The sequence below is a fragment of the Vicugna pacos genome, chromosome 1 (genome assembly GCF_048564905.1).
Source record: "Vicugna pacos chromosome 1, VicPac4, whole genome shotgun sequence".
Classification (NCBI taxonomy): domain Eukaryota; kingdom Metazoa; phylum Chordata; class Mammalia; order Artiodactyla; family Camelidae; genus Vicugna; species Vicugna pacos.
This window is the reverse complement of record NC_132987.1, coordinates 31,443,733-31,995,292: the sequence shown is the minus strand read 5'-3', so window position 1 is coordinate 31,995,292 and position 551,560 is coordinate 31,443,733. Positions and strand designations below refer to the sequence as shown.

Genomic DNA, 551,560 nt, shown 5'->3' with positions numbered 1-551,560 from the left:
CCTGACGCCGCCCACCCGGAAAGGAGGCGATCGGCTGCTAGAGCCGCTGCGGCCAGACGGGGTCGCCCGCCCCGTACTGGACGGGCAGGCCCGGCGATGGACCAGGGCCCAGCGCTTGCCGGACCTGGTTGCGGGCGTTCCTGTTTCACGGGAAACATTCGCAGCATTGCAGGAGGGAAACGTGGCTTTGGGGTTTTGACGATAAAAGCGCGTCTGTGTGTTTTAAAGCCCACAAACACGTAGTGACTTACTTATTCATCAAATATTTGTCCAATGCCTGTTGCATGCCAGGGGGTGCAATAGAGACTTAAGACTACAGTCCTGATCAGCCCAGACATGGAGCTTGCAGAGCACCATGTACTTACTTCTGAAATACACACCGCACGTGAATTTGCCATATTTTCTGGTAAAATGCCCTGGATGGTAGGTCCTATCTAGTGAATAGCTTTTCAGTGGTGGAGGAAGAAACACTACGTTAAACTCGTATAATTGCTATATGGGGTGCGGGGGGAGGCCCTGATCATAATCAAAGAAAATTAATCGTGGCTGTATTCCCAACAGCTGTCAGGAAGGGAACACAGATTGCAAAGAGATACTCTCTTCCTGTGTCCTGAAATCTAAAGTGACTTAATTCCATAACTGTAGAGCCATTCTGGATTGAAAAAGGCCAGCCATTACCTTACCAAACACGGGAGCCTGTAAAAAAAAAATAAGAGGTGGTAGTAATAAATATTATTGTTCTAAGCCTTTCTTAAAAGTGTTCTAAACCAAGCTGGGTGACACAACAGCAAAGAATAGATTAAAGGTAGTATCCGCCCAGCAGACTTATTTCAAGTGGCACAAGGAGGGGGGTCTTGACAAGGTGGGAATGACATGGGCATAATTCAGAGACTAATAAGTAAAATAATTTCCAGGCTTTAAAAATTGTGTTGCAACAAAATCTTGGTCTGTGCCCGCACATTTATGGAGTTTCCCAGAAGCAAGTATCTGAGTTTAAATCTACCATTTTACTGTTTGCTATTTGTCTCACTGTCCTATGTTCTTTTCTTCCCTTTTATGCCTTCTTTTGGATTTAGTATTTTAAATTCTATTCTCTCTCAACAATAGGTTATTTGTTATACACATTTTTTATTCTTTTAGTAGTGTTTCAGTTATTTATTGCTGTGTAGAAATGACTCCAAAACTTACGACTTAAAACAACTCTTAGATGCTCATGATTCTGGATTCTCTGGCTCAGGAATTCAGTCAGGGAGTGGTGCAGGTGGCTTATCTCTGCTCCATGATGTCTGGGGTCTCAACTGAGGTGGCTCAGATGGCTGGGGCCTGGCTGTTGGCTGAGTTCCCTGGTTTTTCTCTACATGGCTTCTTCGAATGGCTAACTTGGGCTTCCTCAAAGCATGGAACCCTCTCAAGGTTCTAAGAGGGAGCATTCCAAGAGGACAAGCCTAAGTGTGCAAGCTTTTGTTTGCATCATGCTTAATAACGCTATTGTCCAAAGCAAGTCACAGGACCAAGCTCAGAGTCTATGTGGGAGGAGATTGTCCAAGGCCGTGAATAATGGAAGATGCTTAGATTAAGGGCAGATCACCTTAATCCAATCAAGGATTAATAATTAAAAGTTACTCCCAGGGTGTAGCCCTTTGGAATTCCAATTTATTTTTCACCCTCCACTCCCCTAGTAACTCTCCTTGAGGCGACTGAGAACTCTAGCTAGTTCTCAACCTCTCTACTATTGCTTTCAGGGTGTCAGTTGGCTCAAAGTGAAAAATGACACCAGATTCTGGACTCACCACTCTTGGATGTAGGCTCCTCAGACTGCTAAAATTTTACTGCTCCAGAAAATGTATCCTCCACAATGTCTGCCTCAGATGTGACCTCTGGAATATAATGGAGTAGTAAGATCCTCCTACAGAAGAGAAACAGGAACTGACAAATTAACCAAGGGCATAGATTCTTTGCTTTAATTATCCAACAGGATTTGAGATGTCCTTTGGACTAGTGACCACTATGTGTTTCCATTTTCTGCTTTCTGAATAGGAATTTTACCAACATCTAGTACCTTGTCTATCCACCATTACTTATTAGTATTGAGGCAGATACATATATATATTGGTGCCAGCGTACGAAGAATGACATGCTTGCTGGGGAGTACCCAACATCATCAGGATTTCTGGATCTTGGACTCTAAGTTTCTTTCAGAGATGCTGGGATTTTTTTTTTTCTTTTAGGGAAGGGATGAGTATTCCTTACATGAGAAATAGGGGCAGACACTGCTTGTTGCCCCTTTCTTATTAGAGAGATCTAACACTGTTATGGGGTTTTTGTTTTTTGTTTTTGTTTTTGCAGATAAAGGGCAGCAACATGCTTAGCCCCCAGACACATTTCCCTAGATCCTGTACATTATGGGTGGCCATGGGATATAGTTCTAGACATGGTGAAGGTTTCTAAAAAAGAAGTTTTTTCCCTAATATAGAGATACCACAATTCATTTCTTCCTTTTTTTTTTCTTCCTCCTAAAATACTAATGTGAAGATGGAGATGGAACCTCATAACAAAACTGAAGGTGAACATGATGTGGAAAATATGAGGATGGAATCCACAAGCTAAGGATCCTGGCCCAGAATGATGGGAGGAGTCTGGGTCATTCATGACATCTTAAAACTGCTGCAGCAGTCCTAGAGTGGCTACCCTTAGACTTATCGTTAAGTCTGAAAAATAAACCCGTATTTGGTTAAACCGTTTTCTGTTATGTGTAGCTAAACATGTTCTTGGCTAATACATCAACTATCATAAGCTATCTACTAACTAGTCTTCCTGCTTGTAAGCTCTACCAATTGGACAGCAGCAGCATGACCTAGCATATAAGAGCTATCCCAAAGCAGCACATCAACTCCTATAGCATTTCCTGCCAATTCCCCACATATCAAAGTATATAGTTAAGAAATACATGTTTATGAAAGAAAAAATAGAAAGTAGACAGAAGACATAAGAATACTCATAGTTGAAACTTCTCGTCCCACTGTAACGTTTTGCTATACTTATGCACTCTTATTTTATTCAAAGGTTTTTAATGATAACATTACAGTGTATTCATATTTTACCTAACACTATATTATAAACAGCTTTTCATGTTAACAAAGGGAAACAAATAGCTTTTAAACAAATAGCTGTTTAATATTCCAAGTAACTATAACAAGTTTACTTAACTGGTTTCTTGTCACTGAACTTAATTCGCTTAAAAAAATCATTTATTCACTGAGTATCTACTACATTCAAGTCACTGGATTAATGATTATTAGCGCATGTACGTCACTAAGTGGCTTCTCTTTGAATGCTCTTCAAAACTACAAAAGACACAAACATACATACAACATATAAGGCATATGCACACTTTCTGTGATGTGGCCCTAAGCCATTTAATTCTTTTTAAATATACTTATAAAATTGAAATATTCTAAGTTTCTTTCCATGTATTCCTTTTATGGCTAATTTCCATTATCCTTGTCTGCTGGATTTGCATTAGCATGACTGATAAGTTTCATATCGTACTTCCAATGAACAACTCATTCATGTAAAAGCTGAGACTACTTGAAATTTCAAGTGACCCAAGATCTCCTGTTCTCATCTTTATTAACAGAGTGCTTGCTACAAAGGTTAAGTATTAATATCTGTTTCTTTTTGTTTTCACAATTATTAGTAATAGTTAATTCCCCAACATCCTTTTGGTGGAAAGATAATCATTTCTGGTTACCACATCGAGAAGGAAACAGTGACTAGCATGACTCAGAGAGCATAATGAAAGACATGAGATTTGAAAACAGAGGCCGTAGCTCTCAGCAATGCTGTTCTGAGATTAAATAGAGAACACTGCCAATTTGCATAAATGGCACATTGACAATTCCTTATCTGTGAGTGCTAAGTCCAAACTATAATTTTTTCTATGTACATAAGGACAATTTATTCTCCACCTCAAAGTGCATGTATCTAATATATTCAAAGTGAAAGAAAAGTCAAACTTGCTACGCAACTGAATTACTGATATTTTTTAAACATATAAAACCTATTATTGAAAATTATCTTGATATTTTTACCAATGTGCCAACTCCTGGAACTTATCTAAAGGAGGGTTTCCTATTTTCCTGAGAAGGAGTTCTGCACTCTTGGATCCTCGAGTAAGAAGAGAGTTGGGCTGAAATTTATTTACCTCAAGTGGGCCTTAAATATGGTGTTGGTAGGAGAAGACTGGAAAATGCTACTAGAGAATATGTCACAGCAATGAAAAACAGAATTTCATCAGCAAGAATTAAGGGTGAGTGAATTCAAAGCTCAGAGGTAGGTCGGTGTCGAGCTTGACATGAACATGCTCTGGTGAATGTGAACTTAAGATTCATATTTTCAAAAAGTGATAGAATATTCACGTTGCAGACCATTTCCAAGTTTTAAAAATATTTCTCACTTATAATCTCTTTCTTGAAACTCATTTCTTTTCTCCACCTCTGTTGAGGAAACAAGGTACCTCTATCTGGGAAAGGTGAGAGTACAAGGATGAATTCTAAAATGCTTATGCCAGGTCACAAACTATTCTGTTTATCTAAGATTTGCATTTGTAACTGCCTAACCATCTGCTGGACTGTTCTTATCTTCACAGGATTCATGACAGTCAAGTGTGCTCTTTAATCCTCTTCATTTTGGACCTGTTGAGTAATTCACACAGCACATAATCAACGTATCATCTGATCTAACTGGTTTTGGAAATGCTTTATGAAATGCTTCCTTCAGAGAAGTCCCCACATGTTTTCCAGGCCATTCATTCAGTTTATTCAATTCATATTTATTGGCTGCGTATGTGCCAGGCACTAGTTATACAATGATGACTAAGTAATCTCTATTCTCTGTCAGTTTCTTACAGTGAAGTTTGTGAACTGATCGCACAGATCACCTGGGAAAGTCTGCTGCAGATCCCCCAGCCCCACCCTAGACCTCCTGAATCGAAATCTCAGAAGGCAGAGGACTCTGCATTTTGAAGATATTCTAGATACTGCTGCTTTGAGAGCTCAGTCTTTTAAAACATTCTAGGGTAGGGCATTTGAAACCTGGAGAGGTGATGGGGAGCAGAGTGGAGGGGATAGTGCTGGGAGGAAAGGAGACTTGGAGAGTGTAGCCAAACCAGAAAACAAACCAATACCCTATAGAGTGGTAAGTACTATAATAGAGTTATACCTGCAAAGTGCTAAGATTATATAGTGAGGAGGAACTAAGCCTAACTATATATTGTCAGAGGAGAGAATTACCAGATTTCTTGAGGTATCCAGAATTATTATCCCTTAGCATGTTAAGCAACTTAGTTGTTTCTACTTGGAGTACGCCTAAATTTAATACGAAAAAGTTTACTTAAAAAAAAAGTGAATTCCTAAGTAATTAAAGATGATCTTGAAAATTGTATGCAGCAATCATCTGAGTTAATAGCATTTCTACTGTGTGAATTTATCCTCAGGATATAATTAGGGTATGTGCACAGGTTTGGTTACAAAGCTATTCCCTGCAGCAAGTAAACGGTGTCCAAGTGCTCATTTTCATCAAGTCCCAGAATCAGTTCTCCATTGACGACTTCCCTGTCCCCACTTTTTATATTGTCATAAGACATTCTGGGCCATAAATAGTTTCCATTTTTGCTCCTCAGGCTTTGCAAAGTCAATATGCTATAGAGATAGTAAAGACTTTTTCCAATGACAAAAATAGAATTTAGGAATGTAATTCATCAGTAGCCCTGGCCAGCCGTACTGGGCAGGATCATGTACATAGCATATATTTTAATGCTGATGTCCAAATTCAATATGATGACTTTGGCAGATTGGACATCCTAGCCTTTCACTGAGGAGAGATGATTCTGACACCTAGCTGCCTTTCATCTTTGACTCCTCTAGGCATATAGTTCCTAGACTGCAGGTTTTCAGCTTGGCCCATACATGAGAATCACTTGAGCCATTTATTATATATATGCATACACACATATACATATATGTGTGTATCTGTTTCCAGTCTCTATACAAGAGCGATCAAATCAGAATCTCTCAGGTGGGGCTTGTGCATTGAATATGAATTGTGTCTTATTTATCTTTTCCTCCCTGGTTCCTAGGAGAGCAATTGACATTATCAGGTACTTAATGACCTAGTCATTCAACACATATTTGTTGAGTATTTGTGTTCTAGGCGTTTCTAAGTGCTAGAGATACTAGAGAATAGAACAAATGGTCAACTCTTATCAATATTCTAATGGGAGGAGACAGATAGGAGGTATTGGGTAGTGATGAAAGCTACAAAAATCACATGTGGTTAAAAAAAGGAAAAGCAAAACAACAACAAAAAAAGACATGGTAAAGGTAAACAACCACATAATATATCAAACAAGGACACATTAAAAATAATTATTTATAATTATGTTAAGACAATACAAATGAAATTAGGACTGTCCTGGATAAATCAAAATGTACGGTCACTCTGTGTAAGGTGTGAAAGAATACTGTGGTAAGAAACGAGGTGTTTAAAAATGATGTGCTGTTCAGGAAAGGCATTTCCTAAAAGGAAACATTGAAGCAGAAACTTGAAGATACAGGAACTAAATTTGATATTAGGGGAAGAGCATTCTGGGTAGATGGAATAGCATCTGAGGTAGAGGTGAACTTGGCATATTAGAAAAAAAAAAATCACAGAAGCCAGTTTGATTGGAGTGGAATGAACACAAGGAAGTTCTGCTGAAGAGGTCAAAGGGCTGGCCAGAGACCAGATCTCATATCTTTTAGGCCCATGGTAAGGACTCTGGATTCCACCTTGAGACAGGAATCTAAATAATTTACATTTTAAAAGGATAACCCTGACTGCTGGGTGAAGAAGAGCCTTGTTGGATGGTAAGAGTAAAAGCAGGAAGATCAGTTATTAGTGTAGGCAAGCGATTATGGTGGCTTGGACCAGTGCAGTAATTGTGGCTGTGGTGAGATGTGGTTGGATTCTGGATGCATCATGAGTAGAGCTGAGAGGGTTTGCTGTCGAACTGGATATGGTGTAGAAGGGAAACTGAAGAGCCAGGGATGACCCCTCAGTTTTTGAGCAGTTAGAAAAATGGAGTTGTCATTTATTGAGATGGGGAAGGTTATGGGAACCAGGCTTTGGGGAACAAAGGGAAATTAGAGTGTTGTTTTGGACATGTTAAGATTGAGATATTAAACAAGTTAATACTGTATAGCACAGGGAACTATATTCAGTATCTTGTAATAACCTATGGTGAAAAAGAATATGAAAACAAATATATGTATGTTCATATATGACTGAAACATTATGCTATACACCAGAAATTGACACAACATTGTAAACTGACTATGCTTCAATAAAATTTTTTAAAAAGTGAGATATATTAGATATCCAAGAGGTGATGGTTAGTAGGCAGTTAGATAATGAAGACTAGAGTTTAGGGGAAAAGCTGGGACTGCTTTGCTGTCATACTTAAGAATACCCCATTTCTAAATCTACGTAGCGAACATACTGGATCCTCCATTTGATGTGACGCTTAATTAGGACGGCTTAAATGTGTGCCTTTTACAAAGAGTACTGGGCTGTACTCTGCATTTGTAGAGAAGGAAGCTTTATTTTTCACAAAGCTTGAAAGTGAGGTGTTGCCCAGTGTGTTCATTCATTTCATATTTCTCCAGCAGAGGCAAGGTGTAATCCCTACAAAAACTAAGCTAATTTACAGTTCCTATTACCTAACCTGGTCAATGAAGACCCCATTTGGGGAAGCTGACTGAATGAAAAATTAATTTGAGGTTGAAGAAACAGTTGACATTTGTATGTTCTGTGTTTAAAGAAAGAAAAATAGCCAAGTCCAAGTTGAGCATATTACAATATGAAAATTAAAAACTGGTACAAGCACATGCAAGTTTCTAGTAATGTAAGCCCAGTCTGGTTTTAAAACAAAAACCTATAGTACCAATGAGAGTTCCCATTATTTATTGACTTTTTGCCTACAAACTTTAAAAGAGCAGCTGTTTTTTATTTTCAAATGCAAAACAGATGGAAATTTACTCTACCATGGAAATCTATATCAAACAAAATATTTGCAACATGATTTGCTATATTATTTTGACTTCACCTACCTGAGACTCTGACTTATTTTTCACTTTCTGAAGAGTTAACTAAATTGGAAATCAAAGATCTGAATTGGCTTTTTCTCAATGATCAGTATGTTTATATTGAAACCAAAGAAACCTCTTAGTTTCAAAGTTTTGCAATGTTGCCAAAAAACAATGTTCCTTTGGTTAAAGATAACATTCTATGGACATGAAATTAATGTGACTGTAAGAGAAATGGAAACCGAAACTGTTTATCAGACTTTGAAGTTAAAAGCCAGGAAGTTTTAGCTGCATCAACAAAGCCCTAGATGCAGACCTGTTGGTGGAAATAAATGGGCTAACTGCATAGATAAGTGACCCAGAAATGGACTGGATGATCGACAGTTGTTTTTTATTCATTCTTCTATTTTATTGAATACCTGCTATAAGACGTTGCTGAGCATGCAGTGAGGAACAAAAAAGACATGATCCCTGCCTCCATATAATATATGAAAGATGACAAACAATACTCAAATAATCATTCAAATGGACATAGAATTACAAACTTTAATAAATGCTTTGAAGAAGAGCAGAGTGCCAGGACTGAGACCTACCTAGGCTGGGGGAGCCAGGGAAGGCTTCCTTGTTGAAGAAACGCTTGACTGAGCTCTGATAATTGAGCATCAACTAGCTCAGAGGGCAATGGGTGGGAGAACTGAACAGTGGTCAGGAGATGGGCACCACAAGTACAAAGCCAGAGTTGTGAAAGTGTGGCTTGCAAAAAAAGAGCAAGTGGGTCTAGAAAGTAGAAACTGAAAGGCAGAGAGGCAGGAGATGATTTGAGGATGTAGACCTTCAGACCTCATTAAGAATTCTGAAGAAAAATAGGCAGTCACTAAAGTGTTTTAATGAGGAAAACGATATGACCACATTTTTATTTTTAAAAGTCAACCTGGGGTCAGGAGAACTTTCGCTTCCAGTAATGAATTAGGTAATTCAGTCTAACACTCTTACCCAGAAAACCCACAAAAGTTGGGAAAAAAATATTTTAAAAATCAGTCCAAGAGCTAACATGAAGAATTAAGGTAATAAGATCTGAGAAGAAAACAGAGAGATAAGAACATTTCAAGCCATTTTTCCCAAAGAGGTGGCTGAGAAGCTGAACAGAACTTTTAACAGACTAATAAGGATAAGGCTATAAAAACTGAAATTCCAGGAAGGTCAAGGGGAATGACAACAGGCTTTGGGTTGGGACCCAAAGACTACATTGGGAATAAGGGTAAACCAGAAATAGACCAGTCCTCCCAGCTTTAAATCCTCTCAAGTTCTCCAATTGGATTAAAATGATCTAGGATTGCCAGTGGCCTTAACCTCTTGCCAGAAGCAAATGTAAATCCTCCTCAGAGAAAGATAGTATTACTCCAGGCCTCAAACTGTTTTTTACAATTATCCAAATGCAGTATCTGGCATTCAATTAAAAGCAACAGATAAGAATTCCAAACTAATGGGATATGTCAAAGGATGCAGAAGCCAGATTAAAAGTCCTCCTCCTGGCCAAAACAGGGCAATTTGAATGATAAAAATAATAATGGCAATTCATTATAACATATTGTATTGAAAAAGAATCCATGAGTTAATTAAAATACTCAAAAAGTGGGGGAGGGGGTGCAAGAGAGGAGGTAAAGCTCTTCTTTAGAGAAGAATGCCAGGTAATAAATGTAGATGGATTGACAGGATTAGGAAATTATCATTTTGTAACCACTTAAAATAATAATTGATAAGGAAAGGATTATCAATAGATGCTAACACCACTGGGTGAAAGTTTGGAAAATAAAACATTCACATAGTCTCCCAGTATTTTCTTATACATTACTCATTCGTAACAAAAGGAAAGAGGTAATCTGACAACAGAGAAATCTGGCATACCACCTTAACCCAATGATCAAACTCAAATGACTGTTAACAGATGTTATATTCCTTTCAATATGATGAACAGAAGAGGAAAAGCATCATCTATGTAGTGTTCTTGTTAAATATGTATATATATGTGTGTGTGTGTGTGTGTGTGTGTATTGAATTCAGCAATCATCTGTTGAACTCTGATATGGCTAAGGCATTTGTTAGGAGTCATGGGAGAATAAGACCTTAAGATATCATAACTGTCTTCTCTGAATTCAAGTTTATAAACTAGTTTGTGAGGTAAGCCATCAAGAAAAATTACATTACAAGAATTATTTTATCTGCCAAGACTAAAACAACAATATTTCAAAGATTTTTTTCAAATGCCCACCTGATTATCCAAGACTCCAGCATTCTTCTATGGGAAATTTTATCAACAGAAAGAGTTATCACTATGAAAGCAGTGCTTTAATGAAGACAGAGTTTGATTTGGAAATGTTTAATTTTGTCCGCTGAACTATATGGCAATTTAATTCAACAAAAAAAATTAGAGATTCTCTTATGTCCTGGGCATCTCCACAGAACTTTGCTAAATGGCAAATCCTCCCCTGGGAGATGTGTCTTTTTTAACTGTTATTCATTTCAATTGTAGCATAAGGGTTTTTAACCTTCTCTTGAGAGATTTTGATTGGGATAGAATGTGCAACCATTTGAACAACCAAGGAGTAGGAAGAGGGACTCCTCTAGAAACAACAGAGTGAAGGAAATGGAGGTTGGAATTTCAGTCATTCTTAAGAATGTAGGGGTAGGGCGGGTGTTGAGGGAGTTAGTTGTAGAGTAGTTTGGTTTTGTTTTTTGGAGAGAAGAGGAATGGTTCGTTACTTATTGGTTGATTGGTGAAGGGAAGAGAAAGGAATAAAAGGGAGAGAAGGGCATTACAGAAATGTCACCAAACCTTACCAAAGCTACCTGGGCCCTGGTTGGGAAGTGGGAGTAGGACAGGTAGAGGAAACAAGTTCTAGGACATAAATATCTAAATCTAAGCATAAGAGAACAATCAGACAAATCCAAATGGTGGGACATTCTATAGAACTCATTAAAGAATATCAATGTCATGAGAGGAAAATCTTTTTAAAAAGCAGCAGAACTATTCTAGGTTAAAGGAAATTGAAGGCTATGCCTGATTCTTTATGCAGATATTGGATATTAAAAATGATATAAAGGATATTATTCAGACAATTGGAAAAATTTGAATATATATTGAACATTAGATGTATTATAGTATCAATGTTAAACTTCTTGAGAGTGGTAAGAGAGGTATTGTGATTACACAGAAGAATGTTCTGTTCTTAAGAGAGATACATGTGAAATGTTTTGGGGGTGAAGCATCATGATACCTGTAGAGTATTTTCAAATGTTTCAAGCAAAAAAAAAAAATGTGTGTATATATATGCCGTCCTCACTTTGCATGGTAGTGAAAGACTCAAAAATGACCGTAAAGTGAAACTGTGGGAAATTATTTTTAATAATCAGTGGGGAAAATTACCATTGTTCCATGACCTTTAAACATTTTCGTCAAAACATTATGAACTCTTATGGTCAGTTATAAATGTAGGAAAATGAAAAACTAGTGAAACTCATTTTCATTTAGTGCACTGTAATTTAAGACATTAGAAACATTGTAGATTACTTTATTTCTTTGTAAGAACCTTAAAGAATAGTTTTAACAGTTTTTCTTCTGACCGTATAAGTAACTATATGGAATCTCTTCTATGCCTTTCTAAGTACGAATCAGCTTTTTATCATTTGCACTTACAATATGGTGAAATATCTCCAAAAATTTTTTTAATGTCAAGTTTTTGCCAATGTCACTTCCTCTGGGACTTTTTCATCTTTTCATCACAACCATTTTCTCATTAGTCTTGATACGTTTGCCCTCATTCAGTTCCCCTGGCTGCATATCTAGAGGGTTTTTAGTGGTGGCAGTGTCAATATTCCCAGTTACGTCTTCTAATGACTCTGTTTATGTTTGACTCGAATTTCAACTTCTCTGAATCTGTTTCCTCTTTTAAAAAATGGAGATAAAAATACTACCTACTTCATAGGGTAATATGATGATTAAATAAGTTGCATATATGAAGTACTTAGCATAATAGTGGTACACATTAATTACTTTGTAATATTACTTTATAAGTGTAAGCTGTTAGAGGTTTGTTAAGCTAGGGGAAACTTTAATTTGTTTAGATACCAATAGGAATCCAGATGGAAGAAGGGATAATTAATGGTGCATGGTTCCTAAGAGGGTGGGAGGGGAAGGGATCCGAAGGAGAAACAGAGGCATTGGTCTTGGACCAAAGGAGGAATATCCCTATTCTAACCGGAGGGTAAGAGAATAGGATGAGTGCAGATGTAGGCTGGGTAGTAAGTTTGCTAGGGAGAAGGTATTACAGTATGATGACTTCTGTGTTCTCCAAGAAATAAAAGATGAGGCATATTCCCAGAATGAGCACCAAGGTAGGGGATTAGAGGTTGAGAAGAGTGAAAAAGACTTGAAATGGCCCTTGTAGATAGCAAGAGAGCCAGCTGGCCAAAGAAATGTAACAAAATTGTTGGCAGCATTAAGGGTCCAGAGTTAGTGACCTTAAAATTATGGTCATATCAACTTGCCCTTTTGTTTCTAAACTGTGGTGCACAGCTGCCTGGATGCAGGCACAGAAGATGTAGGCTGTTGAATTCATCCAAGATTGAGGTTTTTCCAGATCAGTGTGAGGAAAAGATAAGGAGACAAGGGAATTAATGGTCTTGGCAAGAGGATTACTGGGAGTATGAACCATGAAGTCTAATCTGGGATGAAGGGAGGCAGGAGGATGCTAGTGATGAGAGAAAGTAAGTGGGACCACGAATTGGAGGAGAGTCCCCTTAAGATCAAGAAATGGTCCTAGGAAGAATTGTTTAACAAACAAACTAGCCATTTCCTAAGTTGGGGGGTGGTGTTCTGTGTAAACAGGATGTTCAGTTGGGGCTTTTTCTGTTTTAGTTTTGGCTGAAGCCCTAAAGACTGAGAAGAAAACAATAGATAATGTAATGAGGGGCTATATCACTGATGCAGGACTTGCAAAGAAGTGTCAGACTGGTTTTGTGACCTTTAATCCACCCACCTGGAGTGTGTACAAGCATTAGAGTTGAAACACCGAGACAAGTTTTCTTCGGAGAATTGTTGGAGTATGTTGGCTTTTTCTTCCCCTCTCTCCTTAAACCAAGTGAGAGAGATACTTTAAGGGAACAACTTGAATAGCTCAAATGTGCCTCCGTAAGTTTGAAAAGTGTAAGGACTGGTAAGAGAAGCTCTGACCAAATGGGAAGGCGGAGGGCAGCGGGGGTAGTGATGGTGTAAGCCTGCACTGGGAGCAAGCAGTGCATCTAGCTGCAGTGGGGCAGTGGTGGGTGAGTATTTCTCCTGGGCCAGATGTGGGTCTGAGGGAAGCTAGCTCAGATTTCAAGACTAGCTAGAGGGAGTGGCCACCAGATGGCCAAGGGCTGAGAAAGGAAGCCAGTAGAAGGCAAGAGACATTGCCTTCCCACATTAGTGAAATAACGCTGACAAGGTCCAGAGTGTGGCTGTGGAAGTGGCTGGCTCTGATGGAGTGGAGAAGGTCACTGAGGGTGAAGAGGTCAAGATATGAGAGGTCTGGTGTTGGCTGAGTCATCTTTGTGGATGATAACATAGCCATGACACTGGCAAAGGTTCGGGTAGAAAGACTGCAAACAATGTACCCAAGGCCAGTGGTTCTCAAACACTAGGGAGCCATTAGAAGATACAGAGACAGTCTTGTCCAAGTAGGATAGGGCTTGGACTTCTGTGTACTTTGACAAGTTCCCAGGTAACCTGGAATATACAGCAGAATTTGAGAACCACCGCCCAATATTTAGAGGAGAGAAGTAACTGTTCAGTACACAACAATATCTCCCAGAAGAAAGGAAGAGAGGGTAGTTTAACCAAATAGCAGGGGCCCCTGGAAACAATTTTTTGTTATAAGAGGGTAGGGAAGTAGTGGTCTGGAAACAGTAGTGGGGACAACTGGCCTACCAACTCATTATCCATCACTATCACTTTTCCTTTCCCCACTCTTCTTCCCCCTCCCTTCCTTCCTGTGAACATGAGTGTTATGGGCTGAATCGTGTCTCCTCAAAAAAAAAGATACGTTGAAGTCCTAATCGCTAGTACTTTAGACTGTGAACTTGGAAATTGACAGAAATTTGGAAATAGATGTAATTAGTTAAGATGAGATCTCACTGGAGGAGGGCATGAGCGTGGCAGCCATATGCAGACACAGAATGCCTCGTGCAGGATGAGGAGGGCAGAGACTAGAGCTATGTAGCTGCAAACCAACGAATGCCAGAGGCTGCTAGCCAACCACCAGAAGCTAGAAAGAGGTGAAAAAGGAAGGAGTTCCCCTGCAGGTTTCAGAATAAGCATGGCCCTGCTAACACCTTGATTTGAGGCTACTAGCCTTCAGAACCAGCAGACAATATATCCCCATTGTTTTAAGCCACTCATTGTTTAAGCCACTCAGTTACGACAGCCCTAGGAAACTAATACAACAACGAGTACAACGAGGTATCCTTTCTCGGTGTACCATAAAACTTCTGTATTGTGTTCTGCTCACGCTGTGTCCCTGTTCCCTTTGTACCAAACTTACAGTCTCTCTCGGGATACAGAAAAACCACAGGTAAGTCAGTGGATGTCATAAGAACAAGAAAAAGTTCACTGCTTCTTGACATGCTTAAGCTGAAATACAATACATTTTGTGTTCTTGATGGAATAGTCAGCCCCCACACTGGCTTCTGCACTTATTATTGACAAATGAGTCAGTTTATATAAGACGGGTAGCTTATTTGAGTAGGTGTATGTTAAAGTTATTTTGGAAAAAAAAAAAAAAGGAAAAGAAGCCTGTGAAATATACCTGCATGCTAACTCTCACAGGAAAGCATTCCCATGAGGAATCTTAAAAGCCTTCACCAAAGTGCTGAGAAAACTTCCCAGCAATCATACATAATGGGTTCCACTTCCCCAAGTCCTCCCACTTCCTCTGATTTTCATATTCTCTTCTTCCCAATATTGAAAGGAAGTCTTGGGCCATTCCATGGCTCAAGAGACCACACTAACTGTCCCCAGGAAAGATTAAGACCCTGATTTATTTAGCAAAGGCTTCAGAAACCAAGCAGAAACAAGGTACCACTCAGAGCAGGAACAGAGACAGCATACATCCAGCTTTCTCCGACCTCCTACAATCCTTTAGAGGCTGCACAGCTGCCTCTGACATGTTGGATCAAGACACATCTTGCGGCCCAGAAATGCTACTTAGAAATGTAGCTTACAGAAACAAAACCAAGGGGCCATGTAAAGGACTACTAAGGTGGCTTGTAGATTCCAGAGGATGAAGTCAGTGGTTACTGGCTGAGGTGAGTAGTCCAAAACTTACGTCTGGAAGAGAGATGATATGCTAAGTCTCCACTTTCACATCAGGACCCTGTGCATGGACTGAGTGAGTGGGCAGGCTGTGTTAAAAGGGCGTCTGGGCCAGAGATTCCTGTCCCAGCTTTGGCTACACACACACGGTTCCAAACTGTTCTCTCAAATCGTAATCCATCTGCAAGATATTTTCACTCAAACGTTCTGCAGCTACCTGAAACTCTCTGTGTCTAAAATCTTAGTTCGTCTCAATCCCATCTCCCATCCCCAAATCTATCTCCTCTTGAAATTCCTTTTTATATGCTCTCCTAATCTCCCAAAACAGTTATCTACTTGTACTGTCTCACATTGCTCACCTCTGTCATGCTCTCCCAAACTTGTTGTTGTCTGAACTATTGGGCACTTTATTCTCTGCAGGCTCACTTCTCAGTAGCACTGAAGTCGCCCACTCCTCAGCTGACCATTTTCTTCTCTTGACCTCTGGTACATTATATAGTCCTTTCTACTTCCCTTCCCTGTTCCTTCTGCATCTTCTTACACTCTCCTCTTCAATCTCGAAAATATGGAGTTCTTCTGATATATCTTTAAATACCATTAATATACACTAATCAACCATATACCCAGTAGGCTCCAGGTGAGTAAATGTAATTACTAACTTACTATCTCTCCCTCAATGCCTCTCAGGCATCTCCAACACAGCATAACCCATTGGTTCCCTTTCAAAGTCTCCAAGCTCAACCTGTCCTTCCCCGGTCTTCCCGTCTCAGTAAGTACCATTCAATTTCGTGTAATTGCACAAGCCAGAAACTTCTCCCTTTCCCTCATCAACTACATCTAATTCATCAGTAAGCCCTGTCATTTCTACCTTCACAAAAACCTCAAACATACTTCTCTTCTACCACTTTGGTCTAAGCCAACACCTGGCCTCTGTACTGATTTCTCTGATATACCTCTTGCCATCCTCACCCTCACCCCAACCACATCACCCAAACAGTAAATTTTTAAGAACTTCTTACTATGGTCTACAAGGCCATGCATGATTTGGTTTTTGCTAGCCTCTCCAAGCTCATCTCGTTCCGTTCTCTTCCTCGCCACAGAGCTTAAACCTCTTGTCCTTTCAGTTCTTTCCCCCTCAGGGCTTTTGCATAAACTGTTTCCTTTTCCTTGAACACACTCTGCCTACTCTTTTTATGTGTATTCCCGTCACCTGGTTACTCTTGACATTAAGTACAGTAATTGACACATAGTAGGCTCTCACTGAGTCTTCTTGAATGAGGGCAACAAATGGGTCTGACTAGAAAATTCTACCAAGAACCCATTGGCCAATGAGTAGGACAAGCGGAAACCACTCAGTCTAGGCCAGAAAATGCCTACTAGAAAACCAGAATGTCGTTCATAAGGATACCTAAGACTGCCGCTGCTTCTCCTTAAGGATGCTACAGTCTCACTGGGCAGGTAAGAATAGTATTTAGATAGCACGAGACACTTTAAATTCTTTCAGAAAAAGGTAGGGTATAAAACACGAGTAAATAATAAATACTCACAAAAGCAGCAGCAGTATGGAAAGATAATTAATTGCTAAATGATTAGTTTAGACTTGTGATTCCCAACATTTTCATCACCAAGTATTTGTTTCATTATATTTTTCCCTCAAGGACCCCATATTTTTTTAATTGTCTAGTAAACAAACTACATGTATCATATGCAATAATTTACGCTTCCATTTTTAATCATATGGATTCCCTTAATTAGACTCTACAACACCTAATTAGATTATTTAATCAGCAAACTATAAAAATGCAAGCCAAAAGTAGGGTCAGGTAGCTTTTATTGACTGAATTTTCACTAGGCTTTTTGAAATATTTCAAATATCTTACAAACTCCCTTCAGGTATTCCATTCAAAGTTTTAGCACATGTATTTAGCAAAGAAAATAATACATGTTTTATGTATCTTTTTTCTTCATAAAAGTCTCCCTGAGACTCTGCTGTTTAGTAACTGTAGAGTGAAGCAGATTCCTTGGGGAAGAGAAACTCTTATCATTGTGGCATTTTGATAATAAAATAATCAAGGTTTTGATAGTCTACCAGCGCCAAAATACATGAGACATACCTGTACATCATGGCAGATGCCACCACAAAATCTAACACACCTCCTCGTTTTCCAATGGTTGCCATGCAACAATATAGAGAGAAATAGAGAAGAAAGGACTAAAACTTTCGTTTTTCATGGAACTACTGGATATCTCTTAATTCTGTCTTTATGATAGGAAGTAACACTACATACTAGTCAAAACTAATTTGACGACTAAAACTGTTTTTCTTCTGTACTTGTTATGTAATTTTAATCATTTTAGGTGCCATGAGTTCTTAAGCAATTTCTACCAAGGGAAGGAAGAACATGTAAGTATTTTATATCCATAAAATGAACATTTATTCATATACTTTAAAAGTGTCTATGATAAACTAATGATATTTTTCAAGCTGTCATTTTGAGAACATTTCCTAAAAATTGACCACATCAACAAAATCAGTATTTTTATAGAGGTGTTCAAGATATGAAAACAAATCATGTTACAAAAGTTCTAAAGAAGAGGAATGTTGATTATAAAATTATTGAGCAAGTTAACACCGGAACTCCAGATATTTCAATTCATAATTTTGCTAACAGGTGCTGATACTTCTGTATTTTTATAGCTTTTGTCAGTTGGTGGAAATTTTATCTTACTAGACAAATGGTTGATAGAGCAAGCTTTTTTGGTTCTTAATACACCTTATAATGGATCTAAATTTCCACCTTTTTTCCTATCAAGAAGTTCACAAACATCCCCATCTTAAGACTTTAAAGAACTTTGCAAGTGAATATTTTCCTCCACATTTTAGCCACAGACAAAACAACTGTAGTGACTCTTCTGTGGTTATATGTAGCTTCTGCAAAGCTGGAGTCCAAAGCTGTAGGTATTTCATTAGACATTAAAAGTTTCTTTTTTTATTGTGGTAGTATACACAGCATGAAATATGCCATCTTAACCACAAAATTCGGCGGCATTAACTACATTCACAATGTTATACAACCATCACCACTATCTATTTTCAAAATGTTCTCATTAAACAGAAAATCTGTATCATTAGGTATATTTTATGCAACATGTTGAATAACTGCTTATTCATTAAATAAATAGTTCATCCACTAAAAAAAAAATTTATCAGGTACCCACCATGTTTATCACCCCATGCTTGATATTTGAGATGAACAATGAACAGCAGATGATGAACAAAAGTGAATGGAAGGAGTGGCTCATTTTTGAATATTTATGCCTTTCTGTGGATGGACAAGTGACCAATGAAAACATCAGTAATAATACTAATACGTGCCCTCTGATCTAAGAGCTTTAGGTATGTTAATTCACTTAACCCCTACAACAGTCCTATGAGGTAGGTACTATCATCCCGATGCATGGATGATAAAACTGAGGCAAAGGGAGATTAAGTAGCTTGGCCAAGTTTACACTGCTAATAAGAGTTGGAGCTGGGTTTCCAACCCAGGCTGAATAGTTTCGGCGTGTGTTCCCCTAAAGCACTATCTGTAACTTTTTTGAAAAAAGTTTTATTGAGGTATAATTTCCGTAAAATAAAATGCACTGAAATTAAGGTATGGCTTCATGAGTTTAAACAAGTGAATACAACCATGCTACAACCATAGTCAAGAAACAGCACATTTCATCACCCTAAAATGTTCACTTGTACACTTTTGCAGTCTATGTATGCTTCCTAGAGCACCCACAATCTCTAGTCTTAAGGCAACCACTAATGTGCTTTCTGTAACTAGGTTCTGCCTTTCTAGAATTCCATGTAAATAGAATCATACAGTATGTATGTACTCTTTTACATTTAGTTTATTTTGCTCAGTATACTACTTGAAGATCATTGATATTGTTGCATTAGTAGCTCCTTTTAATAGATGAATAATATTTCATTGTATGGATATTCCATGATTTATCATTTCCTATGTTGATGGACATTTGGCTTATTTGCAGCTTTGACAACTATGAATAAATCTGCTGCAAACATTCATGTATAGATACATACCCATACATATTTTCATTTGTCCTGGGTAAATACTTACAAATGGCTTTGGTGGATTGTATGGTAAGTGTATGTTTAACTTTTAAAGAAACTACCCAATTAATTTTCAAAGCAGTTGTAGCATTTTATGGTTCCACCAGCAAGAATAACAGCTCTGGTTGCTCAACATCCTTGCCAACAGTCGGTGTTGTCGGTCTTATTAATTTTAGCCTTTCTAATAGATATGTTGTGATGACTCATTGTGGTTTTACTTTTCACTTCCCTGAAGACTAATGATATGAAGCATCTTTTCATGTGTTTACTAGCCATTCTTATATCATCTTTTGTGAAGTTCAGATCATTTGCCCCTTGTTTTTTGGGACTGTTTTATCTTCACACTACTGAGCTATAGGGGTACTTTACATATTCTGGATACTAGCCTTTTTTGTTGTTGTTCATTTCACTTAAGCTGTCAAATTTATTGACAAAGGTGTTTTTATTACTTTATTATGCTTTAAATATTTATAGACTCTGTTGTGATGTTCCCTCTTTGGTTCCTAATATTGGTGTCTTTCTTCTTTATTGATTTTATTAATCTTTAAAAAAAAACAGCTTTTGGTTTACTTGATTCTACTGATTTATGCTCTTATTCTTATTATTTCTTTCTTTCTGCTGACTTTGGTTTAAACTCTCCTATTTCATAGTTTAAGTCGAAAGCTTTGTTGATACTGTTGTACTTCTCTCCTTTTCTAATATAAGCCTTTACAGGTACAAACCTCTAAGGATTGCTTTTGCTGCATCCCACAAATTTTGATTGTTTTGCTTTCACTTTCATTCTGTTTAAGACGTTTTCTAACCTCCCTGTGTTTCTTCTTTGATGCATAGGTTTAGACATGTGCATCGTAATTTCCAAATATTTAGGGATTTTCCAGTTACCTTTCTATTACTGACCTCTAATTAATTTACCTTATAGTCAGAGAATATCCTCTGATTTCAACTTAAGACTTGTTTAATGATCTATATGGTCTAGCTTGATGATTATTCTGTGTGCACTTGAAAGGATGTGTATTCTGCTACTGTTGGGTGGAACAGTCTACAGATTCAATTAGGTCAAGTTGGTGGTGTTCAGGTATTCTATGTCCTTAATTTCCTGTCTTCTTGCCCAGTTGATTATTGAGATAAAAGTATTGAAATTTCTGACCATAATTATGGCTTTGTCTATTTTCCCTTGCAGTTCTGTTAGTTTTCACTTCATATATTTTGAAGCTGTTACTAGGTGTCATCAAGGACACTCCACTCTTATCAGAACTCAAATGTCTTCCAGGCCTATAGGAGGACTGGAAATTGACCTAGAGCTCCTGGTCATTATATAAGCTCTTACAATAAGCCAGATACTGTGTTCATCCATCAGAATGGGCTAGGCTATGTTGTGTTAACAGGCAACCCCCAAAGCTTAGTGGCTTATAACTTACAACAAAGTTTTCTTTCTTGCTTATGTCCACTGCATGTTGGCTGTGACTCTCTCCTACATCTTCTTTGCTTTGAAACTCAGAGTGATGGAGCAGCTGCTGTCTAGAACATCGTTGGTCATTTTGGAAGAAGGAAAAGAATATGGCAAGTGGTGTATTGGCTCTTAAATTGTCTGTCTTAAAGTGTTATATGTCACCTCCATTCATATTTTTTTGGTCTAAATCAACCTTCATGGCCAAGGCTTACATCACTAGGATTGGGAAGTCTAATCCTTTCCCAGGAAAGAGCACTGAGTATTTGTGAACAATAAAATAGCCTACCATACTGGGCTATGCATTCAAGCACTTTCTCCTTTAATTTTCTTAACAGCCTTCTAGAAATAGGTAATATTATTGTCTCCATTTCACAGTTGAAGAAACTGAGGCTCAGAGAGTAACCTGGCAAAAGTCAAACAATAATTAAGTGGCAGGACCTGGACCCAGCTTGTTTGATCCCCATGTAATTGTGCTATCCTGCTAGAAGAGAAAAGGAAGGGGAAGGAGTGGGGGAGTCCAGGAAAGAGTATAGCAGAGAGGCAACAAACAGAGACACTAAAAATAATTGCAAACAATTTCCTGAAGAACTCCACTCCGGTGATCAGAAAGGGTAATGAGAAGAGAATGGGGAGAGCCAGAGACAAGAGAAATTCCTCTTACCCCAGTTCTTCCCAGTCCACCCCTATCCTATGTCCATCCCATTCTACTTGCACTTATATCACACCATCCCTCCAAAGGCCCTGACCCTATTACCTACACTGAGATGCCCCTAAATCCCAGTCTATTTTAATTGATTATTCTGTTTATGAAATACCAAAAAAATGAGTTACTACATAAATTTAGCGTTCACCAAAGATATTTCCATTATTTATTCCTGGCATATTGTAAAAATCCCAAGATTTGACAATTTTGTATTATTGTCTCTGGAAGCATGTATGTTAATGACTTGTGCCTGCCCTTTAAACTAAAACCAGCATCCAAAGCTTTCTGAAGTAATTCTATGAGAATTGGAGGTGGACATAGTTCATTAGCACAACTTTAGAATTACATTATAAAGAAAAAATAAACTGGAAAATACTATTAGCATATATTTAAAAGGCTTAAAATCCACATTCTATAAAATGCTCATACAAAAATATTAATTCCTCATTATAGTAAATGAGCTGGGGAAAGAAACAGACATTACATTCAAAAGGAAATAACTAATAAATACATGGAAATGAATTCAATCTCACTAATGTAAAAGAAATGCAAATTAAAATGACAATGAGGGCCACTTGTTAAAGGGGCATACAACTCTTTAAATGTCAGTACTTGGTCAGAGAGGTTTTTTTTCCTTCAGTGAAATTGTTCTAATCTTAAAAGTGCTGGTGATATTCCTTATTGAGAACCATGTAATAGCACATAACATATAATAAGCTCATATGGGCTAAAGGTCATATTATTTAAGCCTATGTTTTCTGGAAATGGACCCTGACTTAGTCCCAGCATTCTAGTCGGGGCACAGCAGCACCCCCAGTAAACCTCTGATGGAGAATTGTCTCTCTGATGGAAAAGCTGGGAGGATGGGCAGGGCCCTCACAGCCCCTTAAACACAGACTGAAATAAAACTCCCCTCATATCTAGTCCTATCTCTTAGAATGTATTCTGAAGAAATAACCCGTAAGGAAAAAAAGTGAAATAAACAAAGATTAGCTGCAGTGTTAATTATTATAGACAAGGCTACAAAATAGATGCCCAATAGCAGGGGAATAATTTAAAATACGGTATTGCAAGTAAAATGTAAACTAGAAAGTCCGCCCAGCAACATGGAGCATGTCTGAGGCGGGATTAACTGAAAACGGGAGAACGAATTCACGGCAGGTTCTCACAAGGGCTGGAGGGGAGCAGGGTCGAAGGAAAAGTCAGCTCTGCGGAGGCGACAAGACTCGGAGCAAAAGTTCTCTCGCACTTATTTAGGCTTCTTGTGTAATACAGATAGAATATTTACATAGTAAGAAATCTATTTTTAGAGAAAAGGAGAAATAGGACACGATGGCCCTCTTCTACTCTGCTTCTCATTGGAAGCTCCAGAATTTCATTAAAATGCAAAACTCAAAATCATCCTCGTTTTTGGTACATTCTGATAAATATGTTATAAGCTTACTCTGAAATTTGAATTGGTCATTCTTGTGGGAGGGTTTTGTGTAGATAAATAGCTCTTATATTAATCCAATTAATACAAGTTTGGAAGACTGTAGGGGAATGTACACAGATTATATTGTTAAGGTTTTAAATTACAGGGCATGATGCACAGAGTTTGTAAAGTCAAAAGGCAGAGGAGAAACTTACTTTTTAAAGCATAGTATTTACATTTTAAAAAACACTCAATGTGTTTTTGTTTTTGACTGTATTTCAGGTAAGGAATGTCTCCATTTAAAACAGTGGGTTTAATTGTTAAGCTCAGAAAAGTACAACAAATACAATTTTATCTGTGTTTCCAGACTTTTAGATACTCCTGTAGTGTTTTTGTTGTGCTTTTCAGATGAACAGTGGGCCTACTGCATGATATTTAAAGATATTTCACCTGGAAAGGGGTTTGGAGGTTGAAGAAAAATATTCAGCAAATTACTTGGAAATGTAACTGAAATACCATTTACAAACAAATTTATCCAACATTTTGAATACCCCGTGGTGTCTCATCCATAGAATTGTATCTTATCAATGGCAGAAATAGAAAAGCCAGACACAATCTCCCAAACTGGGAGGATGGGAGGGCGGAGGAGGGGTGGGGGCAACAAGAGGTGTAGGTTCTTGTGGCTGTCGGTTAGGTTTGAACGGAAGCCTTGAAATGACTTATGGGCTCACCGATTAACAAGCATGAGATTGAGGGGAGTGAACAGTGAGCGGAAAAAGAGCAATGTGCCCTTGATACCCCTGGGAACAGCTTTCTTAGTCCCACCTTGAGGCTGGGATACAGTTTCCAGGTAGAGAAAACTCTCAATGCTCCCTCTCTTCTCAGTAGCTTTCCCAGCCCTCAGAGATGACAGTGGGCTCTCTCTGTCTCTGTCTCTGTCTCTTTCTCTTTCTCTGTCTCTGTGTGTGTGTGTGTGTGTGTGTGTGTGTGTGTGTGTGTGTTTAGGGTGGGGGTAGAAGCAGAGGCAGTGGGATGAGGAAGGAGAAAAAAATCTCCTAGAAGATAATGAGGCTGTTGAGTGTGGGAGCCCAGAGCAGAAACTATTCTGGTGCTTGAGAGAACAGGAAGTCATGTGTATAAATGTGCCTCCGTGTGGGTCTCTTTTTAGATTCTTTCATTCAGGAGGCATCTCCCTGGAGACTGAGGAGATGGTAGGAGTCCCCTGGGGTGCTGTCAGCTCCATTTGCTGAACTGGTGGAGAAAGAGTGAAATGAGTGAGGTAAAGGAAATGACTCCAGCCAGCTGCCAGGGAGAGAGAGGCAGGAAGGGGAGAAAGGAGCTGGATGGTGCGAGGGACCTCAGACCTGAATAAGTCGGTGACGTTTCCAGATGTGGGTCCCTGCTCATTCTCCCAATCTCTCAGCACTAGTGCCCTGGTCAGGAAGGAAAACCGCATTGTCCCATGGTGCCCTCCAGCTCTAGGACAGCTGGAGGGATGCCCCAAATTCATGTGCTCCCCTTCCTTACTTCTGGCCAAACCCCAAGACCCCTAGCCTCAAAGGACAGCCACTCCCAGGCTGGAGCTAATGACAAGTCCAGGGAGTGTGGTTGGAGGGCCAATACTTTTCCTCCAGGGCTTCAAGAACTCTACACTCTGTCAAACACTCCACCACCATGCCACCCCATCCTTCTGTCTGTCCTGACTCCCAGAAGTTTATATCTGACCAGGAGCCACTAGGGCAGAGGAAGTTTGTGGAGTTGAAACGTCACACCGCACATTTGCAACAGCCTCCTTTGCTATTCTTTTTCATTGCAAATGTAAAGTAACCCATCTGCGGTGTTGCTTCTGTGGTCCTATTTATATCCCAGTTTCTGGGGAAAGTGTGCTCCATGTTGGGGGGTGGGAAATCCTGATAAACATTTGGAACACAGACTCTTTAAAGAATGTTGTCTTAAAGCCTCTGGAAAGCCACTTATCTACTACAACAAGCATCTTTTGTGTAACTTATGCCAGGGTTGGAGCCACTGCATCTGTGCTCTCATAAACTGGGCAGGTGCCATGGGATGGCTTTAGGTTGTACTCAGACAGGGCAGCAAATGCCATTGACTCACATAGTGAGAAAGTTATCACCACTCTAGTTCTGTTTGCTTCTGATTATACCAACAACGAGGTCTCAGTTGGGAGCTACTGGATTTTTAACACTGTTCTAACACTAGCTTATTGCTATTATTACTATTTCCACAGGTGTAGGCTCAGAGCTTTTGGCTGGTTTGGTTGGTACTGAGGGCAGAATTCCAAACTGGTGTCTCTGCAGCTGGATCCAGCCTGCACATATGATTTGCACTGCCCCCCAAAATTGTGTAAGCCAACATTTAAAAACTCAGGAAAATGTGCCTAAAAATCCAGATTTCTAACATAGATCAATGGAACAGGATAGAAAGTCCAGAAACAAACCCATGTACTTATGGTCAGTTAATCTATGACAATGAAGGTAAGAATATACAATGGAGAAAAGACAGTCTCTTCAACAAGTGGTGCTGGGGAAACTGGACAGCTACGTGTAAAAGACTGAAATTAGAACATTCTCTAACACCATATACAAAAATAAACTCAAAATGGATTAAAGACTTAAATGTAAGACCAGATACTATAAAACTCTGAGAGTACAACAAAGGCAGAACACTCTTGGACATAAATCACAGCAATTTCTTTTTTTTTTGAACCAGCTCCTAGAGCAATGGAAATAAAAGCAAAAATAAACAAGTGGAATCTAATTAAACTTAAAAGCTTTTGCACAGCTAAGGGCACCATCAACAAAATGAAAAGACAACCTACAGAATGGGAGAAAATATTTGCAAATGATGCGACTGACAAGGGACTAATTTCCCAAATACACAAACAACTCATACAGCTTAATATCAAACAAAACTAAACAAAACAACCAAGCAACCCAATCAAAAAATGGGCAGAAGACCTAAACAAGCAGTTCTCTAATGAAGACATACAAATAGCCAATAGGCCCATGAAAAAATGCTCAATATCACTAATTATCAGAGCAATGCAAATCAAAACTACAATGAGCTACCACCTCACACCAGTCAGAATGGCCATCATTAAAAAGTCCACAAACAATAAATGCTAGAGAGGGTATGGAGAAAAGAGAATCCTCCTACACTGCTGGCAGGAATGTAAATTGGTGTAGCTATTATGGAGGACAGTATGGAGAGTCCTCAAAAAACTAAAAATAGACTTACCATATGATCCAGCAATCTCATTGCTGGGCATATATCTATCTGGAAGAAAATATAATTCAAAAAGATACATGCACCCCAATGTTCACAGCAGCACTATTCACAACAGCCAAGATACAGAAACAACCCAAATGTCCATTGACAGATGAATGGATAAAGAAGATGTAGTAAATATACATAAAATGGAATACTACTCAGCCATAAGAAAGAATAAAATAATACCATTTGCAGCAACATGGATGGACCTGGAGATTGTCATTCTAAGTGAAGTAAGTCAGAAAGAGAAAGAAATATATCATATGATACTGCTTATATGTGGAATCTAAAAAAAGGACACAAATGAACCTATCTATAAAACAGAAACATAGAGAACAAATTTATGGTTACCAGAGGGGTAAAGCAAGTAGGAAGGGATAAATTGGGAGTTTAAGATTTGTACCTGTTGGGGAGTGATTCAAATATTAGCTATCTTGATTGTGGTGGTGGTATCTCTGGTGTACACATTTATCAAAATTCATCAAATTATACATCTAAAATATGTGTAGTTCACTATACAGGCATCAAACCACAATAAAGGTGTTAAAAAAAATACGTCCTGACAAAAAGAACAAAAATCCAGATTTCTAGCTTCTGTTGAATAATCAGAATGTCTGGCACCACCAGGCCCAAATTTCTTCATGGCAACAGCTGACTCTCCCCTTTAAAAGTCCATATGGTTTCTAGACTTCACTTAAGAGCAGGGTTGGGAGCCTTGGGCAGTGCAGGGGCAAGCAGGAGCCAAATCTGGACTGGAAATATGCGGTCATCAATGAGGGGAGGCTGGATGGATGGCTCAGAGCCTGGAGGGGCTCCTTGAAGCAGAGATACAAGGGGAGGGGGCCTCTTATAGGAGCCTACAGGGAGGAACGGAACCATCAAAGAGATCAGCTGGTTCCGGCCAGGCAGGCCAAGGCCATACCAGGGTGGTGACTATGGAAAGAGCTGAAAAGAGGTAAGAGCCACTTAGGAGGAAGATTCAGTAGGACTGGTGACTAAGAGGAAAGAGAGTCTGAAGGAGGAATTAAAAAAAAAGACTCTTAGACTTCTAACTTGGGAGCCAGGGAAATAGTAGTGCTATAAACACACATCACACAGAAAAGTGAGGAGGAAGAGGAAGTGTTTAAGTGGATGAGATATGAGGTGCCATCAGGATGTCCAGTTGGCACTGGAAGGACTAGGGTTACAGAGATCTAGGCTGCAAGGAAACAGTAAGGTATTGTCTGTACAGAGATGAAGATGGAGAAAAGGCAGGGGGGGAGAGAGAGGAGAGTAAGGGGTGAATCCTGGGGTATATTTATATTTAGGGAGTCCATGAAAGTATCAGGAGTGGCCTGAGATGGAGGAGGAGAAACATTCAGCTCAAGGGGCAAGGCCGCGGTGTTCAGTTAAGTCGAAATTTTCAAGACCAAAGTGAATGAGGACAAAGAAGCAGAGTCCAAGGGAAATGTTTTCTAGAGAGAAGAGTTCTACATTCAACTCATTTGACAAATACTTGAGAACCTGGCTCCTGTCCAGGCTCTGAATGAACCAAGGTGGGCAGAACAGAGACCCAGTCCTGAGGGAGCTCACATTCTGCTGGTGCGTCTGACACCACACAGACACCGATGTGATCGCTGCTGCGAAGAACAATGAAGCGGGGCGAGTGGCTAGAGTGAAAGGGCGGCCCCAAACGGCCTCTCTGAGGAGGGGGCATTTAAACAAAACCTTAAAGCAAGGGAGTGGGCCATACCAATATCTGAGGGAGAGTATCCCAGGCAGAGGGAAAAGCAAGCCAGGGCCAGGCCTGAGCCTGGCACATGCTTGGTGGGCGTGAAAACGGCAAAGAGGCCAGAGTGGTCTCCTTGGAGGATTGAAGCAAGGCAGTGGTATGTGTTCTTTCACTCTGAAAAGGACCACTTCAGACATGTATGCGTCTCCAACTCCTTTTTCCTCTTGTTTGTCTCATCTGGGGCCAGTAGCACAATCTGACAGTCAACAAATACTGAACTGGACTGCTTTTCAGATGAGACCAACAAGAACCCTGAGAGAACTCAGAATGGGAGAAGAGTGACTTGTGAGCAAACACGCCGGTGTTGGAATGTGCTGCAAGGGAGTGGGGGGTGGGGTAGCAATGAGAAAACGGCCAGCATGCAGGGCAGCCGGTGCCATGAGCCTGCGGGGAAGGAGGCACAGGCCTGGACTGCACGGTCAGCCTCCCACGTGTGGCCCTGCTGTCTAGACCGGCCACCCCAAGGGTCCCCTCGACAGCAGAAACTATGGCTGCTCTCACCAGAGATAGTTCACTCTCCCAATACAGGTTCTTGCAGGTGACTTGGTGAGGCCTGCCCAGGGGTCACTTTTCTGTGACATCTGTGTGAGCAGAACAACTGCTGACTCCACTCTCTAGTCTTCTTTTGTGCATCTACTTCTGGCTATGAAGGCCTCAGTCCACCAGACCAGTTCAGACTCCCTCCTCATTTATTCTGGTTCTCTAAGTTTTTCACCATGAAATTACCCCAAATCTGTGACCTACCCCTAACTATCAAAATAACTTTGGCACAAAAGACTCCCAATCCCCCAAACAGCCATTTCCACTGTTAGAGCGTGAAAGAACCTCTACTGTCACTTAATTCAATCCTTCCCTCCCCCAAGCTGGCTGCCATGCAGAATCAGCAGCATAACTTTCCTGGGCCCCACGCCTGGAAATCCTGATTCAGTAGGTTGTGGTGGGGCCCAGAGTCAGAATTTTAACACACCTCCGGCGTGGTTCTCACATAGCCCTGTGACCGCTGATGTGACCTCTCCCCTCATCTTATAAATGAGGCCTCTAAGGCCAGAGCACTTGGCCACCTGATACAAGGTCATGCTGCCCCTGTTAATAACAAACACTTCCTTGACACTTCACAGGGTACTTTGTTTCATGTGATCTTCCAATAACCCTCAAGGCTGGTGTTATTACAGGATCATCCCCAGTTTACAAAGGAAAGAAAGCAGCTGGAGAAGAGGCAAGTGACTTATCTAACGGTTCACTGTTAATGGACAGACCAACCTTGCACTCAATTTCCTAACCCCCAGTCCTGCCATTTTTTTTCACTGAAAAATAAGGGTCCTGAGCCAAGCAGAAGGCGGATGGGACTAGGCAGTAAGGACATTATAGGCCAAATTCCACACAATTCTGGCCCCTTATTGCTTGCTGTCACCCAAAGAAATGAGTAGTATACAAAGAAGACATCGACTTCCTGCGTGGTTTTACAGGCCTTATAATGACCAATTTAACCTTTGAAACAGATTTTTAACTATGAAACTGTTCAAATATACAGAATCAGAAATAGAATAGTAAATCTCTATCCCAAATCCAGACTCAACAATGATCATGCTTTTGCACCATTTGCTCTGTCAAGCCCCCTTTATTATTTTTCTTCTTTTTTCCTTGAAGTTCTTAATTTTAAAATACTTTTAAAACAAATCCCAGACATCATGTCTTTCCTTCCCATCACACTTCTGGCTGCATCTCATCCAAACACCTAACCTTTGTGCTTGAAGGAGTGTGACTTTGCAGACAGAGCCAGCTGGGACCTTCCTCTACCAGGAGCACAGGTGCCAGCAAACACCGCAGATCCACCCAGGTGCGCCAGCAGGGCTGTGCTGGGCTCTGGCACCAGGTGTGGGTTCTCAATCATCCTGGCTGGCAAAGACATTTTGAGCTTCCTCCAAACCCTCTGACACACTTGAATGTTGATTTAATCCAGTCTCGGTTTGCCAGTTACTGCTGAGTGCCACCTTGCCTGCTTCAAGACTGTCAGAAAAGGAAATAGGAAGTAGCATCAGGAGAACAGTTACTCAAACCCTGGTTCACAGGTAGACCTGTAACTAATTCCCTCCCACAGTGAGATAGAAAACATCTAATCCTGTTGCCATAAATCTGAACCAATCACAGAGAGAGAAATCCGTCAGTCTTAGCATACAGCAGGCAGGAAAGAGTGGTCATTATTATTAGCAACTACTTATTAAATATTTGCCTGATCAGTGCTGGGGTGCCCACCAGCCACACGGAGATGACAGGTAATCTAAGGCCACCACTGCAGCAGGTGGGTGGATGTGACAAGAGGGCCCTTTTATAGATCACTTGGTTGAGGCTGTCCTGCTACCAGCCACCAGCTGTTGCCATCAGTACTACACCTATGAAATCAAAAGCCAGAGCCATGAAACGTGGAGTGAAACACGTCCATCTAAGCTTTAGTCCAGGCCTCTGGCTCTGTCTCAAACAATGCCGTGTGCTGACTTCCCTCAATCTGTCTGGCCAGCATCCCTACCTCCCTACCGACCCTAATAGGCATTCGTAGGAAGCTCTCAAACGTCAGGCTGCTGAGACTCTTCCCCATTCTGCTGACGCACCATCTGACACAAGCTGGACGCAGGAACCACAACTTTGGGTTAAGTTACCCACACTTCTATTTCTGGGAGACCGCAGCATATATGTGTCCTAAAATGCTGTCAGGAAACAAGAATAGCCAAGCTCGACACATATTTTTACAAACACCTACTAGTTTCCACTTTTAATTTGAGTAACTGATACTTGACTGCTTTGTAGCTACATGAGGACCTCAGTATGGGATTCTGCCGCCACCACGCTATCTGACACCCATTGACTCACCTAATGAAATTCTTCTCTCACAAGATCACATTGCTGTTTTCATGTGGGTGAACAGGGACTGAGATAATCAGTGCTGTAGTTTATTTTTCAACTCAAACGGGAACTAATGTCACTTGATACCAGGATGCATACCCCTAATTGAAATTAAACTGTATGTGGCATAATTTATAAATAAGTGGGTCTGTCTTTACGATACTGGAATTACCTCTGAAAAATTAAATAATTCAGTTAATTCAGCTGACTGTTTTGTAGAAAGGATTATTTGGAGTTTCCTCACAATGATAGGCACTGCTTATTATATGAATCAGGGTGGAGACTAGGGTGAGGCCAAATGAGGCGCCTAGGGCACAAAATTTAAGGAGGCACTCATTCTCAGGGTCGTGCAAGTGTCGGGTCCACAGTTACAGGATCCTGAGAGTGAGTGCCTCCTTAAAATTCACCCTTGGGCACTTTACTTGCCTGCCCTGGTCTCAGCCACACCTCAAGTGAGGCTTCAAGAAGCAATAGCAGTTACCTTGTTAAGTTACAGAGCTTCCCAGTCCAAATCAGGGAGATTCCGGTTCAGAACATCTGGGGTGAGGTTCAGGAATCATTTAAAGTAAGCCCCCTCGGGTAATACTGATATGTAGCCAGGTTTGGGATCCACTGATGTAATATTTAGAATATCACTATTAGAAGGTGACATCCCCTTAAATTTAGCATGATTAGCTCCAAGTATAAATATTGGACCAGCATTAGGAATCAGTTTATCCTATTATCATTCTTTTTTGACTATGTACTTTTTCCCCCATCTGTTAGGCACATGTTGCTTTATAGAGAAATGATCATTACTGTTCTCTCCAGCTTTAATAATAAAATTAAGAAAAAATTTTTAAAAATTAGACCAATTCTGAGTTTTCTCCATGTAAAAATTACTTGGAGATTTGATTCTCTATCAGACAGCACTGTGTTCTGCTGCAACCAACATAAGTTCCTACTAACAACGGCGTGAATAAGTAGCAGTAAGGCGGTAGATGCCTGCTGGTATTGGTCAGCAGCATGCTAAAATCAAGGTTAAGATCTCTGTGAGTCTCTTGGGCTTTCCTTGGGTTTGTTTGCCTCGTGGCCCTCAAAAGACAGCTGTAGTTCCAGGGGTCACCTACCTTCAAGTCGGCGAGGAAAGAAGCAGCAGAAGTACACTGTCAGCCTTGTCCGTTCCCTCATATCAAGAAAGTAAAATCCTTCCCAGAAACCACCCCCTCCCACACCTCCACGAGCTCTCATTGGCCAGAACTGGATCATGTGGCCACCTGATGAAAGGGAGGCTGGGAAATCAGGGGCCAGGCTCCTTGTAATGAGCTTAGATTAGTGCTTCTCAAACTGGCAGGCACCAGAGTCACCTGGAGGGCTTATTAAAACACCCCCAGAGGTTCTGATTCAGTAGCCCTGGGTTAGGACCTAAGGATTTGTATTATTTAAAGTTCGCAGTTGATGCTGATACCTCTGGTCTTGGGAAAACACTTTGAGAACCACTGACTTCTCGCCAATGGCTCCCAAACCTGATAGTGCATTAAAAACTCCTGGAGAGCATTTTTTAAATTGAAGTATAGTTGATCTACAATGTTGTACTAGTTTCAGGTGTACAGCAAAGTGATTGAGTTATACATGTATATATTCTTTTTCAGATTCTTTTCCATTTAGGTTATTACAAGATATTGAATATAGTTCCCTGTGCTCTACAGTAGGGCCTTGTTATTTATCTATTTTATATATAGTACTGTGTATCTGTTAATTCCAAACTCCTAATTGATCCCTCCTCTCCCCTCCCCTTCTCTTCCCTTTTGGTAACCATAACTTTGTTTTCTATATCTGTGAATCTACTTCTGTTTTGTAAATAAATTCATTTGTATCTTTTTTTTTTTAGATTTTACATATAAGTGGTATCATATGATATTTGTCTTTCTCTGCCTGACTTACTCCACTTAGAATGATAATCTCTAGGTCCATCCATGTTGCTGCAATTGGCATTATTTCATTCTTTTTTATGGCTGAATACTATTCCATTGTGTGTGTGTGTATGTGTATGTATATATACACATATATATATACACACACACACACATACCTGGGGAGCATTTTTAAAGGTATAGGTTCCCTAGTCCCACCCCTAGACATTCTGATTTAATTTGTTAATGGGGTCCAGGCATTCCTAATGTCAAAGCTTTACAGATGATTATAATGGTAGCCAGGGATGGATGCCACTATTTTGGGTCAATAATGATCTCTTATCTGAGACTGTTATTGAGGTTCTATTAGAAAGGATGAAGGAGGGGAGGGTCATAGGCCTGTAGTAAGTTCAGACAGTGGTTCCCAGACTTGTCTGCAATTTTGAGACACTTGGGAATCTAAAAAATTCCAAAGTTCAGACATACCTCAGACAACTAATTCCTAATCTCTAGGGGCAGGGTGGGGGTAGGTGGGACACAGGCATCAGTAGTTTTGAAGTTCTCCAGGTGATTCCAATGTGTAGACAAGTTTGTCAACTCCATGTTTAAGAGAAGATTGCCATGAAGATGACTGCATTTGAAAGCAATATAATAGGTAGGTGTGGAGGGAGGTTATTTGGATTGGAAAAGAGAAACCTGAAGCTTTATTTAATTACAGCTTCCAACTGTGTGAGAAAATTTCACAAAGGATGCTGTTGCCCATCTGAACTGAAGACCAGCAAGGAGGAAATAGGATTAACCTAGTCAGACCCCTTGGGTTTGATGCAAAGAAAAATTCCTAGCTGCAAATTATTACAATGAAATGTGGTGCAGTGAGACTGGGGTTGTGCAATCCTGTCATTTAAGAGCTGTAAAAATAGTATAGATTCTCATCTGTTTGGAATGTTTTAGTGTCATTCTTTCTGAAGGTGAAGAGGTGGATGAAATGACCTGTCTAGATTTCTTCTTTGAAAAGTTTCCATTTTATTCCTCTTCTCCTCATTTCACATCTCAACTTGAAAGACAGACCTCCGCATTAACAATTCAAAGAAACATAACCTTTGCCCACCTATCTGCTTACATAGATGAACTCTCTGACAGCTAGTAATAGTTTGAGATGCCACTGGCTCGAACGGTTTGGATCTCTAAAACACTATTTTGAGCTTCTAGATGACAAGCACACTGCCAGACAGGGGCATCCAAATTTGATTTGAATGAGTTCTTGTGTTTGAAATGTAAATGTTCTGTGATGATACACCATCACGTCTGAGCCCTGCTACACTCCAACACACACAGACACACACACAAACACACACAACCAGAATAGCTATTTCCATGCCATACAGAAATAATACGTGAGTTTAAATATAGCTACAATTAAAATGTGTTTCCCTCTGTGTATGAAAATGTCACTGGCTACTGCCAGGAGGACATGCCCTCTGAATTGTCTTTTGCAGGGCTGGTAATGAATGTACCTTGATCATATCTAACCTTATTATCAGTCCAACTGCTGGAGTTTCAATTCAGAGGGAAAAATAGGAGGCCATCGATGGAGTAAATGGATCTTCGGTTAAAGATCAAAGATTTGGGAGTTCTGTTCCCAAACTTTGCTACACAGTAGAATCATCATGGGAAGCTGTGGGTGCGGAAGGCAGGCATCAGTAGTTTTTAAGATTCCCCAGGTGATTTCAATGTGCAGCAAAGTCTGAGAACCACTGCTTTGGCTACCTTCATTATAGGATCTAAAATCTCTTATAGAAAGAAACTCTTTGGGGTAGGGGGTGAGTATAGCCCAGTGATGGAGCACAGGCTTAGCATGCACGAGGTCCTGGGTTCAATCCATTTAAATAAACAGATAAAACTTTTTTTTTTAAGAAAGAATTTCTCTTAGGTCTCATGTCAAAAGTAGAGGTAAGGGACTGGGAGGGAGACAAATTAGGACTTTGGGATTAACAGATACATATTACTGTTTATAAAACAGATAAACAACAAGGACTTTCTGTATAGCACAGGGAACTATATTCAATTTCCTGTAATAATATATAACAGAAAAGAATCTGAAAAAAATGTATGTATATGTATAACTGAATCACTTTGCTGTACATCTGAAACTAACATTGTAAATCAATTATAGTTCAATTAAAAAAAAAGGTAGAAGTAAGAATTAGGTAAATTTTACCTAAATTTTCACACTCCTTGCTGGGTGTGACAGAAATTAATTGTCCCAAATATTTACTCCTCTTAATTCCTCCATCAGAAGAGAACTTCTAATAGGTCTTTGACTACATGGCCACTCAAAATAAAGGCTGCTTTTCTCAGCCTCCCTTGCACACAGGGTGTGGCTTTACACCTCAGTCCTGGCTTTACACGGGATTAAGTGGAAGTGGCATGTGCATATTCCTAAACAGTCCTTAAAGGGAATGTATGTGTTCCTCTCCCCTTCTACCTCGTTGCCATTTGGAAGGCAAACGTAATAGATGAAGCTCCAACAGCCAACTGGACAATGAGGTGACTTTGGGAAAATGGAAACCACACAAAGCAAAGAAACAAGGTATACAGAGCCTGGTTCCCAACACCACAGAGCTTGATACATGCCCTAGACTGACCCACTGTCTCTGGGCTTCTTAAAGGATAAGAAAAATAGAATTTTACCTTGTTTATGGCACTTTCTGTTAATTGCAGCTGAACATAATTCCAACAGACTCAGTGGTTCTCATTTTGGTTTAATATTAGAAACACACAAGGCTCAAGTAGCATATTGAAGTTGGTGATTCTGATACCTAAGTTTGGAACAAATATTCAGATATTCCCGGGAGCTAGAAATGCATGGTGAGGGTAAAAATTTGAAAAGCAATGATTGATTAGACTTCTTTTGGAAAAGCAAATCTACTGAGTAAAATATTTAGCAGTACAGTGTAGTGATTAAAGACTTCTTTTCAGGAGACAAATAGCTCTAGACTTAAATCCTGGACTTGCCACTTACTAGCCACAAAGGTAGGCTAATTTACCTTTTCTAAGCCAGTTTCCTCACTTATAAAATGGGCCAGTAATAGTACCTACTGCTGGTGGTATGGGGGAGAATTAAATGAGATAATCTAAGACAGTGCTTAATATAGTAACTGCCACATAGTAAAGGCTCATTAAGTTTTGGCTGGGAAAAAATGTGGGTAGAATTTATGATCTGGTTTTTAATTACATTTTAGTCCCTGACTGCTTGGTTCCTCTCTGTTCAATGTGGTAGCCACTAACCACATATGTTGCCACTTCACATTTACTACAGTGGCTACAATAAAAAAAAGAGACAATAACAGTTGTTGGCTTGAATGTGGAGAAATTGCAACCTGTATACATTGCTGGTGGGAATGTAAAATGATGTAACCATTTTGGAAAACAGTCTGGCAGTTCCTCCAAATGTTAAATATAGACTTACATGACCCAGCAATTCTCCTAGGTATAAATCAAGAGAAATAAAAACATATGTCCACACAAAAACTCGTATGGGAGTGCTCACAGCTTATTCACAATAGTCAAAAAGTGGAAAAAATCCAAGTGTCCATCTACTGATGAATGGGTAACCAAAACATCCCACACAATGGAATATTATTTGACAATAAAAAGAGGGAAGTATTGATACATGCTACAGTATGGATGGACCTTGAAAACATTATTATAAGTGAAAGAAGCCAGTCACAAAACTCTACTAACTGTATAATGCCACTTACATGAAATGCTCAGAATAGACAAATCCATGGTGATGGAAAGGTTAGTGACTGCCTAGGGCAGGAGGTAGGGGGAATGGGAATGACTGCCAATAGGTATGGGGTTTCCTTTGGGGTGAAAAAATGTTCTAAAATTAGATTGTGGTGATGGTTGCACAACTCTGTGACTGTACTAATGTACACTTTAAATGGTTGAATATAATAGTATGTAAATTATAGCTCAATAATGCTGTTAAGGACAAAACATGGTGCCCCACCCAAATAAAAAAAGTTTTTTTGAAACTTAGCTTTGTAGGAAAATAGGGGAAATAATGAAATTTGCCAAGGCATCATCATATAATGGAAAGAACATTGGTCAAGAGTCAAGACCTAAATTCTAGGTCTGCAGTCACTGCTCACCAACAGCAAGACCTAGGGCAAGTCTCTTAACCTCTGTCTTTAGCCTCTTCATTTATTAAAGGATGAAGGTTCTATTTCTAATATTTAGTGGCAATAATATTTTCCTGTTGACCTGATAAACAGCTGTTACATCTGATTCTCAAGGGGCTTCATGATCCAACACATGTAAGAGCTGCTGCTTATTGCTTCAGCCCTGTTCTCTCCTTACTGGGAAAATCTGATGAAATACCTGCAGATCTCCAGGCTGTCAGGCCAGCAGCAACTGCAGAGTATGTTCCCTGAGGAATCCTGCAGAAACTTTCTCAGCAGAAACTGCAGAGCATGTTCCCAGAGGAATCCTGCAAAGAGAGAAGGGATCATGTTCTAACTCAGTTTTGATGGAAGCATTTGGTTCAGGCTATGTCCTTTTGCAGACCAAGAAGGGTGTGAGGGAGGAAAATAAGGCAAGCATCAAGCTGCTTCTGCTCAAAATCATCTTCTTTATACTATATCAAGAACAAAACAAACAAAACAAGAGATCTAATCAATTACAATCTCATCTCAAAAAGAATAATATTAAGATGGAAGGGATATTTGTTCCAATCCTCTCATCTCACTGATACGGAGATCAGTGACCAGGGTTTAAGTGACTTGTCCATGGTCCCATTGTCCATAGAACTTGGACTAGAACCATTAACTGGAAACTCTAATTCTGATGTCTTTTTCTTTGACCTAATATACCACATCTTCTTAGTTGAATTTCATAGAGTGGGAGAGGAAAGATTAAGCCTCACACACACCTTAGTTTTATTTAATTTAATTAAACAATCAGTACAATTAAATTATAAGGGAATGTTGAAGAAATTAAATCTCAGCCTTATTCTGAAAGAATTACTTCAATCAAATGTAAGGCCAAACTCTTTTGTTGAAAAAGTCGGTATGCCTCCTGCCTCAAAACTCCTGTAGGTCCAGTTTGTTGATCTCATGCTGTCTCACTACTTTAAATACTCCTCTCCTCTTCATAATTCAATGCTGATACACCAGGAAATCCTGTTGACTTGACCTTCAAAATATACTCAGAATCCAGCCACTTCTCCACTGTCATTACCACCATGCTGGTCCAAATCACCATCATCTTTCCCCCCTGGATTACTGCCAATCATCCCCTCATTTCTGCTCAATATACCAGGCAAAACAATGCTTTGAAGTGTAAGTCAGATCATGTCACAATTCTGCTCAAAACCCCCAATGGTGCCCTCAAATCGGACTGAGGCACACGATGGGTGAAATTATGTTTAAAAATGGCACTCCTGAAAAAGTTATTACAGAGAGTCAATCTAGTTTAAATAAGACAGCATCTGTTTTACCCTGAAGATCACCGGCATACTGACTGATATTTCAGATGATTGGAGAAGAAAGAAACTGATGAACAATGTGTATCTCAGAGGAACTTAGATCGGATGTTAGATTGTTTGGCTTTTATATTTTAATGACTTCTTATAGAAGGTTGCATTAAAAACTTTGTATTTCAGCATTGCAATTTATCTGTTCAGACTTTTAAAACAAGGAAGTTTACTCAAAATCCTACTCTCTAAAGACTGAGAAAGTGCTAGCTGCAGTTATGAAGAAAACCTCTGGCTGACTTTACAGAGCACATGTGTGGTCACGTTGTCTTGTTTCTGGTTCCTGAGTCACCTGAGTGACATTCGTGTTTTTAAATTGCTGGAGGGAAACTGGGCCTTTTCCACAGAGGTCACATAGTGTCTGCACACTGCTTAGGTTTTTCTTCCTTGGGATAAATGTTAGCATTCGGAAGAAATCTTTTCAATCACGATTTGGAAAATTTCATGAGTGCAATCATGAAACAATTATCAGAAATATTTTTGACATAAAAATTATAATGTTCTAACTTGTTTTATAAGTTTGAATAGTGTTTCTGTCCCTTAATTGATTTTCTATTTGTTGATTTGTTAATCAAACTGACAGTAGCAAATCCGGTATTACTTAAATAGATAGATTGCTTATTGTCTGTTTAATGAAGTAGGTAACATGTTTAAACTACATAATACAAAAATTCTGTCATACTTACCTTTTTTTCAGAACTACTACTTTGTGCACTTTTCCTATAAACACATACTGTTGATTAAAAGGTGGTTAATCCTAACCATCTTTTGTTCTTCAAACTGGTGCTATATTTCATCAAGACCAATAAAGTTTTTCCCAAATGTAAAAAAACAAAAATAAAAACAAACAATCAAACAAAACAATCCAACGGCTTCCCACAGAAGCCACAGTCCTTTCCGTGGCCTCCAAGGCTCTGTCCTCCTCCTCCCACTTCTTCCATTCATTCTGCTCCTGCCGCAGGCATCTCCTTGCTGTTCCTTGAGCAATTCAGGTGTATTCGCTTTTGCTCTAACTGGTTCTTCTGCTGGAAATACTTTTCTGCAGGGGGAAATGCTGAAATACATGCACATTTGTAGACCTGTATTAAGAAATCAAAAATGCAAAATTAAATGCAAGTCCTTGAAGTGGGCCCCTGTGAGCTAGGGATCTTGAAATTCAAGCTTCACTAGCTTCATAGTAAATCCACTTCCTGTTTCTTTTTTTCCTCAGATGTCTGCTAGCCTGATGACCTCACATCCTTTGAAGTTTTGTTCTAATCTTACCTTCTCACCGAGGCCGGCTGTGACCTCTCTGTGTAATACGGCAACATGTTCCTCCACTCTCATACTTTTTTCTTCCCTATGACAATTATCATCTTTTAACACACTATAATTAACTAGTTTATTATCTCTACTGCTCCTCCTCCACGATCTTGACAGAATATAAGCTCCAGTATCCCCAGTCCCTAGAACAGTCCTGGCACAGAGTAGGTGTTAAACATTTGTAGAAGGAATGAATTTCTATTTCTTTAATGCCATTTTAAAAGCAATTGACACTCCTAGGCCTAGCATATGCTAGGTGCTCAGTTAGCATCATCTTGAAGAATAAATTTTAAAAAACCATTACTGCTACTATTCATCCAGTATTTAGCACGTGCCAAATTCTTTTTTATATTCTTTTGACAGTCCCACTAGAAGGGTACTATTATTATTCGTAGCTTACAGGTGAAAGAACCAAGTTTAAATACATTGCCTATGGTCATATAGCTCAGAAGTAACCAACTGGGACTAAACCCAGGTATGTCTTATTCTAAAGCCTGTGGTCTTTCCATTTTGCTGCTACCAAGTGACATTAGTAGCCCAGTTCCTTTCAGGCATGGTTGAGGGAGGCCCTAGAAAAAACCACCTGAATTTGTGATTCATGCACAGCTCCAGTAAGTACTTGTTTTGAGACCCTGAGCAAGTTTCTTAACCTCTGAGTTTCAGTTTTCTCTTCTCTAAAATAGGCATCACAAAATTTTCCTTGAAGGATAGAGATGAGAAATAAAGGAATTGTGTTTGTATTTAATAAGCATTTAATAAATATTCCCCTCAAAGGATTTGAACGAGTTTATCACTAAACACACACATTCATAAATAGCACTTGGAGGAGCGAGCGGGCTGGCGGCTACGGGAAGTTTGTGGGAGAGTTTTTCTGGAGCCACGCACACAGGGCTGAGCTCAAGAGAACAACGTAGAAGTGAGGCAGGGAAGCCCAACGGTGCAAACCACTGGGAATGCAAGTGACACTCTTCTGAAGTTACATCTTGTCCTTGCCTCCCACAGGCTGGCTTGCTCACATCTTTCCGTAAGACCCTGGAGTAGGTCTTTTTTTTAACACTTCACTGAACAAGTGTCACAGGATATCTGAAGTTTCCTGGAATTGAGTCATCTCATACAATTTCAAATATTTGAAGTGCTAAATGAAAGAACAGCTCCAACTTCTTGTTATATTTCTGCCAAGCTTCTTTGGGAACAATGGATAAGGAGAGCCAATCTGGCAGAGTGAGGTTTGGGGAGGTTGAGCCAAAGGCGAGGAGGGCCGGTAGGTGAGGAGGGACTGGCTAGTACCCCCAAGACTCCAGTTAGCTCGGCAGAGGGCCCAGGGCTTGCCTCATGCACCTCGAAGGGGCCCCCATCTTACACAGACTTTGGCATAGGGAGCATTGATTCAGGTTATTTATTCTCTTCTTTTTCTTTTTAAATGAAGTATAGTGGATTTACAGTGTTGTGTTAATTTCTGGTGTACAGCATAGTGATTCAGTTATACACATATATATATTATTTTTCAGATTCTTTTTCATTATAGGTTATTACAAGCATTGAATTTAGTTTCCTGTGCTCTATAGTAGGAACTTGTTATTTATCTATTTTATATATAGTAGTGTGTATCTGCTACTCCCAAACTCCTAATTTATCCCTCCACTCACCTCTTTGGTAACCATAAGTTTGTCCTCTATGTCTGTGAGTCTGTTTCTGTTTTGTAAATAAGTTCATTTGTGTCCTTTTTTTAGATCTGACATGTAAGTGTTATCATATACTATTTGTCCTTGTCTTACTTATTTCACTTAGTATGATGATCTCCAGGCCCATCCATGTTGCTGCAAATGGCACTATTTCATTCTTTTTATGGCTGAGTAGTATTCCATTGTGTATATACCACAACTTCTTTATCTGATCATCAGCCATTACTGCAACCTGGAAACATTTTAAATATCTCTTAAGTTAACAATTTAATCTAATGAGAGAAGAATTAGCTTCTGTGTAAAATATTACAAAAGAATAATTTAAAAACCTACAACCCTAATGTGGCAATGACTAGAAATACGTATTTCATAAAGACTGGGTCCATGTATCTAATCTATGCAACATTCTTGGTTTTCTAGCTCATAACGCAGGGAAGGTGGAACAATAAGGATTAAGTCTGGCTATGAGTAACAGAGTCTTGAAAAAGAACAGAGTAAACAAGATAGAACCTTATTTTCTTTTCATTTAAAAGAAAACTATAGGAAGTCAGTCCAGGAGGAGCATGGTGCTCAGTGTCATCGGGGACTAGAACTCCTTCCAGCTTTCTGTGTCTTGGCTGTGGTGCTTGATGGCTGCTGGAGCTCCTCATTTGAAGCAGCAGATAGATGGAAGGGAAAGTTCCTATACTTTCTATATTGCACCTTTTTCCTGCTTACATCTGATTGGCCAGAACTTAGTCACATGCCACACCCAGTTGCAAGGGAAGCTGGGAAAGGTAATCGACCAGCTGGGTGCATGGTACCCAGAGAAAAATTAGGTTTTGTTATAAGGAAGGGGAGGATAATATTGGAAGGCTATTTGAAATCTTCTTCTTGTTCCTTTCTAACCCTTAACTGTGATGAATAACTACTTCTGGTGTTCTGAATATTAGGTAAGAATGTCTGTTTATATAAATTATTATACATAATTCTCATATAGTCAATAAAATGCAATAGTATGGGAGTCAACAGACATCTAAAATTGTGAAACAAATTGGGGTGCAATAACAGCCCAGGAAATGGTAGGGGGTGGGAAGAGATAGACTGGGATTTCAAAATTCTAGAATAGATAAACAAGATTATACTGTATAGCACAGGGAAATATACACAAGATCTTATGGGAGCTCACAGAGGGAAAAATGTGACAATGAATATATATATGTTTGTGTATGACTGAAAAATTGTGCTCTACACTGGAATTTGACACAACATTGTAAAATGATTATAAATCAATAAAAAAAAAACCAGCCCAGGAAATGGGTTCAAAATCTGATTCAATTTCAGTTGATTAATCTCAGCTGGCCTAGGATGGCAGTGAATAAAACCCCAGAAAAGCATTTAAAATTTTTTTGGTCTTTGAGCTACTAATACCTTTGTGTAAATTGTTTAGTAGTAAGTTTTTTTTTAAATCCTTGGGCTGTTTTATATATGTGATTTTTAAAAGATATTTGCTATATGTAGGAGAATATGATGATTAAATTCATAAGTCTGATCTACTAGCTAAAGAATTGTTTAAACCTTCAGGAAGATTTTGTCTGTGGGATTTATGTCTATACCGTTAAATGTATGAGGTGTTTGAGAGAATAAAATATAGTAACCTCATATTTGTGGCTTGAAATGTCGAAAGCAATCTGATTAATTATGTAGGAGGTACTGACCATTAAGAAATTCTCCTTTATTAAATTTAATGAACTGAACATTATTCAAAAAATGAGTTCCATTTGATTTATAAAAAGATCTAACAGCATAAAAAATACAATATAAAAATATATCTGTGAATTGTGCTCAGTGGCTTAAAAAACAGCAGATTTAAAAATGAAAACCTGTAACATAATGGATACTAATGAAAATCCAAGTAATTGGGAACGTTCCTTTGCACACACAAAAGCTCTATCACTAAAAAATGGCCAGCAGGTATTATTTCCCACCCCCCATCTCACAGATGTAGAGAGTAAGGCTCAGAGTAGTTAGGTGATTTGCCGTCTGTCCCACAGTGGGTCACGCAGCTGGGATGCAAGCTGAACCTCCCCATCCTGCCTCAGGTGGGGCTAGCGTTCTGTTTCCAGGAGGGAGCTCCTGGGAAAGGTAGGCTGTCTTTCACTCTGGCTAGAATTGCGGTACCTGGCTGAATGCCTTTGCAGTGTCAGCTTCCGGGATCCCTCACATGAGTGATAGAAATATATGTATTGTTTTTAATTAATTTGCTTTAATTGAAAAATTAATATATACACATAATTTTTAAAATCCAATAAAAATCCAGAAAGTACAAGGGTCTGTGAAAAGTAAGTTTTTCTAATTTTCCTCACTTCAGACCCCCTGCAGTTCTCCTCTGCAGTGGCAAGCATTGGGAATAATTTCTTGTGCATCTTTCCAGAAACAAACAGTCTATGCATGTACTAACCCATTTACAGTCATGTATACATACTTCCCTGTTTTAAACTTTTAAACTTTACCCTCATACTGTTTCATTTTTTTTTTACTACATGTGTATACTTGCTTTAAAAAATAAATAAATAGGTAGTTTTGCCCAGTTTATTCAGCTGGGTCGGAAAGCATCTTCCAAACTCTGTGCTTTTGAACCAGAAGAACTATAACCTGTTCATGGAGATTCTCTTAGCACATCTGGAAACACACCACAGCTCTCTGGTCTGCTCACTGATAATGCCAATCCAGAAAAACAGGTGCTGGGGTGGAGGAGATTGTGCCTGGGTGTGCCTTCGAGACAGTTTATCTGTGATTATTTGTCCTTTCTCTGGTACCCTGGTCTTGGCACATGGTTGGATCACTGATGGAGGCTGGGATAGCTCTGGTTTGCTTCAGGATTTCAGACCTCACCTTTCAGAGGTGAGTTCCTCCAAGCTCTGTTGTAATCATAGATGTACAATAACTTTGAAAACTATGAAGCCCTGTAACTAGGCTTGAATACCAGGGAGCAGAGAAATCCCTGTTGAAGAGTCAATGGGAGAACTCTTAGAATTATCAAGGAAGTTCAGGAAAATGGCTGTCATTAGAGAATCTTGTAGGAATTGTTGCCTAGATACTAACAGTAACCAGCTAAACCAGCGTTTCCCACACTTTGGGCATTAAAATATGACCTTTATCAATTTTATTTTGCTATATTCAGGTATGACTCTGCTATTATTTACTTATTTTTTCTTTCACTAGATTCATTTTTATTTAAATTAAATGTATTTAACTATTACCCACAAAGTAGCCAGAGTGTTATTTTTTAAATGTTACTCACTCACGTCATCCCTCTGCTCAAAATCTTCCAATAGCTTTGATCTGATTTAGAATACAAATTGTCTACAAGGATCTACATGATTTGTGCCTCTAAGCACCCTCCTCACCTCCTCTACACACTCCATCTCCACCACTTGGTTTCATCCACAATGGTCTCCTTGGTATTTCCCCAGCACATTAACCTCATTCCCAACACAAAGTCTTTGCATTTTGGGGCGACTCAGCCTGGAATGCTCCTCCTCTAGATATATCCTTGTTTCATAACCTTAGTACATTCTATTTTTGTTTGTTTGTTTGTTTGTTTTTATGAGGGGAAGCTAATTAGGTTTATTTATTTATTTATATTTGGAGGACCTCATGCATGCTAAGCATGTGCTCCACTTGAGCTGTACCCTCCCCTAACAACCTTAGTACATTCTGGTTGCAAACATCTCTCTCAGAGAGGCTGATCTGGCCAAACTGGCACTTGCTTGTCATTGGATGCCCTTTACCCTGCTTCACTTTCCTTCTTAGCATGTATTACCACCCAAAACATTATACAATTATTCATTTATTTAATTATTATCTATCTCCCCTGACTAGAATGTAAGCACCAAGACATCAGGGGGCTTTACTTTTTAGTTCACTGTTGTATTCCCAGAACCTACAACAGTGCCTGGAATATAGTAAGTGCTTAATAAGCAACTGTGGAATGCATGGATAGAAAGAAAGTTCAATGGCAAGCTCAATCAAATGGAGATTTCATTGTTGAGGAATAGACCCTATTATTTAATAAAGGAGGCTTCACAAATAAATGGGATGAAAGAATTAGTCAATAAAGTTTACAGAGAAAGCTGAGTATCCTTTAAAAACAAAATGATGGGTATAGATACTTGTCACCATCATACAATTAACTAAATATGTGCCCAGATGGATTAAAAATATGGATAATTTAGAGCAAATCATTTTTTTAAAATCCTAAAAATATAGCTGAATTTTCTCCTGATTTCTCATTGGGAAAGAACTTTCTAATCTAAAACACAGTAGAAAATAATAAATAAAAAGTCAGTATATTTGAATTCATAAACTGTTAATTTTCTTTAGCATATTTATTACTTAAGTTTTATTTATTTGTTGCTGCATTTCTCAAGGAAATGCAAATTAAAATCACAATGAAATACCACTATACATCTATTAAATGGCTAAAAAAAACCCCAAAACAAACAACCCCCCCCCCCAAAAAAAACTGGCAATACCAAGGACCAGAAAAGATGTGGAGCAAAGGAAATTTTCATGCAGTCTTGGTAGGAATACAAAATGTTAGAGCAATTTTGGAAAATAGTTCGGCAGTTTTCTTAGAAAGTTAAATATACACTCACCCTATAGCCCAGTGATTCCATTTTGACATATTTACCCAAGAGAAATAAAAATTTATGTTCAAATACTTGTATGTGAATGTTTATAGGAGCTATATTCATTACTAACAAAAACTAGAAATAACCCAAATGTCCTTCATGTCCTTCAGCTGGTATACGAATAAACAAAATATGGGATTCCACACATAGTACTCAGCAATAAAAAGGGAATGAGGTGGGAGAGGGTGTAGCTCAGTGGCAGAGTGCATGCTTAGCGTGCACAAGGTCTTAGGTTCAATCCCCCAGTACCTCCACCAAAAAACAAAAACAAAGGAACAAAATACTGACATATTCAGTAACACGGGTGAATATCTCAACACTTTCTGCTAATTGAAAGAAGCCAGACTTAAAAGGCTATATTCTGTATGACTTCTTTATACGACATTCTGGAAAAAGCAAAACTATAGGAACAGGAAACAGATGGGTGGTTGCCAGGGGCTAGAGGTGGGAGAAGGGTTGACTATAAAAGGGCCTGGGGAAATTCTTTGGAGGTGATGGAAATATTCTATATACTGAGTGTGATGCTAGTTACCCTACTGTATATGTCTGTGAAAATCCATAGAAATGTATACTAAAAAGGAGAAATTTTACTATATGTAAAATATATCACAATAAACCTGACTTTTTAAAAGAGGAGAAATTTAAAAAGCAAACTGGAAAATGTTTTTTAAAAAGTATGACAAAATATTTAGACTGTTTATAGGTAAATAATATAGAAAACTGATAAGAGAAACACTAGTCACTATATAACAAAAGAAAAAAATGTTCATTCTGACACGTAATCAATGAATAGAAATTAAAGCACATTGACAAACATTTTCCCCCAATTATTCTCTTCCTCCATCCCCCCCCCCCTTATTTAAAGGTTAGTACAGAATGCTGGTAACAGTGGGGAGGGATATATATGCTCACACGATTTTGGTGAAATTGTAAATTGTTTCAAATCTTCCTGGGAAGCAGTCTGGCAAATGTATATCAAGAGATTAAGAAGTATTCATAACTTTTATTTCAGGAATTTTACCTCTGAGAATCTGTCCTAAGGAAAGAAACCAAGTCACAAGAATAGTTTTATGCACAAAGATGACTGGCAGAAATTATTTAAAGTAGCAAAAAGTTTGGAATAACCTAAGTGTCTATATTAAGGTAGTGGTCAAAAAAGTTACAGTTTTTTCATGTGAAGAAATAGTATACTGTAGCCATTGAGAAGAATGTTTTTGAAGAATTTTTAACAACAGAAAAAGTGCTTATGAAATAATGCTAACAATATAGAATAGTATAAAAAGTATAATCTCAATTGTCTAAAAATATTCATACATTAAAAAATTCAAGAAGACAGTTTGCTAACATGTTGATCATAGTTATCTGGGGTTGCTGATTTTATTTTCTTTCTTATTGGCTTCTGCATTTTCTTAAAAATGCCCCTAAAGTGTTATTGTGAAAGAAGCATTCAAAGGTTAAGGGGACTCAGCAGATACCCTCAACCTTGGGTTCCAGACCACTGGTGTTACTGTTCCACAGAAGCATACCATCTTGAAAATCTACTATATTTATGGATTTTTTCTCCAAAAACCAAAAGTCACAACACTTTGAAGTAAAATAAAATATCACAATATTTGGGATATATTTGAGATTTTCTTAGAAATTAAATTATGGCTTATTTATACTTCTGTAGTTAAAGTTCAAACTTTCAAATATGAGATTCAAGACTCTCTTAAGACTTCACTGTCCAATATGGTAGCCACTAGGCACATGGGCTATTGAGCACTTGAACTGTGGCCAGAATTAACTGAGAGGTGCTGAAAGTATATACACACCAGACTTTCAAGACTTCAAATGAAAAAAAGAATATAAAATATATTGTTAATTTTTTATATTGATACATGTTGAAGTTTCTTGTTGTATATGTAGGTTAAATAAAATGAATTATTAAAATTAATTTCACCTGTTTCTTTTTACTTTTTCAATGTAGTTACCAGAAAATGTAAAGTTACATACATAGTTTGCATTATATTTCTTTTGGGAAGAGTTGCTTTAAAATCCGTTCTCAGTCTAGTCTTTGAGCCTCATTTCCTCCCTCATGTTTGCCCAGGAATTAATGATGTCGACCCTTCCTTCATTCCCATCATAAGATAAGATGCTATTGGTTGGTCACTTTTGTGCTGCTGTTTCCTCAGGCTGCAGTGCCTTTCTCCATCTTAATTTATGTTTAAATCCTACACATACTTAGGCTCAACTAAAATGCTGCCATGTCAATGAAACTCTACATTAATTAGGGATCCTATTCAGCCCCATGCAACGGAAACCAGTTAGATATCTCAATCAAATAGATATTTTTCTTTCCCTTGTATCCAGATATGGGCAGTCCAGGACTAGTGCAGGAGCTCCTTGACATCATCTTCCAGGAGCCTTCTGCCTTTCTATTTTGTCATCATTAGTGTGGGGCTTTTTCATTCATGGTTACTTTCTAGTCACAAGATGGCTGCTCCACCTCCAGCCATAAATCTGCATTCTGGCAGGGAGAAGGAAAAAAAGGTAACAAGGAGGAAGGGGGACATCTATAATCAGAAAGCAAACTTTCCCAGAAATCTTCGGCAGGCTTTCACTTGTTTCTCTTTGGCCTGTATTGTTTCAGAGACCCCAGTGTGCAAGAGGGAGGAATTACAGTTCTTTTGGTTTTTGCTGTTGCTGTTGCTGTTGCCCTTGTTGTTGGCTTTGGTTTTAATTTTTTGCTGGACACACTGCTGCAAGGATAGACAAGTAAAGAAAAGGGGATTCTAGTGGTCCCTGCCCACATCTTTGATTTTAGTGGTCAAAATTTATTTCCCTGGATGGTGCTAGATAGACACAGGAATTTTTTTTTTTTTTTTTTTTTTTTTACTATTTTTGCTTCCTCCTTCCAGAGGGATTTTGTTTCTCCCATAAACAGTTTTCCTTCAGGCCAAGAATGCAATCGTTTATCACATTTTGGATCTTCTTAATTACCATCACATTCCAGTCTAGTCTCTGGGGCCTTTTTATTCACTGTGCGGATGCCTCGAGCCTAAGAGCTTTTCAGGGGCCTGAATATTTTAAACCTGAAAAAAATGTATTGGCTTCTAAATGCAGAAAGAAAACAGTGATAGCAAAACTCATTAAATATTTAGTTAAGTGTCTCTGAAATATAGAGTTAGATTCACAATTAATTGTTAAATTTAGTATTCACAAAAATGTTATTACATTTGAAATATACTTGCGGATTATGGTCTCACTTCCCTGACTATGCATACTGATTACACAGAAATCATAGCCAACCAAAAATTAAATGATTTACTCCTAGCTTTCCTGGACATTACAGCAGCCTCCCCACATCTTTCCAGCCAGATTGTCACTCTAAGCCTTTCACAGTACCCAAAATTCTGAGTGAGTGATTGAGTTGGGAATGGAGATATCTAAGACATCTGGGCCAGTGAAATATGAGTAGAAGTGGCCATCACTCCCTGCTTCTTCTAGTTGTGAATAAGGAAGGATTTTGCCCTTATGGCTGTGGACAGCCATCTATTTTGCAACCATAAAGAGACCTAGGTTTAGGACAAAACCCACACTTGTGGTGTGCAGAACAAAGAAACAAACAAAGAGCTGGGCCCTTGAAAACATGGTGACTCCACTAAATCAACAGTCCTGAAGTCTCTAACCTTCCTTGGGACTTCCAGGTGTGTGTGCCAGTGAAGCTCAGGGTTCTCTTTAATGCCAACTTCATTACAATCAATGACATATTTAAGGTTTAAGAATCATGCAGATCTCTCTGTTTGTCAGACTCCTATGGGAGGATTTTGTAAGTCTCTTTAGAGTCCTCTAAACATTATAAATGAATCATCCTGTACATAATCATGTAACTTTTTTGTTCTCACTTGGCTAAAACTTGGACATCTTTCCATGTTGATACCTATGTTTCAATCTCCTTATTTCTGAAGGGTGAAATAATTGGCCTTCAGTACATATAGCCCAACACAGCTGTACCTATTATTTGTGGCCAGTGTCAGTCTTCACTTGTCCTTGCCCTTGCTGTACTGAGTAGTAAAATATTCTGACGACTAAAAACAAATGTACGGATCTCATAATCTCATCCCCTAGTTTATTTGAAGGACACTGAGGTTTATGGATGCAAGTAATTTACTCAAAGTTTGCTGTGTTTGTTTGCTAGGGCTGCCATAAGAAAATACCACAGACTGGGTGGCTTCAACAGAAACTTATCATAGTTTTGGAGGCTGGAAGTTCAAAATCAAAGAGCCAGCAAGTCTGGTTTCTTTTGAAGCCTCTCTCTTTGACTTGCAGACACCTTACTGCTGTGTCCTCACGTGGCCTGTCCTCTGTGCTCACACACCTCTGGTGTGTTTCTGTGTGTCCTCAGAGAGGGACCCACCCTAATGGCCTCACTTTAACATAATCTTCTCTTTAGAGTCCTAATACAGTCACATTCTGAGGTTCTCAGGGTTGGGGCTCTAACATGTGAAGGGGTGTGTTGTGGGTGGTGGGTGGATGATTCAGTCCCTAACAATTGCACTGTATTTTGCCACAATGTTAGAAGTGCTTTCTTACTACAATGCTAGGAATGGTGAATTTCTGTGTAATATCTGTATGGATTATGGTGAAAATTTTTAGAAAGAATCAAAGAAGCACTTAGAAAGGGGTGGAAGTGGAGGTTTAGCAGCAGAACTGGAAGGAATACGGAGGCTCCAAAACGCCTGTCTGATGTGTCAGCTCTAGGACCCAGTTATACGGAGAGCACATTTTGATTTTATGATCCAGAAAAATGGAACATCTTCACACTATCCAACAATAGAGGATTGACTGGGTAAATGATGGCCTATCCATCCACTTGGAAGACTATGCAGCCTTAACAATTATGAAGTAGGTACATGTATTTAACATGAAAAGATCAGCATGATCATTTGTTTTTAATTTAGAAGATCACACAACTGCACGGCATATCCTGGTTTTAAAACATGCATATATTACTAGCGGTATACACATTAGTGTATTAGTATTGGATACTTGGATTATGGAAAAAAAATTCTCTTTGATTATTCTTTTCTGAAAATTTAATAAACCTGGAAACTTTGTGTATTGAATGCTGAAAAAGGTCTCTATGTCTAGGGACCAACAGCGGGGACCTTTTTTTGCCGATTAAGCCGGCAGGAATCAGCAGCAATGTCGACAAACTTTGGGCACAAAGACTGTAAACCAGCTGCTGCCCTAAGGGGTCTCCCTCCATTCAATACAGAATTCTTATTTCGGGAGGAATCATTTCTGCTTTTTCTTAGGGGCCTGGCACTCTGCCTCTCCTCTTCCTGCAGGAGGAAGTTCTTTTATTTGGTACTTCCACCTTTTCAGGTCATTATGGGGAGCAAAGCCTATCCCCCGTTGCCCGTTTCAGAGGCAGAGGCCAGGAGCTGCACAGGCCTGGAGAGCCCAGCCCTGGAACTGCAGCCTGCGTGGCGCGCAGCCAAGACACAGGCGCGTGGAGCCTGCAGAACTAGTAAGCACACGCACGCCTGGCCCGGCTGGGCTCCCTCCTCCACGTCCTAGTGAAATAGCAGGCCCCAGCAGCGAGCCATGTGGGTTGTTGCTGGGAAGTCTCTCTTTTCCTTGCCTGCTTCCCACCCTGAGCACATACCCTTGCCTCTGCACTAGCCTTATAGTTATCACGTGATCAGCACGCCAGCCTCACAATACACTGTTTCACCCACGCATCCAGTCTGGAGAAGGTGCAGGGAGGAAGCCGGGAGCAGATGAATTTTAGGCACTGGACAGGCACAGGCCTCCAGAGAAGGGCCTTGTACTTGGCTTATGGTTTGAAGCTTGCTGGAATTGTTTAATGACCATTTTCCACTAACTTTTGCCTCCTGGAATTTTCCTCTTGGCAAGCTGAGGTTGGAAAGCAAGTCATCGCATGCCCAGGGTGGTGGAAGGGTGGTACTGGTGTGGATCTGAGGTTTCATCAGCCCTCCTGATCCCCATTTCCCCCTCAGAGCCTTGGCCCCCAACTCACCAGTACTAACCAGAGGAGAGAAGTGGCAGGGCGCTGGAAGGAGGGAACCCATGTTAAGAGTGAGTGTGAACTGGAAACTGGACAGGAGAGCTGCTGGCTTTGTGCATTTTTTACCCACTGCTCTGGGACAAGCAGAAGCCCTGAGAAGTAAGAACATGTGGCTTTTTTCTTTTTTCTTGGACCTTGGGAAACCAAGTGATAAAATAGCAGAGTAACCAATGAAACTCTCTCTGAAGCACTAATAAGGTTAATACTAATTGCATTAGTATTCCTGGAGGAAGGCGCTATTTGATTATCAGTGCCTTCAGTGTTGCCATTTTTTCTTACAAAGAAGTAAAATACATGGAGGCAACAAAACAGATTAAGTAAATTCCCGTGTGGGAGAAGTCTGAGTTCTCATGTGCTTTCAGTTATTTTAGTCTCTTGATTATATCAACCGATACTTCGCATCTTGTTTTCATAAGTGGACAATGTCACAATTTATTTCTATTAGCAATTAGGAATTACAGTGTAAATGCCAGACCAGTAGTATAGAAATTAAGCACAGATTTGTCCTCAGGCAATTCCTTTTTATTGGTCAACAACATAGTGAGTAGTAAAGAAAAGACTGCTTGAAATGTAATTAAGTGAATGGAAGCCATTGCTGTATGATTCCAACAGATTCTCTGAAGGAAAATAAATCTGTCGGCATCTATAGCAAACATTTATTTAATTTCCAGTCTCCTAACTGGGGCTGGGGACTCCACAGAAGGAAGAACATGCAGTCAACACACATTTATTGAGTGACAGCTCTGCTCAGGATCCCGTTCTGATCACCTCCTATTCAGCCAGTCGTTGAAGGAGGGATGCCTCACCCTATAAAGTAAGATGGCCACACATATCCCACCTGACACTGAACAAATGAGACTGGCAGCAGTGTCTTAGTCACACACACGCACAGCCTGTGGGAGGACATCACACACCATGTAGGGTCACTTGAGGGTTGCACTTGGGAGTCGAGTAAAAAAGCAGGGGCTGTGGGAGGCCGGTTTTGTATTAACCAGAGGGTAGAGTGACCCCTGGTTCCCACAGGCGGATGTGATTGGCTTGCTTGAATAATTTCACAGGCTGGCAAGGGAGTAATATCCATGAGGTTGAGGACCAGGTGGAATGAAGCTGATCAGGTTAATAGGAGAACTAGCCAAGGAGGGTGCCTTTCCCACTGGGTGGGGGACGTGTCTGGCAAAAGCAAGAGAACTTAGGGTTAGACCTCCGGGGCCCCGTGAGGCTCGAAGATGTCAAAGCAGCACATGAAATTTTAGGCTTTACACTACAGATACAAAAGAAGAATAAGACTTGGTTCTTGACTACAGAGTCTGAATTCTCCAGGCTGGGGAAGGAGCGGGAGTTGGGAGTTGACAGTAGTGTCAAACTATTGTAAAAGGTTCTGACTGTAAGCACGGGAGGACTTCTGAGCATATAGAGGAAATTTAATACAATAATTGGAACAGGCAGACTTCATACAAAGCATGGAGCATGGCTAGAACTTCAAAGATGGGTAAGAGGCATAGTCGGCAGAGCCAAATATGGGGGCATTTCAGAAGAGGAATGAGGTAAGAAAGTCCTTACTATGTTTAAAGAACATTCAATTCATGTATTTGACACAGACTTATTGAGGAACTGCTTGGGGTACAGACAGTCCGGGATACAGGAAAAGAAAGAAGCTCTAAGGACACTGTGAGCCTTGCCTGTGGGGCTGTCTGGTCCAAGTTGGAGTGAATTATGGGACAGTGGCATCCCAGGGAGGCATTCGGCCAGAGCCTACCATTCCCTGAGGGCTTCAAATACAGACTTCGGATATAGTCTCCAAGGAGGTAAAACTACCCCAGAAATATACCAATGGGGGAAAAATAAAGATGTTCAATTTGTAATTTTAATGGTTGTAAATACCTAAAAGATGACAAAATTTCGAAACCTTTTCCAGCATTTTAAAAATATACCAGGAGCCTTAAAAAAAAATGGAAGCAGGTCTGGTGTTCCTCAAATTCAGAAAGGTCCTGCTAGCCAGATTGCTCCGGGTGACCCGCATCCTGCCACGGTCTGGTTGGCTCCTCGGGGCCCACGTCTGGACGCCCCTCTCTTCAATCTGTGCTGAGCTTTCCCATCTCAGTGCCCTTGGAGAACTCTGGGCTTGCTTTCTCCTGCAGAGCAGTGGGTACTTAATGGTCTAGCCAACTGAGCTACCCAGCATGTACAGGCCACCACAAACAAAGGCAGAAGCCTCTAAATTGCTGAAGGGAGCACTATGTTCTTCCCAGTACAGGGCAGTCATTTTCGGGTTGTCCAGTACGAGTGTGTACCCTCTAAGATATTTATCAGAGACTCATTTCACCTCTTGTACTTGGCAACCAAACACACAGATCCACACTAACATGTCCTCCGGTTTGCTCTAATTTCCTATCCTAAACACCCCTCTGAATGAAAAGATACAGGGGTGTTCTTCGACTGTAGGAAATTTGGAGTGACTTAACTTTCTCTTCCTGAACGAACGACTATGGGCTTTGTGTCATCTCTTTGTGATACACAGAACAGATCATTGGGAAGAAATAAAGAGAAAGAAAGCTCCCATATCCTCAGGAATCAACAAAGACAACCACAAAAACCTTCAAGCATGGAACAGAGAGAGAAAAAAACCTTTCACGGATACAATTCTCCCACATGGCAGCACTGAATTCCAAAAGCTAGAGCACAAAATAGCTAAAATTCTTATAACCAGAAATGATCTTGTCCCAGAAAAAAATGGCTGTATAAATATAAGGCCACAGAGTTCCAGCACAGCCAAATTAACAGTTTGTTTTTGAGGGGCGGATGTGTGCAAACACCACATTAGCCATTCTGAGAACGGTTTGCAGATTTTCAAGACAACCGTAGCTGCTTTCACGATGACCCCGTGGTTGATGATGTTCTCAGATCTGGACATCAGGAAATCTTCAAGTATGTACTAGATCAGTCAGAAGGAAGCCACGGTGACCCTAAATGCGATTACGAGTTCAGTTGACACCTTAGTAGGAAAACAAAATATCCAAAGCCTGTTAAAGACTCACTAAAGCATATAATGTCCTGGAACAGGGAATCATTGTACTGTACCTTCTTGCAGGAAGTGTAACATTTCAGATGTGTTCTTTCAGACTGGAGATTATTCAGAAGACAAGTGTATAAGAATCATGAGACTGAGATAAATGCCCACTTAAAACCTGAAGAAATGCTGATTTCATCTTGGCACTGTGGTTTTCTTCGGAAGCCTGAGTCGCTTTTGAACCAGAGGACGTGCTTAAAACCGACCAAAGGGGTTTTCACATGAAGTGGGGGGAGATATAAACATGAGATTAGAGGATCCCAGACTCTGAAGTGATGTGGGAGTTGCTGAAACACTAGTTGCTGCCAGGGATCTATTAGTGCTGCATCTCTGCTTCTGAACAGCCTGGAGAGTTTTGATCCATTCCACCCAACCCAGGAGGTACTGCGGTTTCCCTCTTCTCTCACACTCATAAAAATGTATTATCTGGAATCTAAGGGAGCTATATGAAAGAGTAGTTACATAAACAAACACACACTTACTTCATTTCGAGAGTTCCTGAAGGTTCATTTGAAAATTAGTACTTGTATATTGCACATGCACAAGAACACAAAAGCACAAATTCATTGTTTAAACTAGAGCATTACATTTGCTGAAATGCATTTGTTTTAAACCCAAATATCTTATTTAATGGCCTACAAGTGGCTACTTTAGTGTGTCTGATGAAAAATACAGGACCATACCTGAAAAAGCTTTCATCAGAAAAGAGCCCAGATTACTGATGTAGCATTACCCCATGTGTATGTATTTAAAGCACATAAACAGATACACTTTAACCATTTTTTAATTAAAAATGTTTATTGAATAAGTAGAAGGGGCTCAAAACAAATACAAATAAGTTAAGGGACCTACAGGTATGATTCAAATACATTTTAAAAATCATCTATGTTCAATTCAGTTATTCAAAAAAGCTTATCTTTAAGTCAGTAGTATTTAATTTTAATATGGAAAAATACCAAATTTTGACAGCAGGTCTGAGTGAGAATGTGCAAATTATATATCATCGCCATGGAGAGGACTTGGTGACCCTTGCATTTTATTTAGGTCAGTGTAACCAACGGTGCCTGCTCTTCCTCCTCTATGCAAATACTGTGAAGAGAAGAACACTGGGACCAGATGGGAGCTGGGGGTGGGGAGACAGAGAAGCCCAGCTGGGCCAGGAGTCAGGAAGGCCGGCCCCGGGGAGCTCAGAGGCTTTCTGGGCCTTCCGCAGTGTGGCAGCCACAGAAAAGTGGTTTTGATATTGTCCGAGTGTCTGATGTAGCAGGGAGGCTCCACATGGCTACCGCCTCCTCCCCAAGCTTCATGGGGGGACCACCGTATTACCCAAAGTGTGCACTCCCCAAGGGGTAGAAATAGAATTTGAGTTTTCTCAGAGGAGCACTATTTATGGTTATCTCATCTCCTGGATTTCTGTTTGGCCCCAGCTCCAGTCCTCCCTCTCTATGGAATGATGCTGAGTGAGATTTCAACACTCCAGGCTGAGTCTGTGGTTTCTTCATGAGGCCCCTAGTCTGATGGAATAAAGGGCAAAGCCTTCAGCTTGACATACAAGCCCCGCTGTGAGCCAGTCCCTGCCTTCAGCTCTGGCTGAAGAATCCACTGTGCTGTGCATTTGCAGCTCCACAGTCTTCTACGAATGTCCTTTTCAGTTCCTTTTATTTCTTTATAGAGGGATAATATGCATCAAGTTCCCTACTCACAGTGTACAACCTTAGGATTTTCATACGTGTCTGTCTCTGTAGGTAAATACACCCAGAGGAAGAAATAAAACACTCTCCCCATTCTCTAAGTTTCTCCCCATCTCCTTACCCAGTGTATACACACCTCACCCACCATCCCAGGTTTTGCCTGTTCCTCAACTTTATATGAATAAAGCTATACAACATGTATTGATTTTTGTCTTCTTTCAACATAAGTGTTTGTGAAAGTCATCCATGTTGTACATGTATTTAGTTCATTTTTTCTGGCTGAATAGTATTCTACCATATGAGTGTATCATAATTAATCCATTGTTTTGCTTCTTCCCATTTCTCTTACAGCACATAACCTAGTAGAAGGTTTGAAGGAAAAGGCTCACAGAGGCCTAGACACTACCAGGGAGATGGTTTCCTGAGGTCTCAAGGGGACTCACTCCCAGTGAAGAGTCTGATCTTGAACCTGCACTGTGAGATGATGCAGAGGGACCTGAAGCAACCACGTCCTCAGGACTCAGAAAGTCAGCACCCATTCATTTACCCATGAGTCAGCACTCATATTCAGAATGAGAAATATGACCATCATATTCAGGTGGAGACATTTCTTACATTTTTAAAATGGTTATGTAATATTTATATAGCCTTTCTTCCAAGGAACTAGGAATACATTTAAATAACGAGCTGCCACAACATCCCGGAAAGTAGACTGTTGGAATTTACAAATGAAGAATTTGGGACAAATGGAAGAACTCATGCTACCCAAGGCAAACTAAGGGGAAAAATGTCATCTTTAACCATACCTCTGCTTTGTTCTTCTTCAATCCCAGAAGGCAGGGTTGTCAAATGGTTAAGACTTTAGGCTCTGGGGCCAGAGGACGTGGGTTCAAATCTGTTCTCTGCTCCTACCTCTGTGAGCTGGGGCAAGTTACACGGCTTCTCCATGCCTCAGCTATGCCACCTGGGAGAATGGGATGATAATGTGAGTTCAGTGAGCTGATAGAGGCAGAGGGATTTGAACAATGCTGGCAGGTAGCAAGCAATTTTTAAAATGTTAAAAATGCCAGGTATTATTATTGTCTTAGTTTCCATAAATTGTCACTTTCCTCATTCTCAGAAAATTAGATCACACATAGGCCTTACTAACTCCTAAGGCCTCAGCTTGAAGGCATGGCGATCAAATCATCATTTTTAAATTCCTGAGGGACAGGTATTTCCAGAGAAGAATCAGTGTTGGCCATACAGATTCTTTTGATGGCAACTAGATTAGGGGAACAAAAAAGATCAAACTTTAGACAAAGCATCCCAAGGTGATAAAAATGTTATAAATAAATATAGTTTTCAAATAACTATATCGTGTTAAGGAAACTGGTTGTACACCTGTTCTGTTTTTGCTTTTCAAATGCTGTTCTAGAAAAGCAGGGAATCTGAAGCATTACTAAAGCTAAGGCCCCTCCCAGGGTGTTGCTAAGGAAAGTTCACAATCCAGGTCTCCTAATTAAAATTGACTCTACTTATTGTGCGTAAATTGGGTCCTAATGAGGTGAGAAACTGCAGTAAAATAATTAAAGAATGAAACTATGTTCTCCAAATAGAAGCAAAAAAAAAAAAACCCAGGGAGGATTCATATTCTTAATTCTGTCTTGTTTCTCTTCAGCTGCATTTGGAGAAAAAGAAAGCAGCTCTGAAAACAGGGAGATGGAAAATCAAAACAAAATCTTTCACATAATTCACTTATACAGTCCAGGTGGGGTAAACAGAACACCTGTGAATGGTAGAGAACGAAGGCTTTGCAGACATTGAAAGATAAGCCACTCAGGAGCCTTTAGCTCAAGACGAGTCCAGTAGTAAAGGTCAAGTGCTCAGGAAAGGATCTGACTCCAAACCAGAATGATCAGAAGATCCCAATCATGTCATGACCATGTATATACATGTATCAAAGGGTACTCTTAAAGAATAACTTGTATTGACAAATGTGTTCAAGTTCCACTCTTTTACTGAAAATAATTACTTTTTGATAGACAGCAAGAATAACAAAGAAAGAGAAATATTGAGAGATGCAGGGAGTCTAAATATCTCTATGTGTTTAATTTCCAAAACACGAAAGGCCCAATAGGACTTCCTGGAAAAGGCAAATTCCAGGTTGCCAGTTCTTGGTAAGATCTGTATTAAATATAATCAGGGGATGGGATGTTGGGTCTCCTGGAATTGGAGCTCATAATCCTGGACCCTTAACTGAAATCTGCCTGCAAACCTATTTTTGATGATCGATGTTAAGCCTAAACATATTTTTGAACCCTAGAATCTCAAAAAAGAAGATGTGAAATTTAAAAAAAAAATCAAAATCCAACTTCTAGCTTCTTTCAGAAACCCTGATGTTCTGGCCACATTGGGCCAGTGTTCCTGCCTCCCAAGAGCTGGCAGTAGCCACGTGGTGTCTGCTGTTGAATACAGCCCCAGTTTTGTTGGCCCCATGCATTTGTTACCTGCCGGGCCCTGCAGGGTTTTGAGGTTTCACCCTTACCAAGGGTATTTATGTTGGTGGAGGTGTCTTAGAGCTGAGGGACAGTGGGACCTTTGGAAAATCTTTTTCAAGGCAAAATACGTCTGTTTGAAAGCAAACAGATGGGAGTCTTGTGGAATCTCTTTGAGGAGATCCTAATGGCACCAGTAACATGCTCTCCCTGTAAGACGGCACCAGTCACCACTTAGGCCACTGTCAGGCATAAATATTTGGATAACTACCTCCAGGCTGAACTTCTCCAGGCCAGGGGACTCTGTCTCCTTCATCACTGCCTCCCCAGTTTAGCACAGGCCATGGCACAAAGTTGGTGCTTAAGGAAATATTTATTGAATGAGTAAAAGTTGCGATGACTGTGACATTCTCCACCCTCTAAATTGAGCACGAGAAAGTATTTGCTTTTTTTTTTTCTTCAAAGTAGTTCAGTTCTCTGGGTATCATCTCTCCCCACCATACACAAAAATCTCCATTCATTCTATTCATCCGTATGACCCTCAGGGAGTTCACCTCCTATTAACCAGCAGACTAGACGGGGAAATTACTGGGCCACCTCTAGAGTCCCTTCCAGCACCTAAAATGCGTCTCAGGGGAAATGAGCCAAGAGTATACTAAATGATGACGAGCTGTGCTACAGGGAGGGATGGGGGGATTTGCTGCTTGTGTATCTGAGCAATACAGCACTTAAATCAGGGCACACCCAGCTTCCAGAAACTCAATAATTCTCGTGTGAACCAGCTGCTTTCACTTTGTTAAAAGGAAACTGTTTTTCAGTGTTCCAACGTACTTGGCCAGATTTCCCCCAGGATAATGATGAGCAAATGTTGGCTGTTTAGAAATCCTGCTTATAAACCAGGAATTCCAAACTCAGAAGCCTTCAGGGCCAGGTAGGTAGTGGACATGAGTGAAGTTGCTGGTACAGTCAAGAGAGACGGTCATTCCTCGGCTACAAGTAACTGAAGCTAATGCGGGAATCTGGTTCTGGTGTTGCCAGGTTTGTCCATTTTTTAAGAGAAGCCAGGTATCTGACTTGTATAGACAGTACCAAATTAAACAGCAGCCACAAGAACAGGCCCAATTAAGCAGGTCAGAGTGAGCCTGATTTAAACCCTCAGATTTTTGAAATCTGCTGTTTAGCTGGGGGGGGGGGTGTTCAATACCCCCTGTGAAGGCTGTTACTGAAGGCACCTTGGTGGTCTGTGCTGAGCAGCAGAAAATCTCCCCTCCCTCCAACTACAAAGGGCCCTGGGACCCTCTGAAAAGAAACCTAGGTTTTACTTTTTTCTTGGATTTATTCTTAAAGAGCCACTTTGAAATCGTTAAGAAACAAAAACCACATACACGTGCAGCACTTAACTCAAAAGCACCCATGCGGGAGGGGATTAGTAGTATCAGCCGGAGACAACAGCTCAACTCCTCTGCCGGCAGCTAAAGCGGTCGTGCACACAAGCACACGTGTGTATCTGTACTGTGTATGAGTGTGTGTGTGCGTGTGTGTGTGTGTTTACCACAGGTGATTAATATTTGTTTTAAGAATGCTTTTTTATTCCAAATCAGGTTTTAGTAGTTTTTTCTTTTTTCTTCTTTATCAAATAACTATGGGGCAGAAATGCATCTCTGGCCCAGAGCTGTTTTGTTTTGAACGTGGGGAAGGAAATGGGAAAACTTTTCAGGCTTTGATCCCTGGACCACATCACTTTCTGACTCACAATGAGGCCACAGAGAGGACATGTGAATAGGACAGACGCTGGGAATGTGCATTGGCCAAGGCCACGGTTGTGGTGTGGGCTCCTCTAGCTTGATTTCTTTTACACTAATAATGAAAATAAAGATGACACTATCATTTCCATTCTGTGTGTCTTAATTTTGTGTGGAAAAAAAAAGTTGTGACTCAAAGCCAAGCCAATTCTGATTTTTCAATGTTCATTTGTAAAGTGGAGATATTAATAACTACCTTGTATAATTTGTGTGAGCATTCATAAGTTTATAAAATCTATAAAATGCCTAGACGAGGTGCTTGTTAGAATACAGGATCTCTGTTCCTTCCCCAGACCTATTGGCTTAGTCTGTTTGAACTACTATAACAAATTACCATAGACTGGGTGGCTTAAACAACAAATACTTCTCACAGGTCTGGAGCTGCAAGCTAGAGAGTAGGGTGCCAGCGTGGTCGGGTTCTGGGTGCCTGCCTTGTTCCTGCTTCATAGAGGGCCGTCTCCTTGTTGTGTCCTCACATCCTGGAAAGAGACTGAGCTAGCTCTCTGGCCTCTTCTTCTAAGAGCACTGATCCCATTCATGAGGGCCCCACCCTCATGACCTAATTACCTCTTAAAAGGTCACACCTCTAAATACCATCACCTTGGGGATTAGGTTTCAATAATAAGAGTTTTTGGAGTTGTGAACATTCACGCTGTAACACCTATTTGAATCAGAAATCTAAGTTTTAGCAAGATAGCAGGTGATCCATGTTCCCAGTCAAGCTGGAGAAAGCACAGCTTTATAAAGTGTACTTTGTACTTTTCATATTGCAAATGTCCTTAAATAATGTTCTGAAACTTGAATTCTTTTGTACCATCTATACAATGTTTGCTATAGCTGAGTTCCATCTGCACCATTATTTACTTAATACACATTTGGAATAGCCTTAATTAAAAAAAAAAGACTAGCCTGCTCCTAAACAATGATATAAAGGATTTGATATCCTAATTATATTTATTTCATTGGAATTCATTTTGAGATAGATCATTAATCATTAAGTTAAAAATGTCCTTCATGCACCTGCATGTCCCTATGGAACACACACCATCTTTTGGGAAACATTCTCCCAAAGAAGTTCACTATTAATAAAGTGATTTAATAAAGTGAAGGTTTTTTGGGTTTTTTTTCCTGATCTGAATAATCACTCTTGGATTTTTCTGTTTTGTTAATTCACACTGAAGCTGTGTGATGTAACAGAAAAGATTTTACCAGTTTGATAGACCACTTTCTAGCATGCATGTGGGCCAGTGTCCTTCCTTTCTTCTTTCTTAGCTGCCATCAACATCTATTCAGCAACTACTATGAAACAGACTTTGTGCTTGGCATGAAAAACAAAGTTGGGGAAGATAGTGCCCCTTTCCTAGGGTCCTGCCATCTGGTAGGTTGTGATAAGGGTAGTAGAATGTGAAAAGGGTGATGGAAAAGATATGCTCAGGACATGGCGGAGGCACAGAGCAGAGCACCTGACCCCACCCCAGGGGTTCCGAGCAGTTTCTTGGCAAGTAGTGGCGTCTTAGCTCAAACCCAAAAGGTTGGCAAGGGGCAGAGGCGAGGGCATGCTCAAAAGGAGATGGACCATGGCAAAGCTGTAGACCAAGAAACAGGAAGGCAAAATCTCCCAGAGTCTCAGTTTCTTCATTTTTGATGTGAAATACGAAGGAGACTTAGCTCATTAGGTCACTTAGAGCAAAAACACTAGGGTATTGTTTATCTGTGAGAATTATGTGTCTGCATTTTCAGAGAAATATACAAATATATAAAGAGGGAGGCAGTGCCAAGTAATAGCTACCATTCCACTCCTAGACATATACCCAAGAGAAATGAAAACATACGTCCCCACATAAATTTGTACACAAGTATTCATAAGGTCATTAGTCATAATTGCCAAAGAGTGAAACCAACCCAACTGTCCATCAACTGATGAATGGATAAATAAAATAGGATAATATCTATACAATGCAATATTATTTGGCAATAAAAAGAAATGAAGTATTGATATGTGCTACAACAGGTACGAACCTTAAAATATTATGCTAAGTGAAAGAAGCCAGAAACACAAGGTCACATACTGCATAATTCCATTTACATGAAACGCCCAGAATAGGCAATATGCATTCAATAGATTCTTATAAATCTATAAGGACACAAAGTAGACTACTGGTTGCCTATGGCTGGAGGTGGGGTAAAGGTGGTGAGTGACTGCAAATGGGTACTGGGTGTCTTTCTGGGGTGATGAAATGTTCTAAAATTGATTGTGGTAATGGTTATACAACTCTCTGAATATACTAAAAACCATTGAATAGTACACTTCAGATGTTTGAATTTGTAGTTGTGAATTACATCTTTTTGTGTGTGTGTGTGAATTACATCTTAATAAAGCTATTTTTTTAAAGGAATAGCTAACATTCTCATAGCATAATCTGGGCACAGTTCTAATTGTTATATACTGTATATGTTAACTATTTAATTCTTATAATACCCAGTGAGTTGGGTACCATGATGGTCCCCAGAGAGGAGTGCCCAGGGCCACACAGCCAACAAGTGGTAGGACTGTGATATGAACCCAGGATGGCTGGCTTTGGCACATACACAGTTCACTTCTACTCTACACTGTTCTAGCTTGGGAACCATTAAAGGATTCGGTTTGAGACTCACATAAACCTGGGTTCTGATGGTGGCCTTGTCGCTTACCAGCCAAGTGATTCTGGGCAAGTTACTAGAGTCAGTTTTCTCATCTGTTAAATGCAGATAATAATAGTGCATAGCTCACAGGATTGGTGTTTAGTACAAGGACTAGCTATAATAGGCCGTTATTAACTGTGAGGTCCTTCGTTGTAGGTAGTATTGTCACTGCTTTAAGAACTGAAAAGCAGTGCACAAATCAAAGCAGCAGGCAGCCTAACACCATGGAGACTTGAAGAGTCAGCTTATTATTTCTGCAAGTACAGAATTTTCCACATAGAAATCGCCTGCTAAACTGGCGGTCTGGCATTCAACTTTTTACATAACGTAACTTAAAATTAAAGGTTTAAAAGACGATAAAAATATTTGCCACATGCGTGAAGCATTTGAAACGTTAAGGATTTGCTTTTTATTGCATGAAAATAAGCAGAAGTGTGGGACGGAAAAAAAAATGTGTCACTTCCCCAGCACTGACCTGCAAGGGCAGAGTGACCTTACACAGGAAGAAAAATGCCAGTAATTTCCAAACTAATCTAATTTTAAAGTTCTGGATTTTTCATTTCATCTTGTAGAGACATACTTATTCTTGGAAGGAAAAATAAAACCCCAACGACATTAGTGATAAATGAAGTTATATAAGTTTTGCTGGCAAACTCCCCCTGCCCAGCGCTACAGAGCTCATTTGCAAGGCAGGGAAGCAAATCAAAGTCGGCTGCACTTCTCTCAGTGCCCAGAATGTTTCTTTGAGCACAGTTTGTGACCAGAATTTGTTTTAATTTGGGGAGGTAGCACAGTTTGCTTTGGTGTGATTCAGTCCCTTCTTTCATCTCCCATAACTTTCCTTCTAACACTCAAAGAACCAGCTCCTCCCCCAGATTTCTGCCCTGTGGAAAAAGCACCACTGCCCATTCAGATGTTCAGATCGTCTTTGATTCCTCCTCCTTTTGCCTCCTGTTCTGGTCTATGGGTACATTTGGCAGGCTTCCTCCAAAATATAGCTTGAAATCTTTCCATTCCTTTGCCACTACTAAACTTAGCCACTTAACATCTCTTGCCCAGACTACTGTAATATCTTCTAAATGTTTCCTCAGACTCTACTCTGCTCCCTATAGGCAGCTCCCTCCAGGCAGAGCAACCAGACAGATATTTCAAAAGCCACTCATCAGGTCACTCTCCTGCTTAAAACCTATCAAAAGTCAAAATCCAAATATACAGCTGGGTTCTGAAAAGGTGTTCGACATCCTTAATCATCCGGGAAAGTTAAATTCAAGCCACAGTGAGAGATAACTACACACCTGCCAAAATGGCAAAATTTTAAATTAAGAAGACTGGGGCAAGGGTATACCCCAGTGGTAGAGTGTGTACTTAGCATCATGGGTGAGGTCCTGGGCTCAATCCGCAGTACCTCCATGAAAAAAAAAAAAGTCTGACAATACCAAGTATCGCTGAGGATGTAGAGGAACTAGAACCCTAGACACTGTTAGTGGAAGGCAATATATGATGAGTTCAGAAAATTGTTTGACAATATCTAAGGAAGCTAAACATATGCTTACTCAGTGACCTGACAATTCCACTCCTAGGTATGTTTACACCCGGGATAAATGAGTGCCTATGTCCACTAAAAGATGTTCAAGAATATTTATACCATCCAGAGAAAACTGTAATTAAAAAAGACATATGCACCCCAATGTTCACAGCAACACTGTTTACAATAGCCAAGACATAGAAACCACCTAAATGTCAATGACAGATGAATGGGTAAAGAAGATGTGGTGTGTGTGTGTGTGTGCATGCGCACATGCACGTGTGTGTATACATATACATAGGAATATTATTCAGCCACAAAAAGGAATGAAATAATGCCATTTGCAACAACATGGAAAGACCTAGAGATTATTATATTAAGTAAAATAAGTCAAACAAAGAAAGACAAATATCATATGATGTTGCTTATATGTGGAATCTAAAAAAATGATACAAATAAACTTATTTACAAAACAGACTCACAGACATAGAAAACAAACTTACGGTTACCAAAAGGGAAGAGGAGGAGAGGGGAGGGATAAATTAAGAGTTTAAGATTAACATATACACACTACTATATATAAAATAGATAAATGACAAGGACCTTCTGTATAGCACAGGGAACTATATTCAATATCTTGTAATAACCTATAATGGAAAAGAATCTGAAAAAGAATATATACATGTATAACTGAATCACTTTGCTGTATACCTGAAACTAACATTGTAAGTTGACTGCACTTCAATAAAAAATAAGAAAAAAACCTCAATATTTATACCAGCTTTATCTATAATAGACAAAGGTGGGCAACAACCTAAACGTCCATCAACAGTACAACAGATAAACCATGATATAGTTATATTACAAAACATAACAAGTAATAGAAAAGAGTAGACTACTGGCACATGCAACAACACAGGTGAATCTCTCAGACAGATGCCCACAACAGGGCAATTGTAGGACTCATATTTGGTGTAGAAATTCATGACATGGTCTTCAAATATTTGGAGAAAGTTACACTTCTGAATGTTAATCATATCTTGATATTCTTAACCTCTCAAATGAAAGATGGCTATTGTGGCCATTTTGTAAATATCCTCTATGACAAATGTATTCATTTATTTCCTCTATAAATATTGTGTTCACTACAAGCAACGCTGATTTAGCTAGTATTGTCTGGTGGTGCAAAGAAGGATTAGAGATGAAGAATTATAAATATAGGAGACAGGATAAGGAATTGAGGGATTATATTCTAAAGCTGGTCTATGAGTGGAAGAAGGTCGTTGTTTCACGTGAGACTAAAAGGGAAATGTGGGTGGGGATACAGATGACTTTGCTGGTGAGGAAGTGGAAAATGTTGAGAGTTCTTAGTTGATGGTTTTTATTTCCTCTGAAGTAGGAGGCAAGGTTATGGGCTGAAAAAGAGAAGGGCAGGAGTAGGCTGCAGTGGTTTCATGTCCTTCAGGCTCAGGGCACATGTGTTCTACAATATATGAGCACCTGCCCTGCCTCTCCCAGGTTGAAGGTCTGCAGGATGGTGCAGTGGTTAAGGTAAGGAGAGAGGGAGCTGTGGGTCTTCATAAAAGAAGGTTGAAATGTTAAATCAAGAATGGAGGTGAAAGGCTGTGAACCAAGAGGAAATGGGAGAAAAGAAGAGGTCCAATGCCTGTTTTAACATCTAGATCAAGATGGAAGAGTGATCATGGAGAGAAACTCCTTTCTTCTTTCCAAGCACAGATAAAAACATGTTGAGCCAAAATCTAGACAGTGATCACACAGGCGGATGGCGTAAGTGGTGAGTCACGAAGGAAGTTACATTGTTCTAAGTGTCTTGTCCAGGAGGAGGCTGGAGATCTGGATTAACTACTGACTTTGTTAGGAAAATATAAAATTAAGTTTCTTAAAACCACAAAACAATTAGAAAGTGTAATCTCCAAACTTGTTGAAGAAAAAGAAAAGGAATTAGGAAAGCCTGACAATCCAAAAGAAGAAAAAAATGAAAACAAATTTTTTTTTTCATAAATTAGAAGCTATAAAATATCAGAGGTAAGTTATAAATTCCTAACCACAGTAAAAAATAAATATTTTAATATATCTATTAAAACACAGGACTCTTAGGTTTTAAAAAAAAAATCCAGTTACCCATACTGCTTACAGGTTACATACCTCAAACAAAACAACATAGAAAGATTACAAATAAAGGGATGGGAAAAAGATGTATCAGGGAATTTGTACCCAAAAGAAAGCTGGCTTAGCAATACTAATAGCAGATAAAGTAGACGTTAAACTTAAAGTATTTTTGGGAACAAAGATTTCACAGATTATGAAACTATTCACCAAAACCATACATTTGTACGTCCTTCAAACAGTTTTTGTGGAAGATACTGAAAATTGGCTCATTCAATACTATTTTAAACCTCTGTTTATTGTGGTAAAGACTACATTTTCCAGTTTCCCTTGCAACAAGATCAGGCTTCTGCCAAGCAGAGATTTGGAGGGTACAGAAAATATTGTGAAGTGAAGGCCACAATGTCCTGCAAGATGCTTGGTTCTTCAGCGACAGTTCTCAAGGTTCCAAGAGTTCTCAAATCCTGGTTCTAGCATTGGAGGAGCCAAGTGGCAGGCAGTGGTTGGCTGTGGGGTTTCTATGAGGTGTTGGATATTTTTCCTGGCTGTGCTGCTCACAGGCCAACACTCAAGCTTGGCTTCCTAGCCTCCCTGAAATTCTGTCAGCTACCTTGTTCCCTGTAATAAATCCCTTTCTGCTTAAACTCACTGGAGTGTATCCCAATTTGATGTGATATATGCTCTGCTAGAAGTAAGCCCCAAGCACTGACAGTGCTTATGAGATTCTAACTTTGACTGGGGCAAGTGTGGAATCCTTGTAGACTTCCTAGAGCAGGTGACAGCTGGAATGAGCTGAAGCGTGAGTTGGAATTAGCCAGGTCTCTGGAGACAGGAGGAATAGGAGAGCTTACATGGAGAAGGAACAGCATGTGCAAAGGTGGAGCCCAGGAGATGAAGAGCCAGGCCAATTAGGTCAATGTCCCTGATTCAGGATGAGGAGTATGGAGTGATGAAAAAGGAGACTGCAGCCAGGTCAGGGGGAAGTCACAAATGACCTTACATGCCAATTTGAAGGCTGCAACTGTTGTTTTTCTATTTGGCACCTTGGCTGCTTCTCCTTCAGTCTTCCCCTCCTTTCTCCCAACCCCAATACACACTCATTTCCTTTGAGGAGCGATTTCCTCTCCATTCAAATCAAGTGATTTGGATGAGCTGCCAGTCTCACTAGCCCTTCTCCCAGATGACAAGGAGAGTCTTGTTTGTTCCAGGTCTGACCATGAAGATAGCCATTCCTATGCTCATGGTAGTTGGTCTAAGGTGAGCCTGTGAGTCAACCCATACCTGCCAGAGTCCTTCCCAGGGATTTTCAAAATTTAGAACTGGCTCACAGAGTTGTAGATTCTGGGAGTCATTATAAGGTCAACTGTATTATATAAAATGCTTATGCAGATAAAGTGAAATCAGCAGAAATATAGTTTCTGAGCACCCAGCCCAGGGCAAATCTGTGCTGGATAGTTTGCAAACATTCAGTTAAGGGGGACATCCGCAGCTAGTCCAGGAAGAACCTGGGTCAGAGGTGTGGAAGTTCTTGCTCAGTCACCCATTGAACGGGCCACGTGCTGACTTTGTCTATCAGTCATCTGTTCTTTTCCAGCCCCACCCAGCCAGGTTCATTAAGACACCAGGATGTCCTTCATGGCCCTGTGTCCACGGGAGCCTGGCCCCTGCCCCAGATCCAGAAGAGAGGACATGAATATTGTCAGTTATTGAAGGTGTGGTCCCATTCCTCTTGCCAAGTGATTAGGATTAGGAATCAACAAGTGTCAAATTCTGGCTACTGAGATGAGAGGGAGAAATCATCTAGGGGAGTTTTGGGAAACAATTTTTCACTTTTATAAACAGATAATGCCTTCTTTGCTTTTTTCGTGCTACCATTTCATATTTCTACCAGGATTATATGAGATTGGTCAGTTGTTCCACATCTTCACTGGCCCTTGATATTGCCAGTTTTTTGCTTGTGTCTTGTTGTTTATTTCGTACTTCAGCAGTTCTAAAAGATGTGTGGTGGTATTTCATTGTGATTTGAATTTGCATTTCTCTGAGTAATGCAAAAACAAACAACAATACCTAATGCAATAAATATCTTAAAGAAATTAACAGTTTGTGAATTTGAATGTATTTTTTAACTTATTAATTTTCCACTATTTTTTTAGATTATAAAATTCTTTTCCAACAAGAAATCAGAAGAAAATTCAGCTACGTTTTTAGGGTTGTATGTGGATGTGATACATGAAATGCTGCAGACCTCTTGTGATCATTAAAGGTGGGCAGAGCCAAGTCTTTGCAGAGAAAAGGTAAGAATCCTGATCATATTACCCACCCTGGACAGGCTTTATTTGGGGGTCCATTGTATGGGTGATAGTACATTTCCTTCTCATTTAGTCCCGTGGAGCCTGGGTCTTCCATTGCTTACCACCAAAGGCCTTGTAACAGCACATGAGTGGAAGATACTGAGATTTAAACCCATATACTCAACTCTAAATGAGAATATAACCTATGAGCACACACAGAAAAAAGCCCTAAGGCAAAGGAAAGTAAATTAAACAAGATTGAGACTCCATTTTTAAAAAATTTTACATGATTAAAAAAGAAGTTGAACAAGTTTATACTGTGTAGCACAAGGAACCATACTGAATATCTTGTAGTAATCTACGGTGAAGAAGAATGTGAGAATGAATGTATGTACATTCCTATGTGACTGAAGTATTGTGCTGTACACCAGAAATTGACACAACATTGTAAACTGACTGTACTTCAATAAAAATATATTTTAAAAAATTTTAAGTACTGTCATACTTTGCTGGTGTTTAAGAATGTAAACTATGACAGCTCTTTAAAAAAGACAACAGCAGCGCTCATTTATTGAGTGCTTACTACACGACAGATATTATGCAAGGCAGCAAACTTGATTTAACCCTTAAAACAAGCCAATGAAATAGATATTGTTATCTTCGGTTTAAAGATAAGATTTACAGAGACCCACTGACCTTGCTGAGGTTTCACAGGCACAAAGGGTGGCTCCCTGGGGGCTTGGGCTGGTGGCACCCTTACCATTGGTGAGGGTCACACTCACTCAGGGTCTCACCCCAGCCCATGAAGCCAAGATTCAACCGAGATCTGACTCTAAAGCCTGTACTTACAGTAACAATGACTGGGACACAACTGAGAAAGCAATTCAGCAAACTGAATCAATAGCCTCAAAAACATTTATATTTCTTCATTTGTTAAATTAAATATTGTGAAAAATTGTAAAAGCGCTAAGAATAAATGTGTTAGAGGCAGAGTTTTTATCATAATAAAAGATTAGAAGATAATACAAGTGTTTAACAACAGGGGCCCCATTAGTAAAATTATGTAATGCAACTACTACAAATAATCTTTATGAGGACATTAAAGTGGGAAACTAATTGTATTATAGCAAGGGGAGAAAAAAAAACACATGAAAGTGTTTATAAAAATTATTCAGAACTGTCAAAAAGACAATTTTAAATATGCAGAAAGCAGATGGAAAAGAAACACACTTAGAAATGGTAACAGAGACTAGATCCTGGTATAATGGGTGATTTTCTCCAATTTATTTTCTGTAGTAGGGATTTTCTCTAATGAGTATTACTTTTAGAGCAGAAATAATCCTAATAATCTTTATTTTTAAAAAGGCAGAAGGCTCTTGGAAAAAGTCTTTATTTAGATAGTAAAAACTACAGAGGGGTGGAAAGATTGCACATGAAGACATGCTAATTGTGATTCTTCAGTCCTCAAAGGAAAGGCGGGGAGGAAACACCGAAGGCTGTGCTCACTCACAGTTTTGCAGAATGACCTGATGTCAAATATTTTGCCCCACTGTCATGAGAGTCAATATTTGGTTCAGGAAACGTGGCCATGGGAGACATATTCAAAACTTATACATTTATAAAGTATCCAGGTAGGTTATATGTATTTCTGCATCACTAACCCTAGAAATATCCAGGGAGGTGCACAACTCTGAAGTTTGACTAGCAAACAGAAATACTATCATGGAGTAAATCTACAATGCTCATTACTGTAATTCATTAACAGTCACTCCCTCTTTTTGGAAACACTCTCTCTTCGGTGTTTGTATCACCCAGTGACCTCTCCTGGTTTTCCCCGTCATCTCTGGCTGGCTCTTCTGTCTCCTGTGATGCTCTCCACATTGCACTTCTCCAAAATATACATGCTCCCCTTGCTTGTCCCAGGCCCTCTGCTCCTCTCTCTACACCCTCACCTGGATACCCCCATCCACTCGATCAGCTCCTGCTGCCCTCTGAATAGCAGCTATCCTCCAACTGCTCCAAAAAGCTAGTAGTAATCACTTAGAAATAGGTTCAATATAAATGTTTTCATTAGCCTTTATTTTTTTAACAGCAGATGACTCTCGGAAGTGCTTTTCAAGGAACAGCGTATAAAATGGTGTGTTATCTTTTGACTACCTTTTCTACCAATCTGACTGACCACTGTTGTTTCAGAGTTTGGGTGACTAGATTGTCTCTTGCTTTCAGTGCACTGCCTCTGAAGTTACTTCACCACGGTTTTAACAATTGGCAAGTCAACAGAGTACTTACAAAAATTTTATTTGAAAAAGCCACATGTCGAAGAAGGAACACAGTGGGTACAGCCACCCTGTGGCATACCTGCTATCCGTGCCTGGTGAGGTACCAGCATGACACCTACTAAGTAGAATGTTCCTGGAATGAATCAGTGTATACGTGGAAAACATAACCCCCAAATTGTCCTTCCTAAGCAAATTCCACCTTTCTTTGTAAATAGTTTATATCGTGTTCCATTCTCATTCCTTTGCATTGTCTGGGAATCAAGGCATTGTGTTTTCATCCCATCGTAAGATTTATTATATAGCACATCAGCCACTTCCCCTTTCCCCTTCCCTCCCTCAGAGGTCTGCCAGCTCTTTAAGGCAATTCTCTCTCAGCAGCACTGTCCTCCACACTCTGCCCATATTGAGGCTGTTCAGTTGGCAGCCAATCACTGCAGCTCAACAGATATTTTTGGGTGCCAAAATACAAGGAGCTGCCCTAGGCACTGTGGAGTGCAAGCTAAATGGAATAAGAATCTTCACAAGTAAAGCAGTTCCGTCCCCTTCCTCTAGCTTTCAGGATGGATCTGAGCTGTCAGCCACTATTCCCAAATACAATGGCTTTGTGGCTGAAGCTCAGGGTCAAAACCAATCAGGGGCTGGTGCTGTTTATTTTCTTCTTTATCATAACCTTTATTGCAAACTTTCACTTAGTCCAAACTTTGGTGTAAAAAACCCTGAATTCTGAATGAGACATTCCAAAGGCTCCCCAGCCATTCCAGCTTAATGATTTAAATATTTTTCTTTCTTAGATCAAATACTCCCTCCACTCTCCTTTCCCATCCAGCAGCATTGTCAGACAGTAACACGACTTAAATCCATATAAACCATTACCTTCACTAGACAATCGGCTTTCTGTGGAACTAAGCGAAGGAGACTGAGATATCCCCAAGATCATAACCAACCCATTGTTGTTTTGGCTTTCCCAGCAAGTTATAGAGTTGGATGATAACTGTTATTTTTATTCTTCACTATTATCAAATACTGACACTGATTTTAGCCTTTAGACCAATCTTTTTTCCTCCAAGTTGCAAACAAAGGAGAGCAGACATTACTCTGCATTCATTAAAAAGAGCCTTGCATTTTCCTCCACGAATTTCATACTTAGTGCTGTGTGAAAGTCCCTTATAAATAGTAAATGCACAGAGCCTGTGCCTTCCATTCGAGAGTGCAGAGGTTTGTGGGGAGCAAGGCGGCCTGATCAGAACTGGGGACTCCCCACCCCCATCACAGCAGCGCCATTTGCAGCTTGTGGCTGGACCGCCTCCAAGTACTCACTGCCTCCTTTAGAACTTTTATGGGCCTGCTTTTTGAAAGCATACTCATTCCATATGCAAAGGCTTGGATACATATGCACACCCACAGCCTGTATGCATGCAAAATGTGCAAATGGGCGAAGGAAAATGAAGCCAGAGGTTTGGCGCTAAGACAAATGATTAACCCTGGGAATTCCTAAAAGCCACATAGGAGTCCTGTGGAAAAACAGCGTCTCTTAGAACTGGTAATTGGAACTTAGTTTAGATTTCAGAAACTGTAGTTTCATAAACAGTGTAAAAAAACAGATTTTAGAATTTGATTTTTTTTCTTTTCTTTTCTTCTTCTTTTTTTTTTTCTGCATTGCTCTTTGAAAACAAACATCTAGAAGGTTGAAAAATTTCAGCCAGCAGCACCATCACCAAATTTGACCTTTTCTCCACAGCTCCTAGCACACATGAATCATGTCATCCTTAGCTGATATGGTGCAAGAGAACCGAATAGGCTTCCTTAAATTAACTAACAGCTGCATTGTTCTTTTTAGGAAGGGAAAGTGGGTAGAATTGTGGCATAAGCACTATACAATAACTTATAATACATTTTCTAATATCTAATATGCCCATTGTATCTATAAATACATAACAGATCTTGCAACAGGTATACCAAGCCTTTTTATTAAAATTATTTATTTCAGTTTATAAAATTTATTTATTTATTTTACTTTATAAAATTAAAATGCTTAGATTTTCAGACCATAATCAGATCTAAGGGCTTCCAGAATTATAGTCAGCATTTCTTTTTTTTCCTCTTCCCTTCCTTTCTTCTTTTAATTTTTTTATTGAACTGTTGTTGATTTACAATGTTAATTTCAGGTGTACAGTAAAGCAATTCTGTTATACATATACATACATATATATTTTTCAGATTCTTCTCCATTATTATTATGAGAAATTGAATATAGTTCTCTGTGCTATACAGTAGGTTCTTGTTGTTTATCTATTTTATATATAGTAATGTGTATCTGTTTATCCCAAACTCCTAATTTATCTCTCTTCCACCCTTTCCCCTTTGGTAACCATAGTTTGTTTTCTATGTCTGTGAGTCTATTTTTGGTTTGTAAATAAAATTTATATCATTTTTTTAGATTCCATATATAAATGATATCATACGATACTTGTCTTTCTCTATCAACTTATTTCACTTAATATGATAATCTCTGGGTCCATCCATGTTGCTGCAAGTGGCATTATTTCATTCTTTTTTATGCCTGAGTAGTATTCCATTGTTTAAATATACCACAACTTCTTTATCCAATCATCTGTTGATGGACATTTAGGTTGTTTCCATGTCTTGGCTATTGTAAATAGTGCTGCTGTGAACATTGGGGTACCTGTATCTTTTTGAATTAGTTTTCATCTTGTCTAGAATATATGCCTAGGAAGGTATATGTAGACTCTATAAATAGTATTACAAAAAAAAGTATATGCAAAGCAGAAACAGACTCACATAGAAAACAAACTCATAGTTACCAAAGGGCAAAGAGCAAGGGGAAGGGATAAATGAGGAGAATGGGATTAACAGATATAAACGACTGTACATGAAATAGATAAGCAATAAGGATTTACTGTGTAGCACAAGGAACAATATTCAGTATCTTGTGATAATCTCTAATGAAAAATAATCTGAAACAAATATATATATATAACTGAATCACTTTGCTGTACACTTGAAACACATTATTGTAAATCAATTAGACTTCAATGAAAGAAAAAAAAGGAAGGGCTGGTCAACAGGTTAACACTAATGAATCGGAGCACAAGATTTAGTGATGAGAAGTTCTTCAGTGACCTTGATGCCCTGTAGGGCGAAGTGGGTGTGGAGGGCACAGGAGCCAGATAAATGGAGGCATGAATGAGGGGTCAGGGAAAGGAGGCAGAAGTGGGGTTGGACAGTGAGTGAGGACAGATGGGGGTAGCTGGAGGGATAGGTAGGTTGGGTCAGTGTTTCTGATTCCTGGCTGCACGTTAGAATCACCTGGGGAGCTTTAAAAACAAATTCTGACACCTGGGCCCCACCCCTCCCAATTCTGACTTAACTGTTATGAGGTGCAGCCTGGATACCAAAAATTTTTTGAGGCTCCCCAGGTAATTATAATGAGTAGCCAGCACTAAGAAAACTTGGAAAAATTATTTCTTTTAAAGATGGGAGTAAGTTCAGCATGTGTTAATGAGGAAGAATGGAGCCTGAGAGAAGGAGCAGCTGAAGATGCCTGGAGGTAGAAGTGATAGGCAACTGATGTGGGGGTTCCTGGGAGGGAGGTGGAGATGGAGTCAGCAAGGTAGGGGGTGTGACTTAGAAATAGACAGAAGTGCTTCTTTTAGTAGGGCAGGAGAAAGGGAGAGACAGAGAAACGTGGGTGGAGTCAGGGTTGAGGTTTCTGCTGGCAGGATGGCAAGGAGGCGATCTTCTAATGAAGCCTGTGCTCTCCGTGAATCAGTAAAAGGGGAAAGCAGAGGGTAGTGGGAGGAGGGGGGGACGAGATTAGCCTTTGGAGGAGAATGGAGAGGACTCAGCAATGCTGAGTGCCTGGTTTAGGTTAGAGACCCTGAACTTGAAGCGTCAGCAGTATGTGAAGCTGATGGTTTTCAGCAGAACATTAAGAAATGTGAAAACAGTACTTCCGCAAGCATGAGGTTTACATTCTTCATACCACGTTGTTAGGAGGATTCAAAGTTAAACAGCTTTGACCATAGAAAGGACTGGATGTAGGGCAGGAGGATGGTTGCAAGTTAACCAGTGAACTCCCTTGTCAATAATAGTTACATTCTCTGAACCCAAAACAAATGAACAAACAAAACCTTATGTTGATATAAAAACAGTAATAAAGGGATCAACAGCATTCTACATATATTAAATGAGTAAAAAGTAAATCCTCTATATTTTTACCACTGTTTGCTTCTTAAATCATTAGTGTCTTCCTACCAAACATTTGCAGTGAGTCGTTTACAAATCTGTTCCACAAATCTCCCCAATTCCTGTATTCGGTCTAATCCAATATTCACTACCCTTCCAGGTTTATGAGTGATGCCATATTTGTGGAGAAGCAATCTGAACATTTTGAAGTTGTGGGGGAAAAAAGTAAGTCTTAGTGAATTCATGAATACTTGAATTTTCTGTCAGACCACTCCAGGTTGGTGAGTAGAGTAAACAAGTGTCCAGTTTTGCAAGGAACTGAGGGGTTTCCCTGGGATGCAAGACTGTCAGTGCAAAACCTGGAGAGTCCCAGGCAAACCTAGAGAGTTGGTCATTGGAAAACTCTCTCCCTGACAACCATCCCTCACTTGTTTGTGGGTGACAAGTGCTTGCTCTCCTGAAAAACTAGCAGAGAAAAGGTCTGTGTGTCAGTTTCATGCAGGAAGCAACGTGGTGAGAGAAGATACTAAGAATTATGTGAAGATCACAAACTCAATTCCCTTCCTTCTGCTCCGTCTGGCTTCTCACTGCGGTGTAGTGGAGGGCCCATGCATGGTCAGCTTCTAAAGCCCCCTGACCGCTTTTCTTTGCTACCACTGTCCGTTTCATGAGGTTGTTCTGGCCTGTCTTGGCTCTGAGACACCTTTTTCTGTCTTGTGGCTAGTGTCCTAAGAACGCTTCCTCCCTTCCCAAACCACAGTTCTTTTCTCCTTTCATCCTCAGATAAGATAAACTAAGCCAAATACATACCTTAATTATCAGACTGAAGCACTTCTTGATTAAGGAATTTTAAACATCTCAATACAAAAAGGCTGTTTTGCTCTTTAGAAAGGGAGGATACTGCCTGACCTCTTCTACCCTTGGACAATAGAAGCCAGGTCTTTATCAGGAAGAAATGGCTTTCTTCTTCATTCCAGGATGTGCTTTGCTTAGAGCCAATTTTAAAACGATCAACAGATGAAAAGTCACATTCTTAAGGGAGAACAGAAAAGCAGTTTGTATAACAGACTGAAGAAATTAGGTTTTTTTCTATTAAATCCTCAGTCCGTGTTTGTTGATTTGATGAATAAATGAAGACAAAGCACATTTCTTTAATAATAGGTTTCTATTGAAATAAAATAAATAAAATTAAAATTAAAAAAAGGTTTCTCCTTGCCTTCACTATACTTTAGTAAGTATGTATATTGCAACACAAGGTGTCGAGCTCTGGATCCAGGTTATGGAGGACACAGGATGAGTAAGAACCTTGTGTTCATAATAAGCTGTGATCAGTCAGGAGAATGTGGTAAGGTGAGGAAAGAAAATTATGCAGCAGATAAGACCAGAAGAACTTACATCCGAATACATTTTCCACAACCATATGGTGAGTCAATCCAATCATAAAACAGGAAGGTAGCAAACACTTGGGTGGAAGATCAGAAAGGAAAAAAGTGGAGTGAATAGATTCCACAGATCCTGTATAAAACAGTGGGTGCCTCTACAGAGGACATGGTGATTCATATTATGGCTGCTTTTTTTAAGTTTTTTTTTCCAGGTTTCTTGTATCTGTACAGAGTCACATTTAAAAGAGACATGAATCTGTCTCTAGATAAACAACAAGTTTATATTGTATAGCAGAGGGAACTATATTCCATATCTTGTAGTAACTTATGGTGAAAGAGAATATGAAAAAGAATGTATGCTCCTATATGACAAAAGCATTGTGTTGTACACCAGAAATTGATACAACATTGTAAACTGACTATACATCAATTTAAATACACACACACACACACACAGAGTCTGTCTCTGGCAGCCTTAAAGATTGATGCATATCTTTGCTGTGGGTGTTTTTCAAACACCAGACCAAATACACGGCACCTTACAGACAGAATCCCAGAAATCGTCCTTGGCCATAGCTCTTTCTCCCAAAGATTTGTACTCGTGGCAGCCCCTATAAATGACTGCTACTCACTGCAGTCCGTGCAGCTGTCACCTCCACCTGCCCTGCCCCGCCATGTTCCTCTCCCGGCTGCGAGCGGCCACCAGGACTCCCGCCCTAACGGCCCGCTCTGCCCGGCTGCTCTAGGATGCTGGAGGACTCTCCTCATCGCCTGCTCCCCGGGCCTCCGCACTTCCCCCGGAACAGAGTTCATAGAAGCCTCTAAGAAATACGGTTCCCTTCCCGTCGTGTTTTGCGGGGAAAAAACTCTTGTGTGGCACATTTCTGGCAAGTAAGATTCTCCGCTTTGTTCCACCTGCTTTCTTGGGTGGAGAGAATTGTCTCTGGGCCAGCCTGGGTGGCAGGGAGCAGGGGCGGCAAAGGTCCAAGCGGAGGTGAAGTGGAGGTAAGGGGTGAAGCCGGGCTTCTTTTCCTGGGGGTCGGCCTGCTGGGGACAGTTGTGCACATTAACACCAATGAAACCCCAAATGCATCTACGTTAAGGTTTGCTCTTGTGGAGTGGGAACCTAAACAAATCTTGTCTTTGTCCATGAGACCAGACTTACAGCCAGTTAATTCTTTTTGGCTTCCCACCAGCCCTGTTCTGATTGTCGTGGGCCACGTGGAACGGCCTCAGTTCCCCTCACCTTCAGCCTGGATAGAGCTGACTCTAGGCCAGTCTGTGTGACTGTACTCATAAAGGTGTTCACATACTTTAGCCAAGTATCTCCACTTCTAGGGCTTTATGCCAAAGAAATCATCAGTGAGGAAGACAAGTATCTATACCAAATATAGGTTTACCTATAATAGTGAAAAAATGGGTATGACCTAAATGTCCACTAATCAAGAAATGGCTAACATTTTTTGATAACTTATATGATGAAATATCATATATCTCTCAGTATTCTGTTATCAAAGAATATTTAACAACATAAAAAGTTTCTAATTTTAACTAAAATTATGAATGAAAATTCTACTTTAAGCATGAGATCTATTTTGTGTGTATATATATATATATGTTTGTATATACACGTGTGTATACACACAACACACACAACACAATTAGGTTGCCCCCGGGTAGTAAAAATATATGTATTTATTTATCTTCCTGCATTTTTATCATGAACATGTTTATTTTATAATCATTGCTGAATACATACTATTGTAAAGTAAATGAAAAAAGAAAGTAGTTCTTAGCAGAGTGACGAAAAAGGAAGCGGAACAATCTAAATGGTTAACAATATGTGAATGGTTACATAAAGGGAGGTGCATACGTTTCTGTCCCACTGCCACTCAGGGCCACACCTCCTGGCTCCTGGATGTGGAGGATGTTATTCTCTGCCTGCTTCTCTCTGTCTTCCCATGAGCCTGCTGCCTGTGACGAGGTGACCACTGACCTCTTACCTGCTTGGACATACTCTGCTGCCATTTCTTTCTTGTTTCAAGAACTTTCCTCCTGCCATGCCAGAACTGGCCCTCCTGTATCCAACTAGGGGTGGCTCCTAGATACCAGCATCGCCAGATGCCTGACCCAGTGATTCCTTCAGCTTTGGTGACCATGATTTCCCTTTTCTTCAGAAGCCATCAGGAAAACTGCTATCTCCTCCTCTGGGATCCAGAGCTGTAAAGATGTAAGCCAGGGAGGCATCCAACCAGCTTTGTTTCAGGAAAGTATCCCTGTTGTCCTATGGACAGAATGATACCAACACAAATGAACAGGGATGAGAGATGACAAATAAGTTCTAAAGACATTGTCTGAGACTCTGGATTCAGCAGGGACAGAACTTTTTATTTTCCTCAGTTAATAAACTTCTCCCATTCCTTTCTCTCTTCTTCTTTCCATCTTATCTCTGCTTTTTATTTATTCACTTTTTTGTTACTGATTTTTCCTAAGCTTGTTTAAGAAAGGGCTCTGTCACTTATAACCGAAGGAGTTCTGACACAAACATTTACATTCCCTTGGATTTGGCAACCTGATCTTTGCAAGCAATCACTTGGCTTTTGCACGCCAAGCAAGTCTGGAATCTTTCTGGAGAAACTCTTGATTTAGAGGGCATGGACTTAGTCCTTTTCCCTCTATTTCTGGACATTTTTTGTCCTTATTGGCCAGAAAGTTCTTTCCTCCCTACCATGGAGAGAGTGAGTTCAGACATATATCATTTATTATTTATAGGCACTAAAATTTTTGAGAGCATTTTTAATGACATGGGAAAATACTTGTAATATATGACCTCAATTATTTAAGTACACAATAATAGCGAGTCAGAGAAAACTACTAAAAGGAAATTTATCAAAATATTACTGGTGGTTATATCTGAGCAATAAGATTATGGGTGATTTATATATCACATTTTCTAAGTTTATAAATGGATATGCAATTATTTTGTGATTAGAAAATAATGAGTTTGTAAAATAAACACATAAATTGTGGTACATTCATCCAAAGGACAATTTTGTAGTCATTAAAAAGAATGTTTTCAAGATATTTCAGGGACTAAAAAATGCTCATAATAGAGCAATTGGAAAGGTAGACAAAACTATATATGTCACTGATCTCAATTCTGTTAATTATAAATGTGCAAACTGATGCATAGGAAACAACTAGAGAAATTGCTTTAAAATATTAATAGATGTTATCTCTGAGCCATGAGATCAGGGTTCATTTTTGGTTTCTTCTTTAATATGTGTTTGTGTTTGCCAACTTTCAGAATCAGAATTATTTTATAATCATAATAAAACAGTAAAATGTTACTCCAGTGAAGAATAGGTTTGTGAAGGCCACTGGTCCTCACTCCCACCCCTTTGATGTGGGATACTCCATACCTTTTCTCCTTTTCTCCAGATCAGGGGCTGAAGTCCCCTCTGTCTGTGCTAAAGGAAGTAGTGTTGGGGGTCAATTTCTATTCTGGATGGAGACAGATCTTGTAATCTTTCACCAGGAAAGAATGTCTTCTTGCAGCCAAGTCTCCCCTGCTTTATCTTCCAATTTAGCTATACAACACACACACACACACACACACACACACACACACAGGCACGCATGCACACTTGTATGTTTATAAATAATTAAAACATAATTTCTCAGAAAAGGAGGTGCTAAAACATGTAGCAAAAGAAAAAGGAACATTTGCACAACATATTTTGAAGACAACCTAAATACTTTACATATATTTTGTCATTTAATCTTTTCAAAATCCCTCTGACAAAAGTATCATCGTTTCCCCCTGATTAATAGATTAGCAAAACAGTCTTAAGAGAGATGCAGTAAGTTCCCGAACTTCACACAACCAAGTAAGTGGTGGAAGTGGAATTTGACCCAAGGCAGTCTTATTCGAGCACCTGTGCTGTTAACCAATATGATAAACTGTGGTAGTGCACACCGTGATTTTCCGTTGAGAATCTGTGAAACCCTCGTAAAAGGCGGTCAGGGAAATGTTTCAGTTCCTTTTCTTTGTTAATGATCTGATTCGGCAGCATTTCTTGACATTCATCTGTATAAGAGTCATAACTGACGTACAACAAAATGAAGACTGCTTTGGATCAAGAATTTTAAAAATAATTATAGAAAAAGCTCAACCACTTGTACCTGATCAGCGCTCAGACTTTAAATACACAGTGTTCAGCAGTTGTGCATGTAATTTTAGACACTTCTGCTCCTGCCAGCTAGGCATAGATCTGGGCAGGAAAAAATGAGGAAGGAGACTCTACTGTGCTTGCTGTAATGCCCTGGCTACTTTTTCTGGTTCCCTCACTTTGTTCTGTGTGGCTGTGGTATGAAGCAGTTTAAAGATTACCTCAGTTTTTGTTGGTTAAATAGCAACACTAAGTTTAAGACTCATCTGAAAAAGTGGTCTCCATTTTACCAAAATTATTGCCAGTGTGGTATGACTTTTTGAGGCCTCTGATTGGAGCCACCACGGTTTTTACCCTTTGACTCTTTCAAATCTGCCTGAGTGGGCAAAGTTACCCCACACAGAGCAGGTCGGGGCGGTGGAGTCAAGGCAGTTGATTGGAGGGACTCGAAAAGAGAAACTTTCAAGAAGCTGAGGTGTTCAATGGTACTACTAAATGCTAAAGACAGGGTAAATGGTTAAAAGCTGAGGGGAAAAGGTTGGCTTTGGCAATTTAGTAGGCTGGTACCGGAGCAGATTTAGGAGAGAGGCAGAAGTATAATTCAGTGTAGTTAAGAATGAGTGGGTCGTGAGGAACTGGGTGAGTCTGAGCAGACTTCTTTCTTTGGCAGGGAAGAGCAAGTGGGAAGTTTACACATGTGAAAGAGTTGAAAGAAAGAGTGTGCATGTGTGTGCACGGATGTACATGCATGTGCGTGCAGGAAGTGAGAAAGCTGAGCAGGATTATAAGTTGAGCAGGAAGAGACACATCAATGCAAAAGAGGAAGAAGAACAACTACCATTATTCAGAGCTTGCTTTGTTCCAGCTGCCGTGCCAGGGCTTCATAGTGCTTCATTTAATGCACAGAGTAACCATGAGAAGAAAATGAGAATCAGAGAAGGTAGGTAATTTGTCTAAGATCACACAGCTATTATTTTGGCAGATTAAACAGACAGATCTTTCCTACTCTAGACACCTATAAGTTCTATGCATGGACGAGAAGGAAAAGCAGAAAGGATATTTAGTACAGAAAGGTCTTAGAGGAGGTGGCTGAAGTTGGAATTTAAAAAATATGGTTTAGTAAGACCAAGGGACATATTTTCCCCAGAGATAAAGAAAGAGGGAATCAGAAAATACTGTAAAAGGGATCAGAACTTAATTTTATTTTATTTCTTGGATAAAAATAGCCCAGGTAGCTGGTGTAGGAGTCCTGCAAGGTTCCTAGGAGACCATCTGTGATTCCATTGGGCTTACAGTGACAGAAGCGTACCCTCCTTTTTTAAAATCCCCATATTGTGTCTGGTTTTGATCATCCCCAAAATGATCTCAAATTGTATACTGTGCCCTTACATGACTGGGTACTCCTAGAGCTCTTTCTTTTACCTGGAATTCCCTTCCTCATCTATTTACCAGTGTGGAGATGGACACTACTAGTTAATTGGCAAACCAAGTGAAGTAAATACTGAGATTGAATGAATCCCATTCAAGAATTTGGTCTTATGATTTTTATCTACTTTATTAGATTACATTGGCTGGGGAGTGTGCAAAAGAAGAATTTTAAAATAAAGACTCCTAAAAGATGAGCAACAAATTACAACTGAGCTTTTCTATCATCTAAGCCCTTCCAGATGAAATTCATGACCTACTTTATCTTATATTCTGTTGCCATAGTGCTTGGGTTAAATGTGTAACTAAAGAAAATTGATTTCCAATGCAAATCTTAATTTTGATTGTGCCCTGCAGTGCTGAGTGGATGAGGAGTGTGTGATAAGTCTCACATTTAGAAGGTTCCAGGGGGAGTTTTGAGTGTTAAGTATTACGGCCTTTATAAGTGGATATTAAGATAATATATTTTCTGTAGATGTGTATCATTTCTTAAAGAAGTAAGTGACTTTATAAATATCCTTAGGCACAAAAGAAACAGGATCTTCTGTCTGCCTCAGAAACAGTCTCTGATTTATACAGGTCAATCGGTATTTCCTAAAAAGGGAAAACAATATTTATCTTGGAAAATAGAAGCTCCAAGCTCAAAGACAAATGCCTGTCCCTCAAATGTTTTAATGCCTCATGGTTTCAAAATCAATTCCACAGTAAAGTGCAAATTTAGAATTCTCAGGACCTTATCTATTATTGTATATCTATAAAATAACTCAGCTGGCAAACTTCTCCTGTCAATGGCAGAATATGTGTTTGGTGGGTGGGAGAAAGGGTCTGAAAAAGTCTAAGGACCAACATCCCCTCACATTCTCTACAAAAGGGCATGTTTCTTTCTGAATGGTTAGAAACCATTCTTTCTTTATTCATTACACCCATGATATTGTGATTTTAATAAGAAATATATATCTATTCTTCTTCCATTGTTTCTGCACTTTGCTCATAAAACCCATGGGGTTTCCTAAGTGTTGAGAGCAAATAGGGTGCCTTTTGTTATGTTAATGACATTACTTTTGGAAAGCCCCTATGTAACCTAAGGAAGGGGGCTGGTTGCCATAGGAACCAATCCTAATGAGAGGGTTGGACCTTTCAGTCTTACCCACCCCCGACCTCCTGGCAGGAGAGAAGCTGGAAGTTGGATCAATCACCAAAGCTCAATGATTCAATCAAACGTGCTTATATAATGGGGCCTTCATAGAAACCCAAAAGGACAAGGTTTGCAAAGTTTCCAGATTGGTGAAACAGAATGCTTTCATGTGCTGGGACCTAGAGTCCTAGAGTTCATGGAGACGGATGCTCCTGTGTTGGGAACTTTGACCTCTGGGTCTCTTCATCTCACTGTTCAATTCCTATTCTTTAATAAATTTGTAATAAATCGATAATTAATGAGTAAGCGGGTTTCCTGAGTTCCGTGAGCAGCTCTAGCAAATTAATTGAACCCTAGGAGAGACGCATGGGAACCTTCAGTTTATAGCCAGTCAGCCAGAAGAACAGGTGACAACCTGGACTTGCAATTGGCATGTGAAGTGGGGGCAGCCTTGTGGGACTGAGCCCTTAACCTGTGGGCTCTGCCCCTATCTCCATGTATATGGTGTTAGAATTGAGTTAAATTTTGGGGACATCTGGTCAGTGACTCAGGGAATTGAGTTAATCGCTCAGAGGTGTGGGAAAAAACACACACATCGTAACACCTTAATTTTTTCTTTATTGAATACATTTGTCTCCATAAATCTGGCAGTTTATGGTGTAGATTAAACCCCAAACATGTTGTGTTTGGCCTCCACCACATTTGTTGTTGATTCTGTCTGTCCATCTCAGTTTGAGTGCCTTTGGCAAGATGAGCTTTTCAGTTTTATTGATCCCACCGTCTTAAGCACTGTACCGGGCACAGTCTGCTCACTGTGGTTATAAAAGGAAAAAAACCTATTTCCTCCTACTCTACTCCTACCATTTCTGACACCAGACCTATGGGGTTTTCTACACTAAGCTAGTCTCTAATTTTCGGTGTCTTACAATTTAACTCAATTCAGACACTAACTACTGGAGTTAGCGCAGACCTCAGAGGTTAAGGGCTTCGTCCCACAAGACTGCCCCCTATTTCAGATGCCAATCTCAAGTCCCAGGTTGTCACCTGTGCTTCTGACCAACTGACTATAAATCAGGGGTTCCCACCATTCCCTCCTTGGGTTTGATCATTTGTGAGATTGGGCCAGAGAATTCAGGAGAGTGCTTTACTTATGATTACTGGTCTGTTACAAAGTTTACAACTCAGAAACAGCCAATGGAAGAGATGCATGGGGGCAAAGTATGTGGGAAGGTGCACAGAGCTACCAGGCACCCCACCCTCCCAGCCCCAGCCTAGAGGCCCTGAGAATCCCATTGTTTATAGGTTTTATGGGATTCCATTACACAAGTGTGACTGCTTTAAATCACTGCTTACTGATGATTAAGTCAATTTCCAGCCAGTCACCTTTTCCCCTTCCCTAGAGTAGTGGCAGGTGGGGTAGGGTGGTGTGGGATGGGGCTGGGCTGAAAGTTCCAACCCTCACGTGGTTAATTCCTCTGGCAACCAGCCCCAATTCTCCAAGAGCTAGCGCGTTAGCATAAACAGCTATGGTTGAAAGGGGCTAATTATGAAAAACCAGAGATGCTTAGTCTCACCTCTATTACTTAGGTGATTCCAAGGATTTTAGGAGGTCTTGTTAGGAAGTAGGGCAGAGACCAAATATACATTTCCTATTATGTCACAGGTAACTTGCCTGAATCTTGTATGCATTTGATCTTGTTACTTTTGCCTTAAACAGTTTAGGGGAGAGGTGATATCTAAATTGATAAATGATGCTGAGCAAAATTATTCATCTGTGTTTCCACTGGTTTGTAAATATGTTTACATTATTTACTTTACTGTATTTCATGTGTTTTGTTTTCATTTTGGGGTGTTTTTGCTTTATTGCAGGTGATGGGGGTCTCTTTCAGGCTTACAGAGGGAAATGAGGAAGCCCTGAGGCCTTATGAGCATTTCTCTAATCACCCTTTCTCTAATTTATGGCTGCTGGTGAGTATGGTGTGTACTTTCCACCTCTTCTTAGTCTGCCCTATTTCTGTATACCTCTGTTAACTGTGTCTCTTTCTGGGATTTTATATTCAAACTCCTTGAGACAGAGAATCCACTACAGAGAGCCCAGGCTTGCTCACTGAGGTTTGCTTATGAGTAAGGTGCAGGATCCTACCTGTCCAAGGACGTGCTGGCCAGAGCTGCTGTTTAACATGACTCTGTGTGGCAACTGGCACACAAAAAAATACCCTTGGCTGCTTGCCCAAAATAGGGCTTTGGAGGGGAGGGGTGCAGCACTTAGAATCCAAGACACCACTGGTATAGGGGAGACCAAAACTTATTTGTAGTTAAGAGCATACATCCTGGAGTCGTACTGCCTGGGGTTCGAATTGTAGCTTGATTTGACCATTTACTACCTGTGGGATCTTAGGTGAGTTACTGTAATAATCTGTGCCTCAGTTTCATCTGACAAATGGGGATAATAACTATCTCACAATGTTGCTGTAAGGATTAAACTAGATAATACATGTGAAGGGTCTAGCATAGAGCTGGACATAAAACAGAAAGACTCAATAAATGTTGGTTATTATAATCCTAATTATTCTAATTGTTATTTGGAAAATTCCAAAGGTATAGTACAGTGCTTTTCACGTAGCTTTTAAATCAATATTTGCTGAATGAATACAGGAACCAATGAATTAATCACACACGACTGCCTGAAGTATGTAGTTTGGCTGAGTAAATCGTCTCTCAGGTGGGACTTTAAAATACTTCACATAGAGTGTTTCACCTCTTATTTCAAAAAGTATGTGTTTCACCTCTTCTTTCAAAAATTATTTCCATAATGAGACTTACATTTCAAATGGGCTTTTTAACAGAGAGCTTCCTCCCACCCCCCAGCCCTGAGAGTAGTACCAGATGGTTCATTTGTTGTTCTGCATAAGGTCCCAGTGTAAAGCTAGCAGTGGTTTTTGTTATTGGCTAGGTAACTTGCAGTGTCTGCTACAGCAGGCTATATTAATTTTTAACTTGCCAGATTTTCTTCCACAAAGCCAATAGCAGTGGATGAGAGAAATTTGTTATCTACAGCAAAAAATATTACTGCTTTAAGTTTTTTCTCTTTCTCCTTTTTTCTTTTTTTTCATTCTGATAATGTGAAGTGATATAACAGAAATGCTACTCTTGAAATTCACAGATTAGAAACAGGCTGGTATGGAATCAAGTCCATCTATCTAGTTCCTCCATAGAGTTGAACTATACTGAAAGAGAAAATATATATCGTAGATCTTTGGATACAACCTGTTGCCTACCCTTCCTTTTGTTTTTTTAGCAGATTATTAGTTCTGCTTGTCCAATGTGCCATGACCATATATACCATATATAGATGATCCTTAGATCTTGCTGTTCTTCAAAAGGAACTTGATTGCATTTGTATAAAAAGACACTGCTCCAGTACTTCAAGTGTGCTACCACCTTCATGATCCTCACTGTTACATCACTCTATCATAAGCACTATTGCTTATCGTAGTTCTTTAACTTACCCAAACATTATAAATTCCTACTATTTTAGATTCCCTTCTATTTAAATTTACTATCTTTAGTTTTTATTCTTGGTTTACATAGTGTGTTAATTTTTATCTACTTAATGTTTCAAACTTTTATCTTTTTGTTTAAATCTTTTTCTCAGGTGTAATTCTTTTTCACTTCATCATTATTGTTTCTTATTTTCTTCCTCTTTTTCTTCTAGATATCTTGTTGATTTTTGTCCCTTTTGATCTTAAAGTTCTCTGATTTTATCCTTTATTTTCTTTTTATATCCTTGGTTTATAAACAGCAAGCAAGAAATATACAGAGACAGATCCAAAAGGTTTTGCCGATGAATTGGTCACATATGGAGAGGGAAAGGAAGAAATTAGTGTTGAAACCTAACATTTTAGCCCTAGCAAATGGGTGAAAAAGGATATGAATTACTACAGTAGGAAAAACAGGAGTATTTCATAAGAGAAATAAAAGTTTAAAAAACAAAAAGAGAGAGACATTAAATGCAGATTTTTAAAATACTTTTAGTTTTCTGAAAAATTCACTAGATGGTCTATTTTTTCACTCATTTGGCTGTGACTGGTGAAAACCTCTGGCTTTTGGGAATACTTGCTGTAGGTAATCAAAGGATTTATAATGCAGGAAAACTCATTGTGGTATCTATATAGAGAATAGGTTGAAAAAGCTTGAAGACAGAAAACTCCATTAGAATGGAAGCTGTGGAGGTCGATTACAATTTGGATAAGGTGGGAAAGACAGATCTACAAGTCTGTTGATAAGGAAGCTGGATGTTGAGAACCTTTCGTCTGATGTCAGTAGATGAGAGAAGCCTTTGTCAAGAGTGAAGTGGCTGAGCATTATTTTTTGAAGAAAAAGTGATAAATTGATGAGTTAAAAATGTTATCTAGTTATTTTACTGGGCATACTCAATTTTCTGAGCTTCAGAGGAAGCCTCTCTAGCCAACATATTGTTTTTACTTAGTATTATTTTCTTTAGCATGGCTTTGGAGGCCACATTATTTCAACAAAATCTTTAAATAAAAGTGGAGTAATTTGTAAATGTATTGGTCACATGTTAAATAATTTTTGTTCAACAATAAGACCATAAGTTACGTCTAAGTAAGAGCGCCTTCTTATTTTTCGTACAAAGTTACCCTGTTATTTTGTTGAAAAGAGCCGACTCCCCGAAGACCAGCATTATTGGTCTTTCACCCTCAAAGCTGTCCCCGTTTTGCATTTTGTGCTGCAAAATGGGGACAATGATGGGCATATCATAGGTTTTTTGAGGATCTTTAACGGAATGATGGATGTGTAAAGCCATACTTATCTTTCTCCTCTTCCTCTTCCAATGCCCCAGTTCTGGGTACACACAGAGCAGGCTAACCACTCGCTTCTTGAATGAATGACCGTCTATGACTCGGGGCGAGAAGAGCTTCTTAACTTTGGAACTTCAGTGACTTGGAAAGTAAGAGTCTTATCAGCATCTGTGAAGTGGAATGTCAATAAAGTTTTGTTTATTTTAAAACAGCACCCAGTAAACTACAAAGCCCAGCTTTCCCCTGGAAACCGATGAGTCACGTGGCCTGCCAGGAACCCGGAGGTCTCGCCGGCTCGCCCAGTCACGCCGGGAAACCTACGTAGCGGCGCCGGACTGGCCAATCCTAGGGAAGCTTGCTCCGCGACGCGCAGCGCCGGGTCCCGCCTCCGCGCGCGGCGCTGACGGGTTATTAGCGGATAAGGCGACCGCGGGGGGCGGAGCAAGTGGTCTCTGCCGGGCTCTGCGCCCGGCTCGGCCCTCCCTGCTCGCGGCTCTGGCTCTCCACCATGGCTCCCAAAGGCGGCTCCAAGCAGCAGTCTGAGGAGGACCTGCTCCTTCAGGATTTTAGCCGCAACCTGTCGGCCAAGTCCTCAGCGCTCTTCTTCGGGAACGCCTTCATCGTGTCCGCCATCCCCATCTGTGAGCGCTTGGAGCGAGGAGGGCGGGGAGGCCGCGGCGGGTCGGGCTGGGCGGGGACGTGGCAGGGCCGCGTGGACCGGGAAGGCGTGAGCCGGGGGCCGCGGCCCGCGCCCTCCCCAGCTCGCCCCGGGCTCGGGGAAGCACGTAGCCTCTGTGGACTTCAGTCCGGGATAGTGGTGGGCGGCATCACAGGAAAGTCACTGTGGCGCGTTTTAAAAGTACGCTCGCTGGTTCCGGGGCCCCAGTTCTGGAGACTGAGTTACTCATTCTGGGATGGCGACCCCGAATCTGTGTTAGAGCCCACACCCGGGTTAAGACCTTCTGGTGCTAATAACACATACATATCGCCTGCTATTTGCTTTTTTACCCCCCACGCAACTGTCATTTGCTGTTATGAAACCTTAAACTTACTTCATTGCTTATTTTGGAGAAACTCATGAGTTAAGGTGGAGACAGGTGCTCATTAACCCTAGCATGGAATTACAAGTGTAACTTGAGGAAAACCGCTTCACACTGAACGTCATTTTCCTAATTTGACCAGAGCGGTTGGACCAGTGCCAAGGGCCCGCACTCCGCCATGTTTAAACTTTTTAATAATCCTGTTAGGGCAATTCTAGAATTCTGACTTGGATGGAAAGCCTTTACAGACTTGGTGGCTAAGGTGGTTTTTAGAGCTCAGAGTTCCCAAATGTGAATTTCCTCTTAACTGCACAGCTGCACTGTGGTTGGGCCATCAAATCTAGATGCATTTTCTTTTTCGGCCTTATAAACGCAGCGTGCAGTTTGCGTGCTGTGGAGCCTTGGGTTTCACTGGCCGCACTGAGCATGGCCTTGATTTCAGATACCAGCCACGTCAGCATGTCAGCTCTCCTTTGGGACCGCACGTGGCGTTTTGGGATGGACTGTAATTAGCGTCATAGTACCCTGAAGAATGGAATTGGAAGTCCGAATTGTGATTTTGTTGAGCTAGAGTTGTTCCCATTTTAGAAGAAGCAGAAATCTCATCATGGGCTAGTAATAGGAAAGTTATGTTTTCCAAGCGTTCCGAACTGGGAAAACTTGAGACTGACTTTTTACTGGATGTCACAGATCTGCAGTTCCACTTACAATGTATGGGATTCCCTGATCTGGGCTGTATTTTACCAAGTTTAGCTGTAATTAATTCAGCAAGCCTTTGTAACTGGATGGTAATGTTTTGTTCCTTTTTGTACCCTCCCCCCCTTTATCTTAATTCAGGGTTATACTGGCGAATATGGCATATGGATCTCATTCAGTCTGCTGTTCTGTATAGTGTGATGACCCTAGTAAGCACTTACTTGGTAGCCTTTGCATACAAAAATGTGAAATTTGTTCTCAAGCACAAGTAAGTATATTTCTTAAGTGAAAGTTTTTATGTGTTGTATTTTTATATGGTAGGATGTCTTAAAGACTGTGTATGTGTTGATTTCAGGGAGCATTTATTTGGGGTATATATGTATGTATATTTTGGGGGGAAGACATTAATGGCATGAAGGAGTAGCAACTAACTGAAAAGCAGAGACAGTGCTCCTAACCCTGCTATGGAAGTGGATATTGAGGGTGGAATTAGAGCACTTATGTACTAGCCTTTGTCATGGGGTTCAGAAAAACAAACCCACCAAATAAATTAACATTTCAGAAGCCAAATGTTATTCTTCTGGAAAGCATTGTTCTGGGATCTCTATGTAGTATTTTTGGATATGAAAGAAGTGGTCTTTTTTTCCTTTTATTCAACTCTGATATTTTTAATGGTAATTACATATTCTTCTGAGTATACGAAAATGTAAAAGCTTACAATATTTCCTCTTTTAAGATCACACATATAAAATATATCATTATTTTAAACAATAGCTTTTGGAGATGAAAACTCCAGCCTCAGCACAGTAAATTTATACATTAATTGTAATCAATTATCCACTCTGGTTTCATAAAGGTTAAAGTTGGGAAACCATCTGGACTTAAGGAAAGATGGTAATATTCATTGTTTCATAGTGCCATGGTCCCATGTGAAGCAGGTATAAATTAATGTTCAGTTGGAAAAGGTGCCTTTTGAGGTTGCTTTCAGGCACACTTTGATACTTGATTCAGGATAGCAGGATATTTCTTGGCTTCAGTGGGGCCTTCTTGGTGCTCAGTTTCTTTGGAAGTACTTTCTTAAAGGCAGTTGAAATTTTGCTGAGACTTGAAGTACCAGTGTGCTTTGTGTGCACATTGTCTTTTCATTTCCACACTTCCTACTCTTGGGACAGTCTGTGCTTTGATTCCTGTAGCAGTCTCCATCGAGTGTCTTCAAAACAAAAGCTTAGGGCCCTGCCTGCCATGCATTTGGTAAAGCACATTACTCTGCGTCATCCATACATCAGCCATATGAGGTGCAGGGATTATTCTTATTTTATGGATAAAGAACATGTATTCATTCTATCTGCCTTCATCTTATCCTGTCACTCTCCCAACAACTCATCGTGGCCTTCTCTTCTCTGAATGCGTTAAAGCCAAATTCGTCCAGGCCCTTGGAATGCAAGTCCTCTGCCTCCTACCAGTTTGGCCCCGTCTTTCAGGATTGTGCCTCAGCTCTTCTGACTCAGCCTTCGGGTCATCCTTTGAACATGACTTGTCCCTTCCCTCATTTAGAATCATCTCCCTTTCTTACCCTTCTTACATGTCTGTTATTGCAAGACTTAGGAATCTTTTCCAGAGAAATCCTTCCTGTCCTTATTGTTCCTGTTCTGGTGATGAGGAGTAGAAACACCTTGAGATCATCTCCGTTAACAGGGGTTTATTGTAAGGAGGCCAGAAATGGCCTCAGCAGCTAAAAGGGGCTTCAGGAGCTTCTCCACTGTTGTTCTGGTCCCTTAGGAGTCCAGGTGGTGCGTGACTGTTGCTAGAGCAGCTAAATCCTGGTGGTCTTGGTGGTCTTCCTGCTTGGCAGCCCCTCTTCACCAACTGCCATTCCAGGATTCAGCCTGTCTTGGCCTCTGCTGTCCTGGGCTGTCTGTCTTATGAGGCATGGTCACCTGCGGGTAGCGAGGCCCTCAGAAGTGGGCATTTTGCATGACCCATCCTCTGTGATCCCCTTGGAACTCAGCCCCTTTGGGACATACCATTTTTCACTCGCCTTTTTGGAGTCAAAATCATGTTCTTTTTCCTCATTTCTACTTCCGGCTTCTTGAGGACACTTGCCACATCTTTTGTTTATTTCCCTTACCAGAGTTAATGGTGCATTTAATTTCGTTCAGTAAGATTTCAGTGACCTACTGACAACGGATGCTATGAGTGGACTTTTTAGTCATAGTTTTGGTGTAATATTAAATTACATCATCAAAACTCGTACTGTTTGTCAGTATTATTAAGGTTTCAAGACCCAGCAAGATGCTGAGTGTGGGTAGGTATTGGCAGTAGAGAGAAAATGGCTTCAGAGTCAACAGTCTGGACTCCAGTCCCAGCTCTGCTGCTCTTAAGTGCAGAGCCTTGGGCATATGTTTTACCTTTTCACATCTCAGATTCCTGAGCTATAAAATGCGGATACCAATGGTACCTCATAGGATGTGAGGATTAAACACGATAGATGCGACGTGGTAAGCATGGTGTCTGACATGTAATAAATGTTTGTGTGTAGTACCGGAGAGGTTGGGGGTGAGTGTTTTTATTTTTTAAGGTGGCATGATTTTAAAATGTTTGCAAACATTTTTTATTATCTCAATTGGCTGAGTGCTGGGCCCCTGGAGTGGCCTCTGTCTTGTTTTAAGAGCATTCAGCACTGAGAGATGTTTGTTTTCTAAAAGCACTGAGGTGGAGGATAGGGCTTCTTGAGTTGTAATAAGCCTGCAGTGTGGTTGTTAATGCCTCTGTTAGGTGAGTATAAAATTTTAGACCTGGGAGAGAAATTAACTAGTTATCTGATTCAGTCTCTTCAGGAAGATTGTCATGTAGACAGATGATTGACTATTTGTCCTAGAGATGCTTAGAACCAACTCTTTAAAAAATAGCTTATTCCTGGGCCCTGACACTGGGAGAGATATGTGGGTGTATTTTTTTCCCCACCTCTGTTTGGCCAAGAAAGGTTTTTGCTGTAAATCATGTCCATTTCTTACCAATTGGCCAGCTTATGTAAAGTTCAAGAAATACTTAATGAGTGCCTGGGATCTGCTAAAGGGGTTCAGAGTTGAGAGTCTCTGCCCTGCAGAACAGGGAAAAAGCTCTGAAGTCAACTGAAGATGGACATTACAGTGTCTTAAAGTATCTCTTGAAAAACAGCTGTCTGCCCCCTTAGCTGCCTTTTTCTTTAAATTTCAGAACTTCATTTCTTTTATTTATTTTTTTAGACAAACTGATTTTTCTCCTTCCAGTTATCAATTTGTGGAAAAGTACATTAGTTGAAGCTGACTAAAGATATTCTTTTTAACAATGTCAGTTCTAACTTGACTCTAAAGTGAGAGGTACAGATGGAGACATAGGTAAAACCAGCCCAAATTTGTGCTTAATTTGTATCCCAGAAGCTCACGTGGTTGAAGAAAGGTTGGAAACTATTGCCTTAAATGATCTTGGGCTTTTCAAGAATCCATTCTGATTTTTCCAGTTTTCCTCAGTTCACTGCCCAGAACTAAACATAGCTTAGTAATGAGGGATTGCTTAATTGAACATAGATTGAACAGGTTCCTATCTCAGTGTTCCCCATCCTATAGCTTTTAATACATGTCAGTGTTATATTGAATGTTTTCGTATTGGGACTTTGTGGGTAGTTGTTATGTTTTGCTTGTGATCAGTTATTACTTTCATATTTATGGCTAATCAGTTTCTCCTGTATTATGAAGAATAAGTCATGTTGAATTTAAGTGTCTAATCTTTGGGAAGCTTTTTGTATTTCATCATATGTTAAATTTGCTTTTTCACTAGTGATCCTATCTGATAAAACTTACCTTATAGACTTTTTGAGGAGTGTATCATTTTTTTCTTTATCCGACTCATCAGATCTAAAGATTCTGATCTGATTTCTTCTTCCAGTCTGTCTCTGGCTGATTCCATGTTATCTTTTGGTACAGCTCTCAAACTAGTGGGTCATTTAACTTAAAGTGGTGTGGTCAGTCCTTGGCCAAGTGGTATTATTATTATTATTTTCTTTTAGTGAAATTCCCCTTTGGAGTAGAGTTAAAAGCATTACTTTAAGATATTACAGCCATTAATTCTCCTTTGTTTTTTAAGCCTAGTTTTCTCTCCTGTTATTTGTTGGAATTGAAATCATGTATCATTTGCTAATGCCTTATCAAATTTATGGAACAGTTAAATTGTGGGTTAAAACAAAGTGGAGCTATAATGATTCATAATGAAATTGTGCTAATAGCATTTGACTTTTATTTCCATATTAAATACCTAAACTTTGGAAAGTTCTCCCTCTTAAGCAGAAATCCAAACACATCACTAATAAACCACAACTTGGAACTTTCTTGAACTCCCTCTTTTGGCCAGTAGAGTGTAATAAACTTGGAACTTTCTGTCCAGCTTATTTTCTTGAAATGTAAAGTACCATACAGTTGCCAATACAAAATACGAGTACAGAGTGTTTCTGAGAGCGTGTGATGTTCCATCCTGGAGCGTGTGGAAACCTCTTTTCTTTTCCTTCCAGAGTAGCACAGAAGAGGGAGGATGCCGTTTCCAAAGAAGTGACTCGAAAACTTTCTGAAGCTGATAATAGAAAGATGTCTCGGAAGGAAAAAGATGAAAGGTTTGACTCCCTACCTAATGTGTTTGTGGTAGTCAAAAGGGGGGTTGTTTATGGAAAAGTAAGTTTTGGGTTTCTGCTTAGACAACGTGCATTTAGAATTGTCTGAGGAAAACAGAAAAGTGTTGGTGGTGTAGCAGTCATGGTAATGGGAATAGTGACAGTTGGCTTCTTGAGTTCTTATCACTGCCGGATGCTTTTCTTTGTGCTGTACCCCTTACATTTCTTCCTCCGAAGAGCCCGATAAGGTAGGTGGTGGTGTTATCTCCACTGCAGACTGAGGAAGCTGAGGTGCAGAAAGCTTGGGTCCCTTGCCCAGGGCCACAGGTCAGCGTGTGGGAAATCCAGGACAAGAACGGGTCGGCCTGACTTGAGAGCTTGTACTCAGCTGCTCTGCCAGGGTTTAGGAGCCTGCAGAGCTGTGTCCAGTGCTGGCTCCGCCACTTGACAGCTGTGCGACCTTGAGGGGGATCCCTTGACCCGTCCGGGTCTGAAGAGTTTACATTGTGTTTTGTGTTCCCATTTTGAGGCGGGGGTGTTCCTGCTCCTGAGCCTCCCTCGGGACATCTAGTTCTTGGGTACCTGCAGTGTTTGGGGAAGAGAATTAGGTTTGTTCCCTGTTGCCCAAATCTGGGTCACATTTCTCAGCCCCACCCCCCATTTTTCTTGCCAGCTGCTGCTAGAAGCCTAATGAGCAGTCTAACGTCTGAGTAGAAGTGTCTGAATGATTGAGTAAATTTGTGCTTAGGAGTTGCCAGATGGTTTAATAGAGTCATCAGTCGAGGATGTTTTCATGGATCTTAGGTTTTAGTATCTACAAGGTGCTTTGTGAAATGGAATTTTCATCCCACTTTGCTCCAGAAAGACTTTGTGGGGTCTTGAAATACTAACTTGAATATGAAGCAAAGCAATACAATTTTAAAAGATCAGAAACCGTTTAAAAGTAAGGCAAGGTGGATGAACAAGGACCTCAGAGTTAGTTACAGCAGTTGAGCACCAAACTCAGCTCTGAGCTTCCAAGCGTCAGGGGAAGCATCTGAGGTCAGCCAGCTTTCACTGTCGGATAAGAAGCAGCACGCAAGTCCTTCTGAAAAGAAACTTTCCTGGCGCTGAATCTTGGATGCACTTTATCAAGTGGATCCTTATTTAAGGGACACTGAGTAACTTAATGAACAATGTCTTCTACAGTGGTTTTGGATAGGCACCAACACATTGAAACGATGATCTCCTGTGGATCTTTCATAAAACTGAAGGCACAAATTAATCATGACAGTGAAGGCCTTTTTTTAGGCAGTGGTTTTAAGGAGCTCTGGCTCTGCAGAGCTTTTTTTTTTTTTTCTTCTTAATGGAGATTGAACCCAGGACCTTGTGCATGCTAAGTATTCATTCTACCACTGAGCTATTTCCCTCCCGCCTCTACATAGCTTTTTGATTGCAGATTTTTGTGGAGGGGTAGATGTTAGAGAATCTAGAACACTTTCTTTTAGCCTTTTTATTGAATTACAATGTTTATTGTAATTCAGTGGTTCTTAAACTGGAGTGCACATCGTAGTTCCCCATAAAATGCTAATAGCTGTCACAGGTCTTACAGGTTTGGGGTGATTAATTATATCAGAGATGGCAAATGGGTCTCCTCTGCCCGCTGCAGACTTGCCTGACTTGGTATGGCACTTGTTCCTGATCCTGGGATGTGTTTCAGAATCTTTCTCAGCATGGTATTCAGGTAGTCACTCTTAGTGGATCACAGTTGGAATTGGGGATGAAACCTCTTTGCCATTGGCTGGACCAGATATTTCAAAGTAGGATGAAATGAAAGTTTGATTAATGCATTAAATGTAGAGCGTCAGCAGATTATAAAATTTCTGCTCTTGTCATCAGAAGTTTGTGCTGTTGTAATTCTCTCTCTAAGGCTGCACTGGATACAGTTGAACCCGGGTCTGTACTCATTACTGATGCTGATAACGTGGACCAAGACTCCCTTTTAGATCTAGCATTTTTCTCCCTCAAAGGATTAGTTACTTCAGTGAGATTTAAGGCTTATCAGCATCTTTTTTGTCCAGATGGGTGTCTCTCAAAGTTCTGTGTACAATTGTTTGGAATATGGACTACATGCCACTTGGAAACTGCTTTTCCATCCATCCAAGGATGGAAATTAGTAGAGGAGAGTCAGAGAGTCATTAACATTTGTCCCAGGATATGAGTGTTGTTTCTCCTTGACTTACCGACGGTCCCTCGTTTAGTATTATCTGATTATCTGATTGTAATAGTTGTTGGGTTCCATTCCAACTTTTCTCCTATTGTAGCAAGTGCTCCTTGGAAAAATGACTCCTTGGGAAGTGCTCTCCCAAATTAGGTTTTCTGCTGGTGAAGCTTTGGCAGAACCATTGCTGATGAGAGCATTTGGGGGTCCTGAACTTTTTTTGAAATAAACCAAGATATGGCTAGACTAGAAAAAGTTCTGAGAGCTGTCCGACAGTCCTGACTGTGTGTACCCTGATGTCACACATGGTCTTTGGGAGCTGGGATAACCTAAAGGATCAAGCCACTTCTTTCATCAGAAATGTCTTGAAGACGGTTCTGATTCAGGGCATGACAGGGAGTTAGGGAGAAGCGCTGTGATGGAGGTGAGATAATTTAATCATCAGTGGTAGAGGCATGCTGGTCTAATTAAGGAAGCTGTCTTCCCTGGGCCGTGAGCCAGAGTCTTAAAAACAGAGGCAGTTGTTCTGAGTGTTTTGTAGTATTAAACCGTGTTGGGACTGTGGATCTTTCTGGGTTGGTGTTTCTTTGATCGGTGTTAGAATGGTATAATGTATTAATTCCAAGCAATATATATTTTTGAAATTTACATTTAAAATTCTCTGAAATCAGAAACTGTTTTATAGTTGATGGCCACATTTAATGTAATGACCTTCGCTTCTCCCAAACTTTACAGTGAATCAAAGATTTATCAAGTTGATATCCATAGAATCAAGGAGATATGGCATGTATGTTAGAGACCACAGATTTCTTCTGATGAAGATAAGGTGCTAATACCTTTCATTTAGCTCCTTTATAGCCACACTTGTTGACTTTGGATTAGAACGTCTGGAGAATAAAACATGGCAGTTATCAGTAACATTAGCCATAGTGCTGTCCTTAGGATTAGTTGGGAGTACCATCTGGCCCCAGAGTATTTTTTATGGGTCGGGGAGCATCTGTGGCAATGACTTTCAACCTTTTTGATTACAACCCACTGTAAAAATATATATGTATATATTTTACTGTTTGATCAAATACTCTTTTACATATGCATGTAAATGTTTTACGGACCAATAATTATTATCCTACTGTGTGTGATGCACTTGATACTTTTCTGTTCTTTCCTATTTCATTTTTTAAAAAGCACTGGTCTCAACCCACTCACTTATTTTTCTTGTGCGTTGGAGCCACTCATTTGATTTCATATCCGACTATTACCGTTTTAAAAACTGCTTTACAAAGTTAATTAACTGAGGAGAATAAAGACTCCCTTATTCACAGGCACTCTGAAACTTCCTGTGGCCTGCATAAAGAGGGAAAAAGAAAAGGTTGATATAGGACTAGTAAATTAATACAATATCATGAGTAAAGCAGATTAAATAAAAAGTAAACGGTTTTCACGGAAGTTAAAAAACCCTCCTAACGATCAAGCAGATTCTTTGCTTGAATTAAGTAAAGATGGATAAAGTTAGTTGCAGACGAGCCTGCCTCTGTGATGCCACAGCTAGCTTTGTCCTTGGGCTTGTCTTAAGGCGTAATATTGAAGACCGAAATCTGTAGACTTGATAGTCTCAGCCACGGCAGCGCTGTCATGTCAGGCTGCCCGTCATCAGATTTGTTTTTGGTGTGCACCTGGAGAAGGATGCCTGTCTTGGCTGCTGATGAAACCAAGCTAATTGCAATTACTCAGTCCCTTTCTCCAAAGCTCTCACTGCCTGACAAAAAGGCAACACACCCAGCAATTGTTTTCTTCAGCCTCAATAAAGTGAAGTATCTTTTTTTAATAGAAAAAAGAGGACAGTGCTGACTGAATTTAATATTAAAAACACATTCTGCCCAGAACACTTAAGGAAAAACTAATAATGAGCTATAGCCATGTGTAATTTAAAAATTTTAGTACATATTTAAAAACTGAATTGACTCATTTCTATGTCTACAGAATCTTGTGGAAGAAGAATGAAGTTGCTGACTATGAAGCTACAACATTTTCCATCTTCTATAACAACACTCTGTTCCTGGTCTTGGTCATTGTTGCTTCTTTCTTTATACTGAAGAACTTCAACCCCACAGTGTATCCTTTTAAGAGTGGATTAGCTTTTCTAGAAGTCTAGAAACAGTACTTCGTTTTGGTTTTGATTTGTCTGAGTATTTTAACGGTAAGAAAAACTGCACAGGGAGTCAGTCCCTTAAAAAGCACAGTGACCTTAGGCAAGTTTCTGGACACTTAAAATAAGGGCTTTTGGTTTGATTTGAAGTTCTTTTAAGTTTATACATTATGACTTCATGGTAAATAACGAGTAGTACAAAGCAGTCTTACACATGATTGTGTATACCTGCCTAGTTAAAAAAAGTTCTAAGGAGCCAAAGCAAACTTGCCTTCTTTGATGGCTCCTGGCGTAAGTCCTGTGTCTGCTGGTATTTGGGGGCTTTGGGGTTGGTTGGAAAGCCAGTGTAGTTAAATTGGCACATCTCATAATAGCTTAACAGTGTTTCAGCTACTCTTAAATTGAGCTTTTGGGCAAGAATGTATCTTCTCTTGTTAAGGTAATTTATTAAAGGTGTTATCCAAGAATGTGCAGCCAAACTTTTAACAGTTGGAGATTTTGATGTAGTAACGTGTCAGACACCCTCCAATATGTATCTTCTGGGAATACTGGGGTGGTTTGCTCCAAACAGTCCAGTCCTGAGGCTGAGAGTGGCTGCAGACTTGCAGAACCTCCTTGCTGTTACAGGCCAGCTGTACCCCAAACACTGATGGACAGGGGAGACATTTTCCCTTTGCTCCTGAGGTGGGGGTGGGCTGGGGGTGGGGGTTGGGAAATCAGGTCTCCTCTTCCTCCCCTCGTTCTTTGATCAGCTCTTTTCCTGAAGGTTAGAATGCAATTCAGATGTTTGCTTTGTGGTCATGTGTTCTAGGTTTCTGTTTCAAGTGTTTTCTTTTTAAAATTGGAACACATGTCCTGTGAATGTTCTTCATTCTTTATAGTCTTCTCTCTTGTAAATTGTATTTGCAGACAGTGGGACTCCACATTGTTGTCATACGGGGTGTCAGGAGGGAAACAGTACGTTTCAAAGAGATGGATTCTTTTTGTTTTGTTGGAAATCCAATTTGGAGTTCTTGATTTTTCCTTAACATTGAATTCTTACAGAAACTACATTTTGTCCATAAGTGCTTCCTCAGGCCTCATCGCCCTCCTGTCTACTGGCTCCAAGTAGACCGTGTCTGCTTCACAACCCCCCCGCCCTGGCTTTGTATCTATGGGTGGCCTGTGGTGTATGGAAAAGTAACAGGGTGGTCAGGGTGGGAGACACACAGGATGTTTTTATAAGTCTGGAGTTTGAGGGTTTGAAAAACCTAACAAAATGTAATTCAGTATTTGTTTATTGGCTTTTTTTTTTTTGACAGATTGTTGAAATTAAATGAATTGAAAGGGAAATTCAGAGTACCAGGACATTTACTAAAGGCAAAAAGTGTTGCAATGTGTTATAATCACAAGAGGAGAAAATAACTTGTTTCCTTGATTTGTCAGAGGTCACAGTAACCTGGACTGAGCTGTTATTATTTATAATAGTAGCAAGAAGTTAATAACTGGTTCTGTGTGTTCCAAGCACAATATTACAAGTTTTTTTGAACCATAAATGCCAGAATGAATCCTCTCCGTCTGAGGGATTAAACAAAAGCTTCATGTTTGCAAGTCTTGGAACTTGTGATTTGAAAAAGCTCAAAAACATGGTTTCTCCATCTTGGGGAAGAGAAACTTACGGAAAAGTTGTTCTTTTTTTTAAATGAAGAAAGGCAGCCAAAGTAATGACCTAAAAATAGTGCCCAGGCATGTGAGAGTTGTCCTTTGGTGTTAAAGCACACACTGTTCAGCTCTGTAGCTTTGGCCCTGGGAATGTCTGGGGAGGTTAGCCTGACCCTATCATGTTGGTTTGACCTGTTAAGAGAATGGAATCATTGTTTTCCTTGACCAGGGTCTCACATCATTGGAGGAATGTTCAATGAGAACCTCTTTCCTGAATATTGATGTGTAAAAGACCAAAGTTATTTTTGTGATCTTAGTTCTGGAACTCTTAGGAACTCTCCAAGGAATTACAGTGGTTTTAGCACTGGTCAGCATTTTTCCGAGGACTTTCATAAATTGACTGAAGTCCCTAGACTCCCATCAATAGTGAACAAAATACTGTCCTCTTCAGTCTTTGTGGGTCCAGCCAAGAGCAGGCCCTTGGCATTGTCTAACCAGTGTGTTTACAGATAATTATTTTTTCTGTATGCCATGATTTGAACAAGTTTGGGAAGCTCCTCTTGAACCTGTATCACTTAGGAGGTTATAGACCCACAGCTGATACTCCTTTTAGCTTTTGACCACATCTGGTAATTTTCCACAAGCAGTACCTCAAAGGAAATACATTCCTAATTACTAATCATAACTTGAATTTTTTTGGCTTCCACGTCTAAATTTAAGATGAATGTCGCAAGTAATATTTGTCGTTTATAACTTTATAGAAAGGTATTCATCAGGAGTTCATCTTCCACTTCCATGTTGTTGGATGTTTTGAGAGGTCACGTCAAGAACCTGGAAGGAGGACAGGCCAGAAGTACATTTGCACAGTGACCCAGATCATCATTGTCTTCAGCTGAGGATTAGAGTTCATCATTGCTTCTAGAAGTTTGCAATTCTTTACTTTTCTCTGGTACATTATTATCTGTGTGCCAGCACTTGGTAATCTAGTGAATGCAAAAGTCAGAAGAGATACACTGCAACATAGTGTAGCACATAAATTTATTTTTATTGTTTTAACTTTTTTCTCCATTGATTAGTACCTGGTCAGTGGTTTGATGGCATGGAGTTTGTGTACCAGATACATTTGCATATTTGACAAATGACTATTTGACAAACCATCAGTGTCTTCTGTTTGTTACTAGAGCTGGGCCAAGTAATTTTTTACCTGTAATCTTTAAATTGCAGGTAAAAAATTGCCACTAGGTGGCGGTGCCTGTATAGATGGGGGTAAAAAAATGCCACCATACTTATTATGATCCAGTATACCTGAGGTGGGCTGGTGAAGTAGGGGCATCAGCTTCATATTTTTAATAGAGTGTCTCTTGAAATAGAAAGTTGAATAATTGTGTAGAAAAGTAAGGAAGCAAAGTTTGGTTTGGGTCCTGAATTTTTTTTTACAGGTTCTTTGGTTTTTAATCCTGATAATGGTTTCTCATTTTCTACACTGTTAGATGAATTTCTGTGCGAAAGTTTGAGACATATACTTATAGTTCTGCAGTTTTAATTAAGGATTTACTGAACCAGTGCTTTGCTCTTTGGAATTGCAGACCCCTTCCGCCAGCATGTTCCCCATCATGTAGAAAGGCTGTGTGGCACACAGAATTAGGATGTGCTGGATCTGGTTTAGTTAATAAAAGCTTCCTGGAGAGTTTTTATCTTAAAAATACCCTGTAGCCAACAACAGTAAAATAAAAGGGGTTCTGCTGTAATTGGGATTCAGAGTGATTGAATTCTTGTTTTTATACCCCTTGATAAGCATTGGAACATTTTACATTTCCCTATTTCTAGTTTCCTTGTTTATAACTTAATAAAAATTTTGGGTTGAAATTATTCTTAGCCAGAAAAGTTTACTGGTTGACCTATCTGGTGTATTATTCTAACTTGGATAGAATAATTTGAAACAAGGTTTGAAGTTAACTGAAATGCAGAGGTTGGATTTATACCCAGAATTCTTATGAAAGGTCTTGCTTGTTAAGTATCATTAAGCTTTGCTTTGTAGAATTTCTATTTTCCCTAGACTTCTTTATAAGAACCATGTGATTAAGTACATCATCTTTATTACATAATTTCACGTTAACCATCATTTGTTTCCCACACATGTAAATGCACATTTTTGTAGTTACTGATCAGATGTTTGTGTGGCAACGACAGGCTGGCGCAGCTGTGTTACAGAGCAGAACGCTAGGCCTCTGCCAGTGTGCCCACTATGCTGTCCTGCCCACCCAGTGTGTGTTCAGTGTGCCTGCCAGCCACTGCCTTTTCTGGAGACACAAAGGAAAGCTGTACGTAGATGTGTGCATACAGAGAGAACCAGCCTACAGGTAGGTCTGTTTGGGCCGTAAGGGGGTTATCTCCCACCTCCTTGGACTCCTAGTTGTTGAAGATTAGAGGGTCTTCTGAGTGGTTTTGACTTTCATGGAGGTGGTTAGAAATGAACTTCTCGCTTGCCTTTCGTTGCATTTCTCTGAACTTTCCTCCTGAATTTGGATTCATATCCAAGCTTTTTTAACTTAAAGAAATCACAAACACTTAAACTTTTTCATAAAACTTTAAAGTTAAAGAAGAAACCATCCCTCAGATAGCACTGGACTGGAACACCAAGGACTTGGGTTCTAGGCCTGGTTCTGCCGTCAGTTGTCAGTGTGAGTTTGGGCGAGTCCTTTCATCTCAAGTTTGGTTTCGTCATTTGCAAGAAGGGGTGGCCTCAAAGGTGGCTTAAGGCCCCCTGAAGCCCTGACATCTGTCTGGTGACCCTTGGCGCACACTATGGATGAAGATGAAGTGACAGTTCTTAAAGTGGGAAGCCAGGCCCAGAGCTTCTAGTTTTCATTTCCCTTGGCCGAGGCGTCAGTATGTGGCTGGCTGCCACCCAGGTTACCCTTTGGAATGGTATGTTCTCTGCCAAAGAATTCTTTCTGGAAAAGGAGAGAAATTGAGAGTACATGGAAATTTTTCTTGAGGATATAACTGAAATGTATTAGTCTAGTATATTTGCCGTGGCAGATGATGTATATATAAAACTAGTTATTCCCATGGCCAAGCAGTAATGTTTGTATTTGATTTTAATTTGTAGATTCCTTTAAATGAACTTGAGAAGCTTTAACCTTAGTACAGAATATTTGTAAAACCCAAAAAGAAATGTCTTTAGTAGCTAGTCATTGTGTCCACTAATAAGAGAAAAAAAGTTTGGATTGCAGTTTAAATCTTTTGGTAAAGCTATTTCTGTAAGGTATCATTCAGTGTAGCTTACCTGCTACTATAATTATTTACTTATTTATTTTAATTGAAGTATTGTCAGTTACAATGTCTCAATTTCTGGTGTACAGGACAATGTCCCAGTCATGCATATACATACATTATTTTGTTTTCATACTCTTTTTCATTAAGTTATTACAAGATATTGAATATATTGATTGCTCTGTGCTAAACAAAAGAAACCTGGTTTTCTTAATCTGTTTTTATACATAGTGGCGAACATCTGCAAATCTCAAACTCCCAAATTTATCCTTTCCCACCCACTTTCTCCCTGGTAACCATAAGATTGTTTACTATATCTGCACATCTGTTTCTGTTTTGTAGATGAGTTCATTAAGTGTCTTTGTTTGTTTTTCTTTTAGATTCCACATATGAGTGATATATGGTATTTTTCTTTCTGTTTCTGGCTTCACTTAGAATGATGATCTTCAGGTCCACCCATGCTGTTGTAAATGGCATTGTTTTTATGGCTGAGTAGTATTCCATTGTATATATATACCACAACTTCTTTATCCAGTCATCTGTTGATGGACATTTAGGTTGCTTCTGTGTCTTGGCTAGTGTATATAGTGCTACTGTGAACATTGGGGTGCATGTGTCTTTTCAAATTAGTTTCCTCCAGATATATGCCCAGGAGTGGGATTCCTGGATCATACGGTAAGTCTTATTTTTAGTTTTTTGAGGAATCTCTGTGCTGTATTCCATAATGGCTCCACCAAACTACATTCCTACCAACAGTGTAGAAGGGTTCCCTTTTCTCCACACCCTCTCCAGCATTTTTCGTTTGTGGACTTTTAAATGATGGCTATTCTGACTGGTGTGAGGTGATACCTAACTAGTTTTGATTTGCATTTCTGTGCTAATTAGCAATACTCAACATTTTTTATGTGCCTATTGGCCATTTGTATGTCTTTGCAGAATTGCTTGTTTAGGTCTTCTGCCCATTTTTGGATTGGAGGGTTTTTTTTTTTATTAAGTTGTATGAGCTGTTTATATACTCTGAAGATTAAACCTTTGTCAGTGGCATTGTTTGCAAATAATTTCTCCCATTCTGTAGGTTGTCATTTTGTTTTGCTTATGGATTCGTTTGCTGTGCAAAAACTCATGTTTAATTAGGTCTCGTCTTTTATTTTTGCTTTTATTTCTATTGCCTGGGTAGACTGCCCTAGGAGAACATTGCTAAGATTTATGTCAGAATGTTTTGCCTGTGTTTTCTTCAGAGATTTATCATCTTGTCTTACATTTAAGTCTTTAAGCCATTTTGAGTTTATTTTTGTGTATGGTGTGAGGAGTGTCCTAATGTCGTTGATTTACAAGCTGCTGTCCAGCTTTCCCAGCACAACTTGCTGAAGAGACTGTCTTTTCTCCATTGTGTATTCTTGCCTCCTTTGTCGAAGATTAATTGACCATAGATCTGTGGGTTTATTGCTGGGCACTCTGTTCTGTTCCCTTGATCCATATGTCTGTTTTTATGCCAATACCATGCTGTTTTAATTAGGTAGCTCTGCAGTATTATCTGAAGTCTGCAGTATTGTCCAGTCTGAAAGCTGGACTTCCTCCAGCTTTGTTGTTTTTCTTCAGTATTGCTTTAGCAATTCTGGATCTTTTGTGATTCCATATAAATTTTAGGAATATTTGTTCTAATTCTGTGTAAAATGTCCTGGGTAATTTGATAGGGATTGCATTAAATCTGTAGATTGCCTTGGGCAGTATGGCCATTTTAACAATATTGAATCTTCCAATTCAGGAGCATGGGATATCTTTCCATTTCTTTAAGTCATTTTAAATTTCCTTAATCAGTGTTTTGTAGTTCTCCATTTATAAGTCTTTCACCTCCTTGGTCAGATTTATTCCTAAGTATTTTATTGTTTTGGATGTGATTTTAAAAGGGATTATTTCTTTCTTTGCCTGCTATTTCATTGTTAGCGTAAAGAATATAATTTTTTCTTAGGTTATTCTTACTGCCTGTTTTATGAAGATGGAGATATTGCCTTATAATGAGAGGTCAGGTAAAAACTCTAATTGTGAGAGTAAATGCACAAATGCTTTTATTACTCTAAGCAAATAAATAAGTTGCAGTTTCAAATAGACAACTTAAGCTCATTTATGCATACAGTAGTTCACTGGATTGACTGACTATGCAATGAACAACTGAAAAGGGATCCATTTCCATCATTAATCTTACCCTCTTGGACAAAAAAAAAAAAATCCCGAACTATTTCCCTATTAGAATACAGGTAATAGTAATCAAAAAGAAAATTTGTTGGTACTTCACACTAACATTTTAAGATTTAGAACTTAACCATAAAATACATGTCTGGAAATGATGGTAGAAAATAGCATTTTAAGTTGATAGTATATTTCTTCTGTAAGTCCCAAAGTGATTTCTGCATGGGGGCCAGAAAATTAAGTTAGAATTTTGTACATGCTCAGGTGTCCGAATAGAGTTATAGGGCCCTCCCCCTTCAACATACACCTTAAAAATGGAAAAGAAAAATATTTTCTCCCTTCTTACAGGTATATATGGTATACTCTCAGGTTTTCTCAAGTGGAATATTCATGAGGGTAGGTAAGCAAGAGTGGGAGGGCTAGATAGGCCTCAGCTTCTGAGAGCCACAAGGCCAGGTCCCTTTAATCCATGCAAAGAGCTTTCATGCATATAGTTTTTAACGCGCATAATGTGATTATAGAATCAGGAAGTTCTTTAACATATGCTTTTCTTTGGGCTGGTTACTTCACCCAGCACATGCTGGGTAGTGACAATGTTTTTCACAAAGCCTGTGATTCACTTTCATGTTAACTCCTCAAAAACACCAAGCATTATACTGTGAAATCCCGGTGCTAATTAAACAGCAAACATTTACCTTTCTGGATATTTTCAGGTTTACTTACAAAACTGAGCATGTGTATATTTATTTTTTAAAGCTCAAACATTTACACTTGCAGAAGCTGTGCCTACAAGCAGTCAAAAGTATAAAGCAGGTTTTAATAAAATATAGAAAAAAACTGAACACTTCATTGCAGATACATTGCATTCAAAGCTAAGCTTCCATAGCAGTGTGATTCTTCCTTTCATAGATTCACCATAGTCTTTCTAGATAAAAATTGGGCTGTTCATCCTTTCACCACCTCTCTGTGTAAATGGACATAACGTTATTAGAATCCTAGTAGACATCTGGGATAAACTGCTTTACAGGGCCGTTTTTGAGGCCAAGCAACACTGAATATCTAAAAGGTAACAAAAGCAAATACCTAGGAGTTTCACTTTTGGTGAATGACATGTGAAAACTCTTGCTAACATGAATGTGAAAATAGGAAGAAAAAAAAAGTAAAATTGTTTCAGCCAATTCTCCCAAGCAAGACTTCTGCGTGAACGTAGCCTGCTCTTTCTGATGCACTCCACATTGCATCTGTGGATTTTGTTCATTTGAAAAAATAGATCTGTACAGCCTTCTTTAAGTTATTCAATGCCTGAAGGTACTGTGTCTTTCCCCCACCATATACTCTCCATTCCATAAACATGAGGTGTACAGAATAATCTAAGCAAAGGTGACTCTAGTCCAAGATAAGAAAATAGAATGGATTTTCCTGGTTTTGAGTTTCCAGATGTGTTCATAATTCAGGTGCACAGCGGTAGCGAAAGCAGACGCCTCAGAATCCGGGGACATGAGAGGTTGAGCAGCGGGCTGCGAAGTGGTTCAGAAGGTGGCTAGTGACACCCTCCGTGCCGGTGCGGACTGCTGTTCGACCCATGCAGCGCCTGCAGCTCATGCAGCGCCTTAAGATCTGTAGTCCTTTTTGCTGTAGGGCTTGTTGCGCAATATGTTATCGATTTCATTTACCACGTGTGATGTCATCTTTGGGAGAACCTGAGAATGTGAGAAGTACAAAGGCTGTGGTCAGTACCTGACGCCTGTTCCTTGTGCTCAGTATTCAGCAAAGCTGTCTAGACTTGCATACATTTATAAACGACCACTAGAATGTTACTTCCCCTGCAGACAGGAAGCTCCTTGAGTTCAGGGACCTTGTTTTGGTCATCCTGCATCTCCAGAGCCTGTCAGAGTGCCTGGCCCACAATAGGTGCTCATAAGTATTGGCTGAATAAATGAGGGCTCGTGGAAATATGGTGAAGGATGGCTACAGGTTAGATGGAATAGCAGGAGAAAGTGAGAAGTCTGTGAAATGGAGTGACGCAGGTGTAGAGGGAGTGGCAGAGGTGCGGGGAGGGTAGGAGTGCGGAGAGTTGAGGCCAAGAGTGGAAGACCTCGGGAAGCCAGTTTTGGGAGTTGGGACTTTATTCTGGAGACAGTGGGGAGCTCTCAGGACTTCCCAGCTGGGAGGGACCCCATCAGACACCTGATGAGTTGGAGGAGGCTGAAAGGGAACACAGGGCTTAGAAACGCACTGCTGTCCTAGCCAGAGACACTAAAGCCTGAGCTAGACGGTGGTGGTCGAGTGGGAAGAGAGTGACCCGGAGAGACATCTGGGAGCACGATTGTGATTTCAAGACGCGGTGACTAAGAGGATATTGGTGCAGGTGATCTGTTGAGACGAGCCCACAGGAGTAGTTTGGGGTAAAGTGTGTGAGTTGGAGGGGCCCGTGGGTGACCATGGAGGCAGCCGGAAGTGCAGCTGTGGAGCTTAGTGGGAGCGGAAGGAGGATCTGCGAGTCACGGGCAGGGTCACGCTAGCTGAAGCCCTGGGGAAGGATGAGCTCACCTCGGGCTAGCTCGCGTTTACTGCAAGGAGTGGGCCAAGGGCACACATCACACCGGGAGACAAGGGACAGAGGCAGACTGTCTTGCAGGAATAGTCTGACCCTGTGTGGAGACGGTGGTGAAATGCACCCACCATGGCCGAGTCTGCGGTTTTAGCCTCACCCTTCCCCTGCTGCAGTCCTGTTGGACAGGGTGACCCAGTCTCCACTCAGTGGGTTTGGTAAAAGACTACAGCTCCTTCCCCACTAGTTCTGGTACCTTTTTATAATTTGTTGTTGTTGTTGTTGTTCTGGTAAGATTTTCTTCTCCGAAGCTGAGGGAGCCTTTGGTTTCCCACCAGCTTTGGAGTCTCAGAGGATCTAAACGAATGTGCTATTTAAAGAGAGACTGCAACAAGACCCAAGTCTCGAAACTGGACTTGTTGGACGTTTTGTGTCTAAAACATCCTAGGTTAGCCATGTGAGGAAAAATGCTTCATTCATTACACCAATACGAAAAGAGATACAAACATTAGAAAAATGAAACCATAAAAGTACTAGAATAAAACATGAACAAAAATACATAGAGCTGCAAGACCTAAATATTCAAGAGAAGCCATATATCCAGAATTTTATGTGAAGTTGCCTAATTTCTGTTTTGAAACATTCTCACTTACTACAGATTACACAAACTTCCCACAAGCTAGCAATTTTGCAACCATGACTGGAATAACGAGTGGGGTGGGGTGGGTGAGGGGAGGTCTGCCCAGCGTGGCTGGGTCTGGTGGGTATTAGGAAGTCCTCCTGGGAGTGGGTCATTGTTGAGCTGGACCTTGGGGATGGAGCGGATCCTGTCAGGCTGTGGACACTGCCAGCAGAGGACCAGTTACTTCCGGGGGTTAGGATTCCAAGGGAGGTCGGGGGACGGCTTAGCAATCTAAAAATTCAGATGACAGCACATCCCTCCTCCTTAAACCCTCCAAAGGATTTGCTCCACGTAGAGCAGAACTCTGATTCCTCTAGTGTCCTGTGTGACCCGTCCACTGCAGTGCACCTGCTGTCCCTTATGCTCACTGCACGTTGGCCACACTAGCCTTAGGCTGGCGGCTCCTAGAAAAAGTCAAATGCCTCCCCATCTCAGGGCCTTTGCACTCCTCTTCCCTGTGTCTGAAATGCTCTTTCCAGGGTGTCTCACGTGCTGTGTCCTCCACTTCTCCTCTTCAGAATACACATACCCCGGAGGAGCCTTGGCAAGGACATGTCTAAAGCAGGCTCACTCATGTCCCAGTTAGTCTCTACTACGTTCGCCATCTTTATTTACTTAATATCCCTTCTCACTTGAAATTATTTTATATGCTTGTTTACTCTGTGCCTCTCCCACTGGACTATAAGTTCCCTGAAGTTTGTGTAATATCTTTCTGGTTTCCTGTGTTGTCCCTGGTGCCAGGTACAGAACAGGCTCTCAGAGATCTGCCAAATGAACTAGGGGATAGAGTTCTTAATTCATTTTTTCTCAGGCAGCTGTGAGCTCTTTTTTTTTTTTTTTCAATGGAGTACTGGGGCTTGAACCCAGGACCTCCTGCATGCAAAGCATGCACTCTACCACTAAGCTATACCGTGCCCTCCCCCACACCCCCACCCCATGAACTTTTGAGGGCAGGAGCCTGTGTTTATCTCAGAGCTGTCTGCCTGGCGTGGTGCTAGATACAGAATAAGTACTCAGTCCATATTAGTGGAATTGAGATCACTGGATCGAATTTCAGTTTTTTGTGTATAGAGTGTTCCCCTATTTCCCCCTCATCATTGTGTAACCTTTGTCTATTCCCAGAGAGTAAGTGACAGTAAGAGAAGGTGGGCGGCTTTCATAAGAGGGAGCATTCTCCAGGCAGGGTCGGGGAACCCTGCAATCCAGGAGGATTGTGGGCTGGGAGGGGTTCTCAGAAGCAGAGAGGCAGAGATGATCTCCCTGCCGCACAGCCCTGAGAGAGGAGGTGGTGGGGAAGGAAATCTGCACCGTTTCTCTCCCAACATATTCCAGGCCGTTCTCAAAAGGACTTTTAAACATTTTAAGTTGAATCAAGTCTGTCCCCACCTCCATCTGTCCCCTTGTTGGAGAGGTAACAGGTAAGTGCGGTGGACGGGGGAGAAGCTGTGAGACAGTTCTGTTACCCAATGAGCAAGAGGGAAACACACAACCTCACCTGTTGGGGGCAGGTGATAGCTTTGGTGAGAGTCTATAGAGTCTTGGGCGGGCTCACTCCTGGAGCCCCTCGCTGGGCTGAGAGCAGGGTGGGCTCAAGACTGAGGTGTGGCCTTTAGGGGACTGGACCCTCTCCTCCTCAGAACTCCCAGGAACATCTCTCTCCTATTTCTCCGAGGACAGCTGCAGGCTCCACCCATGACTGGCCATCCCCATGGGGTCGGGGGGTGCCCCTGAAATTGCTGTCAGGGTGATAGAGTCCTACGATGGTAGTTCAAAGTAGAATTTTGAGCCTATTTCCCTTAAATGTGGCAAACATTCATTCAACAGATATTTCTTGAGCATTGACTAAGGGCCATAGAGTATGGAAGGAACTGGAAAATCAGTGGGAAAGCAAGGAAGACACAGGTCTCTGACCTCAGGGAGTTCCTGTCCAGCAGTGGAGATAGGCAACTATACTGCACTGTCATGAGTGTCGTGCCGGGGATTCAGGATGTGAGGAGAGCGGAAAGGAGGGGCTCGGTACACTCTAGACTGACAATTAATATTCGTGGGAGAAACAAATGAATAAAGGGTGCATGAAGATGGTCCTAAGGCTACCACATTTCAAGCAGGTGGTTAAGCAGGCTTCTTCAGTGAGGCTGGGAACCCAGTCATCAGGTGTAACTTTGCTTGGCCCTTAGAATGCACTGTCCCACAGAAACAGTCCTGAGGAATGGCCCAGAGAGCTCTCCTGTTAATAAGAAGACCCTCCTTGAGGGAGGGTGTAGCTCAGTGGTAAGACCCATGCTTGGTGTGCACGAGGTCCTGGGCTCAATCCTCAGTGCCCCCGTTAAGGGGGAGAAAAGGAAGACCCCCTCTTACCTGGATCGATGGGCTGTAAAAGTTCTGTTGCTTCTTGTGCCTTTGTCCACATTTCCCCTCCACCTCCATCTAGGAACAGGTAGCCTGTTCCCTATATTAGGGGCTTCCACACACCCATGACACAGTGAAGGACAGAGGTGGGGAGACACGGGACACTGCCTGGGGGGCACCTTCAAAGGCACCATGAAATTCCCTAGAATTGGTTTCAAAGGGCTGCAGTACTTGCCTGAATGGCACCAAGGTTTTCGATGAGTTGTTCGGGGGTGGATGATCCCAGGAGCACAGAGCTCACGCCCTCGTTTCTCAGGCACCAGGCTGGGAAGAGAGAGCACTGGGTCAGGAAGTCAAAGCCCTTCTGATTCTTGATGAGCTTCTAAACCCTATCCGTAGCTCCCGTTGTTGCAACCAACACTTAACAAACTGTGGGAGGGTGGGTGGTGTGCTCTGGGATGAAAAACCTCAGCCGCACCCCCTGTTGTGTGGAAGACTTAATTGTGGGATTAGGGCTCCTCTGCCCCTACAACTGGGGCATACAATCCAGCTCTCCACCCAGGAAAACATCCTCGTTCCTGAGAACACCTGGAACTGCTCACTGGTGGACGTCTGGATTCTTGTCTCCCTCTGTCTTTCCATCTCACTCGTGCGCTCACTCTCCCCTCATCTGTTACACAGAGTCCTTGTAGACCCTGGGTGTCTGGGGCTTCTTTTCCACTGACCTGTCAGCCCTCTCTGGCCCTCCTTCCATTTCTTCCTGACCTGAGATTCATCCTGTGTGGACCATCTCACCCTCTCACCAGCCCTCACTCTTCTCCGCCTCTCGAGCAACCTCTACCCTTAAACCCTCGATTCAGCCCCTGCCCCTTGCTCTCAGCAGATCCTTTGGCCTCCTCCTTTATGTAGAAAATGAAGTCCATCCTGTAGGATGTTCCTTCATGCCCTGCTCGCCGACAGACACAAGTCTGCATTCCCATCCTCCGGTCTCAGAGGATACGGTGTGCTGTCTGCTCAAGGCCAAGCCACTCCTTTTGCCTCTTCTTGGACTGGATTCATCCATTCTTCCTCTCTCGTTCTTTCAATCTCCCAAATTTTTGATTTCTTACCATCCTCTTCCTCTTTACCAACAAAACATGCTCAAATTTCTCCCATTCTAAAACAAGCTGCCTTCATACCTGTGTAGCCACTGCCCACCCCACCCCTCCCGCCCTTCTTCAACTTGTAAGAGGCCAGTTTGGACTCCCTGCACCCCCCACACATCCCAGTGCCCTGCATACCATGCCAAATTCCCAGGACCCTCCCTGTGGTTAGAGGAGACTTCCCAGTTTGTGGCTGCCTGAAACTAGAGGTTTCCCTGGGCCCAGGGGGGCCATGTCTGCTGGATGGCCCTGCTAGTGCCCACAGGCACTGTGGGCTTCTTGCTACTTACTATGCCTGTCCCTCTTGCATCCCCAGTCTCATTTGCTGGCATCACCAGCAACTTGGACTTCCGATCCAGAGACTGAGGAGTGATCCTTAGACACTGTCCTTTTCTGACCCCACGTTCCCTCTTAATTGCCAGGTCTAGGTGATTGTGCCTCCTAAATATTTCTCTAATCCAGTGGTTCTCAAATTTTAGCCTGCAGAACCTCTGGCATCTCCCAGAGGGTGTGTGCAACACCGATTCCTAGGTGCTGTACCCAGAGTTTCTGACCCAGGAGGCGAGGGGGGCTGAGGATCCACCTTTCTGATAAGCGCCCAGGTGCTGCCACTGCTGCTGGGGCTGTGCTTTTTTTTTTTTTTTTTTTAACCTTCATTGAGGTCAGATTGACCCATTTTAAGTGTACAATTCAGTAATTTTTCATAAGTTTATCAAATGTGCAACCATCACCATTTAAAATTCAGTTTTACAGAAACACTCACAGACATAAACAAACACGGAGTGGGTAGAGGGGTGGGGAGGGATAAATTGTGAGTTCGAGATGAGCAGATGCACACTACTATATATAAAATAGACAAACAGCAAGGGCCTACTGTACAGCACAGGGAACTGTATTCAATACCTTGTAATGGCCTATAACGAAAAAGAATGTGAAAAAATACAAAAATATGTATGTATATAACTGAACCACCAGGCTGTACCCCAGCAACTAACACAACATTGTAAACCGACTCTATGCCAATTAAAAACCAGTTTTAGGACATTTCCATCATCCCAATAAGATCCTTGATGCCCACTCACAGTTAACTCCATTTCTATCCCCAACTCCAGGAAACCACTCATGTACGTTGTGCCCCTATGGACGTACTGTTTCTGGACAGCTCATCTAAGTGAAATCATATAGTGTGTCTTCTGTGTCTGACTTGCTCAGTGTAGTGTTTGTGAGGTTCATCCGTGTCACGGCATGGGTCAGCGTGTTGCTTCTTGTGTCGCGGAATCTTACTCCAGTGTGGGGCTGCGGGGCCCACACTGGAGAGTCACTGCTCTGGTTCCACCGCCCACCGCCCTCATTCAGGCCCTCACCCTCTCTCCTGCACACATCCAGCAGTAGCTTCTCCAGATATAAATCTGTCCAAACCACTTGCCTGACCAAAGGTTCTTCAACGTGTGCCTGCCGGAATCCGTGTCCTGTGAGAGGAAGTGCTCACTTCGCACCCTGACGAACCTTACCAGGAGGCCCTCCTGTCCAGCTTCCTGCTTCCTCGCTCCCTGCCTTAAACTTTGTGTTCCAGCAGCCCTACGTGTAAATCCTCTCCCCCCGCCAGATGCCGTACTGGGTTTCTTCTCCGCAAGCCCTCGGCTCAAGCTGTCCCATTGGTCTGGAATATTCTTTTGCCTCCTCCCTTCCTTTGCCTCACTGATATCTGCTCTTCATTTGGGATTCCTCCTGGACACTGCCTTCTCCCCAAGTTCTTCCTTGAGTCCCAGGCTGGGTTGGGAGCACCTACATTTACTTCCAAGCCCTCCTGTGCCCTTGTCAGGAATTTTACTACCACTCTGTATTAAAATTATCTGTTAAGTTCTTGACTCATAATGACACAGGAGGGAAGGGGGCAGGGCACAAACATTAAAAGAATGACACAGCAGTCAGGACCAGGATGGTGGAAGAGCCAACTCCCAGTAGACCCTGAGCTTCAATGTACGCTCACTGTAATACGTTAGGTGCTAAATGGCCCTCCCACAGGTGCCAGGACAGTTCCAAGGTTGACCATAAAAGGTCAAAAAGTGGGTGATGACCCAATTCCTGGGAATCCCAGCCCCTTCCCGAAAGTAGTTGGAGTAATCCTCCCATTTGTTAGCGTATGAAGTTACCGAGTCCATAAATACTAACAACCCCACACCTCGTGGCTGATCTCGTTTCTCCCAGCCGACCCCATGCTCTGAGGCCGCTGCTCCCTTCTGAGTAGATGGCCTGCACTCTGTCTATGGAGTCTACATCTCTCTGAATGTATCTACTTTTACTCAACTATGGCTCTCTTGGATTCTTTCTTGTGCAAAGCCAAGGACCCTCACTTGATGGGGTGCATGCCAGGGACTCGCCTGGAACCTGGGACGTGGCCATCTTCCTGTGCCCCCCATTTTTCCTGTATCAGTGAGATGTGTGTTATTTGCAGTCAGTTGCTCAGCACCCAGCCCAGCACCTGCACACAGTAGGTGCTTATTAAGATGTTTGTTGAATAAATGTAGGCACGAATGATTGGTGGATATCCCTAAATGCCTCTTCTGCCCCCATTTGCTCAGGGCCTGAAGTCAACGAATACTCCTAAGCTGTTACCACGCTCAGACCTTTTAAGGCCATCACTAAGTCTTTCCGTATGGGCAGAATAATGCTGTGTGTCGGCGACAAGCCAAGTGATTCCCAGGCAGTGGTGTGGTGGTGGTTTCTTTGTTTGTTTGTTTTGTTTTTTTCTTTTTGGCTGCCTTACTTCCTGCTTTGCACTTAGAACTCTTTTTTGGCTCTAGTGGAAGTTCTGAGGGTAAAGCAGGGCAGTGGGAAAATTATTGCCCAAGAACTACCTGCCGTCAGCAACAGCTGATTCCCTCATGGGCCACAGGGCATGGGAGAATCCACTGGGCAGAGCTGGCCAGCCAGAGGTAAAGTAGATGATTGGAGATAATTAGCATCTAATCAAGTGTCACCCACAGGCACATCCAGAGTGCCCCCTTAGGAGCAAGGTGTGACTGCTGCTCTTGTGCAGGCATGTGACCTGGGAACCAGCCCACAGTTGCATTCAAGCAGTTTGTTTTCTGCCAGAGGAGCTCCCCTCCTCCCCGACGCTTCTAGCAGATCAAGGGTAATATGCCTGGAAATAATTTCCCTCTTGGGTTGAGAGTTCTGTGGTTAAAAACAAAACTACTTGTTTACAAAGAAAAGAAAAGAAAAATGACAGGCAAGAAAGACATCTGGGGGCGCAGAGGGAGGAAAAGGAGAAACAAAGCACGTTGTTAACTCAGACTCTATAAAGAGGGTCTTTCATGTACATCTAACGTCCAGAGAAAGTCTAAATGTGGTAAAGATTTCCTCTTTAGAAGGACCATGTTCTTCTATCTCTTTCAGAACTAAATTTAATACTCATTTTCATGTTACCACCTAACAACCGTATTTATGGCTGTGTTTCAAGAATAAGTGTTTCTCTTTGTGCCTCTTACTCTTGACCACATGCCACAGCGAGGAGTGGACAGTTTCAGTCCAGGGTGTCTAATTTTTCACAAAAACATCTTCACCATCATCACCTTTACAGTTACTGAGCACCTATTTGCTTTACGTACATAATTTCTTTTTACTCAGCAAGGTTGTGAGATATATATTATTATACCCATTTTACAGATGAGAAAATTGGTATCAGGCTAAATAACTTGCTGATGGTCAAACAGCTAATACCTTTTACTGTAATCATTAAAGCTGTAGGGAGGCTAACTAATCACATTAAACACAGTCTTTGATTTTTTCTCACAATCTTTGATTTTTGTTTTGTTTTGTTTTTTGGGAGAAAAGATTAAAGCAACTGTCATACATACACTTCGGTAAATGGTATTTCCCCCCTAAAACCATCTCCCATTTCCATCTTTCTATGACTATTAACTGCAACTACCATTTTCCGGCCTTCCACCCTCAGAAGAGTCAAGCATCTAACAAATATTCTATTATGTTATTTTCTTTGTGTAGAACTTAACCTTGAGCTTTTTACCTCACTGGTTCACACTGTCTGATTTGTCCCAATTCTTGCTGTTTCTTAATCCTTTCTGGAACCTATGCCCATTTTATTCTGTTCTCCTGGCTACTACCTGAATTCTTTTCAGTCTCTCCATTTGTAAAGTGGAGATAATGCTGGCAGAACTCCATTAACATCGGTAAGACAGGGCTTGTCCTAGCACCCACCTCCTGGGATTGTCCTGACCATCGAGGCGACAGGACAGTGAGCAGAAAGAGCTCATCACAGAGCCTGGCAAATATCCCTCAGCAAGGGAACTGAAAATCTGGATGCTTCTCTGTTTCGTACTTAGTCTCTAGTCAGATGTGCTATTGGAACACGGGACATGTGTTTAGCCTGAACTGACCTGTGCTGTGGGTATAAAATACATCCTGGATTTTGACGACTTAGTATGAAAAAAGAGTGTGAAATATCTCCATAATTTTCTGTATTTATTACTTGTTAAGATGGTAATGTTTTGGCTATATGGGGTTAAATAAAATCCATTATTAAAATTCATTTCACCTATTTCCTCTTTGCTTTAACATGGCCACTGGAAGATGTAAAATTAAATGCGTGTGCACATTATATTTCTACAGGACGGTGCTGGCACATGTGGCTTTCAAGTGTTACCGGTGACCGGGCCCTTGCATTAACTATTCTCCTGGCCCTTGGAAGATTCAGGGTGACACGGCTCCCCTAGGGTAGGCTTTCCATCTGGCAGTAGCCTTGCTCTGCTCCTCAGACTCTCACCAACCCCGCCTTGGCTTCAACGGGGATGGAAAATTGGACCAGAAGCCAAGGATGTCAGTACCCAGTTCAGGGGCGCAAACCCTCGACACAGGGAGGATGTATGCCTTTTCTCTGGCGTGTTCTTGTTTAAACTGTGTCATGAGGGAAAGGAGAAGGAAGTAAGAAAAGCGTTTCAGCACATGGAACGTTCAGGGGAACCCGAACCTCTTTTTAGATAGTATTAACCAAGAGTTTATGCTTCAGAGATAGTCTGCCCCTGCAATAGGTATTCTGTCATGAGGGAGATGTGGATTGTTAGTGGAAAACGATTTCGTTTTCTGCCATCCAGCAGAGCTGCCCCTCCCCGGTGACTGCCTTACCCACGGCGAGCTGAGGCAGCGTGCATCCCAGACGCTCCGCAATCGGGGAAAGGTCTTTCAGCTTGTTCTGCTGTTTTCTCCCTTCTTCACTGACAATCCTTTCCTTCAACCACTGGTAGCACTAGAGATAAACAGAACATTTAAATGTTAGTGTCTGGTAAGGGCTGGATGCAAAGATTGTTAATTCAATAAAAAACAGAAGAGCCTCGTGGTAAATTCCTGAATCTTCTTGGTTCTGCCCTTCCTGTTCGATGGCCACAAGGATGCCTACGCCTTTATGCAAGGAAATGTTCCCCATGGTCTCGCTCCTTGTTTATTGGTTCAAAATAGATTGATTTTCACTAAAATTCACCATTCAAATCCACTGACATGTACAAAAGTTGTTAAAATCCTGACACATAATTAATTATATCCCGTCTGGAAGTCATGTTTCTTATTGTGATAGCCTTCAGAATGTGGGGGGGTGGGGTGGGCACCGAGGTCTACTATGTTTCCTTTTTGTCAGGAAAGCTTTCTGCTCCAAGAAAGCCATTGTCTTACATTCTTGCTATGATTTTCTTTCTTTCTCCCGCCTTCAATTTGCTCCTAGTCTCTCTTGAATCCTTAATAACGGGGCTTTATTGTTACTTTTCTCAGCTTCTTCCTAGAAGCAGCCATGAATGGTAACACTCACTGATAGGTGCCAAGTATAGTTTACAATTTTTGAAGTGGATAAAGACTTTCCCAAATGTATATTACCTTCTATATAACGTTTGAAACTTAAAAAGGCAAGGGAACTTAAAAAGGTTAACGGGAAACTGTTCTTTAAAGTCTATGAGAAGAAACTGACTCTGATGTAGACTGGAAAGTGAGCCTAATTTCCTAAAGATGAGGAGAAAAATCTAGAACTTCTCCATGCCATGCTTTCCAGAAGGTTTTGCTCTTACTGCAAAACGAGGCACAACAGTCGCCTGTATGTATACGTATGACTGAAGCACTGTGCTGTACACCAGAAACTGACACCGCATAAACTGACTATACCACAACAAAATATATTCAAAAAAACCCAAACAATAGACGCTTACATACAAAGCTAGCACTAAGCAGCAACACCCAAAGGAAAAGAATATTTGTAAGAATCTGTTAGTCTGTTTCAGTGACAATAATAAAATCCATACCCCTGTGTGGCAATGTGGACTTTCTCCATTGCGTGTGTTTATGACATAGTTGCCACCACAGAACTTCACCTTCCCAAAGGCAGCTGAAGGCTGGGCTATCGTCACAGAATCTCCAACCACATGATTTCAATAGGCTGCTGGCTGCTTTTTTTTTTTTTTTCCATCACTCTAAAACAGTATTTCTAAAGGAAAGGGTAACCACATTATGTTTTATTATGATTTCTGGGATGATTTTTCAGATTTGGAAAAGAAAAAGGGCGAGCTGCCCCAGTTCTGTTCTGTCCGCCCCTTGGATCTCAGTGGCTGATGGTCTGGCTCCTCATGTGAAGTTTGCTTAGAGAGACGGCCAAGAGTTTCCCCAGCCTCGGCTCTGGGAGACCTCCACGTCTTCCAGGAGGAAGGGTGGCCTGGAGCATCTCCTGAGAGATGACAGCTGATGCCAGCAGGGATGAGGTGGGCAGTTATGAGTGATGAACACTGAGTGGGAGCCCAGCAGCCTTCCCCGGCCAGCGTGCTGGGGACATCAGGGAGCCCCTGAACTTACTCTTACTGTCCCCAAGGGGAAAAACATCACCAATCCGCACTTCAGTTTCATAGCATCTTTCAGGGGACCAGTATCTCTGAATGTTATTCAAATGAAAAGAAAAAGGTTGAAAACCAATAGCCAAATGCTTCTTAAACAACTGCTTTTTATTGTAACTGGGAGAGTTCCTGAGGTTTCACTATATACCACACACATAATGACTGATTTATTTACCAATCTCATGAAACTCCATTTTTAAAATCTTATTATCTGCAATGCATTTTTATTCTTAGGGTTGGGTTACAAGTTAGAAATATGTATGTGTGTACACATTACACACACACACACACACAACCCATATTGAGAAGACGATTTCTGAAGGTAACAAATACCAAACATTCATTTATTGAGTGCTTCTCTCCCCACCCTCAACATAAATCTCATTGTTGCTTTAATCACTGGAAAATATAAGCATGTTAGGGTTTTTAAAAAGTAGACCCACAGTATTTATGCTGTTTTCCTCACACCAAAGGGAACAAATGTGTTCTGGAAATAAATAGCTTTAACTGCTTTACAAGTGGGAAAATGTTAGCACAGGGAGGAGATGAGGCTTAGTTAAGATATTAATGAAATATGGAAGTGAACCAGTGTTTTCTGTAGGAAGGCTGGTGGTGGGTGTGGTTGTGAGCAATAATAAACCCAGCTTGTTGATTGTGGGCAGTAACCCATGAATCAAAAGATGAAATTCTGTCTTCCAGCCCTAACATACTGGTTACCATATTGCTGCAGTGATCTGACTACATGTTGACTGGTCTTCCTAAGTGAAGGCAGGGATAGCTTCTCCATCATCTCAACATCTCTAGTCTTGACACAGTGGTTGGCATGGAGTAGCCAGTATGGCCAGTGAGAGAGGGATCTGAGAAACCCTTCAAAGATAGATCTCTTCAATTTTTCAGATTGAGCACAGACACTTCCTCCCTAATGCAGTACAACTCGGTTGGCAGCCGTGCATGCATCCACAGTGCTATGGATGCCACATAGTTTCATAATTCACCCCTTCTCTAGCCTGTCTCCAAAACGTCCTTGAGGTAATCCTGAGGGTTGAGACTGTCCCATTCATCCCTGTATCCTCAGCCCTTAGCACAGGGCCCAGCCCTGAGTAGACACCCCGTAAATATTTGCCAAAGGAACCACTGAATGAGCTTTTCTCCAGAGATGAGTTGGCTACTACTTTTACCCGTAAGTCACAAAGTCCTCTAACACTTCCTAAAGCCCATCTCTTTCCTGTCTTCCAATGCCGGGACCATTATCTATGAGACCTCAATTAGGTAGCAATACCAAGGTGGGAAGAGTCCGTGAGGTCAGCTCTGAAGCCCCCAGTTGTTTGTTAGTAAATCCTAGATTTGAACTCAAGTAGCAACATAAAAGCCATGCACAGAATCAGTCACATTTCATTACTGAACCTTGAATAATTCAGCATTCAAGATCATCGACTATTTCTATTTAAACATCAAAGCTATTTTGGCTCAAAAGAGCAGCAAAATCTTCACTGTTGAGGTTGAAATCTCTAGGTAAAATGCTGGAGCTAAAAAATTCCCTTCTGAAATTATCCCATAATGTGCAAATCCTTAGTTTCTTCACGTGAACACATGGTGTACTTGGACTGCCTCTCTTTCCCCACTTTGATTCACCTCAGTTTGCATGTGTCCTATTTTCCTTTGACAGAAGGGTACATATTTTTATGATTTTTCTAACAATAGGGAAGAGCTAGCGGCCCATAAATTGTATTGCACTCTTCATTTCTATGTAAAATTTCTACTTAAAAGCTACTCTTGATCAGACTTTGTTGATCCTCAGATATGGCTCATGGCATTCATTTAAGAAACATTTACTGAGTACTTATCATGTGCCAGGATCTGTGATGAGTTACACGAGTTAGTTTCAGTTTCTGTCCTAAAGGTATTCACATGTCATAGTCTGGACTGGAGAAGTGTCTTGTAGTGGGGGTGAGTTCCTCAGAAGCCATGTTTGTACTGCCTCCTTATGGTAAACACCCTAACAACAGTGCATGATGTGGGCTGATCACAGCATCTTACCCTCTGGGCCACTATCATTGGTCTAACAGGTTGGCACGTGACCCAAGCTTGGCCAGTCTTTTCTGGACTGAATCTGATAAACAAAAGATCTCTTTTTCTCTCAGGTTCTGTGCCTTTAAGGAGGTAAGCCTGCAGTCACCAGCGTTCCTGCTCCTGGCCCTGGGGAGAAGGCCCATTTGCAGTAGAAGAACGAGATACTCACAGGCAGAGAGAAACAGAGCAAAGGGAGGGTCCTGACAATGTGCCTATCTATGGATGGAGTCACCCCAGGGGCCATCCCACTCCATCCTTCCCAGAGGCTGCCTTCCTGTGCCGGCCCTTCTTTGATTAAATTAGGTTGAATTAAATCCTATTGCTTGCAGTCAGAGGATTTAAGACTGTAGAAGTGTTTATGGAATGATAGAGGGAGGTGTAAACAGAAATAAATAAATAAAGCCTAAGTAAAAATAAATAAAAATATAGAGTTTCCTAAAATAAGAAAGGCTTCCCAGAGTGAAGACAAGCTTTGTCTTTAGAGGAGAGCTTCCACAGCAGGTTCAAAAGAAGGGCCTTTCTGGGAGGCAAAAAAGAATACAGTGCATTTGGGTGGGAAATGAAGCAATATGATTTAGGGAGAGACCAGAATGGAAAAGTCAGCTCAACTAAGATCCCAAGAGTGTTTCTGAATGCTTTTCTGTGGGTTTTTAGATTTTGTCCTATAATCAATGGTTAGGAAGTCATTAAAGGATTTTAAGCAGAGTTATGATACAGTCAGATCAATCTTTTAGAACGTTAATTGGTCACAATGGTGGGTAGTTGAAAAAAGGGGGAAAACATCAGAGCAAACCAGGTCAGAAGTGACGAAGATCCGAACAAGGGCGGTACAAGGGATGGACCACAGAGGGTCAGGATGTGGACTGGAGGAGGAGTTGTCCCACTGGATGAGAGTGAGGGAGAAGAGGCAGTCTGAGAGACTGCTTTGGCTTCTGACTGCGAGGACCAGATGGATGGGTGGAGGCACTGTTTACCGAGAAGGAAGGGCAGGTTCTGGGGAGTGAGGATAGATTCCATTAGGTGTGACGGATGCCCATGGGACAGCCACGTGGAGACGTCTAATCGACACAAAGAAGGAGTGGTGTTTAGCTCAGCAGTGGAATCAGAGCCAATGACCTGATTCAGAAGTCCCTGTAACAGAGGTGGGCCAGAGGCAGCCTCCCAGAATCCCCACTGGGGAGTATTGCTTTCTAAAAGATAGGTATTTTCCACACTGGGTTAATTTGGTCTGCAAATATAATTCAATATTTAAAACAAACACAAAATATTAGCATCTTTATTTTATTGGTGTAACTTGCAACAGCCAGTGTGAAATACCAACCGCTTATTCTATTCTGAGGGGAGGTGAAAATTGCCAACTTATTCATCTACTTACCTAGCTCTTTTTTTTTTTAATGTTCTTACTATGAGAATTCTCATTCACTCTTTGTTTTTATTTTTTAATTGTTTTGTTTTGGAGGGTAATTAGGTTTATTTATTTATTTAAACTTTGGGGGGAGGGAGGGAGGTAATGAGGTTATTTGTTTATTTTAATGGAGGTACTGGATATCAAATCCAGGACCTCATGCATGCTAAGCATGCATGCTGCCACTGAACTCCACCCTCCCCTATTCATTCTCTCTTAATGTTGATATATATGTGTAAAATAATAATAATTATTATTATTTGCTTTACTCTACTCGAGTAATTTTTCTAAGTGCACATATATTAGTCTGGAAAACACTCAGACTGATGATTTAAGAAGCCTTGAGAGGCTGCGGAGCTCTGAAGAAGCGTGCTTTGTGACGGGCTGTCTTTCCCCTGCTGAGTGTTCTTCGTGTTTTTTTGTTAAGGATGTTTCAATAGATGCTGAAAAGTCAACAGAAATATTTTTGAGTTGCTTTTGGGCTTAGCCACCTTCAAATATTCTGCGTCTCCCTTTTTTCCCCCCTCCTTTTCTTAGTATATTTCTGAAAGTGTTTCAGCTGTTTCTAGGCCTTTCTCAAATAGTGATGGGGGTCAGCCAATCATATACTCCAAATACAGTGTAGCTACTTCTTCCTTTAAAAACCTGAGTTTGAAGGGAAACACAAATGTCTTTTGGGAGATAAACTGACAGCCAGGAGACCTGGGCTCTACTACTAACTTTATTATGAGTTTATTCTCTTAGATTGTTATCTAATCTCTTTGGGCACAGTTTCTGCACCTGGAAAAGGTTTACTCCCTTATAAGAGTAGTCTGAGAACAAAGACCCTGCATATACGGAAGTACTTCGAGCTTTTCGGAAAGTCCCTGAAAGAATGCACGGCAACATGCTTAGCTACAGCTGATTAAATGCCGTCTGTATCATTTATCTTTGTGAGGATAAAAGGAGATGAATAGAAATACTGGCCCGTGGTAGGTGCTCAGGAAAGTCACAATTTTCAATGCTTTTCTTTCTTCTTCACTCCTTTTTTGCCTTCTTCCTTTTATACCTTCTCTCCTTTAAGTTTTTCTTTGCTGACTTACTCAAAACCTTCCATTTTTCAGAAGCAAGACCATATTTAATTTTCCAGGGTAATTAGTGTGATAATGCAAAACTAGAAACAGGACCATGGCGCCATGTTTTAGGAAACATCTATATTGTATTCAAGCTAATAGTCAACTGTTACAGGAGGAAAGAAAAGTGACAGACCTAGAGTCCTGAGAAGGTCCTGATTAGGGAAGCACATGGTGGTTCCAGACACACTGATTAGAGGGTTGATGGTTTAGGCTTAACTTGAGTTGTCCTCGTGCTGACTCTGTGCTGACTGATGGAGGCAAAAGGCTGTGTCAGACTTTTGCTTCCTCTTAGGGGCCTTTGGCCTGTGTGCATTTTAAAAATGTCTATATTCTCTCTCCCCTGACGTTCCAGAGTAATTTGTGATTCTAATGTTATTACACATTCTCTCAAGTTTTTAAAAACATGTTGTTATTAATAAGGAGAGATGTTTGGAGTACTCTCCAATAAAGTAATCATCAAGATGTTCTGAATGGAGGTAATTTTATGCCAATGAACTTGAATGTCTTTATGCTTCAGAAAAGAATTTAAGCTACAGGACTCAGCGGCCAGAGCTGATCTCTGCAAACGCCAGCCTTGAGCCCCAGTGACAGAGGGTTGGCTCTGTATCTGCTTCCAGAGCCCTCCCTCCTTACCTTGCCCCCCTTAAATAAACGTCAGTCAACCTCAAATCATACTGAGCTACAACCTGTCTGGCCCACATGGATTAAACCTCTATGGCTTACATTTCTTTTTGTCAAGAAAAGTAAAATTAGATCCTCTTGTATAGAAAAGGGATTTTACGTTTCATCAGTTTCAAAGGCGGAATGAAATGCCTTCTTTAACATCAGAACAAATAAGCGTAGGAATTTGAATCCTACAAGTACAAGCAGGTCACTGGGCACTTCCCCCAGGCCCCAGAGGAGGAGGATTCTCTGTGCTGGCAGATTCTGAAGGGCTGACTGATGCCTGGCCAGGAGCAGAGACCTCCGGAGGGCTCGGGGAGCCTGCCAGGGACGCCAGCCAGGCCAAGGCCACACTTGGCTTGAGCTAGGAAGCCACGGGCTGCTGCAGAGCTGTTCTGTTCAGTCTTCTTCCCGCCCTCCCTCCCCTCCCCAAACTCCTTCCTAGAGGTGGAGAATACCTTCAGCGAAGCCCTGGAACTTTCAGGCACCCCGTTTCCGTATTTTCCGGAGATGATTCCACAGGCCAGTGGAGACCATGTCATTGCTCCAACTCCTACAGAAGACAAAAGTTAAAAAATCGCTTCTGCAAACTGAGATCAAAAGTGTGGGGGAGTTTAGACAGGATTTGGTTAGTTATGCAGAGAAGCTGGCCAGATATGTGAGTTAATAGCAGCAGACATCTTTCCATTAAAATTGAGGCATTTACAAATTGTGCTTCTTTTGGATAAACCAATCGAACGTACACTGTGGGTTATGGGGAATAGGCCACATAAACAAGCCTGAAAATGTGGCTTATCCATAATTCTCTGATGCCCAAAAGGTACGTTTCTTTTACACTCAGAGATGAACATTTCTGCTTGCTCAGATCCTCAGCGCTTCGTCTGTCCACTTGGCACTTGGTAGCGCCCAGTATGAAGCACGAGAACAATGCCCAATGTAGACACAAAGCGATAGCAATGATGACCATCGTTGCTGACATTTTTTTAATCCTTCTTCCCCTTATCCAGCATTTTCCTACTCATGTGAACCTCCATTTCTTAGGAAGAAAGTTATCTCTGGAAACTGCTTTGATAAAGAAGCCTGAAAATGTGGCTTCTTTAAGTTTATGGGATGCCCCAAATTCTTCTATACGTGTTGTGTATATATTTTCCCCTCTCTTTGAAATCATCATGTCTGCTACACAAACATGTATACCTGGCTTATCAGCCACCTTTGAATTCCCCTGACTCAGTTCTAGGTACAGAGTAGGAGACAGAGCTGTATAAACCCATAGTGTTTTGGAAAGACGGTCATAGTCCACTCAGAGATGCATTCCTGGCTAAAGCAAGCACCCTATGAAAAATGGGTTTATTTACTGCTTCTTCCCATCATTTCATATGCACTTTTTGAGCACCTACTGGGTACAGCTTGTGTACCAGTCATAGTTTACGGCTCCGCCTGGCTTGCACCCCCGACACTCTGTGGATGTCATACAGGCACATTTAATCCTTCTACAGTCTCCGGAATGCACAGTGCTGGCACTTCTCATGTTAATTAGGAACATTTAGGAAAGCATTTCAGTGACACTTTTCGTTCAGGATCACTGGTCCTCCTGTTGTGAGAAATAGTCAGTAAATGTGATTGTGAAGAGTACCTATTTTATGGTAGAGCTCTGGTAGCTGAACCTCCACTTTCTCTCTCTGGAATAGGTGGTACTCAGCTTGTTCACAGACCGGGGGGATCATATTGAATTGTCTTGCTACAGAGTAGGCTTCCTAGGGAGAAAAAAGATTGCACCTGAATTTACACTGATGAGAAATGAGGCTGTGTGCACGAAAAGTCTTCACTTTAGTGAAATCAATACAAACCGAGAAACATGTAGATTGCCAGATAATAAGCAAAATTGTGACCATCATTTTCACTCAGAGAACTACCAAAGGCAAGAAATCCTTATTATTCTTTGGGAAGGTTTGGATTGGGTAAAGACCAGGGCAAATTAGTCAAAGTATGAATTATGGAGTATTATAAAGAGAATATAGTTTGACTATTTCTAGTCAAGAAAGAAATAAAACTTAACTAATATATAATAGAAAATGACCTGTAATTAGTATGTTATAAACAGAATCATTATTGAATACATTAAACAAAACTAGAATATTGTGTTCATATGTCTCATTCGCTGGGAAATTCACTTTATTGTCTTACTACCAGAGAACACGCTAAACACGACTCCTGTTTGAGACCTGCACCCTCCCAGCTGTATTCTGAACTGATGAGATCCAACCCCATGGCCATCTCTACAATGGCTGAACTGATCATAGAATTCTAGTGCTATTGTGATAGTGAAGAAAATTTGCAAAAGGTCTTGCAATTTACACATGTTGTCTGAAAAACAATAATAGCTACTCAACGGCCATTTAGAGATAGAAATGAAATTACCATGATCTCCATAGCACTCCAGCGGGAGGTTCCCCAGTACATGGCCATTCCTTGGTTTATCACATGTGTCATGGCTCGAACAATTTCTATGGAAAATCAGACAGAGAGCATTACACATACTTTTCAAAGTTACATTGTCTTTTTTTTTTCTTTTCCTGTCTAAAGTTTAGAAGTCAAATGCAATTACCTGTTGGATTAATATAATTGATAACATAATAGTCTAACAGAAAATACTGATAGTTTGGAGGCCAACGGTACTTTTGGGTAAACTGACTTTCCATTTGCAGTTTGCAGCAACAAAACAAAATGATATTAAAAACAGAGTGACCACTTTAAGTTCTTCCTTCACATCTATCACTTTGTGGTTCCTGGCCTGATAAAAAAGCACATGAGTCAGAACCTGAGCTCCTTGCTCACTAGAGTGAGAAGTAAGAGAAAGCTTTTGTTTTGAGTTTGCAGAGTGGAAGGTCACTGGGGATAGAAGGCCTGCCTCTGTGTGTCGGATTTGCAGAGCTGGTCTCAGGCAGGGTGGCCGTGTAATAGGGATGACTCAACAACAATGTATTTAGCAGAAAGATAAACATATTTAATGCTGAACAAACAGCTGAAGCCACAGTGGCTCCCAGCCTGCACCGGCACACCCTGTCCTTGACCACTTTGAACCAAACTTCATTCTAAGACACCAGGTCATGCCTTTCACTGGGGCCTGCGCACGGCCCTGGCCAGTTTGCTCATCAGCCTTTTCAGCCTGACATGGCGTTTCCTACACAGGAAGACGAATGCCTTCCCAGGGGAGCGGAGCTGAGCTAATCCTGTTGGCACCAGCCATGTGATGAGAACCAGGGAGCACGGAGAGCCCAAGTTCAACTGAGTGAAAAGTCACAGACGCGGTCGGATTTCACCTACAAAGCAGGTCAGACAAATACCCGGGATGCCAGGTCCCTTGACGTTGTCAAGGGGTTGCAGGCTGCAGGCTCTCTTGCCCCACTAGTACCTGCCGGTGACATGTCCTTCAGAAGAATCAAATCCTTGTCTTAAACTCGTGTTGAGTCTACGTGTTCTTATTTTGTTTCTCACCAGCAAACACTGTCTGAATTGGTCGAGGACAGGATTTGGAACGAGACAGCAAGGGTTAGGGTCTTAGCTTCCTTGCTTGATTGGCTTACGTAAACCATTTCAAATAGTCCTTAGTCTCTTTGTTTGGAAGATGGCGATGTTTTTACCACTGGAGTCTACCCATCAGGGGGAGAATTGGGCTTATAAGGAAAATATTTTTCTTTCTTGGGAAAGACTCAGAAATATCAGCTTATTACTCAGCAACTAAATCTGTGTAGGTAATTGTCTCTTTATGAAGCAAATGAGATATGAAAACTTCTTGGAAACATTTCTTCTTCTTTTCTTATTACACAAATGGAAATGGATGTCTGTGCTAACATCTCTGAAAGTTCAGACACCATTATTTAAATCGCTGCCCCAAAGTAGTCTCTCTCTTTGGACATCCCCAGTGTTGCACCAGTGCCCCTGCCTTTCACATCCGGTTTCATTCAGATGTTCGTTCAATCAACAGGATTTAGGAAGTGCCTGCTGCACTGGGTGCTGGGGATATTGTGGGGAATCAAACATGTTCGTAAACAATGACGAGGTTACAGAAAATCAACTGAATCCAAGATGCTCCTGGTCTCTATTCGGTCATCAAGTAAGGTGAGCACAGAACACTGCGGTGGCTTGGCTGCGTGGAAGTCACTGAGGCCTTGCTAAGAGCAGTTAAGGTGGAGCGGAGGTTGAGTCTCCTCCCCTACCTTCATTCCCTTCTTTAACACACATGTATGAAGAGCCTAATATTTGCCAGGCCCGGGGTTCATCTGTGAGTAAAACTGATACAAAGCTCCTGGACTTGGAGAGCTTTGAGCTGAGTGGGGAAGATGGAAGAAACAGGTCTGTAATTACGAAATGTGATGTGCTCTGGAGAAAATAAGTAGGGTCTGGGATGGGGACTGAGAGGGAAGATCTATTTTGTTGGTCAAGGAAGGAGTCCCTGAGGAGCACTCTTTAGGCATAAAAAGTACAAAGGAGCCAGTCAGGTGAAGAACAGGGGGAGAGGATTCTAGGCAGCTGGAACAGCATGTGCAAAGGCCCTGAAGCAGGACAGAACTTCGTCAGCTCCTGCAGTCAGAAGGAAGCCATTGTGGTGGGTGCCTAGTAAGGACAGAGGATGGGGCTGCAAGATGAAGTTGGCGGAGGGCAAACTGTGTTATTTATATGTTATTCAGAGTTTGATGAAAAGTCACTAACCTTTTTAGGTCAGATAATGACGACGCAGGTGACGTTTCAGAACACGTTCTCTGACCGTATGGTGGAGAATCAAGAGTGAGGGGAGAGCTGGAGAAAGCAAGAAGGTCTTTAGGAGGGGACTGCAGTATTCCAGGCAGGAGATAAGGTGGCTTGGAATAGGGTGGTGGCAGTAGAGACAGAGAGACATGGATGGATCAAAATCTATTTTGGGGTAGATCCCATAAGATTTGCAGATGGACTGGATGTGGCAAGTGAGGAAAGAGAGGAATCAAAGGCGATCCCCCAGATTACAGGCTGTTCACAGAGATGAGGGAGACTGAGGGACGAATAGGTTTGGGAGGAAGAGCCAGGGTCTATGGATAAGCAAAAAGGGGAGATGTTTGTGAGATACTGAGGGGGCATGTCGAGCAGAGATAATTGGATAATGACACAGTGAGCAACGTGGGCTGGAGGCCATCTATTTTTTAATTATCCACCTATTAATTGTATCTGATAGGAATGGATGAGACTACATAAGGGAAGTCTGCCCAGAGAAAAGAGAAGCGATCCTAAGAGCCAGCACAGGGGCAGAGAGAGGACACTGCAGGGCTCTGGGTCATTGGCAGCCAGAGGGGCAGGAAAGAAGCCAGAGGGGGCACGTTTCAGTATCAAAAATGGAAGAGTGCTTGGAGAAGGTGCCGTGCCCAGAGACTGGAATGCCCTGAGCATTCGAGTCAGAAGGGCACAAGACAGTGTCCACTGGATTTGGCCACATGACAGGGAGGTGAAAAGAGCAGTGTCAGTGTCCGTGGTGTGATGGGACCATGGCCAGGCTGGAGCAGATGGAAGAATGGGTGTGGGGAAGGGAAGGCGGTAAAGACACCTGGGTGGACTCCAGCTGGGAAATGACTGAAGCAGAGAAAGAGGGAGACAGTTGAAGGGGTGTTTAGGGTCCAAGGAGAGTTTTATTTTAAAGCTGAGAAAGGTAAGAGGAAGCCTGTGTACCATTGGGGGTGATCTAGATCGGGGAGTTATTGAGGATGTGGGCTAGAGGGGTGGGGGAGAGACTTGACAGAGTGATGGAGCAGGACAGCGCTCCTGGGGGTGGGAAGGACACTTGCGGCAAGATGGTGGGACTGGGAGCATGGGAAGACAGGGGAGCTCCTGTTCGATGAATTCTTTTCTCAATAAACTATCAAGCGAAAAAGAGGTGGGAAGTGAGGAAAGGGTGAGAAGGAGCAGTTCTGAGCCTGGGAGAGCCTATGCAAGATGCCCCAATGCCCCAGGCACTTTAGTTGATGGTAATTTTTCGCTCCCTGATTTGCCTGGCCCCTGACTGCGCAGGGAAGGGCTGGTGGAATGAGAAAGGACTCCAGTTCTTATGGGGAGGAGGCTGCAGCACAGAAAGCAGGGAGGAACTGCAGAAGAGCGGAGAGGCTGCAGCTGGAGACGCATGTCACCACAAAATACAACTAATTAATGCACATTAAATTTGTTACATATTTTTTAAATATCAGAGAAAAATCCCCCAAGTTGTTTCGCTATCTAACAGGAAATCATTGTACTGATGGCTATGGTGGGTTTTAATATGATTCTACTATTCAGGGACACTAGAGGGCAGCATTGTTAAGAAAAATAATCAACTGAATCAAATGCTTGTATATCATGGAAATGCATTTTGAAAGCATCCTAGACAGGGCATCAGTTCTGAGTTGGGAAAAGAATTTTAGGAAGATCACTGAGTGCAGTGCATTCACCTGCTTCTGGGAAAGGACACGTAGACAAACTGATTAAATCTGGCAACTCAGGAGTAAAGCTGCTTTTCCTGGGAGCCTTAGCACTAGGGATTCTCAACACTGACTACACATTAAAACATCTGGGGAGCTTTGAAAATACATTATCCAGGCTCCATGGATGTTCTACTACATCAGAATCCCTGGGGGGTGAGGCCGGGCATCAGTACTTTAAAAACCCATCCCAGATGATTCCAGTGTGCAGCCATGCTTTAGACCACTGGCTTGTCTATGCCACTGGTCCCAAAGTGTGGCTCCTGGGGACCTGTCAGAAATGCAAATCCTAGGGCCTTTACCCCAGATCTAACGAGTTACAAATTCTGGGCATGGGTGGGCCCGGCAGTCTGTGTTTTAAGCAGCTCTTTGAGCAATTCTGGTGCAGACTACAATGTGAGAGCACTGCTTTCTGTCATCCCCAAGTAAGCCATTTCAGTGAGTATCCACTTCCTCCTAATCCGAGTGCTTCATGCTAAAATTAAACCTTTCATTACTTGCTTTGGTACATATGCAGATAGTCACCATGACATGCATGCATGCACCTGCACGTGCGCACATACACACTTAAGTATGAATCAGTCACCTGAAGGATCTGAAAAAAATGCAGAGGTCCAGATCCGAGCCTGCTTCAGTGAGCCTGGGCCTTTGTATTACTTTCATTAGCTCTCAGATCCCAGTGTTTGAGAAACACTGTCTAAACTATAGGAAGCCTTGGTGAAATCTTTCCTGTGCACTCCTTTCCAGGTTGAAAGCATCATTATTTAACCCACAGGTAGCTCTCTCTCTCATTCCCCTGACCCTTGGCACACAGCTGGTCTCTGTAAAAGCTGCAAGTCAGCTTTGCTGCTGAGTGTCCCAGCCCCCCGTCTGTAAAATGAGGATGACACGGAGCCTGTGGAATTCTTTCAAAGCTTGACATGAGATGATGTGTGTAGACCAATTTCTGGATCTAAAAGAGTAACACAAACCAAGGAACAAGTAAGCAGGATGTGGCCCTGTGTTTCTTCTCAAATAGGCTCAGATTCTAACACTGTAGTATCCTCCCCCCCTCAAAAAAAAGTTGACCTTCTTTCAGTGATGTAGGGTATCTACATTTAAAACTACACATTTTAGGTAAAAAGCTTTATGAAACTATTTATTCTGTGTGAAAACATTGTTGATAACCATGTTTATGTTTTTAATTGGCCCCCTCATACAAAAAGTCGTTGCTCACGTTAAACCTTTCTCATGTGAAATGTTCTCTGTAACTTTGAAAGTTGTAAGCAGGTAGTTACACTGCCTGAACAATACACCATCAGGACTAAAGACACAAACATGCAGAACTTTGTGTTTTGATCAAATAAGATGTACTCAAATTAATCTGGCCATAGAGACACAAAATAATAAAAACAAAAGAAAGCTTAGAGATAATCCCGTGCAGTTTCCTCTTAATCTAGGTGAGGGAACAGTCTAGGAATTCACTGTTTTACGGTGTAATTTAAAGCCTGAATATTATTAACAATGATAAATATTTCAGATATGCTTACAAAATGAGGAGAGTGAATACACAGAATAATTGTACTATATAGTGGAACTATGTGGAATTTTGTTCTGTATTTTCCGAGAGTCCTGTAAATGTGGGACGTCATACTTTAATAATGTAACAAAGAGAAAAGAAAGATTCCTTAACAAAGCAGCACTTTAAAACGCGAATATGTTATGGGTTAATTCACAAATACTGGGTTTAACCAAACGCAATTTCCATTTCTGGAGGCCAAAAATGGTTGATCTTTCTCAAGGCGGGAGGACCGTGGTGGGGGCTGGGGCATCGGTAGACTGCAAGGGACTTGGTTTCATCAGAGGAATTGTAAACACTAATGAAAAACAGGCGTAGGTTCAGGCACAGTTTGCCCTCTAAACCAGCTGTGTGGTTGCTATGTACCTAACTTCAGTTGTTTATTTACTTATTTAACTTCAGAAACTTGGGGCGTTGGTTTATAATCGTGCCTCTTTGTGGCTTAAGGGCTTCCCCTCGGGTCTTTATCAGTCCTCTCTCATCTTGGCTGTGGAGGATCCTCTCTCAGTGCTCAGCTGAGCTTCTGGAGATGGAGGACTACGTGTTTTCACTGGAATGGAAACCCATACCCGTAAACAGGCGACCGCCACGTTTAGCCTTAAAGTGTTGCCGGCTGTCTGCGGAGAGCCTGGCTCCATTTGCCTCACAGAGCACACAGGAGACAAACGTGTTTGTTCCATCACTGTCACTCACTTGGACATGTCCTTCAACCTTGCTGATCTCAGTTTCTTCAACACAAACAGACTGATATTAATTGAGCACATAGGTCATCTTTAGAATGACAGTTTAGGTGGGTAATATTTTAATCCTTATTTTGTTGATGAGGGATCTGAGGCTCAGAAAGGTAGTCACTTGGGCAGGCTCTCCGCAGATCATCCGTAAGGCCACTTCTAGCTTTGAGGTTGTCTGATGCGCCATCCTGGAAGGTTTTGTTCACACTACATTGTGGGAGAAGGTGGGTTGGGGACAGAAAAATAACAGGGCGTTCACTTAATTGACCACATGGTGTATTTGTGAATGTGTGATGCCTTGCGGTTGTTCTGTTCACCCCTTTGCATTTCATACGCCAATGATTAGAGCTCGTGATGTGTATGCATGACTTTGGAAATGTGAGCAATCTTTTTGCTTCCTTGAAAAAAGATCTTGAATCTGATGACTCTCTGAAAAAAGAACCAAACAGGGGCTTGCGTCTGCATGTGACCTGTTGAAGCTTAGAGACAGAGTGGTCTTCACAAGACAGTTTACTAGGAATAAGCTCTCTGGATCTGGGCAATGGCCAAAATGATTCTGGATCAGAACACACCAGACTCAAGACACTAGAAAGGGATACAGAAACCAAGCTGAGTCAGCAAAACCTCTCCTATCTGGAGAAATGAAACTTTGCCCCAAACTCTCCCCAGGATGGAGCTGTATGTCTCCAAGGACAGTGCACTGTCTTCACCCTGCACACAGAAAACCCCACATGCATAGGGTCCTCAACCTCTCTGCTCTGGTACACTGGTTTCCCTGATCAAAACAGTTTGAACTGAGCCTTTGAAACTGCCCAGATGTGAGTCTGAACCTTGTTCTGAAACATGCAAAAGGTTATTGAAATGAGATACTTTTAGCCTCACTTTTGCCTAAAGACCAAAGGCACTGAACAAAAAAAGTCATTGGTAAGTACCCCTAAATTTCAAAGTGAGATACTAGACCACCTGTGTAGGACTGGTAAAAACAGATTTGGTCGTCTTTAGCTCAGCCCCTACCTTGAAATAAAAAAGTGCGTGCAGGTGGGGGTTGAGAGACAATTTGGACTTGTCTGAGTCCTGTGGCATTTTCCAACCTTCCCCTGTGATGCCTCCCTCCCCTTCCATCTTTCACCTTGTCCTAAACTGAATAAAACTCCAGAACCTAAGAATCCCATTTGCAGAACTTGCAAATCAGAACAGCGCCCTGCAGTAAGGATCTGAACTGGCTGTGGTTTTCTTTTTCCTAATAGGCAGACACAGGCTGTCCTGGAGATTCCCCTCCTTCCCAGCTCAGTTCTCCCTATAGAGGAGGCAGCTACAGGACACTGTATACTTTTAATATTATTTCTTCCTTCACCAGACATGTGCTCTTTAATCCTAGTAAGAGAGTGAATGCTCCTTATACATTTAGATAAGAATGGCCAAGTGACTTGCTAAGGGCAATGACATCCCTTTCTTATCTTTCAGTACTTCTTTATCCTCATTATTTCTCTGTAATCCTCTTATCACTACATCCAGTCTTCCAGCTTCACACCTAGACTTGCTACTTCCTGCTGACACGTCAAGAAGTCATGCAGAATGTGGGTCAGAAAATTGCACCTCTTCCTTCAACATAATCTAAATGTGGTGCACACTATTTCCTACTCAAACCTGGTGATTCCGAACTATCAGTTTGTAATTCTTCTGTTTGGTTGACAGTAAATGGTGGAAAATAAAGAGATGGTTTCTGTCCTGGTGAAAGGGAGGCAGCATTCTCGAGGAGCAGAGAGTACAGTGCTCCACAGTCAAATTCTGTGGGAGTTGTGAACAGTGGAATGAATTCCAATTCATTTAAAAACATTCAAAATGAGAGTAAGCAAACCCATTGCCTTAAATTTTGTCTGGAGCAAGGCAACAAAAGTTCAAACCAACAAATCTAAGTGAACTGAAACTCCAGGGCTGTGCTAACTTCCTAGGTACCTGACACATCTTTATCCGTGAAGCTAAATGTTGTATCATCCGTGAATTGTTTCGTTTGCCATCCTGGGGTTTTCTTTGGCAATGGTACTGGTCAGTCTTTGAAAAAGAATTTTTAATAGTTTGAACATGGTATTCTCCTGATGTGGGATATCTCTCTGACATAAATTTAAAAAAACTGAAATTTGGAGAAAGATTCTCTTTCTTCTAAAATTTTTGAATTTTTCTCTTGTCAATTAAGCCTCATAAATTTTATCATAGAATATGGCTATCTTAGTTTATTTGGGCTGCTATAACAAATATACCATAGACATAACAAAAATACAAAAACACCATAGGTGGCTTAAACAGCAAGCATTCATTTCTCACAGTTCTGGAGCCTGGGATGTCTAAGATCAGGGTACTGGCAGGTTTGGTGTCTGGTGAGAGCTCTCTTCCTGGTTCATAGACAACCAACTCCCTGCTGTGTCATCATACGGTAGAAGGGGTGAGGGAGCTCTCTGGGGTCTCTTACAAGGGTGCTAATCTCTTTCATGAGGGCTCCACCCCCAGGAGCTAGTGACTTACCAAGGCCCCACCTCTTAACAGCATCACACTGGGGGTTAGGTTTCAACATACAGATTTTGCAGGGGACACAGACATTCAGTTCACCACTGCTACAGATGGCATGCCTATGAACATCTGAGTTGCAATAACCTGATTTTTTTTCCAATGTATGTACCAGGATGATCAACAAAATTTATGCAGAAATAAATAAGGAAATTAATCTGCTGTATAGATTTATTTGATAGAACTAATTTATTCTAATTTTAGAATAGCTAAGTGAAACCATTCTTATATACGAGGAACAATTGTGGTAGAAGGTAATTCTGGTACAGACAATAACACTGATCAGCAATACGTAGAAAGATATGATACAGGTTATAGATACTGCTCATTCAGCTATAATGTTGCAGATACAGTACTGTATATAAAATAGATAAACAACAAGTTCATACTGTATAGCACAGGGAACTATTCAATATCTTGTAGTAACTTATGGTGAAAAAGAATATGAAAATGAACATATGTGTATTCATGCATGACTGAAGCATTATGCTGTACACCAGAAATTGACACAACATTGTAAACTGATTATACGTCAATAAAAATATATATATACGTAAAAAATCTGAAGATTTGAGAATTACTAGCTTTTTGTTTCATGATCCTCTTGAGCTGTGGGTTGTAATTTTTCTCACTGAGAAACGAGGATGTTTCAAACTTCTTGGTGTATCAATTAGGTTTGGGTTTTTTTTTTTAAATGGAGTAAGTTACTGAAAACTCAATTGAAAGTCCTTAAATTGTAAAAGAGATTTATTGACTCTTGTCACTGGAAGTGCAAGCTTCAGAATTGGTTGTTCTGACAACTGAGTTGAGGATCAACTTTTTTCTAACCCTCTGCTCTGCTATCCCCAGGCTGGGTTGCCTTGTGGCGTTAGGGGGACTCTCAGTGGCACTCACGGCCACGTGCTCCCTTGTCCATACGCAGCAGGGCCCTTTTGCCTCAGTTTTCCAAGACTCCTGAGACTGAATCTGATTAGGCTGTTTCAGTAACATGAACCAGTGACTCTAGCTAAGGGAAAAAATGGACTGATTGGTTTAATGCAACCCAGAACCCACCTTTGGAACTGAAGTGGAGCAAAAGGCCTTCTTCTGGGGCAATGGCAGTCTGGTGGAAGTGTCAGCACCCATACAAAAATTTGAGTACCTGAGAAGGGATGTCTGCTGGGCAGACAACCAGCAATTTTCACTGTGCTCAGACAGGGTCTTGCTGGGCACAACAACAGGGGGCCCAGGAAGAGGGCTAACTCTATTGAGTGCTACTATGTGCTGGGCATTTTACCAACATTATTGCATTTGAGTCTTACTACAGCCCTGTGAGATGGTATTACTACATTTCCACTTCATATTTGAAGAAGTTGAGGCTCAAAGAGATTAACAACTTGATGAAGCCATGTTTGTACCTTTTCTTTAAAACCAGCCCCACCCATTAATTCCCATGCTCAGACAAAATGAAGCAGAATATCTTTTTCCTTTTCCCTTCATCCACATTTGTACATTTCATGTCCTCTCTTTTGATTCTATTTGAAGCAAGCATGTAGAGGTAAAATATCTCTGTCAACTGAGGAAATATATTAGGCAAAACACTCTCTTAAGAATAGTTTTCTAAATGTTCACTGAGATACTAAAAGATAAATTTAACCAAACTCCACTCATTCTACCTAATATTTCTGTATCTGTTATTGGTGGTGATTTCTATACAGGGGAGCATCTGTCATTGCATTGTAGATTATGTGACTCGAGCCTTGAATTTCTGATCTTTTACATCGTGTGAATGTCATCCTCACCGGCCGGCCAGACAGATGCGGAATCTTGACATGTAGCTTCTTATTCTGTTATCCTAACTGGAGCATTTTATTTATACAACTGTCTGTGTATCAGCTGCTGGGGACAGGCTTTTAACTTTAAAAGGAATTCTATCTTCTGGATGGAAGAATAAAGCAAGCCACTTGGCAGGGGAATGATAAGAGTAAAAAAATATTTATCCTAATGAGATTTTCTACTGTTAAATCCAGTTTCATGCTGTAACAGGAAGCACTCTTAATTGCTTCTTTAAAAGTGTAGAGCTGGCTATACTTCCTGGTTCTACCACGGGAGACGTCTGGAAGGAGATGCTGCCTTAATCTTGATGATATTAAACCCTCCACCGCTACAGCAGATGCAACTCACTGGCAGCCCCAAATCCACGCTGGCTCTGCAGTGGTATCTGTACTTGTCAGCTACCTGGTAATTAACCAAAAGGCAACTTTTAATCTTGACGTGGTGGAGTGGAATGATTTTCCCAGCTTTTCGACAGTGAACTACCTGGTAAAGAGAAGAGCTATTCATGCTGTTAATGTTTTTAAATGAGGCACCAGCTGCTCTTGATGTTAAAATGTAAGGCAGGCCCAGCGGTGGCTCAGCAACATTCACTACGAGGACCACTGCAAGGAGCTGGCCTGTCCTGGGGGAGGCCCACCTTCTTCTTCTTTTTTTTTTTTTTGTATCTATTTCACTGTTCCACGTGTGTCTAGAACCCTTCATCTTTCTTTGGGCCTTTCTTTCCCACTTCTGAGCTGCTCCCCCATCCCCCCTCCAAAGATGGCTGTTTTCCCTTATTTGCTCCATTAGAATTTTCTGCTGAGGAAAGAGGAAATTTTATCAAGGTGGGTCATGGTAAGATGGTGCTTCTCAAACATTTCCATCCTATGACCCACTAAAGTGACCACAAAAGCAAACGCTATTAGATGGCTTTGGCTCTGGCTTAGAAATGTATGCAAATCTCTAATCTACACCATAATAAAGCATTTGCTGTAGAACAATAATAACTTTCTTTCAGATCTTCTAGTAAAACTGCCATGGAAGGAAAAGGCCTCGTGTTCACTCGGTGGCTTGTCACACTCCCCTCACTTTCCCATAGCCACCTTGTCCACACACAGCTCCCTTCCGGTGCTTCAGGGTTAACGCATGCCTGGTTGTGAGGCAAAGAACAGCAAGAAGGGGTCAGCGCCTGAAAAGGTGGAATAAATTCTCCCTCTTGGGGACTGTTTTTTTTTTTGTTTTGTTTTTAATATGTATATATATTTTTCAGATTCTTTTCCATCACAGCTCAATACAAGAAACTGAATACAGTTTTCTGTGCTATACCATGGGTCTTTATTGTTTATCTATTTTGTATATAGTAGTGTGTATCTATTAATCCCAAACTGGACTGGTCTTTAATTAGACATAGAACCTAGTGTGACCTAATCCTTTTTGCCCTGAACTTTTGTGTATTTCCATGCCAGACTTTATGAGGCTCCCTCACATAAATACTAGAGTCTTCTGGAGTATTAATGACAACAGTTTACACTAATTTTGCATGTATCATGCACTTGGCCTTGTTCTAAACACTTTATATATAGCAACTCATTTAATTCTCATAACAATCTTATAGCACAGGTCTGCTGTTGTTAGTGTTACAATCTTGTTTTGCACACGAGGAAACTGAGGCACAAGGAAGGTGAGTGACTTACTCAAGGCTACCCAGCTAGTAGGAGTCCAGCTGGGATTTGAAAGCAAGCAGTCTGGCTTGTGTCTGCTTTTCACCACAGAGAGCACTGTAGCAAGTCAGAAATTGAAAGACTTGTATATAGCAAGGTGGACCCGGAAGCCCTGATGGAGCAAGACAGTTACATTAAAGGAATGAAATGGTATCCTTCGGGCACCACAGGAACCGTTTTCTGTTTCCTGAGGGTGTGCACTGTGTATAGGCGGCCGTCTGGTTGTGTGACCACCTACTGCTTCTCTGTGACTGGGCATCACTGTGGACAGTCTCTCTTTCCTGCTTGGCCTTCACTGCCTTGCAACTTTTACACATGAACCTTCTTCAATATAGGGAGTTGAAGGACAGAAAGACAATTGAGTGAACTGCTGTCTACAACACAGGGCAGGGAAAGGTAAGTGCTAACCAGAGGAACAGGCATCGGATTGTACTGGTGAAAGAGGGGTCTGCTAATCTCAGCACGACTTCCCAGGCTAAGGAAGCAACATGCAGTGTTTTCTAACAAAGCCGTACTTTTCAAAAATATTGATTATGCTTCCCAATCAATTAGAGAAAGATATACTGGTTAATATGTAAAATAAATACCTGTACTACCAAGCTAATACGTCATAAAATACATATCATGGCACCCAGATCTTGACTTCAATATACTAATCTCCTTTAAAAGGAACCAGGGTGCCTTAGAGAAGTGGCTGATTACAGGGCTGGAGAAAGCACATCTGAGCTTGGAATACCTTGGTGCTGGGAAGCAAAAAAGTCTTTAAAAAAAAAAAAAAGAAGAAGAAGGAGGAGACATGCCTAAAGGACACAGAAGACATGTCAAAGATGCTTCAAGTGGCCAGGTTGGGGATCATTGTAACAGCAAAATAAATGATAGTAATGAATCATAAATCATAGAATAAAATCAGAATCCATGAGTTCCAGGGGAACTGATGTAAATGATTGAATAAAATTATTCAATGATACAATAAATAAATTAAGGAGGGGAGAAGGGAAAGCTCTTCCTTACAGTAGAATGCCAGCTAAAAAATATAGGCAGTATGATGGAAGTGAAAATGACCATTTGGCAAACACCACAGTACTAGTTTCAGGCAAGAATCATTGAAGAGCGCTAAATTAAGTAGGCAAAAGTGTGATGAAAAACAAGATATTTGCATATTTTCAAAATGTCTCTCCCAAAGATACTCACATATCTACACACGTACCTAATATATACTAAAGGAAAAATAGTAACTTTATAATGGAGAAACCTGGTAGGTATCACCTTAACCAAGAGAGCAAAGTTAACATGGCATCAGTAATGGAAAAAAGAGGCAGTATGAACCTCCTGACATGATACAGCAAAAGGACACGTCATCATTTCTGTGGTACTCCTGCCAAAAATGTCTACCCTGAATTTAATCACTAATAAACATCTGGAAAACAACTGAGGGACATTATGCAATATAACTGGCTAATGGTCTTTTAAAGTGTCAAAATTATGAAAGACAAAGAAAGAGTGAGGAACTGATCCAGCTTAAAGGAGACCAAAGACACATCACAATGAATTGCATCATGTGATTTTGAGTTGGATTTGGACCAGAAAAGGATATTAGTGGGACAATTGGACAAACATGAATACAATTCATAGGTTACATAATATTACTGTGTCAATGTTAATTTCCATATTTTGATACTTACACAATAGTTAAGTAAGATGTTAACACCTGGGGGATTCTGGGTGATGGGTATAGAGGGATCTTCTGTACTATTTTAGCTACTTTTCAGTGTCTGAAATTGTGTCAGTGGTTAGTTTAAAAAAAAGAAAAACTAAAACATATACAGTGAATAGAAATTTAAAAATAATAAGGTATAAAATAAAGGGAAATTATGTTTTCTTCTTATTCTGCAGTGGGTTATCTGGCACAGCCTGTGTTGGATGCCACTGAGGGAAGGGGTCTGGCTCCGTATTGCTTGCTTAGGAAATAGTGGGTGGGTCTCTGGTGCTGGCATGTTTCTGGAGGATGTAGCGAGTGATGGGTTGGCTTCTGATCATGGAATCTTGGGTAGGAAAACTAGCACTGATTATGTATTTCTAAACTTCCAGGACTGTGCCAGGACTTGTCAGTAACATGGTTAATATTGACAACTCAATACCATTGGCATTTTTATCCCATTTGTGTGTATGTGTGTGGTTATTGTTTAAATCTTGAGCTTTGTCAAAGAAACAAATGCACAATGTTTTAAGAGTTGATGCCAAAAGGCTTGTTAAAAAAAAAAAAAACAGCAGTGTTTTGACTCTGCCTGCACCCCAGAGATGGTAACCACTTCCAACATATGCAGCTGTTTATGCTGATACTAATCTCTAGATTTCTCAATAATATGCATGCATTACTCTCTTGGCCCAGCTTTTTAAGACATTATCCATTGACCTTCTGTGCAGTGAGGGTTTTAGCTCCTGTTTATATACCCTTCTGTCTTCAGTATCTTCCCAATATATTCACATCTGTTTAAGGTTAAAATCATATTCTGTGTGCTCATTTCAATGACTGCATGCTTAGTGTCCACTGCTGAGCAGAGTAGTTTACAATGACTACATTTCCCTTCTTCAATAACTTTTCGTTTTCCTTTAGTTGACAATTGCTTCATTAACTCAGTTTTACTTGAAGCTAGAGTTAAATCTTCCTATACTTTGTGCATATGTTTTTTTCTCCGTGGTCAAGCTTGTGAGAAATTCAGTTCCTTTTTTTTTTTTTTTCCTGGCAACATCCCATCTAGGCCCCCATCCTCCCGCCACAACCTACGTTGGTGCTTTCTGTGCCTGCTGCGTGGCTGTCACCCCGGCACCTCTCCCTCTGTCATCCTGACAACTTCCTTCTCCCCTTGAATGAGTTGGATCCACTGCTTCCTTTTTGTGGCTTTATCCTCATTTTGGTGGAGCCTATTTTCCAGTAGCTTCTGAGGAATTGTGTTGGGGAGACAGTAAAATCAAAATGCTATGAGTTCGTCACCCTTAGTTGGCAGTTTGCCATCATCTTTTTGCTTAGAATTTTGAAGGCTTGCTCCATGGTCTTCTGGGTCTCAATTTTGCTGTTGAGAATTCATCCCTAAGTAGTCCTTACTCTCCATCCTTCATGCATGTACTCTATTAAGTCTCTGGAATATTTTAGGATGCTTTTCCTTACCTTTTCACTTGTGCAATTTCATTCTGATGAAATTATATTTTGTGTGGGTCTTTTTTCATTCATTATCCTCAATAATTTTGATCTGGAGACTCATGTTCTTTAAATCTGGATATTTTCTTGTATTGTTTTTTCTTTTCTTTTTTTTTTTTTTTGACAACTACCTCTCCTCCTCCATTTTTATCTGTCCTCTCTCTAGCAATCTTTCAGTTGAATAAATGATGGGCTTCCTAGACATAACCTCAATTTTCTTATCTTTTCATTCTTATTGTCCATATTTTCTCTTTTTTCTCTGCTTCCTGGAATATTTCCTCAATTTTAATGTCCAACATCTTTACTGACTTTTAAAAATTTTTAGCCAAAAAAATTTTTTTTCCCAGTGCATTTTTTTAATGTCTAAGTTTTCTTTTTCTAGTTCTATGTTGTTCTTGCTCTGTCTTTCATCCTGTTCCATTGATGCAATATCTTCTTTTATCTCACCAGGTATATTTATTGTAGTTTCTTTGAAAATTTTTATATCTCTCTGCATTATTATGTTATCTTTTCTTACTATTTACTCTCCTTTTTTCATATTAGAGGTGTTCTTTGAATGACAGCTGACTTGGGGGCTTCTGTTTACATTGAGAGTAAAGCACTACAATTGTGCTTGGACAACATTTGTCAACTAGTGCAATTCACTGTGGGAGCAACTGGGGCACTTGCCACTTTTTCCCATGGGATTTTCTTTCACAACAATGTCAAGATCTGTTAGATTTTTTTTTTTCTGGGATAATTAACTTTCTCCAGAGGAACATTCTATTATCTTCTGCCTGTGGAAAGTGTAACCTGGTTGTTGGTGACCTGGAGGTAAGTGAGGGGAGAGGTCTGGGGTCTCAAACTTTATAATTCTTTTTTTATTTTCCCAGCCTGGCCTTACCTTCGTCTGTGTCTAGAGCTTCTCAGCTGAATGTCTCCAGGTAATGTATCTCTTGCCTCTTTCATTGGAGGGGAAAGGTGGGACCCTGCCTGCAGACCTGGGGACATGGAGCTTTAATAGCTCTGTATAGTCTTTTGAACAACTGCCTTATATCTAGTTTCCACATCATCACTATCTTCTGTGACAATGGTGCCTCCAGCACCTTAACCATTCTGAGGTAGTGTGATACAAATTAACTTGCTTCTCACCTGTGGGCACTTTATTTTTTTAATTGTATTTTTTATTGAAGTATAGTTGATTTACAGTGTTTCAGGTATACAGCACAGTGATTCAGCTATGTGTGTGTGTGTGAGATACACATATACATACATATTCTTTCTCAGATTCTTTTTCATTATAGGTTATTACAAGGTATTGAATATAGTTTCCTGTGCTACACAGTAGGTCCTTGCTAATTTTACATGTGTAGTGTATATCTGTTAATCCCAAATTCCAAATTTATCCTTCCCCTGCTTCTCCCTTTGGTAACCATATGTTTGTTTTCCATGTTTATGAGTCTATTACTGTTTTGTCAATAAGTTCATTTGTATCAATTTTTAAGATTCCACATATAAGTGATATCATATGATATTTGTCTTTGTCTGACTTACTTCACTTAGTATGATCATCTCTAGGTCCATCAATGTTGCTGCAAATGGCATTATTTCATTCTTTTTTATGGCTGAGTAATATTCCATCACACACACACACACACACACACACACACACACACACACACACACACGACATCTTTATCCATTCATCTGTTGATGGACATTTAGGCTGTTTCCATGTCTTGGCTATTGTAAATAGTGCTACTATGAATACTGGGGTGCATGTATCTTTTTGAATTATAGTTTTCTCTGGATATATGCCCAGGAGTGGGATTGCTGGATTATAGATTATAAAATATAATCTATTTTTAGTTTTACAAGGAACCTCAATACTGTTCTCCATAATGGTCACACCAATTTATGTTCCCACCAGAGTGTAGGAGGGTTCCTTTTTCTCCACACCCTCTCTAACATTTATCATTTGTAGACTTTTTGGTGATGGCCATCCTGACCAGTGTGAGGTGATACCTCATTGTAGTTTTGATTTGCATTTCTCTAATAATTAGGGATGTTGAGCATCTTTTCATGTGCCTATTGGCCATCTGTACTGTGGGCACTTTAAATAAATCTTTCCTCAGTTCTGCTAAGTCATTTATAGTTTATTTACAACTCCTCCATCCCTTTGCTGCTTTCATATATATTGGTCCAGGTTTCCAGTTGTCTGCTCCTTTCATCAGAAAGGAAGTTTCTATTTCTGTGTCTGTGTGACATTTATTGGGTGGGTTTTCCTTTTTTTTTCAAAGAGAAAAGGGATTACTTGGTCATTCTAAATCAAGAGGTTTCTTCACTGTTTTCCCAATGAGGAAACTGAGCCTCAGAGATTAGATGCCTCTTGCTTCCATACCCACTCCCTATTTCCCCCAAACTGCTCTTCTTAATATTACTGATGATCTGTACAGTTAACACTGACAGGCAAGTCTCAGTTCTCATCTTACTTGACCCATCAGTAGCATTTGATACAGCTGATTACTTCCTCCTCCTAGAAGTGTTTTCTCTACCTGCTCCTTGGGCACCACACTTCTCTTCCTCCTTCCAATCTCTTAATATTGGAGAGCTCCAAGGTTTAGTCCTTGTCCTTTCTTTCTTTGTCGTTTTAAAAGTTTTCCTTCCTTCCTTCTTCCGTTCTTCCTTCCCTTCCTTCCTTCCCTGTGTGATTTTTACCAATTATCAATGCTTTAAATACCATTTACATGCAGACAACCTCCAAATTTGCATCTCCATCCAGTCCTGTCTCCTGAGTTTCTGACTCAGTGTGCAACTGCCTACTCAACAGCTCCACTTGAATGTCTCCTGGAGATCTCCAGCTCAAGACTAAACCCAGCCCCCCAATCTTCCTGCACAAAGCAGCTCCACCATGGTATTCCCTGTAACAGTACCCTATAACAGGGCAGCCCCATCCTTCTGGTGACTCAGGCCAAAAACCTTGGCATCATTCTTCATTCTTCTTTCTGTTACACCCACATCCAATCCATCAGGAACTTCTTCTGGCTCTACATTCAATAATTTCATATTAGAGGTGTTCTTTGAATGTTGAATGACCACTTCTTCACTTCTACAGCTAGCATCCTCATCTGAGCCACCACCATTTCTCACCTAGATTGCTACAATGATTTCTCAACACATCCCCCTGCTCCTACATTTGCCCCTTTAAATTGTAAGTCAAATCATGTCACTTCTTTTTCCAAAATTCATTCAGGGGGACGGCCCCAAAAGATCTGGCCTCTGAAATCTTTCTCAACTCATCTCCCTCCACCTGCCTCCTTCCTTACTCTCTGCAGCCACACTGCTGCCTTGATGTTCCCAGAACACAGCAGGCTGCTCCCGTCTCAGAGCCCCTGCACTGCTTCTACAGCCAGAAACACTATCCTTATCTCCCTCCCAGGCACTCACTTTACTCCTTCAAGTCCTCACCCTCTCAGTAACCCCTCCTGACCCCCGGCAACTCCATTCTCATCACTCTGTTCTAATTTTTCTTTCATCCATAACACTTATCACCTTCTAATATCCTATATAATTAAATCTTTAAAATTATTTTCTGTTTATTTCCTGTCTCTCCTGCTGGAACCAATGTGTCTCACGAGGATGGGGATCTTTTCTATTCTGTTCTCTTGTCTATCACATGCATCAAGAACAATGCCTAGTGTATAGCAGGCACTCAAAAATATTAGTTGATTATGAACAAATGAATGAGGCAGGTTATAGACCTGAGTATTTTTTTTACTGTACCATGTTCTTCTCTGGGCCATCCTGAGTGCGTAAGATGACATTTAAAATGCATTCTGTAGGTGTTTTGAGAAAGGGATTTTCAAGACTTGTACTGTGCTTGAGAAAGGAGTAGGGGAAACAGATGGGAGAAACAAAATTTCATCCTTCCTTCCCAAATTTTTCTTTTTGGTCTCCATAGCTCCCTTTTTTGTTTTCTGTTAAGTCTGTGTGAACTCTTATGTCATTTTGTTTTTTTCTCTTATTAGATGAAAGCACTCATTTCTAGGGCTAATTAGGTTCATTCCATCACCAAATATACTTTCAGTTTCCATGCTGGTGATACATTTTCATTTTTCCTCCAGGTAAAGGAGAATATTGATAATATTAAACTTTCTTTTCTTTTTCTTTCTACTGCTTCCCTGCACCCACATGTTCCATCCACTGGCCCTTAAACAACAACAATAACAAATGAATTTTCTTTGTATAAGTAAATTTTGAGTTGACTCCACTAGGGTTTCAGATAGTTATCTAAAAGTATCTCAGTTACTTATTAATTTGATATGATTGGCTTCATCAAAGCTAGTCACACCGGTCACCTTTTAGAATTTAAAATATGAATAAACATGACCTAACTTAAAAACGTGTTTAGAAAGGATGAATAAAGTTCCAACTGCAGAGGTTGCAGTTTTGTGGCTTAAACTCTTTTCTAGTGTTTGAACAGTGACAATTACTCCCTGATTAATAGAAGTGATACTTTCAAAAATCTTCAGGTGCCTGGGGAGGGTTTGTGGGGTATGAGGAATGTCTGTGTATAGGGTACACATTTTATACAGGTGGCTAGGGGCCTGATTTTGTAATTTGTGGAGACTTGAATCTTTAGCATACAAGGTTTTCCTAAGTTTCCAATTATATTGGACATAATAGTATTTCCTTATAAAGCAAACACATTTGTTTTCTGAAAGTAATGGAAGAGTGTTTTTTTTTATGTGTAATTTAAGTCAGATCGATTTAGAATTAGGTAACTAGTACACATAAGTAACTAGTGTGTGGAACAAGCATGACTCACGATAATGTAATTACAACCCAGCTTTATTTTTTAATTTCCCACTGGCCTGGGAACAATGAAAACTTGGCTTGGTGAAAACTTAGTCTGGTCCCACAGCTTTTCTACCCACTCTTGGGTAACACACAGTCCTGACATCCTTTTAAGTCATAAACACAGCCTCCACAGATCTCAGTCAAAACTCCAAACTCAAATTTCCTTCCCTTTCCTAGCTGGGACCTGCTTAGACTAAATGACTGCAGGAGGGGGTAGTGAAATGGGGTGTGGCTGGTTTCTCTATTCCTCTGCTTTCTGCTTCTCCTCTGAGCCCTTCCTTGTCCTACAGGCTCTGGGTGTCCAGCTCCAGCCCTCACCCTCCAGGAGGCTGCCCTCCTAGAGGACAGACCCCAGGTGACTGCACATAGGAAACAGTCATAGCTGCCCTGGCAGTTGCCCGCAGGGAGGGCCATTCTCCTAGCGGAACCACGGAAGTAGAGATCCAGCCCCCTTCTCCACCTTTAGACTTGCCAGACAGGAGCCATTCCCAAGCCGCTCAACTCCCAACTGTGGGGGGTCACGCAACTCTCCACTCCCACAAGAAGGGGAGTGAAGGGCCAGCCCTCTCACTGCACTGGGGTGGGAAGGTGCACACAGCATAGTTATCTCCAGATGTGTCCTTCTTACTAGGTCCTCTCACCTCCTCTCTTCCAATAATTTTATTCTAGAACTAAGTTGAGGGGGCTCCAGAGGCACAGAACTACAATTGAGGGAAAGCTCTGTCTTCACAGCAGAATGCCCATTCATAAATGGTGGGGAGTAGCTGTAATTACCACCCCCACCCCCACCCCCACCCCACCATAGTAACTGCTGCAGGCAGGGATCCGCAGTAAATGCCAAAACCACACTGTGGGGGGCCAGGCTATTTACGTGTTCTCGAAGAATCAAACCCCAGCTTATTTATTCATTACCAAGTCATAGATGTACCGTCACAGTGGAGAAAACTGACAGACATCAGCTTAACTGAGTGAGCAACCTTAACATGACCAGTAAGGGGACAGTGACCCTCCTGGACCCTCTGAGACACACACTGAGGACGATCCAAGGTCACCTGTGTAGTCTTCTTGCTAAAAATGCTTAATCCTAAATTAATTACGAGAAAACAATCAGCCAAACCCAGACTGAGAGACGTTCTCCAAAACAATAGGCTTGGATTTTTTTTTTAAGTCAGTGTCATTAGAGAGAAAAAAAAAAAAGTGGATGAAACATTTTAGACTAAAAGACATTAAGAAGCCATGGCAACTAAATGCAATAATAAATGCAATGTGGGATTCTTAATTAAATCATGGACTCAACTTCTCTCTCAAACAACAACAATGTCCTATAAAGCTCATTTTAGGAAATTTGAGGATGGCTTGTGTCTTAGATAACAGTGGGGTATCAGTGTTAAAGTTCCTGAGTGCGATGAATGTGTTACATTTGTGTGGAAGGATGCTGAGGCTGTCTCAGGACAGAGAAGAAAGTATTTATGGATAGGATGTCACAATGAGAGAGGGCAAAATAGAGCACAAACTGGTAAATCCAGGTGAAGAGAATTGGCTGTTTATTTTTCCAACTTTTTTTGGTAGGTTTTAACTTTCTCAAAGTAAAATATCGGGGAAGAAAGAGACATGCAACCTGCTCTGGCCCTTTTCCTTTGCAAGCATACAAATGGAGATTCATCTCTCTGAAATTTTGTTTCAATTGTGTGGATGCCTGGTTGAAACTTCAGTTATTACATCTTAATATGTGTATATACATATTCTAAAAGTGTAAACACATGTATCAATAACAACCTCAAAATACTTGTACTGGGCATTACAATTTAAAAAACATTTCCACTTATATTATCTCATGTTATCGTCACAACGATCTTGGAAATAGCTATTCAAGGTACTGTTTTATTCATTCCATTTTCCAAACAAACAAACAAAAAACTGAGCAGCAGAAAAGTCTGAGCAACGCAACCAAGTTCGCACACCTGAGACTGCACCCTCATCCTGATTGCAGATCCTGTACTTTTTTCGCTACACATATTAAACACCCAGGAGGGCTTTTTTTTTTTTTTAAATGAAGGTACTGGGGATTGTACCCAGGACTTCGTGCATGCTAAGCATGTGCTCTACCACTGAGCTACACCCTCCCCCAAGGGGGGCTTTAACATTTACTCTCTCATGACTTCATTCTTTTACAGGAAGGAAGAGGGGGACTTAAGGGTATGTCTGAGAACTCCGGGCGAGCAATGACACAGGTGGCTCTGCTCACCCCTGGAATCCTCCTGCTAGTAAACCCTGAGCGAGACGCTGCTTTGACAGGCAGCTAAAACCCACAGCCCCACCGGCCCGGGCTGGAGAGCTGGCTGATGCTAGTGTCTGCGCCCTACACCCATGTCACTGCACATCAGTCATTGCGGCACAGTGAGGAACTTACAGAGGTGACTTCCCCTGAGACTGAGTCGACATCCCCTCAGAATATGGAGGTGAACCTTGTCACAGCTCCAGCAGCCTTTCAGAGAGATGTCAGCTCACACAGATGGAAGCTCACGTGAGTCCCAAAGCCACAGCCCAGAATGCTAAGCAGCTCTCTTTCACCTGACAGCTGGGGTGAGCAGAAGCCACCTCTGCTTTCTCGCTCTCTCTTTCTTCTTAACTAAAAACAACAAGGACAAACAACAACAACAACAACAACAAGAAACCACCCTTTCTGAGCTGGGTGAGGACCACAAACTTGCGGTGAGGAGGAAGGACAGGCCCCCCAGACACGTGGCCCATGTTGTTTCTCCTTTTGGAGCTTACTAATGACAGCAGCTGTGTCCCAGCTGCCTTCACTGTTGACTGAAGATGTGAAGAAAAAGAAAGAAAGGAAAGAGAATAGAGGAACTAAGTGAACTGCAAACAGTATAAGCATCTTCTTCTCCAGAATCCTCCCTTCCAAACAGGGCTTTATGAAATGAGGTGGGGAATCTGTGACTTCCCAAGAAAGCACAAAATACAGCACCAAATAAACTACAGACTATTACTGGGAATACAGTTTCCTTTGAAGCTAACTCGTCACATATTTTCTGCAGCCTTGGCAATCTTAACTTCTCAGCATGCTCTAGTCAAGCTGTTCTCTCTTGGGAACCTGGTTGGAAGATGATCATTTGTTCACCAGGGTGCTGTTCCTGACAGATGCCTACCAGAGTGATCCAGGTTCCAAACTCTGGGGTCCTCTGTTAACTCCAGAAAAATTTTCCAGTGGCCCCTGAAGCTGACTCTGCAAATGTCAGCAACTAACTCTGTAACGTGCCTTTGCTGTGTTTCTTAAGATTATTCAGCTCTGCTTAAGGAAGTAAGAGAAACAAATAAGGAGGACAGATGAAACTGGGTAGAGCAACAGGTAGCTTGTGAGCCAGATAAACTTCACATAATGTGTGTGGTAAGACTAAGTGGGTGAGGAAGCTCTGAGTCATGGGAGCCACAGACAGAGCAGAAAATGTGTGTGCTGAGCACTGAGAGGAAAGGATGGAAAGATGTGAGGTTCATAATGCGTCCATATGTGAACGACACACCCAAGGCACACTAAATATAAGGGGGGCATATGAGAACACAAATAAGGTCTTAAATCAGCCACCCCTGGTGACCCCTTTCTGGCCTCAAAAATCCTCTGCACAAGAAATACAGAGTCCAGAGCTGCACCTCAGGCTAACTGGTGAACTACAGTCACCAGGTGGAGCTGTCCCTGAGTCTTCCCAACAGAGCACGTGAGCCGTCGACTCAGGCACCTCTGTCTGCTGAGCTTCCTTCCTCGGCCCTCAGCTCTGACGGTCATAGCCCCGCCACCACACAGAAGGCCACCGTGGTGGTGGTAGTGGCGGTGGTGGGGTCATGTGAACACTGCGTGCCCCAAGATTCAGGCAGTTGGTCCCTCGCCCTGCCTGTATTCTTCTATCTGAATTGTTCTAATTGCCTCTATCCTGCTCCCCTTGCTTTTCACTATTTCACTATTGATTTAATAAACCATGTGATTCACACATCTTAATCTGTGGTGTGAGACTTTCTGTTTCACGACCCCTAGGATTACCTGGTTGCGGACTTGGAGGCTACTACTGCCTCCAGGTCATTTCCCACGTGACAAACTTATGGTGGGACCATGCAAATAATAACGATAAAAATGAGAGCTCTAACTTTTTGCCTAATTACTATGTACTAGGCAACATTCTAACATTCTATATATAATCTCAAATATTCCTCATAATATCCCTATAGAGTAGATGCAGAGTAGATATTGTTACTTGCATTTTACAGATAGGGAAACTGAGGGGAAGAGAGGCTACATAACTTGCCTAAGATCACACAACTAGGAAGAAACAGAAAGATGATTTGAATTAGGGTCTGTCTGACTCCAGAGACATATCCTTCCCACTGCGGGGGGAAGCCAAGCTACCCCCCCATACCCTCTTGGACACCCTGTCTAGAATCCATCCCCCTTACTACCTGTCCCCCTCCCACCATCTAATGTAACTTTCTTACCAACTTATTGTCTGTATCCCCCACAAGAATGTAATTTCTGTAAGGGCAGGAAATTTGCCTAATTTATTAACTTCTACTTCTCCCAGTGCCTAGAAAAGTGCGTGGCACACAGTAGATATTCAAAGAATATCAACTGAATGAATGAATGAAGCCTATTATTGAGTTTTTTCTAGATACACTTTTGAAGACAAAATCACAGACTTTAAGATCGCCTTTTAACTGGATAGATTAACCCCAGCAAATCTATAATGACATAATTTTAAAGAGGATGGAGGATTTCAGAACAAAATTCCAAGCAGAAAAAAAAGGACTAGAAGAAAATTCCATGGCCAGCTCTGTACCTTGATTCCTGCATGGGCTCCCCACAGACCCTGGTTGACCCCTCAGCTTGGCCAGCTTCATTTGATTTTCATCACATTGTAATTTCAGGGTCTTAGACATCTCCTCTGCTTACCTCTGAGAAGAGGTCCACAGAAAGGGGAATTTTATATGTGTGTGATTATACGGGGCATTTTAGAAATGGAGCTTATGTTTGTTTCCCCTGCCATGAGTGAGGTGTTAACTCCTTTGGAAGCCACTTGATGTGTTACCCCCACTTTCAGATAGACACTGAGCCTTAGTGAGGACAGTACCTTGCCTAGGTACACAGTCTAATAGGTAGCAAAGCCAGGATTTTAAGCTGTGTCTATCTAATGCCCCCTAGTCTACTTGGCAGAAATATTGTCCTAATGAGGAAGCTCACAATGAATAGAAACATGAGATGTTCTGAAAAACCACATCAGAGACTGAAAGAATCCCAAGAGAAACCAGCCATCCCCCACAGTTCTTAGAATGGATGAAATTAATTTCTTTCTTTTTTTTTTTTTTTGGCATGACTTGTCGTTCTGTAAAGGATAAAACATCAGCTGGATACATCTCAAGTAGCAGTAAAACTTTGGATGAATTCACAATTAAAATGGAAATAAAACTGATTTAGTAAAATTGGAACACTTTTTTTTTTTTTTTTGGTGCCACGGGCTTGGCAGGGTTTGGCTCATCTTCTTGGATATGAAAATCATTTTCTCCAAATTAATTTCTTGAAAACTCAGCTGTCTCCCCAGTCTTTCAAGCCAGGAGGCTAAATTGATCTAAAGGACACCAGAGGCCCTCAGAGCATCCTGGCCAGGGTCATAAGTGAAATGCACTAGATAATTTTAATTTGATATAGTCATACTCAGGGGCAGCTGAACTGCCAAAGAATCATCCATTCATTCATTTCTGCTCATTTAGGTATCAGTCAGATTTCTGGAGAGAGATCTGCATCTGGATGCTATTGTTGATGCTGATGAGGAGAAAGGGGATGTAAGTGTCCTGGGGCTGTTTGCTAGCAACTGGCCCTTCTGAATATCACCCTGAAATATGCTGAACCAGATCAGGCACTGGAATGTTCACAGATGCTAGGAAATCAAAACTGGTTTTCAAGTACAGAAAAATGAAGTTGGATCTATTTAACTTCAGAGCTTCATTTATTCAATCCTTAAACACTAGTTTACCCATTTATCCAATCATCCATCCATCCACCCAATAAATATTTATTGAGCACCTACTATGTGCTCTGCTGGACTAGAACCAGAGTTTATAGACCTGTGTGGTCAATTACACTAGGCACTAGCCGCACGCGGTTATTGAGCGCTTGAAATGTGGCTGGCGCAGATTAAGATGTGGTATTAGTGTGAAATACACAATAGATTTCAAAGACAGTATGAGAAAAAATAATGTAAAATTTCTCCTTGATAATTTTTATACTGATTACATGGTGAAAGGATAACTTTTTATATTTTGGGTTAAATTAAAATAATCTCACTTGTTTCTTTTTCCTTTTTAAAGGTAACTAATCAAAAATTAAAAATACACATGTGGCTTGCATACTGTTTCCATAGAAGAGCACTGTTACAGACTATTTGCAGAAGAAATCTTCCTGCTACTATGTTTTTGGGGGATAGACTGAGGGTGTCTTTCAGGGAAGATAAAATATAAACATAGAAGGGATGACCTATTGTGGTTAGATAATATTTCTAGGTTTGGGGTCATTAAAGTTTTGTTCTGAAAACTTTATTCTGGATGTTAAACATCTAGGTTCAGTGTCCTGAAATTGAAAAAAATGTAGAAAATTTAGGATGGTAAATGTTTGCCATTCTGGTATTTTTCTGAGCTGTCATTGGATGTCCTAGATTCTTGAATTTCCGTGGATTCCTGCTTGCATATGGGGATACTAAAAAAGACAGCCGAGAAAGAAGTAAATTCTTATGGAGTCGGTTCTTTGACATGATGATGTTATGGGAATTAAGTGAAGCTAACTTTGATCTTGTCTCTCTTATTTGGAATAAGGCATCTGGGTTGTTTTATGTCTGCACTGACCTAATAGCAGGGAAAAAATAAATAATTTGAACTGTAATGAGGTTGGAAATAATATCTAATGACTCAGGGAGTTTGTGAGATTTACTAGTTTTGGCCCAAAACTCTCAATAAATAAAAGTTAGAAGGCTCAATTCCAAGTGTCTTTTAAATTAAAATTTAATTAAAATGTAATTTAATTAAAAACTCATTATAGTCTCAGGATCAACGGCTTTCTTCTTTCCTTTTTAAAGGAGCTATATAAACTAAAGTGGGCCCCCTCTTTTTTCTGTTATTCACAAGTGGTACATGGTTTATAGCCTCCTTTCATCCCCATAATCAGGCTCAATCACTCCGTCCCTGGAGCAATGAGAAGGGTATGGATGGAGAAATTAGCCTGGCACTTGGGAATGACAGAGAACCTTACCAACAAACAAACAAACAAACAAACCCAAAAAAAACTCCTAGTGCACGTCCTCAGACACACAAGTGCTCTGTGTCTATCCATGTCCGCCATGATCTATGTTGGAATGAAAACTTTCTCTTACCTAATGAGCCTAAGAGAAGATTTTGAAATACACTTTGGGGATTTATGGAAGTGATAGACTTAAGAATACGATTATGATGGGGGACAAGGAACTGTCAGTGACAAGGTAGCATAAGAAAGAAGAAATGGGACATGGGGGTGATTTTTGGGGGGACTAGAAAACATGCCATCAACGCCAGATATTATAGCAGAGACAGATGGCGTGGCAGATGCTGTGAAAGAAAACTGACGTACTACTAGGTGAACCAGAAAAAAATAAACAAGAAAGACAGAGAAAAGAAGTACACAAGTTCCCTTCTATTGTCAGGAACATCTTCCCTTAGCTGTCAAATGTCTAATTACATCCCACGGGGTTACAGATTGCAGAGGAGGTGTCTTACCCCTTTCTCCACCAACTACACATTCGGAATTTACAGCCATTCGTTCGAGAGAACTCAGATTTTGTCTATTGGCTTTCTAAGGAAGAAGGGAAGGCAACAACTAAATTGGTATGCGTATGATGCCAATGTATTATGAAGACGCCACTGCTTAACCTTTTTTCTGGCTCAGTTGGTTGCTATATGATATGTATAAACTGGATGAAACTCATCTTGGTTTATTCTAGAAATGTTCCCAATTAACATCCTTTCGTGGTGTGAATCAAGTGAATGGGGTTGGCACTTTAATAAATTTAAATCAAAGTTGTTTAAAATGGGTCTTAGAAAGCTGGGTTGGGCTCTCTCTTTAAGCCCCCAGGAATTAAAATAGGTTCCTTGGCAAAATTATAAGTTAGCGGGTATCGTGGGTCCATGGAGTTGATGGGGAATGGCTGAAACCAATAAAGATGATCTACAAATGCTAAGGGTTTACTGTGTGGCACACACACAGAACAATGCCAACATATGTAGACTTAATATATAAAATTCAGCAAGATGCACTTGGCAACCACCGTTCCATCACTTGTATTAGACAGAAATGGATGCAGTTGAGCCTACAACTGCCAAAGTGAGTTGCTAAAATAAGAGATGTGTGTGAATGATATTAAGGCTGTTATAAAAAAAAAGTATTTGGGCAAGTATCTAGTGATGGTTTTGTCACTGTATTTGGAGAAGAAGTTGACTAATTAAAGGCTGTAGAGTAACATTGACTAAAAAGAATTACTGTAGGGTTTTCAAGGGTACTTTTGATTATACGTAACATACACTCTTCTGTATGGTTTTTAGAAACCCTAATAGCCTTCCTAAGGTTGATCCCATTGTAACATGAACAAGTTTCACTCATATACACACACATGATTTACAAAATCATTGCAAAAATGAAACTTAATAACAACATGGAATCCAGACATAGCTTAGACACCATTTTTTTCATTTTTAGAGGAGAAAATGCCCTCAAGACCATCTGGCAATCCCTGTCTATTTCTGATTTTCTTCTTATTTCCTATTTCTTCTCCTCTCTGTTGCCCAGATCAGTGCTCTCCTGTTACAGTAAAGCAGGAAAATTCTCTGATTTCATTGGAGGCTGGACAATGCTGTAGTTATATATTCTATCGGGCAGCAATCTCTCTCTCTCTCTTTTTTTTTTTTTTAACATTTTGATGCTTCCTTCTAGTAAACATCAACACATAATCAGTGTTTATACAAGAGATACCATTATCTTATCAGTATCACATAGCTTGGCTCCTAATTGAAATTTCCTCTTTCTGTAGGTATATAATGCAAATTATAACGTTTTCTGTTTCAGAGACGTCTACATTATGTCCCTCAGATTAAAGACAAAGATAGAATGGGCAAAATGAGCCAAAAAGAAAAAAATCCCAGATGTTCTTCTATCCTGTACATAGCATAATTGCAAAGGACATTTTTCCAAAGAGGAAAGTAGTCACTAGGCACTTAAAATGGGAAGCAATTTCAGTCTTTCATAGTCGCCACTAAACGGCATTTTGCTTGACAACTGTGCTCACATGATAGCTTCAGTGCTATTTTAATGTGACATTGAGAATGGTGTGACAACATATTATCCTTGCAATAAGCACTTCTTGCATGAATAAAATGTTTATGATTTGCCTTATCAAACACCTAGTCTTTGCTTTGATAAAAATATGCATTTGTGTCATTTCCATGGATAATTTCTTATTATGAATTTCCAACACTGGTACTGCTTTATAATAATCTCCTAATTTACTCAAATCAAGAAAGTAGAAAACTCTAGGAGAAAATTAGATATATAAGTATATATTTTAAACATTACTCTGCAGTTGAAAGACACAAATAGCAAGGAAAACAGTTTCATAACTTTTTTTGGTCAGAAATGCATTTTGTCAGAAATGCAACAGAAAAATTTATACATACTTCAATCTTTCATAACTTCCATAACTTCATAACCTTCTAGCAAGAACAAATCTTTACAGAACCTGATTTAATACAAGATCCTGAATTACCTTTTGAATCAGCAAAACCAAATTTACCTTAGTGTAATTTTATGTTGAGTATTCTAATTCTTTGAAAATTTATAAATCCATGTCATATAGCAAGCCTCAAATAATCGGAACATTATTTCCTCCCCTTATTTTTTCCCAAGTATCTTTGTTCTCATTCACCTCAGATATATGATAATCCATATGACTGTAAATCTCACTTAACCAGAATAATTTTTTAAATTTGTCCTCCCAAATGATCCTCTTTCTCAATCATCCTAGGTAGGTTCCACAAACAAATGTAAATGGAAAAAAACTGGTTTTAGGGACATTCTGAAAGCTTCCACAGAGAGATGCTTGAATTGTCCTCAGAAAGGGGATAAAATGTTGCAGCTCCTTGAGAATCAAAAACCAAATGGCAACCAAGAGTCTCATTTTGAAGCAGTTGCTCCTGTAAAGCCTCTGCTCATGGTAGCACTTCACACTTACCCCTACAGACTGGAAACTAATGAGACCTAGAGTCATTATAAAATAGGAAGACTCTCGGAGAGCACCCTCCAAAGTCATGATGGCTGGGTTATAAACTCCCCTTCCAATTACTTTTATTGTTTTTGTTGATGAAATCCCAGAAGTGAAACAAACCTGGAGCACTGTGACAGCAGGAGCCAAACCCCGGTGTCTGCAGCTGCTGAAAAATTCATACACATGCAGAATGCACAGCCCTGGCTTTGCAGGTAAACATTGCAGCTGAAAGAAATTGACTGAAAAGGTTTTCATTTTTCATATTCAGTCAGATCAGTCTGAATATATTTCATTTCCTACTGTGAGTGGAAGAAGTCGTCAACTAGAATCAATCACTCTAGTCTTTTATTAAATGTCTTCACTCACCTTCCATGGGAGTGTTACTGTCTGGGCGATTTGCAAAAACTACGTCCACATACTCGAGCTGCAGCCTCTGGAGGGAGCCCTTCAATCCTGGGAATGGAAGCAGGAAGATCTTAACAAGTCTGAATATGATTACTATTAGAAATAGTTGACGTTTGGTTACCTTCAAGAATTTACTTTACAAAAGAGAACCACTGACTTAGATTCAAAAAGACATTGAATACAATGATGTGCTCATTGGCCCTCAGAACCTTTTAAAAATATATCAAAGGTTGACTTTGTCTCCAACAGAGAAAAGCCTTAGACCTTTCTCTGTGGTATTAGTGCTCTTGCCTACTGGGAATCCACACTTGGTAATGACCTTTCACAGTGGCTCCTGTATCTGTATCTGGCAGTATCCAGAAGCAAAGTTTAGAATGAAAAGCAGCCTAAGAGTTTAACTTCTTTCTTCTTGGAAAATGCACATTAATGTCACGTTTTGAAATACTTAATGGGCTTATAGTGGGATGGAGCTATATTTATTGCACATTAAAAAAATCAAAATGGTGTAAATCATAAATAAATGACTGACAACTCCATCTTTTTTTTTTCCTTAATTGAAGTACAGTCAGTTACAATGTGTCAATTTCTGGTGTACAGCACAATGTCCCAGTCATGCATATATGTTCATATATTCATTTTCATATCCTTTTTCATTAAAAGTTGTTACAAGATATTGAATATAGTTCCCCATGCTATACAGAAGAAATTTTTTTAAATCTATTTTTACATATACTTGACGACTCCATCTTAATGTACACGTGGGTTTTCCTAGTAATAAAATGTTGGCAAATGAAAATTCCATTCCACATTTACTAATCGGAACAAAGTCTGAAGAACTTTAAATATAGCTGAGCTCCACTATTTCTATTATTCCCCATTCTTTTGAGAAGAAACAAAAACACTAGGAGCTTTAAAGATTTAAGTGGTAATATAAAGGAAATAGACCTTAAAAAAAATCTGGAACCAATAATCTATGTTTCAGCCCTAACCATTTGGTCACATTTCTATGATTACTCAGAAAAAAATATTCAATTTCAGTAAAATTAATGCTTTCCTGAAATAGAATGTATTGTATATACTATTACACAACCGGAAGGATGACAGTGTTTGAGAATTATTTTATCTCATTTCTATGAGGCACAGCATTTCCTTATCAGCTTATTTAATTCCTCAGAAAGACTGGAGGTTTTTCTCTTTTATAATAGGCATAAAATTAATTGCATGTTAAATGAGGCTCTTATAAATTTAAATTTGGCTCATTTAAATTTGATTTTTCAAACTGGTTTATCGGCCAGCCACAATTACTTTTCTGACAGGAAAATGGAGTGCTTGAACACAGTTTCGGAAATATTTCTTTCACTCATTAAGGAAGGACTGTCTGTGATGGTGGCTTGTTAAAAGCAGCACTGATGAAGAGATTAGGGCAGACAGGTGTTATAAAGTCTAATGTCTGTTCTTAAAAAACTGCGGGGACATTCAGGCCCAGGGTATTACCAGCTATCTCAACGGGCATCTCGAAACTAAATTTACCTTAAAAAGCACTATGATAGGAGCCAGATTTTGGAAGCAATTCTGTGTATGGAGGAGGTAAGGAGAGGGAAATAAAACCAAGCAAACCAGTAATAGGGTATCCCCAGGTCTAAAAGGCTGGAAACCTGCACGCTGGCATATGAACCTGCTTGGATTATTTGGCTTTTACTGTGTGTGACTCAGTTCTCTAGTCCGCAGTGGAGATATCAAGACTCACTACCTTTAGAATTGCTGCTCCAGAGGGCAAATAAAATTAGTTGGCACACACTTGGTAAGAGCAACAGCCTATAGAAGTACCGTAATTATAACGTTCTCACATCTGGAAAGATTCAGGATGACTAGACGCCAAAGATTTTCACTGGCCCTCGTGGTTTTAGAGGCAGGCATTTAGTGACAGTTCTGGCCCCTACCTGGCACTGGAAACAAAACGCCCTCCTTTCTGATGATGCCCCCTCCCTCGGTCCCTTCTGAAGAGCTCAGCGTGGGCTGAGAGTTACCTAGGAGAAGCTACGACTAACTTGGCCCTGTCGGAATGCTGTGTGATCAGTCGTGACGTAAGTCCTTTGCTCTTCCATGCCCTACGCATGTACTGAATTCTGATTTGATCCTGAAACTGTGCCCGAGTCTAGGTGGGTAGAGAGGCATGGACACAACATTTATCCCCAAGGAGCAAAAAGTGCACACTGAGGGCATCTGTTGGCATGATTTCGTTGTTCAAGGTAATAACGTGTACCTGTAAGTCATGACACAGACTTGACATAAAGGCCAGCCAGTCTCGTTGTACTCAGTCATTCCTCATCTCTCAATTCTTCCTCTGGAAAGCATTTTTCCTCTCGATATTGAGGCCAAGATTTTAGAGTATTCATGTGAGAATATAAGTATGATGCAGCTTGTCAGTGACCCACCTGGTCCCTCCTCTGACTTTGAAGTGGAGTAAAAGGAGGTTGTGCTCCTAAGAGACACTCTCCACTCACTTTGAAAAATCTCAGTCACATGAAGTCTTGGAATCCATGGTATGAATTTTAGATTTTACTCTACATGAGATGGAAAAATATGGGGAGGGGCTGGGAGGTAAGGAAATGAGAGTTAAGCCAGGGAAATGATGCTATCAGATTTGTGTTCTGAACTGCTCACTTGTCCTGCTGAGAATGACCTGTAGGGGCAGAGGGCAGGCAGGGAGGGAGACCAGTGAGGCTGTCACCGCAGCAGACCAAGTTGGTGAGGTGTGTTCAAACTTGGACAAGTTGTATAAGTAGAAATAAGAGGACTCCTGGTGTGCTGAATATAGAGTGTGGAGGTAGAGGTATCGAGGAGGACTTTGAGATGTTGGCGTGAGAAGAGAAGTGACTGTTAGTAAGACGGGGAGGTCAGGGAAAAGCAGGTTGTTGGTGGTGGTGTCAGCACATCAGTCAAGCCCACGGAGCTCTTGGCAGCTGGATGGACCGGTCTGGCATTTAGAGGAAAGGTCTATGTGCAGGTGAGGCACAGGACTTGGGATCCAGGGCACTAAACTGAGCTGGCCTGAATGATCTTGCCAGTGTCTCTTTGCCTCCTTGGATCTTAGTATCTTCATCTTTCCAAAGATGAAATGGAGCTAGATGATCTTTCTGTTTTGATCTTCTTGGGACTGCAAACCCAGTCAGGTGGCACTGCTTTTCCCTATTTGGATGCTTTAATCTTATAGCTAAATTGTAGCAACATAAAGACACGCTAACAAAAGTCTCCTTGAGAGCCATTTAGGGTTTATCTCCAAGAAACAAACAGTCATGTTCTATCTCCCCTTAGCAAATGTTTGTTGAGCATTGGCTTGGGGCCAAGTGTTGCTATAAGTTTAAGTAGATGTGCAAAAATGCATTAACCTTGGCTCCAGGGAGCTATCTGAACAGTTAATCGTAACCCAAGGAGGTAAATGCTCCCATGCAGTGAATGCGCTCACTGAAGGCGCTTTTTATGTTAGCCTGTCCCTCAGTGCTGACCCAATGTCTGTTGGAGTGAAAAACAGGAGGAGCAGGAGAAACATTCCCTGCCCTTGAGGAGATGCCCAGAAGTTAATTGGCCATTCCTCAGAAGTCCACAGGAGAATACATTGCGTTATGTAAAGAAAAATAGCTTTCAAGTGACTCCAGTAAACTTAAATCTAAGTCAATCTCTCTCTTAGGTTCTAAAATCACCATTGTTCATAAGGTGAAACTCAACAAAATTTTAAACTTTTGAGATTGAAAATGAATTAGAATCAATTATTATTATGTTTTACTGTTGGTGTTATTTTTCAGTTTATAGTTTCAGCCAAAGACAAAAACACTCATGACTGCAAGAGAGTCAGCTCAAAAGAAATTTCTAGGCAGGCTGAAATTAGGGAATTGAGTGAATTTTACAGGAAAAAAAGAAGGGACATGAGATTTTTAGACCTAAAATAAAGTTTGAAGAGGTTTACAAGTCATTATCCTCTGGTTTCATTGGTACTTGTCCTGTGATGAAGGTGACATTTTCAACATTGGAGATTCACACTCACATTACATTTGGGAAGTACTATTAAAGAATAAGACAGAAGACCAGTTCATGTAGAGTTCAGGCAACTTGTGTGCTGGGTGACATTGGCCACCTGAGTTAATTTTCAGAGTGTAAAATTAGCTTGACTTGTGCATAATGTAGTTTTGAAAAAAATCATATGAAAGACTTTTTCAATGAGCCCAAAGTTCTGACTGAGATCTGGTTAGGAACAACATGCTCCTTGGATTCCCAAGGAGGTAGCAGAAATTTCAATAATAGGTTTATTATGTTCATTTGGAATCTCAAGGTCCTCTCAGGTTCTGAAAGTCTGTTTATTTATTCCGCCATTCCACAGTCATTAAACCCAAATTTGTGCCAATGTTAAAATCTAGCAGATCAAATTTCTTGAGTATCTGGCATGAAAGAACAGAAATAGTTTGGTAGGTCAAACTGGAAGAATAAGGGCATTGTCTGTGTACTTTCATAGGAAAAAGCTGTGTCTAAGTCTGTAGTTGCCTTTCAGGTAAACAACCGTTTTGTTATGTGATTTAAAACGTGGAACCACCCCGGTTTTAGGAGTAGGAGAAAACATTCTGAGAAACTCCACTTGAAACTTTTTAATGAATGGCAGATGTTAAACCCTAACTTTAAAAAAAAAGATAACAGAAGTGACTATTAGTGGATACAAGGTTTCTTTGGGGGGAGATGAAGATGTTTTGAAATCTAATTATGATGACCATTGCACACTCTGTAATTATTCTCAGAACAAAAGAACTGTACATTTTAAATGGGAAAACTGTTATGGCATATAAATTATATCTCAACAAAGCTCTTTAAAGACTCTTGCAGACGTGCTCTGTTAATGTTAGCATAGCCGTAAATGAGAAGAGTTCTAGAAAATGCAGTCTTTTTCTTTTGAGTTCTCATTCTCCCTTTATATCACCACACTCCCCACACTCAGGCCCAGGGATAAACTTGGTTGGTTGTGGTTCTTTACGTAGAGAATTTTTTCCCTTCCTAACGTGTTTGGAACCTATTTGGTTGGTACCTTTCTGCACTCAGCAGCCCACAGACAAAAATAAAATGGAAGCAGCGGTACTCACCTTCAATAATATGTTTTCTTGACAACCCTCTTTCCGTTTCAGCTCTGACAAGAAAAAGAAGCAAATGACTTTGAGTGGGGTGTGCTTTTTTAAAAAAAATCACTCTTTCAAAAGTAAAGAAGAATAATCATTCTAGACTAAATGGTTAATTTTGTGCCCTATTCTTGGCAAATTCTGTGCTACTGCAGGCTGAGCAAACAAGGCTGGTGGGCAGCACACTGAGAGGCTCTTCTTTGAAGACCCCAGAAGATGAATTAACCATGACAGACATCACATCACCTTAATAACAACTCAGGCACGTGCACCTTGTCCATATGTAATTTGACACTTGACATGTGGCTCAGCCTTACTATCTTCTTAACCAATCTCAAGCCAAAAAAAAAAAAAAGTTTGTGAGCTTACTTACTATAAGATTATCAGGCTACTGGTAGCACTGGCTTTTCTGAGAAAGGAAACAAATTTAGAAGCGTCTTTTGACTTTCAAAAGAAGCTGAACAACTATTTTCTTTTAAAATGTGATGTACCAAGTCTTCCTTAAATTAGTTTCCTAAGAAGACAAACCTTTGACCAGGACTTTTGCCTGCCCAGACCATCCATCCTCAGGCTCTGGCCAATGAGAAAGAAACGTGGTCTTTGAGTTTCAAAGTACTGATGAAATATTCCTTCAAAATCAATAACTTTGGCAACCCCTTTTTAGAACGCAGTAGTTTATCATTCGCCTTTGGTGATTTTATATCTTCTAAAAGTGCATTAGATAATAATGTATGTAGCACTCTACTACATAATGGTTCTTGCAGACTGTCTTATTTCCTGTTTACTTCTAAATTATAGGCAAGGTTTTGAGTACCATCGCAAATCATCAAGAAATGGCACTAGGAATCAGAGTACACACGATGTAAACTAAACATTTCTCATGGGCACCACGTTGCTTTATTTTTATATAGACTGCACTAGGAATAAATATCTGAGTTCCACATTTCTGTCTTCATAGTAATCGTAAACAACTCAAAAACATCAATAAAATATCAGCGTGTGAGTGTATACACGTACATTTTGATTAGAAGATTCCTTCCAAGTTTGTTTTTAACTATTCCCTGTCAATCAGAGGGAAGTAAATTAGGTTTTGTTTGTTTGCGTTTGTCTTTGTTTTTGTTAAGACTCCATGGAAATCTCTGAGGTTTCCATGTAAAGGTATATGGAATAGCTTCATGTTTTCTCACATGTGGTCTCACAAAGAGGCCAGACTTCTGAGTCCTGCTGAATAACATAAGTACCAGTTCAAACACCAGCAGGGCCATCAGAAGCCAGTGTATCCTGTGAAGTGTGTTCTGCATCCCACGGCAGAGAGAGGACCACTCTTTCATTTGGCCTGACAGCAAGTGATACATGCAGCTTCCTGTTATTCTTCGCTGAGATGGTCTTTTTGATCAGCATTTTCAGAGCCTTCTGCAGAAATGATCAGAGACTCACACGTGGGGCGAGGCAAGATATTTTTATCATTGCTTTCCGTAGAAGTCTCTGAGTTTTGGCAGATTTGAGTAGCTTTTCGTCTGTGATGCTATGTGCTTATTTTCTTTTCCTGAAATTTGAACTCTATTTTGGAAACGGTTCTAAGTATGAGGTTGGTATTTTGAAAATCTCCATGAATCACTTAGTAACAAGTGACCACATGCTTTGCACGAAATTTCTTTGGGGGTATCTTGCTAAACCTGAATCCCAGGCAAATTGCTATTTCCTTCACGTGAGAAAAAAAACAATCTTTCTTTCCAAACCAATTAATTTGAGTACGTCGAATGTAAAATGGTTGCGTAAAAGGATTAAAGCACAAACTACTGATTGTTTCCTGTCAAGCAGGGAAAGTAAGAGATATTGAACTTACTTTCCGCCCCAGTAGAGTTTGGTTGTTATGACCAGGCTGGACCTCCTGTAAGGTAAACAGACAAACACATAGAGAAATATTATATAAACTGCTGGTTATTGTACCGGGTCATATTATTATTATAGCACCAGAATGAACTTATTGTATCTCACATTTTAAAAAATTGGCAAGGAGATAAATGGTTGGTTTATGTCATTGATAAGGACAGAAGGAACCTGGTGAGTAGGGACTTGAAGTCAGATCCTAAAGAAAGAGGCCTGAAGGGAAGGGAGTTATTGGGAGGGGCTGGAGGAGGAGGAGGAGGGCTGTGGCAGCACACAGGTGATTGGCAGGTGAGAGGTAGGCATGGAGGCTCAGAATGGTAAGTGAAAAGTAACGGTAAGGGAAAGGACTTAAAGGATGGATTGCTTTAGGAGCTCAAGCAGCCACCAGCTAACACTTATCGAGCATCTGACCTAATGCTGATTAATCTGAACTTTCCTGGCCTCTGCCAAGGACCATGGACCCGAGTATCTCTGAGTTATGATCCTTTCCCACCATTGCCTTCACAGGCAGGAACTGACTACATGGAACTATGAATAATGAAGTAAACTATAATAGTCAATAGATAGAAATAAAATTGCTCTGAGTGTCTTATTCAATGGAAATGTTATTTTAGGAAAACAGTCCTAAGATCCATAACTCAATGTTTTACCAGTTTCATTCCTCAAGGAATGAAATGTGGAAATCTTGTCAGCAGATTTATTACCTTCTCAAAACCACACCCAAGGGCAGGAAATGCAATTGCATCACTATGATTGTGGGATATGAAATATGTCTTGAGAACTATAGTCATTTAATTTAAAATTGGGAGGCAGATCTCAGTGTGATTTAGTTTCTCCAGGTATATAATTCATTTGAACTGGTTTAGGGGGAAAAAAAGCATTTGAGATTCAAAGGTTAAGACCAAACTTCGGGAATATTTGAAATAAGGCATTTATAATTCCATCAGCTGTAGTGTCGACGCCTGGGGCCCTCAGGTAGAAGAGCCTAGCATGATTAATGATAACCAATGGGCAATGACGGTGACAATTCTGACAACTTGGCTGCAACAAGAAAAATTTGTAGGAAATGTCAGTACTCCCATCCCACTGAAGTTAATTCCTGGAAAAGTAATTTGAATCACTGTAACAGGAGGCCCACAGATATATGCATCTGGAGATTATGCACCCCAAAAGGGCTGATGCACTTTCCAGCTTAATCCGTCAACCTCATGATACCTGGTATATAGCAATCTGTCACAGGGGAGTCAGGCCTCCGTTAGCAAGCACTGTCAGAGCTTCAACAAAAAGCTCTGGATGGAATCTTATTAAAGAATGCGTGCAGCCCTCTGCATTATTCAGAGCACTTGGGCCTGCCAAGGCTGCACGCTCTATCCAAACACCACCATAGACTTGTTTTTCCAAAATCTGGCTTTCTGTAAAATGTTTGGCCTACATGGGCGTGCACCCTAATATTTATGTTCAAACAGCGAGAGTGGACAGCAACCTGGTGAATTATCACTGACCTCATGGAGGCATTTAGAGCAGCTCCTCTGAGTGGGTGAAGAATGACAGCATGAGTATCTCCCATTGATAAAGCACAGCCTTCAACATTCTTTTATGTACTTTATCTCAGTTTATCAGCACGATGCCTCCATTTTACAGAAGGGGAAATTGAGGCTCCGAGAAGCGAAGTTACTTGCCCTGGACAACACAGCTAGCAAGTGATAGCTTTGGGACAAGAAGCCAAGGATGCCAGTTGAAATGGCTTTTATTGCCTCCATGCTGTGATGTTATGGTTTATTTGTTGGACACTCTCGGGTGGGCAGCTGTGAACGGATATGAACTGGTACCAATATTCTGTAGCATGAGGATACACTGAGTGTTCACTTGCAAGACTGCAAGGCAGTTTGTGAAAGATGCATGTTAATCTCTTTTTCACCAAAAGTATTTATTAAGCTTTGCAGCGTATGGTGAGGGATGACTAAACGTCCTGTGGGTGCAGAGGGGAAGTGAGCTACTGCATGAAGCTCCCCCTCGTCCTCAGGTGTTCCCTGGCAGCCTTCACCTCCCTGCTGATTTCACTGCTTGTCAGTGGAGTCACCTCCAAGGCATCTGTTACAGGTTGAATTGTGTCCCTCCCTGAAAGATGTGATAACGTCCCATCCCCCAGTACCTCAGAATGGGAGCTTATTTGGAAATAGGGTCACTGTAGATGTAATGAGTTAAATGAAGATGAGGTCGTACTAGAGTAGGGTGGGCCCTTTGTCCAATATGACTGGAGTCTTTATAAGAGGACATACAGACACACGAGGGTAGAATGCCACATGGTGACAGAGCAGAGGTTGAATGGCTGTAGCTATAAGCCAAGGAAGGCAGAAGATTGCCAGCAACCCCCAAAACCTTGGAAGAGGGAAGGAAGGATTCATTTGTTCAAACATTCGTTTTGTACTTTTGGCCCCTAGGACTGCGAGGGAATAATCTAGTGTTGTTTTAAGCCACCTTTGTGGCACATTGGTACAGCAGCCCTTGGAAATGATACAGTGCTCTGTGAGCAGCGATGGATGGACCAACACTCTGGGTGCGGAGGGAACTCAGGTGAGGTGGAGAACTGGGTGGGGATGTGAATATCTTTCCAAATTTAAGGTTGAATACAATTTTCTCTTCATACCCTGACAGTTCCTGGAGTGGGGAGAGGTAAGGAGAGAGGCAGAAAGTAGGTCACCAAATTTTATTTGTTCATATATCTCCATACAGTTTTGAGTTTCTGCTGCCACTCATACTATATGGCTGTTACTTATTTGGCCATCAGCAGATCTTACACCAGAGCAGAAGAGGACGCCACATTTGTCCGGTGGTCTTCACTGGGGTTTGCCTGATTCTGTCCTCATGCTGGGGAAGAGGTGACTGCTGGGTTGACACATGTAGTGAGGTGGGGTGGGGAGGCATGTTATAGCATCCTTTATCACTACTGGCTTTGGCTATAGACGGTGGTGGGATGGGACATAACCCCTCAGGAACAGCAGATGAAGCATTCTCCTGAATGCCCAGACACCAGGGCTGGAGCACACAGGAGACTCGGTGCTGGCTAATTGTGTTCAGGTAAGAAAGCTTTGGGATATATATTCCAAGGGGTTCTTGTTTCATTTCTTTGCATCCAGAGTTGTTAATTAAATGAACAATGATATATGTATGACTGAAACATTATGTTGTACATCAGAAACTGACACATTGTAACTAAGTATACTTCAATTAAAAAATCTAATAAATAAAATTTACAGTGAACATAAATACATGTGTACAGATAATCAGCTTCCTGTCAGCTGGCTTCCTTCACCGGATGACCACAAATGGCAGTCGGAAACCACAAAAATGCCACTTTCTTTGAGGCACGAATATTTCATGAACATTCCTCCTCTGTGCAACCCCATGGTGATTCATTGTCACTAATGACTAGTCAATAATTCTTGAAGCACAAGTAATGAACTCACTGGTATTTATTTTCAAAGCACTGTAAATCCTTTCTTTACCAAGAGTTGACATTTTATTTTTGACAGCGTTTCAGTCAGTTGTCATGTGATTTTATTTTCTCTTCTCTGGTGCAAAATAATCACAGTCTTTTTAAAGGCAAGTAAGTGACTATGGTGAAGACCTTACCTCCAGCCTTTCTTCTTGATGATGCTCCCCAGGATCACTTCAGCCCTGAAGGGGAAACATAATATTTTAGGATACAGTGTCCTGGAAATGCAAGAGTCAATCCAAAACACCAGATCCCTTCCTGGTTTGAACTCTCAGTGCCCACATGTCCCGAAAATAGAAGCCACTCTCGGCTGGTGGCACAGTTTCCGCTGTTTCTGCTTGTGCCTGCAGAATCCTGCTCCCGGAGCGCTCCCGAAGCACCTGCCAAATCCTGGCACACTGGCAGGAGACCGCCTGCGGTCCTGATACTAGGAAGCAGCGGAGTCATTTGGCAGTTTGGTGTTTTTGAGCCACTGATCCCATAAATAACTGTCCTGCTTGGCAGTGTCTGGTGGGAGTCAAGGGTTTCTTTCTAATGGCTGTGGTCTCCAGTGGTGCCTGGGGAGGACAATGAGACCTCACGCTTTTCAGACAGAAAATATTGACTCACTGGCAATTTTGCAGGGTGGAAAAACACATGTGTGGGTTTCGATGTCCCAAAGCCAGGACCGCGGATGCAGTGGCCCCCATGGAGAAAGTCCTGGGTTCCAGTGACAAGCACTGTCGCAGGAGCAGGAGTAAGAAGTCATAGGGAAGTGTCCTTCCTGCCCCTTGGGCTGGTTGTGGAGAGCTGCAGTGAAGACATCCCCACCGTCCTCTCCTCCTCTGCCTACCGCAGCTGGGGGCCAAGCTTAAGGTGACTAAAACTTTCTTCTAGTTTCCTCCCAGCCAGACCAACATCGTGAGAAGCAGCTGTGTTCTCAGAGGCTCTGTAAATGGGGACATCAGCAGAATCAGCTCTTTGTCCTTTGGTGTCATGTAGATTGAGTCATCACTAATTGTGATTTGTCTTAACTGAAAAATGTCTGCCTTTGTTGGAGTGTACAGGCTGGTAATAAAGCATGACGCGGGTTAGACAGGAGCGTGCCCCAAGTAGACAGGCATGGAATGTCGCCCCAGGGTTCTTTCCCCACATCTGTTTCTCTTGCAACCTTGCGCTTCGCAGTGGGAACCTATCTCGTTACACACTGATCATCAGTCAATAATTATAATCAGGACCGATTATCCTTCAGAACAAGAATACAAACACCAGTCTAACAGACTTGTTAATCACTGCTTCCTTTTCCAGCCTTAGCCCCACTTGGTACTAAGCAGGATTCAACACAAGAAAAGAACACTGGGATAGAGTGAGGTGAGGAAAGGAGCAAGGCCTCATCGATTTCATTTTCAAACACCGAGGATGTGGGCTCGGAACCTCCCTGATGGTCCTTAAACACAGACCTGCCCTTGAAAAGGAGGAAACCCAGGCTAGGAGAATGCACTTTGACCTGGCAGCGACGAACCTGATTCAGCAGTTTGACTATAATTTTTCCCCGGAGGTGGGGAATCAGGCCCGCAGGGGATTATGTACCACAGCCCAGGTAGAGAACTGCAGAGCTGCTCAAGCAGCTGTCCAGCCTCTTAGTTTCTCTTCCTGCCAGGACCTGCATCCATGTTCACAGCGGGGGCCAAAGTGCTCCACTTCTGCTGAAATGCGCTTGCTGTGCAGACCAGAGGGCATGGACCCCGAGGCCCAGCCCGAGGGCACGGTGCCTGCGGGACTTGGCAGTGAGCCCCGTCCTGGAGCCCCAGACATGCTCTCTGCTCCATAGGAAGCTTGGAGCTAGAGGTGACTTCTCCAGCAAGAGAGGCTGCTTTGCAGCCCTCTCTGTCCTCAGAATGGGGTCTGAAGCGCCTCTTATGAAAGTATACATATATCACCATGCTGTACCAGAAACTAACACAACACTGCACATGGACTATACTTCAACTGAAAAAAAAAAGGCGAAAAAGGTGATAAAACCCTTTATATCTAGCTGACTGAGGATTTCAATATATAATGATATTCTGTATTTTGAGGATTGTCTTCTCAGTACTATATTTTAGAAGGCTTTTTGGAAAAATTGCTCTTGTGCTATAACCTGTTGGAGTGATTTTGGAATAATAGTGTGAATAAAAGATGGTTTGTTGAAGAAAAAAAAATCAGGCTTCTTGGCATCTTTGGGAGCCTCTCCTTTAATCTCTGGTCTACCTGTATTGCTGGGTGAGGGACAGGCCTGCAAGCAGGAAAAGCAGCCCTAGCTTTCCTGCAGAGAGGAGGTCCCAGTCCACCGCAGGGCTGAGGAGCTATGAGCTGTGCTTACGAAGTAACGAGACTAGCTTTGGAACAACCACACTGGAAGCTGCTCATTTGAATTAATTACATTCAGCTAACATTTATGGATCTCTGCTGCTCGCACTCCGGTCCCAACCACCTTGGCCCCTCATGTAGATCGTGGCTATTGCTTCCAGTCAGTCCATTCTTTATATAGGGACCAGAATGGGGAAGGTCTGGGTGGGCAGAGGGACCCAGAGACGCTCAACATCCCCAGTCCTGCAGAGGTGGGAGAGGCAGGGAGAAAAGCAGTGGCATCAACACGTGTGGGATGGATAGACCCTTCTCACCAACGTGTCAACAAAGGTCTGGGCAGAGTCCTTTGTTCCAGAAATGCCACCTGAGCGACACACCGGGCTCTGACTTACTTGCCAGCAGCATAGACCTCGGCAGTGTCAAAGAGATTCACTCCGCTCTCGTAGGCAATTGTCATCAGCCGTTCAGCAACCTGCAAGGGGATGCGAAGGTCAGTCAGAAAAGCCAAGTGCTTTTGAAACCTGGGAAGCAACTCGGAATCCTCTGGTGGTCTTTAAGAACATGGAAATCCCACCGACCACTCTTGCTTTTCTCAGTTGTATGAAAGAAAGAAAAAAAAAAAAAGAAGAAGATTCAACCAGCCTGTACAGGGTAAAAAACCCTTCCCTCAGCCTGGACCAGGCCCTGAGGGACTTCCTTCCACACTGGGATAAGGCGGCCACGGGAGCACGGCTTCTGCTTCTCACTGCTGGGAGCCTCAGTTTGACCACATTCTCTGTGGCCTTGGAATCTCTGTGACAAACCGGGTCCTTTGTATCACTGGTACTTCATTCCTCTTCTCCCTCTTTTCCCCAAGCCAGTAAGTTCTGGCAGTTGGGTGACTCTGACCTAAACGCTCATGCCTTTCTTCCCGGGAGGCTTAGCAGACTGTGCTGATTCACCAAGGGTTAGACGGAGCTGGGATGGCTGTAAAACTCCTGCCACCCACGGCTCGGCACAAGCTGGGGCGCCATCACAGAAAGACATGACACGGAGCGGAGGCAGTGAGCGCGCCGGCTCACCTCGGGGCCGGCTCCTCACCGGTCAGCCTGCAAGTAGGTCTCCCAGCTCCCTGTTCCTTCCTTTGTGCTGCTGAACACAGGCGGCAGGTGTGAGAGAGCAGTACGAAGGGTCCCTGGAAACAACCCCGTGAGGGACAGCTCTGGGGGGACGGTGGTCAACAAAACTGGAGAAAGGACAGTTTTTCATTCTGCTGGTAGACTTATCAGTCAACTGAAAAATTACACACCTCGCAAATAATTGAAATTGATTATTCCATTATGTTTTTCATTGTAGGCTAAAGGTGCTTCATCAGCATTTCCAAGATAAACTCTTTTCCTATTTTTTAAAAATAAGCAGAGCCAGAAAATTGTCAGGCTAGCAAAATGGACTGCATGCAAATCCATTAGAGGAATAGCAGCAAAAATGCTATTACTGCTTTCAATTTGCTATGATATGACATTTATCCTAAGTGGAAATTAAATTTAAGAACAGTATAGTTTTTCACATCATGACTGCCTTGTATTTTAGACATTATTGTGCTTGTATTGTCTATCATCCTTGGATTGTGTTGCGTGACATACTAGTGGGTTACTATCAGTAAATGTGTATAATAAGTCTTATCTAGAAAGAAATTTCGAGGTAAGATGGAGCATCCTGGATGGAGAATTGGACTGAGTGATTGCTGAGATGTTTCCCAGTCAAGAGACTTGAAGACCTGAATGTGGAATAATGAAAAGAAGTCACTGAACTAAGTCAGAGGACCCATGTCTGGCCTTGAGTGGACCACACACTAGATAAATAAATGTGGGTACATCTTTTGGTCTCTCAGTGTTTCAGTTTCTTCATCTGCAAAATGAAGATTCTGTCCAGGTCCCCCAGGGAGCCCACAGGTCTCAGGGGAAGCTGACCTCACCTCCGTCCAATGGGGGCCTGATGGGCTAACCGTGCGTCAGGGAAGGCCACATGACACATCTGTGCCAGTGAGATGTGAGGAGAGGCTGGCTGAGGACCTCTGGGAACACCTTCCCTGTTCTTCTTGCAGACTTTTTAGAAACAACACTCTATTCTCAAGAGTTACTGCTATTCTAATTGAAGCCCAGAGCTCCTACCACTCTCTTACCAGGTGAGGGTGTAGTCTTTGATGCACAAAGGAACACAAAGCCAGGAGAATCACTAGGAAGTAGAATGGAGGCTCTGACTGGGCCAACTCAGAAGCTTGCTTTTACTCTACACTTTTTTTTTTTTGGAAGGAGGTAATTAGGTATGTTTATTATTTATTAATTTTTAGAGGAGGTACTGAGGATTGAACCCAGGACCTCTGAATGCTAAGCATGTGCTCTACCACTGAGCTACACCCCCCTCCTGCCCCTGCACTTCTAATATGAAAGTAGAAATAATTTTTCTTTTATTGGTTAAGCCAATTTGCATTCGGTGTACTGTTACCTGCAATCGAAGGAAGCCTCACCAACCCACAGATGAGAAAAGATAAATAGAGCTCTGAGGATTAAGTGCTATAAGGTGGGAATATGCTCTTATCACTATTTAAAATATTACAACTCACGTGAGTGACATCTTGGTTTTATGCTGAAGTCAAATCATCTTTGGGAGGGACCTCACAGCTACCTATTTTCAAGTTTGCATCATTTTGACACTATTCCTGCCAAGTGGCTATTTAATAAATAGTTGAACTCTTCCAGTAACGGGGACATCACCACATCCCGAGGCTGCACTGATGCTTATGTCACTCAGCACATTACGGTGTGGTCACCCCGGGATCCCATATTCGTGTCTATTTGTATTTTTGGCTGCACTGCCACATGGAAATAGCTGAGTGCTACCAGTTCAGCCACAGGTGTGAATGTGGTCTGGCTGTCTCCTCTCTATCTTGTGGGCAGTCTCATCACTGGTGGCAGGGAGGGGAGCCACAGCTGCTCTCCGGAAAGGACAATAGCTCTTTGTCTGGTGTGCGTATGAGGTGAGAGCCTCTGCAACCCTTCCTGACAGCTTTATTGTGTAGTTTTCAGAATTGTAATTTTGAAATGATTCGTTTCAGAGGCCAGCCCTGCACACTCTGACCTGGGCAACCTCGGTTCTGTGCAGAGCAGGCAGACACTGGCAAGGGGAGAGCAAAGTTGAAGGGGGAAGTAACATGTTTACAGTTGACCCCTCTACTCTGAAAGAAAAGATATTTTTGTCATTTTCCCCTCTAAGCACCAAGGCAGTATAAGGTTTTGTACTTGCTAGACCCAGGGGACTATTAACTGTAGACTTCTCTCCTTTCATGTACCTATTCTGCATCTGATTAAAGTCTGCAGCCATTGCTTTGATACCTGTGGACTTGCCTCTGTGCCTCCTCCCTGCACCCTTCCCAATGCCACTTGGAGGGTCCAGGAGTCGACCCTGGGATGGCCACCTGGTCCTCCTTCAGAACTCAGGGATTATCCCCCTAGCTGCTAGGAAGGCTGCCATCAGATGGCACTTGGCTAAAGTGAGTCACCTAGCCCAAGGTCAGACTTGCCTCCCAGGGCAGCCTCTATCCAAAGATTGGTCATACAAGGTATGCAAATGCTCACTCCTCTTGCCCTACCCTGGGACAACTCTGCAAGGCCATCTCAGCCTCGAGCTCCCCACGGGGGCAGCTGAGGTCATGGCTGAGACGGCACTGTGGTCCAACTTCCCAGTAACTGTTCTGCATGCTAATTTCCAGCACACATCTGCTTCCCAAGGACTCCCCCATGCGACAAACTCTTTGTAGTGATCTATGCTCAATACTGGGAACAAGCATTTAGACAGATAAGAATATGAAGATGAGACCCCCCTCCCCCACCGAGATCTGTTAAATAACACTGGTGACCTTGGGAGCTGCAGAAAAGACACTCCATTTCCCCAAGTGTCTCTCTAGGACTGATAGTAAGAAGTACCCGTATAAAGGGCTTATTCCTGGGCCAGGCACAGGGCTGAGCACTTCAGAGGCATCAGTTCATTAAGCTTAGGTATATTACCATTGGTAAATATAAATGTTAGTAAATCTAATTAATGTGGAATGAACAGGATCCCACTGAGTGTATCCACTCAGAAACACTTTCCCTGACACCTTAGGGTGCTGAGGAAGACAAGAGAGGCTCGGAGGGACTGGAGGGGATTTCCTCAGGGAGTTGTTGGTACTTAGTTACTCCATAGCTCACTTACACCATGAAGGCAAAGGTAAGAATATTCCTTTGGTAAGCACTGCTCTGAATGTGTAAATGGAGATTTAAAGGAATTTAATGGTAAATACAATTATTATAGATTCCATTTATTGAATGTCTGCTACCTACTAGTCCAGAGGGCTATACAAATGTCTGACATGCATAACATAGTCAATCTTTTCAACAGACCTTCAAGGTCAACATTGCCATTCCATTTTGCATAAAGGAAACTGAGGATCAGAGAGGTTGGATTAACTTGCCCAAACCAGGGTGACCAACTGTCTCGGTTTGCCCAGGACTGAGATTCCATCCTAAAACAGGAAAGTCCATGCAAACTGAAGCTAAAATACATACACAAACACACACACACACACACACACACACACACACACGCACCCAGCAATAAAATCTTTTCATAAAGTGACTAAATATTAATTCCAAACTGGTTTGTTCTCTAATTATTGAGCCTGCGCATGTAATAGATTGACAGCTTCAAGGGCTATGAATTGTCTAAATGTGAAAAATATAAGAAGCAAGATAAAAATGAAAATAAATTGAGTTAATCTTAACCATTTCCTATGATTAAAAATATCATCCTTGTAAAATGCCAGCATCCCAGGACAAGTACTCCTACCCGTACAGTTTGCTCTGCATTTTCTCTCATTAGCATAATGGAAGCCAAAAGTAACTCACCTCATCTGAAATTTGACCTCCAAACGTCACCCATGTTCCTAGAAAAGAATAAATATTTGCACATTATTCATGATCATTTCTCTAATATTGTGCATAAAGGGAAACACTTTTTCTTACATCAGGGCTACTTCAGTAGGTCGTTCCTGAAAGGACCTGGATGAGCAGCACTTGGGGGCTGAAGTCCTGCCCGTCCTCGTCCCGTTGCTAAGTCCCCCAGCAAAGGTCTACATCCCTCTGCATCCCTCTGGATGCTTTGTCTTATTCAAAGGCCTCGTATGTGCTAAGGGCAGCCCCGACCTACTAAATGCTTTTTCTTCTGACACAGGTCCATGTACGCTGGTGTGCGAGGTGGCAGTGCTCGAGCCCTCTTTCACTGCACACCCATTCTTGTTCTCACTTAGCTAAGAAGTCACCAGTTCTGAAAGTAAAGGTAAGACCTTGGGTCATATTTCTTCCTTCCTTTGCCTCCAAAATAGAGGACTCTAATCTGTGTTCTCTATTACCTTTCAAAAGGAACCCTCTCAGAGGGCCTTCCAGTCCCCCTTTCAAGCCCCAGGAAGTGACACTTAAGCACCCTCTGTCTTACTACCTGCTACTCCAGAATGGAAATCTCCATTGATCTGGGGATGGGGTGGAGGCAGTAGCCTGAGTAAAGTAAGGCTTGGAAAGGCAAGAGGAAGAGAAAGATAACCAGCAGCCAAATATTTGCATTTGTAAAGCAAGAGGGAAGCAGACGCTGAGTGGGCTGTTGCTACTTCAACACCTCATACCTTCTCCTTGAACTTTTTTTTTTAAATTTGCCCCCCAACCCTCCCACCTCAACAGAGGCACTGGGGATTGAACCCAGGACCTTGTGCATGTCAAGCATGTGCTCCACCACTGAACTACACCTCCCACCCCTCTTCCTTGACACTTTTTTTTTTTTTGAGCCCTAATCACATGGCAGGCAAAGGCATTGCACACAGGTGCTCGGGGACAGGCACAGTGAGGGGGTGGCCCCAGCTCCTCTCTCCCAGGAGCTCACAGTTGACAACCTAGTTGACAAATGCTTGGATGGGGGCAAACGCAAGGCAGGATGTGAGGGAGCACTCAACCCAGACTGAAGGGAGGTGGCCCTAAAGACAGACTTCTAAGAAAAGGTGACATTTTGGTTGAGTTGCAAAGGAGGTAGCTGGACGAAGAAGGGAGGGGCAGGCATTCCAGGTATAGGTGAGAGCACGGGCAAGGCAGTGGGTAGAAGACTTGAGCGGCCAGAGGAGCGAGCTGTGGCGCGGACGCCTGTGCTGAGGGATGAAACTGGATGTAGAGAGGGAGGGGCAGCAGGGGGCAGAGCAGCCAGGCACACCTGGTGTTTGTAGGGCAACCAAAAATGCTGTTGGAAACTCACGTTTTGTGTTTTGTAACAACAGTCATAGCTACCATTTATGGAACACCTTCCAAATGCCAACAATACCCTGAGAAATGTGTATACTTTCATCTCTAATCATTTTGACAAACTCACAAGGTAATTTTATTATGCCGATTTCCAGATGTGAACTCCAACTTCAAGCAACCTTTTAAGGGAAATGCCCAGGACTCCCCACTCCTGCCGGACTCTGAGAAGGTTATCCTTTGTAACTGCATTTTGCTGCCTCATCAGTAAGTTTCCAAATTAATCATGGCCCTTGGATTCATACTCCATAGAAGCATGCTGATGTAATTGTTCCCTTTCTCTTCTTAGTTCTCGGGGACTAGAACAAAGGTAGGACATAGATGACTTTACTGTTACAGTTTTCGTCCCCAGAGGTTGTAAGTGGGCAGCTCATGGATTGGCACTCAGCTTGCAGGCTTGTTTTGCTTGGCTAGACAGTGTTGACTTACTTGTTATTTTAATAAATTTGGAATGAGTAACCAACATTTTGATAATTAGGAGATTTTTCTTTAAAATGTCTGATTTCTAGCTTCCCTTAACCAGTGTCCCCACATGGCAGACATCCCCTGAATTTGAGGGGCAGTGCCCTCTGTGGAAGGGCTTTGCCCTCCCTGAATAGTCAAAAGTCACACACCTTCCTTTGTGTTTGCAAACTGCCATATTATTTACTACCATGTGACTGCTGCTATTTTCATTATTGTAACATTTAGAGGAAAATGGACTGTGCATCTCCTAAAAAACAGAGTTGAGTATTTCAAGAAAAAAAAATAGCAGTGCACTTTTTTTTTGGTGGATGTGATGACTATCCAAAGAACATTTGCACGGAAAAATGACAACTTAAGGTACCATAATGAAACCAGCTATGAGTGGTATACAGAAAAGATGGGTGCTGGGAAACTTAATGGACTGAGGAAATAGCAGCGTTTGTTTTTGAATGAGAATAAAATAAATGGTCTGCTGTGAAATGCAGTTCTCTATTAAGTGAAAAAACTGCCTGGGCATCTAAACCTTTCAACAGATAACACTTCTATAAAAGAGTCTCTTTTGAATGTAGCAGAAATTATGTGTCCAGAGCATAAACAAGCATTTGCAAATGTTGGTATAATTAAAACACTGGATCTCAGTATGTTAAAAAATATGGCTGCGAACTTTCAGAATAAGTTAAATTTGGGGTGGCATTTTCTATTACAGCAAACTAGCACACATATAAATAATAGCACACTGTTAGCTGTATTTATTTGGTTGTTTTGACAGTGTTGGGGTGGCCAAAGAACTTTTGAACAAGGAGTCTCTGCAAGGCAAAACACCAGAAAATGGCTACCTCTGTGATGAGAAAGGTCTCAGCCCACTGGATGTAGAAGGCACTGTTCCAAATGGTCAAGTGTCGCCACAGATCAGGTTCTCACAAAGGGTGGGGCTGACCTTGGATCCATCAAGCAACAAATCTGGGGTGGCAGTATTTGTAGGGGCACTATGCATAAATCCATTAATTTCCTCCAGGAATTGCTTTGAGCTAAAAAGCTAAAATGAGACAGCCATGGATTCAGTAATTAATACCATGAATCAGCTATTCTTCTATATCTTGGAGCAAAAGCAGCCCAGTGTTTGCTTAATGAATTTGCTGCTTTACTTGTGCTGTAATGTTGGAGAGTTTTTTTTTTCAACTGTTCATGTCATCAGAGGAAACAGTCCCGTTCCACTTCACAGAGATTGGCTCAAAGTCCCAAGGTTCTTGCTGACATGACAGCTCATTGGCACCTTGTGAATATTTTTCTACTGTGGCATTCAGAAGTGTTTGCACAAATGTCTCATTGGCTTCTCCCAGCCCTGACAACATAGAGTCTTTGGGAAATTCATTTGTTAAAGAATAATTTGGTTCACTTTCCACATTGCAGTCAGTTTCCAGATATGAAAATGGTAGCCTGAGATTTATTCTCCAAAATGGGGCCTTTGAATACTGGATTTCACACTATAGGAAAATGAACGAGTAATATTTAACTTTCTGTCTTAGTTAATTTTAAGATTAATAGTAACTTAATAGTACAAATGAAGGGCTATGAAGTTATTAAGCTGTACTACAAAATGGTATTGAAGACTATGACAGTGGTGAAAGCTGGGACTGCATACCCGTCTTGGAGGAACTCATCTTCCTTGTAAGAACCCATCCACATTGGGAGGACTTACGTTTAGGAGAAGCTTATTCCAAAATGAATCTTAAAAAAAAAAAAAAAAAGCTACCTACCAACCCCAGTGTACATATTTAAGGCTGCATTCCGTACATCACATTAAAAACACAGGGCTTCACTGACATGTTGGTTCAGAAGAAAAGGTATCAGGTTTCTGACTCCAAATCAAAGCAATAATGAATTATAAAATAATAATAATATAAATGTTTTTCTTTTTCTGTTTCTGTTTAAATTTTTTAATATAAAATAGAATATGGAAATCAGCTATATTTACACTAAGTTATATGCTTATACCATCATGTAGTAAAGAAGGAGTTTGGTTCCATTTCTGGGATTTTTAAAATGTGTGTGTGGTGGGGGGGGGGGGAGAGGTAATTAGGTTTATTTATTTTTTCAGAGGCCGTACTGGGGATTGAGCCCAGGAGCCCGTGCATGCTCAGCATTCGCTCTGCCGCTTGAGCTACACCCCCCACCCGCCCCCGCTTCCGGGATTTTGTTATTCTTCCATGCTGCTTACTTCGTTTACGTAGGTTACCTCCCTGGCCCTTTAGACATTTGCTACTTATTTATTTTATAGTTACTTGTTTACAAACTTTATATTTTCCCCCCCAAACTTTATATCTTTTACTAGGGAGTAAGCTACCTGAGGGTTAGAATTTTATTTTATCTTCTTACCTCCACAGCCCTAGAATGGAAGTGAGTCCTTAGTAGCTGGTTGATAATTGCCGGTTAGATTGAATTCAGCTGCCTTTTGGGCTGTCATTAGTGTACAAAATACTGGGATAATTTCCCACCAAACAAACATGTTTACTTTGATTTATAGAAAGATGAGAAATGACCATGAGCAGTCTTCAGCTCTAGTCCCTATGTGACCAACATGTTTCTCCCCATCCCTGGTACCCATGCAGCAGTGCCCTCTCCTGGAGAAAGGCCAGGAGAAAGCCCTTCTCCCAAGGCATTTTCAAGGCCTCCAGATGGCGGAGGTGGGGTGACAGTGTAGGCCAGGGTCCACCAGCCCACGAGGAAGAGCCGCCACTTGCAAATAGGACACGCTCCCTCAGGATGGAGAGGGATGCAGTGCAGCCTTCCAGACAGGGGAACTCTGCTTGTACGATTTTATTCTTGGCTACCCCTGGCCACAAGCTCTAAGGTGATTTATTCGTTAATATGATTCTCAAAAACCCTCTGTGGCAGTTCTCTTGATCATTTTTCTGCTTCTAATGAGAACACGCCTTCTTGAGACCTAGGCTGGCATATGATTATTTCACTGTGAAATCTCAAATTAGTGCGATGTTACTTAGAAGATAATTTTACTAAACTGACGTGTGTTATTTCTAACCTTTTAAAAGCAGAGGGAGTAGAAAGAGAACTTTGAACTGTTCTTGAGTCTTCTGATGAAACTCCTTCACGCACGTAGGAATAATACATGCTTTGAAAACCTCTGTTAGAGTCTCTTGGCGTACACCTACCAGGGCAACCTCCCACTCTTAATCACAGTATGGTGTGGAAAGAGCACTGTTCTTTCAATAAGAGATGAGTTGCATAGTTGCCTTAATGTGCATATTGATGCGGGATCAGAACAAAACAAACAGAAAGCAGATACCCAGAAATCTGGCCTGAGAGAAAGGCTCAGAAAATGGGGCTGAGATGCATAGAAAGGTGACAGAGGTGAAGAATGGGCTTTTTGCCCTGGGTGCTTTCTGCCAATGGAAGGGCATGGAGTGGAGACGCCCTCCTGCTGGAGAGGCAGTAGAGTGAGTGGCTAAGCAGTAAAGTAACACTCTGAGCAACCTTGCTGTGACCACTGCAAGATAAACTGGAGGCAGACCTATGTCTGGGCATGTGGGACACAGCTCAAGGCTCTTGCTTTTCCAAATGTACAGACAAAGCATTCTTTCTTGTTCCTGGTTTGCATTTGTTGATATTTTCCACCCAGCCTGGCCCTTATTTTTGGATCCCAGCTGCAGCCTGGTCTCTCATTTTTGGCTTCTGGTGTATTGCTAGTGGGCATCTGGCCTGAGACAACAGTAGTGATAACAGCCTAGCCTTTACTTTCGCTTTGATTACCTTTTCTTGCAAAAACCAATAATTCTATTCAAGGCCTGGGCGGGAAGAGGAGAGATGAAGGGCTGCTTTCACACCTGCACTTTATAAAAGAGCTTGAAATATCAATGCAACTAGGCAAGGAAGTGGGAAGGGCCATGCACAATGCAAGGGGCTCTAGGCCCCTTCTAGACTCTCGGGAAAGTGCAAGCAGCATTCCCACGCACAGGCTACTTGCAAGTTCTCTGGAAGAATTCCACGTATTTCACAGGTGAGGAAGTGAAGTGGTAGAGACATGACTTTCCGCAGTTGGTTAGTGGTGGGATCCCCAAGGTCATGGTCTCTCCCAGCCTCACGCTGCTTTCTGGTAATGCTGCCTCCCCATCTCCCCCATGCACTCTGCTCCAGCCAAATGGTAAAACCGAGGGTTGGCTCTGACTGTTTGTAACAATGTCCTGCTCTCATGAATCTTCCCATGTTCTTCCCTCTGCCAAAGCCCTTCCCAACTGAATCTTCCTCATGGTAAGATTAACCTCTATTTCTGTCCCCATACTGCCTTGTCTATGGATGAAGAACAAGCCACTCCACTGGGACATCTCCCTGCTCCCAGATTCTCCCAACTTTACCTGAGGTCAGGTTTTGTCTTGTCTTCCCATGAGACCTCATGCGCAGAGCCATCCTGGGCTTTAAGCTCCCAAACCCTTCGAATCCCAGAGCCAGGGCTGAGGGCTGGACCGTAATGAGATTTGCCTGTCACCGCAGGAATTCTAGGGCAGGGTGGACCGGTGGGCAAGGCTGTGGCAGAGGGGAGCCTGGCCTTAGATTGGGCAAGGCTGGGGTAGGGTCTTCCAGAAAAACCTGTGGAGAGTTGGATCCTGAACTTTGTTCAAATGCCTGTCTGAAGGCTGGAGGTGCTGAGGGTTAAATGGCTAGGATTGACATTACATCCTTTGTGATCCTTTTGGAGAATTGTACAAATATTTGATATTTTCCTTCTTTCCTTGATGTAAAGTTCTATGTACTTTTAAGTGCCAAGGGATACTGCTGGTTCCATTTTGTTTTAAGATTTCTTTCAGGGCAAATCTACCTGGAACTGTTTTATTCTGTTTCTCCATTACTCTGAGGAGTTAAGTTTAAAGGCAAGGATGCAGTGATGGAAGTAGGGTGAAAGACGCGGGCGAGAAGTTTAGAAGAGGCAGTTCTGTTCTCACAAGCAGAATTGTAAGGGTCGACCGTCCTCTGCAGGGGCTGTGCTGTGCAGAGCATCGCAAGGAAATTTCACTGCCTTAAACCTTCCCCCAGAAAACAGACCCACTCCCCACATTTACATATTAGAATTAATGACAGATATAATGTAAATCCATGGCTAAAACTCCATATATTTCCTCACGTATGTGTGACTCTTGAAGGGGTTGATCTAGCACCTTGAACCTGTTATACAAATTTTAAATAAAACAAAGCCAAAAAGCTCTTTGATGAATTTTTCTTCTCAGCGTTTTTAATTTTTTTGCCCACACTATTGAAATGAATATTATTACTTTTATAAGAAGAAGGGAAAGTTTTTTTTAATTAATCCTTCTTACTTTCCTGGGAAATCCATTCATAAACAAGGGTTTCAACAAATTATAGCCCATCCTATTTCCTCAACATGTGAAAAAGGCCATGTTTATATTTTGTTAGTATTTTGTCCTAAGTGCCTTGGTCAAATTCCTCGTATTTTCTTGTACTAATATTTACATGTTGAAAACTATTTCTTACAATGAATTTTCCAGGGCACTTATAACCAGCATGCATCGTTAATATGCCTTATTCAGTTTGTTCTTTGGAAGCACTCCTATAAAAAATGTACAGATTAGTGGTGCTAGAAAAACTGTACAGCCAGACTTGTAAAAGAATGAAATTAGAATATTTTCTGGCACCACATACAAAAATAAACTCAAAATGGATTAAAGACCTAAATGTAAGACCAGAAATCATAGAACTCCTAGAAGAAAACATGGGCAGAACATTCTTTGACATAAGTCATAGCAGTATTTTTTTGGATCTGTCTCCTCAGGCAAAGGAAACAAAATAAAAAATAAACAAAACAGGACCTAATTAAACTCAAAAGCTTTTGCACAGCAAAAGAAACTGTCAAAAAAATGAAAAGACAACCTAGAATGGGAGAAAATATTTTCAAATGATAGGACCTTAAGAGATTAATATCCAAAATACATAAACAGTTCATACAACTCAATATCAAAAAACCCTAAATAACCTGATTAAAAAATGTTCAGAAGATTTGAATAGGCATTTTCCGAAAGAAGACATACAGATGGCCAACAGGCACATGAAAAGATTCTCAACATTGCTAATCATCAGGGAAATGTAAATCAAAACCAAAATTAGATATCACTTCACACCTATTGGAATGACTATCTCCAAAAGGACAATAAGTAATAAATGTTGGCAAGGATGTGGAGAAAAGGAAACCCTAGTATACTGTTGGTAAAAATGTAAATTGGTACATCGCTGTGAAGAACAGTTGGGAGGTTCCCCAAAAAACCAAAAATAGAACTACCACATGATCCAGCAATTCCACTCCTGGGTATATATCCAAAGAAAATGAAAGCACTAATTTGGGAAGATATATGTACACCGATGTTCATAGCAGCACTACTTACAGGAGCCAAGACATGGAAGAAAACTAAGTGCCCATCAATAGGTGACTGGATAAAGAAGATTTGGCATATATATACAATGGCTTATTATTCAGCCATAAAAAAAGAATGAAATTTTGCCATTTGCAACAACATAGATGGACCTAGAGAGTATTATGCTTAGTGAAATAAGTCAGACAGAGGAAGACAAATATTGTATATTATCACTTATATGGAATCTAAAAAAAAAGCAAACAAATGAATAAAAGAAAACAGAAATAGACTCACAGATATAGAGAACAAACCATGGCTACCAGTGGGGAGGGGAAATGAGGGAGGGGCAGGATAGGGATGGGGGATTAAGAGGTACAAACCATTACGTACAAAATAAATAGGCTACTAGGATATATTGTACAGCACAGGGAATATAGCTAATATTTTATAATGACTTTAAGTGGAGTATGATCTATACAAATATTGAATCCCTATGTTGTATACCTGAAACTAATATAATATTGTAAATCAACTATACTTCAATTTAAAAAAAAAGAAAAGAAATGTACAGAAAAGTTAACACAGGGGAAATAACAGTGTTAGAATACAGCTAGGTACTATAGGACTAGGCCTAAATGGGAATTCTTGTTTTTTAAAATAAATTTAAATATTTTCAATATCATAGTATAAAATTGGATCTATTATTAAGGTTGAAAGCATATATACATGTATATATATATTTTTCTGTGAACTCTTAGCACAGGACCTGGAACACAGTATGTGCTCAAATATATGTTTTTATTTTTATTTTTGGCATTATCTTTTGCATTTCCATAGTAAGTTACTATGAATAAGAGCTCTCTGGAGAAACACCCCTGTCAAGAAGTGTGAAAGTCAAGGTGACCTGCTTTACACTTACTGTTATCTTTAAAAAGTTCATGCCAAATCTTTATCTTTGTGCAGGGATATATTTCTTTGATAGTTCAGTGAGTTATTCTCCCCCAAACAGTAATAATTTTGAGTAACTCTTGTGTAGCTGTACATAAAAACACTGCCGGCTCATCGGACTATCAGGATGCTAGGAAATAAATTTTAATTCCGTGGTGAGGCAAAGAAGCTTTTTCAGTGCAAACAAGATAAAGATACTGTAAAGAAGAATGAAAAAATTTTACAACAGTCCTTTCAAATTCTCCCTCTTGGGTTATGAGCTTCAAGATGCTCATAGTATTAAATATCACTAATGAAAACTCAAGGTAGAAATATAAAGTGCTTCACATCCTTTTTCACAAAGAGATTTTTGAAATGTAGGGAAATTAAAACTGAGGAAATACATAAGGGATAATTTAGCAAAAACCTAAAGATTTAAAAAGTTCCCAACCCTAATACACTCAAATTTACCCAGTTCCCAGGTTTCCCTGTAAATTTACGGACTTACATATAAAAATCAGATTATTTTATCTGTATCTGATGGTTACCACCTATTTAATGATTCTAAAAAAATCTACACTGTCCTTTCCCTGATGGAAAATGCATACCTGTGTCAAGCAGATGAGATATTTTAGCATTTTCCATAGAACTATGCATGAAATTTCTTATGCAGACTCTCTATTTCTAACTAAGCTACAGAGATCTTCCCCTTTCAGTAATTATATGTAGAAATATATCTTGTTAAAGAAGAAAATGCAGCAATACTAAATCATAAAACCATATTGGTCTATCTTTAGTTTTAGGAGATCCCATTTAATCCAAATCCTACTTGGAGTCATTCGCCTATGAAATGATATTTTATAGTATACTGAAAACTTAACTGTAGTACGGGAGAAGCCCAGAATAGCTCCCTGCGGCCTGATCTGTACCCCAGTGTGCCCAGCCAGGCTTTGGCATTGAGGTGATGGCAGTATTATAACCACACAGTCCCAGTTTTACAGGGCTGAAATGAAATTTCCTGACATGCTGTATAGCAAGTTACCAGGAAATTTAGGCAACCAGAGACATCAAAGAATGTACAAGTTATAATTCTTTGTCAACAATACTTTGGATTGTTCTCAAACACAGAGGACAGGCCTTCTTGAGACATTTTCAAAACTGCTGACTTCTTGGGATAATCTCTGTATCCCCAGAGACAACATACAACTTGGTGTGTAGGAGAGGCTTATTACGTGTTTTCATAAGTGAGTGAATTCAAGAACAGCAGAGAAGAAATGATCATCATAGAAGTAATGTTCAGTCAACTCTTTTATTGTCTGCTGATTTTCTTTTCATTAATTCACTGCTTGGAAATGCATAAACCTGACTAAATCTATCTGTGGCCTTTATGTGAGTTTGTGGTCTGGGTCTCCATCAGCCGCCACACCAATACACACAATGAGAGAATATTCCGAAGGGTGGCTGGGAGGCTGGCCTGGGTCTACGGAGTCATTGTTGTAGAACAACGCCTTTGCCATCTTGAAGCAGTGATGGCATCTCTTTCTCCTTCTGTCAGCACCAGGCGCCCTGGTGTGGGGAAGCCAGGGAGGGGGTGCCCAGAAGGAACTCCTAGGGCAGCAAAGATGACCTCCTAGTGGCTCTTCACCTTTGAGCATTTTGTGATTAGTCAAGAACCTTAGGGATCACTCACTCTGAGGAATTAGAACCTTCTGTTAACAAGGAAAGAGAAATATTACATAACTGCATTAAAGCATGTGCTACCAACAGGTCTGGTATGTACAGCGCCTCCTGCTTCCTGAAGGTTGGGTAGAGAGCTCAGTCTACCCTCCACAAGGGCAGGGGATCTCCCTGTCTTGTTCTGCACTGCCCCGCCAACACCTAGAACAGGGTTGAGTTTTGTAGATCAACTATCTTGCAGGTCCTAGGCTATGCATTCTAAAACTATTTCTCTGATTTTTCAAAAATCATGAAGGGTAGGTATTTTCATTTTCTTTCATCTGCACCTGAGGGTGAGTATGTCACTGGATAAACAGGTCCACCTTTGAGATTTTGCTCATCTCTAAAATAGATACTGATGCCTGTATTATTGTGAGAACTACATGATGAGACGACGACTTAACACACTTTGAGAACTAACATTGTGCCAGGCACGGCGCTCCATGCCTTATAGACACAGTCTCGTCTGGAACTCACGACCACTCTGATTTGAGTTTATTTGCTGGGAGCGGCTGAGCCGGGATGTGAGTCCGTGCAGACTGACTCCACAGTCCATGCTCTTAACAATTTCAGTAGTATATGCCAGGTGTCTGGTGCAGCCCTGAGCATAAAACAGGTGCTCACTAAATGTTACTTGCCTTGTTATCTTCCAAAGAGAGAATATTTGAAGCAGCAGAAGTTCCATAGGAAGATAAATAAGTCTTCCAGAGATGGCAGTGAAAGCCAAAGTCAAAATTAGAATGGATTAATTCTAACAGATTACCTATCTTAGCAAAGCTCAGGAACATTGATTATTTTTTATGGATTATTCTGAAGTGACACATGGAAGAGTAATGAATCGACTAAAATGTTAATAATGCCACAAAATTCTGAATTTTAATTGGAGACCAAAGCTAAACGAAAAACATCTCATGTGCCGCTTGCTTCTTCACTGGGCACCCAAAGTGGTGTCTGCCTTGCTCTCTGGCTGTGCTGCCTGCATGCTGCCTGGGAATCTCTCAGATGCTGAGTTTCCACGGGGGATTCGGCCATCTGATGAGCCTGTAACTCCAGTGGGGAGCCAGGAGGCAGAGTTTGGAGAGCCTTGTCCAGGTCGGTTATCCTCAACTCTGGCCCAGGTAGGAGGACCACCTGGGAGCTGATGCCTTGCCCTGCCCCAGAGATTCTGGTCCAGTTGATCTGAAGAAGGGCCCAGGCACAGGTATTTTTTAAAAGCTCCCATGTGACTAATGAAAGCCAGAGTAGAAACCTGGTCTAGGTAGCGATCGGGATGTCAATGGAATGGACTCAACCCCTCTGCAAGCTCCATTTGATAGGAAGCCCCAGAGTAGTAGGAAGAGAGACATTAAGTACTGGGCCCAGAGTGTGACAAACAATTCAACAAAGAAGGCGGAAGTTGGCCTTGACCCCGAACTGCAGACAGCAATGCCTTGCAGACTCTTTAGCCCTGACCAAACAAAGGGCTACAGATTATTCTTTCAAGATGCTCCCTTTGGTGCTTTGCCCTTCATTTTATTAGTACTATTAAACTTCTGCAAAAATCCCAGTGGCAGTAAAAAATCCCAGTACAGCAAAAATAGCTTAGTGGAAATAAAAAAGGGTGGAATAAAAGAACATCAGTAGTCTTGTTTTCTGGGACAAGATTACAAGGGCCACCGATCCTGACAGAATAGGGTGCAAGCGAGACACATCAGTTTGATGGGGTCAGGGCAGAATTTTTCCCACTGGTGCCGTGTAGAATCGTTAATTCATTGTGGAGAGTTAGAAGCTTAACTGAAGCCTAGTCAGAGATGGGCTGCCTGATCATTATGCTGCTCCTACGCATGTTGTTACCCCTAGACAATGCTTGATTTTTCACGAACGGGTTTTCATGTCTATGGCGCCCATATTCATAAGAAATACAAAGTTCATACCAAAGACAAACATAAATGCATTTTTAATTTCTGTGTCACTGTTCCCCTCTCTCATCAGAGGTAATAGAGGATCTCCTGTCTTCTTCCTATGTCTTCAGTGGGCCAATTCAAACAGCAACACAGCAGCTGCCAATTCATCTGAATAAAGTGCCCAGCCTTCTTAAAGTCACATTAGTATGGAAATTATGGACATTTAGCACTCCCTGGATATTGCAAACTCTCAAGTATAAACCTTAGTTTTTAAAAACCTAGGCAATGACTATTAGATGAAATGGCAGAAAAGGTTGGTGGGCTGGAAATAGAAGACCACAATGGTGCTGTGAAAAACAGAACTGAACTTGCACGTGGGAGAACTAGGGTGGAGGTGTGCCTCACTGGTATTCCCAGTACGTGTATCAGAACCTGGTCATTAGCCCTTGCACACTGCAGTCTCCCGCTCTTGCAGATTTTGTGCAGGTACATCCCCACACCCCTGTCCTCAGACTCTTTACGTTGCTCTAATCTATCCTGTCTTCAGTTCCTTCCTTGACTAGGGAGGTTAGGATAGCTGATGACCTTGTTCACCATTTAGAAGATTCTCTTGCCCTATACTCAGCTCCCTGTTTCACTATTCCTTCACTGCACCTGCCTGGCAAAAATCCACTCCTGGGTGAATCTGTCTGGTTGCTGATCGCATGTAACCAAGATGCTGAGCTGTGCTGGAGAAAGTCACAGAGTGCAGAGACTCATGCATTGCAAATTCTTGGTCTACAGGAACTACACATAGAGATCACCAGTCCTCTGTTTTCTAATCATTCTCCCCCACTGTTTAGATTTCAAATTTACTTTTGTCGACTTCAGTCCTACCCCCTCTTCCTTCAATGTCACCAGATAAACGTGCCTCCTGCTTCACAGAGAACATACAAGAACATAAACTGTAAACCCCTCCCCTTCCTGCTGCCAAATCTACCAGACTACCCATCGCAGACACGAGTGATGTCTTGCCCGTTTCCCAGCAGGCTTCCAGCTGCCTCTGGTATGTGAGCACCCCACCTCCTCACCCTCAGGTGGCTGTGCGCTCAACACTGGCTCCCAAGTTAAGGAGACACAAGCCAAGACAGCACCCACCTCTTTCTCCTCTCTTCCTGTCCCCGTGCAAGAGGGTCCCTTCGTCCTTCCAAGGCTGTTTCTCTGCTGATCCCCTGGGTCCTGTCCCCTTGCTCTTTCTCGGGGCCCTCACTCCATCCACAATCATCTCTCATTACTGCATCTTCTTGGTGCTTGAGTTCTACTTTGTGTAGTTCACATTCATTTTACACCCACATTTCACTTCCTTTTTGTTCATATTTGTCTGACTTCTATTTGTCTGTTTAAACGTTTTCCATTTATCTTTGTCCTTCCCCTGAAAGAACGGATCTAGAAACTTTTGTTTTTTTTTTTAACCCAATCTCTGAAACTTTGCAATTTACTACACCAACACCTATATTGGTTCTCTTTTTTTCAGACATTTTATGTTATGCCTTTAAAAGCACTTCATTTTATATTTTCTTTACTAGTCTTTTGCTAATTTGGTCAAGCCTCATTGACCTCACAGCCCTCACAGTGTGATGAGCTGGGTTCACAGTTAGAAGGCAATTAACTGACTGTTACGTTTAATCTTCTGTAAAAGTGAGAATATTTGAGTCCTTGGCCGTCTGTCTCCTTGCCTCTATTCCCAGTCCTCTCCAGTTTGCTGTCTGCACGGTGACTGCTGTGACCAGAATGAGCTTCCTAAAATGCATCTGGCCAAGTGACACCTGGACTTAAATATTTCAGTGACTCCTCATCACAAAACAGATAAATCCCAAGCTTCACAGCGTGGCTTCCAACGTTCGTCGTAACCTTCCCAGTCATCACGCATCCCTTCCTCTCCCACAGAGGTCCTTCTCCAGGTCATGCTGGTTATTCCCATGCTTCTCTCCCTGAAATTTATTTCCCAATTCATTTAGAAAATACTTATCTAGCCGCATCATTCCTCAGAACCATGCTAGAAGGTGGGGGCTGAAAAGGCAAATGATAATAATGGCTTCCCTTTCCTGGAGCTCCCAGTCCAGTGGGGAAGACAGAAAAATACCACATCCTGGTCAGAGAGGCTGTGCTGGGAACGCACAGGAAGGCTCCAGCTAGACTGGGATGCTCAGGAGAGCAGCCATCAAACCTAGATCTCAGTGAGAAAAAAGAAAAAAAAAAAAAAAAGGAGCGCTTGCGGCTGTTTTCCGCTTATCCACCTGACAGATTCCTATTTATCCTTCAAAATCCCTAGCAGCCACCTTCCCATTCCCTGGAAGAGGGGGTCACTTCATTGTCTGTGCTATTTCTGTGTCTCATAACTCTTTCGATCATGTCATTGTTAAACTGCTTTTTCCCTTGTTAAGTCTTTGACTCTCTTCCATCCCATAGTACTTGTTCTTTTGTACTAAGCACAGATATCTCTTCCTCCAGGAAGCCTTCCATGATCTCCTCTCAGGCAGCCCTCGTATGTGTTCCCACAGCATCTCATATTTCTCTCTGAGCACTGGTCACACTGTGATTCATTCATTCATTCATTCCATAAATGAGCACACATCCAGCACCTTCTCTGACCTAGGGATTTGTTCTGAACTGATAATCTAGCAAGAAAAAAGTCAGATGAAAGAAGTTATCACCAGCAAATAAACGCAGGGTGTATTCTGGGAGCACACAGCCCAAGGATCTCATCAGCCTGCGAATCAGGTCACAGCCCCCTCATCTCTCCCTGCCTGCGGGCTGCATGAGGGTGGCTGCTAGGGGTCTGCCCTGTCTTTTCTCCTGTTTCCCCAGCACAGCAAACATCTATTACATTCTTGGGAGATCCGTGGACACACAAATGAATGAGAGCAGTGCTGGATTCCATGCTTTCTAGGGACGATAGAATCAGCCACAGTTTCTGCCCTCTGAGAGCTCACAAAATGAGACGCGGAGGGCATCTGAGGCAGCCCATCCACCAGCAGGACGAGGACAGCCCACCAGCCCTCCCTGGGAGGTGCTGGAAGGGAGGGCGACTGCTCCAATCCTCTCGCTTGACCTTGGGAATGGTGTGACAGGTAACAAAGCCAGACAGAGGGTCACTTTTAGAAACGAGTCTCCGGGCCAGTCTCGCCTCCTCTCTTCAGGCAGCAGTTCAAGTATCACGGCTGAAAGCAGCTCAGCCAAGTTGGGCTGCCGATCGTGCTCAGTAAGGTCCAAAGGCAAGGGTGGCGAGAGGATGGAGATATGGGGGGAGGTAAAGTAAAAAACTATGAAACATAGCGAAGGCCCACAGAAAGCTTGTTTCCAGTCGCTGTAAGCAGAGCCACACCAGAACCTTCATCTCCTGTTTCCCTCTCGTCAGCCTGAAGAAATCCCCACGGCTAGACTGTCAGCTCTAATTTAGCTCCTGCTCATTACCTCCTCACCCATTTTCTGTAATTGCATTTTGGGTAGCCTCCTCCTCCTCTCGTTTTAATTAGTTGTCAGATATAAAATGAGCATTGGCGGTATCTTCTGCTTTGCCCGCTTGGAGAAGCTCCTTTGTGTACTGTCATTATCCAGGTGTTAGGATGAAGCTTTTATTTGTAAATGAGCCTCTGGTCTCACTGATCCCTCAACATGGTGGGGAAGTAGTAAAAAGGCAAAGCTACACATTTACCCTGCAGAGGAAAATTCCGTCCCTTAGGCAAACTGAGGGAGCAGACGTAAACACGAGCCAGTCCAGCAAACTCTGAGCGCCCCTCATGCTGTAGAAAAGTCTGGGAGGATTTTAATTTTCCACCTTGGCTACTGATGACATAGATCAGGCTTAGACAAGCCACAATAAGAAGGGGAAGGGTTTTCAGGATCCAGGAATATCTTTTCTTCTTAACTCAGAGCAGAGGAACTCTTAGCCCTGTAAGCCAGAGCCCTTTAAATTTCCTTTGGGAATCTGCATTGTGTGGCTGGGGTGGATTTAAACCCTTCCCCAGCTTTAGGGGTGGTTCTTGATGGCAGTTCTTCAGGGACTGGTTCAGGCATGGACACACAACCTTGTCAGAGCCAGTGGGACACGAAGCTTGGCACCTCTGCAGCCGTCTTGTCACTCTGAGGGCAGCTTGAGAATGGAACCTAACTGCAGTTTGCAGAGCTCATAGTCTGATCCCTGGGTCAAGCCACAAGGTCTGCTGTCCATACAAGCCTAGAAATACCTGCTTTTGCTTAAGCTAATGATTTTGCTTTGCTTTGAACTGGGTTTTCTGTTTACTTACTTACTCAAGAAGGCTTCTGATGGATTCACACTCAATAGAGCTAAAAATAACGGATTTCATTCCTAACTTCATCCAGCTGAGGCCTCTAACGCCAACGTACAAATCTCCAAATCCCCACACATTTCCCGTCCGCGTATTGCCCCACAGCATGTCCCCCATCAGGCATTTATGCTGCCCTCCCAGAAGTGGCCCCCATGGCCCTGCCTCGCTTAACCCAAGCACACCAGAGGCACAGCCTCCACCACACAAGAGGACAGCACCCCAACAGGTTCCCCCATTTTTTAGCCTCACTATTGGAGTAGCTCAACTGCACGGCTGACTAAAATTATGAAACTTTCACTTGGGCTCTCATATTGCAAAGGGTGTAGGAAAATAATCTTATAAATGTACTCTTTATAAGTATCGAGTGTACAGGACAAACTCTGGGTGAACAATATGAATAGACTTGGGTGTACACAGGTGTGTTTCTCCTGTGAGTACAGGAGCTATGGCAGGACTTTCTGATGTCTTTAGGGCTCTGTGCACAGGAGGGAAAGTCAGGAGTTAAGAGCTTCAGTCAAGGCATCCAAACAAAACTAAAATGTCAGCTCTCAGCTGCCCTCTTACTTTGAAATCTCTTATAGGGAAAGCTCACCTGATTGTGGACCATGAGTCATGGATTCTGGCCCCTAGTCTGTGGAATTTGATGGAATCTTTGTCTGCCCTCCTCTGGACAGTGATGCCAAGAGCTGTTCAGGCTCTAACACTGGTTCTAAAATAAAGGCCCTTTCACCCAGCTGCCACCTGGGAGTCATGCTGAACTTGCCCACATCACGACTGTTAGAGCTGGAAGGGGCCTTACATGCCTGGTCCAGACGTTCACTTCTCAAGGGCAGAGTTGGGGACACGGCAGTGGCTGTGAGCATGTGGACGCTGGAGGTGGGTGGGGTGGCAGGGAAACAGGGCTGGTAGAGAGTCCAGGGGTGGGAGATGCAGGCTCTGCCGTCCCTACCACTGGCCTTGAACAAGACTTTCCCCTCTTCTTATCTGTTTTTCTCATCTGTAACGGGGGTGACGATCGCAAGGACTAATTCTCCCTCTCACAGCCGTGAGACCACGTTTATAAACTGTCATCAGTTCCAACAAATTGCCCTTATCGGGGCCTGGGCAAAACCTTGTGCCCCCCACTTGCTGATGGTTTTGCAATGATTTGTTTTATTTTTGGATCGCAGGTTAGCCAATGAGGGCGACTCATCCTTTTGCAACTGCACTGGGGGAGATGAGGGGGTGTGTGTGAGTGTGTGTGTGTGTGTGTGCGTGTGTGTGTTCGTGTAGACTTTCCTGCCTTTTCTTCTCAGGTTCTTCCCTGAACCCAACTCACACAACGTGTGGAGCATCAGGCTGCCCATCTGTCCCGCCCGCCATGTCTCAGCGCCTGACAGCCTCTGCGAGGGAAGAAAAGGCACGTGGCCGGGCGCGACCGGCAAGCAAATTGTGAGCAATTCTGAAGAAGGATTTTATCCATGAAAGGAGGAAATGAGGAAGAAATATTCTAAGGCAATTTTGTAAAAATACAAAAGCCTCTTCATTTTTAGCATGTACACACCACGGCATTTATTCAAGGTAGACTTTCCAGGAAAAGTGACGAGCCTAAAATTCTCTCGTTACATGTTTAATATTCATGCACCATTTAAATTCTGTGGGTATTCCGGTCTTAAGATAGTTCACTCTGTGCTATACAGAAAAATTGGTAAACTCTCTGAGAGAAGTTGTCCTTTTAAAATCATTTCTCGTGTCTCAGAGGCACTTTATAAACACTTCATGTTGTTGTTGTGTTCTTGTACCACTATGCGAGGTGACTAGTTTACAGTGGCCTTGGCAACTAGAATGGGAATCATGCAGGGTGTCACAAAAATAATATCATCCATGTTAAGCATTTAATGTCATGCTCTCCTAATGTCAAAATATTTAGTGCAGTGAGAGCGTCTCTAAGGCAGAGGGAGCCGAGCCAGGAGTTCATCCTGCACGTATGCAACACATGGAAAAGAAGCCCACACAGTTTAGTCTTAAGACTCCCTGCATTTGCTCTAGAAGGTTCCCTTGGTTAGGGCAGAGCATAAGGCAGGCGATGGATGGAAGGGGAGGTGGGCTCAATCTGCCTTCCCAGGATGCCGGCTCCAGAGAACCCTGAGGCCATCCGTGAGCTGGGCAGCCTTTCCTCTTGGCTACTGCAGTTCAGGTGGAAATGTCCCAGGCCAGCTCCAGGGGCTAGGTCTGGGGACAGCAGCCACCTAAGTGGGTAAAAGCACAGCCGGCACCTGGCTCAGCGGATACCGGGTCTGCCACAAATCCACCTCCTTCCATCTGGTGAGGACAACGGGCTCCGGCCCCACTGCTGCCTCGGAGTCATGGGGGCTGCCTTTAAAACCCCTGTGCATGGTAACCACCTTGGGAGCTTCTCATTCAAAAGGCCTGGGTGGAGACCAGTTGTCTGCACTGCAAAAAGCATCACTGGCCAACCTGCTGTGCAGCTGGAGTTGGGGAGGAACACCTCTGGAAAGACTCAGCCTCTCCAAGGTGTGGACCATTTTACTTTATGACTTCATTCCTTTGAGGATGAAGTGTGGAAGGGCTGCCTGAATGAACACAGAACATGATGATCGCGGAGTCAGTGTGCTCTGCCTGGGAGTTACCGCCTGGAGGTTTGTGGAATTCAGGGCCCTGAAGTCATGGGGGTTCCTTCTCTTCTTCGCTGCTTAGATCCAGACCCAGCCCTGTCTGGCGGGACCGCATAACGTGACCTTCCCGACGAGTGGTCAGCCCAGGAGGGCTCCTTTGGGGAGGACGGCGTTCTACACGAGGTTCCGTGTGTGCTCAGCTGAAAAGTGAGCAAGTGACCCCCCTCCACCATCTATGCTTCCTCCATCTTCTTGTAACTTTTATCTCTTTAAATACCTGACTGTTCACCTTGCCACATAAATCTGTGTGACGTTTTATAGAACTGGCAAAATGCTTTTACTAGTTAGGGTTCTCTAGAGAAACAAAAGCTTTAAAGTCCTTATAAAATTCCTTACTATATAGCTCTTTATATATAAATGTAAATATTTACATGTTTATATATATTTTCTATATAACTGTATAAGTTATATAGATAACTATATTTTCTATTTTATTTTATTTTTCTATATATAACTATATAGAAAATATACGAATATATTTACATACAGAGAGATTACCTATATATGTATATACACGAGAGATTTATTGTATGGAACTGGTCACTGCTCCATAACAGTGCTCCTGCGTCTCTGTCCTCCTTCCTCTTCTGCTCCCTCCTGCATCTCCTCCTTTGGAGATTTCAGATTTCCACCCACACGCCCAGTCCAGAAACCCAGGCAATCTCCTCTGCTCAGGGAGACCTCTCATTCCGCATCCCAAGGTCACCAAGTCCTGCTGATTCCTCCTTCCTGTACATCTTTAGTACCACTGCCTCATCACCTGACTCCCAGTTAATCTCCCTGCCTCCAGTCTCAAGCCTCTCTCCCTCTGACCTAGCCGTCACACTGCTACCAGAAAGCAGTTCTGATACATCTGACCACGTCCTACTCCTGGTCCAAGTTTTTAGATGGCTTTTCATAAGCTACAAGAAGGGCTTAAAACTTTTTGGGGGGCAGAAGGATGCTTTTTCTTCCCCTTCAAAATGTAATATAAAGCACTAAAAAGAAATGAGCTATTAAACCATGAAAAGACATGGAGGAAACAAATGCACATTACTAAGTGAAAGAAGCCAATATGAAAAGGCTACATACTGTAGGGTGTCCACACTACATGAAATTCTGGAAAACACGAAACTAGGGAAACAGTAAAAGGAGCAGTGGAGGCCAGGGGTTGGGGGCAGAGAGATACACAGGGAGAGCACAGAGGATTCCTAGGACCGTGAAACTACTCTGGGTGACCCCGTAATGGTAGATATACATCATTACATTTGTCCAAATCCAAAGAATGCAAAACACCAAAGTTATACATATCCCTAATGCAAATATAGCCTTTGGGTGACAATGATGTGTCAGTGTGGGACTGTAACAAATGTACTACTGTGGTGTGGGATGTGGATAGTGGGGGACGCTGTGTGGATGTGATGTAAGGGGAACTTTCTGTACCTTCTGCTCAATGTTGCTGTGAACCTACAACTGCTTTATAAAGTCATTTCTGACATATTACATTTTGACATTTTTATTTATATGTAAAAATTTAAATTTACATTAAAATTTTTTGTATTTTTCTTTAGGAAAAGGAGAATTACCTTGATGGAAGTTGTGGCAATGGAAGGAGGAGACAGAGAGAGGTGGAGCCCTGTCTGGCCCTCATCCCCCCAGTGTTCCCCAAGACCTTGGGGCTATAGGACTTGGGGGGACACCAGAGACCTAGAGGACAAGGGCTCAGTGCCTCAGCAAGGGCCCTCCTGATCAGGCCTAGACTTCCTTCCTGGCTTGGTTCTTGTGGTTCCCCAACGCTTTGCACTCGCAGTATTCTACATCTCCATTATTGCTTCCCCCAGTACCTCCAGCTCCGTGGGTCTCCCTCCCCACCATTGTGGGCATTGCCCCCTCTGTCTTGCGTCCTTCACTCTCTTTCTCTACTTGATGACTCCCTCCCAGTATCAACTCAACTCTCAACTCAACCTTCCCTGGGAAGCTGCCCCAGATTCCCCGGAGACCTTCCTCTCGCTTGGTGCACGGCCTACCCTCCATTATGGCATCCCCCCAGTGCGCTGTCTGTGCTTGCCCCCTGACTCCTACTACATACACTGTGCACGGTGTGACAGCAGGGCCGTTGCCCTCATCTTGGTATCTCCTGTAACCAGCACAATGCCTGGCTTGCTAAATGTTTGCTGAGAATGAATGAATGAATGAATGAATGGATACACAAATTCTCCTCTTCCTCTCTCAGAAGATGATCCCACTTGCCCCTAGACTGAGATGATGTTCAGCCACTCTTTGGTGGATTTACTCCTTTCCCATCAGTTTCTCTGACTTTGGGTCTTGATAGCAGTGGTCAGTGAATTTATAAACCAGTTTGGACACAGCAGCCCACAGCTGGGTTTCCACTTAATTCCCCCCCCCCCATTTCTCTTGTTGGCACAGCTGTGTTCCTTCAGATGTACCTTCAGTTCATCCTCCAGTTATTTCACCTTTCTGCTCCCATTACACCTGCTCTCAGTTTATCCAAAGGAAGCTTGATGGGGCAAGTAATTCCCAGCCTATTCTTCTCTGGTAGAGAAGAAAGTCAGCATTGTTAACTTTAATATGAACTTTAGAGCATTTCAGTAAAAGACATCTGTAGTCATGTGACTGCTTAGAACACTTAATGCTTAATTTCCTAAGTCTCAGTTGAACACGAGCTGTAACTGAGCTGAGACCCCAAGCCTATGGCAGTAAACCCAGCTTCACCTGGATTTGAGAGCTGCGGTCTGCAGAGCCCGAGAAATTACCTAAGGCTAGTGCATTATTCCTTTCTATGATTTTTTTGGTCTCCAATGGCCTACAGAGGCAGCTCAGAAAAGTTCTCAAAGAACACTTATTCAAGCTTTGTTACGTGTTTGGAATGAAGCCAATCAGCCCCATGAACTTCTGGTTTCCTCCTATTTTTCATGCAGTATCTTATCACAAGCGTTCAAGCTCTCAGAAAAAACTCAAATTAGGGTTTGCTGATGCTGAATCAAGTCTGTTTCAAAGCTCACCAAAATACCTACAGCTCACACACGAGATTTTTTTTAAAAAACTGATCTGCCCTCTGGAGACTCATTTACACGTGGCACTTCATAGGCACATGAATTTTTTTATAGTCTTAAGGGCTTTTGGTTGAGACTTCTATGTACTTTTTTTTTCTTTTTCTTTTTTATTGAAGTATAGTCAGTTTACAATGTGTTGATCTCTGGTGTACAGCATAATAGTTCAGTCATACATATACATACATATATTCATCTTCATATTCTTTTTCATTATAGGTTACTACAAGATATTGAATATAGTTCCCTGTGCTATACAGTATAAACTTGTTGTTTATCTATTTTATATATAGTAATTATTATCTGCAAGTCTTGAACTCCCAATTTATCCCTTCCCACCCCCTTTCCCTCTGGTAACCATAAGTTTGTTTTCTATGTGAATCTGCTATGTACTTTTGACTTAAATTATTTTCCATCACAGATATTGCTTCTATGAGATAATTGTCTATGATTGTTCACTGTATTTCTGAATTTCTTTCAATAATAAATAATGAATAGTTACTTACCATTAAATACTCTCAAAAAAACTAAGGTTAAACTATTCCTGATAATGAATCTACAGGGTCTTTCAAATACAAGTATTTATGATAATAAAATCAGAGCCATAAATTAAGCAAGTGTCAAGTGCCCTTAGTCTTACAGTGAACAAAGACCACCTTCACTTCCTAAATCATATCATTAAGGAGACTTAAAAAGACTCAGGCATCATTAGCCTTCAATATCCTTGCAATACAGTGAAAGGAGGCAGACTTAGTTGCCACTGTCTTTTATTCATTCGCTACCATCCCTTCCCTGGTCTCCACACTTTCTTCCACAGAGGTCAAGAGACCCTCCTCCCAGCTCCTCCCCCACCAGCTCCAACTCTCACATCAGCAGCCCCTTCATGTTGCAGTCGCTTACCTACCCCTCTTAATCTGTCCCTCTCATCTGAATGTTTTAGCTGTTTCACTGTCACTCTTTTCAATATTGGGTTTGTCATACTTTTCAGTGATTTAAATGACCCCAAAGATAATCCTTCTCTGCACTGTTCCCTCTCAGATTCTGGGCCTTTTCTACTCTACTGATCTTGTCTTTTTTTTTTTTTTAATTGAAGTACAGTGAGTTACAATGTGTCAGTTTCCAGTGTACAGCACAATGTCCCAGTCATGCAGGTACTTACATATATTCATTCGTTTTCATATTCTTTTCTGATCTTGTCTTTAACACAACCACAGCCACTCTCCCCCAGTGGACATGCCTTAGACTTTGTCATTACCAATGGCCGAACCCCCCATAACCTCGATTGCAAGCATCCCTCTTTCCAACCATCACTTGCTATGCTTGCAACTTACTGTCTCTACTGCTCTTATTCCAACAATCCTTTGGGCCCTCTGGATGTATAATTCACTGATCTTTCCCCACTTCCACCTCCTCATTTTACCTCTTGCTCATTTTCCTGGGTCCAGTCCTCATTTTCCTACTGCTCAGGTTCAATTCCAAGGTCCATTATTGTAATCACCCCTTTGCACAAATCTCAGCTTCTTGGCCTCTCTTTTTTTTTTTTTTATCTTATACCCTTGAAAAACCCTACCGGGACCTGCATGGCTGAACATGACTGGAGGAAAAAAACACAGACATGGAGATGGTCTCACTTCAAATTTATTAGCATGAACCTCAAGTAGGTTCTTAATGCTGTCTGGCCACTCTGATGTATCCCCCTGGTCCAGTTACTCTTCTGTTCTCTTAGACATCCTCTCTCTTCCCCAACCTTCAACATCTCCCTTTATCCTTACTAAGAGCTGATGACCTTGTTTCTGAGTCTCAAGGAGAATACAGAAGCAGTAAAGGAGAACTTCTAAAGATATCACCACCACCAACCCATAACCCACCTACCAGCCTCAAAGCCCATGCACTCTGCCTTCCTTCACGTTACTCTCCTCTTGTGTCCTTAAGAAATAATCCCAGGTAGTTTTCCTCTACTTATCTTAACCATCTTTTTCTTTCTCAAAAGAATTTCCCCATCAGTGTACAAATACGCCATCATTTCTCCCATGTGTAAAGGCTCCCTCTCCGACCACACTTGCCTGTCCAGCTGCCATTGCATTTTTCTGCTTCTCTTAACAGAAATGTCTTCAGAAGAGTAGCCACCTGCCTTTCTCTTGAAGCTACTCCAATCATGCATAAGCCCCTCACTCCACCAAAACTGATCTTTCCAAAGTCATCAGTGACTTCCATGTTGCTAAATCTAATGGTCAATTCTTGATCCTCATCTTGCTTGACCTATGAACAGCATTTGACAGGCTTGGTCACTCCACCCCACCTTGAAATGTTTTCTTCTCTTAGATTCCAGGACTCCCTGCTCTCCTGGTTCTCCTCCTCCACACCGACTGCTTGTTTTCAGTGTTCTTTGTTGGACTTCCCAGATCTCAGACCATGTGCTTCCTTTTTCTGTACTACCTGTCTTCACTTCCTTAATATTCTTATCCAGTCTTGTGTCTTAAACAGCATCTACATGCTGATGACTCCCAAGTCATCCTAAGTCCGGATCAAATCTCTCTTCTAAATTCTAGATTCACACATTCATTTGCCTATATACCTCTTTTCTTGGATGTCTAATAAGTATGTCAGACTTAACGGGTCCCCAGTCAATCAGCTCTCCCTGCTTTCTAAGTCTCTCCTCCTTCATTCTTCCAATTCTCACTTCCTGGCAACCCCATCTTTTCTGTTGCTCAAGCGAGAAACCTTAGACTCATCTTTGACTCTCCTCTCTTCTTCTGTGTCCCAAGTAGAATCCCACAGATTTGCCTGGCTCGACCTTCAAAACATAGCCATAGTCTGACCACTTCTCACTACTTCTCAGCTACCATCCTGGTCTAGACTCTCCTAGATCACAGGACTAGGTCTGATGATCTTGAATTGTCTGAACACCAAGGTTGCCTTTTCCCTTGTCTGAGGGATGTCTGGAAGCCGTATGCTTCCCCAAGTCTCACACTCAGATTTTACCATTTCAGATGCATCCTTATGCTGTTAGAACTGCCATCTCTACTTAGTTTTCTTTAAACATTTACATTTTCTGGGAGGAGTTACATATATATCACCATGTCCCTAAAGCATTTCAGGTAGATTATAAAAGTATGTAAAATACATTATAATATAGAAAAAAAAAAGTGAGACATTTAGGCAAAGGGAAGATAAGGATAGGAAAAAAAAATTCATATGATGCTGTAGGTGAGGTGAGTATACAAATGCATGCCCTGAGGTCCTTTACACTCGCTAAATGGGAATAACATGAAGTCTCTTCCTCTAAAATGTGCTTTAATGTCAGATTTCTTTTTGCTTGCTGGGCCTTCCCAAGGCATCATGAACACAGTGGCTCTTTGGGCCTGAGTGGGGGAGCGTTGTGTGGGGCAGGAAGGGCTCTGAAGCAATGCTGGTCAGGAAGCCCCTTCTCACCTGCGATGGGGTCCTAACCCAGACCCCAGGCATCTCCTGGTACCCTCCCCAATCTCCCACCTCCCAGCTCACCCCCACGTGATACATGGAGTACTTACCAAGACCCAAGCAAGAAACTCTGAGTCCTGATTTTCCAAGATTCCTAGAATAAAAATAAAGCAACACATGGTCATCATTTCTTCGGGTGAATTTTAACTCTGACTATTAAATCTACTTTTGATGGCGTTGATCTTGACTGGAATCTTGGCAGAGGCGGAGCCCCAGGGGCAGGTCTGTGGTTGGGGAAGAGGCTCTCTCGTCTCCATTTGGGCACTGGGGAGACCCCCAAATGTGCTTAGGCTCAGCAGAACAATGAAGTGGCCCCACAAAACACAGCTTTCCAGTCCTGAATGATCTTCTTTATTAAGTTGCTTCAAATTGTATTGTCTCTCTCCTTCTAGAATGTGAATTCCTTGAAGGCAAGATCTGTATCTTATTTACCAACCAGTCTTTCATTATTCATCATTATTCATCAACAAAGCCTGACCCAGTGGACCCTTAGTAAATATTTGTTGGCTGAATAACCAACAAACTGACTTCTAAAACATAATATTATTACCGATGGGGATTATTCAAAGAACAAATACAAAATAATCCTTTAGGCTATTTAAACTAAATTATATATATATTTTTTTTATAAAAGGCTACACAAAATTCCTACAAGAGGGTCAGAGAGTCCTTAAATGGCTCTTCTTTTCCTCCTCAACACCTTTGCTTTTCATCCTTAAAAGTCTACCAGAAAAAGGAAACATAGTTTCACTCTCTAAACAGGGAGAGAACTAGGGACTCTAATCCTCACTACACAGTGTCTGTCTGTGGAGACCCAGACCCAACCCATCTTCCTGTCACCCGCCTAGCAGCCATCAGAGAAGAAGTCGGATTCTCAGACAGAGGGTGCCTCACAGAACTTTGCAGGGCTCCAATGCGAGGAGGTGAAGCTCACATTATGGAAACATGGTAGAAAAGTGCATTCCTTACTCTCTGATCAGATGCTTTTACAAGTGCACAACTTTTCCCCTGCTTCTACCCAAGTAAACCAGCACCAACTTATCCGACGGCGGCAGAACTCAGTCCTCCCAGGTTCTCTCTTGATTCTTCCTTTGGAGTTAGTAATCGGTGCTCTTGTTTTTGCCTGTTTCTTTTCTCTGCTTACTATTATCATCTATAAATGCCACCTAAGCAACACATGTCATTTCACAGCATCACCCAAGGTGCATCACACTGCAAACAGTTGAAAGACCCAGGTTTTTGTGTGGTTGTCACAACTAGCTAGGTGACCTTGAAGAAATCACTTCCTTCCTTGAGGGGTGCAATTTCTTCATAGTAAAATGGGATATTAATGTCGGTGCTCTTAGAGCAGGCAGATAGCTAGATATGAGCAGAAGAAGGGGGACATAGGCCAAATGGCAGGAATTGGGCAGAAAGGGGGGGCACGCGCCAAAAGCAGGAAACCCTACATCATGTAAACAACAGGGGTCCCTGGGCAGAGAAGGAAAAGCAGGAACCTCTGGGCTGATAAGTGGTCACACATTTTGGGGTGACAAGTGACCTGGAGGTGATAAAGAAAGGTGGGAAAAGGCAGGAATCTTCAGTGTCCGAGTATAACCTTTTGCTCATTATGCCCTCATTTCAATAAAATTAGCCTTTCAGAATAGAAGTACCCATCAAGTACCGAAGCCATGACACTTCTGATCCAGACTAAATAAGGACAAAAATCCCTCTTCTCTTCAGGAAGGTGGGGCTGGGATGAAAATCAGGGAATATGACCCCAAACCCTTCCCTCCCCAATGAATATTCTGCCTATTCATTTTTATGCTCTATGTAACCAACTTACCAAAAAAACTGAGGGCAGCTGCTCACCTGAGCCTGCCCGCTCTCCCCTTGAGAGTGTTCTACCTGTCCCTTAATAAATCCTCACGTTACTTTCTTGACCTCCACATCCCATCTCGGAATTCTTTCTACGACGGGACAAGAACCCAGTCACCCGCAACAGTGTTGTTCATCCAGCATCACTGTTGTGGGGCTGGAGCATGATAACGTATGTTAACGTGTTCACAGTAAACAAACGTAAAGCATAATTATTTTGGGTGCTTTCTGACCCTGCTCACCCTCTCACAGACACAGTGCTCAATTTTCCCTTATAAGTTAGTTACGTCCACCCGGAAGAAAACAATTACATAAAGGTGTATGTGAAAAATATTTTGAACTGCTCAATAGGAGAAAAATAATTTTACTTCTCCCATGAAAATAATTTGCATAAGGAATTGTTCTTTTGGTAGTTTCTCAGAAAACCACAGGATGTACAGCCAGAAGATCTTGCTTTGTGGTCTTAAGAGTCTACTGATCTTAAAGGATAAGAATTTAGAGCAACAACTGTACAGTAGGGAGAATTAAAAAAAGCCCTAGACCAAAACAAAGAAAAGCAAAGACATATATAAGTGAAGAACAGTCTTCCAGGTAGAGCTATTCCACACTGAGGAATCAGCGAAGATTTACTGACAGGTTACCATGTTCCAGGCAATGTGCAAGGTCATGGGGATACAGAGAGGAACAAGGCACAGTTCTCTGCCCTCTGCATTGTCTGAGGGACACAGGACAACAACCATGTAATCACAGTATGGTGGGCTATGTCCTCCCACGTAGGGGAGCCTATCTCAGGCTTGTATTTGCATAACTATGTGGGTGTCATGGGGGAAAAGACCTCGGTAAGGAGTTTCATGTAATTTGAGTATCTCTGAGCGACTCTGAGCACGACAGGGAGGAAGAACTTGGTGCAGCAAACTGTGCAGGGGAAGAAATCTTTCTAACAAGCTCAAATCGGGCAAGGTTATGTCACTGGGCACTTACTGAGCACCATCTCGGCACCCGAGGTGGGGAGACCTCACGACAGTGACCTAGGAAGACGATGATCACTCTGCTCTGGGTTTGGAAGGCCAAACGTCAGCAACTTGAGAATTGTCAACCAACACGAACGACGAAGTAGCAAGTACTCAGAGTGGTTCTTTCATTGCCATAGCTGCTTAAACACCCTGGCCAGCTTTTCTGGAGTGAAGTCTTAGAAGATTTTGCACTGTAAGAAACGTTAAATTACAGACAAGCATTGATACCGTGGTGCTACGTCCTGCACTGAGGCTTAGTGTTTTTATTTCCTTTAACTCTTCCTCTCAGTATTGTGCCCACTAGAGGGGTAGATGGTTACCAAAGTCAGCTGGTTGTTTTTACAGTGAGAGGTATTTTCTGTGCATGTGCCCCTTCCAGCCTCTAAGCCCACTGCCTTCACTTGTTCCAGGGGTAAGTCCCTTTGTGAGACCCCCACCAGGCAGAGCACTCTTGACACACACTGATGCTATGCGCTTTGTAGATGGACAAGATAGGAGAGAATAGCTCCCTCCAGTTCAGGGTGTGGAATTCTAACACAGTGTCCTTGATTCCCAATGGTGGACTTGCATCCAGCCCGTGGCCATGACTGCACAATACCAAGTGCGGGCGGGGTGACCGTTCAGCCACTCTGATCCATTTAAGCCCTGCTGGATAATAGAAGGCCAAATACTTGGCTCTTTTGATCTAATGAGTCCAAAATATATCATCCAAAAGCCTGTTTGTGTGGCTTTAACACTGAATATTGGCCAAATCTACACATCACGCTGGGCTGTGACAGATGTCCTGGAATCGTCTCTATCCCACTCATATGGAATTTTCATGACCATTTCATGACCTTGTGTGACATTGTATATCGAAACAACTTTACATCTTTCATTTTATTTCTGAATTCCTCAGCATGAGCACAAGTGAGGCTACATAAAAATTCTGTAAGCACATCAAGTTTCCAATCAGATTGAATTTCTTTCCCATTTGATTCAAAACAGATGCATTGCACTGGCTTCTCTATTTTATGTGTGTCAGATACACCAGAAGGCAGTCTCACTGTGTTCATTTTTAGTTTGTGCTCCTGTTCAACTCAAAATAAAAGTTCCTCTTTCCCAGGTGAACCTGAGCGGCTCTGCTGCTAATATTAGAAATGAATGACATCAACATGGGGGCGCGGGACACTTAGCTTTGTCAGTCAAATTTTGGAAATCCTAAATCTTAAGTCAAAGCTTTGGGAAAGAGTTACTGGAGAAGGAATATAACTTCTTGAGAGGTCACAGGTCGCATTTCTTCCTTGTGAAGGCAGGGTTGTCCTCTCAGTGGCTGATCTTGTTTTAAGACAGTGGTTCTTTCCATGGAAGAGGCATTAAACATAATTCCTAGCGGCATTTTGTGGAGCATCCATCATGCTCCTTTTATTTTAAGGCAATTGTAGAGTTGTGAGAACTGAAATCAAGTGTCACTTAGGCACAGTATTGAAAGCCATTTGATGCTCACAGGTCCTTTACAAATCCAAGATGCTAAAAGCAGATTAGCAGCCTAAGTGCATTGTTCTAAATTGCTTGTTTCTGAATATGTGTATCTTAGACATTATTCACAATTGTAAACTGCTTGGAAGAGAGGAATAGCTAGCTAAAATAGGTACCTTGCATTTGACCAAGAAAGAAGCATATAGAAGGGGACAAAACCCCTTATTTAAAGGTTGACACAACAGAGACAAACTGAAAGCATCTGTAAGGGACTCCGGTGGCCACAGCAGGCCGGCAGAAACAAGTTTGGTATGACCTGGTTTTCATGTGCTCAGCTCATTACATCATCTGCTGTGTCTGTCTAGCTGAACATCTTTCTGATCCTCTAAATCTCATTCTGCTGTGTGTGGTGCCTTACGTGGAAGCTACTAGTCAAATCTAGGGTATAGAATTAAAAAAAAAATACATTTAACTGTTCTTAAAAAATCCAGAGCAGAAGGTATGTTCATTTGTCAGCCAGCTGGTTTTGATGGTTGTATGAGAACATGCATTTTGACAGCCAGGGAGGTGACTACCAATGGTAATAACATTTTCTCATGAGGGCATGGTTCATCACTGTTGATAGTGAACAATGATTCATTTGGAAACCACCAGGCACATAAATGATTTAGGCATGCATTTTGATGACAGACATTGATAAGTAGCATCATGAAACCTTCTTTCATTCTTTCCATTATCTAAGTAGCAGCAAAGCAGAATGAGATTCTTTCAGATTCTTTGATTTACAAGTTCAAGTCATTTGTTATACGTTCCACCTGGGTTCTTTTTCATTTTCCTTGGACATATAAAATGGCCTGTTGTTCTGTGTCCTTCCAGAAAAGTGTAGAGAAGTATGGCAACAAGAGACTTGCCTGTAATTAATTAATTAGCTCAATAGAGATGTGCTGAGTTTCACCTACATACCAGGCCTTGTATTAGGATGTGGGGATGGGCAGAGTAACAGATAGTTGCTGCTCCCCTGGAGCTTACATCACAAAAGGGGAAACATGTTAAATAGTGGATTAATGATTTGACTGTTGTACTAAATAAAAGATCAGTACACCTGAGTGTAAAATTGCACGTTGGGGAAACTGACCGGTCTGGATGAGCTTCCCTAGGGATGCAGCATTTAAACCAAGATCCAAAGGAGGAGTAGGAAGTATCTTAATGAAAAGAGTAGGGATTAGCATTCCAAGCAGAGTGAACAGCATGTGCAAAGGCTCAGAGGCTGGAAGAAGCATGGGTAGTTGAAAACTGAATCAAGTACAGGTCAGGTGAGTCTGGTGGGGGTGTTAGGAAGTTGGTCAAACTGAGCCTTACTGATTGTGTTACCAATTTTGGTCTCAATATGAAGTAGTAATGGAAAATTGCTGAAAACCTTAAGCAGGAGAAATGGGCTGAAGGGAGGCAAGAAGTGGAGCTTTGGGGCTATTTTGGCCATGCTGATGAGAAATGATGGTTTCTTGAGATGGGATTCAGTGGAGGTAGGAGAATAGGGGAGAGTCCAGGTATTCTCAGTGGGCAAAATCTACAGGACTTGGTGTCTGAGTGGGAGGGAGAAAGATAAAGAGGAATAATGGGCCATTCTCAGGTTTCTGACCGGGGTGGCTGGGTGAAGAGAGGTGCTTTTCACTGCGGTCACATTCAACAAACACAAGTATTTTGAAATTTTGGGCACATGGGTAATTGCCCGTGAGATATCCACGTTAGCTGCCTGGAGCTCAGAGCAGGGAGAGGGCTTTCTGGGTATCAAGGATAATGGGCAACTGCCCAGGGAGGCAGCGTTCAGTTAGAGAAGAGGGTGCCCGGGCCAGCCCTGAGTAGCTCCACCATCATAGACGGCCAACAGGAAGCTACCTTGGCAAAGGAAACTGAGAAGGAGGAGGTCAAGATGTAGGAGGGGACCAGAAAGTGACACCATCGAAGCCAAAGGTAGTGCCGGTTTCAACAGGGTGTGAGTGGCCAGCAGGGTTGAAGGCTGCAGATAGATCCATGGTGGGGAGGACAGAGACGCCCTGCACGTTCAGCCCCACAGGGACAGCTGGCGACCTCTGGGCAGTCATTTCAGTGGCGCCGTGAGTGGAGGTCAGGCTGGGCAGACTGAGGAGGGGGGTCCAGAAATGATGCTTACCAGCGTGTGTGACCTGGGCAGTTTACATCGTCTTTTTAAGCCTCTTTCCTCATTCATAAATGGGGATACTAATAGCCCACTGCTTTTTAAAATTTTTTCAGAGATTTATAAAATATAAGTGCAGCCCCAGTCCCCGGATACGTCAGTGCTCAATCAATGAGTTTTATTTTCCACCTTTCTTATTTTCTAGGAAAAGTGGTGTCTCAAACACTAACTCTGGTGGGGTTCTGGTTCAGGTACAAAGTGGTTAGGAGGCTGCCTCTGTGGCCTTCAAGGTCCACTTCCTGACTCTAGGATCCACTCACTTCATGGATTTATGCTTAGACATGGCAAACATCCTGAATCTATTAAATGTGAATTGTGAGTCATTTTGCTGGAATCATTAAGATAGTGGGAAACAGCAGATAAAGATAGACAAGCGAGGCAAAGGAGGGGGTGGTACTTTGTTGGTAAAGGCAGTTTGGAGAAGTCGTGTGGGTCTGAGAAATTTGGAACCTTTCTTCCATGACCACCAGGAGCAGGGAATGGAGATGGAACACAGCTCGTGTGGATGGGGCTATACAGACGCAGGGATGGAGGGGGGATAACGGCTGAGAAGTGCTCACCCGGGCCTACTTCTCACTTAAATAAAAGTTACTCATTGCTGTTTCTGTCTCAAGTATCTGAGACAGCTGGAAATCAAAACTTAGAGTCTGACATCAGAAAACTCTAGAACCTTTATCTCAGGGCATATACTTCGAGGGTTCATGAACTGGAAAGGGACAAAAATATGTTTTTATTTTTCACCAACTTCTAACTGAAATGTAGCTTCTCCTTCAAGTACAAATGTAGGTAAGAAACCACAGAAGTACTCACATTAACTGTAACTTTGCAACAAAAGGAAATTACAGGTATTTTTCTGCCACATCATGGTAGCCTCGGAGAGCTCAGAAAACGATTTGCGCTCAGTTTACACTCATCAGCTTTTAGAAACCGTGGTGTTTGACTCACTCCTAGAGCGTGTTATTTAATACATTAACAAAGAAATGCATGTTTTACTAGTTTGCAAATTTGCATTTTAAATATTTTGAACTGGATTTCCATTTAATCAGACTCCTGTATATTTTATGTTATGTGTTTAAAAGCACTTTTACTAAGGAGGCTGTAGGCATCCCCAGACTGCCAGAGGGGTCCATGCATCAAGAACCTTGAATGCAGTGAAAAGATGAATGTTTAAAAAATGCCTCTTGGTACAGGCATCTGCCACAAAGCAACATGAGCTTAAAAGCAGCTTTTTCAGACTGGGAAGGAGGGCAACCCTGAAAAGTTTTGAAAGCAAAATTAAATATGCCATACCCCACAGCTACTACTTAAAATTTGCATAATAAATTTGATAGTGTCGGTGTTTAGTATCCCTTCTTACTTGTTTATTTTTAGTGAATAAAAACCTATTTCGAAGGCCCTTGCTGAATTTACTTAAAACTCAAGCTGGCTGCTGGGGTTATTTCTTTATGGGTATAAATCCTTGACCTTAAAGCCTCTGGTTACAGGGCTTCTCAAGGGCCTCATCCACCCACCTGCAGCCAGGAAGACTGCCGAGCCTACCCCCGGGGTTTGGGAGGCAGAAGAGGATTTGCCGTCCCCAGGGTTCTGGGACTTTAGCCTCATGCACAATATTTCTTTCATAACAATTTACATTTGTTCAGTCACTTCATATTTCATTCCATATTATACTTGTGTTTATTTTAATATAAAATAGTGCTTCCTTCCCAAATCTTCCAGCAAGTTTGTTGTCTCAGAGATGTGCCATGTTGGTCCCATGGATTTACTGGGTACCCCTTGGCCCCCTCTGCTGCCCCAGTTTGAGATGCCTGGCTATAAACCATTATCAGTCATTTACACTTTAGTGTGAAGAAGTGTCAGATCTTTTTCTTATACAAGTTTGGAGGGATTAGAAAGAACAATCAAGAAAGAAAGCACTAAACCGCTGAGAGAGGTGGTGGGAGGTGAAGGAATCGGGCCCCCAAAAGGGAGAACACGCTTTGCCCCCTTCCAAATTTTGTCCAGGATTACATCTCTCTTCAAGACAATTATCACACTTTCCTATGTAAATACCATACATGTACTTGCCAGTTTCAACACTAAGAATCTAAAGATGTCAGAGTCTTCTTCAACCTAGGGTGATGATTTACTTTCAAAGAAGTTCCACAAGGTGAAGCAGAGGTGAAGTTTTCTCCAGCACTCGCTTCGTAATGAGAGCTGTGTCTGTTTCTACTGTAATGAGCTGTGCAGTTTTCAAAGGCAAAATAAAACAAACAAAAGTATCTGAGGCAGGGCTCATGCACCACATCTTCCCAATTCGGTTTACTGTGTGTGAATGTCTTGCTTTCTCTTTAGAAAGCAAAGCCAGCAATGAGACGGAGACTGAGGCATGAGCCTGACCAAGGGGCATGATGACATTAAAATATTCACTTAATCAGAAGTAAAGGCTTCCAGCCATCATGAATTAGTTTGCCTTTCACTTTCCTTGACAGAGGAACAGAAAATGAATGCCTATTTTCTCTGTGCCCCATCCTTTACTCCTGCTGTCAGAATGCCACACATCACAGCACATGTTATACTCATTGTGTACACGGACTGAGATCTGGGAGGGCGGGGACTGTGTCTAATGCATCTGTTTATTCCCAACATCTAACAAAGTCCTGGGCCCATGGTAGGTGTTCAGTGATGCTCATAGTAGGTGCTCTGATGCCATCACTTTGCTGTGGATAAAGACTGCATTGTCACTCACTTGTCCCAATTTGCCGGCTAGGGAGGCCCTGCCGTTTACTGGGAAACACTGGGCAGCACAGTGCAGTGACGAAGTACAATATAGCACAGAAGTCCCCGTACAACTTCCTATCACTGAAGCCTTGGGAAGTTACCCAACCTCCCTGCCCCATCTGTTTCTGGGGATAATAATAGAAACCACCTCATAGGGTTGTTGTGAGGTTTAAATGTGAAGATGGAAGCATTTAAAATGATGCTTGGCACGTGGTAAATCCTCCCCAAGTGCAAGCTGTTATCAGACAGACACACATTTGAATCCAAGCTCTGCTCATGGTGGCCACGGGCATCTCATTTCTTCTCCTACAGGCTCCCTCTTCTGGACAGTGAGTTTCTACGCCCTCCCTGAGTGGAGGGACACAGTAAACACTGTGGCCTTTCACTCTTCTTTCACCCAGTGGAGGTGTTGGGGCCCCTTCTATTTCACAAGAGGCTGGAGCTTGGGAACCTGCTCAGTAGGATGCCTTCTCCCCCGTCCCATCCCCTTCCTCCTCTCCCTCTGCCCCTTAGGTTAACTGTGGTCACTGTTCCACTGCGAGGGCCAGTCCCAGCCCCCTGGTATTTACAGTCTCAGAGCCTAGAGCTGGGGTAAAGGGAGAGTCATGACCAAGGTCTACTTCTATGTTCTGACTCGTTGGTTCCAGTCAGTCCACCAGTGGGTCACCCCATCTGAATCCACATTGTACATTTCAAATTCAGAATATCAGTCTGTGGCTCCCTGTCTACCCCCTCCAAAAAAAAGCAACATGTTTTAACCCCCACAGATCTGTCTCCTCCCTCCCTTTGGCGTCCACAACCAATCAATGAGCAAAACCTGAAGGGCCCCTTCCACCCCATCCCTCACCTCCCTCCCCCCTTCTTCACAGCCAGACCAGGTCAGACCCTTGTATTAATGGCTTCCCACCTGCTCTTCTGCCTCTGGAGTCTCTTCTGTTCTTTCTCTGTTTACTACTGATTAGCTTTATACCTTCTTATTTGTACGTAGTAACTATTGCTCATGTGGCTACAGTAATCGAAGCCATGTGGTGTTATCAAAAGGGATGAAGCAAATATAAATAGAATAGCACAGATAGTAAATGGAACAGAAGAGACCAGAAATAGCCCCACACAAATGCAGTCAACTGATTTTTGCCAAAAGTGGAAAAACAATTCAATGGAGAAAGGATCGTCTTTTCAAGAAATGGTGTTGGAACAAATGGAATGATTTTCCACATGTAAAAAAAAATGAACCTTGATACAAACCTCTCACCTTACACTGAAATTAACTCAAAATGGTTCACAGACTGAAATGCAAGGTGTAAAACTAGGAAAGTTCTAGAAAAAAAAATATAAGAGAGAATCTGTGAGATTATAGGTTAGGCAAGTTTAAGGTAGAGTACCAAAAGGATGATCCATTAAAAAACTGAAAAACTAGTCTTCATAAAAATTTAAAACCTTTGATCTGTGAAAGACAGTGTTAGGAGAATGAAAAGACAAGCTACAGACTCTTAGAAAATATCTGCAAAACCCCAATACAAAGGTGGCCTGTGTCCGATCGAAAGTATCGAACAGACACTTCACCAAAGGAGATATGTGGGTAGCAATTAAGCAGATGAAAAAATGCTCAACATCATTAGGCATTAGGGAAACATAAATTAAACCCATAATGAGATACCACTACACACTTATCAGAGTGTATGAGATAAAACCAAAATCAAACCCAAACATAATGCCAAATGCTGGCAAAGATGCAGAACAAATGGAGACTCATACATTGCTGATGGAAATGCAAAATGATACAGCCCACTTTGGAAAAGAGCTTAACAGTTTCTTGTAAATTTAAACATACTCATACCACATGACTCGGTTATTCCACTTCTAGACATTTACCCAAGTGAGTCGAAAACTTGTGTTTACACAAACAACTGTAGCAAATGTTCATAGCTACTTTATTCATCATCCACTGAAAACTAGAAACCACCCAGACGCCTGTCAACTGATGAATGGGTAAACACATTACGGTATTTTCATACAGCGGAGTACTACTCAATAAGAAAAATAAACTTGATTCATGATGCATGCAATAATATCAATGCAATTAAACTCAGTTTGCTAAGTCAAATGGCTACATGTTGCATGAGGCCACTTATATGACATTCTGGGAAAGATTATAAGGGCAGAGAAAGATAAGTAATTACCCGGGTTGGTGATGGGTGGAGAGGGTGACCACAAAGCGGCAATACGAGGGAGCCTTGGGGGTTACGGAATTACTCTGCATGACTGTGCATTTGTCAAAACCTATACAACTGTACAAACACAAAAAGTGAATTTTATTCTATACAAATAAAAAAAATTCTACCGGGATGTCAGGGGAAGCCAAGAAGAGATGCACACTCTGAACTAGAAGTCCAGCTGTATCACAAACGAATGACACACCACACGGAAGGGGTGGGGAAAAAAGGACCCGACTTAACTTTGGAAAAGTCCTTTGACTAGATACAGTAAGGCTAAGAACAAAAAGAACTGTACACGAACACTGTTCTCTAGTTGGCAAATTCATTTCTCATAGGGGTATAAGTTAGCAATTTTGAAACTAAGGTTGACTACTCAGGTTGACAAATAAGAAATATAGTGAGTGAACACTAGACCCAGAAATTAAATAGAAACAGAAGAAAACTGAGGAACCTCTGAAGCCAACATCCTTTTACCATTTAGTCTCACTTTACCGGTAAACAACCTCACGTTTCCAGAATACTGGTTTTTGTTTGTTTCTTCCTTGCTTTTCTGTTTTCCTAATTCAACAGATGTTTAGTTAGGAGCTACTAAGATGCATTCAGAGCTCGTAACTGGTTTTGAGGTTACTGAATGCTCTTGCTTTCCAGAAGAATAACAAACCAAAAACCGACCTGAAAACTAGTGGAAACTGAATGCAGTCGGCCTGTGACTTTACTTCGAGCCCTGTTATAAATGGGTTATGGATGGTCAGGGTGGAATGCTGGTTTTAATTTTCATTCCCCTACCTCAACGCTGGCCTTTTTATTCTTGATATCTTAGTTTGTGATGTCTCAAAAGTAAGGAAACTGCCTCTCATTGTGCAGTGACAGAGAGAAGTCGTGGTGGCTGGAGGGCAGAGAACTGGGCCTCTCGTGGTGGCTGGAATATTCACCTACAGCATGAGAATGGCTCTCCTCCATGCAGAGGTCCCTCTGAGCCCATTCTTTCTGATTGTATCTGACACAAAGGGAAAGCTCTTCCTATAGATCCAGGGAAGGAGGAAGGGATGGAAGTCCACACTCTTATGCAACAGCAAGGCATCAAGAGAATATATTCTTTAGGAACTTAAGACAAACATTTTATTGTAATACTATTCAAAATGAAATCAAATCTCCCTCTTGAGCTTGGGCAAATTTTTACTAATGTATATACTTTAAAAAAATTGATTTCAGGTCTTTTTAACTAATCACCACATGGCAACTAGAGAATCCTATGACATAACTCTGTTTTATGCATTTGTGCATTAGCTCAGCCTAGGAAATTAATTAATTTCAGTTGGTTAAAATCACTAGCGGTACTTCATTCAAGTCGACTGACTTCACTGGTTGTTCTAAGCAAGATTTATCATCGGAATTCACAGGCTAGCACCCGATATTGATGGCAGAGTGGCTGGGGATGTGACAATTCTTTGATGTGGCCCCAAAGAAGACAATTTCTAACTCTAGTATCATCATCATAGGATGAGAGGGAAAATCATGACAGGAAGTAGGTATCGTCTATATACAGTGGTGGTCAAATAGCTGGTTATTTTAGTAAAAACTCCAATGCAGCCTAACTTTTGGACAGTATGATACCAAACTGGATGACTGAGTAAAGCTCTGAATCCACTTTGAATCTACCAGGATGTTTAACATCTACAACACACGTTTGACTTTTAAAATGGAAAAGTACAGGCAATCATAGTATACTTTTTGTTTATTTTTCACTTATCGAGTAAACATAAACACACTTGATTTTCCCTGTACCTGAACTCAACTTCTTAATAATAACAACGATTTATAAAGCACCTACCACATGCCAGCATCGTTCCATGGGCTTTTACACATAATTCTTACATATAAAGACACATCATCTTTCCAAGTAGTCGCTCCTGTGCCCATTTTACCCTCGAGGAAGTGGAGGCAAGAGTGCAGGGTTCCACAGATTTAGCACGCGGCAGAACAAGGAGCAGAACTCTGTCCGCCCCTGAAGTGCGTGCACCCTCCTCTGCCCTACTCTGCCTTCATGAGGTCTGCCCGTCTGAAATGACCCTCTGTTAGCACTTCCCTAGAGAGACAGGCCAGAATGCGGTCCCTGCCTGGGGCAGGCCGTTTTTGGAGGCCTAGAGAGAGAGAAAATGAGTTTCTGTGGCTTTTGTGAGGCATCCACACCCCCTCCTGGCGCCTCTGTGTCTGATCTGGGCCCCTCAACCTCCCACAGTCTCTGTGATTGATGCCCTGGCAGCGGTGGGAGTGGGTGGACTGCCATTCATCCTGCGCCTGTCCCGATCAGCCTTCAGACTGAAACAACAGGGGAAGAAAATAGGCGAAGGAAGTGCACCACTCATCCTACTTCAAAATTCAACAGAAGGGATTTCATCCTGTTCTTTGCTCTTTTGAAAAGAGAAAAGAAGTGACGTCATTGGCATGCCCTGGTGATGGAGATGGATGACCAGTGGGGCTGGATTAGACCACACACGTTCACAACTTATGCGGGGTGGGGTCAAGGGCATGGAAAGGGGAGTGGGAAGGAAGGTTCGGAAGGACTGAGGCAGCCTTGGCTGGGAAAGAAGGTTGGATAAAGAATGATTTTCAGCACAATCCATTCCACAAACATTTTGGAAATACCATGGGCAGAGAGCTGAGGATATAACCTTGAATAAATACATCTCAAAGTGGGATTATTTATTCATTGCCCCTACTGTTAAGGCAGGCAGTTTTCTAGGCTCCAGGGCTATGGCAGTGAGCAAAACGGATCAAGCTCCTGACCTCATGAGGCTTACATTCTAGCAGGATGGCCACAGCACACAAGTAAGCAAGTAACAAGTCCAATGAATGAGGGGCTCTGAAATCACAGACGCTGGATCATGGCAAAGGCAAGGTGGTCCGGGGCAGCCCCTCCAAGGAGGTGACACCTGAGCGAGGACCTGAAGGATGAGAAGGAGCCAGCCCTGAAAAGATCTTGGGGAAGAGAGATCCAGACAAAGAGATAAGCAAGGTCTTGTGTTGGGACAAGCTTGAGGAGCAGAAGGTGAGTGTGGTGGTGGTCGGTGTGTTTGGAGGGAGCAGTTCAAGATGAGATTAGGGTGAGAGACGGGAGCCAGAGCTTAAGACAAGGCTGCTGACAACCAGCTGAACTCTCCACCCAAGCAGAGAAGATAGAGATGGTCCCCAGATCGGTACAGACTGTAAACTAAGAGCTATTTTCATGAAACAGAGCTGTAAATTAGAGAGGGGTGAATCTTTGCTGGAGAAGTTTTAGAAGAGGACAGAGACAGGATCACGGTAGGGAGGCTTCCTTCGGGGCCAGGTCACACCTCCCTAGACTGGTGAGGGTTTCTGTGTTTGGGACCTAGGGTCTCCTTGTACACAACTCTGGGGCTTGCCCCCCTTTCCCAACTGTGCAGTCCAGTGGTCCTGTCTCGGGCTCCCTACCTTCTCTTTCTGTACCCCTCCCCTTTATTATATTCTCTCTTGCTCCTTCTGGTCTCAAGTGTCTCTGGTTCTCAGGCTCTCTCTTTTCCCTTTATCAAGTTCTGCTCTCAGGAAACTCAGAGCAACTCATTCTCACTAATGTGTAAATGACTAACATAAACAAAGTGCTGCCTGGAATAGGGAAGAGGAGGTTAGCACCCTCTGATTCTCAGAAATTAGGAAGAAGCGCTGTTTGCATGTGCATCTGTTTGGAATGCTTTTCTCACACATTCTCACTCAAGACCTGGCTCCAAGGTCCCCTTCCCAAGGAGGCTTCCTGAGGAAGAGCTATTACTTCTTCCACTGAGCTTCCATTTCAGCTCTGCTCCTCCTGTGTTACTCTATGCATCATCTGGTTGATCTGTCCCCCCTCAAGCTTGTGGACTTTTGAGGACAGACTCCATGTCTCATTCACCTGTTCCTCAGGGTCTGGCATGAGGCCAGGCTCGTGTTAGCCATCTGACCAAGGAGCTGGGAGGGGTCATAAGAGCCGTGTTTACTTAGATCACAGTAGGCTATAGTCTTCATGGGGCTGAGTTTAATGGCTGCTTATTAGAAAAACTTCCTTTCTTGACAATTCTACTTTGATTTCTCCAGTAGTATAAATATTGCTGCCCAAATTCCTACCAATTTAAGATGCTTTGTCAACAAATTTCTTTGTTTAAAATGCAAACATTCCTAATGGAGTTGAGTCCATTCATTTATACAACAAACATTTATTGTGTCTCTGCTCTGTACTACATATTGCCCTAACACTTACAGCAAAATATGAGGGAGTTTACAAGGGACTGCTTTTCTTCCACATAATGAATCAATAGTTCCAAGTCCAGGCCTTATGATTCTTCTTTTAATAATCTATCTAACAGAAAACGTCAGAGATCTGCAACTGGGTTTATGTACAAAAATATGGGTTGTAGTCATTATTTATAATGATCAAAGGAATAAAACTATCCAATAATAGGAGGAGAATCAAATTAAGTTTCATCAATATGATGGATTTTATGTAACTACTTAAAATTACATTAAAAAGAATGTTTTATTAACACAAAAAAATGCTTGCATTAGGGATATTAAATGAAAAAAGCAGGATATAAAATCTGTTTCAGTATGATCTTTTAAAATAGAAGAAATCCTGTGAGGAAATTCATGAAAAAGGTAAATAGTGATGGTTCTTCTAAGTGATAAGATAATGGTTGACTTTTAGTTTCTGTATATTTAATAAACTTTTTGTACTAAGCATATATTGCTTTTATGATGGAAAGAAAGGAAATTTACTGTATTGAAAAACCAGAACCACTTGCCCCTAGCTGCTAAGATCAACTGCAGAAAGGGGATGGGATGGGAGGGGATGGGGACATCCATGTAGGCAAGAGGAGCCTGCACCTGTTTAAGGTCAGGCAAAGAGGGCCGGGCTGGTGGACTGGGGTGCTGCCCCCTGCAGGCGGAATAGGGAAGGGCAAGCACCAGGAGACACGCTCTGAGGTAGGGGCATCTTGCCTAGGTTAAGCCTGGATTGGAACCGTGCCTTCTCCAGGTTTGGACATGTAGGACCAAGGCTCTGAGCACGAATCACCTTTCTGGGTTTGTTTCCCCTGAGGTAGAGTGAGTTTGTTACCTCAGCAGGGATCACTTTTGGCATTTTTGCGGCTTGAGACTCAATTGTTAGTGTGGTTTATCACCATCTAGAAATATTAATTAACCGCCACCAGGAGCTGAACCTTGAGGCCTGATGAAGGTTACAGCGATCCCCAAGGGCTGCAATCCTCAGCCCTGACCCTGAGACCTGTCTCCTTTCAGAGCTCCAGTATACACAAAGATTTTACTGGGAGATCTTTTGCTGCATCGCTATGCATTGGTATTTAGGAAGAATAATCAAAACATAAAGCAAAGAATGCTAAGTCTGGAAGTGAGATACATGAATTTTAGTCCCGCTTAACTAGAGACCACACAGGTTGGCTAACCCAGGCAAGGCTCTGATTATACCTGTTGCTTGGTGCACAATTATTCTTGAGACCACCCCTCCTTTTACTTTCCAAAGGGTCCTACATTAGATGATAAACTATGTGATCACCCTCAACTAATCCGGTTGTTGACTACGTGACCTCGAGCCTCAGACTGGAAGAAAAATAGAGCCTCCTTCTAGCAGAGAGGGGAAAAGAAGAAAAGAAACAAGTCTGAAGGGGGTGTCTAGGCTCACCCCTGCCCTCATTTCCCTCACCCACCCACTATGGGCAAGGCTGTCCAGCGTGAGAAGGGATGAGAAATAACCAGAGAGGTCTGTGGGAATCTCAGGTCGAGTACCTGTGCCCTGGGCCCCAGGGCGCCCAGGGGGATTCTGCGCCTTAGCAGGAAGATCCACACTGACCGTGTGTGGCCAGCAGAGCAGGACAACATGATGGCCTGGAAGTTTCCTAAGCATCCTCCTACTCACTGACACCACATGGGGAAGAAGGAAGGAGGGAAGAGAGATTCCTGATGGAGAGTCTGACCCTTGAAATCAGAAGAGACAGAATCACCTTTGAATGGGATTATTTTTAATGCCCCCTCATCTGCCATCAGCAAAAATGGAGACTAAAAAGAAAAATAAGCTCATTTACAAGAATCAAAGGAATGCCCCCCCCTCTGCCACATGGAAGTAGTAGGGACGATCATCATCCCACATACACTTACATCCTCAGAGGTCAGCTCAGGGCCAGGGCAGGGTAGACCCTCAACAAGTGTTTATTGAATGGAGATTCCAACTTCAAATCACACAAAATAAGACAATAAAACTCTGGACCATTCAAGTATAATCCTGCAGAAATATTAAAACGCTTCCGGAAATAATATTCATAGCTATAGTTACCGTAACAGGCAAGGGAAAAACCAGCCAAGGAATTCAGAGAATCGTTCTGTCAACTATGCAGCCTTAGCACTATGTCTCCCCGTGGTATCATATTACAAGCTGATCTCAAATATTACAAGGATCTAACCTTCCTTTACGGCACTTTACATAGGCTGCCACCAGAGGCAAGCTAATAGATTATAGTCCCTACTGATCTTACTCAGATAAGGAAATCCCAGTGTCCCAGTCTTTACCAGCTGAAAGAAATACATTTTGAATAATTACATCTCATTGCCTCCTCTGTTCTGCAAAAGGAGAAAAAATATACTCTAGATTTACCATTAAAATAGCAGGTGTTGGAGGAATGTAGATTAAATGATTGAGAACCTATTTCTTTAACTCTGGGCAGTTTGATGATAATTACATTACAATTCCCTAAAATAAATATTTTCAGTGAAAATTGAAAATTCTGGTAGGCCAGAAGGGTAGGTTTACAAAGAGAGCTTGTGTGAAGTTTGGAAACAGACCTATTTTTTCCTCCTAGTGGGCAAATAAATATATTCCTTAGATTAAGTGGTAAATATATTACTTCCATAGTTAGAGATACTAGATTTCAGTAGTACTTAATATTGGTCTCAAGGGATTACGAAACACCGTGATTATTGCATTTCTTAACAGGTTCCCACCCACAGCACTTCTTCTTTTCTTTTTTGAACTCAAACTGCAATTTACTTTTCCAAACACTTTTCTAACTAGTGTAAAAAAATAAAGTTGAAAATCTTTGGGGAGAGTCTGCCCTTTTCTCTTAATAGCACCCTGCCAAGCAGTCATTCTTTTACAAATGTAGAGAGAAACATGTTCTGGAATGAGCTTGAAATTTAATTTGGCTCACTTTGGAGAGAGTACTTTGGAAAACTGGCCGTATGCCTTTGTTGCTGTTCTGCAAAACGTGAAGATTCCCCTGGGTGGCTGGGGCCTTGTGTGCTCAATCATTAGCTGAAGTGCGTCCTAATTGTTAGACAGAGAGAATGGATATCTGGACATAGAGTGTCCTGGTGGCTTTTCTGTGGAGTAAATGAATGAACTTGGACATCGACAGGTCCAAATAGCCTCATTTCGTCACCAAGATGCATCCACTAGCCAGCACCATTAACTTGGAATTCACTGCCTCCCTATAAAATTAGAAGAAAAAAAAAGCAATCAAGGCCCAATTCAATGACTCATTAAGTACGTTTTTAATGTTGAGGGTCAGTCCAGTCAGAGGACACGAGCTGCAGAGCTGCTGGTGCAATGCAGCTTGCAGCTGGTTCGCCCAGGATCCCTGTGGTTTGCACATACTCACATGCATAAAGCAGAACTAACATCTAAAAGAGTGGCCCATATCTGTGGGAGGAAGAAGAATTAGCACTGAAGGATACTTTCTGAATAATGTTGCTGTTTATATTCTATTTCAGCTTGAGGTTTTATAGAAAGCCCTATAATCTGATTCAAAATGTTTATAGAGAAGTGACAGCTGAGGTTGAGGTCCTCTGTGTCCAGACCTGGGGACTGGGACATCTACAAACAAGGCTTATATAAACCCATCAGCATGGAGATTTCCTTACTGGGGAACCTTCGAGATCACTAAGTTCCTTCTGTGTAGTCACTCGTGGAGGATTTACTGAGTAGCCCTTGGGTGTCACTGCACCAGGATCTGGGGGTAGAGAGGCAAAGAGGATGCTAAGCAGACAAGAATCTGCACGACAGCGGTGAGAACACAGCAGAGCTAGCTGGGAGGTGGGATGGGAGCAGAGAAGTGGGTGAGAACCTCTGCTTGGTGGTGTTTAGACGAGGCTTCAGGAAGGCTCTGAGCTAAGACCTGAGGAGAGTGAAGGTGTTCACCAGGTGAAGAGGTGGGGGAAGATGTCCCAAGCAGAGGAACCAGTTTGAGAAGAGAGATGTACCTTAACAAGATGGTATGGTTGTTGGGTGAACAGTGGGTCAAAGTGGGGATCTTGAAACAGGGCTAGAAAGGTTGATCAAAACTAGAGTGAAAAGGGCTAGGATGCCATGTTTAATTAATCTGTAATGTAAACTGTGGGTGATGTAGAGCTATCAAAGTATTTAAGCAAGGATAAAATATCATACAATTTGCATTGCAGAAAGATGCTGACAGCCGTGTGGAGGACGGATCGGAGGAGGCAGTGATTAGAGGGAGGGAGATCATTAGGAGGTGATGTCAGTTGTCTGCAGAAGGAAACCTCAGCATCTCAGCAAGAGCAGCTGCCTGTGATTGACGAGAGGTGGGTAAGGGACCTGAGGCACAGCAGCTGTCATCTTTGCAGACTGCAGAGTTTTTCAGGCTCTAAAAGCATTGCTTGTGTGCTTGGTGACTGAAGGGAGACCAACCCAGGAAACATCCTCAGGAAATGTAAACATTCCTTTTGCAATAACCTCGAACCTTTGCAATCTTTTCTCCTCCTGTCACTGACAGATAACTTCTTTTCCTTCCTAGGAAGCATGGACAGCAAAATGAAAAGCTCATATTTAGTAATCCCATGAAGACTTAATCACAGATTTGTCTTGACTTTCAAGGGCTTAGAACCGTGGCCACCACGGAGGGGCCCCTCTTCGGATGTGGGTGTGTAAGGAGGGCGGCGCTGCCTCTGTCGGGGGCAGAGAATAAAGACAATGCTGGGAACCGAGCTGGAGAATGAAAGCCCAAAGCCAGAGGGAAGAGCTCCGGCCGAGAAGGTGAGGCAGTAACGAGTGAAGTGGGTGACTGCAGGATGCTGTACAATCACACGGTTTTTATTTTTCTGCTTTTCATGATGGAAAGCTTTCCCAGTGATGAGACCTGCCTCCCTCTTACATTTCACTTTGTGGTCTGCCCTTTCAATTTGGGCGTCTCTTTTGGGCAGTCATGGTCTCATAGGCTGTGTTGGCAGAACTTGGGTAGGATACAAACATCTTTCTCAAGATGACCTTGCCACATCCTGTCAATACCAGCTGTTTGCCGTGTAATTTAGTTTCTCCAGTCCCTATCTACTTTGTCTTCCCAGGAAGACCGAAAACTCCCTGGGAAGGACAACCCGTCTTGGCATTCCCAGCCTATCAGAGGTTCTCAGCACACGTTTGGTGAGAGAGCTATTGTGTACGCTCCCTAAAAATCCACAAGATGGCCCAGGTTCTACTGTCACACATACCTCAGCTATCCCCACCACCTCTTTACTCCACCACCATCTGCACCCTGTGATGAAAAGCTGGATTGTTTATGCAAAGAACTTTCTCCATGATTTTCATGGTGGCTATTCCATACGGCACACTTAATGTGACTGGATAACCAGGCAGACCGCAGGATCCTTGCGAAACACAGCCTCCAGAGGCTTCTTGTATTTATTGGCAAGAGGGAACAATACAGGTTGCTGGTGCACCTTTTACATCCAGGAAAATAATCACAAAAAGCATGAGTGTAAGTTAGATAAGAAATGAGTCACACAGATGTCCCCCCAGATACCTGCAGAGTCAGTGTGTCTGGAGGAGGGAGGCAGCGGAGAGAGAGAGCAGGGTGGGCAGGAAACCGGTGGGAAGAAGAAAGCTCCCTGGAATAGATGTCTGGGTCCTGGGTGGCCAGGGTGACTGCTCGGTCCTAAAACAAAGCAGCACCTCCCTCAGTGCTGGGGTCAGGATTCCTGTGCCCTACAAGACAGCTCACTGTCGGGTGGGAAGAAAATGTAGATGCTCTCACATTTGCCTCTTTAATTCCTTCTTTTCAAAATGTCTACTTTAAAATACATTTTATAATTGCAATAATATTGGTATCATAGTATATGCACATATTTTAAAAATAAATATTTGTTTATTGGCAGTGTCTGGTTTTCCCTCTTAAGGCACACAATGAAAGCAGAGTGGAGATGTCTGCTACGGTACAAACAAGTCATCCACCAAGGCTCTGTTTTCAAAGAGCTTACATTCTAGCTTGGGTGTTAAAAATACATATATACGTAACGTACATTCAGGAGCTGTTGTGTCCCTAGATGCACACGCACAAAGAGCATGGTCATGGTTCTCGAAGATCAGGACAGTAACAAAAAAAATGAGCAGAATGGAGAACAAAAAAGAGCGTCCATTTTGCCAGTAATAGGATGGGTCCCCGGGGGGCTGACGTTATTCTTGTGTGAATGGGATTCCTAATACACCAAAGGAGAGGAGTTTTTAATGCCTTATGAAAGGAAATAGGAAGGAAATACAGACATCTTCACATTGGCTGTCGGGAGCCATGCCATCACGGTCCCCCAGGAGGCAGCACGCGTCACTATAAAGCTGGAGAGAAAGGCGTGGACAATTCTGAGAACTCCATTTCTTCACAAAGGCAGCTTGACTTCCCATGTGACCTGTTCTAGAGATCTTTCTTCAAGTTAGTGAAAACTAAACATGCCAGTTCAGAAGTTTGCAAAGGAATTCAAATCTGCACAGTAGCTCCCCAGTAGTCAGAGGAATGTTCTCTCTATGGAGAACCTGTGCCAAGCTCTTGACATGACTGCGCTTCTACCTTGTAAATGACACCTGGGAGTCACAGCGCTGTCAGCTTTCAGAGGAGAACACTGAGCCACAGAGAGCTGCAGTGACTGGCACAAGGTTTCTCAGCTAGCAAGTGCTAACGTGAGAACTCCACCCAGCCCTGCCTGACTCTGCCGGGTCCCACAGCTCTCGAACGCTCTGTAAAAGGGTGCTTAGCTCCTGACGACTCAGTGTGCTTTCTGGTAGCCAGAGTGTGTTACTTCTCTTGCCTCGAGACATAGTGGCGACTCCTCAGCCCAATATTGTTACATATACACATCGATATCTGGTAAATAGCACCAGATCAGCCGCCAGCAGTCATCCCAAATGTTTTATAATTCTGCCATATGTGTTTGATTGTGGCATTACATCGTCTGTCCTAATTAAGATGAAGGGAATCTCAATGGAAATAACCAGTTCCGTGAATGCCAGAGCCACTCACAGAATCCCTGTGAACAGCAGGCTTCCCAGCCCCGGGGCTGCTTGTGTAAACTTCCTGAGTGATTATACGTCTGCTGCCCACTCCCGTTTTTAGAATAATTGCCACTGAAAGTATTGAAAAAATAAATATCTCTGTCAAAAATATACAGACAGGTAAAGCTTACCCAGAATGCTCAGGGTGGTAGGAATCATACATTTTAGTAAATTGCATATTTGTCCGAAAGCTTTCGACTCCTCCCTGGTCTTCTTTTGGTCCTACAATTGGTAGGAGGGCTTGGTGTCACAGGAGGCGGAGACAAATAAGTGGAAATATTGTACATTCTATCTGGTTGATCGGTTCTGATGTGTTATGACTGAGCACTTTGGTAAATGAGGCCACATCTAAGCAAAACTTGGTGAGGAATGTTTGCCTCCTTTTGGTGGAAAACATGCATTTCTAAGTACAGGGGAATGAAGGTAGCTCCCTTGTTCAATAATTATATTTCGAATTTTAATTTTTTAGTTTTATGGGCTTTTCTTTTACAAAATTAAGCGAAAGAAAGTTTCTGACTCCTTAGAATTGCATAGTCCACTTGTTGAAATATGTCCATCTGAGTTCGTTCTATTAGGGCTGGCTATGCCTGAACTGCCGTCAGGGGCCAATACACACCTTAGAATGATTTGAGCTGACTTCAGAGAAGAAAACAAACAAGCCCTGTCCCAATGGGGATGTTCTCCAGCCTTTCAAAGTCACCCAAAACAAGGTTGACAGAGCCAGACTGCTCCACCAGAACCTCCTGGGGGCACTGTACTGTTTCACTTTTCCTTTGCAAGTCCCTGGCACGTTGTCCCTAACCTTCGGAGTCATAATAGTTTGGCTCGGTCGTGACTGTCCTTTAAAAGTACCAAACCTGGGCAGGGCTGAGGGGGTGTTTCCCACACTGGTTATAAGATATGACGGAGGAAGGAGGGAGGCTGCTTTTCCTGAGCAGCTGAGGCTCATTACAGTCCTGAGTCTGTCCCTTACTACCTGTTCTCTGTGCAGACGTCTGTGCACCCCACTGGTCGGTTACATATTCAAACCCGGAAAGAGAGAGCTTCCTCAGATGAAACATTCTCCTTGGGAATGTTTACCTTAAATCCACAATCTATTGTTTCCTTAGGAGATAGAGAAAATAGTAAAAAAAAAAAAAAAAAAAGAAAAAAGAAAAAAAAAGAAAGAAAGAAAGAAAGGAAAGAAGAAAGAAAGAAAGAAGAAAGAAAGGAAAGAAGAAAGAAAGGAAAGAAGAAGGAAAGAAAGAAGGAAAGAAAGAAAGAAAGAAAGAAAGAAAGAAAGAAAGAAAGAAAGAAAGAAAGAAAGAAAGAAAGAAAGAAAGAAAGAAAGAAAGAAAGAAAGAAATTCAACCCCACCTTCCTTTTAAAAACAGTCAGCTGGAAACAAAGATGGCCTTCACAAATCAAAACACACAGTGTGGAGGCTGCAAGTTACAACATGGCTGGAAATTGACTGACTGAGTACAGAGGCATTTGTCTTGATAAGTGAAAATGGGACCGTGCATGGTGAGCATTTATATCTGGAAGGAATGGCCACAACACTCTTAAGATAAGGACCGCAAGTCCATCACTTCTATATTTTGAAGAAAGAAGCCTGAGGAAACTAACGTAGAGAAGTTCTGCTTTGTATCTGAATGGTATATGAACCAGAATGGCGAGCTACTAACAAGAGCTTGCCTGTAAAACAGCTCACCAATCGGTGTCTTTGGTTATTTAAGAATATATCCATGTTTGCAAATGAGCAACGTTCAAAAACACTGAACGATTGACAAATAATTATTATGTTCACTTATATCCTGAGCCATTTCCAAATTTCATTGAATGGAAGAAGTTGGGAACTCCTATTGCATTCTTCTTTGCACTTGATGAGAACAGAATAAAGCTGGTAAACAAAAATACGCAAAAACTGGAAATTGGTCCTTACAAAAAAGAGTGCAGAAACTGTGCTTGGGGTGCTGTGTTTAGGGGGACATGGAGGCTGAACAGCTTGACGGTATCTACCTGAAGCAAACATGTCCAATTCTAAATGATTTGGCCTCGAACACCCTTTTCTTTCTTTCCCGCCCCACAGGGCTTGTCCTCATGGTGTTCAGCAGAGGTAAGAAGTGGGCCGATGGCTGTGGAGGCAGCCCCCTCCCTCGCACAAGTCAGCTGAGGAGGAAGTGTGTCTGCCCAGAATCAGCATCGTGTGATCTCCCCAAGGGCCAAAACACATCCAGAGCCTTTTGTTCCTGACTTAGCCCAACTTCCCCCGCCACTTCTGGTCCCTGCCTTTGGAAACAGACTCTACTCCTGTGGGCTCATTTTTAGAACCTGGCAGAATCAACATTTGTCTTATTCTGGCTCCCTCACTACTGCTGAGCCCTGCTCTAGACAGTCTAGGGAGACGTGGTGAGGCTAATAAAGACAGAGTATTTATTTCCAGGTTTTCTTCCCCAAGCATCAGCTAAATCCTGCCTCTGTGAAGGAGTCACTGTGTATCCACACAGCGCTGTCTTACTTGAACCCACTAGACTCAAGATTCTCATTTAAAGTGGTCAGGGAGGTACTGCTCATGCCTCACGGATGTCTAATTGACTCCAGAGGGTAAGTGACTTTGCAGAGAAGATATGGCAGGATGGAGACTGGCCTCAAACTCGAGGCATCTGATTCCTGGGCTGATGATCTCTCGCCTTAAACTACCATGCCGCTCATAGCCAGTGAAGAAAAGGTATGAAGACAAGAAAAATCCTTTCTCTTTGGCAGCTCCTTCCTGGCATTGCTGTGGTAACCATTTTCAGCTTGGCAATTGAACACACATTCTAATTTGTGGAGATGGATAGATTAATCATATATTCGTTAACTAGATCGAGCTATTTCCTTTTGAACATCCTGCCTTCAGCCCTCCCCAGAATGAGGGAATAGAGGAAGAAATCAGACCTCCCCACTTAGTCTGCCACTTGCTGGATATTATTTAATTCATGAGCATTTACTGAGAAGGGAGTATGTGTCCTCTGTTGTACCACGCGAGGCAGGTAAGATTGATCCCAGCATTGAAAAACTTGCCCTGTCGGGGTTGACAGACATGGGCAGTGACTTGGAATAATAATTACAGAAAAGCAAAGCTGGTGGGAGTGAAATGCTCAGGTGTGCGGTGCAGTTGTTGGGACCCTGAGGAAGGTGGTGGAGGCTGGATTTGTAAGAGGAGGGTCCACAGAAGAGGCAGTAAGATGGGATTTGAGCAGCCTTGGGCGGGGGGTGGGGGTGAGGGAGACGGGGAGGAGAGAGAGAGGGCAACCCCAGAGGGAGGAAGAGGCAGCGAGGGTGCGGAAGCGGAGAGGAACAGGTAGGGTTGCTATGAGAAATAGGATGTGCCCAGGGAACAAACACACCAGGAAGACCATAAAGTGACATCTAATTAAAAATAAGGTGAAGTTGTTTGTCTAAATGAGCTACGCCAAGGCTAGCTCAGACTGGTCACACTGGGGGAAGACATCATAAAGCTGCCTACAGGACGTTATATGCAACAGAAGCTTACCATCATTTTGCCATCATCCTATCTTCAGAGTAAAGCAACGGCATGGTTCTAAACAGGCTAACTAGAAAATAGGTAATGAAAAACCTTGCTGTCTTCAAGACCTGCAAAATCCATTATGAGAGCCACCAGCCACCACTTGAAACGTGGCTACTCCAAAGTGATAAAATACGTATCAGATTTCAAAGACCTCATATAAAAAGGTGTATATGGTATTTCCTTAATAATTTGTATATCATTTACATGTTGAAATAATACTTTTGATATACTGAATCAAATAAAATATTTAATACTCATTTATAAATATTGTTTAACAATAGAGAAGAGGAGAAATTGTCACCCCAGGCAGAGGGGCAAAGAGTGCAAAGAGGAAACAGGGACAACTTGAAAGGCTATCAGGCACACGGTAAAGAGGGTGACACCCTGTGTGAGGATATTGGCTCTGACACCACATTCCCTTGGTCACATTATTAACCTTCTAAGTCTCACTTCCCACTTCTGTAAAATAGGGATAATGATTGTTTCAACCTCATTGGACAGCTTAATTGAGATGTCACCTACAAAGGGCATAAAACAATATTTAGTACATAATAAGCACTCATTAAGCATTACAATATATGATGCAGGGGGAAGGGGTGGTAAGGGACTTTATTCAGCAATGAATAAGGCCAAGGCACTTTTCATTTTGCTTGGAGAGGTCGACAAGAAATAAATAATCAGATAAATAAACCACATATTTAAAATCATGATGCAGTGAAGTGGGTGGGGTAGGCACGTGGCTGGGGAGAGGCCACTTCAGGCTGGTGGATGGGAAGTCCTCTCTGAGGGAGTGAATGCGAGCAGTGCCCCAAGGAGAGCTTGTGCTGGATAGCAAGAACACTGCAGTCCTTTTCTCTAAACTGGTTGATTTATTCCTTATGACAATGGTGGACACAGCCTTCAATTACAAAACACCTATTGACAAGGTATTTTTATTTCTGGAGATCACAAAGATTCTCCCCTTAATGGGAGAATCTTAATGGGTCCACGAGTTATCAGGTATCTGCAAACTACTGAGGCTGAGATATTAGTTAATAATAATTATCTTTGTGGAGCTGTTAGATCTTATCTTTGGTGATTCTGTTAGAATTATCTTTAAATGTAGCTTCTTTCCCCCACCCCCCACCATAGATGTTAGGGTGCACCCGGAATCCTTGTTCTTGGCCAGGAATTCCTCCTCCAGCATTCTGTACAAGCCTAGCAATTTCATAGACGGCTACTCAGGAGAGATGAGTAAATGGAGCACTTTCCTCACATTAGGGGTGTTCTTTTAGCTCTCCTAAAGCAGAACAATGTGTTCCCAAAGAACCTCGCTTTTCTCGGTTCTGCTAAATTTTCTGAAACTCCAAAGCAAAGAAATCCTAAGACAGAAGAAGAAAAGTTCTACCAACAGGCCAGGAGAGCAAGTGAAGACAGCACTGACTGAGTGTCCCATACCACGTTAGGGACTTACCATATCAAGTTTAAGTTAATCTTTGAGCCAGATGTGATTACTCTTATTTTATAGATCAGGAACAGGTTCAGAGAGGCAATGATTAAGCAACTTGCCCAAGGCCACAGCAGTAGAAGACTACAGGACTCGGATTTCAATCTGGGTATTCAAAAATTCTAGCCAAATTCCAGCAGCTATTTCTTGCCGCTCTACCAGACTGCCTTCCTGACCTCCAGAGACTGCTGTCTCAGGATGACTATCCTCACTTTCTGTTTTTCTTAAGAACAAGTGAAAATATCCTCTGTTCAAAGCAGAGGATACCCCTCCCGCCATGAGTATCAGAGACAAAATCACAGATCTTAATCGGAGGTCTTACCGAATGATATTCTCCAGCTTCAGGCATTTACACATTGCTCTTGTTCTGAAAAAGCTTGCAACTGGGAAGTGTGGGGAAAGCATTTTTAATCACCGTAGGGAGAGTCAACAAAAAAAATGGGGTTTCTTAGCTGTTAAGGGAAAGAGTTCAAGACCCCCGCCTTTTTTTTAAAGAGTCCAAACTAATCAAATACGCCTTTGATTTAAAATCTTTCATTTTTTTGGACATGTTGATCTAAAAGAACCATGAGTATGCTGCCTGAAAAAAATCTGTAGAGTTGCTTTTTTTTTTTAAGTCAAGGAATGCTTAGACTACTAAAAATTAGCCTTTTCTGTATATAACTGACAGCCCAGCATTCCAGCCTTTCCATTCCTGTGCACCTGCAAATTCTAACACTGATCTAGCCCCGAGTCCTGGGGTGGCCACAGCCACACTGCCAGCGACAGCCCCTACCAGAGACTTCTTTTTTTTTTTTTTTTTTTTTTTTTTCACATTTTTTTCTCTGTGATTTATCATAACATTTTGTGTATATTTCCCTGTGCTATACAGTGTAATCTTGTTTATCTGTTCTACAATTTTGAAATCCCAGTCTATCCCTTCCCACCCTCTACCCCGCCCCCCCCCCCCCGGAACCACAAGTCTGTAGTCCCTACCAGAGACTTCTGATCTCAGCTAGAGCTGCTTTCACAGGTTTGAAGAAAGCCCTTTCATTTCTAGGCAGAAGCAATATGCAAGTGTCCAGTTCTACATTGTGTTATTATTACTGTTATCTTTGCCTAAATTCCATCTGGCAAGGGGCCAAATAGTCTGTTCCAAATCGGGTGTGTCTGTGAAGAGCACTTTTCTATAAATATTCTTAGTGTTGCCGGCCACATCGTCTCTGTTGCAACTATTCAACTCTGCCTCTGTGGTATGAATGCACCCACAGACAACATGTACATGAATGGGTGTGGCCATATTCCAATACAACTTTATTTACAGAACAGACAGTGGGCTGGATTTGGACCGTGGCTATAGTTTAGTAAACCCTAGTAGAGAATAATTTCCCCATGCCCATCAACAGGGGCGGCCTTCAGAGCAGCTGCATCAGTATTACCTGGGAAAACTGTTAGAAATGCAAATTATCCAAGTTTGGCATGTATCAAAATCACCTGGCAGGCTTGCTAGACAGAATGTTCGGCCCCCATCCAAGGATTTCTCATTTGGGAGGTCTCACTGGTGCCTCAGAATTTGTCTTTCTCACAAGTTTCTAGATAATACGGATGCTGCAGGTGAGGAACCACACTTTGAGAACCACTGCAATAAACAGATGTCTTCCTGTACGTAGGATCTGGGAGGGAGGCACGCAGTCATAACAATGTAGTGCTGGCAGGGGCTGTCGGGGCAGGAACAGCTAGGAGATTCAGACTTGCCTGTTCCTCTAATTGACTCTCTGCTGGGGTGAGGGCAGGATGGCCAAGGAAGCTAAAGAGCCAAGGTCATGGCCAGGTGAGGAGCTTCTGGAGCTAGCGCTACCAGCAAGCACTGCAGAGAGAAAAGCTGAGAGAGGGTTGGACTGTCCCCTTTTCCCGCAGCTATAACTGGCCGGGCTGATGGCACTTGCTTGCGTCCAGGCACAGGAGAAAACAGGGGAACTTTCTGAGCCAAGTGAGGAGTGTACAGGGGGAATTCACAAAGACCTAGCTTGCCCTGAGTGGCCTGCAACACAGCCACGCCTGTTACTTCTCTGTGGTATCGGATCACATACCTTCAGAGTTGATTTTACTAGACTTGTCGTTGTGGAACTGGGGGCTATGGTGAAACATCTGGGGGGCCACGGGAGGGAATGTGCCAGAACATCCCCACCAGATCAGTCCCAGTCTTTCTATCTGCCAAGTGGATCTGCGATTCTTTAATCTTTAAATGCCCCTGATGTGAGAGAACAGATTTGTCAGTCAGAGTCTGGTGTACAAAGAGCGTGGATACTGATCCCACGACCCTTGTTAAGGGATTTGCGGGCCAGCTGGTAAGCAGATGCTGGAGGTGATGGGGCTTGCAAGCGGAGCTGCCCACAGAATCTGAGATATCTTGGGATTCTGCTGGGAGGAATGTGGATGGGTATAATCGTTTCCATGGCTGCTTGCTCAAATGTCTAAGTAACTTATCCTGCACTGCAGGGATGCTGTCTTGACTAGGGCCCCCATCAGGACTGCCCAAGAGGGCAGACTGAAGAGAATCAGCTCAGACTCACAAAGAATTGGGAACCATGGTGTTGGACTATTATTGGGGTATCTAAGGATATGGCCAGGACGTCCTGGCCATAAGGGCTCTTTGCTCTGTGAAAGGGTTCTCACAGCCACAGCCCTGAACTTCTCTGCATCCTCCCAATTTCTAGGAACTCAGAACCCCGTTCCACTAAAGACCTTGCTCAAATCTTATTTCAGAAGCAAACCTTTTTTAAAAAATGGGATTAACTCCATATACAAGGTCCCACTGCCTCTGCTTTTTGCTGGCTTGCAGGGAGGGTTCTACCACTGGTTACTATAACTGCCTTTCAGTCAGCAGTTACCAGGTGGCGGGGGTGCCTCCCTTGGGCTTCAGGACCGAATTGACTAGACTTCCCCAGGTACAGACAACCTTTTGATCACAAATCTCTTATGGCTTGTCTACAAAAACAAGACTCAGTATAAATAGCACTCAAAGGCTTTTAAAATTAACAAGTGGGACCAGAATTTAGAGAAAGCTTTTAGAAAATATAATAACAGATTAGAGGTGAATCTTCTTCTTCACCATCTAATTTAGTCCTGACTTTTTCACCAAAAAAAAAAAAAAAAAAAAAAAACAGAGAATACAGACTTGTGGTTACCGGGGGGGGGGGGGGGGGGGCGGGGTAGAGGGTGGGAAAAAAAAAAAACCTTTAACTTTTTTCCATCCATAATGCTTTGGGTTTAAAAAAAAAAGTCTGTATCTTTCATACATCTCTAAGATTTTGTCTATTCATTCACTTCCTTTTTTAGGGTTCAGAGTGCTTGGTGTCTAAAATACTGATTCACTCTAATGGCTTCCAGATATCCCCTACTTCTTAAATATATCTATGCTGTTAATAGTACGTATTTTTCTTCCTAAATTGGTGAATTCAAATTTGTTCAGTAATGTTCCTTTTAATTTTTAAATGTATGAAAAGTGAGAATCTATCTTAAAAATCATTCTAACCTAACAATAGGAAGATGATTAAGGATTTTACATTACATCTATATGATGGAATCTATGCAACCATCAAAAATGCCTTATGATACTGGATGATGTAAAAACACCATAGACTGGATTAAAAGGTAGGCGTCTACATTTTCAGCGGAGAACATGGAGCCACCTTGATCCCCCTGCATCTCTCTCTGCTTGCTCTTGGTCTCCCTTCCAACCCCAGTTTATCTGGTTTCTAATCTTTAGGCTTGTCTCTCATCCTAGCTCTGTGCTCATTCCTTGGGATTCGATCACAATATTCATCCTCCCTGTCTTGGCCTCGAGCAATCCCTAGACTCATCCCCTAGGCTTCTCCTGCCCTGGGCTGCTTCAGTACTCGCTCAGCAACACCAGCTTTAGACTCCTGGGACCTCAGCCCTGCACCAGTCACCCACACGGCCAGCATCCTGACCCGATTAGAACCTTTCAATTTTAGTAAGAATTTGTAGTTTCACGAAGATCGTAGAGCAGCATGCTGGCTCTCCTAATGAGAAAAAAATCAAGCTCAGATCCCCCAAGGTCAGCAAAAGATGGAGGCTTGACACGGAAGGAAGCTGAGCTTTGTGGCCCTGAGTCCTGTAAGATTCGCCCTTCCTTTGGGAATCTCTCTCACGTGCTCTAAGAATGGGGATGGTCATTCTCCATCGGTAAGAGAGTCTTAAAGGAACTGGGCTCAGTTTGGTAAAGGAGTTGATAGGCTCCTCACAAAGGTGAGGTGGCTTTAACCAATGCTCCGTGTCTAATGGGTAAATTGGGTCCAATCTGACATGACATTGACAATGAAAGTTGAACCCTTTGAATTACCCATTGCTTGGAAGCTTGGAGGCAGTAGGAAGGGCCATATCACCTTGTTAGGTTTCTTAGCGTCCTAAAGAGGTGATAAAATCTGTAAGACTTTTTTACAACCAGGAAAACAACTTTAAAAAATTCAAATCCAATCTGTAGAATAAAACAAATATATAAAATAGAAATTTCTCACTTGAATTTATAGATATGCTTATCTAGTCATTATGGGGAAGGCATTTAATAAACTTCTGAAAGATTCTAACATTCTGAAAATTTTCAAGTATTTACTTTGTTATTAAAATTATTATATAAGTTAAACTTCATCTTCTGGTCTTATCTGAAGTAATATTCTGTAAAAATTTCCTTGGCTTTAATTTCTTTTTGCCTTCACTTCCCTCACATGAGGTAGCTGTGCATATTAGAATTTTTATCTTACTTTGAATTAATTTTTAAAACATGCGCTTTTGAAGAATGTGTTAAAATAATGTTTATTTTAGGCAATATCTATCTCTTCAACTGGAAAGTTTTCCTCTTCCCTTCACTCAGTCAGATTCTCCTTTTGTCTAAAGGCAAAAGCAAATTTGTTCTTTCTCTGATAAGCTCCTCATTCTAGAGTCACAGACTTAAAGCCCTGGAGGGCACTGGAGTCCATGTGGTCTGTGTGAATGACACGGCCTATCGGAGCCAGACGAGGCTCCCAGGTAGCTTCTTGCTCAGTCCCCGAGCTTCCCCTGGGCACACATTTTTCAAACATGAGTATCTCCCTCAAAACCCAGGACTTTCTAGAAAGCCATTAAGGAGGCTATTGGTACCTTGGCATTGACAGGAAAAGCCAAAGTCTTAGAAATTAAAGACGTGAAGGCAAGATTTACTTCCATAAATCTTATCAAGATCAAATTCATGAGGAAGCTGGTAAGGAGAAAAGCCCAGGCCAAAGAGTTTCTGTTTTCCTCCCCCCGCTGCCCCAGGGCCAGCTACTAGAAAGGTCAGGCGAATGGTATTTGTTGCACTTGACACATGTTCCCATACCTTTTGGCCTCGCAGGGTCCCCTGCCCCTCAGGGGCCGTGCTCTCCTGCCGCCAGAATTAAACCTCCGCCATCAACCCATGCATGTGTACCCCGCACAGCCCAGTCCACGGGGCATTCCAAAATAATAGACGTTTTCTGAGGAGGCCTGAACTTCATCTACAAGAAGAAAGGGTAGCGTATTGGGCGCGGTTGCTCCCGTGCCGGGCGAGTATGAGAAGCCTGTCCTAACATTTCAGCCAAGGTCCCGCCTGGCCCTGTGCCTCTGGGCCTTCCCTGACTCCAGAAATGTCCTCGCCTCCCTTCCTGCACTTCCACTCATTGTGTTTGACGTCCCACGTTCTCATTCTCCCGAACTCTGTCTCCTGGAGGTGGATTTTTCCTGTGGCGCTCTTTCCCTTTGTACGCTGTTGCAGGAGCAAGCTGTTTCCACAACAGCCTCTGGTCTGGGACCCGGACCTTTGAGAATTAAAGGAGGGAAGAGGGCGATGAGGCTGGAGGTGATCTGACCTTTGCTTGCCTTTCTCGCTTTTCTGTCGGGCTGCAGAGTAGAAAGACATTTAGGCAAATAGCTCACGTCTGAGGTATTTTCCTAAAGTTCAGTACAATCTCCTTAATCACTTCGTAATCCTTTGTAGAAGCTAGGAGTGGAGCAAATGCTGTAGCAGCTTTAACCATTCAGGGTCTCAGCCATTTCCCCTACAATCTCCCCTCCGGTTCAACAAAGCATTCTTCATTACCTCTTTCAGCCTGACAGTCTGTGCATTGATTTAACTACAGAACCAAAGGCGTCTAACTGTGTAATTAATTCTCTTCAAGGAGGATACAGACCAGTCTCCAACATTTAATATTTTCTGAAGCATATCTACTCTGGGGCTCGTCTATCTTGAAAACAAACCAAGTACTAAACACCCTTCAAAAGACATCTTGTCTAGTTGTCAGAACAGGAAAAGTCACAGCGGCCCCAATGGTGACAGACTGTGGCATCCTTGCCAGCGTCTGGAAACCTGGATGCCGTCAAGTGGCAGAGCTGCGAGGTTCAAAACCGGCTCGGGGCGGAAAACTCCATTGGAAACCACCCATCTCTGCCGTGGCCTATCAAGCTGGCACAGGAAGCAAGCTGAGAATGGTTTTTTTCTTTTTGGCTGGCATATTGAAATCTGTAAACCTCTTTCTGTAGCACAGAAGCTGTTGAGGGTTTATTTTTTCCTGACTTGAGCTAAAGCACATGGAAAGATCCTGAAATCTAACTTTGCCAACCATCAGAGCGGGGCGGGGGCGGGGTGGTGAGGTGTATCGGCCGAGAGATGTCATTAGGAAGAAACAACGTGGCCCCTGAGTGACCAGCTGTCCCAGTTTGCCCAAAACTGAGGAGTTTTCTGGACATGAGGCTTTCAGTGCTAAAAACCAAGACAGTTCCAGGAATGCCAGAATGGTGGTTCACCCTCAAAGTGGGTTGCGGTGACCCAAATTCTGGTGCTCAAGAGATTAGGCCTCAAACCTACAAAAGTGTTTCCAGGCAACAGAATTTTAAGGGACTCTCTTCACCTATAATAAAAACCCCTCAATGCAGATTATCCATCCATTCTAAAAATTCTAGCACCAGGAAGTGAAATGGTGAAGGTAGGAATTCCACTTGCCAAGTCGGCCCTCGGCCCAGTGCTGAGCTGAGTCCTGGGGCTGTGTCCAGCCCTTCTCCCACCTGTAGCTGCTCCCCGAGAGCCCTGCTGTACCCCCTGCCCTAGACACCCCCTCCACCAGTCTGGTCTCCCCCTGCTTCCCACTCTGCTGTGGAAACACCTCAGAAGGGCCTTACCAATCTGATGGCCAGTTAGCATCTTATCAGTGCTGAATAGCTAAGCACTTGCTTCCAGAACCAAATTAAGTTTAGATATGGAAGGCACCTGAAAGGTCCCCTAGCCAGGGGCTCTTGGAGGCCCACCTGGGGTCAGGCTGGCCATGTGAGAATCTCTTCTGGAGTCTGAGCCAGGTCATGTCGAGCTAACCGGCACGCTTCCCATCCCAGTGGCTTATCACGACAAGGGTTATTTTTCACTCAGGCCCCAGGTCCATTGCATGTGGGCATGGTGCTCTGCTCCTGGTGGTCACCTGAGGACCCCAAAGTGGGTGATCCCAGTGCCAGAGGGAAAAGACATCCAGGGACTCTCTTACTCTGTCCATTCAGTGCCCAGCCAGGAGCAGACGCTGGCCCTCTCCACTCACAAGTCAGTGGCCAGAACCAGTCACACAGCCTCACCCAACCACGAGGGCCCCAGGACGGCCACCTTGCCTGGTTCCGAGAAGTGAGCTGGACAGGAAGCAGCCAGTGACCAGCACTGACTAACGAGCACCACAAAACGCCTGTGCCACGCAGGCACTGAATTCAGCTTCTGGAGCTTCTGATTTGGTGGATCTGAGTGGAATCTGGGAATCAAGCTAGATTCAAAGCCTCTCCAGGATTCTGGAAGGGGCAGCCTGTCAGCAAGATACAAAGGAGGTGATCTCCTCAGGTAAAGAGTCAAATGAGGTCAGGTTTCTGGACTCTTGAGCAGGTGCTCCTTCAAGCCACACTGCTTCCTCAAAAGGGTTTGCATTTTATCTTTTTTTCCCATCAGCTAAAGGGATAAATCTTTAATGAAATATTGAGCATCTGTGTGAGGCTCAGGGTGCAGTGTTTTGGATCTCGGGGACTTCCTCATATGTTAGATGCATGGATGGGCCTTCCCAGTTTTAACAAGGCCCCATCTTTTCCAGAAGCACGAGGATATTGGGCTGAGCAGGGAAGGAACAAGGTAGAAGAGTGTGTTGGGTCCACTTCCCTGTGTGTCCTGCCAGCTGAAGCTGCCCCACCTCCTCTGACCAGGTCCTTTCCCCACTTTGTGTTTCTGGCCTGGCTGGTAATCACCTTCTCTCTCTCACTGCGCACTGACTTAGTTAGATGAAACCTTCTGTATGTGTCCCTAAAAGCCTGGTAGGAAGCCTGCCACAAGCCTCTCCCTGCCCGCATGTCTCCTTGGAGGGCACTGTATAAGAACACCAGCAGGTGAGCACCATGCTCCTCACTTTAGCAGTGAGTGAACTCACTTGTTCTCTCCACACGGGAGGCTCCACCCGTCCCTGCACGGTCCTGGCCCACCCCCTCATCTCCTCAGTACCACTGAAACCCTCTTAGTGTCAGCCACCAGCACTGTTCCCTAAAACTGCCACCTGCCATGGCAGGTCTCAGGCTGTTCCCTCAGTCTAAAATACTCATCCCCCTTTTACCAAAATTTCCATCCTTTAACTAACCAGCTTAGGAATCACCACCTCTCTGCAAAGTTCCCTAGCCCCCAGACTTAGTATTAAATATTCCTTGCTCAAGATACATGCACCCCAATATTCATAGCAGCACTATTTACAATAGCCAAGACATGGAAGCAACCCATGTGCCCATCAACAGATGATTGGCTTCAGAAGATGTGGGGTGTGAATATATATACACACACACAATGGAATAGTACTCAGCCACAGAAAAGAATGAAATCATGCCATCTGCAGCAACATGGATGGACCTAGAGATTACATACTTAGTGAAGTAAGTCAGACAAAGACAAATACTATATGATATCATGTATATATGGAATCTTAAAAAGTAACACAAATGAATCTATATACAAAACAGAAACAGATTCACAGACACAGAAAACAAACTTGTGGTTGCCAAAGGGGAGAGGGAGTGCGGGAGGGATAAATTAGGAGTTTGGGATTTACAGATACAAACTGCTATATGTAAAATAGCTAAGCAACAAGGATTTGCTTTGTAGCACAGGGAATTACACCCATTATCTTGTGATAACCTATAATGGAATATAATCTGCCAAAAAACCAAACTGTTATGCTGTACACCTGAAACTAACACAATGTTGTAAATTAACTACACTTCAATAAAAAATTTTTTAAAAGTACTCCTTTATCTAGGGTCTAAAGGCTCTTTGTTTACGGCTTTCTTCTAAAATTGATTTTTCTTCCTGTTCCTTTTATAAGTTAATTTGGAGGCCAATGTGCCCCTCAGCAGACTGGTCCTCAAGGAGAGGGACCAGGTCTATTGTTCGTGTGTGTGTCTTTAGCGTAATTCTTGTACTGTTTAAGGTTGAAGTAAGGAGGAAAGAAGGAAGGAAGGAAAGGGGAAAGTTATTTCATCGTTCTCCCTAAAATCCAACCTCTCTGAGGCTATATTTCATTCATCTTTGAATTTGTATCTTATTCCCAGCCTCCCTCAATTTAGCAACGATTTCTGATGGTAAGTGTGCTAGGACTTTTGTTTGTTTTGACCTGGAGACTGGGATCTAATCCTGCTTTTCTGTGAACTAATTGTGCAGTTTTGAGATCTTAGGCCTTAGTTTTCTTTCTTCTTCTTCTTTTTTTTTTGTTTGTTTATGAAAATACATATTTGAAGCTGCTGGGGTTCAAGCTCTGGTGGTATTGGACGTATCAGTAGGTATAGAAGGTATAAAATGCTTCCTTCTTTCCCCATTAGCTCTTTCAAGTTACCAAGTTCAAGTTCAGTTGTGGCAACTACCTCTTCCAGAATAGCATTAACTCTAAAAGTAGACACACATCTAAGTAACGTACAGGCTTTCTCTTATTGTTCAGGTCAAGTCTTTTATAAATTATACCACTTCATGTTGAAATCAAACTGGTAAATGTTTTTGTTTGTAAAAACAACAAAGAAAGAATTACAGTTTGTGAAAACACTTCATTTTACATCAGTAGGCCTTAGTTGTCTTAAATCTAAATCTAAAGGATTCAAAATATTCTTCAGGGTTTTCCAGATGAATCCTCAGTATCAAAAGGAATGCATATCACTTCCAAAAATAAATACTGGCCACGTACAGAATACATGATTCACAAACCAATAAACATATTCTGAACATCAGCTACCTGCCAGGCACTGTACTAGGTTCTAGGGATCCTAAAACCACCAGTCAAGGACCCCGGCCTCTAGGACTCTCCGCCCCCTCTGGGGAGATGAGGTGAACGCACTGGAAGGGACAGCAGTGAAACCGGACTCAGCTTGAGTGGCGAATGAAGGATGCAGTTCAGAGGAGGGAGAGGAACCCCCAGAATACGGATGACCAGAGAAGGGTTCATAGAAGGGGCAGAGTTTAAACTGGCCCAGAAGGGCTGAAAGGAGATAGACAGGCTAACCTGAAGGAGTGGGTTTTCTGGAGACATCTAAACATCCTTAGTTCAATGACCAAATTCAAGGGGCAAAATTCTGGGGAGAGCAAGGTCGGGGGCCTCCTCCCAACCTGGGCTGGAGGCAGGTGTCTGCCTTCTTTCCCTGTGGACTCAAAGGGAGCAGCAGCTCCTCAGAATAATGTCTCCTGTCCCCCCCCACCCCCTTTGTTCCAGGACCACGTGGTGCCCTAGTTGGCAGACCCAAACACACGCAATCTCCATTTCTGGGCTCTGGGGCATTCAGATTCTGGAGAGCTTGGAACTTTTACTTCTGCCCCCAGGTCTGGTCCTCCAATTTGGTTCCAGCAAATCTGTTTTCCTCCTAATCAGCTTTGTTTGCTCTTTTAATTTCCTAAATGTGTTCCAAAGATAAAGCCTCCCTGCATGTCCACATGCACATGAATCATCCTTGCTCAGAAGGACAGGCAGGCTAACCCCCCTCACTCACCAGCACCTTCCATAGCACCTCCCTGGAGCCCTTCCCAGGACCAGTGACACTGACGGGGTCTCCTGCCAAGCAACACTGTTGGGACCAACCATCCCTGTCCGAAGAAGAGTTGAGATAAGTTCTAAAAATAGGGAGACACACTGAGAATAAACCAGCTTTTCTCAGCACTTTCCACGCACTTAGCTTGTTCTTCTGGAATCTTTACTGAGCCTCCCCCACTCCCCCATAAGCAATGACCTTGAAAAGCTATTTTCCTGGATTGGCAAGCCTTGCGTTTTCTTGGCTTCTCTGTCTCTCTCATTACACCTACGGGCATTTCTACCTCTGCATAAGACCTCTTTCCATCTCAGGATAGGCATTTCTTTCATTCAGCGTCAAGTCACCTTGTCAACTTTCATCCCCCCTCACTTCTGAGGGAAGGGAAGGAGGGGCTCTGGGTGGGCAGGTGGAAGTGCTGGGATCCGTGAAGGCTGCTGCCAAACTTGCACAGCCCTGTCAAGCCAGGCCTCCTACCTCACACACTTCTGAGCTCTCTGCTCCTCTCCCAGAATCGCTGGTTAGGAACAGGCATGTGATCTGATTTGGCCAATAAGAATTAGTTCTGATCATTCTTTTCAAATGAGAAGAGAAGGCCTCTTGACGGCCTCCATGCCTAAGAGTGAAGCCAAACAGAGGCATTCAGAGCTAAGGAAGGAAGGGAGACGAGGTCCTGATCCCCGTGATCCAGCTGCTCTGAAAACTAGATCCACCTTCAGACTTTTCAGGTATTGAGCCAATAACTCCCTTGTTTTTTTTAAGCAGGTTGCTTCATTCCACAAACCAGTGATTAATTTCTGTTTTCTTTGTTATCTGCAACAAAACAAGAATCCTACCCCTATCTGGGGAAAAAAGTGTCCTTCGCCCTATCCGCCAGTCTCCTTGAGCACGTCTCTTCCTATCCCCTTGGGCTCTTATTCTGCCATGATCTCCTCTCTCATCTCAGTGCCTTGTGTTTTCCTCAAGTCTCTTACACTCTTATAAAAGAAAAACAAAAACAAAAACAAAACAAAAGCAAAAAACCTCCCTCCATTGTATCCTCAGCTCTCCCATTGCCTTGGCTACCCCCAGACTCTCCCTTCTCTTTCCAGCCAAGTTTACCCAAGTCCTCCGATCTCAGAGTCTTTCTTTTTACCTCTCGTTACTCTTTAACCAACCACTGTCTAGCTTCTTTCCCGCACTTCATTAGAACTGTGCTCGTTAAAACCAGAGGTGACTTCCCAACAGTCCTTGGCTGCAGTTGCCGATTGGTCCCCGTCTTCTCTAACTCCTCCATTGGCCTCACCTGTATTTTTCATCCTCTCCCTCCTGATTATCCTCCGCAGTCTGACCTTTGCTTTCTAATCTTTGCCATGTTGCATCTTCTGTCCCCTGCTGCAGGGTTGGTCTCCAGGTTTGGTCCTCCCTCCACTCTCGTCCCTTCTGTCTCTGCTCTCTCCTCCTGGGGGTGACTTCATCTGCTCCAGTGCCTTCTGCTAGTGTTCACACGCTGCCTCTAGCTTGCTCCTGTGTTCCATTTGAGCATTTCCAATTGCCCGTGGATACCCTGCTGAGCAGGTTATGGGGACCTCACGGTTACAGAGCCCCACACATAGTAGATGCTCAATAAAGAACTATTAAAAGCATAAATGAAAGCCTCACCAGCATGTAAGACACCGAACTTGAGGCACAAAGAATTTCCTGTCATCCCGGCAAAGTTACCTTGAATTTCTGTGCTTTTGCACATGGTTTCCCCACTATCATCTTTTCCTTCAAGTGCCTACTATGCTGCCTGTTTTTCCTTCAAATATCAATTCAAGCGTTACTTCTGCTGGGAATCCTTCCCTAGGGAACACATACCTGCACATATACAGCACACACACACAACTTATTTTCTTTAGCCTCTGGGATGCCATAATACCTTATAATTCATTTTTAAAAGAATTATAACACTTATTATATTGTTTTGATTTGCTTAATTATGTTTTGGTTCGTGTCACTAGACAACAAACAAGTTCTGGTCTTATCTCCGCCCCTCACCAGTCGCATAATGTTCCTAAAGTCATTTAACTTCTTGGAGCATCATTTTCCCCACCTAATGATTAGAAGCAGTAACACCAGCCCAGTTTCCATCATGGAAGCAGCTTGGAATGAGAGGCTGCATACGGATGGGCTTGGTAAGTGCTACAAAGGAGAGTTGTAGCTTCTGCAAGGAACAGAGAGTCATAAAAAGTGCATTTTATTCCTTATTCTGCTGCCCTGTGAAACTAGAGTTACTTTTTGTATTTGAAGAAATCTGGGTTGTGGAATAGGGGAGACAATGCATGCAACATTGCTTTGTAAAGTGTGAAGGTCTAATGCAGTGCATTGTTACTTTATTATTATTTTGTCTTAAGTGACCTTTTCTGAACACAAAACCAAATGAAACTACATCAGTGCAATGGTCAATAAAGGGAGGAGTAAGGGAGACTTACACATTAAGTATAGCCCTTCTACATTTATATCACAGGAGTGACATCGGCTTAACATTTTAAATTTATGTTGCCTATCATGAGAGCTCACTTTTACTGAGCACTTAACTTAAACTGCATTAAAAAAAAAATCTAACCTTTACAACAAGGTATTGAAGTAGGTATTGATAGTACCCCCACTTTATACATAAAGAAAAGGCACAGGAAAGTTGAGTAACTTGGCCAAGGTCAAACAGGTGTAAGTGGCAGAGCCGGGTGTGGCACCCATGTCTGTCTCAGCAGGGCTGAAGTCCGTGCCACTCACTGCTGCCCTCTGCCGCCCGTCCCCAGTGGGAAAGGCAAAGGACCACCGGCTCCAAGACTCACGGATGCTGAGGGCTTCCTGCTGATGGAGCCCTACTTGAAGTTCTCTACCCCATGGGCCATAAAGGCTGATACCTCTGCCGTCGTTTTCCCCACAGAAAGCTTTTGGACAGGAACTACCTAGTGTTAGGAATTAAACCTCATTACTGGTGTACCTTCTAAAAGATGCTGTTTGACAAATAAACGCTTGCTATTTGCAAACTGTCATGAACAAATCAAGCTTCCCAAGACAAGTGAAATGTCCTCCAAGTGAGGTTTAAATGCTCAGCTAACTGAGGAGTTCATGGCCAAAATGTAGTGCAGAGAGGAGACACAAGTTAGTCTTTCACTCCTCCATCCCTATATTTCTCTTTCTACTTTAAGGCAGCATGTTCCCAGCAGAGTCACAGAATCAAGAGTTGAAGAATAGGAAGGTTCTCAGATACTCATCCAACCCTGTTCTTTGAGAAACTGAAGCTCAGAGAGGTTAAGTGAGTTTCCTAAGGCTACACAGCTGGTTAGCATCTGGTCACTGCCTATTGGTGAGTAACCTTTAAGACTTAAATCATCCAATGTTCACAACAGCTCTATAAGGTAGGTACCGTTAAATCATCTCCCCCATTTACAGGTGAAGAAACTGAAGTATCAAGATTGGATAACTTGCCCAGTGAAAGCAGAGCCAGGATTCTACCCCAGGCCATTGGCTCCTCTTAACTTCTTCCTTCTCCTAGTCTTTAATGACATACTCCGTTTTCACACAGGACAGCCACAGCTGGGGAGCCTGTCCCTTGCCTGGCCTGCACAGATAAGACAAAGACTTTAAGGACCCTCCTCTGATCAGTACCTGAGGTATGTTAAGTCACTTTTGTTTTTGGTTGCCAAGGCTATCCCAGTGGGGCCTGGAAAGGCCATTTGCTCCAGGCCTGCTGACCATGAACGGCCTCATATTTAGACCTTTGACATTCCTCTTACCGCGGCCAAACACAAAGTCTCAGAGAGACGTAGACAAGGTGGAAATAAATGATCTCATCACACAGCCTGACAACAGAGCTCATCTTAAAAACTCAGTATGTGTTTTTTTAACATAAATTCTATTATGTTTCTGTGACTGACAATTATTTTACACTTTACATTTCATGTTAAAAGTGTGGATTTATAGGATAGAAAGGTTTAAAAGCACTTTAGTTTTGTAACCTTCATTTTTGTATTTCTTCTTTTTGCTTTTACCCTTGAACTCCAAGGTCTCCCTTGAATTCAGAGAGGCTTTGACTCTTACTTCCTGAAGCCTCTCCAAATTATTATTTGTGGAAAATAAAAATAAGATTAAGCTCTCCATTTAAGGATTGGCTGCAGCAAGGGCGATTTAATCTGACCAGGTTTCACATACCCTGGGTCTCAGAAAATTTCCAAGGCTTTTTTGGTGTTCTTCCCCCACCCAACTGTAATTGTTTTTCAGCAGAAAAAATTGCTTTGAGGATTTGTCCTGTTCTGTTGTGTTGAAATAACAAAAGAAGACAGTTTCAGCTGCTCAGCTGCCTTGAAATCTTCCTTTTAGACTAGAAGCTCAGAACTGCCTGTGTTTTCCAAGTTAGGAAGCTACTAACTGGTCAGGTGCTGCCCTTTATAATAAATTTCATAATAAAATATTCCCCTTTCTGCTAATATGCATTCAGCCCACAAGCACTTATTAAACGTTCACAACGTGCCCGGCATGTGCTGCCCTCTGGCAGATTGAAGATTTGTAAGAGAGGTAAAACTTGAGAGAGGACTGTGTGTTGTCACCAATCGTTAATCTTCCTTTTCACATTTTATTATTGTAATAAATAACTGTAAGTCTCTGGCTTGCTGGAGACCAGTGAGGTCCTCCAGGACAGAGATGCTGCAAGTGATACATCTTAAACCCTATGCCTGGTCTAGCATAGACGGTCGATGAACATTTGTTTAACGAATGAAAAAAATGAAACAATCACAAGGCTTTGTCAATACTCTGCTGCAGTAAAATCAGTTTGAGACCATTTTGAGTATTCTCTAAGAAGCAAAGGTTTAAAGGCTCACTATTTTTTGTTTCATTGCCTTCTGGTTGTTAAGGATAGTTTCTGTGAAAAAAATTGACTTGGACTCTGTTACGTCGCATGCAGAAATAGAAATGACCATTATAATTCATTTCAACAGTTATTGGTTATACCGAGTATTTATTATATGCAAAATACTGTGAAAATTGGGTTTTACTAAAATTGATTCACATCGCAATTCATTTAAACCCTGGTTCCCCTGGTTTATTTATCACAGGGGGAAAAAAATCTACCATGAATACCCATCTTTCAAACTGTACTGCAATTCCTTGTAATGAGCTATAACGGAAAAGATTCTGAATCACACACACACACACATACACGTATGTCTGTATATTTGAATTGCTTTGCTGTACACGAGACTAGCATTTTAAATAGACTACACGTCAATAAAAAATAAGAATTAAAAACAAACAAACAAATTGCATTTCTGTTATTTTCCAAACGCTGTTATAGACCCTTGTCTGAGGTATTTTATTTTTCTCTAAGTGGAATCACGTCTCGGGAAGTGAAACAACAGTGTCAGCAGGCGAGACGATCTCCAGAGGAAGACGGGAGTATTGACCGGCTCAGGGGATTTCAGCAGAGGAGCAGAATGGGGGAGGGCAGGGGTTGGGAGAGGAAAGGAGCCAATCTTTGCTGAATGAACCTCCCTACTTGACTTGACCCTCACAGGCATCCTGTGGTGACCACTGTGGATCCCAGGTTTTTCAGATAAGGAAACTGGAGCTAAGCGGTTAATCTTTGCAAAGTCACAGAGCTGGTAAGTGGCAAGGCTGAGATTTGAACCCAGGTCTGCTGCCTCCCCGGGCCATATTGCTCTCTAACCAATTTCCTTGACTCCTTGAGGGGGATGGTGGGAGAGGCACAATTCAGGGAAGGCTTTAATTCCTCAACCCTAGAGGTCAGGGATCGACCCTCAGCTTCTTTTGTCTCTGGTTTCCCTCCCTTTCCAGTGACCTGGTTCAGTCCTGTACATCGGTTTCTGCTAGATGGATTTTGAATGAACAAATACCATTCCAGAGCCCTCATCCTTCTTAGTGCCCTGTGGCATTAAAAACACGTCCTTGGAGTGCTTAATTTTATAATCCTGGCACTGAGCTTTTGGTATTACTGATTATTTCAGTGCTAAAAAGAGAGAAAGATAAATACTGTATGATAGCACTTTTATGTGGAATCTAAAATGTAGCAGAAATGAACTTACTTTTAAAACAGAAACAGACTCACATAGTAAACAAACTTATGGTTACCAAAGGTGTGGGGGAAGGGATAAATCAGCAGTATGGGATTAGCAGATATGCATTACCATATATAAAACAGATAAACAAGAAGGATTTGCTGTATAGCACAGGGAACTATATTCAATATCTTGTAATCACCTATAATGGAAAAGAATTGAAAAAAAAAAGAATATATATGTATCTGACTTACTTTGCTATACACCTGAAAGTAATATAATATTGTAAATCAACTATACTTCAATAAAAATTTTCAAAAATCACATATTTCAAAAAATATTTTCAGGCAGAAATAATACATTTCATGATAATTTACAAAGGATTTTACTTTACAGCCCCACTTAACTTTTTGGAGCTGTATTTGAAAGACCTCTTGTTTTGGTCTTTGCTTTTCTCCCTGACCTTGTCCCATAAGCCTCCTTCCCTGAGTAGCTCCAACAGCCCTGACCTGTGAGGATCCGTACTGACCTCAGAGGAGGATGAGTGTAGGTGCTGATCCAGCTCAAGGTCAACTCCTCCTGCCCTCCTAGCGCCAAAATGCCGCAGCACTGGCTGTCGGAACGGAGGGGGAGTTTTACCTCTATACTGGGAAATTTCTGTAAGAGGCACAGACTGCCCGAGGGAATTCAAAGTGAAATCATTCTATTGTCCCTGTTTCTGAAAACTTTAGTTTTAAGTGCAAACAGCCTTATTGATATTTAGCAAATCTTTGGCCTTTAAAACCTGACTTGTCTGTAATTTTTTTTATTTCTTAGAATTAATCTGCTATGATGTGATGGAACAATGTGAGAACTGACAAAAACATTAAGATAATGTAAGACAAATGAATGTGAAGGTTTGAACATAAATTTTATGTAGGACAAGACTACCATTTTTTTCCCTTAAATATTTGTTTAAACTTAACTACATCACTTCTCTACGACTGAGTGTATAAGGTCCAAGAGCTTTTGTGGATTCTGTTTTCTGAACTGTGTCAAAGAAGCTCTCCCTGTAAACCCAGGGGCTTCTCCTACAATGAGATGTGAGTTTAAAGCACACATCCTCATTTGGTGAGGTTTGGAGAAGGAGCTGGGCTAGCAGTTTCTTCCTTTTTCCCTTTATTATTTAATTCTTCCCTACCAGCCTCTTAAAAAAAGGTTTTTGGTAGGTTTACAATGCAAGCTGTGCATTTCTGTTCCACCTGGAGCTGGAGAGAATGAGCACACAGATATCTTCTGTCCCAGCGATGCTACTACCATGTATGTTAGAGAAATGAATACATCTGCTCACAAAAATACGTGAAAAGAATGTTCATGGTGGCTTTTAAATAAAAACTTATTGCAAACAACCCTAATGTCCATCAACAATAAAATGGATAAGTAAACCATGGTATATAATGGAATGTCGTCCGGGAATGAAAAAGATCAAACCATTGACATACACAACAGCACGGATGAATCTCAGACCTGCAATATGATGCAAAAGAAGCCAGACCCGAAAGGCTACATTCTGTTTGATTTCATTTATGTGAACTTACAGAACAAGGAAAACTAATACATGGCAGTGGAAATCAGAATAGCGGTTACCTCTGGGGAGGTGGTATTGACTGGGAAGAGGTATGAGGGAAGCATCTGGGGAGATGGAGACGTTATTAGATCTTGACCTGCCTGCGTTCCAGGAGTGTCTACAGATGAAAAAATTTATCAAGTTGTGCACTGAATATATATGCACTTTATCACATGTAAGTTATATATCAATAGAAATATTAATGAAAGAAACAAAATTGTAGTGAGAAAAACTATCCATCGATGCTTTACCATGAAGTTTGGGGATGTAATTATTTCTGCATTTCCTTTGCTAAGGGGCAAATTCTGCACCGTTTCGTGTACTAGACATTGTGTTAGCAGTTTTATCTTCCCTTTTAATTCTCACTCCTACCTGGGAGTTGTGCAGAACAGTATAAGTTAATTAGTCTGAAGTGACACTGCAAATAGACGTCAGAGTGGGACCTGCAGCCAGGACGTGTTGGTGCCAGGAAGGGTGCCCTTTCCACTCATCGAGCTGCTTTCCTACTTTATTTGCGAATAAACATAAACAAGCAAAGGGTGAAGCTCTTTCCAAACAACAAGCAAGAGTAGAAGACAACAGAGGGTCTTCATCAGAAGACACTCTAACCCTCTTTGGGTGGCTCACCATGTCCACTTTATGTACAGATTGACTCCTTGAGATTTCAGGAGCACAGGGCACTGCTCCTTCCAAGGTTGCCAGATAAAATACAGGATTCCTGGTTAAACTTGAATTTCAGACAAACAACAGATAATTTTTTTAAATATAAGTTTGTCCAAAGTATTACACAGAGGATGTTTATACTGAAAACTTATCGGTGATTTATCTAAAGATCCAAATTTATCTGAGATCCAAATTTAACTAGGCAATTGTGGTTTTACTCGCTAAATTTGGAAACTTACCCTGCTTCTAGCCCATCTTTTTTCATGATACACATACATCCTACAGCCTTTCATTCCACATTCAGAGCCTTTCATTCCACATTCCAAGCAAACATACAATCACAGCCTTGAAGGAGTTTTGATGAGGAAAGGAGAATTGTGGAGCCCTGGGGCTCAGGGTAGGGAAAGGGAAATTTTCCCGCCGAAACTTTTGTTTCATTCATTTTTTGCTGAAAGATCTTTAAACTTCAAGAAATGGGGGAAGAAAGATCTCCTAGCTTTGTAAATGAATTATGACAGAGCCCCTTTGCACTTCTGGTTTATTTGTCTGCAGTGTTGGAGGTTGGGTGGTGGAGGGGTTAAACACTGGGTCCCACTTACTCCTTCATGGTGTTGTGCCATTTCCATTTGGCAATTTGTTAAGCAAAATGAAGAGTCTCCTCAAAACTGCCAACTACTAAAACAGCACCAGCTGCAATTTTTGAATTATCGATTTTTTGAGGGATGATTGATTTTTCATATTCTCCAGACAGCTTCTTTTATAAACAGATGATTTGTGTCACGGTAGTCAGGTGCGTCTGAGATGCCACTTACCAGGGAGGGGGATTGTTAAGGGTACTTATCATTCATGCAAAGGACTTCTATGAACTACAGAAGTTTCTGAAGTTTTTCCATTTAAATTCAAGAATCTAATTGACCTGGCCAGGTATCGGATTAGCCACAATGACACAATTTTGACTCTCTGCTTCTCTCGCAGGTTTCCTGCAATTCTCCAGGGACTGGGTCCTTTCCTTCTGTTAACTATATGCTTATTCTCAGTAGCTACATAATACTATTTTTGAGAGCTATGTGGTTTACATGCAAATGCAGTAAAACTTTAAAATGAGACACACACAACCTACATGCTGCATGAGAGTTCACAGTGAGCTAAGTAGTTTCCTGTTTGAATGTTAATAAAACAAAATTAAGATGCAGAGATACTGGATTCCCCTTTGACTGGGTAATGTTTCCAAATCATAGCTCTAAACGTGGGCTCAGGTGGCAGGGCAGCCGTCTTTGCTGCAGGCTCTGGAGTGTTCCTCCTGTTAATTTAAGGAACCAGGTGCTTGGAATTCTCAATTCCCGATTCAGAGTTCTCCCTCAAACGACCGTAGGAGATGCTATGGCTGTTGAGAGCTGGGTGTTCCACTGGTGTACTTGCCATTCCCGCTGGAACCATCATGTCCTACTTCACCAACCCCACGACCTCAGGTCAAAATTCCCTTCTCTATGTTCTTCTTTCTTAATATATGTCTACTGAGCACTTACTGTGGACCAGCCCTCTTCCAGGTACAGGGAATTTGAACAAGGCAGCCAGCATCCCTACTGTTAAGGAGCTCCTGTTTCAGCAGAGGGGACAAACCACAAATCAGTGACTAAATACATCAGTCCAGGTTTCCTCCCTCTACCATCCTCTAGCATTGTCCTTCTACACTTTCAGTTTCTGCTCAAAATTCGCCCTCTTTTCACCCTGCCATTTGTTTTAAACATGATAGAAGGAAGGACAGAACAGACAGTCTCAAAAGAGAAACTGCAGGCCATAAATGCTGACTATTTTCCATCTTCAGTTTTCATCAAAATGCCATATTGCACGCATGTTGCACACACTGTGCTGTTTGTACATCAGTTATAATAATTTTTGTCAACATTTGAGAGCCAAGAACATCTACCATCTTTCATTAACTTTTATGTCAGGGGCCAAGTAGGGAACAAAATACTAAGTGCTCAATAGAGAGAAAGAGAAAAGCTGGGGGGAGGCGTGTCTTCCCCTCCTGTCCCAGTCTTTCTGAATAGTGAGCCCACCCGGCCGAGCCAGAAGTGTGTTCACCCCTCGCACACTCCCAGTCCTCACAAACAATTTAATTCCTGCAATTTTTCAAAATGTGTTTGCCTAGGTCATGTCTGGTCTGTATCCATTTGGATTCTATGCAATTGTAAACTCTGAGAGGTTGGGACCTTGTCTATTTTAATTTATTTTGGGAAGGGTGAGGCTGAGGCCAAAGGCTTTGCAAGATCGTGCGCAATGAGAAGGAGAAATTCAAGATGGAAAGGCTCAGGCTCTTCCTGACAAAACGGTTTGATGTGTCCTGGCCCCCGAGGCCCTCCCCAAATCCCAACAGAGAAAGGGCACAAGGCATGGCCTGGCAGAAGCCTAGACTCAAAGGAAGATAAAAAGAAAATATCCAAGTGCGGAAGCATGCAGTCGCTGTGATAACAATTGTAGAAAAAGTACTGGTGCTTCAGGGCGAACACGGGGAAGGGGTGCCAACTAGGAGAGCTGTCTCAGAAAGGGAGAATTTGGGCGCATTAAAAGTGCCTTAATAATACTCCTGACACTTCGTGGGGCTAAGGGAAGTTTAATGGCAATTAGCATCTTCCTTAGGTCAGGAGGAAGAGGAGCCTCTTGCCCTTTATGTCTCCTGTTCTACTCTATACAAATAGTTTTTGACACTATTTACATACCAGACACCTGACACATGTTCTGTCATTTAGCATCCCAACTGTCTTATGAAATAGGTACCAGTGCTACCACCGACTCCATTTTTACCATTTAGTAAATGAGAAACCAAGAGCTTTGGCAAATTGATGGGCATCACAGAGCAAGTAATTGATAGAGGCAGGATATGAACCCAGGACATGTTAGTTCACAGCCCTGCTCTTAACTCTTACTACACAGCCTGGATTTGGGGCAAGCTCCCTGTTTCTGGGACAACAAACACTAGAAAAAGCCTGAATTTCCTCTTCCTTTTCCCAGCTCTGATCTAATTCCCTCACGTAACTCTTACCGTTCATTTTGAGAAAGGACAATCCACATCCTCACCACTGATGGATTGTGTTTGATATTTAGTTTTGATTTTACTTCCTTCCTGCATGTCATCCTTCCTATGACCTCTCCTTGGACAACCCCTTCCCTGACAGTCGAGTATAAAGAGACTTTTAATGAAATAGATGTTTGAACATTGCCTCTTTTTCCCATTCAGAGGCTGTGTTTATTTGTGTCTCTGCTTTAAACCACACAAAGGCATCCTCATTTCTGTGCTGAGGGGCACCTACGCCAGATTAATTCCTAATGCGTGTGGTCATGAGCTGATGATCATTTGATATTCATCAAAGGACATGGTTTCATGCACAGCTGAGGTCTGAGGGGAGAACTGCTGACATGAAAAATGGACTTAGCTTAACTAGAACTAAGCACTATACCCTGGTGTTCAAATACAACTCATTTATCACAAAAACATCTCAATTGCTCAGAAGAGGGTAAAGGACTGTGCAAGTTTAGACTCTTATTTGTCCAACTCAGCCTGAAGCCAGAGGAAGGGAACAGATTGCCTCTGATACTTCCTTCAGATTGATAATTCTGTACCCTCTTCGCCATGCTACCCTGGCCATCACTCTTAACAATACAAGAATTGAGCAGGTAGTGCTAGAGAGAGTGCTAAGTATTGCGTAGAACAGACAGAAAATAAGCATTCAAATGTCAAGTGTATAGGCAAAATGCACCCGGGCCACTGCACTGGACTTGCAGTTTGTCACTTGTGTTTAGCTGTTGAAATGGAAGTGGAGTCGTGAGTCCTGTCTTGGAGCATTCTAGTCTTGAAGGACATGAGCTGTTGTTGAGATTCTGCACCATTCCACGTAGTTGCCTTGCAAAGGGTACCAGAACATGCCACCCTAAAATGTGCCACTATGGCACATGGATTATTTTGAGCTGAAGGCAATCAAGACCCAGGAGATTCAGGAAAAACTGTTACCTCTTCTTTGTCTGAAAGAATTTAGACGGGGGGGGGGGGTCTGCCCCCAAAAGGAGCTAATACCAGAGAGAATTTTTATCAGAAAGACTTAAAAGCAGGGCGAGCAAACATTGGCTCTTCTTATCTTCCTGTGACTTACCCTCCTCCCCTTTGAAGCCCCAGGACCCTCGTCCTTCCTAGCACAGGGCGGCACAGAAGCCTTAGATTGCCTGACTGCCTTTGGGTCTCATATTTTTATAGGCTGCCATATGTACAAAAATAAATTTTTCTCCTATAATCTATCTTAAGTCGATTTTTATTGTTTGACCAGCCACAGAACCTAAAAGCGTAGAAGGAAAATTTTCCTCCCCTACACTTGTAAACATTTCTAACTATGATAAAAATGACTGTTGAAGTGTAGAATTCACAGATGTCTTAACACTTACTCCTGCATTAAGCACTATGCTTGATCAGATTCAACTGGATTATTCATAAATGAGCAGATAAAATGCTAAATGAAAACATCTTCAGTTAATAATATAATTGGTTTTGGCTGGACATACAGTCAGAGAAGCAAAAACAAATGAACAAATGGGTAATTACCCAAAGTACTAAAATCTTCAAGGTTGAACCTGATAAGGTATAACTGCTTAAACTGTGGCATTTGAAATAAGTTTCCCAGAGAGTTACTTATTTTTACCTGATACACATTAGTGTTATAAATTTTCAATGTGATCTGGGGCTAAATTAATTCATTTTTCTGAGACAAGGTGATGGTTTCTCTAGTTAATCTAATTAACCTCACATCGGGCATCTAGGCACTCACACTGGAGCGCCAGTTAAACAGATCTGTTGTCACTGCTCTTCTGTGGCAGTTCAGGGGACAATATCGTGACTCTTGACTCACATGACCAGAAAATCAGCTTCCACAGGCCACACCTGAGACGGTTCTGAGAACAGAACCGGAATTCTCAGAGTGGACTGCTCTCACTCTCAGAATTGTTGTCTGGCTCCTAATGAATTTACCAACAGAAGACATTACCACAAATAAATTGTTTGAAGTTGGTGTGAGAGTAAAATTCTAAATAGCACTTTTTTCCTAGCAGCCAGTAGGCCCATAATTAAATAAAACTCTCTGGAGAGTTAATATTCCCCCCTCTTTACTCAATGATAATAGAGATAACTCAAATGCTAATGAAACCCGTAGTAGTGCGTATCGCCGAGCATTAGTTCTGCGTCCTGTGCTTTTGTAAGTACTTTACATGGATTACCTCAATCCTCACGTCAAGGTATGACGCAGATAATATTATTATTTCCAATTTTCAGATGAGGAAACTGAACTACAGAGAGGGCTCAATTAAGGTCATGTAATTAGTCAGGATTAAAACCCAGACAATTTGTCCCCAGCAATCTTGCCCTTAAGTTTGATGCCACACTGTTTCAAAAACAGCAGGAATATAAAGGTTTGATACTTCATCAGATGTTCGAGTTCACATGAGTACAGGATAGATGCTAAGGTTTTCCTTTGCATTTGACTGTTCCTTCACTCCTCTTTCCTACCTACAGAGTTGTCTCTGATTACAATAGCAATCACACATCAATTTAGAAAATTGTGCAGAAGAGCGTAAATAGGAAATGACCCTCCAGTGTTAAACAGGGAGACAGACAGACAGATACGAATAGATGTACATGTAGATGTCAATATACAGATATAGATGGACAGACAAGTCCAGGTAGAGAGAGGTGATAGGCAGATGGATAAAGCTCCATAAAAACAGTATCTTTATTTTATTTACTGTAGTACTTCAATCTCCTGGAACAGTGCTTGGCACAGGGTCGGGGCTCATAAGATCTGTTTAATGAATATGGATAAACAATTCACGTACTTATTCCAAAAACATTAATTCAGAGCCTTCTCTGTGCCAAGCACCGTTCTGAGCAGAGGGGCTACAGCAGTGATAAACAGAGATCCCTGCCCTTGTGGAGCTTATATGCTAGTGGGGACAGGCTGACAATAAACTGAACAAATTATATATAAGCTTGTGTGTGTGTGTGCACATATGTACACACCTACACACATACCAAGTGCTAGCAATGTCAAATGGCGATAAGTTTCAGGAATAAAGAGGAAGCAGGGAAGGGGGGATGAGGAGTGGGGGTGGGAGCCCTCTATGAAATGGGGAGCTGTGAAGACCTCACTCAACGGTGCCCTTTGAGAGATGAGACCTGAAATCGGTGAAGGGGGAGCCGAGTGGGAGGCTGGGGAAGAACAGGCAGGGAGATGCAAGCACAAGGCACTGGAGCATGAGGGGACTTGGTCCACGTGAGGAGCACCCAGGGGCCCCTACGGCAGGAGCAGAGTGAACAGAGGTGAGGAGAATGAAGACGGCCAGGAAGTACTGGGGAGCTTTGCTGGACCACTGTAAGGGCTTTGGCTTTGACTCTGAGTGGATTGGGAGACATTGGAGGGCTCTGCACAGAGCAGTGACGCGAAATGACTTAAGCTTTAAAAGGATCCCTCTGGCTGCTGGGTTGCAAGTAGGCTACGTGAGGGCAGCAGCAGTGGGACCAGTTAGGAGAGTGTGGCGGTAACCCTGGGAGGGATGGGAGCTTGAGTTGGATGGTAGCAGCAGCGGAGGTGAGGAACAGTTGGAATCTGGGTATATTTTGAAGGAAGAGCCCATGACATTTGCTGACAGATCAGGTATGGGGCAGGAGGGAGAAAGAGTCAAAAATGATTTCAAAATTTTTGGCTTGTATAATTAGAAGGCTGGAGGAAATTAGCTGTCATTAATTGAGATGGGAAACGCTGGAGGAAAGGTGGCGGGTGAGGGGAGGGGAGATCAGGAGTTTGGTTTGGACGTGGGAAGTCTGAGATCTAAGCAGAGCTGTCAAGAGAGCAGTTGCAGGGCTAAATCCAGAGCCTGAGGGAGAAATTCAGGTTGGGTACCATGATATGAATATTCTCTTACAAAATGTAGATTATCTTATGAATAATATAGTAATCCACTGTTTTCATGTAACAAAATATTACGAACATTTTCCTCATGTGGTTAAATAAGATTATACATATTTAAAATGAATATTAGCCAAACACTTAAGGTTAAGAATAGCCCTGGAAAACCACATTTGTTATCTTGTTTAATCTCACACGAATACCACAATGTAGTTATTTTGATGCTCATTGACAGATGAGGAAACAGAGGCTTTGATGAGGTAAAAATGACTTGCTTAAGGTCACCACCAGCAGGTGGAGGGACAGGATACAAACTTGTATTTTCCAGGGCTTTTTCTACATCACATTTGCCTCCAAAGTATTATTCCCAGTTTCTCTTTTCTTGAACTATGACAAATCTATAGAAGGTTTATTGCAGTTAAATATCTGTTAAGTATCTCAGGATGTTGCTCAAAAATAGAATCTGTAATGACACACTCTACGTATTGCATAACATGGTGATGTGTAACTTCTACCTAATCTGATCATCTGCAGATGGCACAACTTCACCTAATGGTGTGCACACACCACGGTGATTATTTCCTCCATGTTACATGAGCAAATCACTCATTGCTTTCCTGGTGTCCTTGCTCCCTTTTGTCCTCTTGGATCTTGGTTGAAGGTCACTAACCTTCCTAATCTCGAGGCAATAAGAGCCCACTGATCTGAGCTGATGAGCTGGAAGGAAATCATTGCTTATTCACAAGGCATCACCCTTTGAAACCCCTTTAAGAACCAGCATCAGTTTGCTATGGGGGAGGAGGGACAAGGTGTAAGGTCATCACAACCTCTCTCAGTCATGGGAGCTTGGCCTCTTATGTCCCTTCTGAGCCACAGCCTGAGGCCCATGAGACCATAGGGTGCTGACGAGGCAGCTGAGAAGAGGAGAAACTGGGGAGGTGGGGGGAGGAAAAAGTCATGAGTTCGTACAGAAAAGCAGAAAAGTGACCACCAGCAGAATTTTTCTGCAGTGCAGCGGGCTGCATTCAGCTTTAATGTGGACCACAGAATGACTAAAACACCTACTTTTAGAAGAAGGTCTGCAGGTAATATATACTCCTCCTCAGAATGGAATTGGAATAGTGCTGCTGTACCTTCCTATGATATAAGCCCAAGATTTGTGTTTTTAAAAATAAATATTTTTTTTGCCAAATCATACAAAGCATTTTCTCTTTTGAGTCCTGTAGGATGTGCTGCCCTTAAAATAGTCATATTTTATGTATAGTGGGTATGTCATTCTTTGTTAATAAGCTTTGTAAGAGCCTAAAACAATACTGATCAACTCTGCTGTTTCTTGAGGACTTTCCATCCACCAGATCCCCTGAGAAGTGTTTTAAATACTGACTCATTTCCTTCTCATAGAAACCATGTTTCACTGATGGGGAAACTGAGCCATCTTTTCTCGTGGGAGGCGACATGGATGGGAAGAGGGGGAGCTGAAGTCTGACCCAAAGCCTGGCTCAAGCTCTTTCTTAAAAAAAAAAAAAAAAAAGAGGGAGGGAAATTGAGGATAACTGATTGCAATCATTTCCGCAGGTATATGCAGTGTTTTCTAATTTGTACGAAAACTTGCAGCCTTTCCCAAGGGACTTCCAATGAAAGATCCAAGTTGTTGGGAGCTGGTTTGCAGTGACAGAGAGGCAACCTGAGGGAGGGGCAGGGCAGGGCAGGAGGTGAGAAAACAGCGAGGTGAGATGGCCCCAGCTTCCTCTGGGCTCCTCCTCTGGCTTTTCGACTCTCCTTCACTCAGCAGGGCCCAGAGCACAATTTCCTCTCTCCCTATCTCCTTCCCTTCCTACCATGCCAACCTCATAGGAGAAATGGAGCTTACATGACTCTGGACAGCTGATGGAAGGACAGAAATGACCAACCAAAATTATGTCATGGCCTTAGGCTTGGGGTTTTTTTTATTTGTCATTGGTGTTGCTTTCATTTAAATGAAGGGATGATGTGGAATAATCAAGAAAAATTCTTAAGCCTCATTTTGCCAAAAGTTCTAATCCTTTAAAATAAATCCACCTGCAGGGACATTCATAATGGCTCAAAAGATGAACAGATTCATTGTTGTAAATCTGTGCTGTCTAATAGTGTAGCTTACAGACACATGGGACTATTGTTTACTCAAAATGTAGCTAATGTTACTGAGAAACTGAATTTTTAACATTTAATTTTCCAATCCCTCTCAAAATACTAATGGCATTTTTCACAGAATGAGAAAAAATAGTTATAAATTTTGTATAGAAACATATAAGACCCTAAATAGTCCAAACAATCTTGAGAAAGAAGAATAAGCTGGAGGAAACACTCCCTGATTTCAAACTGTACTACAAAGCTACAGTAATCAAAACAGGATGGTACTGGCACAAAATCAGACGCATACGATCCATGAAACAGAATAGAGAGCCCAGAAATGAACCCGCACTCACACTGGCAATTAATCTACACACAAGAGGCAAGAATAGACAATGGGGGAAAACAATCTCTTTAGTAAATGGTATTGGGAGAACTGGACAGCTACATGCAAAAGCATCAAACTGGACTATTTTTTCACACCATATACAAAAATAAAGTCAAAATGGATTAAAGACTTAAATGTAAGGATTAAACTGTAAAACTTCTAGAAGAAAACATAGGCAGTATACTCTTTGACACTGGTCTTTTGGATCTGTTTGCTCAGTCAGGGGAAACAAAAGCAAAAATAAACCAAAGGGACTACATCAACTTAAAAATGTTTTGCATAGCTAAGGAAATAATCAACAAAACAAAAAGGTCACCTACTGAATAAGAAAAGATACTTGCAAACGATGTATTTGATAAGGGGTTAATACCCAAAATATACAAAGAACCCATATAACTCAACATCAAAAGAAAAAAAACAAAAAACAGAAAACCCAAACAACCCAATTAAAAAATGGACAGAAGATCTGAAGAGACATTTTTCCAAAGAAGACATACAGATGGCCAACAGGCCCATGAAAAAATACTCAGCATCACCAATCATCAGGGAAATACAAATCAAAACCACAATGAGATATCACCTCACACCTGGTGTGATAGACTACCATCCAAAAGGCAACAAAAAACAAGCGTTGGTGAGGATATGGAGAAAGGGGAGCCCTCATGCGTTGTTAGTGGGAATGTGAATTGGTGCAGTCACTATGGAAAATAGAGTGGAGATTCCTCCAAAAATTAAAAGTGTAACTACCATTGGATCCAGCAATTCCACTCCTGTGTATTTAACCAAACAAAAGGAAAACACTAATAAGAAAAGATACATGCACCGTTATGTTCATTGCAGCATTATTTACAACAGTCAACATATGGAAGCAACCTAAGTGCCCATGAACAGATGAATGAATAAAGAAGATGTGAGATATACAAAGCTCAGCCATAAAAAAGAATAAAATCTTGCCATTCACAACATGGATGGAGCTAAGGATATTATGCCAAATGAAATAAGTCAGAGAAAGACAAGTTTCACTTATATGTGAAATCTAAAAAACAAAACAAAGGAATAAACAGAACAGAAACACAGTCACGGATACAGAGAATAATCTGGTGGTTGTCAAAAGGAAAGAGAGTGGAGGGAAGAGAGAAATAGGTGAGAGAGATTAAAAGGTACAAACTTTCAGCTGCAAAATAAATGAGTCACAGGTATGAAACGTACAGTGTGGGGAATATAGTTAATAACTATGCAATATCTTTGTATGGTGACAGGTGGTAACTGGACTTATTGTGGTGATCATTTTGGAATGTGTAGAAATATCGAATCATTATGTTGTGTAACAGGAACTAACATGGTACTGTAGGTCACCTATACTCAGAAACAAACAAACAAACTCATAGGAAAAAGGGTCAGATTTGTGGTTACCAGAGCTTGGGGGAGGGGGAATTGGATGAAGATACTGAAAAGGTACAAGCTTTCAGTTATAAGATAAGTGAGTACAAGGGATGTAATGTACTACCTGATAAATATAGTTAATACTCCTGCATATTGTATATGAAAGTTCTTGAGAGAGTAAATCCTAAGATTTTTCATCACAAGGGAAAAAATTCAAACCATCAAACAGTATTCTGAGCATCAAATAGGCTTTGGCAAGTTTTTAAGATGTGAATTGCCTAGAAGAGAAAACAGTAAGAATCTTGTACTACACACAATGCAGAGTCATTAGGTTTATGAAACATTACACCATCATACAGAGACAAAAAATGGAATTTTGAGGAGCCCATAAAAACAATTAGTATTTCCTCTTATAGCTCATACACTATGACTTTCTTTTTGACCTAGATCTCCATTTGAAACTTCCCACTCATTGCAACAAAAGCCTCTTCTCAGACCAGCCAGAGGATTAAGAACTTTCAACACGTTTATTAAGAAACAGCATACACCAATTCAAGCTCGGCTCACAGAATCCGGAGTCTTCAGAACAAGTGCGTGCGTGCGTGTGTGTGTGTGTGTGTGTGTGTGTGTGTGAGAGAGAGAGAGAGCAAGAGAAAGTACATGTTCGTGAAAACGTTCATATTTCACGACTTTGGCATGGAGATTTTGTTTGTTTCTTCCACTTCGCTATCTCAAATAAACACCCACCACATCACAACACACCAGAGGCATTCTGCCAACTGAGTGGGCAATTCAGGGAACTCCCTGCTGCTGTAACTTGGGAAGACAGAGACAACAAGATAGAAACATTCATCTTGTAAGCTACTTCTGACACCGCAAAACCTCTCCTCTAACATGGTCCTTCATCATTGCTAGAGAAATTCTGCTCTTTGAGACCTTCTTTTCTACACTGGTAAAAGACATTGGGCAGAAATTTGTGCAGAAATAGGTGCATCCTGGGTTTACAAAAGGCAGTAAGTGAAGATCAGAATGCTTGGGTTTAATTGTGCCTGATTGCTGATGGTCCCCAGACCCCCTGTGACTCTCTGGGACCATCAGATGATCCCTGTCTCTTCTATGGTCAAGAGAATAATATAAAGCACCTTCAAAGAGTTTTGGAAGTAAATACTATATTTAAGAAATGAAGACAGATTTTAAATTATATTTTTATGGTCATCACCTTTGCCTTACCCGGTGTGTTTCTTGTGAAAATTGGTTTTACAGAGTGAAGAGTTTTCCCACTCATATTCACCCCTCTCTGTAAGTGATGTATTAATATAGGTCTCCATGTTTTTCTTCCTCGGTGACCTCTAACTTGGGGTCACATTTTCTGTAGTGTGAAAATCCAAGAAATTTAGAATAATGAAATAATAATATAATATGAGGTTCTGAGGGTTCAAAATCAAATCCCCTAAAGATGATTGTAGGTGAGTATCAAAAAACATGTACATTATACAAATACTTTCAAACTGAATTTTGATCACTGAGACAAGTTTACTCTTTGACAAAATTAGCAACAAGATTCTAAGTTTTGAGTCATGGAGTAAATATGATTTAGTTTAGTTCAGTTAGTTTAGTTTTGTACTAAAAAAAAAAACTTCCACCATGAATTTGCTTCAGTATTTCAATTAACAAGAACCTTTAAGGTAGATCAACATATTTAGGGCTAATTGTTTTACAAGAAGGCAAGTGGGGCATGGAACATGTGTGAGGAAGCTGGCCAAGCAGTGGAACACGCCCTTTACCTCAGTCTCATCATCTGTGACCTACCTCTCAGACGCCTTCCAGGCCACTGCATTAATGCTTGGGAGCCTGAGTTAGAGTCTAGGGACATGGGTCTCATTTCAGTGCTGGCAATTTAGGTAAATTAAAAATAGTAGATTTTTTGGTGCTATGTCATTCATTTGGTATAAAACATTTAGATCTTTCCAATCTGCATTTGTTTCTTCAAAAATGACAGCCCAAGTGTGAATATGCTCTTAAAAATCTTAAACAAATTGCACTGCAGAATCCATTTGTATGATACATTATTAATCTTTTAAAATGAAACATGAGTTCCTATAAATCACGTCTAACAGATATTGAAATATCAGTCGACTCCATCTCAAATGCCTTATTCCAAGGCAGCCAATTAGAAATGCCTTCACTTTCTCTCATCTGACACTGTAAATGAATAGTAACTGGGCTCCTAGGAAGAAAAAATTTCTTGAATGGAAATCTCTCATTTGGATATTTTGTGTGAACTAGTATCCTTTCTCAGGTAGCAGGTTTTGCTGGTTGAAAATTTGAATACAAACATATTGAGTCAAAGTAGACACATCACAAGTGTTAGAGCCTTAGTTTTTCTGGAACTAAACAGAGATGACTATTGAATTGAATATGGAATATTCAGCTGAAGATCCTCTACTTGCCCCACTGGCACTGGTATTCTTTGGGGATGGGATGTGCTTAGTCAAACAGGATTGGTGAGGTTAGCACAATTCTCCATTAGAGACAGACTGAGACATAACTTGGCAAGACAGGGAAAAAGAGGAGGGAGGGTACAGCTCAGTGGTAGAGTGTACGCTTAGCATGCACAAAGTCCTGTTCAATCCCCAGTATCTCCATTAAAAAAATAAAACAATAACAACAAAGCCAAATAAAAAATAAAATACATTAAAAACTCAGGAAACGGGTAATGAACCATTTTTACTCTGTTTTGGGGGCTTCATTCTAATGTTCCTTAAGGTTCCTCACCTGCCTTCCTCACTGCAAAAAAAAAAAAAAGGGTAATTGACATTTTTAACTCACTGTATTTGGGCCAGGTGATCTGAGGCTTAAATATTTTTGAAGACATTATGGCAACATGTTCATGGTAGACAGCCTCTAACATCCTCCAACCAACCCTGCTTTCTAGCGTTCACACCCTCGTGGAATCCTCTCCCTTTGAGTGTGGGCCAGACTCAGTGACGTGCTTCTAACAAACAGAATACAGCAAAAGTGATGGGATGCCACCTTCAGGACCCGGCTTCCTTCTGCCCTCTCTTGCTCACCCTCTCTCACTCTTTCTGATGGAATCCAGCCTGTCATGAGCTGCTCCACAGAGAGGACTGTGTGGCAAGGAACTGAGGGAGGCCTCTGGCCGACAGCCTGAGGAGCTGTCCTATGTGGGAGCGTGGGAGTGCATTTGGAAGTGGATCTTCCCCCAGCTGAGCCTTGAGATACTGCTGCCCAGGCTGACCCTTGACTGTCAGCTTGTAAGAGGACTGGAGTGAGAGGACCCGGCTAAGCCACACCTAGATTCCTGAGAAACTGTGACGTAATAAATGTGGTTTTAAGCCACTGCACTTCAGAGTAATTTGTTGCATAGCAATACACAACTAAGACAACCTCCAACACTGACAGTAACATATTCATTTGTGAGTGAGCCCTTGAGGCCAGAGTTGGGGTCTCATTCATCCTTACATGTCCGGTCCCACGTACACTGCCCAGCACACGGCAGAAGCGCAATGAATGTTTGAGAAAGGTTTAAGGGAACGGAGAAAACGACAGGGAGAAGGAGAGAGGAAGGGACAAGGTAGGCGTCTGTGAAAGAATGGAAACTCTGGCTGACAAAAAGCTGAGAATTAATAACCGACTGCCTGTGACAGATTTTACCTCCACTTCTAATTAATGTTATATTTGGTGAATGGCTTAACAATCGCTCACAGCAGAGTTCTCCCCTTGGAGTCATCTCAGGAGCTTCGGTCAAACATGTGAGTAGAGAAGGCCAGACCCAGTGTCCTAGACCGCCCGCTGGGGTCGAGTCCAGGCCGCAGGGCTGCTCCTGGTGAGAGGCTCCAGGCCCCCCAGCAACACCAAGGAGTCCACAGCCAGGCTTGATGCCTTGTGGTCTGTCCCGCCCGTGGTGGTGAGGTGCCGGTGGGGAGTCCCTGAGGCAAGAAGCTTGTCAGGGAACAGGGCAGACAGCGGGAAGGGGACAGCTGCGTTCTGGGAGGGGCTGTGGCCTCACCCTGCCCAGGGCCAGGGGTGTTTTCTGCCCTGGGGTGGGGTTGTTTCCTTTTCAGGCTGCTCGCTGCAGCCTGGGCAGCCAGGAGCACCAGGGAACAGGGGAACAGGGAAAAGAACCACCGAGTGGGGCCCCAGGGCAGAACCTGACCAGGAGACTTTGGTGAAGAAGACGCTGCCAGCCACTAAAGGGACTGTCCCAGTGTCTAGTGAGGTACCTGTCAGTGAAGTGTGAGATGCTGTAGAAATGGCCGGTCCCGGGCGGGGAATCGACATGGGTAAACTCGGGGTCCTTCTCAACTGCGTGAACTCTGTGTGGACAGGAGTTGTGACATATTCTCTGAGATGTCATTCCTTTATGTTTCCTGCTACCTCAACCGACCGCCTCTTCCCCTCTGAACCTCCCATTCAAGGAGCTGGAGCTGTAATACTCATTGTCCCTGAGTGATCGTGACACCCCAGGACGGGGATGTTCACCTCCAGAAGAGAAGGGGAAGAACCCTGGGCATGAATAACAGCTTTGGAAGAGTCCGTATCAGGGAGAGCCCACACGCGCCCAGCCTGCGGACAACAGTCTCTGAAGAGGGGAGGAAGAGAACTAGACTTGGATGAGGGTCCCGGAGAGGAGCCCTCGGGAGAGGCAGATACTCTAGACAGATGAGGGGTCGGTGAGTGTGAGGGCAAAAGCGGGGCCCTGGGCGAGGCAGGAATGTTCCCCGGCCCCGGTCCCCGGGCCTCACTGTAGACGAGCTGAAATAGAGGTGGGAAGCCTGGTCAGATGAGCCGGGGCAGCGTCTCAGAGCTCCTCAGTGCTCCCTGGCGGCGGGGATCTGCAGCACAGGCCCGGGGCCCTGGAGAGCGGCCTCCCTGGTGGGACCTACTGGGACGGAGACGAGGCTGAATGGGAGTTGGGGCAGCCCGGCCCACATTCTCCCTGGCACTGTGCAAGTACCCAGAACAGAGGCACAGCCACAGAGGAAGGGCAAGGAACAACGCTGAATCACCTGAGATGGTTTCATATATCTACCAGGAGGAGGGACAAAACACATAAAATGAAGCTGAGTCACAGAGATGAAGAGTGTCACGGGTCTCCCACCCACCTCAGCGCCTTCCACTTGTCAGGGGGGTTAGATGAGACGGTTTCTGGAGTAAGGAATTTCTTCTACCATAACCCACTACCCCAGACCCCTCCAGCTCTGCACAGGTGGGGAGACATTCTCTGCGTGAGTCCAGAACTTTGAACCAGCCAAATCCCAAATGAGGATTAAAAAGTAAAAGGAAACTGGGGGCAGTGAACAGTAGGCTAGGAAGTGCTAAATTAGAGACAAACGGGGCTTTAATTAACACGGGGTGGGGCGGGGGAAGGATGCTGACTGTGGACTGAGCCCAGCACGCCGCGCGGCGGGACGGAAACGCTGCCTCTGTTCCCGCCCCTCTCCGTCACCTCGTCCTCAGATGCCCACGCTCTCCCGTGACGTAGAACTTTCCTTTGTTACCACACAGCTGTCTGCTCAGCCCTGACTCTTCTGTTCAGTAGGATTCCATTTGCTCTCTTCCTTCCCTCCCCCAGCGCGTCAGCACAAGATCTGCTCAGTGTTGCCAACTGGGAGAATAACAAAAACATTGCTGCGTCTGCTGAGATTTCTTGAAAAACTTATGGGGCTCCTCTCATGGGAGCTTCCAGACTAGTTCAGGTTTTCATTTCCTTTCCATGCTGGATGATTAAAAAGAAAAAAAAGTTGTTCCCCCCGCTCCACCATCTTTTAATCTGTTTTCTATTCCATTCATTCACCGAGTGCCTCCCTGGCACCGGATGCACAGCTCTCAAAGAACCTTTAACACACGGTGTTCCAGTTGCTAAGTCCCTGCCCTCCTGCCCCCGGCTGGGAAGGTAGAGGCTGCACCTGTCAACACCTTCCCCTGCACCTAGCCCAGTGCCAGGGACGTGGCTGGTACTCGGAGTTCTCTAACTCAACCAGATCGAACTGAATACTGAAGTTGAACTTGTGATCCAGGCTCTCCGGCACAACTCACACAATAATTTACTGAAAATTTTGGTGACTCAAAACTTCACGTATGTTTTAGCTTCTGAAGTGCTTTCTTTTAATTTTTTGCTCATCTTTAGGGGGTAATGGCTATGAAGCAATTTCGAATTCTAGGTTTCCTCATTCAACTCCCTGTCAAGTAAAATGTTCTATAAACAAAAAAAATCTAAAAGTATTAAGAAAACTTCTGTCCCAAGAATAATTTTTCCTCATGAAGAAAATCACTTATTTTAACTCATATTTGATCCATTAGCTTATCTAATTTGCATAAAACAAAAAACAAAACCAAAAAATCCACTTGCCCTCACGTGTGCTCAGCACTGATGACCTTCTTGGCATCACTGTCTACTAAGAGTTTCTAGAGTAAAATGATAGGAGACGCGAGTGAGAATAACACAAAAATAACAAGAAAAGCCCACAAATGTGCATACGTGTAAAACAGAACATTTGCCTCTGCATTTTGAAAATGTCTTGAAAAAAGATGAATAAAATTCTGAATGATCCCTGTCTTAAGCTACGAAGAAAATTTAGAAAGTGTTTTAGGCAACACCAATAGGGACAAGCAGATGTAAGAAATAATAGCGAAACAAAGAAATTATAGAGAGGAGATTAGAACTCAGTAGAAAATAAAAATTAAAAAGGAAAACAAAACAAGAAGTTGGAGAATTTGAGGTAGTGGGGTGGAAGGTCACCAACAATTGCTTCAATGGTACTGATTATCTTTTCTTCATTAGAAGGTACTTGTGAAACAAACAGATGTGTAAACAGGGAACTTTAACTTCCTGTGGAATTTTATTGGGAATGTCACTGGGTTGGTGGTCCAATATGGTGCTGAGCTAGAGACAGGGAGGGTAGTTTATGTTGCAGTTCCACCACTGGCTTGGAACACGACAGGAAGGTACTGCTTCGAAATGCCTCTACTAATTAAAAGCAAAAATAAACAGATGGGACCTAATTAAACTTATAATCTTTTGCACAGCAAAGGAAACCATAAACAAAACAAAAAGACAACCTACAGAATGGGAGAAAATATTTGCAAATGATTCGACTGACAAGGGCTTAATCTCCAGAATATACAAACAGCTCATACAACTTAATAACAAAAAACAAACAACCCAATCCAAAATTGGGCAGAAGACCTAAACAAGCAGTTCTCTAATGAAGACATACAAATAGCTAATAGGCCCATGAAAAAATGCTCAATATCACTAATTATCAGAGAAATGCAAATCAAAACTACAATGAGCTACCATCTCACACCAGTCAGAATGGCCATCATTCAAAAGTCCACAAATGATAAATGCTAGAGAGGGTGTGGAGAAAAGGGAACCTTCCTACACTGCTGGTGGGAATGTAGTTCGGTGCAGCCATTATGGAAAACAGAATGGAAATCCCTCAAAAAACTAAAAATAGACTTACCATACGATCCAGCAATGCCACTCCTGAGCGTATACCCAGAGAAACTCATTCAAAAAGATACATGCACCCCAATATTCATAGCAGCACTATTTACAATAGCTAAGACATGCAAACAACCATCCCTCTAAGTGCCCAACAAGAGATGATTGGATAAAGAAATTGTGGTATATTTATATGACGGAGTACTACTCAGTCATAAAAAAGAATAAAATAATGCCATTTGCAGCAACATGGATGAACCTGGAGATTGCCATTCTAAGTGAAGTAAGCTGGAAAGATAAAGAAAAATACCATATGATATAACTTATATGTGGAATCTAAAAAAAATAAAGACACAAATAAACTTATTTACAAAACAGAAACAGACTTACAGACATAGAAAACAATCTTATGGTTACCTGAGGGGAAAGGAGGTGGGAAGGGATAACTTGGGAGTTCGAGATTTGCAAATACTACTATATATAAAATAGATAAACAAGTTACTACTGTAAAGCACAGGAAACTATACTCAATATCTTATACTAACCTATAATAAAAAAATATGAAAAGGAATGTATGTACGTATGATTGAAGCATTGTGCTGTACACCAGAAGTTGACATGACATTGTAAATTGACTACTTAAATTTAAAAAAAAAAAACAAAAAAAAGAAATGTCTCTACTTTTACTTTTCTTCCACTTGCCCCCAAATAATCTCACAAGGACAAATAAGACAGTCCCTCTAGAACTGATGACCATTCTTCTCATCAATGCAATATAAGAATTAAGCATTCAGAAGCTGCATAACTAAGCACAAGTTACTTAACCTCCCGTTGCCTCAGCTTTCTTATCTGAGATGAGTCAGAGGCTTGACTTGGTCCAGAGCTGAGCTTTGGCAGGTTCAGGGGAATGGAAGGACTCTCTGTAAATGCTAATTTTTAAGCTGAGGTTTTGAAAATAAAGAAACTCATCAAGAATGAGTGTCATGAAGAAAGCTCTCTACCTTCCAACAGAGGAGACCCCACCCTGGGTGCATAACTTGGAAGGAATCACAGCAATTCCCGTGGATTCAACAGTAACATTGAATTTAGGGTAATGATGGCCAAAATTATGCCTCCAGATCAGAGCACTCCTCTGAGTTCAGACATAAGTACCTCACTGTGGGTCTTATAGCTTACGTGTCATGCAGATATCTCAAACCTTACACGTCCAAAATAGAGCTCTTAATTCTTCCCCCAAACCTGTTCCTTAATTCAGTAAGCACCACCATCTTCTCAATGACTCGGACCAGAAAGCAAGAAGCTGTTTCTCAGTCTCATGCCCAATTCACCAGCAAGAAACATGAATTCCATCTCCAACTTGTATCCCAACTCTAATCACTGCCTGAACGCTCTGCTGCCACCACCCTCATCTGATCACGAGTGTCTCTTGCCTGGACTGCTACAGTAGCTCTCTGACTGATCGGCTTCTTCTCCTGCACCCCTCCAAGCCATTCTCCCAAGCCAAGGTCTTTCCCAACCCATGATCTTTGTATATGCTGTTCCCACTCTCAGGATGCTTTTCCTCCCACTCTTGACTATCTCCTCATTTTGAGACTTCAGCCTAAATGTCACAGCTTCAAAGAGCCCACCCTGATCACTATCTGAAGAAGATCTCCTCTCATGTTTTACAGCTCAACTCCTGCTTTGCTTATTTTATAGTTCTTACTACCCCCTTGTATCTTTTTATCAATGTGTTTGGTTTTGTTTGTGACTCGAGGACAGAGGCCCTATGTGTCCCATTCTCCTTGTCTCCCCAGTGTCTAGAACAAGGTAGATAGATGGCCCATATACATTTCCTGAATAAAAGTGATTGAAGAATAAATCAGAATCCTCTTAACCGATTCTTCCCTCTGTTTCTGGTGTCATTGACTCTGCCCTGTCAGATCCATACTGCACCTATTTTAAGAAATTCCAGTGGAAACCTCACGGAAGCACCAAGTTAGTTTAAAGTATACAAAGACGTGAATCTTGAGAAAATTTAAAGGTCACAAATTTAAAGAGCTAAAAAATAATGTCTGGAAGAAAAATACCACTCAGAAATGATGGACAAGCTCTCCCAATTAGTTGTTTTGTGAGTCTATGCAAGAACTTGATAGCTGAGAGTTTCCAGATTCTTTAAGTGGTGTTTTGACTGATCTCCTCACAGAGACAATAAAACACTATAATGGATGCATTTCTGTACATAAGGCGCTAACTGGTGGATGACTTGCTTATGACATGACACCAAACGAGCCCAATTCTACTGATTCTCTAGCTCCTTCTGGTGAAGCAGGTAGTAATGATGACAAATCCATGTACGACAGAGGTGTCTTCTCAGTCTGAAGGAGTCTGCAGAGGGCTCCTTTCCTCCAACAGCAAGTGCCAGGGCCCCAACTGTCCTGTCAGGGATGAGTCCTAGGGGCTGAAAACTGCGATTTTCCGCTGACTTAGGTGTGACCAGTGATCTCACTCCTCCTGGGATTCTTTCAGCCCTGGGTTCCCTGTGTTTCTTGACTTCAGAGTTTCCTTTGCCACACTGCACATTTTGGGTCCCACTTTTCACCCGGTACTTGAGGGTAAACTTCTTTTACTTTGTCTTTTAAACTTATTAAATTTTATGTTACTTTTTTAATCGTATGGATAAAAGATGAATAAATAGAAGATTCCTATTTCAGGATTATTTTTCTTCTTTATGTATTTATGCCATAGAGACTCTTAAAAGAAAATAATATCGTTTAAATTCTTCTCTCTCTTGCTCCCTCTTCTTAAAATATCTCAATAAGATAGATGGGTTTATTCTAGCACTCTGATCATTCACACGCTTTTAGACAGTGGCATGCTGACAAGAACAGAGTCAGGCAGGCAAGATGCCTGAAAAACATCTGCTGAAAATTCATCTGCTGAATCAATGTAAGGGCTATAACTGGGGGAAAAGCCATGTTTTCATAACATTAATCAGCTTCTGCAGTTTTCCTAGAGCTCTTCATATCTGACTACTTAATTTTTGAGGATGATCATAGCTAGCATTGGACTTATTGTGGCTTATTGGACTTATTGTAAGAAAGATAATCTACATATGTTACTTCCTTTAATCCTTACACAAACTCCGAGGCTTATTCTGTTTTTTAGAAAAGAAAATAGATATTTAGTAAGATTTCTCCCGATTATATAGCTTTGAAGACACAAAGTCATGATCTGAACTGAAATCATGATCAACTATAAGTTCGGAGCCTTTCCTACCACGCCCCACACTCCTTGGTGACACGTGGCTCTTCCTTATTTGTTGGCAGAGATGACGTTCCTGCTGACTTACTTCTTCATGGACTTTAATGTGACCACATGTTGTGGACCACTTGTCAAGCAGCACCTCATACACGACAAGTTCCATGATTTCCTCTGAGCGTCTCTCTTACCGATTCAAAAATAATGAAGTGTAGAGCTTAAACTCTGGTTGATTTGCTTTATTTCCTTCAGGTGTCTGCAGTAAGAGCTTTTTGCAAATAACTCCTCCAGACCATGTAACTAATTAACCATATGAACATGGAAAATTTATGTATCAGACCATGACAGACACAAATAACCTTGCTGTTATTTCAGGTCATGGAAACGCTGAATGTTCATTTAAGTCAAGCTTGCTCTTGTTCCTTCAGAACAATGAGATGGCGCCAACAACTAGGCTGAGCAGAACTGGGTTTGTTTCAGTTCAGTTAGCGCTGCGGTGAGACGCGGCTCGGGGGCACAGTGTGAGATATCCTCATTGATTTAGGTCCCTGTCCCTTTTCTTCCTCTTTTCTCTTCTTTCCTGTAGAGGCTGGAATTGATCATTATTCTTTTCTCTGTTTCTAATTCAAAGTAGGGTTGGTAGAGACTATTCTAACACAGAACTTCCAAATTAGTTGGTAAAGAATTTCTGCCTCGTGTTCTCCCCAAGTGCCCCAACCCCCACCGTCCCTGCTACTGCCCTGTCCATCTGTCCCCACAATCCTGCAACTTAATGGCCAAAACCTACTCCAGCAGTAGGGCCAGCTTATCAACCCTGCTTCCAACACAGCTTGCTCCAGCAAAACATAACAAGACAAACAGTTTTTCACATTTCCATTACCTTGAGACTAGGGATCTCAAATGGAACATTTTCAAACTAAAACATTTTTGTTTTGTAGCCCATAATGTAACATGTTAACAACAGACATACAAATCCACAAATCTGTTTTAAATTCAGGTTTCATAATCTCAAATTCCAGGGTCCTTCAGTTTCAGTGAACTTGAGTTTTTCCTTGTGTTAATATTACAACTAAACAAGCAAGGGATTTCTTTATTTTCAATTGTATGATAAAGTTAGAGAATTAAGGACCATAATTTAAAAAGTAAACCAAATTGAAAGGAAACGTTAAAACTGGTACATTTATTTCTAAAACGTTAAAACTGGTACATTATTTCTAAAACATCATTCATTTCTTTAGCCCTAAAACAAACGTGACGAATATGGTGATTTGTTTTTCCCTCTTGTCACTAGGAAAAGGAGAATTACAAAGCCTCCTGAATCAGATCCACTGATGCTGAACGCTGAACACAGCATGCAGTTAAAGTACAAGTGAGCAAAACAAATTACGCTATTTGTATGTTGATACATCTCATTCCAGAAAAGATTTTAGGCAGCTTACTGTTTGTTAGCGGGAGGCAGGGGGAATGCTTAGGAACAATTTGATTTGAGTTGGTTCAGCCTGTTTGGAGCGTGAGCTCTGGAAGGAGGGGCACATCCTGGGGTTGGGGGTGGGGTGGGGCATGTATGTGCACGTCTGTGCCCAAGGATGGCGGATGGAGAGTGTTTGCAGTGACCAGAAAAACAGGGTGGCAGGTGCAAAACTTTAGACCAAATACATCTTTTTGTTTAACCTTCAAACTTTTAAAATTCTTTAATGACCTACGGCACACTGTACCTTTAGCATCACCTGTAGTATTGGTGGTGCAGAGTTAAAAAGAAATGGAGATGTAAAAGGAAGTGTGGCTTCCCCCAAGGTCACACTCTATTTGAAATTCCTGTTTGTTGAGAATAGGGTATTATTGAGGGAACTTCACCAGGAGTTTCGGTGGGGTCCCTCGGGGCACTGCAGGTGGCATAAGCTCAGCTGTGAGCATGGGGTTGCGTGGGGGCGGGGAGCAGCTACCAGGGGGTGGCCCTGATGTGGGGTAAACCTTTCCCGACTTACACTGCATGATATTTTACAAGTTGACAGCTGTGACCCATTAGTTTGTCATAAAATCTATTTTAAAGGTCACTTCTAGTATTTTTAAGCAGGATAAAATGGCATGGAATGGAATAGACTAGAAATAGCAGGGCTCCGAGTCCTTCCTGTATGCAGTGATAATTACTCTTTTGTGAACCTTGGGTTTGTGGTATACATATGTATATGTATTTATTTATAGTGGAAAAATGTATTTCTTTCTATGGTTATGGCCAAAGACTTTGAGGACCGCTGGATTAAATTCCTTTGCAACAGAATAAAAAAATAAATGTTATTGGACACAGTCTATAGGTGCAGCACCATGTGAAACCATGAAATAGGCCACCGGGAAGAGAAGCCACAAAGCTTAGGGACGGGTTGGCAGTGAAAAAGGCATGAAAGGAGTGGAAGGGATGACAGCGTGTGTACCGATGTTCAATGGCATGAATCAGGCTTTAATTGCAGGACAGATTCAGAGGAAGACAGTGCGGTTAATGTGGTGAGAGCTGAGCTCACCACCAGAGCTTTTTCTTGGTTCTCACCCAAAACTTGGCATGAGTCTGATGGGTTTATGGGCTTAAAAAGAACTTGACCCACAGTCTAGACATGTTTTTTATGTTTCCTTCATTGAGAGTCAACAACTTTCTACCAGATTTCAACCCTGTGAATTATCCATGAGTACAGGTATGTTACCCTAAGAGAAACTAACATGTACATGTTAAATATACATCTATAAATAGTGACTTTAGAAGTTTTTGTTTTCCTTGTATGGTCTAGTTTATAAGTGCATTTCAAATGATTAAACTTACCATAAAAATATGCTTTCATGTAAAAATATGCTACAATTTCCAGCATATTGTGTAAAGGGAGGAAGGTCCCTTTTCACTGATAATTATTTGATAAGACCAAGATTTCTAGTACTCACCTTAATTTAGGACGGTGGGTAGCAGCGGGACGGGGGCATTAGGAGAGTCTACCACTCTCAGTAAGGAACAACAACAAGAAAAGTGAATTATTCTGCTATTGCATGCCAGGAAGATGCAACTGCTATCTTGGCAGCAAAGATGGACAATAAAGAAATAGCAATAAAGGTCTGGGCAGGCACCCAAATTATAAAACCCATTTCCTCTCCTCACACTCACTGACTCGGCCTATTAGTTGAGATCATCACAGGCCCATTGAAGATGTAGGTAATTCTGCCTGCAAGGCCCCTGCCTGCGTTGGCTGTTGACTTCTGATAGCTTCGTCCAAGGGGGCAGGGAGGACATTCCGGCTGGAAATGGGAGGGTGGCACCTGGAACTCTCAGGAGAGGTGCTTCCCACAGGGGATGGCAGATTGTGGTGGTTTTTAAACACCCCCCTTCCTCTGAAAGAGGTGTCGAAAGGGCTGATGGTTGAGAATTTTTCCTCCTTTTCAGAAGGAATCCTGAGTCACTGCTAGCAATGTTAGAGATTTTAATTTTTTAGCTTATCCAGAGTCAGTTTCTATTGGCTTTTTCCTTTTACTTAAACTGAATGCTAGTCAAGATGGGCTTTTCCACTGCGCCCTAGTGAAGGGCATTTGGAGTTGCACTGAAATCTAGGCAACAAGATACGTATGATTCTTTTGTGGGTCCCTCAGAAATGCTTCTGTTTCTACTATTAAGAAATAATGCCTCCCCCAATTACCTTTGATACAAACTGTGGTAATACACCACACTTTACTTCAGAAATTGTTTTTACATCCACAATCATATTTGATGTTTATGATCAGCCTGAGAGAAGTCAAGCAGATGTTAATATCCACCATCACAGAGGAGAGGAAGGAGACAGAAACTGGAGAGGACTTTCCCTCATCCGACTGAGCAGCAGAAAGATGGGGAATGAACCAACATCCCCTTTGTCTAGGACTCACATGGATGGAGGACAAGCACCATGAAATCAGAGTGAGGCTTGTTGTCCCTGTCCCTGTGAGGTCTTCACTCTGAGACCAGATCCTGCAGGTCTCAGAGGCACAAAAGCAAGAGAAGACACCCTCTCTGGGGCAGGTCTCCAGCTGCTCCTGGGACACTGGGTGGCACATGCCCTGCTGCCTGCCTGGACTGAAGGTCAGCAGATGGACACAGGTGTTACTGTTCCTAAAACAGCCTGGTCTTTTGGCTGAATTGAAGTGGGCAGAGTTGTGGGGAGAGGCCACGATAACTTGGGCACCAGAGCCATGGATCTGAAGTTCCAGCCCTGGCCCTGTCACTTACTACCTGTGAGGCTTTGGGCAGCTCACTTCACCTCCCTGAGCCCCAACTCCTGTTCTGTAAAATGGGTTAATAGTTATCATCTAGGGTCATTGTAAATATCAGAAATTTTGCACGTAGTGGGTTCTTAAATAATTGGGGGGAGGGTGTTATTACTATTTTCTTGGGCCCCAACTGGGGCATACTACTTTTGGAATAAATCCTATTGCTATCAACTTTATTATAAGATGTAAATAGGATAGTCTTTATGTTCCAGGGTGTCAAAAAAGACTGGCTATAAAGCAAAACATCACTAAATATTTGCTAAAATAGAGATACCACGCTTCTACCTGAACTATAATATTGAGGCCCTTGTTCTTACTTTCTTGGGCAAAACTTCACAATCATTTAGTGTAAACCAGCCCCCAGTCGTTCATATCCCTGACCCTCAAGCCTAGGTCAGGTTCCTGCCTGTCTCTCCCCTTCTGAGCTGTCTCTGGTCCCCTCATTATGCCCCATCCTGGGAATAAGTTCCCCTTCCGGGAATTTCTCTCTATTTAGATTATATCTTCTCTAAGGCGTGGGTTACAAGTGTTGGTGGGTTTTTGCTGGTGATGTGGTGATCATCGTCAGGGGACCCAGGGGTGCCGGATCCTGCCCTGTGGCATCTGCCGCCCCCCCCCCCGCAACCTCATGAGGCACTAAGGGAGATACACGCACGGGACGAGGACGCACTTGAGATGAGCAGTGAGCAAACTGCTCACCGCCGCCAGCTGGGGACCGTCCCGGAGCAGAACCACGGGGAAAGGATAGAGATCTAAAGGGTCTGTGTTTGCCTCCTCACGTTCAAACCGGAAATTTGCCACACTCTGAAAGGCTTAATGAAGTGAAAGGAAGTGGAAACGCCAACCAAAGTCTAAGACGACTGCCTTCTCAAGTTAAAGTGGGCCATCGCCTTTCAACCTCAAAGGGAGAGAAGAGAGTTCTGGGCCGGTAAGCAAAACCTTTGAACACGCAGAACCCTGCCCACTAGCAACCCGGCGGGCCTGACCTAATTCGGGTGTCCTGGAACTTGATCAGTCAGAGCTGGGACTCCCTCGGGGGGGGGGGGGGAGGCACGGAGGTGGGGGCGTGGGGACGGACCGCCCTCCCTCGCCGCAGGCCGGCGGCGCATCCCGCGGGGGCTCACTCAGCCTCATCCGTCGCCGGTACACACGTCCTCTCCCAGCCAGATTCTAAGCTTCCTAAGGATGGGATCTGCTGTTAGCTCATCCTGCACAGTGTTTGGAACAGAGAAGTAGGCAATACTTTGAATGTGGAACAGGACAAAGAAAGAAAATGGGCATTTTTCAAACACGCTATGTAGCTCTGCCAGGCACTGAACTCTCACTGATTCTTACAACGCTCGTTTAAGATAGGAGTTGCTGCTCCCCTTCCACACGTGAGGCTGAGTGGTTTACCTAACGTTACTAGTGACAAATACCCAGTGGAGGGGTACGGCTTGAATTCAAATTTGCCTAACTCCAAGGCTGTGCTCTTAACGCTCACCACGCTGTTCTAGAAGCTCCCTAAATTAGGGGGAATGTACCAATGATCACGTATGCACGCACGCACATGTCATGGGACATAGTGCCATGACCACAGGGCATGCACAGCACTGGATGTGCCACAGCTCTGAGCCGTGGGGAATGCATCAGTGAAGGCAGTGTCCCTTGGTGCTGCTAGGCTCCTCAGGAGGAAAGGAGAAGAGGAAGAAGGAAAAGGAAAGGGAAGGAAGGGTGAGGGAAGAAGAAAAACAGAGGACTGAGGGGATGAAAGACAAAGACGGGAAAAAAAAAAGAAAAGTGGCCAAGAAAGTGAAAGCAAGTCAAACATATTATTCAGCTCTCTCGACTCCGATAAGAAATGCTCTCACCTCTCCTGATAAACAGCTCTAAAGCCACCCACCCCCTATTCTTCAAAACTGCAAGCCCCGTCCCCACAAACTCCCCACCTCAGTGTCCCCAGATGATGATTTACTTCCAACTCATCTCACTGATATCTAACAAAACTTTGTTTCTAGAGAAGGAGTCTGATGTCTTCAGGCAGAAGTAAACAATTTGTGCATCTAAATGCCATGTGAATTATGCTCAAGTTAGTGATACTGGTAGCAAAGGTGAAAAAATGAGGCAGTACTGGAGACAGTAACAGTCATAACTTAAGACACTGATTTTTACTTGCATGTCCATTTTGTCACACTGCAATAGCATTCTCACTGGCACTTATGTCCCATTCTCACACAACCAGTGGCTATAAACATATACTCTAATCTAATCTGCATTTATCACAGACTTTTAGCTTTGCAGCTGTGGTCCGTGGATAGGTCACATGAAACTTGCTTACGGACCTGAGTATGACTGAGCTGTGATGCATGAGCTTACCGCACCCCACAGCTGGTTCAGCTAACTGGGCTGCCCAGTGGGTGTCCTTCCCTGCCCACTCTCTGTATTCCTTTCTCAAGGTAAAGACTTGTTCAAAAGAGAGAAAAATCCCCAAGAGAAGACGACTGAGCTACAAGAGCTCTTACAATCTCCATAAATCATGTCCTGGTTTAATCTCTGGAAATTCACCAGGATCACATATGTACAAATACATGACTCTAATTTTTCATCACTACAAACATCAGCAACCAAATGTCCTTAGTCGGTGCCATCCTGTACATGTAAAAGCGACCGATCATCAGACTTAAGCTCATAATTTTCTTTCAAGTTTCTGCCCAGAATTTCAGTCTGTAGGTGAGCTTAAAAGAATCTTGGTAATTGCTCCTTATGAATCCTGAAACTAATTCAATAACAGCCAAGATTTTAGCATTATGGTTAGCAGTATTGTTCCTCTTAAATACGTTCTAGATTACAAAAATTAAATTAGACATATGGTTATAGTTCCTTGGGTTGTCACCAATGTTTCTGATATTTTGCTTCCAAGTAGATAACGACAAATCAATCTCATAAAAATGCCATCTCACAATAAAATGTAAGATGCACAATGTTGGCCAAAGGGATATCAAACTATGATTTTCATAACCGTATGATAAAAAAAAAAAACTCCCAAAACAAAAACAAGAACAAAAATCTAATACGGCTTTATAGCATCCTACTTGGATAGATCATATTCTATTTTTTAAAAAGGGCTTTTGTGTTCTTTTCATATCTAAGCAAAATTCTGGTTCAGTAGCTAATGTTTTATAATGCTCTCACATTACAAAATACCAAACAAATGAAATGCTGGCAGTGAAAAGGAAAACAGAAACTCTTTCTTGAGGTATCTTGGTGTTAGCTGAAAATGATGGGTTCCAAAGCCTGGAAATCTTTACTCACTATTCCTTCCTTACCTGGAGACCCAGCAAATGTCTGGATCTTGATGAGTTAGTGCTTTATTTTTAACAAATAATTTTGAGAATATACTGTGTACTAGGTAGTGTGCTAGGGGTAAACAGAGCTGAAGCCCTCAACTGCAAGGAGCTCACAGTCTGGGGAAAACTAGACATGGGTATGAATAATTTAATGTCACACTAGGATAATGTGGGTGTCACGTGGTAAGTTTTGTGATCCATGTGTATATGAAGGAACTTGGGAACTCAGCCACCCTCTGCGGGCTGAGGGGGAAAAGTCAAATTAGAAAAGGGGATAAGGAGGAGAGGGGTGTGATCACACAGAGAGGAGGAAGAGGAAGCAGGAACAGGGTCTCAAGGTATAAGGAAGAATTTTACCAACAAAAGAATAAGGAAAAGAGCATTCCAGGATGAAGGAATAGCAAGGGACCAGGTGTGGAAAAGAACAGTGTGTTAGGGGGTCTAGATGCACCTGGAGAGGAGGTACCACAACAGGAGTGGGCGCCTGCAGAGCTGGGTCTGTCAGGACAGCCACTGGGACTGTAGCCTTTAATCGGGGAAGTAATGAGAAACAGAGGTTTGTTTTGAGAAGCAGAATCTAACAAATTTAGCAGCAGTTTCTAACATGGATTTGGAGGAGAGGGCAAGGCTGGAGTCAGAGAAGTGATCGGGAGGAAAGTGTCTGATCTTAGCACTGAGAGTCTGGAAGATGAGGGAATCCACGTGGAATTCTGGGTTCAGGCTTAAACACTCGCAATAAGGGGCACGTGGTCCACAATGAGTTCTGATGGGTGTAGTGGGGACGGTCCCAAGTCCCAGAAAAGGGTGTGTGCAGGGGTTGAGATGTAAAGGAGGCCAAAATGAGAAGCTGGGGACCGCGATTTCTGACTAGGCTTGACTTCTATTCATATGAGAGAAAAGACAATGTTGAGTGGAAAAAAATCCTAAGGAAAAGTAAAAGCTTCAACTAACGTGTATTGGGTAGCTCTTAGAGGTGGGGCATTGTGCCAGGCACCATCCTACATCATTCCTCTCTTAACCCTTACAATGGCTAAGGTGTGTAAGAACCTGTGTCCTTACTTCCACAGGTGCAGAAACTGAGGCTCAGATAAAACAACTTGTCCGAAGCTTCACAACTCACAAGGGGAAACCAAAGCTTTGCTCCCAGGTCTGTGTGCCTCTGAACCCACGCTGCAAGCAAGAGCCAAAGGTCGGAGGAACCTCTTCCACTGGCCTTGGTGATCAGGAGCCCACAGCGTCATTCTATCAACACGGCATTTGTTTGTCAAAGAGCTCAGAACCCGGGAGGTGAACCAGCAGGTCAGCAAAGGCTACTTATGGCCGGTGTGACTAGTCCACTGGGCTCTGTGTCTCTGTTTCCCTGACTGTGTGCTGCCACAGTTGGGGATGTTCATTTCTTCTAAAATAAAGAGAGGAACATACTCACTACACCAAAATAAATTCCAGAGAAATCAAGGACTTAAATGGAAAAAAAGAAACTTAGAAAGTTTTGAAAAAAATTTGTGACCTTAAGAAAAAAAAAAAAAGATCTAGAACAACTTTCAAAGCAGTTGAACAAACTCCGAAGTCTGGTATATTTGACTACACAAAAACTAAACATTTCTGGAAAAATCTATCTGGTATATAAAAAGATAACTTTCTTAATAAATACAAAGATCTCTAGCACATCAATATGAAAAGACCAAAAATCCAATTGAAAAATGAACACTTTCACAGAAAGTTGAGAGAAAAAAAGAAACACAAGTGAATTTTAAATATGTGGAAAGACAAAAATGAAAACTTCATTGCCATGTCACTGTTTACCTATCACATTAGCAAAGATCAAAAAGTTTGACATTATTATTCATTACTCCGGTATGGGAAACAGTCTCAAACTTCATCAGTAGGAGTATATTATGAAGCAATCTTACTACAGAGTGGTCGGGCAATATGCATGGAAATTTTAAATGGACTTTCCATTTGACCATGCAATTTTATACCGAGAAATGTCTCCTATGAATATAGTTAGACCTGTACATAAAAATGCATGTATGATGCTGTTCTGGGCAGCAACTGTGTTTGTGTGCAGAAAAGAACTAGGTGCAATTTAAATATTCATTGATAGGAACCCTCCTAAGTCAATTATAATATAGCTACACAAAGAATATTCTGCTAAAATGAACGAGGAAGATAACACACTGACGGCCCCTGATTTCGAAGATATATTTTTAAAGGAAAAAAGTAAGATGAAGAACAATGTGTATCATATATCATCATTTTTAAGAAAAAAAAGTATGTGTGTATACATGTATATACTTGTATATTCATAAACTATTAAAATGCATGGAAAACAGGTCACAGTCTAAGGTGGAGGAACTAAGGACAGGTAAGGGAGGGACATTTACTTGTCACTCTCTACCCTTTTTTATTGTTTGAAACTCTTTTCACCATGTGCATTTATTTCCTCTTCCAAAATAAAAGGAGGGGGGCAATAAAGAAGGGTAAAGGGAGTGAGTCATGATGTACAAGAGGGAGAGGGGTGTAGGAACACTACCCAACCAGATGGAAGTCAGTTCCCATTGTCTCCAGCCGGCGTCAGGGCTCCTGGAGGCTTCACACTGGTAAGGCCAAACTCACAAAGGCTAAGGGACCAAGGAAAATAGAACTGTTTTACAGTTAGGCTTCCAACCAAAACTTAGAAATGAACAATTCATCATTCAGGGTGAAACTGGTCTCCCCAGAGGAAGTCACACATCATAGGCAGTACTGTGTTGTCATTTTCTTTAGCCTAAGGATAAAGCAGTTTTCTTAACGAGCAAACACAATTTCATTAATAATTTAAACTTTTACCAAATGGGTTTGTATCACAATAGCCATCTTTTCAGAAAGAAAAATCAGGCCTCTTGGTTTGACCATGGCCTTGTTCTACCCGTGGTCTGAGCCCTGGATGGAAATCACTGCATTTCCAGGGAGGGTAGGAGTTTACTGAGTGTGGAGGCCTTGGTGCCATCTGGCAGGTGGAGACATTCTTCACCGCAGATACCAGGACAGGAAAAGCTGTGTTTGTGCAGCAATGGCCCATGACAGATACTGGCTGGAACTAACCCGCACACCAGGGGACACAGTCTCCCATTACAAGCCAGTTGCAAGTCAATGAAACGCACAGGTATATGGGTAAACACAGTACAAATGAGGTGCTTGAAGGGTCATCACATAAAGAATTCACTTTACGAAAAGAAATTGCATGACTAAACTTGGTGAAAACGCTTTGGTGAAGGAGTGGGATCCTGTGTGAAAGCAAGAAAAACCTGGCAATCAAATGACTTAGGCCTGACCTTTTTATTCATGTAAAGTTTCATTAGCATTTCATAATTTAAATTACACCGTTCAAATAAATGCAGGTCCACAATCTCTAATTAAGAATCCAAGCATATAAAGCGCAGGGATAACCTTTTTTAAAAAACCAACTCAGTTTAATTTAAAAACTCATATACTATTCATGGCTTATTATTTTGGATAAAGTTTGTCAAGAGATGTAACTGATCAAGATTAGGCCGAATTAGAACATACATTTGCATGTGGCCATTTAGATGAAGGCTTCAGGGAAGTCCTGTTGCATCCACTCTTGGACCTCTGAACCCAGACACATTTTGACAGGACTGGGAGAACTTCCGGATCCCTGCTGATGTCTCTGTAGTTGTACACCGCCCCCCGCCCCCTCTGTTACTGGTTGTCTGGCTTATCCTCGAGGGTCTCAGAACACAAGTCTGTTGGGGAAGACTTGATCTCCTGCTGCCAAAACTTGATGTATAGTTAATTCATCAGTGCTAGGGGTTTCCAAATGCCTGGATTTCAAGCACAAGCAAACATTCCAAAAGAATCTGGAGGGTGGACATAAGGTGGCTAATTTCTATTTTGCCATGCTAGGACATGAACAAACGTGCAGACAAAATGCTCACCAACATTTGCCTTTTATAAATTTAAAAAAGCCCTTTAAGACCACAAAAAAGTGAAAGGAAGTAAATTTTACTTCAAAAATCATGTATATCCTGTCATTTATGTTAAAATTAGGTATGTGTCTACAAGTAAAAATATTTTTCAAATTATTTTAAGAAGGGATATAGGGGTATTCTTTTGCACTGAATGCTTAGTTAAAAAAAAAGTCATTGTTCTAACTTTTTTTTCATTCTGCATATACTGTTGAAATCATCTTTCTGAACTGTTTGTTGCAGCACCCCTGTCCGATGGTTGGGAACCCGCTGGTCTGCACGACAGCTTACTGTTTCTTCCCTTTCCTCAGTTTGACTCTTTTCTAGTTGCCTCTGAATACCACACCTATGCAGGAACATGCTGTCCATTTTTAGAACATCTTTCGGACAAATAGAGTTACGTGTTCAGAAAAGAATCTCAGGATGGTTTTAATAATTGATTTAAAAGTAATTGTATGTTCATGCATAACTGAAAAATTGTGCTCTACACTGGAATTTGACACAACATTGTAAAATAACCATGACTCAATAAAAAAATGTTAAAAAAATAATACTTGTTTGCAAAGCCAAGTCAATCACTTCGAGGCTTCTAGGAATCGGTTTCCAGTGCCCGAGTGTTGGCCCTGGTCGAGGAGCCCATCCCAGCGGTGCCCTGGGGCCAGAGCCCCACCCATGCTCGCAAGAACGCCTTCCTGGGTGAGGTGACGGCCATATTCATGATGAGGGGTGAGTTCCGTCTCCTTGCCCTTTCTTTAAAAACAGCGTTAATAAAAGATAAGAGGCACACTCTGAAACAGGAGCCCCAAAGAGGGACCTAGAAGCAGGAATGCCAGGCCTTTTGCTACAAAGCCTGGAGGACCAGTGAGCTTTAAGAAGATCTGCTGTGCGTCCTGCGAAGAGGAGTGAGTGAGCTGAGGTTTGTACCACAAGCCCTGAAGGACCATCAGAAAAGGCTCAGGGGCCACAGAAGACCATGCTGTGAGTGCTGGTTCACTCCACAGAGGTTTTCACCACATGGACTGTGGATCAAGTGGCTTTGCAGCTGCCTGCACAACTCCCTCGAAGCTTACTGAATTACAGATCAATTTCTCCCTGGGAGGAAATTCTTAATGCTGTGCAACACAGTTTTGTACTGTACTGCATTCTGTTCAACAACTCTATTAATGACTTTGCTGAGAACAGAAGATGTGATTATGAAATTTGTAGTTGGCTTACAGCTAGGAAGGACAGGCTGGCTGCAACAATCGGCCGAGACTAACTTGATGAAACTCAATTCAATAATAATTACATCTTGCAATTCTATTTAATATAATAGTGTCATAATTACAGAAGAGAGGTGACCCAGTTAAATAACAAAGGGGCATGAAATTCATATCCTCAAAGACTTAACCATAATAGTAGTATATGCCAGGAATGAGACTGGACAGTTGGGAAATCTAGTGGATTTGGGTTGTTAATAGAAAATCAGCATCTGTAAGGAGTATCTGTCTCATTAGAGTTTATTCTAGAAAAAAACAGCTTCCCTCCATCCAACCTCCAAGTGCTATAGTTCTCCCTCAAAAGCATCCCCTAGCTCTCCACTGTCTCCAGAACAAAGCTCAGACTCCTTTCCTGGCGTGCCATACCCTGACGACCTACTTCAACTATCCAGTCTCATTTCCCACTGTTCTCGTTTCTTACCTGCTGGCCCATCCCAAACCACACGCAACTCCCTCCACATGCTTTTTTGTACCTTTGTTTCTTGGTCCAGCTTGTCCTCATCTAAAATTTCACCTCTGCTCTGAGGTATGGGAGAGAGTTGATGGGAAGGGATGTGTACTATTGGGCCAGAATTTGGAGGTGGTGAGTAGGGGCGGCAACAGAATCCCATGGCGGGAGGAACTAGATAGCGTGAGAGCACAGGAGACAGTAACAGGCAAGGACGGGGGTCATGCACACACGGGGAAGCCTGGATGCCAGGTGGGTGCCAAAGGGAACCATCAAGTCTGTGGCAGAGAGTCGAGAGAGGTAAGTGCAAATGAGGAGAGCCAGTTACTGGCAGGCCTGCCTCCTTGCTTATCCTAATCACTTCCCCAAAGCCTTTTTAATCTTCATCTTCTCCATCTCTCCCAGTTTCAAGATTGTGCTGACTACTCTCTTCCCTGTGGCAATTCTGTGCCCCTCAAATATTTCTCTGTTAGGTCTCACATGGCCCAGATTTTCAATTCTTTGTGTACATTTCCAGTTCTCACACTTGATGGTGAGGCCACGATCTACCTATGTAACCCCAGGGTCTAGCCCACAGTACCACATCCGTATCAGTAACACAGTCTCTGTTAGGTCTCACATGGCCCAGATTTTCAATTCTTTGTGTACATTTCCAGTTCTCACACCAGACTGAATACTTGCTTGATGGTGAGGCCACGATCTACCTATGTAACCCCAGGGTCTAGCCCACAGTACCACATCCGTATCAGTAACACAGTCTCTGACACAGTACACACTACATACATGTAGACTCACACCTATATATTTATATGTTTATGCGTATGTGTGTACACACATATATACATATAGATAATATGTGCTTAATAAATTAATGGTGAATCTGCTTTGTTAAATCTTGCTTGCAAACCATATTTCTCAAGGTACAATGCCAATATTATTAGCATATAGGAATCAGTGCATCTTGATTTATCTCATTATGAGAGAATCACCTTTTTAAAAAAATACCTTACTGAGTAGAAAATGCTTTTCAATCCAAGTTCTCAATCAGTCATATCTATGCAAAGGCAAGGCATTTGGATCATGCGTCCTCACCATGTGCTTTCCTGACCACTTAGGACCAATTTAGGTGAATTGTAAGTATTCTACTGAGAAGGAAATAAAACATCTGATATGAACACAAAACCCTTCAGCTGTCCTTCAAGTCTTGAACATGAGTGGGCTAATCCCTACCATAGAAACATGCTATTTTATTACTGCTCTTATGTTTGCCTTCATCAGATTTTTTTATATGCGTAAGTAGGCGAGTAAACTTTGAAAGGAGTGACATCTTCCTTAGGCGTGGTGAGGTTCAGAAGGCAGTGTTCTTGTCAACTGTTTCTTAGCTGCTTTCCAGATCATGGAGTCTGAGCTGCAACATTATAATGTTCTTTCTACTCTTAGTGCGAATAAGCTTGAGTCACTCATTTATTCTACAAATCCTTCTTGGGTACCCACTGCGTGTAAGGCACTATTCCAGGTATTGGGAATGCATCTAGCAACAGAGTTGGCAACATCCTGCCTCCAAGGGTCTCATATTCATTCTAGTGCGGAGGACAGAAAAACAAATAATTCAGTAAATATACAATATTATATCAGGCAGTGATACCTGCTGTGAAGAAAAATAAATGAGGTAAAGGGAAAGAGGATGAGAGCAATCACCATTTTAGATGGGGTGCCCAGACAAGACCACAAGGAGGAGGTAATATTTGAGCACAGAACTGAATGAGGTGAGGAAGGTAACCATGCTGACTGCTGGGACACAGCATTCCAAGTAGACGAAAGAGAACGTGCAGAAGCCCGGATGCAAGAGTATGCCGGGAGTGTCTGAGGACCGCTGAGACGCCATCACTGATCTGATGCTGAATGAGGAAACGGTGATAAGAACTGAGGTTGGAGAAGTTGCCAGAGGCCAGATGTTGCCGAGTCAGAGCAGAATTTTGAATTTGATTCTCAGTATGTTGGAAAGTCATTGGAGATTTGAGCAGCCTTGTGACATGATGTGATTTGTATTTTTAAAAGGTTACTCTAGCTGCCACGGAAGGGGGTGCAGTGTAAAGTTGGGTGCTTGTAGATGGTGGGGAATGTGGTATGACCAATGGCTCCAAAAGGCCGCAGCTTCTTTTCTTCACTTTGTCTGCCCTAGAAAGAGCCTCTTGGTCAGCAAATCTTCCTGCTCAAGTTTCCGCCCTCAGGGAGGATTGCCCCGTGAGCAGCCCCACCATGACAGCAAGTCCCCATCTGCTGGTGTCAGCAGATAAGGCAGATCCAGCTGTCTTTTCGTTCTGGTCTGGGATTTCCTTGAGGGGCTGACACTTCTGTTACATAGGCTTGAGTTAACAGAAACCCCTATTTATCAGGCCCAGAGCTTTTCTGTTAATACAATTTATGAGATGTTAATTGCCTGACATTTCCCTTCCTTTAGCAACTCAGTTTATTAAACCAAACTCCAAGATGAGTGTCTCAGGTCTGCAGGTTCACTGCACTATGAAAGAAGAGGGGCAGAAAGGCTATGCCTGTGGACCTCAGGGCCTTGTCTTCTAGCTGATTCTTCACACATGACTAACTTCATGATGTCTGGATGGGACCACCCACTGTAAGCGAGGGTGCTGTCCCACGCACCCACGCAAGGCTGTATGTTCTCCGAGCCACCGGTCAGTGCTTGGTGGGGCTCTTGCTGAGCTGTTCGCAATGTGGTTTACAACGGCAAAGCCACCGAATCCACTCCCTATAATGCCCAAATCAGCTCCTATCAGCATGAGCCTCCTGAGGACAACAATAAACTCTGGGCAAAATATTTTTAAAAACCCCAATACTTGAAGGCACCAAAGACCAACCAAAAGAAGGTACACATTCTAGAGGATGTTGGGGGAAACCACCTGCTGGAAACCTCGAGCGTCCCTGCATGTTCTTTCCAGGGATGTCCAGGAGATCAGGCCCAGAAGGATAACATAAAGTCTCCCTGAGAGACAAAGGGTGGGGGTGTTTATTGGTTAAAGCAGAAGAGGCAGATTCCCCAAGCTCAGTATTCCTCGCCTGTAATGCCACCCACTGTGGGTGCAGGCCTCCGCCTGGGCCCATGGAGCCATTCATGTGGGACTCGGGAGCCAGGGAGCTCAATGCCAGCGTGTTGATACTCATGATGCTTGCTCTACCCTTGTTTCTGACCCATGAAATAGGTACAGGCTTATTTATTGGCTTATATACATAGGGTAAAATCAAATCCCAGACCTTGGGGGAGAGGAGATGATACTTGAAAGAAGGGAATGGTGCTGGATGATTTCCCATTTTCATGACTTCTGCCCTGATAGCAGGTCTGAGTCTATGTCATGTGGAGTAGCTATGACTCTGATAGAAAGCCTGCACTATTTCTGGCTTAAACAATCAGAGGGCAGAGTTTGGGACAACTATGGCCACTAGAAAGTGAAGGAAGAATCACAGAAATCAGAGAGTCAGAGGAAGGAATTATAAATTCTGTGTATTAATTCTGCACAAATGTCTGGTTGACCTTATTTGCAAGGTGGACTCCAAATAGCCCAGGAGAGACTAAAATTTCAGTAGTAAGATTGCAGCGGCTGCCCAAGAGCAGAGTTTGCACTCTGAATTCAATCAAGTTAATTACCTGCGATAATAACAACAAAAACTCTTTGGAGAAATCTAACAGCTTTCAGAGTCTGTACAACACATTTACAATGTCCAGAATATAATCCAAAATTATTTAACATACTAAGAAACAAGAAAATTTGGCCTGTTCTCAAGATAAAAAACAACCAATAGAGAATGACCCTAAGATAACCTAGATGCTGGAATTAGCAGACAAAAGTTTCAAAGTAGCAATTGTAACTCTGCTCAAGGATGGAAAAGAAAATATCCTTTTGATGAAATAAAAGGTTATTTCAGACAATAAATAGAAGCTATGTTTTTTAAAATGCAAATTTCAGAATTAAATAATACAAAGTATGAGAAAACAATTACTAGATGGGCTTACCATCAATCAGAATGGAAGTAACAGGAAAAACTCGATAAACTTGGAGCTAGATGAATAGAAATTACCCAATTAAAATAAAAGAGAAAAAGAGACTTTAAGAAATGATCAGACCCTCAAGAACTCGGGAGATAATATTCAAAAGTCTAACACATATGTAATAGAATATGAGAAAATATACTTAAAAAAGTAATGACTGAAAATTTCCCAAATTTGATGATGTTAATTTATAATTCAAGAAGGTCACCAAAGCTTAAGCAGAATAAATACAAAGAAAATCATCTCTAGGCACATTATAGTCAAATGACTGAAAACTAAAGATACAGAAAAAACTTGAATGCAACCAAACCATTATTGACAGAGTAACAATGATTCCAATCAACTCATTTCTCAGTAGAAACAGTGAAAGCCAGAAATCAGAACAACATCTTCAAACTACTGGGGAAAAATTTCAACCCAGAATTCTATATGTAGAGAAAAGAAAACTAAGAAAATGAATCACCAGATCTTTAGTATAAGAAATGCTAAAGGAGGTTCCTAAGGTAGAAAGAAAATGATACCAGATAGAAAATCTTTAGGAAAGAAGGGTGTTGAAAATAATAAATATGTGGGTAAATATAAAAGATGATTTTCTGTCTTAATTTCTTTAAAGTACATTTGACTCTATAAATTAAAAATTACAGCCCTGTCTTGAGAGTTGAAAAAGTATGTAATCTGAAGGACCTGTGGTAGCTATAAATGGATCTATATGTTTGTGAAGTCTGTATATTCTAAATATGGAGTTAAAATACTAACTTGAAGTAGACTGTAAATATTTAAGAGTGCATAGAATACTCCCTAGAGCAGCTGCTTGAAAAATAATGCAGGGTGGTGTAGCGAAAAAGACAACAGGTAAACGAAAACGCAATTTAAAAAAAAATGAAGTTTTAAAATGCCCAAATAAGAGAGTTAAAAATATCAAAAGATCAAAAACAACAGAGCCTTACAAGTAGGAAACACAATCCAAACCTATACTGAACACTCCAACTAAAAGGCAGAGGTTGTTAGAACGGATTAAAAAAAAAAAAGGTAAGACACAAATATATGCTCCCTTCAAGCAATATACTTTTTGTATAAAGGTAAATTGAAAGTAAATAGATGGATAAAGTTATACCACAACAACAGTAAGAAGAAGAATGCTGGGATGGCTATATTAATATATATTAATATCAGATAAAATAAACTTCAAGACAAAGAGTATTATCAGAAATAAAGTGACACATTTTCTAATGATAAAGGTTAATCAGAATAACAATCATAAATGTATATATTATAATAATAGAACTCCAAAATATATAAAACAACAATTGAAAATTAGAGAGAAATAGTTCCACTTTCAGCAACTGATGGAACAACTAGACCAAAAAAAAAAAAATCTGTTAGGAACACCTACACTGAAGGCCACCAACTAGAAGGCCCAACCTGCACGACTGTCCATGGCAGTGTTCTGGGGACAACTTTGGAATTTCGCATATAGAAATAAGTGCTAAGAATAAACTAGACACGCCCATCGTAGCATCAGCCACGCCTCTAGTTCCCCTTACTGGATAGCATCCCACTCCTGACCTTGCTGTAGAACCACTGAGGAAGCCATGTTTTCAACATCATGAGAATCCCATTCCCCGCTCTTCCCACCCTTGTGCACCGAGAGCTGTGGGGCTAGAACGGGTGGCTACCTCCCTGCAGGTATCGAGATGTCTATATGCTTGCCAGTGTTCTGACACGTGGTGTCAAGGAGTCTGCCTGAACAGAGATAATGGTCATGAGCTGGACTTTCCTGATGCTCTCTCACAGAAACTGTACCTAGGAGATACTGAGAAGATGAGGTTGTTAGCAAGTAGTATGAAAAGCTATATGGAAATGGCATGGCAAAGAGAGTTATGAGTTACACGTAATGAATAAGTAGATTCAATGGAGGTAGATGAAAAAACAGAGGAAGGAAGAAATGAGCGAGCAAGTCAGAGCTGTAGGAGAAGGGAGCAGACAGGCAGAGGGCTGAGTGTGACGGGTGAGAGGCGCCCACCACTGGTGGCTGAGGCACTGACCCCTGCTGCTGAGGCTCCTAGAGCCGCCTGGCCCCTGTTCAGGACAGAGCTGGCTGTTCTACGGTTATTTTCCGGGGAGTCCATGAGACAGCTGTCATTCATGGTCCATTACATCATGAATATCCTAATAGTCAACCCACCTCACCTGAGGCAAAGCAAGGGGGCCCAAAGGCAGTTAAAAAACCTAATTAGGCCAAATTATTAGTAAAATTCAGGCTCTGCTCAGTGCTTACCGACTTTAGTAGTTGGTATTGGAATTTTAATTTGGTGAAGAAACTAATATACGGTTTCAAGAAGGTCAGCAAACTCCAGGCAAGACAAATGCAAAGAAAACCATCCGTAAGTACATTATAGTCAAACTGCTAAAACCCGAAGACACAGAGAAAAACGTGGAAGCAGCCAAAGACCTGTGACACGGACTTTCATGTTATGTGGAAACTTTATATTTTCTCAATGTATAAACATTGTTATTTTTTAAGATAAAATTTTCATTTGTTAATATATAAAACTTATTATTTTTAATGTGGAACAAGTATTCAAAGGGAAACAAGAAAAATTATTTTCTTTACATAATTTCTAAGTCTTTTTGAAATGCATTAAATAATAATATCTACTTTTCTTTCTAGGTCTATGAGTCATATTTATTTTGAAAGGGACTTGTAGGGACATATGTGTCTTGATAAAATATAATAATGAAAAACAGTGGCATGGATATTGTAGTTTATAAATGAGAACGGACACTAGAACTAGACCCATAACTTGCTAGAAAGGAATGCTGGCTGCACGGCAAAGTTTAACAGCTTGGGCTTTCGAGTCAGACAAAACAGGTTTTCTACTTCTCTGCCTAAGAAATATCAGAATTGTGACTCTAATCATCAGTTTCCTCACTTGTATGACAGGAATAATAGTAGTCTCTACCTCGTGTGGTATTTGGGAGACCTAAGACATAAGACGATACGTGTAAAAGTGCTTCACATCACACCTAGCCCATAACTCCTCAGTAGATGAACGTTGTTGTTCCGTGGTCTGTTGGGCACACCCAGCAAATGAAGCTCGGGGCCACGATTTTAGGAATCGCACCCTCATCAGCCCTTGCCTGGAGGAGGGAAGGGAGGGGAGAAATCAAGAGATGGAAGAGTTTGAAGAAAGCCGGAGTGTGGTTGCTGTGGACTCAGTGTGAAAACAAGATCCTCGGGGCCCATCCTCTCAAGGGCAGGATTCCAGGAGGGTCTTAGGGATTCCTAGGACTAGGACAAGGGCTGTGCTTGCCTTTCTACCCCTTGAGCGTGGCGGAGAGGCTGGCCCAATAAATGCCTCTTGAATGAATGACTGATATTAGGATGAAAACCCATTGCAAAATAGCATTACTGGGAGGGTCTGGGAGAAAGTCCCAAAGCTACCAAAGCCCCAGGAAACAAAGGTGGCTCCCACTGGTACCAGCTCTGAACCTGAGAACTCCATCAGTCAGGTGAGCACGTGGTGTCATGTTCTCATCTTTGGCACAGGGTAGGTGTTCAATAATATCTACTGAATGCATGACTCCATGAATAAAAAAAGGCATCCTCTGAAAAACTTGTTCATAAGAATCACTAAAATGTCACTGATTCATGGGAAACATATGGGCAACACTTTCTTGGAGATGGATGGAAATTATAGAACAAGGTCTTAATGAAATCACTTTGTACTTATCTATCATGCTTCCTAATTAAAGTGCATTGCAATATAGACCAATTTAGAAAATACTGCTTGGCCCATCAAAGGCAGGAGAGAGCCAAACTGTTGCCAAGGACACGATGAACTTGGATTATTTCAATGAAAATACTTGTCTATCCATTCAGCTCAAAAAGATGCTGACACAGCAGCATGTAGATTGTTGTTTCTATTTTTCTATTAATTCTGACTCACATTTCTGATCTCACCCTGAAAACACACCCAATCTCTCATGCATTTTCATAAAACATATGTGTAACCCTGAGGAATTGAGAGCAAAAGTTAAAAAATGCAAAATAAATTGTTCCCATCCTTGGCAATTGTTCTATGTGATGTTCCTTGGCTCTAAGAAGTAGTAGTCGTGCATAAGAGAAGGAATTCAAAAGAAAGTACTCTAAATGTCTGAAAAGCTGTAAAAGTCATGAGAATTTTGTTTCTCTGTAACACCTAATACAAAGCCATTTCCGTAATGATTCTCTTTTGGTGTGTTCTAAAAGCAGCATGGGGTAGGAAAAAGGCAGCCTTGGGCTAGAGATGCAAATTCCTGTTATTATAAAGTATGGAAAGATTGCTTGGAACCAAGAAAATTCAAGTTCTGCCCAGGCTATAATAACAGGCACCCAATATGGAGTTGCCACATGCAATGTTTCTAATGCACTTCTCCCGGTGTTTCACAATAAGCCATTACCATGGCAACTTAACCTCAACCACACAAAAGAAACACCTCAAATTCTGTCTTTGGAATGACACAGATCTCACACAGAATCAAAGGATTTGTTTAAAAAATACCTCTCTAATGCCATCTTCAATGGCTTAAAGATAGGTTTAGGAAGTGTGTGGTCAATGTATAGACAAATTGAAGAACCAACTGCGTGAATGATTGTTAGATATTTTTGCAGGCTTAAGGGGCTGAAAGTTCTACTGTAATGATGTACATAAATACAAATCTGTGAATACTGTTTAGAGGAAAAGTTGAATGTAGAAGCATTTCAGTTTTATGCTGCTTTGAAAGGCACTGCCTTGGGGAGGGTATAGCTCAGTGGCAGAGCACCTGCTTGGCATGAGCAAGGTCCTGGGTTCCATCCCCAATACCTCCATAAAAAAAAAATAACAAAACAAAACAAACTCCTAACCCATTCCCATCATTCGTCCTTAATATCTACCATTTTACCTGAAGAATCTTTCTGGCAACCAGTCACCCATATGCATACAGCAACACGGAGGGGAAAAGGAACTCATTTCCTGTGTAAGCTCCAAATGATGAAAAATTAAGAAGGAATTCGGAGTCAAACAATAGAGAAGGCGGTGCTGGTTGGCGCACATCCACCCTCTCGGAAAAATAATTTAAAATGTGGGCTTCCTCTTGTCACCTCAGTAGCATCATCCTTTAATAAAAGGAGAACTGAGATCTTATCATCCAAGCAGCTTCCTCTCTAGCATAAAATCTTCTCAGGTACATCATCTTAAAAAAACCTGGGGCCCAGCATGAGCTGAGAAAGCAGGCTCAGTAAGAGCCAGGACCCTCAGAGCCCTGTGAGCAGTCTGGTCATTCCTCTGTCCCTTCATGTCGTGTTTCTAGTGGAAATTCTCTTGGAAACCCGTGGTGCTGTGACATATTGAAGTGCTCTACAGAGATCAATGGAGATGTGAGAATGAGCTTGTGTGGAGATTTTCAGATCATTCCGAGGCCCCACGTTTCTCAGCATCCTGCTTACCACAGATGTATTTCAAGTTCATCAAACGTTCATTTAACGTACTTGAATTCAACAAAAAGCATTGGATCAGAAAAGTGAAAGGAGGAGAAATTATTCAAGCCATTCTGTTGGTGAGTTCCTTCCTCTAAGGACTGTTCTGGAAGGAGCAGATGGTAGGAAAGTCTGCCATTTCCTCAGTCAAACCCAGTCCCTTGTGGCTGACACAGAGTGACCATCTCACTGGGCCTAAGGGATCCTGAAGTTCATGGCCTGAAACACAAGCTGACGGCTTTACCTGGTGTTCAACAGCATTGGAGGAAGAAGGAGGCTGGGAGGTGGTCTGTTGGCCTCTGGTGTGGAGGCTTCCAAAAGAATTTTCAAGGGTAATTTTAACTACACCCAGTTCTCTCCTAACCCCTTGAATCTTTGACTTTGGAACATACCTGTTGTGTAAAATGCACCTCCACTATTTTTAGTTCTAGGATATGTCAGAGGACCTTGATTTTCTGGAACCAGACTTTCTGGTTTCTTTCAAATGCTGCTTTCACTACCTGAGATGTAAAATGAACTTCAAAAATAACCAGCTTACAAATAGAGTGAGGCTCAAAAGTTTATTTGTAAGCTGGCTGTTTGGAACTCAGAATGCATTTTGCTGTAAAAACAATGTTATAAATGGTACAAAAGGTATGTGGATTCCCACAATGGCCCACATGCATCTTTGTTCTGAAATTCACATATTTACCAAGGGAAAAAATAGAAGGAAAAGGGGTCTGGAGAAGGAAGTAAAGGCAAGAGTGCTCGAGCCAGGCTGCCTGTGTTCGAGTGCCATCGTGCGCTTGCTTTTGGCCTTGACCAAGTGTCTCAGCCTGGTCATCTATAGCATGGGGCTAGTAGGGTATTGCTCTCAGAGGCATGTGTGAGGATACAGTCAATCAATACAAAGCCCGTCACACATAAAAAGGGCTCTGTGTTTGCACTTACAGTTGTTTCTCTGGGTGTGAACTTCTCACACACTGCAGCATTCCCACTACCTGTGTTTCTCCAAACACCAGCCATTCTTGGGAGGCGGCACCCCAAGAACCCTAACCAAACCACAACTAGTACAGAAATATTCGCTCTAATGAATATTTGATGGACTTTGAAAGGAAATAGGGAGAGGGGGGCCTAGGGGAAGGGAGCTGGGAGAAGCTTCCTTCACTGTGCTTCTACACCTGCTTCCCTCCTCCGCTCTTCACTGGGCTGCCCCAATTCTGCTCCCCTCCCATCCAGGGGTGTCTGTAGCAAGAGGCAGATAAGGACGTGAGGGGACAAGGGGGAGGAGAATGCCTCCAGGCTTCCCAGAGCCCGCTGGACAGTCCTCATGGAGGTGTCCTTATGGAGCAGTCCTAGAGCAGTGAGGACGGAGGACACGTGAGAGCTCCTCCAGCCACTTGCTGGGGCTCCCCCAGCCCCGCCGCCCCACGTGCTGCTCTTCCCCACACAGCCCCTCTGGCTGGCCTCCCACCTTCTAGATCTTGTCCATGGGCTCCCCAAAGTTCTCTGTGGGAAGATGGCAGAAGATTATGGATTGCACACAAGTGAAAACACCTAGAATTTTGTGTGGCCCCTCACCCCTCTCTCCATCTCAAGAAAGACATCCTCAAATAAAACATATTTGGGGGAAAGAAATTCTATTTCCTGACCTCTTTCAGTGCTTGTCAGCACATCCCAATTGCTTGCACCATTCATCCATTTATCCACTTACTCAATGAATCTTTGGTGTTTAGGATTATGTTAGATTCTGAGAATACCTTCTGGAATTTCAATAGTGCATAACTGTAACACGGTATTGAAATTTTTTAATGAGCCCTCCTTAAGTATAATTGCCATTCTAACTTTGTAGGTGAAGTCAAGTTCTTAACAGAACCATTACTAAAAAGATTTTAATATTAAAAAAATGTGATAAGTAAACTTTCTGCTTGTTTGTTTTTAAGGAAAATTTCCTGCCTTCAAAGAGCTCACAGTTTAGATCAGGGAGAGCAAATAGTCAGTTTGATTAGAGGCAGCCTTATTTATCTCTGGTTGTTGACAAACTAAAGCTTTGCTTTTTAAAAAAATTGATTTATTTTTAATTTTCCGTCCCTATGTTCTTCGAGGGGGGCGGTAATTAGGTTTGTTTGTTTGTTTATTTTAATGGAGGTACTGGAGACTGAGCCCAAGACCTTGCTCATGCTAAGCAGGTACTCTACCACCAAGCTATTTTCTCCCCCTAAAGCCTTGCTTTTCAACGCAGCTGAGATACAGCAGCTCAGCCGGCAGTTTCTGGGCACAGCACTGTCTCACGGCCTGGAGATTGCTCAAAGTTTATAGAAAGGGCATCTGGTATCTCTGAACATATCTTTCATTTTCTGGAGTGAACTCAGCTCTGCTCCTACCCAGAGTGTGTCTGCTGGTCATGTGTATCTATAGAGATGTTCATGGTGTCGGCAGGGGTAGGCTCTCTGACCAACATTAAAGCTGGACTTCATCAAAGCAGACTACATACCACTGTATTTGGAAATCCAGAGTATTAACATGGTACTAACAATTAAGCCAGATAAACTTAAAATGGATCAAAGACTTAAACATAAGACAAGATACAATAAACCTCCTAGAAGAAAATATAGGCAAAACATTATCTGACATACATCTCAAAAATGTTCTCCTAGGGCAGTCTACCCAAGCAATAGAAATAAAAGCAAAAATAAACAAATGGGACCTAATGAAACTTACAAGCTTCTGCACAGAAAAGGAAACCAGAAGTAAAACAAAAAGACAACCTATGGAATGGGAGAAAATTTTTGCAAATGAAACCGACAAAGGCTTGATCTCCAGAATATATAAGCAGCTCATATGACTTAATAAGAAACAGCCAAACAACCCAATCCAAAAATGGGCAAAAGACCTAAATAAGCAATTCTCCAAGGAAGGCATACAAATGATTAAAAGGCACATGAAAAAATGCTCAATATCACTAATTATCAGAGAAATGCAAATCAAAACTACGAAGAGGTATCACCTCACACCAGTCAGAATGGTCACCATTCAAAAATCCACAAATGACAAATACTGGAGAGGCTGTGGAGAAAGGGGAACCCTCCTACACTGCTGGTGGGAATGCAGTTTGGTACAGCCACTGTGGAAAACAGTATGGAGATTCCTCAAAAGACTAGGAATAGACTTACCATATGACCCAGGAATCCCACTCCTGGGCATATATCCAGAAGGAACCCTACTTCAAAATGACATCTGCACCCCAATGTTCATAGGAGCACTATTTACAATAGCCAAGACATGGAGACAGCCTAAATGTCCATCAACGGATGACTGGATACAGAAGATGTAGTATATTTATACAATGGAATACTACTCAGCCATAAAAACCGACAACATAATGCCATTTGCAGCAACATGGATGCTCCTGGAGAATGTCATTCTAAGTGAAGTAAGCCAGAAAGAGAAAGAAAAATACCATATGAGATCACTCATATGTGGAATCTAAAAAAAAAAAAAAACACAAAGCATAAATACAAAACAGAAATAGACTCATAGACATAGAATACAAACTTGTGGTTGCCAAGGGGGCGGAGGGTGGGAAGGGATAGACTGGTATTTCAAAATTGTAGAATAGATAAACAAGATTATACTGTATAGAACAGGGAAATATATACGGGATCTTGTGGTAGCTCATGGAGAAAAAAATGTGACAGTGGATATATATATGTTCATGTATAACTGAAGAATTGTGCTCTACACTGGAATTTGATACAACATTGTAAAATGATTATAAATCAATAAAAAATGATAAAAAAAAGCAATTAAGCCAGATTTCTAAGTGTTTTGTTTCCTTCCATCTGGTTAAGCATTTGATTAGTAGGGTATCTGGAATAATTTGAAAAAAAAAAAAAAAAGAAGAGACAGCACAAGAGAGAATACTCAATAGGAAATGTTGACAAGTTGAAGATTTAGTTTCTCTTTCACTAAGAAATAAAGTTAGACAAAAATCAGTGCTTTTCAAGGGATGCTTTTTTCTCAGGGCTCTTGAGCTGTGTTAAGTGAAACCATGTGTCTGTTCACCAGTGGTTCTGCCCCCTGCATTCCTAACATGTGGTAGAAGTGTTCCTCGCTGCCTTTTTTAAGTTAGGTGTGGTCATGTGACTTACGCAGTCAATGACATGTGAGCAGAGATGCCAGGCGTCACTTTTGGGCAGAAGCACTAAGAGCCAGGATACCATTTGCCGTGTTCTCTTTATCAGGTTGCCAGAGCGATGGACAACGTCCTGGAGAAAGGACAATGCAGAGTATCCCCAGGTAACCCACGAAGAAAGGTGGTATGCATCAGAAATAAACCCTATGCTTGAAGGTGCTGAGATCTGGGGGCTGTGTGCTTCTGCAGCAAAACCTGGGCTTTGGGTTCTGACAGACAAAGAGTGGGATAGGAAAGCCTTTCTCACTGCCACACTGGCTGTGCAGGAATCCCTAGTGGGGGCTCCTCCTGCCTCTTTCTAAATTGCTCCATTGACCCCCTTGCAATTATCTCTTAATTTCAAAGGTCTTGGCTATGCTTTGACCGCTTATAAAGGAATATAACTATCTCCTGATCTTTCGCTGTTGGTTTTTGTATTTGTTTTTGAAGCAGTATTGAGGTAGGAAGGAAGAAAAAGCTCTAGAACAGGAATTAGAAGGTGAAGGCTGTTTTATTGGTTTAGTAGCTCTGCCATTAACCACGTGTGACCCCTGAACAAAGAAGTAATGTTCTGGGGCCTCAGTTTCCTTGTCTGTGGCAGAGAACTTGAATTAGACCCCAGGTAGCAAAGCAGCATCCCTTTAATAGTTGTTACCTCGCCCTGAGATGGGTTTTGTTCAGTCCACATAGGGGTGGATTCTCTCCCTTTTAATCAGACATAAAAACCTATTTGTCAACATTATAATTCAGAAGAATTTACCTAAAAGTCCAGCTTGCTGACTGCTTGCTTATTTTTCTATGTGCCTTCATTAAACAAATATTTATTTGAGTGCTTACAGAATGCCCTTTCACTCTTCCAAGCACTGGATTTACAGTTATAGACAATACAAGTGAAAAACCCATGCCCTCCTGGAGCTGATATTCTAGAGGATTTCCAGCTTCTCTCAAAAATCTGCAAGATAGGGGCATCACGGGGCCCCTATTTCAACAGAGCAAGGATTCTTGAGAAGCTGAGTAGTAGCTGTACCTGTAGACTGGCCATCGGGTCTGACGTCTGCAGGTGTGGGGAAGGCCCGGCCCGGCCCGGCCCGGCACTCACTTACCCATCCGGCCCCTGTAGGCTTCTGGGTTTGTGATGCTTGGACTAAGTGACCTCTCAGAATCCTTCATTTCTAACAGCCAGGATTCCAAAAGTATACACAACATGAATTGAAACCTGAGTCTTTTCAAGTCTGTTACAGAAAATCTACATCTTACTGCTGTTACAAATTGTTTAAGCTGAGCTGCGGATGTACATTAAAAAGAGGAAATGGCCTCTGCCCTCTCTCCTTCTTTACTCCACTATCTTTCACTTGACTGAACAGTTCCAGAAAGACACCCAGTACACTCCATGTCCCCTTGGCCTCCATCCTGCTCCTTTCCTCCCTCTGTTGCTGCCTTCCTGGCAAGCTCTCCAGTTCTGGAGATGTCGATCAGCTTTGTAAATAACCAGGGGTGCACATACCTTAGGTAGTTTAAATATTTATTTACTCCCTGTCTAAAATTTTAGTTCAGCAATTGGATGGAAATGAGCATTCGCCTTTAACAAGAGGAAAGTCCTCTGTTTGCTCTGCAATGTTCTTTACTAACTGCATCATTGTTCTTCATGGCAAATGCAGGAAGACAAGTAAGTGGGTGCAGAGTAATGGTTATTTGTTTCGGCTCCGATGGGAATGGGCTTTGTGAAAAAACGTGGGCTGGTAGATACTAAAAAATTATTTGCAAGGTTATTATAAGTCATCTCTCCTATGGCTCTTATTTCTTCTTTCTTTTCCTGTTCTTTTGCCTTTTTTCAATTCTCTCTTCCTGAGGGATTGTAGATGAGTCATCTTTTTGAGTCATTTCCTTATTAAGCAGCAGGGTTAACGGTATCAAGATAGGGCAGAAGTAAGACAGAACTCCAAAGCAATCACCACACATATTAATGGATATGTCTACATCCTCGGCGCACATACACACACACATGCACACACACACATATTCCATTACTCAAGTGAAAGACAATTAAAAGGTCTTTTTCTCTGTAAAAAATTTCATCTAATGGCTGAGACATAATAAGCCAAGTTTCCGCCAGGGCAAAATTTCATAACCAAGTTAAAAAAGCTTGAAAATAGCGAGACACAATGGAAACCTTGACACAATCTTAATTACACTGTCACCAGACACAATGTTAAAATGTACATATAAATGTTCCCTTTTAATCCTACGAATTAGTCCTGTAGATGTGCCTGACATCCTATCCCTCTTTTGAGCAGAATAACTATTCTAGGTTTCAGATCAAAGTGAGTTATCAGTCATGTTTTTAGAACTATCTCCCTAAAGCTGAAAAGCGGCACCAAATATTAATGGGAATAATAATAAAAATGATTTCAGCAACGAACGTTTATTGCGAACTTGTGTTCTAGGCCCTGTGCTGAGCGTGGTACCTGCCTTATTTTGTGCAATCACCATGACTACCCTGTGACATGGTCCTTCTGCAGGGTCCATGCGCCATCTTTCTTTATCCTATTCTGTGCCCCGGGCGCTGACTTTGATGGATGTCATCATCAGTTTCCATGGCTTCTAGCTTCTGTTGGCTTCCCAGAGTGGGATGAGAGAGAAGTCTAGGTACTTATTCTTCCATCTCCATCTCTTTGGGGCCCTGGGCTAGCTTTCTGTCTGTCACCCCAGCTCCTGTCTGGGGCCCTCTCCTGTAGCCACCACACTCTCTTCAGCTTCTGGTAACTGCTCCCCTCCTCGTCCCTTCAGATGTGGAAGTTCCTCTGCTCTCCCCAGGATGCTTTCCCGTCCTTTGCTGAGTGCTCTGATCTCTGCCTACACTCTTGTCATTAGTCCCTCACTAAACTCTCTCAGTGTGCCACCCATTTTCTGGACTCTGAATAATACAGTACTCCCATTTCCCTTTTATAGGTTTTTTTAAAAATTGAGGCTTTCACATGTTATGTGACTTGTCCAGGACTGCATAGCTAGTAAGTTCTAGAGTCAAGATGTGAATTGAGATGTCAGCCCAGGCTCTTATCCAATACTGCGCAAGGTCTGCAGCAGAATCTCCATTATGTCGGTTTTCTGCAATGTGTTAAGAAAAGGACCTGGAATTCTCGCCCAAGAAAAGGAACTGGCTTTACTCTACCACTGTTGAGCTGGGCCATGTTGGTTTTCTAAAGCCACCTTGGTTTTATCATCTATAAAACTGGTGAAATAGATGTTAAATAGACTTACTGCAGTGTTCTTCACAGCAAATACAGAAAGGCAAGTGGGTGCAGAGTCATGGTTATGTGTTTCGGCTCCAATGGGAATGGGCTTTGTAAAAAAAACATGCAGGCTGGTAGATACTAAAAAATACAGGAATATCGAATCGTTACATTGCACACCTGAAACCAACATACAAACGGTCCTCAACTTACAATGGGTTGACTTACAATTTTTCAATGAGCTTTCCACATATTCAGTAGACATTGTACTTAGAATTTTGATCTTTTCCTGGGCTGGCAATATGCAGTACTATCCTCTGTCACGTTACAGACACTGACCGCAGCCCAGAGTCAGCCACGGCGATCACCAGGTAAAGAACTAATACAATTCTGTACCCATATAGCCATTCTAGCTTCCACTTTCATACAGAACTTAATAAACGGCATGAGATATTCAACACTTTATTGTAAAATAGGCTTTTTCTAAAAAAAAAAATGAAGGTAGTGGGAATTGAACCCAGGACCTCATGCGTGCTAGACACACACTCTACCCCTGAGCTATACCCCACTCAAAATAGGCTTTGTGTTAGATGACTTTGCCCCACTGTAGGCTAATGTAAGCATGCTGAAGGTAGGCTAAGCTAAGCTATGATGTTCAGTAGGTTGGGTGTATTAAATGCAGTTTTGACTTAACAAAATTTTCAACTAACCATGAGTTTATCAGGATGTAAACTCCACTGTAAATTGAAGAAGGTCTATAAAGTTATATGTAAATTCTACCTCAAGAAAAAAACATTTTAATAAATAAAATAAAATGGGGGAAATAATAGACTTGCTCCAATGATTGTTCAGGATTCTTGGAAGAATAAAAGTGAGATAACAGTGGGAAAGGACCTTAAAAGGACATGAGTGCTGTGTAAATGTAAGTTATTTTTCCTTGGGTAATACAACTTGTAACAGTATAAAGATGTAGCTCTGTCTATAAATACTTACATGTACACATGTGTGGAGTGTGCATCATATACATTCTGTAGGTTATAACCTACATCATTGTTCTTCCATGATACAAACCCTTTGTTAGGGCACCTACCACTATTCAGCCACAGTTCAAACTTGTCTAACTATAGGATCTCGTATTTATATTCAATCTTTTTAAAAAGTAAGAAAATTTCGCTCACCATTGATAATTCTCTGTGTAACAAGACATACCTGTAACTTTAGGGAACGCAATAGCATAGGCAGGAAGATATATTTTACAAAATGGCTTTACCCCTACATGAACAGGTAGTGAGGAATTCTTGTCTTAAATTGGGCCCATCTGTGCTACAATTGAGATACAAAATCTGTACTAGTAATATAAAAAAAAAATAAATACAGACTTCTAGAAGGAATAGTGAAAAGATGGATTCCATTCCTTTACATAAGCTGGGAGGTGGGTAGCTATTTGACAACATTCCGGGACGCTGGCTTGGAAGCGGAATCGGTGTTTTCAGTCTATGAAGCCTCAGCTCATGAGGAATTCCAGGACAGCTCGTGAGCAAGGTGCTCCTTGCTGTGGAAGTGGTGGCCAGGTGAGCTCCCAGAGGGCCTCAGCCACTTGGCGGATGTTCATTGTCAAGTAGTGGCAAAGCCAGATCCCCTGAGTGTACCCTGGTCACCAACCCACTCTGCTTACAGATCCACTGACGGCGACCTCCTCCCCCACTGCCAGGCAGGCTGGCCACAGCATCAGGAGGTAAAAGGGGGGTTCACACAGCACTGTGGAGATAAGCCCACCTTCCTGTGGCCACGTTCTGGCTCGTTCTCCGTTATTAGGAATATCACTTAATTGTTTGATGCCTCGACTTTCTTATCAACAAACTATGGACCAGTTTCCTGCCTCTTGCTCACAAGATTCCTAAAGATTTTTTTTTAGAGATCCAAGAAAATGTTGCCAGAGAAAAATAATGAACAATTAACTTTGGATTTTGTTCTCTACGCACTTATCACATGCGCCTAATCTATGACCAGCTTCTAATGAGACAAATGGCATTTGGCATTTCGTGCCTTTGATGTGCAGGATTCTGACTCAGGGCCGTGATGGCTGCTTATCCTTGAAGCTCCTGCTGACACTACTCTCCAGCTGGGCAGGCACATTGGGCAATAAAGCAGAATGCTTAAAAGGCTGACCTCTGGAGTCAGGCAGGTCGGGTGACCTCGGGCTGATTTCCTCTCTAAGCCTCAGTTTGCTTGCCTGTTAAATGAAGATAAAAGCACCAACCTCTCTCATGTTGAGAGTTTCAAACAGAATAAATGTAAGAACTTAGCAATGTGCCTACACATAGTAGGAGCCAATGAATGTTAACTCCCGCCTATACATTTTTGACATTGCACTTAATATGCTACATAAATGCACTCATATTTTTGCCTTTTCACTGCCACCCCCCACTCCGTCCCTCCAGTGCTCTGAACTACGCCTAGGAGACAGCAAGTGCTCAGTAAGTCTTAAATAGCAGAGCAGTCTAGCTCAGTGGTAGAGCGCATGCTTCGCATGCTTAGGTCCAATCTCCAGTATCTCTAAAAAGAAAGAAAAAAAAGGCTTAAGAAAAAAATAAATCAGAATAAATGAGTCAAAGAAAAGTATAAGATGGGGTTTCTGCCCTCAGGGAGTTTACTATCAAGTTGACAGGTAGGACATTTACCCCCTAGATAATTAATAATGCCTGGCGGAAAGTAAGTGGTTTGTACAGAGGCAAAAGAGAGAAAACCTTCTGACCAGATGGGAAAGGAAGGCTGAGTGGAGAAGGGAGCTGGGAGCTTGAATCATTACCCCCGAGTTGGGCAATGTTCAAAAAGAATGCCGCTCCACACTCTGGTCACTCACTCAAACGCTGACGATGTTTCCGCTCCATTTTCCTGGGTTGAGCTGACAGGTTGCTGTATGAGTTTCTTATCGCTGCTGTAAACAGCTTAAAACAACAGCTTAAAACAGCATAAAGCAACACAGACTTATTCCCTTGCAGTCCTGGAGGTCAGTCTCAAATCAGTTTTACTAAAGTCCAGGTGCAGACAGGGCCGGTTCCTTCTGGAGACCCCAGGAGAGAATCTATTTCCTTGCCTCTCTCAGCTTCCATAGCCTTTCCATTGCTTTGCTCTCGGCCCTGTCCTTCAGCTCCAAAGCCAGCAGCATAACATCTTCAAATCTCTCATTGCTTCTGTCATCACGGTGCCTTCTGTCTGACCCTTCTGTAATCAAATCCGCCTCCACCACCCTCTTGTGAGGAGACTTGCGATTACATTTCAGACCCACTCGGATTATCCAGGATAATCTCCCCATCTTAAGATCCTCAACTTAATCACATCTGCACGTTCTTTTTGCAGTATAAGGTAACATTCACAGGTTCTAGGGATCAGGACTTGGATGTCTTCGGAGGCCATTATTCAGCCTACTGCTGTCTCCAATAAAACAGGGGAGACAGGAAGTTCCTACCAAAGAACTAGATTTGTTCCAGTCCGTTTTGATATTAAATCCAACAAATATCAGTGAATTAGATACACACTCAAGTCATATGGTGTCTACCATTAATCAAAATGTGCTTAAAGTCTTCCACTGAATTGACTTGAATGCAGTTGAGCTATTGGTGCCGTAAGTGTAAGACAGTCAGTATTTTGTGAGAAATGGAAATGTGAAGCAAAAAAAGATCCAGGAGCGATACTGACTGGGGTGAGGGGTTAAGGAGACAGAGACGGGAAGAGGGCTGCTCACAAAGTGAGCAAGAACTTCAGGGCTCGCTCTGTCTGAACCATGCTTGCGGTCCTTCTCAGAAAAGGCAGCTGCTGACACTCTCCCTTCCCTGAGAGAAATTTTCACAACCACGGGGAGGGGGCCAGAGGAGCAGTCAACCCGCACCCTCTTGCTATAATAACCCTATTTCTTCACAGTAGAGCTTGGGCCATTCAAATACACACCGAACTATGCTCATCATTGTGATTTATTTGACATCTCCACAACTGGCTTTTGTGCACACATATGTTGGGGAAACTTGATTGGCTTTGGCATATTAAAATTCTCCCTGTTTCTAGTACTCTTGATGTTTCACTTTTCAACGTATATAAAGCCTCTGGAACTGGTCTTCATCATGGGGAAGACATAGCCCTGTTTTCTGTTCTCAGTTTAACCAGACATAACATCCATGGGCTCACAACACCTGCCATCTATTTACTCAGCAAAGATGTCCACACTATCAACTGTCACATGAAACCACCTTAGTACTGCCATCATGCATGTCACTGAGCTCTGCCCATTCTCACAGCGTCACGTTTCCATAGTGACTAATGCACAGAGCAGTTTAAAATGACAGATAACAGGAGAAAAGTAAGTAGCATAAATCCAATGCATGCCGCATATCAGGGGTGCTGCAAAGCTGGTCACTGCATGTGTGAGGACAGGGTGGGTGCCTTGGCTTCCATATGGGTGACTGTCAACGGGCTACTGAGCTTCAAGTCCCACCTCTCTACCCAGTGAGCCCTTTAAATGCCTAAAAGAAGAGACTCAAGTGCCCAACTGCATCATTTATAGTCAACAAATAGGGCTAAGTAATGCTGTGGGTGCAACAAGGCACAGCCATGCTTCTGAGTCCCCCTGCCCCGCACACGGTGGGTGGAACAGCTTCCTAAGAGCACCTTTCCATCTTGGCTCTTTCACAGACCAGTCATCTTCCTCTTGCATCACTCAGTGCTGAAGGACATGGAATGGCTGCCTGCCGGCTTTCCAGCCAAGCCCCAAATCCTCATCTGGGAGCTTGGGGCACTGCTGGTCCAGGCTGCCGTCTGTCCTCGTCACACTCCCTGAGGCTGGACTCCATCCAGGCTGGGCCCCTCACCACCCCGCATGGCTCACCTGCTCTCTCCACTCCACTTCCCACCCTTCAGTAGAGGACTCAACCCCACCTTCTCCTTGAAGCCTTCTTGATACCCACCGGGACAGACTGACCTCTCCTGTCCTGCCCTCCCCACAACACATACTCTTCCCTCCTTGCGTTAGAAACGTTTTCCCCATTCACTGCTTTCAACTCTACTCCTTGACTCACCCCACCCCGCCGTTCCACTGGGTAATGGCTTCCACTGAGGCTATGTTGGCACAATTCCACACCTTTCCAGTCACTTTTCTTAAAACACTTTCTAAGACAGCCCTGCTTCTTTTGAAATGTCCACCTCATTTTTAATTTACATCCCTCTTCCCTTCCCATCCCTGACCCTACCGAGGTCACGATGCTTTTGGCACATGAGAGGAGAGGAGGATGGAGGCCTTCTGCCCTCTCTTCACTGCATGCTCCTTGGTGTCGGTCCAGGAGAATGAAGGAAAATGAGAGAGAGACGGGAGAGTTCCAGTCCCCTGCATGCCTGGGGCCTAATTGCTGTCCTGCCTGTTTTCTTGGAGCTCAGAAGGTGGGGCCCTTTGTGCGATTAGCCTGTCGACCCTCAGCTGATGGCTTCCCACCAGCTCCTCTGATGTGGATGGCCCTGCACCACCCAGAAACCTGCAGCCCATGGTCTCCACTTCTTGGCCTCAGTTCCAGGGTCCATTTGGGATCCTGCCTCCACACCCCTTCATGCTTTTCATGCCCTTGCCCCAGGTTATAGCAGCCAGCTGTCCCTTGACCCTTCCCCCACATCCTGGCAGTTGCCAGTGGCTAGATGCTGATCAGCATGGCATTCATCACTGTCCCTGATTTTGAGGATGGTGGACGGTTTGGCAGGTTGATGAGTGATTCTCCTAGAGTCTCCCTTTTGGCTTTGGGGTGGGAGGAGAAATACCTCATTCCCTTGCATGGGGTCAGTGAAAGGAGGAAGACCATAGCACTACCTCATAAGGAGACCTCTCATCCTCTCCCCAGTCAGCCTCTCAATATTCACAATATGCCACTCCCGGACAGATATCTGAAGGGAACTCTAATTTGAAAACATACCTGTACCCCAATGTTCACAGCAGCACTGTTTACAATAGCTAAGACATGGAAACAACCTAAATGTCTATTGACAGATGACTGGATAAAGAACTTGTGATATATTTATATGATGGAATACTACTCAGCCATAAAAAAGAATGAAATAATGCCATTTTTAGTGACATGGGCGGGTCTGGAGATTGTCATTCTAAGTGAAGGAAGCCAGAAAGAGAAAGAAAAATACCATATAATATCACTCATATGTGGAATCTTAAAAAAAGAAAAAGAAGACACTAATGAACTATCTACAAAACAGAAACAGATTCACAGACACAGTAAACAAACTTATGGTTACCAGAGGAAAGAGGGTGGGAAGGGATAAATTGGGAGCTTGAGATTTGCAGATATTAACTACAATACATAAAATAAACAAGCTCCTTCTGTATAGCCCAAGGAACTATATTCAATATCTTATAGTAAATTATAATGAAAAAGAATATGAAAACGAATACATGTATGTATACATATGACTGAAACATTATGCTGTACCCCAGAAATTGACACACTGTAGCTGACTATACTTTAACTTAAAAAAAATTCGTATTTCTAGCCCAGAAAAAAAAAGAAAGAAATCTTATCAGCCGTAACAGTTAAGGGTCCACATATATGGGTGTGATGCTCTGCTAGGAACTACTTATTCTGTACAATCCCTACTCCAGTCTGGATAATCACAATTACATACAAAAAAGCTTTAACGCCCACAGTTTAATAATGAGACAGAGCTGTCCTCTAACTCTTGCTACGTCATGCTTAGGGCACCACATGATATATTAACAACGATGTGGTCAGTTATGGCCTCCCTGAGAGAGCTCCCCTCTGCGCTTCCCCACGTGGCCTCGCCTCAGAGGAGCGGTGACAACACCAGGACAACTTCAGCACCCTTAATTGTCTCTTCCTGCTCAGCTCTGCACCACCCAACTCAGTGTCCACTGTAATAAAATCCTCTCTTGTCCTAACCCCACGTGGAGCCCATTTAATTTTTGCAAAATAAGCTGGTCGGTAAGAGGAAATTTTTGACAAAATAAATAATTTCTATTCTTGTGAAAGCAGGACAAAAAGAAATTAAAATTTTTCAAATAAAAAGTTCCCCATTTCCATCAAAATAATTCTGCTATCCTTAAGACAAATCTGTATACAGTCAGCCCTTCACATCTGAAGGTTCCACGTCTGCAGATTCAACCAACAAGTATTCAAAAATATTCAGAAAAAAGTTCCAGAAAGTTCCAAAAAGCTTAACTTAAATTTGCCATGTGCCAACAATGATTTACATAGCATTTACATTGTATGAGGTATTACATGTGATCTAGAAATGACTGAAGTATACGGAAGGGTGTGTGTAGGTTATGTGCACATGTGGACTAAGCCATTTCATATAAAGGACTTGAGCATCCTGGGATTTTGGTATTTGTGGGGGTCCTGGAATCAATCCCCTCTGGGTACTGTTAGAACACTGTCATCTCTGCAGGGTGAAGCCTGGACACTAATATCTCTGTAGCAGAAAGCATTTGTCCTTCTCCTTGTCCTTCATACTTTGGTTGGCTGGTTTCCCATCTTGAAACAATGCCTGGATTGTCCTTCCTGTCCAACTTGTCCACCTTCCAAAATGCACACAAAACAGGTAGGAATCTCAGGCCACAAACTTACATGTGTGAGAAATAGAACATGTTACAATTTTCCTACACATTTACTTAATTTCAACTCAGGGATCCCCTCCCGCCAAGCTGACTGGAAATTTGACTTTCAGACAATACTGGCTCTCTTCTTGCACCCTCCACGCTGCTGGGACTGGGCCAGGGTCCCAGGGTCTCACCCTCCCCAGGCATCAGGAAATGCCTCCCATCATTGGTCATCTGTCCACTGTTAACCCAGAGACAGCTCCTGTCCCAGACCACATGGTCCTCGACTCTGCTACTTTCAAAGCACACAGATTGCTTCATAGATCTTAGGAGAAGCTGAACCCCTGGCTGGGGATCCAGTCTCTCTGATAACACAGGGCTATTTCCTCCAAGATCTGTCATGTTCTTTGAATGTTTTCAGGGAGCAAGATTCATGGGGTCACAGATCTTCCGCAGAACCTCCCAGCCAGCAGAATCTCTGCTTTATCTGTGAAATGCTTTTGCCCTCAAACCAGACTCTCTTCAACAGGCTTAGGCTCCGGGAAACAAAACACACACTTTCTGCAAATAAGAAAGCATAAGCAACTTGCTTAATGAAGAGGAGAAAGTGGAGATTCGGGGAGAAGCCACATATATTAACGTATTTCAATGGATATTAAAGTCCCCATTGCAATCAAACCACAAGATCCCTTCTCCATTCATGCATCTGAGAAAAAAATGTTACATAGTTCAGTGTAGGCTGGAGTGAGTGGACCCAGATTTGAGGTTTCAAGAGTCCCTACCACCTGGACCCATAAGGAATTCAGACCCTCAGGCTGCTCTAGCCCTTGAGAAAAGGCCATGGATATGCCATGAGGAGACTCAGCTCCATCTTCGCATCGCAGTGTGTTCAAAACTCAAGTCATTGAAGGAGTTTTGAAATGGTTATCATTTTTCAATTGACCAGTATGAACCTGTGGATATTATGTATCAATGTAAATAATTTGCCTACAAGGTCTGGTTTGATAAACCACCTTGCTTTCATTGTATCCTTCTTCTCAAAGGATCAAGTGATAGATCAAGAATTACTATCTCACTCAGACTCAAATCCTTTGCAGAAAACCAGCAAAAACAAAGACTCAAGCAGTCCCTGCACACACCTCCCCCCAGGACTTTTCACACAACTGCACGTTTCTCTTTTGGAGTGACACAGTGCCTGGCCAGTGGATGTTTCTCAGGGAATATGCATGCTTCAGGGCAAATGGCTACAAGCGTCCTTCATTCTTGTCTTTACTCTGTCATTTCAGGTTTTTTTCCTGTTGTAATCCATGCCATTTGGAAACCATCTTACATTTGTTTCTGGCACACAGCCAGGTGTTAAGTAGATATGCCAGAAGCTATGGGGGACAGCAAGGAGGGGTCAAGCCCTTCAGCAGCCAAGGTCAAAAGCAGACAGGATTCCTAGCTGGCAAAGGAATGAAGACTCATGATGAATGTGAAGAGGACAAGTCTGGTAGAGAGAACGTAGCCTGCACTGAAGCCACGAGAGCTACACTGTAATACAATCCCACAGAAGCCTTAGAAGCTGATGGAAACTGGCTCATGAATGCATGCAATTATCCATCCAACAAACTTTATTGATCACCTACAACACACCACACTGTGCTACAACTGGGGCTGATTAAAATATGGATATTCTAAGGCAAAAAAAAAAAAGTTTAAAGAAAGCCCTACTGCAGTGATGTCACCGTATGCTCATACGGCTTCATTTCTTCTTGTCCTTTTGTTTTTGATGCCATTGACAATTCTAAGTGATAACAGTTGGTACTTTACTTTCATTATCTCATGCAGTCTTCCAAGCAACCCCATAAAGGATTACCAGACTCATCTTACAGATACTGGGGCACAGAGACATTAAGGAATTTGCTAGTAAGGACAAAGCTGGGGAAAGGCACTGTGCAGTACCTCGAGCTACTGTGAGTGCTCCTGCAGAGTTGTTCACTGCCACTAGGACATGTTATGTGTTTGCACCTTAGACACACACACACACACACACACACACACACCTTGCTGAACTAAATATGGGTGACAAATACTTGTCCAAGAAAATCACCTTCACAGTATCTGTTACCTCCTTCAGCTCTGTATAAATTTACCTTCTAAGACCTGAAGATGTCCTTATTCACCCCTCGAGAAAGACTTCCAGGAGCTTGAACTGCCAATAATAAACATCATGGCAGGTGACCTTTCCATCAGCCTATGGATTCTGGATCAGCTCTGAGCGCCTCAGGATGTGTTGTCTGTGGCACTACCTTTCTGGGCAGAGTCACAATGAAGGGCACTGTGCACCCGGACCATCCCTCATGCCAACAAGGGAAACAGAGCCTTGCCCAGAAACATCACTTGTCAATGTTAGATTCCTTTCAGTTCTCCTGAGTCAGTATAAGAAAAAGTTGTTCGGAAGCTGTCCGAGCTTCGAGCTGAAACCAAAAGCCCGATATTTGGGATTGCACAAGATGTCATTAGCGTCTGTCTTTGTGCTTCAGTTGCTGTAACTGAAAACGGGAATACTACTACTTGCTACCATCTCCCAGAGTTTTGCTCAAGGATAAAAATAATATTAATTAAGCTCTTTCAAGCCCTTGGTTTAAATGTTTACATGAGGCAATCAACATAAAGTAAGATTTTAGGGGGAGGGAACTAGCTCAGTGGTAGAGTGCATGCTCAGCACATGACATGAGGTCTTGGGTTCGATCCCCAGTACCTCCATTAAGAAAAATTTTTTTTTTAAGATTTTAGTGGCAAAGAATGTTATTCAGACATTTTGATAGTTAGTATGTGTCTTTTGTCCTGTCCCCAAGATATTCTCATATCAAAGTAGGTATACACCAAACTAATATTCTTAGGAAGAATAACAAGAAAAATTATAAGCTAACATTTTATGAATGTCTCAATTTCTAAAACAAATCATTATTAAAAGTCAAATACTTTGATCAATGGTATTGTCATGTGATAGTATTGCTTTCCTGCTAAGAAGTCAAATTGAAGTACACTTACTAAACGCATCACATTTGTTTCATTAGTGGCCGTCAACGATCAGTAAGCAGAGTTTACTAGTGGAATAGACATACAGACTTCCACCTGTTTGCGTCACCTTCCTGCTGTCAATATTAACCAATGTTGTCATTGCTGTATTTTCATGGAAATGTCTTCTCTGAGTCAGAATATAGTTCCTGTTGGCAATAATTTGTAGGACAGCAGGAATCGGTCTCGCTCTCCCCTTCCTGCACTCGGTGTACTGCTAGAGGGGCTCGGTGGTCACTGATGGCTAGAAAGACACTGTCACGCCAACATGAAGATGATGCAGCTGAGGTGAAAGTGCACATGGAGTTGTCCGGCCCTGTGAGGGGTTCTACAGCAGTACCTTTCCATTCCTGCTGTACAATTACTTCCTCCAGCATTGTATTCTAACCCATGCTTTGCATCCCAGCTCCAACAGTTGAGGGTGGTAGCACAGTCTACAGTCAGCAAGGTCCCAAAGAGCTCGTTTCCTCATTTCCCTCTCACCAAGCATTGCATCCCTTGTAGCCTCCGGAAACAGTATTCGGCCATAAGTGGCCGAATTATAACCCCAGCTTGAGTTTTAACGCTTGATTCTCCTAACTTCTGAATGCCAAATGAATTTTTCTTTTTTCTTTTTTTCCACGTTAGACCTTTTTTTAAGTATGGTTGATTTACATTGTTGTTAGTTTCTGATGTACAGCACAGTAATTCAGTTATACATATTCTTTTTCGTATTCTTTTTTCATTACAGGTTATTACAAGATATTGAATATAGTTCCCTGTGCTATGCAGTAGGACCTTGTTATGTATCTATTTTATATAGTGATGTGTATCTGCTAATCCCAAACCCCCAATTTATCCCTCCTCCCCTTTCCCCTTTGGTAACCATAACTTTGCTTTCTATGCCTTTGAGTCTCTTTCTGTTTTGTAAATAAGATCAAATGAATATTTTCTAACTCACTTTGATCTGCAGCCTCTAATATTTCTCCCCAAATCTGAAACAATCTGGTACTTACTGCTTGCATGCCAAGAGAAGGTATGCAGATTTAAATGATTTGGCATCAAGACTGTAATTCTTTAAAGCCCAATATTCCAGGCAGTGATAGAGGAGCCATAGGTCTTTGGAAGGGGATGGAAAGAATTAAAAAACAACCAGTTTCCTCTATTAGTATGTGACACCAAGCTTTACTGAGGAAAACTGCATGAGCTTTAAAACATTTGAAAATTTGTGTTAGATTACGTACAAATTTTATGAATAAGAATAAAAGCATGTTTCTGATTAAAATAACTGACTAACCTAATGTGTTCAAGAGAATATTAGATATATTTCATAAATAAAAATATTTAATAAAATATTTAATTAAATTAATGAATTTAATTCAGAAAAAGAATTTCCTATCCCTGCAAGAAAATCCTACTAACCCCCTCCCCAATACCACTATGACAACATTAATGAGGCAGGGACAGTATGAGTTACAGGGAAAGGTAAAGTTCTATCACATGATGCGAACAGAGCCTCGCAGATGCATCACATCAGGATGAAAGACGTGCTGCTACGGCTCCCAAACCCCAGGTGCTCGGAAGGAGTAAGAGTCCGTATCTCACTGATGACAGTCACGAAATTTGGAAGCAGATGTGTATTTTTTTGAGCCATGGGACTTTTAGTTACAGCTTGGTCTTTATGACAATCCATTGATTTATTTTTTTCTATTACTATCTACTTCCAAATCTTCTAATTTGTACTTAGGTCTTGGAATTTAAAAAAAGGCAAAAAGGGATGTTTCTAGCAAGTGTTGCATTAAGGGGCCTAAGAAGCAGAGGAGATGTGGGTGACAGCTTCCATTAGCATTATTGCCAAGGTCAAGATAAAACTGTTTAGACTTTTTCACATTGAAGGTACATTCTGTAAATATGAATTCTTATTCTGATTCAAAACCTAGGCTGTAGCCTTATACAGAGAAAATCCCCAGTGCCCTGCATTTGCAATGATCTCATTATTCCTTTTACTCTCTTGCCTCGTCTGAATAAATGTTAGGTGCAAGAAAAAGTAATGAGGATGTGATGCTTGATACTTTGGGTTCCTTAAACTCTCCCCTCTCTGATATACCATATTTGCATGATGTGTGGTGGGCTATATAATGCCCCTGAAAGATGTTCACACCTAATTTCTGAGACTTGTGAATAATGTACCTTACCCGGTAAAGGGACTTTGCAGATGTGAATAAGTCAAAGATTTTGAGATGGGGAGATTACCCTGGATTATCTGGCTGGAACCATTGTTATCTCAGCAGTCCTTATAAAAGGGAGGCAGGAGGATCAAAGTGAGAAAGCAGAGATGTAAGATCTCTCCAGAAGGTGGAGAGATGTGCTTTGAAGAAGGAGGGAGGAGCTGGGAGGAGCCAGGAGATGCCAGGGGCCTCTGGAAGCCGGAAAAGGTGAGGAAATTAATTTCTACCCTGAGGGCTCCAGAAAAACACAGCTCTGCTGACACCTTGATTTTCAACTTCTGGCTTCCAGAACTGCGACGGAATACATCTGTGTTGTTTTAAGGCATGAACTTCGGGGTGGTTCATTGAAGCAGTAACAGGAAACCACTACAGTGTAAAATGCCCAGCTCTGCCTCCTAAAGATACTGACTGTATCCCCTTCTAAACTACTTCCTGTTTTGAGACAGGACCACTGAAGGTCCCGAAGACGCCCTCAGGAAACACCTGGTGAAGTCTGGAGTCCTCAGACAATATACACTTGCTTCTCTACTTAAAGAATGACCCTGTGCTTTTATGGACTAAGATATCCAAGCCTCCTGATTTCCAGAAGATTGCTTGTAGGAGAAATGGTATTTGGGTGAAACTTAAACCTTAAACTTTTTCTTTGGAAGTGGAAGAGAAGACATCATCGAGTGAGAAGTTGGATGTTAGACCATGAGTTTCCCAGCTCTCACTTTCTGAGTCTCCTTAAAGTAGCTTGCTTCTTTTCTTTTATCAAAACTGAACAAGTATGTTTTCCGTCAAGGTGAAAACCTTCTGGAATCAGAAGAAGACTTCTTCTGAGCATTTCCAGTCTTTTCAGTAAATGCAAAGACTCAATGATGCAGAAGTGCTTCTTCATACAGAGGGAGAAGATGGAGGAGTGAGTCAAAAAGTCTATTTTCATCAAATGCCTCAGAGGAATTCTTTGCTGGTTCTTGAGTTGAGAGAGAAGAGCATTCATTAAAGCCGTGTTATTTACACCACTGATTTTCATAACAAGCTTGCTGCTGTGGTCTCAGGCCAAAGATACTAACCACAAAAGCCCCGTAACATAAAAACTAAGTTTAAAGTAGAAATTAATTTCAAAGAAATGGAGAAGAGGGTGCTTTAATAGCATATGTTCTTCAGGGAAAAGCTCGCTTTTCTTACATAAGAGCTCTGTTAAGGCATATGGGCCTTCCGGTAGATTCAAATTCATCGTGGGGAACAACGTGCTTGGAGTTTCCTGTGCTCGAGTCCCTTCGGGGGCATCGTCTTGGAAGATGTTGATTACCAACACAGAAAATGTTTTTTGTTAATAAAACTAGTCATGTATAGTTGCCTTTATATTTAAACCTGCTAGATGAAAAAAAAAATCTCTATAAGAGTATATCAAAAGGCAGATTAATCATATTACAAGTTGTTTGTTTTTCTGTCTGGACACTCAACTACCACCGAAACCTGTATGTCAGATTTGACCTTTTCATATTTCTTCAACCCAAGAGACTTCAATCATCACCATTAAAACCTTTAGAGCTGATGATCTCATAAGAGTTGCTACGTTATCAGCAGAGTGACCCACTATTATTCAAATAAATAGGTTAGAACATTTAAAACTGTTTCAGAGCAGTTTTTTCAAAGATTGGCTCAAAAGGTTACAAATGATTTTTTTTCTCATAAAACAGAAAGCATAACCATGAAATTCAGACAAGGAGACAGCATGTTTCTGTTATTAGGCAATCTCACAATTCTGTCCTGAAAAGTCTAGACCCTTACTTAGAATTGTATCCAGCTCTGGGTGACTTAAAGGTGATGTAGTCATTGCAGAGAGGGCTTAAGTGAGAGTCGTAATTACAGCTGGGAACCAGAGAATGAATCTAGGAGGAACCATCCTGGAAATTAGGACGCTGAGTTGTAGTAATGGTTTTCAAGTACCAGAAGACTTCTGAGGCAGGAAGTTATAGCTAGCTCATTTTCCTTCCAACAGAGGGCCGGCCAAGAAGCTTCCAGGGTGGCTTGCAAGGAGCTGAGTTGATTGCAAGAGGGAATTTTCTCCTGGTGAAGTGGTTTTTGACTCTTGGGTGGCTTAGCAGCCAGGCCAGGGGAGCAGGTGCTGCGACCAGAATGGGAAGGAATCTCCCTCCCCAGGTGTGAACAGGAGGTCGGGGTCGCGGGCTCCCCACTGTGCGCCCCTCTTGCCCAACTGCTGGGCCTGTGCTTTCTTGCTTCTCAGTCTGCTGTCATCGTTTTCCAGCCTGTCTTACTTTGGGTACAGACAATAGACAAGAATTCGATAAAGCCTTCACTTTATTGCTTCCTCTGAGGATTTCAAAGCTTAATGAGTGATTCTAATTCTTAGACGGAAGAGCTACATTTATTTTCATGACTTCTGTGAAAGGAGATCACACAATATTTCTTCAGGGGCCTTTACAAGTAGTTGCTGCACAGTGCAAATTGGAAAAACAGGACAGATTTCTCATGAGGGCTGGACCAGATGGCCTGTGCGAGTGCTCTCAGAGTCCTCCCTAGTTGTCGATTCCAAGAAAAAAAAAAAATCACTGCTGGGCTTCTGTTTTGGTTTCCAATCTGAGTAACTGCAAATCAACCTGCAATGAGGATTTTTAAAGGTATTTGGATTCTGACTCAGGAGCAAGTTCTCAAAGTAATCTCTAAAAGCAGAGAGGAGAGTGAAGTGTGTTCAGTGCTGATGCCCCAATGAGCATTTCACATCCAGGGTTGATGTGCAGCCCTGTCCAATCATCTGTGCCCATGGGTTTGTCGATCGCTTTCTGAGACACCAGTTCTTTAGAAACTGACACCAAGTACACTTTCATCTGGAAGTTAATTTATGTCCAGCTTCAGAACATGCATAAGTGGAGAGATGCCGAGGGGGCACTTTGGGGTCCTCACGACTCCACAGGAGATGAAGAAAGTGGGCTGGCTCTCTTAGCAGGGCTCTGTTTCTTCTAGAGACAAAAGCTTGAATTGCCGACTGTGCATACGTAGAGAAGGGAATTGTCCCTTCTAGAAGCATTTCATGCACTGTGCTTCTTTCCTGTGTTAAAAAACGGGGCATAACCCAGAAGCTGGAGTGTAGATGCTAAAGGAGCAAAAGGAATCCTGCTCTTGGAGTCAGGAGACCTGAGTTTGGCCTTGATCCTTTTATTAGTTCCTTGAGTAACTCCGACCAAGGAACTGGTCATTCCGTGTAAAATGATGCCACTGCACTAGATGGAATCTAAAGTTGCCTCAGTGCTGACATCCACTGCTAACGCATTTGTTTCTAGTGATTGTGTAGGATTGAGAATTCTCAATAGTGAAATGGAAATTTAAAGACTTTTGCCTTGAATCCTTCAGTCTCTACCACTCTATTTTTCTAATTCTGAAGAGTGGAAAGCTGGTCATTGAAATATTTTTAAGCATACAAAGTAATTAATTTGCAACATCAAATCATTTTTTACTATGTCTGATGACTATCAGAATGGCTTTGAAATTCTTGTAAGGACAAGTATGAATCAATGCTTGTGAATTCAATTCTTCTCATGAAGTGGTATTCTCTCCTAGAAAAGTTTTGAAGAACACTCAGAGAAACCAAGAGTCCTATATTTAATCAGATTCACTGGACCCAAGTCTCATCTGTTCATGATTAGTATACTAATGAAAAACTATGAATTGATAAAGTGAATTTGGAAAATCAAAGTGAGATTTATGAATGTGATTTTCCTTTTTAATGTGATGGGGCTTTTTTCTCTTCTCTCAGAGCATTTCTCAAATTACCACAAATGCAAATGTTTACAGAAAATTTTAAAAAAGGAATTGCTATAAAATGAGTGCACTTCTAAAGAGGGTCACTGAATGGATTTCAAAGAGCTTCATCTGCAGCAACCCAACTGAAGACCTCAGCAAGAAGACGAGCTGCTTCTGCAAACACTTTGGATAGAGTCCTTCACTTGTATGTATGTACACACATATACACATACAAACACACACACACACACACACACACACACAGAGACTGTGCACACACACACACTTCCAGAGCCATGGAACTGGTCTGACGTTTGCCTAACAAATTCTGGGAGGCTCCCTCCCCTCCTACCATTTTTCTCACCATCCCATGGATGCCAGACTTCTGGCTGGTGCTTTGCAGAGGTGGAATAAACTCTGAGATTGAATCAGCAACTAATTTTCAGGAAGGTTTCTCCACCTCCCTGTTCTCACCATTTTGCTTTGAGGAAGAGAGGAAAGCCCACACCCAGGGGTGGAAGTTAAAATCACAACGGCATTCTTCACCACCAAAAAATGGCATCTTAAATAACCAAGCTGCTCTCTTCTCTGGACTAAAATCAAATATTTCTATTTGAAACACAGCAAAAGAGCTGGCACTTCTCCCCTTCCTTCTCTTCAGCCCACCTATTTCCTCCCACTTTTCCCCATACGGAGGCTCGCGAGCGCACACACACGCACACACTCAGTGCCTTTTACGTAATCGGCTGACAAGATTGATCTTTCACTTCAATTGCTTTGATTCAAAATCTGCCCACTATTCGTGGGAGGTAAAGAACCGTGGATGAGACGTGTGCTTTAACAAAGAGGCAGTGGAAGGAAGGACCTGGGAAAGGCATCTGGTCTGAGTCTTTTCTATGTAGTCTTGACTCTCAGTAGGAAGATAAAGAGTGCTATGCAATTCCACATAAATTCTCTTGTTTCAAACTTACAACTCAGGGATTTTTTTTTTGAACTGCCAGATTAATTTCTTCTTAACAGGACTTTGTAACCAGACACCTTGTTCAAAAATCTGAAATGGTTCCTCCATTGCTAATAATCACCTTATTCTACATGGGTAACCCTGACCTTCAAGGTACCACATCTGACTCCTCTTTGCCTCTACAAGATGTTCTCCCTCACCCCTTCCCTGCCTGAACCCTCTGCCCTGTTTCATTGTTAGTACTCCATGCACAGCCTTGAGGACCAGCTGCCCCCCTCCTGCAGCAGCCTGCTCTCCTCCTCCTCCCTGCTCACATCTTGGTCCTTCTCCTTTCTCAGTATTGAACTTCACTGATCTTTCTCATGAAACCTCTCCCTGAGTCTGATGGCCCCTGGTGAATGATGGCACCTCAAACTAGAGTCACAGGTGTTCCTTGTATCACTTAACACACGCAGCCTTTCTATGTAGGTATCTAATCACACTCAACTGTAAACACTCAAGAGAGGACCCTCACTCTGTATCCCCAGCATTTAATATAGTGCTCCACATTTTGTGTAGTCATTCATTTTCCAAGCGTGTATTGAGTAGCTGTTGAGTGCCAGGTGCCAGGTTAGACTTTGGGGTCACTGAGATGAGCAAAATTTAAACCTCAAGCTGCTCACAGATTAATGGGGAAGATACAGATGCAAATAGATAATAGCAATGCTATGCAATCAATAATTTTCATAACAGAGGTAAGAACCAGATGCAGTGGGGATGCTAAAGAACAAGTACACTATATGGGGTAGAGCCAGGGAAGGTTTCACAGGGAAGGTGATGCTAGAGTTGGGTCTTGGAGGATGCACAGGAGTTTGCCTGGCTAATCAAGTGAGGTAGGAGAATTCCAGGGTAGAAGGACCAGCATGGAAAATGATACAGAGGCATAAGAACCCAAGAAGGTCCAGAGTCCTCTCTCAAGTAGGTATTTCTGATAAAGCACATGGTCAGAGATAAGGTGAGGACAAAGAGTGGTGACGGGAAAGCACGATGGAAGCCAGACCATGAAGGACCTCAGGTGCCATGTTAGGTAGTTTGGATTTTATCCCCTGAGCTACTGAATGGCACTGAAGGAATCTGAGAATGACGTTGTCATTTGAAGTTATCTAATGATGACAACAACCTGACTGTCCTTCAGTGAATGAATGGTTGAAAATACTGCGAGACATCTATATGATGAACTCAGCAAGAAGAAGGAATGAACTATTGATACACACAACAATTTGGCTGAGTCTCAAGAGAGTTATGCTGAATGGAAAAAAGCTAATCCCAAAATATTATAAACTGAATGATCCCATTTATATAATGCTCTGAAACAACAAAACTATAGAGATGGATCACAGATTAGAGGTGGCCAAGGATTAGGGAAGAGTATGTGGATATGGCTGTAAAGAGGTAGTACGAGGAGCCTTGTGGTGTTGAAGCAAGTCTAATCCTTCATTGTCATGGTGGTTACACAAACTTCTACATGTGGTAAAGTTGCACAGACACAGGAACATGCACACACATGAATACATGCATAACTGGTAAAATCTGAATAAATTCTGTGGATTGTACCAATGTCATTGCTAGTTTTGATGTTGTGCTATAGTTATGCAAGATGTTACCACTGGAGAAAACATGATTAAGGGTACACAGAAATTCCCTGTACTTTTCATGTGTGTGTATGTGTGTGTGTGTGTGTGAACTCCTGTGATCTACAATTATTTCAATAAAAAATTTGAATGATGACAAAAATGGTGAAGTGGATTAACTCCAAAAACTGGAAAAACAGGAATTTTTTAAAGTGGAATTTAAAGATTACTGCTCAGATATTCCTTCTTGTAAAGAACTCTCTTAAGAATTTCAAAGCATGTTTTATGTAACTATACAACACAAGGTTATATTGTTATAAATATTTATGTTACAGATAAAATTTTTCTTGATGAAATTGGGTTTATTGATATTCAACTTGTTCTAGAACTAAAGTAACAATTTTAGAATGATGGGTAGCTTATCAGCACAAACGTGCTCCGTTCTGAATGACAATATCTCTAAGATCATGCCTAACACTAGTAGCTGGATCATTCTAAAAAGTTATAAAAAAGAAAAGAAAATAAAAGAAAAAAACACCCAACCAAACAAGCAAAAACAACCAAACAAATCTGGCTTAACTTCTGTTCTGATTGATTTAGCTTTCCTAGGATGAAGGTTCACATACAGCTATCGTGTATTGCTACAAGTGTATATCAAACTCTAATACAGTGTGATGAACTCTAAAAACATGTGCACAACTGAAATGAAGGACCTCTCATGTGTTAACAAGGCACAAGGATTAAAAATATAAGAAACGCAACAGTCTTGTATTATTAACATACAAGACAGTCCTCAAAATAAATGTTAGGTGGAATCTTGTTCTCTTGTGCTGACAGTGACATCTGAATGGAATATTGTTCTAATGGATTTTTTCTCATCCTCAGCCTTGAAACAATAGTTAATTTTATCCAAGAGTCTTTCACAATGCTGCTGGGAAGGTAATAGGGGCTCTGAGTATTTTATTCTTGCAGAATTCAGATGCTTCATACAAGTGTCTATTAATACTTTCTAAAACCCCAAGTTCATGGGTTCCTGATTAATGGGTGGTAATTATAGGCTATGATATGAGTTGGGCTTTAAAAATCATAAGGTTTTAGTTGAGTAGAAAGCATCCTACTCGTTTGTCAGGGTTATAAGTAGGTCCTCAATGGCCAGGTTGCACCCTACAGCAAGGTTAGAACCTGAAAGAAGTCCCTGGGATGGCAAATAGGTGGATAGGTGGCAGAGATGGGAACACTGACTCATGCCACAAGATGCAATCATAACCCTGGAACTGAGGGTTGGTAGAGATGGTAACCTCAAAATGGATAAATAGGTTGGCAAGGGCATGACTAGGACCCCCCCCCAAAAAAATACGGGCTTCATAGAAATGTCTCACAATAGATAATTATTGTGTATTTGATTGTTTTCTTATTCACGGTCTGTTTTCCCAAGAATGCAAGGCCCAAACCTCGTCTGGTTTCTGCACCTTTGCGTACCCAGTTCTAATAGGTTCCTGATACAGAATAGACACTCAGTCAATATTTGACTAAATGAATACCTTTGCACTCTATAACACTGCTTTTTGACAATTTTTGAGTGGTCAACACTTTTATACTCTGATCAAAGCTATGAACCCTCTCCTTAGAAATACACACAAAAAGACAATATTTTTGAATTTCTGAAGGGCTCATGGTTCCCAGATTAAGCAATGCCTATGGAAATCATTTTCAAGAATGAGAGTATTATTATAAACACAATTAGCCACCAATTTTCCATTCCAGTTCCTTCAAGCATTCTCCTTATTGTTTACCCAAGCCAATTACCTCCCCAACTTGATGGCAGTATTTTTTATTTTTTGCTACTTATCATTAATAAATAGTCCTTACATGCACATTTTGTTTTAGTGACATCAATGACAAAGAAAAAAATAACTCAGCTAATAAAAATATTTCTGTCATTTTTTTATAAAGTATATTAGTCTCTCTCCCTCCCACTTCTGTCTGTCTTTCTTTCTCCATCCCTAGGTAAGTCTTAGGGTACATTTGGCATAATCTCATCATCTCTTTCCTAAAGGTCACTCTGAGTAGAATTTGAAAGAGAGAGGGGTTGAGTCACATATATACACAAAGCCACCTGCCTGTCATAGATGGAATGATTCAGAATAAGAGGGGGCGTGGAAACAAGGTAACTTGTCCAGTCACTATCAACAACAAATAACTCCAAATATACTGAAGACCAAAGATGGCTAGCTTTTTGACACAAAAGAGCTGTCCTTAGTTGCCAGGAATGAAAGGCGCCCGAGTGAATCTTACACACTGACCTTTTGATAAAGAGAGACAATTATCATCCAATCTGAGCCGAGCTGTCAATATTAGCAGAAAAACCTTAATGGAAATCTCTTGGCTTCACAAGACCAAACTCTTCTCATACAATGATCCATGAACAACTAGGAAACTCTGGCACAAGAGATGAAGGGTGTTACTTTTTATTTCTTCTGGTTTACAAGAAGAAAGTTTAAGGTGCTGCTGGAGGCCACAGTTCAAATCACCTCTGTGATATGCCTTAACCCTGAATGTCCCGTTCCCAGGGGCCCTGTCCAGGAAGGCAGCCTCCATCTCGGCAGCGGAACCGCATGCAGAGCAGCGCCAGGCCGACGGGGCAGGGGCTGGGTGTGCGCCACAAAGCAGTGATAGAAAAAGCCAATGCACTCCAGACTGTGGTCCTAGTTACTGACCTGCCGTGGGGCCCCACTCTCCACCATGGAAATATTGGGAAGAGCAAAGGGTCCTCGCACTGGTGACACTTCAGGGAGTTGCCTAGGGTCCAGCTGCTTGCATTGTACTGCAGTTAGGGCAAAGAGCTTTAGCTCTGATTTTTAGTAGGTCCTCCCCCGAGCCCCATTCACGGCTTCCTTTCTTATTGGCTCAAAAATACAGCAAAACAACAGTGCTTGGTGTTTTCCAATGAGACATTTTCCTGTTAATTCTGCCAAGAAAGTTTTGCAAGGACAACTTTCAGAGAAAATTGGTTTGAATGCTTATTTCAGAAACTTCTCACGGGAAACATAGTCTTAGGTGTGCATGATTTTCAATGCATTAAGTTCTTTCTATCCTAAAACATTGTTCCTGACAGAGATGAAGGGTAGTTAAATGTAAATAATAGACAAAGTCAGATCTGCAAACTAGAGTCACCAAAGCCTTTGGAAGATGCATTGTTAGCTCCTCTCTGCATATGCAAACATCTTCAGAGACTAGAAGCATGGTAGCTTTAGAGAAATCAAGTCAGGAAGACTCAGCATGAAGCAGATACAATGAGGAGGCAGGAAGTCACATAATTGAATAATGAAATTTCTACTTGCCAAATTTAAGTCGTTCCCTATTAAAGACAGCATCGACTATTACCAGGAAGGTTTCCCACTCTGGAAAGCAACACAGAGGAAGAGGGAGCTTAAACATTTCTAAAGAAATCAGCAATATTACAACAATTGACTTTTCCTCCGTATTTCACAACAAGGATTGCATTTTATTTCAAGCCGTAATTTAGATTTAAATATGTCAGGGTTCAGACTAACTTACCAGGACAGGAGTTCTTCCCTGCAACAAAACTTCCTTAAAAGCTTACTTAGCATTTGTCACCTTGGCCTTTCAAAAGATAAATAAGAATATGGTACTTGATGGGAAACTGTTTTTAATAGTATAACCACAGAAACTACAGTCTATAATAAAATGGGACAAGCATATTTCTCCTGAAAAGCGGTCCTGATTTCAATACCAGTTTCCAGCAGCTGTGTTATTCTCTGCGGACGGAATTCCTACAGCTCCTAAGGTGTTCATAACACTTCAGAATATACAAAATGGGCCACAGTTTTTAAATCCTATACACAACACAACACAGCCACCTTGGGTTTTCCACTTTCCTAAGAAGCTATTTGAGAGACGCCTGAGAATTCTAAATTAAGCAGCCCACCAATGAGTAAGTCACTTCTGAAAACCGCTGCACCTTCGGAACTGGGAAGCCCCGGGCAGAGGGAATCTGACATCCATACCTATATTTCATGCCAGTCTGCTTTGCGGTGGACTCTTTGAGAGAGATGTGGTGCTGAGGGGTGAAGGTCCCCAGGCTGCGCGCGATGATAGCAACCGTGCGGAATTTGGCCCGGGCCGCGCTCACCACATTGGGGGCGGCGGAGCTCTGCTTGCTCAGAAGTCGGTCCTCGCCGTTCCGACTCTTCAAATTGTGCTCTGTGCAGGCTATGGAGACTTGCATTGCTTCCCCGGGCAGCACACGGAACCCCAGAACACAGGCAGTCACGAGAGGTCGAGCAGCTGGGGGGTTTCTGCTCGTCTTTTAACCCCTCCTTGCTCTCCTTCCCTGGGGATGCCGGCAGAGGAGTCCTGGCCGCCGACTTCAGAACCGGGAAAGTGGCAGGAGCGGCTGCGGTGCAGGACAAAGTCCCAGGCACCGGGAGAAGTAAACAGCCAGCCCTGAAGTTGTCACAGCAGCTGGAGCGCAGATCAGGCTCGCAAATCTTCCCCGGCAGTAATCTCGGTTGATTAAACAGTCAAATCCATGCAGTCGGGAGGCTTGGGCAGACGCCTGGAGCTGAGCATTCGTGCTGACTGCACGCAGCCCAGCCAGGAGCCCGTCCGCCTTGTCTGAATGCGGGCTCGCCTCTGGGCGATGGCTCAAATCCACGCAGGCATACCGCAAGATGCGCCGCCAGCACCCTCTGGACCACAGGCAGGATGCTCTGCTGGCGCGCGGAGCATCCCAAGCAGCAGCTAACTGCAAGCCGCTCCCCGGAGACCTGCGGTCGCCATCCCCTCCAGCGGTCGGCTCCCTCCCTGCACCACTCCGGGAGGTCGTGGGGGCTCCTCAAGACCCCTCCCCACTCATTTTGAGGCGAAAGCCTGGAGGGCTGAGTCTGCAGCGAGACGGGTTTGCAGCTGCACGGAGGAGCAGGAAGGTCCCTTTAAAGAGCTTCTTGCCTTTGTGTGCGAGGACGGGAAGGCGAGAACCGCTCTCATCAGACTCTTCCTGTAGCAGAAGCTGGAGGGCTGCTCACAAAGAGGGGCTCTGCCCAGACTCAGACCAAATCCTGCGCAGCACAACAGTTGGAACTGGGGGAAGGCAGGATGGGGGGGTGCTTCTGTCACGGAACATGCCAGTGAATTAACACGTGAATACTCTGTGACTGCTTTGCTAAAACCCAGCTTGAAATCCCTGCCATTAGTCTTACCAGGGTTTATTTCCCCTTTGCACATTATTTCTTAAGCTGATGAGTTTGAAGTTTACTGAAAAGACATAGCGCAGACTTTTTAGAGTCAAGTCACCTAACTTGGTGCAACATCTTTTCTGTTTCCCAAAGAAGGGTGAAGGATGGGAAAGGAGGCAGCAATTGGGTACCACCCAGAAAGAGGGTGCACTAGGTAAGCAGTAGGTCCAAGTCACCACCCAGGAAGGTCCAAGCCAGGTGGCTGGAACTATGTACACTGCCCACTGGTCATTGATGGCCAGCTGGTGAGGACAAGCATTATCCTCAGGTTGATGGGTGAGAGCAGCAAGCACCTCTGCCTGCCATCTCTGAATGTTGAATGTTCCTGTGAGGCAGGAACATTGCGTAGCTCAGTGTCAGGTGCAAAGTAACTCCTCAATAAATGTGGTTGAACCAAACTAAGCAAATTGGCTGATAACGATTTCTCTCTCTGCTTGAAATGCAAGGAAGCCAGACCTTTTTGGTTTTTTAAATAGATAGATTTACAATAAAAGTGTGGCGTCTGCAAAATCAGTTCTCTAAATGTGTAGTTCTCAACAGAAACTGCTGTCAAGCAAAAAGGAACAGTATCAACAATATTTGTGAGCGCCATCTCTGTACTAGGCATGAGAGAGAAATATGGAGGAAAAATGAAGCATTGTCCTTCTCAAGGAACTGGGAACCTGGATGGGAAGGCTAAAACATTGTCTTAAAGTAGCTAATTAACAATGTCAGCAGCACATCAGTGTTTGAATGAGTGGTACAGACACCAGATACACTGAAGTTAAGCAAGGGAGTGATTACAGGAGGCTGGAGAAAGTTCTTCACTTTGATTCATTCCCTATATGTCTGCTGAGTCCCTATGAGGTATCTGACTGCTTGTTGCTGGGAAACAAAGATGGTTTAGACAGAGGCTGGACCTCAAGCAGCTCATGGACACTCAGGGAGCTCTCATAGACTGTGGGGCTTTGCCTGGGACATGAATTTGATTAGCCAGAGAGGGAAATGTGTATCTTCCCAGAGGCTGGCTGGGGTGAGGAGAACACACACTCCGGCTGTGTCAGTGTGATAGGAAGAAAAAAAATAACAGTTCTGGCCACTTCTTCCCAAGTTAAGTTGTAGGAATTAAATTTTCAAGTAGAACATGTGACCATTTTGAATTCCATTCCAGACATGAATCGTAACACTTTATAACCTACAGATAAGGTTTAAATTACATTGTGGAACCTCATCCTCTACCCTCCATGCCCTCCCCACATATACTGCCTGATGTTCAGTGGTTGGGAAGTAACTCGAAGAGGGGGTGAGGGTGGTGGAAATGGACGAATGAACCTAGGATGACTTCTTTCTACCCTCAGCTCCAAGGAAGTAGTTCCTGAAGCCAATCTCTGTTTCCAGAGATAACCAGTGGGCAGAGAGGAAGCAGATCATTAGAACTTTCATTTTTTTTCACACTAAGCTAGCTCATTGGGGATGATCAATGTGAATCAGGAAACGAGTCAAATGAGAAGAGGAAGAAGTGGGAGGAATCGGAAGGAATAGCTCAGAAGACAGGGAAGATAAACAGCCTGGGAGGCAAGAAGGAGCACAGCGATCAAAATCGGGCCGGAGGGGTCAGGAGCCAGCAGCCTGGGCACCGGCTGAGGGGCGGGAGGTGGGGGAAGGCAGCTAAGGGCGGAGGCCTGCTCTACAGGGAGAGGAGAGAGTGCTGAAGACACTGTTAGCTGAGTGGCTTCCAGGTTTGCCAAGAACTAGCAAAGCAACGCCCGAAAGCATAACCAAAACCAGAACCAGCACTCGGTCATCAGAATAAAACATACAAGGCAGAGCACTTCTGAGTCGCCTGTCTCCCCCACAGGACCAAGCAAAGCACTATGCAGAGCAAGCCCTCCTCACCCTATAAATAATTGAGAGAAGACAGTAAGGAAGCTTAGGGAGGAAAGGAGGAAGGAGGGGCTATGGGAAGATGCCAAAATCTTGGATAAACTTGAGTCCTTTCAAAAAAAATAATAAAGAGAAAGAAAATCCCGCAGGTTCCAGTTTCCCACAGCCTGCTCACTTCCAAAGCGTGAATAACTGCCCCCACGTCTGCACCTCTTGTGTGTAGACAAGTGTCCACCTTTAGTACCTGCCTCAAAGACAATCAAAGAGCTGAGGCCAGAGGAACACTCACAGCACAAGCCTCTCTTTCTGGCTGCCCGCAGGGCGCCTTCCCAGACCTGATGCCACACGGATCCTGCCAGCAAGCCGGAGGCTTGGGGACTTACCCACCCCAGTGAGCTCACCTTCACCGCATTCAGGGAGCAGAAGGTCGCAGGGGCCCAGAAATTAGATATCGGTTGGCTATGAGAATGCTCCTTCCTCCTAAATTGGTGCTAATGGGCCACATGCTTATTAAGCTGGGGGAAATTAGATTTCAAATATGTAATTTTGGAGGACTTGTGTGACCTTCCATCGTCACACCATAGGATTTGGAGGAGTTATCACTATTATTATGTCAGGTTCAAATAAGCCCCACAAATGATGATAAAAAATGTAGACGTTAGATGTACTACAGATGTAGATATGATGTAGCTGCTGCTATGGGCTGAATTGGGTCCCCCCCCCCCAAATTCATATTTTAAAGTCCAAACCCCCAGTACCTCAGAATGTGACTTTATTGAAGACAGGGTCTTTACAGAGGTAATGGAGGTAAAACGAGGTGGGCTCTAATCCCATATGACTGGTGTTCTTATAAGATAAGGAGGTTAAAGACACACGCAGAAGGAAGATCCTATGAAGACACCGAGAGAAAGAAGCCATCCCAGGAGCAATCCAAGCAGAGAAGCCTCAGAAGAAATCAACCTGACTGATGCCTTCATCTTGGACTTCTAACCTCCAGAAATGTGAAAAAAATAAATTTCTCTTGTGTCAGCCACCCAATCTGTGGTGTTTTGTTATGACAGCCCTAACAAACTAATACAGCTACAAACATTGATGGTTATTATTTTAATTCATAAGGATTAAATTACTGGTCAAGAGAAACTATTGGAATTCTCTAAAAAATCCTCCTAAAAGTATTATTAGACCATGATAGATATCATTACCAGGCCATGCTACACATCCTAAGCACATATTACAACTCCAAAGAAGAATTCCAAATACAACCATTTATTCCTCTCCACAAGGTCATGAAGCCTCTCCATGGCGACTCTTGATACAAGAGATGGTGGTTTTCAAGGCACTTCTAAAACCTGTTCTTAATGACCTTCTTATTCTACCAGCTTTCCCTTTTAAGAGCTTGCTTTATCCTGGGCATCCAGGATAAAGTGTCGTGAGGTGATGGAGAGAGGCCGTCACCCGCAGGCCTAGGCCCAGGTCTCAAACCCAGCTTGGTCACTTTGCCTATGCCCTCAGGTGTCACTATCGCTCTCTACGCCCCTGCTCTTTCACCTGAAGTATGAGAGGGGTACGTATTTATTTCCAGGATCCTCTCTTGTCCTATAAGATTCCAGGAGGTGCTTTTTCAGAAAGATGTGGAGGTTGCAAGATTACACAGAGTTAAATTATCACTTATTCTGCATTTGCACCTGGATTTCAGCTGATCTCTATTCATTACTGGATATTTGGAATTCCATAGCATTTATCAAAGGGTCATTGGGTCATGGTGACAGAGCTGGTTAGGAAGAGACCACAGGTGCTTAACTTGCATCCTACCTTCTAATGCTTGTCATAGTCTTCGTGGTAATGTGGGAGCACTCAAGACTGCGGGGTCAGTTGGAGCCGGGTGTGAATCCCAGCTCTGCTCTGGGTCCTCCTTGCCGTGTGCCACTGCATGGGATGCTGAACCATCCTGTGCCCCTATCCTCAAAGAAAAGCAGGCTGCTGAAACATGCCTCTCCAGATGACTGCAGGAATGGCATGAAATGGTGCTTGGCCCACAGTAGGCACTTGGTAACTGCTAAGCATCCATCTCGACTGATTAAAGGCAGGGCTGTCGGGAAGTCATGAATCTCCTCCCAAACAAGCCCACCCAGAGACCTCAGCAATTACTAACATCAGTGACACGCAGCACTTCTTATATCCCAGGAACCCTTAAAAACACTTTACATATAGTAACTCACGTAATTCTCACATAATCCCAAGGGGAGGTGCTCTGTTATCAACTCTATTCTACAGGTAGGCAAACATGAGACACAGAGAAGTTAAGTAACTTGCCCAAGGTGACACAGGCAGGAAAATGAGACCTAGATTTCCCTCGGGTAGCCTGCCTCCAGAGACTTGGTTCTGAACCCCTGTGAGTACTGCCCCTCACTGCGACCACTTCCTGTGAGAAGGGCCATAAATCGTGCCATCTTATGTATATAATTTGAAGGAAATCCTGGTCTTATAAGGAGTGAGGGAAAGAAATTCCATATTGAAAGTCTAAACATTTCAGAACAATTAAATCAGCTGTGCTTGGTAGTTTTTGAGTATACCTTCTTATCAACCTTTTCAAATACTTCATAATACTTTATTACTATTGCTCAAGAAAAAAAATTTTTCCCAATTAACATGGCAAATCTCTGATTGATTCGATTTCTTACAAATAAAGTCAGACTCAAATGCCTTGTGCTGAGTCTGCTTAGACCTTGTAGTTTATACTCCACTGGAAATCACAGCCAGCAGGAGCCAGGAAACATTCAATTAGTCAGCCAGGCAAAACTGGATTCATTCAAAACAGAAAAGAATCTGCTAATACCTGAAGAATTTTAAACATGCAAATGTACAGATGGCAAGCCACTTTGTATCTATCATTTGTGATTAAAAGAAAAATTGTTAGGGCAAGAGTTTGCTACGTACATATGGGTTTGGAGAACAATTTATTACATTCTGACAATTGAACCAGCCATGAACATGAGCATGGGCCCACATTTGCATAGGTACAGGTTTTGGAATAACAGAGAAAGTAAAACGGAGATGCCAAACTGAAAACACTCAAGGCTCTGCTGAATAGAAGAAACTTCCAGATATCTTCCCTTCTCCTTCCCTGGAAGAAAAGTTTCAACAGAGAACCCCCTACCAGGAACCCAGAGGACAAGCTCAATATAAATTTTCTCATACCAACAGCCACAAGTCCAAAACCAAATATAATTAAAGGGCAGTTAAGCTTTTCAGTCAACACTTGAACTATACCCACAGCCACTGATAAATACTTCCTTAATCTGAAACTTCTGACACATCAGATGTATCAGTGAGACCTCCAGTATTTATCCAACACTTTATACACTCAAGGCCAGTGCCACAGTGCTACAGGAAGCAGATGTGAAAGATAAGAAATTCACAATTCAGATTATTTTGTTCAGGCCTCTTCATGGTAAGCAATTTCTCATAAGCTTGTCTGGAATCTGGATATAGATCCACAAGGAAACAGGGACATGAGGTCTATTTATTTATTTTTTTTAACAAATGTCATGAGTTCTTCCTAAATTATTAGCCACTAGTGTAATTTCTACCATTGCCTTATAATATTACAAGCTGTTCAGAAATATTTGCCATGTCTTTGGATAAAAGAGTTTCCGTAAAGAGCTTAAGTCACAGAGAACTTATTTTCAAAGATAATTAGAATTATTATATTTCATCCAATTTAAGACACCATTAAGACACATCATTATTTTGTACACCACTAAAATGAAAACTGGCCAACTAATTACGACACAATGCTTTTTTTATCCTTCAAACTTTTTTTTTTAACATTTTTCATTGAGTTATAATCATTTTACAATATTGTATCAAATTTCAATGAAGAGCATAATTTTTCAGTTATACATGAACATATATATATTCATTGCCACATTTTTTTCTCTGTGAGCTACTATAAGATCTTGTATGTATTTCCCTGTGCTATACATTATAATCTTGTTTATCTATTCTACATTTTGAAATCCCAGTCTGTCCCTTCCCATCTCCCGCTCCCTTGGCAACCACAAGTTTGTATTCTGTGTCTATGAGTCTGTTTCTGTTTTGTATTTATGTTTTTGTTTTGGTTCCACATATGAGCGATCTCATATGGTATTTTTCTTTCTCTTTCTGGCTTACTTCACTTAGAATGACATGCAGCAACATGGATGTTCCTGGAGAATGCCATCCTTCAAATTTTTAATTTTAGATTTATTGAAAGGGTCTTTTTCACCTTAGGTAGATTTTCCACCCAGAATTTCACTCTTGTACCTACATACAATGGAAAATGTAAGGGGAATAAATTGGTTACAGTACTCCCCAAATGTGTTCACATTCAGAATCTGATGCTTCTGGATGTTTTACTCAGAATCATCCATGTCCACATCTTTCCACTCGGTCATCCTTTTTGTTGGTAATGCAGGGTTTAAAAACAAACAAACAAACAAAGAACAAAAAACATGCTCAACTCTAATCTCTGGGAGTCTTTCCTAAGTTGTTGACACCTACTCTGAAACGTGTGATGCACGCTTACAGGCACTGACAACCTCATCATGATGATCATGTAGCCAGCAGCGATTAGAGATCAAGTCACTATTTCAGAAAAAAGAAACAACCAACAAAAAACAACTATGTGCTTCAAAGAATTGATGACTTCTAAGATAGGATATTATAAACTCTTACTTCATGGCAATTTAAATCTAAAATACTGTAGAAGGGAGGGAGGGACACAGGGAGGGAGGGAAGGATTTTTGACCACCCACTGTGTGCCAGGCATTGTGCCAAAGGCTTCTGCATTCATTATCTCATTCCAGAAGAAAGGAAGAAAAAAAATTTAGCCTCTGTTAAGCATCTAAATTAATTGTGCTCTCAACTATGTATTCTATAGGTGGAGTTAGTTACATAAGCATTCATCCTCACCCGTGCAAAACTGGGATGTGAACCAGACTCTGAAAGATTATTCTACATAAAGTCACTCTTGCCCAGTACGGCTGAGAAAAATAAGCAACCTGAAGGTCTTTCAAAAAATATGTTAACAAGTAAAGATGTACTTGTTTCAGTTCAAATTTGTTGGTCTTCTTCGGGTGAGAAAAGCCATTATTACACATGTCACTCTACAGCACAATATCTAATACATTTGTATGAAAGATGTATTCTCTCACGTCTTTGGTCTGTTCATTTTCAAAGGGGAGGTGTTATAAAAAAAAGCCAATCTAAGATCCTGTGGGATTCCTTCTCATTTAAGTCTTTCCCTGTGGCAGATCACAGGAAGTTCATGTAGGAGATGCTTCAAGCTTTTATTACACTTAAAATGAAACTCATTTTGGAGGATGTAAATATCAAGTTCTCACCTTAGGTTCTATCAAGGGCTGTATTGTATGACGTTTTTATAATTTATACACATTACTCTTGTAAGTAAAATAAAATAAAAATTTTAAGTTATTTTATCTATTATAAACTCATCACAAATTCAGTGAAGAGGAGACAGGGATTCATGGAGGCATGAAGGAAAAAATGTCATGCATTTATCCAGACATCCAATTTTTAACATTTTTGTCAATGTCTTCTTGGTTTGGGGTTTTTTTCTTTTCTACATGTAGTTCTGTGGTGGTCGTTATCAGTGCTGTTGTTCTATATATATGAATCCTATTTAAGATATGTATCAGCTTTCTCATGCAATCATTTGGCATTTGTTCATTTGTCTTTTCATCTTTGGACATTATCTATGTTAAAGTCAATTATGTGCCATTGCTATGCATTGATCATCCCATCAACAGGTATTTTTCATGGTTCAGTTTATATGTTCTACGAGGCAAAGAGATGGAGGACTCAGCCCCTCCTCAGGGCTCCCTGCCTGGATGGGGAGTGTGCAGACATTCAGTGATGACTATTGGCTACTGTATATATCAGAATAAGTGAGAACAAGTGGTACAGCTGATACTCTAGAGGAAGACGGAGCGATCACTGTGGGTTTTGGCAGTTAAGAGAAACTTTGGTGGCGTCAGAAAACATCTGGGCCTTAAGTACAGAGAAGAACCCAGGCAAGGAAAGGGCAGAGGGGAGAGACACTATTTCAGCAGAGGAAGCAGCCTTAACAAAGAAGGGGAGGCTGAGGGGCCTATTGGGGAATAATGAGTAAACCACTTTGGATGGAGCTTTGATTGAAGATGGGAGTTATGTAAGAAATGAGGCAAAACACATGTACATAAGTCAACTGGAGTCTGTGGAGAATAGCCTGGAATAAAAATCTGGGTGAAAACTCCCTCTTCAGGGCAGTTGGGAGAGGCTGAAGGTAGAAAGATCATCAAGGATTCTGGTCCAGGGTAAGGAGGGTAAGCAGTATTTTTGGATGCTCCATCTGGAAGCATCCGCCTGGAGGTTTAAGAAGCTCACTCAGTACAGGAAGATCGGGAGGAGATGACTGAACTCAGCCAACCATAAGGTAAAACCTGCTGATGGAGGGCTGTACTACCTACTGCCAGTGCTAATAGATGGGGAAATGTTCACAATGCACTGTGAGCTGAAAAACGGTGCACCAAATCATACGTACAGTGTAAGCCTATTTTGACAGAAGCAAAAATCATCTCTACAGAGCAACAAAAAGATACACCAAATATATTTGGTATATTGGATGTATCTGATATACCCAAATATTATCAGTAGTTTCCTGTGGGTGGTGTTACTACAGGTAACTTTTATTTTCTTTATTTTGATAGTATATGATTTTCTGCTATGAGTACATATTACTTTTGTATTATGGAACAAAAAAAGTGGTACCCAGAAAAAAGAAATGATTCTTGAAACATGAGGAGCCTATAGGTATCTTTATCGTGGAGGAAAGACTTTTTTTTTCTTTCGCACACCCAGTACTGTGGGATAAACGTTCCTAAGCAGACTCAGCTTAATTTTCAACAAACGAGTATCCAGGAGCATTATCCAGAATGTGACCATTAAGCTTTGCTGACTGATGTGGAGGAAAACCTAGCAAATTAAATTACTGTTTGTTTCTCTATAGATCTGATATGGATTCTTGCTGGGGAGGCAAGCGAGGAGTGTTCTGATCTACTAAGGCAGCAATAATTAATCATGGAATATTAAAGGGACTTTAAAACATTTACAACAGCCAAGACATGGAAGCGTCCTAAATGTCCATCAACAGATGATTGGACAAAAGTGTTGTGGTACATTTATACAATAGAATACTACTCAGGCATAAAAAAAGAATGAAATAATGCCATTTACAGCAACATGGATGGACCTAGAGATTATCATACTAAGTGAAGTAAGTCAGACAGAGAAAGACAAATATCATGATATCACTTATATGTGGAATCTTTTAAAAAAATGACAAAAATGAATTTATTTACAAAACAGAAACAGACTCACAGGGAACATATCTCAACATAATAAAAGCAATATATGACAAAGCTACAGCCAGCATAGTACTCAACAGTGAAAAACTCAAAAGCTTCCCACTAAAATCTGGGACAAGACAAGGATTCCCACAATCACCACTCACATTCTACATAATCTTGGAAGTCCTAGCCACAGCAATTAGGTAAGAGAGAGAAATAAAAGGGATCCAAATTGGAAAAGAAAAGGTAAAAGTGTCACTATATGCAGATGACATGATACTATATATAAAAAACCCTAAAAGGTCCACACGAAAACTACTACAGCTGATCAAAGAATTCAGCAAGGTAGCAGGTTACAAGATTAATGTTCAAAAATCAGTTGCATTTCTTTACAGTGATGATGAATCAACAGAAAAAGAAAGTAAAGAAACAATCTCCTTTAAAATAGCACCCAAAGTAATAAAATATCTGGGAATAAATCTAACCAAGGAGGTGAAAAACTTATACATGGAAAACTATAAACCATTGATTAAGAAAATTAAAGAAGACTTAAAAAAATAGATATCCCATGCTCCTGGATTGGAAGAATCAATATTGTTAAAATGGTCATCCTGCCCAAGGCAATATACAGATTTAATGCAATCCCTATCAAATTACCCAGGACATATTTCACAGAACTAGAACAAATCATAATACAATTTATGTGGAACCACAAAAGACCTAGAATTGTCAAAGCATTACTGAAGAAAAAGAAAGAGGCTGGAGGAATAACTCTCCCAGACTTCAGACAATACTATAGAGCTACAGTCATCAAGACAGCATGATATTGGTACAAAAACAGACATATAGACCAATGGAACAGAATAGAGAGCCTAGAAATGAACCCACAAACTTTTGGTCAACTGATCTTTGACAAAGGAGGCAAGAATATACAATAGAATAAAGACAGTCTCTTCAGCAAATGGTGTTGGGAAAACTGGACAGCAGCATGTAAAGCAATGAAGCTAGAACACTCCCTTACACCATACACAAAAATAAATACAAAATGGATCAAAGACTTAAACATAAGACAAGATATAATAAACCTCCTAGAAGGAAATACAGGCAAAACATTATCTGACATACATCTCAAAAATGTTCTCCTAGGGCAGTCTACCCAAGCAATAGAAATAAAAGCAAGAATAAACAAATGGGACCTAATGAAACTTACAAGCTTCTGCACAGCAAAGGAAACCAGAAGTAAAACAAAAGACAACCTACAGAATGGGAGAAAATTTTTGCAAATGAAACCGACAAAGGCTTGATCTCCAGAACATATAAGAAGCTCATACGACTTAATAAGAAAAAACAAACAACCCAATCCAAAAATGGGTAAAAGACCTAAACAAGCAATTCTCCAAGGAAGACATACAAATGATCAATAGGTACATGAAAAAATGCTCAATATCACTAATTATCAGAGAAATGCAAATCAAAACTACAATGAGGTATCATCTCACACCAGTCAGAATGGCCATCAGTCAAAAGTCCACAAATGACAAATGCTGGAGAGGCTGTTGAGAAACGAGAACCCTCCTACACAGCTGGTGGGAATGCAGTTTGGTGCAGCCACTGTGGAAAACAGTATGGAGAGTCCTCAAAAGACTAGGAATAGACTTACCATATGACCCAGGAATCCCACTCCTGGGCATATATCCAGAAGGAATCCTACTTCAAAATGACACCTGCACCCCAATATTCATAGAAGCACTATTTACAATAGCCAAGACATGGAGACAGCCTAAATGTCCATCAACAGGTGACTGGATAAAGAAGATGTGGTATATTTATATAATGGAATACTATTCAGCCATAAAAACCAACAACATAATGCCATTTGCAGCAACATGTATGTTCCTGGAAAATGTCATTCTAAGTGAAGTAAGCCAGAAAGAGAAAGAAAAATACCATATGAGATTGCTCATATGTGGAATCTAAAAAAAAAAAAATACAAAACAGAAACAGACTCATAGACACAGAATACAAACTTGTGGTTGCCAAGAGGGTGGGGGGTGGGAAAGGAGAGACTGGGATTTCAAAATGCAGAATAGATAAACAAGATTATACTGTATAACACAGGGAAATGTATACAAGATCTTGTGGTAGCTCACAGCAAAAAAAAAATGTGACAATTTATATATGTATGTTCATGTCATACATACATAACTGAAAAATTATTCTCTATACTGGAATTTGACACAACATTGTAAAATGACTATAACTCGATAAAAAAAAGTTAAAAAAAAAAAAAGAGAGAGGAGGAGATAAGAACCCCTACAAAGGCCTGAGATGAACAACCAATGAAAAGGAGAAACATAAGAAATGTGGCATCCTAGAAGTCAAAAGAAGTTTACCAGTGAGATGAGGTAATGGGATTAAGAGACACAAACTGCTATGCATAAAATAAATAAGTAACAAGGATATGCCGTACAGCACAGGGAAATATAACCATTGTTTTGCAATAACTTTAAATGAAGCATAATATATAAAAATATTGAACCACAATACTGTACATCTGAAGCCAATATAGTATTGTAAATCAACCATATGTCAATAAAAAAAGAATTTAAAAATAAATAAATAAATAAATAAATAAATAACCAACCAACCAGAAACAGACTCACTGACATAGAAAACAAATTTACGGTAACCAAAGGGGAACCAGAGCAGGGATAAATTAGGAGTTTGGGATTAGCAGATACAAACTACTATATACACAATAGATTAAAAAAAAAAAAAACAGAAAAATCCAAGGTCCTACTATATACCATGGGGAACTATATTCAGTAACTGGCAATAACATATAATTAAAAAGAATATTAAAAAGAATATGTATATACATATACAACTGACTCATTTTGCTGTGCACCAGAAACTGACACAACATTGTAAATCAACTATACTTCAATTTAAAAAATTAAAATAAAATTTAAAAAATAAAGGGATATTTGGTAAGAATGACAATGAAGTCTACCAACCTAAGCCTGGTTGACCCTCCCTGGAGTTGGCTTCTACTGAAGGGAAAGGAACCTATACAAGTTTCATAGTTAATGTAAACAATGTGAGCTGAGCTCCTTAGGAGAAAAGGACATGTCTCAATCCATCCAATCACACAGCTGTGCAGAGAGGTGCTTTACTAATTCCCATTGACTGAATAAATGGGTTTATACCAACCCCTGGAATAATAACAGAACTGGGTGGAAATTGGCTATATGGAAATTGAATCCCTATATTGAAACTTCTAAGACATCTCTAATAACTGTGGTTTGTCCCCAGTATTCTGCATTCACCCTTCACCCTACCTCCTACTTGTTTTTTACACTGTTTCATGATGATGAAATGAGAGAAGAGGGGAGCAATATAATGTGGTATTTCTGTGTAGATGTTAGAAATATTGGCAAAGGAGTAGAAATGAGGAGGGGATGAGGAAAGGGAAAAAACTGTAATCCAAATCAAATATAGGGGAAGACTGGAATAGAGACCCAAAGCTTGAGCATAATCTGCTGACTGAACTCCATACGGAGGTACCTGGTCAGGTTTGGGAAAACATCAGTGTATCACTTTGGCTGTCATCAAAAATATCACAAACTTGGTGGCTTAAAATAATAAAAATGATCTCACAGTTCTAGAGGCCAGCTGAAGTCAAGGTATCAGTGGGGCTATGCTACCTCCAAAGGCTACAGGGGACAATTCAGTTCTTGCCTCTCCAGCCTTGTGATCACACTATTCCAGTCTTTGACTCCACCTTCAAATGGCCTTTTCCTCCGCATGTGTGCATCTTCTCCTCTTCTGTCTCTTATAAGGACGCTTGTCATTGGATCTAGGGCCCAAGTAAGTAATCCAGGGTTATCTCATTCCAAGATTAAAGATCTTGAAATCTTCGTTACATTTTGCTAAGATACTTTTTCCAAATAAGGTCACATTCATTGCTTTCAGGGAATCGGATGCAGACATATCTTTTAGGGGGCTACCATTCAACTGACTACAGTCAGCTTGGAAAAAGCATGGGTTAAATGGAAGTGGGGGGAATGATGGGGGGAGGAGAAGGCAGTAGACTGGTTTTGCTTTTCAATCTGACAAGAGAACAACACTGAAGATACAACAGAACAGACCAAGACTGTATACAAATGTAAACCCATTCATTTGTAGTTTTGAGCAGTTCTCATCAGAGAGTGGTTTCTTTGATGGCATGAGAAGAGAGGAACAAGAAGAAGTCTCATATGTCAAGTCAGGGAGGGGGTGCTGCCCAGGCCCCACACAGGAGCTCTTTGCCCAGGGCCAACAGGACGGGCTCAGGCACAGAGATCACACACAAAGGATCCACATGAAAGGATAATCAGTCACCATACCCATGGTGAGAATGGAATGGCCAATACATAGAGGGATCTCTGGAAGAAGCACTGGCTTTGGGTGGTAAGATAATGGCACATGGACTATTTGGGAGGTAGAAGCAGCAATGACACGAGTCAGATGGCAATGAAACAAGTAGGATGGAAGCTACGAGGCATGTAAGCTATGATGGAAATAGCAAGGCGATGATGAAACCTGGAGAGACAGTTGGCTTGTTATTATTTTTACCACATTCTTGATCCAGAGTAACCCCCATTTTTTTGTTTATCCTTCTTTTTGGTAAAAGTTTGAGCCTTCATGTCAGCAGAGGTAGATATTGGAATTTAGTAGTCATAGAATTATGTGGTCCAGGACTCAAGCATCTCAAATTCAACTGGAAGTTGAGTTCCAGACTCAGTTATGTAAACAAAGGCTTTCAGTCATAGGACCCATGATAAGACCAGGGAGCTGGGAATGACATTAAATTCAAAAGGACTGAGCACTTTTCATTAAAAAAGAAGTTTGGAATCTCGACAATTTAAGACAGATGGTCAGGGGATTGATTCAGCATAATGATCACTGAGATCAAATTGGACCAGTCTCTAAAATGAAAGAATAGTTCTAAAAATATTAAACCAAAGTACTTTCCATTTCCCACAAATTATTTACAGGAAATGAGAGGAATTTTGGTGTAATAATAAAATTATTGATTTATACAGTGTTATATCTTTTAACACTGGGGGATTATAAAATATAAAGATATATATAGTATATATATTTATATACTTACATATATAAAATAATACATATAGTACTATTACATGGTATATAATAGTATATATAATATATGCATATGTATGTACATGTATGTGACAGTACAAAAGATGGAGAATGAATGGAACATGAAACTATACTGGAGCAAAATTTCTACCTTTTAACTTTTATAAAAAGTTAATTTTATTCTGAAGTAAATTGTTAAAAGTTAAAGCATATATTGTAATCATTAAAGCAATCAGTAAGAAAATAACTAAAAGAAATAGTTCTTAAAAATCAAAGGAATTAAAACATTTATATAACAGAAAGGCAATCAACAAAAAAGTACTAGAATTACTAAATGAATTTAACAAGGTCAAAGAACATAAGATCAATATACATAAATCTATTTTATTTCTATAAACTAGCAATGAACTATAAACTAGAATGAATCCAAAATTGAGAAAAAAATTTATTTCCAATATCAGAGAGAATTAAAAAGTTAGAAATAAATTTAACAAAAGAAGTACAAGTCTTGTATACTGAATATTATAATATTGCTGAGAAATCAAACATCTAAATAATGTTCATGTTCATCATCATCCCAAGATGGCAATTCTCCCCAAACTGAAATTCAATAAAATCCCTGTAAAAAATCTCAGATTTCCTGTAAAAAATGACAAGCTTATCCTAAAATTTATATAGAAATGCAGAAAACTTAAGTAGCCAAACATTTTGAATAAGAAGAGCTACATCAGGGGACTTACAGTATCTAACTTCAAAACTTACTATGAAGCTACAGTAATCACAAGAGTGTAGTATTGGCAAAGAATAGGCATACAGATTAACAAAAGAGAACTTAGAGTTCAGAAGTAAGTCCTTACACTTATGGTCGATTGATTTTCAACAACTGTGCCCAAAACAATTCAATTGAGAAAGGACAGTCTTTTCAAAAAATGATGCTAGTACAGTTGGATATGCACATGCAAAAAACAGAAAAAGAACTCAGACCCTTACCTCACACCCTCTACAAAAATCAACTCCAAATGGTCATAGACCTAAATTTGAGAGTTAAAACTGAATCATCTGTAAGAAAACATAGGAGAAATCTCTGTGAACTTGGGTTTGGCAAAGATAAGACACCAAAAGCACAATTCATAAAAGGAAAAAGTATAAACAGGACTTCCTAAAAATAAAAACCATTTCACTTAACAACATATCATTACGTAATGTAAAGACAAGCCATTGACTGATTTAAAAATTTTGCAAATCATATAGTCAGGATTTGTATCCAGAAAATAAAGAACGCAAATAACTGAATAGAAAGATTTACAACCCAATTTAAAAACACGGGTGAAAGATTTATTAAACATTTCACCAAGTGAAATATGACAGATATATGAAAGGCTAACCAGCACAAGAAAACAAGCTCAATCTCATTAGTCATTAAGGAAACGCACAAAAAACCCCACAATGAGACACTCCTATACAGCCACTAAAATGGCTATCATATTTTTAAAGCTATATAATACCAAGAGTTAGTGATTACGTGGAGAAACTGGAATCCTCATGCGTTCCTGGTGAGAACGTCAAATGGTACAGTCACTATGGAAAAAAGTTTGGTAGTTTCATAAACAGTTAAGCACAAATTCACCATATGACCAAGGAGTTCTACTTTTAGGTATGAAAACATATGGCCACATAGAGACATGAACATGAATGTTCATAAGAGAGCGTTATTCATAATAACTAAAACCAGAAAATGATCCAAATGTCCATCAAATGGTAAGTGGATAAACAAAATGTGTTGTATTTATGTAATTCTATTCAGCAATCAAAAGGGACTACTGATAAGTGCAACAACCTAAATCAACCTCAAAAACATGAAGCTAAGTGAAAGAAGCTAGACAAAAAGGCTACACATCATGAAATTCTATTTTTATGACAGGTCTAGAAAGGCACATTTATAGAGACAAAACAGATCAGTGGTTGCCTGGGACTGGGAATGGAAACAGGGATTAACTACAAATAGGCACGAAAAAAATTTTTAGGTTATGGGAATGTTCTAAAGCTGAATTTTTATTATGTACAATTTTACAAATTCACTGAAATTATTGAGTAAAATGATTTATTTTGTTTGAATTTTATGGTATACAAATTATATTTCAATAAAGCTGTTAAAAAACAAAAAAACAAAGACTGACTTTGCTGAGAGAGGTGTGTTTCTTTTAGGCTCCAGTCTTCCCTTTCTATATCAAAGGCAAAAATTGGAGGTCAGAACACAGAACTTATTACAAGTCATAGTAATCAGAGGTCAGAGGTCTGGGAAGTCTCTGAGAAGAGTTTCAAGCAGGATCAGGAAGAACAGTGAGTTTAGTTGCCGTGGGGTTCTGCAGAAGAGTGCGCTTCCTCCATCCCAGGGCTGAGATACTGGAAACCCTCCCTAGGTTGAAGGAGAGTCCAAAGCATCCCAAAGAAGTCCCACATGGGGAATGGCCCTGGGCCTGGAGCGGCATGCAGGGATGGCAGAGCAGCAGCTGTGGAGGCTGGGGCCAGAGGCAGCCTCACAGAGACACCCACATTGTAGAAAGAGGCAACAAGATAACCAAGGATCATCAGGGCCTCCAGAGCAAACAGGAGGTCACAGAGCACAGAGCTGGAAACCCAGGCAGTGCAAGGTTTGCAGTCAGAGACGCTGGGTGCAGCACAATGCTCCCAGAGACCCGGTCAGACAGCTCTGAGACACACAGGCAACAGGTGGGCAAGGGACAACTCAGAGGAGAGCAGTAGGAACCTGGAGAATGGCATGAAGACCAGCTCTAAACTAGCTAAATGTTTACCCAAAGCTCTTATCCAAATGGATGAGCTACCTCAAATTTTCAGGCTTCTTCCTGCCCTTAGCAGACCTAGGGGCTTTAGAACCAGACAAGGACAGTGTAAAAACTACTTTTTTCTGACCATTGACGGACATTCACAGGATGTGAAAGGCTGCCAGTGAGCCGGGGGTCTGATCCTGACCTCGAGCCTCCCGGGCTGACCTGCCAAGGAGACCATTCCGTGTCCCACTGTGGCCAACTCTTCTGGGTTTAAAGGGACCTCACTTTATCAGATTAGGTTGTCTCCTTGCCTATCAGATGCTGACTCACGTCTTCTTAAAGGCAGAGAAGCAGCAGAGGCTGAGCAGATGGACAAGAAGCCAGAGACAAAGGCTGGGGCACTATCTTCTTGTCCCTGAAATCTTCTCACTCGGAGCCTTAGGCAAACCCTGTAGCAGCAGGAGCCCCAGGTGGGGTGTTGAAGCGGTTTGCTCCTGCAGTGAGCACACTGAGTCACTAGATCCCAAGAGGTGCTTTGGTTTACGTCCCAGGTGTTTCTAGGTTCATTTACAGATCAATTAAGCCATTTGCAACTCTTTAAGTGACATTTGGAAGTGAGATATCGTTAAACAAAAACCAATTGGAAGCAGAGTCATTCCATTTCCCGCTAGTCAGACTGGATTGTCTGTATGAATGGCTGTTCCACATGCAGAGAGGGATTTGCCATCCCACAGCTAACACCATTATTCAGGCCCAGTGCTTGCTCGCTCAGCGGCACTCTGTCGCAGGACACATTATTTATAGCAGTATGGTTGTTTGTTAGCAAAGCTTTCACGTGGGGGAAGGGGAGAGGATATTTGGATTCCTAATGTTTTTGGCTTGGGTTTTGTTTTTTTTTTTTTAATTGAGTAGGAGTGAGTTATTTAATGTTACATGTAGGTAAATGAGAAAATATGTTCCTTCCAGCAAATGATTGCCTGATTTTCATTTCCCTGTAATCATTCTTAATTGTCAACTGTCTTCTGAATTCAAAAGGCTGTCATGTGGAGGAGGGAGGACATTTGGGAACATTGTTCCGCAGGACAGAAGCAGGACGGAGAAGTGGCAGTGGGCAGGTCAGGGCACAGGGGAAGGAAGGACTGACAACGTGGGCCGTTCAGTGCACATCAAGCTGCCCACCTGGAGATCTAGTAAGCTTGCCGTCACTGCCAGTACTTCCATTGTGACCACAGGACCGGATGTCAGCACTTGACAGAGAAAAAAGAGGATTTACTTCTCAGATTGGTAGCCATGTTCATGGGTTCTTTCAGACGTTAAGAAACTGAAATGTGCTTCGATGATGTGGGTTTGTTCTTTTGGCAAGTCCAGCATCCCTTCTCTTTTCTTCTGATCAGAGCATCCTCTGTTTCCAGTGGGACAGACCCCACTCCCAGGCTCTTGGTGTGGGCAGGTGACCTGGCCCCAACAATGAGACAGTAACATCACCCAAGTCACAGCGATTGACTCAGGATGGCCATGTGACCCTGCAGTTCAAGAATACTCAAAACTTGGACTTTTACTGGAAAAGAGAAACTTTCTTCTGGATATGTAGCTAATTAAGCCTAAAGCCATCTAGGACTATTCTAAGGAAAGGACCTGCCAGAGCATGAACTGGAAGGTCAACAGAGAGATCATATTCTCTAGAGGCCCACCTCCAGCAGCCTCCCTCAGCAGGCAGTGTCTGCTCTTTCCTGTTCCATGCTACAGTGACTCAGCTGCTTGGTCTCTGCTTCCACGGCTGCTGGAACTACAGGCTGACTAATTATAAACCCCATATTCAAATTCCCTGAGAAAAAGAACCTGACCACACCAGCCAGTCACGATCCATGTGATGCACCCAGGCCAAGTACAGCTCTCACGCTCCGCCACCATGGGATGCTGTCTTCATGGCAGGCACTGTTACGGGCTGAATGTTTGTGCCCCGACCCGTGAAATCCACATGTTAACACTCTAACAGCCAGTGTGATGGTATCTGAAGGTAGGGCCTTTGGGAGGTAATTAGGTTTAGATGAGGCCATGAGGACGGGGTCCCCGTGACGGGGTTAGCGTCCTTATAAGAAGAGGAAGAGACTAGAGCTTCGAACTTCTTTTTTCCGTAAGGATGTTGTAGATGCGGAAGCTATAAAATGCAGTTCTAGGAGTGGACCAGATCCCTCCCCAAACAACAGCTGAGGTCCTTTCTAATTTTAGGTTTCTACGATTCCTCTTTTTTTTTATTTTTAATTCTCTTTCAGTTGCTTTGTTTGGATTTTTAAAGGAAGTTTCCAAGTGGAGAGCTTCATGCATTCTGCTCCATCCCTCACCCACTGCCCAATATCTGTCCCACTAAGGGCTTGGGCACCCGATTTTGACAAGGGGAAGGAGATTCAAAAATGAAACCAAATCTAGAACACCTAGGCTAGTCTGATATGACACGGCAATTCAGTCAGGCCCAGCAGGAAAAGGACGGTACACTCACAGGTCACCTGAGGAGAGTCTACTACAGAGACTCCTGACAAGGTATGAAGGGAGTGGTCCTTAAAGGGAGTATAGCCCTAGCCCACGGTGCTTCAGGCTGAGTAACAGCTGCGTCTGTTACCACCCCTCGGCCTGAAGGGGTAATTAGAAGGAATGGTTACCAGAAACTAGAGACAGAGGGAGCTGAGTGAGGGCCACCTTGCAGAATCTGTGACCCTCACTCAGGATAGAGAAAGATGGCTGGCCCACGGGAAGGAGCTCAGGGAATAAATATCTCTCACCCCCAATCTCTTGCCAATTGGCTGAACCCAACTGGACACCAGGAACAGAGAGCAGCCTCCTAGGGTTACAAAGTGGAGTAGATAAGGGTAGGGCATGGCCATGGAGCGGTAAATGGAAATTATTCAACACACATTTGGGGGCAAAATGTACCTAAGCTACATTTTCCTTCAAGGTATGCAAAAATATCAATACATCACAGCCCACTGATAGTCTTTACTGCAGCAGTCTGATCTGGTCCTGCTTTTGGCAGAGAACAAAGTCAATGCCTGACCAGATAATGAGCACCCACTCCTGTCGGTGGAGCTAGCTTGCCCTGTCTGAGGGTACCACAAAATGCCAAACTACCTCCTTCACTAAGTGCACAGAGACCCTGGAGAGGGAGGACAGTCTTGAGGGCTCTGTTTAAAGTGGCACCAACCATGATGGCTGCATTGCATCATCCTTCAGGCATTTCCTAAGAGATAGCTGAATAGAATACTTCCATTCTTCCATTACATGCCTAATTTTAATCAAAATGTGAAGAAATATTATGTTTGAAAAGTAGGAAGTGAAAAATATTGAAAAGAAAGGTCAAGTTTCTGGGAGCATGGCTTTGCGTTTAAGATTAGAGCAGGAATACAATTGGTACTGAAAACATAATGCGTTTTCGTTTTTTAACTTCAAATTAATCCATCAAAACCTACAGATATAAACAAATTCAATAAAATTATTCAAACTCAATAGTCCAACTAAGGCTTCTCTTTGTCTACCTTTGTCTAGGGAGAATCTAATTTGGGAGTCATATTACTCTCCCATTTATTAAACAAATATTTACTGAATTCTACCCCTTGCTGGGCACTGTTCTGGGGGCTGGGAACAGAAGGAATATTCTGAGATAAATAAGAGAACTGTCTTTCATTTAAGCAGTTTAAATTCTAGTAAGATAGACAGAAAAACAGCCAACCACAATACAAGGCAGAATGAAATACATGCTAAAAGAGGCTCAGGTAATTCTGAAGGGTGTGCCAAACAGAGATTCATTCTGACTGTGAGAAATCAGAGAAGGCTGCATGGAGGAGGTGATGTTGGCTCTGGACTTTGAAAAATGAGCAAGATATTGTTAGAAGGCACAGAAGCCCACTATTAGACAGATTAAGACAAGGGCACCTCCAGTCAGGGTCAAGTATGAACAGAGACATGGAAGCATGATGTAGACCAGAGGGGATATTGAGGTCCAGTTGGATGGGGTGATGAAAGAGGATGTCAAAGGGAGATGGAGCAGGATAGAGGTTTGGGGTCAAATCATGGAGAATCTTAAATACCAGCTTACTTAACTCTATTCAGGAGGTAATAGGGACTCTGATGGGGGCCGTGTCTGGTCAGGATGACTATTACATGTATTTTTTGTGGTTTTATCTTGAGCATCACCATCTATAGCTACTCTATCTTACTGCCTCATATCTGTGCCCAATTTGTTTCTGTGACTGTAAAATCTATAGTGCATTCATCCCTAATGCACCACATTAAATCCCTTCCACCAATGATATTAATGGCCTCAAACTGTAAATAAAATTTGGCTCACAGCACCCTCGTGGATAATGGAAATAGTTCAATACCAACCAGACGAAGGAGCTAGAATGAAAGTGGTTTGTTAGAACAAAGTAGCCTATAAATAGTCATACCAGGGCAGATAGGCCACCGTTGCTAAAAGGCCTTCCAACTAATCGGCGGAATGTTCCACAAATCAGTGCGTGTACAGAGAGGGGGCCCACACGGTCAACTCGGCAGGGGAAACAGAGGGAGCCTGCTAATTAATCTCCATGTCCTGCCATCGTGACTCACAGCAGTTTCCTTTCTACCAGGGCAATTGGTATTAAAAATGAAAAGAAAAAATCCGTCTGCATCCATTATAGGCTACATTACCTATCCCCAAAAGCCAAATTAGGAAATTCTCTGGATTTGGATGTTCCAGAAGACTGGGGGACGAAAAGGAGTTTGTGGGAAAATCAGATCCACCATTGCCAAGTTACCTCTCAAACTGAGATGGAAAGGAAGCCAAAGGCCCCAGCCCAGCTCTTAGCAACTAATGCTGCACCTGCTTTAGGGCTCAGTTAAGAAAACAGAGCCAACTGAAAGGTCACATTTTCCGTGGGAGCCTTTGTAACGAAATATCAAATACTGGGAAGCCCTTCTGAGGAGTCCACGCTGAGACTTCACATAAGCCTGGGAAGAATAGCAAACAGTCCTTGATACAAAGGGGCTGAGCTCTGCAAACACTGCTCTTAGTCTGAGCAGCGGCCACTGAGTAGCTCTGAATACAACTCTGGGGACCCTCTTTGCTTTAATGTAGATGAGCCAAGTAGTATCCAAATAGCCACTCTCAACTGCCCCAGGAAACTGCTCTCCTTGGGACACAGAGCATTTGGCAAGGGATCTGCTGGAGTGAACAGCCCCATCCCCACAGCCAGTGCCTGGCCTTGAGCTGACATCAGTGTATCATCCAGTTCTGGGTTGACTGAGGTAAGGTCCACTAAGGACAGGCAGCAAAATAAAGTCTCACCCAGCCAGAATATTCCAAATAAATTCTTCACAGAATCTACTTAGTGCCTCCTTGCTTTTTTTTTTAATTGAAGTTTAATTGATTTACAATGTTGTGTTAGTTTCTGGTGTACAGCAAAGTGATTCAGTTATACATATATATGCATGTGTATATATATATATGTGTGTGTATATATATGTATTCTTTTTCATTATAGGTTTTTACAAGCTATTGAATATATTTCCATGTGCTATATAGGCGGTCCTTGTTGTTTACCTATTTTGTATATAGTAGTTTATATCTGTTAATCCCAAACTCCTAATTTATCCTCTCCCCTCCTTTCCCCTTTGGTAACCATAAGTATGTTTTCTATGTCTGTGAGTCTGTTTCTGTTTTGTAAATAAGTTCATTTGTGTCTTTTTTTAGGTTCCACATATAAGTGACATCATATGATATTTGTCTTTCTCTGTCTGACTGACTTCACTTAGTATGATCATCTCTAGGTCCTTCCATGTTGCTGCAAATGGCATTATTTCATCCTTTATTTTTAACATTGTATGTTTTTCAAAGTAGTAATGGCAGTTATGTGTCAAGCCTCTTCATAAACAACTCTTGTTAAATGAAAATCATAAGTTCACTGGCTGCAGAAGGCACTGTACCCTTGCACATCAATGGCCAGAGGCAGGGGAAAAGGAGAACGTATCTGCCTGTTTAAAGAAGCCTCAGTTCTGTAATTTCTGCCAACTCACTGGCATTTCCTTAAACTGATTAAATCTGAAGAAAAGATACTGGAAACACACTTGTAGGCCTGGAGCTGCCTAGAGGGCTGGGGCCAGGTACAGGCATCCAGCTGTGTTCCCAGATTATCTTAGTTTTCTTGAGAATAAGACATGCATGCTAAAACAGTATTTTCAGGATTTGCAGATACTAACCACCACATATAAAATAGATAAACAACAAGGTCCCACTGTGTAACACAGGGAACTCTATTCAATACCTTATAATAGCCTATAATGAAGAAAAGTATGGAAAGGAACATGTATAACTGAGTCACTATGTTATACACCTGAAATTAACGTTGTAAACTGACTATATTTCAATATAAAAATTTTTTAAAACAAACTAACTAAAGAAGCCTCAGTTTCCACTCACATCTCATGGACAGGGAATGCATCACATGCCCACACCTGATTATGCAGCCAGGGCATAAGATGCCACATTTGGCTTAGACCAGTGGTTCTCAAACTTGAGTGGGTGTTAGAATAACCTAGAAGGCTTGTGAAAACAGATTGCTGGCCCCCCTCCCCAGAATTCCCGATTCAGTTCTGGAGTGGGGCCTGAGAACTTACGTCTCTAACAAATTGATGTCGATGCTGCGAGTTCACACATGGAGAACACGACTCAGACAAATCGAGGTTCACCCTCAAGTGCAGGGAAGAAGCTGAGCCTCCCCTTAAACACATGGCTGCTTGGAAGAAAAGAAGCAAAATCAGGGTTCCTGTAGCAAGGAAAAGGGTGGGTGTATGGATGTGAAATGGCAACCATCTGAGTGGCCGGGGTTGGAAGCTGCTAAAACCTGAGCATTTTCACAACGAGCCAACCTTTTGTGGGCTAGGTTGAGTCTGGCTTCTTGCTCTCCCAGTTAGTAGCACTTGACTCTGCTGCTCCCAGTAAGCCCAGGGCTAGAGTTGAGGCAGAGCTGAACGATGCCAAAGACGGCCAACAGCCCATCAGCACGGGGTGCAGCCCAGAGGAGCCGGTGGGAGGGCACAGTCACCCAAGCACACCTGCAAGCAGCACCAGCCATACATCTCGTTCCAGTCCAGTGTCTTGGTAGAACAACCTCCATTTTCTAAGATAACATGATTAAAAAAAACCATAACGATCAATTGATGAACTCCTTTAAACTGAAATAAGCTGGAGTTTATAAATAAAAGCATGCCACAGCAACCTGCTTTTCTGTGTCTTCTCTGTGTCTGCAATAACACCCAAGTATTTAATTACAGTTATGAGCTGGGCCAAATATTACTGCTCCATCAGTGCTCTGAGAACACAAACCATTCAATAACCTGTTAACTTGGCCTTTCCTTGGCTGTCCCTCACCAGATAAGCTTTGCTCCCTGCACAGTTTTGATTCTCATTAGTTTGGGGTTTAGGCTGTGTTAGGAAGGATGGCCTGGGGTCATTTAACCAAATTCAGACATGCAGTGACTGATGGGTGCAATTTCTTGTTCAGAAAACCCAGTAGGCAGGACAGGAAAGCTTATAAAACGATGAGTGTTGGGAAACTGCAGCTCCTCTTCTGCCATAAATTCTCAACCAAGCTCCCGCATTGAGACAGGAGTCTTTCCTGAGTACTTAGGGGATGAGGATGGGGAGCACGGTAAGTAATTCATCTTGGGCACTTAGCTTTTCACAGCCACCTATCACCAGGGCCCTGAGTATTTTTCCCCATATATCTGAAGTGAGCCCAAAGGCACTTCTAATCTATTTGCCGATTCTAGAGAACAGTTGTTTTGAAGACAGCCTCTGTAACTCCATATATTGACGGAAGAGGAAATATACTGTATGCCATACTCATATTGTCTTTCAACCCAAGGATATCAGCCTCTGGAAACAGAGTGCTGTCAAAGACAAATCCATTAGCCATGCCTTTCTCCTGTAGATTTAGGTGGAATTTGAAACACCAAAAGAATAAACAACCAAAGAATAAAAGTGTTGGCTTATCAACTGTACGCAGTATTGCTCCTCTTCCCACCCAGCGGGAAAACAGGGAGGAAAATAGACCAATAAGAAGTAAAAGACACACTTTCAGTCCAGTGATTCAGTCCTGATATGAATAAGATTAAGCATTGTACTAGGAGACAGAGCCATATCACACTGTTTTCTGCATGGACTCACGACTCTGGCACAGAAGATGCTGATGCAAAGTGTCCTTGGGGCTCTGGCTCAATGATGCCTTTTCCAGGGGCAGCCAGGGGCTTCTCATCTGCCATGCTCAGCATGTAAGAACTTTCCATTTCCTGGGGTTCATCAGAGTCCAGGAAAAAGGCCCACTCACCAGCAATGAGGAAGCTAGAACTGTCACCAGAGTGGGCCGGGACAGAGCGGTATGTGGAGCAGTCAAGAACAGACGTCAACTTCCTTCCAGAGAAGGCTGCATGAAAAATGCAAGCTCTCAGTCTCCAACACAGCTTTGACTAACAAGGATTTTGACAGACACTCAGCAGGGTTTTACCTACAATATAATTAGATCCAGCAAACTTTATAAATCTTTACAGACAGGTTTAAAATATAGTTAGCAGCCTAAATTTTAATTTCATAGGACATCTACTCTCAAAGAGCACACCTATGGAAATTTTAGTCTCCTTCTTGCTGTTTGACTATACCTTTATATTTACCTGTTACCACCCTGTTCCCCGCTCCCTGCCCCGTGAACTTATCATTTCATAGCACCTAAATTTAATCACTTATGGTTGGAAGGAAGGAATTACCAACATAAACAAATATCATCAAAGAAAATATTTGGAAACATACCAAATTTCATTACGAATAGCTTATTCAAATATAACTATAAAAAGGTGGAGTAATATTTATTTCGGGCAACTCTATGTTAGAGAGGCAACGACCCCCTTGTGTACAACTGTCTAAGTTGGAAGTTTGAGCCTAAGGGATGAGACTGGGTTTGGAGAGACAGACAAGCCTCAGCTCTGAGTGGGTCAGAGGCCCTCATGCTGTCGGGGGGAGTCAGAACGAGGCAGCAGCTGCAGGTGGGTTCTGAGGAGAGAGTGAGCTCAGAACCAGGCAGACTGCAGCCAAGACGCAGCAGCTGCGCCACCAAGAAGAGAGTACAGAGCACCAGGCGACCAAACGAGACACACCAAGAGAGCCGAGAAATGCGAGCCAGGAAACAGGGAGGCCCAGACGGTGCCCAGAGAGGCCCCCGCGGCCTGTCTCCCAGGGCTGCTCCCGCCTGTCTGTTTCCAGAGCAGAAGTTATTCCCTTAAAGTGGTTTAATGCCTCTAATGTACAAATGGAGTGCATTTTCTGGACACTGTGACTCTTAGAATTAATCATGTTTACCACTTGCTTCCGGTCACCAAGAAGCTCAAAGCTTAATTTGTTGCCCACTTGCAAGTACAGAGAACTTTTTGTGTTGTTTCTGCATTAACTCTAGCCCTGGTGTTAATCCTGGTCTTAACCCTATTGTCTTATCACTGCACCCAGAACCCCTCACATATTTCTGCTAATTACCTTAAATATTAGTAATAAGGACAATCAGACAATTAAGCATACCTACTCCTACATACAAGTGATTTGTATATCAGGACTTTGGCTTCAGCCCATTGTTTGGAACCCAAAACATATTCAAACATAGAAATAACCCAAAGAGTCTATCCCACACAAGCCTATTTAAACTGACGCTATAAGCATACTCAAGTACTCTCTCTGCTGACTGTGCCTCCTAGCATCAGGTTTTCAGCTGGTACCCAGTAAGTTATTTATTAGTAATCCAAACTCTTCGATGAGCTGAATATCTAACTGGAGTTTCTAATCTTCATAGAGGTGCCTCACCAGGTACCTTCCAACTTCTTAGTTATGCATCAAAGAATGATGTGAGATAAAGTAGACTCAAGAAAACCTTGTGCAGATAAAATATTAAAATAAACAGAGCTCCCTTATATTTTCACAAAACCACTTGTCAATTTCTAGCAAGATAACTGGTTCTTTTTTTTTTTCTTTTTGAGTTATAGTCATTCTAAGTGAAGTAAGCCAGAAAAAGAAAGAAAAAGATAACTAGTTCTTAAAGGAACATTCCAGCTAAGTTATATGAGGCATTGATCTGAAGATGGCTTGGGTGTTGAGAGAGGTGTGACATTTGTCACCCACTCATCCTTGGGGTGTTTTGGCTCATCTAGTGGAGAGGGCAGAAATTCTCTTCTTACTTCATGCCCTGAGTCCACCCATTCATGGGAGAGAACGCTCCTCCCGGGTTCAGACCCAGGAATGTGGCCAGATAGTCAAAACCATCAGCTCTTCTGGGAATACTGACAGCTACTCCATCCAGGGGTGAAAAAGAGAATGACTTTTTACTGATAGTAAGCACCTCTCATCCAGATGCCACACCATACACTTGGGAACAGCACATTTCACAGAGCGAGTGCACAGAAAGCTTGTTGAATGAATAAATGGTATTAGCTGGCACTATGGGATCTGGGAGCAAAGGACCACATGGTGCACAATAGGAAGAGGAGGAGGAAAAGAAGGAAGAGGAGAAAAGTCACAAAATCCCCTTTTCTGGAACAAAAGCTGGCTTTGGGCAAATTTATCAAATAGGATTTGAGACAGGACTGATTTGGATCGCGACTTCGGCACTTACAAACCATTCGAACTTGCTTTCCTCCTTATTAAAAAGGAGAGCTGTCCCTGTTGCAGTTGAGGGCCAACCACTCCCTGGTGTACGAGTCCTACCACGCCTCCCTTCTCAAGGCTTTTGAGCTTGCCTCTCTCCTATGCTGTCTGTTTCTCCCTCCAACCTGGATCATTCCTGACAGTATTCAAAGACACTATACAAACTCCAACTGAAAAAAAAAAGATCTCCCAGACCCCACGTCCCTCCAGCCAACATGCTGTTCACTCAGTTACAACAGAAATCCTCTAAAAGTTACTCATCACTCTGATCAAAGCTTCCCCTGGCTTCAGTCAGTTTTCATCAAAGTCATTAATGATCGTCATCTTGCTGAGTCCAGCAGTCAATGTTCAGCTCATCCTACTGAGACCTTATTAAAGCTGATTTCCCCAAAAGTGTGTGGTCCCCACTCCACAGCATGGAGCCAGTGCCGAGAGATGCTGGATGACCTAGAGATTTCCTTTCCCAGCCTCTCTTACCAGCCCCACAACCATGTGTGGCCGTGGAGCTAGTTCCTGCCAATGGACAGAGTCCAGATCATTCAAGGTCTTATAGAGTATGGTAAAGAGTCTGGATGTTACTCTACGATTGGTAGTAAATCACCAGAACTGTTTTCAGCAAGGGCTTCTTTCTCCTTGGACTTGCAAGGCTCATTCCTGGGTAGGTCTTCAGCATTGACTCTTACTTATTCCCCCTTACCATAATAGATCTCTGCATGGCCAGCTACTTCTTACCTTTCCCGGTCTCTGGTCAAAGACATCTCCACTAACTTACCCATTCAAATAGCATGCCTTCCATCACCCCTCACTCCATAGGCTTACCATGACAGTATATTCTATTCATTTATTCTCAGACTTCAAAGTACCTCAGAATCACCTGGGCCCTTGCTAACAATGCACATTTCTTTCCCGAATACCCAGGAACTCAGGAGGTCTGGGAAGGTGTCCAATAATCTGCATTTAGCACATGGGTACCTCAGATACATACACGGATGCCTTGTCCAGTCAGAGAGGTGTTGCCTTCCACACTTGGCCCCCCAGGAGGTAAACCATGCATTTTCAAAGAGGAGGAGCCTCTGTTAAGGGAGAACTTTTATCATGTGGGACTACACCTGGTTTAACTAGAAGAAAAGAGCCAACTAGCTGGGCAGCTTGTTTCTCTAGAACATTTCTGAATCATTCCAACTGCACAAACCCTGTTCCTAAAGCCCTGAAGTCATTGTGTAACTCTGAGTGTGTCACTTTACCTCTGTGGGTCTCCACTGTCATGTCTGTAAAATATGATTATATTGAACTAGATACTACCTTTGATCCTCTCAACCCCAGAAGTCTTAACTACAGGTACTCATTTTACAGCACTTATACCCTTAAGCAATAACATGTAATATGGGGCAAACACTGAGCAACAGAGGGGCTTGTTACAAAGCAGAAACGTCATTATAGGCCCCAGAAATATATAACAACTTCCCGTGGCACCAAATAGCCAGTTAAAGCCAAGTACTTTTAAGAGCTGAGTCTTGCACAACTGCCAGGGAGTTCTGAACATTTGATTGTAAACATTTCTGTGCTGGAAAATGCTAAGAACCAGGGCACTCACAAATACACAATAAAAAGGATAAAGAAGGGAACCTCCCCCAGCAAAAAAATTAACATAGAAATGCTACAGTACAATTAGTCAACTTCACACATGCTCAAAACTCTAACTGCTAAACACAGAGGATTTGAGTATCCTTATTCCACTGATTACAAATTGTCAAATAGTGCAATTTTGTGAAGACATTCAAGACAGACACATTAAGAAGGGGAAAAAGAGTTTTCCCCAAGACAACAGTGTCAAGACAATGTGGGTGGGGGAAGTAAAAGGACTGAGAAATGACCATTACCTCATTTCACCAGAAATTATTTGTCAGGCCAAGTGCCGTGCTAGGCACAGGAGACATAAAGATGGCTAGAAAATAGTTTCTGTCCTCTAGGCACCGAGAAGTGTCAGCAGACAATTCAACTGCAATAGAGTTCAGCGGTGACACAGGGAGGCTGTGGTCGCCTTCACTAGGGGAGGGCCAGAGGAGGTTTCCCACAGGAAGTGATACTTGAACTAGGACTTGAAGGATGAGTACGAGTTTGCCTGGGAGTATTAAAAAAAAAATGCCTGCTAGATGCAGAAAATATTACAGGAAGATATTAATCGTGATTCCGTGTTAGTATTTTTCTCTTTGCCATCGGATTCAGCCCTAAGGATAAATTGGCTTTGTGAGTTACTTTAGCCAATAGAATTCAATGGAAGTGATCATGTGTGAGCTCCAAGCCTAGCCTTCATGAGGCTTTTCACACTTTCCTCACCATCTCAGATCCCTGCAACCGTCATGTGAGCAAGCCCAGGCTAGCTTTCAGGAGGATGAGCAATCACATGGAAGAGAGCCTTCCTAAACGAGCCAGTCCCAGCCAATCTGCCAGGTGACCAGAGATGCATGACCCAGGACAGCCAAGATCAGCTGAGCTGGTCAAGATCATTTGTTTTCCTCCTGGTCAACCACAGACTTGTGAGCTATAATAAATGATTGTTCTTTTAAGCTAGTAAATTTTGGAACAGTTTCTTCTGCAGCTACAGATAACTGAAAGAGCTCCTTCTAACTTGAGTTTACCATTTCATTAAATAGGGTTAAGAAAAAGAAGAATGAATTGAATCCTGACTTAATGTAGTAACTGGTCTCTTGGAATTTCCATAAATTCTTTTAAACTGTCTTGGTTTCACTTTGAGTCCTTCAACAATGCAGTTCTCACCCCCTAGATCAGCATCACAGATAGGATGAAACAAGACAGTGAAGGAAAAAGAAAAATCTTCTCTTGGTATCGTTCTATTCATCAATGCCCACCACATTCATCATCTCTCCTGCCTGTTCCTCATCAAACTCAGTCAATGACACCCAGGAGCAACTGCCCAGAAAAGATCAAAAAGAAAAGAGGGAAAAGTTGTATATTTCTTTTTCTCACCTATATACATTCGGACACAACATACATAAATGACTAAACGTAGAATGTTGCATCTCTTTTACTGCCTATGTTGACTTTTAATTTATAATAAGTTGCTTGGTTTTGATGGTCTCAGACAGCCTCCACTCCTATTTCCTGATTTTGAGTATAAACACACACTGCAAATTTTCCATGACTGTCTTAGATTAAATCCAAGTAGCTCACAGAGATAATTTAATCATCTGAATGCCCAACTACTAAGACTGATTTTTGGGGATTCGGGTAGAGCTACATATCCAAGGATAGGTCCCCATGATCTCTCTTTTCCTCCATCCTACTGGGTTATTAATTCTTTATCCATGCAGAAATCAGAAAATATAATATTCTTCTTCTAGAAGAGGATGTGAGATTTTAAAAAATACTATAAATCGTTTCTTGTCCAAGCTTAATTAATATAACTCAACAGTTATAATTCAGTATGGTCGAGGACCTACCGCAGAAAGGACACAACATCATGATCCTAGAAAGTCTGTTTATTCAGTTTTGTGTTGCAAAATGCTTTCTCTGAGCTGGTGGGGAAAAAAGGAATATTTACAACTCAGTGAGCTAAACAAAGAGTTTTGTTAGCTGACCTTTCCATCTGTGAACAAGGCTGTCCAGAAGATAAAATTTGACCATGTTCTGCTCTTGTTCACAAGTTCAGAATATTCTGTTATGTTTTCTGTCATTTAACTTTCATAGAAGGATGGCACATGGGACACAGCATCTAATTCTGCTTCTTCCAAAACTACACTGAACTATAAGAGGGCTTTTTCCTTAAAAATATAAAACACATATTATAAAACCGCATAAAACTAAACACACACACTCACTCTCACAAGTGAAGCTAAAACTGGTGAAATCTGAATAAGGCCAGTGGATTATATTAACGTCAATTTCCTGATTCTGATATTGTATTGTTTATGCAAGATGTTACAGTTAGGGAAAGCTGGATGAAGGGCATATGGGACTTCTCTGAATTATTTCTTCTAGTTTTATGTGAATCTAGAATTATCTAAAAATAATAAGCCTAATTTTTAAAAAGTAGACTTGCAGAAAAAGGAAGAAAAAGAATGGATAACATCAATAAAATGTTGGAAGCGGTCAAGCAGATGGATATGAGATAGCTGTCTTAGCTGACTCCAGAAGCCAAATTCCAAGAGTGCATTAAGGAAAGTTGAGAAGCAACCTTATTTAATCACAGAATTAACAGAAGATTTGGAAACTGGTAGCAACAGGCCCCAATGGAAATGGAGTGAGAGGGCAGGGGCGGCTAACCAACCCAGGATCTGATAAAGGCTCTTCTAGAAGCAGCTAGGTCCCTAGAGCACCCCCCTCCCCGCCCCTGAGATGCCTCTCCTCCCCCTACACACTGCTGGAGGCAGGAGCTCTGCTCTGAAGACAGAAAGGCAGAGGATTTCTGTACTGGGGACTCCCACAGCAGGTGAGTGAGGGAGAGCCAAATTGGAAGTAACAAAACAAAGTCAGTGAATGGATATGACCAGTGAAGATCCTGCTACCATTTTCACCTTCCTGTTTGCTGTTTTTCATTTGTTTGTTTGAGAAGGAGGAGGTAACTATGTTTATTTATATAGTTATTTTAATGGAGGTACTGGGGATTGAACCCAGGACCTCGCGTATGCTAAGCATGTGCTTTAAACCACTGAGTGATACCCTCCCCCTCCCCCTCCCCCATTTTCACCTTCTTGACTCCCAGACCTTTGACAGCCAAGTATTTACTCTCCAGGCTGGAAATTAAAGAATAATTTGTGGGGAATCTGACTCACCCAAGAAAAAACACATGGTGACATTGATATTGGGAGTATACCAAGCAGGGTTCAGTCAGGAAATCAGAGCCACTGAAAGTATTAGGGGACCATGGAGTTATCCTAGGAATCAGAGCTTGCACAAATGTCAAAGGACCTGGGGAAATGGAAGTCTGGAGGTGGGGAATCAGAAGAACAGAGAAAGTTACTATCCACTTCAGTAGACAAAATAGTGGTCCCCGAAGACATCAGCATCCTATTCCCCAGAATATGTTCCCTTCCATGGCAATTGGAACTTTGTAGACATGATCAAGCTAGGGATCCTGAGGTGGGAAATGATCCTGGATTATCTAGATGGGCCCAACATTATCACAGCAGTCCTCACAGGAGGGAGGCAGGAGAACTGAAATGAGATAAAGGAGATTTGAAGACAAATCAGAGGTTGTGGTGATGTGTTTTGAGGATGAAGGAATCAGGAGCCCAGGAATAGAGTTGGCCTCCAGAAGCTGGAAAAGGCAAGAAGAAAAGGATGGATGGATGGAAGGAAGGAAGGAAGGAAGGGGAGAAAAGAGGCAGGAAGTTCAAAAAGGAGAGGGATCGAGGAGCCTAGGAGGATTGAGGAGACTAGAAGGATAAAGGAGCTCTTAGAAACATCAAACTGTTTTATGACTGAAACTGCCTTTCCTCGGCTGGACTGTTACTCCTTAACCCCAAGGCTTATGTTAAATCCAAAGCCAGGCAAATATATTTCAGAAAACCATGAAGCCATAAAAAATGTCTATTGTAGGCAATACTTCAGACAATAAACTTTGTCCACTATTACTCACTAAAGTTATAAATGACCTCATTAGCATGTATATGTTTCTCATTCTCCTTTCTTCCCACCCACTTCCCCCAATACATTTTTTCTGCAGCTCTTAGAGTTTAAAAAGTACCTCTGGCTCATGAAGCTTTGTTTTTATCCTAGCCCTTCAAAGGCATTTTTATTGCCTTCCTAAACAAATACCCAACACGAGTGGACAGACACAAGTCCTCGTTGGTTTGGAGGGCAGAGGATATAAATCCGACCAAGACAGTTTTTGCTTTTGTGGAAACTGTATCTCATGGGGGAGACTGATAATAAATGAACAAGTGAAAAAACAAGACATCGATTATGATAAATGTCATGAAAGGAATCCATAGGGGGATGTGATTGAGAGTAAGGGCAAAAAGCCTCCTTAGACCAGGTGCTGAGTGAGGCTTCCTTGAGGACGGCAAAGGCCTGTGGGAGAGCATTCCAGAAGCCCGCCCGGGGGCCGGGGATAGAGTGGGCATTTCAACAAGCATAAGGGGCCCACCGCCCCAGAGGAATGGTGGTTGGGGAAGGAAAGCTAGGCGAGGTGGGGAGGAGAGCGGCTTGGGATGGGAGAGGATCGGGACAAGGATAACCAACTCTGCTGACTGCCTGCCAAGCAGCTCCAGATCACAAGAGCAGCAAGACTGAGGTCGTTAATAGTCATTTAGAAGTACAGACTACTGCCTTTCAGTTCATCTTTTTATGTTTACATTTAGCTTGAAAGAAAAGGCAGTAAAAGGAAGTGATTCCCAGGAACCATAAAACACCCAGGAAAGGAGTGGAATGGCCACCTGTCTGGGAATCAATCCCTTATGTGCTTCACACGCAACCCAGTGTACTTGACTGCTAGGGAGAACTGAATATTGGATAAAATCCTCCAGTTTATTACAATTCCCACAGAAATATTCAATTAAAGTAGCTGGTTCTCAATTATCTTAGCTCTGAAATGGGAGTAATGACTCTGCTCTTTTTTCCCCCCAAAAGTGTTAAAACCATGGAAACTTTCATTCATTTACTACCTGTCTCAAGTCAAGGTCTTACATGAGGTGGAAGCAAAGTATTACTGTAGACATTTTTCACAGTAACTTCGTTGTCAGCTAGCTAGTTTATAGCCTGAGCATTCATGCATAATTTCAGATCTCAACATATTGTTCACTTTTCAAAATTTTAGATTACAGCCAGGGATGTGCCAGTGAGCCGAGTCAAAGACACAAAAAGCAATACCGTTTGGAAAAATTACCCATGTGTTTCCGGAGTTTACTAGAAATCGATGAGTAACCATCAATTTTCAGTCTAAACAATTAATCTGAAAGAGGCAAAACTGTAACTAAAGATGAGGCTATAAATCTAAAAGCTCTAAGGTAATTGTAGAGGCATTTGAATTCTACCAAATCCTCAACTGGGGTCTGAGACCAAATTTTTTTAGATTTTGCTATTTGCCATTTGTTAGGGGCCAGGTAGGTCTTTCAGGATCCCTCTGGGCCTATTACAAGTGATGGGCTGTCCTCAGAAGTGCCTGTGGCACTCCATGCCTTTGTTTATCTGCCCAGATGCTCAGCTCACCTTCTCAGCTGTGCCTCTGGCCTCCACCCTCCCAGGCCAAGCGTCTCATTCATTCACTCAGTCATTTCCTCATTTATTCTACAAATACCTATGAAACTCCTACTCTGGGTTTGCACCAGGAAATGGGGACATGGTCGAATAGGACATAAAGAGCCCTGGCTCTGATGGTGCCCACACTGTAGTGGGGAAGACAGACAGGAAACAAGTATAAACTATAAAGAAGGTGACATAGGAGGTAATGGGATGGGGAATAATCGGAGAATGGGGTGCGGCTTTAGACTGAGTAGTCAGGGAAGGCCTCTCTGAGGAGGTGACATTTGATCTGAGACATTGAACGATGAGAAGAAAACAAGTCACTTAGGGAGGGTAGGTAAAGCATCGCAGGCAGAGCTAGATGCAAACAATTTGCAGCCTCCAAAATCATTGCTTTTACACGTTACATAACAAAATGTATTGTTTGTGTGTGTGTGTTAAAAATCTAGAATACTGTTCCCCAAAATATTAACAGTCATCTTCCGGGTGGTAAAAATATGGGCAACTTTTATTCTCTTCTTTACATTTCTTGCAATTTCTAATTACTCTATAATCCACATGAATTACTTATGTTAAAAAAAAACTACTCTGAAAAGTTTTGCTTTTTCTAAGTATAATAACTCAGAGTTAAATGATCATTTTTATGCATTTAATAAAACTCACTTATTTAGACTTTTTAGATTTAAAATCTGCGATAATTCTGGCCACAATGAACTGAGGTTTGCCTTGCTATCATCCACGAAAATAAATTATTGGACATAATCCAAAGAAAGCAATTGGTCCAGTTTAGAGCTAAAACCAATCAACCGCTCTTTTCTAGGCTTCCTGTTCAAACATCACTTGTCCTGACAGCAAGTGGTTGTCTACAGGTTTTCCTTACAAAAAGCCTGTCTCTGCCCCAGATCATCCCCTGCCCTCGAGAACAACAGCACAGCAACTCTGTCAGAATGTTCTTTTAACTCAGCCTTTTACTGGTCCCACTTCTATCTTTCCGACTTCTATCTTTGCCCCAGTTAGGGAACTGGCGAGGAGTTTTGCTGTGCTTAGTAAATTTAGCATGTTGAAAACAGCTGAGAAACCATATATGTCTTATTACAGAAGCTAGAATCCTACTATCCTAGAGTAGACATGTAATTCTGGGAAATAATTCCAGTTTCAGTCACCAGACACGGCAGTGACCAAGCCCTGGAGTGGCCGTGTGGGAGGGAGGTGGCGGCAGCAGTGAACAGGCTGAAAGGTGCTGGAAGCTGAGGTAAGAGACTAAGAAGTCTGGAACTTCTTTTCCTGGAGAGGATCTTGGGTAAGAGGCAGCACCACGTGTCAGGTGGGATGTGATCGGGAATGTGCCATGTGCACGCTCATTTGCATTTTGATCCACCTGGCAGATCCCAGAGCACCAAAGGGCTGTTACGGCCCTGGCACCTTAGAAGGTCCCACCACGGGACTCAGGACTCCCACTCAGACTTGCAGTCTTCTGGGTGCTTCTGAAAAACAGGTTTCTGGACCCCACTCCCAAAGACCCCAGTTCAGCAGGTCTGAGCTGAAGCTTCCAAAGCTGTGTTCTTCCAAATCTCCTGCCGGTGACACAGCCGGGTTTGGGAGCCTGAATTTCAGAGCGCAAAGCTGGCAGGCCCTCGGCTGAGCGAGGCGTCCCGAGGTAGCACTCGGCAGGAGCAGGCTGGCAGCCAGCGCCCAGAGCCGCTGCTCCCTTACCGAGTGAGAAGGTTTTCCAGCACAGAGGATCTTTTCCAGATGAGCTGGAAAGGACTTGGCATCTGGAATGCCTGACATTTCCAAGTGGCTGACCGTCAGAAGCACTTGGGCAGTGCTGTTGGTTTCGGTACCGTTATTGCTCTTTATTGTCATTATTGTTTTAATGCAGAGTCTCAGGCCCCACCCACGTCTGATGCAGGGTGTCTGGGATGAACTTCACCAGTCTGCACTTTAACCATCCTGAGAGAGTGGCTTAGGAACCACTGCCCTAGACTAGTAGTCCTAAAACTTTGGAGCATGTCTACCTCTCGGGCCATAATTAAACAAACAACCCTAGAGGTGCTGGCTCCACCCCTAGAGATGCTTCAGTAGACGGGATCCAGCAATTTCTGTTTTTGACAATCATCTTGCAGAGGATCCAAGGACCACCCTTTCAGAAACCATGATCCTGAACAATCCCCATGCCCACCTCCTCTGCCTTTATGCACCAGGCTGCCCATGATCCCTACTTTGCAGGAATCTGTCATTCAAAAGCAGAGAAGTCAAAGACGTTGCATTACGATTCTTTAGTATCTGTCACAGTAGGCAACTGCCACAGCCTCACTGTTTTTCACAGGCTCCAGACAGATTCCTCACACATGCCAAACACATGGGGGCCACCAGCCAAGGCTGAGGCCACTGCCCAGGGAAGCTCACACGGACTGAGTTGAGGGGGAAGAGCAAGTCAGAAATGGGAAGGAAGGCCAAGGCTGGGCCACCTTATCAGGTACCACTTATTAGAGTGACATGAGACAACAGACAGGACATAAAGATTGAGCTGAACATTCGAGACCAGGAGAAGGACACAGAGCTACAGCTGGGGACCCCACCATGAACACAGCAGGGCTCGGGGTGGGCCTGTGGAGGAGCCTGATTAAAGGAGGTTGATGACAAACACGAACCTGAGCAGAGAGAACATCTATGAATTGAGCAGCCGTGCTTTCCCAGCAAGAGGGATTTTCAGAGACGTGACTGGGAATCCCGCACTCACGGCTGCTGGGTCAGAGGGACGTGCTTAGTGAACAAGCCTGGCTACCTGGGGACAGACGTTGGAACTCAGTTTGCTGTCCTGACTCTCTGCTGACATGGCAATAGTCATGTCATGACTTACAAACGAGGAAATCAACTTACAAATGAGGAAATCGACAGAATTACATCCCCCGCGGCACACTCGACATCTCCACTTGGACGTCTAACGGACTTTTCCGACGTTACAAGTCCAACCTCAGCCCTCGCTCTTCCCCAGCTCCACCTCTCCCACAGTCTTCCTTTCTCAAGAAGACACAGGGCTATCCTCCCAGCTTCTCAGGCTGGAAACCCCTAGAGTCATCCTTGAGGCCTCTCTTTTGCTCATTCCTCGCATCTATCCAATCAGCAAATTCTCCCAGTTCTTTCTCTTTCTTCAAAAGCAATCCAGAGTCTGACCCCCTCCCCACCTCCACTGTGCTCCCCCGGCCCAGGCCAGTGCATCCTTCACCTGGGTTACAGCAGGAGCTCCAACTGCGGTCCCTGCTTTTGCACTTACCGATCCTTCCTTGATTCTCAGCCCCATATCCTAAGGTACTTCTCTACGCACACCCTTCCATCTCACTTGGAGAAAGCAAAATCTTTATGCAGGACTACAAGGGTCTACACAACTTCACCTCCACCACCCTGGTGATACTTCTTCCAAACCACCTGCTCCCTCCAGCCTCACCTGCCTTCTTGCTGGCCCTTCCCCTCATCAGTCACACTCCGGCTCAGGACTCTGTACTCCCTGTTCTCTGTGCCCAGATTTCTGCGGCTTCCTCGCTGTCTCCTTTCAGGCCTCTCTTCAGGTAGCATCTTCAGGTTGACAGCTGTAGCCCCCTCACCTCGTCTTCCATACCCTCCTCCCTGATTTCATTTTCCTCCTAGGCACTTACCACTATCCAGTATATTCCATGTTTGAATTAATATGATGATTATAATTTTCTGTACTCTTTGCCACCCATGGAAGTGCCACAGGGCAAAGAGACTTATCTGTTTTGTTCACTCCTGTCCATGCCCCCAGTTGTGCCTAAAACAGTGCCTGACAGATTTAGTGCAGAACTACTATCCTCTGAATGAAGGTAAGAGTTGAACATTGAGATTTCAGCCTCTAGAAGAGATGATTCTCCAAGGTGTAATAACTCATGAGGCCTTTTAGCTCAGAGAAAGGAAGTCAGAAAGGAAATAAGCCAGAAAAAAAGGGGAAAAAACCAAAAGAAAATTTTTACTCTGCAGTCTTTGTGTTTTTCTGAACATCATATACTTTTATATTGTGATTTTTTTATTTAGAATGATGACCAAAGTGTTTCAGTAGTTATGTATTATTACCTTCCCTTCATTCTCCCCAAATGGTCTATAAAACTTAAGTAATTATTAGATTTTATTTTAAAAATTCACAGTTCCAGATTAAAATTCTTGAACACTAGGGAAAACCATTACAGTCTCATGTTGAAATGAAAAATCAGCCTTGCATTTCTGCCTCCTGGGGCATTCCCAAAGACAGGAAAAATAATTCTATGCCTTCTTCCCATGTGGGCTTCTGTTTTTGATCTGTTGTAGAAGGTCTTGGCCAGGTCCTTGTCCTCTAAGCCAAGCCCGAGGGCTAGGAGGGGTGCCGGCACTGTTGGGAAGTGGGCTTATTCTTATGGAATAAGAAACAAGGAACTCTGTGGCCTCCTTACACAAAAGCATCCAGATAGAGGTGAGGAAGAACCAGTCTGATGGTCTAGCTTCCCTGGACTTTGAGATCCAAAACAGAAGTGCTAGTAAGTAGGTCTTTGTTGAAAGGTAAATTAGTATTTACCAGAATGCAGAAGAGTTTTACCTATTTTTAGCTTTGTTTGCATATGTTCACCACCCATGCACATCAAATCTACGTTTCCATTTAACCAGTGTGGGAGAGAGTTTGGATGAGAAGAGAGACTGGGAAACGTTACCTATCTAATCTCGTAGTTGCAGGTACCTCTTGTTTACTATTAACTTCTAAGTATGATTACTGACAGGTTTCTACATGCTATAACAGTATTTGTAACTAGACCATGAACTAGAAATCACTTCCCTCCTGTCTTCCTTCCTCTGTTTTTTATATGATGGCATTACTAAATAGCTGTGATCTAATAATGGGACATCTAGCACTTTCTTCCTCTTCTTTCCCCGCTTTCTTCAGCAAACGGATTTTCATTCACAAATCTATATTCCATCCTAGGGACAAATTCTTCTCTAACAGTTAATTGTAGGGGGAAAAAAATCTTCTCCTTGGTATACATCTTAAAAGCAACCTACAAATAAGTACTGTGGTCATAAGCTTCCCAGACTTCAGCAGGAAATTCGCTCCTGAAGTCTTCAGAGCAGCACTTTCAATATGTAATTTCTTTATAAGTACATAACCCTCTAAAACAACCAATGAAAACACGATAAAGATTAAACAGTCCCTTAAGTGATTTGCTAAACTGAACTTTAAATTGAAGAGCTCATTAAGATTGTCACAGTAATAACACAAATAGGTAAAGAAAACACTTTTGAGTGATGAGAATGGTGGATAACTGTCTCCATATCACTGTCCATGTCCATCAAATTACTCAGCTAAGGGATTACATAATTATTACCAAGTCACCTACTTTGAATATGAAATGAATACAGCAACTTCAGTTCATTTCTTCACAATATTGGTTATTTGTTGGACTAAATCAACAAGTTCTTTTGCTCTTAAATAATTAAAAGAAAGTGAGGTCAAAGGATATGAAAAACTACTGTGAGAATGAGAAAAGCATTTTTAGGAATTTTAAGACTCACGTGGGTGCTTCCTAAATCAGAAAGAATGTCTTTAGATTCTGTGATTTTTTAGATTCACTCCTACATTAAAACCCATATCTCTTCGCAATGCACAGCATTACCAGGGGTGATAAGCAGCCAACAGGAACATTTACTTAAAGTAGCATTTGGCAATATGCCAATACCACATTCAGTCCTTTTATTCTTCTGCTAATTAAGCACTTATAATCTACCATCATAAAAACAAACAGCCAGGAAATAAAACCGTATAAAAATTGCTTTCTCATTGTACAATACTCTTTGGAGCTCAGGACTACAAAGACCTCTGAGCAGCCATGAAACAACTGAATATTTGTCTCTAATATGAAATGTCTTTATCTCCCAGCTTTCTCCATCTTGGTAAATAATACCTTCAGGTGTTCAGTTGCTCAAGAAAAAACTGTAGCACTCACCCTTTTTCCTCCCTTTCCCTCATGCCTCACCATCAGCAAGTCCTCTGTTTGTACACACAAAACATGATGTAAAGCCATGCATTTCTCCCTGTCTCTCCTGCATCTGCCTGGCCACATCCTTGTCACTTCTAGTACAGATGGCAGCAAATGGTCCCATCTTGCTCTTCTCCAAGCCATTCTCCAACAACAGCAGAGAAATGATGTTTCAAAACCTAAATCAGCTCATGTCACATCCATGGCCTGAAGCCTTCACACAGGGGCATACAGGTAAAGAGGGTGGCTTAAACACACATACTGAATTTTATTCCCTCCTGAAACCTCACTAAATCTACAGTAAAGTGCTTTTTCCAAAAACGCATACATCCACAAGGATGGGGAAAAGAGAAAAGGAAACCACAATAATAAAATTTTGGAGGCTGGGAAGCAGTGCAAAGCATAAGAACTGACAGCAATTCTGAAAGACGCCTCCTCCGCTGGCTGTAGGGAGGCCAAGAAACACTTGATCTACAGTCTAGAATCCTAAATGGTTCACAAAACGGTGGCCCTAGGCCCCTCAGGGAGTGGGGTGAGCGGGGGAATAAAATGAGGAACACAGACCAAAGCTGGGTAACACATCCCTCCCTGACTGTCTGTGACCTGGCAGCTGTTCTCTCTCCCACCCAATCCCAGCAAGAGACCAGAGGTTTATCTCTAGAAAGGGTGAAATCTGGGACACCTGGACAGCGAGCACTATGGACAGCTGAGGGCAAGAGTACCATACAGAAAAGGGAGAGAGTGCAGGCCTGCATAATGTAGGCCTAGACCTCCCAGCCCTCTTTCCCAGAGCTTCATTCTCCACAAAGAGACTGGAAAAAACTCACTGGGGAATGTCACCAGTCAAGAGCAAAGACCTAAAATGACCAACACCCAGGATTCTCCTAAAAAGAAATCCCAGTGGGACCACCCTTGGAATGATCTGCTTAACGTCAACAAGCCCCACCCACATAATCATGCCACACTTTTTATCTCTAACCATAGACAGAAGTATACTGTTCCTTGGTAAACAGGGTTTCAAGAGCCTCTCCCTCAAAGAGACTGTGTCCAGGGCTGAGCCCTCTGGAGCCTTCCTTCCACAGAAAGGCAGGAGAGAGCTTGTAGGGTACCACCCAGGGCCCTCTCCCCAAACTCCCTGCTGGCATGGCACCGTCTCCGCACAGCCCTGCCCACCTGCTGGGGTTCAGGCCGGTGGCGGAACCCATGGGTAGGCTTCCCAGGAGTCCTGACATGAGGAAGTGACCAGCCTCTGAGGGGGAGCATCGGCACGGACAGAAAACTCACTCGAGTGGAAAGAGAAATGATGGTGGTCGGAAGGGGAGGGCAATTCTGAGGGCCACAGAGTGGCTGGCACTGAGTTTTTCCTCTGGCCCATCTTACACTGACTCCAGCCTGGATCTGGGGGAAGGAGAACTAGGAACGAAGCCTGAACAAGCCACTTCTCTGGAAACTCTGCAAGCTGCTGGAGGCCCTCCAGCTGAGGGCCACAGGAAGAGGCCCCTCCTCCTCTCAGCCTAACATGTGAGCACTGGTTTTCATGGGATACAAAGAGCTCAGAAGAGGCAGACTGGCAAGGAGAGGGAAGAAACAGCAGATGTGATATGAGGGCCAACCAGGCTGGTTTATGGCTACCCATGAGACACATTCCCAGGGCTTCCAGAAACGCTCGAGGAGAACGTTGCAGCCGAGATGGGGCAAAACCATCAAGTGCTGCTGTCCTGTTCGAAGCCTTCTGCCTTCTCACCAGCACAGCGACTGCCGAGGGGCTGGGGCTCCATCAGGACATGAGGAGCAGGCCAAGGAAGGAACAGAGCAGTGGCATCACACCACTTCAGGCCAGGAAATGACTGTGCAGAGCCTTCAGGGAGCGGTCTCTCTGATATTTCGTTTCAATTTATGCAAAGAGAAAGCAAGTTTACAGCTGCGTCCTGCCCCTTCCCTGCATCTCTCCTAGGCCACTGCCAATGTGCAGATGTCGCTTCCCACACCAGGTGCTGACTTGGTGTCTCATTCAGACTTTGAACTATTGACACGACAGAAGGGCTGGAGGGGAACACCATGTCCAGGCAGAAAAGCACTGTTCAAGCGCTGCCCCGCCTTAAGCACAGCTTTGCGGAGAAGGCCCTGAACGGTGATGGCGCCCTGGAAGGGAGGTGCTGGGGTCTGCAGTGAAAATGGCTAAGGGGGACCCTGCTCCCTTCACATAAAGAGAAGAATCATTTGATGTCAGCATGACCAGGGTTCACGTTCAAGCATGTCTGTTTACTAACTGCATGATCCGGAGCAGATCTCCTAACTCCTCTGAGTCTCACTTTCCTTCTTTCCTAGAATTAAATGATAATGCCCATCTTTCCTATGTGACTTACTGTCAAATCAACACGAATCATATGCTAAGTTGCAAGTAATGTAAATATAAGTATAAATAGATTTTGATATGCTATATATATATATATATATAATTTCCGATTCTAGGCAAGAACATCATGAGAAAAGACAAGTCTGACTGAAATTGGTAAGAAAGTCTTTTCCATCCTCTCAGGACTGTCATACATTACTGCATCCGTGGTATGGATATATTCCAAGCACATTTTTTCTTCTCTGAGTCAAATTTTTAGAGCCTATTTAATACCTTTGAGAACAATGTCCTTTGCCATTTTCCTTGAAGTTAGTTATATTCTTACAAATGGCCAGTCATTTCAGCACTAAAGCCAAATAAGTTTACGTTGTAAAAGAATAAAAAAACCCTTTCCCTTGCATGAGCTACTGACCAGCAGATTAATGGCTTTATGCTGTTCACACAAAGACCTAATGGATAATATTTTTTAACATTGTAACCAAGGGGTACTCAAATTTTAGAAACCATTAAAACTTACAGAATAGACGAACCCAAAAGGACTCGATCATCCCTGTGGCATTTTTATCTATATTAGAATTCATTGTTTATGTGCTTTTATTTCTATGCAATCCCTGCCAGCTTCAAGCTCTGGGCTTTTCTCTTTTAGTAAATGTTTTTCCTCATGTCTGTGTCACATAGTCCACCGTGGTTTGATTTGCCCCAAAGTCAAAATGCTCTCTTGACCATTGTGCACAGAATTAATCAAGATGGGCAGGACCATTAATGGTGCTTACTGCTTACACAAGAGAGAAGAAGAGCCCCAAGCAGTCTGGGCTTGGCTTCAGGATGTTTCCTGAATCTGGGAGGAAAGGATCACCCCCAAAGCACAGAAGGCTGTTTACCAGCTTTTGGAGATAAAGCTTCCCCACCTAGCCCCAGAGTCAACATCAGACAACTGGAGGGACACAACTCCCTGACAAATGCCTATCTGACAGGGCATTATGACAGGTCTGTTTCAAAGCCACAGTTACAGGGTCTTGTCATCCCCTGGAGGGAGGAGCAGGTGTATTGAATGATGATCTCCCTTTTTGTATCAATAATGAATACCAAAGCAGCTCCAGGACTCATGCATTTTTTAAATAAGAAGAAAACCAGCTCTATACTCCACATCCCTGGCTCCAACAAAGGGCAGACTTGCTGCTTTCTTTGTTCACACTAAACTATGGTGGAAATTCAAGGACTTTTAAAAAGAACAAAAATCTTTTCAGGATGAATGGACTCATTGAGACAAGCCCTTTCTACTCGTCTGCAGAGAGTCATTTTTAAACTAAGAAAATGGGATTCTTTGCATATTTTTCTCCAATTTCCTGATTATATACCTCAAAACATAATACAACATGCAGCTTTAAGCCATATAAACTTTTGTCATCATTTTAACATATGTGGAACAGAGAAGCCAAAGTAACCTACGTCACTCAACTTAATAGTACGACCTCTGGGTTGCAACTTCTACAAATTCATCAAAACGGGGACCAAATTCTCATCATGCTTGCTGACTCTAAGCAGTATCTTTGTACTTTCTCTTAACGTAGTAATCCTTGTGGAATCTGTTCGACTTGCAGGAAGGCTGCTGCATCATTACCTTGGGTTTGAAATGCTGTTTTCATGCCTTTGGCAGATGTCAGCCTCCTGGCCTTGACACTCTAATTCTGTCTGTACAGCCTGCATTGCCATTGTCAACAGAATAGTTATGATTATACTATTCTAGTTCCATTCTGGCTGGAAAGAAAATAAGCCCCTGGACAAATCAGCATTTGATCCTCCAGGATTGTCAGACAAAACCTGAAATCGCTTCTTGTTAAGGAAGTTGACGAAAAGAACTAAGGCTTTGAAGACAAACAGATCTGGGTCAAAACCCCTGCTCCACTACCTTCCAGATGGGTGACCCCCAGCAATTTTCTCAATTTCTCTCAAGGTCAATTTCCACATCTGTTAACCTCACCTCATGTGCACAGAGGTGGAGAGGACTAAAAGAAAATCAAGCCAAAAGCCCAGTGTCTGGCGCTGTTGGCCCACATCAAATCTTACTCCTCTCTCCCCCATCCTACCCTGCCTTCACATGGAGAGATGACTCTACCACGTTCATGAACAGGGTTGGCACTAGAGATTCTTCCTGCACAAGAGTTTAATCATCTGCTATTGATTCTGTTTTTTGCCCCTAAAATCCAAGAACCAGATACCCAAATATAACCAGTTTAAATCCATCCAGATCCCCCGAGCCTAGGACTGTTCATGAAGTATCTAGATCCTCAGAAGCAGCCTGTGGAAGAGGAGACGCAAGCACAAGCCCCCGACACCCAAGGCTGCTGGGAAAAGTGGTTTGTGTGTCCATGTTGCTCTCAGTGGCTGTCTGCATCAGCCCCTAGTTTTTAGCATCAAGCCCTTCTTTAATCTTCATTCTCTATTCACCACCCCGACCCTCAGATACCAGACATTTCTGATTTCAGCAACAACTAATCAGCACCTCTGATCTCCATGAGAGGCTGGGCTTACCATCCTGAGTTAATCAAGTTCCAGCCTAAAATAGATAACATTTTATTTCATTGCCTGATTGGCCAAACTAAGATATTCAAAACAGTCATTAGACACCAATAATACTTCCCAGGGCCTCCAAAGGCCGAAAACCCCAAGTATATACAACCCACAGGCTGTACACAAAGGCTTTTCCAGAATCAGAAGCAAACGCCCAAAACGTATTAGGCTGAACCTTATGAAACTGTCATTTTTGTAGGTCAAAATAGTCAAATGTCAGCGATTTTATAGAATCCATCCTAGTTCCTCGCAGAGCACCAGCGACAGGCGCTCTCCGGCTCCCTCTCCCCCCGCGCCAGAAGCCTGTGCTGCACAAGGCTGCGGGTCCTGGAGCCGAGCCCGCCAGGCCCCCCTCTCACCTCGAGGTCCTCAATCAGCGCTGCACGGGTGTGGGATGCCCCTTCCTCCTCTGCAAGTTTGCAAACTGCTCCCGAACACGGAACACCGCCGACCGCAGGCGGAAGAGACAGCCACTCCAGATTAGCAAGTGGCAGTTCTAACCAACAAGGAGCTAAAGTACGAGGCTTGTCTTGGGCGCCACAACACGGGTAGAATTCCACACCCGCCCGCCAAAATCTTAAAAGTTTCTATAGAGCCCTTAACGGGGTTCAGTCACGGCTTCTGTCCAGGTGGTCTCAACACCCGCTTTGTCTCTGGAGGCTGCACCCTTGAAACGACTCCCACCGCGGGAATGAAGGGCGGGATGTACATTGCACAGGCAGAGGAGGGCGAGGAGCCTCGTTTGCCCGGATCCAGCTGGTGGGTCAACCGGAGGTCGCATCCCCGCGATGAGTGTTGAGCTCCTCCAGCGGTCTCCACGATCTGCTAAATGCTTGCTGGTCTTTCAAGATGCAGCTGAAAAGATGGCACCTCTCCTAAACGTTTCCTGGTCTCTTCCATCCCACCCGCGTCAGAATTTACATCTGCCACCTCTGTGCTCCCATAACCTCCACCTGACCTCCAAGGCAGAATTTAATTTCATGGGTCTTATATTAGGTGGACATCTAGGTTTGCCTTTCCAACAGACTTTAAACCCCATCAAAGAAGAAGCTCATTCTATCCACCTTGTGATCCTCACACTGATCATGGTACTTGGCACATAGCAAGTAGTCATTGAATGTCGAATGAATTGGGTACTGACTGTGGGCCACAGACCAACTTGCCACCATGGATGACTTGCTCAGTATCAAGGTCAAGGGCATGGGATTTGTTTAACTCTCACCTTTGCCACTGACTATCTCCATTCTGTCAGTTACCCAACCTCTCGCAGCCTCACTTACCTCATCTCAAAGGCAGGCTAACAGTCCCTACTGCTCTAAGTTATCATAAAGATTAATTGAGATAATGTAGGAAGTGTGTTTAGTGTACCACCTGTTATAGAGTTTGCACTCAGAAATGAGAACAAGTATGATTTTATTACTCTTAGAATAATTATGATTGCCTCTTAACTGATGGGTAATGAGTTTAAAGAAAGAGTAACACCAGAGGCAGGTAGAGGAATAGATGTTTCCGGAGAAGCCTGCCTTCTCTGAAAGACTGGAGTTGTTAAGAACCTGCTAATGGTGTGTGACACCCTGCGGTGTTTGGTGCAAACACACCGATCCCACTATCCCCAGGTGACAAGAATGAATGTTTCAATCTTTATTTCTCACATCCACTGGGAAAATACACCTGGATCTGAGCTGTTGAGAAATTTGAGTTTGGCTTGAATCAGACAGTGAGTGCTCATGAAATCATTCCATCCTGCTGCCATTCACGAGTCTATACACCCCGTGGTGGGGCTGGAATCACTTACACGGATGCCCTGCCCTGAGGCCACTTGAGCAAGTAACCCTTTGCTTCAAGCTGACAAGAATCTCTCCATCTCCCAACAATAAGGGCAATAATAGGAAAGTTTGAGAACTTTGATTTTTAATGAGGCTTCATTTTTTTTTTAATCTTGGGTGGGAGTGGACAAGGGATGTGTCTTATGGATTATCAGATTTGCCAAAACAAAGGCAAGAGTTTCCCCAACCTGCCCCAGCCTGTGAAGAGGCAAGTGGACCACCTCCTGTGTCCTTCACCCCTACCACCCTGCCCCAGGCTGTGCAGATGTTTAGGTATGTCACAGCCTTGGCAGAATCATCCAGCTGACTAGACCGATAAGACCCTAAGTGCTTTACTTGGGTAACTAAGAGAATACAGCACAGGACTGCAGGAGGACAGCTCCCCACCCCACACCCCACGTTCAGCCCATCACCAAATCCAGCTGGTTTTAGTTGCTAAGTAGCTTTGAAATCTGGCCTTGAGCTCCCTGCTTCCCAACTTGCTCCACTAAATCCATTCTCAAACTGGCAGTTGGAGTATTTATATTTTGAAACATCTCTCTCTGTTTCTAAAGAACCTTCCCACTGCTCCCCACTGCTCTGCTGATATAGTGACAACTCGACACTGTCCATAAGGCCACATGGTCTGGTCCTTGTCGGCCTCTGAGTGGCACCTCTTATGTCCTTCCCTCTTGCCCTATCCATGTGACTCACACTTTCAGAGCCCTTTCCTCCCCAGACTCCCCCTACCCCCATCACAGGCCTGCATCCCTACTGGTCCTTCTGCTTGGAGTCCTCCCCTCACCTCTATGCCCACCCTGTAGATGGAAGCTCAATTAGGCCAGACTGCTTTGCAAGACCCTCTATGAGAAATGCGTTCGCATTATCCTTTGCCACCTAGGTGGGTGCAGACTTACAATCAGTTACTTCCTTTTGTCTCGCACTGCATCCCCCAACTAGACGGTCAGCTCCGCGAGCACTCCCGTCAGTCTGTGGGTCTCTCTAAATCTTGGCCTAGTGCCTGCGCATAGTAGGTGTTTCATAATTAGCTGCTGATTGTTGAATGACTGAAGGAGAAATATCATTTTTTAGTCATTAAAAAATTTCTTTTTAATGTCTTTTTCAAGTCTCCTAGGGAGGTCAATAAAATAAAGTGATCCCTGGAAAAGATTAGAAAAATTTGAAGACTGCACTGCCTCGTCCATGGCACTGCCACAGGCTCTGTTCACCACATGACCCTCTCTCCTTCATCCACTTTTGTGGAATAAGTTACCATGATTACTTGGAACCAGGAAGATACTTGACTCTGAAGAACTAACATGGTTGGGGGTCATGAAGTTCCCTTACGAGGTGTCCTTTCCCCCCAGAAAAAAAAAAAGCCCTTGCCATTATCGTTGGGTCCCTGGAATCTGGAGGATGAGGCTCTCTGGGCAGCTGTGTTTATCAGTGCCACCCTCTCTGGCTTGATTTTCCTCCCCGTTTGGACCTGAGAGCCCAGCCTCTTCCTCCGATCCCGGCCCAGTGCCCCCTCAGAGCGTCTTCCTGTAAACATCTCTTGCTGAGCCTGCTCCTTCTCCACTGCTGCTCCACTGGGCAGCCTGCCACAGGCCTGGAACCATCTGGGATTGTCACATGGATGCAGACGTACTCCTGAGTCTCCTGGAGTCATTCATTTCCTTTGAGTCATTACCACAGAAGTATGAGAAGCATCGAGGTGAGAAAGTCTGTCGGCCATGGGTAAATAAACCAACTTATTTTACCATTACTGCATCATCCATCTCAGTCTTCACCGGAGCATAACATGATAGCTAACTCCTGTCTGAATGTCTTTTCCACAGCAGTGCTTAACTGATCACCCTCTGTGTGTGGGTGAGCATAGTCCCCGGGGTTATGAAGTTGACGGACTAAGTCCATGGCATTAGGCCTGAAAGGGATCTGTCTGGACTTTCTGATGAGATCCAGAAGAACCCACCACTGATTGTCCAGACATCCAACTCTGCACTGATGCCATGTCTAAAAGTAATGTCTGCTTGCAAATTCCAAATATTAATCATTGTGGATACTCAACAAATCGGAAAGTAATAATTTGTCAAAAAGCATCAGGCCATAAGCCAGCCCTGAAGACAATTTCTAATCATTAATTCATTTTGTGACTCTTCCTCCTTCTCCCCTGTGATATCGTCCTCTAGAAATAAGAATAAGATGTTAAGAAGTACAGCTTCCGGTGCTGTGACGTGATTCTTGTCCCTGACTAATCGGCGCTCTTGTCCTTGGCACTTGCTGCATCACTTTCCTCGCTGCCCACACTCACACCGAGGACCGTCTCAGATCTTCCCTCGTAGCACATCAAATACAGCTTGATGGCTCAGATTTCATTATCCCTCACAGAGGAGTTTTTCTTTCCTTTTCTCTTAATCTTTGAAATCTCTGCTTTGCATTTGTTCCACCCTGCTTCCTGGACCAAACCTTGTAGAAAAATCATACATGGAGGCAACCACCCACTCGTTTCTCCACCCCATGTCCTCTTTGAGCAGGTAGAAAATAAAGGGAACTTAAAATGGAAGGGAAGTTTCCAGAAGGGCAGCAAGTAGCCGAGGGAGACTGACAGCAGTCTCCCAGATGCACGCATCTGCGGAGGCCAGTCCACAGCTCACTTACCAGGACACCGTGGGGAGAGAAAAAGCACAGAGTCTGAACTCAGAAGACACGGCTTTTGGCCCCAGTGCTGCTACCTACTTCCTGTGATTGTAGGACCATCTCTGGATGCGGTTTGGTGATGGGTGGGGTGCTGTTTTAGCTAGCATGGCTGCTCCTAGCATAGTGCCTGCTACGCAGTGTGATCAATAACCGTCTCTCAGGTGAGTGGATGAATAATTATAAATGTTGGGCATTATAGCCTCCTGCTTCCCTAGTGCAGGCTGGACCAACACTGTCCATCTCCTCTAGCTCTCTGACCTCTAGAAAATTCTGATAGGCAGAACCTAGGGGGAACGCCAAAATATTCTGTACCACAAATGCAACCCTGCTCCCTGCATAGAAGGAGGGGAGGGGGGATTATAATCCAGAACAGTGTGAAAACGAAGGATGAAACCTGCAGACATTCAAACTTAGCCTGAAATCTGTTCCTGATCCAAGAAGAAGGCATGAACAAGATGGTGGGGCTGCTTCACCTTGACAAGAGAATACTCTTCAAAATGAATTTTACAGGTTTGCTCACACACCAATAAGGAACATGCTTGTCAGTGCCCCCTCCCCCTACACAATATGCTTCATTATGCCTCATTATGGAATTTTCCAGAAATTTTGTGACCTGGTATGGAATATTTATATGCCCACATTCCAAAAAGCATCTGTGTGAGCATGAACAGAAATGCATGCAGTCTATGTTTTGTTTAAACCATATTTTTGTCAAAATCATAAAATTTATCAGGAAAAATCTGCACAGTCCATTTTATTCCCAAAAGGTCTGCTCTTATACTAACATTTATTGACTTGGATGTTGGCTTATTAATTAGTATAAGCATTGACACATGAAGAAGCCCCTCAGAATCTATCTTCCCAAAGAGAGCATTCTTCATCATTCTGAATAAACCCTAGACAAGATACTCATTAGCATGAGTGCAGTCTATTTCCCTGCCACTGTACCTTTGCACATGCTATTTGTGCTGCCTCCATTGCTCATCTCAATCCAACTCCAGTTCAACTTCCACATTCCTTCCAGAAGCCTTTCCTGGCTCTTGCCTCAATTTCCAATCTAAACTGTGTCTCTTCTGTGTACTATTAATATCATGCACACTCTGATTATGACACTTATCACTTCTAAATGTTATTGTGTACAAATTTACTTCTCCACTTGACCATTTCTTAAAAAAATTTTTTTAAATAAATGAAAAAATTTTTAAGTTTTTGAAACATAAAATATATTCCTCTTTTAGCACTGAATATGTGAACAACAGTGGATGATTATTCATGAAGACACGGGCTGGGAGAATACCTGCTTGTTATGCATTTTTTTTCCTGTGTATTCTTAAAAACCATACAACTGATCTAAACAAGCAATTCTCCAAGGAAGACATACAAATGATCTGTAGGCACATGAAAAGATGCTCAATATCACTAATTATCAGAGAAATGCAAATCAAAACTACAATGAGGTATCACCTCACACCAGTCAGAATGGCCATCATTCAAAAGTCCATAAATGACAAATGCTGGAGAGGCTGTGGAGAAAGAGGAACCCTCCTTCACTGCTGGTGGGAATGCAGTTGGTGCAGCCACTGTGGAAAACAGTATGGAGATTCCTCAAAAGACTAGGAATAGACTTACCATATGACCCAGTCATCCCACTCCTGGGCATATATCCAGAAGGAACCCTACTTCAGGATGACACCTGCACCCCAATGTTCATAGCAGCACTATTTACAATAGCCAAGACATGGAGACAGCCTAAATGTCCATCAACGGATGACTGGATACAGAAGATGTGGTATATTTATACAATGGAATACTACTCAACCATAAAAACCGACAACATAATGCCATTTGCAGCAACATAGATGCTCCTGGAGAATGTCATTCTAAGTGAAGTAAGACAGAAAGAGAAAGAAAAATACCATATGAGATCACTCATATGTGGAGTCTAAAAAACCAAAACCAAAAACAAAAACAAAAACATAAATACAAAACAGAAATAGACTCATAGGCATAGAATACAAACTTGTGGTTGCCGAGGGGGCAGAGGGTGGGAAGGGATAGACGGGATTTCAAAATTGTAGAATAGATAAACAAGATAATACTGTATAGCACAGGGAAAGGTACACAAGATCTTATGGTAGCTCACAGAGAAAAAAATGTGACAATGAATATAATATATGTTCATGTATGACTGAAAAATTGTGCTGTACACTGGAATTTGTTACAACATTGTAAAATGATTATAAATCAATAAAAAATTTTTAAAAAGCATACATCTGAAATAAACACTCTAGAGCTGAGACTTCTTGTTAAGTCCCATTAGTTGTCACTTCCAATTGGTAGGAGTGAGTGAGGCTTCACTATGGAAACTCTGGCTTGCCTTGTGTATATAGCATGTCTCTAAATAGTAAGAGCGCTGGCTAATTAGTGCCCATTGTGGGAACAGGGCAGGTGGTCAGAGCACAGGCTCCTCGGACAGCTGACTTACCCAGAATGAACATTTTGTTCTTTTTGCTCACAGCATGGAATTCAGCTCATCATCAGCATGGGCAAGTATTTTTTTCCCTTCCTTATTAACATAAACACTCATAACACACTCAGAGTACAACACAGGAACACCTCTCTCTCTCTCTCTCTGAGTTGTCAGAGATGTTCTTAGCCAAATGTGTTAATGACTCAGAAGGGGCGTTTGGAAATTTAAAAGCTCTTAATGAACAGACTTTCTGCTCCCCCTAACCAACGCCCCTCCTAATCTCTCAAGACGTTGATATTTTTAACTGCACACTGCTCCAGCTGCACTTCGGAGAAAGCCAAGCTGAGGCAGAGATGCAGCCCTGTTCACAGGATGGAGAGCAAGTCCTGGGTAGCACTTTGGTAAGAGAGGACATCAGCAAGGGCAGGCATCAGAGAGGAGTCCCACACACTTCTCAAAGAGGAGAGCTGTTCCAAAGGTCAAGTTGGACCAGGAAACCCTAAGGAATAGGAAGTCATGATGATCAACCCTGTTCCCATGCTGGAGGTTGCAAGACAGGACGCTCCCAGACCTAATCAAAGAACTGGTCAAGGATTCAGTATGGCAGGTCTAAGGAAACTGGGAGTTTTGCTAACTGGTATTAGACAAAAATCTTAGAGGCCATTATACCTTCTAACCTAAGCCAGACCTCCAAGGCAAAGCTAACAATCCGTCCTTACTCTGATATACAACTCTTGGTCTGTGTTATTTTAAAACTTTGGTGCTAAAGAGCAAATTCCAAGGCCAAAAGAAACTAACTGGTTTGGAAATTTCTTTTTCTCTTTGTTGCTCTTCTTGGTACCTGTTTTTATCTCATTTCACCAAATAAAATTGCTTGATCTGCTCTCATTCTCTCGTTGCTAAGTAGAAATGGTTCTGGTTGTCAAACATTCCTAAAGTGAGCCTGAATCATCCTGTGAACGGCACCCTTGGGGTTGTGCACTGGGAAGACTTGCTTGAATAAAACCAAGAAAGCCATCTAAGCATTTCCCTTCCCCAGTTTGCCTTTTTAGTCATTTTCACATGAGCATAGTTAACATGGGCTCTGTTTTTCTACCAGTCTTAAAAGACAGTGTTCCAAAACTACAATAAGCTATCACCTCACACCAGTCAGAATGGACATTATTAAAAAAGACCACATATGATAAATGCTGGAGAGGGCGTGGAAAAAGGGGAGCCCTCCTACATTGTTGTTGGGAATGTAGTTTGGTGCAGCTGTTATGGAAAACAGTATGGAGAGTCCTCAAAGACTAAAAATAGACCTACCATATGATCCAGCAATCCCACTCCTAGGTATATATCCAGAGGAAACTTTAATTTAAAAAGACACATGCACCCCAATGTTCATCGCAGCACTATTTACAATAGCCAAGACCTGGAAACAACAGATGACTGGATGAAGAAGTAGTGGTATATTTATACAAAGGAATACTACTCAGCCATAAAAAGAACAAAATAATACCATTTGCAGCAACATGGATGGACCTGGAGTTTGTCATTCTAAGTGAAGTAAGCCAGAAAGAGAAAGAAAAATACCATATGATAATCACTTATATGTTGAATCTAAAAAAATAAGACAAAACGAACTTATTTACAAAACAGAAACAGACTTACAGATATAGAAAACAAACTTACGGTTACCAAGGGGGAAGGGATAAACTGGGGGTTCAAGATTTGCAGATACTGACTAATATATATAAAACAGATACACAAGTTCATACTGTGTAGCACAGGGGACTACAGTCAATATCTTGTCATAACCTATGGTGAAAAAGAAAATGAAAACAAACATGTATGTTCATGTATGACTGAAGCATTATGTTGTACATGAGAAATTGACACATTGTAGACTGACTATACTTCAATAAAAATATACATATACAAAAAAGACAATGTTTCATGTACTTGCAAAGTGCATTAGGTTTGTATTATGTTTAATTTTTCAATTTCTGCAATAAATATGTATCACTTGGGGTCCCCACAGAAAACAGATGGCACACTCAAATTAGTCATTTCAAACCAGGTTTAGCTGTCCAGGTGTAGAATTATAAAGGACACTGTAGTAATTCAGGGAGCAGCAGCAGAGAGGAGGGAGTGCTTGCCAGAACTGGGTTGGAGAGAGTCATATAGAGAAGGCTGTCATGAGTTCATTGTCCAGGATTCACAACCTTGACAATCAAGGGATACAGTCAGCCTAAGGTGATCCCCTGCAGGCAAAGAGTCAATAATCCCCCAGCCTCACTTTCCTCCCCCACTGCTGGGGCTTCCCATTGACCAAACCAGACGGTAAGGGCTCCAACATAAGCCATACAAGTCTGATGCCAGAGTGCAGAGAGCAGGGTGGAGAAATAGAGAGAGTAGATCTGGGGAAGCAAACAGGAGGTAACTGGCACAAATAGAAGCTTTGTAGAAGCTTCATTTTAAAGAATTAAAATTTAATACTTTTATTCACCTAAAACAGCTGTTAAGTTTGCAGTTTAGATTTCTTCATTCCCATCCCCTTCCAGGAACTGACAGCATCAGGCTTTGCAATTTCTTTTAATATGCTCCTTGGAAACTCAATAAAAAATAGAAATTCCTGAAGATTTTCCTTGGGTGAGTCTTTTGTTTTTATGGACACATTTTTTTCCCCCATCCTTTGACCAAGCAATAAGATATAAAAGGATTGAAATCTAAAACTATCAAAGTGAAACTTTGTTGTTCACATAGCCACGCATACAATGATTAGATAAAACTATAATTCTCTTTCCTCACGTTTTTTCAAACATTTATTAAGCAACTACTATGCCCCAAGTGCACTGCAGTACAAAGATAAAAACAAAAAAAACCTTATCTATCTTGGCTTCATCAAAAAAGATGGCAGGTAGGTAGGTAGCTACGTTTTGTTTGTCTTTGGTTCACAAGCAAGGGGTAGTTCAGAAGGTAGGACTGGCTTCAGGCTGGGTCTGATTTGGGACTCACTACTGTTTTCAGGCTCCTTCTCTCAGCTCTTCCTCCTCATAGTGCTTGTTTGGATGCTCAGGAAGGGTCTCTTTGTGGGAGAAGGATAGTTACAAGAATTCAAGCCTCACACCCTCTCACCACCAAACCCAGAAGAGAAGTGATGCCTGTGAAGTTCCGGGTTCACTCTGATTGCTCAGGCTTACGTCATCCTTGAGCCAATCCGTGGAGCCAGGAAAATGAGATACTCTGATCAACTAAGGTCAGTGAGAGCCCATCATTTGGACTGCATGTAGAGCCAATGAACCCCAACATCCTGACAACAGAGAAGGGACAGATTCTCAGTCAACAATCTGAGGGCTGTTGGCAGAAGAAAGGAGCAATGAATACCAGGAAATTAACCGTCACAAAATAAAGATTGTGCAAAGATGCTCCAGAAGCAAAAAGAAGGGAGTAACCAACTCTCCTGAAGGGCTGGGTGATGTTTTACCTGATTCTTAAAGGAGGCATAGGATAGGATGGTGCATGATAAGGTAGTGAAGGGGAGGAGAGGATCCTGGCAAATAAAACAGCACATGTAAATGCTCAGAGGCATGAAAGAGTGTGGTGTGTGCTGGAAGCAGTGGGACCTTCAGTGTGGCTGTGTTAAGGGGCCTGGAGAACGGCAAAGATGTTTGGCACCACTTACGTAACACTAAGGATTTCAGGCCTTATCCTTAAAGGCAGTAAAGCATTTAGTCAGGGGGGTGACAAGGTCCTTATTTAGACAGACCACACAGAGCAGGCAGTCTAGGGGGTGGGGCTTAGAGGAGGCCTGAGTCTAAAAGTTAAGAGGGCTGTTCAGGGGCCACTGAGTTCAGAGGTAAGAGATGGTACCTCAATGGAGAGCACGGAGAGGGTGGTTTGGATATAAGTTAGCTGTTGGAATCAGTTGGACCTGGTGAGCAATGTTAAGAGGGGAGGAGATGAGAATGGCTGAGTTTACCTGGGCGCTGGCAAGGATATTCCAACCAATTCCAGGTGTTATTACTTACTCTCGTATTTTTCATGCAAATTCACTTTTACATTTATTAATAACATCAACTTCTATTACAGGCAAAGCTTCTAGTGCTCAGTCTACACACGCAAAGCCAAGTCAGAAGTGGAATAACTGCAGGTGAAATTCAATCTGTAAAATACTTCGGCTTACAATAACCAAAAATTCATACCAAAGTGGATTTTTCATTGTTTTTAAAATTATTAGAGAAACTGAATGATGAGTACAGATATAAAACCAATATAGCTCAATTTACAAAATTAAGCTTAAGAAATCAGCTTTGGAATGTTGCCTTCTCCTTAAAACATTCTTTCTAAGAATCCCTTATCTACCCCAGAACTGGCAAAGAGAAGAGGAAGAAGGCTTTGTTATGATTACCTTTTTTTAAAGTGATTTACAAAAATAACTTCAATATGTAATCATCAATTGCCTGGGCATTTAAGAGACATTTAATTTTGGTTTTGTACATATTGGCTATTTCATTGAAATGTTTTCTGTTTTGTCTGAATACTGCAATATAAAAACTTAAGAAAATGAATTGACACCTGTTTCAAGATTATCAACCTCACTGCCCAATTAGCTTGTCCTTATTTCTACTAAAATGGGTAGGAGCAGGGAATTTATGTCAGTTCTAGACTGAGGCAACTGTGTCTTCTACATGCTAACAGCCTTGAGAATGTCTGTAAGATCTAATACATGCAAAAGCAGATTTTTAAAAGAGTTGACCAAACTAAAAAGGAATTGTCCACCTGGGAAGTAAGTAGTGGGACCCTGAGGTGAACTTCTGTAAGTGGCAGGAGCTAGAGACAAGGAGAGCCACGCAGCCATCAGTAGGAGAGCTAATTTCCATCTTCGTCTACCTGGGGGTAGGTGTCTCCTGAAAACGCAGTTACATGTGATGATTGGAAAGAGGGGCATGCTAACTTCTGAATGCAACAATAAGAATCTGAAAACAAACTTGTTTGGAAGGTGAAGCTTTTGCCTTCATAGCTGCACTCAACAACAGTGACGTCCCACTGACAACTTGGTTTCTGCTCTTCCTCCTTTCACCCTTAGCCCAGACCTGAAATATTGGAGAAGGACCCAGTAAGTTCAGGACGGACCTGCCTACAATTCCAGCAATGAATGAAAAGCTCCCCCTGAAAACATGAACAGAAAAAAAATCAAGAAATATGTGTGGAATCACAGAAGTTTGAAAGAGGATTTGAAGAATCAAAGCCAATGTTTGTTCTATGAAAGACATTTGCTGAAAAGATGGAGAATAAACTTTAGAAATCCTTCATTTATAATTTCAGTAAGATTTAAAAGACATTGTATTTAATAAAAACAAAGAAACTGGATTAGAAAAAGTACTTTCAGATAAAAACTAAAATTACTGAATTTAAGAATACATTATTGGCACCAACTAGGCTATTGAGTACTGCAGGAAACAAACCATGACTTGAAGGCAGTGTCAAGAAACTCCCAAGAATAAAGTTGCATTTGTTAAGAATTCATAAGTTCTTAGCATTCTGCCAAGGACTATGAACATGCATTAATATAATTCATCCTTATAGCATCCTTACTTCAAACAAGTACTAATATTATTCACGTTTTATAGTTGAGGGAAATGGCCCACAGGAAGGTTATGTCACCCAGCAACAAGCACACCATTAGTGGTGCAGGCTGGATACGGGTTTTAACCCAATGCTATTTTAATCTATAGCCCCTGCTCTAGTTTCAGATCATCAAAAAATGGAAGGCGTTTCCTACTATCTGAATTATTCTAGACCAAGAGTCAGCAAACTCTTTCTATAAAGGACCAGAGAGCAAATATTTTCAATTTTGTGGCCCATACAGTCTCTGTTGCAACTACTCACTCTGCTATTGTAGTGGGAAAGCAGCCGCAGATAATATACTTATGGGTGGTCATAAATGTCTCCCAGCAGAACTTTACAAAAGCAAGCAATGGGGCAGATTTGGCTGGTGGGCCATAGTTTGACCCCTATTCCTGACCATATAAAGATGAAAAGACAATCATTTTTTATGAAGCTATCACAGAACTAATACCAAAGTGAGTGAAAGAAAATGCAAAAAATTAACATGGTCTCATTTATGAGTATAGAGAAACAAATATAAATAAAAGTTTTGCAAATTGAAACTAGTAGCAAGTAAACAACCATTACACAGTGACCAAATAGAGTTTACTTCAGTAGTATAAGAAGGTCCAACTTTAAAAATCTACTATTATAATTAATAATATAAATAAATAAAACATGATTAGTTCTTCAGAAGGTTTTTCAGAATTCAACATCCATTTCTAATTTAAAAAAAAGAAAAACCTTGGTAAAGTAGGACTAACAATATTACCTTAATATGATAAATAATATCTATGCAAAAAATGTTGGCATTGTAAAATGACTTACATACTAAAGACATCTTTGTGAAAATAAAAATAAGATAAAGATAGCCTTCCCCAACACTGTTATTTAATATTACCCTGAGAGTTCTAGCTAACTTAATGTGATCAGAAAAATAAATTAAAAGGTAGGAACCAAAATTATAATAATTTGTAGTGATATAATTGTTACAGGAACTCATAAGAATAAAGTAAAAAAGCAAGTTAGGAATTTCAGTCTCTGATCTGGCATGTGAGGAACTTGGAAGTCATCACTCCGTCTGAACAAAAAATAAAATGCTGAACAACTGAAAATCAACAATTCTTCTTCCATATATGAGACAACTGAGGTCCCAGGGCAGACCCTGCCCCCAAATTGGAGACAGGCAAATACAGAGAATCACACTTACTGAAGCACAAACTCAGGGGCAAAAATCTCTGTGGGAACCAATGCCAGGGTAAGAGGACTGTATGGAAAACTCTGAGAATTAAAAACTCGGGGAGGGAGGCTCTGTGATGGGGACATCCATGTTTTTGTTAGTTTTACCTCCTGGAGTTCTACCAAATTCTCACAGTGAAGATCAGAGAAAAGGAGAAAATTCCTTCCTGCTTCTCTCAGGACAGGGGAAAATAAACCAGTTTGATAAGAGCCAGAGTATCCTGTTCAACAAGATCTGTCCTCAAAAGAAACTAATTTATCGGAGACTATCTTTTTATGGGGTTTTATTAAAGCATAACTGATCAGGAGGAAGATACCCATCTCCAGTTCCTTTCAGGCACCAGAAGGGTTAAAAAAAAAAAGTCTTTCAGCAGAAAAAAACAACAAAGGAAACCTAGTTCCACACAAAGGAATGATAAGCACACACATAGTTTGTAGGTAAACATAAAGATTTTTACTTAGTACTTAAATCTTTTAAAAAGATAACTGACTGGTTAAAATAAAAATAATAGCAACATGTCATAGGTTTTATAATATATGCAAAAGTAAATTGTCTGAGAACAATTGTACAAAGACTGGGAGCTAAGAAATGAAAGTATGCTTTGTAAGGTTCTTGTACCAAATGTGAAGTGGTATATTATGTGAAGGTTTGACTGAAATAAATTAAAGATGTATATTAAAAACCCTAAAGCAACCACTAAAATAACAAAACAGTTATAGCTGATAAACCAAAAATGAAGAAAAATGGAACCATAAAAAATACTCAATCCAAAAAGAATTAAAAGGGAACATAGAACAGATGAGACAAATAGAAAACAAATACAGTGATGATAGATGTAAATCCAACCATATTTATAATCCCATTAAATGCAAATGGTCTAAGCAATTCAATTAAAAATAAGAGCAGAGATTGTCAAATTGGATAAAAAAGCAAGACCCAACTGTATGCCATTTATCAGAGACCTACTTTAAAATTTAAAGACACAAATAAGTTAAACTAAAAGGATTGTAAAAGATATACCATCATAATACTACTATAAAGAAAGATGGACTGACTATGTTGATAGAGCAGATTTCATAGCTCATTTCATATTGATAAAAGGGTCAATTCATCATGAGCCATAACAAAACTAAATATTTATATACTTAAAAATAGAGCTTCAAAATACATGCAACAAAAACTAATAGAATTGTAGAGAAAAAATAGAAAAAAATCCACATTAAATTTGGAGAATTTAATACCTCTCTTTATAATCAATAAAACAAAGAGATAGAAAATCTGTAAAGATACAGAAGATTTGAATAACATTAACAACCAACTTGTCATAATCCACGAATTCTACCTAAGAACAGAACACACATTCTTTTCAAGTGTTTATGGAACACTTACCAATAGAGATCATATTCTACACTATAAAAAAAAGTCCAAATAAACTTTTTGAAAATTCAAATCATATGAAATATATTCTCTAATCCCCTTGGAATTATACTAGAAATTAATAACATGAAGATCTCTAGAAAATCCTCAAAGACATGTACCAGAAGGCTAATGACAACTCAAAAATACCCATCAAAAGGTGAATAAATAAACAAATAGAACTATAGCCATACAATGGAGTACTATTTAGCAATAAAAAGAATGAACTTGTGCTACCCACAACAGAGATGAATCTCAAAATAATTTTGTTGAGTCAAAGAAGCCAGACTATAAAAAAGTGCATACTGTATGACTCCATTTATATGAAGTTTTAGAAAATTCAAACTAATTTGAAGTGACAGAAGGCAGATCAGTGATTGCCTGGTGATGAAGAAAAGGGATATGGAGGTACATGCCAAGGGAATGAAGCTCTAACTGTAAAGCTTCAGATATTAGCCCACTGGAGAGACAGACATTTGGAGAATTAGAGTTCTTTTCCTTCCCATCAAATTTCATTTCCTGAGTCTGGGAGGCTTACATCAGTCAGCACCTGGGATTGTGATTTTGGTTCTTTTTGTGCATAGAGATAGTACTAAATGAGGCAGGAGAAACACATGGAAATCAGGGAAAACAAAAATGCAACAAAAGCAAATGTAGTGAACAGCCAGTAATTATTTATTTAAGTTTCTACCTGTGGGATAAGGAAGATTTATAACTGTAAGAGTCGGGGTGCATTTTTTGTCAACCTCTGACTGAGACTGTTCCTCACTTATATAATAATTGGATTATGTGTCTCTAAATTGGATTCACAAAAAAAAAACAAAAAACATGGGGGTTACATATAGATTTTACTAACAGAAGCAGCCACTGTAAAGAACAAAGGTGAAAGAGGATTTAGTAACTCAAGAAAGCAGTCCCAAGAAATGCTTTTCAATTGAAACTCAGCCCCCATGCAGGAATAGTGCCTCTGGTCTGCAAAGCAAATTGGCACTGAGAAGAGAGTGCAGTTTCTTTGCAAAGATTGAGGCACTAGGTTCGCTGATGACAGATCACAAAATTATAGGGTGCTGACGTTTGAAAACCACAGAACTCCTATAAGGCTGCCGCCAGGACAGGGCAAACCCTCACTAGCTGTCGCCATGAGGCCTTTTGTGCATGTTCTTGATATGATGCTCTGAGGTTCCTGCTCTGTGATCTAACCATTTGGTATTTGCTTGTTTCTACAAGTGAATTACAAGTGAATTCATCTCTTTCTCAAATCTCTAACCAGTGCAGAAATTTTCAAGTTATGAGCCTCTGCACCTGCATTTTTGAGGAGGCGTGCCTTTATACGACCTCTCTCCCATGTGTATTAATTATTAAAAACCATTTTCAAAGTGCTTTCCTACTTTGTAGGCATCACCTTAGTCAGCCCTCACACAGCCCTGTGAGTTCACACAGCCGGTGTTACTGTTTACATATTGCGATGAGGCATCAGGCTGAGGGAGGGTTGGCGGTTTGCCTTCAGTCTCAAAAGGAGCTGGCAGGTACCTAACTGTTCAACAAATAACAGCTCTTTACTCCCTTTAATTCGTATTTGTGTTTTATAAGTGACCAACTGTATTTAGAAATGGCCTAAATGATTTTTTCCGACTTTGTGAAGCTGAGGTTTTTGTGCTGTCATGAAAACACATCAACTTCTATAAATGAAGAGTAATGTTATATATGGGGCTAAGCGTTTTATGTTTAACACAGAATAAGGGGAAAAAATCACAATCTACTGGTCCTAGTGGTAAGGAAGGGACAGGTTGGCAATTAGAAATAGTTTGCAGCTATACTGGGGATGGACAGGCAGTAGGGGAGGAGGCAGAAGAAAGAGGGAGTTTCAAATAGTCTAGGAATTTGCCTGGGAAAACCTGCAAGAGCGAAGCAGGGGAAGAGAAGCCATGAACTTTACACAACACACCAGGACTGAAGCTTTTGAATAATGAGCAACACAAATCAGACACTAGTTGTAGCTGAACTTCCGTAGCATTTTTGTACATATTTTCCTGAAGTAAATAACATTTAAAATTTTTAATTGTTTTAAATAATTCCTTTTGATTTAATATGTGGTCAAACCCTATATCTGTCAAAAAGGCTCCTTCAATTCATCATTATCATCAGAATCTGGAAGAGATTTGTTTGGGGATTTATTTTGGAAAGGAACATGACAGTGCACCCCTGCCACCTGTCACAACAGACTGACCTTAGACACTAAGGATGCCCTCTGTCTGCAAGGGGTCCTCTGTTGCCTGTACATTTTGGAGACAGATGTTTTCTGCCCCATCTTTGAAAAGTATAAAGCATGTGCCATTGTGAATTTTTAACTAACAACTACTAGAAATGATAAGCCTTTCTTTCCCTGAATTTGATGATAGCATTCATTTAGCCACAAATACCTTTTATGACAGCACTAGAGATTAAAATGGTAGAAAGACAGAGAAAAGGGGATGCAAAAACTTAGAAAGGAAAGAAGAGTTTCACAATTTATCAATACATGAGCTCGAGCCCCAGCACCCCCATCCCCCAACAGCCTTTAATAACAGTGGGCTGGTGATGGGGCACAGCCCACACCGACCACGACAACTGTGTTCTGTCCTGTGTGAAGGAGCCCCAGCTCCTGGCCCACCATCTGCTGTTTCTTCCAGCAGTGCCAATGGACCACCCCTTACTCATGCAGCCCACATTCTCTGGGATGAAGGAAAGTTTGTGTCTCTGAGATGGCTGCCTGCATTTGAGGAGGGTAGCTCTCATGGTACATCAGGTTAACTGGACTACACAGGAATTCAGATCGCTTTTGACCCCTTAGCCCTGTGACCCCATCAGCTGAGCTCCTATTCTACTCCTGCCCAAAGGTTACCAGCCACAGTTCCTAGTCAGAAAAGAGGCTGAGAATGTGTCAGGTAAACAGACAAAGTAATCATTCAACATGCACAAAAGTACTCCCAACACTTTTGGAGAGCAAGAGAAGTATATCCTGGAATTCCTGCCCCAGGGCAGGGCAAGTTCCAGGGCCAAGGGGCCCACTCAGCCAGCCCCGGCCACAGGCGGCAGAGACCTCCATCTGCCAAAGCCTGGCCAGTTGCGATGTTCACATGGACCCATCCTCCCCTCACTGGCCCGGAGTTCTCTGTAGAGAAGTGGTCATACTGTCTGCCTGGTATTCTCCCAAATCACTCTGAAAATAATAAAATAAGTCCACCTACAAGAAAAAAGCTTGTCTTCCAGGGCCTCAGATTGTAGCAAAAGAGAAAAACACAAAATGATGATTACAATCGAGGCATCATTAAAGTTTGTTTTTACATTTTTAAACATACTGTTAAATATTTTTTAAAAAAGAAAACTTTAGAATAGCGTGAAGCATCTTACTCCATGAATGCAAAATTTTAAAAGTGTATTTAAGAGTAGAAGCATAGAAAAAAGTCTGAAAGAATATAGCACAGAGAATTTAAAAATTATAACCAGATTATGAAGGACTTTTAAAAATTAGACACTTCTGTATTGTTTTAAATTTTATTTACCATGATCATGTATTTTTCAAAAATGGAAGGTAAGAATAAATCTTTTAAACAAAGTCAAGCCTTGAAAGAATATTCAATAGTATGAAGAATTTCCTTGAATAGAGATTACAGAATAATACACAGTACAATATTGATTTAAGATTTGCAAATAGTTATAGTAAAAAATACTAAAAGGAAATCCACTAAAATGCTATGAGTAAGCAATTTTGGGGTGAATGAATTGTAAGTGATTTTTATTTTTCTACGTTCTCCTAACTTTCTAGAATTATAATGGTTATTTTGAAAAACCGCAATGAAACAAGCCATGAAAGGTGGACTCAGTAACACCCTGAACATATATGTATCTAGGGAAATCATGAAGACTTGTCCAAGTAGGTAATTCCCTGGAGAAGCTGAAATATTCATAGAAACTCAGCCGAGGATGGGAGCAGCTCTCTCAGAGGGAACAATGTGAGAAAGGACAGAGAATAAGAGAATGAATGGTGTGTTTGAGAAACGTCATGTGGTTCAGCACAAGCTGGAGAAGTGGGAGGGAGTGAAACTGATGAGAACTTAAGCCGCAAGGTGGGGACCAATGAAAGGGAATCCACCCTGTAAGCCTAGACTTGTGGGGAAGGGAGAGTTGGAGGAAGACAGTCAAAAGATACAAACTCCCAGTTACAAGATAAAAAAGTACTAGGGATGTAAAGTACAATATGGTAACTATAGTTAACACCGCTATATGGTATATTTGCTAATTAAGAGAGTAGACCTAAGAGTTTTCATCACAAAGGCAAAAAACTTTTTTTTAAAAAATCAATATGAGATGGGTGTTCACCTAAATTTATTGTGGTAATCATTTCATAATGTATGTTAAGTCAAATCATTATGCTGTACAGTTTAAACTTATGATTGATATAAACTTATAAACACTGTATATCCTAATAATACTAGGGAGAAAAAGAATCTGGGCTTGAATCTGTAAGCCAAGGAAGCCACTGATGGATTTTAAGTGGAGGAGTGATGTGATTTGATTGGTGTTTGAAATCACTGGCTTCACTATGGATGATGGGGTAAAATGAGGGAAGACAGATCAGACTTTGCGGTGGTTAAGGCAAGAAGCAATCAGGATGAACCTAGATTTGAAAGATCATTAGGAAATAGAATAGATGGGACTTAATAACTTACTGGGTGCCCATTGGGCAGGGACTGGCATGAAGTATGAGTCCTACAGGATGCCCAAGATTCTGACCTAGTGATGATGTACTTCATGGCATTTTTTCTCAACAAATAGGCATGAGGAGGGGTGATGTTCAAGAAGAAGACTGGGGGTGCAGAGGTAACAGAATAATTAATTTCATTTTGGACATGCTTAGTTGAAATGACTGTGGGTCATTCAGGTAGAAATACCCAATCAGCAAATAATAATAATGACAACAACAACAACAATAATAATAATGGTCTGGCTGTCAGAAGAGACAAGTGGACAGGAGAAAACTATTTCAGAGCTATGAGTTACAGGTAGCAGTTCACCTACCAGGGGTGTGGATGAGGTGGCTCACAGGGAATTATGAAGGGAGCCAGAGAGCATGGGGCTCTGAGGAGTACCAGTGTTAGAGGGTCAGTAATGAAACAGGACTCGTCAGACAGAATTCAAAGAGGGAGCCAAAGGTACTGAGATGAGTCAGGAAAGCAATGTCCTAAAAGTAAAAGAGGTGCACCAAAGAGACGGCCAGGTCAAAACAAGGCCTGAAACCTCTCTTGTGGCTCTTAAGAAAAGCGCACATCCCCAGTGTTTTGGAAACAAGAACGGAAGGAGGTGAGAGGCTGGAAGGAAAGACTACCTCCCAATAATACTGCTAATCACGTGGCTCATGGGAAACGCTCTGAATACCAAAAAAGTAAAAAGAAGGACTACAAAAGGACTACCATCCCCTCCCCACAATCATTACTAACACTGCAGTGTATAACTCTCTAATCTCCTTCCTAGTAAAACATTTCACATCATTTAATAATCTTTCCTATACGGCTACCTCTCCCCCAAATTGTAGATCCATGTTTTCAAATTCCTTTCCAATGAACATCAAATTTATGTGGCAAATTTAGTTCAACTTTCTCGCTCCCAAATAGAATCCCCCAAATCCAACCTCACTCCCCACCTCTCCGCTTCCAGTTAATGACAAGAACATTCTGTGACTCCTCCAGCCTTGGAGCCGCCTTTGACTCCTCCCACCATGCCAGCTCCCACAGTCAGTCAGGTACGGAGTGCAGGAAGTTAAGCCTCTGTGCTGTTCCTCTGATTCGACTGTTCTTTACGTACCCTCCACCCTGAGGAGCTCCCTTGTTTCCACCCTCAGCTCTCCAGGACCAGACTTCTGGGTGAGCTTCCTAGAAGGCCTCCCTGACTCCCATCTCTGTTCTTTCTTACTTCTTGATTGACTGATTCATCTCTAAGGCATCATTGTGCCTCACTCAGAGCCTTGCACAAGGCAAGTATTCAAAAAGCACTTACTGGGTGGTATTTAAGGGAATTTTATTGCAGAATAATTCATTTAAGTACTACTGCATTCAAAAAAAGGAACAAGATGAGTCATTTGTAAGCAATAACAAAAATGTCATACATTTTCTAGTAACTCTCCAGGTACCAAGCATTTTCCTCTGACACTGAATATCCAAGGACAGAAAATTAATAGGTAAACCAAGATAAATGTCTCTTATTTTAAAAGTGTAGATAGTTAAGTTCCTCCCGTTTTACACTGCAACATGCTGTAAGGCCACGGCTAGTCAGCGCGGGGGTGGGGCAAGCACTGGTTTATGAGTCAGGCTAGCCTGGTTCTGCACTTTGCTCTGCCACTCACTGGCTGGGCGACCGTCATCAGAGTAGTTCACTTCTCCAGCTCTGTTTCCTTCTCTGTGAAATGGAAACGTCCAGAACTGCTTTATAGGATTGCTGTGAAGAATGAATTAGAAATTAAGACTAGAGAACTTGCCTGGAATCCCAGCTTTCTACCATGTATCAGCTGAGTGACCTCTGACATGCTACTCAATCCCTCTAAGCCTAAATTTTCCCAACTATAGAAGGAAGAGGATGATGATAATAGTTCCAAGCTAATAGGGCTGATGACTCGGGTGCCTGAAACAGTCTGCATTCAGTGTATGTCAAGTAGTATAATAAGTCGATAGTGAAGTATCAAACGCAGAGCCTACTACACAGAGAATATCCAATAAATAGTATTTTTATTATTATTACTTTTACCAGGAGGATGTACATAAAAAATACGGCTACTCTCGTGAAGGGAAAGTATTCTTTTATTACACACAATTATAGTTTCTAAGGGAGGACTTCAGTATTTGAAGCAATTTAGTCTTCTCCTAAATGAAACTGACAAAGCAGTATGTAATCTCACTGCTTTTAATCTCTTCTACTGACGCCTTTGGTGTCTGTGGTTACCCGCCTCTTCTAGCAACCAGAACTTTATATTATCGTTATTTCATGCAAGGGTGGACTGAGAGATAAATCTCTTGGTGACACTTGCTTAGTTGTATGACACATGCCTACTTAGGGAGCTCAAAACGTGCTGTGCCCTTAACCTAAAACACTCACATGTGACGGGGCCCCTCAGCATGAAACCACAGGAGCATTCACCCAACTTAGCTGGGGAAGGGTGTGGGGGATCCAAACCAGGGAATAACAAGAGACATAAAAAGCTTATCTTTTATTTTATAAGGTTTACATATACTCTTCCTGGAATAGGGAGGGAAAACATAAGTGGACAATAACTTTATTCATTAGTTAGTACTTACGTATGGGTTTTAATATTAGCACAGGACAATAAACTCTCCTCTCAAATCTCCACTATTTTGAAAACTCTACCGAGTCAAGCACATAATTAGAGCTTAGTAAATATTCCTTGAATTTCAACTAATCAATAAATTAATATTTATTTCAATGACTTCAGTAAAATAAAACCTTACATAATATTGGTGATTCTCAACCAGAATGGGACAGCAGGAATTCATCACATTATCTGCTTTAAAAAGTAACAAATGAGAAATAAATTTCATCCAAAAACATTTATTCTACATCTATAATATGCCAAATACACAGGCTTTCAAAATATAAAGATATACTAGATTCTCTAACCTCTCCAGGTTAAATGGACAAATCTCCCAATTCAATGGGCTCTCAAGGAAAAGAGAATTCTAGAAGGGTTCTGCTCCCTTCCTACCAATTTCTTCCACGGAACAATGGGACAAAATTGTAAGAAAGGGAAAGCCTAGCATCTGGCCCTCTCTGTCCCGCTACCCTTCCTCTTCTCCCAACTAGTTCTTGGCAGAGTATTCCCTCAACTTTGTGGAATGGGATTTCTGGAGCAAAACCTCAAAGTCATACAACACTGGAGCCAGAGGTCATCTTAGAGGTCTCCTTGTTCGTGGATCTCAAATCCTTGGGGGCATATCAGCTCACTTGGGGATATTTTTCAAAACACTTGCCTGTCCCCTGGTTCAGATATGTTCTGGATGGTGTGAGGGGTGAAACATTCCTGCAGCACTGTCCCTAGTTGAGAACCACTGGTAACATCCAAGATACTGACATAGTCCACAGGAACACGAGAGACGTGCCCAAGATCACTGTGGAACCTCAAATCCAGGTCTGTTTACTCCAGATACCAATTTTTCTGTAACCCTGAAATCCCATATTGAGCTCTAAGAAGTCTGGTGACCCTCCTAAAGTTGTATATAAAATTTGAATATATGTGAATATATACATTTAACTGGGCATAGGGTCTATGGCTCTCAACAGATTCTCAGAAAAATCCACTGTCCCCAAAATTTAAGAATCATAAGTTCAAATTTGCATTGACTATTCCCCAGGCAAGTATGAAATGTCTAGATAGAGTGACACAGGACCAGCCATGTTTAACTGGGGGTTAGAACCCTTCCATCATTTGAAAAATGCAGTATAAGCCCCACTCTGTAAAAGCCCCTCAGCATACACCCAGACTTTTGCCTGGATTCTCCCTGTGCATAAATGGCTTTTTCCCTACTCAGATACAGATACCCCTGGAGAAGTAAGACAAGCCATTATCACATACAGTGGAGATGAAGTCATCATACTGCTTCCAGAGTGCTTGTGGAGGAGATGCCAGCAGATTTGCAGGGTGGGGAGGAGGCAATGGGACCACAGGGGCCACATGTCCAGAGAAATGGGAACAGCCTGACAGAGCAAGGGGCATGCAAATAAGAGGCAGGTGGGTCTCAAGAGCCCAAAGCATCCCTGTTTTCCTTTAATGACAGCCCTGCAGGATATAGATCCAAACTCACTGCCAAAGATCAGAAGTCTCACGAGAAAACTGATCATACGATTCAGACCACTCTAAGCCCTGCGGCATCCTCCATCAAACAAATACATAGGTAAGTGAAAAAATAAATAAGTCACATGACAGCCAGAGAAGCATCATTTTGCCCTGAAGGATTCCACTAGCATCTGGCGGAGTTAACTAGAAGCTGGCATGTATTCTAGAAATGAGAGCTCACTGAAGATGCCCCCTCAGTGGCAGCCCAAGCCACATGACTTCCCACTGCCTCTTTGCATGCCTGCACCAGTGGCTTCATACCTTCAGCTCTCACTGGGCTGTGAGACCAAGAAAGCCAGTGGAAGCAACCACATATGCTAAGTATCAGCTCCTCCAGCCCCACCTGGCATTTAGGGGCAGTTAGCCACCTGTACAGAGACCTAAAGAAAGATCTGACAGATATGTGGGTTCCTGGTTTCCTTGACTCTATGCTGATACTGTATGTTGATACTTTGACTGTATGCTGAAACAATCAGGGTGTCAGGGAGGACCCATCCCATTTCTTATGAAGCAAGTCACTCTCTGCTGGGAAAATTTTATTTTCTTGAGTGCCATAGATCCTGCTGACAGGTTACCCCTCTGACAGCTGTTTGCACAGCTAAAGAGCTCCTCCTGCTGAATTCTCATCAAGGAACTGGAGGCCAAAAGTAGCTCCCCTTTATAAGCCCTGCCTGTAACGCATGGCCAGTGACATCATGTTGCTAATTCTTGCCTGGGAACAATCCACTAAAAATCACCTTGAAGGGAGCAAAGATAGAAGATACCAAGTGTTTAATTCCTAAAATTATGTTCAGTGAATTGGAGACAAGGACACTAGATGGGAACAATATCTTTGTTCCCAAATGGACTATGTGTTAGGTTCTCAAGAGAAACAGAACCAACAGATCTGCATGCGTGTGTGTGTTTGTGTGCATGAGTGTGTATACATATACACATAGTGGGGAAGAACATACACACATATGTAAAGATATAGATATGTATAAAGAGATTTATATAAGGAATTGGTTCATGTAATTATGGAGGCTGAGAAGTTTCAGTCTGTCACCTGACAGCTGGGGACCCAGGAGCACTCGTGCTACACTTCTAGTCCAAGTCCAAAGGCCTGAGGAGCAGGAGAGCCCTTGGTGTAAGTCCCAGCCTGAGGACAGGAGAAGACGGTTGTCTCAGTTCCAGCAGTCAGGCAGACAGCAAATCGCCCCTCCCTCTGTCTTTTTGTTCTATTCAAGCCCTCAACTACCCGCATGCTGACTCACTTTGGGGAGGGCAATCTGCTTTACTCAGTCCACCAGTTCAAATGCTAATCTCCTCTGGAAACACGCTCACAGACACACCCAGAAATAATGTTTAACCTAATCTCTGGGCATTCTTTGATCCGATCAAGATGACGTGTAAAATTAACCATCACATACACCCTGTTGCACTTTTGTCAGTTACACAGACTTAACGCTGGAGGAGAGTTTCTAGTTAATGCTCTCATTTAAAGATGGAGAAACTGAGGTCCCTAGAGAGGTCAAGAGACTCAGTCTCACAGACAGTTGACAGTAATGCTGGAAATTAAACCCAAAGGGACTATGCCATTTTTTTTCTTACCACCACTGAATGATTGTTCTTATTACCCAAATAGTTCACCACTCATTTCTGGTACATTTAACATTTTTAATTAATTAGTTAAAATTAGGAAGCGTCTCACTTCCAGAGGATACATTTTTTCTTCCTTTTTTTTCCTCCTCTCCCCATTGCCTTGCTACATCTCCCATTATTCTTTCATCTTGAAAACACTTTGGCCAACTCATCAGCTGTCTTGGTAATAGTTCCATTGCCTTCCACAATGAAGTCAGGGGTGTACTTCTTAAGACACCCTAGATGTGCTGTGAGAAAAGTGCTGCATCTATTTCTACCGGACAGATTTCGTGGCAGGGTCTTGTAACCAGGTCCATTGCCCCTCTTAGAAGTTGACAGCAGTGGGTCGAGGCAGCTGACATTCAGACCTTCTTCTAGGCTTTTCTTTCCCTTCAGAGAAGGATCCTTTGCTAGACAATGCTTGTCAGGTGCTCCTGATATGTCTTTCCCCAGCCCAAGCCTTTCTATCCAGAGGTGTTGGTGAAGTCGTGCGGGGCTCCAGAGACAGGCTGGAACCTGTCTATCTTGAAAGGCACCAGATGCCCTCAGCTCTTTCTATGGCTCATTAAACCCAGGTTCAGAGAGTCTTCCCAGCCTCTGATAGTGCTCTGAGGATTACCAGACCCTACCTCAGTCCTTTGACATGACAGTCTCATCCCCTATAGTCTTGTCTTCCTATATGACCTTACGATGTCTGCCTCAGTTTACCTAGAAAAGCCTCTATCTTCCCTCAGTGACCACTTCCACTGACAATTGCTTAGATATAAGTGACCAACCATGCCACCATCCTTAATTCCCCTTTAAAGGATATCATTTTAAGTACAACAGGGCAATACTTAAAAATTCTGTTATGAAACGCCACCGTCCCTCTGCCTGTCACACCCCACCAGAGGGACTTAGAATGTGTTTGCTCACAGCACCTAGTTTAATAACAGCTTCTGATGAATACGGATAGAAAGAGAACCACCAGATTTAGGTGTGAATCCACTGGGCATCAAATGCTCATCTTGTTCCTAGTTCAAGGATTTTTCTCAAAATTCTTTTGAACCCTGAATAAATACATGTATCATATATATACACACACACACACATATATATATATATATGCGTGTATTTAAGTTATACGTACTGGGCATATTGCCAAGGAATACAAAACCCAGTCTACTGTGTCTAGGTTAAGCTGAAGTGCATTAAAAAATGTTTGTAATGAGATTTCTCATTAAAGAACCTCCTTGCCTGGCACACACTCACATTCTCAGATACATTCTACTCCCAGAAATCTCCTGAGACTTGGTCAGACTGAATAAATACAAAGACTGGGGTCTGTGGTTTGTGAGGGAAGCTTACAAGTTGGAATCCACCAATAGGTTGGGCTTTTTTGTCTTTGATTTCAAAGGGAATTTTCAGAAACGGACTGTCCAGAGAGGACACTGGTTATGTACTTAACGCTTGCAGGACCACACAGTTCCAGCTGTTTAGGGGCTGTGGGGAAAACGGGGAGTCCTTGAGATAAACACTCAGAGCACTGGAGTACATACACAGGGGACTCTTCCTTGTGACTGGTTTATTCAAAGCAGAAAATGTCAGGCAAACAAGAAGAATTGTCTTCAGGGAGGACATATTTCACATTCTTGTCCTTTAAGGAGACTAATAATATAGAACTGCATAAAATAAGTGTCGCAACTAAATGAAAGGCATAAATCTCTTTCCCTCTTGCTTCCCCATTTCCCTCAAGGAGACTCTTTCAAGCACTCTGTTTTATAGTCCATGCTAATTTCTCCATAGCCAAAGGACCACTGGGGAGAAATTCATATCTAAAATATAGTCATACGGATTAGGATTCCTCAGGAAAGCTACTGCTCAATGACATTTATAGAGGAGAGAAACCAATACAGACCATTCTTACTCTTACAATGATGTTTCTGGAAAGGGTATCACAGGTCGAGATGATATAAGTGGAAACTTGGAAACTGATTTAAATGTGTATGTGTGTCTGTGTGGGTTAAGTTTCTGACCATGAGCTGATGCTCAGATTTGATAGAAATGGCCCTAAGCAACGTATTCAACCAATGATAAAATTTTATCCTTGTATAGCTCACACAAAGGTGAAGACAGCATAACTGGGTAAGCACAGAAACTCTTGAGCATCCTGCCTGCAGTAACTTTTGAATTGTGACTCAGGAAGTGTCCTCACAGCTGTTTTGCCCAGTTTACTTCCAGAGAGCAGAATGTGGGATTCCTCTCTTCATCTCAGTTTGGAGAAGAGATTTAACTGATCAGAAAACACAGTGTGCTCAGAACCAAGAGAAACAGGAAGCCAGAGCCTGTGAACCCAGAGAGAAGCCATTCTAGGGATGAGCTGGAAAAGGGACCCCTTTGGAAACGAGGTTAATGAGAATATGTTGTACTTCAAACAAACTTTGAACAGAGACTGAAAGCAAAGGCCAATTAGAAATAGTCAAATATCCCATGTGGCAAGCACAGCTCAAGAAGGGAATTCAAACAGAATAAGAACAGAAACTGTTCTCACTCACTTCTGGCTGCAAGGATTTGCCAGTTTCTTCTTGATGATGAATAGAACATCATTGTTTGTTGTATATAATGAGGCTTAAAATCACTGCATATGGTTATCATTATATACAGTGGGTCCAAGCATTTTCAACTAATTAGTTTTCCATCTTCCTAAGGTCCCAGGACAACCCTTCTTGATGAAGATATTGGGGCTGAATGAACCTTGTCGCTTGTCTGGTGCACTCAAGATTCTGATTCTGAGAATAAGCCCACTAGGGAAGTGTCATTCCTTACAAAATATTACCTTAAGGGCTTATCTGTGCTTGGGGTACTATTAGACACAAGTGGATATATAAAGATTTAAGTGTATATAAATCAGTCTAACAATGTAGCATGATAATAAGTCACACAAAATTGTTTTATATGATACAGTATAGAAGTGTTTCTTAGAACACTCATTCCTTGCCTTATTTCTACTGGAAAAGAAATGACAGATGAAGGAGCACTTGAGAGTCATGGAATTAGGAAGTCTTTCTTTCAGCAGGATTTTCATAGACATGTGGAAAGAGCAACCAGGGTACCTTGATTACTAAGAAACTGATCCGGGAATTCTTGTTTACCTGCCTTCCGTTTATTAGTATGAATGTCCACACTAGAGATAAAGTTTTTGGTGACTTTGCTGTCCTCAAAAGAGGACATCTTGCTGTTTTCCTGAGCTAATTTCTCACCAGCATCACTAGCTTCATGTGCATGCTGCTGTTATGAAATACATCTAAAATTCTCCTATTCAATACATGTTGACACGTGCCTGCTGTATTGCCTGAAATACGGTAGGCCCTAAATTTATGGTTTTTTATTAAATGAATAAATGAATGACTAGATGTGGTAGGTACTCTGCAAGACTCTGTGAAGAATGTTTAGATGAATAAGATTTACTGTATATTAGAGATTTAATATACCCTTTTTGTATTTTTACATCGCTAAATTAGAATGCTTCTTACAGACAGTAGTCTGAAAATTACGATAGGCAATGTGTCTCTTTCTTTAATGGTACACAGATTAATGGTGCATCTTACAATTGATGGTGTCTGGTTTGATGATTATCCTATGTCGTATATCAAACTGAGAGAACACAGCTTGTGGCAAAAATCCTGGACTTTTAAATACCGACAAAAGCTTAGAGGGCCTCTTGTTCAACCTCTCTCATTGACCAGATGTCAACACTGAGACCCAAAGAGGTCGAGGCCCAAATAATTCAGCTATTTCATAGAAATGCTGGAACTTGAGTGCAGTTTTGCTGACTCTTGGCTGAGTACATCATATAGCATTATTTTACATGATAAAAATTTCATTAATAATCCCAATCTACAGTAACTTTTTTTTTTCTTTCCGTTGAAAAGCTATTTGGTCTAAAACTGGCTGTTTTTTTCCAAGCACATCAGATCTTACACATGTTGATGAGTTTTTCCTCAGAGTTAGCACTTTTGAAAATTACACACTTTTATTCTACTGATGTCATTATAGCACAAAACATCTCTGGGGTTTGTTTGATGTCATTTGTAGAGAAAGTTTATCTGTTAGAAAAGATAATCAATCTTCTCACTTAGAACAGTAGCACTGTTACTTCTTAGAGGGCATTTCAGAAACTTGCAAAAGTGATTTGATCGTAACAAATGATAACGGTGCCACTTCCGTTTAGTGGACGTGGGTCCAGGACAAGCTCAGGCCTAATCTTCATGGAAAGCTCCCCACTTTTCCAACCCCTACTCCTTTGGTCCCTGTAAAGAGCTTCATACGCCCCCTCATGCAGCTGTCCCAGCCCAGGTGGACAGCCCAGCCTGTTTGTCCACACCCTCGCCCTTGGCCCGGGCTGTGGCCCACCCTGCAGGGCAGAGATCCACAGAAGGGGCTGTGCGGGCCCCTTAGGCAGGGGATTCTGGAGTTCTGGCCATGCAGAGAGAGCAGTCCAGAGAAGGGGGGCTGGGTGGGCACAGCCACTGGTCCCAAGATTTCTGTTCTGTCAGTCAGAGTAGGGTCCTGGGCAGCCTAGGTCAGGGCTGGTCACACTGCCCTGCAGGCACAGTCTAGTACAACCAAGCAGTGCCCGTGTCCCAGCAACGCCCAAATGTCCTGCCAAACTAAACACTGCAAATATAAACTGGTTCATATAAATCCTAAGAGGTCTTCATAAGAAGGTGTGCAAAAAGCCCACTCTTCTAGCAGGACTTTATTTGGAAGAGAGAAGCTTACACGGAATAAAGATCTTGTCATAAAAATGACTGACCTGTTTATTCACTGCACACATTCTCTCTGCCAATTTCAACTCTTCATTCAGTTGAAAAGGTTGTCTGTGCAATAGTGAGGTTACCGCAAGAGCAAAGAAACTCTTTGCAAACAGCTAATAGATGAGATCTGAAAGCCTATTTAAGAGGTTTAAAACCATCTTCCCTGGAGAAGCCCAGGCATCTCACTGAATTTCATTAATTAGGGTTGTTTTAAAATACCCCAAACTATTGCCTACTTATAGGCACATAATTTAAAATTGTTCTAATGCAGTGATAAAAATAATACATTGACATGGTTTATTTGGGGATTACCTGTTACTCTGCAACCTGACTGTTACCACCCCTCTAGTTCTACTACACAATTTCTTATAGGTTCTTATGTTACATTACTCTTTGTTTTCAAATGCACCCTCTGCTCCCCCTTGTCTATTGAGGCTAAAACCTTAAGGGCCTTCATATCTACTAGAACCTGAGTGTGGCCTCCACAGTCAATGGGGCCACAAGGCAGGAAAAAATGCGCCACCTCATTTCTATGGCTTCCCACATCACAACGTGAGAATGATTTTCACGCTGCACTTACGGAAAAGCCCAGCCATATTACACTTTCTCGTGACATCTGAATTTACGTTGGCACACCACCTCTGCTTCAAGTAAGGCCATTGTCCTTTCTCTTATTCGCCACTGAACATCTGCACATGGGAAGACACGAGGGAGGGAAGGAAGCTCCAGCCAGAAGCCAGGCAATTCCCACACCTCAGTTCCCAGCATCACAGCAGGCTTTCCTTGGCACGTGAGCACAACCTTGGACTCCCTCACCCCCTTCCAGGAATCAACCTGTGATCCAGAGGGGAGAAAAGGCCTTGTACACAGTAAACAAGCCCCCAGTCCAACAAGATTTGAAACGGTATTCAAAAGTGGGAATTGATCATTTGCATGTGAAAACTAAAACAAGGAGTGAAGCACAAAAGGGGAGTAAAATATAAAGATGAAAGGAAGGTTAGTTTGCAGCCAATTAAGCCCACCATGCTCTTCTCCCCGTGGAGCCCGCTGTGCCATGGCTGCACACAGCAGCCTCCTCGGTCGTGTGTGCAGCCTGGTTCTTGTATGGGTTTCCCTAAGAGACCTTGGAGCTGGGCCTTCCCAGTGGACATTCATGTCTGACCTCATGCTGTCCCCAGTCCAGACTCTAGACAGGCATGCGGGGTAACTTTGGAAAGCCCCAAGACACAGCAGCCAGGGTCCACGTTGGCCAAGTCATCACATCCATCCATGCCAAGGTGCAGAACAAGGAGCATGTGATTCAGGCCCTACAAGCACCAAGACCAAGTTCCCTGGCCACCAGGAAGTCCCCGTCTCCAAGACGTGGGGATCCACTAAGTTCAGTGTAGAATTGGAGGACACGGTGGCAGAAAAGGGGCTCATCCCAGATGAGCTGAGGGATCGAATGCATCCCTAATTGTGGCTTCTGGATAAATGGTGAGTCCTGCCCTCATAAGAACCCTTCTACTCACGCCCACCAATAAAATCTACTTTCACGTCAAAAAAAAAAAGAGTAATGTTAAAGATAAATATAAGTGAAAACATTAAATATACCAAAACAATTGCTCAGAAGAGGAAAGCTGAATGCAACATATAAGACCTGTAAGGGAGTTATGATGTGTGTCAACAGAGTCAACTTCACACTAGGTTTTGTGAGTTAGGACTGTGCACTCAACACAAGAGACACAAGGTCGTGTTGTCTGTGGGGGCTGCTCACCTAAGCTCTGTCTCTTCCTTGAACCTCCAGGCTGACACAGAGCAAGCCCTTTGGTGCAGGCCTGCAATTTGCACACACCACTGCCCACACAGAGCATCACACATCTGTGTCCACCCGTGACCGGCTAGTCCGTCCGTCTGTCTGTGCTCGCAGCCCAGCTTTCAGATCTTTTGTGTTACATTCCCCTTTCCCCTTCAGGACAAATGAACAACTCGTACACCAGGCATCATGCTGGATGCCAGGAAAACAAGATGAATATGAACGTGGTCCCCACTCCAGGTACCTTCAAATCTAGTAAGAGATCCGGGCACGTATACAAATAGTTACAAACAGAGGCACGTGGGGAGGAACACAGGTAGGAATAGGAACGTAGGTGGAAAATGATCAATTCTCCTCAAGAGGGCTGCCCCTTTTGTGACACCCAAACCTTCCCTGCTCATGCACAGAATGACGTGAGGCTCGAATGGGACACTGTACGTGAACGCAATTTGAAGAGTGTAACTCTTTCTTCTCTTGGTGGGCGCTCATCTTATGTTCTCTGTCTTTCTTATCAGGTCACATCTAAACTATAGTGTTGGGCAAATTGTCAACAGCCAAAGTGGAGGTAGGGCAAGCCATATGTCATATTTTATTGCTTTCCCAGATTAATTCACCGTATTTAGGTGATTGATTCTGAATGGCAGCCCTCCCGGTAGTCAGTGGGTTAAGAATCAGTTAGATCTAGGATAACGTGCAGGACATTGCAGGCCAGACACCCAGCAATGACTTCTGCACATCAGTATGCATCCTCCAACTCCTCAGCGGGAGGACAAGATCACAAGTGATGAATCACCTTGTAGATCGCAAGGCGGTGTGCACACTAAATGAATCTTTGTAACCACAGCATTCATGCAACATTTGGCCTTGATTTATAATTCTGTACAAAGTTTATCACTGCTGGAAAAGGATAGTGAAATAACAAGATAAGGTTGAATTAAAAGTACTTCTTCATCTAAATGTAGCACCAGCAAAAAGTTATGGCTGGATTTGAGCTGACAAGAATAAGGACAAAATTCCCGTTTCTTTTTCCCTAATTTCAGGGTTCAGCTGGTGCCAGGAATCTGCTCATTGTAGTAATTTAATCACCAAGGCCAAATAATGCTTCTCACTGACTTGAAAAATAGATGGACACATAGAGTAACATAAATCAAAATGCTTTTTGGTGAGGCCCATTCTGACACCTTCTCCATAACAGAGTTTTACTTACAAGTTACTAAATCAACCCCACTTGATACTTAATGATCATAATTCCTATATTTTCCCCATGAGGTTGACGTGGTGGTCAACCAGAGCCCCCACTACTTGACTTGGCTCAAGGTAGGGGACTCCACAAATTTTTTTTAAATGACATAGTTCATTGGAAACTTGAAAAAAAATTCATAAAAGCAAAGACAATCTGAAGTATTTTGAGTCTGAGATGCCTGCCTTGAGTTGATATTTTAATGCAGGGCTGTTGTATTGGATGATGGGGATGTTCTCTATCTTTACTGTCCAATACAGTAGCCGTTACCTCATGTGAATATTAAGTGCTTGGATGTTAATTCTCTTTGAGGAACTGGATTTTAATTTTAACCGAATTTAGTTTAATGTTAGTTAACTGTAACAGCCATGTATAATGTGATGAATGGCTACCACAAAGGATTGCATAGCATGAGTTCTGTTTTCAAATACTATTGAAAAAACCACGTCGACAGTGTTAAAAGTGTTAAAAGCAGTTTTCTAAATTACCTGAATATAATTCTTCTACAGTTAGCTACTAACTTCAGAGTATCTGAGTTTTGTGAATTCCACAATTGACTTTGTAGAATGATTTTCTTTATTTTTTTTTCTGATCTTATTTCTGTCCTAAACAAGTGTCCGTGAGGATCTTAGCTTCCTTTAGTTTAAGTTTGAAGAAGCTAATCAAATAAAGGAGATGAAGAGTTGTTTTATTCGTTTGGAGCCAGCAGAGCAGGCAGACTCCCAAGCTGTTCCAAGGTCAAGCTGTGGGGTTTTTTTAACCTAGGATGCCATGATGCTGCTGGGCAAACAGCTCCACTTTGAGTCAGCAACAAGAATGATCTGAAGAAACTGCACTGACACCACATGTCTATGAGGGATGTTAGCAGCCACCTTATCCTTTTTAGTAACAGACTCCATATCTTAGTAACATCTGTGATTCTCTTCAACCTGACTCTGAATTGCTGGAGACTCAGCTGAATGTACAATGAGAATAAGACAACAGTCCTCCCACGATGGGCAGGAGGGCAATAACGGCAGCTGATAGGAGGTTTTGTTTTTAGAGCCTGTTAGCCTTCTAAGTGTCTAGCATAATATTTTCCATGTAGCAGGTGGTCAAAATTTTTAGCTGATTGGTTGCATAATTGATAGACCTAAAACTGGAAGAAATACCAGATTTAAATATTGCACAAAAATAAACAGCTGTAGTATTACTGCGACTATAACACTCTGTCCTTTTTGCTAAAAGCACCCCGTATAAATATGTCCTAAATACACAGTCCATTCAGTTTGGCCTCAAGCAATGTTTAGAAAACCACTCTATGATTCTGAGTGGTGAAAGCACTCAGATGTGAGTTTTCCAAAGGCTTCTTTTATGTGCCCAGTGCTGAAGATCAGGCATCCAAGCACAGTTCTAATGTTTGTTGTGAGGCTCTGTGAGTTCTCAGGATGCTTTCAGTATTTAAATAAAAAAACTCAAAACCGTATCATGTGTAAGTAAATTATGTTAGCAGTTTCTTTTTCATATAGGCAGTCAAAGCACACAGTTATTTTTTGCAGATAAAAGTAGAAATGCTTTGCCAATAATTCTTCACTCATTTTCATCTGGGCTGACACATATAGCTATTTCGTAGGTAGTTAAGGCAAAGATCAATCATTTTATGAAAAATGTGAAGCCACAATGCTTTGCATATGTGGACTAGACTTCAGAGATCATGTAGAAACCCATGTGTGGATAGAATGAAAACATTTTCAAAATGTATGGATGGCTATATTCTAAAAGGAAATAAGAGCAAAAGTGAAATAGCAGTTAGATCTAAAGTCAGCGTGAAATGAAGTTATGGGGGGAAAAAAACACCTCCCTCTGACTGGAGACTGGCACACCTGTGTTAGGAGGTTGGAAGCCAGATAACAACCTTCTTTTTCATGGTATCAGTTCTCTGAGGGGTGTGGGGAGCAGGGATGGGAGTCAGGGAGGAGGTTTGGGGGGTGTGTGTACTAATTATTCCACCTTTCAGTTTGGTCATCAATAAAAGGGCCATTAAGACAAATATGACATGGGAAAGAAACAGGTAGAAAGGCTCCAGGCTTTTTTATGGCAAGTGGAAGGTTGGCGACAGATGATGGAGGTAACGCAGCTGATTCCACGGATTTGGTGAGCGCTCCCCCGCCCGCCTGCACCCACCCGGCCCTCAATTCCTGCTAAAGAGCAGGCACAGGCCAGCCTTAGAGGAAAGGCTTGAGCTGCTTACAAGTAATGCATTTGAGGTTACTCTGAGTTAATAAATTGTAGTGAAGAGATAATTGCCTCGGGACTGCAGTAGTTTAAGAAGGTGCTTTAAAGTCAGACAAGGGAGAAGGGCAGCGGCTCTCTGATGTTTCTCTTCCTGTGAGTGAGAATGGAGATGAGGTAAGCAATTCTGTGGAAGCACTTTAGAGACAGGAGAGCCATAGCAGAGGTCCCCTTCCACCTCCTTCCTGGAGCTGACTGCCCGACCTCCGGGCCTAATTAGACCACTGAGCGCTTTGCCCTCCAGACACGTGGAAAGGAAAACCACGATGCAGTGAAAGAAGCTATACCAGAATACACCCTGCTCCCCGAACCTCGCCATGTCACTCAACCCAGCTTTGTTCTTCCCATTCTGTGCTGTTACCTGTACCTTCAAGTCCTCTCTCCCAGATTATTAAAATGGCTTTCTATCAGTTTCCTATGCACAGTTCTTCCAAAAATAGCTTTTTGGAATGCAAATTTGGGATCTTGTTACTTCTTACCTAAGAGTGCCTCAACAGTTTTCATGGCCAGTTCCTCCCCTGATCTCTTTCTTCCCTGCTCCTTACCCTCTTCTTCTAGCACTCTCCTCTCCCAGAAGGTTTGCGGGGACGGGAGGAAGAGAGAGAGAAGGCAGGTGGAGAAGGGTAGCTACCTGCTACCTGCTCCTGAGTGTCTCCTATGTTATGTGCTTTATAGTTGTAACATTATTTCATTTTCTCCATAACCCTATGGGATAGGTATTGCTATTTCCATTTTACTGATGGAAAAAGTGAATGAGCAGAAAGGTTAAACTGTTAGGTCATGCACTTAGTAAGACTTACAACCAGCCATCAATTCAGATGTGTCTCTAAAACTTGTTTTATAACCATCGATTTTGAGTCTTTAAATATATCATTCCCTCCATGTCAAATTCTCTCCCAGACTTGGACCAACCAATTGCTGAACTCTTATTCATCCTACAAAGCCCTGTGCATGAATCACCAGGTCTGCAAAGTCATCCTTGACTCTCAAGAGAACATTCATCACTTGTTCTACTACATTATGACTATGTTGTACACAGCAGTACTGCATGTGTCATATCAGACTAATTATCTGGTTGACATGACTTTTTCCCCTACTAGACCGTTCTTGGAGTTGCCTGAAGCCAGGAACCATGTCTTCCTTGCTGTGAGCTCAGTGACTGGCATACTGCCCAGGGCACAACTAGCGCTCCACCAATCTTTGTTGATTTGAACAATTCTATGCTGCAAAGAGTAAACTGGTAGATCAAAAAGCCTTCAGTTAAATTCTTAACTAGAACTTACCAACCATCTATGTGAGTATTAGCAGGTTGTTTAACCTCTTCAGGCAACAGAAGACTTACTTGTCAAATTACTGGAGGGTTTGGGGGTGAGATACTAAATTATCCCCAATATCTCCTCGGATTCTAAAATTCTGTGCACTTACTCTTTGCACAGTGTGTGGGGAAGGAAAACTACTGTCATCAGATGCAAAATGAAACACGGCATTTGTATAATTGCACTTGCTGAAAAGTTGATGGAACTTAACTATTTATTGGGGCAACTGGGCAAGGGGAGGCTAACCGCCTTATAAATAAACCACTTTATGAGTTTTTAATGTGTTCCTTATTAAAAATGCATTACTTTCCATGCTAAATTAAATAACACTTAAAGCCAGTGTTTTCCTTCTTACCTTTAGTTAAATGAGATTTCCATTTATTTTAGTTATATGATTAAGTAGAACAAGCTATTGAGATGTAGACTAATAGAGGAAAATATCCCTCCAAACATAAAAAGAGGGCTTTAGAGCTAGAGGAGAACTAAGAACCAGATCCAAAGCTCAAGGAGTGGAGACAGCACACAGCTGGCTCGTGGTGGAGCAGCCTCACTCCCAATTTCCAGAAGATTGACCTGATGGAATCTTACTACCCGGAGTTCACTGCCCCGCTGTTCCCTCCAGATATAATCACTGGAGAGTGTGGTCAACTGACTCCTGTTTTCTCAAATCAAGAACTGTCTGCCCCTCCATTCTCAGCCAGGGACTGAGCATGAAGCTACAAAAGCCAGTAAGCTTCTCCCATCACCCAAATCCAGGCAGTGGTCCAGAGTGGATGGGTCATCCAGTCAAAACCAGGGCACCACTGGAAAGATGGGACTTCTAGGAAGAGAAGGCTCCTTCTTTACTCCTTCCTTCTGGAAGGCACAGGAGCTCCTGTTAGCCACCTTGACGATGCCGCAGAACCACCACTGTAGAGATAAGCATGGAGCGTTACCAAAAAGAAAGTCACAGGTGCAGAGAGGGAGGACCTAGGCCCTGTCCACGGCATGCGCACCTGGATTCTGCCCTTCCCTGAGGTTTTCCCTATCTCTGCACATTTTAGTTCCACGTGCCAGTAAGTTTCCTTTATTACTTAAGCCAGCTTGAGGTAGTTCTCCTGTTACTCAAGGTGATCTATAGAGTGGAAGCGTTTTGGTAGAATGTATTTCAATTTCTTATATTCATAAAGGCCCACATTTTTCTCCAGGTTAAATTCAGAACAAGAGTCTTTATCTGTAAACCTCACTGTGGATCAGACAGCTGAATCTCAATACTTGTTTTAGATCTGAGGGAGCTCAAAAAAGAGCTTCAAAAGCATGTCTTCAGTTCTTAAAATCTGATTTTAATTATGATTTTCCTCCCTTTTATAATAGTAATACACACACATTTGGAAATTAGTAACAGAAGAAGGGGAAATCGTCCCCATTCCTACCACCTAAAAATAACTCCTCCTAATATTTGGTTGTTTTTCCCTTCTGTTCTTTTTGCTGTTTTGTTTTTTTTTCTTTAATTGAGTCCATTCTGATTGCTAAGTATAATATCTATTTGTCTTGATTTTAGAAGTGAACGTCAGGTCCATATGAAAGGTTTAATTGATGTGGAACATCCCCCCACCCCTCAAATGTCCATACACACTCCAAGCAAGAAGAATTGCTGAATAAAATTTAATAAAATAAATTTAAATGCAAGTTTAAGGCCCACAAAGGGAAATCTCCAGATGTCGAAACAAAGAAAGCACCAAAGTCAGGAAAGCAGACAACAGAGTAAGGGTCCCATGTCTTCCTGCCCTCATTCAGGAAGCAGAGCATCTCTGTTTCAGGAGGCAAACATAGATGTCTCCATGAGTATTATTTTCAATAATCCAGCCTCATAAACATAATTATTATTGGAAATTCCTTCTATGTGCTGGTTATAAGTCGGGCCAGTTTAAGTTTTCAGTTATGATTTTGTATATTTTTCTCTATGGTCACAGGTAGGAGGAAATCCCATGATGCTGTTCGGTGGGTGGTAGTTAGAGTTCTGTTAATTAAGAGTTCCGAATTGACTTTTTAAATTTTTCATAAATATGTACATGGGTCTTTGCTTTCTTCTATCAAGCATATCTCTGTGTATAAAATAAAATATGTATCTCTCTCTGCTCTTGCTGAGGTTAACACTGACCTGCACGTTCCTAAATCCCGTGGTCTATTCTCAGCCCTCACTTACTTGACCTCTCAGCGATCCTGAACGTGGCACACCTCTCCAGCCCCTTTCAGTTGGCTCCTGACACCACCCTCTCAGGTTTCTCCTACTTTTCTGAGTGTTCACTCTCAGTCTCCTTTGCTGATTCCGCCTCGTCTGTCCCGCCTCTGACACTGGGGAGCCTGGGGCAGTTTGGGCTTTTTCTCTTTTCTGCCTACACTTACTTGCTAGTCTCATGGTTTGACACTCTCCTGATAGACTGATGACTTCAAGATGTGTATCTTTATATCTTGAATATAAATCTCCAGCCCAGACCTCTCCCATGGACTCCAGACTCTTGTCTACTTGACATTTTTCCTTTGTTGTCCGATACGCATTTTGACCTCACGTGTCCAAAAACCAACTTCTACTGCTCCTCCCACCAGATCGTCTGCTGCAGTCTTATCTTGCTGAATGGCAGCTTGACTGTCCCAGTCGCTTAGGCCAAGTAACTTAGAGTCATCTTTGACTGTTCCTTTTATCACATGCTACATCCAATTTACCTGCAAATGTTCTGAACTCTACTTTTAAAATCGATCCAAAATCAGATTACTTCTCACCATTTGCACCCTGGTTCAAGCTATTATTCCCTCTTATCTGGTGCATGACAGGAACTTCCTAATCAGTCACCCTAATTCTACCTTTCAGTCTATTTTCCAGCTTAGCTGTTGGAATGATATCAGTATTCATGCCATGATGGTCTGATTTAAAAACAAATTAAATCATGTCACTCTCCTGCTCAGAACTCTCCAGTGTCTTCCATCTCTCTCAGACTAGAAGCCACATCTTATAAATGGCAGACAAAGACCTGCATGATTTGGCTTCTATGCAGTAAGCTATTAACACTGACCAAAGAAAGGTTTGACACTTGGCCCCCAGCTCCTGAGAGGTAACCTCTAAACCCTTAGAATGCTCTACCCACTAGGAGAGAGTTTATCTACCTGGAGGCGTTGGGCCATGCCTGATGGTCTATGCTAAATGTATGCTTTATAGTGGGGGCCGTGGGCCACACAGAATCAGCTTGACCTCCATATAGGCTGGAGACCAAGGTCAACCAAGCAGGTGGTCAGTGTGTCCATGAGGCCAATCTCCAATGAGAACTCTGGGCATTAAGGCTCTGATAAGCTTCCCTAATTGACAACATCCTATGCACATTGTCATAGTGTTGCTGGGAGAGAAGTGGTTTCCATGTGACTCTGTTGAAGAGACAACGGGAAGCTCTAGGTTCGGTTCTTCTGGACCCCAGCCTGGGCACATATTTCTGATTCTAATCTGTATTTTTTCACTATAAAAACTTCAAGTCTGAAGCTTTGCCGAATTCTGTGAGTCCTTCTAGTGAATCACTGAACCTCAAGGCGGGGGGAGGTTCTTGGGAGCCTCCTGAACTTGCAATATCTCCCTTTACCTTCTTGGCATTTTTTTCTTGCTCTTCTAGCAATCACTCACTCCTTTCCTGTCCCCCTGGATTCTGTGATGTTTCCCCCTTGTACACTCTCACTCTAGGCTTTTGCATGTGCTATACCCTCCGTCTGGAGTACTCTTCCCCAAAAGCCCTTATGATTGCCCTTTGCACCTCCTTCAGAGACTTACTCAAATGCCGTCTTCTCATTGAGGCCATCCCTGGCTACACTATTTAAAACTGTAATTGTCCCCTGACACATACACTCACCCTCCTTCCATGTTTTGTATTTCTACAGAGGACTTATCCTTCCTGAAATGTTACACACTTGAGTTAGTTAATTATCTACTTCACCTCCACTAGAATGAAATCTTCAAGAAAGCAGGGAACTCAGTCTGTGTCCCCAGTGCCTGGAACAGTGTATAACACAGGTCAGCACTGATTAATAGTTCTTGAATTAAAGAATGAAATCTGTGCATGTTCAGGAGGAACTAAACTAAATAGTTCAACAGAAGAATAGATACTGCACCCAATACAGCAAGGACTGATTAGTGATCATACAAAATAACTGGATAAGAAGAAGGCTACCAATGAATTCTAAAACATGGATTTGTAGATTTGGCTGCTTGAACCTGATCTTCCATCTTTTAAGAGAATGTGTTTTGGGTTACCCAACAATTTGAAGGGGTCATGAGACACAACAGGGAAAATATTAAACCCGTGTAGGCCAGAAACCAAAAACCGGTGAACACAGAGTCAGAAATGGAAGTTCCTTGGAGAAGAAATGGTTTTGAGGAAGGAACAGAAAGAAGACAGTTGGACTCTGTCCAGTCACTGAGTCTCAACCAGGCTTCCTCGAGCAATGAAAGCCTCCGAGTGTATAAGTGTGATCCTACAGTTGCCACTGCCCACCCCACTAACACTGCATTGAGTAGGTCAGGGTCTTCCCCAGGAGCTAGCGTGGGGTCAGACTCAAATGATAACCTCCACAATGACCTGATGATACTCCCAGGTACCATCCTGCAATTGCTAATCACCAGCTGTACAGTGCCTTTGTTGCAGGCCATGCTGTTCCTGGAAAAGTCTGATCTATATCAAGAATGAGAAGATCCACTTAGAACTCACAATCACCCACCATCACTAAGTAGAGGGAATCTTCTAGTGTGTTTAGGATGGAGTAGAGTCATCTAGGAATCCCAACAGGAGGGCTGACCTTCCAGACTTGCCCCCATCTTTTGTGAGATGACACCACCTGGGTGCTGTAATGAGATACTGCCCCACTTATAATGAGCTGGGAATGGAAATTGATCAGGAAAAGAGTAAACTGATGAGGGCTGGCCAATGGGATTGATGAAGCAGGGGAGGAAGGAGAGAGCTTGTGGTGGGAAGGGGCGGAGAAGGAGAGACCCATGGCTCCATAATGTGGGCGTGTTAGCACCACATCTGAGGAGAATCGAGGAATATGCACAGTGAAGACCATGAGTGCCTCGTCTTGTCACTATAATCCAGGACCCCAGTACAGATAGGGCTGGACAGAGATACCACAAGGGAACTTTCTGGAGGAAAGTGCAGTGAAGACTCTGAATGGAGTGAAGTAAATGAGTGAATGAAAAAATGAAACGAGATGCATATCTGAGCAGATGCAAGAATAAGGTGGGCTTATGACATCATGATACGTATGATAGACAGCTTCAAAGGATTCTAACATCCAAGCCTTAAGGACCCATTTCATATGAGTAAAATGCTGTCCCCAAGTACCACTATCACAAGCGAGGACACTCTGGATGCTTCCAATAAAGAGATAAAGTTAGGAGACTGAGGATGGAGAGTCCAGTGGAGCAATTCCCTGTGCCTGATAATCCAGTGGACTGTCTGCCAGTGAAGAATGACAGCTTATCCCTTATACTCTCATTCAATCATTCAGCAAATATTCATTGAGTTCCACACTAGATTTCAGACTCTGGGGATTCGGCAATTAACCATACAGGTAACATCCCTGTCCTCCCGGAGTTCACACTCCAGTGGGAAAGACAGACAATACAGAAACAAATGAGAACGCTAAGAGGAAAACAGGGGTAAAGGAAGGAGGTGCTAATTTGGTGAATCTTACAGAGAAGTTACAATGAGGATTAGCCATTGGGGAAATTATGCACGGAAATTCCCGGTCTTGTACAATGGTCATCTCAAGAAGCAATTGTAGCTCCTTTTAAAAGCAGTGACCAGCTTCTAAATGCATGTGTTGTCACTGTGTGCTGAGTTAGAGTGCTGTAAAATTTCAAAAGCAGGGTGAATCAGTGACCTGTTACAGACCTTCCAAATGCTAAAGCAAGAACTTAGATACTTAATGAGCTGCACATGCTACACCCACACTCTACAAATGTCAGAGCTTCTATCTCATTCTACCTTAACAACTTAAGAGAAATATCATGGAGGGGAAAATAGACTAAAGACACAATTGGGTCAGAACTCCCTTATCTAAAAATATTCCACGTGACCCACCGAAAGCCTGTGTGTCCCTGCTGCTGGGGCCTCCCAGCTCCTGCCACCTCTCGCGGTGGGCTCAGCAGGACCTGTGGCCAGAATCCACACTCTTCTGCCCTGCAGCCAGTTTGGAAGAGGCCTCTTTCTTTAGCTGCTGCTTTAGTCTCTTGGGGTGGTTCTCTGAACCAGCTTTGTGGGTACCCGACTTTGGGGCAGGACAGTCCGAGGTAACGGTATGCTTGGCCCTCCCTGCCCTCCCACTCTGTCTGTCAGTGCAAGGGCCCTCACTCAGGTCCTGCTAATTCTCAGCAGCCCCACCCCACCAACCTCCGACAGCGCGAGCTCCTCCGAGGATGTGCTGAGCAAATGAACATAGACGACTGAATTTATGTGGGTCAATTAGGTCCGTATGTCTCTGAGATCCACCTCAGCGTGGACCTAAAGTTCAAGATGAAGACGTGGTAGCCTTGTTGCAGAGCTGTGGAAGAAGCAGACCTTGACGCAGAATTGGTAGCAGTAGCCAGGAGGCCTTTAGGACAAGCTTAGCAATTGTGTTGGCACCACAGCGCCACCTCCCAACCCAAAGCAGTCATTGCAGTTAGTTACTGACCTTTTTCCCACTGGCCTCCTCCCTGTGCTGAAACTATCCCAGCCTATTCCAGGTTGAAGGAAACAACAAACCCTTGACAACGAACTATAATATGTGATCCTGAACTAGATCCAGTACTAGCGGAGTAAAAAAATTCCTATAAAAGCCACTATTGTGTGGGCTGACAAAATTGGAACACAGGTGGTAGATCAGATAAAAAACAATTTACATTTAACTGAAGTTGGTAATTGCCCTGGGGGTGTGTGAGAGAATATCCTTACTCTTAAGCGGTACTGAAGGGTAGAGGGCCATGATGTATGTAACTTACTCTCAAAGGCTTGGAAAAATAAATTGGAGGTGGGGGAGGGGATGCAGGAAGCAAGGAGGTAAAGTCACGAGCAGAGTTTAAGGCAGATGGGGCAAAATGTTAACACTATGTTAAAGAATAAACTGCCTACAGATATTATATGTATTATTCTTGCAGCTTTTCTGTCAGTTTGAAATTATTTTCCAACAAAAAAAGTTTTTAATACTATGATCTTAAGACTAGATAGGCTGTCTAAAAATAGCTCCTCTGCTACCTGAACTTCCACCAATAGAGGTCTGTTTCTTTGTATATGACATACTTTACAGATACGCCAGGACCCCATCTTCAACTGGGATAGCTTTGCTTTCACCTGTTTGGAGTGTTCTTCTGCGTCATAATTGTTTGAAATACACTGTCCTAGAATTTATCTCCATCTGAACATTGGCACACATCACAAAATGTGTAACTGTAATCTGAGGGAGCATCAATGGGTAACTAGCTAAGGGCCAGCAGAGGAATCACTGGATGAGAGGCTGAAGTGCTAAAGGCATGGCGAGGTGTCCCATAAGTGAAAACGAGCCCTGGGTACAGAGGAGGAAGTGCACCATCATTCAGTAACCTCCTGATTTGCTGCTGAGCCAGACCTGCAGGGTCATGGGGCTAAGAACATCCATGGGTTCTGAGCCAGCCAGACAATTCTGACAACACACTCCTTCCAGATTCACTACAACTGCTCCATCTTAACTGTACAGCAAGGTACCTGTTTCTGAGATGGGGCAAAAGCTATCAAGAGAACATTTTGTGAAGGAAGGCCAAGGGGGTCACATGTCTGCCTTGCTTTTCTCCACCAGCCACCTGCAGAGGCCTGTGGTGTGGTTCAAAATTCCTTGTTCTTGGAAACTCCCAGACATAGAAAATTTGCTCCATCAAATATCTAACTGTTAGAGGATCAGGGCTTCTCAGAATCCCAAGAGTGTGCTGGTCATATATGACTTCTTATTTTTCCTCACTATAAAAAATGTCCCATTGTTGTACCAAAAGAGATGTTTCTTATTGTTCACCATCAGGGGAAATATACAGATTCAAACTTAAGCTCTGGTCTAGGATGGTCTGGATAAAGTGTAAAGATTTCTGCTTTCTGTGGTTCAGGGAGCTGAATGAAGTGCTTCATTTTCTTTATGAAATAGCGCATCCTAGTGGTACTCACAGGCACTGCAGAGAAATTTTGGAAGGGGTGTGGGTTGTTTTTTTTGTTTTTTGGTTTTGGGTTTTTTCCTTGAGCAAAAACACATTCGATCTATAGTTGTTCCTTAGTCAGGAAAACCAGGTCTCAAAATGCTTATTTTCTTTTATATGAAATGGCTGTCAACAATTTCTATATGAGAAAAGGCGGGTTCATATAACTCAGTGTTTGCGAACTCTGAATTTCCAATGTTTTCATTATGTTTGAAGAAAGTGTTCAAATAAAATAAAGCAACTTTCCTTCTAGAAAACCACAAGTGGAAATTTCAAAACAAAATGAAAATAGTATTTCAAATCCAAGGGGTACTCATCTCTCACTCTTGCTTAAATTTTAAAGCATTTTGTATCTAAACCGACACTTTTAAAACACACCTGTTTTAGAACTTCTGTTCCATTTAATAAGAAATAAACACTCTGCCCTATTCTGAATAAGCCCCTTTCACTAAGCCTTCCAGGCCCTTCCCCAGCAGCCTATTCAGGTTTCAAGTAATCACACAGGCTCTGAGCCTGGACCATCTCCTCGTCGGCAACGTCCCTCCAGAAATGCTGATGCCCGGAGAGCCACAGCCAGAGGACTCAGCAAATTAGCACAGGACCCGCGACCGACCAAAATGAGGCCAGTCTAAAATAAATCAGGTAGGCTTTTTTTTTTTTTAATGTGGAAAATACAACCCCCTGCACAGGTAGCACTTTTTCCTAGGCTTTTGATTTTCACGGTCATGGCCATAGCTACTTTTCAAGCAGATCTGAGTGTGCCAAGCGTTCCATGAAGAAAGTAGGTCGGGGAGTACGTGGTGAAAGGGGGCTGGCGGAGCCTGGGAGGAAGATGGTGAGTTCAGTTTAGGAACAAAAATAACTGTCAACTTCCACGCTGTGACGTGGACATTATGAGCAGCAAAAAAGGCAAGGGGGGTAGTCTTTCCTCAGGGCCCACTCTGTGCCCCTTTACATGAGAAGTATTATCCTGTGAGGAGGGGTTTACGGGTATTTTCCTTTTATAGATAAGGAATCAGAGGATCAGAGAAAGGGGTGGTGCGGGGAGAAGCTGGTCTTCAAATCCTCCAGCCAGGACACCACATTCTCACGATCATAGGACCCAGGGAAAGATTTTTCAGAGCGAAAACTAGAATCTTTAGAGTCTTCATTTAGAGATCGATGAAAACTATCAGTTAATGAATGTTTTCAAATGTCTTTGTGACAAGCTGGTAGGTGAGGAGGGTTTCTCTCTAGCTTTCCCGCCCTCTTCTTCAGGCCCCCCTCCCTGACCCTGCACATCCCGGCAGCGCTGTGTGGTGCCCGGACACCCAAGCTTTCCCCTTGATCGAGTCTAGAAACTTCCCTTCCTGTCTCCTGCTTTTGGGTCAGGGCTGGCTGATGCCCTGCTCCCTTCTTGGTCTGCTGCCTTTTGGCTTAGCTTACCCAGTCCCATTTTAGCAGGAGGACTGCTGCCTCCAGCTGAAGGAATTCCCAGGCTCTATGGCCAGCAGATGGGAGGGTATGGAAGCTACCAGTGGAGGTTTTAGCCCTTTTAATTTCCCTCCAACTCAAATATTTATATTGTAGACACAATGCTAGGCACTGGAAATACACAGATTGATAAAAGATGATTTTTATCTTTATATTACACCATTCGGAGAATAGTTTATTCCCAATGCTTCGTGAGGCCATTTTGATTAAGTAGGAGACCATGTGTGAAGTGAAAAGGAAAAAAATTATTTCTCAATAGATTCTAAGGATATATTCTGATAGGAGAAGCAAAAAATGTATATAAACAAGTGAGAAAAGGAGTGTGAAATGCTCAGAACTATGCAAGATTCAATCTATAGGTGTTTATTTTCTGCCTCTCTCTCTTTTTTAGCTATATCACCGCATACTTTTTCTTGCAACCTCTGAAAGATGCCTAAATGATGGATTCCTAGGATTGATTAAGAAGGTAGAGCAAACAAACTCGGTTTGTTAGGCTCCCAATCTGGCAGGCAGTAGGCTAAGCACTTCATTTAATTCTCACAACACTGTCGTGAGGTAAGTTGAATTAAGCCCATTTTACAGATGAGGAAACTGAGACTCAGCAAGGTTAAGTAACACACTGTATCTAAGATGCAGGAGAAAATATGGGGCTAGAGCACTATTTGTAGGGGAAGGGGGTGTTCCTGCATGTCTCTGGGGTCTTTCTGTTCCACAACTTCTGAAAATTTTCCCAAAGAAGCAATACAAACCAAGTGCAGAGCATGGGGGGACCACAAAACAGTATAAGCTCTAGTTGTTCTCCTCAAAGTGACAACAGCATACTTTTGAAAGCAAGATACACATACACACACACACAAACAACCCAAACTATATGGGACAAAGACAGGTCATGCTATGAGCGAGAATGGAGAGCCTGTGGGATGGATTTGCTTCAGCAACAGAGACGTATAAGAATGTTCTAGGTGGACAAAGTAATGAGTGAGACTCAATGCTTCAGGACGGGGATGGAGGGTCAGTGTGCCAAGTAGGACTGAAGCAGATTGCAGAGCAGGAAGAGCAGTGCCTGGGAGAGGGGACTAGAGCAGGCTGGTGAGTGTGACTGGGCCGCAGCACCCCCAGGAGGCAGTGCGTGCGGTGTGTGATGTGCGTGGTATGTATGGGGGGGGGTATGAGGTATGTGCGTGGTATGTGTGGGGTGCGTGTGTGTTGTGTGGGGGTTGTCTGTACGGATGTGTTGGCATGGGGTGGGAAGGCTGGGAAAAATGCTGATTGGGTAGAGAAAGCACTGGGACCCAAAGGACAAGGGTTCTAGCCCCTGGTTTGTTGCTGGCTAGAAAAGCAACTTCAGGCTGGTCACCCAGCATCTCTAAGCCTTGATTTTTTTCAGCTGTGAAGCAGGAATTGGAGCAGCTTATCTCGGAGGTCTTCCCACATCATTAATTCCAAAACTTCCCCCTCTCTTTTCTTATTTGCCCTCTCCCTCCTTCAGATCATGGTTGTTAGAAAATTTATCTTTGGCAAATAGCATAAATTTTTTTTTAATTTGAGAAATAACTGTTTTATTCCATTGCCCTGGACAAGCCCTCTCATTATAAAGTAGCAGAATCTGTGCCATTATTGGAGAATGTTTTAATTGTAAATAATTTCAAACTAATCAATGCAGTTTCTGTTAAACCCATATCACTTCTACTACAGCCACTTGTTATTTGATATGATGCCCTTGTTAATATTAATGAGAAAGAGCTTTAGCAATCTCACTGCTGTGCTTACTACAAGGATATTTCTGAGGACGTTATTCACGACACAAAGAAGGACCACAAGAGCTTTCTCTGTGATCTCCAGATCAGAAAGAAGTGTTCTACCATTGAGCAGCCAGCTCATGGCCACCTCAAGGACCCTGGGACTGCTGTGAAGAGCTCTGGTGCAGCGGGGAAGCACAGAGCCAAATCCAAGCCCCAGGGCACGGCTCCCCCGTGCCATGCTCACTCACCCCAGGCTGCCTTCCCTTCCTGCTCCTAACCCTTCTTGGCCTCATCTTTTCTTCTTTTTAATTTATTTGTATCTTTCTGAATGATATGCAGTTAGGTACCTTAAATAACTCTGGAAACAAGGAGGTTTAAAAATAAACACAAACAAAGAAATAAATAACCCATACAAGTGAGAATTTTGTTTTCTAGACCAGGGGTCAGCAAACTATGCCTGCTGGCCAAATCTGGCCTGCCACTTGTTTTTGTATGGTTCACAAGGTAAGATTGTCTTTTATATGTTTTAATGGTTTGGGAGAGAAAAAAAAAGCTGGATCTGTGGAATGAGAAAATTATATGAAACTCAAATTTCAGCATCCGTAAATAAAGTGTAACTGGAACATGGCCACACCCGCTCCTTTGCTTACTGTTCACGGCTACTTGCATCTACAAGGGCAGGCTTTCGTGGGTCGGACAAAGGCAGATGTGGTCCAGGAGCTTAAAATACTTAATACCTGGCCTTTTACAGGAAACATTTGCTGCCCCCTGGATTAGACCTTCATGTTACATCCGTTTGAGTTCCTCCTGGCTTGTGTGAGAATTACAAAACTGCTTCAAAGCTGGGTGTTTACCCCATCTTTACTCAATCTAGATATTTTGTGCTCTATCCATAAAACTACTTCACAGTATAGTTTTATCTTGACCCAAGCTCAGGCTCACTGTCCGGCTCAGAGTTCAGTGCTTTGTAACAGAGATAGCCTCTTAGAAATGACTGAAGGACCCTCTTGGATGACTATTTTATAGACACTAATAAAATGAATTCACAAAAAACTTCTATTTTTGCTGAAAATTCTAAGCCAACAGAAGGATCGACACAGCGACTTGGCACTTTTTACACCACATTCAAACAATTTCCTCTGGTTTCTTTTTGGTTGATACACGTGTTTGCATATTTACTGATTTTTTTTCCTCCCCTGGTCACCCTTAGTTAGAAATATAACCAAGTCTCCATAGAAACACAACATAATGCTCTCTCACAGATGATCGAGGGACCCAAGCAGCTGGTATTGGGCTGAAGGCTGCAATGGCATCTGACCAAATTAGGAAGAGAAAACAGCTTACCCGGCTCTTCCAGACCTCTCAGAATTCTAAGCTCAGCATGGAAACCTGCACAGATTGTGAGTTACTGCAGATTTTTAATTCTTTCTTTTCCTTCTGAGAATACTCTCTTATCTGTTTGTAGGTCTCAGCTATAGGAGGCTTTCATCCCCTGCCCCCAGGATGATTGCCAAGGCTCTCCAGAATAAGCAGGAAGACACCTACCTTAGTGAGCACCTACTGTGCGTTAGGCACTTACATGTCGCAGTTGGCCCCGCGTCACACGGTTTGTAACCTAGAAGGGCTGGGATTTGAACTCTGGTCTGAGTAACAGCAAAGCCCATCTCTTTCCACTACTTATGAAATCATACCCTTCAGAAAGAAGGAAATAGAAAAGACAGGTTGAACGAGATCTTCTGACATAGCTATGGTCTCTGTGGAGAGGTGGAAATCAAGATAAAGAAGAACACAGACGTCTCCTCACCTAACCCTAGCTGTGTTTACAAGAAGTCAAGGTCAGAAGCCGGGCTGGGGAGGAACCGAGAGAACTTGGATTCTCTTCCCTAAAAATCCCTCCCTAATGCTAAAGGAGGATATTTTAAATAAGGATAATTAGTAAGTGCCTTGAAAAGAGAATAAAGCGCTATGGACATTCAGAGGAAGGAGGTGTGCTTCAGGCTGGGCGGAGGGGGTAACGGACATACGTATCGGGAAGAGGGGGCAAAACATGGCAAGCTCACCGTAACTCAAAGCCTAGGCTCTTTTCTGGGGCCAATTATCTATTTAACTGTACTTTTCTCTCCTCATATTCTGATCTGGGAACAGTGGTCTCTGAAGCCCCATTTCTTACTAGTATGACCGAATGGCACGTGCAGTTGCCTAAGAGCCTGTCTCTGTGAGCGGGACCTGCCAGCCTCACTCTCCAGGGCGTCTTGAAGAGTCACCTCTGAACTGTGCTCTTAGACCGTGCAGAGGATGGGCTCTGCAGGAGGCCTGGGGAACCAAGCCGGGCTGCTCCCCTCAAGCAGGTGGGTGCCAAGCCCCCAACTTCAGTTAGGACGCCTCTGCTCTTCTGTTTCAAGAAAGTATTCCTTTGCTTTATAACCATCATAACCACTTAGAAAACACTGTCCTAGAACATATTTTGTCTCATCATTGGCACACATCACAAAATATGTAATTGATAATTAAACCAGGGCTTTGAAAGAGGCATGCCCTCTGAAGTTTTATACAAGAGTTCACAGTGAGACCAACCATCGTGGGACAAAGATACAAAGGCAGATCATATGGTAAAAAACGAAACAGTCCATCCTCACCTGACCTATATTCCAACCACTGTCACCACTGAGGGTCAAGGAAAGCATGGAGAAGAGAGGGAGAGAACTTGGAGAGGCGGAGAGGCAGAGAGGCGGCAGCTCGCTCTACCAAGGACAGACCAGGAAAGATGGGTGAGGAATGACGGCATCTCCTGCTCCATCCCAGTGTGTGGGGCCAGGGGCTCTCTTGGAAAGGCTGTTGGATGCTTCCTAGGCTCCACTTCTAAAGCATGATGGGGTGGGCTGTCCTATGTTTATACACCCTGCAAACCTAGAAGAGGTCCTTCCTCTCCCACACGAGCCCTTTATTGTATAAAGAATCTGTGTGAAATACTTTGCTCTCCAGAGAGGAGCCATCTCATTCAAAATTGCTTTTATTAATCAAATTGGCTGATAACTAGAGCAGTAGCTATTACATTAAAATAGACCTTTAGATTATGGAAAAATAAAATCATTTAGGGACATCTTGTCCACACCAAAACAATCTTATTCTGTGAACCAGACATTCTGACGTGAGCTAAGACAGCTCTTTATAAATGCTAAGGTTTCCTGTTTTTCAGTTTGGGGTTTGTTTTGTTCGCTTTGTTTTCAGTTTTCAGCATCCTTGTCCTTCTGAATGGCTTTTACTCAGCCTCCTGGATGCTTAAAACTTCAGGCATTTGTCAAGGAAGTATTTGTGCAGGCGCTGCTGGGTGATCTGGCTAAGCACAGACACACAGAGGTTTGAATGATAACTACTCTGAAAAAGAATGATACTTCCCATCTCAGAGCAATTTTAAAAGATTATACCTCCAACCCCATACCAGGAAAAAGTGTCTCCTTTTCGTTAATCTTTTACAGAATAAATGATGGTGTTGGAAGGTTAAAGAACAACCAGTAATTTATCCTGGGCTACACTGATAAAAAGTGCTGTCATTTTAAGAACTTGCTCAGTTTCAGGAACTCTTTTATTAGCTATTAGCACGACCGCATGATTCAGGCTGAAAAGAAAATAACAGCCTTCAAACCCAGGCAGCATTAAAAAAAATTCTATTCTTAATTTATAAATTCCCTTACGAAGAATAGAGCCCCCATTCTTCATCATGACCTGCTAAACACTTTTGCTTAAGTATCAAGCCAAAGACATTTCTACTGGCACCCGGTTAGGAACTTCCACAGGTGAACTTGTCTAGCACCATGTAATCTTTGAAGCAAAGAGAAAGTAGACAATTTAAAGCTTGGAAAAAGAAGGGAGCCCAAGAAGAGGGCTCACGGCACTCATTTTTCTTTTCCTGTTTCTCTGCAGTGTTTGTTTTGCTCTTCCAAACCCTCTTTCTTTAATAACAACCATCTTTGACTCCAGCGCAGTGCCCTGGTTGGATGCCATTACAACCAGCAAGTACCTGTAAGCCATGCCCGTCTCTGCCCTGGTGGTTTCCTGCAACGAAATTCCATGGACACGTAAAAACTTCTCCAGATATTTCCGTTCCGTTGCTCCACTGGGCCTAACAGGCCAGCAGGCTGTCTGAGGAGGAGGCTTGGTTACAGCTAGGTGACGTCTACATTTCAGAGCTGATTCACTGGATTTGGGCAGACCCAGCTTGGGGCTGGGGATGTCTGCACAGGCAGGTTTATACAGATGCATGCTTCAAAAACCCAAGGAAGCCGAGCGAATTTCACAGTACTTAGCTCTGAGACTGGCTGTATCTTGCTCTGCTTATCTTGGGTTATCTGGCTTTGGTATGCCCCTAAAAAGGATCAGCTTGTTTTCCTTAGACGTCCTTTATTGCTTTTGTATGCAAGGAAGCTTGTGAGTTCCTGGCAGAACTGCTGGTTATAAGTCCCTGCCGAAGCTTGTGCAGAAAGAAGCCTGACAAAGGCCAATCATATTTCTTTTCCCTATAAAGTTTGCAAAGTTGAACTTAAGCAACCTCATATTGGCCCTGGGGGAAAAAAATATGTGCACCCTTCCCCATGTCTTTCTATTTAGGTAAAAGGAAATATTTTGGTGGGCTATGGGCCAAATGCTCTGTTCTCATAAGGACCATAAGGCCTTAGGGATGATTCATGAGTGTGTAATGAGACCTCTCCAAATCATCGAATATTTCATAATCAAGTAATTTATATACTAGTGACATGGTTCATTTGGGTGAAAGGCCAACCTTTTTCTTTTTCAGATGCTGTAGTCAAATGGTAGGAACTATCAACAAGATGGCTGTAAAAAGCAAAGGACCCACACAAACATGCCCAGCTGATTTTTGACAAGGATGCAAGAGCAGTTCAACAGGACCAGCTTTTCCATCAACAGTGCTGGAGCAACTGGGCATGTATGAGCAGAAACAAAGTAACTCAGCAAATGAACCCCTGACGTAAACCTCATATTGTTAACTCAAATCGGATCAGAGACTTAAATGTAAAATGCAAAACTATAAAACTTCCAAGTAAAAACTTAGGCGAGAACTTTCAGGACCTAGGGCTAAGAGAAGAATTCTTAGACTTAATGCCAAAAACATAATCCATAAAAGGAAGAATGTGTAAGTTGAATCTCATCAACATTCAGAACTCCTGCTCTGTGAAAGACCCTGTAAAGCAAATGAAAAAAACAGATTACAGATTGAGAGAAATCGGTCTTTCACATCACATATCTGACAAAGAACTTACATCCAGAACATATTTAAAAACTCAAACCTCACCAATAAAAGCATAAACTATCCAATAAGCAAATGGAAAGAAGGTACGAAAGACTTTTCATGAAGAGAAACAACAAACAAGCATATGAAAAGGTGTTTAATCATCAGCCATCAGGGAAAACGCAAACCAGATCCACAATGAGCTGTCACTACACACCTACCAGAATAGCTAAAATCAAAGTGGTAATAACACTAAATGCTGGCAGGGATTCAGAGAAATTGGATCACTCGTAAATTGCTGCTAGGAATATAAAATGGTGCCACCACTTTGAAAAGAGTATGGCAGGTTCTTATAAAACTAAACACATCACACTTACCCTATGACACAGCAATTTACTCTTGGGTATTTATCCCGGAGAAATGAAATCTATGTTCACACAAAAACCTGTACACAAAGGTTCACAGTAGTTTTATTCATAATATTCCCAAACTGGAGACAACCCAAACTTTCTGCAGTGGGTGAATGGTAAACTGTGGTATATCCATGCTATGAATACTACTCAGCAATAGAAAGGAATGAACGACTGATACAAACAACAATGTGGATAAATCTCAGTGGAATGATGCTAAATGAAATAAGCCAATGCCAAAGGGTACATACTGAATGATTCCAACTACATCACATTTTTGATTGGACAGGATTAGAGACATGGGTGGCCAGTTAGTGGTTGCCAGGGAAGAGGAAAGGGAAGGAGGTACCTCTGGCTATAAAAAGGGTACACAAGGGATTCCTGTGCTTGAAGTGTTATGTCTTCACTATGGTGGTGGTCACACCAATTTACAGATATGCTAAAACTACGTAGAACCAAGTATTCTCACACACACACACACACACACACACACACACATGAATGCATGTAAAACCAGTGAAATCTGAGTAAATTCAGTGGCTTGCATTGTTGTCAGTTTCCTAACTGTGATAGATACTGAAACTGTAGTTATGCAAAATATCATCATTGGGGGAAACTGGTTACAGGGTGTATGGGATCTCTCTATACTGTTTCTTACAACTGCATGTGAATCCATAATTATCTCAAAATAAAAAGTTTAAAAAAAAATGCAAAGAGGCTCCTCAGATGAAGGTCCTTCCACCTTGTGTTTCCATCTGTGACTCTCCAACCATGATTCCTGGACATGAAAGTTTCATCCAGCTCAACAGGCTTCCTGATCCCAGCCTACCAATTACCACATCTTTTTTCATGTGGCTTCTCCCCAATCCCTTCAAATGTTCCTTCAAAGCTCACCTCCTCCAGGAATTCCTCCCCGACCTCCCAGCCCCTAGAATAAAATCATTCCTTGAAATTCCTTTTGCAATTCACTTCCAAAGCACTCACTCGACAATTCTAAACTGTTTCCCAAATGTTTGCAGACCCCTGATGATTTCTGCCATATTTTTGTACCACCTGTACCATTATTTATTTGCTCTTTGGAATTAATGTACTTTTTATTAGTCTAAATCAATTTACTTAGTGTTATGAATTGAATGTTTGTGTCCCTCTAAAAAATATCATGTGTTGAAATTAATCTCCATCCTGACGGTACTTAAAGATGAGGACTTTGAGGACTTTCGGGCAAGATGGCGGAGTAGAAGGACGCTTGTAAGTCACCCTCTCCCACAAATACACCAAGACCCACACCTACAGACCCACTCAGCCAACCAGAGCACCTGCGGGACTCTGACAGAACATCGCCCTCTTCAAAAGATAAAGACGCCAAAAATCTGGTAGGAGAAAAGGAAAAAAGAAAGAACAAAAGGCAAAGCAGCGCGGGACGGGTCCCGCGGGGAGGGAGCGGCAAAGGAGGACTGGCGCTTGCTCGCTGGGTCTCCCCTCTCCAATTGAGAGGCCAGCGGGACGGAGGGGGAGCCTCCAAGGCTCGGATCTGTACAGAGCAGCCCTTGTCTGACAGAACTAAGTTAAACAGGCACAGAGCATCCCCCCGACACCCAGCCTGAGACGCGGGCCGACAGCGGCGGGCAGGGCCAGGCTGCACAAGCCGGGCGGAGGACGGGGGCGGCTGCACGGAGGCAGCTCCAGGGGACTGCAAGGGGCTGGGAGCTGGGGCTGTGGGTGTACAGGACGGAACAACCTGGGCCCTCCATAAAACAGCAAGGTTGATGTGCTCTTGGGGGAAGGGTGCATACCCCCATCTCTGAAAACACGCGGAAACTTTTCAGGGGAAGAGGGGCGGGGCCCAGGCAGAGCCGCCATATTCTCCGGCGCTTAACACCCAGGCGGGGGCAGAGACGAAACCTGCGTCCGCACCGAAGGGCTTAGCAGCCTCAAGGGCCAGACTGAGACGGGCCTACAGCCCTGGGCAGATAGGATCCTTCCATTCTGGTCCCCCAGAGAACTTGCTCCACAAAGACAAACAAGCAGCTGGGTCTTGGCTCGGAGCAGGGACGAGGCTGCCCCTCGGTCTTCCCCGAGCCCACCCGCGGAGCACGACCAGGGCGGAGCGCGACCAGGGCGGAGCGTGACCGGGGCGGAGCACCGAACGGGGCGGAGCGCCGGCGCAGAGCGCGCAGCCGCACAGAGCAGCGGAGCTACCGGCGGCGCAGGCAGGGGGAGAGCAGCCCCCCGCCTGTCGGGCAGGAACACAGCCCCTGACCGAGGTGCTGGGAGGGGGCACGACCCGCCCTCCTGCCTGGCCAGTCTGCAACATCTGACTGCGGCATCTGGAGGGGCAGTGACCCGCCCGCCCGCAGCAGAGGAGAGCTGCATCTGACCCGTGTTAGGAGGAGGCGCGATCTGCTTGCCGACAGGTGCTGGGAGCAGCACAGAAGAGGGCGCCAACGGAGGGCCTATGAAAACAAGCTGAGCTTCCAAAACAGGACGAAGACAGAAGGACTGCACATTAAAAGCACACAGACTCCAGGAGAACACCAACAACCCCCTTTTTTTTTTTTTTGGTTTTTGTTTTGCTTTGTTTTTTTGTTTTCTGTTTTTGTTTTAATCTGTTTTTACCTGTTCCATTTTCAATTACTCTTTTAATTTTTACTTCTTAATTCATTTCTATTTCTCTTCGGTTTTGATGTCCTGTTATTGATAGACACAGGCTTCAAACACATATATTCATCTCCCCACCCCCCCTTTTTTTTTTTAAAGGTTTTAAAAGGACGTCTCCACCCGATTAATACTCTGCTTCAACCCGCTCTTCTATTATTCATTATACATTGTTTTCAAACCCTCTTTCTCCCTTCTTTTAAAAATCTTTCTCTCTCTCTCTTATTCTTTTCTCTTTTTTTTCTTTTTTCTTTTTTTTTCCTAAGTTCTATTCCTAAATAGGCATTAGATAGATAAAATACTTAAGATCCAAAATAGACAACTGATACTCCATAAACCATAGTGCCAGAGAGGTATGAGCAAGATGAAGAAGCAGAGAAACCTTTCCCAAATTTAAAGAACAAGAGGAATCCCCTGAAAGAAAGCTCAATGAAATAGACATCGATAGCCTACTAGATCAAGATTTCAAAAAAGGAGTGATCAAATTGCTGAAGGAATTAAAAGAGATAATGCTTAGAGAAATAAAATATGTCAAAAATGAAATTGAAGCTATAAAGAAGAGCCAAGCAAAATGGGAAAACTCAATGACAGAGATGAGGAATGATCTAACAGCTGTGCAAAGCCGACTAGTTAATGCAGAGGAACGAATTAGTGATCTAGAAGATAGGGCAACAGAAAGCATCCATTCAGAAGAACTACAAGATAAGCAAATAAAAAATAATGATAATAGCATAAGGGACCTATGGGATAATATAAAGCGTCCCAATCTTCACATAATAGGGGTCCCAGAAGGGGAAGAAGGATCAAAGGGAATTGAAAAGGTTTTTGAAGAAATCATGACTGAAAACTTCCCAAACTTAAAGAAGGAATCAGATATACAAGTACAGGAAGCTCAGAGGGTCTCAAACAGGAAGAACCCAAATAGACCCACACCAAGACATATCATAATCAAGATGGCCAGAGTCAAGGATAAAGAAATGATTCTAAAGGCAGCAAGAGAAAAGCAAAGAGTGAACTACAAGGGAACCCCCATAAGGCTCTCAGCTGATTTCTCTACACAAACACTACAGACCAGAAGGGAGTGGCAAGATATATTCAAAGCCCTGAATGAAAAAAAGATGCAGCCTAGGATACTTTATCCAGCAAGGCTATCCTTTAGGATAGAAGGAGAAATAAAGAGTTTCACAGACAAAAAAAAAAGCTGCAGGAGTTTAGCAACACTAAACCCATGCTAAAAGAAATATTGAAAGGGCTATTCTAAATAGAAAAGCAGCAGGATGCTACACAAATGAGAAACGTACAACTGGAAAGGTGCTAACTCATGAATTACAAATAAAGAAAACACGAAATTATAAAAGAAGACATACAAATCACTGAGAGTGGGAGAGGGAGGCAGGGAAATATAGAATTTTTTTCTTTTTTAAATTTTTTTAACAGTAGGATGGGTTTGAGATCATGTTATTATCAGTTTATTAAAAACGGGTATAGGTTAATAGATTTACAAAAAAGGGTAACCACAAGTCAAAAATTTACAAGGGAGTCACAAAAATTAAATAAAATCCATGATAATACAAAGGAAAATTACCAAACCACAAAAGGAAGAAGAAAGGAACAAAGAGGATATACCAATTCAACTGCAAAGATAAGTTCAAAATGGCAATAAACACACATCTATCATTAATTACTGTAAATGTTAATGGACTAAATGCTCCAGTCAAAAGACATAGAGTGGCAGAGTGGATAATAAAGCAAGAACCTTCAATATGCTGCATACAAGAGACCCACTTTAGGGAGAAGGACACATATAGATTGAGAGTGAAAGGATGGAAAAGGATATTCCATGCAAATGGAAAAGCCAAAAAAGCAGGTGTTGCAGTACTGATTTCAGACAAAATAGACTTTAAAACAAAGGCCATAAAGAAAGATAAAGAAGGACATTTTATAATGATTAAAGGAGTGATACAAGATGAAGATATTACACTCGTTAATATATATGCACCCAATATAGGAGCACCTAAGTACATACAAGAATTACTAACAGAGATAAAGGGGGATATTGATGGGAATACAATCATAGTTGGAGGTTTTAACACTGAATTAACATCACTAGACAGATCTTCCAGACAGAAAATAAACAAGGCAACAGAGAAATTAAATACTACAATAGAAAAACTAGATTTGGTGGATATTTTCAGAGCTTTACACCCCCAAAAAATAGAATATACATTCTTTTCAAGTGCACATGGAACATTTTCCAGGATCGATCATGTACTTGGACACAAAAGAAACCTCAACAAATTTAAGAAGATAGAAATTATCTCAAGCATCTTTACTGACCACAATGCCATGAAACTGGAAATCAACAACAGAGAAACAAAGGAGAAAAAAAGAAAAGCATGGAGATTAAACAATATGTTATTGAAAAAACAATGGATCAATGAGGAAATCAAAGCTGAAATTAAAAAATACCTTGAGACAAATGATAATGAAAGCACAACCACTCAAAACCTATGGGACACAGCAAAGGCAGTGCTAAGAGGGAAGTTTATAGCGATACAGGCCTTTCTCAAAAAAGAAGAACAATCTCAAATAAACAAGTTAACCCACCACCTAAATCAATTAGAAAAAGAAGAACAAAAGCCCCAAAAAGCAGCAGAAGGAAGGAAATAATAAAGATCAGAGAGGAATTAAATACAATAGAGATTAACAAGACCATAGAAAAAATCAACCAAACCAAAAGTTGGTTTTTTGAAAAAGTAAATAAAATCGACAAACCTCTGGCCAAACTCACAAAGAAGAAAAAAGAGAGAGCACAAATTAGCAAAATAAGAAAGGAAAATGGAGAAATTACAACAAACAAAATAGAAATACAGAATATCATACGAGAATATTATGAAAAACTATATGGAACCAAACTGGATAACCTAGAGGAGATGGACAAGTTTCTGGAAACATACTGTCCACCAAAACTGAATCAAGAAGAAACTGAACACTTGAACAATCCGATCACTAGAAAGGAAATAGAAATAGCAATTAAAAACCTCCCTACAAATAAAAGTCCAGGACCGGACGGCTTCACCGGGGAATTCTACCAAACATACAAAGAAGAACTCATACCAGTCCTTCTCAAACTCTTCCAGACGATTGAAAAGGAGGGAATACTCCCAAACTCATTCTATGAAGCCACCATCACCCTGATACCAAAACCAGGCAAAGACACTACAAAAAAAGAGAATTATAGGCCAATATCACTGATGAACATAGACGCCAAAATCCTCACCAAAATTTTAGCAAATAGAATCCAACAACACATAAAAAAGATTATACATCATGACCAAGTGGGGTTCATCCCAGGGACACAAGGCTGGTTCAACATACGCAAATCAATCAATGTAATACATCACATCAACAAGAGAAAGCACAAAAACCACATGATCATCTCAATCGATGCAGAAAAAGCATTTGATAAAATTCAACACCCATTTATGATAAAAACCCTCGCCAAAGTGGGTATAGAGGGAACATATCTCAACATAATAAAAGCTATATATGACAAACCTATAGCCAGCATAGTTCTCAACGGTGAAAAACTCAAAAGCTTCCCACTAAAATCTGGGACAAGACAAGGATGCCCACTATCACCACTCCTATTCAATATAGTCCTGGAAGTCCTAGCCACAGCAATCAGGCAAGAGAAAGAAATAAAAGGGATCCAAATTGGAAAAGAAGAGGTAAAAGTGTCATTATATGCTGACGACATGTTACTATATATAGAAAACCCTAAAAGGTCCACAAAAAAGCTACTAGAGCTGATCGAAGAATTCAGCAAGGTAGCAGGTTACAAAATTAATGTTCAAAAATCAGTTGCCTTTCTTTACACTAACGATAAATCAACAGAGAAAGAAAGTAAAGAAACAATCCCCTTTAAAATAGCACCCAAAGTAATAAAATATCTGGGAATAAATCTAACCAAGGAGGCGAAAGAATTATACACAGAAAACTATAAACCATTGATGAAGGAAATTAAAGAAGACTTTAAAAAATGGAAAGATATTCCATGCTCTTGGACTGGAAGAATCAATATTGTTAAAATGGTCACACTGCCCAAGGCAATCTACAGATTTAATGCAATCCCTATCCAATTACCCAGGACATATTTCACAGAACTAGAACAAATCATAATAAAATTTATATGGAACCATCAAAGACCTAGAATTGCTAAAGCATTACTGAAGAGAAAGAAAGAGGCTGGAGGAATAACTCTCCCAGACTTCAGACAATACTATAGAGCTACAGTCATCAAGACAGCATGGTATTGGTACCAAAATAGACATATAGACCAATGGAACAGAATAGAGAGCCCAGAAATGAACCCACAAACTTTTGGTCAACTCATCTTCGACAAAGGAGGCAAGAATATACAATGGAATAAAGACAGTCTCTTCAGCAAATGGTGTTGGGAAAACTGGACAGCAGCATGTAAAACAATGAAGCTAGAACACACCCTTACACCATATACAAAAATCAACTCAAAATGGATTAAAGACTTAAACATAAGACAAGATACAATAAACCTCCTAGAGGAAAACATAGGCAAAACATTATCTGACATACATTTCAAAAATTTTCTCCTAGAAGAAATAAAAGCAAGAATAAACAAATGGGACCTAATGAAACTTACAAGCTTCTGCAGAGCAAAGGAAACCAGAAATAAAACAAGAAGAAAACCTACGGAATGGGAGAAAATTTTTGCAAGTGAAACCGACAAAGGCTTGATCTCCAAAATATATAAGCAGCTCATACGACTCGATAAGAGAAAAATAAACAACCCAATCCAAAAATGGGCAGAAGACCTAAACAAGCAGTTCTCCAAGAAAGACATACAAATGATCAAAAAACACATGAAAAAATGTTCAATATCACTAATTATCAGAGAAATGCAAATCAAAACTACAATGAGGTATCACCTCACACCAGTCAGAATGGCCGTCATTCAAAAATCCAAAAATGACAAATGCTGGAGAGGCTGTGGAGAAAGGGGAACCCTCCTACACTGCTGGTGGGAATGCAGTTTGGTGCAGCCACTATGGAAAACAGTGTGGCGATTCCTCAAAAGACTAGGAATAGACTTACCATGTGACCCAGGAATCCCACTCCTGGGCTTGTACCCAGAAGGAAATCTACTTCAAAATGACACCTGCACCCCAATGTTCATAGCAGCACTATTTACAATAGCCAAAACATGGAAACAACCTAAATGTCCATCAACAGGTGACTGGATAAAGAAGATGTGGTATATTTATACAATGGAATACTACTCAGCCATAAAAACCGACTACATAATGCCATTTGCAGCAACATGGATGCTCCTAGAGAATGTCATTCTAAGTGAAGTAAGCCAGAAAGAGAAAGAAAAATACCATATGAGATCACTCATATGTGGAATCTAAAAAACAAAAACAAACAAACAAACAAAAACAAAGCATAAATACAGGACAGAAATAGACTCATGGACAGAGAATACAGACTTGTGGTTACCGGGGGGGGGGGGGGGGGGGGGCGGGGTAGAGGGTGGGAAGGGATAGACTGGGATTTCAAAATTGTAGAACAGATAAACAAGATTACACTGTATAGCACAGGGAAATATACACAAAATGTTATGATAAATCACAGAGAAAAAAATGTGACAATGTGTATATGTCCATGAATGACTGAAAAATTGTGCTGAACACTGGAATTTGACACAACACTGTAAAATGATTATGAATCAATAAAAATGTAAAAATAAAAAAAAATAAAATAAAAAAAAAAGATGAGGACTTTGAGGTGTGATTAAGTCATGAGGGTGGAGCCCTCGTGGATGGGATTAGTGCTATTGTAAGAAGAGCCCAGAGAGTTGGCTTGCTCTCTTTCTGCCATGTGAGGACACAGCAAAAGACGATTGTCTGTAAAACAGAAGAGGGCTCTCTCTAGAACCTGACCATGCACACGCCCTGGTTTTGGACTTCCCTACCTCCAGAACCATGAAAAATAAATGTTTGTTGCTTAAACCACATAGTCTATAGTAATGTGCCATAGCAACCCTAACTAAGACATTTAGTAATAAAACATAATACTAGCATCATAAATAGAAAAACTTTATCACTTGCAATAAAAGAGTGCAATCTATAAAAAATAAATAAAAATGAAGACTAGTATTAAATTGTAGCTAGACATTGTTGGTGTCCAAAGGCTCTGAACTAGAGTCTTATCTTTTTGTTTTTTGTTGAGATGATTAGAAGATGTCAGAGAGGTGTTAAAGATTTTAGCACAGATCTGAGACTTTGTTGGTTTTTTTCTTTCTCTCTCTTTAAGGTTATCAGAAGAATTGAAAGGAAATTGATACAGGAATATGCCACATTTACAAAGGGAATCAAACCTATTTAATGCCCCATCTGTGTACCCACTAAAATCATCTTCTTGTCCACCAGCGGTACTTGTACCTACTTTGAGAAACATAGGCTTATATTGTGTGAGTTTTAGATATCTCTTCCTGCAAGTGCGAATCTAACTTCCCTCTAGACTACAAGCTCTTTGAGGGGAGGGACGGACTGTATCTGGTATAAGCTTGTAACTTCCATAACAGTCAGCATGGTGTTTTGTACACAATGAACATATCAGAGACATTAATGGTTTACTTCTTTGAATTTTCAATTTCCCAAAGCTACATTTCCCCTTTTCCATCTATTTCCATTTTTGCCTCAGCAACCAAACTCTGGGTCTCAAAAGAGAAATAAAAGCTTATAGAGAGAAGGCTAGAAGAGGAATCAAAGTGGGATGGTGTTACAGAGAAGCTCGAATCCCCAAGTACAGTTGTGAATATTGTTCCATCACTTACACCAGCCACAGGTTCAGTCGGCACAGAAGCGGTTCCTCAGTGAACTGCCTCTATTGGACCTGGAAAAGCAGTCGTCGGCAATGAGACATGAGCCCACTTCAGTGTTTTCCTGCCCTCTGAATATGGAACCAGGCCCGAGCGAGGAGAGAGGGATGAGAAGGCCAGTATTTGAAACCGAAGCTTCTTTTCATGAAGCTCTCTAAGTTGATCACTGTCATGAAAGGTCCCAGTTTGAAGATGGGGAGTAGAAACTACATTTATGAGGGAATTATGTGTCCCTTTGCCTGTCAATGCAAATTAAAATCAATTTTAAATGGTGTGTATAAGACTATAAGAAATGGATCTGAGCAGCTGAGAAGGGCAGTTAACATTTGTCTTGCTATCCTTCTGTGTCTTAGGATGATAATTATTATATACTGTTCAGAATCTCTAAGTACACGTACTCCTGGGTTCAGCAGAGTGTGGCGAAAATGACACGCACAGTCATCTGACGAGAGAGGTGCTCCCAAACATGTTCTGCTGATGAGGTGCAAGAGGCCCTGGGACTCAGAAGTCACAGACAGAGGCTCACACAGCCCTGCGTGGGTAGCAAGCTTTATCCACATCTGTCCAGCATTCAGAAATAACTGTGACTTTGGGCAGGTCTTCACCTCTCTGTCCTCTTAGTTTCTTTATGGGCTCAGACTTAAGAAATCTCTAAGATTCTTCCAAGTCTGATGTCCTGTGAGTCTTAAAAACTACTTGGGGGAGACATTCTACAAAGATGAGGACCCTTCCCGGGTTGACTCAATGATTAATTAGCTAGTTCTGCAAGATACCAGGCCCTTGAGATTGCTGCTATAATTCTTGGAATATACCGATCACATTTATAGCCTAATTTAAAATTTTTCTTGGCTAAAGAGGCAACTTGCGAAACACCATATCCTAGATTTATGGACATGTGTCAGTCATCTAAAACTTGTCTTGGCCTACAATTGAAAACTGAGCAGGAGTTGGTGGGGCCAGGAGAATGGGGCTGTCTCCCCACGGCTGGGGCAAAGGAATGCTGGTTCTGCCCAAACGAGTTTGCACAAGGGACACCAGACCACAGATCCAAGCCCACCCTCCTTTTCCAATGACTTATGGGAACTGCATCCTTTTGCTCCGCAAGTGATGCTGTGACAGAGAGCAGTGAGCTGACCGAGACGACTGACTCCATCCCACTGGGCACCATCAGAGGAGTTTCTCCTCTTGTGCTTGCTTTCTTCTCCTTACCTTTGCCAGAGCTACCTAGGGGTCTAGTTGTATATGGTGAGACCACAGTTAAAAATGTGCAGGTCATATCAACACAACACAATGAAGAAAACGTCGCCTTCGCCCTTTACTGTGAAGAGCTCACAGTGGAGGGAGGAAGGAGGCTAGGGAAGGCTATAAAGCAGTGCACTGTGAGCCACGATGCAGGCAAGCGGTGAGGAGACCCCGAAACCCAGTCCTGGGGGTGGGGCAGAGGATGTAACAGAGGCAGTGAAGAAAGGTGGGGGTAGTTCTTCCAGATGTTTGCCATCGAGCAAGAAGATGAATCTTGAAAGTCTGTTTAGCATTGATCAGACCTCTTCTAGACAATCCCTCTCATTTCCTTTTAGGCCAAAATTTTTCTAGGGATAGAATAAAACATTCCCAGCAGCACAGGGGCGGGGACACATGTTCAGTGTGTGGGGTTAAAGCACGGGGCTAATGGGAGCCCCCATCAAGGCAGCTGCAGCTCGAAGACAGCGCCCGCACCTCAGTCTCAGCCCGTTCTACCTCTTTCCTCACCTCTGCCGCTTGTATACTGTACCCTCATGTACATGCAAACAGCCCTCCCCGATGTGTAACTGTCACATTGCTACCATCTGCACAGGTATGCACACTATAGCCTTGACTGAGGGGAAATCGAAGTATACTTAAGGCTTTCCAGGTCTACAGTCTCTTTCTTGGCTGTAAAGGGCAGGGCTGGCCCTTGGGATTTCACTGCCACCTTCATTTATCCCACACTGACACACTCACAGCCAGAAAGTATCTTTGACTTTTGGCATCTGCAGTGAAAGATCCCTTCACTACTTTGGGTGTGACTCTCTAGCTCTTCCTGCAAAAGATCCCAAAAGATGCCAAAGTGTGGCCTTCATTCTAAGGCTAATGCAAAGGAAATGGCCCATGAGACTGCAATATGCAAAAGTACACTCTGTGGCTAAAAATGCCTTGAAAAATGACCAGTGGGGCAACAGAGTGCCTTGGAGAAGAGGTAGGTGAGCAGGAAAGAATGTGGGAGGTGAGGCCTTGGTCCTATTGTGGGGCTTTGCACTCTCTTTTTAAGTAACGTTGAGCTACAGAAGGTTTGAGATCAGGATAGTATAGTATTGTGGTCACACGCCATTGAGTCATCACTGAAGCAGTGGTTCCAAAATACTGAGGACATGTTCCACCTCATCCCAGTCTGCACTGTCCTGGCTTAAAGAGTTTCCATGGAGTCGGGGTGGAGTGTGGTGGAAAGAACAGGAGCTAGGAAAGCAGGAAAACGTGGGTTCGATTCCTACTCCTACAGCACACTAGTGGATTGACTAGTGGACACTTTCTGAGTCCTATTTCTTCCTCTGGAAAATACCCCTCCCCACATTACAACATAGGGTTGTCATGAAGACTAAAGGAAATATGCTGTTTGATGTAACTGATGCAGAATGAGTGGTGGTTATTGTTACAGTAGCCGGTGCACTGCACAACTCCACAGACTGCCCATCAACGCTGCAGTCTATGTGGATGATGCCCCGCGTGTCGCCGTGCACAGCAGGCGTGGCCGTACGTGGCTGACGTGGACAGACTCAGTAAGCAACAATTTTCAGGAGACTTCAGTGGGATGGGTTACATGACTACAAAATGAATGAGATGGCTTGAAATAGGACTTTCTCCTTCCTAAAGAGAAGTGAAGGATTATCTGGATAAAGTTGATTTGTTCTTTGTCTGGCAAGAAATTCCTCCATCACCACTTAAGTGTCTACTCAGAAAGCAGATGTGAAAGCTGAAAAGCATCCCACACCTCCAAGGTCACTGCTCCACATGCTCCCTTCTGCCAAGGGGTTCATCCATCTTCTTCTACCGCATTATTCTCCTGGGGTCTGAACCTGTCAGAGACAAGGCTGGGAAGCTGGGACACAGAGTGGCATCCTGAAAGGTAAATCTCAGCTACAAAGCCAAGCCTAAAAATGTATAGTTCCAGTGTTGAGAGAGAATGCACTGCTTAGAGGTTTTATTGGAACCATTCCACCTGACCCCACCTACCTCTTCATCATCTTCTTCCAGGGACTTAAGATTAATTCTAAAAAAATCTATGATTCTACTGGAGCTGTAAGAAATCTGAGAAATCAGCTGGTTCAATTCTCTTGTTTTACCAATAAGGAAAGAAACATTCAGATAAACTGGCAACATTAAGAGTCAGTTACTGTAAGGACTGGAATAAAGTACAAGTTTCCAGGAGCGTGACCTTAGAGGTCAGATGGACAGGGGTTTAAATCCTCACCCGACAATGCACCACTGTGTGATGTGAGTGTTCTCTGGGTTTTCAGTTTCTTCCTCAGAAAAATGGGGGAAACAATACTATCTCCTCAGAGTTAAATAAGATAAGTTAGTTTATATATTTAAACCCCCACATACACTACCTTCCCTCTTGAAATGTCACTTCATAGTATAATAATTGTAAATGTTTAATCACTGACCAAAGTTCCAAGGAAATACTGTTGAAAAATGATCCTCTGGAAAGTGTGCTTCTGCCATGGAAGACAAATGAATAGCTTTGCTTTGCTTATTTTATTTATGATAGAATGTTCTCTTCAGCTGGGGAATTTATAAAATTGAGAGCACAAGTGTCCCATCAACATTTTGAAAAATTGTGTCCTATATGGTTTGCTTTTCTAAAGTCTCTAAGGGTTATTCCAAGATAAACTGCAACTGGAGCCACTTTCAACATTTGGCATTTTCCCAAACAGATTCCAATGTTAATTCAAATAAAGGAACAACTGGATTTTTTTAGAGGTCACCTTGTTAGCAAACTTGTTCTATAGAACACAAGCAAGAATCTATAAACGAACAAATGAGCTTTCACAAAGCCCACATTTCAAGCCTCCTGGGAGAGTACCTCAATTCATAAACCTGTTCTTCTCGGTCATAATTCAAGCAAGACAGATTTTCTTATTTTCCTTTCCTCAGCAGAGTAAAGATAGCAAATTAGATAAAAGGGGCTATTAGAGGTAGGCAGCCTGACAGTAGCAAGGAAAATTTACAGCAAGGTAGGGATACAGAAAAAGTAATGGATGGGGAAAAATCCAGAAGCCAACATTAAAAAATAAAATAGCAAAATGAGGCCTCTAATTTTCCAGGCAAATAGTTCTATATGCCTGAAGAGTCCCGGAAAACATTTTAACATAGCACAATAGTTGACGTTTATTAAGATAAACTGGAGTTGTCAAACTGCTTCTTCAGGTTTAAAAAGTTAAACTTGACAGTTAAATCAGAAAGTTTCAGGTACTGGGAACAATTGCTTGCATGAAACTTTTCATTCTCTGACAATATCAGATGAACAAGGCCTAACTGCGAATTATTTTCTGTGTTTAGAAATTTTATCTTGTCCATTCTCACGAACTCTTCCCCCCATTAGTAGCAGCTTGGTTGTTTAGCTGATTCTAGCTTAAGAAAAGGTCAACTTTGTTTTTGAGCTACAGATTACACCCTTCGTTCCCCTGCCCCTTTCCCGCCTCCCTCTTTGCTGGTTCACATTCCCAGACTCCTGCACATCCTTGTTAAGAGTCCAGTTGAAATGGTGCACTGTGAAATGTATTTTTTCCTGACACTTCTCTTCCTTGTCTCCCCACCTCCTAGCAGAACTAATGGCTCCTTTATCTCTGTTTCCAAAGCACTTCATTCACACTCCAAACATCACACCAATAAAACTACGCTGCAGAATTGTTTTCCCTGAAAAGACTCCAGAATTATTCAGGGCAGGAAGCCTGCCTTATTTAGCCTCAGATTCCCAGAATTGAACATAATAGTTGATCAAACCTCTTAAATGCATATCTGTTTAACTTCCTAGTTTGATTGTTAGAAATTCTTTCAATATTACATATATGGTAATGAGAGAGTATCCTTGAATTCTGAGTATTGACTTTGTTGAAAATTCATTTAACTGAAAATACTTTAAAAACACATTTAAACTTAATACTTCTTTGCCATTTCTTTTGGATAAATGACCATCTGGAACCTAAAACATTGTTAACAGATTTAAGGGTTTAATATTTTATTCAACAAGCAACTGCTGTTTGGATAGTCACATCATTTAAATTACTAAGCTTGGAGACAGAAAGAACTGATCTTTCAAATGCACCCCACTCATATAATTGTTTATGCTGACTATCATCTCCTCAGTCCCAGAGGTAATTAAATAATTCAACAGCACTTTTGGACAGCTTGTTTCATACTTAATGTTCATTGCTGTAATCAAATTAAATATGAAGATTAAACTACAAAATGCACTTGGGGCTTTGCTTTTTTTAAGTGAACTATTTCAAGTTTGTAATTTTAAAAAAAAGGAGCTCTTGAATGCAACCCAAATTTTTTAAACTAATTTTTCCTCAAATTCCTCACCCTTCCACACAAAAATGTGCATGGAACTTGTGTGAGGATAGTGAGCCAGAGAAGGCGGGCCAGAACATCGTAAATCATATGCAGTTTTATTTAATGATACTACATTCTAAACCATGCTGTGTCCTGCTGCTGGGAACAGAGTGACTGGCTTATCTGTCTTCAACAATCCTGATGGTGCGTTATCGAAAAACATGGGTAATGACTACACTGAATGAACATACTGAAGCTACTTTTAAAAACACACAGCTGGCAAAGAGGGTGTGGAGAACAGGGAACCCTCCTACACTGTTGGTGGGAATGTAGTTTGGTGCAACCATTTTGGAAAACAGTATGGAGATTCCTCAAAAAAACTAAACACAGACTTACCACATGAACCAACAATCCCACTCCTAGGCATATATCCAGAGGGAACTCTAATTCGAAAAGACACATGCACACCAATGTTCACAGCAGCACTATTTACAGTAGCCAAGATATGGAAACAACTTAAATGTCCATCAACATGACTGGACAAAGAAGTTGTGATATATTTATATACTACTCGGCCATTAAAAAGGAATACTACTTGGCCATTAAAAAGAATAAAATAATGCCATTTGCAGCAACATAGATAGGTGTGGAGATCGTCATTCTAAGTGAAGTAAGCCAAAAAGAGAAAGAAAAGTACCACATATCACTCATATGTGGAATCTATAAAAAGAAAAAAAGACACTAATGAAGTCTTCTACAAAACAGAAACAGACTTGCAGATATAGTAAACAATCTTATGGTTACTGGGGAAAAGGGAATGGGAAGGGATAAATTTGAGAGTTCAAGATTTGCAGATATTAACTACTATATATAAAAATAGATAAAAACAAATTTCTTCTGTACAGCACAGGGAACTCTGTTCAATATCTTATAATAACCTTTAATCAAAAAGAGTATGAAAACTAACATATGTATATATGCATGACTGGGACATTTTGCTATACACTGGAAATTGACACATTGTAACTGACTATAATTCGATTAAAAAATAAAAAAGCCCATCTAAGTGGGGAAAAAAAAGCAACACAGCTGGCTAGTTCTGAAATAATAGACTGAATTAGCGAGCTCTCAGCTCTTCACAAGGCTCTGTGGCCCTGGCTTCCACGTGCCTGATCCTGCCTCGTGAGCTCTCAGCCCAAGCCCGTGGCACTAGAGCCTGTGGCCGTTACCATGGGAAAGGCTGACCTGCTGCACTGCAGCAACTCCATCTCACAACCGCATGGAGGAGGAATAAAGCATGAGCTGCAGGAAGGCTCCCAGCTCAGCCAACTGCTTGGGAATCTTAGGGCAAAATCAAACAAAACCGAACCTCTGAGAGGTTCAAAACAGGAGCTGAGAACTCAAGAACTGACACAAGCAAGGCTGTGTTCCAAGCTGATATCAGCTCACCATCTACAGGTTTCTGAGGGGCCATGAACCTCGGTGAAACAGAAAAGTGAGTTGCAATTAGAGAAGCCAAAAGATATCCCCACAGTGTGGCTAAGGCCAGGTGGGTGGGTCAGGCTTTGAATGAGGGGAATACGTTGAAGGGAAAGGAAGCAGCCAGACCCCACCTCAGCACCTCCTCCACTCTGCTCTGACCACAGCTCTGTGGCAGAGAGACTGGCAGGCTGTTCCCCACACCAGCATCTCTCTCCCCATGGCACACATTTGCACTATAGTTCCCAGCCTCCCTTGCAGTTCTGTGTGGTCACATGCCTGAATTCCAGCCAATGATGCTTCTCCCCACAGCTCCACTGACAGTGATCCTCCATCCATACTCTCTTCTGCCTGCTGGACAGACAGCAATTCTCAGCCCCCGGCCAGCTTAGAAACAAAAGCTGAAGACGACAGAACCCTCATCAGCCTGGATCCCACCTGACTGGAACTTACTACCCTTGATTGAATTTACACGAGTAGGACATAGTTTATGTCAAGTCAATGAGGTTTTGGGGTTTAGCAGCTATTGTCATCTTTAATAAAATCAATGGGCTTTTATCTTGTCAAGGGCAGTTACCTACAGCCTAACCTTAATAAATCCTTCCTGGATTCGCAAGAATAAACAAATGGGACCTAATTAAACTTACAAGCTTCTGCACAGCAAAGGAAACCATAAGTAAATCAAAACGACAACCTACAGAACGGGAGAGAATTTTTGCAAATGATGAAACTGACAAAGGCTTGATCTCCAGAATATATAAGCAGCTCATATGACTTAAGAAAAAAACAAACAACCCAATCTAAAAATGGGCAGAAGACCTAAACAAGCAATTCTCCAAGGAACACATACAAATGACCAATAGGCACATGAAAAAATGCTCAATATCACTAATTATCAGAGAAATGCAAATCAAAACTACAATGAGGTATCACCTCACACCAGTCAGAATGGCCATCATTCACAAGTCCACAAATGACAAATGCTGGAGAGGCTGTGGAGAAAGGGGAACCCTCCTACACGGCTGATGGGAATGCAGTTTGGTGAAGCCACTGTGGAAAACAGTACGGAGATTCCTCAAAAGACTAGGAATAGACTTACCATATGACCCAGGAATCCCGCTCCAGGGCATATACCCAGAAGGAACCCTACTTCAAAATGACATCTGCACCCCAATGTTCATAGCAGCACTATTTACAATAGCCAAGACATGGAAACAGCCTAAATGTCCATCGACAGATGACTGGATAAAGAAGATGTGCTATATTTATACAATAGAATACTATTCAGCCATAAAAAATGACAACATGATGCCATTTGCTGCAACATGAATGTCCCTGGGGATGGCATTCTAAGTGAAGTAAGCCAGAAAGAGAAAGAAAAATACCATACGAGATTGTTCTTATGTGGAATCTTAAAAAAAAAAAAAAAAGAAAAAGAAAGAACGTAACTACAAAACAGAAGCAGACTCAGACTCATAGACATAGAATACAAACTTGTGGTTACCAAGGGGGAGGGGTGTGGGAAGGGATAGACTAGGACTTCAGAATTGTAGATACTGACAGGTATATGCAGAATAGATAAACAAGATTATATTGTATAGCACAGGGAAATATATACAAGATCTTGTGGTAGCTCATAGCGAAAAAAATGTGACAATGAATATACGTATGTTCATGTATAACTGAAAAATTGTGGTCTACACTGAAATTTGACACAACATTGTAAAATGACTCTAACTCAATAAAAAAAATGTAAAAATAAATAAATAAATAAATAAATAAATAAATAAATAAATAAATCCTTCCTGGATTGGAAACCAGGACCAGATAGATATCTGGTCTGCAGCCCTGTTTAATTTCCTGATGACTGAAGAAATATTTGGCAAGTTTTTGTTTGTGATTAGGTTGCAATGTGTGTGCCAAGGTACACAAAACTCAAGATTTGTCTTAACTTGGAATGGAGATTTTTCTCCAAAACTCGAAGATTGACGCCTGATGGCATTTCACGGGGCTAGGGAGGCTGCTGGGAAAAGGATGCATTGTTTCAACTGACATCTCCAGAGAAGTGTGAGCAAGTGTTCCTCAAAATGATGCTGTTTCCTCCTCCCACAGAGCAAAAGCATATAATACAACAGTGAACATCCCTGGTAGAACGTTAGCACAAGCCATTTAGTGAAAACCATATGCTAAAATTGGAAAGACCAGGGCAGCTGTTGCTGTGTAACCTTTGTATTCTCTTGGAGCTTGTATGAGAGGCAGAAGGCCAAAGACTCTCTAATTTAAACCTAAGATCTGAAATTGAGTTAAATTCATCTAATAGAGGATGCTACTTGGGCTGTTCTTACATAGCTGTTTTGATGGAGAGAAGCCAGAATATTGAAATCCACAGTCCGCTCTATTGCACAGCCCTTGCTCTCCACCTGAGTGACTTCCTCCCAATCTAAGCTGCTCCCTGACATCCCCCAGCCCTTCATTAGACACATGCAGGACAAAGGCAAGGACCTTGAGTGGAGAAGGGAAACTGACTCCCACACCCCACATTAAGGACCCTTGTACTGTGATGGAAAATGAAAGGTGACATTACTAAAGTGACATCTCAGTAGCCATGTGCAATCAACCCAAACTAGGGGAGGAAATATTCTTGAGGTTAAGAGGTAACCCCTCTTGTACCTTTCGGGTTTAAGTACTGTTTCTATCGCTTACTTGAGTCTGACCATGGACAGGATCTTTTCCAAGTCTCAGTTTCCTTCCACAAAGCAGAGTTGATAAAAATTGCCACCCCATGGATTATTGGAAAGGATTAAACTGAATAGTGTAAGGAAAGTGCTGGGTATATAATAAGTATTCAGTAAGCAGCTGCTGATGTTAGGAAAGGGAGGCTCATGTCTTGGTCTTTGCAATGTACCCAAGAAACCCTGCCCAGGGCCTAGGAGAGAAATGTGGCTGTATATACCCCTGTATTTACTAGAAAAGCAGATTAGGGGTAACTATGCTCTCAAGCCATGTTCCAGACTGAATTAGAGCCAATGTCTCCGAACAGAAGGTAAAAAAAATAGTTGCCAACATCTAGTGGTTATATTTTAGAGATACACAGATTATATATAGATACCGGTTTATAGCATACCAAGGATTTTCTATTGGATCTAACCTTTGAAATCCTAGACAAAGATAAAAACATCTGCATTGTTTCCAGCATGTTGATGAACAAATTGGGGCCCTGAGATGGGACATGATTTGTTGAAATCCACACAGCTAGCCAGCAACAGAGCTAGACTTCAGACCTAGGCCTCTCCATTCTAAAGACAACAGATCAATGCTCTCCGCATGGAGAGAGGACATGTCAGACAGACATTTGATTCGAAAGATTTTAAATGAGGATGTAAATGAAAATCTTAGAAGAACGGGGCTCTAAGTGAAACAAGAAGGGAAGCAGCACATCGAGACCTTTCTCCTAGGGTTAGGAAGTTTTCCCAGGCTCAGGAAGCACCTGGGAGGAATCCAGAGGAAGAAAGAATATGGATGTAAATAACAGACCAAGGCTCACAGCACTCCAAAGGGGAACGGATAGCATTTGCTGAAGGGCCCTTTCCACGCACTCACCGCCATGCTAAAACTTTGAGAGAGAAAATTTCACTTAATCCTCCCAACTCTATGAATGTGTAATATTGTCATTTCCACTTTAAAAGTAAGGAAACTAAGGTCCAAGTCACACAGATAGTGACCAGTGGGTATTGTGTGGTGGAATCAGGGTTCAGACAGGGGTTGGCCTGACATCTGAGCTTATGTTGATCTGCTCCCAGTTTATGTAGCCCTGGAGGCTCATAGAGAAGGTAAGATGTACAGTGTCTCTCATTGGCTAATACCAGCATATCAGCTGAAGGGTAAAGGTAAAAACTAATCAACTAAGCTGTAGAAAATATACCTAAGCTGTATAAAATGAAACCAAGCTGAATAACCCAAGCCAAATTTAAAAATCATGGTACAATGTTACCCCATCCCAGGAGAAGCAGAATACTCAGTATATAAAGACAGAACTAGAAAGGGTGACCTTGGACATGGAGTAAAATGTCAATGGCTCAAAGAGGTAGCCTGGAACATACTTGAGACTGTTCACAGAGAGGCAGCTCAGAGAATCTTTTAGCCTCTTGACGGGAAGAGAAAAAATAATTAAGCAGCCACAGACAGAAAGTGAATAAGCCACATTCTTCATCAGTGAGGATGTGGGTTGTAACACATCCATAGGGCTGTTATATGGATTAAACGGAATGACTATAAAAAGCCCTGGGCAGACGGCATGATGCTTTATAGGTGCTTGATAAACATGAAGGAGACGAAACAAATAAACCACCTCCAGGATTTTGCCAGATCCGAGTTCCACTTCTACTCAAATTGAGTGAATATTTCCCTTTAAACTGACTCATTTATTTTAAAACTTAGCTTTGTCCTCTGCCATCGCTGGCATGAATTCATAGGTTTGAGGTGTAACTTACACATTTTTCCTAACACTCATGAAAATGAATACAAAACCATTGAGAGATTTAATGTCCACATGCCCCCCCAGTACCATCTCAGGGACAACTAGTGCGCCACGGTTTGGGAGACACTGAAAGCAGGTAAAGAGCCCTGGGTGAGGGACCAGGAGAGCCAAGGTCTAGGGCCTGGACGATCAGACAGGTCACCTTCAGGAGGCACGTTCTCCCAGAGGAAACTGGGAGATTAGAACACGTGACTTTCGTTGTGTGAAGACACATGAGATAATGAAGATGAAAACATTTCATAAGCAGGGACATTACAAACTGAAGGTGTTCATGTGACTTTGTCTCCTTCTATTAAAGAATTAAAAAAAAACATATCTGGCAATGGTCAACCAATTACTAAAAGAATACACTCTAAAAATAAAAGAATTTTCTATCGCTCTTAAAGCTTCAAAATAGAGCATCAACCCATTTCCTTTTTCTCGCAGAGATAACACAACTGCACAATCCCTATAAAGGTCAGTGAGCAGAAAATTAAACTCTGTTCCTTCCGTCTGGTTTATGATATTATTATACCATGTAGTTTCATGGCTGGAAAGAGCCCAAGAGATCATCATGTCTCGTCTTTTCATTTAACAGAGAGGGCACTGGTTCTGGAGAACTTTTAAAACCTTATTATGCTCACAGAGCAAAATGGGATTCAAATATTATCTCCAAACCCCTCAATAAATGCCCCTGCCATTGCACAAGCCTGCCCTCTGGAAAGGCAGAGGACATCAGGGGAAGAGGAACCAGAAGTGTTGTGCTCTATATAATCCACTAACATCCGTTTAGGAGGAAACCCTGCAGGCAAGAGGACCAAGACATAGACACTGCTTTCAAGGTGTCCACAGTCCTTCAGAAGGAACTGGATACACACAAATGGCCCAACTAATAGAAGTGTAAAAGTGAGAAACTGGTCCAGTTTTCTCAAGGTAACTCAAATAGTAATCACAGGGATGCGGCCTAAAGCAAGTCCCTATGTATTTGGCTACTACTGTAGGGTAGGTGTGCCTGCCCAGAGATGTCTACTTCCAACTCACTACCCTAGGGGGACAGTGGCACATGGCAAGTACAGCCTCAGTGTCCTTGCGTCACAGAACATCATCACCATTAGGGACCAGGGCAACCTCATCCCTTCCAGAAGCTGATGCTGGGATGCTGGAAACTTTCTCTGTCTACCTAATTCCTGTCCTGTTGATGTTCATCCTCTCACTCTTCACCCAGTCATTTACTAGTCTAAGATTTGTACTAACATTCAAAATAACAAAACAATGAGCTAGCAAGCAATCTTTCTATCATATGTCTAAAATCATAATAAACTACACAACAATGTCCTCATATTCTAACATCTCTAGAAAGTTACATCTTCTATGTGACTTCTCATATAAACATGCCAAGAGCTAGACAGAGCCTTAAAGAAATTCTGCTCTAAGAAATATGTATCACATTTTAGAAAAGAAAGTGCTTTCTCTCTAATAAGAAAAATCTAATCAATCATATTTTCTAAGATACCATATGATCCAGCAATCCTACTCCTGGGACTATATCCAGAGACAATTATAATTCAAAAAGACACATGTACCCCAGTGTTCATAGCAGCACTATTTACAATAGCCAAGACATGGAAACAACCTAAATGTCCATCCACAGATGAGTGGATAAAGAAGACGTGAGATATATATATACACACACATACAAACACACCACACACACGTGCATGCACACACACACACACAATGGAATATTACTCAGCCATAAAAAGAATAAAATAATACCATTTGCAGCAACATGGATGGACCTACAGATTTTATTAAATAAAGTAAATCAGAGGAAGATGAATATCATGATATCAATTATATGTGGAATCTTAAAAAAATGATAAATATTTTATTCACAAACTAAAAACAGATTCACAGACATAGAAAACAAACTTTGGTTACCAAAGGGGAAAGGGCAGGGGAGGGATAAATTAGGAGTTTAGTATTAATAGATACACATTACTATACATAAAATAGATGAACAAGGATGTAACGTATAGCACAGGGAACTATATTCAATTTCTTGTAATAACATATAATGGAAAAATAATTTGAAATGTATATATATATATGTATGTATGTATGTATATAACTGAATTGCTTTTCTGTACACCTTAAACTAACATTGGAAATCAACTACATTTCAATAAAAAAATAAAATTTAAAAAAATAGTATTTTCTAAGAAAAAAATTGGTTTAAAAATTTAGAGTTATTCAGGGGGTGGGAAGGGATAAATTGGGAATTTGAACTTTGCACCTCTTGGGAGTGATGGAAATGTTAGCTATCTTGATTGTGGTGGTGGCTTTGCTGGTGTGTATACATCTAGCAAAATTCATCAGACAGTACACCTGAAATATGTACAGTTTACTGTACAAGAATCATACCATAATACAGGTGTTAAAAAATTTAGAGTTATTCCATTGTAGCTTATTTCCATCACTCTATCATCCCTGATATCATTTCACTGGTGCTGTCCACTATGTTCTGATCGTTAGAGGTGGGGGAAGAGGAAGTGACAAGGGGACCAAAACCAATCAAGTGCCCAATATACACCCGATGTTTTACATCATTCACAGTGGTCTTTAGAGCTAGGTGTTCTTACACCCATTTACAGAACCACAGTAGAGTCAGTAGACTCCAGAAAGGGGAAGCGTCCCTAATTTTGGTAGATCTGTTAATAGTCTTATGATAATAACAAGGGCAGGGACCTAATGTGAGGAACTATGCTTAGAACATTTATATAATAATACGTTTACTCTGTGCCAGGCCCTGTTCTATGTGCTTACTTAGTTAAGTCATTTGATCCCCATAATAACTCCATAGCATTGGTACTCTCGTCACTCACCTTTAATAGGTGAAGAAACCAAGTCACATGCTGGTCAGTGGCAGAGCCAGGGCTTGAACCCAACAACCTAGCTCTGGGATCTAGGGCCTTAACCCCCCAAGCCAACTGTCTCTGTCAGGCCCAGAGGCCCCAGCTGGTAGGTGGTTTTGCTGGGGTGCAGCCTGCAGATGACAGGATGCAGCCTCCATCACTGGGTTCCACCACTTCCCTTTGCCAAAGCCAGCACCTGCAGCTGGAGCCCTTGACTCCATTTTCTTCCTCCTTGGGGACTCTGCCTCACTGTTTGCATCATGTACTTTCTCTATCCACTGGATTCCTCCAATCTGCCCAAAAACTTCTATAGATCTGCTTTCTCTTGCAAATGTCTTCCCAACCCTGCTTCAGACTTCAGCTAACCTCCTGTCTCCCTACCTCCATTGTCTCTTCTTGAGAGAAGCCTACATGCTCTGCCTCTCCTCCACAACTGGTCTCTGCCCAACTCTCAAGTCTCTGAAATGGTATCCTCTCCTCCCATCCTCCTGGCCACGCTCCCAGCTCCAGCCTCCAAGAACCCCTCCAGGATGCTTGCCAGAGCCTTGTGAATAGAAGCAGCTCTCCATTTTCATTCCATACTCTCACACATCTGTGCCTTTGCTCACGCTCTTCCTTCTACTTGGATTGCCTTCTCCAACCCTCATCTCCTCTTGCTCAAGTTCTGCACATCTTCCAATCCCAGATCTAATTACTGCTGCTGGGAGTACTCACTCCCTCCTCTGAGCTTTGTTATGACCTTTTTTTATGTAGTACTTCTTAAGTGCGTGTTCATCTCCCCTAGGCTGCACCTAACTTGAGGACAGGGTTCTTATCTAATGCATCTTTGTGTCACTTGTAGGGCCTTGCGCAAAGAGGATACTCAGCCAACAGCTGTTCAGTGTTCATTCCCTGACCACAGGCTTCATTCTCAACAACCAGAACTTCCTGCATAAACTCAAGCCAGAGGTCGCTAAGCTCATGGATCACCTGCTGCCCTGTTGGCAGGAACTGAGTCCCCCGAAATTCACCTTGGAGAACTGCCTATCCTCAAATAGAACCACAGCTGATCCTCTGGAAGCAGGCAGAAGTAAATGACTTCTAGGAAGTCAGAGTTTTCACAGCAGAGAAAGGAAATAGAAATGTGGCTCAGTGTAACCACTCTCCAGTTAAGAAACCATTAATTAAGATGGTAGAAATCACTATTGGCATGCTATAGCTCATTCATGTGTCGACTTGTCCTGCTAAAGGTTCCGTTGGTTCAATTTAATAGGTTCAGTCAGTTTTGGTTTGGAATGTTAATTCTGATAGTGTTTTATCAAAGCTTTTTGTATTTTATCCCTAAGTCACTTTTCCCCAGGAGGGTAGCGATTGTATGAATCCCTAAAAAAGCCTCTGTAAGAACACACAATGGCCTCTCACAAATATTAATTGAGCACAACAGGATCCTCAGCTGTCAGGTGCTAAGTGAAGTCCACATTTTGGCTAGAAATTTTAAGAGTCACCCCATCCTGAATGATAATCCTTATTTTAAAGAGTTTGAAAGCAAAATGCATTACTCTTTTCAAATCAGTTGTACATTATCTCATCTAATTTTTTACAAGTCTTTATACTGCTGTTAGCCCTCTCTTGCAGTCAAAGAAACAGAAACTCAAAAGTTAACTAACTTACTCAACAATTTGTTTTACTATAAAGCTCAAGCGATAGATTCCATATAAACACTCTGTGATATAGAAAAAGGAATGAAGTGGGCACTCTAAAATACTGCCAGGGAGGAGGTACACTGAGGAAATATTTTCAGAATTGCAACTGCATCAAGGATAAATATATATAAGTGTATATATATATATATATATATATATGTATATATGAATATTACATATAATATTCACCCATTAATTCCACTTCAAGAAAGAGCCTAAGAAAATAACCAGAAATATGATTTTTTAAATTGATATGAAGATGTTTATCATAATATTATTTATGATAATTATAAATAGTAAAATAAAAATGGCTAAGCAATAATATAGTCATAATACGTAGCTCTTATAAATCTTTAAGTGTTTTTTTTAAGTGGTTTTTAAAAAACAAAATAGACTGGTATACTATTAAGTTAAAAAAAAGGTAGAAAGTAGAATACATAATATGATTCTAATTCAAAAGGCTGGGGAAAATCACATCAAAATATTAGCAGTGGTTGCCTTTTCATTTCTATATGTTTCTGTTTTCAAAATTTTCTACCAAATTCAGTTACTTTCATAATCTGGAAAAAATTTTTCTTTAAAAGCAACAAATAAATTTTTTAAAAATCACATCCACAGTTACACAGGGAGTAAAAGCCAACCTTTTGCCTCCAACTCCAGGACTCTGGCCCCTGCATCACCCGCCCTCACTATGCAGAGGAATGAATAGTCATATGAAACTCATCTGCATCACTGAATCATCAGACAACTCTGTAAAATAGCAAATCAGTGTGAAGCAAATTATATTAGATTGTTCCATATGTAGTCCTGGGCAGACACAGCCCCAGAAATGGGGTCAGAACCACTTACCACCAGACTAATATGCATTGTCTGCCCTGCTTCCTGCAATTTTATTTCTTAAATATATCAAGACTACTGGACCCTTCTCTATCTCTAATGCTTTCTTCTAATAATTTAATAATAAACTTTGCTTGAAATATAAATTATCATTGAATCTGAGCATGAGATAATCTTCAAATTCCTTATGAAATAGAATTAACCTGCTGCAAAATATTTCCATTCCATCTTCTCAGAAAAGAAATTGGAGCGTCCTCTAGCAATTCCCTACTGACGGCTATTAACCAACTACCCATAGAATTAATGCCCATAGCAAATGTGTGATGTTTTCAAGGACTCTTCAAAGCATTTCATACTCTGTCCTGTAAGTAACTGTCGCAGATGGATACATTTGTTTATATTTTATATTAATCATATTTATCTTCTACACACAGGTCTCTAATGGAGATATCACCCTTGGACCATGTTGTTGGAAGAAAAGACAACTGGAAGTCCAGAAAAACTTTCTGTAACTTCTCCACAGGCAACATCCATAAATGAAAGAAAAACAGGTGGCTTAGGGAATTGCACATTCTACTGGTTACATTACAATTTGAAGGGATTGCACACCAGTCACTGCCATTATAATTGTCATTGCCCCACTAATCTCAAGAACTCAACTGAGGTAGGTAGTTCTAACACTGGGACGTAAAAAAGGCAAGGAGCTGTCAATGAGAAAATTTGCCTTTTTCTGCGGTATGCACACATTGAGCCCTGCAATATATCTAATACATATGGATTTAGTTCTACCTGCATGTACTAGTTTCCTCCGGGAAACATCATGTTGCCCCCCCCCCCGCTCAAAAAAAGAGGAGGAGGCATTTTTCACTTTTGATGGTGTAAGACAGACATGACTTTCGCTGTTCTTTACCACAAGACAAGGGACATACAAGGCTATTGTGAATCAATGATTAACAACATACCCATGGTTACCATGGAAACCATTAATGCTGTATCTTCTCTTCTGATTACAGGACAAGCTGTTATTGTTTGAGTAAAGGAGAGAAGAGTAGAGTTTGTTTTTCTTTTCCAAAAAATTGCTGGTTCAAACTGATTACCTTAATTTATATTCCCCTCAGACCTGATAAATGTTATTCCAATGTCAGATAATAGGGCAGGAATTTTATAGTCTTGTGTTAGACTCCTTAATGGAAGTTACTGGTCTAGAGTAAGTTAAAGATTATGTAAAGGAAGAAAAACATTATCAAGGCTTTCTTTTGCCACCTCACTCTTTTTCCAGAAGCTCTTTAATAATACCTTTAAGATTTAAGATTTATAGCTAGGAGGTACATTCCTAACACTGACAAACTTATTCACACTTTCTTTGACTGAGACCATTCTCCTTGGGCCCTTCCTCTATTATACCCCAAATGTGGGTATAACAGCCTAGGAGCTTCAAACCAATCACTCTAGCCATAAAAAATAAATGCATTTCATGGAACACTTCCAGAAAGTTCACCTTGTTCTACTTTTTAAATGTTGATTTTTAAATAGTGGCTTGGATTTGGAAATATCTATTTTATTCCTGCCTTGGAAAGGTTTGAAAAGTGGAAGTTTAGGCATTTTGAAGTTTGTAGTCCAACAAATTTTTAATCTATATGCATCAATTAATTCAATTGCTTAATGTTTTCCTAAACTGCCTTTTTAGAATTACAACTATAAAAATGGGGCAGCTCAGAGCACACTGGAGCACTTTGATAAGTAGAATACATTCCAGAATTTCTATGCTATCACATAGTCTCTACAAAACAAGTTTTCTATACTTGGACCATTTCATTGGAACTATTTTTCATTTCCATTTAATTACCACTTCATGAAAATAGTTATTTCAGGCTTTATTTTCCTAATAATTTTCCTTGCAAAATTATCTTTCATTCCTAAGAGATCTCTTGTAGCAGTTACAGTGAAGAAGCTTCCTTAAATTTCAGTACTCCAGACACTTTTACTCTGTACACTTTGCCTTAGAACATTAGAACTTGTGAAATTATTCCCCCTCTGCATTATTTGAAGCTGAGGCTGAGAAAAAGACAGAGAGAAAACCTATAGGAATTTGTCTTACATTTATCTTTTTTTCTTTTTTAAGTAACTTTTTCTCCTAATGTTGTCTTACTCAGACAGGGGGCTCAGGTCCCATACTGGTGGTCAGTGTGTTCTACTCTGCCCCCCCATTGCCACACTCAGCTCTCATTCAGCAAGTTTACACTATTCTACTGTACACTTTTCAAACAGCAAACACATTTCCATCTCTCATCCCCAAGTTCTCAAGGTAAAGAAGTGCAGAAAGATTGCAAAGTCTTTTGTTGCTTTGGAAGGAGGCATTTTCACACAATTTTTTAACTCCTCTGATTGTTACTTAAGACAAATCTTAATGCCATACAAATCCTAATGCCCTACTCCTTCCTCCTCTCAGCTCCTGAGTGTCTACTGCCTCTTTACAAGGGGTGTTTTCTGAATAACAATCCAGGGAGCATTATTTGCCATTTCCACCAAGTTCCTGCTCTTTGCAGCTACACATTCTGAAGTGTCAACCACCTCTAAGGCACTTAGAGCTGTTACCATTTCTAGCAGCACCAGAAAAGAAATCTAAGCATGCAGTCTGGAGAGCACTTTCAAGAGGTCTCTCCTAAAGCCGGCGCAGGGAGGCGCGAGGCTTACCTGTGAGGCATGCCGGTGGTGTAGGCAGTGGTGTGCTCGCTGGACAGATCCCAGAGTTTCAGGTACCAGTTCATCTCCACTTCGCGCACTAGAGCCAGCTGCCATGCCCTGAGCTGGGTTTGCCCTGAGGGGCTGAGGCTGCTGTCTTTCCCATTTTCCGCAGCTTTCTTCGGAGATTTGCCTTTGCTCCCTATGGAAAACCCAGATTGTTTCCTTAACTGGGGGTTCTCTTCTGAGATCTGACTCCCCATCGCCCCAGTCCGGGCTGCCAGCATCCTAGAGGTTTGTGTCTGTCTTTGAGAGAAGACTCCAAGTCACTGTCATGAAAGTAATTTGGATTGATTTTTCTGTGTCTGCCTCCCTCCCCTTTCCCGTCCTCCCCCATCCCCTTAACCTTATCCTGCCACGAAGCTGTAACTGAGCTGGGTCTGTCTGTGGCTGGGGATGAAAGGGTATCTCTAACTTTCCTGAGGAAGAGCTAAGGCGGCCACTATCCTTGATATCCTCAAACATGGAAATTTTTAAAATAACCCCCAATGACTTCGTAATACCAAGGTTTTACCATGCTATTTCTTCCACAAAGGTTGGACTTCTGCTTCATTTCACAATGATAACTCTGAACCTTAGATCATTAGAGGTTGGTAAATTATATTTGATCATCATGTTAAAGTTATTTAAAAAAAAAAAAGACAACTGAAGGCTCACTAGCCATTCTTAATTAGAGTCCCTTTAGAGTTAAAATTTTAATGTGAATGTCCTCAAATAAGTTTAACAATATCAAAGCAAGGGGAGGATTCTTCCTTTTGTGTAAGTCTTAAAAAAGTATTTTCAATCTATTTTATAATCTTTTGGGAGGAGGATTTTTGAATGTCAGTGAACCATGTAACATATGTCATTCTTTCCTTCCTAAAGCCTGCCATCACTGATTCAGTCATTGACCCTCTCAATACTCGTGATGGATGGAGGCATAAGAATCACCTTATGATTAAGGAGACAGAGGCTGAACTTAGACATGAAAAAATATTAGAGTGATACCAGGAAGTGGTAAGATCCTGTGGGTGTGGATGTAGGCATGCACACTCCCAATGTAAATGAGAACTAGCTCTGAAGATAGAAAGAAAATTCAGTTAATGGTCTTTGTGGTTAAGATGCATAGGATTGACCCACACATGCCTACCTATCTGACCTCTGTCCTAGCTCAGTGGGCAGTGACATCAGTGCCCACTTAGATGTCTACCACAAAGTTATTTGGTGACCCCGTAAGTCCTGGGCTTCCCCCAATCAGCCTCAGTCCCTCCTGTATGAACTGCTTCATTGTTGACTGCATGTAAAGAACTCAGGAAAGGGTGTAAATTTCTCTATCTCTGAAAGACTACAATTATAAATCACAGAGACATAGTGAGGTCTTATAGCCTCTGAGGATGGCAGGAGGGGAAGTCTCCTTAAAAAGTTAGCCCTTCTGGAAGCCATGTTGATGTCTTTGAGGATCTTGGCTGTTAGTTAATCAAAGCCAAGAACGAGGGTACAGCAAATCACTAGGTGGAATCTCTCACATTTAAGTAAAAGCTGTTGAATGTTAGTGTCCAGGGTAGTCTAGGGTTAGATCTGTGACCACCAAGACACAAGCCACCTGAAACATCTATAAAGGGTAATGAGGCAGCTGCTACCAAGCACCAGGTCTGTCCTACGTGAGGCCGTGGGAACTTAGGGACTTTTAGCACCAGAGGCTGCAGCCTCTCCAGCCCCTCTCCCTTCCTGCCATCCCTTGAGTCATTGAAGAGCTCTGGCAACTTGGTATCCATAGTAACAGGCTCTCAAAGTGTAGACTCTGAGGACTGTCTCCCCAGGTTGATATTTTGGGGGGGGTCTGTCAATAGGGGGCTCCGCAGTGGGACTAGTGGGGTGGGGGGAGTCTATGTAGGACTAGTGGGGTGCGGGGAGTGTATGGACATTCAGCCAAAGAGGGCTTCACACTTCCCTTGGCTTACCTTTCTTGGGAGCTGGGCTGTTATGTTTAAGGGCTCTGCTCTGGAGTCAGACTGCTTGGACTTGAATCCTAACTCCATCTGTGGTCACCTGCTCTGTGATCTTAGGCATATCACTTAACTCCATTATGCTTTAGTTTCCTAATCTATTTTTTTAAAAAGGTAATTATCTACTTGTGGCAATTTTAAAATACATCCCTCAAATCCTTTGACGCTTCTTTCATTGAGAGGTGGGGTCTATTTCCCTTCCCCTGAATCTGGGTGGGCTTCTGACTGCTTTGCTCAGTAAAGCATGATAAAAAGTGAGGTTCTATAATTTCCACAGATACACCAGAAAGGCCATGTGGCTTTCACGCACCATCTTAGAACACTCATTCTGGAGGAAGCCAGCTGCCATGTGAGGAATCTGACCACCTTGAGGATGCCATGGTGACAGTCACATATAAGTGCTCTCATCAGTGGTCCCAGACCAATTCCCAGATGACAGAACAACATCAAAGCCAGCTTGGGTGTCTAGGCACAGCAGATCCTTCAGATGACTGTAGTCCTGGCCAACATCTGCCTGCAACTGCATGAGATATCCCAAGTGAGAACAGTGCACACAAAACCCTGTCCAGATTCCTAACCCACAACACTGTGAGCTAAATAACTAAATAACATAGTTGCTTAACTGCCACTAAGTTTTGGATTATTTATCATGCAGAAATAGTAACCAGAACATTACTCATATCCTTATTATAAATCTTTAACAAAATATTGTGAAATACTTAGAGCAGCGTCTAGCACATATTAACATTTAATAAGTATTAATATTTATTCTCCAGGTTAGATACTATTGCAGTACTAGAGTTCAAACTTTCTGCTTACATTTCCCTTTTAAATTTTTGAAAAGCTAAGCATCAACTTAAACATTTAAAAATATGCAACATTTGTTATCATAAATTTAAAGTCACAAAGGATGTCGTGTCCAGCATAAGTATTGCTATTTAAAAAATAACATTGTTGCATCATTATCTTAAATGAGTCCAATGGAATTTAAATCCCAGAGCTATTTGATATCTATCATCATCCATTTAAAAAATTCATGAACCTGCCCTTCTTTAGCAGTTGGAAATTCTACATTCTTCCTTTTTCTCTCTGAACTCGTTTTTCCAGTCCATTTCTCACCCAGAATTTTATTCTGATATAAAAGATGTGTATCCTTGAAAATATTTTACAGATGTCCCTATCAAATAATTCTCTGCAACAAAAATATGAATGTAACTTAAAATGTTAAATTTTTATTTTCTATGTCCATAAGTCTGTTATAAAATGTCTTGATTGAGTTATTGTGATAACTACTATTGGACATGATTGATCAAAACTAGATTTTCTAAACTTTAATAAATTATTGCTTAACATAAAAAATCAAATTTTATTGAAAATATATCTTTTAATGACATGGAATAAGGTTGGGATTTCTTTTCTTAATTAAGTCATGTGTCCACAGAGCAACAATATTTATTGGTAGAATGGGACAAGATTCACCATCAATTCTATTCCCTTTTTAAAAAATTTTTAAAGATACATGTTCTGAGAAACCTGGTTCATATAGATAAATTGATGGAAAGGGAAGACTTTATTGTAGTAAAATTATTGAGTTCTTTAAATGTCTTCTCAGACATATATAAAAATCACAATGATGCGTCATTTAAAAATGATGTATTAATATCTATCCACTGACAACTCCGAGATGGGGAACTTTAGAATACAATAACAGAGGATTGATATGATCAGTCTTATGTATTAAAAGGATCTGTCCAGCTGCTGTGCCAGAACAGAATGTAGAGGGTCAAAGGAAGCAGGAGAGAGAGCAGTTTGGAGGCTGCTGCAGTAACCAAGGAGAGACGATGGTGGCTTAGGCCAGGGGTAAACAGTGGAAGTTAAAATTTAAGTGTTCAGACTAAATACAGATTTTGGAGGCAGAAATGACAGAATTTCCTGGTGGATTGTTACCAGGAAAGCAGTATAAAAGAATGAGAGGAGTCAAGCATGGCTCAAAGGATTTTGACCAGAGCCATTTGCTGAGACTAAGAAAATGTAGGAGGACCAAGTTTGCTGGGTGGGGGTGGGTGTAATTAGAGGGTTGCTTTTGTGTTTACTTAGATAGTCACTATTCTTGATGCTCTGAGGACCCATGTTTCTATCCACTATCATTTCCTATAGTCTGAAGAACTTCGCTGAATATTTCTTATAGATCTGTTAGCGACAAATTCTCTTTTACCTAAAAACACCTTTACTTTATCTTCATTCTTAGAGGGTATTTTCTCTGGGTTCTTTTTTTCTGTAACTTTCAAGATTTTGTTTCATCTTATCTTCTGACCTCCCCATTTTCAGATTAGGAATCAGTTATCAATCAAGTCATTTTACCTTATTTGCCATGAGTTGGATTTTGCTGGGTGCTTTTAGTATTTTCTCCTTACTTTTGATTCTGATCAGTTTGACTCTGATGTGCTCAGGTTTCCTTTGTATTTATACTGCTTGGGATTTGCTGAGCTCGAATCTTTAAATTTCTGTCTTTTACCAAATTAGGGGGAATTTTGGTCATTTTTTACAGTCTCTCTCCTTTCCTCTGGGACTCCAATAACACATATATTAGATCTTTTGATGCTGTTCACGTTCTTGAGGCTCTTTTTATTGTTTTTCATTCTTGTTTTCTCTTTAGGTTGGATAATTTTATTGATCTTTCTTCAAGCTCACTTTGCCTATATTCTAATGTTAAGTGCATCAAGTAACCTTTTAATTTCAGATCGTGTATTACTCAGTTCTAGAATTTCATTTGGATACTTTCTATAGTTTTATGACTATGATGAGATTTCTAATCTTTTCATTCACTGTGAGCATACTTTCCTTTACCTGACTGAGCACAGTTACAATAACTGATAACTGGTTTTAAATCCTTATCTGGTCTCTTATCATTTTGAACTTTTATCCAATCTACATTAACTGACAGTCTTTCTCTAAAAAACAAATGGAGGGAGAAGGGAAATAAACATGTTCGAATTATTTCCCTCCTCTCCCTTCCCCCAGGCCAAACAAACTTGAGGCAGGATGCGAGAATAGGAGTGAACTTCATTAGGACGGAGATGCCACTGGGCCCTATCTATTGCCCTGTATCCAAGAAGGCATCTGAGTGGGAGGAAAGCAATGGCTGAGGGAGGTATTTGGCCATGAGGGCCTGAGGGGCAGGATTCCTGCATACAAAAGTGACTCCAGAACACGTTGTGAAACTGGGATACTTTTAAGAGAAAGAAAAATACCACATGGCATCACTCATATGTAGAATCTAAAAAAAAAAAAAAAAAGACAAATAAACTTATATAAAACAGAAACTGACTCATAGACATAGAATAGAGACTTGTGGCTGCCAGTGGGGAGGGGGGTGGGAAGGGATAAACCAGGAGTTTGGGATTTGCAGATACTGACTGGTATGTGTAAAACAGATAAACAAGTTTATACTGTATAGCACAGGGAAATATATTCAGTACCTTGTAGTAGCTCATGGTGAAAAAGAATAAGTAAATGAATATATGTATGTTCCTATATGACTGAAGAATCATGCTGTACACCAGAAGCTGACACAACATTGTAAACTGACTGTACCTCAAAAAAAAAAAAAAAGAAAAACAAACAAACAAAAAAAAGGGACACTTTTGCAAGTGAGGAGTGCTATTAATAATTACATAGAAACAACAGGCAAAACCTGGCAATGTCCCCAAAACCAGGAGGCATAATCATCCTACTCAGACACCGAGCATCATATGGAACAGCATCCAGAATGTCTCTGTAGCAGTGGTCCCTCCCGTCAAAATGCATCAGGAAATGACTGGGAGAAGCCAGCGGCTATGAAGCTGGGTCAAGACAAAGGAATTGCAAAGTGGCCTGATGTGAGGGAAGGAAGCCTCACCCCAGGACAGACAAGCAGCCCAGCCCTGAAGTGCAGGCCTTGAGGACCAAGGATGGCGCTGAGACCAGGTACTCCTCCCATGGTCAAGACAATATCCAAGTTCCCATAGAAACCGAGATCACCCCAAAAAGAAAGACAAGGAGAGAATCTAAAACTGACTGAATTCACATTCAAGAGTGACTGTTGATCTTGGATTGGTAGAATTTTTGTTCTGCTCTCAATGGAAATGAAGGTTTTGTGAGTTACACACTGAGGAATAGTGATGTTTTTGTGTTCCTGACTGCCATGACTATGTGAAATTTCCAATTGTTTTGCACCTTGTCCTAAGACTGTTGATATTTTTATTAGTTTTAACATCCCCCTGTGTCCTCTGAACTTGGCGGAACTTAGTAGAACCCATCAGGCCATTCCCAGGTGAGTGAAACACACACACATCTGCCGACAGGCAGGGTTGCACACACAGGCTACGATGGGCAGAGTGTAGAGGGAAGAGCATGAGGATGTTGACCTCGAAGATTCAGCAGGAAGAACTTTGAACCAGAGCCTTTTTCAAATAAGGGTCTTTAGTTTCGGTCAGAATAGCAACAATATTTATCACAATGGCTAATACCCATGTAGTTAGACATATGAATCAATTTTGCCTGTGATTTCATTCTCTCATTTTTAGATGAGGAAATGTAGGCCCAGAGGTTGTGTGACTTGCTCCACTGTAAGCAGCTTTGAGGGACTCAAAGTCAGATACTGTATTGCACAGTTCATACTTCTTCCCCAATTGCCAAATGAAGGACCAGCACCCAGAGACATGGAGAAGTGTCCTTTCAGCACCAGTAATCTGCATTCTATCCAGAAACAAATTCTCCATGAACTGAATATTTCTTAAGAGGTCAATTTCTGTTGCTCTCCCTTTATGATATTTATAAACAATACACTGGTTATCCGCTCCACTAAAGCCTTGGATTTTTTTTTTTCCTTCAGTCTGCCTGTTGCCAGGTTGGTTTCTTCTTTCCCATTAATTTGCTAACCATGAATGGCTATTGGTCATCTTTAGTACCTTTTAAATACTTAGCACTGTGTAGTGAGTCACTGTATTCCTACAGCATTTCTGCTGCTTAAATAGGCTACACATTTCTTTTAGAATGTCATCGTTGAAAGAAAATGCAGTTCCTCTTGATAGATTTTAGAACATTGCTATTTATAAAGCATAGAGTAAACCTCTCTGAAAATATTTGGCAAACAAAACACACTGAAGCCATCACTGCAGAGTGTGCTCAAAGCTATGCTATCTGCAATCACTGCTTTAAGGAAACATCAGAAAAAAAAAAAACTCTTCTCTGAGCTTTTACAGCCTCTTACAGAATCTAGAGATTTAGAAATAATCTGCATTTTCTCTGTCTCCTCCCCTTTGAAAGAGAAGAGGGATTCCAAAAAGGAAAAATAAAAAGAGTGCAAAACAGGAGGCAATTATTTTCTTATTTTTAAAGACAGACAAGTTCTGATGATAAGTACTTAAATTCATGGCCTCCAACCTCAGGCAGGCCATATTACTAGGCAGCAACCAGGATCAATGACATTTGTGATCTTACAGGAAATATTTGTGAGGTCAGTCAGACCAACAATAATCCTGTCCCGACCATTGCCCTTTATTGCTATAATTTACTCAAACTTCTTCCTTTTAAACTTGCAAGACCACTTGTCTATAGACTTGGAAAGCACTTTCACTTAATAAAAACCTATTCCGGGCTCCAGTATCTAAATCCAGCTCTCCTTTGTTGGAGTACTGATGCTGTGATTTTGGTTGTGTTCCAGTTTAGGTCCTGTTGCCCTGGTTCCCACCCTAGGGGCTGACCCCAATTCAGTCACTCACAATAAAAATAACATAGCTGGGCTCTTAGCATGTGGTTCAGTATGAACTCAAATATTTCTTCAGTCCCACATTGGAAAAGCAAATAATAGCCCACATTTCTGATGTATTATTCCCGCCCTTTGTAGGTCGATTCTGCCTCACTGCCTGGCAGAAAAGGGACTCCATTTCCCACCGATTCTTGACCCTCAGGAATACCATTTGTGTGAGATTAAACTCAGCTAAAATATTTTGAAGAAGTCTCTCACTGATATTTTCCAATCACAATGTTGCTATGATCACATTGCCTCAAGTTAAGGGAAGCCTCATTAATAAAATCCACAACTATTATGAATGAGGAAGTAAATGGCAAAAATAAAACAAGAAAGGTATTTAAGGAAGCAGTTGTCTAATGAAAAGGGAGCCTGAGAGATCACTTAAACCTGGAGAGGCAGAAGTAGTGTAATGGCACTTCACATCAGACAGAGGTGGGCAACCTACGCTCTGCTGCAAATGAGCTGTGTGACCTAGGAAAGTTGATTCACCTCTCAGAGTCCCTGTGTCCCCATTTGCACAAGGAGGAAATACAAATTACAGTGTTTCTATGAGGATTACAGATAAAGAGTGTAAAGTATAGTGCTCAACAAAACTATAGACATTATTATGATAAAATTTTGTCACTTATTGTTGCATTATTTACATTTTAACAGCTAGAGCATTTTTTAAATGTGTCAAAGCATTCGTACATTCATACTGTAATAATGCACATGTAAGAGTTTGGACTAAAATTTTTTAGCCCAATTTTTAGGAGTGTAAAAGCTGCTTTATATGTAATTGCCTAGTACTTATGCAGTTTAAGGCATGATAGCAAGGAGCTCTTTATTCCATGATGTCTGGAGCTAATTTAAGATGGAGTTTGCACAGTGGGTGAATGGTGAGGAGACTGGAAATAGAGGTTCCCTATAAATATGAGTTACCTTAAGAAGGCTATGCTGCTGTGGCAGCTAGGACATGAATAGGAGAATGCAGGAGTTAGGACCGATACGGACAGCAGACCTGACCACACTAGCAGTGAGGGGGCAGGAGGCGACCTGACCATCTGCAGGGCTGCAGACTCCCCAGAGCTGCTTGCAGTGCTTCCATCATCCCTGGAAGGGATTCTGGAAAAGGTTCAGGGGTACTCTGGGATTTTCAGTTGCCATAATGGATGGTGACATGTTTTCTTTGTTCATATTCATGTTATCAGTACATAGATGGGTTTTTGACACTCAACGTGTGGTCTCAAAACCAGCAGTTCAGGCAGCACCTAGAAACTAATTAGAATTACCCCAGACCTACTGAATAGGACCTGCATTTTAATGAGGTCGCCCAGATGGTTCATATGCACATTGAACTTTGAGAATTATTAGTCTCACATACTGGGAGACTGTGTATGGAGGGTTGAACAATATAGAGAATGCACAATTTTTGAGTAGTACAGAAGAAACAGACATAGTAAGGTTTAGTAATTTCCTAAATTCACTGAAGCCTGTCTGATTCCAAAATCCCTGCTCTTTCTTTATTGAGTAGGTGCTTTTGAAACAGGAGTTGGATGCCTTTTAAAGAGTATAAATGCTTTCTATATAAAATGTGTTCCTGATAAATGGTGATTAGAAGGGTTTAGAAGGATTTACAGATATTCCCAGGTAGCTGGGAGTAAGGAGGGAGATAAAACTCAAACCAAGGCAAGTAATCTAGAAATCACCACAGAATTGTCTTTGTCTCAAACCCTCAGACCCACTCCTGGCCTTGAGCCCCTCTCTTGGCCATGAATGCTGCTTCCTGACTCACAGAACCGGAGACATGTCTCCCCTTGTCCTGACGCCCAGTGCTGACCATAGCATCCTCTATCAAGCTCTGATGTACCAGGTTTAAGTTTTCCCATGGATTTCTTTTGCGAGTTATAACTGAAGAGTAAGTGTAGAATGCTGGCATTTACAATGCTTGGCAAACTTTTCAGACTCAACCCACCGTCTTTCTTAAACACAATTTTCCAAATAATTAAAAGGAATAACCAAATTCCTACTAGAGATAGAAAGCTTGATTCAGCAAAGGATGGTGTGATCCTCTAAACAGATATGTTGCCCATTTGGGGCTACAGAGGCCATGTGTCATCCCAGAAAAAGGGGGATGAGGACGTGGAGATTGCAGCCAACCTTTTTTTGAAGACTGCTGTGATGTGTGAGAGAGAATATGATGGTCACTAAGAAGTGGGTGTTCAGGGGGAGTCTTAAAGATGGAACAGGCTTGAGCAAATTTGATTGCTGGAAGGAAGGAAGGAAGAAACCAGTGTGAGGGACAGGCTGAACATCCTAGAAAGAAGAGACGACAGACAGAATAAGGTCCCCAGGTCGATGGGGTCATGGAATCCAGAGCACAAGTAGACATAGTGGTCTCAGGCAGAGGCTGGACAATCTGTTAATGGAATAGGAGAAATGGTGGGAAGAGGAAGGATGCAGATGCAGGTGGGTTTAGGCTCAGTGGAAGGAAGTTGAGGAGGTCCCTTCAAGTGGTCTCTGTTCTCTCTGTGATGTAAGAATGAAGGGGTCACTTCCCTCCTGGGCATCAAGGAGTCAGAGTAGCCATATGTTAGGAGAGTGGTTGTGCTCGAGCACTTTCCAGGAGGAAACGTGGCACACTCCAAAGAGTTTAACTAAAGAGAATTAACGAAGGGGCGAGTCAAAGAGATGTGGGCTGGGTTAAGGGAACAAAGAAGGGAAAATGAGGCACCCAGGAACTAGCAACAGTGAGCTGCTCAGAGCTGCAGTCATGAAAAGGGAATTGCCCAGAGACATTAGTCAGTGGGACTCCTCCCTTGCCAGACCAATGGGGAGGCAGGGAGGAAGCAGGGAAATAGAGAAGCCAACCTCTCTGTCCTCTTGCCCTCATTCTTCTGCAAGCCCCCTCCTTGACCAAACCCAACAGGAAGCCAGAGGGTAAGGAGCCAGATGGTGTCATCTGCAGAGGTCAGACAATCAGGGCACAGAAAAGATACAGGTGGAGAATCAATCCACAGGGGAAACAGCAAGTAACCAGCAGGAGGAAGATGTTTGAAATGGCCACTGTGGAGGATGGATGAAAGATCTGCTAGGAATGGGGCCTGCCTGAGGCTGGAGGCCATGAATCTCCAGTGCAGGCCTGTGACTGCTGAAGTGCCCAGCAGTGTAAGCATGGAGAAATGGGATGGTTTGGTTGACCCAGAGCTTGGGTTTTCAGGCAGGTGGGATAGAGGCACAATGCGGGGCTGAGGAAATTGTCACCAGAAAGACTTGTGATGGAGAATGATGTTTAAGATCTGTGATCAAGAAGCTGAAAGGAAGAAAATGATAGAAAAGAAGAAAAAAAAAAAAAAGATCAAGTTCCTCGAGGCCAGGCCCAGGGGTTCACTGCTGTTTCTCAGTGTCTCTGGAGGGTCAGTACCAAGTGATCAGGAGGCTGAGTCAGTGTGGGGATGGAGCTCTGCTTGCTGGGCCGCCTGTCATGGCTGTCTCTGTGGGTTGTGTGTGTTTGTGTTTGCCCAGCACCTTTTTTTTAAATGGTAAACAGCAACTCCTCAGTTTCATGTAGATACCATTGGACTATAAATCACAAGGCCCATGTGGCCCAGGTTCACATTGGTGGCCACATCTCCCAGGCCTTTGTATTCTGAGCATTGTGATGTGACATTTACATGCTGCGATGAACAAAATCTACTCAGAGCCCTTCCACAGCATGAGATATACAGACACAGCGGGAGGGTATCTTCCTGTTGGAGTCTAAACCTAAGTCTGCCAGGGTCCACCTTGGCTCTCAGGCAGATGAAGCCTATCAGAAGCGAGAGAAAAACTGGAAGTTCCATGTTCAAAATGACAAACAAGAGCTGAAGATGCAGCAAGGAAAAGCCCTGACAGCGTCATTTGAGCCCCTCGTCCAGCCGTGCGTGGGTCTATCCCTTCGACTTCTCGTTTTCAGGAGACGGTAGAATATCTTTTGTGCTTTAGCTGGTTTTTACTGGATTTCAGCTGGTTTTTATTAGGTTTCTGCTGCCTTTCACCAAAAAGGTGCTGAGGAATGTAATAGTCTGGACATGTCAAAAATGCCTACCTTGGCCCTGCAAGTGGGTGATCATTCAGTAAACCAAGCAGGGTTTGGGCTAAACCTCCCTGGACTCTTTTCTCATTCCCAGAAGGTTCAGGCTGCTCTTGAACCCTCTTGAACCTTCAGCCCTCACCTGAGGCCCCTCTGCTCTTCTACTCTCCTCAGGCCCAGCGCCAGGTCATTCTGCCATCCAGCCCCCTGCAGTCATTCCACCTTTCATCTTGGAGCCGATTCACTCCAGTGTTGGAGCAGCTTGTCAGTGAATGATAACACTAATAATCACAGAATTATGAAAAAAAATCACAGAATTATGGACTGTTCTGGTCCCATGCAACATTTGTGTGTAATTAGCTAGCCAAGCCCCTTAATTTTACAGATAGGTACTCTGATACCAGGGGGCCTAAGAGACTTGCCCATGACTACCTAACTATAAAGCATCGGAGGAGGTGAGGGAAAGGACCCACTATTTCTTCAAATGTACTAAGTGTTTACCACATGCCACGCTGCAAGTTTTATATCCATTCCCTCATCCTTCCAATCATTCTGCAACGTGGGTTCATCACCACCATTTTCCATACGAGGACACTGAGGGTTACAGATTTTCAGTAACTTGCCAGAGATAAAAGTAAATGGCTGGGCTGGACTCCAGCCTTGTTCTCTGCCCCAGACCTTCCCAGTCTTTTCAAACTCCACAGGGCCAGCTCCCTATTGCAAAGATAGAATGAAAACTTGAAGAGGAGGTTCCAATATAGCTTTAATCTGAAAACCCCTCAAGTTCATACTGCTGGCTAGGATATACAGGAAGCTGGCCTTTCCCATGATCTTTCCACCATAAAGTATTTCTAGTTGTGACCTTTCAGGAAAATCTTAGCACGTACTGGGTCCTTAACCAGTGATACATGTTACAAAAGCACCAGGCTTCCAAATAGCTTCTTCCATTATTACGATGGAATAGGAGGAAAGGAGAAAATAGAAGACTCTTTCACTGTCAAGATAAAATGTAGCTGACTTCTGTCAAAGCAGTTATTCCTGGAATGTCTAATTACTAAACCAGAGGCTATTATTGGAAAGTCAAGCATTTCATTCTCTTCATTCCAGCAAGAAGCCCTTAGGAAGCTCAATTCAGCAGCAGAGGGAAAAAGTCCTTCTTCTGAAAACTGAAAAATTCAGTTTTATTTGAAAGAAAATCCTGCCATCTCCTTGGCAAGAACTGCATAGCATGCACAGTAAATAAAACAGGATGACTCAGAAGGCCCCAATTTCCTCCTTTAGGCCTTCTCCTGGGGCTGGGCCTGCCCTGTCTCAGCACTGAAGGGCATGCCAGGCACAGGGCACAAATCAACAGGTACAGGGCAGACTGTCCCTCTGGCTCCAACAACCCTAAATACTTAAATCTTCCCATTTCTAGTATGACATACAGTTAACATTTATTGAGCACTAACCACGTGCCATGCATCGTGCTAACTACTCGACATGAATTTTCTCATTTGAATGCCACAACTCTATAAAGTAGGAAGCACTATTATCTCCATTTTATGAATAAGGAAATTGAGGTTTGAAAAGGTTAAGCAACTTTCTTGAGAGAAAAAAATCTATGTTTCATGCTGCCTGGTGAATCAGAGTGAAGCCATGTCCTTAGGCCCCTTGAGAAAGAAGAGAAGGGAAGGACAGGAAGACAAGTTTTTTAGTTTCTACTTTGTGTCCAGCACCAGGCTAGGCACTTTACACCTCTTATCTCTCCCTTCCTCATGACAAGCCTGGTTTATGTGAACAACCCGATTTTCTGTAAGAGCTATCAAGCTAAGTAGATGATTGAGTGATGATTTGACACAGATCATCTATTCTAAATATCCATTTCTACATACATCATGTGTGTGGAAATGACTGAAATCCTGGCTCTGGGATACTTTAGCTGTATGATCTTGGGCAAATCCCTGAGCCCTGGTGTCCCTACTTTTAAAAGAGGAATGAAAAATCCCTCCTTAGAAATACAAATCAAAACCACAATGAGGTATCACCTTGCACCAGTCAGAATGGTCATCATTAAAAGGTCCACAAATGATAAATGCTGGAGAGGGTGTGGAGAAAAGACAACTCTCCTACACTGCTGGTGGGAATGCAGTTTGGTGCAGCCATTATGGAGAACACTATGGAGATTCCTCAAAAAAGCTGAAAATAGACTTACTATATGATCCAGCAATCCCACTCCTGGGCATATATCCAGAGGGAACTTTAATTCAAAAAGACACATGCACCCCAATGTTCATAGCAGCACTATTTACAATAGCCAAGACATGGAAACAACCTAAATGTCCATCAACAGATGACCAGACAAAGAAGTGGTAGTATATTTATACAATGGAACACTACTCAGCCATAAAAAAACGACAACATAACACCATTTGCAGCAACATAGATGTCCCTGGGGAATGTCATTCTAAGTGAAGTAAGCCAGAAAGAGAAAGAAAAATACCATATGATATCACTTACATGTGGAATCTAAAAAAACAAAACAAAAAACAAAGCATAAATACAGAACAGAAATAGACTCATAGACATAGAATACAGACTTGTGGTTGCCAAGGGGGTGGGGGGTGGGAAGAGATAGACGGGATTTCAAAATTGTAAAATAGACAAACAAGATTATACTGTATAGCACAGAGAAATATATACAAGATCTTATGGTAGCTCACAGAGAAAAAAATGTGACAATGAATATATATATGTTCATGTATAATTGAAAAGTTGTGCTTTACACTGGAATTTGACACAACATTGTAAAATGATTATAAATCAATCAAAAATGTTTAAAAAAAAGAACGTAAGTACAAAACAGAAGCAAACTCATAGACATAGAATACAAACGAGGGGGAGGGGGGTGGGAAGGGACAGACTGGGAGTTCAAAATTGTAAAATAGATAAACAAGATTATACTGTATAAAACAGGGAAATATATACAAGATCTTGTGGTAGCTCACAGCAAAAAAAATGTGACAATGAATATATGTATGTTCATGTATAACTGAAAAACTGCTCTACACTGGAATTTGACACAACATTGTAAACTGGCTAAAACTCAAAAAAAAGATCTGCAGATACTAACTACTACATATAAAATAGATAAACAAGCTTATACTGTGTAGCACAAGAACATATACTCATATCTTGTAGAAACCTATAATGAAAATGAATATATGTGTGTATGTTCATTACTGGGACATTATGTTGTACACCAGAAATTGACACAACATTATTAAACTGACTACACTTCAATTAAAAAATAATTTTAAAATCCCTCCTTAAGTAAATAGGATGTCAACCAAGGAAACATATGGGAAACTTTACTACCTTCCACTTTTCCACACACACACCTTCCTCCGGTTTCTGCTGCACCTGGTTGACACCTCTCAGAGCCCTCCCTGCTCAGCAATGCTCCTCAGCAGCTCCTGTGTGGGGGGACGGTGCTTGAGCCCCAGGGGAACCTCCACACCATCAAAACCCACGTCTTGGGGGTGGATCTGGCCCTCATCTGTTATTTAGTAAATAATGACTGTTGAGGATCTCCTGCTGTTTTCAGTCAAAGGGACTAGAGATGTCTTTGCCAAGTCCTAAATCCCTTAAGGGATCATTTGACCTGCTGGTCACCTTTGGGTGACTTCAGTCTCTCTGTTACTTCAGAAACCCTGGCCACAAACTCAGCCCCTTTAAAATCCAAACTCCCAAAGCAATGTCCCCTCTCAAATATCCATTATTAGTTTCCTTTGAAGAGGTACCTTCTCCAGCAAACATTGATTAGATTTTATTTTTTGAAATCCTATTTTTAACAAAAATTTGAGAAAATATGCAACAGAAAGCACACTCATATCCACCCCCATGTCATTCAGCCACAGTAAGAGTCAGGCAGTCCTTGAGCTACAGAGTCACCTTTCTTGCCCTCCAGCTAAGGAAACATGGCCTTTCATGTCTCACTTTCACGTAAGCCACTTGGGTGAGAAACCCACTGCACTGACTGAGCAGGGATCAACACTGCGGGTCAGTCAGGCAGAGCATTTACAGAGGGTTGTTTCACAGGGCAGTGCCTGAGTCAGTGTCACTGTGTGTATCCAGCATTTGGATGAGGAAATTTAGACCTGCATTGCTCTTGAGCTAGGCATTTTACCAATGCCACAGAATGTAAGAATGAAAGTTCTCCAAGGATTAAATAGAATAGAACACAGTTCACTCACAAGTCAGTTTCACACCAGTTCAGTGGTTTCTGACCAGAATCAGCATGTCAGCACCATCCTGGTGGCCCAATCTCATGTTGTCTTACAAGAGAAATATGATGCTAGCCAAGAGAAGCTATCTGCTCACCTGGATGCTTTTCTAGAACAAGGACCCTGACACAGAGCCTGGAACAACCCTATCGTCATAAGCCCTAAAGCTCCTGGACATCTGGTCAACCCAACACACAGCAATGTAGAGTCAGAGAGTGCCCAGAAGAAGAGAAGGGGAGACAAGGGATTGCTGTGGACATGGTCCAGGCTCAGAGCACCCCTGCTCAGACGGCAATAAGGGTCCTGGCTGGAACTCAGCACTGGAGAGGCACTTAGAAAAATTTGAGGAAGATATTTTAAAGCATGGGAGCCCTTGAGTTTCTGGGGGCCAGGGGAGAGGCGTGGTGTACAGCATGGGGGCCCCACTTGCTCAGGCCTAAGGACAGTCGTGCTAATGGCTTCTGTCTGCACAGCCTGCCCCAGCTGATTAGAACCAACTTCTGCTGCTCCTAGATCCACTTTGTTGCTTCCACAGAGCCCAGCATAGCATTTTTCATGCAAAAAGAGCTCAGTAAAATGTGTTAATTTCTCCACACATACATCTTATAGGTGTTTTTAACTAAAGGAAAAAGCATGCTAATTGTGCTCTAAACCAACCACCCTCATTCCCATGGGAAAACTGTCTGAGTCATAAGGCAATCACAGCAAGTCGGTAGCACACCTGAGACCAGGAGATTTCTCATCAGGTCTTTCTGACTCTGAGCACCTGCTTTTTCCACTATACCATGTTGCTTTGGGGCCATCAGAAGTTATGGAGCCCTAATATATATATATAATAGATAAACAAGGTCCTACTATATGGCATAGGGAGCTATATTTAATATCTCATAATAACCTATAATGGAAAAGGATATATACATATATATAAATATATAACTGAATCCCTATGCTGTATACTAGAAACTAACAACATTGTAAATTAACAATACTTCAATTAAAAAGAAAAAGTTATGGAGCCCTGATATGGGGAAGGTTGGATTAGGTGGAACCCTGTTTGCTTTAGGAGGAGTCAAAAAGGTCTCTGGTAAGAATCTCTAAAATGAAAGGTCTACAATCAAACTCTGGCTACAACGGCAGGTCTCTTCTCTTCTCCTGCTAACCATCCTTCATTTAGACTGTGGTGCTTTAAAACAAATTATTTGACATTCCTCCTACAGAAAATGGACTAATTCCCCTCCCCTGTATATGGGCTGTCATTAATGACTCATTTCTAATAACTTTAAAGTAGCAAAAGATATCTGCTGTCCTCTGAGGTAGGTTAGAAAAGCAATTTGGCTCCTTCCTGGGTCTCTCTCTTCCTCTGTCTGCGCCTTGGGAGCCCTCCTCTATATATGAAAAAGAATCTGGCTACCTTGAAGAGGTACCCTCCTGGAGAGATCACATAGGAACAGTCAGAGATGGCCATGCAGCTCCACCTGTTTGAGTCTTCCACCAGACATGCCAGTGGAGAGCGTTCAGACAACTCCATGCCTCTCCCAAAGCTGACATCGAGTAGATCAGAGACAAGCTGCCCCAGCTAAGCCCTGGCTCAGTTACAGATTCATAAGCAAAATATTATTATTGTTTTATGCCACTAAGTTTTGAAATGGTTTGTTTATACAGCATTACATAACTAGAACACAGACCATAACAGGAGGCGAATGATACCCATGAAAAAGTAGAGGCAAATGTTAGCATTTAGAGGGGTGGTTTTCAGAATCTGTAAGTGACATATTTTTGCCTCTTTACCCAGTAAAGGATACAGAAAAGCACACCAAAGTCCTCCTTGCCAGAGATAGAAAGAAACCAGTAAAATAGGGGAATTGTTCAATTAGAGTTGCCCAGGAAATGTATTTTATTCTAAATGAGATTTCCACATCAGATCAAAATTACCATGAAATCAATTCAGCATGTTTTTCAAGAACTTTTCTTTTGCTGATATTTTACATATTTTCAGGTTAGAGGAAATTTTTACTTTGTGGATATTTGTTGATTTTCCACTCTAGACAATTCTCCGGCGCTCCCAGGGCCCTGTTTGCTGTGTATCATGTGGCTTCTGCTGCACCTTGTCCTGCTGCTGCCTCCTCTAGAATCACCGGCTCTCAGTTTTGGTTTCCCCTTCTGAACTCTCCTCAATCACTCAACCACTCCGCCCTGTTTTTTCACATCTCGTCTCAGTCTGCCCATTCAAGCCCCCTAGGCCCCTGCCCCGCCTGGTCCAGTACCCTGGGCAGCTACGCTTTTCTACATTCAACACTCTCCTGACCCCATCCCCCTTCATTTCTTTTTTGGGTAATTATAATTATCTCCTAACTGGTCTTTTTGTTTCCAGTACCTCTCATCTGAAATCCAGGCACTATGTTGTTATCTAATACATCTTTCTAAAACAACAATCTCACCAATGCCTCGAGAGTCAAGTCCAGGCACATGACAGCACAAGGCCACTCATGATCTGGCACTGTCCTGCTCCAAGCGTCGTCGCACACACTTTCCTCTCTCCACGGCATTTTTTCCCAATAATACCACTCTGCATATGGTTTCCTAAGTATACCATATTGCTTTAGGCTCCTTTGTGTTTAAAAATACCACTCTTTCTCTTCCCTACCCTTCTCACTACACAACCAAAAAAGGAACTTCTATTTATCCTCCAAAACGTATCTCAGCTGTCACCTCTTCTAGGCCACCTTCCCTGACCCCTCCCTGAAGAGTTACTGCCTCCACCTTGCACATGCTTCTATTGCTGAACAGGTCACAGTGAAGGAATCCAGGTATTTGCCTGTCAGCCTCCCCTACTAGACCTTAGCATCTGGAGAGAGCCTGTCCTGTTCATCACTGCGTCCCAGAGCCTAACACAGAGCTATCTGCACAACAGGGCTCAGTAAATGCTTTTTTCAACTAAGTAGAAGAGAATAAAATAAACAACCATTTAGTGGTGGGTTATCTGAATAATAGGCCAAGTGCCTTTAAAAAAAGACAAAAATAAAAACAAACAAAAAAAAATAGTCTCTAGCTGCTAGCCAGGCAAACCTAAACTTACAAAGTGTATATCACAATAACAAAGTTTAAACTTGGGTGAGGGTATAGCTCAGTGGTAGAGTATGTGCTTAGCATGCACGAGGTCCTGGGTTCAATCCCCAGTATCTCTGTTAACAAAGATAAATGAACCTAATTACCTTCTCCCCCTCCAAAAATTTAAAAAATCAAAATAAACAAAGCTTAAACTGGGTCAACAGCACTGTGGGAAGTGACAGCTGATTCAGTCAGATGAGAGGTGGGGGCCACCTGAACATAAACCATTTTGAGAGCAAGTTTTGCTATGTTAACAGCTCATGTGATTCTGGTTGGAGTTAACCAGTTATGAACTAACCTTGTCCACAGCTCCAGTTTGATCTATTCTTACATTAATATTTCTGAGGTTAGTCTTCAAATATTAATAAAAATGAAAAGAAGCTGAACTGGATCCAAAGAAAAATAAAAATTATTACAGTTTAGAAAATGAGAGTAAAAAGAAAACATTAAAGGTGTTCAAAAACCAAATCACTTGTAAAAATTAACACTAAGAAATTAACTGAATATTTGCATAAAATATTTGCTACAATAAAGTTTGCAGGAAAAAGAAATTTTTAATTGTAAAAAAAAAAATTGAAAACAAAATGATCAAAATAGGAGATCTGATAAACATCCACACATTTGATAGACAAGATATGGAAGTATAAACACAGAATTATGTTCAAAAAGATAGTTATTAAATTAATTAGATTATAATATATAGTAAAATTCAGTTTTACAAATTTACATATGTATAAAATATGTATGGGGAAAAGTCTGAAAGAAAATACAGCAAAGTGTTGGCAGTAATTATCTGAGTTTGAATTAAAGATTTTTTTTATCTTGTTCATCTCTATTTTCTATTTTCTAAAACCACCATGTGTTAGTATGTAATTTTTTTAATTACTGTAAAAATGGTAGAAATTGGCATGATTTAGAACCAGATTTAATAAGGAAACTTTTATAAACTTGGTTTCCAAGATGCATCAAATAAACATATGAGTGAATTAGACATAAGGCCAAAGGTAGGTTGGATGAAGACATGGAGATGCTACAATGCCAGGTGGAGGAGTTTAATCATTAAACAATATGGAACACCGAATCTTTTTTGTTCAGAAGAGTGACTTCAACACAAGTGTTATTTAGAAAAATATTTCATGGGTGGAACTGGATTGGTAGCTAATTGGATTAGATGGAAAGAGGGGAAAGCAGAAGCCAATGTTTTCAACTATAAGGTTTGAAGTCTAAGACATGGGGCAGACAGTGATAGCTTGGACAGGTCTCAAGAAAGAGAAGGAGGAATTTGGAAATGCCAAAGGAAGATCATGAGTGAGCTGAACTTGAATTGTGCTCTGTCAGTCAGGCAACTGCTACTGTCCACTCTTGGAAATTTGATGTGGATCCCTTCTGAGGGAAGGAGGGAAGAAAGGAAGGAAGGAGGGAGGGAAGAGAAAAGAAGGGGTGGGGAGAGGGACGGGGAGGGGCAAGGGAAGGCAGGGTGTTTATACATGTGAAAGATGACAGTTCTTATAAGCTTCAGATTTCCTAGACCAGTATTAAATTTCAGAGGCTAGACTTAACAGAAAGCTAAGTTTGGAAAAAAACTAAACCAAGTCTCTGAAGAAAGACCTACTAAGGAATCAGAAGAAACTATATAGAAAGTAATTCTTTTAATCCTGAGCAATCTAAAGCTGAAAAGACATTGAAGAATCTCACACACACACACCCAAAAAAAGAGCAAAGGAAATGAGAAGCATAATATTTTTAAATCTCTCCATTGATATTTTAATATAATTCTTGACTAATTTATCCTTTGCTCTTTTCCAAAGAGCTGTCATGTTTTATCTCTTTAATGTATTCATAGTCATTTATAAATTCAGAGAAACACTTTCAGTTCATTCCAAACTGGATTTTAGTGAAAAAGAACTGAACTGAATGTTGATGTGACTTCTCATTGACTTCGTGATCTCCACTCCAGGCTGCAAACTTGGTACAATAAAACATCATTCTGTATAATCACCATCCTCAAAGAGTGTGTTATTAATCAAAGGATGTAAGACTCGTCTGTATCCTGTGTATTTAGAAGAGAGATAGATGTTCAAACAGAAGAGCATGGCAAGGTGGTGGAGTAGAAGGACCCTAAGCTCACCTCTCACAAGCACACCAAAATCATAACTAACTGCAGAACAACTATTAATGAAAAAAAAACTAGAACCTATCAGAAAAGATCTTCTACAACTAAAGACATAAAGAAGGAACTACAACGAGACAGGTTGGGAGGCTGACTCACAATATAATCAAATCCCATACCCCCGCATGGGTGACCCACAAACTGGAGAATGAGTATACTGCAGAGGTTCTCCCACAGGAGTAAGAGTTCTGAGCCCCACGTCAGAACTGGCACCAGGGGTCTGGCACTGGGAAGAGGAGCCCCCAGAGCATTTGGCTTTGAAAGCCAGCAGGGTTTGATTGCAGAAGCTCCACAGGACTGGGGGAAATAGAAACTTCATTCATAAAGGGTGCACACAAAATCTCACATGCACTGGGGCCAAAGGTAAAAGTAGGAGCCTGAGCCAGGCCCACCTGCTGGACTTGGGGTGTCTCCTGGAAAGGTGGGGGGCCACTGTAGGTCACCCTGAGGACAGAGACAGTGGTAGCAGACATAACAGGGAACATTCATTTGTGTGAACACTCCTGGAGGCTGACATCTTGGTTCATTAGCATCAAGACCTGGCCCTACTCAACAGCCTGTAGGCCCAGTGCTGGGACACCTCAGGCCAAACAAGTAACTGGGTAGGGACACAGCCACACACATCAGCAGACAGGCTGCCTAAAGACTTCCTGATCCCATGTGCCACTAGACACAGCCCTGCCCATCAGAGCGCCAAGACACAGCTCCACCTGGTGGGCACCGGCCCCTCCCACCAGGAAGCCTGCACAAGCCTCTAGACTAACCTCACCCACCAGACACCAGAAGCAAGACAACTACAATCCCACAGCTTGCAGAATGCGTCTGCAAACATATGCCAGACACTACCCTGGGACGAGCTGGCCCCTGGCCCTTGGGTGATGTGTGGGGAGTGCACTGCTGGGATGCACAGGACATCTCCTATAGAGGGCCACTTCTCCAAGGTGGGGAAGTGTAACTAATCTACACATACATAAAAATACACATAGCAATTCAGACAAAATGAGGCAAAAGAGGAATGTATTTCAGACAAAGGAAGAAGACAAAACCCCAGAAAAAGAACTAAGTGACATGGAGATAGACCATCTATCCAAGAAAGAGTTTAGAGTAATGATTGTAAAGATATCAAAGAACTTGGGAGGGTAATGGATGCACAGAATGAAAAGTCAGAAGTTTTTAACAAAAAACTAGAAAATATCAAGGACAACCAGAGTTGAAGAATACAACTGAAATTAAAAATACACAAGAAGGAATCAATAAAAGACTAAATGATGCAGAAGAATGAATCAGTGAGCGAGAAGATAGAGTAGTGGAAATCACCTCCGAACAAAAAAGAATGAAAAAAAATGAAGACAGTTTAAGAGACCTCTGCTACAACATCAAGCACAATAATATTTGCATTATAGAGGTCCCAGAAGGAGAAGAGAGAGAGAGGAGGCTTAAGAAAATATTTGAAGAGATTAATAGCTGAAAACTTCCCTACCCTGGGAAAAGAAACAGTCACCCAAGTCCAGGAAACACAGAGAATTAATCTCATACAGGATTAACCCAGAGAGGAACACACCAAGACACACTGTAACCAAAATGACAAAAATTAAAGATAAAGAGAGACTATTAAAAGCAATAAGTGAAAAGCAACAAATAACATATAAGGAACTCCCCTAGGCTATCAGCTGATTTTTCAGCAGAAACTCTGCGAGACAGAAGGAAGTGGCACAATATGCTTAATGTGATGAAAGAGAAAAACCTACAAACAAGAACACTCTACCCAGGAATGCTCTCACTCAGATTCGAAGAGGAAATCAAAAGCTTTACAGACAAATAAAGTCTAAAAGAATTTAGCACCACCAATACAGCTTTACAACAAATGTTAACAGAACTTCTCTAGGTAGAAAAGACCACAACTAGAAACAAGACAATTACAAAATGGAAAAGCTCACTGGTAAAGGCAAATATACAGTAAAGGCAGAAAATCATCCACACACAAAGCTAGTAGGGAGGTTAAAAGACAAAAGTAGTAAAATCACCTTTATCCACAATAAGCAGTTAATGGACGCATAAAGCAATTAAATATGAAATACGATTTTAAAAACAGTAATCGAGAGAAGAGAGTACAAAAGCAAGGTTTTTAAAATGCATTTGAAATAAAGAGATCAGCAACTCAAAACAATCACGATATAAACTGCTGTATAAAAACTCATGGTAACCACAAACCAAAATCTAAAGTAGATATGCACACAAAAAAGAAAAATGAATTCAAACATTAAGACACTAAAGATAATCAATCACCACACAAGAGCAAAAGAATAGGGAGAAAAAGACCTACAAAAACAAGTCCAAAATAATTAACGAGATGGCAATAAGAACATAAATATTGATAATTACCTTAAGTGTAAATAGACTAAATGCTCCAACCAAAGGACTTAGACTAGCTGAATGGATACAAAAACAAACAATGGATACCCAAACAAACCTCTGGCCAGGCTCAGCAAGAAAAAAGAACCAAATAAACGTAGTAAGAAATGAAGGAGAAACAACACCTAATACCATAGAAATACAAAAAACCCTAAGAGAACACTATGAACAATTATATGCAACAAACTGGACAGCTTAGAAGAAATGGACAAGTTTCTAGAAATAGACAGCCCACCAAAACTGAATCAAGAAGAAATAGATAACTTGAACAGACCCATCACTAGAAGTGAAATAGAATCTGTAATAATTTAAAAGAAAAACTCCCTGCAAACAGAAAGTCCAGGACTGGATGGCTTCACTGAACTTATACAGAATTTATACCAATTCTTCTCAAACTCTTCCAAAAGACTAAAGGGAAGGGAACACTCCCAAACTCATTCTATGAAGCCAACATCACCCTGATACCAAAACCAAAGACACTACCAAAAAAAGAAAATTACCGGTCAATATCTTTGATGAATATAGATGCAAAAATTCTTAACAAAAATATTAGCAAACCAAATGCAAAGTGAATCCAACAACGTAAAAAAGATCATACTCTACAATCAACTCAGACTCACCCCAGGGTCACAAGGATGGCTCAGCATAGGGATATCAATGAGATACAACACATCACCACAAGAAAGGACAAAAACCACATGATCACCTCAATAGGCACAGAAAAGCCTTTGATAAAATTCAACATCCGTTCATAAGAACTCTTGACAAAGTGAGTACAGAGGGAACATATGTCAGCATAATAAAAGCTTTTTATGACAAACCCACAGCCAGCACAGTACTCAACAGTGAAAAGTAAAGTCTTCCTGCTAAAATCTGGAACAAGACAAGGATGCCCATTCTCACCATTCATATTCAACACAGTACTGGAAGTCCTAGCCACAGCAATCAGAAAAGAAAAAGAAAGAAAAGGGATCCCTATTGGAAGGGAATAGATAAAATTGTCATTTTACGCAGATGACACAATACTATATACAGAAAACCCTGAAGACATCGCATAAGAAATACTAGAACTGATAACCAAATTCAGCAAGGTAGCAGGCTTCAAGATTAACATACAGAAACCAGTTGCATTTCTCTACACTAACAACAAAATATCCGAATGGGAAAGTGAAAAAACACGTGCTTTTAAAATCGAATTTAAAAAAATACTTATGAATAAACCTGACCAAGGAAGTGAAAGACTTATAAACTGAGAACTATAAATCATTGATAAAGGAAATTGAAGATGATTTAAAGAAATGGAAAGATATCCCATGTTCTTGGATTGGACAAGTCAATATTGTTAAAATGGCCATACTATCCAAAGCAATCTACAAATTTAATGTGATCCTTATTAAATTATCCAAGAAATTTTTCACAGAACTGGAACAAATATTCCTAAAATTTATCTGGAATCACAAAAGCCCAGAATTGACAAAGCAACCTTGAGGAAAAAGAAAAAAGCTGGAGGCATAATCCTCCCAAACTTCGACAATTCTATAAAGCTACAGTAATCAACAGCATGGTATTGGCATAAAAACAGACATATGGGTCAACGGAACAGAATAGAGAGCCCATAAATAAACCCACAGACTTACAGTCAGTTAATCTTTGACAAAGGAGTCAAGAATACACAATGCAGAAAAGAGAGTCTCTTCAGCAAGTGGTGCTCGAAAAGCTGGACAACCGAATGTAAATCAATGAAATTAGAACATTCCCTCACGTTATACACACAAAAAAAACCCTCAGAATGGCTTAAAGACTTAAATATAAGACATGACACCATAAAATTCCTAGAAGAGAACATAGGCAAGACATTTTCTGAAGTCAGTCGCAGCAATAGTTCCGTAGGTCAGTCACCCAAGGTAAAAGAAATAAAAGCAAAAAAAAACAAATGCAGCCTAATCAAACTTAATAAGCTTTCGCACAGCAAAGGAAACCACAAACAAAACCCAAGAACTGAGAGAAAATACTTACTTGCAAATGATGCAACTGACAAGGGATTAATTTCCAAAATATACACACAGCTCATATAGCTCAATATCAAAAAAAAAGCCAATAAAAAAATGAGCAGAAGACCTAAACAGACACTTCTCCAAAGAAGACATACAGATGGCCAACATGAAAAAATGCTTAACATTGCTAATTATGAGAGAAATGCAAATCAAAACCACAATGGTTTTGATCACACTGGTCAGAATGGCCATCATCAAAAAGTCTACAAATACTAAATGCTGGATAGGGTGTGGAGAAAAAGGAACCCTCCTACACAGCTGTTTGGAATGTAAATTGGTGCAGCCACTGTGGAGAACAGTTTGGAAGTTTCTTTAAATACTAAAAATAGAGTTACCATATGATCCAGCAATCTCACTCCTGGGCATGTATCTGGAGAAAACTCTAATTTGAAAAGATACATGCACCCCAGTGTTCATAGCAGCACTATTTACAATAGCCAAGACATGGACACACCTAAATGTCCATCACAGATAAATGGATAAAGTTGTATGTATATATACATACATACACACACATATACGTACAATGGAATACTACTCAGCCATAAAAAAACAAAATACTACCATTTACAGCACTATGGATGGACCTAGAGATTATCATACTATTAAGTGAAGTCAGAGAAAGACAAGTATCATATGATATCACTTTTACATGGAATCTTTAAAAAAAATGATACAAATGAGTTTATTTACAAAACAGAAATAAACTCACAGACATAGAAAACAAAGTTATGGTTACCAAAAGGGAAGGAGGGGAGGGATAAATTAGGAGTTTGGGATTAACAGATACACACTACTATATTTAAAATAAGCAACAAGAACCTACTATATAGCAAAGGGAACTATATTCAATATCACTTAATAACCTATAATGGAAAAGAACCTAAAAAGAATTTATATATAAATACAAATATATATAATTGAATCACTTGGCTGTGTATCTAAAACTAAAAAAGTAAGAATATTTTACAATCAATTACACTGCTGGTGGGAATGCAGTTTGGTACAGCCACTGTGGAAAACAGGTGGAGATTCCTCAAAAGACTAGGAATAGACTTACCATGTGACCCAGGAATTCCACTCCTGGGCTTGTATCCAGAAGGAAATCTACTTCAGGATTACACCTGCACTCCAATGTTAATAGCAGCACTATTTACAATAGCCAAAACATGGAAACAGCCTTAATGTCCATCAACAGGTGACTGGATAAAGAAGAGTGGTATATTTATACAATGGAATACTACTCAGCCATAAAAACCGACAACATAATGCCATTTGCAGCAACATGAATGCTCCTGGAGAATGTCATTCTAAGTGAAGTAAGCCAGAAAGAGAAAGAAAAATACCATATGAGATCGCTCATATGTGGAATCTAAAAAACAAAAACAAACAAAAACAAAGCATAAATACAGGACAGAAATAGACTCATGGACAAAGAATACAGACTTGTGGTTACCAGAGTGGTAGAGGGTGGGAAGGGATAGACTGGGATTTCAAAATTGTAGAATAGATAGACAAGATTACACTGTATAGCACAGGGAAATATACACAAAATGTTATGATAAATCACAGAGAAAAAAATGTGACAATGAGTGTGTATATGTCCATGAATGACTGAAAAATTGTGCTGAACACTGGAATTTGACACAACATTGTAAAATGATTATAAATCAATAAAAAATGTTAAAAAATTATACTTCAATTAAAAAAAAAACAATTTCAGCCCTCCTTTTGTGTAGCTGTGAAGTGTTTTCTGAAGGGGAGTTGGCTGCAACCTCTTCATCACCACAGTTCGATGCTCACTATTGCTGACAACGCCATCCTCCTAGCTCAGGTCTCAGGTGGCAGACAATGGGGACAGCAGAGCTATGGTGACCGTCTTAGAGCTGGAGGCCTGGAAGGGACCTGGTCCTCAACCCATAGCTGGGCTACACATGCCACGTAAGTCACTGTAATCAGAGTATTTGAAGCCAGGCTAAAAATGGTAAACCTTCCTGAAGCATCAATTAACTTAACTATTTGAGAAGAGAATACAACTCATAAGAATTTTAAAGTATTAGTGTTATGTTAACCTAAATTTTAAATAATGAAACTAATACTCAAGGAACCTTTTCCTTGCAGAGGGTCCCTATGAGGCTTCCAGGTTCTCAGCGTTTACATTCAGTTTCTGAAGCACCAGCTCTCTCACTTTCTGGTTGGAAACTAAGATTAGAGTGTCAGCTCTCAGTGGAGGACTTGAGCTTAGGTATTACTGAGCCCAAGACGTGAGCTTTATTCTTCCTAATTCTCTGACTTTCAGGACCTAGATCCGGAAAACACTAGCTGTTACTTCTAGGGAGCCGTGATTACCCAGGCTCAGCTGTAAGTCCTCCAGGCCTTTGCCTCCCTTCATTCTTTCCTTCTGCCCACCTCTTAGCATTTTCCTCCTGGTAGTACTGGATTCTGGTAGCTGTTGTTTATGGAGTTGTTGTTTTCTTGTTAGTTTATTTATTAAGCCTTCTTTTCTATCCACTGTCTCTTGTAACAGAGGACTTTCCCTTTTGGGGAAATTCTCCCTGATCTGATGTGGTCTTGGTTATACCAGCAGCCATGTACTCCCACCCCGTCACCTCCTGGTATCTCCCACCCCCTTTCTGGACCACAGGTCAAAAATACTAATCGAGCCAGATCAGGAAACCCGTTTGCATTAGTGTCTATTGCTGCTGTAACAAATTACCACACGCTTGGAGGCTTAACATTTTTTAAAATATAAAAAAATTTACTCTCTTACAGTTTTAGAGGCCAGAGTCCAAAATAGGTGTCAGCTGGTCCGGCTCCGTCTGGACACTCTAGAGGAAATTCTGTTTCCTTGGCTTTTTCAGCTTTTATAGACCACTCATATTCCTGGGCTCGTGGCTCCCTCCACTTTCAAAGCATGTCACCCCGACCCCTGCTCCCCTCACCACGCCATCTTCACTCTGACTCCCAGGCTGCCTGCCTTCCTCTTATATGGATCCTGGTGATTATATCATTGGGCCCACCTGTGCAATCCCGGATACGCTCCCCAGCTCAAGACCCTTACCTTAATTACTTCTGCAAAGGCCCTTTGGCCAGGTAAAGCAACGTATTCACAGGTTAAAGAGATTAGAATGTGACTCTCTTCTGGGGGCCGGGTAGTTTTTCTGTACCCACACCACCCTTGGGGAAGTAACCCATCCACAGGTGGATGTGTGAGCTGAACAGGAAGGCGCAGGTCTTCCCTGGGATTATCGTTAGGATGGGAGGAGTAACCTTGGGAGTGACTAACCTTGAAAAAAATTATGTTGGGGCTGCTGGCAACTATCTTTGTGGTTACATGGAGGAGGTTCATGTGCAGCAGGAGGGAATGCATTCAAGACTGAGAATTGTAGCTCACAACATGGCAACAAAAAAAAGGGCCGTGATGATAATATTTGAGATGATAATATTGTATCCAGTTACAGTTCAAATCAGACCCACCCTGATTTCCAGGCTTAGGAAACAGTAAGTTCTCTTTTTGCTTGAGCTACTTTGAGCTGATTTTATACTAATGACTCCCCATATTTTTTTCTTAAATAATGAGAAGAGGAAGGATGTGAGAGCCAACTCAATAATTTTTCTGCCTTTTTTTTAAGGGGTTTGATAACTGTTTCAATTCAAATGAGGATAAGGTTCCAAAATAAACCTTTATAAACATCATTAGCTCTTGTTTTCTTATGTCTATACTCTACCAAACTACAGAGAATAGAGGCTAATTATATTTTTTAAATGAATGTGACCATAACTGAATAAGCAATTGAAATAATAATTTTGACACTTTGCCACTGTTTTTTCCTTTCTAAAAGGAAAGAAAAGAACAATTCTCTTTCATAAGAAACCTACTTTTATTGGCTCCCTTACATAGAAGGAGGCAGGTGGATTGTGTTAGTAGCTTTTTGAAAGCTTTGTTTTGAAAGGTTAGGTCTATCAAGAAATTATCATGGGCTTGTCCTGAGAGGATGCAGTATATGGAAAGTTTAAAGAAAGGAAGAGTGGTCTCACTTCAGAGGGAGGCCATAGAATGGTGGATTACACTGGCCACATTCCTTCAAGAGGCTGAGGTTCCTTCCCTTGATTTTGGGCTGGCCTTATGGCTTCTTTTGACCAATAGAACATGGAGGAAGGCATGCCTTTCAGCTCCAGGCCCAGCTCCTTACAGGACTGTCAGCTTCTCTTTGCTCCTTCTTGGAATGTCCCCTCTTTGGATCCACCCACCATGGAAGATGCATGGACTAGACCACTGAGTGATAAGAGGCCACAAGGAGGCCCTGGAGGGACAGAGAAGACCATCTTGGACTTTCTAGCTCCATTAGTGCCCCCAGGTGAAAGCAATTGCACGAACGTTCCCAGTTAACACTACGGGGAAGGAAGGTGAGGCTTTCCCACCAAGCTGCCCAAACTGAAGAATCATGAGCAGATATCTGATGGTATTTCAAGCTGTTGATTTTAGGGGTTACTTGTTATGCTGCAAAAGATAACTGAAACAGGTAGACTGCCTGAGATCGGGAATAAGGGCTTGGTGGTGGGTAACATGGTGGCTGAGACTTGCATCATGTTCTATCTCAGAGATGCGTTTTTCTTCAACATATCCTAGAAGTAACCGAATCTCATACTAAAGAATGCTGTGTGGTTATTAGGAAACTGAGCCCCAAGTACTAGTCAGTGGGAGCCACAGAGGTTCATGGCCACACTTGGTACAGTGGGAGGAGGAATTAGATAGTTTGGACCTTTGGGAAAGTTCTTTAACAAGACATGTCCCCTCACCTTTTCTCCTTCCTGTTTGTCTGGAATTTAGGTGTCACGAGTGGAGTTCCAGCCATCCCTGGAACTGTAAGACAATTTTGTGAATGAAAGTTGTGCACTAAAAATGGCAGAGCAGAAAACTGGAAGGATCCTGGGAGTCAGAAGATTTAGTGGAGGGGGAGAGGGTATAGCTTGGTAGTAGAATGCATGCCTCCAAGCATGAGGTCCTGGATTCAATTCCCAGTACCTCCATTAAATAAATAAATAAACCTAATTACCTCCCCCAACCGAAAAAAATAAAATAGTTCAGAAAACTTAGTGGAGATTCCACATCTGGACTCCTTACCAGACTTCTCTCACTTGATGGAGTAACCATTATTTCTTTTAGCTGCTTTGTCTCAGTTACACACAACTCAGGCTTTTCCTAACTGAGAAATCCCACAAAATGACTGAGATAACATTTCCCATAGACCTTAGTGGGTTATGGAATGAACCATATTTAATAAGATTTAGGAAAGTAAAGAAATGTAATGTTTCCTGTCAGCTGCGGGAGGCTGGAGAGGAATCCGAGGAGGTGAGCTGCCCAACGGGAGAAAGGCATGAGGAGCCGACATAATGCGCGAGGAGCTGACATGGAGCAAAACAGCACTTCATTGCAGTACAAGCGGGTGGCACCCGCAGGTGTGCACACTTGTCCTTTGATAATGCCTGTGCAAGCATATTGTTCATAATGCCAACTCATGCCATTGGCGCATGCGTACATTTACTTCTTACCTCATACACATGCAAGTTATTGTGAACTTTGACCTGGGTCCCACGACCTACTTACTTAGGACTGCCGACATTTCCCCTAATTATTTTCCTGAAGCAGATCAGTCAGTGACAGGTCTCTGGAGAACAGTGGCTGTAGAGCCCATAGAGACGTGACAGCCGACTGGGTTTCTCTTACACACTGAAGATGGTGTGAGGAAAGCTTGGGATTTAAATGGATGCAAATCTGGATTCGGATCCTAGCTCCAGCTCCTCGGACAGGTGACTTAGTCTCTCCAAACATCAGTTTTCCTATGTAAGGAAGGGGGGTAAGGCATTTCACTGAGTTTGGGGAATGATTTAACGAGGTGCCTTATGAAACACAAATTACACTCCCTGGCAGACTGGGAGTCCTCAGTGACTGGCAGCGTTCCAGACTGTGTGTAACGGAGGGAAAGGAGAGAGATACTGAAAAGAAAAAGGTAAAAACAGGGACACCCATGAGCCCAGAGAAGAAGGCCGAGGTGTTACAGTAATTTTCAAAGCTCTGCTTCCTTTCTTTCTTCATCCTCCCAAGGAGCAGGGGAAGGAGATAACTCTAGTTAGCAGGTTACCAAAGCAGCTGTTAAGCCAGACGCCCAGCTATGCGCCCAGGATCTGAAAACAAAACAAAATCTCAAACCTGAGCAGTTGTAAAGAAAACAAATTGGTACAAGTGAAGAACTCACTTGCAGTTTCTCCTTCAGCAAATACTGACAGAACACTTCCTGTATTCTGAGCCTTGGGGATATAGTGAGAAGGAGACAGACCAAGAGTCTGCGCTGGAGAAACTTTCATTCTGGCAGCAGAGGCAGGCAGCATGCGTGTAGATTAGAGCACATACTGTCAGACACTGAGGTGGGCGCTGGGGAACCCCTCTGTCATTCATGATGCATCCAACGGTGTACTCATCACTCCCCTTCTAAGAGTTTAGATACCACGATCGACCATCCCTTTTGATTCTAGTGCAACTGGACATCACAGCACAGCTTAACACATCTAACCCTGGCCCAGCCCAAAATAATCAGGTGTTCTCTCCTTCATGTGGAAGGGGACTGGTGTCTTCCAAGCCCCCTGAGGTGGGGCAACAGAGAGAAACTCTACCTGGCCCTGTAAGCAAGGCAACAGGGTAAACACATGCAGGTTCGTGGAGCTTAAATTTTATTTGAAGACTTAGAGGAACAAAATGAAGTATCTGATAATTTGAAACAGTATAAAATTAATATAATTATTACCAAATAGAAAAAATTTTCTATGTATTTTTCAAATAAGATGAGAAAATTCAAAGGTGGGTCAGTAGCCTGCTTCAGGCTAGGCCTTCATTGCCTTAGCAGTTTGCATTTCTCTCCACTTGTAGGGGTTCAGGGAGGCAGTAGTGAAAATTCTCAGGGGGCGCTCAAGGCCAGTGCCCGCTTGTACTCTGGGGGATTCTGACCATGCACTTCCTGTTCTAAGAAACAGTCACACCACCGGCTGCATCAAAACTTACAGGAAAGAAAAGGTATTGGGTAAACAGCTCAGGAACGTTCACCTCAGGAAGGATTTTTGCTCCTTTCTCTCTAAGAGGAAACAGAAAATTCCCAATAGGGCATGGATTTAGGGGATAGGAAACTTCTAGCCTTCTATTTAAGGCCTGACTGAAAGAGCCAAGAAAATCCTCAAGGTTTGCAAATGGACTAGCCCAACTCATCACGAAGGAAGCTGACATTTTGTGGACATTTTGAGCCAGTCAATTCTTTGTTGTGAGGGAGCTATCCTATGCTCTTGGGATGCTTAGCAGTATCCGTGGACTCTCCACCCACCAAATACCAGTAGAACTAGATACCCAGTTGTCACAACCAAGATTGTCTCCAGACATTGACAATATGCCCAGGATTGGGAACCACTGAGTTAAGAAGAAGGCATTGTAGCCTAGTCAATAATAAAACTTTTGTTTTCTTAGAATATCTTCTGTACTATATGTATTACCTAGGACTCAAGGAGGGTGCTATTCCCATATTAAGTGGGGCAAAATTCAGGATGCAGTGGTTTAGACACCTATGCTGGCCACCATCCTCAGGACTAACACTATCTGAACTGAGTAACACAGTAAAAGGCAAGATTCATCCCAGTGTCACCAAGGTCATGTACAGCTGCATAGGCTAGGCACTGCACAATTCCAGAAAATGCCATTCACATAGACTAAAAATGCCATTCACATAGACTAAAGTGTGAATTGCACTCCCTGGAGTTATGCAATGCAGCAACCTTTGATGTCACAATATTTCGGCCATCTGGTCTCCTGGATGGTAGAGAGAATATTAGGAAGAAGAAAGAAGAAAACTAGTAAACAATACATATGGGTCAGAAAATCATGACTTACTATCTCAGCTTTGAACAGGATACCACTTCCAGATGGCATCACACTCTCCAAAATTAAAATAGAGCTTCAAATCTAAAAAAGTCTTGTAACAAAAATTTATTTTTCATTTCTGTTGTCAGGACCCTACTGGATTACTGGAAAACTATGGAGAAACTGAGCAGTACAGTGGAGTGAGCTTGGGATGTCTCATGAGAAGATCCACATTTGAATCGTTTCTACCATCTAAGAGCCCCGAGTTGGTGTTTTAGCCATAAAATTGGAGATGATAGTAATTATTCCTGCCCCTGACTGTCATGAAGATTAACAAGAAGTGAGACAGTGAATGTGCACGCATTGTACAGGGTAAAGCACAACACAAATGCTGCTCAATGTGACAAATACTGATGTCACTTGATAGCTTACTAAAGATTTGAGACTTTTTTTCCCAAATGTCAAAGACATCTGTCTTCTAAAAGGTATCCATTTTTAATATATTTGGAAATCCTCTCATCCATGTCATTTTACTTACTGTTGCTCATATTTTGTATTATTGTATAGCTACAGGTTATAAATATTCCCTTACTGATAGAGGATTAAACAAAAAGTCTGATAGCTGCGATATTAAAAGAAAATGGCACTTTATAGAAGCCTTTTCAAAATTTACCCAAAAGTACAATTCCCAGTCGTTACCCCAAGAATACTTTTTTCCTAATTATAAAAGCAACATGTGATCATTTCAAAAGATTTAAAAAAATAAAAAAGACAACAACCATCATAATGCCACCCTCCTAAAATAACCACTGTTGGCATATTCCACCCATTATTTCCCCTGTTTACATGATATTACATATTGTTGAGATACCATATACCCAACTCCACGTTATTTTCTACAACACAGCAAAGTCGTTAAAAACCCTAAAAATATTTTAATGGGTATGTAGTATTCCTGCAAATGAATGTTGCATAATTTATAAATTATTATCCCACCAACTTTGGATTTTTCCTTTGTATCCATCCTTTTTTTTTTTTGTTCAGCTTCTAAGTTCCCAGAAGTGGAATTGTGAAATTGAAGGATCTAAATTTCAATTTGCCACCAGAAAAAAGAATTATATCAATTTTTCACACCTTTTAGCAATATGAGAATGCACTTCTTGGGACATCCTAACCAGAACTGGGTATGCTTGTTTTTAATGTTTACTGTTTTAATTTCCATACACTTGTGATCTGATTTTATTAGTCATTAGCCTCTCCTCTCCTATGCTCATTTATTTCTATGGTATCAGTTTTTAATTGATTTGCATGAATTCTTTCAGTATAAAGGTTATTAATCACTTATCTCTCATATCCAGGTTGAGCGCTTCCCAGACTATTACTCTTTCCAAATTAGTGCTTTTTTTTGACATTAAGAAGTTTTAAATATTATGTAATCAAAATTATTGGCATTTTTCTTGTAATTTCTTTTGTTACTTTTAAGTTTTCTTTTTAAAAAGGTTATTTTTTATCCCAAGATCAAACATCTATATTCACCTATATGTTTCAGTCCCATTCTTTTATAATACTGAAAATTCACATTGGCTTATTGCACCCCTCCCTGAAAGCTGCCCACTCCTTAGACCTTAGACATCCTTATTCTCCATCAATGAACTGCATCACCTTTGCACTCCTTGGCATACCTACTCCTTGAGGATGTTCAGGGATGTACTGAAACTGACTCTTACCAGATCACCAGAGCCAATCTGTGCATCTCCTCCCAACTCCAAATTCCGTGACATCACATTAATACCTTGAAATTGGCCACAGTGAGGGTATTTACAGCACAGAAATCAGCAAATGCTACAAATCCGGACCTTCGTTTTCAGAGAGCCAATCTACCAGCACACCATGGACTAGATTAAAAGGCCCCTCGAGACCTGGGACTCTTCAACATGACTATAATACAACAATTACATGAAAAGTTTAAAATGAATGAGACCATTATCGAAACACTAGTTCTACCCCATCAACATCCATATAAATTATCATTTGAAAATCTGTAACCTGAGAAAATTTTTCTATAGTCTGCTTTTCTCTTCCTCTCCCTGACAGATAGGATTCTTGGAGGTTACTAAAATAGAAATTATCTACGTTAAAATCAGGTGGAAAAGCAAAACACTGCTTTGACCTAGAAGAATGTAACACTTTGGATTGTAAAGGGAGAATAAATAACATTTTCTCATGTCAGTCTCTGTCCCAGGAGGTCTTGGGTTATTAAATATAACTGCTTGAACAAACAGTGGTTCTCCTCCTGGGAGAACTGGTTCTGCTACTCCCAGGACAACTGCACAAAGCCAATTGATCAAATAGCCTGTGCCAGATTAAAGCCCTCACCTGACTCCTCTGGAAAAGCCTAGTTAGGCCTCCATTAGCATCAGCCCGGACAGCTTTACTTATCTGCAACACGACTCCAGCCAAAGGCAGCCCGGGGCCAGGGCCTGCCTCGGGGCGGGATCCACTGGGGGGACTTCTTCGTGGTGGGCTCTCCGACATTCCAGTTTCAAGTGCTCCTGACTCATCATAGCCCTCTGTTGAGGCAATTTCTTCAACCAGCACCCCCTTCATCCAGTCTCCTCGAGACAATGAATGTCCCCAAAATTCAGCTCTAAAATCACAGATTAGTAGAACCAGAAAGGGTCTCAGGGAGTTTCCTCCAAACTTCCTCTTACAGGTGAGGACCAGAGAAAGATGGTCATTTGCCCAAAATATCCAGAAAGCCCTGACCAGCAAAAAACTAGAACACAGGGTGGCCAAGTCCCAGCCCAGGGTGCTTTCCACTGAAATTCTGCCCTTCTCTCTTCCATTGTCCCCCTTGGAGGTGAGAGAGAGAGTGGTACCCTTGGGGGAAAGGAGGTGGCATCTTTATTACCTGTAAGCTACAGTGGTCACAGGTTTTGGGGATCCCTAAACCCATTAGAATGTTGGGGGCCCCTCAGGTGTGCAACAAATGGACAGAGATTTCAGTGAATTTAATGTGTGATGCAGCTATTCTTTTTAATTGATTAATTAAAAAATAAACCTGATGCATCCCCCCAAAGTAACTGAATTTCAAACCCACAAAGAGGAGAGAATTTAACCAAGACATTTTAGTGACTCCTTTTAGAAATAATTCAAGGACAAATAAATTGGAAGCCTTACTTCATTCATCTAATTGGATAAGCCTCTCGATAGACCCTTCCTTGATGCCAGTAAGAGAAAACAGAATCCTCCATTTAATTTTTCAATATGAAGAAGCAAAAGTTTCTAAACAACACAGACCTTAAGAAATCATTTTACCTTCAAGGTAGCTCACTCAAGCTTTACAAGGAAAAATATGTTACATGACTTCATGTTTCTGCAAATTCCTTTTTGAGCACAAATCGTAAATTAGAAGAATAGATTTTCATAGGTAGCAATACAAACATTTCAATGGAAGAATAGTGGGTCTATGCTTTTATTTAGTTATTACCTGACTTACATTTAGATGAGTCCCGTGGTCTGCCTGGGATAAGCTAGTTCACTTTTATATCACGTAGAGAATTGACAAATTACAAGGCTAGATGGCATGTGCATCAGAAGTCCCAGCGACTGGCGCCCTCACCTTGTAGATGTGAGAAGTGAGACACAGGGAGATTCTGGGGCCACCCAGGGTCACATAGCTAATTAGCCTCGGAGCCAGAAATAGAAGCCACGTCTCCTGACTCCCCAGAATGAATGCTGCTAAACATTCTCACAGAACTTATAAAGCATCTTTTATCACAGATTTCCATGAGTATTCATCAGGTATATGAAAATTATGATAGCACTCCAATAAATGTTTGCTCCTCACAGTTACACACAGTTAAAGTAGACATATGTAACATCAGACCACGTATACTTTGTCAGTGACTCTCCCCCTTGGTCCTTAAAATGCCACAATTGTTGTGGGGCCAGGGAAAAGAGCCCAGGTTTAGAGATCGGATGTGACCAGAGTGTGAAGCCCAATTCTGTTGCTGATCAGATCAGTAAAATTGGGTAAGTTATTTGAGTTATGTAAGGCTTTGAGCCTCAAATGCCTCTTCTAAAAATGAAACAATTAATGCCTACTTTAGTAAAATTAATGCAAAGCCCCTGAGATAGTACAGACAGTGTCTGGATTTGGAGGGGTGGAAGACTCTCTTTTGACATTAGAAATCTACCGTATTTCTGGCCTGTCTAAATTTTTAAACTTATTCATTCATATAATATTTATTAGGCGTGTCTATCAAACATTGTTCTAGATGCTGGAGGTACAACAGTGAGCCAGATGGACAATACCCTGCAGGGCATCAGGCAGCAGGTGCTAGTGTCTCGAGGGGACACACAATGAACTGGTTTTACATGTGTTAGAAAAGCTGCAGACTGGGTTCAGCGGCTACTAAGGGAATGAACTGCTGCTACCAGCATAAGGCTTTGCTGGGATGGCACTCAGAATCTGAAGGCCAGCAGAAAGCAGCAAGTCTTTGTCCCTCCGCTGACTGCCAGGCTCCATCTAGCACATCCTATTGACAGAGTCTAACAGAGCTAGCTAGCGAAGCCCAAACATCACAAAGCAGAACATCAAGGGTGGGTTTGGACCTTAAAGATAATATTTTAATAACCAACATGGATAGATTCAGACAAAGCTAATTTCTTGGCTACCTGTAATCACAAGACAAGGTGACTGAGTCTTGGCTTTTCTAACTACTGCTTAGAATTCTAAACCGTTAAGAAACACCGACTATTCAAAACAGTGCACATGTGTGTGCTTTCTTTTATTTTTCCAAGGACACGTTTCTCTATGAGTTTGTTTATCCTGACGTATTTTAATATTGCAATAAATTTAATCTCATGATATGTGCAGAGAGGGAAGGAAAGTGAGGGATTCAGAAGATAAAGGAGGCCAGTGGGAAAAGAATTGGGAAAGAAATTAGAAAATGACAGCTGAGAAGAACTTTGGGAGGAGAACTGAAGTCTCTACGGAGGATTTTTCTTAAGTTTTATCAGGATATATGCGAAGACTAACCCAAACCATCTCTCTACAAAATCTACAATGAAATTTGAATCATTTACAAATGTTTTGTGGACTTGGATTTTATTAGACTAGGTAATACATACATTGGTACAAAAGACAAAAAGGACAAAAGAGCATTTATAAGACTTAAGTCTTCCTTCCACCCCTATCTCCCAACTAACAAAGAATAAATACGATGGCAGATGTATTGTGTCAGGGCTCATCTTCAGAAAGCAGAATTCATCTAATTAGCACAAGGAGAATCATTTTGATATTAAGTACTGTGCCAGATACAATGGGAAGATGAACAAAACAGTACCATATCCCAAAGCCTCAATAGAGAATTAGGCCACTAATACAACAGCTGCTTCTCACAGAGTCAGGAAGTCACTGACTGCATAATGCTCCACATCTGTCACAGTCTACCCCAAAGTAGGGGCCAGACCATGGCATCTCTGCTACAATGGCTACAGAAAAACCAAAGGTACCCTCCTCTGTGCTCACCAACAGAGTGACAAAGAGTAGCCTCCAAAACACTGTAATCCACTTTGTCTTTTAAATATTAAATCTCAGATAGAACTGCAATCACAAGAGAACCTGTGCACCATAGCCTTTAGCCTCGCCACTTTTGAGAGGGGTTAGAATGGATGTGGAGTCAGCCTCTCCATGGGATCTGCCACAGTAGAATTCTCCTACCAGAGCAAAACATATGAAAGTCTCTAGAAATAAAAATTACATGGTACTAGCAAAAATTCAGAAAAATAAGACAAAGGGACAAAAATCAGAATCCAGAAAGACACTCATCGACATATAAACATTTAGTAAAAGATAAATATGGCATTTCAAAGAAGTAGAGGAAATATAAAATGTTCAATTAAATGAATGTTGGAGCAGCTGGCTAATCATTTATACAACTACAAGCTACATCTTTCACACACTATGCAGAAAGAGAAATTCCAGATGGATTTAAGACCTAAATATTAAGAAATCAAACTATAAGAGTAGAATAATAAATTATAAGACAATATCTGTATTATCTTGAAGTGGAAAAGCCCTCCTAAGCAAACTACAAACTCAGAAATCATAAAAGAAAAAAGTCTGATTCATTTGACTCCATAACATTTAAAATTTCTATATTCCAAAGCCCAATATATTAAATTGAGATGAGCAACATCCTGGGAGAAAACGTTGCAACATACAGAAAATTAATAAGCAGAATACTTCAGAAGTACATAAAAATCAAATCAGAGAAGCTAAACAAAGGAAAAATTTACAAAGGACATACGAAGGCAATTATCAAAAGTAAGACAAATTGTCAATAAATATACTAAAAGATATTCAGTTTAATTAGTAAGCAGGGAAATGCAAATTTTTAATGATATGCTAATTCTATTGATTAATGTGGCAATAATTTAAAAGGTTGACAATATCTATATAGAGGATGTCTGCTCTTAAAACTTATTCAACATTGTACTAGAGGACTCAGCCAGTGTGAAACAGCCAAAAAAAAAAAAGAAAAGAAAAGAAGAATCAAATGAAAAAATAAAACTGTTTACAAAGAACTTACAAAAATCCTAATAGAATTACAAATGGGTTTAGCAAAGCTGCAAAATACAAGGTCAGTATACAAAAGTCAATTGTGTTTATATAAATTAGCAATGAAAAGTTGGAAATTGAAATTTTAAATAAAGCTATATTTATAATATCAGCAAAAATCATAACTATTTAGGGATAAATCTAACAAAACATGCATAATTTGTATGTGAAAAGCCACAAAACAAGGATGAGACAAATCACAAAAGAGCAAAGTAAATGTATAAATGTATTGTATTCATAGATAGAAAGATTCAATGTTGTTAAAATACTGATTCTGCCCAATATGAGCTATCAATTCAATGCAATCCCAATAAAAATTCCAGCCTGCTTTTTTGTAGAAATTGAGTAAGTGACTATAAAATTTATATAGAAAAGCAAAGGACTTAGAATAGACAAGCTAATTTTGGAGAAACAAAGTTGGAGGATTCACACTATCTGATTTCAAGACATCCCATAAAACTACAATAATCAACAGAGTGTGGTATTGGCATAAGGAAAGGCATATAGATTAACAGTACAGGATTAAAAAGTCCAGAAATAAACATATTTGCTCAACTGATTTTTGACAAAGGTACCGAAGTAACACCATGGAGAAAGGATAATCTTTTCAATGGTGCTGTAAAAATTGGTTCTCCATATGCAAAAATATGAGCTGCAAACATTACCATACACCATATAAAAAATTAACTCAAAATGGATCATATACCTAGATGTGAAACCTAAAATATAAATCTAAAAGAAAACATAGAAAAATTATTTCCAACCTTGGGTTAGGTAAAGATTTCTTAGATAATACACAAAAAGCACACGCTATAAAAAAAAATCAATAAACTGAACATCAAAACTGAGAACTACCGCTCTTTGAAAGACACTACTGAGAAAATGAAAAGACAAACTGCCGACTGGAAGAAAATATTCACAAGATACACGTGTGGTAAAAGACTTGTATCCATAATATATAAAGAATTCTTTCAGTTCAATAACAGGAAACAAACAACTCAACTTTTCTAAAGTAAGTGATTTAAACAGATCCTTAACCAAAGAAGACATACCAATGGCAGGTAAGTACACAAAAAGATGCTAGACACCACTTAAATTAGAGAAATACAAATTTTAAACATAATGAAATCCCACTACACACTTACTGCAAAAGGTAAGTTTTTTTTTTTAAAGAAGAGAAAAAGAAAAAAGGAAAAAACCTGACAATAGTCAATGTCGTTGCAGATGTGGAGTAATTGGAACTCACATACATTACTGGTATAAAGCTAAATGGTATAGCCACTTTGGAAAATATTTTAATATTTCTTTAAAGTTAGCTATACACTTAGAGGACCCAGCAGTCCTACTACTAGGTATTAACCTAAGAGAAAAGAAAACGTTATGTCCATCGAAAGAACTATATGTAAAGGTTTATAGTAGCTTTGTTCATAATCACTAAAAAAACTAGAAGCAACCTAAATGTCTATCAGCTAATAAACAAACCAATTATTATACCTTCACACGATGTAATACTACCTAGTAATAAAAGGTTAAACTAGTGCTAATACACAAAATGGACGAATCTCAAAAGCTTAATATAATATTAAGCAGGAGAATCCAGAGTATTTAAATTATATACTGTAATGTATATCACATCCTAGAAAAGGCAAAATTATAGATCACATCAGTGGCTCCAAGAGGCTAAGAAAGGGAGAGATGGGCTTCAAAGGGGCCTGAAGGAACTGTTTGGGATGATGAAAATGTTCCACTTCTTGATGTGATCTTGCTAACATGGCTGTATCTTTGACAAAGCTCATCCACTGTACGCCTAAAGAGGGTGGGTTTTACTACGTATAAGTTAGACCTCTATAAACTGCCCTTAAAAAAACTGCATGTACAGTATAACCTTTTCAGACTCTACACTTTGGTAAGAATTTTTTTGAACTATGTCATTGTGCTCTTTTTCTCTCTTTTTCTTTTCCTTGTATTTGAACTCCCAATTCAGCTAGAGGCTAAGGATTATTTGAGCAGAAATACAAAATGAAAGGAGTCAGTGTTAGATAGAGGACTTATAAATAAGTTTTAATGTAGAACAGAAAGAGAGGAAGGAAGGAGGGAGGAGGAAAGGAAGGGGGAAGGGGAGAGGGAGAAATGGAGGAAGAGATGGACAAGAGGAGCAGAGAGAGGAGAAGGGAAGTCTTGAAAGCTAACATTTGTTGAGAATGAATTCCATTATTGTAAAGATTCCCTTATAAACTAAGGCTTGGCCAACTGGGAAATTTTCAAAATCCAAAGGCAGAGAGAATTCAGGAGCTCATACCTACCTGAGGAGGAGGTGGAAAGATGTCTGACTGAGAGGGGAGGAGGAGGAGAGAAGAAAAGGGCACAATATTAGATGCTCTCAGGGTCAGTAATGTGGAGAAGGTCAGAGGAATTTCCAGGGAGCCCTGTTCCCTTGACAGAGCGAGGGGATGCCGAGAGCTTCTCAGAGCAGGCCCGCATTCAGCAGAGCACTGCATCCAGAAGAGCCCAGGAAAAATGGCTGCAAGCAGCCAGTCTGTGGCCTGCAAACTCGAATGGTGCAGAGAAGGTGGTGTGGGGGTCCTGAACCCCTAGAAAAGGTTCTGGGAAGGCTTCCCCAAACCATAACTAAAGAGCATGCACATTGGGGTGCTTGGGTGAAATGCAGGGGAAGGTGGACTTGCACTTTGTGCTCTATACTTCTGTGTTGTCTGAGTATTTTATTACAGTGAATAGATGTGTGTTATTACTTGTGCAATTAAAACTAAATTTTAAAAGAAAAATCAGTAAATAAAGGAAAACATAAGTGGTGAAACTAAAATCATACATAATCCCAGCTTCCAGAAATAATCATTGTTCACATCTGATGTGCAGAGTTCCAATATCATCTAGAAATACACTTTTATATAAAATTACAATTGTACTGTAATACTGTTTTGTAATCTGTTTTTTTCTTAACAACATATGAACATTATCCCACAGAATTAGAAAAATGGTAATTATTCATGTCATTTTTCAGTAGAAACATTTAATGAAACCTTGAATATTCTGTACTTTTTAAATAAATGCTACATCAATAAAGCATTTCTCCCTTAAATAGCCCTTAAAATTAAATAGTTGTATAGTATTTCACTGTATTTTCATCATGTAATTTATTTAAGTAACTTCCTATTGTTGTAATTTAAAGATTTTGGGGTGAGGTTACAGCAAATAAAGACAGTGCTGAAGATAAATCCTTGCATATATACTTGACTATGTCCCAGGGATAAATGTCAATAAATGTAATTATTGGGTTGGAACCAGGAAAACTCTTAGATTGGTTAATACATTGTCATGTTTCTTTCCAGAAAGTTTGAACCAATTTTCACTCACACAAGTATGAGAAAGCCTGTTTCTGCAATTTATACTGAGAATTAACATTTTAATCTTTACAATGGGGCCCATGAAAATAATGTCTCATTGATGTTTTAGTTTTCATTTCTTTATTAATGATGTTAAGAATCTTTGTTTTCTGATATTCACTAGCTGTTTGTATTTCTCCTTTTGTGAATTTTTTTTTTCACATCCTCTTCTCATTTCACTTTTGGAGTTGGAATGGTTTTTCACTCAGGTGTTTATGGAAGAGTTACATCATGGACAATGCAAAACCCCAGTTTTGAGGAAAGTAAATGTTTCTTATGTCAATCCCATACAAAATGCTGTAACATTAAATGTTAATAAAACTTTCCTGCAGGAATCAGAGAAAACATGATCCAGGCACTTTGCTTTACAATGATTAAATGGCACAAGTCTAGCATTTAGTGTTTTTTGAGGCCAAACTCATAAGCGCCTTATAAGCATCATCTCATATAATCCTCTCTTAACTCTACCAGATAGACATTTTTAGGACAGCCTTAGAACATGAGGAAATTTAGACAGAAAGATATGTCTCAGGAATGATAAGCGATGTGACCAGGGTATTCTAAACATCCTTAAACTGTCTCTTTAACTGACCAAACTTTTGGCATTCATCAAATGACTGTGCGCATCTGTTTATTCTCCCTGGCTAGAATGTAAACCCCCAAGATGAGGCCCGGGGTTTTCATTCTCCCACAGGCCCTCTGCATCTGTCCATGTTTCTTCCCCTCACTGGCAAATAGACTTCACTGCTGGGGCCACAGCAAGAAATGAGCAAGTACTTGGTGATTTTTCAAACTGACCACTGGAATCCTAACAAGTCACCTGGTCAAACCCCAGACTTTATCCCACCCTGCCAGGGAAATGGCCATCACCACGAGTGGGCAAGTAGAGGCAGAGTACTTCTAACTTTTCAATACCCCTGTACTTTCTTTGGAAGCCCGGATAAACCTGCCTGTTAGCACATTTTTACATCCTAAGTCCTAAGGCTTCCCGAAGGGTCAGCTATGCTCACCAGTTTCCTCTGTATCTTGGTTACACAGACCCAAAACATCAGCCTCCAGTTCAGCAAGCACCTGATACTGTATAATGATAGGGACAGTGACATTATTAAGTGATCAGGCTTCTAAATCTGAGAAACGCCCCATGGCCCCATATTACCTGGCTTTTAAAATGCAACATTAATGTGTTAAGGTCAAAGCTGTGTATCCGTTACCACCTTTAAATTAGAAGTCTGAAAGGAGGTTACAGTTTGAAAATAAATTGAGTCAACTTGTTCTTAGGGATATTTTACTTTCTCAGAAGTAGAAAATAAAAGAACACACATACAAAAAAAAGTTATGGGGAAAAAAAAGGTCACTGTTATTTTCCCCATGCTTAAAGGCTTAGAAACTTTTCAGTTTGTGTTGTGATGGGTAGCATTAAAATACAGGCAAGAAACAGAGCCGGCATTTTATGTAACCACCATTAGAGTTCATGGTAAGCCATCCATAAATGATTCCTCCTGCCTTCTCCTGACTGCTGCAAAATCACCATATGTCTACCCATAATTAGACCAGTGCAGCAGGCAACTACAGGAACTAAAAGGAACACAATACTGATATGGAACAATTGTACCTCCTAATATATACATTTTTACTGATAAATCACAGAAGTTATTTGAGTCTCTATCTTGAACCCATGCTGGGTTAGAAAATCTCTTTCCTATTCCTGATTCCTTACATGTTTAGGAAAGTCAACTAGTCTAACAAACACCCTTGGCATCTCTCCACTGCTGACTCATCTCTGAGGGGAAGTGGAGTGACACTGCTGAGCTCAGACAACTTATCCGTCATTTTCTTCAGGAATGAGATGCTCATAGGGTCTGGAATTTTCCCTTGCTTTCCCATGACCCAAGTTTTACCTGGGCAGTTTCTCATGGTGGGGAATCCTGTCCCAGCCTGGCATTGCCTGTGGCTATAGGGGTTAAGTCAATTTAATTCTTGAGACCAGATTTAGGAAACCCACTTAACTCTCACAAGAAGTTACATCCTCAACTTGGTGTTTATCCTAATAAAGACAGCATTTTGGCTACTGTTTGACATATCTTCGTTAAAATACCCAGAAAGAAGAGGAAGGTTTAATTTGTTCAGTACATTCTCAATGAAACATCATGGGCTGGAAATGTAAAATTCTCACACTAAAATTTAAGCAAAGGTATGGAATTGGGGAGGGTAAAATATTCATGCAGAGAGGTTTTTGGGGAGGGCCAAGAAGTGTGGTTGTAAGCCTTGAACTTCAGTGAGTAGGCACGGCATTTTGATCTTAGTGGTTTGTAGAGGTTTGTACTAAACCAGCTTTAGCTGCTGTGGCCTAGGTCACTGGATGGAAGACCCCAAACCAGCAGCATACTATGTTGACCTTCATGGGTGACTATGGCTTAAAGGTGGGCTTCATTCCTTAGATAAACACTGTTTCTCAAGAAGCAAGTGATCTCAGGTTCTGTAATGGTGTTTTAAGTATCCATTAGTATGGCATTTATTACAGAGCAGGACCATGTTTGAGGAAGGTCCAATACAGCCAGAATCATGGACTAAAGTACAACCTGATGCCAGTACTGCTTAGAAACTTTAAAAATGAACAAAAACTTATTATGTGTAGTCCCCTCTGTATCTTGATTCCACACGAGGCCCCAGAGAGACCCCTTGCACCATGTAGATGCAGGCCCTCACCACACACCAAATCTGTCACTGTCAAGACCTTGGGCTTCCCAGGCTCCAGAACTGTGAGACATAAGTGGTTCTTATTCATAAGCTACCCAGTCTGCGGTATTTGGTTATAGCAGCCCAAATAGACTAAGATACCAGCTAACAGTTATTTTTTTTTATTGACATATAGTTGATTTACAATGTTGTGTTAGTTTCTGGTGTACAGCATAGTAATTCAGTCCATATTTTTTTTCCATTATGGTTTATTACAGGATATTGAATATAGTTCCCTGTGCTATAGTAGAAACTTGTTGTTTATCCATTTTATATATAGTAGTTCATATCTACTAATCCCAGACTCCTAATTTATCCTTCCCTTACCCCCTTTCCCCTTTGATAACCATAAATTTGCTTTCTATGTCTGTGAGTCTGTTTCTGTTTTGTAAATAAGTTCATCTGTATCATATTTTAGATTCCACATATAAGTGATATCATATAGTATTTGTCTTTGACTTATTTCACTTAGTATGATAATCTCTAGGTCCATCCATGTTGCTGCAAATGGTAGTGTTTCATTCTTTTTATGGCTGAGTAGTATTTCATTTATATATTTCTTCTTTATCTTCTTTATCCAATCATCTGTCAATGGACATTTAGGCTTCTTCAAAGTCTTGGCTATTGTAAATAGTGCTGCTATGAATATTGGGGTGCATGTATCTTTTCAAATTAGAGTTTCCTCTGGATACATGCCCAGGAGTGAGATTGCTGGATCATATGGCAACTCTATTTTCAGTTTTATAAGGAATCTTCATATTGTTTTCCATAATGGCTGCACCAATTTACATTCCTACCAATAGTGTAGGAGGGTTTTCTCCATGTCCTCTCCAGCATTTATCATTTGTGGACTTTTTAATGATGGCCATTCTGACTGGTGTGAGGTGATACCTCATTGTAATATTGATTTGCATTTCTCTGATAATTCAGCTAAATGTTATTTTTTAACATTTTTATTGATTTATAATCATTTTACAATGTTCTGTCATATTCCAGTGTAGAGCACAATTTTTCAGTTATACATGAACATATATATATTCATTGTTGCATTTTTTTCTCTGTGAGCTACCATAAGATCCTGTGTATATTTCCCTGTGCTATACAGTATAATCCTGTTTATCTATTCTACAATTTTGAAATCCCGTCTATCCCTTCCCACCCTCTGACCCCTTGGCAACCACAAGTTTGTATTCTATGTCTATGAGTCTTCAGCTATCAGTTATTGAATGTTTACTATGTGCCAGGAATTGTGCTTAGAGGAATAAGGTAACTCATCTAGATTTAAATATACCCAAGCCATGTTATTCTAAATTCTTTTCATTTACTCAGTTTGCTCTGCTGTTTCCAACCAGTTCTGAGAGACTAGGTTACCAAGTAAATCATAGTGTCTTGCCTTCCCCAGTCAGGGATCTAGCTGAGTATGTTGACTTGGCTACTCTTTCTATCCGCTTACCACTGTAGGAAGACCATATGACCCAGGAATCCCACTCCTGGGCTTGTATCCAGAAGGAACCCTACTTCAGGATGACACCTGCACCCCAATGTTCATAGCAGCACTATTTACAATAGCCAAAACATGGAAACAGCCTTAATGTCCATCAACAGGTGACTGGATAAAGAAGAGGTGGTATATTTATACAATGGAATACTACTCAGCCATAAAAACCGACAACATAATGCCATTTGCAGCAACATGAATGCTCCTGGAGAATGTCATTCTAAGTGAAGTAAGCCAGAAAGAGAAAGAAAAATACCATATGAGATCGCTCATATGTGGAATCTAAAAAACAAAAACAAACAAACAAACAAAAACAAAGCATAAATACAGGACAGAAATAGACTCATGGACAGAGGGACAGAGAATACAGACTTGTGGTTACCGGGGGGTGGGGGTAGAGGGTGGGAAGGGATAGACTAGGATTTCAAAATTGTAGAATAGATAAACAAGATTACACTGTATAGCACAGGGAAATATACACAAAATGTTATGATAAATCACAGAGAAAAAAATGTGACAATGAGTGTGTATATGTCCATGAATGACTGAAAAATTGTGCTGAACACTGGAATTTGACACAACACTGTAAAATGATTATGAATCAATAAAAAATGTAAAAAAAAATTGTACAATAGATAAACAAGATTACACTGTATAGCACAGGGAAATATACACAAAATGTTATGATAACTCACAGAGAAAAAAATGTGACAATGAGTGTGTATATGTCCATGAATGACTGAAAAATTGTGCTGAACACTGGAATTTGACACAACATTGTAAAATGATTATAAATCAATTAAAAATGTTAAAAAAAATTAAAACAAATAAAAGGAAGACTTTTAAAGTGCAATTGATAAAGCAATAATAATCCCACTAATAAGAATGTAGTAACTAATTTGTTCTTGGCCTTAAAAATCCTTATGCTTTACCTATGAATCAATATCCTCCAGTCCAAAAAAGCAGGGCATCATGGAGAGAAGCTTTAAAGAGAAGGGTAGAAATTAATTCTGATGTCTTTAGGAGGAGGGGAAAAAGGCATTTACTGGTTGGGCTGTAACTCTAAATTCTTTGCATATCATCAGATTTATAAGCGACTCAAAGAGACTGTGTTTTTCCGTTTCACACATCATTTGTACCAAGTGATGGTTTCTGTTAGCCCACCATTTTTTTTTTTTAGGGAACAGAAACAGCATCTGCATCCCACGTCAATTTCTATTCTCTTGACACCACCTAGAACATAGGCTCTTCTCTAGCAGCACTTGTAAAAGAATTACTATACAAAATAAAGATAAAGGGGGAAAGGTCTGTGTTCACTCACAGATACTTAAACTTTAAAATGGGAAAGAAGCAGGAAGTTTTTATTCAAGTTTTTAATTATGAAAGAGCTCTGGCAACCACTCTGAGAAAATCATTTTCTACCCAGGTGGCTTCATCAGCTTAAATGAGTCCCTTATTAATCAGAATTTCAAAAGGCAGCAAAAGCCAATACAAAATAATGGGATTATTTTTGGAAGTGATGCTTAAATTGTAGCTTTCTAATGTAGCCTTCTTCCCTTTTCTTTTAAACACGCACATCAAAGTGCAACTGTCAAATGTCTAAATTAGATCAAGAGATTTGATGTAACAGTGCCTAACTAGCCACAAACTACTGAGAGCTCTGCTGTTGGTCGAAGCCATCGTGATCTCTTGCCTAGATGACAGTAATCACTTCTAAATTGTTCTTCCAGCTCTCAGCCTTACCCTTCTGCAGCCTTTCCCTACAAAGCAGTCCATTTATCCTCATTGCTGTACAGTATTTCATTGTGTGAGTATATCTCAATTTATTTACCCATTCTACTGTTGATGGGTATTTGGGTAGATTCTTGGTAAGCATCCAGACGTAATTTAGTCAGTATATTCCTGGGAGTAAATCTGCGGGGTCGTAAGGTGTGTATACATTCAGCTCCACTAGACAGTGCAGATAGCTTCCCAAAGTGGTAGTCAACATTGCATTTTCGTTTTGCTTTACCCCATTGCTTATTCCATTCAACCTTTAACATATCTTCTTTCTCTTGGATTTTTCTTTCAGTGTTTAACAGTAAATAAATATGTAAAAATCTAATCATTCTGAAAAAGTATTTTCATAATTGAAGATATTCAAAACAACGTCTTCCAAACTCCAGAAGAATTTCCATGAGGCACTCCAAAGTGTTCTGAGTGCTGGTGAACTGATGGGAAAATGGGCAGCCACATCCCACATCATTTTACAGCAAACACACTAAATAGTCCTGGAATGTCTGTTGATAAAATCAGTCATATGACAGTAATAGCTAACGAATAATTCGAGATTATCTTTGCCATTGCTTCACCCCATGAGCAAAAATAACTGACTATGATCATGACCCTTTGGACCTAAGCATCTAAAACCTTTAGACCTAAGCCCAACTCTATCATATGTTTCAATACAACAAAGTTTTAAATCAGTAAGGTTTACTTTGATCATTTAGACTGAACCCTTTATTTCTTTGCCCCTTTTTGTCCTTGTCCTGACCAGTTTGGATCTTGCTCCTAATATTTTCTCCTCATTGGAGTCTTTGCCCTTGAATTGTGCTCTTGTTTAATATTTTAAAAGTTCATAAGGCCCAGGTCCCGGACTAGGCACCATCAGATCTCCCCGCAGACTATTTACATCCCTCCATGAACTGGAATCTGCAAAGCTTGCACTGAAGATGGCAGCATCGTGAAATGAAAGAAACTTGGGTCACTGTTTGAGTCAGGGTTCCAGCAGGAAACAGCTGATATGCTATCAGAAGGAAAGAGAGTTTAAAGTAAGACTCTTGACATGAGTGGGCAAAGTTAAAGGATCTAACACAGGATGGTGAAGCACCTGGGACTAGGAACAACAGGAAGCTGTTCTCACACTCAGGTGTAAGAAGGAAGGGAACAGCTCAGCAAACATGGCACCTGGTGAGAGCACGGCCATGGGGCGGCAGGGGGCGGTTACAAGTAGAAGAGTGAGCCATGATTGAAACAACAAAGACCCTAACCTCTTCTCTCACTCTGCAGTCTCCCACTGGTGCCTCTCATTGGCCAAACCCACTGGAAGCTGTAGGGTAAGGGAGTTAATGTGATGCAGTCCACAGGGGCACAGAGCAGAGCGGGGAAGGCAGAGAATGGGTCTGGTGGGGCAAATACAGATTATCCGGCAACATCCCTGAATCACTGCCTGGAAGAGGGGCATCCCGGAGAGCAGTCTGGCTAATAACACATACATAAGTCTTAGTGTGTGTTAAGTGTTAATCTGTTAAACTTCTACGATTTAGGGGTTTGTTTGTTCCAGCAGTTAAATTATCCTAACTAGTATATCTGGTCTATTTGTATTTTCACATTATGCCTTTTATATCCAAATTGTTTTTCCAAAATTATCAGGGGGGATATATAACAATTCTCTAAATATGTAAACAAGTGAATTTCACAGAGTTTTTAAAATATAAATTGTAAATAACTCTACTTTGAGATTATAAATACTCTATCTCTAGATGTTCCAAATTGCTGCTTTTTACAATGACAGCTCGAAAGAGAAGAAACTGTGAGGGGGGATAAAATATTGCATTTATTTTTCAAAAATGAGACTATAAGAAGGAGAAAATATCATGGGAAAACAGTCAAGTGACTACCATAGAAAAATTCTTTTCAAGACTGCCCACTCCAATTTCAACTCATTTCCTTCCTTTCAGTCCTGTGCTGACTCCCTTTCCCCAAATGAAGCACCTATTGCTCTCAGACTCCTGCTATCTTGGAAACCCACTGTGTTTCCCCAGTAGGCTGTTTCTGCCTCCTCTACCCCTGCTGTGCTCCAGGCCTCCTTAACTTTGTTGAAGCCATTGTCCCTGGACCTTGCTAGGTGAGTGGTTAGCTCTCTTAATAACTTTATTCATCCATCCATTAATTTAAAAAAAAAAGCATTGGACACCAATTAAGTGCAAGCTATATTCTAGATGTTATGAGTACAGAGACAGACAGACAGAAAGTGAGGGAGAGAAAGAGATCCCTTCAGAAAATAAATTACAACATTGCTGTAGAGACAAGACGTGGAAGCAGATAACCCTAGTATAAGTTAGAAAAATGGCCAGTGACAGGCAAGAGGCACAGATAAAGTGCCTTAGATAAAAGGAAGGGAAATCTGGTTCCTACACGCTCCAGCTAAGCTAGGCAGAAGGCATACATTAGTTTATCTTTCCTTCATACAGCTAATTCCTTCTTGTCCTTCAGGAATTCATTCAAGTGTCACCTACCTAGGGAGCATTGCTTGACTGTGACTCACCCAGCACAGAGATATGCTTTCACAATCACAGCTTTGTCACATGATCGGATAATTGTCAGTTTATTATCTATCATCCCAAATGATAGTCAGTATCTGGAAGTGGGTTACAATTCCCTGCCTTTGTACATTTTCAATGTCTAACTCTGACTCTGGTGCAGAGCTTTCAGTGATGGATGGGTAGGTGGATGGATGACTGAAGTACTATTAGAGCACTAGAGGAGAAAGAGAATTGTGTGAGCAACCTAAAATCAGAAAGATAGGTTCCAGGAACTGCAAAAGTCCAGTTGGATTCTGTTATAAGGATGTGGGCAGGAAGATGGCAGGTGACAATGTTGCAACAGAAGGTGGAAAACAGTTTCTGGGGCTCGAATGATAGGCTAAGGCAGCTGGACTCATGCAATAGAGAGTAGAGAGCCACTGAGAGCTGATAAGCAGAGAACTGACAAGATCAGAGTGTTTTAAGGCAATTAATCTAGCAGTCAATAATATAATCACTTTTCATCAGGAATTTTCTTTGCCTTAACCCAAAGGAATTAATCTTATGCTGTGAATTTGAACAGCCTTGATAAATATTTCTTTTTTCCAAAGAGCTCAAACCTGCATGTGTCTAGGTCAGCCTTGAGTAAAGTATTGGTTTGCAATTTTTTTATTTCAAGCAATTAGTCTTTATGCTACTCCCTAAGCCAGCAACCACATTATTTTGATGCAACACTCTGAAATTAATTCTGAGCCGCTCCCTGAGGCCCAGCATGTGGTTACCAGCAAATGCTCATCCACAGCAGGGAGCATTGCCAGTGACTTCCATGTGAGAGTCTCTTATAAGTCAACATGTGCTGATAGAGAATCCAGTCTCTTTTTCTTTTTTTCACAAGAAATAATTTTTTAATGACACATTCATCCAAAGAGAAATTATCTTGGAATGTTATGAGAAATGTTTTAACACCTGACAAGTAACTAATTATAAAGAATAAGTCAATAATAAATATTAGACTATCATCCTTTGACAATCACTTATTATTCAATTTATCTGCCATAAGCCAGTTTCTATTAATAATGCCCATGCACCAAATCAACAAGTGATAACCTCAGACCATTTGAGATAAAAGTTGTGTCTTAAAACTGTAAAGTTCTACCAGGAAACATTAAACATGCAAGTTCAGTTGATATTTCTTTTTCAATAACATTTATTTTCTCTAGTTACCCAAACCCACTGCTCATCAGAAAAAAATAAATAATTGCAAAGAACGCAAGTACAATAAGACAGTATTACTGAGCTGTGCGATATGAAAATCACGGAGACTTTGATATTACCCAAATGAATTTCTGGAATTATCTTTTTCGGTTCCGTGTGTTCAATAATCAGTATCTCAGAAAAGAAATGCATTACTCTGAGACTGAAATATTTTTAACATAAAACTAAAGCATGTCACTAGATTTGAGCCACCTTTTTAGCTTTTTTCCCCCCAATCCCAAGAAGGATCATTTAGAAGACTTAAGCTAGATGTATAACTGAACAAGGAATTGACTCAGATTCTCACTTTCCTATTGTTTGATACTTTGACAAACTGTCTTCTCTTTTCCAAAGTCCACAGCTGGGTCGAGTGAAGGAACAAAAATAGCAACTTCTCCACTCTTTATGCTGTGATATAGACTCTTCTCTAAAACTCCTAGGGATATAATGGAAAAAAGCACTGTAGAAATTTTGGGAGATGGATGGGTAAATACATGCTTTCCCAGAAAATACTGGGATACCACTAGCCCTTCAACAAATGAGCTCACTCTGCTGGACCTGGAGTAAGCTTCCTATTTAAAATACAGGACGCTCCATCCACTTCATTAGGTCTGGAATGATCATTCTTTAAAAATCAATAAATGAATTCCTGACAGACCTGTTCTGCTAAACTAGTCATTATGGTTTCACTTTCTGCTCCCACAAGCCTGCATGAATCTTTGCCCAGTTTGGTTAATTGATATTCACAAACATTATTAACTTCTCTTGAAAAGAGAGCTCTCTCTGATGCTGTAGGTTTCCTAGAGTCAAGGATGCACAGGAGTATTCAGTTTATCAGCATTTCTACAAATTCTGTTTTTCTACACATTTAATTCATGTGCACATAAATATATAGGTCATTTTAAACTTTCATATCTGGAAGAAGATTGAAAATATTTTTATAACATTCCAGTTAACTCAGGATAATCAGAGGGCAAACATCTATCACTTAATATATCCAAAAACTATTTCATTCTAGGTCAACATTTGCTTTTATTTTTGCCATCTGGGCATTCACTATATAATCAACTTAATAACTGCTTTGCTGACACTTCATTCCCTTCATTCTTAAGTTTTAAGAAGACCATTATGAAACTCAAATACTTTACTTCTGCAGGAAAATCTAGAGCAGGAAGGCCTTGCATTCCCCCTGGGAGAAACTTATCGATTCCCATTATGAATTCAACAAGGAACTGAGTTTTACTCACATCTCAATTCCTTCAATATTCTCTGTATGCTGCAGAATCCTTTGAAACATAAATTCTCTTGCCTAATGCTCTGGTCCAAGGGAAAGTCTATGTAATTCTTACCTCAGCCAGAGAAAAGCTGTCTATTCCATAGAGGCATTAACAGGATGTAAAACAAGATGTCTCTTTTGCTCCCCACAAGGTAACTCTGTCTAATGTAAATTTCTGGATCAGACAGCCATGATATAAGGGAAAAAATTTATTCAAGACCCAAATATTTTAATCCAACATTTCAGATTACTTGCACCCATTATTATATCCTCTACCATACACTCTTTATACCAAAGTACTATGAAATGTGTTGGATGAAGTGGTTTATAATTTCAATAGTAACAGTTATTCTACCTCATGCTAAATGGTATCTTATAGTATGAGATCTCATATGTCATGCTTTGACGAGGCTATCAGAACCCAAATCCTTAATACTACCCCAGAGCTTCAGCAGTTACTATGGGAATCACCTGAAAGGGACAGTTAAGCTATGTCACCATTGCAGATTTGAAGGACACTCACAACTCATGACTCTAGTCACCCAGAATAGTTGACACCGTGGTGTCATTGAGCTCACTGCTCACAGAGGCTGAAGGCAGTTGGATGCTCTTATCTACAGTGGGGACTCTTCTGCCAACAATTTCATCCGTGTTCCTCTTTGGCCTCAGCAAAATAATGAAGCACTTGGGCTCAAATACACAACGCAACAAACCATAGCTGGATGCCAAGATTGCAAATATTTCCACAGCCACTTTGAACTTGCCTTTGGTGCTCAAGTAAGCAGGGACAAAAGAGACCCAGATGATGAAGAAAACTAGCATCCCGAAGGTGATGCATTTTCCTTCATTGTAATTGTCCGGTAACTGGCAAGCCACAACAGTCGTAAGAAAGCACAGCAAGGCCAAGAAGACATCCATCCCAAACACAGAACACAAAAATTCTATAGAACCTTCATGACATTTCAGAATAATCTTTATATTTTGAGATTCCATGTTCTTGTACACCCTTGGGGGTTCCAGTATTAAGTAGGCTGTGCATATGCCAATCTCGACTAGAACAGAGATTAACATGATGACTTTCTGATAAAGAGGGTAGATGGATATAAGGCGGATTTTGGATTTGGAAATTCTGTAGGCTAAAAACAGTGAAACAGTCTTTCCAAGAATGCCAGACAGGCAGAGAGAAAAGCCCAGTGCCAGAGTGACCTGGCGGGCCATGCAGGACCAGTTGTGTGGCTTGCCAATGAAGAGCATGGAAGACAGCCACATGACAAGAGAAACCTGAATGAGAAAGCTCAGCTCCCGGTCATTGGTGGTCACAAGTGCAGTGTGTGTGTGTGTGTGTGTGTGTGTGTGTATCACATACACAACTGTGATTGCCAAATCCACAAGCACCCCAAAGATGGAGAGAATAACAAGAGTGAATCCCAGGGCTTCATCATAAGCAAGGAATTCCACCTCGTTCAGCACACACTCGCTCTTTTGTGCATTCAACCAACAGTTGTCACCACATTGTTCACACTCCCTTTGACCTAATGCGCAAAGAACAGAGAACTGACGACAAAGAAATCCAGTTGTCCTCTTCAGCTATGAATAGCCCAAAGCAGCCAAAGGCCTAGTGCAGGACTCACTGAATTTTTTAATAGAGAATATATAATACCTCAAAAAAAAAAAAACAGCAACAGTGGTAAATGGTGTGCAGCTAATATTACAGATTGAGAATTTATTTTAATTTTTGAAATTCAGTCCCCTTCTTGGTTTCAGCCATTTCTACACGGGCCTTTTTCAGGAAGATGCATCTTTCTTTCTCTTTCAATTGTCTACTTGAGAAGGGAGTTGTGTACCCTCATAAACCCGAGAACAATCCACAGAAATATGAGAACATTAAAGCCACTAAGGTGAAAGAGAATTGTAACAGGGATAAGATTTATGAAAATACGAGCGTTTTCAATCTTGCATTCAACATCTCCCCCACCCACTGGAGAGAATTTTGCCTTTGCCCGCTCAGCTCTCCCCTCTTCACCCTCCAGATGCAGATTTGAGAGAACAGGTAGAGAAAAGTCGAGAATAAGAAGAAGAGAAACAAAAATAACAACCCTGTTGACTAAGGTTCAGAAAACACTTGAGGCATTTGGCTGGGCAGAGGCTCTAAAAGGAGAGTACTGCAACATAAGAAAAAGTTATTTGTGATGAATTTGTGGTATGAAGTGCATCTCTTCACTGGTCTTTGAAAGACGCAGGTGAAAACTGGATTCCCCCTCAGTCACTTCCGCCTGCTGGACTGGACTGCTCTTGATGTAACTCTGTGCAGAGACGGGGCCACATGGGGTCCAAGGAGTCGTTCCAGGTGACATTGTGCTTGTTTTCCATTTGGGAAAATTTTTATGTTTTGAAAATTCTCTTTTAAATAAGTTGCTATTGAGGGCCTTTTGGCAAAGGACAAGTACAATTTGTGTTACCTTTAACAGAAGGTAGAGATAAAAATAAACCTGCTCCAACATGCTTCATGAGGCTAAGCATACCAAGCCCAGCTAAAACTCTGGTCACAGAGAGCAGCAATTCAGCAGGCAGTAGTGAAAAATTCACAGAGCAGTAGTTACAGAATTCAGCTGTCCTACAAATCTTGAGTAATTATGGTCCTAAGCCAATTGTCTTTAGAGATGTAATTCTAGATCTTATATTTCCAAATTAGGGATAATTCTGTAAAACACAGAACTGTAATTCACTTACTTACTAATTACTCACTATTTTTCCATAACTAATGTTTAATCTACTTCAGAACTTGAAATAATTTTAAATACTTTTTACAAATCCATGTATCCCTATTTCACATTTCATTAAAAAAATTGTTTCCTCTCTTACATCCATGGACACAGGTCTTTTTCCCAAATGTAGCAGCCTTAGAACTAAAATTCAATGTTATATTTTTTTCACTGAACAGAACATCCAATAGTTTGGATGAATTATAATTTTTATGATAAGTTGTCCACATCTATTTACAAAGATGGCTCCAAGGCCCTCTTTGCCAAAACATGCTTAACCTACTTGCATTTTAATATCAATTTAAAAAAATGATCATTTCTACCTGGCTCCCATGACACATGTCCACCAGCACATGGGATGCAGTCAAAGCAGCATATTGGTTCCCCCTGACGAATCCCCTTCCAGGTCCCGGGATGACACAGATCAGTACACACTGAATGGCGAAGCTAGCAAAGACAAATACAATGAGTGTAACAAAGCCCTTTGTCTCTACCACTCGCCAGGTTGAGAAAGTTTCCACCTGGATTTCCTTGCTTTTTTTTTTTTCACTTTTGTTGGTTCTACTTCCTCTACCTACCTCATTACTGTGGGCATTTGGGGGTTTTATCCTTGATCCTTTACTTTTATCTCTCAATATAAAGCAGCACATTCATTCTCCTGTCTTCAACCAGCACCTCTACATACGAACTCCAAAATCTTGACTCTAGCACCAACTTTCCCATCAGACCTCTAATTCCATACGCTAACCTTCCAACGTGTCCCTGCTCTGAGATTCCACCATCACCTCAAATTCAGCATTTCCAAAACTACCCCCATTAGCCCAATCCTCCTTCCAAATTCCTCATTTCTGTCACTGACACCACCAGTCTCATCCATCATCTCCAAACTTATCTTCTATTATTTGCCTACACGTACCCTCTCCTTCACTCAGGCCCATCTGCTCACTGACCTCCAGACTCAGTATATTATCATGATTTAAATCATGCCTTATACCATTTACTAATTGTTGATGCAGGGCACTTTGAAGTTCACTCCATCAGCAAATCCAGTGAATGCTGCTCTTGTCCCCTTCAGTCTATTTGCAACATGGCAGATAGAATAATCCTTTAAACTCTAAGTCAGATCACAACTCTTCTCTGTCAAAACTCTTCCATGGCTCCCCATTTCACTCAGAGTAAAAGCCAAAGTCCTCCAACAGCCCACAACACTCGATGTGCTCTGACCCTCGCACCCCTCTCACCTCCTCTCCCACTACTCTCTCTCTCACTCTTCCCAGCCACAGTGACCTCTTTGCTGTTCTTCCAAACTGCCAAGCACAACCCTGCCTCAGGGTTTAGAAGTCCTGTTTCCTCCACTTAGAATGCTTTTCCCCTAGATAATGCATGGACTCACTTCCTTTCAATTTTTTGTTCAAATGTCACCCCAGTGAGAACTTCCCTAACTACACGGTGTGAAATTACAACACTCCCCCAGTATCCCTTGTTTCAATCCCTGCTATTTTTCTCTCCCTAACATTATCACCCATTAAAATACTATATCACTGATTTATTTATCTTGCATATTTCCTATTTCTTCCTACTGAAATGTTAGTCCCAATAGGTCAAGATTTGTTCTATTTTGAACACTGACATATCCTCAGCTCCTAGAACAGTGTCTACTACATATAATATTGTGCTCAATACATATCTGTTCAATTAATTAATTATTAGATGGTAAGTGCTGTGAGGGCAGTGGTCTTTTTGCAGTTTTTAATACAGAGGTGGACTCACTGTAGATGCTTAGTGAATCTGTATTGAATTACATTCGAACCAATTCCATTATACAAATATACTATAACCCTAATTTTGATAAAGATGAGAAAAATAAAATTATTATGCTTTAATGAAACATTATTAAAATAGAAGTCTACTACTACATTTTACTATCTTTCCATCAATTTTTAGTAGAACGCGCATCATATGAACTTTGTATACACAAGTAGTAACATTTCTTTGTTCATGTAAAACATTATATTGAGCACCTGCTATATGGTTAGCCTAGGAATACAAAAGTGAAAAGCCTCAGGCCCCGTTAAGGGAGAGAGCTCTGGGCCACAGAAGGCGGTTTCTACTCCAGGCCTAGGGCAGCCCTGTCTTCCTGCAGTGACAGGAGTGTTATAGATCTGTGCTGTCCAGTATGACAGCCTCTAACCACATGTGGCAGTTGAGCATGTGACATGTAGCTAATGTGACTAAGGAACTAAATTTTTAATTTTAATTAATTTTAATTTTAAAAGCTACATATGGCTAGGGACAACTGTGTTGGACAGAACAGCTCTAAGTCAAAGAAATAAAATGCAGAAGAGAGCTGTGGCCCCTACAGTGGCAAACACTAAGTTTTTGCTTTTGTATCCTGCCATAATGTATTCAAGAGCTGCTTAAGGATGGGCCAAGAAAGGGAGGAACTAATATGTATGTATGTGTGTGTCAGCATGTATGAGTCTATGTATATTTACTGCTACCCATGGAAAGCCAAGGACCAAAATAAGAGATAAAAAGAGACTTTTTAAAAAGATCCCCTATGTACCTGGCACAGTGTAGGAGCTCAGAAATCTTAATTTTTTTGTCATATATTTGTATATCCTTTCTCAGCATGATTTGGAAGACTATCTGGAGATCTCTGATCTCAGATCAAAAGGCCACGTGAGAAGAGGGCAGATACATTAATAAGAAACGAGATGAAAAAAGACATCCTCCCCCACCAAGAAAGTTCTTGCAACAGCAAAGAAGAAACGCTGGCTGTCCTGACGCCCACTTTCAGCTCTCTCTCCCTCCTGCGGGTTCCTCCACCCTGAGATTCACGTGTAAGACTAAATTGCCAGGCTCTTCCACCACCCTATCGCTTTACTGTAACACTACAGGTAAACACTAAACTAGAATATCAAAAGCCCTACAGTTCTACTCTCCAGAACTAATATTTCATTCAGGGTAAAAAGTTCAGCCGTCTGACAAGTGATGACGCTTCCTCCGAACTCTCCTCTCCTAGCTTCTCTAGGTGTTCTCTTTGCATTGTGTTAACCAGGGGACCTAGTCTCTAGCTTCTCTTTTAAAATGTTCAGAGCTGCAGTTCTGTATATCAAAGCCCTCCTGTTGCTACAGGAGACAGAGGAATCAAATTTTAATAATAATTAATAATGCATTATTATTAATGAATAACAATAATAATGAAAGTAATAGCTTTTTGTCTGGGATAAGTACTTTATAGCCAAATCCTCAAACCTTATTTCTACTACTTTCCAAAACAATTTTAAAAACAATTCTTAAAAAGAATTTTAAAATTTATGAATCTCATCTTTTTCTCCTAAATAACCTCTCAATAAAGGACTTTTTGAATGACACATTAAAACTTATTGACATGTTTGTGCGCCATATATACATATATATACCATACTGGAAGCTAGTGTTCCCTACATCAGCTTATGTTATGAACTTGTAAATCCTTCTTCCCATTCTTTGACCCTGGGAATAAATGAGAAAAAAAGGAGGAAGAAATGAAGTTCCTCCAGGGCCACAGTCAGACAGGGAAGGGAAGGATTTCTGGGTTACCCCAGAGTAATGGTAGCTGCTAAACTCTGAATCTCTCCACCCATTCTCTGAAAGAGACCATACAGGTTTAAAAGGAAAAAGAAGTCAATAAAACCACACATGACCCATGACTTCAGCATCATAAAGAGCCTGAAAATACTATGAATTTCAGAGTGCTTATAACTAGAGAAATAGCCATTAAATCCCAGGGCCATCTCTAGAGCCCCTCCTCATCCCTAGAGGTATGGAAAATGAAGAGAAACTGGGAAAACTGCAGAGAAGAGTCAGGAAAGCAGACACCCAAAGGTTAATGGGGGAGAAGACAAAATCATTCCTAGAAAGAAAATGCCCATCCTACATTAAAATAGATCCAAACTTTGTAGAAACAGCACTGGCTTTAGGGCAAGGTCTTGAAACATTCAATCCCCAGTACCACCATTTAAAAAGAAAAAGAAAAAGAAAAAGAAAAAAAAAGATATGTATTATATTTGGGAAAATTAACTTGGAATCACCAACTTCAGATTTCTAATATTTCATAACACCTGAAACAATACAAAAATGCAATTCTCTGTACATATAAACAAGATAAGATGTCAGAGTAACTAACCTCCCATGATTCCGTCTTCCAAAATATTATTGCATTCTTATTCATCACGAGTTCAGATTTAGAGTTTGTGAATATATATTCTCCGACCTTCACAAAGGCAGTCTCTCCATTATCATCTAATTGCCAGTTTCGAATGTCATAGTATCCAGTCACATCTCCATTATCATCCATTTCTATTCTCATTCCATTATGGGTTGTAAACTTAAGTGTCTTCAAATAGTACATTAACTAGAAAACAAGGGGGGAAAACAACAGAGAAAAAACCAATTGCAAAAATTTGATTGCCTAGAAAACAGGGTTTTTAAAGAAACTAATCTCAAAACTCATATTTCACTCATGGGACTGAAGTTTTTCCTTTTCTTCTATACCTCTGCTGTCTAGTACAACTTCTGGCCACATGTGGTCATTGCAACTTGAAAAGTGGCTGGCCAAACTGAGATGGGCTCTAAGTGTAAAACACCTACTGGGTTGCAGAAAGTTCAAAATAATGTAAACTCTCTCATTAGTAATTTTATATAATCATTTTAATATATTAACATGATGCTAAAATATTATTTGGGGTTAAATAAAATATGCTAAATTTAATTTCATCTGTTCCTTCTTAGTTTTTAATTTGGTTACTAGAAAATTTTTAATTACCCGCGTGGCTTGTAAATTTCTATTGGACAGGCACTAAGGTAAAATGGTGCCGAATATCTCCGAATACCTACATACCTAGGGAAGGGAGGACATTCCTTCTTAGATTTCTTCCACACGTAGGCTTTCAGGGACCAGTCTGCCCTCCTACCACCACTCCTGCCCCTGTTCGTCAGGTGCTAAAGACAGGAAAGTCAACAAGATCCATTTCTTACCCTTGCAAAGCTCACGGTCCAGTAGAAACGCTAGACAAACAAACAGGTGCTAATAGTAAAATTCAATGTACTCTCTGTTGCTGTTGTGGAAAGAGGGTTAAGAGGGCATAGATGAGGGAGTGGCTAACTAACTGCTTAGGAAAATTGGAGGCGGTTTCCCCAGAAAGTGGCCATGTGAGCTTTAAAAAATTAGTAGCACTCTGCCTGACGATTACTGGGGACAGGGAGAATATTTCCTAAGCCAAGGGAGTAATATGTGAGACAAGGGTGTGCCAAAGAAACCATGGCCAAGAGTACAGTGGTAGATGGGAATGACTGTACACCAACAGAATGCTTTTACAGATATCAGCAAGAATCCCCAAACAAAATAATATCTCTCGTACTCTTGCTTCACTCAGTCAACCTCAGCTGGAGTAAGAGCATGTGTTCCTTAGTATGAAGGTAATCAGTCTGCACCGGGATATATGCCCTTGGTTTTTCTCAGAACCACATGCTTCCCAACCAGAGACCCAGTCCAATCCCTAACCCTCCACAAACCAGAGAAACCACCCAACATAGAGGAGGGAGCCTGAATTATGGTGTCTGATGATTCGGAGTCATATTTTGGCTCTTGTCAAATGACATAGCCTTGGGCAAGTCATACATCCTAAATAAGAATTTGTTTTCTGGTCTCTAGAAGGGAAATCATTCCTGCCCTACCTCTGTTATGGGGACTAAGGTAACACAGCTGAAAGCCTTTAGTAAGTCAGTATGCCAAGGTGCCATAATAATCACCATGCACCACGGGGGCTCCTCCAGGTCACTTGCACGTTTATCTCTCCCTCGCCCCCTTTTACTGTGTGCTAGTCTCAGTCATCATGAAATCTTCATCAGAGTTCACGACAAAGTGACTTTTACTGCCAAGTCCATTGAGGAGAGGCACATTTTTCTTTTCCAATCTTCAAAAGAGTAAAGCAAGGAAATTTTACAACCTTTCTATAATTCTATCTGTTTATCATCATTGGATGGTAGGACACAGTTCCCTACCACCAGGCATGCAAAAGAATTTAGAAATGTCTAAATAAACCATAAGAGTAAAAGGGTATCATGAATATATATATATATTCTGACCAAGCCTGATAAGCTGAGGAAAATGAGTATGGAGTGCATTATCATGTTGGTTTTAAATAAGTCACAGTTTCTTACTTTGATACATTTATGAAGCATTCGTAAATGTGCCTATTAACTCTCTCTACTGTGAGGCCTTTTTTTCTCCCCCAATTTTAACTTACACCATTCAGGGAATGAGTCGAGGAGCATGAATTCTCACTTGGACTAAACCATCAACATTCACCTTGACACTGTGTGGTCTCTTGACCCTTCCTAAAAACTCTTTTCTCTGCAGTCCTAAGATACATTTGTTGCTTTTGGAGCAAATTTAAATTGTAATATTGATATCTTCAAATAATAAATTAGAGGGTTGTTGTTTACCATAAATAAGGATCCTTTTATTAAAAAAGAAGTACTCAGAGGATTTCTTTTAAAATTAAAGAACTCACCTATAGCATAACTTAATTTCTCATTTTGAATTTACCACAATTTCCCCAGTACCAGCGAACAACTTAGTACTCAGATCTTGCTTTCTAAATTCCATTCTCCAGGCAATGGAAACAAGACTCCTTGGAGAAATGGCTGACTACAAGACTGGGGCAGAGAAATACAAGATGAGCCTGGAACACCTTGGGTTCCAGAAAGTAAATTAATCTGAAATTACAGTGATGTGTCAAAAGGAAATAGGAGGCAACTCAAAGTGGCTGCCAATGGTCAAACCTGAATTTTGAGCAACAAAATACATAATGATAGTTATGAACTATTATACTCATAGAATAGAAATAAATACCCATGAGACTATATTGATATAAATAAATTAGTGAGGAAAAAGTATAATTCCAGTTAATAAATATAGAAGGAATGAGAGAAATAGAGAAATCACTGTTTTTAAAACAATACAGTAATAGTTGTTTCAGGCAAGAATCATCATCAATGGATGCTAAAATTTGTAGACCAAAGCCTTATGAAAAACACAATATTTTCAGAGCCTCAAAATATTGCCAAAAAAGATAATTATTAATTACAAAGGGAAACATAGTAACCTTATAATGGAAAAACATGGTGACATCACTATCACTAAATAATCCAAATTAATGTCACCATTAATGAGACACAGTTGACATCATATACCTCCTGCTATGAGGCATAGAAAAGGATACACATCACTTTTATAGCATTCTTGCAAAAATGCATAACCTCAACCTAATCTTGAGGGAAGAAATTAGACAAACACAAATTGAAAAACATTTTATAAATAGCTGGACATTACTTATTAGAAAGCAGCAGGTTTGCAAAATACAAGGGAGAATGGTAAACTGCCACAGATTGGAGGAGGCTAAAGAAACACAAAACCAAATGCAATGTGGGATCAATTTAAAAATAAAAATAAAAATGCAGATGCAGTAGTTCTAGCCACTGTGGCGTCTGTTGGGAGTGACAAGTGATTTGGTGTTGCTGGAGAATAAAGTGCTAAGGGTCATAGAAGGAGCAATGGAGTTAGAGATGCTGACAGTGCCAGACTGGGGATGCTCATGCTCTGCCCTTTATAGGAGAGGGGAGGGACTCAAGGATGCAAACAGAGGAGCACTCTGATTAGCTGTGCATCTTGGTGAGACCATTAGGGGTTCTGTACCCCAAATGAATTGCTGGGACATCAGATCTGAGACAGGCGATATGAGTTCCAATCTCCAAGGTGATCCCAGTAATATTCACCTCCTAGACATCACACACTAGCATGGCCCCTCTAACGCTGCACAAAGACTACATCTTCCCTTTGCAGCTACATGTGATCATATAACTAGATTCTGGCTAATGGGGTGTAAGGAGAATTGTATGTAATTTCCAGGAAATATTCTTAAATAGGGAGATATACACATCTTTGTCCTTTCTCCTTCCTCCTGGTTTAGTGTGGACATAAGGGTTGAAGCTCATGTAGCCATCTGGGATTATGAGGTGAACCCACAGATTCAGAGTGGTGAAACAGCGAGGTAGAAGGAATCTTGATCCCCAAGCCACTCTTTCAGTCCCAGAATGCTAATCTTTGAACTTCATTTATGTAAAGGAAAAAAACCTATCGTTTCATGGTGCTGTTTGTTCTTTTAGGTTTTCTATCATTCACAACAAATCTAGTAATAACTCTGTGAACAAACGGAAACTCTAAGATGTGCATTTAGGTCACAGAAGGAAGTCATTCTTTTAGGTCTCCATGTGACAAAATCATACCTACTAAGTACAAAAGCAGATGAATGGTTTTAATAGTACGGATACTCTTCATGACAAACTATATCATGAAGTAAAACAAACAATGACTTACCTGCCAAGGCTCAAAATCAGGTATATATGCACAGATGCTTCCTGGAATATATGGTCCGTATCCTTCTTCACATCTACTTAGATGATCCAGGGTATATGCCATAGAGTACACAGCTTGTTTCACATTGTTTGTAACTCTTAGCTGAGACACATCCAGATAGGTGTTTTTAAGATCTTCCAACTTCTCCTCTCCAGTACAGAATTTATCAGACATGGCATGCAATCTGTCCTCTTTACCAGTCATATTCATTCTATGGTCAATGTTGTATGGAACACTACTATTGGGCCACGTACAGTTAAAAGCAGTTTGCCAAAATTCAATGGTCAGGACATCATTTGGATCCTTGCTGGGATGGACATCATAAAGAAATTCTTTTAATCCTGGTATATCAGCTCTGGGTACTGCAAATCCAATACTTCCACCAAAATATGGGAAATAGTCAGGCTTTGCAATGAGGGCTGAGGTGATCCAGGCTTCACTCGCTATCCATGTTCTGTCAGTTATGTTATGGTGAACCATTTCCAGCACAAAAGGACTTAGGTCAATATCAGATGCATAAAGCACAATGACTCTGGCAGTGGAGTTCTTTACGGCATTAATAGCTTTCTGCATTTTCTCATTAGAATGGACCTTGGGAATGATTTCGGAGAATGCAATACAGAGGTTGGCACTCTCCTTTTTTTCCTTAAAGATTCTTACTCCGTATTTTCCATAATCATCATCAGCTGCTATGGTACCTATCCAGACCCAACCAAAGTTTTGGATAAGTTGTATCACGGCCTCCGACTAGATCTTATCACTGGCTACTGTGCGATGATAAGATGGAAACTGGTATTTGTCACTGAGAACTGAGCAGGTAGAAGCACAGCCCACCTATGATTGAAAATATTCATGTAGTTATTAGGAAGCAGTAGCCAAATCCCAAATGACACCATTTCTGAGTATTTGTACTGGAGGAGGGGGGAACCTAACAGTTCTCCCTTTGTTCTCACACCCTTCCACAGGCAAAAGGATTTCTCCTTCTATCCCTCCACGGGTGATGGGGACTGTTAGAGGGAGCACTCTGGGCTTTCCTATCCCTCCTTCTCTCAATCCAGCCCAAGGGAGTTGGAGAAGCTAATTATCAAGATGATGACATTCAATGCACCACTTTTCACAGGTGGGGTCACAGCAATGAAAAGGAAGTAATCTGCCCTCTTATCGATGTTTTCCTGAGACTAGGTGCGTGATTCAAGCCATGCAGGCTCTTTCTCAAATCTAACTCCTCAACCACTCAGATGATGGCGTAAGTAGACTCACAATTTATTTAGTAGGTCCAGTTTCTCCCTGTCTCTCTCCCGCCCTCTCTCTCTCCCTCTCTGTCTCCTTCTCTCTCTCTCTCCATCACCACTTTCCTTCTTTTTCTCCTCTTCTCTCTTTCTTTCTCTCTGCCAGGACTTCTGGGTATTTAAGTCCTAAGATTTAGCTTGAGAAAGATGGTAGGGAATGTCACTTTAAGCCCAACAAAGTTCTCCAACAAAGTTACTAGAAGCCTTCAGTTTATAAGCACTTGCCTAGATATACAAACAGGCATTTTTCTCATTTTGCCAGTGATTCTTGTGCATAATTTCCATGAGTGTGGCCAGTACCATGAATCTCTCACAATCTTACATACGTTTCTGTTGTACCTCACCCTTAACCTCAGCAACTCTGCAGTTTAGAAGACATGCCGCATTTCCCCAGCCCAGCCCATCCCATGTTATTGCCGCGTTACCTCCAGGAAGAGCTCCCGTAGTATAATTCCACAGCTCCATCACTGCCAGTTCTTTCATAAGTGACAGGTGATTCCTATTTTCTCTTTACCCTATCCTTTGTCCTATTCTTACTCCGTTGGCTCAAGTTTACGTTCTTCTTTGAAACCTCACAAGCAGCAACATCATGGAAGTCATACGTAGGAGTGAATCTCTTTTAGGAAGCAGAGGCACATGATTTCTAATTCTGGCTACATCATCATGTAAGATCGTGGACAAGTTACTTAAACCTTCTGAATCTCAGTTTCCCCGTGAGAGAAATCGAGCTTATGACATCTACATTTTAGGGTTGCTCAGCATACTAAATGAAACAACAAATGTGAAAGTGTCTATTGTATATAATATTTCTTTTACCTTCTTTGCAGATTTACTACAGGATTTAAATGAGAAAAATCTATCTAGAGGTTCCTAGCCGGTGCCTGGACCAGAGTCGGTATTTTGTGGAAGACAGCTCAGTGCAGCAGCAGTTTGTCTGAGCTGCATGAAGCTTACACCAAAGGTATCAGCTGTGTCACTTGGCCCTTCCTCTTGGTTCTGTTTCTCAGTGTTACCCTGTTCCTCCTACATTTGTATTTGCAGCTGTATACGCTGCAATGTAGATGCTACTTTTTACAATTATTTCAACTTGTCCCATTACTTCAGTAACACAAATAAGCTTAATCATCATCCACTTTAATAAGTCCTGACTATTGATACTTTTGTGAACCATCCCTGGAAATGAATATAGAGCTTTATTCATATTTTCTTAATAATCCATTCCTCCTAATATCATCTTTTCTTAGATTGAAATGTTTCACTATCCCTGAATTTAAAATATTCTGTACCTTAGCATCCCAACATCGTCTCTTGTAAAATTCCCAAGCTCATTTCAGTAGCTAGTGTATGAACAAAACAGGTCATGATTAATAAGTATTAATAGAAGTTAATAAGTATTAATAAGAGACAAAATGAGTTCCTATACCACCTATCAATCAACCAACAAGTACTTCTCGATCACCTACTCTGTGCTTCAGAGTGTACTGCCTAGTGAGATGTCAATATACAGATCACTGGGTCCCAACCCCAAGCTAAAAATTAAGGCAGGATCCCAAGGGATGTAGAAGAGCCTGAAACCACCAGCCACACTTGCTGAGGCCAGACTGTACAGAACAACTAGGGGCACCTGCATCACCACCATCACGTCTGTCTCTGCAGCTTACCCCAGCCTCACCTGAGCACCTTACTCTTTGCTGCAATTTCCACAGACATCGCTTGTGTTTCTTTTTAAGTGAGTACTCAGCACAATATTCTGAAATACCGGAGGTAAATAACACAGCCCTAGGATTCTTGAAGCAGCAGTCGGCAAGGATGACCCGCCTGCTCCAATAACTCCTGCCAGAATTGCTCCAGTGCTGTTTCTGAAATTGGGCTTGTTTTCTTCCTGCCTGGTAAGGAATACCAACGCCGCTTCTGCAGATTTGGAGACGGTGAAACAGTTATCAAAGATCTAATAGCCCAAAGTGACTTGGGGCAAAATACCCTTCCTTTCATTAATCTCCTTGATGGAGTGGAGCATGGTTTTCAACCAGCGGAATCCCTGGAAGTTGAACCTGAAAAGGAAACAGCTTTTGTAAGGCCTTAGTCAGTTGGGGGGTCTTTGAGGAGGAAGCAGCTTTTAGCTGGGGTTGGTGCTGAGGGTGTTTTGCCAAAACCTCCCATGCAGGCACCAGTGGGCACCTCCCTCATCTGAGCATGTTACTATTTCATAAAAGATACTGTAAACTTAAAGGGTCTAAGTATGAATCATATTCATTATTGATTGGTTTGGGTTGGGAAGCACCTTTTTGGACATTTTCTTGCTCTGTATATCTTTCATGATATAGTCTCCCCAAACTGCTGATTATCTCTTTTCACAAAAATATTCTTATAATCTCAGTTCTCCCCACCACGTGGGGCACCCCTCATTTTCCTCCATTCATTGGAAGTCCCTTGGTACCATATGAGTCTCCTTTCTCTCCTTCTTACTTTCCTATAGGTTTCTCTTGTTTTCTTTTGGACATTAATTATAATGAAAAATTTTTGTAAATACACAAAAATACTTATGATACAACTTCATAAAAGCAGTATATAACATTTATATATACTATATATAGTATGACTCCGATTAGATCATTCTCCTGCCATAATTTGATTGTTAATGTTGAGATTTTTTTCAGTTGAAAAATCTTTCCTACCATTCTCACATTTAACCATGAATAAGATGCCTCCTCCCTTCCATTCCTTAGCCATTAAAAAGGGAAACTATTTCTCCTGTAGTCCATCATCACATTTTTTCAATTTCTCCTCCATTAAAAATAATTACTATATTCCCAACTTTCTTTCTTCCCAGTTTTAACCAAACTATAACCTGGTTTGAAAGCAAGGATGTCAAGAATGTTTTCTCTTAATGTCCTCTGTAGCTATAGCATCTAACTCCATATCTTCTACTCAATAAATACTTTTGAATTAAATATCTAATAGCAAATAGCCCTGTTGGCAGATTAGATGTTTCCTCCATGTCTCTTTTTTTTTTTAATTTTTTTTGGGGGGAATAGCAATTAGATTATTTATTTATTTACCTTTTAATGGAGGTACTGGGGATTGAAACCAGGACCCTGTGCATGATAGGCACACGCTCTACCACTGAGCTATACCCTCCCCCCCTCCATGTCTCTTTGATTGGGTTTTTTAGTTTAGTTTAGCTTTGTTTTTCATTAAATATGTAGTTATTGAGTTCCACTGCTGCTAGACACTATAGCTACAACAGTGAACAAAATGAGCACTGCGGTGTCTGGGTGAAGAAAAAGGACAATAGCCCGACAATAGCCCAGCAATGCACAAAATGATAAACACAGTGATCACGGTAGACGTTAAGGACCATGGGCTAGAGAAAAAAGAGGTGGCTCACCTTGGAGGACTTAACAGCTAAGCTGAGGCTTGACGGGGGACATAAAAACAGGGGACAAATGCTGCAAGCAGAGGGAACAGTACATGTGAAGACATGCTAGGTACAGGAAGATCAGTACACTTGTAGAACAGGGTAGAAACAGATATGACAGCAGGAGAGGAGATTGGAGAACGAGGAGCCAGAACATGAAGGGCTTTATCGTCTCAAGACAGCCGGCTTCTAAATTTACAAGGGTGGCAATATAAACTGGCATACACATTTTTGAAATAAATATAGCAATATCTTTTAAAGGTGAGATAGCAATACATTTCAAAAGCTAGAAAAATGTTCACTTTGAATCAATAGTTCTACACCAGAGAATTTATCTGAAGAAATTGTTCTTCCCACAGGAAAAAAACTGTGTATATCCCAAACTGTTTAACACGAATTTATTTATAATATTGAAAAACTGGAAAGAACTTACATGCCCAGTGATAATAAATTATGGTACATTGACATGATGGGAACATTTTCCATCATTAAAAACACTGTAATTAGAGAAATTACACTGCAGCATGCATATATTAGGTGAAACAGTCTGTATGCAGTTGTTTCTATGCTATAATTAAAACTACATATAAAGTTTTGCACTGCAAATACAGTACCTTGCAAAACATATTTCCCTTAGCTTGTATACCAATGAAATCTCATTTCAACATTAAAAAAAAACTACATACAAATTATGGGAGCATTTGGATAACTATCAACAGGAAAAAATCTTAGGTGAGCAAAGAATAATTATTGAAAGGGTAGAATTTAGGGTGATTTTTCTTTCATTTGTTGATTTCCATGATGACACCCATAGTACTGTTATACAGTGTATATACCTTCTGTTCCCCAGAAAATTTCTCTAAATCCTAACTTTGTTTAGATTAACCAAAACAAGAATTAAAATACTCCCTCCCTCCTTCAGTTTTACTGTCTTTCTCTGCTCTAAGCAACATTTTCAAAATAATAAAAAAAAATCTTCCTCTTCTGTACACTTAAGCTGATGGCCAACCAAAACTAGCATCCCGTGAAAATTGTAGGTTTAGAAATGAGACTTTTCCAAACTCCAGTTTGCATATCTAGACCAGTTATAGGTAAAAATTAATGATGCCAAAATGAAATTACTATCAGATTAGGCCCAGCCTGGCTCCTGAATGCCACCCACCCAGGCCCCCTGCGAGGACTCTTCAATTAGGAGGGAACGTTATATCAGGTGGAGGAAAGTTCAGAGGCCTGGAAAAACACTGGGGTTGGGCACAGATAGAAACTCTTGATGGTTATGGGTGAAAATGCATTACATAGTTCTAATTTTAAAGAAAATGTATCAAACTATGTAAATAAGGACTATTGTTCATGTCCAAAGCATACAGGTGTGTTTAGGAAGAATTCAGTGCTGGGAGGTTTTCTCCTGATACGGCACAAAGATGAGCAATGTGGGTTTCAGTCAACAGTCTGGGAGACAAGCAGAACCCCCACAATGATGCCTTGTGTCACTGATCCACATTCAGGAAGAACTGGCTTTTAAGAAGCCCTGGACCACATGAAACAAATTTCACACAAAATATGATGAATTAGAATGTCATCAGATGTCTAAGCAGCAACACTGGAAGTCAGAAGATGCTGAAGTAATCCTTTCAAGGCTACTGAGGCTTCGAGTTAAGATGGAGTAAGCACGCACCACCCTCTCTCTCATTGATTACAGTTAAGATCCTGAGACAGAACATATAAAGCAACTATCAGACTACTCTGAAAACTAAATAAAAACAATAGACTAGAGAGGGAAATCAAAATATCCCTGATACAGTGAATTATTTTTTAAATGGAACATACTTACTTCTCATCACTGTGTCAACCACAGTGGATAGGTCAAACTATGTTTTAATGGGGAGGGGTAATTTTTACTTAAAAAGAAGTCTATATTGGTTTTTCCGTTTTACCTTGCTGGGAAGATAATCTTCAGAAGTTGCAATGAAGGGTGAAGAACAAGTTAAGTAATTCCGTTGATGAAATATTACTGTACTATATACTATGACAAACTCTGGTTTTCATTTTATGTTATTAAAGATTGAATAAGTGAAAACTTCTCTGACAAATAAGCCCACTCTAAGTAGCACAGCCATGAGCAAAAGCACTTTTCTCCCTTCCCTTTGCTTCACTGTAAGAATAGAAAAGAATTAGAAGGTCCAGGAAAGAGTTAAGTAGGGACTGACTACAATCCTTCCCTATTGCCAACAGTATCACAGTATGTTCATCCCTCTAGTGAAATTTCAAATATGTAGCATGAAATACGATCAAAGGAAAGGTGCTGTGATCAGTAAGGATTTAATTGTATTAGAAGTTGCCAAAATTTTTACAGCATGCATTTACAATTATAATTACCATGCAGCAAGCATCATGGAAGTGATTAAGACATGATGTAAAATGCACAGTATAAAATTGTGTCCATGCCATGGCCACAACTATGCAAAAATTATGGTTGCATTTATACGAAGAGCTGAGAACGAACACAGGGAATCGAAAAGGAAAGAGCTGCTCTGTTATGGTAGTAGAATAGTGTGGACTGTTTTTTTCCTTTCTTTTAATTTCTGGCATTCTTTTCATAGCAAAAATGTGTGTGTGTGTGTGTGTGTGTGTTTCACACCCAGAAATATAACCCATGTTTGCCTCTCTTACAATGGATCTTAGCAAACAAACTCAGATTACCAGTCCTGGATCCCATTTCTTGACATGACAATTCTGGGGTGAGAGGAGTAAGGCAGAAGCCTTGCAGCTAAAGGAAGCTCGCTGTGAATACTAGCTTATAAATTCACATCCCCACACTGTGTATTTTCACTCGAGGAGACTTCAGTCTAGCAACAATTCGCAGTAAAGCAGCAACACTGCACAATTCTGCACCAATGCTTCTCAAGCCTGAATGTGTGCGTGAATCATCAGGAGGTCTTGTCAAAGTGCAGGGTCTGCTCCAGCAGATGTGGGATGCAGCCTGAGGTTCTACTTCTCTAACAAGCTCTTAGGCGATGCTGATGCTGCTAGTCCACAGACCACCCCCTGAGGAGCAATGTCTATATCATACAAAACCTGTTTTTTTAATTTCTTTCTTGTTTCTTCACAATCCTAGAATATCTACTTCGGAGAAACAGGAAGTACTTATCCTGAGTCAAATAAATAAGGTCATAGTCAGGGCTGGCATCACGGCTCCAGTCCCAGACCCACCACTCCTTCACCCCCAGCTCCTGCAACTGACATAGACAAAAAGAAGACAGAAAAAATGGCTTACTCTTCACATTTTGCTGATACTGGCTCCAAAGTAGTCTTGTTAGCTGGGATGGTCCTGGAGTGAGTAGGTAACAGTCCTCCAATAACAAGTGAATGGTTTTTGGCATCTACACACCCATTCAAATCAAACTTGCCGACAAGTCTGTTCTTCCTCTTCTTTGCCTTCAATGCTCAGTTCAGCCCATAAAAAACCAAGCAATCCTAGAACCAAGCATTTCTTTCTGCCAGCCATTTAATAAGTTTGGGGGAAATGACTAGTGTTAAGTTTTAATGCGGCGCCTTGATACAGCGTTACAGTGAGTGTGTGCACACCACATCCCAGTGGATTCAGCTTGCCACTACTTGCTACCTAATTGTCATGCCTCAATCAATCACAGAGCCTCACACTCACCTGCAATTTATGGATCTGCACTAGGAGCAGAGCCTCCTAAAAATCTTTTATGCTTAGCAATAATATATAATGACATAATAGTGGTGTTTGAATTTAAAATAGAGTCTTTCACTTTGCAGAAATTGTCCCTTTCTTGTTTCTCAGCCTCATTCATTCTCACTTCAGCCAGTCTTGTGGGAGCTGCTCTTACCCTAAAGATGAGGAAGGGCATTCTGCTTCATCACAAAGTGTAAGAACAGGTGACATCAGGCCAAGCTCTTTCCTTAGGGGTATAGGAAAATTCAAGTGGAGAACCATGGGGGATTCGCACTAGAAGACATCATTTTGAATCTGTGTTTTGCCACTTAGATTAGTGTGATGGTGGGAAAGTCTCTCTGTGCCTCAAGTTCCTCATTAGTGACTAGGATGATAATAAGCTACGCTAGAAAAATTCTCGAAAGCCCGTATGTGTTCAAGAAACATTTTTCATACACATCATTTTCTTTAACCTCCTCTTCAAGGTCAGCTCATTTTCCTGACTTTATCACCAGTTCAGGCACAAATCCCTGGGAATTCCTGGATTCTTCTTTTCTGAGAATCCTCTCATGTCTTCTTGCTTGGCCCCTCTCAGAGAGATTCCCAATCTCTTTCTCCAGGTCAGTTCACCATGGACTCCCAGCCTCCTTCTTTGTCCCTCTTCCAACGTCTCCCATTCACAGAGTATTTTCAGAATGCAGTCCAGTAATATGTATTAGGAGCATGAAAAATGTGTATCTCCTTTGGTCATGTGATTTTTCTTCAAAGCACTTATCCCGAGGAAGCAATAGAGATTCACATAAACACGATGTATCAGAATATCAAGTGCAGTGTTAACTATAATAGTAAAAAACTGAACAAACTAAATGTACACAATAGGAAACTTCTAAAATCAATTACAATCTATTCACATGATGGAAAACAAAGGAGCCATTAAATCAAGTTTTAGAAAAATGTTTATTCACAATGGAAAAATCTCAATACACTTAATGTGAAAATAACAGAAAACAAACCGGCGTACACAATTGTACTCTTTAAAGTTTATAAAATTTACCAATTTATTGCAGCTCTCTTTCACACATATATTTCCATTAAAAGCACTAGAAGAAATCACTGCAAACTGAAATCAAAAGAAAAAATCTCTTTACCCACTATTTTAACAAACCAATGATCTTCATGTTTCCATGTTCATTTCCAGCCCAGATTGACACCCATGCAGTACTTTTAATTACTTTTTGGTGGTAAATTGTGGGTGATGTTTTCTTCTTTCTACTTTTCTATATTTTCCCACATGTTCTACAAAATTCTTGTACTTCTTTTGTAAACAGAAAAAAAATGCTACTGTAAGAAAAATCCTATTTTAAATAAAACACATGTACATTCAACAGTAATCCCCACTACACACACACACACACCCACACACACATGTTTACCCCTTAATATCATCAACAGTATCAGTCACCTGGGTCCTACCAAACCTTCCACATAAAAGTCATTTCCTTTACCTCATCCCCACCAAAGGATTTTCAGCACATGTGTTGGTTAAGGGTAATCTCTACCTGACCCTGGGGAATCCCAAAAGATCTCCCATTACCACCTCACTGGTGAAACTGCAGGCCTGTGCCTCCGTCCCCCACAGCAGAATAGACCTTCACAAGTGAGCTAGTGGATGGCACACCCTTGGCCCCTGACTGGGTGACATCTCAGTCTGTCGAACAGCTGACTAGCCTTAGTTTTCTAAAATGTGCATGATCCACAGGGTCCACCCTCAGACTTTCAAAATGACACAGAAATGACTTAAAGAAAAAAAAATGGATTTCCAGAAAAATCTCTTCCCAGACAGGCTTCAGAATCTGGCTTCATCCAAACAAAATGGCATTTCGGGTGACAGACCACTCCTCTCCAACAGCCTGAGAATTTCTCTCAGGAGCAGCAAAGGTTTAGTGCAGGCCTTTCTCAAAACTATTTGGCACTATTCCTCACTTATTTTTGCTCTCCCTTTTTACCAGAAGGCAGCTGTTTCTAAGCAATTACCCCGCTTGTTGCCAAGGGCTACTCTTGCACAAAGATATGTTTTTACCAAAGCTGTTTTGTCTTAATCCTCTGGGCAAAAGCTACACTAGGCTGCCTTAAAAATCATTAAAAATTGATTAAGTTATATTAATAATAACAAAAACTAACATTTTTATAGCATTTTATATCGTACAAATTGTTTTCACATGCATTATTCTTCCTCTAGGTCAGGAACTCAATTCAGCATTGAGGCTTCTGATTTGTGTAGCAGCATCTGGTACCCAATGTTATTGTAATTCCCAGGATGGTAGTATACTTCATCGGGGCCATAATGATTACTTCCTCCCAATGCAGTAGAATTCATCAAAGATGAGGCAGAGAATAGGAAAAACAACACCCGTGCTCTTATGCAGAGGGTTCTTATTAAATGCACAGTGATGAATGTTCAACATGTCACCTCACCCTCAAAACACCCTACGTGACTGGTTTTCTTTTGTTCACTTTGCAAATGAGTTCACATGGCTGGTACGTGCTCACACATGGATACCAGAGCCCTTGCCCTTTCTGCGGCTTTGCAGTACAGAGAAAGGACACAGAACACGTCCAGGAGGGTGGGCCCTAGATCTAGCTCTTCGCCGTCCAGCCCTCTCTCCATCTCTTTGGACTGCCAGTCCCTCAATCCAAAGGACTGACCACCTTTTTCAGAGTCTATGGACCTAAGGAGTCAGCAATATTCTTTCCAGGATCAATTCAATGATAGCTTAATAAGATGCTGTCAGAGGAAGCAGTAGCAAGTTGTTTTGTTAATGGTCAAGGTGAGATTGTTTATTAAATAATACTTTGAACCTAATTACCATTTCCACAGGACTCTGACTTCAGGAATCCCCAATCAAGGCAAAAGGCCTCAGAATGTTGGTATAAATGGCCACGGGTTTTCAGTCCCATGTGTCACACCCCGGCTCCTCAATCTGAGTCCGAGAGCTGTTATGTTTTCAGCACCTTCTCCCAGACTTGTTTGATCCTTGCTGTTCTCCCAGGGCCCTGGAGAAGGTCAGGCTCCCTTCCAAGAACAGTAACACATTCTGCCCAGGTTTGTCTCTGCCTTCAAGCAAAGGAAAACACCTGAGCCTTTAAAGGATATGAGAACCATCTTATTAACAAAGGCTAAAAGAGCATTTAAAGGCTGTTGACAAGGTTTCCAGGAAAAGCTCAAAGTATGTATCAACCATAGGTGAACACCGCTGCATGCTTCCACAAAGCCCCAGCACGACAGCGACCATGGTGAGCTCTCGGCGGATTTCAGCCTCTCCGTCAGGCTGAGCTTGTTAGGTATCACTTGGCTTTTACATTCCCCTCCGTCACTCCCTTACCTTCATAATCATTTAGAATCCTGGGCAATCCTCACTCCATAGCACCAGATGAAGGAATACACTAATCTATTTTCTTATTTCCCATGGGGAGCTGTCCTTCTAAACAATCAAGGAATGAACCCAACACCTAGTTATATGTGTTTAAGTGGCTGTTTTTACTTTACAATATGTATACTAGTTTTTTAATGTATCTCTCCAACAGTTAAAGATTATCATCTGTATTGAGTTTTGTAACATTACAACACTATGGCTTGCTTGTATCTTTCTCTAAGAAGAAAGAAGACTAAAAATAAATCGGTTTTCATACCTGTATTGTTATATGAGGTGCAAGTTATTGCTGAGCGGCCTTGGAGTGAGTAGGAAGTAGGCTTTTGCTTTTTTTTTTTAACATGTCAATACTAACCACTTGTTACAAAAGAGCCTCCTGTACATCTAACTAGAGAAAGGCCTCAATTATAGCCAAGGAGAGAGACAAGCACTACAGGCGTAAAACATTTTAAACAGCTGCCCTGATGAACTGAGAAGGCACAGGTTACTATCTCTTCTGCTGTCTCTATTTTCAAGGAAATAATCTGACAGCTTGATTAATCCCCTGCCTCTAAATTAGCTGACTCACTAAGGCATTAAACTCAAAATACGGAAATGAAAGCATCCTTTCCCCTTGGATGCATCACCTGTTACACAGGTATAGCGAGCTGCGGCTGTGACCAAAACGGTGACGGTGGTAAGCAGTTGACTAGGGAAACCATTATCATCACAGTCTTCTAGAGAATAAACATCTGTTTCTGTTAAAATTTAAAATTGAAAAAAACCTGGCTAGTTTTAACTCTCATTGGAAAAACTTAACATGCCTTCCTGCCCCTACGTTAGCCCCTTTCGAATCCATCTCCACACTGAAGGAAATTGACCATGTCAATCCCCAGGCCATTAAAAAAGTTGTTTTATAGCCTTATTGAGGTATAATTTATATATCATAAAATTCACCTATGTAGAGTGCGCAATTCAATAGTTTTTAGCCATAGTTACAGACTTGAGCAGCTATCATCACAATCTAATTTTAGAACATTTCCATTATCCCAAAAAGGAACCTCATTTCCCAGTCTTCCCTCAACCCAAGCCCTAGGCAATCACTCAATCTACTTTCTGTTTCTGCAGATTTGCCTCTTTTGGACATTTCATTTAAATGGAATCATACAATATGTGGTCTTTTGTGTCTGACTTCTTTCACAAAGCATAATGTTGGGAGGTTTATTCACATTGTAGCATGTATTAGACTTCATTTTTAAAAGGTTAAGGCATAATTTATACACCATAAAATTCACCCATTTATAATGTATAATTCAATGAGTTTTAGTGTCCTGACAGAGTTGTGCAACCATCACTACAGTTAAATTTTAGATCATTTTCATCATCCCAAAAAGAAACCCATACCTATTAGCAGTCACTCTCCACTCCCTGCAGCCATCACCCCTAGCCCTGGACAACCACTAATCTGCTTTTCAGCTGCTAACGATGTCTCTATCCTGGACATTTATATAAGTGGAATCACAATGTGTTCACTTTACTGGCTTCTTTTGGTTAGCATAATGTTTTCAAGGTGTGTCCATGTTTTAACATGTATCAGTACTTTACTTTTTATTGTTTATTTTTGTTGCCAAATAAAATTCCATTGTATGGATATACTCCATTTTATTTCTCCATTTATCAGCTGATGGACATTTGGGTTGTTTCCATTCTTTGGCTGTTATGAGTAGAACTGCTATGAACATTATTGTACCAGTCTTTGTGAGAACATACGTTGATTCTCTCGGGTAGCTATGTGGAAGTGGAATTGCTGAGTCCTACGGTAACTATATGCTTAATATCTTGAGAAAGTGCCAAACTCTCTTCTAAAGTGATTGTACCGTTTTACAGTTCCACTAGCAATGTATCATAGTTCCAACATCTCCATATCCTTGCCGCTGCTTTTTATTATCACTCCTTTTTTATTCTAGCCATTCTAGTGGATACAAAGTGGTATCCCGTGGTTTTGATTTGTATGTCCCTAAAGCTAATGACTCAAAGAAAGCTATATGTGTTCTTTCAGATATTTTCAAATTACAACTCTTACATGTAGGTTTATGATCCATTTTGAGTTGATTTTTGTGTATGATTATAAGAAAAGGCCTAAGTCCATGTTACTGGTTTTTACTGTAAATAACCAACACTTCCTGCACCATTTGTTGAAAAGACTATTATTCCCTCATTGAATTATCATGTCAACTTTGTCAAAAATCAAGTGACTGTAAATGGGAGGATTTTTATTCCATTGGTCGATATACATTTATCCTCATGCCAATATTGTGCTATCTTCATTATACTAGTTTTGTATTTGTTTTGAAATCAGGAAATGTTAAGTCCTCCAACTTTGTTTTTCTTTTTCAAGATTGTTTTAATAATTCTGGGTCTTCTCCATTCCCATATGAATTTTGGGATCAGCTCATCAATTTCTGGGGTAGGGAAAGCTGGAATTTTAGTACAATTTGTGTTGAACCTGCAGATCACCTTGGTGAATGTTGCCGTATTAACAATATGAAGTTCTTATTCAGAGGACCCAGAGCATTTTCAAGGACCCCTGCATCTGCCTTAAGATAAAGTCCATAAACAACAGGCTTTACGAGGTCCCTCTTGATCCAGTCCCTAGTTAGCTAATCAGCTTCCTCTTTTCAGCACCCCCATCCCACTGCCAACTCAAAACACACTTCTAGCCACATAAACCTGCCTTCAGTTCCTAAACACTCAATGCTCTATTTTAGCTCCACGTCCTTCCTCACTCACATGGGCACCACCTTCCCTGTGTCAGCAGCTTCCTGCCTTACGTCCCATCACCTGATCGATGTCCTTCCGCGTACCTCAGCTTATCTTCCAATTCCCCTGAGACTTGGATCCTGAGATACACAGCCCCCGCAGTCTGCCTGACTTGCCTTCCTTGTACTTACATAGTGGGCTGCAGGCTATTTGATGGAAAACAGGTTGGTCAAGACTTAAAACTGGTTAAAATGCTTTGGTTGAAATGGATACAAAGGGTCCCTATTTTAGGCAGTATTAGAAATTGTGGCAGTTTTACCAGTGTTCATATGTCCTTAAATGTTTTTAATCACTTTTCATAAAATTTCAGGATTTTTTTCTCCTAGTATTTTCCCCAGACTAGTCTACCAGTTTATACCCTTTATACTTTTTGTTACTGGCTGAACGATGGCCCCCTCAAGATGTACATGTCTTAATCCCTAGAACCCAGAAACAGGTTACATTACATAGCAAAAGGGACTTTGCAGGTGTGATTAAGTTAAGGATCTTCAGAAAGGGAGATTTTTCTGGATTATCCAGGCAGGCTCGGTGATGTAATCACAAGTGTCCTGATAAAGGGAAAAGAGGGGGAGATACATGCTGAAGAGAAGGCCCTGTGTCAAAAGCAGAGGTTGGAATGCTGGCAGCCTCTAGAAGCCGGCAAAGGCAAGGAAATAGATCCCCTACTCAGGGCCCCCAGAAGGAAACAGCCTCGCTGACATCTTTAGCCCAATGAAATCGGTTTCAGCTTTCTGGCCTCCAGAACTATAAGAGAATAAATTTGTGCTGTTTTAGGCCACTAAATGAGTGGTAATCAGTTACAGCAGCAATAGATAATACAATAGTAATGAGTTGGAAATAGCCTAATGTCCAGCAAAAAGGGTTAGTTGGAAACCTAAATGTCCATGGGATGGAACTGGTTTATATAAGTCCTGATAATGTGGAAGATTAGGTGTGACTTGATCATTTTTTAAAATGTGCTAAAAGTGCTCTAGAAGGCTATCTATCAAGGTATTAAAGTGTATGGATAATGAGTATTCTTTATGATAATTTTTTATCTGCAGTGAGACTAAGGCTGCATTGTTTTTGTAATAATAAGGGAGAAAGGCAATAAAATAAACACAAGCCATGAAAGAAACAAGGATATAAAGGGAAAGGATTTAGAAGATTTAAGAGCTTGTTTGGAGTTCTTAATTTTTAATTTAAATGCATCCAGCTTTTCCTACATTATTTGCTCAGCATTGTTTTCAAGAACTTTTCCATCTTGCAAATGAGTTGAAAATAAGTACTTCTAATCTCCAGTTCACATTTTTATAGCTTTTATATGTACCAGACATATATTAGAATCTCTGCTACAGAAATGGGTATTTATGTGCCATAAGATACAGTGTCTGCCTAGAAATGACCATTTAGATGGTGCGAATCAACAAAGCTGAGTAAAACAATTAAAAATGAGGCTATATGCAATAAAATATTGAGTCACACAGCTTGGATTTTAGAGAATAATGAGAGAGTGTTTGGTAAAACCAGACACACAGCTTTGCGTGTGCTTATTTATCCACATCAGGATCCCTCAACTATTTACCCAAAACATACCAAGAAATAACAGCAGTAACAGCAGTAGCGTGAACGGTAAGTGCTATGTTCCACAGTCTGTCTGGCTCAGCGCTCATCAACCCTTGCAAAAACTATGTAATGTACTATTCGACTATTTTTCCATCTTATACGTGAAGAACCTGGAGCTCAGAAAAGCTGAGCAATAATCTCAAGGTCACAAAGGTCCTTAGAGGTATCAGCGAATTTTTCAGTCAGTGACCTGCCCATGGGAGTACACATATCCCAGCTGCCTGTCTTTAAGAACAAAAAATAGCAGGCATTACCAATAGCTCTCCCACTCCACTGGGGGTTTCCAATGAGGAGAAAAATGTGGCCGGAAATTGCTGGCTGACATCTGCTCAAGGCTCAAGAAATTTCTAGTGCCTAAGGAGTCATGCTGGTCAGTTAGTTTTTGAGGGAAGAAGGTTACTGCTCAACTTGGCAGAAGTGACTTCTAATACTAATGTCATACATCAATATGATAAAGCAGAATCAGTTTATAATGATTCAGATGTGCACTAAACGTAACTTTATTTTCCACAACTGTCCTCATCTTGCTCCAGCTTGCTCTGGCTCCATTTCTGCTGATGGTTACACAGGTAGGGTTGGAATCATGTTGAGGAGGAACACTTGATTCTGCCAAATAAATGTAATAGCATCTCTTTGCATTTTTAATGCTCTCTTAAGGTAAAGACCTAGTGCATTTCATTTAGTCTCTTTGTTATAGGGGTTTCTGTCCTCTAGGAGTCTCCCTGACCAATTCTCCTTCCTCTTTGTCCAAGGGAACTTCATGACAAGGTGCGGAAGAGCCTCTGGTCTATGTGCCACCTTCTGGGTCCTTGTGGGCTTCACTCCATTTGGTCATTATTGTGGCTGTCACATGGGTACCCACCAACAAGGTTGCAGACTTCTAGTCATGCCTCCATTCACAAGGCCCTGCACTCTGTGGCCTCCTTTCTATAACTCCAGGCTTCTTCTAATCTCTCAGTTCTCTCAGCTTCCATGTTCCTCTTCACTTCGCACAGTCTGCAAGCACTTGTGACTCTCCAGTGTGTGATGGTAGGCCACAGGGAACAGGGGCGCTATTTTAGGCCCTCCATGGAAACCTCTTTCACTTCTGAACTGAACCCATTCAATGGTGCCATGTTGAACAAGGTGCCATCACACACCCAGGGTTTCCCTCCACAACTTACAGTCTCCCCAGCCTGGATACTATTTGACACCCCCAAACCTGTTTAGATGTTTACCCACACCCACCTGTGTTCACCTTTTCCTTTTCTTGGCATAAAAAGCCTCATGGTCTGGCCCTAATGGTGTAAGGATGACAGTAAAAAATTTTTTTTTTCAATTACCAAGAGGCAAGTACATTAGGAATTATTTTTTAAGTATCCGTTTCTTGTCCTTTCTCCCTCATTTCACCCCAGAAGCTGCTCCGAGGGCTCCTCCTTGGACAAGCCTTCTCTTACAATCTACTATGGACTGAATTGTGTCCCCCACAAATTTGTATGTCGAAGCCCTTCACCCCAGTGTGATATTTGGAGATGGGGCCTTAGTGAGGTAATCAGAGATACATGAGGTCATGAGGCGGAGCCTTCATGATGGGATTAGTGCCTTTAAAAAGAAGAGACGCCAGAGAACTTGCTCTCTCTTCCCCTTCTCGTGAGGACGCAGCAAGAAGAGGGTCCTCACCAGAACCCAACCATGCTGGTACCCTGACCTTGGACTTCCAGCCTCCAGAACTGTGAGAAATAAATATCTGTCACTTATGCCAAAAAAAAAATTGATTTCTTTACAATAGCAGTGATTAAGTGTGAGGTTCTGTCTCCAGGATTTGGAAGCCTGGCTCTCTGACCCACCAACTGCATAACCTTGGGCAAGTCAGTTGACTGTTCTCTATTTCAGTTTCCTCATAAGTAAAGTCAGAGACAATAGTACCAAGTTTGTTATGAGGATTAAGCATGATTGTGAAATAGCAGACATAGCACTTAACACAGTCACTGGCACACAACAAAGGACCCAGCTAACATCAGAAATGAACAGTGCTTCTTTGTCCCTTAGGCATTAAGGTAGTCATTCACTTAGGTTATTAAATTTCACATAAGAAATTCAACATAAGCACCATTCACATTGTGAACAGCAGAAAAGGAACACTAAACAAACAAAGGATACCCATTGTTTTCTTTTCCTACAACAACCACAAAATTCTCCCTCCAGTGTTTTAGATCTCCTTGCAGGAGTCCATTGCCAAGATGCCTGACTAACCCTAGATGGCAATGTTGCATTGGATAGGATTCATTAAGACCTTGGAATGTGGGTTCTGGCTTTCTGAGAAAGGGCATAGTTCAGATAAACCTGACAAAACCTTAAGTGAAAATGAAGGGTCTGTCACACACATGTACATTAAAACCAAGCAGAAGATATATCTTTAAAAGATAGTTAAACATTTTAAATGATCTACTTAATACTATATGTTTTATTAGCATTGAAAAATGTCTCTTTTATATTTTAATAAGTGCTGTTATCAGTACATAGTTTTCTGTGTACATTTGTTAATCGTTTAGTAATATCTGATTATTGTAGTTTAATTGTCAAAGTCACTTCTGGATGGACCAGAACTTTGAAACCTGGCTAAAATAATTTATCTGGTTGTTCGAATGTAGTTCAGTAAAACAATAAATTTCCTTGGCTCAGAGTCATGCTCCCTAATCTAAGTTTATTTAATAACAAAAAGTTATCACATAACTGCCTTGAACCAAATGCAGTTCTTTAGAAACCACTGTTATGGAGAGATTTGGAGCAGAGAAGAAATTTTATTTAATTGAGATACATATAATAACTCAAATTGGGCTATGATATTCCTTTGTTCATTGGTTCATTTATTCAAATTGTGGTTGAGAGACATAGTCAAAGTAAGCCAGATTTGCAATTTTAATAACCTACACCAGAATGCATAATTTTTCCATTTTCCTCTAAACCTAGCAGTCTAAATAAGAAATATGTGTTTAATTCAACTAAATTTCTAAACAATATTTCCAGGATGCCTGGAATATAGTTGCTCTTATAAATATAAATCAGAAATATCCCAGACACTATTGGAGTATTATTTATAGTATTAATTTTCACTATCCATGGAGAAAGGGTTTGCTAAGCAAACCTCAGACGGTCCCTGTGGAGTTAAGAATGCGTGGAGCCTGAAGTAAGGAGACTCTATAGCATTTAGAACCAGAGTCAGACTGTTCCCCTGGAGGGTATGTGTCTTCATAATTAGCATGGTCTACTTCTTTGGTTTTGCAGAGTCTGCATTTGAGGAAATGTGAATAATATTCGTCTAATAAAAATTTAGACATTTTGGGTGTAATTCTTTCAAAGCAAAGGAGAGGACTTAGAAAAAATTTCACTGCCCCTCCCTGAGTCACAGCACCTCCCCCCTGCTACTGGGACATATACTGTCCCTGGGCAGCAAATAAATACTGGGAAGAATCTGACCAATACTCCCTCCAATGTATACTTCTAACTTTATTTTAAACTTCCATTTTATTTCCATAGTCAGGAGGAATTCTGTTTTCTTTCCACAGTTGCGTTTTGGCAATAAATTGGTTTGGTTTGTTTTGTTTTGGGAGAAGAGTAGCCAGTGTTCTCTTTTAAAATTATAAAATAGCTCTTTCAATTTTCTTCTCTTCTCATCCTTTTCCTCAAATTTAAATTTCTTTTCCAAATAAAACTCCATTAATTCTCATTATAGACGCAAACATTACAGCACAACATTGGAGTGACATGAAAAATAGCAAAGAAGTGACAAAGAGGGAAGTGGAAAAGCTGGTGAGAGACATAAACTCCCTTAATTTTCTTCTTTCAAAGAGATCGCCTAGACATAAGCATGGTTTTATGACTCTTCTCCTATTGATCCATTCTCACCAGTCCCACTCCCCATCCCACCACCTTACCCTTCCTGGTTGCAATTAAATCATACTTTTTAAGTTTCCTTTCACTAGGGGGATGGGGCATGTGTATGCGTGTGTGTGCATGAGTGTGCGTGGACATCAACTTAAAAAACCCAACCAAACAGATGTGGATAATCTTATATATAGGGTAGAAGGAGATTCTTCTTCTGGTTAAAATAGATCAGGTTAAGATTAGGCATGTTAATTTATTTTGGTAAGTGGTATCAACTTTTCTCTGAAAAGCATGCCCAATGCAATAAACAAACCATCACTTTAAAAAAATTGATTTAAAAAATTATCTTGTTTATTATAATAGATACTTGCTCTCTGCTCCATCTCAAAAGATAAAATGAAAAATAAAAGTGAATTTTAAACTATTCCCTGATAATTATGTCATTAATATGTCATTCTTGAAATTAACTATTTTTTTTACATTCTTTTGGGGTTGGTAATTTATCACCCCAAACATAAATGTCAAAATAAAGTGATGACAAATTCCCACTTCTCTTTTAAGACACAGAATCTTAAGTACAGATCTTGGGTGGGAACACCTGAATTTTAACAAGTGTTATTCTGAGCTGGCAGGAAAAAAAAATGTGAAAAAGTTTAAAGCAGGCAAGGTAGATTATTGGACGTCCTGTCTAGTGCATCTGTATGGGTTATGTCTGCTTTTCATTGTCTTTGAACTATTTTACAGCTCTGTTCATGTCAACAACTAGTCATCTGCAAACGACTCTCATCCATAGACTGCAAATGAATTTTGTCAGGTAAAAGTGCAAACTGATATCCTTTCTTTCCAAGAAGCCAGTTTTATATTCATTAATCAAACCCAGTTCAGCATTCCTAGTTGTCTAAATATGTGTCTGCTCTTTGAATTCTCTTGAACTGGTTATAAATCTTACTGGATCCCCATTAATTAATGAATCAAGCAGAAGCATTATCTTTCATTTTATATTTGTATGAGAATCATGATTTTTTTAGCTTTTAATCAAAATCATCTTTTAAACAGATCCAAGACACCTACGCCGACCCCTTCACAAAAGCAAATCTTGAACTTCCCTTCCAAAAAAGGGAACTATTAATTCTGAAACCAGCCCTCGGGGAGCATCACCAGTGGCAAATCACATGTTCCACCACCACCGCCATATCTTACGCTGTTTCATTTTTGTTTTTAATGATCTAATTTAAAAATAAATTGACCCATCAACTTTGAATAATATGTAAGTGTATTAAGCAGAGTGATGACTTATCCCCGAACCCTTAGGTATCCCTTCCCTGTAGTAACCGGTGTTAATAGCTGACCACTCCCATTTTTATCTAGATGAAATGAAGATTATGTATATAGATGTAGACTATATGGAAAAGGAATCAATGGCAGTTAACAAGGAGGTGAAAGGGATGACTTTGTCGAGGTGTTGGGGAGGGAGTCTGGTCTCTGGATTTAAAGTCAGGACACTGGAATCCTGCTGCACTCCTCACAGGCAGCCATGTGGGGACATAGACTTAAAGGAGAAGCTGCACTCTGCCTCTGGAATTGTTTCAGGCCCACCCAATTATTCACACACACACACCCCCCCCGATATGCCCCACTCGTTGGTTTTTAGTGGTGATTATTGTTCCCCATTTTGGTTCTGTAACTTAACTGACGTTCTTTATATAACCAGTTAGAGACCCTCTACACTAGAGTTCAGCCTTGGCACACCTCTAGAATATGACTTCCTCTTTGCCTTCCAGAAAAGGGGACACATAAATATACCTAAAACCAGGTGAGCAAACAGCCCTGCCGGCAGCTAGGCCATGATGTTCCCAGTTGGAAATAAATCACATTCACAGAACAGATGTCTAAACAAGGCCACTCCACGGCCATATTTAGAACAAGACAGAATAAGGCCACTCAGCAACCACAAAAACGGTGAAGCATCCCTCTCTTCTGCCTAGCAAGACTGACTGCTGCTCCTTTACCTCATTCGTCCAGAATGGCCTCCACCCGCCTCAACGCACCTTGAATCATCTAGCACACACCCATATCCTGTAAGAAGCTTCTCCCAGTTCCTCCTGGATACTTTGGAGTGCTTCAGTCTTGCTACAGCAAGAAACAATAAACTTAATTTGTTTTTACTACAATAAATGTGTTCCTGATAATCTTTTGTTGGTGGTTTTTTAAATTTTTTATTTTTTATTGAAGTATAGTTGATTTATAATGTTTTAATGTTATAATGTTTCTGGTGTACAGCAAAGTGACTCAGTATATATATATATTTCTTTTTCATATTCTTTTCCATCATGGTTTATTACAGGATATTGAATATAGTTTCCTGTGCTACACAGTAGGATCTTGTTGCTTATTTTATATATAGTAGTTTGTATCTGCTAATCCCAAACTCCTAATTTATCTCTCCCCCACCCTCTTTTCTCTTTGGTAACTCTAAGTTTGTTTTGTATGTCTGTAGGTCTGTTTGTTTTGTAAATAAATTCATTTGTATATTTTAGGTTTCACATATAAGTGACATCATATGGTATTTGTCTTTCTCTTTCTGACTTACTTCACTTAGTATGATAATCTCTAGGTCTATCCATGCTGCTAACAAATGGCATTATTTCATTATTTTTTATGGCTGAGTAGTATTCCACTGTATATACACACCACATCTTCTTTATCCAGTCATCTGTTGATGGACACTTAGGTTGCTTCCATGTCTTGGCTATTATAAATAGTGCTGCTATGAACATTAGGGTGCATGTGTCTTTTCCAATTAGAGTTTTTGTCTTTTCCAGATATATGCCCAGGAATGGGATTGCTGGATCATATGATAAGTCTATTTTTAGTTTTTTAAGGAACTTCCACACTGTTTTCCATAGTGGCTGCCCCAACTGACATTCTGTTGATGGTCTTTAATAGGGAAAATTTATTTACTTTAAGGGAATATTAAATTTAATTCTGATCTTCTAGGAACCCTTAAAAATGTTTCTTGTTGTATGCTTTGTATTCTTCCATGTTAATAGTCTTGTTGCAATGCACTTCATATGCATTTTTCTTCTTTAATCTAGCATTAAACATGTAGAGTAAATAAAATAAGTATTTTTGTCCTCAATATTCATGGAGGTTGATACTTGTAAAAGCTCATGTGTGGAGTTGTAAACAACACCATGTAGAGCTCTGAATTCTCCACTCCTGAGAATACTTTAACACAGGAAGAGGAGTCAGGGAAAGAGCCAGCAGTTTCAATTTACTCCTTCAAAAATAAAAAATACATTGAGGAATGCAGGAGCTCCTGGAGGGGCATTCCAATTAAGTTGTGCATGGTTCAGGAATAGTGGTCACTGATACCTGAGCACTGGGCACTCCTACGTCAAGGTAAAGGCTAGCCAAATAAGCTAGCTCTGTTTCCTCCAGATCCATACATACATCATTTCATTAGGGACGGTCAGACTGGAGAGACAATCAGGACCAGAGGTAGAACAATACCTGTGTCCATGTCCCAACCCTGCTATTAATTAGTTAGTTGCTTCTTCAAGAGGAGGAGTGATTAGGAGTTCCCAAACCCTGACGTGTTTAAGCACCCATCAGTCCCCTTCTCTAACTGTCACCACACCTGGAGTTACAGTATTCCCAAACCTCCACACTCCCACCTCCACAACACCCACCCCATCACCACAATCTACTCCTGAAAGCACCACTTTGTGGTCTCAGAATAGCACAACCAGCCCCAGAAGCTGATCACTGAAGAACGTGCAGCTACACTGCCCCGCGTGTGACCCCAGCAACTTTGTGAGATATAAAGTCAGCAGAGATGCAGTGTGTTATTAAGAGTTCCTTCAAAGTGTTGCTAAGCTCACCAGCAAAGAATAAGAATTAAAGTTTCAACTTCAGACACAAACTGTGTCCAGAACCATCTCCTTCACCAAGATAATTGAGGCGCTGGCACAGGGCTGGGGTTCACCTTCCCAGTAAGTGCCCCTTGGGGAGATCCTGAGTGGCCTATCTTATCCAGCTCACCACTTGGGATGATTCCAATCATCAGGGCTATTTTAATAGCAGTTAACATAAGAAGGGGAAAGCATCGAGCCTCGATTCTAGAAGGTCCTGTGTCCCCTACACAAATGTGACTGCCACCACCCCAGCAAATTCTGAATACCTCCTTCCAAGGAATATGGATTAGAACCTAAGTCTCATTAGCTTCAAGGCCCTTGCTTTCTTCATGGAACCTGCTGGCATAGACCAATGAGGATTTTAAATATCCGCTTCAAAAAGAGGCCCCTGATAGAGAGAGACTGTACCCACATGGACCTAGCACTCTCAAATGACACAATCAAGCTCTGCTGCCATGAACTGCTGTCACCACATCTGGAGTGGTGTGACAAATAGCATGAGGACATGTCAGTGTAAGGAAGGTTTTCAATTCTTTTAATACAGAAAATGGCAAAGGAAATTACTTTTCAGTGTATACACATTAAATAGAATCCCTTCAAACAGATTCTTATTTAGATAATTATTTGCAAACACTAGAAATAACATGTTCTATGAGCTGTCACACAGGTGAAAGTTCTGATGGAACCCTAAGTCACTATAATGTTCACGTGGGTGTGTGAGTCTGAGTGTGTTCGAGCCTAATTTAAAATTCAAGTGCTTCACTTTCCCCAAGAAGAAGGGTTGTTTATAGAAAACCTTCTGGACATCAATTACAAACATCAAGTGTATACACATTTTTATGAGAAAAGTCCATCTTTCATAGCCAGAATGGGTGGTAAGGAGGGGACAGAGTTAGCTAGCTCATGCTATTTAGGTTTCTTCTCAGAGGCACTGTGCCTGGTGACTTTACAGAGTCGATATCTCATCTTCCTAACTAGACTCTTAGTTCCTGAGGACTTCGCCTGGGCTCTCTACTTTGATGTTCCTCTTAGGCAGCCGAAGGGGACAGTTAATGAGCTCCTACTGTACTGAGTGCCTACAGTTCCTCACCAATTTTTTTAAGTAACTCCAAATACAAACATTCCTATAAATTTTAAGTAAAGTTAGGCACAGAAATTTAAGACACTTACCCAAGATCACGAGGCAACATAATAGCTAAGGTGATGCTTGAGATACTATGTGAATCTGAGGTCCACTACTATACTGTACTGTGATATACTAGACTATCAAACACTACACCTTTCCATACCACACCACCCCATGCCTCACTCCAGCACGGTGTGAAAAGTAGCTGATGTTTACTAAAATCTAACAGTAAAGATTACTGCTGAGGGAGAATTTAAGAGTAATAAAGCACCCCATTTCTTCCTTCTGTTTCCAAGGACATCAACTCCCTATGTAACAATTTGAAAAGCCATGTAGCAAATTGACAATAGATTGGAAACTTCATTTCCAGGGTTTATTCATCTCACAGAAGTACGATTAGAACAGTTCATAAAACACGACACAAGAGCTCACCACCGAAGGAAGAGGACAAGCCAATCATTACCTGGTAAAGGTTAGAGACACATACTTGACACAAATACTCAGAAACTACTTACTGAATGTAAGAAGGACTCAAAACTAAGGAAGAAATCTTGCTCTAATAAGCACTGTAAAATCACTTCAGTTACTCCTAAGTTAGAAACATTAACTTGAAGCGTAATATTCTGAAAAAAACTGAGATGTAAAGTATACTGATTCAGTTTTTTTGTTTTGTTTTTTACAAAATCCCAGCACGGTGAATGTGATGTCCCTTTGGCTGGGGAGGTGGGTACAGGAGACCTAAGCAGAGGTTGCTATGCAGCCAAGTTGGAAGAATTCAGCAGTTGTTCTTGGGCCCCAGGGGACTAAGGATGCAGTACAATTTGGCTGAATTTCTCAACCTTAAAGACTGAACTCGTAAAAAGTATTTGGAAATCCAAATGGTGAATGAAGGAAAGTGAAAAATCCAATAAATCAAGCCTGCTGGGAGGCCCCCTGCTGCGAAGACAGGCGTGCCCTCCATTTCCGTCCTGCCTGCTTGTTCTCTCTAAATATCAGAGTTGCTGCAAAACTTTAATTTGGCAAAGGCCAGAAGGGACTTCCCAGACTCCGCAGATGAAAGGCAGTATGACTCTTTAGAGACCTAGATATGGGCTTATCATTAACACAGTTCCTTGGAGGGTGCTTCACACACTTAGCCAGATCTGCACGGAGAGGATTAATGTAAAAGCAGGCAGAAAATGAAGGCAGAGGGCGAAGGGGACTTGTAAAATCCAACCACCATCTGCCACTTCAAATTCAGCAGCACTAAAGTAGCTTAATTCTCAGGAATTTTCCTTCTGGTTTCTAGGAAAAAACATTGCTTAGGCCAAGGTGGCGTAGATCACCTGGCAATTATGCACAGGAGGAGTTTATTGAGTGGAGATAAAAGAACACACAGAAAACAACAAAATAGGAAGATCACAAATGTGTGCCTGGATGACAGGAAATTGCAACCGCTATATTAGTGTTTGGCACTGGAGCTGCTCAAATCAGGCCAAACTCTGGAATTTATTCCGTCTTTACAAATTAAAAAAAAAAATTAAAAGAGTTATCTTTGACCAAAATGTAAAGGAACAGTAACTCTTTCTGGTTAATGACTTTTATAACTTTAGGTTTACAGGTGAATGGATCATACTCTTCAGTTCATAGTGTGCTGTCATCGGTGGCACCTGCAAGGCTATCATATTCTATTTCAATTGGTTTTTTTAATTCTCTTTATTCCCCATTCCAAGTCCCAATCTCTTCTCAGGTATTGACACCAACTCTAGTATATTTAAAGTTTGTTCTTTCAAACAATCTTTCATACGTATTTATTGAGATATATGTATACATATAATGATATGTAAATCTTATTTATTAAGTTTCTGCCTGCTGCATAGTATTTCATTAAATGCATATACCACATTTTACTTAGACATTCCCCTAGAGATAGACATCTATGCTATTTCTGACCTTTATTTGTTAGAACAAGTAATACTGCCACAAACATTCTCAGAAGTCTTTCTGAGGATATCTTTTTGCAAAACTATGCAAGTGGTTCTCTGTATGTTAACATTTCTCTGGGCGTGGAATTTCTAGGAACAGGATATACATATTCTTAATTTCACTCTGCATTGCCAAGCTTCCTTACTGGAATAGCTGTTTATACTTCCACTAGCAACACAGGAAGATTCTCACATCCCCACAAATTTGGTCAGTATTTGATGATATCTGATTTCACAATTTTGTCAAATGGATTGTTGGGAAGTGGAATCATGTTAGTTTAAATTGCATTTTTCTGATTATATTCATTTAAGCTATTTCATAGCTACACAATTTTTCCTTTCTATTAATTACTTATCAGTGTGTTTTCTGACTTTCCTTGCTATGAGTTAAAATTATGCTCAAGAATTCCTTGAATATTCTAGATATTAATTCTTTGTTTGTTTCATACATTTAAATTAGCTTATCCAACCTGCTTTCCCAAGGTTGTTTGTCTGATGATCACTGTTGAATAAGAATCCTTACTTTTGATAAAAATAATTTTTAATGTATATGGTAGAAGATCTGGAGTCATTTTTAAGAAATCTGTCCTCAAATAGCATGACAAAAACATTCTCCTGTATTTTCTTCCATACACTTTATTTTTTAAAGTTTTATTTTTCATATTAAGGTCTTTAATCCCCCTAGATTCCATGCAGAGAATGGAATATTTATGCTACTGCCCAAGGGGATGACAGCAATGCAGCTCCAGCCAACGTTATCAAATCCAGGAATGTCAGCAAAAATTGAAAATATTTCATTTTTCACAAGAAACCAGAAACCTATATTCTTTCTATGTAAAATCTCTTGCTATTTAAAACATAGTATCCCCCCCCGACACAAACACACACAAACATGTAAAGGGCCCAGACGCATCCTTGTGAGCTGCCAGCCTGTGCCCTTTAAGTTACATAATTTCTCTTTAATATTTTGACCTGACTTTTGAAGCTCTGTACTCTAGTTATTGCCAGAACAAGCAGTTTTGGCTTTTACTGCTTTGCATTTTCTCTACCCATTTATTTCATACAGCTTACCTATCCCTAACCTGTTCCTAATTCTTCCCACTTAGTAATTTTATACCCATCTCTGTACAGATGAAATAACTGATCATCATTCAATCAACGTATTTCTTCATCATTACATGAATGCAACCTGACGGCAATAGGGGTAGCCACATGCTTCTCAAGATCCAAACTCTGATGTGACATAAAAGAGGAATCATTATTCCATTATGTCTCACAATGCAGATTCCAGGAATGTATGCTTACGTCAAGGACTGGCTGCAGAGTGCTGTTTTGTAAATGAGAGCAAGTGCTGAGCCTTCACTCTCACCCAGCACCCAAAAGCCCCTCCCAGAAGCATTTAACTGAAGATTCCTTTGTCTCCTCATCCTCTAGCAAGAGAATGTTACCAAAAAAAAAAAAAAAAAAAAAAAAACTCACCTGCAAAGTAGGTATGAAGGTGGCCAATAAAAACTTTGCACAGTAGTAAGCACAGTCCTAGAACAACTTAGGTAAGAGAATTCTAGTTGGCCAACTCAAAATAAACTAGAAAAGAATTTGGTAGGAA

At 41.4% G+C, this 551,560-nt stretch overlaps 2 protein-coding genes, 4 long non-coding RNA genes and 2 other non-coding genes across 12 annotated transcripts; 4 read left to right on the top strand and 4 right to left on the bottom strand.

Annotated features, from left to right (window-relative positions):
- The first annotated feature begins 82,594 nt into the window (after window positions 1-82,594).
- Window positions 82,595-89,516, top strand: LOC140696066 (uncharacterized). 2 transcript variants are annotated; one of them, XR_012072062.1, is made up of 3 exons: window positions 82,595-82,923; window positions 86,413-86,511; window positions 89,408-89,516. It is a non-coding gene; the product is annotated as an uncharacterized lncRNA (long non-coding RNA). The 2 variants fall into 2 exon arrangements; XR_012072065.1 differs by lacking the exon at window positions 89,408-89,516 and adding an exon at window positions 88,346-88,484.
- Window positions 89,517-89,772: 256 nt separating this feature from the next.
- Window positions 89,773-103,482, top strand: SSR3 (signal sequence receptor subunit 3). Of its 2 annotated transcripts, none has more exons than XM_006200876.4 (5): window positions 89,773-90,007; window positions 91,244-91,370; window positions 95,646-95,744; window positions 99,922-100,053; window positions 101,132-103,482. In XM_006200876.4, exons 1-5 carry the CDS (start codon window positions 89,875-89,877, stop codon window positions 101,196-101,198), a joined length of 558 nt encoding a protein of 185 aa, XP_006200938.1. In that variant the 5' UTR covers window positions 89,773-89,874; the 3' UTR covers window positions 101,199-103,482. The 2 variants fall into 2 exon arrangements, with proteins under 2 accessions (XP_006200938.1, XP_072815730.1); XM_072959629.1 differs by lacking the exon at window positions 89,773-90,007 and adding an exon at window positions 90,996-91,117.
- A 3,572-nt stretch (window positions 103,483-107,054) lies between these two features.
- On the bottom strand, window positions 107,055-426,251 carry KCNAB1 (potassium voltage-gated channel subfamily A regulatory beta subunit 1). Of its 3 annotated transcripts, none has more exons than XM_006200878.4 (14): window positions 425,866-426,251; window positions 203,837-203,880; window positions 177,455-177,492; window positions 172,925-173,004; window positions 170,342-170,386; window positions 166,665-166,709; window positions 164,786-164,829; window positions 159,624-159,710; window positions 128,471-128,556; window positions 127,686-127,806; window positions 126,511-126,605; window positions 119,061-119,181; window positions 113,009-113,097; window positions 107,055-108,891 (listed from the first exon to the last, which is right to left on the bottom strand). In XM_006200878.4, exons 1-14 carry the CDS (start codon window positions 426,105-426,107, stop codon window positions 108,802-108,804), a joined length of 1,227 nt encoding a protein of 408 aa, XP_006200940.1. In that variant the 5' UTR covers window positions 426,108-426,251; the 3' UTR covers window positions 107,055-108,801. The 3 variants fall into 3 exon arrangements, with proteins under 3 accessions (XP_006200940.1, XP_006200941.1, XP_072815718.1); XM_006200879.3 differs by lacking the exon at window positions 425,866-426,251 and adding an exon at window positions 326,012-327,096; XM_072959617.1 differs by lacking the exon at window positions 107,055-108,891 and having other exon boundaries at window positions 112,887-113,097.
- LOC116281006 (uncharacterized) lies at window positions 129,144-152,914 on the top strand. Its single transcript, XR_012072066.1, has 3 exons — window positions 129,144-129,383; window positions 144,963-145,013; window positions 151,104-152,914. It is a non-coding gene; the product is annotated as an uncharacterized lncRNA (long non-coding RNA).
- On the bottom strand, window positions 264,571-265,115 carry LOC140696008 (uncharacterized). Its single transcript, XR_012071928.1, has 2 exons — window positions 264,934-265,115; window positions 264,571-264,649 (listed from the first exon to the last, which is right to left on the bottom strand). It is a non-coding gene; the product is annotated as an uncharacterized lncRNA (long non-coding RNA).
- Window positions 404,801-404,934, top strand: LOC116281561 (small nucleolar RNA SNORA70). The gene has a single exon (XR_004191029.1). It is a non-coding gene; the product is annotated as a small nucleolar RNA SNORA70 (small nucleolar RNA).
- An 88,531-nt stretch (window positions 426,252-514,782) lies between the features above and the next one.
- Window positions 514,783-522,889, bottom strand: LOC102542287 (uncharacterized). The gene is made up of 3 exons (XR_012071912.1): window positions 522,824-522,889; window positions 518,570-518,797; window positions 514,783-514,845 (listed from the first exon to the last, which is right to left on the bottom strand). It is a non-coding gene; the product is annotated as an uncharacterized lncRNA (long non-coding RNA).
- Window positions 522,890-527,217: 4,328 nt separating this feature from the next.
- TRNAD-AUC (transfer RNA aspartic acid (anticodon AUC)) lies at window positions 527,218-527,290 on the bottom strand. The gene has a single exon. It is a non-coding gene; the product is annotated as a tRNA-Asp (tRNA).
- Window positions 527,291-551,560: the final 24,270 nt, after the last annotated feature.

Coding starts and splice junctions, on each gene's coding strand:
- SSR3 (XM_006200876.4), top strand. CDS start 89,875: ATGGCTCCCAAAGGCGGCTCCAAGCAGCAGTCTGAGGAGGACCTGCTC. Junction 90,008..91,243: donor CGTGTCCGCCATCCCCATCT/GTGAGCGCTTGG, acceptor ATCTTAATTCAG/GGTTATACTGGCGAATATGG. Junction 100,054..101,131: donor AAGAACTTCAACCCCACAGT/GTATCCTTTTAA, acceptor GAATTCTTACAG/AAACTACATTTTGTCCATAA.
- KCNAB1 (XM_006200878.4), bottom strand. CDS start 426,107: ATGCATCTGTATAAACCTGCCTGTGCAGACATCCCCAGCCCCAAGCTG. Junction 166,710..170,341: donor ATCAAGAAGAAAGGCTGGAG/GTAAGGTCTTCA, acceptor TTTACCTTACAG/GAGGTCCAGCCTGGTCATAA. Junction 126,606..127,685: donor AGAGCTCTACCATAAAATAG/GTACTCTTCACA, acceptor TGTCTTCTGTAG/GAGTTGGAGCAATGACATGG.